The sequence below is a fragment of the Onychostoma macrolepis genome, chromosome 15 (genome assembly GCF_012432095.1).
Source record: "Onychostoma macrolepis isolate SWU-2019 chromosome 15, ASM1243209v1, whole genome shotgun sequence".
Taxonomy (NCBI): domain Eukaryota; kingdom Metazoa; phylum Chordata; class Actinopteri; order Cypriniformes; family Cyprinidae; genus Onychostoma; species Onychostoma macrolepis.
Window position 1 is genome coordinate 22,065,045 of NC_081169.1, and position 568,735 is coordinate 22,633,779.

Consider the following 568,735-nt stretch of genomic DNA (forward strand, 5'->3'; position numbering starts at 1 on the left):
TTTTGGCTGCTCTTAGACAACGGTCATGTGGGAGCAGTAGCCATGCTGCTCATTAAAACTTATAGGAGACCTTGTGAATGCTTTGTTATTTCCAACAAATATGTATCTTATAGACTAGAGACATTATACTGAGACAGTGACCAGGGCACAGGTTTTGATTTATAAAATGATGGTGGTGGTTTGTTTTACTCTCTCTCATTTATAAACAACCAGGCAGTGTAAGCAGGAAGAAAGGTACAATGTCAAAGCAGCAACTTGTCAAGTGTTTCCTTGTAAAGAGAGCTCTCTGTCTAACAACAGTGGCTTTACAAGGATGAAACTATTTCCTATTATGCATACAAGAGAGTGACCGTACAAATATATTGAATTCTTGGAATAAGGGTTAATTAGCCATGCTATCTCATTTATTGCAGAGCTACACAAATAAAAATATGTCAACATAAAAGTCTTGAAACATCTTAAAGCCTCCACTAAAAAAAAAAAAAAAAGTCCATTAAACATACAAAACAATTGTCCCGTGACAAACACTGCAACAACGCTATATAAATTCTGAAGTCCACTTAAGTGATTTTCACTACAGTTGACTACTGAGACACTAGCTGAAACTTTCTATTCAACAAAATGTGTTTTAAATGTGATTTATGTGGATAAGCGGACTGAAATATACCTTTGCTATGTGCGATAGGGAACATTGGGCAACATCTGATCTGACAGATGGATGGAGTGACTGGAAAATCAGAATGATTTATTCATTTAACTCAGTTTTAAAATGAATTTCCTAAAACATGCTTGTCATCATTTTGCAGCATGCTGAAGTCGCTCCATCCATAAACATGATTGAAAGTAGGTTATATTACATAACTGAACCTTCATAACAGCAATGAATCTCCTTTCTTGTTCCTGAGATACTTTCATCTGCTTGAATGATTGAATCATTAAACAACCTTTCAGATGATGATGCTACCCAGAGACTGCTAAAATAAACTAGCAGATGATTAAAAAACAGTTGCTGCTGTATTTTGCTTAACAGTTTGGGATTTCTCACAATTGAAAGGTGGAAATTCTTTGGACTTGTTCTGTTGTTTAAAGTAAATGGATGCATATACACTCTGCTGTCTTTCAGAACTTCAAAGCTACAATATCTGATCTTCTCAGTAACGAAACAGTCATTGGTGACTATAGCTGCAGTAACACCATTTCACATATCAAACAGGAAGTGACACGGGCTGAAGTGTTAGTACTCAGAGTTCACACATTGGGGATCAGAGGCTGTGTGGAGAAGTTGACATGTCTCACTTTGTGGTTAGAGGGATCTGGTCCCTGAGGAGCCATCAGTGAATGATGAAACTGTGGGACACACAAACTCCTACACTAACTGTCTGAGGAACAGAACAGAATATAGAATGATGTTCTATGAGGAGAAGTTCAAAGACTTACAAAAAAAAAAAAAAGTGCAAGCTGCCGCTTTACTCAACCTGGCTTTTAATGGCAATCTATGGTTTAGAACATATCCTGTGCTTTTTATAGCTCTATCAGCACAAGTGTCAGAAGCCAGGACCAAATCTTTAGCAAATGTGTTTCATAAACCACAAAAAAAAAAAAAAGCATCTATACAAATATCTGAGAGTGTAGGAGTTTAACTGATATTCTTTCCCAAAAAAAAGGCCCTCATCTTATGTCTGAAAATCAAATGCTTTAATTATTTTGTGCATTTTCTATAGCTAAATTCATAAAAAAACAACATATTAATCTAATTAATTACATACAATGAATTAATTGCATAAATGAATTAAGGTCCTCGAGCTGGGATTCGAACTCGGGACGCCCATATTGGTGCAGACAGATTTGGAGTTCTACCAACAAAAAAGCGGTAATTTTAGTCATGCAAAATCCTTGCAAATGCTTTATCTGTTCCAGACAATCTAATGGCAACAAAGCCCATAAGCAATCTCTTTTCGTGTGATGGTCAATCATTCACTAAACCATCATTTATCGCACAAGCACATTGCTGATCCGAGAACTGATTGCATCAATTAATATTTGTCTCTGTGCTAGGCGGGATATTCAGTGACAGCTGAATATTTCTCAGGCTGCTTTGGAAAATAATCATCCGCAGTGGTTGTCACTATCAATTACCATAAAGAGAACTAAACGATCACTCATTCATTCAGGTCTGAAGGAAATATCTACTTACTAACACTATAAAAATGCAAATCAGCACGTCTGTTTTTGTTGAGGTGAACCACCCACTCCGTCTGTGGGAACGAGAAAGGATGAGAGATGTGCTTCCGAAGTAGCTCTCTCCTATGAGAACAGGTGAACCCACGCCTAGCACAGAGACAAATGTATCTCTGTCCAGAAAAAGTGCTTCCCACACTGACTGCGGCTAGACAGGTGTTTGAGCCTCTCTCTAAATGTCAGTACTTTCGCTTTTAGTAACAGCACTTCAGTTAGTCTGACAGATTAATTAGCTATATATCAAGTATTATACAAAGAGTCCTAAAGGCAAGTTTAAACCAGAAAAAACTGCCAGGCTGGTTTAATGCTGGTCTAGATTAACCAGGCTAAACAAAGACATCTTGATGGTTAAAGGTGCTGTATGTAGGATTGACACCGAGTGGTTGAACTAGGTATTGCAGTCCAAATTCAAAATATTGGAGACGGTTATTTTCACCCGGCCCCTCCTCCTCAGACTTGACGCACACGCAGGTTGCCAGATTAACGACATCAACAGGAACGAGCGCACATGACGATAAATACAATTAAATACGCTGTGTTTTCCGCCAACTGGCAACCCGCCGTGGGTAAACTGGCAGTGGGCAGGTTTCACAAATCATAACAAACACAGACATTCCGGGCCGGAATGCACATTTTCAAAGGAGAATAATTGACTGTAGCATTGTTTTTCAGATAAACAAGTATGTTAACTTAGCATGTTTCTTAAATATCTGCAAACATATTATGGTATTTTTATGCTTTAGTAGAGTCAAAATCCTACATACAGCACCTTTAAGCTAGTTAAGACAGGGACAACAGTATTCAAAGCATATAGTGTTTACTAAGGGTCATCTCAAAATAATATTATTAAAATTAATTAATTAAAAATAACTACTAAAACTAATCTAAAAGTAATGTCAAAATATGAACATTTAAAGTGACTGAGGATTATTATGGTTCCTGCAGAATAATTTAATATACACCTACATTCTGAAGGTGCAAAAGAAACTCAATCTAATTTTCAAATATCAAAGCCTGACATTTTTTCACACATCAGATGGAATGCACTATAAAAAGACAAAAAAAAACATTCCTAATTTGCTTTGTTCAAAACAAGAAAACTTCAAAACAAAGCAATAAAATACACAAAGGAACGTAAATGAGTGTGATTCACTAGCTTCGCTTTTTCCATCCCCGGATCTGTCACCATCATCATCACAAATTCTGTTTAATTCTATTGAGACTGTGCTTACTGTCATTTTGTCTGTCGCTTTGTTCCTACTTGGTTTGTGTGTTTGTGTGCATGTGTGTTTGTGTGTTTGTATGTGTGTGAGTGCGTGTGTGTGTGTGTGTGTGTGCGTGTGTGTGTGTTTGCATTTGTTGGTATGAAAGAAAGAGACAGATCACCCTTTTCTCTTGTCTGGGTTTCATCCAGTTCCATCAGCAATGAGAAAAGCTGCACACTCCCCTTTATAGAGGAATATGCAAATCAGAGAATGAAAAGCTGCAATTAATCCACATTTTACACACTGGCATGGCAACAGCTGCAATCAATGTGTCGAGGCAGCGTGGTTTTTACAGAGGTGGATTTTGTGTTTCCAAGGACCCAGATCAATAGCTTGATCATGAACTAGCTGAAGTGATCGTTTTCTCTTTCAGTTTTTCCAGCCTCTAATCCACACAAAAAAAGAATAGAATTTTTAAAGTTACCAGTTTCAGAATGTTTAGAGAACATTCAAAAGTATCGTTCCCAAAAAGCTACAATTGAACGTTTCCTAAAATGTTCGTATAACCAAGAAAAATGAGTAATAAGTGGTCTTAGAACATATTTTTATTAGCCAGGCCAAACTTGTATGACTTTCTTCCTTCTGTAAAACACAAAAGGAGGCCTTCTGAGAAAGTGCTTTTGCATCCTTTTTTGAAGCTCGAAGGCCTCAGTTACATTTTTGTAATTGCATGGAAAAGATCAGGTCATAATTAAAAATGTCCCGTGTAGTATTCCACAGATGTAAGAAAACATTTATGGCTGAGACAGGAGCTATTTTGTAATGGAAACAAAGCTACAGAGCTGCAGGGTTCGGTCAGACAGCTGTAGTGAATTGATTACAGTTGTACAGTAAACATTATCCAGACTCCGGTTTACAAAAGTTATTTTGCTTACATAACACATGTCTCCGGACTGCCGCCCCGTATCTAGGATCTGATACAAGCAACAGGAAATGTACCAATAAACTACACTTCAGTGGAATTACATCTACACAGCTGAATTTCCAAGCCACATTTTTGAACATCCGCTAAAGAGTCATGTGACAACATAAATTGACCATAAACACAATGTTTTGTAAAACTACTCGGGTTTATGGTGTTTATTTCAAGTGTTTAATGTATCTTTGTTTGTGGCTTTGCATACAAATTTTAGAAGAATTCTCTATTTTGTAGCCTACTAGCCTATATGCTAACAGGATGTGCTAATATGGGCTAAATGCAAGTTGTAATATTTAAATGCTACAAAGTCCCATAATATGAAGACCTTACAAAATCAATGGCTTTCAACTCAAAATACCTCTCAAACAATCCTACCTGCAGAAATGTGTGAAGTTTTATGCAAGTGTATTAGTTTATTAATAGCTGTTGAGTAATTCTCTGGGTTTTAGACAGAGGAATCATTTTAACTCAGTTTATTCTCCCTTCAAAGAATTGCATAAACTTGCATAATGCACGGTGGGTTAAATAAGCACACAGAAACCCTTTTGGCCCCCAAGGGTTCAGAGATGAAACGCTCCACCAGATATTTGAAGAGCTTGCAAGTGGAGAGTCCTCTGGTACAACAATCAGACATCATTATTTGCACTGTCTAATTGTGTAGTGCTTTCAGATCAGAGCTTATGTGAAAAGCTTTGAGCTGTTTATTTATTTATTTAATTTACTTTAGCCATTTATATATAAATAATATAGTCAGATGATGATAGTTTTGGTCACCATTCAGAGCAATCTCAAAAAAAGATATTTAAACAGTTGTGTTTTTAATAAGCATATTAGAATGATTTCTGAAGGATCATGTGACACTGAAGACTGCAGTAATGACAAAAAAATCACAGGAATAAATTACACTTTAAAATATATTAAAATAGAAAACAGTTATTTTAAACTGTAGAAACATTTTTTATGTATTTGACAAAAAAGGCAGCCTTGGTAAACATAAACTTCAATTCATTAAAAAAAAAAAAATTCTTACTGACATGAAACTTTTGAACAGTAGTGTTCAAAAAAACAACCACACGAGAAGAAACTGTGAAAGAATCATACTGTAGCTAGACATATCATGACTACACATCAATCTGGAAAGCATAAGAAGCATTTTACAAATCTCACAGTCAAGATGACAAGTAGAAAACAAACAGCAGTTTACTGTGGCTCTTGCTTGAATGTCTATTCTCACCTAGTTATTTCATTATTTAACGCTCTCATATTTCTCACAGACTCTCATATGCCACAGAGGATGAAACATCATCTTGTTATCCAACTGGTCAAATGTAATTACATGTATGCCGAGTCATACTGGAGCTCTGTGCTGGAGACATACAACGATGTCTCTAAATTGCCTATCAAGAATCAGGTGGTCTTGCTAGAATAGATGGCCATATCCACTATGAACAAAACTTTTAACAGGTGATTCACTCAATCTATCCCAGTTTAGGTTTACAAAATCAGCTTGTAAACCATTTTAATCCCATGCAATTATTCATGTGCACATCTCAAAATAGATCTGATTTATGTTCACCCCAGTTTGTTGTAAACACATTGTGCTTGAGGGTTTGACTTATTTTGAAGCTTTCTGAAAACAACCTTGATTGTTAAATATTCCCGTGCTTAATGCTGCTAAAAATGCTGCATGTTTTACATATAGATAGATAGCTATGAAATAAAGATAAATTTGTAAACAATAAATCGAGAAGCAAGACATGTTATGACCGCTCACAGATGCATTTGAAACAAAACTGCTTGGCATGAAGGAAGTGTCTGGACTGAGACACGCTGACAGACTGCACAAAGTGACACTGATTTCACTAGAAGCGACATTTATGCCTTTTGGTTTCCAGATGGGCCCACTTGTCTGTAGAATCAGCTTTCAAAATGAAAGTATTTTAATGTTATTTTCCATTATTTTACGATAATCTTCACTTAGGTCTCATTCTGAATAATACTTTGTTTGCAGCAGAATCAACTGTTTAATTAACCAACACTACAATCTCATTATTAACTTAATGCCCAACAGAATTTCCTTCTCTTAATTGGATCAAGGAAGAGCAATTAAAACAGTGTCCAGTCACCTTCTTGCAATCGTGTTCCTCGTGACAGAATGCAGGTCAGACAATCTCTCACGGGAGGAACGTCTAGACAACACAGAGAAACATTTCTAGAATTTTTTTCCCTTCCCCAAAATATTCTAATTTAGTCAGTGCTGTCTGGTAAACAAACTGTCTGAAATTCCTGAGTAGTGACTTATGAGTATAATAAATTTAATATTGTACAGTGCACTCTCTATTCATAGAATACACCCCAAGAACAGAACCAGCAAGACACTTTATTTGTTACACATTAAGGTAGTTTATAACTAAACATACTGTGTAAATTAATGTCAAAAAACCCTTTCAGTACTTCTGTTCATGTCAGATAAGGAGAAAGCTTACTGTATTTGACTTACTTCTCAGCCTTTGTTGAAGTGTGTTTTGCAGGTGTGTAGTACAAATACTTGTATAAATGTATAAATCCGCCATGTTTTTCAATTGTCCTTTGACCCGCCATTGATTGTAGCCTATATTGTGGCGTACTATTAAAAACTGCGAAAATAATTTGCTCAGGAGGTTGTTAAACAATGTAACCACGTGGATCAACTTTGTTGCTGCAGTATTCTTGAAAAGAACTGACTGGCATTTTCATTTTTTAATATGGACATCATTTATATTTGGACACAGAGACAGTATTAGTGCACTAGGTATTCACCTGCATTAGCGCCACTGAATCTACAGTGCAAAACATGCAGAGTACAAAAACATACAAAGCCACCAGTTCGATTCCCGAAAGAATGATCCTCTTATGAGCTGTTCTTTTTCAGCTAATCAAAACATACAGCATGGCCAGCGTACTCCGATTCTCGAACGAATGATGCTCATGAGTCAGTTCTTCATACTGATTTAGAAACCTTCAGGGACAGGTGTAACCCAATTCCCGAACAAATTACTCTTATGGACCGATTCTTATTAGTGAATCAAACATACAGTATGATCAACTGAACAAACTAGCCGGAGCCAGGGTGCTGAATTAAACTTTCTGCATCTTTTTGTGTACGTTTAAACTGGCAGGTGTATGCTATTTGTTCATTCAGGCGCAGGAGGACGTGAAAGAGAGCTCGGTTCAGTGTTTACGCACTGTCTGTGAAACGCGGCTCTCTGCGTGCTCATCGAACACGGCACGCGAGTACTCCATTCTTTCGCATTTTGTGCTTGAACGCTTTAAACTCATTTGAATGTCTAAATTGGCAATGCTTAAAAACCTGCAATTGATTAGCTTTAGTGATGAGGCATAGCAGCCAGTGGCCCATCAACTGTCCTAAGCAGGTCGGTTTATTTTTGATTAATCAAAACATACAGCGCGACCAATGTCCAATTCTCAAACGAAAGAGCCGAACGAATTTATCAAGAACATACATGACTGGCCCAGTCTGATTCCCTAACAAATTACTCTTAAGAGCAGGTTCTTCTTAATGAATCATGCATTACTTCAGTGTAGTCCGGTTCCTGTGTTAATGATTCTTATAGCTCAGTCAGTTCTTTTTTAAAAGAATTCAAACATAAGGCGCGACCAAACACATTTTCAAATCAATTTATAACATTTACCAATGTTTATCTGTTCTTTGTGATTGGGACCAGAATTCTTTATAATTCACACCCCTACCGGACTTCTCTAACATTTTAACAGTTCTTGACAGTCTTTAAAGTTTAGTGGATGTGCATTGAAACTGTATGTCCCTCCTCTGTTGTGGCGTTGGCGCGCGCCGTACTTTTTTTAAACAGCAGAGAGTAAAAACGCATAGGACGATCTACAAAAAGGAGATTACATTTCCCCCCGCTGGTAGTAAATTAGATAGCATTAATGCGCCTCTGAGTTGGAGCATGTGCATTACGTAATTCATATAGCCTAACTACTAATTTGGTAATCATTTTCAGCATCATCTACGTCAGACTGGGGCTCATCTGAACTGGAATAACAGACGAGAGGAAATGCTAATACAATGCACTGTGGACAATGACAGACGTCTACTGGGGCGTAATGGATAATAGCAATTCCAGCATGATAACAGCGGTGCGTCGGTGCTGTGGCAGCACAACACAGTCGCCATGCGCAACAATCCTCATGTGGTCATAGGAATACTGCTTCAAAAGTATTTTCGGTGATGAATCGGCGAAGTTGATTGCATCAGCTTTATAAAGGTGAGAATCAAAGTTGTTCCGACAGCAAGGTGAGTTTTCTGTACAGTACACTGCGCTCTGTAAATAAATAGGTACAGCATCCTTATCCAAGGGTTCAAACTGTGCGTGTTGTTTATTAAACCTTTAAGCGTTTAATGCGAGTTGTGATGTTAATCCAGCCATCATATCCTTCATATGCTATTTCAAAAGTTTAGTCGTGATTCTTAATGATGAAACTGAAGTTGTTTTTAAGCGAAGTTTATAGTGGTGTCATTGCGTAAGCATGCGTAATTTGGAGATTAGTGTGTTTTGACAGGTTTGCGTGCTTTAATTTAAATTACTAAGCACTGATATTGTCTTTTTATGTATATTTTGTATTATAAGTTTAATTTTTAGTCCCAGAAGGGGATACCATACCATGCGTATTTTTTTTCGCTTGCTTTATTTCACACCACCAGGGACTAATAATGGTTTTACTTTCATTTGTATTTCCTTTTATTTATTTATTTTTACAATTTAATAACTCAATAGAAATGGTGATTGTTGTTGTATTTCATGTAAGTATGATCTATTCAGCTGTGCCAAGCCTTTTGCATGACCCCACTGTTCCAAGTTGATTATTAGCTGTGCGACCAGATACAATGTTACTTGTATGGCTAGTTTTATTGCTGGTTCTGTGTGGTCTACTACTTTGCACCTGCTAGCTTATGCTCGATTTTCAGTAGACTGTTATTATAAAGCCATCAAATTAAGTGTCTATCAATTCCCAAGTGTATATACAGATGTTTTTTGAATTTAGGTTGCTATTACTCCTCGCTCTCCAACTGTTTTGTGATGGATTAAGTCACGATGTCGCAGCTGTACTACCGCAGAACGGACAATTCCTCATACCGGGACCGCATTCCGCTGCGGATAGTGCGCGCCGAGTCAGAGCTCTCGGTGCAGGAGAAGTCCTACCTCAGCGCCGTGGAGAAGGGCGATTACGCCAGCGTGAAACTAGCGCTGGAAGAGGCGGAGATCTACTTCAAGATCAACATCAATTGCATCGATCCTCTAGGGCGCACGGCGCTGCTCATCGCCATTGAGAATGAGAACTTGGAGATCATTGAGCTGCTCCTCAGCTTCAACGTGTATGTCGGGGATGCTCTGCTCCACGCCATCCGTAAAGAGGTGGTGGGAGCCGTGGAGCTCCTGCTGAACCACAAAAAGCCCAGTGGAGAAAAACAGGTTTGTTTGAAGAACTGTCTGCTATAGTTTGCTAGATCACATCTCTGTCTCAAACTTGCCAACAAATCAGTTGCACACTGTCAATATTCTTTAAAACAACAATATTCCATAAAGAACTGAAAATCGCATGATCCTTGCTAGAACGAAAGCTTAAAACAGTCTAGTTTTAAAGTCTTAGGTGGTTTTAGCTGGTCTCCTATGCTGGTGTTCAGTTTGTTTAGCTGATTGGTTGACTGGTCTCCAACCCTGACCAGCTGATAAGTACCCAGACTCCTCTAAAACCGTCAAACTAGACCAGTCTGACTAGTGGAAACTAGGCTGGTTGGTTTAAGCCAGTGATTCATTAAAAGCATTGAAATAAGTATTAACAGCATAAAAACTAATTTGTTTGCATAAATACAAAAACACAAACTATTTTGGTCTTTGAATTTTGATGGTTTCATTCTTTCAGCTGCCAATAATTCATTGCACAAAACAATTAATTGTCAAATTAAGAAGATGCCGAGTGGCAGATTAATTTGTGGCAACTGCTAAAGGTCATAAAGCTTGCTTATTTTGCTGTCCTGACCATGCATAATTATATGAATATTTTCACTTTATTGTACACATTTTTGCGTTGTTTTCCCCTGCTGTCTGTGAACAGAGCTGTGTCATTTTGAGTCCTGAAATCGCATCCCCCACTACAGAACTTGTAGAGCATATCTGAATATAGATGTTTACTTTATTATCCAGATATTTCATTGGGTCTCCCTGGACACAAAACATTCAAATGATCTCTTATCAGCTTCTCATGTAAACAACCTGTTATTGCAGATACAGTAGGAGTGCTTTTAGGGCTGAAAGGAATTAAGTCCTCAGTTGTCAACACAAGAACACTTTAGAAAAAGTGTGCTTGTCTGCTTCTTTTCAGAGAAGAAAACTGTCTGCTATAAAAAGCTCTGTGTTCAGACACTCAGGCATGTGAATTAATAATTACTGTTGTTCTAATGGTGTTTACTTTTCAAAGGACCGATCTTTGCTCTCTCACCAACGGAGTGACTTAACATGGGTCTTACTGGTCTGTCCACTCCTTATAACTTTAATTTTCCTTTATTGGCTAAGAATAGTCTGGATGCTGCAGCACTGATTCAGAAAAATGATGGGATGGATGCACAATTCACAAACCAGAGCAGCTGTGCATCTGATCTTTCCTTCCTCAGTCCCTGAGCGCTTTTTCTTTTCCCCTCTGTCTCTGTGTCTCTTCTTGTCTATGTCTATTAATGTCACATTTATCAAACTTTTTGATATGCAAATGACTAAATCAGCATGTCTAAAGACCACAAGAGGGTGAGTGAGTACACAGGAACAGGTTGTTTGCTTTGATTTTCTAAATTATTATTCTGATGATCATAATGTGGCTCTTTTCATGTCTTGTGATTTTTATCACATTAGCGAGTTCTTGTAATTTATGAAAAAAAATTAATAAAATGAGGTAACTGGCTGTTATGTAGTCAAAAAAATATTTTGTTCTTTTCTTAAAGAAATAGTTCACCCAAAAATTTTAATTTACAGAAAATCTTCTCATTCTCAGGCCATTCAAGATTTTTTCATTGCAGATTTGAAAAAATGTAGCAGTACATCACTTGCTCACCAATCCTCTGCAGTGAATGGGTGCCGTCGGAATGAGAATCCAAATAGTTTATAAAAACATTACAATAATCCACAACATGGCTCCAGTCCATCAATTAATGTCTTGATAAGTGAAAAACTGTGTTTGTAATAAACTAATCCATCTTTAAGATGTTTTTAAATTCAAATGAGTCCGCTGTCCGTAATATTGCTTTCTCCAGTGAAAAAGTTGTATCGTCTGAATCAGGAGAGAAAAATGAACAGATCAAGCACGGTTTACAAGCGAAAACAGTCCAAAACAGTTCTTAATGATATATGTTGATGTGAGAGGACAGCAGGAGATGGGCTTTTTCACTGGATTATACTGTCATTATTAACTGTCATTATGGATTATGGAATCGTAATTTGGCCACAAGTGACAGTTTAAAATTAAAATATCTTAATAATTGTGTTGTTTTCCTACAAACATGCAGCTTTTTACTTCACAAGATATTAATTTAATGGACTTGAGTTACTTGTGCATCATTGTGATTTTTTTACCAGCTATTTGAATTCTTATTCTGACGGCACCCATTCACATTGGTAAGCAAATCTGTTCCGATGAAGCAACACACTTATCTATATCTTGGATGTGCATGTAAAAATGACACACTAGCATTATATTCTATTTGGGAGTAAGTTGCATTGCTTAGATCAGGTGTCAGTAAAAATTACATGGTGGTAAAGTGTCTCTTTCTTTAGCAGTTAAAAAAACAGATTAAAAAAAAAAAAGCTGTCTCTCAGCTTTGTTGGAGATGTGCGTAATGAATCATGAGACTGGCTTCTTTTCACTTATTAAACACAAAACTGACTTGAACTGTCATCTTACTGACATTTTAAGTCAAGCCCTCTACTTTTCCCAATTCTTTTCCCTTCACCTCTGCGGTCTATTGTGGTTAAGGATTAGCTTCAAAGCGTCATATTGCAGCAGCAGATAATCAGTATGGCTGCCAGCCTGAACATATCTCTCCTACTGGAGCCTTCATTATCTTCCTCAAATAGTCAAGCTTTTGCCGTTGCCACCGTGGGCTTGGAGCTCTTGTGAAAAGGATGAAGATATCAGTAGAAATGTGCTAATCACCACCTACCTTCAAATCGCACCTTCTCTTCTCAATGTGGCTTTAATTCATAAACTCTCAACTCATTTTCTCTCACTTCACTCGTTATTCTTTCTCACTTTTAAACACTTTTTTGTGCATGCTGCCTGGTTTTCTTTTTCACGCTCTTTCTTTCTGTCTCTCACAGTTTTTTTTTATCCATCTCCCCCAAATGTGGTGTGATCACAGAACCCAGTCTTCATGTAACAGTGTATATATTACAACTCGCTAGTTCAAGCTGATTTAAAACTAAAGGATTAGATATTATCCACTATTTTTAAAATAGTGGTTCTAAGCTGGTTATGCTTTAAGTTCCAGATTTTACATTTACAAGGGATAGTGCATGTCGTTTAAGGGTAGTCATTATTTGTCCAGAATACCCTAGTGAAAAATAAATATACTTAAATGTATTTGAAGTACATTTATTTCATGCTAAGTATACTACAAATACATTTTATATTTATGTACTTAATAAAATGTCCTGTAATTGTACTTTTAGTATACCAAAATGGTATACTTAAAGTCTGCTAAATTGGAAAAACTAATTTTGTACTTAATGCACGTTAATTGTGCAGAAGTAGTGCTGAAGTACTATTAAAGATATACTTAGTATATTTTATTGTGCTAAAGTGGAATTATTGCAAGTACTTCAGGTACACTTTAAATATTTTGCATTTAAAGTCTGATATTATTCAAAGATAATACAATCATCATCATAAGTGACATTAAAACACATTTTAGACTTAATATTAAGAAAAATGCATTGTGCACAAGTAATATGCCAAGTAAAGTTTTAATTTTTATATCAGTAAGTCAGGAGTTATCTGTCAGTAAATGTGTTAATAGATTTGAGATATTTTAAATATATTACTTTTTTACTTGGGCTATGAAAGTCATACCGGTCGAGTTTTGTATATTTTAAAGCACTGGAAGTCAATGAGTTAATGCAACATTAATTAATTTCAGCACTAAAGCTAAAACACTGTGACTGTGATATTGTTCAGTCAACAACTTAACATTGTTTTATAGGTTATTTTAATATGTTTAGTCAAGAATGACATGTTTAAGTCTTTTAATGTCAGGACGTATTTTCACATATGTGACCCTGGACGACAAAACCAGTCTTAAGTGTCAATTTTTCAAAATTGAGATTTATACATCATATATTTGGCTGAGATGCAACTATTTGAAAATCTGGAATCTGAGGGTGCAAAAAAATCAAAATATTGAGAAAAACGCCTTTAAAAGTGTCCAAATGAAATTCTTAGCAATGCATATTACCAATCGAAAATTAAGTTTTGATACATTTACGGTAAGAAATTTACAAAATATCTTCATGGAACATGATCTTTATTTAATATCCTAATGATTTTTGGCATAAAAGAAAAATTGATCATTTTGACCTATACAATGTATTTTTGGCTATTGCTACAAATATACCCCAGCGAGTTAAGACTGGTTTTGTGGTCCAGGGTCACATATGATTTTGGCCAGACTTCTTGGCAGATATGCTCTAGTTTCTTAGGATAACGGATGATACTTGTGCGCCACGATTCGAGTACTGCATGTACTTCATGGTTGGATTAGGATTATGGATTAGTGCTTCAACCATAGCATTTTAAGACATTCACTATCTTGTTCTTAAATTGGGTGATGTTAATTTATCCTTGCCCTTGTCCAAAACATTGTCCTTTAGATGAATTTCCTCCCAAACTTCAGACTGAAATAGGTTGCTGTATTTCCTGCTATATAGTGCCAGGCATTCTTTCTTCTGTTTTAATAAGGTGCGTCACCTTTGCTGATGAAAACCAGTGCTTCAGTATTGTGCTCCCCCAGTGTAATTTATTGGATGTATTGTTGTTTGTAGTTTTGGGCACTTTTAGTTTTGCCACACATATTTCTTTGGTTAGAAAAGCTCGGTCTTGTAACTGGGTCACTATTATGCTTTTCAAGCAAAAACCTTACCAAACTCCAGACAGGATTTCACACAGTTCTTCTCTGCTACTGAAGCTCTGTAGCTACTTCAAAGTGACCACAGGCCTCTCTGTAGCCTCTCTCCCAAGTGTTTTTTTTTTCCTTATGTGCTCAGAGGGTTTTCAGGAAAGACCTTTTTCCCTGCCAGTGTCTGGGTCATTTGATGTAGCTTCCATTTCATCATTATTGAACCAACAGTGGACACTCCTATTATTTTATACTCTTCTTCCTAATTTATGCATTTGTGTTCCTCTCTCGTTTGGAATATTCTTTAGTTTTCATTGTCATAGCCGTCCTTCAAATTTGAGATCTGAATAATAACGAGGCCTTAATTGTGGGTTTTTTATCGAGCAAGTGTGGCTATTTCAACGATTCATGGGGAGATGCCAATTGTAAAGCAAATGCATCCTCATTACGGCAATTGTTTTTCAACACTAAATGCTTGTCAACACAGTCTCTGAATACTCATCCAATGTTTTGCATATTTAAATTTTTGTATATATTTAAAAAAAAAAAACATTCATACCATAAAATAATGTCAGTAATAAATAGTGCAAGTATTTCAGTACACTGTAAGAAAATTCAAATATAAATAAAACAAAGATTATTCAAAGATTATTGCTGTATAAAGGGAAATAAAACTAAAAGATTATTTAGTGTGTTATTTGCTTTCTTTGCACTTGTTTGTGAAATTTATAAGCAATTTCTGAGTGAAAATTGTTTCAAATTAAATTACACATTATTATTATTTTATTATATACATTGGACCCAAATACACTGAAAAAGTATAAAACTACTTAGAAACTACTTTTACTCAGAAATTGTTAATAAATTTCACAAGCAATTACAAAGGAACAGCAAGTAACACATTGAATTAAACAAAAAAATTTAAAGTAAATACGAAATATTATTTTTATTGTTAAATCCAATCATCTTTGATTTATTTACAATTTTGAAAAGAAAATTTGCAGTGTAGTGATTGGACACATAAGTCAGAATTGAAAATGTACCCTTGTGAAAAATAAATATAGTAAAATATATTTGAAATGCATTTATTTCATGCTAGGTATACTACATTTATGTATTTATGTGCTTAATAAAAATATCCTGCAAGTGTACTTCTGGCATACTAAACTGGTATACTTACAGTCTGCTAAATTGGAACAACTAATTTTGTACTTAATGCACTTTAATTGTGAGCAAGTATTGCTGAAATCCAACTAAAGATATATTGAAGTATATTTGATTGTGCTAAAGTGGAACAATTGTAAGTACACTTCAGGTACACTTTAAATATCTTGCATTTAAAGGCTGATATTATTCAAAGATCACGCAATCTTCACTAATAGTAACATTAAAACACATTCTAGGCTTAATAGTAGAGGTCGACCAATAGTGGATTTTACCAATACCAATAGCTAGGTTGCACCACACTGGCCGATACCGATTAATCAACCGCTAGTTTTCAAAATGGACACTGAAAGAAAGCTAGTGCTTTACTATTTAAAAAAAAAAAAAAAAGCAGTAACAGTACTGAACCATACTTTGTAAATTAATAAAAATATTAATATTATTTACTATATTGATCATTAAAGTTATTTCATAGTTTGCTAATGTTAAAAGAAGAAACTTTAACATTTTTAAAAATGTAGCCTATTAGTAGCTAATAGTGAATGTTGAAATGAACACACTAACAAGGAACAATACTTCATTGTAAAAAATGACTGTGATTTTAACGGTAAAAAACTGTGAAGTTCCCAGAATTCCCTGCGTTGCAATTCAAATTTTGTTTGAATTTGATGTTTTTTCTTTGAAATAACTATATTTCTTCTTAGTTTTTTCTTATCAGTTATGTTTATTAGGGTTGTATGTTACATCTAATGTTGTTAAATTAATGTTTATTGCATATTTCAGTTTAATGAGTCTCACCATGATGGTGTTTAGTGCTTGTGTGAATGACACTGTGCACCTTCTATATATGTTATTATTTAAAATCTGCTTGTGATGGGCTTTGATTCATCATGTGACTTTCTCATCACCACCTGCATTTGGTGGTTATCAGTGTGTTTCAAAGGTACAAAACAGATTTCAGTACTTCAATAGGTTGGTATATTAACATTATATCAGTTAATTAAATGACTGTATTTAACTGTAAATTTAAGTTAAAACCGTAAAATCTAAAATGTTGATACCATATTTTTTACGGTAGAATTCCATCAACCACAGCTACCATTTTTTTACCGTAAATTTTACGGATTTTTTGTTACAGTGTTCTACAGTTTTCATTAATGCTACGAATGGACTCTTATTGTTAAGTATTATCATTTAATTTCAACAGTCATGCTTAAAGATGGCCATCTTTAAATATCTACAGTACACAAGGACATATCATTAAAATTACATACATTTGGATATTGTATATTGTATGTGTACTCACACACTTTATATGCTTCTATTTTTTAACACTTGATAATTATCTAATAAAAAACAAAAATTAAAAAAATGACCAATCCACTTCGAGTGTAACTAAACGAGCCAATGGACATTGGCATGCGATCATTGCATCCAGCTGCCGCTGATCACAGCGTGAGTATAAGAGGCAGGCCGGGTCCCTGTGTTCCATCTCGCTGCCCCACCGCGGGTATGTCGGTGGCCCCGTTGGTCCCGCTGGTACGGTCTCTCGGAGCCTGGCTAGCGCTCCCCAGTCCGTCTCGGTGGCTCCTGCGGACCATCAGACTCGGCTACGCGATTCAGTTCGCCCGGCATTCCCCTAAGTTCGGGGGCATCCGGTTCACTTCAGTCAAGGCCGTCGATGCCCCTGTCTTGCGTGCGGAAATTGCAGTCCTGCTGGCGAAGGACGCGATAGAGCCGGTCCCTCCAGCTGATATGAGGTCGGGGTTTTACAGCCCTTACTTCATTGTGCCCAAGAAAAGCGGTGGGTTACGACCGATCTTGGATCTGCGAGTTTTGAACCGTGCACTTCACAAGATGCCATTCAAGATGTTGCAAACGCATTTTTCGTCCGTCCCCTAGATTGGTTTGCAGCGATTGACCTGAAGGACACGTACTTTCATGTCTCAATTCTCCCGCGACACAGGCCATTCCTGTACATTCCTGGCATATCAGTACAAGGTCCTGCCCTTCGGGCTGTCCCTTTCGCCTCACGTCTTCACCAAAGTCACAGAGGCGGCCCTTGTTCCCCTGAGAGAACGGGGTGTGCGCATCCTCAACTACCTCAACGACTGGCTCATACTTGCACAGTCTCAAGAGCAGTTGTGCACACACAGGGACCTGGTGCTCAGGCACCTCAGCCAGTTGGGTCTTCGGGTCAACTGGGAAAAGAGCAAACTCGCGCCAACGCAGAGGATCTCTTTTCTCGGCATGGAGTTGGATTCGGTCAAATGGCTTGAATTTGCTCTTTGCATGTTTAGAGGAGGTTAAGAGCTGGTTGTCTCAAAATCTGCTTCAGTTGAACCAGAGTAAAACTGAGATTATGTTTTTTGGCGCTGTCAGAGGTTGTTCAGATATGTCCACATATTTGGGTTCATGGTCTGATTATTGCCATGACCAAATAAGAAACTTAGGTGTGGTGTTTGACCCAGATCTGAAATTTGACAAGCAGATAAATGCTGTAGTAAAGAGTTGTTTTGTTTAATCTGACAAAGAGTTGTTGTCAGATTAGGTCTATTGCTCGATTAAAGCATATTCTGTCAAGAAAAGACTTAGAGAAGGTTATTAATGCTTTTGTGTTGTCTTGTCTGGACTATTGCGATGTATTGTATGTGGAGTCCTGCCAGTCCTCTATTTCACGTTTGCAATTAGTTCAGAATGCAGCAGCTAGGCTGCTAGTGGGTGCTAAGAAAAGTCATCATATCTCTCCTATTTTAGCCTCACTCAAATGGCTACCCGTGAGCTATAGGATAAAATATAAAACTCTTTTATATGTTTTTAAAGCATTGCACGGGTTGGCCCCTGCTTACGTGTCTGAGCTCATTGCTGTTCGTCAAGCACCTAGGTCTTTAAGATCTAATAATAAGTTATTGCTTACTGTCCCTCGTACTCATTTAAAGTCAAAAGGGGATCAGGCCTTTGCTGTTGCAGGCCCGAAGCTCTGGAATAGTCTGCCTCAGGAACTTAGACAGGGCGTATCGTTAAATGCCTTTAAAGTTGAAGTCAAAAACTATTACTTGTCGTTAGCCTTTGAGAGTGTGGGCTAGTCTTTGCGGTTAGTTGAATGTGTGTTGTCTTCTGTTTTGTGTTTTAATGACTGTTTCATGATTGTTCAGCACTTTGGCCTGCAGGTGCAGTTGTAAAGTGCTATATAAATAAAGTGAAATGAAATGAATGAATGAACCAGACAGCACGCCTCACTCAGGAACGTGCTCAGTCGGTTCTGAACTGCCTCAAGACTTTATCAGGCAGGACGGCGGTCCCACTGAAACTCTTTCAGAGGCTCCTGGGGCATATGACTGCAGCTGCGGCGACAGTTCCGCTCGGTCTGCTCCATATGAGACTGCTTCAGCACTGGCTCCATGGCCGAGTCCCGAGGTGGGCGTGGAAACGCGGTACTCACCGGGTTCAGATTACACCGGCCTGCCGCAAAGCCTTCAGCCCGTGGACAGATCCCTCGTTCCTTCGGGCAGGAGTGCCCGTGCAGCAGGTATCCAGGCATGCTGTGGTATTCACGGATGCCTCGGCCACCGGCTGGGGAGCCACGTACAAAGGGCACGCAGTGTCTGGGGTGTGAACAGGCCCCCAACTGCGTTGGCATATCAATTGCCTCGAGTTGCTGGCAGTACGCCTTGCCTTGAGCCGCCTCAGAGGGCATCTTCGGGGCAAGGACGTTCTGGTCCGTACGGACAACACTGCAACCGTTGCATATATCAACCGGCAAGGCGGTTTACGCTCCCGTTGCATGTCGCAACTCGCCCGCCACCTCCTCCTCTGGAGTCAGAAGTATCTGAGGTCCCTTCGTGCCATCCACATCCCAGGAGTGTTCAATCAGGCGGCCGACGAGCTGTCTCGAGCAGCACTTCCTGGGGAGTGGAGACTCCATCCCCAGGCGGTCCAGCTGATTTGGAGTCGGTTCGAAGTTGCTCAGGTAGACCTGTTTGCATCTCCAGAAACCACCCACTGCCAGTGGTTCTACTCCCTGTCCGAGGCAACGCTCGGCACGGATGCACTGGCACACAGCTGGCCCCAGGGCCTGCGCAAATATGCGTTCCCCCCAGTGAGCCTGCTAGCACAGACACTGTGCAAGATCAGGGAGGACGAGGAGCAGGTCTTGTTAGTGGCTCCATATTGGCCCAACAGGACCTGGTTCCCGGAACTCATGCTCCTCGCGACAGCCCCTCCCCTGGCCGATTCCTCTGAGGAAGGATCTGCTTTCTCAGAGACGGGGCACCTCTGGCACCCGCGTCCAGACTTGTGGAAACTCCATGTGTGGTCCCTGGACGGGACACGATGGTTCTAGGTGATCTGCCCCAGGAGGTAGCTCTCATTATAGCTTCAGCACGAGCACCGTCCACAAGACGGGCCTATGCGCTGAAGTGGAACCTGTTCGTCGAATAGTGTTCCTCTCACCGTGAGGACCCCCGGAGATGTTCGATCAGAGCCGTGCTTTCCTTTTGCAACAAGGGTTGGGCGTAGGCTGTCCCCTCCACCCTTAAGGTTTATGTTGCTGCTATTTCCGCTCACCACGACCCCGTGAGGGAGGTCGGTGGGGAAGCACGATCTGGTTGTCAGGTTTCTTAGGGGGCCAGGAGGTTAAACCTCCTAGGCCTCCTCCCTACCCTCTTGGGATTTGGCATTGGTGCTAAGAGCCCTACAAACTGCCCCCTTCGAGCCTTTGCGGTCGGTCGAGTTGAAGTTTCTCTCTATGAAAACCCTACTCCTGACTGCGTTGGCCTCGATCAAGAGGGTGGGGGACCTGCAGGCATTTTCGGTCGACGAATCGTGCCTTGAGTTTGGGCCGGCTGACTCCAGTGCAACACTGAGGCCCCGGCTCGGCTATGTGCCCAAGGTTCCTACCACTCCCTTCAGGGACCAGGTAGTGAACCTGCAAGCGCTGCCCCTGGAGGAGGCAGACCCAGCCCTAGCTTTGCTCTGTCCTGTACATGCACTGCGACAGTACGTGGATAGAACTCAGAGCTTCAGGACCTCAGAACAGCTCTTTGTCTGTTACGGAGGACAGCAGAAGGGGAAGGCTGTCTCCAAGCAGAGGATGGCCCACTGGATAGTGGATGCCATCACCTTGGCCTATGAAGCACAAGGTGTGCCCTGCCCGCTCAGGTTGCGTGCTCACTCCACTAGGGGTGTCGCATCGTCCTGGGCGCTGGCTCGTGGTGCCTCGCTAGCAGACATCTGTAGAGCTGCGGGTTGGGCGACTCCTAACACGTTCGCTAGGTTTTATAGCCTACGTGTCGAACCGGTTTCCTCCTGTGTTCTCACCTCAAACGGGTAGTGGCACTCAGAGGCCCGGCTCAGAGTCGGCTTGCGGCGTTCTTACGCCTAATTCTCCAGAGAGTTCCTTAACCAGGCAAACCCTGTCGAGTCCTCCAGCACTCCGGCGTCCGGACGTGGCGGAGCGTCAGGCGCCAGGCCTTTCAGCCAATGAATTCTTGAAATCTGGTGTGAGGTTGGTGCCCATATGAGTGACCCTGCCGGGATCCCATATGTGTATTCCACGGTATGCTTATTAGAGCCGTGTCTCCCTTGGCAGACCACGTTCTGCCATCTCTAATGATGCAGCCTTAGCCATCTCAGAGACTTCCATGTGCAATAGGGCCCTACGGGGTTACTTCACATGTCTAAATGCCACTTAATCCCCTCTGGGAGGAGGTGACTCTGCAGTGTGCCTCTTCCAAACGGAAGGGCACGCTTCCCAGTGTTATCCAAGTCCTACTGTCTGGGTTGCCCAAGGAACAACAGTAGTTGACCCTCTCTGTGTAGAGTCCGGTCCTATCGTCTGCCTTATAGGAATGATCAGGAGGCCTACAAAGGGCACTGGAAGGGGCAGCTCCTGTGGCGCTTTGGTAGGGATCCCAATTCGTCGGTCATCCGACGTGACTCGGAGTGACCGACTGAAAGGGAACGTCTCGGTTACGTATGTAACCCTCGTTCCCTGAAGAAGGGAACGGAGACGTCACGTCCCGTCGCCACAGTCGCTGTACCACCGCTGAGCGGCCGGGTCACCGGCTCGGCTCCTCAGCGAAAGCATGAATTAATGCGGTGCACCCGCTGCCTCTTATACTCACGCTGTGATCAGCGGCAGCTGGATGCAATGATCGCATGCCAATGTCCATTGGCTCGTTTAGTTACACTCGAAGTGGATTGGTCTCTCTGGCGAGATCTCTAATTCGTCGGTCATCCGACGTGACGTCTCCGTTCCCTTCTACTGGGAACGAGGGTTACATACGTAACCAAGACGTTTCCCGCTCTGGCGCAGTGTCACGTGTCAAAATAAACAACACGTGCTGTCAGTGATTTCCACCTCTAGAGGCCGCTCTCATACTGTATAATTCCAGCGGACCCTTCTCAGTCACTCCAGCAATGGTTGCAAACCGGAAAACTATCGGCATGGATTTTTGCAGATAACCAATAGTTGTGGTAATCAACTATCAGTGCCGATGAATCGGCAAAACCGATGAATCGGTCGACCTCTACTCAATAGTAAGAAATGTGTGTTGTGTACTTCAATTAAAGTTTATTTATTTTTTTATTTATATACTACGGGGCCGTTGAATGCTTGAATCTGATTGGCGGACGAACATTCTAAGGTGTGCAATTATTTTCAGGAAACACACGGCAAACGTAGTTCATTAAGGCTGATTTATACGCAACACGTCCACAGGTTCGCTTTGAGTGCACGCGACGTCTTTTCACGAGGCGGTGTGCACGGCATTTTTTGTAACTTTCCGCGCAGTTGGACTTCCGGCAAGATGGCGCACTGAGTAGTCACATTTATTATGTGCTCTCATATTTAATCCAGAGTTTGTTCAGTTTGACAAGTAATATTCCATTCTCACCTGCTAATTTCGTTTGACATACCCCAAGCTGTTGAAATCATGATTGATGTGGAGGAACATTGTTACGCAATGGACATAACCGTAGGTTCAAGCAAAAGGGAGCGAGGTACTGACTCTGACCCACCCACAACATGTAAACCCCAGAAAGGTAAAAAAAAAAAAAAAGCCTACAGAAAGTGAGGAAAATCAAGTATCCACGATGCAATCAAAGCACTTGGAACCAAGGTAGATGTTCAGCATGAGGAAATAAGCATGCAAAAAAAGCAACACATTGCGATGATTGCTAGCATCGCCAAATCAGTCCAAATTATTGCACAGGAGTTAAAAGAATGCAAAGACAAAATCAAAACGTTGGAAAAACAAATTGACACTCACTGAAGTCAATAATGATCTGAAAGTTCGTGTGTTGGAAGAGGAACGGTACAAAAGAAGGTGGTGTCTTCGCATAAAAGGTCTCAAGGAGAACTCCAGTGAGCGTATAAGAGAGGATGTGATTCAACTTCTTGGCAAGATAACGCCGGAGTTTGCTGCTAGCATGTCAGAGGCTGTGGATGTCGTGCATCGGGTGGGAAGGAAGGAGGCCAGTCGTCCCAGAAAGGTGATCATTCTCTTCGCCCGCAGGATGGTCCGTGACGAAATATGGAAAAGAACTAAGACGTCTTCGGTATGCAAGGAAGCTGGCAAACACTTTGCGGATGATTTGACGAAGGAAGATTTTTAAGACTTGACTTATGGCCAAGAATCAAACAAGCCAGGAAGGAAGGCAAAGCAGCTGGCTTCAGAGGTCCATTTGGGTACATCGATGGTAAACGTATTTCTTGAGTGGGTATTGACTTTTTCTTGTTGATATGAGGTGAGATGGACTGAAAAGGAAACAGGACTTTGTTTTCTATCTCACAAACTTTACATTTTAGTATGTGTTGCAACAGACTGCACTCTTATTTCTATTAATTTCAATTGATAGTTCCTTTTTTTTTTTTTTTTGTTCTTTTGTTCATGTTCACGTTAAAATCTAACATCTCATTTTCATCCTTGAATTGTAGGGGTTTATAAAGGATTCTGTTAAAAGAAAGGCAATTTTTTTTATTTTGCAAAAGTCAAAAATCGCACTGTTTGTTTTTACAAGAAACTCATTCAGAATCGGCAGATGCTGCCTTTTGGAAAAAACAGTGGGGGGATGACATGTTATTCAGTTATGGGTCAAGTCAATCTGCAGGTGTCGCTGGTTGCATGAATAAATGCCCTGGTAAAATTATTACTCACAAGGCCGATATAGATGGTCATTGGCTCGCAGTAGTCTTACAATTAGACAAAATATTTTTCATCTTGATTAATGTGTATGGATATAATGTCCACTCCCAGAATAAGGATCTTCTGGAGACAGTAACAGATGTCATAAATGACCTCAAAGCTAGATATCCTACAGAATATGTTTTAATTGGTGGAGATTTTATCATGACACCAGACGAATTTATGGATAGACATCCTTCTAAATTTAGTAGTTCTCATATGATCTATATTATTCAAGATTTCTATTTATCAAATTCATGAATGGAGAAAATTAAACTCCACTTCCAGACACTTTTCGTGGTTAAAACCAAATGCCACTTCAAAATCGAGAATCGATTATTGGCTAGGATCTGATACTCTTTCAAGTTATGCAACTAAATGTAGTATTTCAGGTGATCCCTTAACAGATCATAGTGTAATCAATTTAATCTTAGAACAAAATGAGAAATCTTCTAAAACTAAAGGGTATTGGAAATTTAATGCAGATTTACTAAATCATAATGACTTTTGTGCTTATATTAAAAAAATAATAGCTGAATTTAAAGTAAAAAGAATGCCGAGTGGTATTAAATGGGAATACTTAAAACATAAATTGAGAGAGTATTCAATTACATTTAGCAAAAATCTGATAAAGAAGAAACGAGAAAAATAATTTCAGTCGATTAAAGAGATTAATAAACGTTGTTGTCAACCTATTATGTCAGAAGAGGAGAGACAAAAACGTATTAAGCTACATTCCATTTTAGATTCATTTTATATTAAAAAGGCAAAAGGGGCGTACGTGAGCTCCAGGGCTAAGTGGCTGGAAGAAGGGGGGGGGAATAGTTCATATTTTATCAATCTGGAAAAAAGACGTCAAGAAAGAAATTCGATTAATTGTGAATCAAGTAGAACATTCAGATAATAACACAATAGCAAATGAGGTGTTTGAATTCTACTCTAAATTGTATTCGTCATCATTTTCCCCTAGTAATTCTAATTCTTTTTTTCAGATGATAAAAAAATAATATCCCGTCGATTGATAGTGTATTTAAAGAAGTTTGTGAATCAGACATAACCGTACAAGAACTTGATACAGCTGTTAAACAGAGCAACCATGGTAAATCACAAGGTCCTGATGGTTTAACCACAATTTTTTTGGGAGGATCTAAAATTAATTTTGTTGGAAGCTTTACAGGAGTGTATAAGGCATAATGAACTTTTACCAACTAAGAAACAAATCCTTATAATTTTGTTACCAAAACCAGGGAAAGATAAGAGATTATTAGATAACTTGTGCCCCATAACACTTCTAAATACAGATTACAAAGTATTTACTGTGACTTTGGCTTCTAGATTGAAAACTGGAATATCACAAATTATCAGTGTGACACAATCTGGATTTTTAAAGGATAGATCAATTCATAATAATATTAGGTTAATTTTTGATTTGATTGAATATAGTCATTTAATTGAAGATTGAAGATGGGTTTATTTTATTTTTGGATTTCTATAAGGCCTTTGACATGGTGGAACACTCTTTTATTTTTCAAACTCTTAAACACTTTGGTTTTGGTCCAAAATTTATAAATATTGTTAGAATGCTCTATAAAGACCTAAACATCTCTGTAGCTCTTACTCAAGGTACATGTTCAAGATTCTCGGTCAAAAGAGGTATTAGACAAGGTTGTGGTTGTTCACCTTTACATTTTATCATGGTTGCAGAAATGTTGTCTATTTTAATTAAATTGGGCAACACATCGGGCATCAACTTAGAAGGGAATCATTTTATTATCAGTCAGTTTGCTGATGATATGACTGTTTTTCTAAATAATGAACAACAAATTCCCTTAGCACTCCAGTCTATAATGATTTTTTCAAAAGCTTCAGGTTTATGGTTGAATATGTCAAAATGCGAGCTATTGGCTATCCGTGATCACACTAGTATATCATTATATAATATCCCAGTAAAAAATGAAATTAAATACTTAGGTATTTGGTTATCTAAGAAAACTTAAATGTTGATAAAAATCTAGAGAAATGTAGATTAATAATGAACAATTGGTTGCAGAGAGACATAACAATCTTTGGTAGAATCTTATTAACGAAAGTTGAAAGTCTTTCTAGATTAATCTATCCATGTTTTTCTTTAGCAGTGTCTGCTAAAATGATAAACGCAATTAATAAGTTAAATTTTGATTTCGTATGGAAAATTAAAAGTCATTATATACGTAAAAGTGATATGATTAAAGATTATGAAGAGGGTGGTCTTAAAACAATTGACTCTGAATGGGGTCATCAAACTTAAGTGGTTACAGTCTTTCATAAATAATGAATCTTCATTTTGGTTTCAGATTCCTACAGCTATATTCAAAAAATGTGGTGGTATTAGTTTTTTGTTACAATGCGACTTTGAATTGTCTAAACTCCCCATACAGCTTTATGCTTTCCATCAACAAGTACTATTATACTGGAAACTGATTTTTAAACATAATTTTAGCCCACATAACATGTCTATCTGGAATAACAGGTATTTTGGTGAATAGAAAATCTCTGTTTATTGATGATTTGTGGAAGAAAGGCATATGGTCACTAACACATGTTATGGACAACTTAGAGAATGTATTAAGTTATGATGATATTTATGATAAATACAATGTAAGTTGCTCTCCTAAAATGTACGATAAAATTATTAAGAGTACACCATTGCAGATGATTAATTTAGTAAAGGAACAAGTAAAATATTCACCAATAATTCCCAAAATGCCTGATCTTATGATATAAAATGTTAACTTTTCTGATAAAAAATGTTCTAACAGACTTTTGAGGAATTGTCTATTACAACGTTGTTTTCCAGGACCAGTAAAGAGATCTTATATATTTGATCATTTTGAAAAGAAAAAAAAAAAAAGTGTCTGAAATTAGAACCAATTTTCCAACATTCCCTGTCAACCCTAAATATAAAGAGGTGCACTTTAAAATTATGAATCACATTTATCCTGCAAAATAATTTTTAAGAGTAAGATTTAATGGTGGGGATTCTAACATATGCTGATTGTGCAATTTGGATAGAAACAGTTGAACACTTGTTTTTTCAGTGTAATTTGGTACAAAGATTCTGGAATGATGCATTCTGTTGGAATCACCAAAGATTACCTGTAAGTTTGGCTTGTTATTTAAGGATAAAAAGATGTCATTAAATAATTTGTTGCTTTTGCTAAAATTTTATATCCATAAATGTAAATTTTTCAAAACTCCCCCATGTTTAGTGGCGTTTAAAGAGGAATTTGTAATATATTTGGAGACTTCAAGAGGGATGAAAAGTCCCAAAGCAAGATATTTGTATACCTTAGAGGATTTTGGTTTCATAATGTGAAAACCTCCTTTCTTTTTCTTTCTTCCCCAGTGTTTTTTTTTTTTTTTATTGTACAACCCCAAATCAGAAAAAGTTGGGACAGTATGGAAAACGCAAATAAAAAAAAAAAGTAGTGATTTCTAAATTTACTTTGACTTGTATTTCATTGCAGACAATATGAACACAAAATATTTCATGTTTTGTCTGGTCAACTTCATGTCATTTGTAAATATACATCCTTTCCTGTCATTCAGACCTGCAACACATTCCAAAAAAAGTTGGGACAGTAAAGCATTTACCACTTTGTAATGTTGCCATTACTTTTCACAACACTTAAAAGACGTTTAGGGACTGAAGACACCAAGTGATGAAGTGTTTCAGGTGTAATTTTGTCCCATTCTTCCTGCAAACAAGTCTTAAGGTGGGCAACAGTACGGGGTCTTCGTTGTCGCATTTTGCGCTTCAAAATGCGCCACACATTCTCTATTGGAGACAGGTCGGGACTGCAGGCAGGCCAGTCAAGTACCCGTACCCTCTTCCTCCGCAGCCAGGACTTTGTAATGTGTGCAGAATGTGGTTTTGCATTGTCTTGTTGAAATATGCATGGACGTCCCTGGAAAAGATGTCTTCTTGAAGGCAACATATTGTGCTCCATAATCTCTATGTACTTTTCAGCATTAATGGTGCCATCACAGAAGTGCAAGTTACCTTTGCCAAGGACACTGACACAACCCCATACCATGACAGACCCTGGCTTTTGGACTTGTTGCTGGTAACAGTCTGGATGATCCTTTTCTTCTTTGGTCCGGAGCACACAGCGTCCATTCCTCCCAAAAAATACTGATTCATCTGACCACAGTACACGTTTCCACTGTGTGATGGTCCATCCCAGATGCCTCCGAGCCCAGAGAAGTCAATGGCGCTTCTGGACACTGTTAACATAGGCACAGTACAGTTTTAACTGGCATTTGTGGATGTAACTACGTATTGTGGTACTTGACAAAGGTTTGCCAAAGTAGTCCTGAACCCATGTGGTGATATCGCTTATAGATGAATGACGATTCTTGATGCAGTGCCGCCTGAGGGATCGGAGATCACGGTTGTTCAGCTTAGGCTTGCGCCCTTGTCCTTTACGCACTGAAATTCCTCCAGAATCCTTGAATCTTTTAATTATGTTATGCACTGTTGAAGGTGAAATATCCAAATCTCTTCCTATCTTTCTTTGAGGAACATTGTTTTTAAACATTTCAATCATTTTCTCATGTATTTGTTGGCAAACTGGAGATCCTCGGCCCATCTATGCTCCTAAAGGACAAGACCTTTCTTGGACGCTGCTTTTGTACCAAATCATAATAACAATCACCTGTTGACATCACCTGTTTCAAATCACATCATTATTTAACCAATTTACCTCATTACTAGCTCTAAATTGCTCCTGTCCCAACTTTTTTTGGAATGTGTTGCAGGTCTGAATGACAGGAAAGGATGTATATTTACAAATGACATGAAGTTGACCAGACAAAACATGAAATATTTTGTGTTCATATTGTCTGCAATGAAATACAAGTCAAAGTAAATTTAGAAATCACTACTTTCTTTTTTTATTTGCGTTTTCCATACTGTCCCAACTTTTTCTGATTTGGGGTTGTATGTTAAATTGAATGTGTTAGCCTATATGATGTAGAGTGTGAATGAAAATTGAGTGTAATCTCAGTCTTTATTTGTAAATCTCCCAGTTATGAATGCCTTTCTGTGTTATTGTTCAAAGCGTTGAAAAAAAAAATTACTTAATTTAAAAAAAACATAAACTTTCCGCGCAGCTCCGCTTCCGAAGATGCAGGATTCTAGCCGAACATGCACGTCTGTGCCGGCATTTGTGTGAAACAGAAGCAGTTTAATGTGAAGTTCAAACTCCATCAGGTGCTTTTTGATGCTTTGACGGAAAACAATGCTTGTTTTGTTTTGTTTTGTTTTTTTTTTTTTTGCATAGTTTGTTCAAGACTTTTTAATTCAAGTACGTTTTATTTTTATTATATAAAAATAGAATTAGAATTAATGTAGACACTATTTATACACTACTTGCTTAAAGTTGTCTTGTGTTTGATGCGAAATAAACCCAAAAGCTTATTTTAATCAGTTCATAAAGAAATTATTAGGCTTGTTTGAGATGAGCAAAATCTGCGCAGAACCGATCACCGCGAGATGCATGCCGGTTAGAAAAGTTTCCGAGTCACGTCCGCCTTGCTCTGATGTCATGCTGACATGTGCCAAAAAACTCTCGCGACGGCGAGGCGGCTGTGTCGGATTGAGCAGTCGCGCGCAGTTGCTCTCCACCGACTGCGCTGATCAAAAGCATGATGGGAAACGACTGACTGACGACACAGCTGAATGCTCATTGGTTCAGACAACCGTTATGCTGCTTTCTCTTCTAAAATGTTTTATTTTTTTAATCTGATTTCATGCTATTATGTATTTAAATTGTGCATGAATATTCCCAAACACTATAGTGCGATCTCTGTGTGAGATATGTGATTGTTGTCATAGTTTCTATAAAAATCTAAAATACATGTTTGAATTAAAATTAAAATTAATGATAAATACGCCTTTTGTACGGAATTAAATAGCAAGCACTTTGAGTGTCTTGTTCATCATTTTTATATTCATATAAAAGCAACAGAACTGAAATTATATCATGTTTATCAGCAGCACAGCATATTTGTGAGAATAACGCGATATCTGCCTTTGATCTCGTAGGTATCTGTTCCACTTCGAGAGGGCAGAACTGTCCGTCTTGACTGCGCTTATTTCACTCCTCCCCTCACTGCAGCCGCCTACTCTCGCCTGGAGGCGAGGCAAGGCGCATCTCAAACAAGCCTATTAATTAATCAACTCATTCATCACGCGAGAAGTCTTGTACCAGAAAATGACATCTTCTCACCGGTGATTCCCGATGGTTTTAGAGGACAATTACTCCTCGTCGCCCCCTGTCGTTTCAAAGAATAGTACAACGGCGAACGCGACAAGGTTTGGGAAGGTGCGCGAGCAGTCAACGGAGGCTCGAGAAGCGGAGCCAGGCGAAAGTACAAATCCCGGTTTACATGACAATATCACTTTGCCAAATTATTTGAGTTATTTCAAAGGTCCTTACAGCAAAAGAACCAAAACCCACAATGACATTGGCCAAACGAAATAAATATAGTAAACAAAAGGATAAAAACAACAGATCATGTCCATGTTTTGCCACAAAATTACGTTTTATTATGTATGGAAAGCACATACTCTCTCTCCCGCTCTCTCTCCCTCACAGACAGTTTGCTCACAGGTTAAAGGGATAGTTCACCCAAGAATGAAAATTTGATGTTTATCTGCTTACCCCCAGGGCATCCAAGAGGTGGCTTTGTTTCTTCAGTAGAACACAAACTAAGATTTTTTAACTCAAACCGTTGCAGTCTGTCAGTCATATAATGCCAGTCAATGGGTTCCAAACGTTCCAAAGCTTTGAGAGTCAAAGAAAAACCATACACAGACAAAACCAAATTAAACCCTGAGGCTGATTCATTGAGGCCTTAAGACACGAAAAGATCGGTCTATGCAAGAAACTGAACAGTATTTATATAATTTTTTTTTTACCTCTGATACACACAACGTCCAATTGTCCTGAGCTCATTCACAACATCAGGCGCGTGACACGTCAACATGCTCTGGCACATAGATGCCTCATTAGCTACTGTTTCTATGGGCGCGATACATAAGTATCTAGGTATATTTCTAGGTATATCTATGTGCCAGAGCACGTTGAGCAGCACGCGCCGGATGTTGTGAATGCACTCAGGACAGTTTAATTTGGGTTGGAACCTGACTGGCATTATATGACTGACAGACCGCAACGGTTTGAGTTAAAAATCTTTGTTTGTGTTCTACTGAAGAAACAAAGTCACCTACATCTTGGATGCCCTGGGGGTAGGCAGATAAACATCAAATTTTCATTTTTGGGTGAACTATCCCTTTAAGCGCTAATGTTGTTAGCACTACTCTGACGATTTTATCAGTAACATAGTTTAACAACTTAAAAACTACATGACTTCTCACAAGCGAGGTAACAACAACGGCTGTTCGTGAAGAAAATGAACTTAAAGTTTCACTATAACTAGAGACATTGCTGCCGAACACTATTGAATGATGCACAGAGGTAATCTCGCTCTCTCTCTCTTTCTCATAACATTAACTGCATTAACGGCTCAAGCCTCCGTTACTAGGTTTAAAAGTACGTTTTGGAATTAGCAACAGGAGGTGTTGGATGAGATGCGAAAGAAATAATCCTACTCACAATAGCGTTTTAAGTAGAAAAACCGGACTAATGCCTTGAAATATATCATCTGATCGATGTCTTCAGGTGTGGCAACCTTATGAACGGAATAATTGACTTCGGTCCGTTGAATCGTGGCAGCGTGCACCTCGGGTGTGCATTATTTTTCTAATAATTCAACGGCCCGTCGTCAATTATTCCTTACATATCAGCAGTGTTGGGCAGTTACTAGTAATTTAGTTACTGTTGTGAATTCTCTCCCTTTAAGAATAAGTGGTTAAGCGCGTGACGTTCTTGGTCACGCTGTAATAACAGTTACTGTAATAATATTACTTTTTGCAGTAACTAGTAGTGTAACTAATTACTAATACGATTTCAGTAATAATATTACAGTTACTTTCTATAAAACAGCTTAGTTACTTAGTTACTTTTAATGCCTCAACCCTGCTGATTTAAAATCCAACAATCAAATAATTTCTAGATTTATTTTCATGATTCGCACATGCATGTGATGTCCCCAGTGCAGCAGGCAAGCTTGGAATATGGAAAAGCTTACATTCAGCAGATAGAAATATTGCATTATATTGATTTTGTGGACTATTTTCTAACCAAATTTGAATAGACTAAATTCAAGAGGCAATGTAAAAGATCTGTTGTGGCTTTACTTTACTCTGGCATTACATCCCTCTGATCAGCATGTGGTACATTATATTAATATAATTAAAAATATTTTTTAATTTTCTTACAAACTCATGTGATTTGATAAAATACATAACGAAATATAATCACATATGGGTAACGGAAAAATTACTTAAAGCCACACATGACAATTAATGAGATGAATACAACACTTCTACTTGAATGCCACTATCAATCACTATTGAGTGTTTGTAATAACTTCTGACTGCGATCCAATGTGGATTTTGGTCAAATGATGAGGCAGAAATATGTTGTTAGTAACATTCTCAAAGAATTTTATGTGGAAGATACACAGTTACAACTTCTATGGGGTGTGAAGAAAAAGTAATGTAACTAGTAGTGTAACTAATTACTGTTGCCAGAAAGTAATAAGTAAAGTAACAATATAACTTTTGAAAGGAGTAACTAGTAATGAGTAATATATTACATTCTTTGAGTAACTAGCCCAACACTGCATATCAGTAATATGTCAGCAATATGTCAGTAAAAATGTTAATGGATTTGAACTATACTTAGTATGATATAACTGTATTTTAAATATATTACTTTTTTTTTTTTACTATGCATTACATGACAAAATATCAAACAAAGTGCCATTTATTAAAAGAATTATAACATATTTCGTTTTATAATATACTGTATTTGGTATGTTCAGTTGTAAAACAAGGTTCAGGTTCACTTTCATATTGGTTTTCTAAATGCGTTAATTGTTTTTGGGGCCATTGTGTAGTGAAAAAGAATGAATGGCGTATGTATGTGTTATCAGATTAATTTAAGCCATTTTTTCCATTTTCTGACCAGGTACCACCCATCCTGCTCGATAAACAGTTCTCAGACTTCACCCCTGACATCACTCCCATCATCCTGGCTGCCCACACCAACAACTACGAGATCATCAAGATGCTGGTGCAGAAAGGTGTGTCGGTCCCCCAGCCTCACGAGGTGCGCTGTAACTGTGTGGAGTGCGTCTCCAGTTCAGACGTGGACAGTCTGCGGCACTCACGCTCCCGTCTGAACATCTACAAAGCCCTGGCCAGCCCCTCTCTCATCGCCCTGTCCAGCGAGGATCCTTTCCTCACCGCCTTCCAGCTCAGCTGGGAGCTCCAGGAGCTCAGCAAAGTTGAAAACGAGTTCAAGGCCGAATACGAGGAGCTCTCCCATCAGTGCAAACGCTTTGCGAAGGACCTCCTGGACCAAACCCGGTCCTCACGCGAGCTGGAGTTGATCCTCAATTTCCGTGATGATGTCAACCTGCTGCAAGATGAGGCCAACAATGAGCTGGCTCGACTGAAATTGGCTATCAAATACCGCCAAAAAGAGGTACAGATCTGGTATTCCAATCATGTACAGTTGTGGTCAAAAGTTTACATCCCCCTTTCAGAATCTGCAAAATGTTAATTATTTTACCAAAATAAGAGGGATCATACAAAATGCATGTTATTGTTTATTTGAATAAGATATTTCACATAAAAGATGCTTACATATAGTCCACAAGAGAAAATAATACAGCATTACAGCTCTTAATGCATGGTTTTTCCTTCTGGAGCATCAGTGAGCGTTTGAACCTTCTGTAATAGTTGCATATGAGTCCCTCAGTTGTCCTCAGTGTGAAAAGATTGACCTCAAAATAACATGCATTTTGCATGATCCATCTTATTTTGGTAAAATTAACATTTTGCGGATTCTGAAAGTGGGATGTAAACTTTTGACCTCAACTGTATTTTCATACAGTTGGACACTTAAAATGTATATATTTATTGCATTAAATAACAAATATTAAAACATCTGCTTTTAACTAACTGGCTTCAGGATATATATATATTTTTTTAATTAATGTATTAATAATTTAATTTATTATTTATAAATTATTAATCATTTAGAAATTAATTAATAGTTTTTGTACTTATTTTAGAAACCTGAAAATTTTCTCTTTTTTCAGATATGTTGCTTACTTGTCTTTCTTTAATAATAATGATTTTTTTTTTTTAAATTGACAATTCATTATTCTTGAATAATGAAACAGAATTTGAATTTGTATAAAGTGCTATAAAAAATATTGATAACTTGTCTTGACTTTAAAATAAATGCCATTTGGTTTATTTCAACCACATTCATATATTTTAAGGCACAGCTACAATGTCCTTTTTAAATATATATATATATATATATATATATATATATATGTATTTAAGGTTTTAATAAGCTAATTAGTTCTTTCAGATTGTGATTCTATCTCCCCTAAGATTGACTAAGCCAAGGACAAATTAACTCCCACGTATATTGTATGCTCAAGAAAGTCCTCTTAGCAATACCTGAGGTGAGCCAGATTGTAAGTTAATTCAAAAGCACTGAAGTGTTACAAGCCCAAACTAAGAGTCGAGTAATTTTCTTCACAGTTGACAAGGTCATCACATGCCTCAGCGCCATGTAGATCTCATAAAAGGGGCCATTTTGACCTGTTATGACTTATTGCAGTGTAGGAGTGAGGAGTCATATCCACTTTCAGCATGTAGTTTGGATTCATACTAATTACATTGCCTCTTGAATTTAGTCTATTCAAATTTGGTTAGAAAATAGTCCACAAGCCTAATTTCTGTCTTTTTTAATGCAGCGTGAACATAAAACAAAAAGTTGCTAATATACTAATAAATAACTAAATAAATAAAGTTATTTATATAACTAAATAAAGAAAGAAAGAAATTATAATAATGCAGCAATTAGTTGTGACATCCTGGAGCCTTGTTGCTGAAATTATTTTGCCCTCTTTTGGCTTTGCAAAGGCATTACACCCTAAAGATCCACTTTGTTGCTTACTGTATGCGAATTACTTAAATATCCATTGGTTATATTCTTCTCAGCTCTTGATTATATTAGACGTGATTAAGTTCGTATTAAATGGCATTTGTTCCTGCAGTCACACAGTCTTTGGAAATGGCAGTGACAGCCACATCAGCATAATCTTATTATTGTAAATGTTACTAGAATGCCTCCAATTAAACGGTGCATGTGGATGTCAACTATAATATCAGAGAACAATTCAGATCAGATGCAGCATGCTTTGTATTAGCTCAGATGAAAAGATATCAGTCATTATATTGTAAGAGTAAAGAACATGTTGCATATTGTTTGCTGTGAATGGATAAGAAAAATACCATTGCCTTTAATAATGCTTGTACTATTTATTTATGTATTTATTGTGGCGGTGAAGCATTTCAAATTATGTGCTTAAATAGTTCATAATGTACAGGCACTGTGATTTGGAATTTGTATTAAAGTTCACACACTTCACATTTCGGAAATGTTTTATGTTAAGCTTTCAAGTTGTATAGTTCTGAGAGCCTGATAAATGAACATGGCACTATATAAAGTTTTTTTTCCCATTTTTCACTTGTTGCTATAGAGTACAGCAGTAAAAAGACACATGCTCTAGACTGAGCATGATTTTTTTTATTATTATTTAAGTGGTAGCCTTATTTGTCCTGCTGAGGTGCGTACAGTCTTCGCTCGTACAGCAGCACTGTGACAGAGAGTCCTTTTGTTGAGCGTTAGAACAGATTGCACCGTGCAAATCAGCCCTGACTGAGAACACTTAAAATCATCTCAGACTTGACCTCATCGCCTCCAGAACGCCTGGCTCTGCTGTAATGAGGATGCATTTGTTTGTAATTTGGTTAGGCGCCCTCCCACTTCCGCTTGACATTTTAGATGCTCCGCTAATGGCTTTGGGCAAATCACAGGAGACAAGATGAAGAGGATGATGGAGAAGAACAAATAAGCATCAAGAGCAAGAGTCAATATATGGCTGCAAGTACTGTAGCATTTGCTTGGCTATGCAGATAATTAAAAATAAACATTGCATTAAGCATGATTCAGAGAATAATGATTTTGTATCTCTTTTATTTGTTTGTTTTTTGCAAAGATTAAAAGCTGATTGAATTTACAAAGTTTAATTTACAGCTTTGTCCAGTAGGTGGCTTATAGTTATGACTTAGTCACATACCTACTAAATTTCATTTTAAGGTCAAACCACAAAGCTTTAATTCAGTATTCTTGCGATCAATATACACATGGTTATTATAATTTAGTTTTTATTTCCTGTTTTGTTCTTAGTTTGTCCTTTCAGCTTACATTTACATTTTTGTTATTTTTCATTCTTTGACTGAGATTTACTGTAGTTTAGTGGGTTTTTTTTTTTTTTAAGAATTTAGAATGTAGTTTTATTTTGTTTTTTATGTAAGAATTTAGTTTTTAATTTTTATTTTAAGTGTAATATTTTGTTAATTATAGAGTGTTATAATAGTGTGTTAATTTAATATCCTTTAAATAGCCACATGAAATATCTCTAGATTACTGCTAGTGATTATTTTTGCATTTTCAGGTTTTTTATTTTATTTTATTTTATTTCATTTTAAAATTAATTTTAGTTTAGTTGCTGTTTTTTCTGATTATACTGTTGTTACCTAAGAAAATTTTACTAACTAAGGACCAGCTTGGCCTCAAGATGACCCGACAAAAATTTGGGGAGGATCAATTGAAACTGCAGGACAAATTTGAAAAATGTGTTTTCAGTATATTTCTTATCGAAATTGTTTACATTGATTTTACAACTTATAGGTGGCACTGCTCTTTTGGACTGTTTTGGCTGCAACAATGTGGTTGTCGAATCACATTGCAAATCTTTGTGCAAGTGTTTGAATCTCATGAAGTATGAAGCAACATGTTAACTATTCCGTAGGAGGCTCAGCAGTCTGATGGGGAACAAATGGAAGAAACTCAGACCTCCTGCCTCACTGTTCATGTTCACTTTATCATTCTGACTTTATAAGACACTAATGCACACTTCACACAGTATCCTGGAGTCTGGCTTTGGGGAATATGCTGAAAACACTGATGTATAGTTTGCTTGTGCTGTAACTTAATTTTACGGACAGTTTATTGCTCAGTTAGAGTGGAATACATGCCGTAATGATATTTCTGTAAGTTAAAGGTCCCATGTCATACACAAACTATGCCAATATAATATACGTACACAGATGTAAAATTCTAGTATGTCTTGCAAATGGTAGAAATGGAAATTCTGGGAGATCTGATGATGAAAACGATGGGAAAAAGCAAAGTTACAGAGTTGGCAGCTTGTTTCCCAGGCCACCTGTTCATACTTGGATAGTAACATGTGATTTCCCTCTATTCTTTTCTCTCTCAGTTTGTAGCACAGCCAAATTGCCAGCAGCTGTTGGCCTCACGCTGGTATGATGAATTTCCTGGCTGGAGGAGACGTCACTGGGCTGGCAAGTTCATCACCTGTGTCTTCATCGGCCTCATGTTCCCCCTGCTCTCCCTCTGTTACCTGGTGGCACCCAAGAGCCGCTATGGTTTGTTCATCCGCAAGCCTTTCATCAAGTTTATTTGCCACACAGCCTCCTACCTGACCTTCCTATTCCTCTTGCTGCTGGCCTCTCAGCACATAGTCTCTAACAATCCTGATCGCCAAGGTCCAAAGCCCACCACTGTGGAGTGGATGATCCTACCCTGGGTTCTAGGTAAGACAGAACTGATCCCTTCAGAACTTATATAGTTCCATAAACTGATCCTAAATTGAGCTATTGGCTTGTAATGTTCTCCATACAATGTTTTCATGGTTAATCTTGGACCAGAGAACCATGAAGGTCTTTGAACCTAAACCAACAAAATTTCTTGGCCGCCCTTGCAGGATTCATATGGACAGAGATCAAGCAGATGTGGGATGGTGGATTTCAGGATTACATGCATGACTGGTGGAATCTCATGGACTTTGTGATGAATTCCCTGTATCTTGCAACCATCTCCCTGAAGATTGTTGCGTATTTTAAGGTACATTGCATCTCAACCACTGGTGGGAATCGCTTGGAAATTGATCAAGAGTTACTTACTAACTGTTACTTTTGTCTTTACTATCAGTACAGTGGTTGCAAACCCAGGGAAACCTGGGAAATGTGGCACCCCACACTAGTGGCTGAGGCGGTGTTCGCTATCGCCAACATCTTCAGCTCTCTACGCCTCATCTCACTCTTCACAGCCAATTCTCACCTAGGTCCTTTGCAGATATCATTAGGACGGATGCTTCTGGACATCCTGAAGTTCCTCTTCATCTACTGCCTGGTGTTGCTTGCCTTTGCTAATGGACTCAACCAGCTTTACTTCTACTACGAGAGTAGTGATGGCATGAACTGCAAAGGCATCCGCTGTGAACGTCAAAACAACGCTTTCTCAACGTAAGTCTTGGAGGAAAATTTCTAATATCTAATACCTCATATTAATTCTTAAAAGTATAGTTCACCCAGAAATGAAAATTCTGTCATTAATTACTCACCCTCATGTCGTTCCAAACCTATAAGACCTTCGTTCATCTTCGGAACACAAATTAACTCTTTCAACGCCATTGACGAGATATCTCGTCAATTAAGAGACAACGCTTCCCCACTATTGAAGAGTTTTTACGGCAATCCGTGTTCTAGGTGTATTACTGTAAGGAAAGCCCTAGCGCATGTCCTGAATGAGTTACGGGACTTCCGGGTCTTTAGGGTGCGAATAGAAGATGATCGGCATAAATGGAAGGATCAGAGAAAATGTAGATCATATATAGATCATAGCCTATGTAGATCATGCTTTGACCATTTTGAATCTGATCGGGACGATGTAGTCAGTGAGAGAGATGCATTTACAGACCCAGAAACATCTGTAGTTGTAATCTCTCTATCTGTCTATCTATCTATCTATATATGTGTGTGTGTGTGTGTGTGTGTGTGTGTGTGTGTGTGTGTGTGCATGCATGTACAGTATATGTATGCATGTATGTAGCCTGTGTGTGTATAATCATGTGTGTGTGTGTGTGTGTGTGTGTGTGTGTGTCTGTTTGTTCTGTTTATTGAATGCAATTTAAATTATTCATATAATTATTTACAGGTGAAAGAATATGACATCTGAATGTATTTTGCATGAAAATGCACTACTTTGATAAAAATGCATTTTTTGTCCAAAATGTTGTATTTTTGATGGTACCCACCTGCATTCAAATGGTGATAAAACATGAACACATGAAGATAGAATAAAATAGTTTTTTTTTTTGTTTAAAAGCAGAGACTTGGTTCTTTATTTTGATATATAATATGTTCTTATATTCATAGCAGAAAATATTCTGAGGGATGTCAAATTTAGGTGAAAATCATCAAAAATGTTGGCGGTGGCTGGCAACTTTTTAAAAAAACGCTGGCGGGGAAAGAGTTCAGATATTTTTAGATGAAATCCGAGAGATTTCTGACCCTGCATAGACAGCAATGTAACTGAAACCTTCAAGTCCCAGAAACGTCGTAAGGACATTGTTAGGGATGCATCGTGGTACTCTCATGAACATGTTGCGGAGACTGACACAGAAGAGAAGAAATTGTTGAATAAAGTCATCGTTTTGTTTTCATTGTGCATTGGAAGTATTCTTGTAGCTTCATAACATTACGGATGTCACATTGACTATTTTAATGATGCCTTTGCTACCTTTCTGCTCTTGGATTTCTTTAAAAATATCTTAATTTGTGTTCCATAAGTGAACGAAGGTCTTACGGGTTTGGAACGACATGAGGGTGAGTAATTAATGACAGAATTTTCATTTTTGGGTGAACTATCTCTTTAATATATCTATTGTCATTGTCAACTACACCAGCTATAAATCAGTTTAATCTTAAAAAGTGCTTGTACTCTGTTTGTAGGTTATTTGAGACCTTGCAGTCTTTGTTTTGGTCCATTTTTGGGTTGATCAATCTGTATGTGACCAATGTCCAAGCTGACCACAAGTTCACCGAATTTGTGGGTGCCACCATGTTTGGCACCTATAACATCATCTCCTTGGTGGTCCTCCTCAATATGCTCATTGCCATGATGAACAATTCCTATCAGCATATCGCTGTAAGTTCATTCTAAGGTCTGACTTGAGCACTAATATACATATCTGTATGATGTCCTACTCCAGTAATTGTTGCATATTACATATACCATATTTTCCGGAGAAAACAACAAGCTGCACATGACTATTAATGCTATTCAGAACAGAAAGGAATTAAAAATAGAACTATGAAACAAACTATAAACAACATTAATTATAAATGGCAAGGCTAAATGGTTTCAAAGCAAAACTGAAACTACCACCTTCTGGGAAATGCGCTATACAAATAAACTTGAGATCATGTACATTTTGTGCTTTGTGCATGTTTTGCGTGCTTGACCTTAATTGTATTGTATGTTGCCACATGATATACATTCCGGAAAATAAGGTACAATGTTCTGTACATTGTGCACTTTGGTATGAATGCATAAGTGTAAATTTCTCAGTAATGATAAATTTCTCATGTATAATGTGTTCTGGCTTTTCTGAAGGACCATGCTGATATTGAGTGGAAATTTGCCAGGACTAAATTATGGATGAGTTATTTTGAGGAAGGAGGCACCTTGCCACCTCCCTTCAACATTATCCCCAGTCCCAAATCCATATGTTACCTGATTACATGGATTAAGGTGCATGTGTTCAAGAGGAGGTCAAAGAGGACTGAGACATTTGGGACATTAGGGGTGAGACTCATTAGGGGTTGCTTCTTCTTCTTGGCTCTTGTGTTGATTTTGGTTTAAATAAATAATCATATGGCGTGACAGAAAAGTTAATACATTTTTATTGAAAATTTAATGGTTATGTAATGCAGCAAGGGGAATTTAATTATAACTAAATGTGTAATAAGATATCCATCGTGCTTGGTTTTCTTAGAGTGAGAAGATGCTTTAATATTGAAGGAAACAGACATAAAATTATTGAATTACAAATACCCTTCCTTTCGTCCTTTCAGAGAAGAGCTGCTGAAAATGTGAGACTCAACCACCAATACCAGGTAGCTTATCACCAAAAATACTGTTTTTCTACAGTTTTTTTTATATTGCTTTGATTTTCTTTGTCATTGTTCCACCTGAATTGTACTGCTGTTTCCCTAAATGCAGGAGGTCTTGAGGAACTTAGTAAAACGATATGTGGCAGCTATGATTCGAGACGCTAAGACTGAGGAGGGACTTACAGAGGAGAATTTCAAAGTAGGCTCTAAAATTACTTTGTCTACCAAATAGTCATTTCATGTCAGATTTTATTTTATTTTCACATTGATTTGAGACAAAAGCAAGTAATTTTTTGCTTATGTTTTTACCGGTCCTTGCATACAACCGTCTTGTATTTTGTATGTATTTACAACCAAAAGTGTCCAAAAATAGTAAAGCTTCTATAATGAAATTGTATTTAGATTTCAAAATGCCATCCACCATGAGGTTGGCCTTCCTTATGTAGAGTAAAACAGCTTTTTCTTGCCCGCTGATACAGTATGACTGGAGTCTTCATCTAATTTCAGTGTACATTTTAAACCGTCAAAATTCTAGTCATTGTGAGAAACATTTTCAATGATAAAAACTGCTTAGTGCACCTTTAAAAAAGCACTTTAAATAAAAACCCAAGTAAATGATGGACTCTGATTACTTTGACAGGAGCTGAAGCAGGACATCTCTAGCTTCCGCTACGAAGTCATTGGAATGATGACTGGCAACCGGAAAAGTACTCGTGCGAACAAGACGGGCGCAGCGGCCTCCGATGTTTCTCATCCAGACGGTTCACTTCAGTATTCCTCGACTCTTCTGCAGAACAAAACATTACATTTGTACGATGTCACTGCAGTGCTACAACAACAAAAATCTGAAGAGACAAGAGAGTCTTTTCTGGCCAATGGATCGACAGTAATTTTGACTGACCCGATACTCAAAGACAGAGCCAGGAAGGATTTCCCTAAGGATTTTACAGACTTTGGGTTATTTCCAAAGAAACATAACGGTCTCAACCAAAATAAGATCTACTCACTCGCTGAAGAGGCAAAGGAATCAGATTCTGACATATTAGACTGGGTGAGAGAGGAAACGGTTGAGAAACCTCTGGCAGAAAAAGCTGAACAGCAAGAAAATGAATCAAAGTGTCTGATGGAAGAAGAGGAAAGTGTGTTGGAGGACCAAGAGGAAGAGCATATTGCATCTCCACATGAACATTAGATAAACAAACACTCATTCTTTTTGTATCCAAGGATTATCTGAATCTCAAATTTAGCTGACGTACTTTGTCAGAGATGAAACAGTATCCTTTCTAATGCACAGAGGTGAGGTTTTGCGAGATGAATTGTCTCAGGAAAAGGTATTTGCTTGGTTGTTTTTGGGCTCAAGAAACTTCCCAGCATTACAGATGCCAAAAGCAACCATAAATCTGGAGGATAAGAAATGGATAAAGCACTACACAGTGTCCAACTGACCTGTTGGATAGTTTTATAATTTTATTTTTATCTTATTTGCCCTTATGTTTCCACTGTGCAGCATCCTCTCATCCCTTTTTTGTAAAAGTAACTTGGGAAGAAAAACCTTGAAAAATAACAATCATGTTATCAATGACCAGAAAAACTGTCTATTATTATTATTGTTATTATTGCATATTTTATTTTTAAATATATAATACTTTTATTCTGCAAGGATGCATTAAATTGAGCAAAAGTGACAGTAAAGACATTTATAATGTAATAAAAGATTTTTATTATAAATTAAATTGTTCATTAAAAAAAAAACTATCCTAAAAAAAGGATCACAGTTTCCCCAAAAAATATTAATCAGCACAACTGTTTTCGACACTGATAATAATAAGAAATTCTTATAATGGCTGCTGAAAATTGCTGATTAAAAATTGTAAATTTTAAATTGAAAGAATATTTCACAATATTACTGTTTTTACTTTATATTTGATCAAATAAATGTAGCCTTGATGAGCATAAGAGACGTATCTCAAAAATATTTAAAAATCTTACAAACCCCAAACATTTGAACTGCAGTGTATAAAAAAAAAAAAAAAACTGTTTAATCTCCTTTGAGCTCCAAATCATCTATATTTAGTTGCACATGACATACAACAGTTGCAAAGCCTGATTTATATATATATATATATATATATATATATATATATATATATATATATATGTGACCTTGGACCACAAAACCAGTCTTAAGTCGCTGGGGTTTATTTATAGCAATAGCCAAAAATACATTGTAGGCTACGGGTCAAAATTATCAATTTTTCTTTTATGCCAAAAATCATTAGGATGTTAATTAAAGATCATGTTCCATGAAGGTATTTTGTAAATTTCTTACCGTGAATGTATCAAAACTTAATTTTTGATTAGTAATATGCATTGCTAAGAACTTCATTTGGACAAATTTAAAGGCAATTTTTCTCAATATTTGGATTTTTTTTTTGTACCCTCAGATTCCAGATTTTCAATTAGTTGTGTCTCCAAATATTGTCCGATCCTAACAAACCATACATCAATGGAAAGCTTATTTATTCAGTTTGAAGATGTATAAATCTCAATTTCGAAATTGACACTTAAGACTGGTTTTGTGGTCCAGGGTAACATATTATGTAATAGGGGTGTGCCATATCATATCGTCCAAGATAATACCGGTATAATTTTTACATGATAAAAAAGTGTCATATCGCGATATCAATGATAAATTGTACGCATGAATTGCATGTGTTCAAACAGCGCTGCAGGAGCTCGCGACGCTGTCTCGTTAGCCAGGTTTCAAAGTCCAAACCGCGAGGGAAATCTGCGATGAAACTGTGTTACTCGTCAGTTGCTCAGTAACACTTTTATGAATTTTTACAAGGCATGTGACAGTGCGATACGTGCATCTTCCCAAATTAGTTATGAGAATAATTTATAAATCTGCTGCTGTCAACAAAAAGAAGCACTGAGGACTTCCTGCGGGTTTCCGTCAAAATAAAAGCTCCACCAACATTCATAAATGTTAGTATTTTAATATTACTGTTGTTCTGTTAAATAAAATTAAAAAGTAAGACCATAATAATGATAATAATTACAACAGCTCTATTAATACATTTATAATAACGTTCAAATTGGGATCTGTAATATTTCTAATATTTTAAAAGAATTCTCTTCTGTTCAGCAAGGCTGCATTTATTTGCAAGCCTTATTCAAGAAGGGGGTCTCAAAAATGGCCACAAAATATTATTTTACTAACTTATTAATTTTAAGTTAAATTGTGCTTTGTTTGTTTGTCTGCTAGAATGTTAAAAAATGTATTAAGTATTTTTAAATTGTTGTTTTGTATTAGTGTACAATGTTTAAAAATAATTATTTATTCCATGTAGTGTCCATTTCATTCATTTAACATTTAATATTGGAGGCATCCAAGTTATTTGACACATTTGAACATTCTTTTTAAAAAAAAAGTAATACAGTAGTTACTTTCCCTGGTAATTGGTTACTTTTATAATGATGTAACTTGTGAGAAGTAAATAGTAACTATAACTAATTACTTTTTTTAAGTAACTTGCCCAACACTGGTCACTACAATTGCACTATAATGCTGCTTCTGCCACCTCATGAATTCGAATTATGTAGTCTGTCATCAATGACAGTAGCTCATTGGAAAAGGATGGAAAATGCCCTTCATTGTGTTTGCACTAATAAATGCTGCTGCCTGCCAGCTGCAATCACCAATAAAACGTTGCTCCATATTTTTTTGCATATTGTCATAAATATCATTATCGCAAATATTCTTAAAATATTGTGATATAATTTTGAGGCTATATTGCCCACCCCTAATATGTAAGACTATGCAATCTAAGTATAGCACTCATAATACAGATGTCTATACATCTGGATACATCGGTTACAGATTTCTAAGCACTATCCTCAGTATTGTGATGTTGGATAAGTATAAGTAACTCTTGAAATGTTTTGAGTTCTTCTAAATAACAGTTTCACCTGACATTCGATATATGATGGACCATATGACATTCAGTAATATTTCAACTGTGGCTATATGAGAAATAAAATCTATCTCCTAGTAACATACTGCAAGTTCGGATTCTTTGTTATCTTTGTGTTCTGCTTACAAAGTCTGCCCACAATTGCTAGCATGCACTTTTGTATTTTTTCCAATTCCATGCCCACAAATAATGCTTAATGATTTGTTACATTCTGTACTTATTTTTGAAAAATGAAGACATTTGATATACTGGACGTTTTTCATTACGCACACTATGTCGTCTCTCATTTTTCCAATCTGGTTGCACTACACTAACTGATTAATATTACAGCAGTCGTAGAATCTTTCACTCTCACAATTGCTTGTTATTTGTCTTTTGCTGCTATGGCAACACGCGGTGGCTGCTCTTGTTCTTTAATTAATTGACTTCGCAGCAGTTCCTTTATCTGGGGGCACACCATGCTGTTTTCAATTAGCAGTGAATAAATTGTCAGCAGATAGTTTCTCAGACTTTGTTGCATGTGAAATGAGTCACTCCCTGTGTCTTTGAGGTAAATGTGGTAGCGATGAAAAATTTGCTGTGAATCTTTTTCCTATAATGTTCTAGGAATATTCTTTTAATGTTTTTATAATTATAAACTAATGTTCCAAGAACAGAAAGTTCTTAGGTGGACTATTAAACTAATAACTTTCAGTTAAAGGTATAGGCTATGTATGTTTTCTTACCGTTTTATTATTATTTTTTCCTTTCACATCTCGTGATCTTCTATCTGTTTACAGCAGAATCCCTCTGCAGCTTGAGGGGATTATGTTCATGTTCTGATATTTACAACCAATGTCTGTCGGCTCGCCAGCATCGCATGCAACACTGCAGCACGACTTGTCCAAAAGCCATAAAAGCACTGACAGAGAAGAGAGGGAAAAGAGAAAGAGTGGGAAGAAAGTGAGGGGGCTATTTCCAGATGCGTCTCATGTACGCACTTTCACTTCAGAAACACATTTCTGTGAGATTGTAAATGACAGTTTTAAACATCACATTTTTCAAAAGATAACCCAAATCTTGTTTTGACAGAGTCAGAGTTTATTAGGACATGTGAGGCCAAGCAAGACTCTTTCATTGCAATTTGATTGTTAGCAAAAAAGCCCTTAAATGCCAATATGTTTGGCGACCACTGGGGTGAGTGTTTGGAAAAGTCGTAATTTATATTCACTGCACTTTATTTTTATAACTGTAACTAATATTTCAAATCTCTGATTTCTTTTTAAGTTCAGAGCCAACAAAGTACATTTCAGAATTGGCATCGGAAGAAAGATGGATGTCTTCTTCAGGATGGACACCTGAAAAAATTCTGCTAATATGTCAGTACACATTTATGCCAAAACGATCTTATTTTTTGTTGTTGTGGTTGTAATGGTTTTCCACAAGATGGAGCCACACATCCAAAAGGTTCCCAAGGCTGTTTTAGATACCTCCATCTTTTCATAGTTATGTTTGCATCTGGCCACAAGAGTGAGCCAAGCGCAGAGACATGAATCTGGATGAGGCCGCTGTATCGGATGCCTCTTGGCTTGATTTGTATTAGTGTCAAAATGTGGATACTTGGAATAAGCGATAGTGTTACATAAAATTGATTTATACTTTAATCCCACAGCCTTTGGTTTGCAAAATTTTGTTCTTCGTGTTTTAGTTCACTGAAATACTTTTCCATTAATGTACAGGTTCACCAACAATATTCCTTTAAAACAAAATCATTATTTCCTTGGATATAAGCCTGAGAACTGAAAATCTAATGTTTATAACTGGAAATAAACTGTAACTTTGAGAAAGAAAAAAAAACTAGTTTGGAAAGATTATGAGAAATTTACAGTAAAGAACAGAAAACTACAATTTACATAAAAATGGGTAAAACTTTATTTTAAGCAGTCCTTGTTACACGTTACATGTACTTACTATTATAATAACAATAAATTATGCATAATTACATGCAAGTAACCCTAAGCCAAACCCTAATCCAAAACCTAACCTTATAGTAACTCCATGTAGTTAATTAATATTAATCAGTACTTAAATGTATAATTACACTGCAACAAAATAAAGTGTAACCCAACTTTGTATAGATATTGTCACTGTAAAAAGTGATAAATTGACTTAACTTAAAAAATTAGGAAACCCGTTGCCTTAAATTTTTAAGTAAATGATAATTAAAAAAATAAGTTAATTGAATTGTCAAGTTCACTTAACTTTTTTTTTTTTAATTATTATGTACTTAATAATTTTAAGGCAATGGGTTTCCTCAATTTTTTTAAGTTAAGTCAACTTTCACTTTTTACAGTGACAGATTCTAGACTATTTTTGGATCATTGTCAGATTTTACACAAGTTTGAGTTTTGCTGTCATATAAGACTTTCTTTCTTCAAATTGTTCACAAATCACTCAAATTGTTATTCACATTATATATTGTAATACAAAAATATGAAATCAGATGAGAAAAATGTTAAATAGAATAATTTCTCGGACATTTGGATCCTTTGTCAGTTATTAAATTCGTTGTGTAACAGCATACGTATGTTGCATATTTCTGCAGGTTTTCTTAAATGTGAAATATCAGTAAAGAATAATAAACAAAAACTATCAAATTTAAAAAAAAAAAAAATGTGCAAGTTCTGCACCAATCCTAATATGGACTAAAATATGTCCCCGTGTATTTTATTATTGATTCATTAGGAACTCTACAGCATTTTCTTCTCACACCTCAGGTCATTGTTGAATTAATCTTCCACTCTTTGTGTTCTGCTTATTTGGTATTAAGAGGTGAGATCATAGAGACACGCTGGTGAACAGGAAAGGCTGGTGCACAGATAGTTTGCCAGTTTCTCCTGCTGCTGAGTGCTGAGCTATAAAAGCCGTCTCCCCCTCAGCTGGAGCCCATTTCTTGCTCTGAAGTCTCACAGTGGGGAAAGAAGGGATGAAGCTACTCTTTGCAGCTACTTTTGCACTCTTTGTGCTGTCTGCCTTTGACCAGGCAGACTCCTCAGCTTATGACAAGATAGTTGCTCATAGTCGTATTCGAGCGAAGAAAGAAGGGTAAGACATATTGTTCATTTTATTTATTATCATTAAAATAAGAGCAGTTATGATTTATATTTACATTTTTGTATATATTTTTAAAAGTTTATATGTTATTATTGTTATATTTTTTATTTAAACTTTCTTTGTCCTTGTGCAACATAAGTAAATTGTGAAACTGTGAAAAAAAAACAGTAAACTGTAAAACAAGTTTTTACACTTTTTTTCAAAATTGGTGTATTATAAAAACAATATATTAAGAATTAAACAGTTTATTTAAATGTATATATGTAGGCTACCTAATACAATGTCATTTGTGTTTAATTGTGTCAATTCAATTTTTTTAATTCGATTTTTCATATTTTGTTTGAAATTGTGTTTTTATTATTGTAATTTTCGATTTTTATTTATTTATTTATTTATTCAAAGGCTTTAATAGGCATATTAAAGTTAATTTTATATTACTTTATGTATATTTATATATATTTATAAAATAACTTAATAGGTATATTTAGAAAAAAAGGTCAATTAAAGTTCATTGTTTTAATTTGACCTTTATTTTATCAAAGCTAAACCTTATTGTCCCAGTTTTAAAGAGAAGCACCATGCTGTCACAAAAAAGCGCATCTGTTGCACTCCTCTGTCTTAGCTTTACTCATTTTGCCCTGTCTTACCTCTCTCCAGACCAAATGTGTGCGCTCTCCAGCAAGTGGTGGGGACAAAGAAGAAATACTTCAGCACTTGCCGTAATTGGTACCAAGGGGCCATCTGTGGAAAGAAAGCGTAAGTGTGATGTTTTATGATTTCTGGAGGCTATTACAAATCCTGTTTCTTTGACAGACACTGGAAAGTTCCAGCTGCTCCATTGGTCAAAGGTGAAAGGTCACTGTCCCAACTGGTAAGAGTGTGTGAAGATTTCCAACAGTTACATGCACATATGATTTCCTACTTAAGCAGAGCTCCAAATGCAGCTTAATAGTTGAATTTACAATACAGAATTTGACAGCAACAGTAGATTTACAGTTCAACCTGCCTGCCAAAACATAGAATGGATAAGTAGAAAAAGAATCACTCCACTGCTAGTAACCAAATTCCATGCGTTACTACAGCACTCAGTCTTACAAACCATCAGAGAACTGCAGAACCTTAATTGGTATAAAATGGTGAGACCCACTGACATTGTCAGGACATGCCATCGATGATCAAAGAAAGCAGCAGAGCTCGCCTGGAGTGCTTGGCTTGTGTTGAAACACCTTTCCTTAAATTTCTGTCCTAAGGCAAAAATACACAGCTGTCTACAAGGTGGAAATGTCAGCAGGATCTTTTGTTTTTTTGGGAAGCTCTTTGGCAAAACTAAGTGAACTTTATGACGTGTGAAATGTAAAAAAACAACAACAAAAAAGATTGCAACATCTAGATCAGCACTATGCAATAAGATTAGAGCAAAGTCCTACTGTAAAGGCTCCAGTAATGACCTGGTGGTTTCTGGAGAACAGCATGGTCAACCACAACCGTTGATTCATGTTGAGTTTGTTATGCCTCCGGTTTCAAATTCTTTTTCCGTGGTTGGAAAAGAGAGGAAACGGCAACGTAAAGAGGTTACCCGGGTCGTTCCACATGTGACCAGACAGCACCGTTGTGAGGTAACCTCCAGTGGTTTCAAACTTCCTTACTTGCAAATCCAGACTTGCCTGCGAGATTCTGTAGATTTTCTGCTTCCCTTGCAGTTTTGATTATTGGAAATCCAGGAACTGTTCTGCTCTGGGTATTTTCTCTGCACTCAGCAGACCATTACATAGCGGTCTGGCAATCTTTGTGAATATCTGCTTTACTGTGTTTAGCCTACATAACTGAGATGAGTAAGACAGTCCTAGATCTCTCCCAAAGATTGGTGCAAAAAACTATATCGCTGATGGCTTCTCAATGTGCAGATGAGGAAAGATTGAAGATTACTACCTTCTGAAGTGTCCATTTTCATTCAAATCATTGGTTTGATGTTCTACAAAGCTTATCTAGATATATTTTGCTAGATATCTCCACCATCTGATGGTTTTAACTTAATGGTTTGAACATGTGCATAATGTTGTGGATCCTTTGAACTGGTGACTCACTAGGGAGAACTTCAGTGAAATTGGAAAATCTGACCTTCTCCCCAATGATTAATGTAGCCGTATTCCCTCAGAGTGTCTGGTCAACAGGAGTCATGTTTTCCTCCTGTTTTTGGGAGAGATTCTTTAGAAGCTCATGTTCTAGCGAGACTCGAATGACTTCATCGAAATCCCTCGCCTCCTCTTTCACTGTGCTTCACTTCCATAGAAGACTCAGAGGCCAAAAATGATCCAAAATGATTGCTTCTGGATCCTCAGTACAGTAGTCACATAGAGGACAACTTTGAAATCCCAATTAGGTTCTTACAGTCTCGTGATTGCACAATCTCAGAGACTTGTCAGTTTCCAATGTTCCACAGAACTCATCACTGGATGTAATTTCTCATTTGGTTTTATCTGTTTGGGGAATTCAGCAACTTGCATCACATGGAACCGTTTTGCTGGTGTGGAGATTTCCAAGTGCGGCAGCCCACTAACCCTGACTAGTGTCCATCTGTGAATCTAGAGTGTGTTTAATATCAGCAGCTTTGAGAACTTCTCAGCGGATCGTAACTCTCCAGTGGTGTTTTCTCAGAGGACCATATAAAAACCTGTTTCCCATTAAAAGCTATTTATTAACTCTACTATACTGCTGCTATATAGTTGGTATAATTAGATGAGTTTTATTGAAGCCATTATTCATATTAAGAGCCTGTTATGATGCATATGAACTTGGAACTGCCTTATCAAGAGGATGGAAAATAAATAAACCACAATAATGATACATAAAAATATCTGTTTATGGTGGTATTTAAAATCCTAATTTAAATTCTAAAGTACAAGTCTGCACGAGTCAAAACATTATTTCCTTAATTTACATGATGCTTAATAAAATAATTTGATATGCACATGTGTAGATTTATATTTAGACAAGCATATTTGTAATGTTTTATAATGTATTAATTAATTATTGTTTATTAAATATGATTTTGAATATATATATATTTATATAATTATATATAATTTTGAATATATTATTTACATAGTTTTAGATTATATTACATTGGATTATATTTTTGGTTTCTTAATTCTACCAAGAACAAAATGGCTTTTCATCCATGAGATTCAATTTGTGTGGTCATGGAAATATATTTACAAGCTTGGTTTGAAGGTTTAAAGAGCTGCTTTCAATGAAAACAGAAAAACCATAGAATGCACCCTTCATTACTGTAAAACTGCTGATTTGACATTTCCTTCCATTGTACATTGTAACTTCCAAACCAAAGTTTCACTGGGTTATAAATTTGCTTTAAAGGCATCCTGGATCCAAAAAATACCCCTCAGCCTTACCAAACCACCAAGCTGGTCTCAGTGCTCAGCTTCAGGGTACTTAAAGTATTAATGCAATGCTGTGACAACATAATGATAGTGGAATACGGCACAAACCTCAGGACCACATAGCATGTTTATGTACAAAGACAGTTAATGGTTACCATATGGACAGACTGTCTGTCCAGGACCATGAACTGTGTTATCATTAAAACCAGGATAGCTTGTAACGACGAGTGAATGGCATCCAGGAAAAAAAATGAATTTGAGCCTGTACACTACTGGTATTGTATTTTTTCAAATGGCGCCATATGTCTGAGATTCAGTACTAACTTAACACATGGTCTTCTTGTTTTCTGTCTTTCTTCTTCATCCAGGACTGTGTTGTATGAGTGCTGCCCAGGTTACATGAAGCTGGACGGCATGCGTGGCTGTCCTGCAGGTTGGTTTCTTGATATTTGCTTACTGACCAGTCAGGCATTGGAAAATCATTAAGTATGCCTATATTGTCAATACATTAATTAGATTGTAACCTAATTTGAAAGCTACAATCTCAGAGCTAATCATGCAGCCAATCTGTGTCATTTTTCTTGCAGTTGCTCCCATTGACAATGTTTTTGGCACCCTCGGCCTGGTCAAAACCACAACGACCCAGGACTACTCTGCTCTATCCAAGCTACGGGAAGAGATCGAAGGCGCTGGGTCTTACACTTTCTTCGCCCCTAGTAATGATGCCTGGGATCTTCTCGATCCGGTAACATCTCATTCCTTCTTTCTCCCTGCAGCACACACATGAAAATTTAGTAATTCCTTGACTGTTTTCCAATGGCTTGCTCTTTGTCCTATAGGAGGTAAGGAATGCTCTGGTGAGCAATGTTAATATTGAGCTGTACAATGCTCTACACTACCACATGGTCAACAAACGTCTGCTTACCAAAGACCTCAAGAACGGAATGACCGCCACCTCCATGTACAACGACTTGAACCTGCTCATCAATCATTACTCCAATGGGGTAAGTTGATATCTTGAGAAATGGAGGGTTACGGTATAGGTTACTTGCGTCTCCATGAGGAACAAATTTTACATGTGGTTCTCGTTCAGGTTGTCACAGTGAACTGTGCCAGGATCATTCACGGCAACCAGGTGGCCACCAATGGAGTGGTCCACGTCATTGACCGCGTCATCACGGCCGTTGGCAACACTATTCAGGATGTGATCGAAGTGGATGACGACCTGAGTACTTTGAGCGTAAGTCTTAAGGAAACTTGGAACCGTGTAGTCAATGAACCAAAGTTGTTTATGCTCCATTTCTTGTCCAGACTGTGGCCACTGCATCCGGTTTGATTGAGAAGCTGGGTCAACCGGGACACTTCACCCTGTTCGCCCCAACAAATGATGCCTTTGACAAGCTGGATAGAGAAGTTCTGGACAGGCTTATGGAAGACAAGAATTCCCTCCAAGGTAAACCCAAGCACCAAGACTTAAAGCCCCATGCGCTATTCTCAAACGGAGTGCTTTAAGTTGCCGAAGGGAAACGTTAAGTCCCATATTGATGGCAGACTTGGCACAAAGAAAGGCTTTATTCTTATTTAATGAGACAAAGGTGCAGGAAATCAAGGGTCTGTTCCCTCGTGGTGTGTTTGTTGATCTGAGTCAACTGAGTGAGGCGAGTGTTATTTCACCCCCTTTCAAACCAGATGGGCCCGCTGCACCCCAAGCTGTAGACCTGGAATTCTCAGACAGTTGGCAAACAGTGCCATAACCACATTTATGGGACTACTTTGAGATTTAGACAGGGTTACAGTTGAGCCACTTGGAGATGAGATCAAATCTGAAGGTTTTCGGCAGCAGAACTAAAGTTTATGGGTACGTCTTACAGTATTTTAAAAATACTGTGGTTGATGTTTGCTTTGGAGTTCGGAAACATTAGCTTTCCCGGTGATCATGTAAAAGAATTGCGTAATGCCCACTCTCATGAATATAAGGTTTGTCTAAAATACACTAAGGGTTATATTAACTGCTTGAGTGAAACTAAAATAAAACTAATATTATGGCCAAATCTGTTGTGCCAAACGGAAAGATATTTGATCTGCTACTTAAGCGAATTTCATTGAGAAAAGCCAGGGAAATGAAAAAGGAAAACTCCAAGCTTAACCTAGATACTGATGCCTGGTACAGTTAACTGTTCACAGCATATAATACCATCAAATTCAGCACATGGTGAGAAAACATCTATTTGAACCCAATGGTTTGTGTTTTCCAGAGTGATCCAGAATGCATTTCATAACCGTTAAAGCAGTATGTTTATCTTAAGGCCAAAGGAGAAAGATCTAAGACCTTCTGAAAAGAGCATTGTCCTTATCTTGCCAAAAACATATAGACAAGAAACAGCTGTTAGCTTTACAATCCAGTGAAAATTGGCGGTGATGGGATCTCTGCCCTCTTATTAGTCCCTAGCCAGATATTTGACGTGAGATCAGAGCGCTCCATTTGCAGTCAAATGGCTTGGAGCTGCTGAGAGACTCACTCAGAGAGGACCCAAAGGCTCCCAAGGATCTCTTATGGAAACGAATGGGAGATGTAGCGTCATAATGGATTACATGCAAGCATATGCATGCTATCTACATAATCTATAAATAAACCAGGATTTTAAAGGTCATGAAATTAAAGTTTTGTGGCTTTAGGTCCATGTCTATTAGCTTTGAAGATACTGTTTCTATATGCTAGTGCCTAACTTAGTAGATACAGGCATTTCAAATTTAAAACCATTCTTTTCCAGGAAATCAAATCAGAAATTTGATCACATACGTTGCACTACACAGATTTTTATTCAATCAAAAGCTCTCTAGAATGAGAACTGCAATCAACTAGCAAGGAAATTTTTTTTCGACATGCCCTGCCTAAACTTTCTGGAACTGTGCTTGCCAAGTGATTTAATGCAAATTAATTTGAAGCAAATACCATGTTAAATCACTGTGTAAAATTGTCATTTAGCATGTTTGTATGATGCATTTTCAAATCCGACTCATTGTGATTTTTACCTGATGTGGTATGCTCTAAACGTAAAAAAAAAAAAAAAAAAACACAACAAACGTAATTTTTCCATGATTTCCTCATATCTCAAGAGGCATGTAAGAGGAATAACAGATGTGCTTGGATGACAGAGACTAATGTTTCTTCTCTTCCAGCTCTCCTCAACTACCATCTGTTGAACTCTGTTCAGTGCTCCGAGGCCATCATGGCCGGCACGTCTTATGAGACCCTGGAGGGCAGCAATATTGAGATTGGCTGCGATGGAGATAGTCTCACAGTCAACGGTATCAAGATGGTATTCAAGAAGGACATTGTCACCACCAATGGAGTCATCCACCTCATCGATCAAGTCCTCATGCCCGACTCTGGTTAGCTTTACCTCCTTCCATCCTTCAGAAATCTTCAGAATTCTAACATGCTTTTTAAATATTAGGATTTTGCTTTTTTCTTCAAAGCTAAGCAGGTTATGGAGTTGGTTGGACAATCTCAGGGCACCTTCAGTGACATGTTGACAGAGCTGGGCTTGTCTGCAGCTATGAGACCCCAGGCTGAGTACACGCTCCTGGCTCCACTGAACACAGCCTTCAACGGTGAGCAAACAAGTCTGAATACATGTCAATCTCTCTTTCTACCTCCCTTTGACTAACTTTCATAGACTCCTTGCCTTAACACAGCTGCTGGTTTCTTCTCTTTCATTGTCTGTTTTAATTCTACCTTAGCAAGGTCTGTGTTCTTTCAATTGCTGATGTGCCTTGCCTCTGTTAACCTCCGCAGTCCTGTAACTATAACTTTGATTCCTCACGGGATAGCAGGTGAAAAAACAGATGATTCATACAGTGCATGTGTATGGAAAATGGCAGCTTGCTGACACGGTAGCTGTAACTGTTAATCTCCGGGCCTCATCGGGTAAAGAAAGAGGAGGCGAAAGCTTCTGTTATCCCACCTCCCAAATAGAAGGTTTCGGACCTCACAGGAGGCTAGATCTTTCACCTCATCATCACATGTTTGTAGTTCATTTGTGGCTAATGACAGGTGAACACATTCATCACATTATATTTACAGGGTAAATTGTTCCTTTTACTAGGCTGCATGGGGGAAAAGGGACAGTGCCTTGGGTTACAGTAACTAAAAGTCTTGTCTGGGAATGCACATTCCACAAAACTGCTCTCCACTAAAGGCTGGCCAAGTTTTTACATGTTGTAGTTTGGAACATAATGATGTTTCTTTGGTATAGCTTCTTTTGTTATGTGAATGTTTTAATACAGAAGAGGTTGCTCGGTTTATCTAATCGCACTAAATCAGAGCTGCATTATATCATGTTACAAAGGTTGTCACGATTTAGTTTTTTAGTGCAAACCTTTTTTCTTCTGCAATCTAGATGAGGTGATGTCCATGGACCAGAGCTTCCTGAAGATCATTCTGGAAAACCACGTCCTGAAGAGCAAGATTGTGCTGAGTCAGCTGTACAATGGTCAGCGCCTGGAAACGCTTGCAGGAAAATTTCTCAGAGTCTTCGTCTACCGCACAGTCAGTGTTGTTTTATATGTCCTTCTTCATAATTTACTCATCATTTGTAAAATCTGTATGGCAAAAAATGTAGGTATATAAAAATACAATTAATTGAAAAGAATAAATTAATTTGATGATTAATTAATTAATTAAATGGTTTATTTAATCAGTACATTTTAATGCACAATAAAATGGCAAAAAAATATGTCAGGAAAATATACTGCATATAGTATTTATGTAAGTATATAAGTATTTTTATGAGACTGCTACTACAATATTTATTTCAAATGTTATTTATAGAAATGTGTTTTTAATATTTTTTCCAATGTCGGCTACTAAATTTAAGTACTTTCAAAGGTTTGATAAATTCACACCAAATGTTTATAAAACATAAAAATGTATTTTCTTGCCCTTTTTAAACATAATATATTAACACATATTTACAATATGTTTCAAATATATTTAGCCTTTTTTGCCACATGGGAACATTTGAACAGAATCATATAAAGACTTACGTCACAGAACTCAAATGTCAGGTGTATGAATTCTTATTCTTTGCCCATTACTTACGTTGACATTTATTGACATTGCAAGTTCTAAGTAATAGCTGAAACAGTTTCCATTAGTAAACTCTGAGGAAGTGAACTGTCTCGTAATATTTTAACTACGCAGGCTGTCTGCATTGAGAACGCCTGCTTGATCCGTGGAAGCAAAGAAGGAAGTAACGGTGCCCTCCATCTAATGAAGACCCTGATCACGCCAGCAGAGTCAAGCATGTACCAACTTCTGGTGAAAAACGGAGCCTTCAAGTAAGAAAAATGTCATGTTTGCACAGTCAAAGTGAAGATCGCTTTCTTGTTCTTGTCTTGACTGTATCATTTCATTGCTGCAGGATCTTTTTGTCCCTGATGGAGGCAGCTGGCCTGACGGATCTGCTCAAACAGGAAGGAGATTTCACACTTTTTGCTCCCACAGATGAGGCTTTTGCAGGGCTCAGCGAGAGAGACTTGTCTCTTTTGAAGAGTGAGTCCTTTCATACTGTACATGTCATTTTCAAGGCACATCACGTCTAGAATTACTGTTTAGCTGCGTTTTATTCAGGATTAATGAGATTAAAGATGAAAGACGGAGGCTACAGGATGTGACAGTGTCTCTTCTCTGTGATCAGGTGACGTTAACGCCCTCAGAGCAATCCTGCTCTATCACTTCAGTAACGGCATCTTTATCGGTGGAGGCTTAGAGACTGGAGTCACTAACCTCCTGAAAACTCTCCAGGGCAGTAATTTGAAGGTGTTGTATGTAAGTATCAAGCACTCTGGCTGTCCAGCCTTGAAATTAATTTCCAGTCATAACATCTGTTTTAGGGACACATGTGAGAATCTTTATCAGAGTATGGTTCCGCTCTGTAATATGAAGGTTTATGGTGGGAATTTCCTGTGAGTAAAATCTAAATATTCTTTGTAGAAAACCACTTCTCTTGATGCAACCTCTGATTTGATTTATGGAGAATTGATTTAATATGTATAGAAGTGCTGAAGTGGTAAAAAATAACCATTGTAATAGTTTTATTGTTATTTTTATGTATTCTTTTATTTAATTTAATATTTTTTTTATTGATTGATTGATGTTGTAACCTTAATATACAGTAACTTTACATTGGAAAGGCAACATAAAATGTGTTTCTTTGATTAAAGAAAATTTTTGATTTAAGTTAATACTGTAAACTGTGTAAACTAACCTAAATAATCAAATTAGCTGTCAGTATATTATTGAATATGACTGAATACATTAGCTTACACCAATTAAAATAAGCATTAATATTCAGATCACATAGGTACAACTCCTAAATATAACAAGAACGTATAATCTCTTTACATTTTTGTTTGATTTCTAATCATGTTTAATTTAATTTAATTTAATTTAATTTAATTTAATTTAATTTAATTTAATTTAATTTAATTTAATTTAATTTAATTTAATTTAATTTAATTTAATTTAATTTAATTTAATTTAATTTAATTATTAATAATTGTAATTATTAAAAACATTACAGTGGTGTTTTTATTTATTTATTTTTATGTAAAATATACATATAATTTAATTGTTATATACTGTATATCAGTGCTTTTTGTTTGTTTGATGGTTGTTTTTGTATATTTTGTTTAATTTTTTTTATGAAAAAAAATATGTTTTATTATGACATTTATTTATTGAAAACATTTTCCAATTTGTAGGCAAATGAGAGCATGCAGGTCAACACTGTGAAAGTTCCTGATTCTGATCTAATGGCTACAAATGGAGTAATTCACTTCGTTAGGACTCTTCTGTACCCTGAGGGTGAGGGTTATGAAATGATGCCTCTCCTCTAGTTTTGCAGTGGCCTTTTTTCCCTTTTCAAATCAAATCCATGTTTAAGAACTGTGTTCTATTTTAAAGATATACCGGTTGGGAACCAGGACCTCCTTTCACTCCTGAGAAGGATCATCCGATACATCCAGATTAAGGTATTGAATTGCAACATGCTCCTTCAAAACCATGTCATAAGCATGAAGTGGTTCACAGAAAGGCCTGTTTAGGGAATCCGGTTGCCCTGAAGGTCTGGGCTTAACTTGATTATGTGCAACCAAATACAGGCTTCATGCCTCAATACGATCTCACAGAGATGTGTTGCGTAATCCAAATATCATATATTTTTCTTAGTGTAATTTTATTGACGTGCCTAAAAATGGCAATAGACTGAATACAGTATAAACATGTATTTTCTTTCCTTTGTAGTTTGTCTCTGGATACAGATATCAGGAGATCCCTCTGACATTTATGAGTATGTATATCAAAAATGGTTCTCATGTCAATGCAATCACTTTTTTTTTTATCTGCTTTCTCAAAAATTCTGCTTTCTTTAAATCTGACATAATCATGTTTACATTTTTTTCCCTTTAGAAAGAGTCATCACAGGTAATTGACACCAATGCAACTCATTACTAATGAGAGGGCTAGATTATTGATTTGTTGCATTTGTCTAATGAGTATTGTATTTTTTATATGTGCAGTCCAGAGAGAGCCCACTGTCACCAAGGTGACACGGGTTATTGAGAGCCCAACAAAAATTAAAAAGGTCACCCGTGTGATTGAAGGTCAGCCCTCTGTTACTAAGGTCACCAGGGTAATCGAAGGTGATCCTACCATGACTAAGGTTACCAGAGTCATCGAAGGGGATCCATCTATTACTACAGTCATTGAAGGTAAACACCATTTAACATATCCATGATATTAACGCTTTGCGTGTGTGTGTGTGTGTGTGTGTGTGTGCGCTTTTTGTGACAAATGAGGACATAAATTTGTATAATGACAAGGTTATGACATAGGTATTATAAGGAGAAGGTGACTTTTCAGGACATTACCCCATGTCCCCACTTTTCAAAACGTTTATAAATCACACAGAATGGAGTGTATTGAAAATCTGAAATAGCACAAAGTTTCCTGTAAGGGGTAGGTTTAGGTGTAGGGTTGGTGTAGGGTAATAGCACATACAGTTTGGACAGTATAAAAACCATTACGCCTATGGGATGTCCCCACTTTTCACAAAAACAATACAATAATGTATGCTAAATATATTATATATATAAAATAATGATATAAGCTGTTACCTAAAGTTAAATAATCACAAATTTCATTGTGTGTGGGAATTATTAATTACAGATTTTTCACTGTGTGACAAAACCTTTGGGGAAGTAAATTTATTTATCAATTGTTGTCAAAAGTATACAAATATTACTTCTATGTGTGTTTTTAGGAAACATAAAATGCTAATTATGACATAACTCTTGAAATAACCATTATTAATGAACTAACCATTTCTAAAATCAACGTTTAAAATGTCATTTTCAGCTCATAATGCTATTAAACAAAATGTGTAATTTAAGATGTGATGGAAATGTTCTGACAAATAAACAAATGACAATTCTCCTGTAATGCATTGATTTTTCCCACTGGGCCAAAAACATCCATTGTCAAAGAAACACACTAACAACTGTGAATAAAAATGCAATGTGTTGTCTTTAAGTCATGCTGTCATACTCCAAATGTGATAATGTTACTTAAAATATGGCTATGAAAAGTACATGCAATATTTCAACAGTTCAGTTGTAGCTCAAGCCAGAACCCATCCTTCGCTGGACCTGGATTTCACAATTATTGGCACCTGCTTAATGTTTTGTTTAACAGGTTTTGAATATTCAGTCACCAGCTCCTCCGATATGGAGCTTTATGGTAGAGTGTGGCACTTCATTAGCATGCTAGCGCCAGCGCTAACAGTTAACTCCACTTTGTGCTCATCATTCCAAACTTTTTTTTCCAATAGACTTTGTCATATTCCAGGTAACGGAAAATAGTTTGCCATTTTCTTGTGCTAAAGATACTGGTAAAAGACAGCTAAACCTTTTGATTTATTGTCCTCCCTGTTATATTCTTGGTATACGCTTTACTTTTTGGATCTCTTTTACAGGCTACAGGAGTAAAGCCAGCCCACTCAATCACTAATATTTTCTCCTTTTTCCTTTTCTTTCTAGTTCTTCATGTATAATCAGAGAAATGCGAGTATCATTCATTATTTCTTCTTCTTTCCCACAAGATTTTGGTGAGGACCCTGACGAAATCACCAGATTCATTCAAGGTAAGATTCTGACTTTAGGTATCTCAAGCTAAATCTTCCCAACATGGTTGACCTATATGTCTTTTGCTAATCTGTTTCCAGGAGGAAGAGTGACTCAACGAAGACCAGGTAGATAATTCACTAAACAGTTATTTGCATCTTGTTTGACATAACTTGGCGGCTACATTAGGCCAATCAATTAAACACCAGACCAGTTTGAAACTTTATGATTTAGTTTTTGTTTTATAATGCATGAACATAGATTGAACAAATACACATGCAAAAACTTGTGGTAACCCCTCTTTTCATGTATTTTTAGCAGTACCCCGGAGGAGAACCTAAATCAAGACCAGCCACAGTGAGCACAAGTAGAAAACAAGACCTGAAGAGTATAGCATATACTTCCTTCATTTACTTGCGCAATGGTCCAGAACCAGGTTGGAGTTGAGTTTAAGGCAAAAGAAAAACAAACTTGATTTTGATAATTCCTGTTGCCCCAGAGATTATAGATAATTTTGTTCAAGTACATTTGGTCCAAACAGGAATGTGAAATTCCCCATACGTATGTAAATATTTCAAGCATTCAGTCTTTTTTGTTGTGAAATGTGGTTTGAAAAATCACAGGTTCATGAATAAGTGATCATATGTGACGTGATACACAAAATCCGATGTTTTCTGATGATTTTGTGTTAAAACGATTCAGAATTTGTACATCCATGCATTACGTGTGGACTACTGGTACACTTAAGGCATCCAAACAAAAAAATGGAAGCGTTCGTATTAAATACATGGTGTAGGGAAGAGTTGCCTTAAACCAGTAATATGAATTTATTTTTCTGGGGTTTACTGTTGCATGGACAATGATTCTATGGTGCTCATGTTTAGATGGTGTAAAATCTAAAATAAAGATAGAAATTGTCGCATTGTTTTGCTATAAAATTTCAAATCTTTTTCATGTTTCTTTTCTGTTGGGATAGAGGTTAAATGTTCTTCTTTAGTGTTTTGTGTGTGTATGTATGTATGTATGTATGTGTGTGTGTCCATTTGCATAAACCGTGCACAAATGTGCTGAACAATGCATGCTTTGAAAACTCAAAGCTTTATCTCCAACTGAATTTTCATGTTTCAAGTCCAAATTTAATTCAACATAAACAGGTTTTGGCTCCTTTGCATTTATTTTTCAATTCCCATAATAAACTCAACTTTTAGACATGGAATTGTGTGTCAGTTTTTGAAGTTACACAACGTTAACACATTTAATTTTTTTTTAAATAAAAATATTTTGAACGTTGACATTTTATAACATTTTATTAGTACTGAAGCACTATCTTTGCCAAGTACTGTGACTTGTAAGCTAACAGTTTCTACACTCTCAGAAATAAAGGTATAAAAGCTGTCACTGGGGCGGTACCTTTCCAAAAGGTACACTTTTGTACCTATTAAGTTCAAATATGCACACTTTAAGTACTAATATATATCTTTAAGGTAGCAAAATGGACCTTTTAGGTACAAACATGTACCTTTTGAAAAGGTACCGCCCCAGTGACAGCTTTTGTGCCATATTTCTGAGAGTGTAAGGTGAAAAATATATTTGTGATGCAAAAATATCTCACAAATGTAGGATGCAGGCTAGGATACTGTACAAGCCCTGTTTATCATTTTCAAAAATACCATTTCTAGTATAATGATTCATATTTTGGCACAGTCGGCATAAAAAAGTCCATATTATTGTTTAAGGTTCATTTTTACATAGGTTTTCAAGTATTTCAAGTCCATACATCCATCTGAAATGACTTGATTAATGCATGATTTTGTCAGAGAGTGTGATGTATTTGTGCATTTATCAACTTCAAGACTTCTTTTCTTTTTTTTTTTTTTTTGTCCCCTGGAGGTACAAATTCACACTATTCATGTGAGTTCAGGCAGCCACTGTAATGCGGGATATGTCAAGGCACACCTATATTATGTTTTAGCATGTCACAATGTCATTTTGTGTCAATATGGAATGTAGCAAACGTTATCTAAAGAAAATCCTACAAAAGAAACACTGTATGAGCTTTGCAACTATTTTTTCTTCTTGATGCGGTAAAAACACTGAATGCAGTTTTGTTACTGTAGGAAAATCTGATCACATGAATGCTGAATAGAAAAACCAAATGCATATTTTATATTAGAGGATAATGTTATTACTTTTAATAAATATTGCTATCAAATTTACTGTATAATTGTTTTGTTTTTGTTTTTTTTGCGGTAGTAATAGTTTGGACCAGACAAATTATCACACTGTATGCATATATAAACTAAATGTGTGTAAATGTAAACAGCCAACCCAACTCAAAATGCAAAGGGCTGCGAACATTTTTCAGAACGCAAGACTGAACTTGCTGCTATTCATTTGCACATAGAGGTGGAGGTCAAAGCGGGACATTTCAGATGGGGGCTAGTGGCGACAAGCATCCACTGTAGTGCATACAGTGCAGCTGGTTCATTTGAGCTGCTTCCAAGAACTACAGTCAGATTCCAGTATGATCTTTCTGACAACCTCTTTAAGTCACTTCATCTGATTTCATTCTAATTAGCAGAATGGCAAAACGTGATCATGTCCTGACCTTTTGTAATTTCATATACCCAAATGCTCCGTCAGTATCTTTCATTTGCAGTCATGTTGGAGCCCAACCCTCAATAGCTTGTTCAGGCAAGAGGGGCAATGCAAAGAACAGCGAACTGGGAAAGGGATGGTTGTACAGCACATGCTGGTGGGTTGCAATCATACGTCCCCACACCTTCTCAAACAATCCATCAAGATATTTGAAATGACTTGTTTGAGGGGGGAAATGGCTCTTTGAAGTTACGCAAGGATTGGATTTGCATATACAGAAATGTGAAAATGGGCTGGTTGCATGCTTTTGCAACTAGAACGTATTTCAAAGGAAGAGTTCATTGTTTACTCACCCTGTTTTTGTTAAATTGTAAATGCATGCAAGGTTTTTTTTTTTTTAAGCTACAACACTGACAGACATAAACAGGTTTGGCTTTACCTAAAGGGTCAAAGGTCACCGCCCAGCACCAGACCCTTACATCCCAACACAACAGGTACTTAACAAATGGGCCGGGATTGAAAGTTAACTACTTTACATACATATTACAACTTTTGCTGTAAAAACATGAGGGGGAGAGTCAGTCCAGTCGTAATTACCAAATTTACTTCTAAACATTGCTACTGTGTGACATGTCTGAAATAGAGAGTTACACTGAGAAGGAAGAACCATTGCTGGATTTATTAACAACCACATTGTTTTTAAAAGATATAGTTAAAATACCATACTGTTGAGAATCCTGGCACTGGTTGGCCATGTCTGCACTCCCTACATCGCAGATTTTTATGAGTGGTTGAAATGAAATGCTTCATTACTACACTGTAAAAAGTGATAAGTTGACTTAACTTAAAAAAAAATTGAGGAAACCCTTTGCCTTAAAATTTTTAAGTAATTTTTAATTTAAAAAAATAAGTTAAGTGAATTGTCAAGTTTACTTAACTTTTTTTAAAAGATTATTATTTACTTAAGAATTTTAAGGCAACGGGTTTCCTCAATTTTTTTAAGTTTTAAACTTTTTACTTTTTACAATGTAATGATACAATATTATACTTCATTTTCTTGCTCTCTTCCCTCTTCTTGTCTTTGCATTTCTTTAATAGTGTGGCTGAATGGATCTTCATTATAGTGGAAATAACTGTTTAAAACTAATGAATATAGAACCAACCGTTTTACAATCATTTCAGAATGAATATTTTTGTACTTTTTGTACTTCAATATGTTTTATAACACACAGAGGATCCAAACTAATAATAATAATAAAAAATATATTTGTTTTGGGCAAAAGGTCTCTTATACTAACCTTATATGCTAAAAGAAAAACAGTAATAATGTAAAGTAACTTTTTTATATTTTAATATATTTTTTAAAATGTATTTTATTCCTGTGATGACAAAGCTTATTTTTTCTGTATCACATTATCCTTCAGAAATCATTCTAATATGCTAATTTGGTGCTCAGAAATATTTCTTCTTATTATTAATGTTGAAAACTGTGATACATTTCTATGACGATTCTTTGATAAAAAGATAGTTCAAAAACAGCATTTATTTCAAATAGAAATCTTCTGTAACATTAGAAATGAATGTATGTATGAAATGTAATGTATCCTTGCTGAATGTTTGAATAGTAGTATATTTCCATTATTAAACAAAATTCTAAAGAAGACATTGTGGTTTAAAGAACTTAGAGGAGAAAGGATTTTTGTGACTATTACACATTTTTCTTGTTAATCCCAAGACCCTAAGTATGTTATGCTTTATGAAACCACATCCTGCATTTTTTTCACATTAGTTCCTGTAAGTAATTCAGTTTTCAACTTTAGCAGCTCCTATGATAAGGATAAACAACACAACTCTATCACACTCTATCGCCCGTTAAATAAAACCAGATAGTTATTTTGGATGTTACAACATGAAGCACATTTATAGGTTATCTAAACATTTTTAGTGCATACTTCAAACTGTTTATTCCAATGAATACAACTTCTGTCTCCGCAAACAGATGTGTGTGTTTCTACACGTAACGAAACATCTACTCTATCCCTTGAAGTAATTCAAATACTGAAGTTAGGCAGTTAATGACATTTTCAATTAGCAGCATCGTTTTTATTGCGTTAATGGAGCAGACTCAACAGTTACATAACCAGTTTTGACTACCTGCCAAGAAATACTGTAAGTTATTAAAATGGAGCCCAATAAATAGATAAATCAACTCATATTTTATTACATCAAAGTTGACATGGAGAGTAAACATAAAAACAAAACATATCATCATACACAAAGCCGTCTGTCCCATGGAAGCCTTCAGATCGGAGATTGAGAGCAGCTGTCAGGAGATATTTTGGCATTATTAATCACATGCTGGAGAATACAAATACTTGAAGCAAAGAAAATACTTTGGGGGGATACTGAACTCATGAAATATCCAAAGGTTTATCCATCACCGCTTTCAGTCATTAAGATTCATGTAGAGTTGTTTTTCATAATGTTTTGCGTTCTTCTGTTGGTTTCCTTCCATCTTTGTCGTGAACAGGAACTATCTTCACTTTCGCAGCCTCTTTAGCTGACACAGATTGACCATCTAGCGTGAGGAATGGTCGAGGTCTCCATCCAAGGCCTGGAAGATCCAAAGCTATGAATTTCTCAGCACATAATAAGGAAATGATTGTGTGTACAGCGCTGTCTGAATCTGTATACCAATACATAGCAGCTGGATCCATGGACACAAGGATTTTTCCAAGAAAAGTCATCTCAATTCATTTAACTTCTATGATGGATCCAGAGTGGATACGGATTTTTTGGATCTGCAGATGTTATCGTCTCTTGTTTTTGTCAGAAATCGCACATTTGTCTTTGCAGCATACCTACTACAATCAAGCCACATAACATGCTGTATTTTTCCCAGAGCTTTCAACATCTCGAATGGTTGTAGTTAATGCAAAATCTTCATTAGAATCCTCTTCTGAGTTGTTTATCTTCTCAATGAAAGACCATTTGACTTTTGCATACATACTTGAGCTTTGAGTTGAGAGGCCATAAAATATCAAATAACTGGGTTTCCAGATGCTGTAAGTTTCCAGTCAATGCTAATAGATTCTGCACAAACATAATAGTCAAAACATGGCATAGCATAATATATAACAGTCCAAACGCTGAGAATTTTGTTATTTATTGGAGACTGGGAGTTGGTTGGTACTTTGTTCATATTTGAATGATGTCCAAAAAAGCTCAGCTGTCACACAATCTGAAAGTCTGTCAACGTTTATAGACTAAAACATGTCAAAGCATGTTATGTCAGTATGTTAGAACAAAATACCCCCAGCTAAAAATACTGTAAAAAATATTGAGAATAGAATAGAATAGAATATGTGGATGATGCGATGAAAAGGCTTCTGGAAGAGCAAAACAATCTATGGCGTAAAGTGAAAAAGAAATTTGAAAAAAAAAATAACCCCACTGGATAACATAAATTAGTTCTGTTGAACAAAAAATAATACTTTTGAAAATGAAGATATGCAGTGTATAAAGATTTGTAAAATAAATGCTGGAAGACATTTTTTTTTAACAGTTGTACAGTCTTGGATCAGCTCAAGAGAAGTATGTCAGAAAAACGCACTTGCAAGGTATCCCAAGGAGGTGCATGATGTTTATGGCTGGATTTGGCCAAAATATAACAGGCAAGAGGCCTAAACTCCATGTATAATTGACATTACACAGAAATGAAGCACATTTCCCCTCATGAACTGTGGTTGAGGCCATTCTTCCACAATAAACTTGCATGGAAACGTTTAAGGACAAACTGTGGACAGTTACAAGCAGCAATGAGATATGGAAGGAAATTTTAAAGGACTTGTCTGGTTTCTACCTTTGCTTAAGTACTCTATGGCATAACTGCTTCTCTCTTTTTTCAGAGATATAAGTAGCCTAATAGTAGTTTCTGTAGAAGTAGTTTTGGTAATCTGTTAGAATCGGCCTGCTGTGAAATTCTTCTTTAGTACATTGTAGAGTTCAGAGTGTCACGTTATGATGTAAGTGTCTAGCTGTGACCCTGGATAATGGTCTTTTCCAGCGAAACACAACCACACACATGGTTTGTATGAAAAACACATTTCCTGCGTTCTCTTTTAAATATGGCCACGTGTCTCCGAAGGATAAGAAATGATTATTTTCAGTGTGGTCTTGCATGGACAGAGGCTCCCATGGCAATATTATATAACATGTATTATGTATATTATCTTTCCAATTGTTCTTTGATACTAGGACTTTAGCATGTTTTGTACAATTTCTGATATTAATCTACTAATATAATATAATATAATATAATATAATTTATATACCTGTATGTATATATATATACATATATATATATATATATATATATATATATATATACATACATATATATACATATGAAGAGTTCAGATGCAAAAGCCTCTAAGTGCCATCTGAAATTTCCTTCTAAAATGAGCATTTTTATCAGACTCCTATGTTTAGGTTCAGTAATTTTATTCTAATAGTATAGGTCCTTTTCTATGCAATTAAAGTGAAATATAGGAGCCTGATAAAAAATTTAGAAGCTTTTGCATCTGAACTCTTCATATATATATATATATATATATATATATATATATATATATATATACATACATAGTTCCCTTGAGCTGATATATATATATAGCAAAATATGTGCTGCTACATGTATTTAAATTAAACTTAAACCAGTATTTCTAAGAGGGAACATTCTGGTATTTTAGCTAATGTTCTGGCAAGGTTCTCTCAAAGTTATGAAAAAAAATTTCTTCTAGTATTGTTAATAGTTCCAAGTTCCATAGTTCTGGTCTCAAAATGTTGTTTTCACATTGTTCATAGAACATTTCTAGAAGGTTAGTCTAACATTTTATATACAGTATATATATATATATATATATATATTTATATATATTATAAGTAACATTTCCATTATGTTTGCTAAATGATAAAAATGGAATGTTCCCTTAACATTCATATTGTCACGAATCTGGTCTGCACTTCCATTCACCCACCACCAGAGGTCACTCGCTCACCACATGAACTTTCACACCACACATCACAATGGACTCAATTTCCCATCATCCATTGCACTGATTGCACACACAGCTGAAGGCACTAATCACAGAGGCTGTGTCCGAAATCGCACACTACTTGTGTAGGTACTACATTTGAATTCGAACGTACTACTCGACCGTTAAAAAAGTACGTTCTATATAGTATGAATGAGGGTAGTATGAATGGAATTCGGACGTACTACATCCGCCATGTTGATGTTGATGTTGATGTTGATGTTCACGTGTCAAGAGTCTTCACAACAGTGCGAAAATTTAAAGAACCCACTTCACTGCGCGAACATCGTTAATGATTTAAATTCTTAACGCTTAACGAACCGTCTATTTAAAGAAAGCAGCGTTAACAAGCTGATGTACATAGAGGTTAACGTAACTCCATCTGATCGGTAATGATTAGAGATCTTTTTACACCCAATTCACACAGTCGTTTCATCTGTTTGTTAAACCCTCAACAAGTCAGTCGTTTATTTGGATGATGTTAAACAAGTACAAGTTAACCACAATGAACATCAACAATGTTTTTCCCTGAGGTACTTTACACTTGAAGACAGCCGCGTCGCGGCTTTCCGCCATTTTTCGAATATGACGCCGCCTCTCCCGCGGCCTCATGGGATAGTAAAGTGTCCATCGTTTGCCTACTACAGAATTCGGAAGGAAGTAGTAGGTCATCCGGTACTTCGCCTACTATTTTTCGAATACTATGAATTCGGACATACTACTCGCCTCGCATACTGTTTTTCGCATACTATATAGTAGGGAAGTATGCGATTTCGGACGCACCCACACTCTATATAAACCCTGGACTTTGTTTCCGTCACTGCCGAGTATTGTATGCGTTTACCACTTCGAAGCAATTCGACACCCGTCTCTACGGTGACACCTAGTGGTCATTTTCAAGTATTGCTCTGAAACAGTTTCGACAGAGAAGCAGTTAGGCGAATATACGAATTATAACCTATGTTGTGTTCGTTGGTTCGCCAAGTGATTAGGGGGAGTGGTTAGTGTTCATGACTGGAATGCTGTCACCCTGGTTTCGAATCCCGGGTGAAGCAGTAATTCATAAAATTATAATAAACAATTAGAATTTGTGTTTTTATTGTTCTGCTATTCTAATGTGTTGAAACATCGGTCTGACATCTGAATGAACTCTTTATGAATAAATGTTATTTTGGTCATGAAAAATGAACATTGATAAAAGACATCAAGCCACAATGTCTGACTTCTTTTTTTTTTTTTTTTTTACATATAAAGATTTTTATTTTAAAATATGGATTTTCTAAACAGTGTCTCAACACTTTGTGATCTGAATTAGATTTCATACAATGTATGCCTTGCTTAGATGGCCCAGCAGTGTCAATAGCAGGCCTAGGTACAGGGACAATGTTACCATCCTCTGCACCCCCCAAAAGGCCAGGATGAGTGCTCCTCAAATGGCCCATCGTGGATGTTGTATTATTACAGTAGGCTAGCTGCCTATCACAATACGTACATCTCACTTTATTTTGTGTTTCCAAATGGAAATGCTCCCACACCACAGATGCATGGCATCTCTTGCATGGAGCTTCCATTATTATGTAATCAGTATGAAATAATCTATGTATCAATTAGCCTATGATATCCTATATCTAACTTGCTGTGCTTGTCACTATCTAACTTATATTAATGTATATGTATGCCTATATGAATGTATCAGTATATTTATCCTAATTATCTGTCAATGTCTATAGCCTATATCTATCAATATCTTAATAATAACTTTTCATCTAGCCTAAATATAATTAACAAGATTACACTATAATGGCCTAGGACCTAAATACATTGGAGATATGCTCACTGAATATAAACCTAACAGACCACTCAGATCATTAGGACTGAGTCAGTTAGAAATACCAAGGGTTCACACAAAACAAGGGGAGTCTGCTTTTAGCTATTATGCTGCCCGCAGTTGGAACCAGCTTCCAGAAGAGATCAGATGTGCTAAAACATTAGCCACTTTTAAATCCAAACTCAAAACTGTTTAGCTGTGCATTTGTTGAATGAGCACTGTGCTACGTCCGAACTGATTGCACTATGTATAATCACTTTCTATTCTTAAATGTTTTACATTCTTTTAAAATCAATTTTTAAATCACTTTGTTTTTATTGTTGTTTTTTATTATTTTTAATTTCTTATTATTTTTAATGACTATTTCACTTCCTTTTATGTAAAGCACTTTGAATTACCATTGTGTATGAAATGTGCTATATAAATAAACTTGTCTTGCCTTGCCTTGCCTATAAATATCACTATATCGCAAAATCTTTCTCCTCTCACAAAAACCCACGAAGTGAAGATGCGTTAACTTCACTTTTATACTTTGTGGGAGTTAGGTTGAGAAAGATGTGCGATTGTGTGATTTGTTCCCGACCTTGTCAATCAAACACTGATTCGGCAGGTATGCCACGTCTCGAAACTTTTGTGACGCCCCGATGCTTCGAATCGCCTTAGTCACGTGACATGGGTGTTTCGAATCACGCTTCAGAGCAGTGTTTCGAAACATCTGCGCTTCGGGATCTCGACACTGTGTCGAAACATCAGCTTCGCGTCAGCCATCCCTAGTTTTCCCGTGTTTGGATTTTAGCCCGTGTTCCCTGGATTATCTCTCTGCTTTGCCCACTGGATACTGTTCGCTGATCGTCGACCTTTGCTTGCCCTAGGATTACTCTTTGTCTTGTCCCTGCCATATCTGTTTGCCATTGTTTCGACCCTGCCTGTTATGACCACGTCTCTTGTCAATAAAAGCTTGCACATGGATCCGCATGTCTCACGTCTCGTCAGCCACGTTACAGAATACTCGGCCACACAAGGATCCAGCAACTTCTCAGACGGACATTGGTCAGGTATGGACACAAATAGACTATTGTTTGCCCTTAAACAAGGCCCACTTTCATTAGTTTTTAGTTTTTAGTTTTTGGTCATTATTCCGATTTACCGGACATAATCTTGATTGAGATTTTTTGTGATGGCATTAATCAGCCTCTGCGATCTCAGCTCAGACGCGAGGGCCCGCGTTCATCACTGAGTTGTTTTTTGGACTATGCTTTATTGACTGTTGGTTCAGTGTTCACTGTGGGTGTCACGGAGGAATGCAACACTGCATTCACTCATGTAATGGCAGCTACACTAGAGCACGCTCACAAAATGGCGGCGACAGTTGAGCCCGTTCACAAAATGGCGGCCACAAAAACACCCCGTCAGGTCACTGCTGCCATTCACGAGTCAAGTCAAGCCACAGTTGATCTTAAAGAACCAAATCAAGTCACAGTTGATGTTAAAGAACCAAGTCAAGTCACAGCTGATCTTCACGAGTTAAGTCAAGTCTCATCTCAGCTGATCATCCAGAGTCACTTCACATCTCAGCTGATCTCCTAAAGTCAAGTCACGTCACCGCTGCTCGTCCAGAGTCACAGCAGCACGTCACCGCTGCTCGTCCAGAGTCACAGCAGCACGTCACAGCTGCTCGTCCAGAGTCACAGCAGCACGTCTCCGCTGCTCATCCAGAGTCACAGCAGCACGTCACAGCTGCTCGTCCAGAGTCACAGCAGTACGTCTCAGCTGATCTCCTAAAGTCAAGTCACGTCACAGCTGCTCGTCCAGAGTCACAGCAGCACGTCACAGCTGCTCGTCCAGAGTCACAGCAGCAGGTCTCCGCTGCTCGTCCAGAGTCACAGCAGCACGTCTCCGCTGACCTTCCAGAGTCGGGTCACGTCTCCGCTGACCGTCCTGAGTCTCGCCAGGCCTTCGCTGATCGTCCAGAGCCACAGCCCGTCAAGGCTGATCGTCCAGAGCCACAGCCCGTCACGGCTGATCGTCCAGAGCCACAGCCCATCACGGCTGACACACCCAGATCATCAAGGTCAGTCTTCCATTATCCCGGTTTGATGTCTAGTTTGAGGGATGTACCGCTGGTGTCTGCACGCGCAGCTGGTATCCCCAAACCCACTCACTCTAACCCTCCTGTTCTTTTGCATATTCCCCTGTCCGAAGCGCTTCCCCTGATAGGAATCGCTTTGTTGCGTTTGGGCTGCGTACACCACCGAACTGCCCGAGGTGGCGGCACACGCTGCAGAACCTCCAGAAGCGGCGGGGCTCGCCTCAGCCCCTGTATGGTGGTGGCGCCCTACAATGTTCTCTCTGTCTGTCGAGTTGCGGTCGAGGAGACTGTTACCGCTGTAGAACTTCCAGAGGTGGCGGCAACCGCTGCAGAACCTCCGGAGGTGTCAATGGTATACACTCACCAACTCTCGTCTTGCTCTGCCACGGAGGCCGTCCTTGATTCCTCGTCCTGTCCTGTTTCGGCCAAGGAGGCCGTCCCTGAACTCTCGTCCTGTCCTGTCATGGCTATGGAGGCCATCTATGAATCCTCGTCCTGTCCTGTCACGGCTATAGAGGCCGTCAATGAACTCTCGTCCTGTCACGGCTATGGAGGCCGTCAATGAACTCTCGTTCTGTCCTGTCACAGCTATGGAGACTAATTATGAACTTCCTGTGTTCCCTACCTCAGTCCTTGTGTCTGTGCATGTTCTGTCTCCTCCTTGTGTCTCAGTTTCCCTTAGGTCCCAGTCTCTGCTGTGGGTTCCTGATCCATCAGGGTATGCTCCTGCTCTATCTGCTCCGCCGTGGTGGGCTCCTGCTCCGTCTGCTCTGCCCTGGTGGGCTCCTGTTCAGTCCTGGTCTCCGCCTGGGTTCTCTGCTTTGCCGGTTCTGCCTGGGTGTCCTGCTCTGCCTCAGTCCCCGGTCTTCTCACTCCCACATGGACCTGGCCCTCCGTCCCTCCCCCTGTTCCGCCTCCGCTCCACCACCCTCCTGGATTGGGTATGTTTGGAGCGTCACGAATCTGGTCTGCACTTCCATTCACCCACCACCAGAGGTCACTCGCTCACCACATGGACTTTCTCACCACACATCACAATGGACTCAATTTCCCATCATCCATTGCACTGATTGCACACATAGCTGAAGGCACTGATCACACAGCTCTCACTAATCACACACTCTATATAAACCCTGGACTTTGTTTCCCTCACTGCCGAGTATTGTATGCGTTTACCACTCCCATAGCCGTAGCTACTCTACAGAGCCCCTGTTAGTTTTCCTAGTTTTGCCCTGCCTGTTTTGGATTGTGTTTTCCCGTGTTTGGATTCTAGCCCATGTTCCCTGGATTATCTCTCTGCTATTCATGTGTCCATAATGACCATCACACCTTGTGCAGTATGTAATACAATAAACACAAAGATGTAGTAAATGAGGAATAAGAGATGCATATAAATAATTGATGTTTCAAATGACTATTCATATTGGCGTAATTCAGATGTATTTTCTATCTGAAGGGCCTGTATGGGTGTAGCCTGCTGCACGCGATGTACTTGTTACATAATGCTGTAACCTGGAGGACATTCACCTGCCACCTGCCAGAACACATTTACAACAGCATAACTGGCCTTTAATCCACTGCCAGTATTTACAAACTGATCACAAACAGAACCGAAAGCCACTAAACAATATATAAATAGGCTCCTCTGTGTCCCGTGCCGTTGGGAGATCAGACAGCCTCCAGATGGTATTTGGGAAACTACATCAAACCATATGATGTATTGTAGTGATAAAGTCTTGGAAGAAATCGGTTTGATTGGTTCCTGATGGATATTTGCCATTGCATTACATAAGTCGTAGTATGATTCATTTCAGTCAGCGGAATCAGTCACTGGCTTCATTCCATCAAAATCAGGTATTAATTAGTCCTCATTAAATTTAGTTGATTTATTATTCATTTGATAATTTATTTGTTTGAATTGTCATAAATTAATACTGGCTGGCAAATCAGCACATTCTTAGAGGCTCAAAAATGTTTGATATAATATCCTAAATAATATTATACTGTGTGCTAATATATTTTATAATATTCAAAGCTTGCCAAGGCATTGACAAATATCTCCCAAATGAAATGTGAAAAAGATGTTTTGAAGGTGCAGGATAAATGTTTTTCATTGATGTTGTGTTGAAATGAAAGTTGTGGCTTTAACTGATGCAATATGTTAAAAATAAATAAACAAAACTAAGGATGGAGGTCATATTTCTACCAAATTCTAGCCAGATATAGATCACTTTTGCAATATCTTCCTGGCCCATAGATGGTTTTATAGTACGTAGTACTCAATGATTCTGATGATTTTAACTATAAAGTTCAAAGAAACAGGGTCTTAAGAATTCAAGCCCTAAATCAGGACAATTTCCATACAAATCACCCCAAATATCCAGATAAAATGTCAGACTAAACCACTTTCAGGCTCTTAATAGATCGCTTGAAACACAAATCTGCAGACATAAAAGAATTTGCTTCAATGAGTTGACGTACTCAGACTACTGCATCACCCGATGTAATATATTTTTACTAATACTTCACTATTAACTATTACAACCTCTGTTATTGTCCAGCAGCCTGCACTGTTAAAATGATTTTTAGATTTTTAGATGTAGTAAATATCCTTATGCAAAGAACATATAATTCCTTATATATTAACAATCAATATATTCAATTATTTAATGTATATTGAAAATATACTGTGTGTACTATAAAATAAATTGAATAATACATAAGGAAATGCCAAATTTCATAAACGTGACCCTGGACCACAAAACCAGCAATAGCCAAAAATACACTGTATGGGTCAAAATTATACATTTTTCTTTTATGCCAAAAATCATTAGGATATTAAGTAAAGATCATGTTCCATGAAGATATTTTGTAAATGTCTTACCGTAAATGTATAAAAACTTCATTTTTGATTAGTAATATGCATTGCTAAGAACTTCATTTGGACAACTTTAAAGGCGATTTTCTCAATATTTTGATTTTTTTGCACCCTCAGATTCCAGATTTTCAAATAGTTGTATCTCGGCCAAATATTGTCCGATCCTAACAAACCATACATCAACAGAAAGCTTATTTATTCAGCTTTCGAAAAATTGACACTTAAGACTGGTTTTGTGGTCCAGGGTCACATATTGAAAAATATGTGACAATATATTTTCTCATACATGATCATGCATTTAATTTCGTCTGCATTGCTATCGCCATACATGGCCATGCATATATTGAAAACTATAAGCATTAGTTTCACATATATAGTTCCTTCTATGTGAAAAACATCATGCTTAGTTCCTGTTCCTAAAGTGAACAGAACTCAAGGATTACAGGCCTATTGCCCTTACCTCCCACATTATGAAGACATTTGAAAGACTGGTCCTTTTTTATATCAGGCCTAAAGTGGGTACATTAACTGATCCTCTTCAGTTCGCATATCAGCCTAACATAGGTGTTGATGATGCCCTAATCTATTTGCTCCAGAGGGTTTACACACATCTGGATAATCCTGGTACAACTGTCAGAATCATGTTTTTTGATTTCTCGAGTGCATTCAACACTATTCAGCCGGAATTGTTGGGTGAGAAGATGAGGAGGATGCAGGTGAAGTCGGAGCTTGTTTCCTGGGTGACTGATTATTTAACAGTAAGACCACAATACGTGCGGCTCCAAAAATGTGTGTCAGAGACTGTTCTGTGTAGTACCGGAGTCCCACAGGGAACCATTCTATCTCCTTTCTTGTTTAGTCTATATACATCTGACTTTCAACAAAACTCTGATACCTGCTTTCTTCAGAAATACTCGGATGATTGTGGGATGTATCAGGATGGTTGTGAGGAGGAATACAGAAATACAATCAGGGACTTTGTGGACTGGTGTAATAATAACCATCTGAATCTAAACATCTCCAAGACCAAAGAAATGGTCATTGATTTTAGGAGGAAGAGGCTCAAAACAGATCCAGTCTCTAGTTTGGGAACAGAAGTGGACCTAGTCTATAATAAACTGGTCTGGTCCAGCCACATGGAAGCTGTATACAAAAAAGGTCAAAGCAGGTTGTATTTTTTAAGAAGGCTGCGATCTTTTAATATTTGCCAACCTTTACTGCGTACTTTCTATAAGACTGTTGTGGCCAGTGTTCTCTTTTTTGGGGTGGTGTGCTGGGGGATGGGTGTGCGTACATCTGATAAGAACAGACTAAATAAATTGATCAAAAAGGCAAGCTCTATTATTGGTATCACACAGGACTGGGTTGAGCAGGTTGTGGAGATGAGGATGATTTGAGAAAAAAAAAAAAAAAGTTATTATGAACAATGATTCGCATCCATTACATGCTTTAAAGGTGTTCCGGCAGAGTACATTTGATTGAATTGTGGTTGCTGCTGTAACAATATAATTTCCTGTGAAGGATCAATAGAGTATTTAATAATAATAGTAATTTATTATTTAATATTTGCTGTATTTCCCAGAATATCCCCATTTATTTTGTTTATTAAAGGTATAATGCTAAAAAAATATTTGCAGATGAGGGCAAATTTTAAATCATGTCAACTTAATATTTCATGTTGAATACATTTATTTAATGAGATAAAGTTGCCATGCAAGCTTTTTGAGTTCTATAACCTCCACGTTTTTTAACATGTGGAACTGTCAGTCAAGTGTTTGCGTGTGCCATCCCATCCAGCTGTGCTGGATTTCCCATTTTGTCATGAGATTCATTATTTAGACTGAAGGATGGAGCCTGTCAGAGAGATAGAGCAGATGTCAAAGACACTTGGCCCTTGCCGCTAAACTCTTGTCCTCCTCATTTTTCAAGATCATGTGCAATGTGCATATGTTAGGAAAAGAAAGTGGAAGGATCCCCTGAAGGTCAGCTACTGGGAAAGGGCTTCCTTTGCCAAATTCTAATGTCTTTTCCGCATGTCAGGGTGATGAATTAATCCTTAGCACCCCGCTCTTTAGCAGGACATTAGCCAGATGCTGACGAATATCACCACACACGCGGATTACGCTGCTCTCACATAATACCTCATTTATTCACAATGAATGATGGCTGTGTTTTGAAATCCATAGAGACTGTGGTCCCATCCATTAACTGGATGATTCTGACATGACAACACTAAATCCAGAGATCAGTAAAAAAGGTTTTTGTAAGCATCGTATTTGAGGCAGTGTTCACAAACATTGCCCGAGACCCAGCTGCTATTCTTAATAAATTGTGCAAGGACTCCATCATTTCTGTACTTGCACATAAATTGTTTGCTATGTAAGCCCCAAAATTATTTATTGTGTGAAAGCAATAAAAACTGAACTGATCTAAGTGCACTAAGCCTAGCAGTCAAAGGTTAAATACACATATGATTTTATTTTATTCATTAATTTCATTTTATTCAGTGAACCTTAATATATTGTAAATTAAGCATATAGTCCAGGGATAAAATACACCTATGTTTATTTTATTTTATTCAGGGGTAAAATACACCTATTTAGATTTTATTTTTTTAATTCAGTGAACTATAAAATTAGTTAAGCCTAGAAGCTTACAGGTGAAACAAACCTATGATTTTATTTTATTGATTCACTTCATTTTATTCAGTGAACCTTAATATATTGCAAGTTGAGCCTATTTTATTTAATTTTATTATTCAGGGGTAAAATACACCTATTTAAATTCAATTTAATTCAATTCAATTCAGTGAACTGTAACGTTAGTTAAGCCTAGAAGCCCAAGGTTAAAATACACCTATGGAATTATTTTATTTTGTTTTAGTAACATATTTTTATATAGTCACATTTAGGAGATATCACAAGAAAGCAATTGTCAGAGGTTCAGATCACCTTAATTCACGCGACAGTTTTTACATAATGATTTCAAGCATTAAAATGTGCTCATACACAATCAGAACAACATGTGGAGGTCGCTGTAATATACAATTTTTTTTTTTTTTTTTAAATATGTGCTTTGTTGTGGTCCTCTGTTTTTTTTAATGCTTTGGTGTCTCTATATGTCAAAGCAATGAGTCTAAAAAGGCTTAACTCTTTCAGATAAAACAGTAATTCAGCATTATGCATTAAGTCAGACAAATGATACACATTCAAGAGGAGGCTATAAAAGTGTGGCTGATTTTGATTCTAATAACTTTGGCATAAAAATATGGGCAGACAGAGACTAAAACCCCATCCAGAGTCACACAGACAAAATGTATCAAGCTGAATACTGACAGAACCATTATTCAATCAAGTCATTTAAGTGCAGATTTGTTGTTTTAATTTTACAATCCAATTTTGGTTGTAATCGTAGCTGTTTGCAAGATGTTGGAACAATTTGTCAGGATTAGCATGAAATCTTTTTAAACAACCTTTTACCAATCACTCTCCAATATTGTTCCTCTGTCTTAAACACCTTGTTTTAAACTCCTCCCCGTCGCTGGTTGTGGTTTGGTGTTGTGAGAACAGTTAAGCCACGTAGATGGGAATCCCTGTGTTTCTTGAGGCCAGGTTTCCACTACAGCATATGTGTCATGTAGCCGAAGGCCAGCTGCCTGCAAAAACACACTGCTCTTCCAAGCCTTTGTCCCTCTGCTGATCCAAGTCAACAGCAACTGCTTGGAGAACAAAACAAGCATTTCTTTAATGTAATACATATACGCAGATCTTGAATAAATTAATTTGGTCTAATAATCAAAGGCTGAAGAAAAACTTACATAACTACAAAACATAGGAAAACAGACTGGATGATAAACCTCATTCATTTTCCGTCCGGAAAAGGGAACAGAAAATTGACAAAACAGATGTCTTTTCTGAAGCATTCCATAAGTTTCAGAATGATATGACTGTCTGTGAAAGAATGAAATTTGTTTGAAGCACAACAACCACAAAGAAATCACTTTGCTTTGCTATTTTTAATACAACATGCAGTGACTGTTCAGAAATAAATATAAGTAAATAAATATCAAAAAAATATTATTACATAGCCAGACCATGTCAGATTGAAAATCTCGAAATTCTCAGTGGATTTAGTGAGTAGAGCATGTGCTCGTGTCACATGTGAGTTGTTGTGTTTACAAGGAAACTGGTTCGAGTCTGGCCATGGGTCATATACTGATCCCATTCCCCATATCCCTTCTGAGAACAGTAAAAAAGACCATAAATACATTTAAGAAATATCACACGGACAAGCGTATGGTGTGACAACAGCAGCTGTGCTGATCTCAGACCAACAGCACCGGTGTGAGTCGGATTATACAACAGTTCAATAAACAGTTGCCATTTACTTGCCACCGCACATTTATAATAATAATAATAATAATAATTTTTATTATTAGTGTTAGTATTATTAGTAAAATGAATATCACTGTAATATAAACACGGCAGCCTTCCTGAGTCCTGAGTGAATCGATGTTTTGAACAAATCGACTTAATGAATGATTTGATGACTAGCTCATGTTTCCCCCCAGAAATAAATCAGTTGCCTTCAACGAATCGAATGAGTTAGATTCAATGAATCACTCATACTTGTTTGTTCCTGAATACATTTTTTTGAGTTACTTTGAATGAAACGGTTGAATGAACGATTCATTGACTCATAAAGACAGTCATTTGTCGCCACCATCTGGCGACACAATGTAAATTTCAGAAAGAGTCACTAATATCCATAACCGCTAATGCACCAGGCTGCATTTCTCAAAACCATTGTAAGCCAGTCAAATGTAAGCAGCCTCTGCTTCAAAGGGAACAACTCTCAAAGAAATAATGTTCCATTTATTATTTTTTTTTAATACAGCAATTCCATAAAAAAAACAAAAAACATGTTTGGTTCCCCAAAGAACCTTTTAGTGAACAGTTCTTCAAATAACTATTTTGTGTGCACATGTGTGTGTGTGTGTGTGTGTGTATGTGCACTGGTTTTGGTGGTTTATGGAGACATAAATCTGTATAATGATATACGAGTAGTTATTACAATGTGAAGGTGGTTTATAACGCATCGTTTCGCTTCAGAAGTCCTTTGTTAACACCCCGGAGCCGTGTGGAGTAGTTTTGCGATGGATGGGTACTTTTTTTTCAGATTCAGAAACAGGGGCACCATTCACTGCAATTATACAGATTGGAACAGACAGGACAATGTTGAATATAACTCCGAATGTGTTCATCTGAAAGAGGAATGTCAGACATGCCTAGGATAACCTGAGGGTGAGTAAATCTTTGGCTAATTTTCATTTTTGGGTGAACAATCCCTTTAAATAGCTCATAATTTGAATTTGTCCAGTAAATTTACTGAATGCATTAATTAATTACTTATTAATTTGGAATTATAATAAATAATAATTATATTAATATTTAATTATTATATTTATAGATAATTTATGTATTTTTAAATATTTGTGTGTGTGTGTGTGTGTGTGTGTGTACCTGGTTTTTTTACATTACCTTCAGGGATGTTCATTGATTTATGAGACATTTTTCTTGCAAGTCTAAAATGTTGGTAAATTACCCCTTACCATTTCTCCAATTTGTGAAGGTTGACGTAAAGGAGAAATTAACCTCACAGGAGAAATCATTCTTCACAACAACCCAGGTTATTGGGGGAAATAAATGAATGAAATGACCATGGCAATGTTCTGAATGTACTCATCTGTGAACATTTAAAGGAGTAGTTCACCCACAAATTAGCATTCTGTCATCTTTTACTTTCTTTCATGACATTCCAAATTAGTTTGACTATATTTCTTTCTTTCTTTTTTTTTTTTTTTTTGGTAGGTGGCTAGGCCTGTCAAACTCCAAAATGACAGGAAAACGACAACAAAAGTTCATACCACATATTCATTACATTATGTACTATAATCCAAGTCTTCTGAAGCCAGTAGCTTTGTGTGACAAACAGACCAAAATATATTTTTCAGAATTTCTCTTTTTATACTGCACAGAAAGATAAAAGTTGTAAAGTTTGGAATGATATGAGTGAGAGCAAATGATAACAGATTTGTCCTTTTGCCTTTAAGCTCTTCTGAAGTGTTGCAGTAAGTTTGCAGTTAGTTGATCATGCAATTGAACAGGTGATGGACAGATCATCAGCAGTCACTCGACTTTTGTTTTAAGTTTGAGATAAAGAGAATGTAAAGAAACCACCTTTATATTTTCACAAAAGCTAGGATTGAACATTTGACCTCACCAGTGAATATTTGAAAAATGTCAAGTGAGCCAGTGAGTCACTGAGGCTACGTTAAAACTTCCATATTTGTGCAGTACATATCACCCGATCAAATTATTCAGCACAGGATTTGACTTTCTGTCTTTCTCTTAAAACAACAAGCCAATGGAAGACAAAAAACCTTTCCAAAATGTGTTTGGTTAGCTGGCATAGCAATGAGTCAGCTTTCATTTAATAACCAAGATGTAGTGAGGTCGAGTATGTATGTGTGTGTGTGTGTGTGTGTGAGAGAGACTGTGAGGTATGTCTGGGTAGAATTAGTCAGGGCTTTGGTGGTGCTTTGGTAGCATCTGGTGGCCTGATGTGCGGTGTGATGGCAACAATCTCTGTGGCTAATGGAGTCACTCCTAATTAACTTAAAGCTTTAGCTTCAATCAAGCTCAGCTTAAATACCGTGATCCCTTTTTCTGTGTCTACCACTTAAGTCATGATCCTTTGTCTCTGTGTCTAGTCTACTACACAAGTCATGATCCAGCAGAATCCATGTAATGGCTCCACAAAAGACCAATTTGGCTTTCTCTGGAATCTGAACAGATAACCGCTGCCAGAGAGGCATTAGGTAAATTGAAAAGACAGGTCTGTGGAGGCAATATTCCATGTGCGACAGTTTAGGATGGCAATCCAGACAAAAACTTGTCTCACAACAGATCATTAATATTTGAACAGACCTAAAAGGAATAGAAACAGAATACAGTTGAAAATGATGAAAGGACTCAGCAGTTTTCAGGGGAGTAACTGCTATTTGGTTAGAACAGATTTCATCAAGTTAACTCAAAGAGACCCAAAAATGAAAATGTTGTCATTAATTACTCACCCTCATGTCATTCCAAACCCATTCCAAAGACGTTCATTCATTTTCGGGACACAAATTAAGATATTTTTTATGAAATCAAAGAGCTTTCTGACCCTGTGTAACAAGACTATAGGTCCTGCCTTGTAGGGGAAATTACTGTGTGTCCTTGGAAGACTTGAGGAAAGTATCTTGGTCCTTGATTGATGACAAGTTCTCTGAAGTTTTCTTTTAGCTTTGGTAAACCATTCAACATTTTAACTCTTCATATACACTAGTTTCCCAGAATTAAATTCAATATCAGAGCACACAAACTGATTTTCAAACAGCACTGGATATCTCAAACGAAACTCTGAAACATGTAAATGACTCTTGCAGTTGAATTGAAATAATTCACTTCAAATGAACTCTGAAATAACTCTTGACTCAGCTCAAATGTTTGAACAACTCTTATGAATCAATGTACGATTCAGTTCCCACACCAACCCAGTTCAAGTTCACAGTACAGTTCAATTTATATAAGTGAAGAGTTCATGTGTGTGTGTATGTGCAAAGAACATCTGTACCAGTCCGTAGCAACGAAGAATTTGATGAGATGACTTGCGATAATTAAATGAACAGCTGAGTCAGGACAATGAGGAGATGTCGTCAGGATGGCAGGGTAATAATAAAAATAAAAAACACACAAGCAAAAACTCAGCGTGGTCCAGGAAAAACTCAAAATGGCGAAGCTCGGCCACAGCACGCACTGACTCTTGTCTCAAAAGATAAGTGCAAAAAAACAACAGTGCTCAGAACGAAACTCACGGCTCCAGCAACTCTCTCTCGTGCTCTCAGCCAGTCTCTCACACCGTTCTCTGTTCGATGGCGCAATCAGCCGAACTTCTGCAATAACTCCGTCTACAGTCTCACACGATAGCGTTAGTGTTCACTGGACTCGCAAAAACTCAGATTAACTGTGCATTACTCTTCTTTCACGTTTCCCACTGCAAAAACTGCCGATCTTTTACGCAGCAAAGATGGCGCGTCTCTCTCGTAAAAACTGCTCTCTCTCTTCTTCCCAGGCGTCTTTGCATCTCCCGCAAACATACTGAAAATGGGGCAACCCGTCAAAATAAAAGTCCCTTTTTTAAAAAAAATACCACCGTTACATTTCCCCCCTGCAAAACCCTGCCATACCATCGATATCTCCAGCCTGGCCCTGCAACATAAATATTACACAACTTTAAAGTGCAACAAAATACACATTCTTTCAAACTTTTCAAATTTCAACAAGTTCATACATATTTACCATCGCAATCTCAGTTACTTTTCTTTTGTGACCTTATTTCATAAGATAATCAGCTTGATACCTCACAGGTAATTTTCCACGATTTTGTCTTTGAGAGCGTCTGAGCTCTGTAACACTTTCACATTCAACATCTGAAATGTCAGCATCATCTGAAACTTCTTGTATTTCCAATTCCCTTTCTGGAATTACATCTTGTGCTATTTCCCCCTGTTCTTGCACTACATTCTGTCTTTGTTCTACATCACTTGTTTCACTCTGAACCACCCCTTCATGTCGGTCATGTCTAAGTGGAGTGGCTGGAAAACACAATATCTGGGAATTCTGTTTCAGAATCTGACTGGTTTACAGGCCTGTATCTGGTTTTATGTGGTGTAGTAGATGGTGATAAGGGAAATGTGCAGTGACAAAGCTGATCTCTGTGTACTACTTTGGATGGACCCCCCTTTTCAGGTCTGACAGTGAATACAGGTATGTCTGAATGATTCTGCTTAACTACAATGTAGGGTGTGTGCTCCCACTTGTCTTGGATTTTGTTTCTGCCTCTATGTTTGTGACTCGAAACATCTTCCATGATCTGAGTGCAGACGAGCTGGACATCCATAGTATACGAACCAATGTTTGATGAGGGCTTTTGCAGTGGTATTTGCTGTTTGGTTCTTGGTTGGGACAGCAACTGTAAACCGAGTGAACATGTCTGTCAGAACAAGTACATTTTCATACCCCCTAGAGGACATTTCCAGCTGGGTGTAGTCCATGGCTAGAACTTCTAACGGGGCTGAGACATTGCTGCATGTCATTGGGGCTCGGATTCTTGGAAAGACATCTTTTGCAAGAGTACATCTTTTACACTGCTCTATCCACTCTTGGATGTCTTTAGACATGCTAGGCCAATAGTAGCTTCGTCTCATCAATGTCAAAGTACACTTCCACCCGAAATGACCTCCATATTCATGTTGGCGGTCATAAACTTAACGGTGTAAGGAGACTGGAACAACTAGCTGCCTTATTTTCTCTCCATCCCTTGGGTCAAGGATACATCTAAACATCACTCCCTGATGCAGCTGAAGACGTTCAAACTCTCTGCAAAGCTTTTTCAACTCTGGCAGCATATTTTGCTGTCCTGTTCGGCCTGGCCTTTCATTTTTGGATACAGCATGGTATATGGGACCTATCAAGCCTATCAAAGCTTTAATTTCATCCTAGCTGTAACCATTCACCACTTTCTTGATGGATGCTTGTATAGCCACTTTAACATCAGTTTCTCTCTGTTTGGACTCTTGAGCAGGCCACAGGCATGCACGCACTTCCTCTGAGTTCATTTGGATGAAATCCTTCTCTGTGTTCTCTCGTTCAGGGTGTTCTCCGGAGGGAAGCCTTGACAGGGCATCAGCATTGGTGTTCAGTCGCCCGGGCTTATACAGAACTTCAAAATTAAACTCTTCTAACTGAGCCACCCAGCGTTGCTCAACTGCACCGAGATTAGCAGTTTCCAGATAACGCAGTGGATTGTGGTCAGTGATTACGATGAACTTGGAGAACATGAGGTACACTTTGAATTTTTCTGTTGCGGCCCATTTAAGTGCCAGCAGTTCCAATTTGAATGCACTGTAGTACTTGTCATTCCTCTCTGACCCTCTCAGACCCCTGCTTGCAAATGCAACGACCCGCTCTACTCCTCCTTGCTTTTGACTCAGCACAGCTCCGAGGCCCAGGTGACTCCCGTCAGTTGTGAGAATAAACGGAAGGCCAAAATCAGGGTAAGCGAGGACAGGTGGTGACATCAGGCATAGTTTCAACTGGTCAAATGCGGTCTGGCATTCGCTACTCCACATGAATGGTTCTGAGGCTTTCTTTTTGTCTTTGCTGCCCATCAGTACATGCAATGGTCTTGCTATTTGAGCGAACTTTGGTACAAACCGCCGGTAATAACTCATGAATCCAATCAATTGTCTCACTTCTTTTGCACTTTTTGGGACAGGCCAAGAATCCAAAGCACTAACCTTTTCACTGTCGACTTTGATTCCCTCGGAAGAGATTACATGGCCCAAAAATTTCACCTCAGATCTGAAGAGAAAGCGTTTGCTTGGTTTCAACTTCAGGCCATGGCGTTTCAGTCGCTCAAAGACAAGCTCTAGTCTTTCACAGTGGCTCTTGAAGTCTCTGGAAAATACGATAATATCATCCAGATATATCAACAGAACGTCGAAGGTCAGATCCCCAAGCACCACCCCCATAAGGTGCTGGAAAGTGGCTGGTGCGTTGCACAAGCTGAACGGCATCCACGTCCACTTGAAGAGTCCAAACGGGGTGGTGACGGCTGTCTTTTCACGATCACACTCACTCACGGCTACCTGGAAATAGCCGGCTGTCAAATCTAGGGTAGAGAACAACTGGGCATTGCCCAGTGCGTCCAGGGATTCTTCGACTCTAGGAAGCGGGTATGCATCTTTAGATGTGACTTGATTCAACTTTCTGTAATCACAACAGAAACGCACGCTGCCGTCTTTCTTCACAACTATCACTGCTGGAGCCGCCCAAGGGCTCGTACTCTCCTTAAGGATGCCCTGTGACACAAGATCTTATACATGCTTTTTGAATTCTTGAAAAACATGCGGCGGTACCCGACGGTGCCTCTGTTTTATTGGTGGAGCATCCCCAGTGCGAATGTCATGTGTTACTGCCTGTGTGTACCCATAGTCACTGTCATTTTTGGAAAAAATGTCACTATACTTTGCCAACAACTGGTTGAGTTCTTCTTTCTGTATGGGGGTGAGCTCTTCATAATTCACCTGGACTGGAACTAATGGATTGTCAGAGGTCTCGACTGCTTGAATGTGTGCAACTCGTCTGACATGAAGCACCCCTTCCTCTTCTTCAAACTCCAGTGTATCCTCAGTTAGCACCTGCTGCGGCTTAGACAATACTGCCACTCTGCACCTTGGGTTAAGTCTGATGGTTTGCTCACTCAAATTCATTACGCGTACAGGAACTTTACCATTCTCAGTTTTCGTTAGCACATTGGCCACTAGGAGCCCCTTGGGTAGACTTGCACCAGCGGTGGGCTCAATTAACACCTGGCACTTCACTTTAGGTGGCACTCTGCAACGGCCTTCGAACACCTTTTCGCTTAGTGGGGGAATGGTGATGGCCTGCCTTCCACTAACTTTGACGAACCCAATCTTTCCATCTGGACCCAGGGATTCAGTTTTCTGGACACTTGCTAAAACCCTCCTTATCTTTGCTTCTGCAGGTTGTCCATACTTGCTGTCTGTCTTTATGCCCTCTCCTGTGGTGAACAATGACAACTCACTGATAACATTCATTCCGATGATTCCTGAAAGTCCTATCATCTCTTCTGCTTCTGGGCTTGAGTCTATCAGCACAACGATGCACTTTCCTGGAAGAACCTTCCCCATGCACTCCACATCAGCTTGCAAACATCCTAGGACTGGAAGGCAGTAAGCCTCACCCAGTGAGCAGACGAGAGTTTCAGCTCTTGTTCTCCGAAGTACTTCTTAAAGTGTGACTCTGTAATAGTAGACACTTCTGAGCCCGTATCCAGCAAACAGTTTGTCTTGACACCAGCTATGCTTTCTTCAATAGTCAGACAATCCCCAAATGCACCTCTTTTCAATGCTTCGGTCACTCCTTCAGTCGATTCAGCTGTATGGCTCCTTATCATAGATGGGCCAGATTGCGATGTGCTTGCTGGTATATTTATGTTAGTTTCAGCTGTAGTAACTGTAGTGGATGACGCAACTGATCAGACACTTTAGCTGCTTCAGACTGTGAACAGCATCTGCTCGCGTGCCCAGGTTCGCCGCATGAATAACAGATGTATCTGCCATCGCTGTCCTTCAGGGGCTGCCTTCTTGGACGGCTCTGCTGAAGTCGTACGCCGCTGTTACCGCGTACTGCCTGATAAAGTTCTTCTTGACGGGCAGCAATCTTCTGTATGGCTTCATGCAGTTTTTCCAGGGTTAACGTAGACGAAGCTTGTTCTGCATCTGCATTAACTACTCTGACACGGGTGCTGGGTTTTTGGCTGTTCACTGTTTGTGTCTCCTCTTCTTCAGACCAGGTGATCGCTGCTTGCATCACCTGAACAAAAGTCAAACTCGCATCCTCCTTAATTTGCCTTTTCATTTGTTCTTTTAACACACTTTCGGCATCTGGAACTCTGTTTGGCTCCCTGCGCTTAACTCGGCTGATTCTCTCTTGCAGGTCGTATGCGTATGAGCGTATCGTCTCTCCCTGCATTTGCTTACGTTCGTAGAAATCCTTCAGTCTGGTTCCGATTGGCACTTTGTCTCCATATGTGTCTTGAAGGATTTTAAAAATATCATCAGCAGACTTTTCGCCATCACCCAACATAAACCTCACTGTCGCTTTGGCTTCTTCTTTGCGATGCTGCTTCACGAACTCTACACGATCTTCTGCGGGTACTCTCATTACTTGAAAGGCCGATTTCATCGATGCAACCCATTCTTCTATGCTTAACTCTCCTGCATTAGTTGAACGGCCACTGAATTCTGGAAATTTTCTATCCCTGGGGATGTAAATGGCAGCTGGGGTCAATTGAGCAGTGGCTTGATGCTCTTCAGCTTGTAGGCCTGGGACTGGTGAAACACACAAGAAATAAATGCACTGCCTGATTCTATCCTGTTCGTGATGCCAAATGTAACAAGACTATAGGTCCTGCCTTGTAGGGGAAATTACTATGTGTCCTTGGAAGACTTAAGGAGGAAAGGATCTTGGTCCTCCACCCCAGTGCTTTGAGTCTCAGAATACACTATGCGTGTATATGTTTCAGCTTACACTATTGGAAAACAACAGGAATAGGAAAAGTAGGCTTCAGGTAAGTACGTGTCAGTACGGTGGCTCCCTGAAGTATGTTCATGTGAGGTAAAATAAATAATTCACAGTCCCACCCTCCTAAACCTAATAGTGTAAGTGAGACGCCCCTACTCCAAAGAAACTTGCACAGATAACTGTAGACTGTATGATCCGTTAACAATTAGACATTTATTATTTTTCCCTTTTTTAGGAAATGGGACTTTGCTTTGAAAGAATTGGCTTTGGTTAAATTAAAGAAAGAAATAAAACAAGTAATTGATGACAAGTTCTCTGAAGTTTTCTTTTAGCTTTGGTAAACCATTCAACACTTTAACTCTTCATATACACTAGTTTCCCAGAATTAAATTCAATATCAGAGCACACAAACTGATTTTCAAACAGCACTGGATATCTCAAACGAAACTCTGAAACATGTAAATGACTCTTGCAGTTGAATTGAAATAATTCACTTTAAATGAACTCTGAAATAACTCTTGGCAATAATTAATAATAATTAATAATTCGTAGCAACGAAGAATTTGATGAGATGACTTGCGATAATTAAATGAACAGCTGGGTCAGGACAATGAGGAGTTGTCGTCAGGATGGCAGGGTAATAATAAAAATAAAAAACACACAAGCAAAAACTCAGCGTGGTCCAGGAAAAACTCAGGAATTTTCTGGAAAAAAATGGCGAAGCTCGGCCACAGCACGCACTGACTCTTGTCTCAAAAGATAAGTGCTTCCCAAAAGCAAAACGGATCCTGGCAATGGACAGTCTCGACAAAAATGTAAGAATACTCAAGGGAGAGTGGAAAAATCAAACACTCCGTGAAAAACTCACTTCCAGTTTATACACGTATTCTCGTGCGCTGACAAGTTCACTTGGATGACACGCAGGAAGTAATGAATGTCTCTCACTCTAAAGCACAGCTCAATGACTCGGGAACGCAGCAATACTCTCAAAAATGCTCACAGTTCGAATGACACAAGCAAAAAAACAACAGTGCTCAGAGCGAAACTCAGGGCTCCAGCAACTCTCTCTCGTGCTCTCAGCCAGTCTCTCACACCGTTCTCTGTTCGATGACGCAATCAGCCGAACTTCTGCAATAACTCCGTCTACAGTCTCACACGATAGCGTTAGTGTTCACTGGACTCGCAAAAACTCAGATTAACTGTGCATTACTCTTCTTTCACGTTTCCCACTGCAAAAACTGCAGATCTTTTACGCAGTGAAGATGGCGCGTCTCTCTCATAAAAACTGCTCTCTCTCTCTTCTTCTTCCCAGGCGTCTTTGCATCTCCCGCGAACATACTGAAAACGGGGCAACCCGTCAAAATAAAAGTCCCTTTTAAAAAAAATACCACCGTTACACCTGCATAGACAGCAACAGAACTGAAACGCTCAAGGCCCAGAAAGGTAGTAAGGACATTATTAAAATAGTCCAAGTGACAACAAGAATTTTCATTTTTGGGTTAACTAACCCTTTAAAAGGTCACCTTCATTTAGTACATAACACTTGCTCTTGCTATTTATCTTCTGGTTAACGCACATTCTGATGTGTGAACATCGGACACTCATTTCTCTCTCTCGCTCTGTCTCTCTCTTTTGTGTGTGGACTAATAAAAACGTTATTTTATTGGCTTTTTTTGTACCTGTCAAACCCAATGGCAATAAAAAAAAAAAACAGTTAAATAAATCAAATGAAGTCAAAAGGGAAAGTATCTCAATGTACACACCCTCTCAGATTTCCAGTCAAAACATGCAGGGAGCCATAACACAACTACATGTGTCTTTAGTAAGAGGACTCTGAGAGAAACGGCAAAAAACAGGGTCAGCTCCAACAACCCAGTATGCTAATTTTTTTTAATATATATATAGCTCTAGGGTGCATCTAGGCTAAGCAACATAGTATGCACTTGCAATCTATTCCCAACTTCCAGCTGTTTAAAATATAAAATTTTAGGCCAAACTCCATCCCTAATAGCACATTTCATATAATTTGCAAATTAAGGTTTTTATCATTATGGTGCAGTGACAGACAGATTTAGAGGTCTATGTTTGGATTGCACCATCAAATTAAACATCATTATCTCAACATATTACTGCTACTCATCTTGTAAGGCAGAAAACCTTGCCACTGCATGCTCCAGGTATGTAATGCAACCACTGAATGTGTTAGACACTGTTTTTTTGTTTTGTTTTGTTTTATTTTTTTTGTTTGTTTGTTTTGTTTTTTGCTATATTGTCTTTAAAAGTGTGAAAAAATACTCTCCCGTTTACTTTAAGTGAGTCATTCACTTTTATTAAATATTTTCCATCCAGAAGTACATTTCTGAAAGAAAGAAAGAAAGAAAAAAAATCTATAAAAAAAAATACAGAACATTCAGTTATGCATTAACGCTATGCAGACACAAATATCATTATCAGCACATATTATGATCGTAAGCCACATCTCATCAGTTCCTACATGATAGGAAAAGTCCATGATTCATAAATCATGACATTTGTGCACGATATTCACAATTAATATAGCATTAAATACTACAATACGATTTGAAAAAATAGAGTGGCTGCTTTCCAATAGCGCCCCCTAATGACAAATGAGAAATCTGCAGACTGTTTCAAAATATTGTTCGGTTAATTCATCATTTACTGTAGTTAGTTCGTTTTGGCATCCACTGTAAAAAGCTTAAATCCTTGAACAAATCTTATAAGTTCTTCGGACTCTATTTTTATTCATCTTAAAGTAAAACCGAGCTGTGGAATTTGGATCTATAAGCTCAGACATTTTCCAGTCTCTGATACCCTTTTACAAGTTTACCCTAAATTTCTGCCTGCCATGGTTTTTATAAAGAAACATATTTCTGAAGACGTAGTGGCCTTGTTTTACCTCTCTGCTGAATGTCAGTGTCTTGTCAGTTTCTTGGATGAGGAAAAGAGACGACAGATCCAAGATGAATCATTCCCTCATTCTTTACAAGAATTAGGCAGTTCTCCCTTACACAACATTCCTAATAGGGCCCTGGGTCCTGCAGCAACACCAATATTGTATCTAAAGCTGCCTCTAGGTGAGAAACATCAACTATATATAAGTATAATGCAGTTAAAGTCTTTTGAGAAAATCATGTCCAGAGGTCACCTTGCTATGGGTAAAATCACTCCCTGTCTGGGGCAAGAAGCCCTGTACTAGCTGTCATATAGATATATATATATATATATATATATATATATATATATATATATTTGTGACCTTGGACCACAAAACCAGTCATAAGGGTCAATTTTCCATCTTTAAACTTTTATAGATGTTACTGTTGGTAATATTAGTGAATTTTACTGCTGAATATGCATTTAAATTTAATTTCCAATTTTATAAGCCCCAGAGAAAAGATCGACGGCCCCCACCCCTTGGCCCCCTTGGCCCCCTTCAAATGTTCAATTGGATAATCCGGCCCTCAAATGAAGTTAATTGAATAGCCCTGATGTAATGTAATGTGTGTTGTAAAGATCGCGAGTGAAAACAAAAGAAAAGCTTACAGCGGTATGAGTCGTGACTGTCATGTTAGTCTGATGGGACCAAACTTCCTCTGTAAGTGATTTTAAAACATAAGACAGTACCCAGATCTGAAGACTACAATAAGATTTCACTTCTACTGTTTATACAATTTTGTTAGGCTACTATGAGATGGATAGCCTAAATGTTATAGGCCTATGATTCAGATGGGCTACCTGTTATTTTTATGGCATATCAAAAAGTGTATATTTTTCAATGTCATTGTTGGTACATTTTACCAGTATTTACCATACTTTCAAAACAAAAATTCAAATAGGAAAAATATGCAATATGAAAATAATTTAAGATTTGGTTTTCCAAAAGGTACATCTGGAAAAAGGGGGGTTTTCTTATAATCAGGGTCATCTTATATTCGGGTCAATACATGTGGTTCTATCCAACTAACTACTAACAACCAATACTTGGAGTTAATAGAGTTCCTTTAATATTTTATTTTATTTTCCCCTGCCTCCTTACGCATAAAAACAATTATTTAACTATTGGTTAGAGCTAATGCAGTGTTGGTGAGACAAGTGCCAGAATTTACGGTCAGTATATGGTCCATATTGTCTGCATTTGGTCCAGATCACATGCGCATTGCTGTGTGTAAATCTGTGCAAATATCCAATAAAACCTCAAGCAGCGTTTTATAAATAGGACTTCAGGGGTCAAACATGACACATACGGACCTCCAGAGTCCACGGAGAGCTTGATGAAAAACACCACAACTCCCGTTACCCATAGTGATACCATCCAAACAACATAATGTGACGTGCCGGTGAACATATGTATAATAGGTTCACAAATGTTGATCATTATAAATTTCATATTAATGCACAGCTTTATTAATATAACATGAATTTAATGCACATCTTTCAAAGCGTGCTTGTTTATAGTCCCTAAACTTGGATCCTTAATGCTGCTGAACTTTAAGGGCACTGTTGTGACAGAATACAAAGATTTATAGTGCAATAACTTTTTCTTTCCTCAGGGGGTGTATGTGAATTCCTGTTTTATGTATTATACATGCACCGAGATATACTGCAGCCATATGCTTTGGTTTAGATTGACAGTGCTGTGATGTCATGCTTACAGCGATTTCATATACTTTGAATCTATTTTAATGTATGTTTTAGATCTCAACCTTCACATATCAATGTGTACTGTAATTAATTAGCACTTGTGTGTGTAAGTGTCACATGTGTGCAAACAAATATGATTTTCCAGCTTGTTCTCATGCAAGTTGTTTTGTCTGTGGGAAATACTCTGTATTTTGCTGTTCAGCTGGTTGGCGGAAGGCGTTACTAATGTTAAACACAAGGCCTTTCAAATGTGAAGTAATGCATGAAGCAGATGTAGTGTTATGCACCTTGAGAGCTTTATGAGGCTCACCAAATATCTGTCCGACTGTCTCAAAATCTCAAGTGCTCTATACTTTCCCTTCTCTTTATCTTTGGAAAAACACAGACAGAGGTTTTCTCACACTGAATTTTACATACCTCCTGCTCCAGTTGTTTTCCAGTGTACTGTATCAACACTAAACATGGACTGAAAGGCCTCAAACACCCTTTGTCACAGCTTTTGTTAAATACACAGCTTCAGCGCCCTCTGTTGATCAATGACTTACAATATATTGTAATATTGTAGTTTATATCAGCCTGTGTTGCATATTTAATTGTGCAAGCTAGTGTTTAATTATTTTTACATGGTGATCTTTACCCTTATTTAATGCTTACTTAAAAAAGAATCATTAAAATCACTAATTAATAACAACAATAACAATTGCAAATAATCTTTAGTAAATGAAAAATATAAATTTTTGCACTGTAATGTTGTGGTGCCTGATTGTTTTTTTATTTACATTTATTTATTTCGAAAAAGTATATACTTTTTATATCAGACATATATCGGCTATAACATTAAAAATTATTATTGGCTTTTCAGTCACATTTTTAATTTCTGTGCACACCTAAATTCATCCTGAATAGGTTTCCTTAAAAAAAAAAAAAAAAAAAGTTTTCAAGTTTTTCAAAAGTCCTAAACAAAACCCAGTTTCATTTTCTTCCTCATAACAAGATGCTTCAAATCAATCATGAACATGTATCAACAGTGTGTGAAGAATTATCTTCATAATTAAAACTGCCTGGTATTAATTGGTTCAATGAAGCACAAGAGTGACAAAGCAAAAAATACTTTTCATAGCATAGCCTACGTGATTGCTCTTAATTAGATGGGTTGGGAAAACATTTCAAAAACAAATACAAAGAAAAACAGCTTTTGGTTAGGCCTATTGATTCAATTAACTGTAAAGGAGAGAAAAAATGCTCTGAAATTTATAGTCATTTCAAAATCTGCAGGAAATTCCTCACTGTATAAATTAAAACCTTCTTACAATAGCTCCATGTGCCGACTGCAAAATTTATGATCTATAAATATGAGGATTAAAACGTCACATGCTGATTTAGAGGTTGATTTATAAAGATGCGCCTGGTTTACATTGAGATTAATCACTGGGTAGCTTCAACCTATTAACGTTTACTCTGACCGTGTTGCCTTATGCACTTTTTTTTAGACATTTTAACCTTAAATGTTAATGGAAAAAATGTCAACTAGGCTACATCTATTCAGTAAACTCCTATAACCAATCAGAAACCGCAAAAAGCAGCACGTGACTAAACGCGGAAGCGTATATGTAGTGGACGAGCTGCAATCTACGCTTTAAAAACGTCTTTACTGGCTCACGTAATAGACACGCACGAGATCAGCAGCAGCTCAGCTGTCAGAGAGCTGAAGCTGTTCAATCAACAAGCCCGGAATAACGCAGAACACGCATTAAACTCCATATTTCATTTCATTTATCACATCTCCTGGTGAGTTTCCAAATGGAAATGTAACTGCTTTGAATACAACAGAGGTAACCAATGAGAGGTTAATATGGGGGCTTTATGAAAGGATGTTAGCCAGTAACACTTTCATTATGTTGGATTGTTGTTTTAATAGTTAATAAGATACTCGTGTTTCAAGATTCACTAGATAAACTACCAACTAGGCCTCTTCTTCAAGTTTGAATGTCACTTCGCAATGTTAAGCAGGTGTTTACTTTGTAAATCCTCATGTGTGACACGCTCGTGCTCAGTACGTCAGTATAAGCTGGTCCAATGCTAATAGGCCGGGAAAGACGTGTCAGGAAAAAAAAGGTAGTTTAGCTTAATTTATCAGAATACGCATAATAATTGAGTAATTTAAGTTCTTCTGTGGAAAAATACTACAGTATATCGGTATCATGGCGCCAGATGGTAATACAGTGGTACGCTGATATATGCAGTGGTACTGAAATTCATGTTTCATTGCATTTACTTTTAAAAGGGTAACGTTACTTAATATGCTTTAAAAGAATATGCTTAAGTGTTAAATTTATATGAAATGTAATCAGTTGAACGTACGAGTTCTTTTTTGACATAAGTAGGACATTTTTGTATGCAATTTGAGTTTTGTTGTCTTTGAAATATGGTCTGCTGAATGTACTGACAATTTATTGTAAACTAAAATGTACTTTAATGCCATTAATGTTTAAACTTTTATGTCATGTATTCAAATATTTATGTAATTACACATTTGAATGGATTCAGCTCTAGTTTAGTACATTTTAAATGTATTTACTTAAATGTAATGTTGAACAAAATTTAAGTATGTGGTATTTTTTTTACTTCAATTTTATTACATTATCTGCAAGTATAATTACCCTTTTTCATGAGGGTACACATGCACATGCAAGTTATTCCAACAGCAAAAACTTGGTAATATTTAAACAAAAAGTGATAACTTTTTATTTCACAAACAATCTTTCCACTGCCCAAAAAAGCAAAATTGTAGAAGTAAAATTTGCTTGTTGGCAGATCTTGTAATATAAAAAATGTGAGGAAGTTATGTAGCGTTAAAACACATGGAGTTTGACAACATTCCTGACTTGTTCTTTCAGTCATGGAGCAAGCAAAGCAGGACGCCTTTGATAACGCCAGGCTGCAGGTGATCAAAGATGGGTATGAGAAGGCATTCACATACATCAATAAAGCTCTCACAGAGGATGAGGCGGGCCATAGTGCAGAGGCGCTAAAACTGTACCAACAAGGGCGGCAGCACCTACTCCGGGCTCTCAGTGTTCCCTCACAGGGTATGGAGTGTGTGGGTCCCTCCTGGGAATCAGCTAGACAGATGCAGCGCAAGATGCAGGAGACTCTCAACAACATCACTACTCGCCTAGCCATGCTGGAAACCAGCCCAGACCTCAACGAAGTCTCGGATAGCAGTGCAGCCCCTCAGAAACTCTATCCTGAAATCCCGAAGGTCAAGCCGGAGAGGCCGACTCCACCACAGATGCTTTCTTCCAACGGCGGGGTTGCAGGGGCTTCGGGTGGGCCAGTTCCGGTCTCTCCCTCAGTGCAGCCCAATATGTTAAGCGACCAGCCTCCTGCATACACCCCTCAAGCCGCTGACGGACACCTGACCATCTCCTATGGCACCGACTCAGGCGAACTCTCCCTGGTTGGCGATGAGTTCTACAGTAGTTCGTCTAATTCTGCACCTTCTCCTCAGTGTCTGGGGGAGGATGGAGAGGAACTCTTTTTCCTACCTCAAGGGGTGCAAATCTTCTTCGTTACACCTGAGGGGCAAGTCAGTGCTCCCTCTTATCCAGGGTACCTGCGCATCGTGAAGTTCACCAGTGAGCGATCAGAAAGGATTCCAAACAGGCCACCCGCCTTCCTGCAGGTGAGAAATCAAAAGCTGTGTTTAGTTTTTCTTAATATGCCTGAAAGAGAGAATCTTCCAATTAAATGTCCAGCTTGTTCATATTCAACACACAAAAACACAAACAAAAAATTATTTTTATTTTTTTCTGTAAAGAAAATTAAGCATGTTTTAGGAACATTAAGATTTTCTTCTGACATAACTTTAAGTTCAATTACACAAATTTTCTCCACAAATTCCAATTTTTTTAATACAAAAATATATAATTTATTTTTTAAATTAAATTCAGTACAAATTTTCAATAATAATGGAATTATACATTTTTAATTAGAGTTTTATACATTACTATTTGTTGTGCTATAATGAGAATCTGGGGAGAAAATGTGCTTTATAAATTATTAGTTTATAGAATTATACTTAAATATAAATATATGCAAGTTTTATATATATATATATATATATATATATATATATATATATATATATATATATATATATATATATATATATATATATATATATATATATATATATATATATATATATATATATATAATAAAAATAATTTACATTTTTAATGTAATCATTTTTAATTGACATTTTATTTACATGACAATTGAGCATGTTTTCTTTTAGAAATTTATAGCATTTGTTTGTATTACATGAGATTCTTTCAAAAACGGTTGCTTGATCTGTTCGGCCCATAGAGACTGTTGATGGTGATAATTTTCAGGCATTTGAACAGAACAGTCCAAGTAGGCTTGTTTTCAAGACATGGTGTCCTGTAACCTACTTTCACAACCTTTTGTCTGGCTCTAAAGCTCCCTGCACTCTTGAAATGGTGTTGTCTTTAATGAGACCAACCTCATCCGTTGTTTCTTAACAGTATCATGTGATTGTATACTCACTGCTTACATCCAGTAGGCTTTCACTGAGTGATGGCGTCTCGGGAAAGCTCCAGTCTTCTAGTGGTCCGGTGTGAGTTTAATGACCTGATGGAATTTTCTTGAATTGTTCACCTACACGAGAAACAATATAAACGACCTGGTTTAGCACAATACATTTTACACTTTGAACGCCACTCTTCTCTTGTTCTGTGATAACCTGTGATAATATTTTGGAAAATGTAAATAGACAGTAATATAATCATCACAATATGAGATAATACAGTTTACACTTTGAACACCACTCTGATGTAGTTTACGATAACACTTGATAACGTGCCTAATGTAATTATGAAATCCTCACAATATGAGGTAATTTTATGGAATGTCTATATTTTGTGTAAATATAAAGTAATAATATAAATTAAGGGCCCAAAGACACCTACATCCTAAAATAAAGAGTGTCAGCTCCTCACACGGACATTGAGGTCATAGATTAGCTGTGTCATGAAGCTGAATAAAGAGCCTCCAGTTGCTGCGCTTTAGGCTTTGACTGTAATCCAATTTAATGCTAGCAGTCATGAGGACAGGATAAATGAATCCAACTGCAGCGCTGTCCACTGTCTCAACTTTGGGAGGAAATCCAGGCCTGGACTTCAAATTCTGAGCCACGGGGCAATTTCCATTTATAACTTTTCACTCGATAACATGTTAATCCATTATATATCTGTGGAAGTGATACTGTCAGCAAGCAATATATCTTATGATTTATTCAAATGTCTAGGATCCAAAGCTTTACAATCATGTTATTTTATTTATTTTTTTGAATTTTGTAGCCTACAGTATAGTCTGCAATATCAGTAAAGGTCTCCCAAACCCAGACTGGCCTTTAAAAGCACCATTTTAAAGGAATATTCTTTGAATGGAATATGATATGTATGTTTGAATAAAGCATTTACATTATATGAGGCCTTTGAATTAATATTAATAAAAAAAAAATCCCTTAAAGGCCTTAATTTACAGATCAAATAATAAAAATTCTTATTAAATAATTAAAGCCTTTAAAATCCATATTAAGCCTAAATTCCCTAATAATTTTTTTTATTACTCTATAGGAATATATTCAAATCAGAAATGTCATTTGTGTATTTTTTTTTTCATAAAGAATTTACTTGAATTATTCAGTAAAAACTTATATTATTTCATCTGTAAAGTAAGGCATTTAAATTCATATTTATAAATAGTCCCTTATAGTAATTTTTAGAGCACTATATTAAATGTATAACATCAGACTATATTAACTTATATTGGACACATTTGTATATTTCTAATAAAGAATTTACATGAATTATTGTTCATTGGGTTTTTTTTTTTTTTTTTTTAATCTGTAAAGTGAGGCCTTTAAAATCACATTTTAAGGGAATAATTATATTAATTTAAATTGATATATTAAAATCAGAAAAGTGATTTGTATATTTTTTGATAAAGCATTTTCACAAAATTGTTCAGTAAGGTTTGTATTATTTGATCTCTGTAGTCTACTATAAATCATACGTTTGAGGTGGGTCTGTTTGTTTAAGCAGATTAATATCCGGTAATAACTAAGTCCCAATGAGTAGAATCATCCTGAATCTTATAAATTTTTATTGCCTGCAGGTTTTGGTGGCTTGTAGCCTGACATTCATATCAGGCAATAGATGCCCTCTGATTGTAGGGGTAGGTTAGAAATTATACCGGTCCTCCTTGAGGAAACCACACTAATTTTTATTTCTAATTTCAGGTTTGTGACTGGCTTTACCCCTTGATGGCCTCTGACTCCCCAGTCCTGCTGTGCAGCACGGGGGTCTACATGTTCCCTGACATGATGGCTCCCACCCCGGGCTCGTATGTTGGGGTTGTCCTTTCTTCCGAGCTTCCCCAGAAGGAACGTGAACACTTCCAGAGTGTTCTTTCTCAGCTGACTGACCTGCGTGTCCAGGTGAGCTGTCCCTGTGTCCCCTCAGGTCCCACCTCAGAAACACAGGGGTCAGCTGTGGCTTCAGAGCAGGTGTGGTGGCTCAACCTCGTCTTAAACTTTGTGTATGTCACTGACTCAATCTCTGCAGACTGCAGCTTTGAAAACAAATCCAGTATCTCACTTGTTGCTGCCCCTATTTGGTGTTTTTTTTTTGAGTTTTTCTTTTTTCTTTTATCGCAACAGACTAGAATCAAGAATTTAACACTGTGGTAAAATCTTTATTTACTTTAGATGCATGATGTTCACTGTTTGGAATCAGATTTTTGCATGTTGCTCATATGCATTGGGCACATATCACTGCATCTGCCTGCCTCATTAACACCTTTTCTTTTTCAGATTTCAGGTGTATTTGAGAGTTTAAAAGATTTATTTAAGGTATTAATGCATTGTAATATCACCGAATGACAAGTGCATTTGGGTTGTGAATATTTATGCTCTAAACATTAAGGAATACCAACACAACAGGGTGATTTTTGAAGTATTAAAATTTTTTATTTTTTTTTGTTATACAGAAGAAACTCTAATGTCCATGAAACCAATGGAAACTTAGACGTTTCCAAATGACATTAGAGTGCTAGACATTTTACACCTAATGTGCCCTTATATTAGAGAAAGACTCCAAGAATTAATGGTCAGTAGCACTCTGCCAATAATCAAAAATAGTAAAAAATAAATAAATAATAATAGTAATTATAAAAAAATAAAATAGCTTGTTAGAATTATATAAATGGTATCATATTTAAGTATAAAATATTTAATTAAAATAGCTATTTTTATAAATGAATAGTTTTTCTATAATACTTTATTATTATTATTATTATTGAGATTATTTTAAATTTGACTTTATTTAATTTATTGTTTTAATAATAGTGGACTGTCCCCGTTTTAATGCAAGTAGAAAACTTTGTATTTTTTTAATGACGTACGCTCACTCAGGGACTTGTTTCGTAAGATTTCACCTGAAAAGATTTTAGATTTTTTACATTTGTTAATTTTAATTTTAAAAATCTTGTATAATTTAATCTGCTGTATTTTTGTTTATTTGGTTTTATTTTGTGTTTGTAAATATTGTATTATTCCAGCTCAGTTTTTGCCATATAGATAAACAACTAACATACTAACTAATTTGTGACCATAATTATGTAAATACCATACCATGTAAAAAAGCATACCTTTTTCACCTTTTATTTATTTATTTATTTTTTAATGTGCTGGATTTAACTACTGTATTTTCTTATTCATTTAATGCACTTGACAGTTCATGTGGTCCTTACAATGCTTCTATGCTTTCTGCTGCTTGCACTGCCTCTAATGTTGATATTCGTAAGCATTTCACACATTTGGCTTTGGGTATAATGAAATGGCGAGCTGACTTGGCCTGTGCTTTTGAGCTGGCACACTCCTCTGCGCTTCCATGTATTGAGAGCATACAGGACAAGGAGAATTAATTAGCTGTAATGCTCTTAGCAAACCGAGAACACTGTTGTTTCCCTTCTTACCTCAGGATAGTGGTGAATGAGAGCACAGCCAAGTGTAACAGTAGCGCACCCACAATGTTATTCTTCTACTTTTTTATTCAGTTGCATTATAATAAGGCATAATCCTAGTCTAGTGGTTATGTGAGTCAGAAAAACATTGTTCATGCTTTTAGAAATCATTTCACAGAGCAGCTGCTGCTGCTGCTGAGTTTGGAACCAAGTGCCGCAGTTCCCTGTAAAGGAGGGGGTGATGACAAACCCCACCATTGTTGTGGAAATAACAGGTTGTTGTAGCAGACCATGCTGACTCACTGGCTCAAGTGTTTAGAGACAACAAAGGATTTTTTGGCCAACGGGGAAAAATCTGGAAGCATTCCCTCCTTGTCATAAACAATACTAGCTAATTTCCATGTAGTCATCCTACAAGTAACCATTTGCTTTTAGTAATTGCTTGAGCCTGCTTCTGCGTTCTTTATGATGCTTTGTTTTAACTGTTGCCCGCTATCCTGTGTCCCCAAGGCATCAGATGGCGCAACCGATACCATTAACCTGGGTCAGAAGGTGCCAATGGGGCCTCCTGCAGCTGAAGCAGCACCCCCTGCTGCTGAGGAGGAGAAGGTACTTCCTGAATGGAGCGAGAAGGTGGCTCAAGGGATCCTGACTGGTAAGATGATGAGGCTTAAATGTAAAGAAAGATGTGAAACATATTCATATTACCATTCAAAAGTATGGGCTTGGTAAGATTTTTGTTGTTGAAAGAAGTCTCTTATGCATGTATTTGATCCAAAAATACAGTAAAAACAGTAGCAATATAATGATATATATTTGAAAATGTAATTTATTCCTGTGATTGCAAAGCTGAATTTTCACCATCCATTGCTTCAGTCTTCAGTGTCTCGTGAAATCAGAAATCATTCTAATATGCTGATTTGGTTCTCAAAAATTTCTTATTAGATATTGGTTATTACAATGTTGAAAACAGATGTGCTGCTTATTATTTTTGTTAGAAACCATAAATGAAGAATTGAAAGTTCAAAAGAACAGCATTTATTTCAAATAGAAATCTTTTGTAATATTAATATATTTACTGTCACTTTTGATCGGTTTAATGCATCCTTGCTGAATAAAAGTATTAATTTATTTAAAAAAATCCTACTGACCTCAAAGTTTTAATTCAACAGTACTTTTGGATGTCTTAAGAAAAAAAAGTTACATTTAAAAAATGTATCATAACTTCTCACTAGATGCCAAATAGACACATTTTTAGGATCGTCACTAGACAATACATTGAAAGATGTCAATACTGTTATTGTTTATCACGTTTTTGTGGATTTAGGAATCATAAACCTAGTGTTTTAAAGGGATAGTTCATCCAAAAGTGAAAATTCTGTTATTAGTTACTCACCCTCATGTCGTAAGACCTTCCTCCACAACACAAATTAAGATTTTTTTTTTTTTTTTTTTTTTGATGAAATCCAAGAGCTTTCTGACCCTCTATAGACAGAAACAGGACTCGCACGTTCAAGGCCCAGAAACCTGTCCAGCATTTTGGGTTGTACCAGAACATCAACAGTTGTTTCCACCAAAACAGTGATGCTGTGATGCTCTCCTTAATGTATGAAATATATTGACAGGGGCTTCATGGCTGAGCTGGGGGTTGGTGAAAGGGGCTGAGTACACGGGGAAAGCCATACATAAAGGTGCATCTAAACTACGAGAGCACATCACACCAGAGGACAAACCAGCCCAAGTCAGCCCCACGGTAACCAAAAGCCTTCATGTGGCCAAACAGGCCACAGGAGGAGCAGTGAAGGTCAGCCAGTTCCTTGGTAAGGAAGTGTCTTTGCAAATTCCTAATTTTGTTGGTAATATTCAACAAAGATGAGACTCACTTCATTTACTGTGTATGATTTGAGCCAAAAACATGTTATGTACTGTTTCAGTGGATGGACTGTGCACAGTCGCTGGACATGTTGGCAGAGAGTTGGCACCCCATGTGAAGAAACACGGAGGGAAGCTTATCCCAGAGTCTCTGAAGAAAGACAAGGATGGACGCTCCAATATCGATGGTGCCATGGTGGTTGCAGCAAGTGGAGTTCAAGGTGAAGTAAATCATTCCACTCTTGGCTGTTTTAGTCACATTGATGACTACAATTACATTATTATATTTTAGGCGTTATTGTAACGTGATTTATCAAGTTTTTTACACATACAAAATTTACCATGGAGCGAAAAAGCCATCATAATATTGACTAAATTTATAACAAATACTAAATAACAAAAAGTAATATGCGCTATTAATCATTTAAAGATAGTTAAACTACCATTAAAATATTTGGGTTCAGTAAGATTTTGGAAATACAGTAAAACAATTCTTTGATGAATAGAAAGTTCAGAAGAACGGTATTTATTTGAAATAGAAATATTTTGCAATATTATAAATGTCTTTTGTCACTTTTGATTTTGAAAAATAAATAATACTCTACTTTTATCAGGATTTGCAACAATGTGGACAGGGTTGGAGGCTGCAGCAAAGAACATTGCAAAGAGTGTTGCTTCAGAAACGGTTACCACGGTAAAACATAAGTAAGTAACTCCACAAGGCTCTCATTCCACCCGCTTTAAAGTTGATCATATCTGTGTTTTAACTGCATTTGCAGTTTCTCACCAGTAACTTTGATCAGAAAAATAAACTGCACTCACGCTAGTTTCTTTCCCGTCTATTTGTTTGCAGATTTAGGGGTCTGGAGAACATTTCAGACACCCCAAATGAAAACAAGTAGAAACATTTTCCCTGCACCCTGTAAAAAGGCCTTAATTAACGGTCACGAGCATGGCTAAAGCTTATGTATGAGTCTGAATCAGTCAGCACTTGCACGCAATGCTAATGATTTATAGGACATAATGATTAAATCACCTCCGTTAGCATCCTGTATTGCTGTGTGCATATGATCCACAGCTCACAAATGGAATGAATATGTGTTCCTATAACAGCCAAAAGTAATTAATCTCATTGTCTTTATTGCTTCATTTTTCTTAACTTTTGAACCTTTTAAGCCTGACTTTAATTATACTGTTGCATCAGCAGAAGATTTTATCGGATTCTATCGAATGGCAAACATAATTGTGACCCTGGACCACAAAACCAGTCTTGAGTGATTTTTTTTTTTCCGAAATTGAGATTTATACATAATCTGAAAGATGAATAAATAAGCTTTCTATTGATGTGTGGGTTGTTAGGATCAGACAATATTTGGCCGAGATACAACTATTTGAAAATCTGGAATCTGAGGGTGCGAAAAAATCTAAATATTGAGAAAATCACCTTTTAAAGTTGTCCAAATGAATTCTTAGCAATGCATATTACTAATCAAAAATGACGTTTTGATATATTTACAGTAGTAAATTTCCAAAATATCTTCATGGAATATGATCTTTACTTAATATACTAATGATTTTTGACACAAAAGAAAAATCTATAATTTTGACCCATACAGTGTATTTTTGGCTGTTGCTACAAATATACCCCAGCGACTTGAGACTGGTTTTGTGGTTCAGGGTCACAATTATCATCAATGTAATTTGACCAAGATGCACAGTATATATATGCTACCTTTTAAAAGTTTGGGGTCAATAAGTAAAAAAATGTTATTCAGAAAGGATGCATTAAACTGATCAAAAGTGATAGTAAAGACGTTTATAAAGATTTCTGTTTCAAATAAAAGCTGTTCTTTTGAACTTTCTATTCGTCCAGGAATCCTAGAAACAAAGTATCATGGTTTCAATAAAAATATTAATCAGCACAGCTATTTTCAACATTGAAAATGATATTAAAAAAATGTTTCTCATCAGCATATTAGAATGATTTTCTATTATATTATTTCTATCATATTAAAATTCAGCTTTGCATCACAGGAATAAATTGCATTTTAAAATATATTAAAATAGAAAACTAGTGCTGTCAAACAATTAATCGCATCCAGAATAAAAGTTTTTGTTTACATAATATGTGTGTATGCTGTGTATATTTATTATGTGTATATATAAATACAAACATATGCATGTATACATTTAAGAAAAATGTTGTTTATATATTAAATATATTTATATATAATATGAATATATAAATGTATAAACGTAAATATTTTCAAAATATATACTGTATGTGTGTGTATTTTTATTTATATATATATATATATATATATATATATATATATATATATATATATATATATATATATATATATATATATATATATATATATATATATATATATATATATATATACACACATAATAAATATACACAGTACACACGGATATATATATATATATATATATATATATATATATATATATATATATATATATATATATATATAATGTAAACAAACTTATTTTGGATGCGATTTTAATCGTTGACAGCACTATAGAACAATTATTTTAAATTGTAAAAACATTTCAAATCAAATAAATGCAGCTTTGTTGACTGACCTCAGACTTTTGAACGAGAGTGTAAATCATCTTATACTGTACGACTGTACAATTCATTATAACGAAGGTTTAAGATTTAAAGCTTTAATCCTTTCAATAATTATCCAATATTTAAAAGGGGGAAATAACGGTGATATAGCTCATAATATTGTTTTTTTAATCATAATACTTTGCACGACCCTCCTATCCTTTCTAACTAAAAATATTGAGGAATCTCAATCCAAGTTTTGCACATCACAGCATAAATGTTTTTATGGCATCTTTAGGATTAATTTTGCAATTTAACTCAAGTTCAGATTTGTCTGTGCATGTTTGTTTAACTGCTTTGCTCTGCTTCGAATATTGTCTATCTCCTAAAGCTTCTTCCGTTGCCTCTTTCATCACCCCGTTCCCTCCTTTACTCAATCTGGGTTGTTTATAATCAAGGTATGGGGCGGAAGCGGGCCAGGCCACAGATCACGCTGTCAACTCGGCCATCAATGTGGGCGTCACCGCGTTCAATATCGACAACCTGGGGATCAAGGCAATGGTCAAGAAGACTGGCAAAGAGACTGCCCATGCCATCCTGGCAGACTATAAAGTCCAAGAGCCGAGCACTCAAGTTGAGAAACATAAAGACCAAAAGTAGAATTTAGATTCAGATCTCTCGTTTCAGGTGTCCATATTTAAGAGCAAACCAAATGACTGAAGAAGTGGGTGGATCCTTGTCCGGTTTTTCAATGAATGCTGTTGTTATTTGTTTATGTGACTGACACTGAACTCCAAAGACTTTCCTAGAGTTAATCTTGCTGTCATGTTTACTATTTTCACTGTGCCATGGGGGAAATGGTAAATGCATTTTAAAAATTCTCTTTACAAGTTGACTGACAGCCCTGCCGGACAGTTTTCCTGATCTTGCCTTACACTTCACCAGCAATTTACGCAACCAAACATATCACCAATGATTTTACTCATATTAAATCTTCAGTAGTTTTGCATGGCTTGTGTCTTTCAAATGGACCCTGAAAACAAAGTACAAGCCAAAGGTGGACTTTACAGTTTTCCCATAGAGCCTTAAAAAATATGATCTTATATTTAAAAATACATATATCTAAAGCTTTAATTTAAATATATTCTAAGAGTGCTTTATGATAGCTGTTTTATATGCAGACTTGTTTGCTTTTGGTACTACAGGATTTTTTTTTATGTTTTAAAAAGCACTTTAACCCCTGCTAGGAACAGACATTGAAATTTCTTGCAGATGACGGGTTCTAGGTTTTTTTTGTGTATAAAAATATAATTGCACTTGCAGTTGGAATATGATACGGTGGTCAGATATCAGAAATCTGTTTATTCAGAAGGCAGAAAAATCTAACTTTTTTGGAAATGTTTAAAACGATAGGATTTTAAAGTTTAAAATATATATTTTATCATATTAATGGTATAATATAATAATATTTTAAGTGAAAGAGGCTTATATTTAATATTAACTGAATTAAACTATAAAATGCCGTATATTTGAAGTCACTCATAAAACATCTCTCTGCAGTTTTATTTCCCCATGAAAACTGTTGACAATGGCTGCACTTTTTCTTAAAACTTGACTACTGACCATGTTTCTATAGATTATATATATATATATATATAAACTTGAAGTTCCATAACACTTCACTGTAAACGTAAAAAAGAGTTGTTAATTCTTTGTGTCTGTTTTGATGCAATATATGTCTCATTTGAATGTATGGACCGCATAAGTAAGCATCAAGTTTAACCACAAGTCAATAGGTTTGTTCAGTGACAAATAATGTAATAGCCTGTGGTTATCTGACTTAATAAATTAAACATTTAAAACATTGTTTTTGTGTGTACCCTAATTTAGAGATCGTTTGTTTGTTGAATTAATGCGTTCATTAAACCTAGCCAAGGCACTAAAGGCGAGGTTGTTCAAAGTGCCATGAATCAGTTGCATTTAACTTCATTTTATTGCATTACAGATGAACAAAATATTATTTTCCGTAGAAATACTTTGTTGGCCTTCCTGCGAACATTGATCTGAATAATAGTCTACTTTTTTTCCCTATGCGTTGAAGTTTGTGTATGCTGCCCTCTGGTGTCGTAATTTTTAATAAACACTGGAAGAATATATGCAACTACAAAACTGTTCTTGTTATGGCTGGTACTAAATGTAGGCCTTTGTGTAAATTAACTTTCTTTACCCATATTTACATCTGCAGTAAACGTGATGTGTAGGTTTTGACTTAATTTGTACAGATTGATATTTTAAATGTGGTAATTTAAACATCTCAAATCTTTATTTTTATTTTGTAAATAACTGGAATCAAGCAGTCCTAGTTTGACTTTCAAAAAACGAACTAATAGAAATATACTAATAGTAAGTTTTACTTACTATTGACTGCTGAGCGAATCATTGACCCTCCCCACTCTCCAAGAACTGTTGTAATCCAGAGTGAGCATAAGGGCTGGCAAAATCACTCTGGACCACATCCACATCCACATCCAACACACTTCCTCTTTGAACTGCTGCCGTCTGGTCGACGCTACAGAGCTCTGAGCACCAGAACGGCCAGACACAGGAACAGTTTCTTCCCTCAGGCAATCCATCTCATGAACACTTGACAATAAACGTGGAACACACAACACTCTTTATACACTTAATTATCTAACACACTTCTTAGACTACATTTCGAATTTGCACATATTATACCTGTACATACAAAACTGTCTTGTAATATACCTGTACATACAATTGTCAATTTGTGTATTGTTATTCCCTATTTACTTTTCTATTTTTATTCTTTTATTATCAGTGTTTTTGTCCTGTCGCTGTCATTCTGTTGCACTGTGGAAGCTTCTGTCATGAAAACAAATTCCGTGTATGTGTAAACATACCTGGCAATTAAGCTCATTATGATTCTGATTAAGATGTAATCTATAATTAACATTTTTATCTGTAATTAAAAATTTTATAATTAAAAAATATAATCTGCAAGTTGTTTTATATGTATATAACAATATTAGGGTGAAGTCAGATAAAATGGGTTATCAGGTAAAATGGGCCAAATAAGGTTGTAGCATCATATCTCTTTAAATTTAAACAGAAAAACACAATAACTGATCTTGCATTGTTGCTTCAACACTTGTTGACATGTAACAATAATTTTTATTGGTCTTGAGTTTTTTAAGGTGGGCAGGGCAGAGTGTAAGGTAATCGAGCCTGACATAGAACATTTCATTAATCACTAATAAGGGTACTAAAGCAATTATAAGTAAGCTTACCAACAAAGCAAAGGTTTATGAACAATATTTTGACATGCTATTTCAGATTAAAAAGTTTAATTTATAAAATAAACTTTTATTGAGGGTGAAAATGGGTTTATAGGCCTAGATATGTATCCATACAAAATCTTAGCAGTCTTTTAAAAAAATTGCATTGCAAACAGTATGGCAGGAGGACAAGCAAAGAAAGGAAACGGAAAGACAAGAAGAGAAAGGGAAAGAAAGGAAGATGTCAGTAAAATTGGCTGCATACACACAAACACACTTTTACACAGAAATTGAGGGTGAAAATAGGTTTATAGGCCTACTGTAGATATGTATCCATACAAAATCTTAAGTCTTTAAAAAAAAAAACACACAAGCATACACACATACATGTACACAAAAGACACCAATGCACAAAAACACACACACACCTAGCAACATGATCAGTTTATTTTTAATTGCATTGTTTAATTAAATATTCATTCAACATTTTGTTTAATTAAATACATTTATGGTGTATGGCACACTAAAGACAATAGTGTCAATTTACTGTTAAAAATAAAATGATTTAAGCTGAAATTACCTGTGTTGTTCTTTTTTCATATTGGCCCATTTTAACTGAACAGCTGGCCCATTTTACCTGAATGTTGTGCCGTGGCTCAAGAAGGTACCTGCTGATACTCTAACTCTCATAATTTTATAACTTTTATACTTTTTCACATTTAAAAATATAAATATATTTAAGAGACCCATGCTATTATAATGGTATTATAAGTCATTTACCAAAACGTGGCCCATTTTAGCTGACTTCACCCTATAATAATAAATATTTATAAAAAAAATAAATAAATAGTAAAACACTTAGACTATATCCTTAGTAATAGGCTACACTTATATCCAGAAATGTGTATTGTATTACAAAATAATAAACCCTGCATCTTTTGGCGTTTTGGTAAGGGTTTGCTAAGTGAAATTGAAAATCATAACTTGCTAATGAAAATAAAATAAAAATAAGCAAACAACCTATGCCACCCACGACCACAAGTCTCTTGATCATCCTGTTGAACTATGAAAAATAGGCCTAATTGGATCTAGTGTAATGTGTCGCAAAAACGCTTCTCACTGGTGCAATAAAGGATCTACCTTGATTTAAGCGGACAATAGTGGGTGTGACACCGGACTATATGAGGAATCACATCACAGTTCAGTTCATATGCTATCATAGCTCATTTATTTTGATTTATTTACATGTATTGTCAGTTTGAATAGATTTTATACCGTTGAATTGTCTCTGAAGGACTACAAGCGGCGCTGGACAGTCCCCTCCCCACCCGCGAGGACCTGCATTTGAGACAGTCTAGGTGTCTAGGTAGGCAGCTCCCTAGCTTTTTGAGACGCAGCCCTCGCTCGTATTCATTCATTGAGGGGGGGTTTCTCCTCAGGAATACGACAAAGGCTGCCAGTCTGCATTGAAACGAGGGATGGTCTAACGTAAAGAGCGGAAGGGGCAGACAGACACCGGCTACAGCCCATCCGCCCCATCCAGCACAGCAGAGCACATGATCCTCTCCTCCTGCTCTTAAAACCATCACTAGCATCCTCTGGAAGAGATGACAAGCCATTAGATGTGTGCTTTCATATCGACTGTGCTCATCGGATACACGCGCACAAGTAAGATGAATATTCTTTTTTTGAAGCAAGATGCCCTATGTCCGCATATTTAGCCTATTTATTAGTGCTTTAATATCGCCTTTTAATTGATGACGACTTCTTCATTGTGCTTTCCCTTTGGGCGTGTTTAAATAACTTCAATATTATATATTATTTATTAAAACGTGTTACAGGTATAAAACAATAACACATTAATGTTTATTATTTAAAACCTAAATAGGCTATAGCATTTTCTATAATGTCTTTTTAAATTAGGCTACTGCCTATATTAAATTTTTGTCAGTTGGATAAGCGCACGGAAATGTACATTTACAGCTGCCTATTTAATTACATGTATTTGCAATATTTAATAACAAGTATATGCACAAATGCATTTTATATAAGGAAGAAAAAAAACTCGGGGTGATGCTTAGAATGAATGCAATTATAATTTTGACATAGCTCATCTATCCACATTTCCCCACAATCTTCCTCAGAGATAGGCTACTACAGCCCCGGGTGTTGACATGGAGCTGGAGCATTTCGACGAACGGGACAAAGCACAAAGATACAGCCGTGGGGGTTCACGTGCGAACGGCCTGCCGAGCCCCACGCACAGCGCCCACTGCAGCCTGTACCGAACCCGGACCCTACAGGCTCTGAGCTCCGAGAAGAAAGCCAAGAGGGTCCGGTTCTACCGCAATGGAGACCGGTACTTCAAGGGGATTGTGTACGCTATTTCCAACGACAGATTCCGGTCTTTGGATGCTCTGCTCGCAGACCTCACCCGCTCCCTGTCAGATAATGTAAATCTGCCTCAGGGCGTCCGGACCATTTATGCCATTGACGGGTCGAGGATTACCAGCATGGATCAGCTGGTGGAAGGTGAGCCTGGGTGTCTATAAATGGAGGTTTAGGGACACCAGTATCTTTTGTTTCTTGTTCATACATGGTCAACATTGCATAAAACCACACGTGTCTAGGTTTGGCTGGTACCTGTTCTCCACATGAGGACACCATGCTGGAAAATGCTGGTTTTGGAACCTGGTAGCTAGTCTAAAGTGGTCATTAGCTGATCCAAACCAGTCATTAACTGTCCCAAGACCACTTTAAAATCTGACAACCTGATTGTAGCTGGTTTAATGCTGGTACTAGATGGTCTACAAGATTGAACACGCTATTGAACATCTTAAATCACCAGCTATTATCATCTTAAAATGAGACTTTCCAGTAGTGCATTATAATTCTGATGATATCTAAAGCCATAAAGATTCAGCTTATTCCTTGAATGACAGTCTGTGTACTGTCCCAGAGACCCCCAAATGAAATTAGTTATTTTGAAATTAACCTTTTATTTTACTAAAATTATTTGAATCGAAAACCATTAAAGGGATAGTTCATCAAAAAATTACTATTTGCTGAAAATTTACTCACCCATAGGCCATCCAAAATGTAGATGAGTTTGTTTTTCCTCGGAACGGATTTAGAGAAATTTAACATCACATCTCTTGCTCGCCAATGGATCCTCTGCAGTGAATGGGTGCCGTCAGAATGAGAGTCCAAACAGCTGATAAAAACATCACAATAATCCACAAGTAATTCACACAACTCCAGTCCATCAATTAACATCTTGTGAAGTGAAAAGCTGTGTGGTTGTAAGAAACAAATCTATCATTAAGATGTTTTAACTTTAAACCATCACAAACTACAAGTCCATAATCCATAATATTGCTTTCTTCAGTGAAAGTGCCTTCCCTGTTGTCCTCTCACATTAAAATCCAGATAAATCCACTGATGAGAACTATAGAAAGCCTGATCTGTGCACAATTCTCTCCTGATTTAGACGAGGCAACTTTTTCACTGAGGAAAGCAATATTGTGGATAGAGGGCTCATATCTTAGCTTGTAAGCAATGGTTTGAAGTTAAAAAATGTCTTAATGGTGATTTGTTTTTTATTACAAACACACAGCTTGTCTCTACAAGATGTTTCCTGATGGACTGTAGTTATGTTGATGACTACAAGTCATGAGTGAATTATTGTGATGTTTTTATTAGCTGTTTGAACTCTCATACTGACGGCACCCATTCACTGCAAAGGATCCATTGGTGAGCAGGTGATGCAAAATTTCTCCAAATCTTTTTTCTTGGACATCTTTTTTGCCGTAAGTGTGAGTACATTTTCAGAAAATAAGCACATAATATCTCTGTGTGTACACCAATCAGATAATCTACTATGTGGAAAGTCATTGCATTAGTCATGTTTCATATCTGGGGTGTCTGACACCCCAAACAGAGCATGCGGTTTATAGTACTGAACAAGGATCAAGCTTGTATTGTCTGTGAGCTGATATCAGAGAGCCCTGTGATTTAAACCAGTAGTCATTTTAAAATGCTCATTAATATTTAACATCTCTATACCACTCCCTTCCTCTCAGTGTTGACCAATAAATCAAACCCGAGAACTGAAATCATTACATCTAAGTTTGTCCTTGAATTATGTGTTAAATGACTCTGATTTGATTTTGAAATTGTAGCAGCGGCATCTCAGTGGTGCCTTTTTATGTAGGACACCCATTCATACATTCATTAATTCTCAGTGCTGCCAGGGGTAGAATGAATGCAAATGAGTGAGATGGAGGTGATTTCAGTCTCAGCCGTGCACTTAACCTTGACTCTGTGACCTCTCCGTCATTATGGACTATTATAAGGAGCTTTTATGTCCATTTACTGTCTTAAACTCACATGTCAGCAAATTTATGGATTTTCTTCTGTGTTCTCTTATGATCAGGGCTCGAATTGAGGGGGGATGGCATCCCCCTGGTCGAAAAAAATGACAAAAAGCATCCCCTCTGTAAAACCTCCATCCCCCGTTACCATCCCCTTTGGATTATTAATTTTGTTTTGTATTACGTAAAACTTATCATGCACATGAAATGTTAAAATTCTCTACTTATGATAATTTACGAACTAAATAACGGCGATTGGCCAATCAGAACTCAGTACTGTAACAAGCAGTGCACAAGCGGAAATAATTTCGGCATTTTTCGCGCAAAATGGTTCAAGCACAACTTTTGAAGTTATTTTAAAAGAAGAAAATGATTTTTCTTTGATTAGAATTAAAAGACATTCTCCTGACATAATGTGTGTGTGACTGTAAGGGACTGAGAGACGATAGGAGAGCTGACATTATACAACTTTGAGAAAGAAAAAAGAAAGAAAAAAAAACACATCTTGAGAGTCCAAAGCATTCACTGCGTGATGAAGTCCATTAGAATACAATTAGAATGCCATAATTCCAGCAATGAAACAAAATATACCCATGTATGAGTTTTACACATATGTGCTATTAGTTTTATACAACAGTGCAGAGCAGTCTTTCATTCCATGAATGAATCAGTTTTTGAAAGAATCGAGTGAGCCAGTGATTCAACGGTCCATTCAGTGGTCTTACTTATTTTGTTTCTATTGAATCAGCCGTTTTGAACGAATCGTTTGATATGTATGATTCAGTAAGTCATTTATTAAAACAGGGACTTGCTGCCACCTACTGGCGGTTTTATTGTCATGTTTATTAATCCATGACAGACCTAAACCAGCCAAGGTGTTGAAAAATTCCTCTATTTCAGGCTCCAGAAGCCCCCAGCCCCCAAACCCCTATAAAATAAAACTTACCGTATTGACGATGTTTTTTTCCTTGGAAATACATCTGAAAAAATGCGTTCGTCTTATATTCAGGGTCTAGACTTTGACATGTCAATAATACACCCACAACAATAGGTGGCGCCAAAAACGCATAAAACGAGTGTGCCATGAAATATGTAATGTAATGTGTGTTGTAAAGATCGCGAATGAAAACAAATGAAAAAGAAAAGCTTACAGCAGCATGATCGTGACTGTCATGTTAGCTTGATGGGACCAAACTTCCTATGTAAGTGATTTTAAAACATAAGACTGTACCCAGATTTGAAGACTACAATAAGATTTCACGTCTACTGATAATAACATTTTGGTAGGCTACTATGAGTTAGATAGCCTAATTGTTATATAATTCAGATGGGCTACCTGTTATTTCAATGGTATATCAAAATTTTCCAATGTCATTGTTGATACATTTTACCAGTATTTACCATACTTTCAAAACAAAAATTAGAATTGGAAAAATATGCAATATGAAAATAATTTAAGAATAAATGTGTTTAAAAAAAAAAAAAAAAAAAACAAGATTTGGTTTTCAAAAAGCCTTTTTCCAACAGGTACATCTGGAAAAAGGGGGGTCGTCTTATAATCAGGGTCGTCTTATATTCGGGACAATACGGTAAATAATAGTTCATTTAATAAGGCTAATTTTTCATTCAATAGAAACCTTTTTAAAAATGAGACCAATTTTGTAATCATTGTGTAAAATTAGCTACAAGAACCCCCCACCCCCGACCTCACCATCCCCCCTGAATTTGTTTTACAGTTCGACCATTGTATATGATAATAAACATGGAAAGCCATTTTTAAGGTCCTTGCACACTGAGTCCGAAATTGTTTTCCTATTCGTCATCCTTTCCTATCAAAATGCTTGCTACGGATGTGAAAATGGAGAAAATCGAACCTGATCCGAATTTTTTTTTATGACAGACGAAAGTTTCGGAGGCAGTATGTAAATGTGATTGACACAACGTGAGGTCGTATTTATTTTTTAACGTGCGAAAATTTCGGACTCAGTGTGCAATGACCTTTAGAGTGCAAGATGTTCTCTGAAGTTGTAGGAAAGCTTCATTAAATGAATAGTTCACCAAAAAATACATTTTTTTTATCTTCTACCCTTCATGTTGTTTCACACCCATGTGACTTTCTTTCTTGTGGGGGACTGAAAATGGGAACTTAACAGTGCAATTAACAGTGAAATTGTGAGCTCTTTGTTTTGAGTCAAATAGTTTTATTGAAATGTTTGAACCAGTTCACAGATCCAGACTGAATGATTCATTTATCGTAAATGAGTCATTCAAACTTTTTTAAAAATGGTTTCAAACAAACAAACAAACAAACAAACAAACAAAAAAATCATGAATCAATGATTCATTTTATGAACATTTTTTTAAAAACTGTTAGTGAGAACCGAATCAGTCAAATTCATAAATAGTTTGAACCAATTTACAAAACCAGTTCAAAAAGATTTTTGAATCCGACTGATTCAGAGACACTTAACTGGTTATTTCTCATATTATTTTGTATCACAGGGGAGAGTTATGTATGTGGATCAATTGAGCCTTTCAAGAATCTGGAATACACTAAGAACGTCAACCCCAACTGGTCAGTCAACGTCAGGACCGCAGCATCGGCACGAGCTCCCAGCTCTCTGGCCAGCGCCAAGGGTGGTTCTATGGAAATCAAGGATAACAAGGATTTCATCCGACCCAAACTGGTGACCATAATCCGCAGTGGGGTAAAGCCTCGGAAAGCCGTGCGTATCCTTCTCAACAAGAAGACGGCCCACTCGTTTGAGCAGGTTCTCACAGATATCACAGATGCCATCAAACTGGACTCTGGAGCGGTCAAGAGGCTTTATACAGTGGATGGTAAAATGGTAGGTACAGTGGCCGTTTGATTTAAGTAGATAAATGAACTTTTGTGTTGTTGGATGCAGTAATAATGCTACTATTGTTTGGTTGAAAAAACTATTTGGATAGATCAGTGGACTCACTATATAAGCAGTCTTTATTTGTCAGAAGCCCGTGGATCAGAGATGTTTGTGGTGCAGAAATTACACACTTCAGTTTTAAATAAAGCAAAGCTAAGTCTCCTGACTGTTACCTTAGTTAGTCAAACAAGATGTTTTTGAACGCCCTGGTTTCTCTAAAGGTGAGGTTGCTCATGCGTCATCATTTCAAAGAGGTCAGTCTGTTCCTCACTCTCTCCCTCTTCAGTGCCCTGCTTTTTTGCTCAGTTATTTGGTGAAACCGTATTTAGAGTTGCCAGAGCTGTACTTGTTTGTGTTAGAACGAGCCAAAAATGAGCTGTACTGTAAGTTAATCGCTGGGACTACTTTGAAACTTTACTTTCAAACAAACATAAAGTAGATGAGGTGCTCTCTGCTTCAGAATGTAACAACAAAACATTTGTTTAATGCTGTGATCCAATTCTATTTATAAAAGATAATTTTGATCTGGTTTGAGTAGATAGTTTGGTATGCATGTATGAGGAATGCTTGTGGTTGTTATTCTGGTTCAGTGTTATATTGTTATAGTATTAAGATTTTGAATGAGCTATACATTTATATATTTATATAGTACTTTTCTTATTTTGTAATACTTCCATTTAGCTTTAATTTATTTTTATTTTAGTTTTCATAAATTCAACTTATTTCAGTTCATTTATTATTTTTTAAAACAACACCTGTTTTTACCTTGTCAAAAACACAACGACCCATTTCGGTGGATGTCTCCCCATACATTGTGTTTCCATTGTGTTGTGCTAATTTCGTTGTTGTAGCTTGTTTTCATTCTGTTGTGCTTATTTGTTGTGTTGTGGCTTATCTCTTTTGTGTTGTGCTAATTTCATTGTGTTGTAGCTTCTTTTCATTGTGTTGTGCTAATTTCATTGTGTTGTAGCTTGTTTTCATTGTGTTGTGCTAATTTCGTTGGGTTTTTGGCTTGTCTCTGTTGTGTTGTGGAGATTTCCTTGTGTTGTGCACTACTGGGGCACCATAGAAAACTCTTATGTTGACTTTTATATCCAACTACACAACACCTGCACTGCTTATGAGACATTGTTGTCAGACTACAGCTGCTCGAACGTGGAGAAAATGGCGAACAGGCTGAGGGCAGAAATATGCTAATAAAGGACAGTCTGTCAGTGTCTACAGGCGGGGCCTGAGAAGTATGACATCATTCTGCTCAGAAAATCAAAATGTTTTGATAATTGACACTGTTTGGGTTTTTTTGGGGATTAAAAAAGGAATGGATTTTTATCCTTGTAGGGTGGTTGAATCCACACAAGACACATTTAGCCTATACGCAAACACCATGTAAAAGTGAATTTTGCATCCAATGTCCCCTTTAAGGCCACACTATTGTCGTGATTTCAGTATTTTGCTCTTTGCTCATCAAGTGTTGCTGCTATCTTGCTGAGATATTAATTTCCCTAGACGATTTGTGTTTGTGTTGCTTGAATAAGAGCAAAAGAGATTGATAGGGAGATAAAGGTAAATACTGTGGTGAAGGAGATGGAGGAACGAGATCAGACAGAGGGAGGGAGCCGTATGGCTGGAGACTTGGTGATGGTGACCTTTCTGTGTCTCTGCAGGAACAGACTGATGAAGTGACAAGCTGTCACCAGAGGGCCTTAAACTCATTGGCCTTCAGTGGTGTTATATTTTCCTCTGTTCACACCCACCGCAGATCAGAAACAGAGACACTAGTGCTGTGCTGTTTTTATCCATCTATCTATCTATCTATCTATCTATCTATCTATCTATCTATCTATCTATCTATCTATCTATCTATCTATCTGTCTGTCTGTCTGTCTGTCTGTCTGTCTGTCTGTCTGTCTGTCTGTCTGTCTCTCTGTCTGTCTTGTCTTGTCTATTTTAATGGTTCAATGCATATAATTGTATTATTTATATATTGGATTTAGCTGTCCACGGTCCAGCTTTTTAGATTTTTGCATGGAATGTACTGCAAATGATTTATTATTTATACAGGGCATTAAAAATCATTTACTAAAACAAACAGAAGTCACAATTTAAGGTTGAACGTTGTGCAAACAGATATTTCTAGCTTGGAATATCCCCCAGTTTCTCACATCCCAAGTATGCGAAGGGCCTCTCCCCTCTCCTTGATTTCCCTCTTTTTGGTTTCCATGGCAATCCGGTTGCTGGGGGTGGTTGCTTAGGAACAGCCTCTGCAGCAGGAGGGGTGCAGTAGTGGTGATGTTACAGGCCGGGTTTGGGATGACGGATGCTCAGGATTGCAATCAAACAGGCCTCTCACGCGAGGCGCCATTATGCATGGCTGTTTATTTTCTGTTAGAGAAACATTTACTGCACCCTTTAAAGCATTGCTGTAGCTGGTGATGATGTGCTGAGGAAATTGATTTCTGGATCGATGCATTGTGAGCCGACATTTTCCAAAACTGCTTTATTAGGTTTGATATGAATGCAGTCACTGCTCAGCGTTTTTACACAGTCAAAATTTGTTTATGAAAAGTTTATTAGTAGGGCTGTCAATTGATTAATGTAATGATTAATTTATTACATTATATGCTGATTAATTAAGCAAACTAATCCCAATTAATCCCATAATTCAGTATTTGCTGAGAAAAGCTTTCAAATAAAGATGACTCAAGTATATTACTGTGGCAGTTGAATAGACAAAAATGGCTTTAGAAGTCAACTTGTTTGTTTTATTCCTACATCATTCAGTCAATTCCATTTTAATGCAAGTCATTTGATTTATAGTGAGTCAGCACTTTGAAAAGTGCCTTTAGATATTTCTTGCAGTGGAAATTCAGAAGATTGGACCATCTAGGAACCGTTACTGTGAAATCTCTTAGCAAGATGGACATTTTGCCTTCAATTTTGCTCTTATAAATGATACATGAAATTGCATCCTGGCCCTATCTAACCCTCTTCTAAGAGGAAGTTCTCTCAGAGCGACTGATGCAAGCTTTGAAATGTATTAGGGTGTTATTGGTTTGTTTATCTATTGATAAGAATTTTTCAGAAATCGCTTGATGATGAGTAACACCACTCATCCACCTGCATTTGGGTTAAGTGCTCCTGACAAACGTTTAATGCTTCAGACTGAGAGAATCTCTATTGCTATAAAAACTAAGAACACTAATTCATTAAACGGCTTTCTAGAATACTCGATTCTGATTTGTCAATCGCACCATTCATCAGTCTGATGTTTCCTACTTACTTACGGCTGTCCATAGCATACTGAAACGGGCTTTCATTATATTATGTTACATTATATTATATTATATTATATTAGTCATGGCTAAGTATTTATTTGCCTGGCAAGTAGTTGTAATAAGCATGATAATGTTTAGTCAGACAGTCATTAATCACAGCTTGTTGTCTGGGTCCTAATCATACACCCTGCCGGGGTTTTATTTTGTGGTAATGAACGACTGACTGTATTATCCCTTATATAGCAGACTTACTTTACTACTAATCTGCCTGCAATAAAGAAACATACGTTTCTTTCATATTTGCACAGTGAAGTGATCTCTAGTTATAATCATAATCTACCATTCTTTGAAGTCTTTTGTGGTGGTGACCCTGGCTTCTTCGTGTAAGCTTGTTCTTATCATGTGAGACAGCCTGAGGATAGACAGACAGGCATTTCCCCTCTAATTCCCACGGGTGGTATGGGTCTCCTGTCGTCTGTGCCATAAATATTAGCTTAAAGGCTAAGAGAGCTCTTTCATTCACATATTAGCTCCACACTGATGTGATTTCCACAGGCGGTCATGCTCATAAGGGCTGAGCAGCGGCTGTGTGGGATGGGAGGAATGTTTCTTCTGTGATCTTCTTTCTGCTTGTGTCAGTTTCAGCTTAGGCTTCTTTGATTCTGGAAGGGTTGAGTAAGGCATTTACCCATGGGATGTCCTGCTTGTAAAGAGCACTAGGGCTACATACAGTAATTGCCCTCGGCTGAGGTGTGGCATTTCTCAACTCAGCCGAGGACCCTATGAAATCCATTTCATTTTGTTTTTTAAATTCCATTAGATTTTTTTCCTGTTTTTGATATTTCTGGATACTGTTAAAATTTTTGGTCAAATTTAATTTTAGTAACCAAAAAGCATAATTAATTGAAATCATGAAACTATATACAATTTAACAACAATTTATTGAAACTTTGTCTCTATGAAATATATTATATATATTTTTCCAAAATTCTTTTTTTATTTTGCCCAAATTCTGTGCTTTCCATTTGAATTTTTCTGGATTCCATTTTAATGGTGAAAATAAATTTAAAAGCATGTATACTTAATTGAATTCATAAAACTATTTATTGATTTTTTTTTTTACAGTAATAAAGCCCTATGATATCTTTTCAGAAGTTGTGTGTTTTTTTTTTTTTTTTCTGGATTTATAATTTAATACAAATATATATAATCAAAAACAATGGTAAAAATGAAGGCATAAACATTATCAATTTAATTAATCTTTTAAAATGTAATCAAATAAAAATATTACTGTTCCTTTTATTTTTGGCAAACAAAGTGCTGCACAACCGTAAAAAATTTTAAACATCCAAAATTCGCTAAATTACATGACATTCTATTACTCTAAATTACATTTTTATGACTGGATTCCACGTTTTCCATTTTTATGACCGTGTTCTCATTCCACATCTTTGAAATCATAGGACTCTAGTCTGAAAATGTGTTTGACTTCAAGCCTTTGGTACTTGCTTTTGAGTCATTTGTTTGCACTTCTAGGTGTTTTTAAATCAGATGTTTCATTTGCTTCTTCTGAAAATACCTCATAATTCATTATCTGAGATCCAAAATCTCTAAAATCCAAGAACTAATAATATAATCAAATATGAAAATAGTTACACCATCTACCAGCAATGGGTGCTGCTGAACCTGACCAGCCTAACACTGACCCGTTGGTTTGAATGCTGTCAGAACGCAGACCTGGTCAGGTCTGTAAGCCATGTCAATATACAGTGCAATCTATCCTGACACTTCGCAGGCTCCAGTGTAAACCCATGAAGTGACATGTGGGTGTGTGAGTAACACTGCAACACGCTGACTTGCATTTATGGAGTGAGTCATTACTCATTATCTGCCACTGCTGGACTTATGTAATGCACCTCAATACGCAGTTCAATTTCCTTATGAAAGGTCACCTCTTGCAATCACTGTGAAACATGAAGAGTCCTTTCAGTCCAAAGAGTGCTGCCATTTCGAAAATCAAACACAGAAATTTAGCTGACATAAATGCATGAGTTGACATTAAGAATCAGTTTTGTTTGTACTGTACTTTGTTTTGTTTAAAGCACTTATTTCACACCTTTTGACCAGTGCATTTCTGTAACTTTTCAGTGATTTTTAATTACTGAATCATTCAAATAATTATTTAAATTATTTTTACAAAGAGCTATTTTTGTTAGAGCTGAACATAACAGTGGTATTCTTGAAAATAAGTCCTCTGTAGTCTATAGGTCAGGGTTATTGTTGTTAACTAAGACTAAAATTTTGAGAAAAAAAACAAAAAACATTGAAATAAAATAAAATATAAAAAATGTAACTTATTTTATGTCAGCATTTTTCAACATTTTTAATTTTTGAGTTCTAAAATAAATACATTATATAGACATAAAACACAACAAAATGACTAAAACTAAGTCAAATTAAAGTGAAAACAGAAAATATCAAAATAAAATCTAATTCAAAATATTAGTATATCAATGAATGGTACTAAAATAACTGCTGTAAGGAAGTACCACAAGTGTCACCTGCAGGATTGCAAACTTTTCTGAAGTGATTTCTCATCTTCTGAAAACACTATCATGCAGAAGCAGTTCAAGGTTAACTCTAATGGTACATATCCACCTCATAAACCTGTCATTAATAAATGATAATTCTCCAGGATGCTTTTACCCAACACAGGAAGTATTTTGATGATGTAGATATCATACATTAGACATCATTTGCTTATGGTCTTTTGTCAATGCAATTGCTCCCCACTTAAACATAGTCACTTATTGATATTCAGTCGAATAAACCATGTCAGACTTTTCCTTTTTTATTATTACGTTTTTATTAAAAATAATTTATAGATTTACCAGTCTGTGATTCACCACCACAGTCTTGCCCATGTGTTTCTAACCTGTGTTTAAGTGGTCCTGAATGGCATCGGTGAGCACAGGCTGGCTGCGTTTGCCCGATGAAAGCCTGTGAGTATTAACAGCGGGAGTCTGTCCAGATCGATGCTCTGTGGGTTATTGCTGGGACATGTGGCGGCCTGCGCTGCTGCTGCGGTGTCACTGAGTCCATGCTGAGAGGAAATCAATACTCTCCCAGCCGCACCATCTTACCGTGTTTGGCTTGCCTTTCCTGCACCACTGAATATGTAGATCTGGTTCAGTTCAATGGCAGAGAAATTATCCATATTGTAGTGGCTCATTTTAGGAAAATCCAAATATTATTTTGCTTTGTGGCAGATGATAATGCACAGATGCCTGCCGTAGGAGAATCTGGCTTTGTTTGAACTGTAATTGCTCGTTCTCTAAGTCTCAGTGGGTGGTGGGTTGAATTACAGTAGCACATACAGGATTGTAGATGAAGGTGAGACCTTAAAGCGGTCATGAACTGAGAAATCAAAATTACCATGATCTTTTGACATATATGTGGCCATCGTACTTTAAAAACATCCTGTAAGTTTCAGAACTCGAAACTGTCTAATTAGTCTAAAAACAGCTTATGGAAGCCAATCTGCCAAAATGACAGCTTGTGGAATGTGCCACTTTATGATGTAATAGTGCGGGTAAACACTGCCTTCACAAAAGATGATCAAAGCCTGCTTCTACGTCGCTGCCTGTTTAGCCCCACCCACAGATTTGCACATGTAGTGTAAATAATGAGAGAGGCAAACACAGGTCTACACAGAAACCAAATGATGAAGATAACCCAGAAGACAACAAAATGCTGTGCAGTGCCAAATTGTGGAAAAATACAGTCTTTGCACTGCCTTCCTTCTGATCCTAATATTAGGAAAGAGTGAATCAACGTTATTTTTAATGAAGTTCCAGACCACATCATTAAAGGGGTCATATGACGTTGCTAAAAATAACATTATTTGGTGTATTTGGTATAATGCAATGTTTATGCGGTTTAAGGTTCAAAAAACACATTATTTTCCACATACTGTACATTATTGTTGCTCCTCTATGCCCTGCCTTTCTGAAATTCTGATTTTTACAAATCTCATCGTTTTGAGAAGCGAGGCATGCTCTGATTGGCCAGCTATCCAATGCGTTGTGATTGGCCGAATACCTCAAGCGTGAGACGGAAATGTTACGCCCCTTACTGTATTGTGATGCCGTATCCCAGTGATGACACAAAAACAATAAAACCCATTACAAACGAGGCATTTGTTGCATCCAGTGGGGACATAATTACTGATTATAATGACTTATACTGTCTTTTTGCGCGTCACGTTGCATCGCGCCGCATAAACATTACCATGTCTCCATTTGTGATTGGAGAAACAACAAACAAGAAGCGCTACTCTACACAGCTCAAAACTCGTGTTTGAATAGTCAGTGGGAAATTCTTTAAATAAGAAAACGTACTTACAGGCTGTGAGTCAGAAGCACCAGAAGCAAAGTTGGAATTGCCCCACTTTATAGAAACTCCCAGGTTCAGGAAATAGTCCTCCATTAAAATACGCTGCACACACTCTAATATTTTGGTTGAACTGTTCTGGAACAGTGTTGTAAATACAGCTTAACCACTGATTTCTAGTTGTGTCCTCTTTTGGAAGCCCAAACAACGTAGTTTCACTTTCACAACAAAACTCAGCGTCTCCAGGACATGGCGCCGGTGACAGCAACAACACTACAGCGAGAATAAAAATCACGCCCCCCTTTCTTTGCGTTTACATTTGGGCGGTGTTTTGCAAATCTCCCCACACCGTGACGTAGACATGTGGGGGGGTGTGTTTGAATGAGCCGTTTTAGGTGGGCGTGGTCGAGTCTTAACTTTTATAAAGAATATCTCTTTGGTTTTGAGACTTTATTCTTTGAAACTTCAGGGATCTTATCTATGCACAAACAGCTTGTAACACTCCAAAGAGAAAGGAAAACTTGAAATCGCATCATATGACCCCTTTAAGAACTTGATCCTTTGTTCACTTCATTTTACCCCAGATTCGTTTACAAACAAAGCACAATTCGACGCAGGTTTTTCAAAAATATTGAAACTAAAAGACAATACTGTGCCGTAATATTGGATCCGACAGTAATGTTACGTGGTCACTATTGCTTTGTTCATGACCCCTTTAAGAGGAAAGGTGCCATATTTGTTTTGAGTGTTGCTGTCAAGGTAATCACTGAATAATAGTTTAAATATGTTTAATATATGTCTATTTAATGTATTGCTGCTTTTAAAGCATTTTATACTGTTTTTTAGTTTGCCTAAGGTCACTATGAACAGCTGAATGGAAAATAACTATGTGAATGTTCTTCAGAATCCTCCTTTTGTGTACCACAGAACAAAATAACAGCATATGGGTTTGGAATTACATGAGTGTGAGTAAATAATGACTGCATTTTTATTTTGAGTGGGTTTGTTTAAGGCTTTGCTGCTAGCATTAGAGGTCGACCGATAGTGGATTTTACCGATACCGATAGCTAGGTTGGACCACACTGGCCGATACCTTAATTATTCGGATTAATCAACCGATAGTTTTCAAAATGGATACTGAAAGAGAGCTAGTGCTTTACTATTTAAAAAAAAAAAAAGCAGCAACTGTACTGAACCATACTTTGTTAATGAATAAAAATATTAATATTATTTACTATATTGATCATTAAAGTTATTTCATAATTTGCTAATGTTAAAAGAAGAAACTTTAAAAAGTAAAAATATAGCCTATTAGTAGCTAATAGTGAATGTTGAAATGAAAACACTAACAAGGAACAATACTTCTACAGTTTTCATTAATGCTACGAATGGACTTTTATTGTTAAATGTTACCATTTAATTTCAACAGTCATGCTTAAAGATGGCCATGTTTAAATATCTACACAAGGCCATAGCATTAAAATTACATACATATGGATATTGTATGTGTACTCACACACTTTATTTGCTTCTATTTTTAACACTTGATAATTATCTAATCAAAAAAGTTAGTCGCTGCCATGCCTAGGAGAACTCAGAGGTATCACACACACGCACACACACACCAGACGCTTATGCTCAGATCAAGTGGCGGTCTAAAACAATTTATTTAAATCACCAAACGGACATAAGTTTGCTTCAAGAATGAACAATGTGGCATAAATGAGTTTGAAGTTCGGTGTTTAAAAAAACAGAGCAAGTGGAAAGAGAGAGCGCGATGTATTACAGCTCTCTACATGAAGCATACCGACTTTATTAGAGCCACAGAAAGACAAACGTTTTGCTGAAAAATGCACAATACATAATTTATAGCCTAGGGTGAAGACATTATATACATTCACAACGATTTGGTACAAATATAATGTAATTTAATAGAAAACTATGTGAATGGCGTTCTGTTCCGCTGCAGGCTTTTCTGTCGGCTGTATTTAAATGTGCGTCTGGAGTTTCCCGCTCTGTGCAGCACGCAGTGCCACGTGTCAAAATAAACAACACGTGCTGTCAGTGATTTCCGCCTCTAGAGGCCGCTCTCATATTGTATAATGCCAGCGGACCCTTCTCAGCCACTCCAGCAATGGTTGCAAACCGGAAAACTATCGGCATGGATTTTTGCCGATAACCGATAGTTGTGGCAATCAACTATCGGTGCCGATTAATCGGCAAAACCGATGAATCGGTCGACCTCTAGCTAGCATCCTTCAATACAGCAGTGATGATAGTTTAAACCGTATTCAATAAAAGTAACCGCATTAATTTGCACATACTTTCAACCAAAACAAAAAGAAATGCAGTTTCCTTATGATAACATAATAATGGTAGATTAAATTTCACTTAATACGATTTTCCTCTCAGCATCTGGTCTGTGCACTTTGTCAACCTGGCCTGGATTTCCCTTGCGCTTCCAACGACAGATCCGCCGCTGTGCCACCCCCACTCAACCTCAGAACCCAGACAGACTATTTGTAGCAAATATGCTAATGTATTTCCTGAGAAAAATCCTTCTTGGCGAAATGGGAGACAACCCCCACACAGGTGATCTGAAACTGTGATAGCATATGCCTCAGTGTAATGAAAATTTGGGACAGCACAATGCAAAAGACTATAAATTATCCAATACATCAAGGCCTAGTTTGTGCTATCAGTACCATTATTCAAGTTTTGAGATGTAACACACAAAAACACACACACACACACACAGAGAGAGAGAGAGAATCACACATAATATTTGCAGTGCTGGGTAATAACTGATTATATGTAATCTGGATTACGTAATCAGATTCCAAAAATTAAATACCTGTGTTTAGATTGCATTACATTTTAAAATGCTCATAATCAGACTACAGTTACATTATGACAGTAAATGTTTCATAATTTATTCTCCCTAATTTTTTCTATCTTTTAACATTTCCTCCCTCTGCAGAGATTATATTACCTAAAATGTGTAATGTAATGGATTACTTTACTGACTACAATTTTTGCCATGTTATATGTATTCAGTAATGAAATGGAATTAAATATATTTTTGTATGTATTTGTATACATTATTATTGATTATTAAGAATGACTTTGTGGTTTTAAGCAACAGAAAAGCTTCCCTTTAACAGAATCCTTGAAAATAGTGAATTATTCATGTGCATCAGTTCGTAACACCCATATTTATGCAGGAGACAAATAGCATTATGAAACATGAAAAATAAGAAGGCAGCTGATCTGGATATTGTGATCTATGCATGAATGCTTTCGAGAAGGGTCTGTCGAATTACACACTCTGCTTCATGATTTGGTGAAAAGAAAAAGCTTCATTTACTCAATGATCATATCCCAAACTCTTAAAGGCTTTATGTAATATGTATTTCTGCATTACGGATCTGTAGATAAGTGTCAGTAATGGCTTCGCAGATGAAGCGCATCCTAGTAATGCATTGAGAGGAAACTCCAGTAAAAAGCTTCCTGTCAAACAGGACATAAACCTGCAGGAGGTGCTCATTAACTTTAGCATGCAGCTGTTAATCACAATCATGGAACCTCAGAGAAGGTCATATCTCTGTATCGCCCTGATTTATTTATGATACATCCTCATAGATAAAGCTTACAGTAATGGATAACTGAATATTCCTGACCAGTTATTTCACTCTGAACACAGATACTGTATGTGGACTATAGCTACTTGCTGCTATCAAGTAACTTTTAGAACATAAAGTCAACAAAGTTAACTGAGGTCAGAAAAACGCTTTGCTATATTTTAAGAGGTTTAAGAAGGAATGGAGTACATCGTATCCTGGCATCGTTTCACTTCCATCCAATTTTCTTTACATGTTGAGCCCGTTTTAGTCACTACTTCAGATGGCATATATGGATTAAAAACATAATTCATCAGATTTGAGTATGTTTTGAGGTTTACAGCGCCTGCCTGGTACAAACTGTTCCTGCCAAGAGACTGACTTAAAGCCAGGAGATTTAGACTTTGCAATCAAAGCAAAATGACTAGTATTCCAGACCGTTTTAGGTTTTTCTGATCGTGTGATCTTTAAATTTGCTGGTGCCATAATAGGTGAATGACGTTGATGGTGTGAATGTTACTAATAAACTAGACTGTTCTTCATTTTTTGAACTAAATGTGAGTGTGGTCATCAGGATTTTAAAGTTTACCTCTGTATACTGTCCCTATTGAAAAAACTCGTTCATAATATTATGATATTCTGGTGCTGAGATATATAGAAAGATGCTGAAAATTTTAAAGTCTTGGGCAGAAGAAGAATAAGTATTGCTAGTAAGAATTAGTTCTATAGTCTTTGTTGGTGGCAGCTGCAAAATGAAGTGTCTGTGCCATCTTGTGGTGATCAGGAGAAATTATCACTTGGATGAAAATGGCATGTTTAAATTTATTATTTGGTTTTCTGTGCCATGTAGTTTTCAGCCAATGGAAGTTTTTGCCATGTTAGGTTTCAGGTTTAGTTTTTTTCTTGTAAATATATTTAAATATTTAAACCAAGTGTCACTGCTGTAGACATTGTGGCATAGACTGTAGTAAACAGTTTTGCTTTTTTTAACACTTAAAATTTTTGATTTAAAACTTGTATATGATTTAAAGAAAGCAAATGGAATGTTTATTAAGGCAATAAAAATAATCATGTCTGAAACACTTTGCATCTTTCCACGCAGTCAGTTTAAAAATGTATCTTGTAAAATATGGTTGCTTCAGTTTGTGGCTTGGAAAAAGCAATAAACTGGATTTATTCTTAAATCAGTACCTATTACTTCCAACTCCATTTCTTTTTATTCTAGTGAGTTTGCATGCTTTCCAGTAGGTGGTGCTGCGGCACAAGATGAAATTTTGTGCACAACCTGACAGACAAAACTTGGGATCAGACTGCCAGATTCAGCTTGCCATAAAAGACTTTATGAATTTTACCACTATATTAAAATGACTGCAGAGTTTATTCTCTTGCATTTAACGCTTTGCAGCACAGTCAGTATTCAGCAATGGACTGGTCTACACTGTTCTTAAAAGCGTATTCCTCAATTTGATGACTATTCAAAATTACACTTATATTCCAATGCTCTAGTGGAGCAATAAATTAATCAAAAACAAGAACAAAACACTACAAAATTGAGCTTATAGACTCTCTCTGGCTTAACTTGGATATTTACCACTGAAGTAATGGCGTATATAACTATCAACCATTTATACATAATGAATTGTTGAATTTCATTAGATTTGTCCTCTATTTGTCATTGTCAAAATAGTCTCTGATTTAATGTGCAATGATGTTTTATTGACTCAAAGAATTAATTTGGGTTTAATTTGAAGTATAGTTTTCATCACTGCATTATATTTCTTAGCTAGTTTCATTCCACAGAAACAAAAACAGATGTATCGCCTTTAAAATATTAGGTCTAACTAACCCTCTGCTGTATTGCACACAAATTGTCACACATACAGTAGCAGACTTATTACCCGACTTTTGCCGCTTTTTTTAGTGATACCATTTACACTGCTGTAATATCACTGAATATTGGATCATTCACTCTTTTTGCACTCAGCGTGAGAGCATTAGGTCATTTTTTGCCACCTGACTGAATCATCTTACTCTGATCTTGGTGATGACGTCACTGTTGCTACAGCAACATGTTCTCATTGGTATGTGTAAATGATACATTAAAGTGAGATGCTAAACTGCCTTCTCATTCATGCATCTGTATGAATCACTGACCTTTAGAATGAGGATATTAAACATGGTTTGAGATGCTGATTAAATTGACTCTTGCATCTGAGCCTTGAATTATTAACTTTAGATGAATGGATTATTTTATTCAGCCTATTTCAGCCTAATTTATTTATTTAGCCTAATATCTTTACAACTTAGGCTATGTAGTTTGTATTTATTTTTGAAAATGCATCTATTTACAATCTGCATGATATATATATACAGTGAGGAAAATAAGTATTTGAACACCCTGCTATTTTGCAAGTTCTCCCACTTAGAAATCATGGAGGGGTCTGAAATTGTCATCGTAGGTGCATGTCCACTGTGAGAGACAATCTAAAAAAAAAAATCCAGAAATCACAATGTATGATTTTTTAACTATTTATTTGTATGATACAGCTGCAAATAAGTATTTGAACACCTGAGAAAATCAATGTTAATATTTGGTACAGTAGCCTTTGTTTGCAATTACAGAGGTCAAACGTTTCCTGTAGTTTTTCACCAGGTTTGCACACACTGCAGGAGGGATTTTGGCCCACCTCCACACAGATCTTCTCTAGATCAGTCAGGTTTCTGGCCTGTTGCTGAGAAAAACGGAGTTTGAGCTCCTCCAAAGATTCTCTATTGGGTTTAGGTCTGGAGACTGGCTAGGCCACGCCAGAACCTTGATATGCTTCTTACAGAGCCACTCCTTGGTTATCCTGGCTGTGTGCTTCGGGTCATTGTCATGTTGGAAGACCCAGCCTCGACCCATCTTCAATGCTCTAACTGAGGGAAGGAGGTTGTTCCCCAAAATCTCGCAATACATGGCCCCGGTCATCCTCTCCTTAATACAGTGCAGTCGCCCTGTCCCATGTGCAGAAAAACACCCCAAATCATGATGCTACCACCCCATGCTTCACAGTAGGGATGGTGTTCTTGGGATGGTACTCATCATTCCTCTTCCTCCAAACACGTTTAGTGGAATTATGACCAAAAGTTCTATTTTGGTCTCATCTGACCACATGACTTTCTCCCATGACTCCTCTGGATCATCCAAATGGTCATTGGCAAACTTAAGTCGGGCCTGGACATGTGCTGGTTTAAGCAGGGGAACCTTCCGTGCCATGCATGATTTCAAACCATGACGTCTTAGTGTATTACCAACAGTAACCTTGGAAACGGTGGTCCCAGCTCTTTTCAGGTCATTGACCAGCTCCTCCCGTGTAGTTCTGGGCTGATTTCTCACCTTTCTTAGGATCATTGAGACCCCACGAGGTGAGATCTTGCATGGAGCCCCAGTCCGAGGGAGATTGACAGTCATGTTTAGCTTCTTCCATTTTCTAATGATTGCTCCAACAGTGGACCTTTTTCACCAAGCTGCTTGGCAATTTCCCGTAGCCCTTTCCAGCCTTGTGGAGGTGTACAATTTTGTCTCTAGTGTCTTTGGACAGCTCTTTGGTCTTGGCCATGTTAGTAGTTGGATTCTTACTGATTGTATGGGGTGGACAGGTGTCTTTATGCAGCTAACGACCTCAAACAGGTGCATCTAATTTAGGATAATAAATGGAGTGGAGGTGGACATTTTAAAGGCAGACTAACAGGTCTTTGAGGGTCAGAATTCTAGCTGATAGACAGGTGTTCAAATACTTATTTGCAGCTGTATCATACAAATAAATAGTTAAAAATCATACATTGTGATTTCTGGATTTTTTTAGATTATGTCTCTCACAGTGGACATGCACCTACGATGACAATTTCAGACCCTCCATGATTTCTAAGTGGGAGAACTTGCAAAATAGCAGGGTGTTCAAATACTTATTTTCCTCACTGTATATATATATATATATATATATATATTTTTTTTTTTTATTATATTGGAAATTTGTGAAATTGAATATATTTATCTGTATTTGGACCTAGAAAAATTGTATATGCATATACAATATACATATAACAGTTAGGAGTCAGTAAGATAATAGTTTAAATTGATCATTAAATTGATCAAAAATAAAGACAGTTATAAGACACTTTTTTTATTCATCAAAGAAATCTGAAAAATAAGTAAGCAATATTTTAACATTGATAATAATAAGACATGTTTCTTTAGCAGCAAATCGACATATTAGAATTATTTCTGACAGATTATTTTACACTTTAGACTGGGGTAATGATGTTGAAAACTCAGGAATTAATTACATATATTGAAATGTATTAAAATAGAAAACTAATGTTAGTAATAATATTTCACAATATTTCTGTTAGGGGTCGACCGATATATGTGATTTCCAGGGCCGATGCTGATACCAATTATTACAGATCAAGTAGACTGATAACCAATATTTTAACAGATATATATATATGTCTGGTTTAAGAATGAAAATTAATGTCAAAATTAAGAATAACAAGGCCTCTGTCAAAAACTTTCTTTAAATGCTTTTAAATTATTTTATATTATTTATTATTTTAAATGCTTTTAAATTATGATTATTTTATTTATATTTATTTTATGCTTTTAAATAATTTTATTTATTTAACAGTTTTGAAAATGACCGATAACGATAACCATAAAAATCGGCAACGATAATCGTTCGACCCCTAATTCCTGTATTTACTCTATTTTTGATCAAATAAATGTATCCTTGGTAAGCATAAGATACTTTAAAAAACATTTAAAATTTAGCCAACTTCTCACTTTTGAATGGAAGTGCATTTTCGAATGTACTGATGTTTAGGTGAATAATATGTCTACCTCTGCTGATTCTGTAGGTGACATGCCTTCAGGACTTCTTTGGCGAAGATGATATATTTATTGCCTGCGGCCCAGAGAAATTCCGCTACCAGGATGACTTCCTGTTGGATGAGAGTGGTAAGATAATGGATAATGTGTCCATCCCTTTTTAAAGAGTGACTGTCTTCCTAGGACCAACAACAGCTGTGTCACAGACCTCATTTACATGACTAAACTTCTGTAATTGTCAATTTAAATCAAATGATATTAGGTTGCAATAACTATTAAAAGTTAGTCCTTCACATTCTGTTGTAGTAATTAATAATTAGACATAGATTTAAATAAGCTGTTCTGACAAATAAACATCTTGTCTAATATTGTATTATTTGAGAGTTGGGATTTTAATTTTGATAATAAGCTCTTTCCCTGGTGTTTGTTTTAATTAATTAGCTGTAGCATTTGTTTCCAGCTGTCTGTCAGGTGTCATTTGCACCTTATTTAAAGCTTTACTGACATTAACAGCAAATGTGTTTTCCATTTTAAAATGCTGCTTTTTGTAAACAAAATAACATATTAAGGTAAAATGTTTATTTAGCAGTACCATTATTTAATGACATTTGTAACTAATATTATCACATTAGTGGATTACTATCCACTTTTATTAAACAAAACAAACTGCTGTTGACATTTACTATGCGGAATCATGCACCAGACTATGAGCTATTTTAAAATCCTATTGATAGACATGTTGACTCTGTGCATGTGGTCCGAGAGCAAACCAGCCTGTCAGATCTCCTCTGATCAGACCTCCAGTATGTCAGACTGACAGGTTTGGGTCAGACTGAGGTTGCGGTAGATTGATCGGCGGTGACATCAAGTCGTCCACACAGATGAGCTGTTCTTCAGTGTGTTTTACGGAGACGGGAGGCTCACAGTGTAGAGTTGGATGGGAGAAAGATTGGCTGAGGCCTCTGAAGTAAAAGCAGACTGAAGTCAGATTTGTTTGTCTTTTGCTGCTTTCTCAGAGTGCAGGGTGGTGAAGTCGCAGTCCTATGGCCGTATTTCTCCCATGCTGGGCCGCTGCTCTCCCCGCAGCGGTGGACCGTCAAGAAGGAGCAAGTCCCCTGGTTCCAGCAGCTCAGGTATGGGTCTTTACAGCAGACTGATGTTTAATCTAATCATGCTTATAAAAGCATTCCTGTAGCTGTAAACTGTAGGTTGGGTGTTGTAGGCTGACACTCATGCATGCAGGAGTGACTCATGAAATCTAAACTGGGTACTTGTTAGTTGATTCATTGCAGTCGCAGAATTCAAAGTTGTACATTTTTAACCATAGATGAGTGTGGAGTGTTGCAGTTTGTAGCCTTAATTGTCTTCATATCTCTTTGATTCTAAGAAGATGTGTTTGAGAAGTAATGTCCCAAATTAGGGAACTAATTTAGCTGACACCTGTCACACGTTCTCAATCTCTCCATCTCTAATGAGCTCCTGTGGCAATTAACAGATTCATTTAATGGGATGTTGCAGTGTTCAAGTCACTGTGATGCCTTTGTTTGGTGTTGATGTAGTCTAATTGTCTGCTAAGCTGGAACTTCTCGCAGAGTTCTGGTTATGACAAAACTAACTTTTACATCAGTGGATGATTAGATGAATGGATTAAGATAATGTATAATAAATTTTTAGCTAACCCAGTACTGAATGGTTTCATTTGCTACCTTCAAGCAGACTCTAAAACCACTAACAGCCAAACAGCCATTTTTAGAATAGTCAAAATATTCTATTCTATTCTATTCTATTCTATTCTATTCTATTCTATTCTATTCTATTCTATTCTATTCTACAATCCATTTATTCTCAATTGTTCTATTCTATTCTACGCTATTCAATTTTATTCTATTGTGTTCTATTATGTTCTCTTCTCTTCTCTTCTCTTTTGTTCTGTTCTATTCTATTCAGTTTTAATCTGTTATGTTCTCCTTTATTCTGTTCTATTCTATTCTTATTATGATCCATTCTATTGTTTTCTTCAAGTTCATTCTGTCCTATTATATTTTTATTCTATACTGTCTTATTCTATTCTTATGTTCTTATTATTCAGTCTGTTATGTTCTCTTCTATGTTGTTCCACCCTATTCTATTCTATTCTATTCTATTCTATTAAATGTTTTAATCTGTTGTTCTCCTTTATTCTGTTCTGTTCTGTTCTGTTCTATTCTATTGTATTCTATTCTTATTATGATCCATTATGTTGTATTCTTCTAGTTCATTCTGTCCTGTTCTATTCTATTCTATTCTATTCTATTCTATTATATTATATTATATTATATTATATTATATTATATTATATTATATTATATTATATTCTGTTGTTTCAATTCTGTTCTATTCTCCTCTGTTATGTTCTCCTTTATTCCATCTGTTCTATTCTATTCTATTCTGTTCTGTTCTGTTCTATTCTTTTTTTGTGATGATCCAGTTATCTACAGCTGTTCTGTTCTATTCAATTCTATTCTAATGTTTTAATCTGTTATGCTCTCCTCTGTTTTGTTCTTCTTTATTCCACTCTCCTTTGTTCTATACTATTCTACTCTATTCTACTCTTATTATTATACATTCTGTTCTCCTGTTCTATGCTATTCTTATTATGATCCATTTTATGTTCTACTCTGTTGTTTTCTTCTATGTTCTCCTCTATTCTATTCTATTCTATTCTATTCTATTCTATTCTATTCTATTCTATTCTATTCTATTCTATTCATGGTTTCCTCTTATAGGAGAATGGTGTTTAGCTAGTTTATCAGGCAACTGGCTAGATGGAATTGCACTCGAACCACAGTATTTTAAAACCTAACTGGCCTGCATCTTAGACCACATTAAACCGCTTTTTTTCAGCAGGGTTCTGAATGCTTCACTGTTTATGACACATTGGCACAATTTTGCAGCGTTACTCTACAAATGCGATGTTCTGACAGCAGTGTAGTCACAGTGTTTTTGTGACAAACCGTACATGCAGTTCTTGGCTCATTTGTCCACTAGTGAGTGTTGTCTGTTTAAACAGAGGCCTCTCAAACCAGATTGTTTGTAGCTATTTCTAAATGAACAAAAACTGCACAAAATGTTATCCTGAACATCCGATTGATCTAGGTTTCATTATTTTTCCTGGAATAGATCATGAATCATCACTTCCTGATGTTGATGTTCCAGGCAAACACCAGGCTTTCATCCGGTCAGGCTTTCATCTCTCAGTAAGCTGTAGAGAGACATATCAAAAACAACAACATAAACAGGACAATTATTGTGCTTCAGCTTGGGCCTGTTCTTCAAATTTTGTATTCCGGCCAGGTACAAAATGAGTACTCGGAACCGTCTCGCTGCGTGTGCTGTTTTGTAATGAGCCGGTACTGAGTATCAACCTCAAATGGTTGACACAGTGTGGAAACGACACAGGTGGGCATAAACTGGGTGATTGGGCCAAATTGTTTACGAGGGATATTGATAATGTTGTTTTGGGAGAACAGACTTGTTTGGCTACCAGATAGGCGAGAGTGTGAATGATATGGAAAGAGGTTCCTGATTACAAATATAATGCTTCCAAACTCTGGCAGAATCTGCCATGCAGTCTGGACAAACAAATCTAGTGTAATTGTTTTTTATTGATCTGAAAGCTCATTCAAACAGCACTAGTGTTATTTTAGGGTCATTGATATATTTATTTATTAGTTTATTTAACAGGGACAATGCAGTATAACATTGCTACAATTTCAAGCAGCCGATGCTCCACATATAGGCTTCTAGCCAAAGGCTAATTTGCAGCCCCAGTCCCTGGTTAGGCTTTTTTAACAACAGCAAAACAATAATCACACAAAAGAAAAACAAGCAAAAGTAAAATAAAAAGAAAAAAGAAATACAAATAAAAACCTGAGACTGTGTACGACCATCAGTGTTCACAAACCTGCTTTTTTTTTAACCACTTTTTCAAATATCTTTGAAAAATGTTCAACTCTGTTTGCATTTTCAGTTCAGTTGGCAGGCTGTTCCAAAGCAATGTACCTTGAACTGAAAATGTAGATTGTGCAAATTTAGTTTTTCTCTTAGGTACTGTACAATTCTGATTAGTTTCACCTCTTGTAATGATCCCCTTACGTTTTGATATTAATTGTCATATAATTTCTGGAGCAAGATTATTTACACATTTAAAAACCATTTTAATAAGAGACAAATGTATAAAATTTTCAAAACTAAGCAAACTATATTTTTGTAAAATATTGCAATGATGCCATCTATTTGGTTTCTTATCCAAAATTTGTAGTGTTTGTTTATATAGAGATCTAACAGGTTTGATAGTCAATTGAGAAACCTGACTCCAGACAGTCACACAATAAGATAAATGCGAAAAGACCATTGCAGGCATGTATAACTTTGCTGCTTTTAGAGATATATAGGGTCTAATCATGTAAAAACAATTCAAATTTGTTCTGATTGTTCTACACAGCCTCTTTACATGTATATCGAATTTCAAATAAGAATCTAAAATAACACCTAAATATTTAAAAGTGTTAACTGTCTCTATTGCCTTTTGATTGATCTTAATTATAAAACCACTCATTTCCTTCCTTCTAATTGAAAAACACATTGAGACCGTTTTTGAACAGTTCAAGGTCAAACAGTTGTTTTGCAGCCAATGTGACACACCAGTCATTTCATTTGTTAATATATCTGCAGCTAAGCGTGGAGTCTGTGCCGAGACATAAATGACTGTGTCATCTGCATATAACTGACATTTAGTTTGCTTGCAACAATTTGGTAAATCATTGACATATAAGGAAAACAACAATGGACCCAAGATTGACCCTTGAGGGAGACCCATCTCATTGTTTCGTAAAGCTGATCTTGAATTATTTATTTTAACACACTGATCTCGAGATTCTAAATATGATCTAAAGCAATTTATTGCCTGCTGAGAGAAGCTAAACAAATTTAATTTATGTAGGAGAATTTCATGATTCACAGTATCAAATGCCTTTTTGAGATCTAAAAACACTGTGTCTACTACATTGCCATTATCTAAAGCTCCCTTAATAAATTCTGTGAGAAAGCAGTTTGCCATTTCTGTCGAATACTTAGGCCTAAAACCAAACTGTTTAGAGTGAAGTAGATCATGTTTTTCTAAATAGTTGATAAGTTGTTCAGCTACCAACTTTTTCAAAGTTTTAGAGATTGCAGAGAGTATAGAAATTGGTCTATAATTCTGATCCTCATCAACTGATCCTGCCTTAAAAATTGGGGTTATAATAGAAGTTTTCCAATTTGAGGGGAATTTACTTTCTCTAATAGATACATTTATCAAATTTATCAAATTTGGCTTTAGCAAACAAGCACTATATTTTTTTACGAACGCGGTATCCATTCCATATATATCCTTAGCCCTTGAATTATTCAATTGATTAATAATTTGAAATATCTTATCTTCATCAACCTCAGATACATAAAAGGATATATATATATATATATATATATATATATATATATATATATATATTATAGTTTTTATTAATATTTTTAATTAAATTATGTTTAGTAAATTATGTTTGCCTTGGCAACTAGCTAAAATAAAATTTTAAGTTTTTTTATAAGATTTTCTTTATAGATCTGACATCCAAGAGATATTTCAATTAGAAATGCTTTGGCTGGTAATAAATTTGCTGGTGTCTTTGTTCAGATTTTTCCAAAATATTAGAGTCAAGGATAATAGTGGACTAAGCAAAAGTAATGAAATATGGATATTGCTTAATTTGCTGGATAGTGGCTCCCACACTATGAACATCAGGGACTGAAGTTTGATGTAAGCTGATATTAGTCATTTCCCTCTGGGTTTCAGGTCAGCACAATATCTTAATCATAAGTGAATGGGATTAAATGTATTATTTATATTGCTTTATATTTTTAACTATATTATATATTAATATAATATATTTAATAATTACTATAATTATAGTTTTTCATGTAAGTAGCCTACATATTTTAATCAGTTTCACATAGCATGTGATGTAGTTTAAAATTTAGCTTTTCTTTTTAAATGACTTACAGGTGCATCTCAATAAATTAGAATGTCGTGGACAAGTTCATTTATTTCAGTAATTCAACTCAAATTGTGAAACTTGTGTATTAAATAAATTCAATGCACACGGACTGAAGTAGTTTAAGTCTTTGGTTCTTTTAATTGTGATGATTTTAGCTCACATTTAACAAAAACCCACCAATTCACTATCTCTAGGAGCTCTAAAAGAAATCATATTAGTGGCCATATCTCTGAATCATAGCGTAATCAGACCTTCAAACAGCTTTATTTGTATTCAAACAGTGCTTGAGATACTTCAGAAATCCACTCAAAACACCACGTCATCCGCATGGCTGCACTTACGCCGTTCAGGAGCACCTTCACAGTGTTTTGGTTCTTTTAATTGTGATGATTTTGGCTCACATTTAACAAAAACCCACCAATTCACCAATTAAACTACTTCAGTCTGTGTGCATTGAACTTATTTAATACACGAGTTTCACAATTTGAGTTGAATTACTGAAATAAATGAACTTTTCTACGACATTCTAATTTATTGAGATGCACCTGTAGTTGAGGTCAGTGTCTGTCCTGAGTCTGTTTTTGTCTCCAGACATGTGTCTTGAAGTTGAACCCCAAGAACATTGCAGACAGTACATTGGGTGCTTGTGTGGTTTGGTCGTTGTGTAATTTAGCTGTCTGCAAGATCTGTTGACAACATTTACTATTCATGTGGAGATTGCAGTATAAATTAATTATACAGTATATATAATTATACCACCCAAACCACTAGCCATTTATTTAGTAGTTTAATTAAGGCTGTCAGTTTATTATTATTATTTTTTTTTGTTTATATTTTATTTAACATGCTTTTATTGTGGCTTAGTTAAAACCAACCTTAAATGATATTTACCACCCATTTTACTTATTTCTGAGTGAAATATTTATCTGTATCATTATATACAACATATTTATATAATTAATATCATGTAAGAAGTAGGGGTGGGTGATGTGCCCAAAATCTTATATAACGATATGAGTCATTTTATTTCATGGTAATGATATATATCATAATATATTTATATTTGCTTTAAATAAGGTTAAGGTTTTTATAATATCACACTGGTTGACTGGTTGTCACCAGTGTCAATATCCCCAAAAAACTAATACTAGCCTAAATTTAAAAAATAAATAAATAAATAAATAAAACAACAACTCAAGCTCACTGAAGACAAGTAAACAGTCAGTGATTAAATAATAAGAAACTGATTACAAGCAATAGGAGAAAAACCTACAGTAGAACAAATAAATAAGAAATACAATGTATAAAGTAATCAAATGTATAAAACCACTGCATATTCACTGTGTAAATTAAATATATATTTCTTCTAATGAAAGTTTAATTAACATGAATGACAGACAGCAGCATTAGACTCCTGTCGCTTTAAGAACTGCCCAGATCCAGTATACTTTCTCAGCTGTTTGCTTTCACTGAAAGGGGTCATCGGATGCCCATTTTCCACAAGTTGATATGATTCTTTAGGGTCTTAATGAAAAGTCTATAACATACTTTGGTTAAAATTTCTCAATGGTTGTGTAAAAAACACCTTCTTTACCCTGTCAAAATCAGCTCTGTTTTCATTAAGCCATTTTAGTCCATGTTGCTTTAAATGCTAATGTGCTCTGCTGACCCCGCCCCTCTCTTCCGTGGGGTGATGAGCAGACCTTAAACTTCAGCCGTGAAACTGGCTAACTAGCACATTATTAGGAAAGGCGATTTGCAGAGATTCATAAAAAACCCTTATACTCACTTCTTCTGTAGATGATGCTGGATCACGAATGATTCGCACGAACATAGACGCATTTAGGCAGATCGGGGATCAGCACATTCCGTTCAAAATGATAGTAACGTTAATCCTCTGCATCTTCAGCGGCTCAGATGTCAGGAGTAAATGACGACTGCTTTATTCATTATTACATACAACAACAAAACGCCTCGATCACTTCGGAGATCGGGATCGGAGACATCTTGTCTTCCCCTGCACTGGAGTCGACACAATGGCGGAGAGCTCACAACTCACTAAGGGCGGGTCTAAGGTAAGACGGCCCTGTCAATCAACTATCGTGAGAGCGGCCTGTACAGAACTACGTCATTCTGACAGGAATCTCAGAACAGCCTGATTTGAGAAAGGGATTTTAAAATACACTTTTATCATTATAGGATGGATGTTTACACACGCTTCCAGCACACATTTATGTTCAAACAACTTGTAAAGTGAATTTTGCATCCGATGACCCCTTTAAGACCTAAATTACTGTATTTACAAGGATACTTGCAAAAACAGGCATCTTGACATACAAGTGTGTATTTAACTGTTCAATGCTTATAAAGCGGCCAAAATCTCTACCGGTTTGTGTCTATTTTGTATATTACCCACCTCTAATCAGAAAACACATCAAAGATACAGTGGGGCAAAAAAGTATTTAGTCAGCCAGCAATTGTGCAAGTTCTCCCACTTAAAAAGATGAGAGAGGCCTGTAATTTTCATCATAGGTATACCTCAACTATGAGAGACAAAATGAGAAAAAAAAATCCAGAAAATCACATTGTAGGATTTTTAAAGAATTTATTTGCAAATTATGGTGGAAAATAAGTATTTGGTCAATAACAAAATTTCATTTCAATACTTTGTTATATACCCTTTGTTGGCAATGACAGAGGTCAAACGTTTTCTGTAAGTCTTCACAAGGTTTTCACACACTGTTGCTGGTATTTTGGCCCATTCCTCCATGCAGATCTCCTCTAGAGCAGTAATGTTTTGGGGCTGTCGCTGGGCAACACGAACGGATTTTCGATGTGGTTGAGATCTGGAGACTGGCTAGGCCACTCCAGGACCTTGAAATGCTTCTTATGAAGCCACTCCTTCGTTGCCCGGGCGGTGTGTTTGGGATCATTGTCATGCTGAAAGACCCAGCCACGTTTCATCTTCAATGCCCTTGCTGATGGAAGGAGGTTTTCACTCAAAATCTCACGATACATGTCCCCATTCATTCTTTCGTTTACACGGATCAGTCGTCCTGATCCCTTTGCAGAAAAACAGCCCCAAAGCATGATGTTTCCACCCCCATGCTTCACAGTAGGTATGGTGTTCTTTGGATGCAACTCAGCATTCTTTCTCCTCCAAACACGACAAGTTGAGTTTTTACCAAAAAGTTCTATTTTGGTTTCATCTGACCATATGATCATCCAAATGCTCTCTAGCAAACTTCAGACGGGCCCGGACATGTACTGGCTTAAGCAGGGGGACACGTCTGGCACTGCAGGATTTGAGTCCCTGGCGGCGCAGTGTGTTACTGATGGTAGCCTTTGTTACTTTGGTCCCAGCTCTCTGCAGGTCATTCACTAGGTCCCCCCGTGTGGTTCTGGGATTTTTGGTCACAGTTCTTGTGATCATTTTGACCCCACGGGGTGAGATCTTGCGTGGAGCCCCAGATCGAGGGAGATTATCAGTGGTCTTGTATGTCTTCCATTTTCTAATAATTGCTCCCACAGTTGATTTCTTCACACCAAGCTGCTTACCTATCGCAGATTCAGTCTTCCCAGCCTGGTGCAGGTCTACAGTTTTGTTTCTGGTGTCCTTTGACAGCTCTTTGGTCTTGGCCATGGTGGAGTTTGGAGTTGGACTGTTTGAGGTTGTGGACAGGTGTCTTTTACACTGATAACGAGTTCAAACAGATGCCATTAATACAGGTAACGAGTGGAGGACAGAGGAGCCTCTTAAAGAAGAAGTTACAGGTCTGTGAGAGCCAGAAATCTTGCTTGTTTGTAGGTGACCAAATACTTATTTTACCGAGGAATTTACCAATTAATTCTTTAAAAATCCTACAATGTGATTTTCTGGATTTCTTTTTCTCATTTTGTCTCTCATAGTTGAGGTATACCTATGATGAAAATTACAGGCCTCTCTCATCTTTTTAAGTGGGAGAACTTGCACAATTGCTGGCTGACTAAATACTTTTTTGCCCCACTGTATATTATGGCTTTTCACTGTAAATTATAAGTTGGCTTGTTCTTTTGAGTTGTACATTTAACAGTTGGCATTTGCTAAAATTACATGAACATTTCCGTTAGTTACAGTTTTTCACTGTATAGATTAAGGAAACTTACTGTTTAACTAATTAACAAGGTTTAACTGTAGCATTTTTACATTCCTTTACATGACCATTTTTATAATGTATAATCTCTCTAATCCTCAACATCCATCCCTCAGAAACTATATGTGATTATATGAAATGAGATCCAGTTTGAAAGTGAAGTTCTCACTGCTGTTCCCTGTCACTATGAGCTCTGACTAATGTTTTCCCCAAGTTTGTCGTTCGGTGATCACACACATGAATGACGGCTGATCTGATAGTCCTTCAAGTCTGTTTTCCATCCCCAAAATAACACGATGATGCATTCTCACTCTCTCCACATGCTGAATTATGTCAGGCTGTGATAGTGTACACAGATGGCCAGGGGAGCACGATATTCAGATCACAGTGACACACAAACAGAGTAACATTGATATCTGAGACTGAGATGGATTTATATGTTACTTAATGTGCTTTGAGGAGCTCTAAAAGAAATCATATTAGTGGCCATATCTCTGAATCATAGCGTAATCAGACCTTCAAACAGCTTTATTTGTATTCAAACAGTGCTTGAGATACTTCAGAAATCCACTCAAAACACCACGTCATCCGCATGGCTGCACTTACGCCGTTCAGGAGCACCTTCACAGTGTTTTGCCATGAGGTCTTTTTGGAGATCTTTATAGTCACCCACACAGACAATGCTGCAACTACAATATGGCATGTTTATGAGCTGAACTCCTCCCTCTGTGGCTGTTTATGACGTAAGGTGTGCGCAGAAGGCTGCCTATAATCAGCCAGCAGACATACATCCTTTCCTCCTCTCCCACTCTCATTCATACTCTCGCTGCCTAACAGTCACTATGAGCGCAGGAGGAATCGCAGTTTGCTCTGGCAGCCTGCTGCTCTCTTTAGCAGGTAGGACAAATGGGTTTGTGCAGCAAGTTCATAAAGGTGAGATATTTTGAATTGTATTTGTTTTTCTTGCTTGAGAAATTAGTTATTTTTTAGTTTGGTATTGTATGTAAATGAAGGGTTAATATTTACGTTTTGCAGATTTTCTATGGCTGTGATACTTGTTTTCATCATATTTCTAAGCATTATGTGCATTCTTCTATTATTGAAGCATCTGTTTGGAGTGAAAGTGTGGTCAGTGCATGATATAATAATGCTTAATATTTCACATATAATTTTTCTTTTTTTTAAATATTGAGCTTCCTTGTGTAAGTTATTGAACATAGTCTGATGTAGCCAGTACTTATCTGTACTTATACTGTGTATATACCGTCATATTGACAGCTTGTGTTTAATAATATTATATTATTGTATATTTAATTATTAATTTATTATATTTCAATTATTTATTATTTACTAAGTATATATTTTATCTTTTAGGTATATAATTTTCAGGGCAGAAATATATATATATATATATATAAAACATATATATGCATAAAATAAACATAAATGCAACCAAGCAGTGATCCTAAAAATAACTTTTATTTTCTTCCAGCAAATTGATTTTGAGGTGAAATATGTAATTCTTGATCAAATGTATGAGATTTACCACCCTGTCTTGATTAATATTCCAACATTAACTGAATATGAATTCTGTTCTTTTATATATTTAATTATATCTTTTAGGTATGTAATTTTCAGGGCAGAAAAATGACACACACACACACACACACACACACACACATGATTATACTTATTTTTTGCATTATCTTCATGACAATTAAGTAATTGCAACAAAGGAATTATCATTAAAACCTTCATTTTCTTCAATTTGCAGTGGGAAAAAAATCTATAATATATATTTCTTTATTTATTTATAAAGCATATTTTAAAACAACCAAAAGGTTGACCAAAGTGCTGTACAGGAAATTGAAACAAAACAGCAATCAAAGTATAAACAATATACAAAAATAGTTTTTAACCCATCATACATTTTTCAAATAAATAAGATTTAAGCATAGATTTAAAAGCGTATAGAGAAGGTGCTGTTCGGATAGCTACAGGGAGATTGTTCCAAAGAGTTGGCCCGGCAACAGCAAAAGCTCGATCACCACGATGTTTCAGTCTGGACCTGGGAACGGATAGCATTTTTAAATGTTCCGACCTTAGTGATCTCACTGGTTTGTGTGAAAGCAACAACTCTGTGAGATAAGCCGGTGCAATACATATTACATTATATAATTTTTTCTTTTTTAAAGTCTTAGAATTTGAACTTTTTTTCATTGTTTTCGTGACAGTTAAGCAAATGCAACCAAGCAGTGATCCTAAAAATAACTTTCATTTTCTTCATGCAAATTGATTTTTGGGGTGAAATAGGCTATGTCATTCTTGATCAAAGGTATGAGATTTACCAGCCTGCTTTGATTCATATTCCAACATTAACTGAATATGAATTCTGTTTTTCTGTATTTCAGCTAACGGAACAGCAGGTAGTCAGCTGTCGACCCCACGGTCAGGAAAATCTCCCAGTCCATCTCCCACCAGTCCAGCCAGTCTGAGGAGACGAAGGGTGAGACCTGTCACTCCAAAGACCTTTCACAACATCTGCATTTGCTTTAATGCACTAAAACGCCTTTAAAGTGGAAGCAACTTATCTACATTTACAGTGTCTTTCTCTGCATCAAGCAAAACCATCAAATGCTTTTATTTTTCTTATTGACCCTAATTGTATTTCAGGTGCTTTAATTTGCCAGTATAGTGCTGAATCACACTGAATTGCTGTTAAACACATCCGTTTAAATAATGCCACATTCACCCAAAATGTATCCTAGCAACAACAGACAAGCTTCTTGACCTGGCTGTATGCCTGCTTCATTTCCTCTCTCTCTATGATAGACCTAAATCATATGATTTGTCAACATTATTTCTGCTTTGCTAACTTATGGTATTAAATTAGATGTATTTGCTTGTGTTCTGTAGCTCAAACAAGTGAAATTACACTTTTAACATTCTATTAAAATTCCATTTAGCTGCATATGCTCAAAAAGCTAGTTGATTCTCACAACAGTGGGCTCATCCTGATTTATTTTTATTTTTTTTAATTACTGGCGTAATGGCTGCTAAAAATGCAGCTTTGCCATCAGAAATATTGCAAATTATATTTTTTTGTGTATTCACATAGAAAATAGTTATTTTTAATTGTAATAATATGTCACATTAGTTTTGCTGTATTTGATCAATGATTACCAAATCTTACCAACCCCAAACGTTCGAACAATAGTGTCTATCTATACACATGCCAAAGATGACTTGAAATAGCTTTAAATATAATTACCTGCTGAAAATGAAAAATTCTATTACAGATAATTCTCTGAGATGTAGATTTACAGTAGTGCTTGAAGACAAACATTGTTTCAACTGAACAGCCTTTTGAATTAATATTCGGTCCAGCTAATATAGTCTGACTGAAAATGTATTCATTCTTGGTCGATGGCGTCTTAAAATAAATATGTCATGGTGTCAGTGGATTAAACATCGCTGAATTTCAACTCGCCTGCCCCGTTCCAGACGTGAATATTCTTAGCACACCCAAGCTGTTCCCATAGAAACTGACCTTTATTTCCCTCTGCAATACCTCTGCTCGGTTTCAAGGGATAGTCCATCCAAAAATGAAATTCTGTCATCATTTACTCACCCTCAAACCTGCCAAAAAAAAGAAATGAAAAACGGTTGTTTTGTTTTGACTTCCGTTGTATGGACAGAAAATACAATTAAAATCAATGGGAACCAAAACTGTTTAGTTACCAATATTCTTCAGATTCTCATTTCATGGTCATCAGAAAAAAGAAATGTATACATGTTTGGGACGACAAGAGAGTGAGGAAATTATGACAGAATTTTCATTTTTGGATGTACTGTCCCTTTAAGATATTGGTCTATTTAATACAGAATATCAACATTTTTATGTTTGTTTGTTTTTGTTTTTTTTACATATTTTTATTGCAAAAAAAAGACATGGAAGATTTTTATATATATTTTAATTCCCCACCCCCCAAAGCATCCAAAAATTCAATCATACAGGTAAAGAAGTTATTATATTAAGCTAAGTCAGGCATATCCACATATTTTCAAATACAAAAGCGCAAAATATATACACATACCAATCAGTACAGTGAGATGTATTTATTACCTGTGCCAATATTGGTTATTTTCCAGAAACTGTATAAACAGATCCAAAATTTTATGGTAGTCCTTTAGTTTTCCCTTTATACTGTAGGTTATTCTTTCCAATACCATATAATGTGCCAGATCTTTCAACAACATTTATGATTTATATAATAACTTGTTTAACAATATTTAAAAAGACAGTGACAAAATGAGTTAGTCTTCTCACTAACCCAAAGAAAGTTGTAAAATGGCCCTTCAATTTCCCTGACAGGGCTCTCAGCACAGTGGCTCCTCCCTCTCTCTGGCCTCCACCAAGGTGTGCAGCTCCATGGACGATGGCGATGGGCCGGGCAGTGAAGGTGAAGAACCCTGTCAGACTATGATGGAAGTTTATCATTGTTTTATCAACTTCATCTGAATGTTACATCCCAAATCTTTTCTTCTAGCTGAGCTGATGGAGGATTGTCCTCAGGTTCCTGCTTCCATAGCCGAGAGGTACAGGGTGGGACGAATGATTGGTGATGGGAACTTTGCTGTGGTTCGAGAGTGTGTGGAGAGATCCACAGGCCGAGAGTACGCGCTGAAGATCATTAACAAGAGCAAATGCAGAGGGAAGGTAAGATGATTTCTAAAAACAATCCTATTCAATGCACTTTTTTGATATCACACAAAGTAATGATGGAAGATCATCTGTGTTACATTTGTGGCTCACAGGAACACATGATCCAGAATGAGGTGTCTATTCTTCGGAAAGTGAAGCATCCTAATATTGTTCTGCTGATTGAAGAAATGGACACATATAGTGAACTCTACCTGGTCATGGAGCTGGTCAAGGTGAAACATCTAACATTCAGCTCAATACGCTCTTTAAAGGAACACTCCACTTTTTTTGGAAATAGGCTCATTCTCCAACTCCCCCAGAGTTAATAAGTTGAGTTTTACCGTTTTGGAATCCATTCAGCCGATCTCTGGATCTGGCGATAGCACTTTTAGCATAGCTTAGCATAGATCATTGAATCCGATTAGACCAGTAGCATCGCATTCAAAAATGACCAAAGAGTTTCGATATTTGTCCTATTTAAAACTTGACTCTTCTGTAGTTATATCGTGTACTAAGACCGGCGGAAAATGAAAAGTTGCGATTTTCTAGGCTGATATGATTAGGAACTATACTCTCATTCCGGCGTAATAATCAAGGAACTTTGCTGCCGTACCATGGCCGCAGCAGGCGCAGTGATATTATGCAGCGCCTGAAAGTAGTCCTCAGCTATATTATAACTAGTTACCTAGCTGGGGACTACTTTCAGGCGCTGCGTAATATCACTGCGCCTGCTATCTATGCTAAGCTATGCTAAAAGTGCTATCGCCAGATCCAGAGATCGGCTGAATGGATTCAAAAACGGTAAAACTCAACTTATTAACTCTGGGGGAGTTGGAGAATGAGCCTATTTCCAAAAAAAGTGGAGTGTTCCTTTAAATTGGACTTTATTTGTTAAATTAATTATTTTATTCAGCAAAGATGCATTAAATTGATCAAAAGTGACAGTAAAGACAATTGTGTTTGTGTAATGTTACAAAATATTTCTATTTCGCATAAATTTCAAACTTTGAAAATTCAATTTTCTATTTATCAAACAATCCTGGGAAAAGACTGATCATTGTTTTCACAAAAACATTACCTATTATTAATCAGAAATGTTTCTTCAGCAGGAAATAAGCAAATTAGAAAGATTTCTGAAGGATCATGTGACACTGAAGACTGGAGTAATGGATGCTGAAAATGTATTATTTTGAATTGCAATAATATTTCATAATTTTACTGTCTTTACTGTATTTTTGATCAATTAAATGCAGCCTTGGTGAGCATAAGATACTTCTTTTGAAAACATTAACAAATCTTACAAAGCTCATGCTGTAGATACTGTAGAAACTGACTACTTTTCAGTAATGTTTTTTTGTTCAGATATTGTCCCTGAATATGTGGTGAAATTGTGTGTGCATGAACAGGGTGGCGACCTCTTTGATGCCATCACATCCTCCAACAAATACACAGAGCGGGACGCCAGCGGGATGCTGTTTAACCTGGCCAGCGCTATCAAATATCTGCACAGCCTTAACATTGTTCACCGTGACATCAAGCCTGAGAATCTTCTGGTGGGTGTTTGAATATTAGAGAGAATATTATCTCTATACAGTAAATCACAAATGCAGCTTGGAATGACACTCACATCTGAGAGAGGCAAATGCAATATGTTTTTCTAGAGTGCAGATACCCTAAATAATGCTTCTTTCACAAGCTTTAGAACAAAGTAACTTAACTCAATACTGGGCCTTGTTTACCCAGCTTATAACTTCAGAAACAGCACTGTGGTCAAAGTAGTGTTTCTCTAATAACAGCAAGAACAAAACAGCTCTGACAAAGGTGATTGTGCCTGGTGCACAAATTAATATCCCGTGAGTTATGTAAAGTTGTGGCAGATTAGATGAAAGCATGCTGTAAATTGATTCTGCAAAGATTAGGATTGTTTTTTTTAACCAGTTTTCTGCAGAACTGAGATAAAGCTGAAAGCCAGACACAAACAGTCTGGAATTTTATCTGAGCTTCCCTTTCAAAAACTGCTAAAATATTTAATTTTATTCGTTTTAATTATATTTAGTTTTAATTATAATGAATGTGTGTGTGTGTGTGTGTGTGTGTATACGCATATTATTTAGTTTAGTTTTAAATTATATTTAATAAATAAATAATAAAATTATAATTAAAATTAAGTTTTAAATATAATTTCAAACTAAACTAAATAATGTGTGTTTATAGTGTATATACACACACACATTATTTAGTTTGAAATTATATTTAATACTTAATTTTAATTATAATTTTATTTACAAAAAAAAGAAAAATATTTGTTTCCTCAAACTGAATATCAAACACTTGGATGCAGATTGATGTGTATTTATGTGTGTTTAAGGTCTATGAGCACCAGGATGGAAGCAAATCCCTGAAACTGGGGGATTTTGGCTTGGCAACAGTTGTGGACGGACCACTTTACACTATATGTGGCACCCCAACCTATGTAGCTCCAGAGATCGTCGCAGAGACGGGGTATATAAATCATGTATTCATTAGCATGGCAATGTTATTATAACAGAGCATGAAAACCAAGGCTTTTTAAAGATCTGAGGCTGTATTCACAAACAATTTTAAGGCTGAGAGTTACCTCTAATGCAGAAATTTATGAGGTGATGAGATACAATTCTTTGTGAATATGGCCCCTGGTCTGGAATATAACTTAAAAGTTTTTCTCTTCATGTTTAAGGTATGGATTGAAAGTTGATATCTGGGCGGCCGGGGTCATAACATACATATTGCTTTGCGGCTTCCCGCCTTTCCGTGGGTAAGTACAACATAAGCATGTAACGGTTATTTTGTTCAATTTATAGTTCGATTTATACAACTTCATAGCTCATATTATATGCAGATTAAATGCAGTTAAATTTGACTCCCTCTAGTGGCCTTGTTCTGTAATTCAGTTTTGACCTGCACATCTGCAGAGGATATAGATTTATATATAGATAGATATAGATATAGAATTGTGCCTTCACTCCTTATTACAATAGAACAATAAATATTCGTGAATATTCAAATTCGTTTCGCATACCTGTTCTTTTAGGAGCACAGATGACCAGGAGGCTCTTTTTGACCAGATTCTGATGGGACAGCTGGATTTCCCTCTTCCATACTGGGACAATGTATCTGACACTGCAAAGGTCAGTATACCAAAACAAGGTTTCAGAGTTCTGGAAAGAAAAATAAACCTCATTCTCTTTCTTTTTTACTTCCTTTCTCTACAGGCACTCATTACCTGCATGCTACAGGTGGAGGTCGACCAGAGATACACAGCTCTACAGGTGTTAGACCATCCCTGGGTCAATGTAAGACTTTATCTGTCTGTTTTAAAGTGTATGTGCTATTCTCAGACTCTTCGTAGGAAACTGATATGTGGAGGTACTGTTTCTGCTCTTTCTCAGGATGACAGGATGTGTGAGAATCAGCACCAGCTGTCTGTGGCCGGCAAGATTAAGAAACATTTCAACATGGGCCCCAAACCCAACAACACTACTGCAGGAGTCACTGTCATAGCAGTAAGAGTCGCCTATTTAGCTCTTAGGTTTAAATGTGTATGTATATTTTGGTAACACTTTATTTTAAGGTGTCCTTGTTACACCTTACATGTGTTTACTATTCCAATAACAGTTAATTATGCATAATTACATGCAAATAACCCTAAGACAAAACTTAATCCTAACCCTAACCATATAGTAAGTACTTGTAGTTAATTAATATTACTCAGTACTTAAATGTATAATTAGACTGTAACAAAGACACCGTAAAATAAAGTGTAACTATATTTTTGACAATATTACCGAAATGCCGATTGACTGGATTGTGTTTTTCTCATGTTCAGTAGTTTGGATATGAAAAATTGGCATTCAATTCACATTGTTTTGAGTTTGAATAGCCCTCAGGTCTTTTGGAACAAACCCTTAAGAAGGTCTGCAGTACACTGCAGTTGAATCTGCTATAATAAAATCTACTTAAAGGGTTAGTTCACCCAAAAATGAAAATTCTGTCATTAATTACTCACCCTGATATCGTGCCGAACCCGTAAGACCTCTGTTCATCTTCGGAACACAAATTAAGATATTTTTGATGGAATCTGAGAGCTCTCAGACCCTCCATAGACAGCAAGGGTTTGTACACGATCAAGGTCCAGAAACGGTAAAATAATCCATGTGACATCAGAGGTTCAACCGTAATTTTACGAAGCTACGAGAATACTTTTTGTGCGCAAAAAAAATGACTTTATTCAAATTTGTCTCCTCCGCGTCACCCTAGTGCCATTTTGGAGAATATCCGCTGGACGCAAACTGCGTACGCTCTTCTGTGTTAGCCGCATACCGGATGCGCTGTTTTCGTTCAAATTACAGCGTAAATATACATATAGAAGACATATCCGTGCATACGCAGTTTGCATACGCAGTTTGCGTCCAGCGGATCAAGGTCCAGTTTCTGGACCTTGATCGTGTACGGACCCTTGCTGTCTATGAAGGGTCTAAGAGCTCTCAGATTACATCAAAAATATCTTAATTTGTGTTTCAAAGATGAATGGAGGTCTCACGGGTTTGAAACGACACTTGGGTGAGTAATTAATTACAGAATTTTCATTTTTGGGTGAACTAACCCTTTAAATATAGTTATAGGTGTTAAAATATTCTGGAGTGTGTCCTCTTATCTCATAGCTCTTCGCTGACTCATCCATCAGCTCTTCTTCTCTCATTCCTCTTCTCTCCTGGCTGTGACATCTCTTCCTCTGATTCTGTGCTCTGCTTATATAATGACTGTCAGCACTGTTGTCAGGGACTGAATCAAATTAGACACTCAAGATTCCTATATTTTTATATTTTCATACATGCTTTCTTTATGTAGGGCAGTTACATAACATTACACACACCAGTTTTACATCCGCATGTAAACAAAATATTGTCTTTCAAAACATTCCCACTTTGTTTGTTTTTTTGTTTTTTGTTTAGTTCTTGCTTGTTAGTTATATATATATATATATATATATATATATATATATATATATAGTATACTATCTTTCAAAAGTTTGTGGGGTCAATAAGATTTTCTAAATGTTTTTGAAAGAGGTCTCTTTATGCTCACCAAAGCTGCATTTATTTGATCAAAAATACAGTAAAAACAGTAATATTGTGAAATATTATTACAATTTAATTAACTTTATTCAATTTTAATATATTTTAGAATGCAATTTATTCCTGTAATGCGAAGCTGAATTGAATTTTCAGCATCCGTAATTTCAGTCTTCAGTGTCACATGATTTTTTCAATAATCATTCTAATATGCTGATTTGCTCAAAACATTACTTCTTATTATCAATGTTTTTAAAACAGTTGTGCTGCTTAATATTTTTGTGGAAAACGTTTTTTTTTTTTTTTAATGAATGTGTCTTACTGACCCCATTTATGTTTTGCTTTATTTGCACATTGCTTTGCATGTTTACTGTTTCATTAGCTTCATACATAGTTGTTTTTATTTCCCAAACTGAGTGTCTCTATACAGTATGTAGAAATGCTGAAACATCATAAGCGCTTTACTGTTCTTGTTTTGTAGCACTGTCTCTAAATATAACACCATTATTGAACAGCACCTCGTGGCTCAAAGCTTGTGCTGTTTTACACGGTGAAAGTAAACATCTGATCTGTTGAGTTGCACTCATTTCTCTCTGCTCAGCCGGACGAGGGGTTTACCATCAAGCGTTCAGGGTCTTTGGACTGCTACCCGCACCCAGGGATGTATTGGATAAGGTATGCCCACAGAGCGGCAGTGTTTCCATGGCAGCGTGCTGGCAGTCTCCATAGTCCCTTTCCTTTCACACTCTGTGCCTCGTGCTATACAGTGGGGTGATGCGTTGCTTTTTGCCATTAATGCTTTTAAGTTCATACTTTTTGCTTTGCTGAATTCTGTTTGTCAGTGCTTCACTTTTCTCTTTCTTTGCTCTGTGTTATTGTTTAGTGCCGTTTATCTTTGCCTTCTGAGAAGCTTGGACACTTGAAGTGTACACTTACTTCCCAGCATGCATGACACTGCTGGTTATGAGTTACACACTGGCTTGAATGTGCGGTTCTGTGCTGGATTTACCGCAGGGTGCAGTGAAAGTGTTTGGTGTGCACATACCTGTATATGTGCTGAAATTGATCATGAAAACTGAAATCATTATTGATTAGTTAGGTCTGGACTCTTTCATTGTGTGCAAAAACATAAAATGGTAAAAAAATATATTTTGTGTAAATTGTTCATAAAAACATTTTCTGTAATTGCTGCATTGTTAAATTAAATCTGAAAGATTTTATGGACAATTTACAAAAAGTGAACATTTTACATTTTACATTATTGGATTCTACAAACAATAAAATTTGAGGGCTTGGAGTAATTTTTTTAAATAAATACTTCTATTTAGGAAGGAGCAAAGATGCATTAAAATGGTCAAAAGAGACAGTGAAGACTTATTTCAAATAACTGTTTTCAGCAATGAATTCAAAATAATTCTTCAATAATTTCTGATCATGTGACAGAAAACAGGAATAAAATGTAATTTGTGATGCAAAACTGAATTCAGATAGAAAACAGTTCATTTTAAATTTTAATATTTTCAAAATGTTTTTACTGCACTTTTGATTAAATAATTGTAGCCTTGTTGAGCATAAAAAAAACTTTTTTGAAAATCAAACAAAAAAACATTACTCGTCCCAAACTTTTATGTGTATATTTCATGTGTTTTGTGTGTTTTGTGTGTGTGTATATATATATATATATACACACAAATATATATATATATATATATATATGAATTGTTTTAATATAATTTAACAAACATTTAACATAATTTAAAAAGCTGGATATAATATTAGCCTTTTTATAAATCAGATTTGAGATTTTCAGTTCACTATGCTTGGTGCACTGCTTCTAAATAGTTCACTATAACCACCGTTTTTTTTTTTAACACTTTTTTTAACACTTTAACCACAGTTCAGTCTTAATTAAAAAAACACAAGTTTTGATTTAGTTGTCTTGGAAAGTCACTGTTTAATTGTAATCCACATGCAAATGAAAATCTGTTAGCCTGCACCCATCCGATCTCTCTGCCCGTTGATTCACTGTCCCATGCTCTCGTGTTCCCCAGACCACCCCTCTTGATAAGGAGAGGCAGGTTTTCAGACGAAGACGCCACCAGGATGTGAAAGCGGCTGCTCCCCGCAGCACCCAGAGCACCTTCCCCTCCAGCGCCGCCGCCGAGTTCACCTCAGAGTCAGAGGACATTTCCCCCAGCTCGGCCGAGACGGTCCGCTCTCCCACATCACCGTTTTAAGCCCAAACCCGGTCTTGGCAGGAACCAATGGGAAATTATTTAGAAATAAAGGTAAACTGACTTGTGAATAGCTAATGATAACAATTTTTGAATAGGACCGTTTGTTACGTGGAGCAGATGTGATTAACTAGGACTGCATGGGCTGGTTTTATGAGGGGCGTAAAAATAATCTCACACTCTTAGCAGTTTTTCATCCAAATGAGAAGCCCTTGTCATTGTCTAAGAGTTTTCTCTTCACCATAACTACATTTGGTGCTATATGAGGTAAACCGCCTCTCTTTTGCACCCTCTAGTGTTGGATAGAAAGTAATGCAGCCAAACCTCCCACTCTGTTTCAAGTCATCACACTCAATAAACCTGCGATGTCTTAGCATTTTTTTTTTTTCCAGTGAAAAAATCTTTTACGTGTGTTTTTACCTTTTGTATGAACTTTATATATTTTAAATATTTTAGGTTTGTACATTTATTTCAAACTGATAACTTCTATTTACATATTTCAGCCTTTTCTTTGAGAAACATGTTTTCTGTTTGTTGGTTAGACATTAGAATGTTCTTTCTAAAACGTGGAAAATGCCTGAATAGTTGAAGCTCTTTTTGATGTATGTGGCTGTAGAAAAGCTTGTTTGAATTTAATGCAATCCAAGTGATTGATGGGTGCTGATTTAACATGTATGCTGCTGCTATGATCTCTTCTCTGTAAGTTCAGTTCTGTCAGTACCACTTGTCATGAAGATAAATAGATCGTACAGCTACTTCCCAGAATTTGAATTCCTTCTCAGAATGTTAATTTTACGTTAACAAGAGAACCGAATGTACGATTATTGTAAAAAGTAGCGGAACGGAAAACAAAGACGCACTAAATGTCCACTACTGATTTTAAAGAGTAGCCTACATTTGGACTAAAATTGTGCATATTTGTCTTTTTAAGTGGAATGTAATATTTTAGTCAGATTTTTTATTTTTTTTGCATTAAGCAGTGTAATGTCTAAACAATAAGTCAATTTTGATTTGAATGTATGTTGTTTTTGTCACATGATGGCCAAATATGACACGACAGAATGATGCCCGTTTCCACCATAGATATGGACTAAAAAAATAATAATAATAAAGGTAATTGTGACTTTTCATCTCACAATTCTGACTTTTTTTTCTTAAAATTCTGAGGACATTAAAGTCAAAATTGCAAGATATATACTCAGAATTGTGTGGGGGGTAGTTAGTTTTGTAAACGCAAAACGCAAAAAATAAACGCAGAATTGAGAGATGTAAACTCGGAAATGTGAAAAAAAAAACAGAATTGTGAGATAAGCTTGGAATTGCACAATTCTTTTTTTTTCTCTCAGAATTGCAAATTTGAGGAATCAAAAAACCATTGAATTGTGAGATAACAGGTTGCAATTACCTTCTGTTGTTGTTATTTATTTTTATTCAGTCACGGAAATGGGCTTCCATAGCATTTATGGGCTCAAAACAAGAAAAATTGTAGACAAATGTTCACTTTTTACCTTAAGATTGTAAGAGATTGTAGTACATTATACCTTTTTTTTTTTTTTTTTAAGTAGTTTATTCGTAATTGTTCAAATCCACAGAAATTCCAACATGAGGACCCACTTTATATTAAGTGTCCGTAATACCAGCTTATGTACTATAACATTTAACACACTTGTTTTTTTTTTAAAGTTTTTCTTATTTAAAAAATACCTGAATTTTTTTTTTTTTGTAATTACATTCATTTTATAATTACACTGTTGTCCCTAACCCTTCTCCCATGTCAATAGCAGCAAAAGGGTTATACATCATGAACACAATTGTACATTGTACCAAACAATAATTTTTCTGCTAGAAGTACTTAAAGTTAAAGATGCCTAATATAAAGTGGGACCCAACATAGCATTTAGCTGCATTATACACAAAAAGTTAGCTATTAAATTTTTGTTACTTGGCCATGTCTGGGCTACAAATTTCTTATCTATTTATACAGTCATTCCTTTATGTGGTGTTTTGTGAAGTGTGCACATTTACTGTAAAAGGCCGAGTGTGTTTGTCTTGCATGTTATCTGAGTGTGAGGGCTTTTAATATTCATTTACTATACCATCAAGACCTGTTGACCCCATCTACAAGCAACTAGTTTCAGTGAAAACCAGCCTTGGTTATGTTTGTGCTTCTCAATATTTAACATTGTTATACAGCTTATTGAAGCCTCGAGCATGTAAAGGCTTCAGGAGACACTATGAAGGGAAAAGCACAAAGGCTAAAAGAGTAGTTCTTTAAAGTATAGCATGTTTTTGCTTTTTAATTAAAAAATGTATCTGCTGTGTTTGCTCGTCAAAATTAGACTAGAACCCAATCCACGATCGACCTATTTTTCAATAGGATGTAGATCAAGTCATTATAATATAGGAAATATTCTAGCTCATATGCAAAATTCAGTGCGCAAGCACTGATTACACATTGTATATTTGTATAGATGTATATCCGCTTGTCTATTGTCTTTCCATCAAATGTCATTTAGGCTTGACTTTCTTCCTGGAGGAAGAGTCTTTGCTTCCAAGTAGCATTGAACAGTGGTGCATTCAGCAACAAGCCAAACCTGTTAATAAATGATTCCTCAAGCAGAAACCTGTGTCAATTTACTGAGAATGGTAATGTATAGAAGGAGATTTTCATTGTTATGCATGTTTCCTTCAGCCACAATAGGGCTATTCACACTTGAAATAGTTCTAAGCTAAGTCTCGAGTCACACTGCTCATATTTTACACGGGGTTAAAACATTAACTGACGTTTCAGACTGTACATTACTAAACTGTTAGGTTATAATTTTTTATATTTTCGGTGTCTGTCCCTGATTGGACGAACGAACGCAGCTCGCGACCTGGAATTATGGAAGGCGGACTAATGTTTATAGGCTACTGAGGCTCCGTTTACACTAGTGCCTTTTCGTTTTAAAACGGCGTTTTAGAATGAAAACGATCAGCGTTTACACTGGCGTTTCCGCTGCGTTTCAGAAACGATCTCCGTTTACACTACACAACCAAAACGCATGTCACGTGACCATTCATGCAGGTACAACCATATAGGTAGATCCCTATTATTTAGATCGCGGACGCGTCTGCGTGCTTGGAGCGTTTTCAAAAGTCTCCGTTTTCGACCTCGAAAACGCCGGAGTAGTGGAAACGATAGGCATATCCGTAGCAAAAGTTATGCGTTTTAAAAGGAAAACGCACTAGTGTAAACGGGGCCTGAGTGGACTAGAAATTTTAGTTTAAAAAAAGTTCTAAATCACGCGTTTCTGTCACCAAACGACTGTTTATACAAGGCGCGATTCCGTGACTGTCCAAAGAACTAGTCGCGAAATTTTAACCACATCGACCCGGAGCAGGGTTTCGTCGGTTAAAAAGTGGTGCTAACCGCGATTAAAATGATAAGAGTAAAACGTTCCTTTACCCAGGGTTTAAAGCAGGGTAACGGAATGTAACGGAAGGACCGTAAAAGAAAGAACTGAAAATAGCCTATTGTTGTTCTCAAATGTACATGTATTTTGGACCACAAAACCAAGGGTCGATTTTTTTTTAGATTTGTACATAATCTGAAAGAATAAATATGCTTTCCATTGATGTAGGTTTGTTAGGATATGACGAGATACAACTATTTTAAAATCTGGAATCTGATGGTGCAAAAAAAATAAATAAAACGAAATATTGAGAAAATCGCCTTTAAGGTTATCCAAATGAAGTTCTTAGCAATGCATATTACTAATTAAAAATGTGATATATTTACGGTAGGAAATTGACAAAATATCTTCATGGAACATGTTCTTTACTTAACATCCTAAATTATGATTTTTGGCATAAAAGAAAACAGTAGCTACTCAGTGGTACATTTCAGAATTTTTTATTATAAATAAAAAGTAGGCAAATACAGTTCTCTCATCACAATGATTCACTAGGACATACTGAACAGTTTTAAATAAAAAGTAACCAACTTAAACATATCTGCTGAATTAGCAGGCACCTTCACTTGCAATGTCAATGTTCCTGATGGAAACGATTCTCATCAAATAAATCATTTGAAATCTGAGGCATTTTAACATAAATATGACATTAAGGTAAACTCATTTTTAAGGTTTTAAAAATAACAATTGCTCAGTATATCAAATCTAAATCTATTCTTGTAAATAAAATGTTAAGTATGGCACCATATTTATTGAATGTGGATTGGCAAAAAAAAAAAAAAAAAAAATTCTTACAGCAGAATATTTCACATATTTGCACTAACACAATTAAAAATAGTTTAGCCTTTTTGATTCATAAACTCTGAGTTATAGATTTGATTTACATTATGTAAGAGAATCAAAGATGCACATACATCATACATAATGTATTGCTTACAGCAGTGATTTTACAATGTTATTTTCTGATTTCAAGTGCAATTCTGAAAGGTGCCAGTAGAACAATTTAAGACAGTAAAAGAATATAACAAATAATTTTTAATGCACACCCTTCATACTAATATTCAGACATCATATGAAAACCAAAACCAAAATAAAAAATTTGAGATGTACAAACCTGGGTGAATGCAAATATGAAAACATTCAAAATAAAAACCAGTTACAGGTGCAAAAACCAGTCTAAAAACCTCACCATCATCTTTTCACATGTGTAAAACCATGTATAACTTTAAATGATAAAACTGCACAAGAATTACAATGATATTTGCCCAGATGCAGCATCAGCTTCGACCCTCATTTAGAGCTCGACCAAAAAGATGTCTTTAATGCTGCATACATCAAGAAGTCCAGATACATCTGAAATAAAATACATCCACAACAGACACAAGGAGAATGTCTGAACGAACATTACAGGACGTCACATTAAACAAAAAGCTTCTTTTTTTCTTCTTTGCAATCATATCAAAAAGCATTTGACGATGTCAAATGCATAAACACAGGACAAACAGAATTCAATTGCAGAATAGTTCAGAAAGCAGCTTCACAGACCAGTTTAAAAGAAATTGTATAGCATTTACACACATGAGCTCAGCATCAGAGGGAGGACTTTTACTTATTTATTGTTCGGGTAGCTTTTCTTTCCCAAGGGCCTGTAGAAAAAAACCTAGAGTAAGTGAAATACGCTGCAAGCCAGTAGAAAATAAACCTCATAAAAATATTGTTATTGGTTCTCTATGCAAAGTGTCATGGTTACAGTTAAGATGACGGGACTACGAGTAAAAAGGCTGTTTTTGACAAGACTATTGTTGGCTCAGATGACAATTAGATCAAATAATTTGTGATGAAAAACTGGCCTCCATCTGTGCTCTCTCCACTGACATCTGTCAATTGCTCCTGTGCATTTCTGAGACACGTATACATTTGCTCAAGCAGCTGGATCTCAGTGTAGGTTACTGCACTTCTCCAACAAGCATTGTGTCATTTCTTGATCCATATTCCATTTCTTCAGTTGCTACATCACCTCCCGTAATGATACGTTACCGCCCGAGACGGCAGCTGGCCGTCATTGGCTGATCGCTCTCAGTACCTGTTCTGATGCTCAAAGTGCCAGCGGTTAAAATCAATGTTGAAAGCCACGATGCTGCCAGACGCCATGCCTGTGATCAGAGTCCTGGAAACATGGAAAACGGAGTCAGGTTTAAACCAGTTTAGGATTTGTTTGTACAGAGTGTCTCTGCGTGGTGAAAGTGTAAACTTGAGTTTGACCTCTGATCATGTGACAGGTCCGTGGCTCGGATGCCGGCGTCACAGCCGGGGTAGACGTACAGCTGTTTGAAGTCACAGGCCTGCCAGACCTCCACCACCCCGTTATCTCCTCCAGTCACTAGATTCTGCCCATCACTGCTCAGGAGGATGGCCTGACAAAAGAGAAGGAAATACAGCAACCTACTCTACCATTCAAAAGTTTGGGGGCAGTTTTTATTTTTATTTTTTTGAAAGAAAGAATGAAAGTAATACATTTATTCATCAAGGACATATTAAACCAAATAATAATTACAGAAAAAAGACATTTATAATGTTAGAAAAGATTTGTATTACAAATAATTGCTGCTCTTTTGAACTTTCTATTCAGCAAACAAACTGAAAATGTATCAAAACTTCCACAAAAATATTAAACAGCAATTTGTTTTCAACATTGATAATAATAAGAAATAATATTTCACAATACTACTGTTGTTACTGTATTTTTGATCAAATTAATGCAGCCTTGGTAAACATAAGAGACTTAAAAAAAAAAAAATTACAAAATCTTACTAACCCCGATGCTTTCAAAATGCAAAATAATATAATAATTATAATAAAAATAATATTAATGAAACAAAACTATTATTACTTATTCAATGTGTTAAATATAATTATAATGTTACATTATATTACAAAATTTATATATGCTTCCAGATTATTTTAAAACTATGCCGTTATTATTATAAAATAATATATAAGCACATAGATAAATTCATATTTATTATATATTAAATACCAATAATAAATGAAATATTAAAATGAAACATTACTATTGTTATTACTTATTTAAGGTATTAAATAGAATTATAATTGTACATTATATTACAAAATATGATTTTTACATTATATTACAAAATTTATATGCTTCCAATTTATTAAAATACTATGCTATTATTATTATTCTAAAATAATATATAAACAAATATAAATAATCTAATATTTAAAATAATTAATAAAAATTAAATAGAGTTATATCAATATATGAAATAATAATAATAATAATAATAAGTATCTATATCAAAATACAAGACTACTAATTTATTTTACCCCAGTACATTATGAATTTAAATTAATGTGTACAATTTTATAATGCTGAAATGTGAAAAATTTAGTAGAATTCACTTTAAGAATTCATCTTTTTACTCAACAAACTGTAGGGCAGCTACAGGGCATTTTTAGAAAACAGGCATTGCTCTAGAAATCCAATCCAACAGACAGGAAGTGTGTGGTCAAGCACAGAGTTGAGAACATACACGTGTGGAGTCGTTGATCTCCATCTGGGCCAGCAGCTTGCCGTTGATGCTGAAGTTGCAGAACTGACCCCTGTCGTAGTAGATGATGCAGTGACCCTCGCTGGACACTGAGATCAGGCGGGGAAGCACACAGCTGTCGGGGCCCTCCAGAGCCCTCAGAAGATCCCCAGTGATGGTGTGGACCAGACACGGCCCCTCTGACAAACACACGTGTCTGATAAGTGACACTCTAGTGGAATCACACACTGCCTCTTCACTTCATATCCCACAATGCTCCTCTCTCACTCACCTTTTGCTCCACTGATTACAATTCCCAGCTCAGCACACACTGACACACACACCACCTCATAGTCATGACCGGTCAGAACTGCACGGGGAGCTGGGTAATCACCTGCAAATGAGCACAGGAAACACACACACACACACATTAGACATACAGCAGAAAATATACATATTAAAATAAATATAGGATTTTAATATAAGAGGTGTTCTAACCAGACTTTTAGGATTTTGTCTTAAGGCTTTCAAAATATAAAATTAAGAATAAGAATAAGAATATTATAGGACAAATAATGTACCAAATTTTAAAATTAGTAAAAAAAATAATAAAAATAAAAAATACAGAAGACATGAAATGCATATAGACTTTTAGAATTTTGAATATTAAAGGGATCCCTGGGTATTAAGACTTGTATGGCTTAATATAACGTAAATTATGTCTCTTACTGTAGTAGAAAACCCATTAAAGATTTGTGTTATTTTAAAAAAATCACATCGTTTTATACATATTTTGAACTATGGGGGGCGCCATTTTTCTGATGACGTAAAATGTTTGCACTCCGTGATCTACTAGCGCGATCCTGTCTAGGAGGAGACTTCAACGAATGTATGGATGATTATCTGGATAGATACCCCCCTAGACTTGACAGTGGAATGAATAATGATTTAATTTTTTTCTCTTTGCACAGATCTCTCCCTGACTGATGGGAGGTTCTTTAACCCTTATATGAAGGATTTTACCTGGTCAAATAAAACTTTATCTCTTAGATCTAGGATTGATTTATTTTTGATTTCTTCTTCTATCCTCAGTTACGCAAAAGATATTTCCCACACCATTGCCCCCTTATCAGATCATAAATTAGTTTGTATAAAGATGACATCCATGATAATGCGAGACTCAGGGGCTATTGGAAACTTAATAATACCTTGTTAAAAGATCAAAACTTTAATGATAGTATCATCAAGCTCATCAAAGAATTATTCACTGACTTAAATGGAGATTATAAAAAAACATGGGAGTTCTTCAAATATAAAGCTAGACATATAGCAGTTAAAAGAAGTAAAGAAATTAAAAAGAGTAAACATCAAAATGATTCAGAGTTGGTTAATAAACTTAATGCATTACTAGCTAAAAGTAAAATTACAGAAGAGGATAATTTAGAAATAAAAAGATTAAATTTGGAGCTTGATGAAGCCTATTTAGATTTGGCTAAAGGTGCATATACAAGATCTCGTGCAAAATGGCTGGAGGACGGGGAAAGAAATTCTAGCTATTTTTTTTTGCCCTGGAAAAAAGAAATGGTCAGAGGAAAACTCTCTCCGCTCTTAATATTGACGGAGTCATTTCCAAAGACCAAAAAGTAATCTCAGATTTTGTTGCAAATTTCTATAGCAATCTTTATACCTCTAATTTCAACTATAACATTTCTGAAAATTTATTGATTTAGTTAAACACCATATTAAAGTTATTGATCTAGAGTATAGTCAAATTTGTGATTCTCCTTTATCAATTGATGAAATCAAGCAAGCTCTACATAAAATGAAAAAAGGTCAATCCCCTGGGATCGATGGGCTTTCAGCTGAATTTTATCTCCATTTTTGGGAGTTTATTAAATTGCCTTTATTTCATATGTATGAGGAATGCATCAGTCAGCACTACTATGAAACATACCTAAGCCTGACAAGGATCCTTTAATAATTGATAATTGGCGACCTATTTCTTTATTAACATTAGATTATCAAATATTAGCCTCTGTATATGCTAAAAGATGAAGTTATGGTTTAGGCAATATTATTTCAGAATCTCAATCTGGATTCATGAAAGGCCGTCACATTTCTAACAACATAAGATTAGTACTGGACTTTCTGGATTATTCAGATCTAATTCATTCAGATGGTCTCATACTCTTTCTTGACTTTCATAAAGCTTTCGACTTGGAACACAAATTTCTTTTTCGTGAAAAGAAAAAAACAAAACAGATCTTTAACATCTGGCTTCAGAGAGATCTCTCATTATTTGGTAGAGTTCTTTTATCTAAGGTTGAAAGGCTCTCTCACTTTGTATATTCTGCTCTTTCTTTATTTGTCAACGATAAAGCTATAAAGGAAATTAATAAAATATTTTTGGATTTTATCTGGAAAAATAGACCTTACAAATTGAAAAGAGAAGTGCTTGCTAATTCCAGAAGCGAAGGTGGCCTTGATTTTTTGGACTTTGCAGATACTGTAAACACCTTTAAAGTAAATTGGTTGAGAAGATGCCTCATGAATCCAATGTCACTGTGGTTCTTTATTCCAAATAAGATATTTGACCAACTTGGTGGCCTATCTTTCTTACTAAAGTGTAATTTCTTGCCTGGCAAATTACCTATTTCCTTATCTAACTTCCATCAGCAATGTCTTCTTTCATGGAAATTATGTTTTGTCCATGGTTTCTCCCCCCACAAAGTTCTCATTTGGAATAATGCTGATATAGCTGTTAGAAATAAGTCTCTCTTTTTCCCTAGATGGTTTAATAATAACTTGAACTGTATTCTATCTGTGTTTGACGATTTTGGTAATATTTTAACTTACGAACAATTTATGAATCTCCATAATTTTCCAGTCCCACCAAAGGAATATAATACTTTGATGAGAGCCATCCCAGTAGGCTTAACCCAGTTAATTAAAAGTCACCTCAAATTTAGTAAAGGCAACAGTGTTTATCCGGCTTTACGTTTGGGTGGTATTGATATTTTAGATCGGAAATGCAATAACAAACATATTCGCAAAATATTTCAGACAAAGAAAAAGATTACTCCAAGAGGGAAATTCTACTGGGGTTCCTTTATAACAAATATAAATTGGAGAAAGGCCTGGCTTTTGCCAAGTAAATTTTGTATATATAACAAAGTTAAGGAGGTTCATTATAAATCCTTCATAAAATTTATCCCGTTAATTTGTCTATTTCTAAATATTCTGATGTTGATGAGTCTTGCTCGTTTTGTGGTTTTGTTGAAGAAACAGCTTCCCATTTGTTACCAACAAATTATGGGTTGACTTAAGCACCTATGTTTCTATCCTTACAAATGTGACCCATACCTTCGTCCTCAAAGATGTTATTTTTTATTATGAAAATCCAAAGCTACCTGTTGAATATGTTGTTAATTTTCTTATACTGAATGCAAAATTCTTCATTCATAAGCAAAAGTGGCTTAAATCTCCTTTGTCTCTCCCCCTCTTTCTTTCTGAATTTGATTCTCTTGTTTCATCTCTAAGACTGACAAATAACAAAAAGAGTGCCAAATTTTTGATGCACTATGACAGCTTTTCTAAAATGATGTAATTTTATTTTTGCACTTTTCTGTATAGATAATTCCATAATTTGATGTGCGCAAATCCAGAATATTAGTTTTTTGTCTTTATTTTTATGTTTGTTCTTTGTAGGAATACATTCATGTCTTGTTTCTCTGTTCTTGTATATTTCTACAATTTTTGCAATAAAAAAAAAAAAAAAAAAAACTAGGGCTGTTGCTATTTTTACCACAACACAACTCGGAATAAACAACTAGGAAAATAAAATACTGATATGATGACCACAGCAACTGAAAGAGCTTGCAGTGACGATGGATATAAGTATAGGTTTAAACCAAATGCAGTACCATCGATTTTTCCCCACAAGGAGTGTAAACGCCCCGGATATCGAGAGAAATCCGCGCTGAGAAACTCGTCTAGCGGCCGCGCGTCGGTATATTTACATCCTAACAGATGGCATCTAGCGTTTCTTGTTTCAGCCGTTTGTAAGCTCTTTCAGTAGCTGTGGTCTACTAAAAGGCTCAATGGCATCAGGGCTAAAGTGGAGAGAACAAAGAAGCGGGTCTTTAGGAAGTTTTATTCGTCCACGGGCATTTTCACATTCTTTTCTCCTTTTCTTATCGCTAGGAAAGCAGTGAAGTCTTACATTAAATCGCTTATTTTGTTGCCCTTCGACTGAAAATTGCAACCAAAAGCCTCACAATGCGGTATCGTATCAGTATTTTATTTTCTGAGTTGTGTATTCTGAGTTGTTGCGGTAAAAAGCGCCAGTAGCTCACTGAGTGCAACCATTTGACGTCATCGACGCAGGATGTACTGTGCACGTAAAATAATGGCGCCCCCCGTAGTCCAAAAACGTGCAAATATTTTTTCAAATAACATACATTTTCATGGGTTTTTTACTACATATTTAAATAAGAGACATTATTTACGTTATATTAAGCTATACATGTCTTAATACCCGGGGATCCCTTTAAGAGAAATAAAAAATAAGTTAAAATCAAAAATAGAAAATAAAAATATGAATATATTAAGCAAAATAAAAAATTCTCATTAGTGGTCTTAGACTCTTAGGATTTTTAAATATAAATTATATAATGATGATGATAATGATAATTGCTAAAACAAAATTTTAAATACTTTCATAAAAAAAATAATAATAATAACATAAATAGAAAAAATAGAAGCATTCTCATTAGTCTTAGACTTAGGATGTTTAAATACAAAAAAATAAAAATTAATAATAATAATAATAATAGATGACAAAAATTAACACAATTTTAATTTAGTTAAAATAAAATATAATAAAATAGAAAATACAGAAGCATAGACTTTTAGGATGTTTACTTTTAGGACTTTGAATATTAAGAGAAATAAAAATATGTTTAAAAATAACATTATAGATAGATAAATAAAAGCAAAATATAAGATTCTCATTAGTGGTCTAAGACTGTTAGGATTTTTAAATATAAAATGATGATGATGATGATAATATAAATAAAATAAAAACACTTTAAAAACAAAAATAGAAAAAAAATATATAATAGACAGATAAATAGAGGCAAAATATAAGATTCTTATTAGTGGTCTTAGACTGTTAAGAATTTGCATATAAAATGACGATGATAATAATAGATAAAACTACATTTTAAATAATTTCATAAAATAAATTAAAAACATGAATAGGAAAAAATAGAAGCATTATCATTAGTCTTTTAGCATTTTGAAATACAAAACAATAATAATAATAACATTAATAATAAATTATATAGAAATTAATTAAAAAAAATGAAAAGATAAATGGGAAAAAATACAAGTATTCTCACTAGTTGTCTCTTACTTTTGGATCCATTTAGATCAAATTAATGATTTATTAAACTGCTATAAAAGCAACTTGTTTTGTTTTAGCCGAATCTTGCGATGCATATCACCAAAACCAATGAATCTGATTCTGCCTGGAAGGTAATACTACTCAAACACAATATAACCACAATAAAGCAAGTCAGGAGAACATCTGCTCCAGGAGGCGTCCCCTCCGAATGATCACCGGCAGGAAGCCCACACACTGTCACATGATGGATTAGAGGGAGGGAAGAGGTGATACGAGGTCATTTAAAGACACCTGTGGTACCTCAGCACCAGCTGGACGGCTCGCTGAACTGCCATGAAAGGACTCATTTTGGAAAAAGTAGAAAACTCATTTAAAATCTGCATCCAAACAAGCACAGCAATCAAGATGTGATATGAACAGTGTGGAATACATCCCCATCCCTTTCACATCTACATTTTGCATATTATAAGGTCCACTGCTGCAATTTCCAAAGCAGTTCATTTGAGAAATAACAGGTAGAATCATTAAACTGCTCGGCCTCCTGGGTCTGTAGCATCACACTTGAAGACTCTCGTATATTTGTACACGCTGCAGTAAGTTAGAGAAGCAATTGAAGCGTAAGGAAAACGGGGCCTGTGGTGTAATTAGCTTGATTTGTGCAGTGAGGAAGCAAAGCAGTAATTATTAGCCGGGGGGGATCAACATTATGTTTGCAGATGGATTAAACATTGCTTTTGGAGAAGGAGTGTGTGTGTGTGTGTGTGTGTGTTTCAACGGTTTAAAGGATTAGTTCATCCAAAATTGAAAATTGTGTCATTATTTACTTGTGCTCATGTTCTAAACACAAAAGAAGGAATCTTAATAATATGCTGCTCACATTTCTCTCTGCTGTTGCAATGAATAACGTAAGCATTCAAGACTCAAAAAGGATACAAAAGCACCACACAAAGTAGTAAATAAGACCGTAAAGATATCAAATAATATAAAAGTAGTCAAATGTCAGATTGTAAGTCATACTGTATACAACTTTTAATAGCATTCATTGAGTGATGAACAGGACTAAATTTACACTGCTGTTCAAAAGTTTGGGGTTGGTTATATTTTTATTTTTTATTATTATTATTTGAAATAAATCTCATGCTCACCAAGGCACAGTAAAAACAATAATTTTGTAAAATATCACCACAAAAAAAAAAAAAAAAAATTCTATTTGAATATATATTTTATATTTTCCTGATGTCAAAGATGAAATTTCAGCATCATTATTTCAGTCTTCAGTGTCACATGATCCTTCAGAAATCATACTAATATGCTGATTTGCTGCTCAAGAGACATTTATTATTATAATATTGTTGTGGAAACCGTGATACTTTTTTTTTTCATGATTCTTTGATGAATAGATAATGAACAGCATTTATTTAAAACAAAAAACTTTTATAACATAAATGTCTTTACTGTCACTTTTGATCAATTGAATACACTCTTGCTGAATAAGAGCATTAATTTCTTTAAAAAACACATTTTTATTGACCCCAAACATTTGAACGATGGTGTATGTCTAGTGATCTGTTAACCATTGAGATCAGATCACTGAGTAAATGAGTTAAACGAATGAACAAATCATTCAGGTTTAGTGAACTGGGTGGTATGTTGAGCTTATTCAGTGAATGAGGTTTAAATTTCAGTCTGTTCTGCAGACAAATTCATCATATAACTTCATATGGACTACTTTTATGGTGCTTTAGTGTCCTTTATGAAGCCTGAAAGCCTCAGTCCTGATTCACTGCAGCTGAATGGTAAAGAGTGACCACTATAAACCTCCTTGAAAGAAACATCTACAGTAATGGAACAACCTATATGACTCTAAATTATACTGAATTTTTGATAACTTCTTTATATAACTTAAATAAACCATAAAGTTGTTATCTATTGATAAAATCCTGGCTTTACACATATACGTACTGTACAGGCAGAGGGATTTCGAAAGCAAAGCTAATAATATAGTACAGGGAGAAGGTTCATCCCATTAACTGAGATCTTTTCCATTTTTAATTAACACTAAGTTCATTAACTTGGACATAATTAAGACACATGCCATTACTTTGCATGCAGAGCACTACTAAATGAAGCCAGAAATCAATAGAATGACCGCTACAAATCCAGATGTTTTTTTAAAGTTGGCGAGCAATCAAAGGTTACTCAGGCCTTGATCAATACGAGTTCTCCACAGGGGCCTGTCTGACAGCGCTAAGCCCAGCTGTCAGTGATCTGGGTGGGGACGTGTGTCAGCACCGGATCCCTCGGGACATCCCAGATCACCTTCATCACAAAAGATTTAATCATTCCGCACCCGGGCCCTTCTAAACCCTGGCGCTGAACCCCAGCGGTACAGCGACACAATTAAGAGGTGTAAATTGGAGAACGGCTGCTGGGGTCGTGAAACACGGGGACCTTGATTGAGCCGGACGGGATTTTAATCATTGCACATTTAAGACACACTCCGGCTTTCTCGGGCAACTGTGAAATCAATTTCTACACCATGTCGGAGTGCCTCAGGGGCCGGTACTGGGATATCTGCTGAATATTCATGGATGTTCCTGTCCTGACACTCTCCATTCAGAGACAGATGAAAAAAGTGCAGTGTGGGGAAGCTTGATGAAGCACAGCTGAATTTATCATTAACACAAAAACACACGCTGATGAGGGTTTGTTTTTCTTTACCGCTACACTGATATTGTTTTAACAACCTCAAAGAATTTTGGGTAGAAGTCTTGAATATATAATGAGGGAAATTAAAAAAACTTTTGCATTAAATGAGCGCATTCCACTTTAGTGTGTACATCTGTGTAAATGTGAAAATGTTTCCTCAGGTCAAAGTATTTCCTGCAAAAACGGTTATATACTGCATACTTATGAAAACAAAAGATCAAAATAAAGAAAAGAAAAAAGGCTTTACAATTAAATTTCTATGTTAAAAAAACAACAAAAAAAAACCATGAAATAACATCAACCAGCATTTTTAGTCTTAATAAAGATGATGAAAGGCAGTATAAAACTGTATAAAAATACAATAAAAATAGTGAAAATTAATATATATCAATATTTTTAAATTTATTCTTTGTTAGGTTTTTTGTCAATTTAATTGAGTTAAGTTAGTATAACATACACACATATATATATATATATAGAGAGAGAGAGTATATAACATTTTCTTTTATTTTTAACATTATTGTGTTAAGAACAAACTTGAATGACAGTGAACTACAATAAATGTATAACCCAACATTAACCTTATTTAAGAATGCTGCAAAAAACTGTTGTTCATTATTAGCTCTAATTATTATTATCATTATTATTATTAGATTTTTTTGGGAGTAGAATAAGATTCAATACATTATTTTATATACAGTGCTGCTTGAAAGTTTGTGGACCCTTTAGAATTTTCTATATTTCTGCATAAATATGACCCAATATCATCATCAGATTTTCATATAAGTCCTGAAAGTAGACAAAGAGAACCGAATCAAACAAGTGAGAGAAAAATATTTTCTTTGTCATTTATTTATTGAGAAAAATTATCCAGTGTTATCTGTGAGTTACAAAAGTATGTGAATCTTTGCTTTCAGTATCTGGTGTGCCGCCCGCACTTGGAATCAGCTTCCAGAAGAGATCAGATGTGCAAAAACATTAGCCACATTTAAATCCAGACTCAAAACTCATCTGTTTAGCTGTGCATTTGTTGAATGAGCACTGTGCTACGTCCGAACTGATTGCACTATATTTTATGTATAATCATTTTCTATTTCTTAACTGTTTTAAATTCATTTTAAATCATTTTTATATCATTTTAAAAGTTTAAACAGAAGGTTAAAGTAAGTGCTGTGATGGTAAAGAGAATGTGGGCAGTTGAAAGTAGGACCTCTGAGTTCTATTTGTTTGGTTTATGTTGGTCAAAGTAAGTAGGGGGTGAAGTAGTGGAATAGTTAGGTGTTTTGGAAGGTTTTTTCACTTAGTGCATAAGAGTTTGAACAAAGCTTGAGAATGTTTGTTTTTAAATGATTATTATTATTTTTATTGTTGTGAGTATTATTTTTTTTAATGTCTATTTCACTTCCTTTTATGTAAAGCACTTTGAATTACCACTGTGTATGAAATGTGCTATAGAAATAAACTTGCTTTACCTTGCCTTGGTGTGACTCCCTTTTGCTGCAGTAACTGAAGGTAAAGTTTCTTGTAAATGCTGATCAGTCCTGCACAATAACATGTAGGAGTTTTAGCCCGTTCCTTAGTGCAGAACCACTTAAACTCTGTGATGTTTGTGGGTTTGCTCCTATGAACTGCTTGCTTAGGTCCTTCCGCAACATTTTAATTGGATTCAGATCTGGACTTTGACTCAGCCATTCCAAAACATTACCTTTCTTTGGTAGAAATGACTTGTGTGCTTGGAGTTGTCGTCTTGCTGCATGACCTACATTCTCTTGAGACTCTGTTCTTAAACAGATGTCCTGATGTTTTCCTGTAGAATTTGCTGGTATAATTCAGAATTCATTGTTCCATCAATGATGGCAGGCTGTCCTGGCGAAGATGCAGAAAAACAGGCCCAAGCCATGAAACTACCAACACCATGTTTCACAGATTGGATAAGATTCTTAAGCTGGAATACAGTGTGTTCTTTTCTCCGAACATAATAGCTTCTCATTTAAACCAATAAGTTCTATTTTGGTTTCATCCATCCATTAAACCTTTCTCCAATAGTCTTCTGGCTTGCCCACATGATCTTTAGCAAGCAATTTTCTTTTTGGAGAACAGTGGCGTTCTTCTTGCAACTCTGCCATGCACACCATGGTTGCTCAGTGTTCTCCTGATGGTGGGCTCATGAACATTAACATTAGCCAATGTGAGAAAGGCCTTTAGTTGCTTAGAAGTTACCCTGGGAACTTTTGCAACCTCTCAGACTATTACACGTTCTGCTTTGGAGTGATCTTTGTTGGTCGACCACTTCTCGGGAAGGTAACAGTGGTCTTGAATTTCCTCCATTCGTACACAATCTGTCTGACTGAAAACACCTCGGCACAGATGGACTCTAATTTCACCTTGAAATTAACTGCTAATCACTTTCCTGAATAAATAAATGACAAAGAAAATATTTTTGTCTCATTTGTTTGATTGGGTTCTCTTTGTCTACTTTCAGGAAAATCTGATGATGTTTTGGGTCATATTTATGCAGAAATATAGAAAATTCTAAAGGGTTCACAAACTTTCCAGCAGCACTGTATATATTCATTAACGTATACATATATAAAATAATGCACTGAATCTTATTGTGGTCCAAAAAAGAATTCAGAAATACACCACTAGATGGCACTGTTCATTTCTTAGAGGACAGACTCAACTTGATGCCAATTCTGGACATAATAATAATAATAATAATAATACAAAATTATTATTATTATTATTAAGCTGTTCCAATAAATACTTACATGCCGTGTTCATTAGTATTACCCAAAAAAAAGACTCAAAAAATAATTAAATGCCACTGAAATCATTACATTATTATATTGCATGACATAATGACACCAGGTTGGTACTAGATTGGTGTACCATGAGTTTGATAAAAGTAACAATGTTAGGTTTATTCCTCATTATATATAAATAGTTCTTTGTTCGTAATTCCCTCCAGTTTCAAGCATACAGACCATTAGTCTCCTTTGTGAGGGCACACAGTACGCAGTTGTGTGTGAATATCATGGGAGTTTTGTTTCCTGTGCTTTGAAAACAGGAGCGGGCTGTACCTTGCTAATTGGAGGCAGTCGAGCTGAAATCCTTAATTAACTGTCTGAGCATCACTGAAGTTAATTAGAGAACACGCTCACCTAAACCACAGCTCATGACATGTAGAAACAAGGACAATACATCTAATACACATCAGCGGTGCAAATGCACAGATATCTTTGCAAAACACACACAAAAGCGAGCATGGACGTGCAGACTTGTTTTCTTATTAACGTGTGTGCAGCTCATGTTACAAAAACAGCTTTCTGGATTCAGTAGCAAGGGATCCTGGAACAATTAGGAGCTGTAATGCCTTCGTTTGTTATGCAATTATAGCTTTTGTTAGTACAGTGATTAATATAAAAATGAAAAAAATAATATAATGTTGCCTAGTGTTTGAGCTTTTATAATCTCCTCCATTATTAATGTAACATCTAATATTAATGTCCCTTCTTGCATGATTGTATAATGTAGTATGCTTAATATTGAGGTAATTGTGCTTAAAGGAATAGTTCACCCAATAATAGTAATGACTCATATTTTAGCCAGAAGCAGCAATTTGAAGTTAAAAACATCCTAATGATGGATTTGTTTATTACAAACAAGCAGCTTCATGATGCTTTTTGCTGCGTGATGTTGTTGCCATGGATTATTGTCATGTTTTTATCAGCTCTTTGGACTCTCATTCTGACGGCACCCATTCACTGCAGAGGATTCAATGGTGAGCAAGTGATATAATGTTAAATTTCTCCAAATTTGTTCCGATAAAGAAACAAACTCATCTACATTTTGGGTCAGTCAATTAGAAAATTTTCATTTTTGGGTGAACTATTCCTTCAGGTTTAGTTGCTACTCACTGTTGTTAGGGTTGTCTCCTATGATATGGTGCCGCCCACTCCAGTACCAGAGCAACAGAGTGGCATCTCTAGATCCCGACACAATGTAGCAGTCACCTCCGATGTAAGACTCTGAGCGTGCCAGACATGTGACCACGTCCCAGTGACCGAACACTATCTGAGTGAGCTTGCCTGCAAACAAACATACAGCATTTACCTTTTGTCCCTCATAATTCAAAGCACAAATATGTTGGTCAGACCATTAAACATTAATATCTTGGCCACTCATTTCAATGTAATGAAAGGGTTTGTGGAATGTATCCAAAATTACAAAAAGAACAATAAAAGTATCACAAAAGTGAACTATAAGAATATTTAGATGATTCATTCATGATTCAGAGTTCAACTCTGATCCTGACCTGACCTATGGCTTCAGAAGTATAACATACAGTACAATCATATGGACTATTTGATTCAAGGTGAGTAAATGATGACAAAATGTAACATTGTGAGTGAATAACTCCCTTAATGTCCAGTGAGTGCGTCTTACCGGTGTCTGAAGAGTAAACACGGAAACTCTTGTCCCAGAAACCGCACACCAGGATGTAGCGGTTATCAGCCGTCACCACAAAACACTGAGTGTTGATCTGAATGCTCTGGTCAACCAGGTCAGTGATTTGTCGTTTGTTTGTGCCTGAGTTGTTAGCTGGAAGAGACATGTTTACAGAGTTGTGAAATCAACTGACTTACAAAAAATAAAATAGAAGTATAATTTATTGCAATACAAATTCCAAAGTTTGGAGATGCTAAGATTTATGTTTTTTGTGTATAAAATGTGCAAGTTCAGCGGTTATCTTCTTTACCAAAGCTAAAGCATGTGATTTTTGTGTCACTTTATTGCAAAAATCACATGACACTCCCCACATCTGCTTTTAAGCAGACAAAAGGAGGCTGTGCCGATTTAGTTGGGATATTCTTCAAAACAGAGCAGTAGAGGGACACAAGGCTGCACTTTTCATGGAAACAAATCTACTGTACAAACACAGTACTTAAATTAGTTATAAATGGGTCAGAAGAAAGTATTTTAACAACAAAAAAAGTCAAACACACCAATCAGTGAGTCCATCTCGATTGGGAGGTGATGGGCCTGCTCTAGTGAATATCCCGGAGCTCCTCGGAGACCTACACACACAGACAATAAAAGAAATAAAAAACACACCATTCAGTACCTGGAAAAACCCTTCCTCAGAATTTCTGTCTTGTTTTTCAGCAAATATATCTAGGTAAATTTTATTAAATCAAGATACATTTACTTGAAAAGCAAAATTACTTATATGTGACCCTGGACCACAAAACCAGTCCTAAGTCGCTGGGGTATATTTGAAGCGATAGCCAAAAATACACTGTATGGGTCAAAATTATAGATTTTTATTTTATGCCAAAAATCATTAGTATATTCAGTAAAGATCATATTCCATAAAGATATTTTGTAAATTTACTACTGTAAATATATCAAAACGTCGTTTTCGATTAGTAATATGCATTGCTAAGAATTCATTTGGACGACTTTAAAGGCTATTTTCTCAATATTTTGATTTTTTTGCACCCTCAGATTCCAGATTTTCAAATAGTTGTATCTCGATCCTAACAACCCATACATCAATGGAAAGCTTATTTATTCAGCTTTCAGATGATGTATAAATCTCAATTTCGAAAAATTGACACTTAAGGTCCAGGGTCACATATCAAGTTAAAAACATTTTTTTTTAAACGACTCTATGCTTAAAAACTCTATGCTAAAAAAATCTGCCAATGGGGTAAGAAAAATACATTGAATTTAAAGGAAAAAATGATTTTTCTGATCCCGTTTGGGAGACACATTTTTTTTCTTGTTTTAATAAAGCTGCTTAATATGTATATATATATATATATATATATATATGTATATATATATATATATATATAATTTTTTCCAGAAAACAAGACTTGTTATCTTATGGCACAGAATAGAAATAGTTAGAGAGAGTGTTAGAGGGTCAAGTTATTATTATCATTATTATTAATAAATAAAAAGAAAATAAGTAGATATAATAGAAACAGAATAGAGAGTGCTAGTGTTAGAATATTAAGTTTTTTAATAAAAAAAGAAAATAAGTAGATTGAATAGAAACAGAATTGAAAGCGCTAGTGTTAGAGGGTAAAGTTTTTTATAATAAATAAAAAGAAAGATAGATATAAAAAGTAGATATAGACAGTGCTAGTGTTAAAGGGTCAAGTTTTTTAAACAATTTTTAGATATCTGTACTGGAAAACAAAACAAAAATCCTGAGAAATAAAATAACTTTTGCTGTGACACTCTCACAAATGTCTTTCCACAGACACCTGCCCGGCCGCCACAGTCAAGTCCACTTCCTGACCCCATCCCATATGACATGAGGGCTTTATGCAGACCCACCAGTCAGATCTCCATGGTGCTTATTGATTTCTCTCCCTCTCCAGTGTCAGGCAGGCCTGAGCTATAGCACCCTTGAGGCAGGCCTACAGGCACAGACCGCCATTTTGCACTCAGTGTGGCGGCCTTATTATGTTCATTATTTGGTGGGACCAACACACACTCACGGCTGGAGAGGGCTGGTCCTGCAGCTGCAGCCATTAGTAGTGTGAGAGAGCGAGGTTGCCACACTTGGTCCTGACATCACTATGTGTTGCCGTGACAGCTGGGGAGGTGTGAGGCGAAAGAAGAGGCCGTGATAGGCTAATTTAGCCCATCGCCACGGCGCCTGACCTCTGAACTGCAGGTGAGGGACTCCGGGGGAACGGCTAGTTGGGTAATGTTGTTCACACATGGCCAAGTGGTAACATGTGGAGTGTAGCTGTTTTTTGTTGATTTGCAGGTGAAACCAAGCTATTAGCTGGTTAGCTAGAGATTCCCACTCACCAACGGTGTTATGCCAGCGGTTGACGGCGAAGAGCCGGCTGCAAGTGATGGTGACCACGGCGGGGAGGGTCAGGTGCGGCAGTGTGTTGGCGGCCACGTGAGTGACGGGAGAGTTGGAGGGAAACTTTAGCACCATGATGACATCCTGCTGCATCTGATCCTTAAACATGAGCGGACTCTGCGGAAGGAAACACTGTTGAACAGAGAAAGCAAAGGAAGAGAAGGATGGAAAAGAGGGGGGGAGGGAGAAATAGACGAGGAGAGGTTGTTAGCAAAGAGGAAAGAGGTAAAAAAACAAATAAAAACAAAAAAAAACAAAAAAGAGTTGGAAAACAGAGGATAGACTGTGTGTGGTAGTTTAGGAGGAGAGTCAGGGAGAAGATTGAGGAATACTTATGCAAAAAACAAATTATTTATTTTTTTTTTCATGATGTTTATATATATATATATATATATATATATATATAGTCTGTAAGATTTTTTTAAAGTCTATTATGTTCACCAAGGCTGCATTTGATCAACAATACTATATTGTGAAATATTGTTATTTTAACTATTTAAATGTCGCAAATGTGCATTTACTGTCTTCACGTCTCATCGTCAAAACCTTTATGATTTTTATAAGGCTTAGCTCCAGCAATCGCTTGATGCCTTTGTCATATGTTATTATTACTTCTCTGAGTCTGTTTTGGATTTTCAGTGCGAGAGCGCCCTCCGGCTTTGAGTATGAATAAAACATTCAGTGCAGGAGAGTGTTTAGCGCTCCATAATGTTCACATCGTTTTGTTTACGAATAAGTATATAAGTATACGAATACGAATAACTATTCAAAACAATGTGACTATCTAATCTCTTTGAATTTAAATCTAGATTTTTTCACATTGGCTCTTGAAAAAAGTGCAAGGGACGAATTTACGTTTCATTGAAAGTGGGAGTATATGGAAAAAAAAATCTTACCGACCCCAAAAATATAATAAATTATATAATAAAATAATATAGTCTGGATAAAAACACTTTATAACTGATGTTACAGTGGTGAAAATCTGCAATCTGCGATAATTTTAAAAACCTGTTTTACTCTGATTTGAGGAGCATTTCATTATGTACATCTTTGGCAACCACAAACTTATGACGGTGAAACTTACAGCAGCAGGCTGCACACAGTTACTTAGAAATATAAACAAGCGCTAATTATAAAACTTGTATTGACAGCATTACAACATTCACTTTGTAAACTCCAGTCTGATTGTTATGACAGATGCTTGATTGAGATGGGAATGATTAGTACTGAGGTGTGAGGACTTATATGGCCAGTAGAGAGCACTGTTCTCCTGACACAACTATCTGAGGAGTCTCTGTGATGGAGTTGTGAGTTCCTGTAAATATGGCAGGTCTGTGTGTCATGCATTTGTGTTAGGGCATGTGTGTGGCTCTGTGAAGGTTGTTGTACACAGAACCAGTGACTACTGGAAGTAGCAGCAAGTGGGTGCAAGTAAGGAGAACACTACAAACTGGATAAAGCCTACAGTACATTTACATATGTATCTATATATATATACTGTATATGTATATGTATATATATTACAGTAATATAAAACTATATTGTATATTTTCACAATTATTGAGTGGAAATTGAGTGTGTGTGTGTGTGTGTGTGTGTGTGTATATAAACAAAACAAAAAAAGGATCCGGTTTGATTTTTTTGTTCTTATGTTCAGGGGGAGAAAAAATAAGCTTGATCATTGTGAATATTTTTAAAATTCTTTCATTATGGTTTCATGAACAATCTAAATAAACTGATTTACTACAACGAATTGGCCCTACCGACACTACATAGAGGAAGCAAAAAGCATGACTCAACAAAACAATACGTGTTCAATACAAAAATACATTGAAAACAGTGATTAAGCATTTTCTCCCTGAAAAGGAAGGAAAAAATCTAATGCAGTTAAATTAATAGATCTGAAATGTAGTTCCAATAGCAGCAACTATTTTAACGCTTATCACACTGCAGATTGAGCTAAACTACAACATGGCTGCTGCAAAAGTTCTGGACATATGGATGAGAGACTGTTGTGCTGGGTTTTGGGGAATGGTCCGAAGGTCAGGCGTCACTGCCCTTGTTCGAAATAATAACTTCCCTACTGCCTGGCAGAAAAAAAAAAAACACAACAAATATGCACACGCTGATTTTATTACACACTCAAACACACGCTGTTCTCACCAGGTGCATGGCGGAGCTACGGGGAGGATGTGGCTCGATGAGCAACTGAGATGGCGTCTGTCCAACACTTTGGATCTGAGCCTCAGTGGCCTGCAGCAAAAGAGAGAGAAAGATACAGAGGAAAGAGAGGAAGAGATAGATGGAGGGAGGGAGGAGAGAGAGAGAGAGTGAGAGCGGGCTGTCAGTATCAATACACATCAAAGTGATGGGTCAATGCGTTACTTGACAATGCAAGCAAACCCCCTTCAGCCCAGCCTCGCCGTGGAGGGGTGCTTGTTGTGGGGGGGTTGGTTAGTGACCATGAGTGGGTTAGTGAGTTCCAAAACCCACCCCAAACTACCCCCACCCTGCCCCCTTCAAAGCCTGCAGAGTCATCCAAGTGTTAGTATGGAAGAGACAAGCCTTTCCTTATTAACATGCTTCAGTTAACCGTTCCCATTTCCAGGAGCAGGGCCCATGTACAACCCCCCTTCGGCGAGCAGACGTTAACCTGGACTGACGCACAGCCAGGACTGCGGCAGAACCCTCCCTCTCAGATGTTATTGTGCCCGAGACAAAGGGCAGAAAGAGCACACACACACACACACACACACACCAACTCTAACAATATACAATAGGAACAGGACTATTAATAATAGTACAAATACTAATGATGCATTAAAGATCACAAACATGCCACATGAAAGATATTACCGTAATGTGAATGATTACATCCTTTTTTGAGTCTAAAGCATACTTATAAATCGTTATGATGTAATGTATTTTTTAGGCATTTAGAAGATGAAAAATGAAAATGAAAAACGTCAGAAGAAACTTAATAAAGAAGCAAAAATGTCATAGTGCTGCATTATCAAGTTTCAAGAGTAAGCTAAAGTCGGACAGAAGCTAGAGTAGAAGTTGTATAAAATAAATGTACAAAAATAATACGTATACATATACTATATAATAATCTTATACACACTATATACTGTAGACAATTCTGTCAATGTTAATTGTCAATTCTTGCAAAAATCACTTGAATTTGGAATTAAACATTTATAATCTGACGTTTACATTTCTCAGATTTTAATGCATTTCAAAATATCATAGTTTCCAACTCGTAGCTTTACACGAAACTGATAAAGTGCCCCTATTATGAGTAATGAAAGGTTCATATTTTGGTTTTGGGAGTCCCCAATAACAGGTTGGCATGCATGCAAGGTCAAAAAAAACACTTTCATTGTCTTATAATATGCATTTATTTTTTACCTTACTTGCTCAACGACTCCCAAACGATTCGCTCAACGATTCATTTTTTTCAAACCCCTCCTTTGCTTGACGCTAATCTGCGGTGATTAGTCCGATTGGTCTCATTTTCATTTCATATGCCTGTAATGCCTGATAAAGCAGCGTTTGTAAGCGTGCTGCTTTGTGTACAGCACTACCGGAGTATGGAAGCATATGTGTTGCTAAATTCAATTTGAAATGTAATATGCAAAACGGCAATGCAATATGTAAAATGGCAATGTATTTCTGTGTTTAAATTTACATTTTCCCATTCATATGTGCAGCATTTAGTGCAAAATGAAAATGAAAATTCAATTATATCATTTAAATTTGCCATTTTCAACACTAGTTTTAATATAGATTCATAAGTTGCAAAATTAAAATGAATTACCCAAATTGATTAGATATGTTTAACATGTCCAAGCAAAAACTGTAGCAAAATGACCATTTAAATGCTGTTTTTCCTAATGCATTTAGACTAGGGGTAGGACACTTGGGATTGCATTTTCATCGTGATACCACGTGATAATTGTAGCAAAATGCAATGAGAGTTTCAAAATGCTTTCTGAGCCAAAGCTGCAGCAAAAGGGTAGAAAAATGGGGATTTAAATGTCTTTTATTTTTCTTAAATGCATTGACACTTACATATATGACGTTTCAATTCCATTTTCATAAAAAAAAAAAACCCGCGATGAATATAGCTTAAGTCATCGTGGATTTGAAAATGCATTCCGAGCCGAGCACGCCCCCTAGCTGTCAATCATTACATGAAGGTGGGGCTCGGCAACAGGACACATGATAGGTCAATATTCACCGTTAACCAAACGCTTTTCACCTGCCTCAACATCTCTCACTGTTTACACTCGGATTGATGCACATAAGCAAACAGACAGCGCTATTCTAAACTTATTTACTACCTTACCTTATATTTGATTACTCTTTTATTTTTAAAATAGCGCGTGTTCCATGGCACCTGAACAGGGACGTGCAGAGAGTTCCTCAGGGGCAGGGGCTCAAATGTTAAAAAAAAGAAGAAAAAAAGGGGGGCAATGTGAAAAAATTAAATTAAATTATAGGTCAAAAGTTTGGATACATTACTATTTTATATTTTTGCAATAAGTCACAAAATTTGAATATACTTTAAAAAACATTTTATGCAATGCTGATTTATTAGCAATGTTGGAAACCAGTCATACTTTTTTCAGGTTTCTTTGATGAATAAAAAGTTAAATAAGAACAGCATTTAATTAAAATATAACTTTTGTAACAATATACACTACCGTTCAAAAGCTTGTGGTCAGTATTTTTTATTTTAATTTTTTTAAGAAATTAGTTTTTATTCAGCAAGGATTTGTTAAATTGATAGAAACAGTAATAGTAAAGATCGATATTGTTAGAAAACATCTCTATTTTGAATAAATGCTGTTCTTTTTAACTTTTTATTTATCAATGAACCCCAAAAAAGTATCACAGGTTCCAAAATAAATAAATAAAATAAAAATAAAGTTTTTCCTTTTTCTTTTTCCAAACGGTTTCCAACACTGATAATAAATCAGCATATTAGAATGATTCTAAAATATATAATAGGCCTATATGGATTTTTAATTAAATCGACACACTCCACTTTAAAAAGTGATAAGTTGACTTAACTTAAAAAAATTGAGGAAACCCGTTGCATTAAAATTTTTAAGTAAATGATCATTTAAAAAATAAGTTAATTGAATTGTCAAGTTCACTTAACTTTTTTTTTTATTATTATGTAATTAATAATTTTAAGGCAACGGGTTTCCTCTTTTTTTTTTTAGTTAAGTCAACTTTCACTTTTTATAGTGTAGCTTTGATTATTGATGAAAAAAAGTTTTAAATATTGTTTGGTTTATTTTTTTCCTTCCGTCGACCCACTCACTGAAAGAACCATAGGCAATATGGCTTGAGAGCATATGGTTTCCGAACAGACTGTGGAATATCAGTCAGTCAAGCAAAACGCACGCAACCCATAGCAACGCCTCAGATTTTACAGATATGTAAAAATAAACAGGAATTTTCCGACTTTTGAGCGATTAGTTACCGTTTTGTACACATTGTCATGTTAATTAGAATTCAAATGCATTTTGTTTTATTAAGCACAATATCACTGATATTTGTCTGAGAGGGGCACTTTTGAGTAATTTTGAAAAAAGCCCCCAAAGCCCCTGCCCCTGGGGAACTCTCTGCATGTCTCTGTTCAGTGTTCAGGTGCCACGGAACACACGCTATTTTACAGATTAAAAATAAAAGAGCAATCAAATATAAGTTAAGGTAGTAAATAAGTTTAGAATAGCGCTGTCTGTTTGCTTATGTGCATCAATCCGAGTGTAAATGGTGAGAGATGTTCAGGCAGGTTTGGTTAACGGTGAATATTGACCTATCGTGCGTCCTGTTGGCGAGCCCCGCCTTCATGTAATGATTGACAGCTAGGGGGCGTGCTTGGCTCGGAATGCATTTTCAAATCCACAATGACTTAAACTATATTCATCGCAGGGTTTTTAATGAAAATGCAATTGAAATGTCATATATTAAGCGCTATATAAATGCATCATTCATTCATTCATATATGTAAGTGTCAATGCATTTAAGAAAAATAAAAGACATTTAAATCCCCATTTTGCTACCCTTTTGCTGCAGCTTTGGCTCAGAATGCATTTTGAAACTCTCATTGCATTTTGCTACAATTATCACGTGGTATCACGATGAAAATGCAACCCCAAGTGTCCTACCCCTAGTCTAAATGCATTTAGGAAAAACAGCATTTAAATGATAATTTTGCTACAGTTTTTGCTTGGACATGTTAATCATATCTAATCAATTTGGGTAATTCATTTTAATTTTGCAACTTATAAATCTATATTAAAACTAGTGTTGAAAATGGCAAATTTAAATGATATAATTGAATTTTCATTTTGCACTAAATGTTGCACATATGAATGGGAAAATGTAAATTTAAAAATTCAAATTGAATTTAGCAACACATGCTTCCATACCGGGGAAACAGCTATTTTTACTGCTCCAAAAGCGGAATCTAGTGGCAAAGAATGAATTCACATTTTCATTCAGACCAATGCGAAAAGACCAACAAGTGGGCGGGCGATATGCTAATGTTTCATGTTGACGTCAACATGAAATGGCTTGGGATTTGTTTTAAAAACGACTCGTTTAAATGATTCAGAGTCGACTCTTTCTTTTGAGAGACATTACCTTTATATACGGTGCACTTTCAGATTTAAAACTTTGCAGGATGTTTTCATTCACTTAGAGATGTGTTACACACTGCATGAAGGGTAATTTTCAAAAATCCATAATAGGGGCACTTTAAATTCATACATATATATACATTTATTCAGCCATGATGCATTAAATTGATAAAGTGACAGTAATGACATTTTTAATGTTACAAATAATTATAATTAATATAAATAATCTTTTGAAGTTTTTGTTCATGCAATAATCATGAAAAAATCATGAAAAATCAGTTTCAACACCGTTTATAATAAATGTTTCTTGAGCAGCAAATTTGAATGATTTCTGAAGGATCATTGAAGACTGGAGCATTGACTGCTGAAAATACATATTAATTTATATTTAAACAGAAAATAGTTCTTTGAAATTGTAATATTATTTCACAACATTACTGTATTTTTGATCAAATAAATGCAGTATTGTCGATAGACTTCTTTTATAAACATTTTAAAAATCGTACAAACTCAAAACTTTTCAACAGTATTGTACTTTCGGGAATATGACGTGCTACAGTATAACACGTTTTAAACCCTTTAAAAAAAGTTTACTTGACCTAATGTTACCATTACACAATAAGATTTAGTTTTGCCTTTTATGTGATATGAGCCATAAACTCAGATGAAGAGTAAAAAATCATTGTAAAAAGGACAGAAACCCATTCATCCTTCACTCCACACACATCCCTCATGTTATGTAACGCTGACAGATGCATGTCGCCGTGTGTTGGGTATTGATAGGCTGTGTGTTTGTGTTGTTTGTGCATGTGTGTGGACAGTGTGCGTGTGTGCCACTGTGCACGGTAGCATTGACAGACACCTACAAGCTCCCCTCGGCTGTTCTGAGGCTCTGATCCCATCAATCTTTCCTTCCTGCGTGGAGCGCCTCCCACAGTCTAACAGAACAGCTCTCCCTCAGCGCTCTGAAGCCTGGACGCTTGTGTCAGATCAAACGTCTGCTTTATCCATGTCACCACACCGGCCAGATCTGCATGTTAAACTTGTCACATGATTTGCACTGCAAAAAATGATTTTCTCACTTAGTATGTCTTGTCTTCCAGTAAAAATATTGGTAACACTTTAGAATAGGGAACACTTATTCGCTATTAACTATGACTTTTCCCTCAATAAATTCCTAATTTTCTGCTTATTAATAGTTAGTAAGGCAGTTGTTAAGTTTAGGTATTGGGTAGGATGTAGAATAAGGTCATGTAGAATAAGGCATTAATATGTGCTTAATTAGTACTTAAAAATGGCTAATATTCTAGTAATGCATGCTAATAAGCAACTAGTTAAGAAACCCTAAAATAAAGTGTTACCAAAATATCTACAGTAAACATGCCTAAATTAAGATACACTTAAGAATACAAATAGACTTAAGATATTATGTCTTGTCTGAAAAATGTAGTATTTTATGCTAAAAACAAGCCAAAGGAGTAAGAAATGTAAACTTCATTCAAAGGGAAAACAAGACTTTTTTAAACTGTATTTTATGCAAAAGAAACTAAAAGAAAAGAAAGGGGGAAAAAATATTTTTTAAGATATATTTTTTTCTTATAATATCTTATGTCATTCTGGTTTTCAAGTCTTGATTTAAGAATGTACTGTAAAATAAGACAAAAACGTTTTTCCCCCTTTTTTTTTTGTTGCAGTTTACACGATTAGAATTGGAACCATTCTGAATTCTAAACTCTAAATTCAAAAATTTGAATGTTGCATTCACAATGTATTACAGTTTAAAGAAATGTGTAATATTACATGACTTGTTTTTTTGTTTTGTTTTTTCCCCCAAAGATTTTCACTTTAAAGTTACCATTAAAAAATACTTTCTTAATTAACATTAGTCTAAATTTATTCTCAATAAATATCCTATTTCACTTACAGAATTAAAATGGTATGCAAATGATGTTTCACACTGACTTCAAAGCACACTGAAAGCAGTGAAACATACCTGCAGAATTATAATCATTAGTGCAGAGGAAACGAGACTAGTAGTTCTCACTGAAATATTTCAAATAGGAACAGATCATCAAACTTAAACAATATGATCTTGGCCTGACCCTGGTGGCAAATTCGACACAAGCAGAGCTCTCACAACTCAGCGCAATCACATTTGGTAACAATTAAATGTCAGTCTGCGCTGCTTTACGATGCTGTCTGTCAAATAATAATGCGCTCACATTATAGCTATTTTAGGTTCGACTCAGGAACAGGGGTCACAATGTCTGCTCAAATAATGTAATCTGATCTGAAGATCTGAGAGAAACAGGCAGCCATGTGGAAAGTATCACTATATTTCTGCCTTCAAACAGTGAGGAAAAAATGAGGGAAAAATTCCTTCTAAAAGTCCAGAAATATGAATATAAATGGTCCATATCAAGAACAATAAATATATATATATATATATATATATATATATATATATATACACACACACACACATACAGTAAAAATTACAGTAAATGTAAAATAACTGTTTTCCATATTAATATACTTTAAAATATAATTTATTCCTGGCAAAGCTGAATTTTTAGCAGCCATTTCTTCAGTCTTCAGTGTCACAATTATTCTAATACATTGCCTTGGTACTCAAGAAACAATTCTTATTATTATCAATGTTGAAACCAGTTGTGCTGCTTAATACTTTCATGGAAACCGTAATACAACCAAGATATAAGTATTATTAAACTGAATGTAATGTAATATATATATATATATATTAGGGGTGTCAACGTTAAATTTTAACGCGTTAATATTTTTTTTATGCAAATGAATCGTTTGATAAGGTTTGACCCCAACTTCTTCCCGTCATCACAGCACGGAAGGTTATCTATCATTGTGTGATGAGGGTACAGCGAACCAGTGTTGCCAGGGTAACAGCACAAGTGGGCTATTTTGAAAATACAATTGCGGGAAAAATTACAGAGCCGTGGGTCACGGTTTTTTGGGCTACTTTTATAATATACCACGGCCACCCAAGGTGTATATAGACAAATACAAATTAAAATAGATCCTTTTACTAATGTGTATTATACTTGGAATGTATCCCTGGCAACTTAAGAACGGAGAGGAGGTTGTAACATCACAAACAATGTGAGTTTCAGCAGAGCATAGATGTTAAGGCTTTTACACAGCAGAAATAAACATGATAACAGCCACTATAGATAAGATAATAAACACACGATTACGATAGAATATTTGTATGTGATTTTCTTAAGTTGAATGTGTACATCTGAAATGCTAATTTGTGCAGCGATATAAAAGGCTATAAATAGCATATTTTAACAACAGTAAATGACCAAATTCCACGTGATTGCAAAAGGAAGTCATTACAAACACTCAATGGTGGTTTGAAGCGAGGTCTGAGTAAAAGTGTACTATTAATCTCATAAATTGTCTTATGAAGCATGATACTAATATTAGCTCTAATGCAGCTGCAGAACAGGTCCAATTCTTCATAATGCATTTTGTCATAATACTTCACGTAAGGTCGCAAGAATGATTTGTTGTATTTATTTAGAAATACTTTTGATAATAGTTGGGTAAATGCATAACGTTACTGGGATTGAAGCGATGTGGCTTGGTAAACGTTTTATTGCCAGTATAAAGACTGATAATGGCTGTTTCCTTAAAACAGTTTGTCATGCATTTCTTTATTTTAACACATTTACAGGTAAATCCTAGTATTTTAAATTTGTGATTAATCATGATTAATCACAGTTCATGACTGTGATTAATGCAAATTAAATTTTTAATCGATTGACAGCACTAATATATATATATATATATATATATATATATATATATATATATATATATATATATATATAAATCTTACTAATTTATCTAATTTATCTTACTAATATATCTAAGAATTACATATCAGCACTTTAACATCCAGAATGTAATGTCCAGAAAAATGTCCTGCGTTTATAGCAACTGTACCTTGTTATACATCCAATTCTGATAGGTTATGTCTACTGTAGAGTCAAAGCTCTGGCTAAGGTTATATGAGGGACACGTCTTTTAAATCATCTCAATGTTGTCAAACAGCCCCAGTGTCAACTGGTTGGAGAAAAACAGACTTTATCACAAACAGAAATCTGTAACCCTTAACTGGCAGTTCATTACTATAATCCACTTTAAGCCCCTGCTCTTTACGGCTGATAAGAAACACCTCTTGCATAAGCTGTACGCTGATCGTCTCTCCATCAGAGGCATAAGCCGCCACGCTTAGATGGACATAAAACATCCATCATAACCTGGGACATGTCAATCACAACTTCATCTTTGGGTCAGGATGTGCAGGTATGTCAAAGCTCTGATGTTCATCTCAGGCTCTTAGAGAACCATAAGGATTTTGTGAGTTTAGTGATGGGATGTTAAAAAAAAAAAAGAAAAAAAAAAAGAGCTAAAACATATCAAAATTTTTAAATGTTCAAGTAGGCCTGTGTGGAATAAAGCACTTTAAGACATGTTGACACCAAGGCTGATGAGGCTAAAGCATCATTTCACAAACAAGTTCTCACCATAAAACTATTCACGCCATATTTGATATTAAGTCATTCTCTTAAAAATGTTCAGACTTTAATGAATCATTTGAAACATTTGGCATCCAATAAAAAAAAAACTAAAAAAAAACTGGCATCAAATAAAATAAAATAAAATCCTTTTATTTTTTTTATTTTATTAAAATAAATTATTATTATTAATAATAATACTACTAATAATAAATATTAACAGACTTAAAAAGGCACTAAAATAAAATAAAATAAAAATCAATGTAGACTTTAAAAATAAATTAAATAATTAATAACAATAAAAATAACAAATTAAATAACAATCATTAAAATAAATATAAACAGACTTCAATAAAGTACTAAAATATACAATCAATAATAATAATAATTATTATTATTGTTATTATTACTATTATTATTATATAATAAGTATAATAATTCTGACTTGGAAATAGGAGTTTACATCTGTTATTTAAAAAAAATAACATAGAAAAGAAAAATAAATAAAAATAAATAATAATAATTATTATTATTAATACTATTACTACTAACAAATATCAACAGAATTAAAAAGGCACTAAAATAATAAAATGTAGACAATGTAGACTTTACAAATAAATTAAATAAATAACAATAACAACAAAAATAAAAATCAATTAAATAATCATATTAAAAATAAATATAAACAGACTTCAATAAAGTACTAAAATATAATAATAATACAATCAATAATAATAATAATAATAATAATAATAATAATTCTAAAATAAGTATAATAATTCAGGAAATAGGAGTTTACATCTGTTATTTTAAACAGGAAACTGTGAAAAGAACAAATGCACCTTACTCTTGTCTTTTCTTACACTGACATGCTCTACCCTTTTTTATGAACGTATAATTAAAATGCTTATTAGTGACGGATAATAATTCACAAGCAGTGCTATTATGTTTACATGCAATACAAATCTGAATCAAAAGATTGCTGGCATGTTCTTCATCCGTAAACGCTGTTTTTCCTGTGACACAACCCTGCCAACTAGAGTCCTGTGACTCCATCATCAACTGCTGCCATTTTGATTTGACTCTGGAACGAGTTATGACCCTTAACTCCAGAGTTTGACATTTTAAGGCCGTAATTGCAGTGCTTAATGTCAGAGCTGTGGATGCACCTGTCACTGGAGAATGAATCAATAGCCTGAAGGTGACGGTCACATTTCTGAGCGAGATACCATGAGCTGTCCTCCCTCTCCGATTGAGACCGAGAGACCTTAGAAACGGTAGTGAATTTAGCACACTTGAGGTCATAGATTTTGTCTGTGAGGTTATTCCTTTAATGTTTTGAGCTCAAGGGCCATTGGTTAACTAGCAAAAACTCCTTCATGCATTTAACAAGTCAAGTTGAGGTCAGCTTTCCTCAAGTGCCTGAATGCCAGTTGCCAGGTGCTTGGATGACATAAAAAGCAATATAGACTTTATTAATATACTGAATGGAACATAAAGGCTTCTCAAACTCCAGGACTGACAAATAAAAGCCGGTTTTCTGGCTCTTCCGAGGCTAACAAACCTTGCTGTCAGCTACCATTGCTCTGGACTGCTTGTGAAGAACGCGGCCACATGAAAGAAACATAATTGCTATTGTCTGGAATGTAGAGCCGAATGATGAAAAGCAAAGCTTTCTCCATATTGTTTGATAATTAGCCCCCCTGTTCCGTGAGTGATTTGCATAGTGGTCACTTGACAAATAAAGGCAGTCCTGGAAGTGACAGTATATAAATGACTTGTTTTGCAGACAGCAGATGGTGGGTATCACAGGGAGCGGGAGAGATAGAGGGAATGAGAGCGAGAAAAAGAGGAGGAAGGGAGGGAGGAATGGGGTACATACGGCTGCAAACACACTGCCTACCAGCTGCTGCTGTTCAACTGGAGTCATATCCACAAACACAATTAAGTCATTTTCAAAACTTCCACCAGTCAATAAAGAGTATTGTGTGGAAAATCAATAACATTGATTTACATCGTAATTGCTTGATGAATTCAATTTTAGTAGGTAACCGGAAAATAAACAAATACTACTATTTCATGTCAAATAGTGTTTACTGAATCCTTAAAACTAAAACTTTTTAAACTTTGTTTTCGCTATCTGAAACTGAAAATATAAATATTATATGAAAAACTTAAACTTGTTGCCTTGGCAGCTAACTAAAATAAGGTTAAGTTAAAGTACTAAAATTACTCAAACTAAAACCTAAATAAAATCAATTAAAGCTAAATAGAATAAAATAAAAAATAAAAACTAATACAAATGACAAGTTACAGCACATAATGGAATTACTAAAATTGAAAATAAATTGCAAAAAAAAAAAAAAAATTATATATAAGCCATTTCAAAATATTAATAACATACTATAATTTCATACACTAAATCTATTTCGCGTGGAAACAATTTTCGCTCAGGAATTGCCAGTAAAAAAAAAAAAAGGAATAAAACAAAAAAAAAGAAATGGAAAGTAACACATTAAATTAAACATGGAATTTATATATATAGCAAAACACACTCTAATAATCTGTTGTATTTTCTTTCTTTTTTTTTACCATGTACAAATAATACTTAAATAATGCTCACTTGTGCACTATTTATGCAATAGACACATCTCAAATTATGCAGTTTGTTGTGGAAAAGATTGCCACTACTTCTCTATATGATCAGATTTACAATTTTTGCCTGCTGGATGATAAAACAAGCTGCGAAAAAAAAAAAAAAAAAAGTACATTGATGAAGGCTCAGAATAGCATTGAGACTTGGCATGTGATGGTGACTTTGCATGGGCAAAAACCACTTTCATATATCTGCCTGATGTCTTTAATGGCACAGACATTATCAACCTTACCTTTAAGTAAAGTAGTTATTTGTACAAAGTTTTACGGTTACTACTTTTTACCTGGCAGAAGATCCAAAGCGCATGAGTAAGCAGTCTGAGTTTCTCTTTACCAGAGGACATTATTTGCATGACAAGATCTGAATGACACATACTGACAGTCAGATATTCAAACTGAATTGAAACTGGGTTCATTCATGCCTGAACGGCGGTTGACGAATGCTGATATTGCGAATCTTACGCCATCGTTTTTAAACCTGTTGCATCTGGAATCCTTAAAAGAAAAGCTAACTGCAAATATATCAATTTAAAAACACCCCACACTATTTAGCTATATAATGTCAGAATAGACAGCAGTCCATCTAGTGGTGACATTTATAAAGCATTTTACCCTCTACTGACACAGTTCCAATTATAAAATTGCATAAAAAAAGAGATCTTAGCCACAAATTCTGAAAGCCTGTTGCTGTTTTCATGGCAACGCCGCCATGGCGACCTACCTCGCGCATCGGGGGATCACTGGCGAGGCTGTCGAGGTTGACGGAGCCCTCGTAGGTCAGGTGGTGAAAGACGTTGAGGGCGCGTGCCGCCTCGGGCCCACGTTGCTTGTAGCCAAAAATAAGGTCAATCCACTGGTGCAGCTGACACGACACAAACTCGCTTTCCAGGGCCTGTCAAAGGGAGCGGAGCAATTAGAGGTGAAAGGTACACATACACAACATGAACACAAACACACACAGACGTACAGACGCGAACACACATGCACAGATAAACATACACCCGCGGTGACGCTTCTCTATTTAGAAGACTGCAATAGCCTGAGATCCACATAAGTGTCCAAAATGTAAATAAATAACTTTGTTTCAATAAAAATAAATACCTCTTAACAGTTTTCATTCATAACACTGAAATTGAACTAATCCAACAATACACAGTACAAAAATGTGTGATTGTTGCTAGATAAAATATATACACAAAAACATATTGATCAAAAGTTTGGGGTCTGTACTTTTTTTTTTTTTTTTTTAATGTTTCTGAAAAAAAGTCTCCAAGGCAGCATTTATTTGATCAAAAATACAGTAAAGAGAGTTATACTGTGAAGTATTATTACAATTTAAAATAATGTTTCTTGTTAATGTTGAAAATAATCTTACTGAATAAAATTTCCATTGAAAAAGTAATGATAATTTTTTTCAGGATTCTTTGATGAAGAGAAAGTTCAAAAGTACGACGGCGTTTTAGTGCCTCGTTAAAAAAAATAAAAATCTAAGATTACGAGATTAAAGTTGCAATATTTCGAGAATAAAGTCGAAATTACGAGAATAAAGTCGAAATACTATGAGAATAAAGTAAAAATATTACGAGAATAAAGTTGAAATACTACGAGAATAAAGTCGAAATACTACGAGAATAAAGTCGAAATATTACGAGAATAAAGTTCAAAAGTTTCGAGAATAAAGTCGAAAAGTTTCGAGAACAAAGTCGAAATGTTTTGAGATTAAAGTCGAAATGTTTTAAGAATAAAGAATCCTGTTCAGTCTGTTAATAAATATCATATTCTTGATATTAAGCTGTTTCCGCGAGTCCTTAAAATTGACATCCCAGTAAGATGATGCGGCCGCTCGGACGCAACAATATTAAAATCAATTCCGGTGGCCAGGCAACTTCTCTCGGTGCTCTCAATGTGGGCCATTTGCATGCGCAATATAGGCTATACTCTCAAAATATTATAACTTTAATTTCTACTATTTAAATTCTCGAAACATTTCGACTTTATTCATGTAGTATTTCGACTTTATTCTCAAAACATTTAGACTTTATTCTCGAAACATTTAGACTTTACTCGACTTTATTCTCGTAGTATTTCGACTTTATTCTCGTAGTATTTCGACTTTATTCTCGTAATTTCGACTTTATTCTCGAAATATTACAACTTTAATCTCGTAATCTTAGATTTTTTTATTTTTAATGACGTCGTACAAAAGAACAGCATTTATCTGAAAGAGAAATCTTTTGTAACATGAATGTCTTTAAAGTGTCCTTGCTGAATTTTTTTTTTTAATTTCTTAATGAATTAAAAATATTAATATATAATATTAGTCATTTTGTTGTATTTTTTGTCATTTTTATTATTGTATTTCATCATTATATACATATATATATATACATATATATACACACACACACACACACACACAAACACAAACACCCTGTTTATGGTACCTGCAATCAGTGAGCATTTCTTCTATATTTTCTATTGTCTTCTATTTTTGACCATTAACTATGGTCAGTTATGAATTCAAAGTATTATTCTATTCCAATACAGGACTGGATACTGCTGTTAACGCTTAAAGATGCACAGAAGTGCTTTATTATAGTTATCAAATCCCATCAAAAACTGTCATACTGAGATAACGGGGTGAACAAATAACACAGAGTGGCACACAAATACACACTTTTTTCTCCCTCTCACACACAAACACACCCAGGGCACCGCTGCTGGAATTTACACACTCACTCTCACATCAGAAATAACAGCTATTACCAACAGAGCAAGCCGCGGAGCGCAGGGGCTGAGTTCCCCCCAGGGCATGTCATTACAATCGAAAGTGACACATGCAAAGATGGGAACACTAAGTGAAAGAAAGAGAGGAAGAAATGGCAGGAGGGGAACGGAGAGAGAGGAAGGGAGCACAAAGACAAGGAGAGAAAGAGGGGATTAAATGAGACAGAGAGAAAGAGCAGCAGAAAGAGAAAAATAAAGGACAAGATCTAAGGACAAAATCGAGCCGTAGCCTATTTAAAAATGTATGTGCTATTGAACTAACCTAACATACCTAACAGTCAATGCAACAAAGCAAATAATTACATTAAAAACTGACCACAAAATGAAATTAAAATTGATTGAAACTGGATATTTGTGTTGGTATTCCTGCATGTTTAGTGTATGAAATATTAAAGTTATCATGATTTTCTTTCTGCTGTGGACAGGGTTGCCAGGTTTTTGCAATAAAACCTGTCCAATTGCTACTCAAAACTAGCCTAATCGTGTTTCAAGGGGGGGTCCACGTTCTGGGAGGTAAAATGCATGTTTGTTGGCAGGGTTCCCCTGGTACATTTCACATTCCTGGGACTAAATATGACATTATTGGGATCGCTTCAACCTGCGGACATGAAAAATAACCCGCGGCAACAGTGTTAAAGTAGCCCAATTTTGAGAAAACTGCGGACTTGGCAACCCTGGCTGTGGCTCACAAAGGAAGACATTTTACAGAATGACCCGGAAATTTGGCAAGATAAATATTCAAACATGGTTTGCCAATGTGTCAAGGCATGTTTTACGTCAATGAGATCAAATTAAAGAGAGCTTTTGAGAGCTATAAAAAAATAAATTAAATTTCAATATGTACCTCACAAAACGTTATCATACGACTTAAGAAGACTTGAAATACAGCACACCAGATGTATGGACCAATATTATGGTGTTTTAAAGTTGCTTTTCTGGTTCCGATCTGAGAAGACTTAATAATATGTACAGAAATGAATCAGTGAATCATTTATATGGCCTGTGAATTGTTTATTTACACAAACTGTTTAAATGGAAAAGTTAACTAGTTAACTTATTCAGAACCAGCGACATTTTTTTTTTTTATAAAATCTGAAACTAAAACAAATTAATTTCTTCAATAAATGATTCTTAAGAGTTATTTTTAGTGAATCAAAGATAAAAAAATAAAATAAAAGTTAAGAGGAATAGAACTGTTATGAAAAAAGGAACCAGGACTTTCTACTACACTTCTTTGCTGGAAGAAATAAAGCCAAATGGATTCATAACATACCTGAGGAGTAAATTATAACCATATGCGTAGATCAGTTACTTCTTTAAAACCAGACGGGAAGCTTATTATATTTATATATTTACACCAGCTTTTGTTAAAGTTATGAAGATGCTGTATTTTGGGCCACAAAAATCTGAGTTTTACCAGAAGGAAGAAACCAAACTGTGAGACCTGAACAGATTTTGCACCATTCAAGGCTCCTGTCAAATAGTTTGATATGTCTGAGGTGTTTTGACATCCTCAAGCCCTTTCTTAAGGAAATCTCATTTTAACAGACAGCTACTTGTGTGATCTTTGGATATGTGCATATGTAGGTGCGAGTACGTGTCTCAATAGCTGAATGTGTTAAACCAAAAAAAAAAAGAGACCGGAGGAAAGGTCACCTCCACAAGACACACACACACACTCCAACACTGTCACTGCATCTGAAAAGGTCAAGTGTGTTTCCTGTAGTGCACATACACACGCACTTTTTCCTCAGGCAGCATGGGCCACAGCCCATCCTATAATACTTTGATATGGCAGAAGTTTTGATACACAATCAGTGGCATTAAATGCACAAACACTCAATTTATACATCATGCAGCATATACAATTCCCATCTTTCCCCATGCGGTTCTCTCATATTTATGAGTACATGTGTAAGATACAGCCATTGTAAGAGGCAGAACACAATTTTGAGCCCACTGCAGTCTACAGGGATTGGTGGACACACACACATCCTGTCTGCTGCGAGCCAAATCATGATTGATGAAGCCGGCATTAGGGTAACATTATAAGGGACAGTGGCCAGGCCTGTCCTCCGTGACATCATTCAGGTCAGCGGTAGATTACATTAGTATCGAGCAGTGCACTACATTACGACCTTCACTGTGGAAAAGCAGCACACAGAAGCCTGCAGGGGACCAGGATGCTGTTTCATTTGAACGAATCAGTGTGATCTCAGGGGAACAGACAGAAGGAAATGGATTACAGATTAAACACTAGATTAAGAATTTAAGATTCTGCAGATTCTGTTCAGACATTACATCAGTTGATGTAATATAGTTAACAAAGCAATATGACATTATTGGACTACAGATCTCCCACATTTTCTGAATCAATGCATTGTTTTTTAATCATTTTTTGATATGCAGTTTATTTGCATGAGTGTCTTAATGAATATATTCAAAAATGAATCAGATTTCTAAGTCAGATTTGCTTACACGCTCATTTTCTTGAAAGAAATGAATACTTTTATTCAGCAAGGATGCATTAAATTGATCAAAAGTGACAGTACAGACATTTATAATATTAAAACAGATTTTTATTTCAAATACATGTTTTTATTTTTAATCCTTGTATCACAGTTTTCACAAAAATATAAAGCAAAAGTAAATACAGAATAAAAGTAATTTTTATTCATAATATTTCACAATATTTCTGTTTTAACCATATTTATGATCAAATAAATGCAGCCTTGTTGAGAATAAAAGACTTAACCATTCTTTTTAGTAAATCAAACAGAATTGTGACCCTGGACCACAAAACCAGTCATAAGGGTCCAGTTTTTTTGTTTTTTAATTGAGATTTATACATCATCTATAAATAACATTTCCATTGATGTATGGTTTGTTATGATAGGACAATATTTGGCTGAGATATAACTATTTGAAAACTGGAATCTGAGGGTGCAGAAAAATCTAAATATTGAGAAAATCGCCTTTAAAGTTGTCCAAGTTCTTAGCAATGCATATTACTAATTCAAAATTAAGTTTTGCTATATTTACAGTAGGACATTTACAAAATATCTTCATGGAACATGATCTTTACTTAATATCCTAATGATGTTTGGCATAAAAGAAAATCGATCATTTTGACCCATGCAATGTATTGTTGGCTATTGCTCTGAATGGTTTTCTATTATTCCCAAAGCTAAACAGAAGAGAGAGATGGTCGGGAGAGGACAACTATCTTTGTCTCTGAGCTGAGAAAGGCTCACTAAAGTCCACTATTGTATCTACAAATTTTGTGAATGACAGAATCCAGTATGTGCAGTTTGTATTCAGGCCATGTGATGAAGAGAGTTGTTGTGGTTAGGTAGTGAGTTCGACTTACCATCCTGTTGATCCTGACAAAGTCCTCAGGTTTCTTTGCCCAGGCTGGTAGTTCTACATCACAAACAGGGACACCGTCATCCCTGTCACCCAGACAGTAGCCATTATTGTTCACAAACATCTCCGGCAGGTAGTAGAACTCAGGGATCAGCTCCTATGAGGTGACGAGAAAGAGGACAGGAGGGGAAGAACAAGCAAAAGAAGCTCAAAATCAAATCCAAAACAGATTTGTATAGGGATACAGGAAACAGGGAGTTAATATGCACATGCAAAAATACCAATGTTTTCAACATTGCATGTTTTGAAGTTCAATTAATCAAAATGTTGGCAATGTTTCAGGCGGCCATGGAAAATGACCCCAGGAGACCAGTGAAGGACCATCAGAGTACATTTTAAAACACTCGGAGAGTGTGGGAATGTGGCAAACGCACGGAGATGGGGGAGGGTGAAAATACAAAGGAAACATGAGAGATGACAGAAAACTTTATTAATGTTTGAAGTGAGCTGATGGATGGATCTGCTGTATTTGTTTAAGTACGTGAAGCAGGTCTGGTTTTGTTGTGCCCAGAGGCTAAATTGGGATTTTGGGTGAGTAACCATGATTCGAAATGATAGAAGGAAGCATAAAGCTTTAAAGATTTTTTAAATGATAAGATAAGAAAACTTCTTATGATTACACACATTAAATTGAGACAAAACTCAACTGGATCGTCTATATGTGACCCTGGACCACAAAACCAATCTTAAGTCGCTGGGGTATATATGTAGCAATTGCCAAAAATACATTGTAAAATTGATTTTTCTTTTATGCCAAAAATCATTAGGATATTAATTTAAAGATCATGTTCCATGAAGACATTTTGTAAATTTCCTACTGTAAATATATCAAAACTTACTTTTTGATTAGTAATATGCATTGCTAAGAACTTAATTTGGACAACTTTAAAGGCTATTTTCTCAATTTTTTTTTTTTTTTCTTGCACCCTCAGATTCCAGATTTTCAAATAGTTGTATATCGGCCAAATATTGTCCTATCATAACAAACCATACATCAATGGAAAGCTTATTTATTAATTGACCCTTATGATTGTGGTCCTGGGTCACATATATGGTTTTAACCCCTAGTTGTGCTTAGAAGTTTAAATACACAAATACTATAAAAGCTTTAATAGTTCTACTGATATGTTGGCATTATTAATTTTTGCTTAATTTTTTTGCATGCTTCCCTGACCCTGATTATCTCTTATCCACTAAAGCTGCCACATCCCCAATTCTTCTCCATTCTCACTGCCATATCAGTGCAAATTACCCATAATTCCCTGTGAGAGACGCCTCTGTACATTGGGGCATGTGCACACGAGGAATGTGACCTCCTCCCCGTTTAGTGTCACTCAAAAGCTCTTGCCTTTGAAGAAGCTTTAAAACCATTTAAAATCATTTAAGACCTCATTCTGCCTGCTCACATCTGAACCTGACAGGTTGAATGCTTTCTCCCCAATGCTGCTGTTCTGGATTCAAGTTGCTGTTATAGTGTCTGTTGAAACGAGCTGTTTAACCACGGCCCCTTGGTGTGTGTAAGAGACTTCTTTAAAGTACCATAAAACAGAGGACTTTCACATGCAGGGTCACAAGAAACAGTATGCCTATAATAAAACACAGCGTGCTTTTGCTGTAGGGTCAGTATTTAAAAATACACTCTTTTATGAGCGTTAAACCTCAATATTTCAATGATCCTTCAGAATGTCTCAGATTTCTATCACAGCAGACAGCTCTAAAATGCTAACCTCATGTCTACATTGTAGACCACCAATAAACTGTCTGCACAATTAGATTTAAAGCTGTATGTCATCGCTGAATATTCACTAACACAGGCCAATCCCAATTATTATCAATATCTATTATCATGTTAATCTATTATGATCAATATTACAGCAGTAGTAACATTAATATTAGAACATTTAGCTGTTCTAAAATGTAATAATTCTAAATTAAATTTAAAATGAGATTTACAAAACAAGACAGAAGGGTCAGAAGGTATTTAAAAAATGTACACTACCAGTCAAAGGTTTTTGAACATTAAGATTGAAAAAAAAAGTTTCTTCTGCTCATCAAGCCTGCATTTATTTGATCCAAAGTGCAGCAAAAACAGTACAATTCTGAAATATTTTTTTACTATTTAAAATAACTGTTTTCTATGTGAATATATTTTAAAATGTCATTTATTCCTGTGATTAAAAAGCTAAATTTTTAGCACCATTACTCTAGTCACATGATCCTTCAGAAATCATTCTAATATTCAGATTTTCTGCGCAAAACAGATTTATTATTATTATTATTATTATTATTATGTTGAAAACAGCTGAGTAGAATTTTTTCAGGCTTCTTTTATGAATAGTAAGTTCAAAAAGAACAGCATTTATCTGAAATAGAAATCTTTTGTAAATGTCTTTATCATCACTTTTGATCAATTTAAAGTATTCTTTCTAAAAAGAAGTGTCTTACCCAAAAGACTCCATTCAAACTTTTGAATGGTATTGTATATAATGTTACAAAATCTTTTTATTTCAGATAAATGATAATCTTTGGATCTTTCTATTCATCAAATAATCCTGAATAAATTTACTGTTTTAAATATTGATAATAATAATTCAACTAAAATGTTTCTTGGACAGCAAATAAGCATATTCGAATGATTTCTGAAGGATCACGTGACACTGAAGACTGGAGTAATGATGCTGAAAATTTAGCTTTGATCACAGGAATAAATGACATTTTAAAATATATTCAAAAAGTTATTTTAAATAGTAAAACTATTTCAGAATATTACTGCTTTTGCTGTATTTTGGTTCAAATAAATGCAGGCTTGGTGAGCAAAAGAGAATTAATTAAAAAAACTTACTGTTCAAAAACGTTTAACTGGTACTGTGCAACAAATAAAATCTATAGCAAAAACATATCACATTACGATATTTGTCAATAACATCATCTTATTTCAGATAGATGAGAAACATACAGTAGCAGAAGTAGCTCTGCAGTACATCTAAAATAGAAATTAGACGTCCCAGCAGACAAATCCAGTGTCAACGGCGCTATTGATTACAAGCAATCTAGTTTTGACATTTTGTGTAAATGTAAAACGTCAAGGAGATTCATTATCATCACACAACAACTCATTCACAACTAAAGTATCTTGACGGTACCATAGTGACTGCAATATTAAAGCCAAACACAACCTCGAGGGTGCCAATCAAAACTGGACAGAGCTCCATCTCTACTCTCGCAGGAGGTTTGGTTTATAAAGTTTGCAGACAGCTACTCAGCCGCGAACAGTTTGGGCTGCTAGCGTTGTGATCCACGTCCTCAGCCCGCTCCACTCGCGAGCCAATAATTCCTCTACAGCCTCATAATGGGCTGACAAGTCAATCACACTCAGACTCTTCAGCTTTACACCGTTCGCCCTAATGACACCCTCCTGGAGAGCTGTCACCGGGCACGACTGCCTCATCCCACTCCTTCAGACAGAGCACCGCCAACAGATTATTGAGAAACTGGTGAAGATCGGAGGGAAAGTTATTCTTTCGCTTTTACCACGAGGCCAGAGTGCTGAGCTGATCACTTGCTGGATGTTGAGACAATACTTAAAAGCATATTCTGATACCTTGAAAATTATAAAACATCGCCAAATTGGCATGAAATATCTAACTAAAATATCTATTGACAGATTTGTACATATACACATATTTAGAACAGAAATAGATCAATGATGCAGCATAATGACCTTTATAAGACAAGACCAGTGCTGAGGCAGTGGTCTGGAAAGACCAAATGGCCAGTGAACTTTGATTTGCTCTTTTAATGCTGTTATTTAGCTGTTTCCTGGTGCATGGGATTATTACAGAGAGAATTGTGGGTAATGAGTAAGTTTGGGGTGAAATGATGCAGAATGAACTGAAGGCCACTGCGACAGTACTAAAGGACAATAAGCGTATAAACAAATTAAATAACAATAAATAAATGTACATATAAAGTTGTCCAAATGAAGTTCTTAGCAATGCATGTTACTAATCAAAAATGAAGTTTTGATATATTTCTGGTAAGAAATTTACTAAATATCTTCATGGAAAATGATCTTTACTTAATATCCTAATGATTTTTGGCGTAAAAGAAAAATTGATAATTTTGACCCATATAATTTATTTTTGGCTATTGCTACAAATATACCCCAGCGACTTAAGACTGGTTTTGTAGTCCAGGGTCACACACACACACACACACACACACACACACACACACATACATATATATATATATATATATATATATATATTTTTTTTTTTTTTTTTTTTTAAGTCAGTTAATTAAGATATTTTTAATTTTATTTTATATTTTTATACTTCCATGTCCTTTAGTGTGTGTGTGGGTACTCACTTCTGTGAGATACTGTATATAAATTAAAAATATAAAAATCACTAAATAACTTAATATTTTTCTTATCTATTATCTTATATTTCCAATAAATATCTTAATATTTTTCTTATCTATTATCTATTTTGTATAAAATAAAAAGTGAAGTATATTCAAATAAATAAATAAATAAATATATATATATAATTATATTATAATCATAATTATACTATATGTTATTTTAAACATTAACTAAAATATCTTAATAAAATTTACTGAATGCAGTATATGCAATTTTAAAATGCACCAAGAAAAAATAAATAAAGCAAAGAATGATGGCTTATCAGAGTTCATTATTTTTAGTGTGTGTGTGTGTGTGTGTGTGTGCAAGAGTTTAGTGATTTGGATAGTTATTGTAGATTTTTAAAACGTAATAGTCATACAAAGCTAGTCAAACAATGATAAAATTCATGCTGTTCATACATAATAAAAATCACCTCATGCTCCACAAGAAAAGACAAAAAAATCCCTATTTTCTGTCCTAACAGATTGGTGACCATTAAATGTGTTTAACATGATCCACACAGACACTGCAGTGGTTCCGAGAGGCCTGTATTTGTTAACATATCCAGCGTTTCCCTGTACAGCCGCTCACTTGCTGTGCATATCGCCTGCACCTCGTGTTGTTGGATGCTGTTCCCCAGCCTGGGGTAGTAAAAAGCCCTGCCTTTACATAAAAGACTACATTTTAAATAGCTTTTGTCATTAATGCTTTATTAATTGCCTGGGGCGAAGCTAACCCGTCACCGAGTGTGCTGGAAAAGTATGACACTTTTAGGTCAGCTCGAATACGCTTGCTGAGCAGCAGAGAGGGGCTGAAATCGAACGTAAGCAACGGGGGAACAACCATTACGGTGATGAAGTGATGCCTCTCTGAAATATGTGCATGCTGAACGATGTTTTACTTTAAATGTTTATGAAGAAAAATCTTAATTTCACCAAAAAAAACCCACACATAAACAGAAAAAATAGTGTTGATGCAGCTCAGAAGCTACAGGAACTAATTGGTGTTGCAAATCAAAACAATGCAATCCTGTTTGTTTTTTGGGAACTGGATGATACCAGTTTTAGTTGACTGATTGCACTAAAAAGAGGCAAACTGTTTATTCGATTCCTCACAGTTGCAGATAGTAATGTTGCACCTATATCATCATAACAGTCAGGCACTAATGACTACTTTCCGAGCCCATTTAGACATTACAATGTACAAAAAATAATATCTGATTACCTTCACATCTGCAGTATCACGTTGGCAGTGCCTCCACGAGCGGGCGATGCCGGAAAAAGTGCGGTTTGGGTGATCAAACTTGTTGCCGTTGGCGTTCAGGAAGAATGTAGTGAAAGGCTCCTACAATTGAGTAGACACAAAACAACACTGTCACTTTTATTGACCCAAATAAGCTCAAAAACATCTTTCCAAATGTGTGAAAATAACCGTAGACGTGTCACATGATTCTGACTGCTAATTAGGTGCTTGTTTAGACAAATCTGCACCATTTTGCGATGCGCTAATGCTATTCGGTGCCCAAAACATCTGTAGAATAAAAAAGTAAATTCATCTACATTCATTTCTATGGTAATTGGATTCAATCTCGTGATGGAGTCCTTCTCCGCTGCTCTAGGAAACGTTCCGTTTGCACAAACATCTCAATGTAGGGACTCATCTGTCAGATTATGAAGAGTTTGTGGAAGGTTTTTTTTGTCCTCTCATTTTCTGTAACAGCGCCCGAGGCGGAGTTAATTATATGGCCTGTTGGCTGAGGAGCTCAGCTCTGGCTCTAATTGGCAGATTCAGGGTCATCAGTCTGGGCTGGCAGTACGAGGAGTTGACATGGAGATGCTGGATCAGCCAGAGGAAAAGATGATGGTGTCTACAGTCTCAGTCAAGCCTGGTGTGAGAGCTGCCAAGGGGAACCTTCTAAATCATCATCACCAACGCTACGGGCCGCCTTGGAAGAGCCAATTACTAAGTTTTCATTATGTGTTTTAATTTTTTCTCGCAAGATGGATAGACGGATTCCTCATTAAAAGAGGTCTTTTAAAATAATGAGCTTTAATGGCTTTTCAATCAAATCACATACACAAATTGCTTTGTAAACAAACTACACTTGGTTTAGATTGCATTCATCATAAAATCTGACACAAAAACAAGTATGTGGATCTAATCCAAATACTCCGCATGACTGATTTGAGTTCTAGCATAGAACGTTAATGCAGTGAAAAAATCTAATTATATAACAAAAGACAACAGTGTATTGTTTATCATTGTAGACTAGTAAAACATAGTCATATGATGTAACAAATGTGGAAAAAACGAAAGCATCAGGAGATACTCAAACCCAATCTCCTCTCAACCTTAGGAACAACTTCATTTTCTGTGTTGATCTGGGCTTTTTTTTTTGTGTGTGTCTACCAGTCCATTTGTCCCAGATCAGCACTTGGAGACTCAGGGCAAGTGAGGACGTTAGCAGGAGACAATGATGGACATGTTTCCCAGCGCTCCGTGTGCTGTCTGAGAGGCATAAAGCTGTCACGTACCAGCCTGTAAATCATTACGCAGAGGTTTTTGACTTCTTTTTCACATATGCCTGTTTACCAGCCTGTGAAATCCACTCACCGGCTCTCTGTAGCGGAACATCAAGCTCGTGGATTGAGATGTAGGGGTTGATTCGCGTGTGTGGTGAAAGGACGCGCTAACGTGTGCTTTGACTGACGGTGATTTGATCCACTAACTGGGTTCGGGGTTATCGTATTGGAATGTTTTATGTATACGCAGACTCTTGACAGCATCATTTCCAATGTACAGCCATGATACATTTTGAAGAATATCACATTTTTGAATAGATTTTGCATGGTGTAACGTAAATATAAAAGATTTAAAGGCGACATATCATGAAAATCTGACTTTTTTAAAGTGCTATAATTGGGTCCCCAGAGCATCTACCAACCCAGAAGACATGAAAAACAACAACCCAGTAATTTTTTTTTTTGGTAAGCTTTTCTCTGCATGGATTAAAAAGGGGCCGCTCAAATTTCGTTCCCCCCATGACGTAGAAAGGGGATCTTATTATAATATTACCACACCTTAATCTGTAAATTTCCACCAATGGTGCCGCCATTATTTTTGCAAGCTACAACGGTGTACCAGTTCAAACGCCATGGCGAAAGTTTGAGCAAAGCATGCCTAACTGTTCTGTCTTTGGCTGCACTGATGAGCACAGAACACTATTTAGAGTCCCAGCCTCAGAGGAGACAAGATGTGTGTGTTTTAACATAAACTTGTGCATTTGACAGTTTAAGCGCAATAAGACATGAAGGAGAGTTTAGTACTCACATGCCGTGTGATAGCCGCTTTTTGCTCGCGTGCTTCAGATGTGTGTGCTCAGAAAACCATATATCTTTAGTTTAAACTAATATAGCTGAAAACGCATGATTTCAGCGCGATACACATTATAATCAAACATTATAAACAAATGTTTTTTTTTTGTTTTTTTAGCAGAGTATCTGACGTATGAGCTGTAAAGACACAGCCCTATTCTGGAAAAAGGGGTCGGGGAGCAGCAGCTCATTTGCGTTTAAAGAGACATCCACGAAAACAGCGTGTTTCTGCTTCCACTCAAAACAGGCATTTTCAAAATTATATAATAAATAATCTGTGGGGTATTTTGAGCTGAAACTTCACAGACACATTCTGGGGACTTATATTACATATGTGACCCTTGATCACAAAACCAGTCATAAGTAGCACGGGTATATTTGTAGCAATAGCCAACAATACATGGTACGGATTTTTCTTTTACGCCAAAAATCATTAGGATTAAGTAAAGATCATGTTTCGTGAAGATATTTTGCAAATTTCCTACCATAAATATATCAAAACTTAATTTTTGATTAGTAATATGCATTACTAAAGAACTTAATTAGGTGATTTTCTCAATATTTAGATTTTTTTTTGTTTTGTTTTTTGCACCCTCAGATTGCAGATTTTCACATAGTTGTATCTCAGCCAAATATTGTCCTATTCTAACAAACCATACATCAATGTATCAAAGCCTATTTATTCATCTTTCAGATGATGTATAAATCTCAGTTTTTTTAAAAAAAAGACCCTTATGACTGGTTTTGTGGTCCAGGGTCAAATATTGAGACTTGTATTACACCTGAGACTTATATTACACATTGTAAAAAGGGGCATAATAGGTCTCCTTTAATGTAATCCAAATGTAATACAAATCTTCAAATCCAATAAAAAAGGGGTATTTGCATTGTAATCATTAGAATATTCATAAACGGGTGACATAATTGCACTTCCTCTCGTTGAAAACATTCATAGAGGCCATAATATGAGCCAGAAGCAGCTCAGCTCAGTTAACTATCCAGTAAAACTAGGTACTTCCCAGATGTTGAAGATATCAAATTCCTTGCATCCATCCAATCAACGAGACTTACGATTCGGACAAGCCAGTGGAGGGTGGAGGCTGCAGTGGAATAGTGGGTTGTGTAGTGGCAGGGTGGAGTTTCCTCATCCCATGATTCATAGCGGTCGGCATAGAATACAGCACGCTTTGGGTTCAGCGCTCCGATTGGCTGAGGAAACACACAGATAGGGAAAAAAATCAGGAAGTTTGTCTATCTTGACATGCATTTTGCATTATTGTGCATCTATTTAAGAAACATAAGCAATATTAAGTACACTTTCATTTTTCAAAATCTACTGATTGATTTTAATTGCACAAGAATGACAACAAACCATTCCACACAAACTGTTATGCTGACAGAAGCCATGTTGTTCTCATTCCGTGCGCTTTCTATACACGAACAATAACCAACCGTCACATAAAAAAGACTTATAGCGAACATTACATCTGTGGAGCTGAGAGCTTTGCGTGCATCGGTGTGTGCGTGTGTGTATCTTCATGAATGTTTGATGGAGAAGGCTGAGCAGAACTCCTTGAGGAGAAACTAGTGGATTTTTCTTGAGGTTTGTCTGTCACGCAGTATTACTATCCCATGTAATCTTTGTTTGAGGTACTCTTAGCCTGGGCCTGGTGCACTGAATTCAGAAATGCAGGACATATAAACAAGTACACATAACAAAGTAAGCTTGAATGTTTCAGCATGGAGTCCCAGACTGAAAAGATCAAGCTCAAAAGAATGATTTGTTTACAGATCGAGACATTATTATTTCTTTTATAAATGCTCAATTTTCAGAGAATAACAACTTGTTTTTAAAGTGGAAGTGAATAAATAAGATCATTTCCAGTCACACTTTATTTTAAGGTCCAGTTCTCGCTATTTACAAACCATTAACTACGACTTTTGCCTCAATTAACTCCTAATTTGCTGCTTATTAATAGTAAGTAAGGTAGTTGTTAAGTTTAGGTTCTGGGTAGGATTAGGGATATAGAATATGGTGATGCAGAATATGTGCTTTATAAGTACTAATAAACAGCCAATATGTTAATAACAGGCATGCAAATAAGCAACTTGTTAATAATGAAAATTGGTCCCTATATTAAAGTGTTACCGAATTTCCGGTTTTGAGAGAACTAGTACTTAATACGAGTACTAATTTTTTTATACAGAAAATTGTTTCTTCTGTTCGCCTGTAAAAGTCCATCTGTACAGGAGTTATCTGCCCGCATGTCTGTGTTTCTATGTATTTATGTGTGTGTAAGGCAATCTGAAAGGCCTCAGCTAAAGACAGCGAGTAATCTAGCCTGGCTTAACCCTGTCTGACCTGATTTACACCCTGTACGTCCACACTGCTCTGCCTTGACCATCCTTCTGCTGTTAAACCACTCTAGAAAATCCTGCACAATGTCTAGAGTAAACATTCACACTGGCATTCAGAGCCCTGGAATTCGCTCTCCCTCTCTTTCACACACATACGGATGTTGATAAACCTGTCATCATACAACATAAACAATTTGTAACAGTCTCTCTTCTCTAAATCCAGTAATGGCTGAAAGTCAAACTTAGACAGTGGATGTATCCAACTACATCATAAGCGCTATTCGGACTGTAATTGTTTCGCAGGGCAACATCTGTAAAAGAACATCTGCATGGCTCCCCAATGATAAAAACAACTTTACATTTGCTCATTGCATGTAAACAGAAAATCTCAGCCCTTATAGCAGTTAGCAGCAGTCCAAAAAATAAATAAATAAATAAAATAAAAATTATATATATATATATATATATATATATATATATATATATATATATATATATATATATATATATACACACATACATATACACACACATACATATACACACACATACAGTATATATACCCTTTTACTTTCGGCTCCAACCATTTATATATTGTATTATATACTATTCCACTTTGATTTTATATTATCTATCTATCTTTCTATCTATCTATGGACTTTCCATAGACTTCAATACTTTTATACCGACCAAACAATGTTTTTTATCCCCTAAACCTACCCTTTACAGAAAACATGTTCACATTGTTACACTTTCAGATAAACATCATTTACTATTTTTAATTTTAAAAAAATTTCCCCTAGTGGGGACCACAAAAAAATTGGTCCAAATTGGTCCCCACAATGTAGCATAAACAAGTATGCACACACACACACGCACACGCACACGCACACACACACACACACACACACAAACACACTTAGAAAAACAAAGAAATTACAACATTTTGAAATTATAAGCATTACTATTAATGACCAAAATATTTTATTTTACCACAGGCAAAATTAGTTCTTGCATCAGACCTTGTTGCGAATGAAGACTGTGACCAAGTAAAACATTTCTTTAAATTAGCTCATGGAGGCCAGTCGAGCTTTTCAGACTCCCAATGTTTAAGAAAATAAGCAGTCATCACTCAATTAAGAAACTTTTAGATTGCAACAAATTGGCCTCCATAGCTTTTCAATCAACAGGCGACGCAGGTACTTGGGCAGTCAATATTAATATACTACGTGTTATTGACGAGGAGGACAGCGCCGGCCCTAGAGGGAGATCAATACTCCCCGAGATCTCGAGTGTGAGCGTGGGAGAGCGTTTGGTTGTTTAGAGCAGTGTGGGAAATTTGTCTAGACTCAAAGCATAGCATAAATAACAGAGCAATGTCATAACAAATAGCTCTAAGAGCTGAGATATATCTGGCATTTTTTGAATAGAAAGGAAACAACACTACACGGTTTAATGCAGAGGATAATGACCACAAACAAATTCGTCATTTGCTGTTTTTTCCAGAAAGATCTGAGCCTACTTGGATCACGGTTTGGCAAAGTAACTTCAAACCCATTCCTCAACCCTGCTGCCTTTCATTCCCTTCCTTTTTAATGACCATCCACGCCGATGTTAGCACGGTTGGGGCGAATGAAAGAGAAGTTTATGGAGATCTGCTGAGATTTATGAGCTGATAATGACCTGCCATGTGACGTCTAGGGCTGACCGTGATTGGGTGAGCAGCCACAGGAAGTCTAGCACACTGTAAAAACCTTCTGAGTGGGACCGGTGCTGGCTGCAAGATGAGTCCATCTCATAGCAGCAAAAAGACCCACTTAACCGAGGAAACATTGTGCTTGGCATGACATGGAGTGTTTGCCCGGTTCAGCACAGCAGCTGTGGAACAGACAGGCAAATGTTTTCCAGCGCTGTGTCAAATACCAGCAAAACTGTCCGTCTTTGTTTTCAGTTGTGTAGATATAGTCATTTTAAAACTGCATTATGACAACTTCTGGAGAAGCTAATGCTCTGAAAGAGAGTAAAAGCTATGCTAAAGGAGTATAAAACAAAAAATACACATTCTGATTTTTTATCTACTCATGTTCCAACAACTTATGTTCTATTTTTATGTTGTCTTTTAAAAGGACAAAGCTGCTACTGTGCTTTTTTGGGGAAACGAGGGGAAAAAAATAAAAACATCTATGCTAACCGCACTAGCCATCTAGCAATTTACTGTTTCCTATTCAAAGTTCAATGACATGCTCAGTGCACTTAACAGGGTGAACAAAGGACCATGTAATTGTCTTATGCAAGACCCTGTAGGGAATCGGTCTTAAATAAAAAACAGGACTTGGTGTAAATTTAAAGTTTTCCAGACTCCCGTTCCCCAAGCTATCTGGAGGAAACACCCCATAACAGATGCTAATAGTGAGAGCAGGGCAGCTGATAAAGAATTTAAAAAAGCAACTTTCACAAATCTAGAGTCCTGTCAAAGAAGGAAAGAAGAAAAAAACTCCTGGGACTGCAAAGAGAATTCTGGATCTTGGCAAAAGACATAGATTTTCCCCCCATTCAAAATGTACCAGAAGTTGTAATACTTCACACGCTTTTATTAAAAAATCCAGATATACTAATAGTAATATTATAGTAATATAATACACACACATACATACATATATTAAAGAAATAGCAACTAATTAACTATATGGCTATGTGATATCTGAAAATGTGTTCATTTTTATCAATTATAATTAGTAGGCATACATATGGGCACAAAGTAAAGGTCGCCAGTGCATATATCACATCACACATATTACTCAAGTATTTAATGAAGAATATGAACACATCCCTGGTGACCTAATTAAATGAAACCCTCAGAGACACCTGTGCAGGGACAATATGTGTTCCATAAGATAATTAGCTGCTAATTAAAAAGCTATTTGCTGTATAAGAGACAATACGATTTAAGATGCCACAAAAAAAGCTTTAAGCATCCATTTGTTCACTCTCTATAAAAGAAAAGCATTTGACTTTGGGTTAAGCTATATATATATATAACGGCTGTCCTGTTTTAAATACTTTTTAAAAGAAGATGCAAAGATTTATTCTGCTAATGAGCTGGAACAATATAAATGCAGGCTTCGAGTCTAACATTTCGCTGTAAGTTAAAGATAATCGCACTAGATGTGTATGTCATTTTGTCTTTATGAATGCAACCGTTGCCTGTGCTTTCGGAAATTAAAACAAGTAGCATGAGACAATTTATAAATACGCTGTCATTATAGTTTATCTAATCATGTAGCTCCAGCAGTATGGGCAGCAGCTAAAATGAACTTTGTCAAAAAGAATTCTGGTATAAAATAGCAAAAAAACTGCTTCTGACAGGTCTGCTTTGTGGAGCTCGTGAAACGTAATGACAGCTAACCACAAAACAACATTTAAAGCAAGTCCTCCTCTACTCAGGTTACCTCATTTTGCTGCACACAAACTACAGCCTCAAGAACAATTATCATTCTGTGGGCTACTCTCTCATGTTCAAACGATAAGCCAGTCATTTATCCATAGCAACACACCAGAGTGCCGTCATTTGGTGCAATCTGCACTACCTCCCCTGGAGACGCTCATTCTGTATTTCATATATCAGAGAAAATTGCATTAAGGATGTGTGTGCCGGCAGTGTGCTGTCAGGAGGAGTAGCACTTGTTTTCACTGGCCTCGTCAGCCTGCGAGAGCACAATGTGCAGCTTCGGTCTAATGCAATCAAGCTCCCGCAAGTCAAAACAAAGCAGATGCGGCTCCAAAAAACACTTGCCGAGCACCGAGGAAGCAGATGAGGATGGTGGCAGAGAGGAGAAAAAACAGATATGGCATCTCTGAGAGCAAATGCAGCACGGTCTTTAGTTAGCCCGCTCGGCGTTACCCATAATGCACTTCTCTGTGATGAGCTGGTAAACAGCTGGAAGGCTGGGTGTAAGAAAAAGTCTTCTCCAATGCCTTTTGATTTTAAGTTTCATCATAAAGGACTAAAAATGTAATCAGAAAAATACTTATATATAAATAAATAAGTAAATAAATAAATACATACATACATGCATAAATTTAGAGAGAACCCAACTAACTGAAATTGTATACTTTTGTAAAACATAAAACAATATTTATGTAAAAGTTAAATATATATAACGTAATAATATGATATAATATATAATATGTATCTGCATAAGTGTATGTGTGCGTGTGTGTGTCCAAATCTTTTTATTTTCATTTTCAACATAAACACATTTAAATAAAAAATAATAAAATAAAAAAATAATAGAAATAGAATATTTTCAAAAAAATAATACTATATTTATGTAAAGGTTATGTGAAAATTAAAAATATTGTGAATATATATATATACATAATTTTACACACACACACACACACAAAGAGTATATATATGGGATTTTTAAAATACATTTTTGAAAGAAAGAGTCTAAATAAATAAATTTAGAGACAACTGGCAAACCCAACATGAAAACTTCTGTATTTATGAAAAAAAAAAAAAAATTGTAAAAGTTATGTGAAATTTATGAAAATTATAAATAACTTATGAGATTTTTTTTTTTTTTCACTGATACATGGGAATTCTTCCAGGTGTTTGAAAAAGCCTCCACATTTTTTTATTTTAATTTTCAACAAACACATTTAAATAAAAATAAAATAAATAAATAATAGAAATAGAATATTTTAATAAATAAAAGCATTAGGCATTATAATTTATGCATTAAAACAAATAGCCTACATAAATTTAGAGATAAAAGAACTGGCAACCCAATGTATAACTGAACTTCTATATTTACATATTATAAGTTCTAATGTGTAAAAATGATAAACAACTCGTGAGAATTATTTGACTGATACATGGGGATTCATATTTGGTGAGATAATTGTGTGAATGCAAGTCCAGTCAACTAGAATTACGTTCGCTTGAACAATCAGACATTCATAACAAGAGATTTGCACAACTCAGGTAATTATGTTTGCTGTCAGTTCTCCGCTCTACCTCGCTAGCCCACTCGAAAAGATCCGTTAGAGACACTTCATCTAATTTCCTGTCAAAGCTGCACAAAAGAAGTGGAATAACGCACTATAGCAGCAGAGAGTTGGCGCGGGTGCGCTCGGTGCGGGTCTAGCGTATGATGGCTTCGCATTAGCACGCGCCAATTAATAGCTGCGAGCGAGACGGCTTCCCTTTTCTATCAGCCACCTGTCCGTCAAAAAGGAAATAATCATTAGATTCTAATAAATCTGTCCGCCATGTCAATGTAGCTGCCATGCAAAAATGTGCTAGTCTTAGCCCCGGGGTGCCCAGAGACCTGTTTTTCGTTATTCGCTGTACAGTTGAATGCGCACACCATTGGTGGAGTAACTTCAGGTGTGTATTGTAGGTGGGGTTGAGAGGGGAATTATGGCACATATCAAGCAGGATATTTCGGCAGTTCTCTACAATGCTGCCCATCAGGACAGCGCTGCAGGGCATTCTCACCAGCATGACTGGCAGCTGTTTCCTGCCGGACAGGTCACGTGATCACGGCTCACGGAACGGCGGTGCATGGTTTGCGTGTCTGGGGCTCTGGGAGTTGTGTGAGAATGGCAGGTGAGAATTTGAGGGTGTGTTCAGAAGAACCGGCAGCCCAACTTATATGTTTTCCAAGACACGTTTGCAATGCTAGACGGCAATATTTGCTTTTTGGGTTTATTGAGGACATATACACGTACTAAAGGCTGACTATTTGTTGATGCCCTCAATAAACCCAAGTTTGTGATTGTATATATAAACTGAGATAGTTGAGAGTTGAATTATAAATGTATTTTAAATTTCAATTTAGTTCTGGAATTTAAAATGATGCAGGACACAGAATTTGAATGAAAGGAAGTAGAATTTAAATTAATTGGAACTTTATCAAATTTATACCGTATAGCTAAATTTATAGTTAATTACAGTATAGCTAAAAAACTGGATTGATAAAGCCTTGTTTGAAGCTTGACGTAAAATACAGATAGATAGATAGATAGATAGATAGATAGATAGATAGATAGATAGATAGATAGATAGATAGATAGATAGATAGATAGATAGATAGATAGATAGATCAAATCCCAATTGAACTTCCAGCATGATGCATCCAATTCAATTCAAATTCACATTCATGAATTCAACAGAAGCCAATTCTTCAGTTCTGAATTTTGCTCAGCCCTGCTGCTAATCTGTAGCATGGATGAACACAAATTTTTATAATATTCGGGGGAAAAAGAAGAGGAACCGAACAAAGCATATTCCTCACAAAGCCAAGAAAGCCGCCTACCTCATTATCTACAATAACACACACTCCCCTCCTACGCACATTCACCCCGAGGCTGCACACCCCTCCATACATTATTGAACAAAGGCAGGGGTCTTCACAGCAAGGGACTCGGGAGGGAGGTTAAAGCCCCCGGTTTTGTCTCGGCAGCACTGAACCTTCAGAGGTTAGAGCCCCAGGTTGGCCAAGGACATGCGCCAGGACGGCCGCAGGCCTGTGAACTCCTGCTAATGAAGGCAGCTCAAGCTGGTAAACAGCACAGGGTGGATGTCACAAGCATACATTACAATACATCACTGTCTTCCTCAGGCCAGGGGGCTTCCTCTGCCCACCTGGTGCCATGCTGACATGTTCAGGGAGTACAGCGCTGTAGGAAGAGGGATTTTAAACAGACTTTACTAATGCTGAATGAAGAAAGGGTAAGTATTATAGCTAAGGTTAAACATAGTCAACAGCGCTAGATCTTTTCCACAAACTTATTCCGACCAAGAACTGGCCACTTAGACAGTCTCCACAAATGGTTGTGGAGAAAACAGCAAAACAACAGCGGAACAGTCTTCTAGTCTGCAGTTTTAGAAATGATTTGGAAATGAGGATAGGAGTGGGTGTGGGAGAGAGAGAGTTATATAGAGAAAGATACGCTCAGACAGGAATGTGGTTGTTTTCAGGTCAGTGAGCTTGTGAGATGTAAACGTAAGCAAATGAGTGAATGAGAAAGAGAGAACATGACAACCTGATGAAGGTATAGAGGAGCTGGAGAGGAGAAGTGGAGATAGAAATGTAAATGATTTACTTCTAAAGCATACAAATCTAAAACCATGAACTCTGTGAGTGTACAGTATATGTATCTAAAATCCGATTCAATTACTGACTATCACACATTTTTACCATGATTTACAGAAGACACCACTTAAATGTCATTCTGTGTTCATAGAGTTCAGAGTTCATATACCAAAAAATCTTGTCAGACATATTTAGAACAAGAATAAGATGACATTAAAAGATACCAGTGCAGCCCAAAAACTAATTAATTATCATTTTATATATATATATATATATATATATATATATTTATTATTTATGCCATGGTCTGTCTGAATACTTGATTCTGATTGGCTGGCAGGTGTTGATTAAATTCATTGAACTGCACAGGTAGTTCCAGGTCAGTTTAATCACGTTCTATATTAATGCGCTTCCTATAAACATTGGTAACCAAAGTAACATACAGTTACAGTTGAATAGTAATACAGACGAAAATAACCGTCATTTTTATCGCTCCGGTCAAATATTGCAGCACAAATATTGTTAACATCTTTAATATGTGAATGCTGGGAAATGACCATGGCATAAACGGGATAATCCGCTGCGCGTCGGGTGGTTCTTCGCCTCCACGTCGTGCATTCAAATCGTTTAATGCACAGCTAGCCATTGATTATCCCTTACATATATGATGGAACATTATTTCACCCATATTTTGACTTTTTTTTTTTTTCAAAAGTTATTTGAAACATTAAAGTAGTAGAAAACGTACTTGCTGTTAATAGGCTTTCTGTTTATAAGACCACTTTTATACATTTTATTTGATGTGCACACCAAAATATGATAGATAGAACGATAGATAGAGCGATAGATAGATAGATAGATAGATAGATAGATAGATAGATAGATAGATAGATAGATAGATAGATAGATAGATAGATAGATAGATAGATAGACAGACACTCAGAACGATAGATAGATAGATAGATAGATAGATAGATAGATAGATAGATAGATAGATAGATAGATAGATAGATAGATAGATAGATAGACAGATAGATAGACACTCAGAACGATAGAATGATAGATAGAACGATAGAACAATAGATAGATAGAACGATAGATAGAACGATAGAACAATAGATAGATAGAACGATAGATAGAACGATAGAACAATAGATAGATAGAACGATAGATAGAACGATAGAACGATAGATAGATAGATAGATAGAACGATAGATAGATAGATAGATAGATAGATAGATAGATAGATAGATAGATAGATAGATAGATAGATAGATAGATAGATAGATAGATAGATAGATAGATAGATTGATGTGTTTTTACCTTTGAAAGATCCCTGAAGTTGCCAGGAACTGTGAGGTCCAGCTCTTCTGACTCATAGTTTGTGAGGACCCAAGGGAAAACAGGATACTGGTTCAGATCATTGTATGTCCTTCCTGAAGGAGCAAAGGTGAAATTACTAGAAGGCAGGTGGGCAACATAGTGGCAATCCAATAACCAGCAGCTGTAGTAAATCATTTTGTTATTTATTTTGCTGTTATTTTTGCAGGGCTCATGACTACTGGTTATTGTGCTTGTGTCCCGGCGAAGGAGTGTGAACAGACCCTTACTAGAACATCATAAATTCATAATTTGATAACATGATTGACGGCATGACTCCCTCGTTTATAAAAAGGAAGAAACAAGTGTGTTGCATGTAATGACAAACATCGTATACCACTGCGCGCTGAGATGATAAAAACGACTCAGGTTTCCATAATAACATGTACAGTAATAGAGTTCTCAACAAGATGAACAGGCAGATGTTGGTGTGGTTGTCTGTCACAGAGCCTAATGACTGTATTACAGCGGAGGAGGGTTAGAAAAGGTTTGGTGGTAATACTTCTCGGTTAAAGTTTCCTGAAAGTGAACATTGTGCGGTGAAGTTGTGGCGTGGGTGTAATTAAAGGCATGCAAATTCTTCTAGAGGATGACACCGTACCCTTGACACCCCTCCCTGTGGCACAGTCAGGCCTCTCCTCTGATTGGCCAGAGAGTTGTGGTAACCATGGAGACCTATATGAAGTATCCATGACGGAGCACATATGCGGCAATGCAATAGACGCCAGATGTGGCTTTGTCTTTTTCTCCTTCCATTTCTCTCTCTTCATCGTTCCTTATCTCTCTGTCTCTCTCTTTTTGCCCTGCGCCTGTTTCCTTGCTGCTAGGAATATGGATTTCAGATGGTAAGAACAGTCACAGGAGAACCAATCATAAGAGGAGAGCTATAAAATGGCTCGTGTCTTTTATAAACGCACTATAATTTCTGTCAGATGACAGTCTTCATATGATATGTAAGACACATAAAAGGCTATGGATGCTAACTTATTAATTTGTACATAAGTTGTACAATATGTAACTGTGATGTAATTGATTCATAATTAATAAATTACTATTTTTTTTATTTTAAATTAGTTTAGTCTCTCCATATAAAATTAATTTGGAAATTATTTATTTAATTCTAATTTATATTTTGCTTATTATACCTCTATAGAATAAGTTAAGAAATCATTATTAGTTGAAGTAATTTATTGCATATAATTAATTTATAGATAATTTATTTAAATACTTAAATAATAGATTACGTCAATCTTAATAATTTATTATTAATTTAACTCTACTACTTTTTATGTTTTCTCTCTCGAATAAATCAATAAACACAAAATAAATACATTTGAATACTCAATTAAAATATAAAAATAAAAGGTACATGTAAATTTATATATATACACACACACACATTTATGTTTTACATGTACTTTTATACATTATAAATGTTTAAAGCTTTATATAAATAAATACATTTAATTATTGAATAAATACATATATAAAATTTCAATTATATTTCATTGTAATGTAACTGTAATTTCATTTACATTTATGTAGGATATATATATATATATATATATATATATATATATATATATATATATATATATATATATAATTTATATTTATTATTTCATTATATTATTTTACATTTATATAATTTCACTTATACTTAATTGTACTTTAACTGTAATTTCATTTATATTTAAATTTGAATATTGAATAAACTTAAAAGTATAAACATGCATGCATACTGTATATATAAACAAAGTTTGTGTGTGGGTAGATTCTGCTCCAATCTTTGATATATATATATGGGATTTTCTATGAAAGAAAGCTGTAGCCAACAAATAAACCTTAAGTTTTTGAATGCACAAAAAAAAAAAAAAAAAAAGATTTTTGGGAAATGCCAATCTGATTTATAGCCCTGTAATATTGCAAAGGTGCTGGTGTGATTTGTGCTGCTGTGTGAACAGAAAAGTTTCCAGATTGTCTGGCTACCGCTGTGATCTGGAGCTGTAAGAACGCCATTGAAGCTTAGCCATGCTGATATATAGAACCTCTTAAAGAAGAGATACACTGGGGCTATTTCATCTTTACAGTGCGATTACTCAGACAAGGACTGGAAGCCTGGTATTTCCTGTGGAACTCGGGGAGGGCACAAATTAAAGCTGATCTTGACCTTAGTAAAAATTCTCTGAGGTGATGCTAACCCACAGGAGCATCTCAGTTCAGAAAACTGCCTGAGAATGTGAGCGTGTGCGGAGGGTGTGGAGAGTTTGACGATCTGGGCTTTGGTTCTGGGTTTTTCAGGCCTGTCATGATGGTTGGAGATTATAGCGGGTGTGGGCTAATTACCAGACCCATCACAAATGACTGTCATTAATCTTCCTCTTAAACGGCCACCTCTTAGAGAGTACAGATAAAACACTTCCATGATTTATAAAGCCCTCAAGTGGTTTAATACAATATGAGCAGTTCAATTTTAATGCTGTTAATTAAACAAACATGGCATTAATTACCCTATTGCTATTATTATAAATAGAATAATATACTGAACATTAATAATGCTAGTTCATGGAAAAGGTCTTTTTTTTATAATTAATAATTAGTTTATTAATTTATTTCTAATATTTATTCTCGTTCTCTCTCTCTAAATGTTTTATTAATTTTTTAATTAAATGTTTCATGCCTAAATTGGACATATTTACTTCAAATAACCGGTCATAATAATACATTCATGAATATATATATATATATATATATATATATATATATATATATATATTCTGATGCCATTATTATTATGAATGTATTCTTATTACTGATTATTTTAAGTAATATTACTAGTTTGTGGGAAAAATAAGTGTCAGTTTATTTAAATTATAACTGTTTGCTTTTTAATATCAACAGAATATATTTAAATGCACATCAAAATAATAATTAGGCCTAATGCACAACACTGGTCTCATCAGAACAGCAACCTTCTGTTAGTTTATAACTTGCTGGTAAACTTTCCTAAAATAACAACATAACATAACATAACATGACAATAAAATAAAATTAAATATATGGGGAGCATAGTCTTTTGTTATTCTTATACATATACTGACCCTAACAAAATCCATCCCAAACCCTGAGCATAATGATCTTGAGATAGGCCGGGTCTAGGATGAGGTAGACTTGATTAACCAGGTTAATGCCACATGGTGAAGTGGGGCCGAGAAGAGGAAAAAGGTTGAGATGAGGGGAGGTTGAGCTGACAGGACCGAGGCCCGGGTGGAAGATGTTAATATCACCGCAATAGTGTTTAATTAGGAGCGGACCGGCTTCACATTAACACCCCTCTCTCTCTCCTGTCGGTGGGCCCGGGCTTCACTGACACCTCTGTCAGCACAGGTCATTACCACTCCTGCCTTTAATGAATTTTACCCCGTTCCAACTCTGCCTTACATCTAATTAGCTGACAATAATGTTTCGAACTCACGCCGGAGCTAAATATAAATATGCATGAATATGCAGCGCGAGCAGGGATGACACATTTCAGTGTCAAGAGGAGGTGTGTGTGCGCGCGAGAGTTCTCACTAGTTCACATCAGAGACTTTGCAACAGAATATTTCAACTTTGCACACACTCACAGAGATACACTAATTATCCCAAAGAGTCCACGGCTCTCGCATTTGCGCAACAATAGAGCGTCTGAGTATAAAAAGAAAATATAGCTTCTAAATAAATAATGAGGGGAAAGACAGTAGATTTCTGTCAGAGACTCTTTTTGTTTGAAAAGAGAAACTGATAATACCAAAATAAAATAAAATAAGTTCTGGGGAATGATTAATAACAATTAATCGCATCCAAAATAAAAGTTTTTGTTTATATAATATATATATATATATATGTGTGTGTACTGTGCATATTTATTATGTATATATAAAGACACACATACAGTATATATTTTGAAAATATTTGCATGTACATATTTATATTAATATCATTTATATTATATATAAATACATTTAATATATATAAACATAACATTTTCTTAAATATATACATGCATGTGTATATATACATAATAAATATACACAGCACACACACATATAATGTACACACAATCTTTTATTTTGGATGCGATTAATCGTGATTAATCGTTGCCCAGCACTAAATAAAATAAAATAAAATTTTGCTGACAACCTATATGTCCAATCAAAAGATTCAGTGCAAACACTGATCAACGGAAAAAATGATCATCCCTATCAAATCAAGAGTGTTGAACCTGGTTGCAAATAGTCCAATATGCTTTCATTTAAATAATTGGTTAGCAATGCGAAGAAATAAGATCTGACCTGCAATGGTATTGAGAAACATCAGGTACTCAAAGTTGGAGATCTCCCGTCTTTGCCAGCGCTGAGTCATATTAGAGGACTTGAAGAGCTGACGAGGGGTGGCCAAAGAAATCCGCCTGCAAAAAAAGCACAGAAATGTACCAATAAGTAGGGCTCAAGTCCAACTCGACATTTGCTTTCATTTACTTTGATTATTGTGGACTTGGCTTGTTCCGCAGATGGATTATAACTCAAAATTTTAACATTGTAACATTTTGCTTCCAAAAAAAGACAAAAGGGTACACCAGCTCACACACGCAAGGCTGTCACGCTCTTTACTGTGGTGTGTAATGAATGCATCAGTTCCAGCAAAAGAGATTCTTTGCAGATGACCATAATACGCCTTTGCTCTTGAAGTATACGCAGCACACATGCTAAAAATATGAGAACAACAGAGAATTCTGGTGCAGCGCCTGAATCGGACCTCTCTCAGGCATTCTTATCCACGTTTAGGACTTGTATGTTTCACTGTCTTTTATTTGTTTCATGTTTTTGTCTTCTTACATGTTTTTTGAATAATTATGTGCACCTTCCTTGCACTTATTCTGACTAAGAACATAAGAATACAGAAAAGTACTTCTTATTAGCCATAATACAAGAAATGCATTCGTAAATATAATGAAGCACTAGTACACAGATTTTCAAAATGATATGCACTCACACTTATCCGGGGTAGTGTGGCATAATAAAATGTATAATAAGCCATCATTTCTGCATCACATCTGCTAAATTACCTATTTATTGATGCAATAGACAAACTGTAAATTTTCTGTTAGAGCAATATATATATATATATATATATATATATATATATATATATATATATATATATATATATACACATACACGCAGCTCACAGAAGTTAGCACACCCCTCACATTTTTGTAAATATTTTATTATATCTTTTCATGTGACAACACTGAAGAAATGACACTTTGCTACAATGTAAAGTAGTGAGTGTACAGCTTGTATAACAGTGTAAATTTGCTGTCCTCTCAAAATAACTCAACACACAGCCATTAATGCCTAAACTGCTGGCCACAAAAGTGAATACACCCCTAAGTGAAAATGTCCAAATTGGGCCCAAATACCCATTGTCTCTCCCCGGTGTCATGTGACTCGTTAGTGTTACAAGGTCTCAGGTGTGAATGGGGAGCAGGTGTGTTAAATTTGGTGTTATCGCTCTCACTCACCTCATGGCAAAGAACTTTCTGAGGATCTGTAAAAAAGAATTGTTGCTCTACATAAAGATGGCGTAGGCTATAAGAAGATTGCCAAGACCCTGAAACTGAGCTGCAGCACGGTGGCCAAGACCATACAGCGGTTTAACAGGGCAGGTTCCACTCAGAACAGGCCTCACCATGGTCGACCAAAGAAGTTGAGTGCACGTGCTCAGCATCATATCCAGAGGTTGTGTTTGGAAAATAGACGTATGAGTGCTGCCAGCATTGCTGCAGAGCTTGAAGGGGTGGGGGGTCAGCCTGTCAGTGCTCAGACCATACACCGCACACTGCATCAAATTGGTCTGCATGGCTGTCGTCCCAGAAGGAAGCCTCTTCTAAAGATGATGCACAAGAAAGCCCGCAAACAGTTTGCTGCAGACAAGCAGACTAAGGACATTACTGAAACCATGTCCTATGGTCTGATGAGACCAAGATAAACTTATTTGGTTCAGATGGTGTCAAGCGTGTGTGGCGGCAACCAGGTGAGGAGTACAAAGACAAGTGTGTCTTGCCTACAGTCAAGCATGGTGGTGGGAGTGTCATGGTCTGGGACTGCATGAGTGCTGCCGGCACTGGGGAGCTACAGTTCATTGAGGGAACCATGAATGCCAACATGTACAGTGACATACTGAAGCAGAGCATGATCCCCTCCCTTCGGAGACTGGGCCGCAGGGCAGTATTCCAACATGATAATGACTCCAAACACACCTCCAAGACGACCACTGCCTTGCTAAAGAAGCTGAGGGTAAAGGTGATGGACTGGCCAAGCATGTCTCCAGACCTAAACCCTATTGAGCATCTGTGGGGCATCCTCAGACGGAAGGTGGAGGAGCGCAAGGTCTCTAACATCCACCAGCTCTGTGATGTCCTCATGGAGGAGTGGAAGAGAACTCCAGTGGCAACCTGTGAAGCTCTGGTGAACTCCATGCCCAAGAGGGTTAAGGCAGTGCTGGAAAATAATGGTGGCCACACAAAATATTGACACTTTGGGCCCAATTTGTACATTTTCACTTAGGGGTCAAATCTAGAGCATCAAATATTTTTGCAGACATGAGTCGAAGTGGTATGTATATATATATATATAAACTGTATATGAAATATCACTACAATACAACTGTATGTGTGTATGTATATACAGTATGTATATATACACTGCTGCTCAAAAGTTTGGGATCAGTGAGATTTTCAATATTTTTTAAAGAAGTTTCTTCTTCTCATCAAGGCTGTATCTATTTGATCAAAAATACAGAAAAAAATGTTATTTTGTGAAATATTATTGAAATTTAAAATAACAGTTTTCTATTTTAATATACTTTAAAATAGAATTTATTTCTGTGATGCAGCGCTGATTTTTCAGCATCATTACTCCAGTCTTCAGTGTCACATGATCCTTCAGAAATCATTCTAATATGCTGATTATAATCAATATTTAATACAAATATTAAACTTTGCATCTTTATATATTTTTACTCTTATTTTACTCTAATTTTTGCTTGGCGAGTTTTAATTTTGGGCCATGTTTTTATCTGTCTATCTACAGTACATCCATGCATCCATCCATACATACATACAGACGATAGATAGATAGATAGATAGATAGATAGATAGATAGATAGATAGATAGATAGATAGATAGATAGATAGATAGATAGATAGATAGATAGATAGATAGATAGATAGATAGATAGAAAAATAGAAAAATAGATAGATAGATAGATGGATAGATGGATAGATGGATGGATAGACGGATAGACGGACAGATGGACAGACGGACAGACGGACAGACGGATAGACGGATAGATGGATAGATGGATGGATAGATAGATGGATAGATAGATGGATAGATAGATAGATAGATAGATAGATAGATAGATAGATAGATAGATAGATAGATAGATAGATAGATAGATAGATAGATAGATAGATAGATAGTACTTTACAATCTCTACATGTTAATGTACTTATTATGACTAGCACTGACTTCAGTTGAAAGCTCCAGCAGAATATGGGATCATTTGGTAGGTTCAGTCAGGGACAAACATGCAAAAACACCCATGCCGCAAGTAACTACCTCTACCTCAAAGTATTCCAAACAGTTGCAGAGCAAAGGAGTACATTTAGGATCAATCGTTTTTGACATTTGATGTGGTCATCATGCTAAAGTTTTAAACAAAATAAAGACGAAGTAAACATTGTTTTGAACAATATTTTGAATGGCAACCATGTGCAGGTGTTCCAGGGAACAAGAAACAGACTTGCCTGGCCTGTGGAAGACCGTAACTTGTGCCGACGCCAACGCAAGGAAGACTGTAGACCACCTTCTTCACTGTGGGCTGATCGGGGAAGTTAAACATGACGGACGCTGAGGGAGGGAATGATGTCACATGTTAAACAAGGGCTTATGGTACAGTACATTCAAATATGAGTAAACATTTCCACAAACAGTACAAAGACTTCAGAACAGGTAAACAAATGCTGCTTAGCGATCGTTCAGTCTCACACTGTTCTCATTCTTATGGAAATAACAAATTATTATATAAAGAAAAGAACAAATCTCAATAAGTTAGCACAGAAGTCTGATAGTCTACCAAGGCCAATGGGAAGACACTACACTCTTAAAAATAAAGGTTCTTTATTGGCATCAATGGTTCTATGAAGAACCTTGAACATCCATGGAACCTATCAAATGCAGAAAAGGTTCCTTATAGTCGAAAAAGGTTCTTTAGTTTTTTTAAATGTACTTCAAAATGGTTCTTTTTTTAGAAGCTGTTCTCTGAAAGGTTCTTTTGGGAACCAAAAATGGTTCTTCTATGGCATCAATGCAAAAACACCCTTTTGGAACCTTTATTTTTAAGAGTGTATGTTGCACAATAAAGAACTATAAATCTCTGCCAGTACTGAATCTGGGGGAAATGGCTTAAAAGCTTTTTAGTTGAATTTTGATTGATTTGATATCAAATTTCACACTCAGATTCAGACTCTTCTTTGACCTAAATATACATGGGGTGGGGGGAGTTATCCATAAAAGATTAGATATTTTTAATTAATGCATTAAGTATAATGAACTAATAATGAACAATACTTGAAATAATATTTTTAATTAATTTCTGCATATACTAAAATAGGAAGTTATACACTACTGTTCAAAAGAAGTCACTTTTGGTATGTTGTTGAAAGAAGCCTTTAATGGTCACTCAAATCTGCATTTATCCATTTATCCATACAGTAAATATTGAGAAGTATTATTACAGTTTAAAATAACTGTTTTCTATAATATCTTTTAAAATGTTATTTATTTCTGTGACTGCAAAGCTGAATTTTCAGCATCATTACTCCAGTCTTCAGTGTCACATGATCCTTCAGAAGTCTTTTTTTTTTCTTCTGTTATTAATGTTGAAAATAGTTTTTATGCTTAATATATGTGTGGACACTGTGATTTTTTTTTTTAGAAAGTTCAAAAGAACAGCATTTATTTGAAAATAAACTTTTGTAAAATTATAAATGTATTTAGTGTCATTTTCGAATGCATCCATTCTGAATAAAAGTTTTAATTTCCTTAAAAAAAGATGGATCGCATTTTATTTTAAGGTCCAGTTCTCGCTATTAACAAACCAGTAACTATGACTTTTGCCTCAATAAACTCCTAATTTGCTGCTTATTAATAGTCAGTTAGGTAGTTGTTAAATTTAGGTATTGGGTAGGATTACGGATGTAGAATATGGTAATGCACATTATGTGCTTTATAAATACTAATAAACAGCGAATATGTTAATAATAGGCATGCTAATAAGCAACTAGTTAATAGTGAGAAATGGTCCCTATACTAAAGTGTTACCAAAAGATGTTATGACGCCAACCTTTTTAACTGCAGTGTATGCTAAGTATGAATCAACATTAGATTAGCATCAATGTATTATGAACAATCTCAAAAATTTAAGAACAACAGTATAATTTTTAAACTAACATGAACCCAGATTAATAAATGCTGTCAAAAACTGTTCATTATTAGTTGATGATACCTAATAATGCATTAGCTAATCTTAACAAACTGAACCTTATCGTAAAGTGTTACCAGTAAAATCTGGTCATCCATTTTGAAGCTGGTTCATCAAGCAGATTTTCAGGAAAACATGTATAAAATCTGACACTGGGGCGGTACCTTTTCAAAAGGTACTAATATGTAACATTTTGGTATTAACATGCACCTTTAAGGTGCTAATATGCATCTTTTGGGGTTAAATAAGGTACAAAAGTCTACCCTAGGGAAATGTAACTTTGTGTACCTTTGAGTGCAGGACTTCTTTCTTATTAACTAACTAGATACTTTGAGTGGCCATTGTTTTTGCATTTGTAAAGTGGTAAACATGAGACAGTTTTACTTCTGTTGGCCATGAAGATCTCCAGTGCTGTGTTCTGAAGCAGGAAGCGTCTGGTGAACACCGCTCGGATCTCGCTGAACATCCATTTGCCGTGAAGCCCCTCGGAGTAGACCAGCACCTACACACAGGCGAAAGGAAAGAGATACGTTAACCGAACGGCAATCCAACAGATTTTCCAGACTGTTTTTCAATACGTTGTCATACGTGTTATGATCGTTGCTCGGGAAACACATTCCGTAGTTGCAGTTTGATTGTCACTCCAATCATCATGCCATGAAGCCACTTTGATGGAGCGCTGCGAAACATTCCATTCCCGTCAGAAATATTGGCTGGTATCCATTGAGTGACGGCAAGCCAGGCTTTGATTATCTCAAAATGGAGGCATCTCTAAAAAGGCGCTGCTTTCTGTTGATGATGCAAAGGCCCGTCTTTCCACCTTTCCTCCATTTTTTTGACACATCTTTCTCTTGTGGGGCCGACGCTCTCACCGTGCTGTTGGAACACAGTCCCTACGGGCGTGAGGCGGGCGTAAATAATCAATACTAACACGGGGCCGGGGCAAGAGGGGGATCATTAGTGAGTTTCTCCTCAGAGACCCCCAGGGACCTCTGATGCTGGATCAAGAGCTTCATCTTGACAAGTGAGAATGAACCAAACTCCTTCCCCACCTACCACCACTTTAACGGACCAAGAGGTACACATGCACACACACAGACATACGCGCACACTTCAAGCCAAGGAAAGAGAATGCCTTGTGGCGTATAGATATGAGCCCATTCTGGGTGGGTGCAGAGGTCAGGAAAGGTTCGGGACATTATGTACAGTAACTGTGAATGGGAATGGGGTAAGGTTAGCACCTAAAGCTGATAGAGATACCGAAAGCTTCCACCAACCAGACCAGCCTTGCTTAATTTCTCTCTGGAATAACATTCAACGCTGACACCGAAGAGCCTCCTGTCACTTCCGGGTCTCTGGGGCTTAATTAAAAATGGATTATATCAAAATGCTCACCATCCACCACCATAGGTGCCCTTACTCCATACTAACCACCACCAACAACAAAGATATACAGATAGGTTTGCCCCCTCTTTGATACTGAATATCCATAGACCTAAACTCAAAAAGCTGTTGTAGATACAGGTTCATTGGAAAACAGTGGATTAGAACTAGATTTGGCAAATTTGGTATTAGAGGTTCAAAGACTTTCCAGGTGAAAGAAAAATGGAGAGAACAATAGCAGAAAAAAGAATGACCAAGATAAACCATCAAGTTCAACAATCTGGGGGGTTGCTATATGTTGCTTATGCTATATTTATAACATAATTATAATTATGTTATTATAACAAATAATTGTTATTATTATAACAATGACAAAAAACCCATAAATAATAAAAACAATTATTATTAATGATAAAAAGTATACCATTTTTAATGATAATAATAATAATAACAACAATAATAAATAAAATAAATATATCAAAATAATATTAATAATAATTATTCTTATTATTATGACAATGACAAAAACAACCATATACAATAATAATAATAATAATAAATGTATGTAATAATGATGATGATGGTAATGGTTAATGTTATTATTATATTATGACAAGCAAATGAACCATGTAAATATTTAAAAAACAAATGCTTTTACTAAAATATTTTAATAATAATAATAAAAATAATAATTACAACAACAAAATGATATTCTGAAAACAAATATGTATTTATACAACAACAATAAAATGTTATTGTTATTATTATCATTAGGGTTAGTAATTAATAACATAATAATGATTATACTACTATTATTACTACTACTACTTCTAATGACCAATAAAATTGTTAAAAAGAAAAGGTTTTTTTTTTTTATATCTGAACAAAATGTGACAGGTGCTTGCAATATAAGGTACTTGCCCCTAATTTAAAAAAAGAAAAAGAAAAACAGAAACAAAACAAAATAATACAAAACCTTTTTTTGTTTCAGTGGACATGCATTCAAATTTATACATCTACACATGCCTTCTCTTGTCTCTTCCTGTGACAAAGCTCAGGCCAAAGGGTTAGCCGGCAACAAAAGATACTGCTGGAGAAAAAGCGTTTCAAAATAGGTCACATCAGAAAAAAATTTGTCATAACAACAGAGCTGGCACATCAAACATCAACAAGCCAGTGCCCCTGTAGACACAGAGGTCTTTGACAAAGTGCAGTCGTTATTCTCCCCCGTCTTTTTGTTCTCATCGTGGAGAAACGAAGATAGAAAGAGAGAGAGAGAAGGACGGAGGCCCAGCTGTAAAAAATGGGGCTTAATGAACCTGTCTGGCTGGGCTGTCCGCTGCCTGTCAGAGGTGTCACAATGGTGACGAGTGTCAGGGACGAGCGGCCCCGGGTCCCAGACAGGCCTGCCAGCTGGAGGCTTCTGCCCCAATCTAATCACACCAGCAGCAGCCGAGCAGGAACAGGCTCCAGGCTTTTACCTCGCTGCTCCCGGTCTGTCAGCACACACACAGCTACCTAGCCCACGTTCGGATGCTTATGTCTGTTGTATATGCAGCTGTTAGGGTTGGAAAAGCTTCCTAACAGATGCATCTCAACATATCTACTGCACCAGTGCAATTTTGGAATAACGCAATTGTTTTGTTGTCAATGCAGTTTGGATTCTGTATGTAAACACTGGACCCCTATCGATGACTGGCCCCACAATTCTTCTCGTTTTGTTGCCGTTATCAGCTATTATTGAGCATGACATCCAAGCCAAATCTTTTTCACCGTCCCTATTCTTCAAAGGACGCCCCGAACTGCCTGCCGAATGGAACGTTATGACAGGGGTGAATACATCAAAAAGATCCGTCATTTTTAAACCGGACACAATTTTTCACACAGCCCCTCGAGAGATGAGTGCAATCCCTCTCTGTGTCAAATGTGTGCTGAGTCTGGCCGGGGATAGAACAGCCAGCATGACTGATATGTTTATAAAGCCGGTCGTCTGTCGCACTGACAACCTGCCATCATAGCACCTCTGCTGGGCTCTCTGCAGATTTGTCTAATAGGCTTCCACTGCTGGGACTGAAAGTGTGTGTGTGTGTTTGTGGCATGAGAGGGGAAAATGTGTCCAGAAAGTGAGAGCACTTGTCTCATCTCAAGAATGGTGACTACTCCCTATGGTGCGTGAGAGAAAATGTATATATGAGCTAAAGAGGTTCAAACCCACAGCCTAACAGTTATTTTACCTGCACATAGAAACATTTAAAGGAACAGTGCACCTAAAATGACAATTCTGTCATTGTTTATTCACCTAAATGTTTTTCCCCACCGTGTGACTGTTTTTTCTTCTTCTGTACAACACAAGAGGAGACATTTGGAAATAAAAGTATACGTGCTACAGCAATGTCAAGATCCAAAAGGAAAACAAACAAATAAATAAATAAAAGTATGATAAATGTATAGTCCATGTGAATATGTCTGGTACTTCCATTGAAAATAAATTATTAGAGGTTCAATAATCATAATAATTATTATTATTATTATTATAGTTTTTACATATTAATAAATGTTTATACAAATTTTGTTACTAAAAATAATAAAACACTGAAACCAAAACTAATTTACATGACATTTTAAAACATTGAGCACCTAAATGTAACTCATTAAATAAAACAAAATAAATAAAAATAATAAATAAATTGTCCATATGAGTATGTCTAACACTTACTTTGAAAATAAATTATTAGAGGCTCAATAATAATAATACAAATTATTATTATTACATACTAATAAATGTTTAAAAACATAAAAAAACAAAAAATAATACAACACAGAAAACAAAACCAAAGTCAAAACCTAAAATAAACAAACAAACAAACAAACATAAAAGTACCATAGCCCATATGACTATGTCTGATACTTCTGTTGAAAGGTTTAATAATAATAATTATTATTATTATTATGATTATTGTTGTTTTAATATTAATAAACATACATTTATAAATATTTTAATTCCTCCTATTATTATCATGAAACTTTCAAACTGCATGTAATTGTACTGTAAACGTTTGTCAGGTGATATATTTATGTTTTCTGAAGCCATTTGAATCTTAACCAAGCTCTAAAATCTCATTTGCCTATTAAAACTTAATAAATGCACTGTGATCAGTTACGTGTGAGAACCAATATTTTTCGGTGCAAAAATGCCGTGAAATGTCATGGGTGAACTGATGGCAATTTTTATTTGTCGGTGGGTTGCTCCTTTAAAGAGATTAAACAGAAATTAAAGAGACCTTTAAAACAATCACTGCCACTCAACGGCAGTAACGGACACATTACGAAAAGGCTGAGCGACTTTTGTAGCTTGTAAATGTCCTTTACTGCATGCAGGGTACAGAGTGTCTGCTGTAAGGGGCAGCTGAGTTTGAAAGCAGACATGCTGTGGCACTGTAGAGAGGAAAGACCAGCACAGTATGTGACAGTCTTTACCAAAGGCTCTGTTTCTGAACAGGTGGGGGTCTGGACTGTTTACCGCCGGCTGTTGTTGGCTACTGGCTTCACGAGAAATAGCACAGGATGACAAGGTGTACTCCAGTCTGCCCATTATGTGTATGAATGTGTGTGTGTGTGTGTGCCGTGCCCTCTCACCTAGCCTTGTCGCTGCCAAATTCATGCTTACATAGTTCTTCCTCAAAGCTGCTGCTGCCCTTTCAACCTTAATTCACATCACAAGGAAACTAATTTTAGTGGTTTTGGTCAACATGTGCTCCAAAACAATTACTGAAATGTTTGTAATCAAATATACCAAAGCTGCGTTCCAATTCAAAGGATGCGTGAAATAACTGTGTTCATTTGGAAAGCCTGTACAGGAAATATTAAGCAGCACAACTGTTTTTAACATTAATCATTTATAATAATACGTTTTTGGGCATCAAATCAGCATTTTAGAATGACTTCTGAAGGATCATGTTACACTGAGTAACGGCTGCTGGAAATTCAGCTTTGCCATCACAGAAATAAATTACATTTTAAAATATATTCAAATAGCAAGCAGATATTTTAAATTGCAATAATATTTAACAAAATTACTGTTTTACCGTACTGTTTGTTTAAATATTGCCTTGGTATAATTTGGCATTTCACTTAAAAATGGCTGAATACACTTTAAAGTTGGGCAACTCGCAACTGGAACACAGGTGAACATAATTTAATATAATTTAATGCACAATTGATTTATAAAAAAATAAATAAAAGAGGGAAAAATACTGAGCTCTTTCAAAACCACATTAATAAACTATAAAACTAAAGCATGATTAGAAAATTCATCGATCTGTATCTCAAACTGTTTACCAGAAGTTTCTGTAGATGCTTTTAAAAGACGAAAAACACTCTAAAAGGAAAACACACGCACACACACACATCAAAGGCTGTATTTCCCATCTGATCTCTTCTATTTGTGACGTGCTTTAAGGAGTGAAAATAAGCAAAATTTAAAATTCCTTCAGATTATCAGAAGCCTCTCATTGGACGCTCCTCACGCAATCCATTTTTCAGCCCCAGTAAAGGGGAATGGCTCCCAGAGCAGGTATCTCCGGAAAGAGGATATGGTTTTTGCATAATCACTGTCAACATACATTTAGGGTGTGTGAGAGCGTGTGTCGGGGTGACACGGTTTCAGTCGCGAAGCGAGACCGCGGTGATAAATGGATGAATATGAGCTCTGCTCGCTGCTCAGATCACTGCCTAATATGTCCAACCCAGTTTGTCAATAATGGTTTTGCTGCGAGGGCCGTATTTCGGGCGTGCTCTTGAGAGTGTGCGTGCCATGAAAACAGATATGTCGGTGATGGAGGAATCTTCATGTGGTTGAGCCATTTTGATTTTCATTAAATAATGGTTTGCAGGGAAAAGAGAAGCTCATCAAAAATCAAAATGGCTAAAAAAGGAAACAATGAGCAGAATGAAGGCTGTAAATGTCCCCGCAGGCACATATGTACACATGCAGCTAACACTAATCTAGATAAACAGCTTGAGAGGGCTTGTGTTAAAGGCTTTTTAAAAAGACGGAGTGTAATTTTCTTTGGGGTCCACTTGCTGAGCCCACACTAATAGCCCTTCTTAAGAGACTCATCACGCTTAAGATGACTGGAATCGCGCTGGCCTGATGAATAGCCTCTCTTCAGCCTGACAGAGAAGTCGCAAACAAAGCACTGCGCTTTCCACATCAAATAACAGTAAGGTGGAACTAAAAGAGATAAACTACACACCCAAAAATACGTCGAGATCCCTCCCAATGAACAAATTTGGCTATTTGGTTATGCTAGATGCTTACATTTTTCTGTAGAACTGCACATACCTTTTCTATTTCTACATCAAAATGTGCTTCTCACAAATTGAGGTCCATACACAGATGATTTACTAAAATTGCTGTGGAAAAACTTGCCTAATCTGCACAAAGACCAGACCTGAACCCTGCTGAACACCTTTTGGATGGGTTTTTTTAGCAGCTGGCCTCTGATGCTTGTTAAAGGAAGCAAATCCCTGCAGCAATGTTTCTAACATGAAAACCTTTCCAGAGCTGTTATTGCTGCAAAGGGAGGACAAAGTCTCTATTAAGGCCAATGGTTTTGAAATCAAATGTTTAACAAGCACATATTGATGTAGTGTAGACAGAGCTGGGTAATAATAGGGCTGGGAGAATAAGTCGTTACAGAATCGATTCCTGGATCGATTCTGATATTTTCCGAATGCATCGCGATTCCTCTGGAACCGATTCTGAGCTTAGATTTTAACAGCAGATGGCACTCTACTCTAGTTGTTGTCTGCACACTCAAATACTCGTGAAGAAGAATGCTGAAGAGCGCTTGTGCGTTCGGCCGAGTCATGTAATTTCAGCTCAGAATGCTTTTATGATGCGAGATTAATGTAAACACAGCCCACTGTAAATTGCTTCAACCTTTTCGAATTTTATGAATGATTATTTTAGGTTCAAGTGTGTGTAAGGATTTGGAAACAAGCAGAGTACGGCTGTTTCTAAGGCATGCAGTGCCATCTGCTGTTAAAATCTAAGCTCAGAATCGATTCTCGCGATGCATTCGGAAAATATCAGAATCGATACTTTGTGTCATAGCATTTAGTTTTAACTATATTCACAAATGTTGTGTAAATAACTTTGCAAACCACGTTTCTGAATTTGGGGGGGAGGGGGCACCCCTCATGCAATTACACCATGTATGAAACAAATGATTATGCAAGTCTGAGGAAGTTCGCATATTTGCATATTTACAGTTTGATGTCGTTTAATGGTCACATTGACATGCAGGTAAACAAATTAAATATTTATATTATTTTTAGTGTTCAAGTGTTTAAATAATGTTTTTTTCTCTTTGCCTTTTTATATCAATATTGTGCATTTAATGGTGAGCTTAAAACAAGTTTGATGTAAAAAGTCATCTAAAAAGGAGTCAGAATACATTATCTAAAATGAGTAACCTAAATTCTGTTACTAACTACAGTTTTCATCATGTAATCTGTGATCAGTAATGGACTACAATTTGTAAGTAATCTACTCTGCACTGAGTGTATAGATAATGCAATGGATATATTACACAAAATGCATCTGGAAACGAGTATGAGGAGTCTCATACTGCACCCTACGATTAATGAGACTTTTGCCCGAATTCGGCTGTTGTAAAACTCACACCATCTATTATTTTTTCCTCCAAGAATCTCACTCACCCCTTTAGATTTCTCCATGTCCTTTATAGCAAAGTACAAAGAAATCATAACGGTTTCCTCCCCAGTGCCAACAGAAACACATTGAAGATTAGCAGCCATATCAAGACCTTCCTCCCCTAAAATAAAATAAAATAAAATAAAATAAAATAAAATAAAATAAAATAAAATAAAATAAAATAAAATAAAATAAAATAAAATAAAATAAAATAAAATAAAATAAAATAAAATAAAATAAAATAAAATAAAATAAAATAAAATAAAATAAAATAAAATAAAATAAAATAAAATAAAATAAAATAATTTCTGCTAGAGAAACACATACAAATAAATATTTTGGCACAATAAGACCTTTGAAAAAAAAATAGCTGCTTGCACTTGAATGCATATGCTAGGAAGTCTCTGCGTTGAGTGGGAGTGGTGTTGCTTTCATCCTCAGGGGCAAGTAAAATGGAAACAGTGGAGGGTAATCTGGCTGTTGAGCATGGTAGATAATTTGCACTTGATCCCCTTGTAATTATATAGTTTAAATCTTTTTACCCTCGCTAATCCAGAGCCGCATGGAGACATTTTCCGGGCGGCGTTGATGGGGCTGTTGGACAACCCTCGTCAACTTATGTCAAACGCTTCCTAGAGGATTTCGGGAGTGGGAGGAGAAGACTGGTGTTGATATAATTATTTTGACTGTGTTTATTTCATGCGCACACGTACTTTGCATATCGCTCCCCACCATGAGGAAGAGATGGAGGTGGAGGAAGTCTTGAAAGGAACAAGATGGAGGGGGAACTAAATTCATTTGATGGTAAAACCAAGTTTTGCAGTTAAATCTCGCAATTAATTGCAATTTTGTAAACACAATTTACAGCATCTTTTCAGAGTAATCAATGATTGGACTCAGTTTTGAGACATGCATCTTGTTTTTAGATATACACAATGAAATAAGTAGATCATTATGTTGCAGTCAGACAAAAATGATCTCCCCTGATGACCCGTGGTTGATTGCTAAGATGAAGCATGAGGGTGTTACGTACGTGTATGTGCTCTCGGTGGTATCCCTGCTGGCCAGCGGGACAGCGGACCATCTTGCAAGCCTGCCAAAGCTGACAGCCTGTGACAATCTGCTTGGCGTGTGGCTATTTGACTAATTACACTGGATTACAGCATATTAATGCAAGCTGTTTTCTCCAGGGTTAGTGACCTAGACATGCTAGCTCCAACACACGCTAAGCTCACAGGAAGAGAGATTTTTCTTTTGCAGAAAATGAAAATAGAAGTGGCTTCACTTCTTTCTTCTTGGTTCAGCAGTGAATGTGTATCTCAACTGGGAGCCTAAGTCATGCTGTCTCTTCTGAACCCCCATAAGGCCATACAGAGGAGAATGCAGAGATTAACATCTATATCTGTTTCATTTTCTCTATCCCTGATTTGAAAAGGGAAATGCTTGTAATGAGAGTATACAACAGACAGCAAGTTCATTAAGTGATTTATTACTCATAAGAGTAAATGTTCCCCAAAGCTGGATCATAGGCATTTCCTCATTGATTGAGCTTTTGTGCTGAAATGAGATCTTGATTAATGGTGGAGAGTCACATGGGAGAGGTTTAGTCTGTAGGATAAAATCTTTATTTTCCGGTCATTTCCGCTTGGGAAACTCTGGGACTGTTCCAAAACTAATCACTTGCTAGGCATGTGTGTAAAACATCTCTCTAAATCAATACCACTTGAATGTGAAGTGTGTATTTTTATGCAAAATTACCTGAGTTAAAGTGGTTGGGATTTTTCAGTCAGCCTTTCTGCAGGTTACAAAGTTACTGTGTTTATGAATGATTTGTTGAATAATTCATTCAACTGATTCGTTCAAAACAGATTCATTTAGGAACTACACCACTGTCTTGTAAGTGAGTCATTGAATTATTCACTCAACAAATTCGTTCGAAACACTGATTCATTTATGAGAGAATCATTGAATCATTCAATAAACCGATGAAAGCAAAAAACAGCGATTCATTCAGCAGACACAGCACTACTGTGTGTTGCTTGAAGACTTTGGCGAAGCAAAAACTGACAATATGCAGAGTCGACTGTAAAAAGCCATTTATAAGTTAATTACTCCTTAACCTGAAAACTTTGCTTTGTTTAAGAAACCAGAGCAGCTTCATGTAGCAACATTGGCTAAACCAATGGCGTTTGGGGTTTGGGGGCGGGGCTATTGGTTACCCTGACCAATAGCAGAAGGGAGAATGCATTCAGGGAAACCTGCTTGAGAAGTTTCAAAACTAAAATGTAGTGAAATTCTTACTAGCAATCAAAGTCTCAAAGTAATGTGTTCTCATGAGGCCTGATATCTATTCATATGCAATTGCCAAAGTAAGCACACACTGTGTCTGGGCCTCAGCTATCAACAAAAATGGAAGCCGAGACTTTAACAAAGGCAAAAGGGGAGAAATGAGGCGTACAATGAGTGTGTTTAAAACACAACGACTCTCCCAATTGTGCTAAATCAATCCCAGACTTGCAACAAAGAGAGACCGAAGCTTTGCTATTTGTATCCTCTCCTCTGGCTCAAGCGCAGTGTAATAATAGTCTTAAAGTAGCCATTGTAGGAAGAGAATACTTGAGTGGCTTACACAGGCCGTCTTATGAAACATTTAGGCAGCGGTTTCCAAGGGTCCAAGGAGGATGGAAGAAAAGGTAACGTGGCAGAATGGACTTCTAGCGTTCCGCCGGCCTTATTGTACAGAAGTCACATCAAATTAACTCTGAGGGCCATTTGCAGGGCCTTCTTCTCTCTGCCGAGCTTTTCAGAACAGATTAAGCTATGAAAACTTCAGAATTACTAAAGCACCTATTAAGCATTATGCTCCGTCCTTTCTTCAGCTCTCTCTTTGAACGCGATTGAATGCACTGGGGCGTTCAATAGACGCTGAGAGGAGAAAGGCTGGAGTTATTGGGGAGGAAACATGATGACAGAAATATTTAAAAGATAAAAACTGAACTCACAGAACTCAGAACGTCGAACTTTCCAAATATGTTCATGAAATTGAAATTGAAAATTTAAATGAAATTTCTGGTTTGTGTTTATTTATTACCCGATTGACAGTTCATTATTTCCATCATCACTGGAGCTCAAACTATAAGCCGTCATCAACTTTTTTAAGACAACTTTTAAGTGTTTTAAACTCTTAAATTTATAGTACAATGTGTGTTTCTTGTCCACATCCAAACTCTGCAGGGGACACAGGCCTGGAGCAGTTCAAAGCAGCATGGAAAGAGCATGAATGGTAATTGTACTTAACAGGATTGGAGAGGGCCCTGACGGTGGCTCTTGAGACGCAGGTCGTGTGGCGTTAAATGGCTGTCACCCACTCAAAGATCCACGGCTTGGGAAGAGGACAAACAAAAGCCCCTGCTATTCGCTCACATGCAATGTCAAGAACAGGGTCCCTGCAACTCCAGGCAACCTGAAATATGTTGCTCATTAAGTCCTAAGGGTATCTTGGGTATCTAAACTTCAGGACTTATGGAATGCAGACTAGGGTTTCAACTAAAAGTTATATAAATATGAAGCAAGGACATCTGCTATAGGGGAATATAATTGAGAGATGGGGTTGTTCTTTTGCCCTAGACTATGGGCTATAATGAGACCTCAAGGGGAATCTGCCTATTAAAACAGCAGGTATCTAACACCTGTCCAGAAATATTGCTTTGACTATAGCCATTTCATACATACACAGAAAACAACATAGCTATAGTGCTGCCTAGCTTTTACGCTTCAATGCAAGCAGAATGAGAATTTGGGAGACAAGAGTATTATTAGTATTCAAGCTACACATTTACATTTTTTAACAGTTCTTGCTTTCTCTGGGAATCGAAGCCATGACCTTAGCATTGCTAGTGCCATGCTCTACTGTTTGAGTGACAGGAAATTGAATGATATTAAATAAAACGAAATAACACCACTTAAAAAAAAAAGCAGTATTTGTTCATATCTTGAACATAGACCACAAAAACCTCTAGCATGAAAACCCCTTAATATGACCCTTATCAAACCTCTAATTGGATTGCCAGTGCTTGGAAGCAATGATTCTGGGCTTTCTGCCTTTTCTCCTTTTGTATTCCCATCAGCCACAAAATACCAAAACAATTGGATTGGGATCAAATGGACTGAGAACTTTTTGTTGCCCTCAAACACAACAGATTGACTAAAATCGGATCGGGCAAAAGCCTCAGCCCTCCGTTCGAAAGATGGACACATTTGCATTTCACAGGGTCCGAGTGACGAATCGAAGTAAAGTTCCACACTGGCCATTGTTTGGCCTTTTACCAGTCTAGTCTGGTAAAAAAAAAAACAGCAACATGGGGTGCGCCATTCAAACCAGAACTTGCAGATTGGTTCACATACTCGTGAATAATAATACTTCAAGAGGATGTGATATTTCTGAAACAATAACCTTCAACTTTACTGGATCCATTATGTATGACTAGAGGAATGAACCAGCGCACCTCGGTCGCGTCTTGTGTGATCGAAGAGTATCCCCTCATCTATTCAAATGCCAAAATAAACCCTCCCCTAGCACCAACATCAATCACGTTAATTACGCCAAACACCATAATAACAATAATTACAATAATATCTCATTAAGAAGGAGAGAGTGAATGACGGGGGAGAATTAATAGCAGGCAGGTGTACAACACGCTGCAATTACAGAGCCTGAAATTAGTTCATCGCCCAAAGGCAAACCGAGAAGAAAGAGAAAGACTCCTAGTCAGAGAAAGTGAGAGGGAGGGAGGGGAGGCGGATAGAAAGTGGGAGTGAAGTTTCTTTAGCCCCCCCAAAAAAAATTTATAAAAAGAGAATTGCAAATAAGCAAATAAAAATGTCTTAAATGTGCAAATTAAGAGGAATAAAAAAAAAAATGAAAAGGAGGTGGGGGGAGGAAAAGCAGCTTTTCCTGGCAGAGTTGTGGGCGCGGATGAAAAGGGAGCGGCCCACCATGATCAAGGGATCCACAGAGCTCTGCAGCAGCCATCAAGCCTGCACCTCTGCCAGCAACTGGCAGCTTCTCCTTCTCCTGTCAATCATTCATTACGCCAAGCCGGAGTCGTACAGGAAGCGCCTCCTTGCCTTGACCTATCATATTACAGCTTCTGTAAACGGCTAATCCGCGTTCGTCAGATGGTGTCAACACCTCCGCCTGTTTTTGTGCGCACTCAGCCCCGCCAACAGCTAAATTGACACAATAATAAAATCATTTGAATTTCAGCACAGTGTAGTGCAGAAGTCAAGAGCATATATTGTATACTGCCCATGTTTGTGTGTGTATATAGATACACACACGGCTCAATAAATTAATTAATTAATTTCTGCAAAAACAAGTCAGCAAAGATTATGATTTCTGAAGGATCATGTGACACTGAAGACTGGAGCAATGACTGCTAAGAATTCAGCTTTACCATCACATGAATAAATTACATTTTAAATTATATTCAAATACAAAACAGTTATTTTAAATTGTAATATTATCTTACAATATCACTGTTTTTAGTGTTTTTTAATAAAATAAAATGCAGCCTCTTGACTGTCTTATTGCTTAAAATAGTGAAAAAATTGTGGCAACAGCCATATGATTATGTGTATACGCAAAAAATTACCTTTATTATTATTAATAATATGAATTATTATTATTGAAATTAAATGTTACTATTAATTGGAAATTTGTGTCTTTTATAGATTATATATATATCTTAAGTGTCAATTTTTGAAATTGAGATTTGGCCGAGATACAACTATTTGAAAATCTGGAATCTGAGGGTGCAAAAAATCCAAATATTGAGAAAATCGCCTTTAAAGTTGTCCAAATTTTTAAATATATTTACGGTAAGAAATTTACAAAATATTTTCATGGAACATGATCTTTACTTAATATCCTAATTATTTTTGGCATAAAAGAAAAATCTATAATTTTGACTCATAGTGTATTTTTGGCTATTGCTACAAATATTCCCCAGCGACTTAAGACTGGTTTTGTGGTCCAGGATTATATATATATATATATATATATATATATATATATATATATATATATATATATATATATATATATATATATATATTATTTTTAATAACAATAATTATTATTGTAATTAAATGTTACTGTACTGTCCATACATATATTTTTCCTTCATTTCTTCATTTTTTAATTTGTATTTATTTTTTAAAGCAGACTATAAGACACCTAGCTGGCTGCTGAATGTTTTATGGTAGGGAGAGCACGTGGTCATCAGGATGGCTCTTTTAGCCCGAGGGCTGTTCCAGCGTGCAGAGAGAGCCCTCAAGGCAGGAAGCGGCATGTCAGCTCTTCCCCTGCCCTCTCCAGGAGTTTCAGCAGGAGCTGCACACCTACTGAATTTTGATTATGGAAGCCGGCTGGCTCAACCGCTACAGTAATGAGGCCGGTCGAGAGCCACCTCAAGCTGGAACCCCAAAAAATCCAACAAAACACTACAACAGGAGGCCAATGGGAAGTATTATGCCTTTGAGTCTGGCATATTTCACAGTGATTCAGGTGGAAAAGAGCTAAATAGCAAAATGCTAACATATCTGCAAACTTGCTTAAGTTTAGCAATCAACATATAATCCTAAACAAGCTATCATCTGAGAATTAAATAACAAATTTGCCCCTTTCAATCTGTTATAGGCTATCAAAATGTAAATATCAGACACTAGCTAGCTTAAAAGAGGCTAACCCATTAACTGGTTAGTCATTTTGTCATTGCCTACTCTTAAAAGCACCACTGACCATAAAATGAGCTTCCTAATTCATTTGGCCCTGAAATCAGACTTTTACATAAAGCAGAGGTAAGGATATCAATCATTTTAACCTTCACTGAGGCTATGTGTCAGCGTCACAAAACAGCTCATGTGGTGTTAATGAGCGTGTAATATAAAACACCGGCCACTAGCTCCATATGTCGCAGCATTATGGAAAACAGAGTCCTGCTTCTGTTACCAGCCAGATTTGTAGAGCTATAGTGTAAGATATGCATATTAAATCAAAACAAATGTTGCAAAAATTGCAACAAACTTTGATTATTTTGCCACTTTTACTCATCTAAGAATTTATACATAATTAATGTCATATACATATATAATTTATATACATTTAAATTATATATGTATATATATATATATATATATATATGTATGTGTGTGTGTGTGTGTGTGTGTGTGTGTGTGCGCATGTATGTATGTATAAATGATTATTTTGCCACTTTTACTCATCTAAGAATTTATATACTGTATATATATATATATATATATATTCTTAGATGAGTAAAAGTGGCTATATATTGCAATAAATTCTGATTTCCACACACACACATATACATATATATATATATATATATATATATACACATATACATACAGTATATAAATTCTTAGATGAGTAAAAGTGGCAAAATAATCATTTATACATATATAGGCCTATATATATAGCTGCATAAATAACATGTACTGACATTAAAATTGTGCGAAAATGTTGTGACAAACTTTGATTGCTTTGCCACTTTTACAGTAATTTTGCAAATCTTAAACTGCATCTCCATAAAAGAACATCAAAATCTGTCCCAGCCAGTCGGCTCTCCATTTCACATTGTCAATTAAGTGTCATTGTGGAGGGATTCTCTGTATAAGTCAGCAGGCGGAAACGAGGCGGGGGCTCGTCCACGTTATTAATGGAAATGATATACGTCAATATGGCTGTGTCGCCTCCCACGTGTCAGCCTGTCGTCTTACACAAAGGAACTGGCAACTTATGAACTGCCTGCGCCAGTACATCGAGTCCATAAAACAACTGGCCCCGGTCACCAGGGAGCACCCCTCGGTCCCGCCCCCTCCCTCGAACAGAAACCGCCCCCCTCACAACAGATGACACAGATGGGGAGAGGGCAAACAAAAAGGGGGCTTCCTTTGTAGCAAGTGGGAACCTTTTCAAAAAGCCATTCATGCAACAAATTGGGGAAAGCTGGACCTCACTGCATCACTATAGGTTCTTGCTTTTTCAATGGCTAACCTATAAGTGCAGACAAATTTATGACTTTCTTTGTGATAGAGCAATAAAATATGCAGCTGAGAGTTGCAGGGTTACAAATGATTTGGGTATTTTTAGCGTTTTGTTTTGGCAGCAACTCTACATTAATACAAGTTTAGGTCACACGTGCATTGAGAAACGCTATTGTTGAAAGATTAAAAATGTAATTTAAATGTCTGTCCTACTAACTTCTGCAGTGATTTATCTAATGGATTTGACTGTTCTTATACTTTAAAGCATTAAAAAAGTAACCTCCCTCTCTTGAAGGCTTTATCTAGTCTTTACCGCTTCACGAGACGTTTCGCTAGAAAGCACCTGTCTTACTTTGCAGTTTGCTCACTTTCTTTTCGGTTTATTCTCGCTCTCCTGCGGCGGCTTCTTCCCCCCTTCTACCTTTTCTCCTCCCTTTTGCAATCTGCATAGAGAGACATTTGTCATCATTAGCCCAGCTCTGACAGTTGGCACCCAGCACCTCAGATCTCAAGGACTGGCAATTATGAAGCCTTCATCCCTTATTTGGGTTACATGGCCTAATTTCATCATGGGCTTCAACCACCAGCATTTCATTACCCGAGCCCCCCAACCTGGGAAAAAAAATGCAGTCTTTTTCTCTCGTTTTCTTTCTCTTTGTTTTCGCCCTCCAGAACCGGCTGTTGAGCGCACGTGCTTCTCAGAATAGGGCGGTATAATTAATTTGAAATGCATCAAGGCATTGTCCTCACCGGGGCTGTTGAGAGGATGTTCTGGTTGAGTATCATCGGGTCAGTGAGCGAATGATTACGGACTCAACCTCTAAACATGGGATGTCTCCAAGACATTAAGATTAATCACAGGGAGCTGAAGAGGTTGGTGTCTTGTGACGGCCGCTTGTTAAAGGTGTTTTACCGAGCTTGGGGTTTGTGTACGCCGCTTGAAAACAAACAGATGAAAATAAACAGGTTCGTTTGCTGAATGCAAAATGGAATTGATGCTTCATGGGAAACTTTCAAAAGTTGGAAAAGTTTATAGCAGTTTACATGGAAAGTTATTCAACCTCATGATGTTTCAAACTTATATGGATTGCTTTCTTCTGCAGAACCAAGAAATATATTTTAAGGATTTTTTTTTTTTAACAATGAAAGTCAATGGGGTCCAACACAACACAGGACTTTCATTGTATGGAGGTGGAAAAGGCACAAAAATACATTTTTCAAAATATCTTATTTTGTGGTCCACAGAAGAAAGTAAGTCATACAAGTTTTTTAAGACACAATTTTCTTTTTTGGGATTCGTTTGCTGAATACAAAATTGAAATGATGCTTCATGGGAAACTTTCAAAAGTTTGAAGAGTTTATAGAAATTTAAAGGGAAAGTTCAATGAAAATATTCAACCTCATGATGTTTCAAACGTATATGGCCTTCTTTCTTCTGCAGAACCAAAAAATAAATATATTTTAAGGAATTTTTTTTACAGTGAAAGTCAATGGGGTCCAAAACAACACAGGTCTTTTATTGTATGGAGATGAAAAAACCTCACAAATACATTTTTCAAAATATCTCCTTTTGTGGTCCACAGAAGAAAGTAAGTCCTACAGGTTTAGAAACGACACAATTTAAATTTTTGGGATTCGTTTGCTGAATACAAAATGGAAATGATGCTTCATGGGAAACTTTTGAAAGTTTGAACAGTTTATAGAAAATATGAAAATTCTGACAACATTTATTCAATCTCACGACATTTCCAACTTATTTTAACAATGAAAGCCAATGGGGTCCAAAACAACACAGGACTTTCATTGTACTGAGGGGGAAATATGCACAATGCATTTTTCTAAATCTTCTTTTGTGTTCCACAGAAGAAAGTAAGTCATACAGGTTTAGAAACATCATGAGAATAAGTAAATGACACAATTTTCATTTTTTGTGCAAATGATCCCTTTAATTTGCCCCACATATGCAGAATAGCTGATTTTGTGAATGCACCTACATCTAAGTGAACACGCCCCAAAAAATCTTCAAATGCGTAAAATTTCGGATTAAAGGACATTAAAATCAAAAGGTCCTTTTTTGAATAAACTAATGAAATCAATGCTAAATCTATGCAAATAAATGCACGTCATTAATCAGAGAAGCTGACAAGCAACGCATATTGCTGTGGGGGGAGAAAGGGTGATGGCAAAGCTCAAAAAAGTGATTAATTTTCCAACGTTCCTCTCTCTCCCTTGCACTTGAGGGTTATTGTTTCGCTTTAGCCTATCTAGTCCGCTATACCAAAAAATTCTGCATTTTACAGGGTGGGTTTTGTCCTCCCAAACTCCCCCCGAGAGGAGGCTTCTAATACAGCATGGAAAATAAAACAAATGGAGGGAGAGAATTCAAAGCATGAGAGGTAGGGGGCTGACAGCCGATAGGCAAGAGAAAATTAACTGGGAGCCCTGCAGTGTGGCCATATTGCCTGGAATAACCGAATTCGCTTCGGAAGAAAACTCAATGACAATTTTGATATCCATTTGCAGGAAGCTGAAAGGGATATGTCATAATAAGTGTCCATCTTGTATAATGCAATCCCCACCAGCGCCGAGCTCCACACTAATATTGCTTGTCTTAAATGGCAGGGCCTTTAATATGATTTATATTTGACTTCTCCACTCCATTAAGTGCACTCGATAATCTGTGCTTTGACCTAGCGACGCCTTTTGGCTCAGATCCATTTTTTCTTTTCTTTTTTCTTTTTTTTTTTCGTTGTCGCAAAATGATGATGGGATCAGTGTAAAGAACTGTCCGTGAATGATGATGAAATAAAGCTGAGCTGACCTCCTTTTGTGAATGAATAATAGGATTATTAATATCAGTGTGGAGAATGACTATTAACTTCAATTAGGACTCTCTAAAGCTCTTGATATATTCAAATCGGCGAATAACTCTCCTGGTACTATTAATATTGGCATACAATGTTTTAGCTACATAGAAGTGCTATCTAATGATGTCCCGTGATGTTTTTTTTTTTTAATTAGTATGTTAGATTATTAATGAGGGATTCTAATTAAATACAGTGATGCAAAAACTGCAGCACTCTCTGCAATGTATTTCATAAATATTAAAATCTTCTTATAAACACATAAAACCAAGAAAAGGAATCAAAGAAACAGAAAAAAAATCACATTGTTAACATCATTCAAATGAATAAAACCCATAAAAAGTAATATGATTTAAAAAAATAAGTAAAATAATAATCTATTTACGTTTTAAAAATACTGAAATTATTTTTTTCATTTAGAATCTTTACATTATAACAAACTGCTAAATTAAAAATTGAAAGATGGTGACCTTCATTTAATCATCAATTTGTTTAAAAACAATACTATTCTGTGATAGTTAAACATGGTACACGTGTTTGACAAGGGCCTTTATCAGCACGCCTGACCATTTTGACAGGAGAATCGCTCTTCAGGATGAGATGGGAGGGAGAGAGAAAAATGAAGAGATCATTGGCAAGGAAACTCCAGAACAAAGAGGCCTTCAACGAGCTAAACGTTTCCTGGGTCATATGCTCGTCCAAAATGGGGCGGAAGCCGGAGTCATTGTATTGATTAACACAATCAGGCATCCTATTCGCTGGGTCAGAAATAGCAGCCATACTGTTGTCACATCCTCATATATCACACAGCAAAGCCTGTGGATAGTGTGTTATGTCACGAAGACACACAGATCGCAATGTTGTGCAGACGCAGAGTGCGTGAGAGGAGAGGGGGTTCGAGGTCAAGGGGGATTTGAAGTGCCTCCAGGTCACACTTAACAGGACACTTGAGTCACGTATACAGTATTGAATTGTTTTGTATTCAAATGATTTAAGATGCAGCAGAAAAGTTTCCAATACTGAATAGCTCTCGTTAATTTTTTTAAAGTGTGTTTATAAACTTCCTGGACCTGATCCTGGACAATTATGTATTACAATATCATAAAACTCTGAAATGGAAATACTGATAAACACCGACTTGAGTTCCGTTTCATAAAGTACATTCTTCATTTGCAATAGGCCAGTTTCCAATGTTGAGTGTGAGAGTGTTATAATATTAACAGGAGCTAATCCGAGATGAAATTATGCCAGATACTATAACAGTGTACTGATATTTACCGTAACACACTGGCAAACAATAGACAAGCAACTGATTCAGACATACAAAAGCTGAACACATCAGAGCATGAACCAGTGAAGGGAGGGAGACTGTCTGATCTGATATGGTTGGGTACCTGCCATGTAATGTGTGTGTGTGTGTGTGTGTGTGTGTGCGAGTGAGAGAGAGAGAGAGGTGGTTGAGGTGGAAGCAGGGTTAAACAGAGAGAACAAACAAATTCTGAATGAAACAAAAGTGTCAGCATAAAAGTATTTTTCTTCTTTTCTTTTGTCAAATCACCCCCTAAAAAATCTCCCAAGTTGTTTTTTTTTTTTTTGTCAGCGTTTGTTTTAAATAGCCTATAGTTTTACATACTTATCCCTGCCAAAGGCCCAAACAGCATTCACCTTGCTTTTCATTTCATGACAGAGGCGAAGGCGAACTGATAAGTGTGATCTCTGCCTGCAAACAGCAGAGCTCTATTAATTATGGTTGGCAAAATCATCCAAGCAGAAGGAGCCAAGCAGACTACAGTGAGGGCTGGAGCCAACTGACTGCGATGCCTCAGTACAGTGACCTATAACAGTCTGCTCTATGTGCTTGAAACAGACATGTGCATAGATATAGCTACAACATGACTATAAATATATATAATAGTCTATATTTATTAAAACATTTAAACTTGTCTAAAATGTTTTTTTTTACTCATAATGAGTGCGATATGCGCCGCGTCGTGTGATGGGAAGATATGGAAAGGGCACGAAACATGTAAACACGAGGTGTTCTCGTTGTTTTGTTGTTTGTTTTCATGTATAATATCGCAAAAAAAGCTATTTCTGCATTTCGCGCAATGATACACAAGATTTTTTCCAGACATCGTGATCTGAGGAATTTTCTCTCAGATCGTTCAAATATTTAATGACGTTTACAGTGGAATTTTTGAACGTTTAATCCGCCGAAACAAAAAAAAAAAATTGGAATGAAAGGTTCAAATAAGAAAATACAGGCACGTTATAAAAGCATGAGATTTTGAAAGAACACTTCAAAAAGTTGTAGGCTATTACAACGAACTGTGACTACTGTTTGGACACTGAACAAGAACAGAAAAAATCTATGATTCTAGCAGTTCATTTAAAACAATAAAAGAAGTTAGGATTCATAGGATAATATTTTTCTTCCCATCGAACAAATAAAGAACTAGTTTAAATCAAAAACATTCAAGAAAACGTTCAATAAAAAGTTCAAAAAGACGCTTCTCCTTTTATATTTTCCACAGCACTCTGGAACGTCTTATATTTTATGCAAAAATAAAACTTTAAACTATACTTTTTATTTAAATAATTAAAAATTAAAATAACTAATTAGAAACAAAATGCGACAAATTTTCCATATGTTAGGGAAAACGCCTTATAACGCACATTTAAACTATAAAGGCCTTCATCTTCATTTCACAATGAACTTCACAAAAACTTATCCTAATCATTTTTATACGCTATCAAAGCTAGTAAGACGACGACACGACTAACCTAACTGAGCCTAAAGCTTCATTTGCCGTCCTATAAGAAAATAAATAACACGGATTAATTTTTGAAATAGGCTATTTAAAATGAAAGAAAAGATTCCGGCGTTCTGTACTGAGACGTGTCGTGTTTAGCCTACCATTACATCCATTATCATATTTATAACGCAAAATAATTAAAACAACATCTCTATTGGTATAATATTCAAAGCGAATTTTAAATAACATGCACTATTAAGAAATATAACGCAATGTAGCAATATGATATCAAATGAAGACATTTAAACATCGAATATAACAGAACGTGAAACAATACTACAACACCAAAAGAAAAAGAAAATTAACAGGTCAACGAAAAACATTATGCTCTACAGAGAGAAAAAAATAAATAAAATACAAATTATATTTTCGTCAAATTGAATTGTAATAGCCTACAGATCCAGAGCGATAATGAAAATGAAACTCTTAAAAATGTCTATCAAAATATACATCCTAAATATTCTATTCTCAAACGTATGAAATGACATTATTTCTGTTAAAAAGAAAATAAACAATAACAGGCATAGTCTGTATCTAATAAGAATAGCAGGAAGAGCCCGCATATATCGCGAATAGACCTGTATCTTCTCCCTCCAAAGTGTAGGTGTGTTTCCACCCGAAGATTTGGTTGTGTATAAAAGCGGAGGATTAATTTGTTGTCAATAAACTGAAGGCAGTGACGACTCGAGCCGTGATTGGACGAGCTGCTCTCAAACCCTCCCTTTATAATTTCACAGGAGTGAGTTCGGAGTCTAAAACACACCAACACAGCTAGGACACACACTTAAGAGCACCCTGCACTTTCTAACCCTTGTTGCAAACAGAGAAAAGACACCGCAAGTGGATACAAGAGGTTTGCTGAACTACTGATCCGTGCGTATGGACTTTTAATTGCTGACTTGCAAGGGGTTTGACTTTTTTTGGTCGCAATTGAAAACAGAAGCCGATGATTTAACTGCCCGACTTTGTGCATGTGCTCCACGCACAAATAAAAAGCTATTTTTTTATTTCATAATCCCCCTTTTTTTCCCTCTAAATAGTCCACTTTCTTCTCTAAAATTGGCTCCTGTACAAACAGCCGCGTTGGATCCCTCGGGTTACTGCGAGACTCCGGTGTACAACCCGGATCTCTGTCCAAATATGATCGCCGCCCAGGCCAAGCTGGTGTATCATCTCAATAAATACTACAACGAGAAATGCCAGTCTCGGAAGGCGGCCATCTCCAAGACCATCCGGGAGGTGTGCAAGGTGGTCTCAGACGTCCTGAAGGAGGTGGAGGTCCAGGAGCCCCGCTTTATCAGCTCCTTAAACGAAATGGATAACCGCTTCGAGGGGCTCGAGGTCATCTCCCCTACAGAATTCGAGGTGGTCCTGTATCTGAACCAGATGGGGGTCTTCAACTTCGTGGACGACGGCTCTCTGCCGGGCTGCGCCGTGCTCAAGCTAAGCGACGGGCGGAAGAGAAGCATGTCCCTCTGGGTCGAGTTCATCACGGCGTCGGGATACCTGTCCGCGCGCAAGATCCGCTCCAGGTTCCAGACGCTCGTGGCGCAGGCGGTGGATAAGTGCAGCTACAGGGACGTGGTTAAAATGGTCGCGGACACCAGCGAGGTGAAATTGCGCATCAGAGACAGATACGTGGTTCAGATCACCCCCGCGTTCAAGTGCACCGGCATATGGCCGCGCAGCGCTGCCCACTGGCCGCTGCCACACATCCCGTGGCCTGGTCCGAACCGGGTGGCAGAAGTTAAAGCCGAGGGTTTCAATCTCTTATCGAAGGAGTGTTACTCGTTGAACGGGAAGCAGAGCTCGGCGGAGAGCGATGCCTGGGTGTTGCAGTTCGCCGAAGCGGAGAACCGCCTGCTCCTGGGAGGGTGCAGGAAGAAATGTCTGTCCCTGCTCAAGACGTTGCGCGACCGTCACCTTGAACTTCCCGGGCAGCCTCTCAACAACTACCACATGAAAACTCTTGTGTCTTACGAGTGCGAAAAACACCCGCGCGAGTCGGACTGGGACGAGAACTGCCTCGGGGATCGACTGAACGGGATTTTATTGCAGCTCATTTCGTGCTTGCAGTGCAGGAGATGCCCTCATTATTTCCTGCCAAACCTAGACCTTTTTCAAGGAAAGCCACATTCGGCCCTTGAAAACGCTGCCAAACAGACTTGGCGACTGGCGAGAGAAATTCTAACCAACCCTAAAAGCCTGGAGAAACTCTGAGGTAAAAAAAAAAAATAAACGGCATGTTTGTGAATAGGAGGTCTGCCTGATCAAAGTTCTGAGGCCTAGACGATGCTAATCAGGAACTCTTCCACAAAATGGTCACTGTTGAAACCAACCCACGTTGTTTCTGTTGTAAAAAAAAATATTTTAGAGAGCTCCGTTTAAAAATACTTCACGTGACATTACTGTGTCTTAAGGAGGGAGCAAATTGTATCAACAATCAAAATGAATGGCTACCTGTCAGTATTACTGTTTCTTTCTTTTCTTTTAACGAGCCCTTCCCAACAACACGTTTTACCTAAACAAAGCTACGTGACAGAATACAACTTGTACATTTTATACTGTAAATAGACACATTTGTAGATTGTGAATCCGGTGGTCTGCAGTTGTGAATGTTGTTCTGTGACACGTAAATAGAAGTATAATTTCACCTGTTTTAACATTCGCCTGGATTATTTCTGAAGAGAGAAAGAAGAAGAAAAAACATTTAGACCTGCATCAGCGATTTAATCTATTGTCAATGGCAAAATTCTAAAGTTTACATTTTGATGGTACTATTTGTTACGTTCCTAAACATTCCATACGCATACTTGAATTCTTATTTAAAGTATATTCGACCGTTTTGTTTGTACCTTGCTTACACGATAAAAGGCTGAAATTGAGAATATATATATGAAAAAAAAAATATACCTGAAAATAATGCACTTGAAAAACACTGGAATATAACATTTTGTGATTTGATTTTTTATATCTGTCTCTGAGTTTATTTAAAGAGTTAATAAAAACAAATTAATATTTGTGTCCAAATAATGATTCATGATGCATAAATACTGCAGTGTAAGAATAGGCACGATTTTTGGGGATCTTTAAGCATCTGGATCTTCGGCATAAAAATGAAACGATGTAGCCTGGTTCTTACACAATAAAAAAGCGGGGGAAACACCAAAACAGAAAATAAGAGAGAACATTTCTTCCTGTGAACAGTGACTGTTGAAATAAGGACAAAGATGAAATGATATGCACTGCAGAAATGTGTGGCTCAACGATAAAAATCTCTCATGACAGTTCTACACATCAGAAATGCACCCCTTCATTTATAAATGCTACAATAATGTCCTTTTAACTTACAACTTTTTAGACTATATTTCCTTCACTCAATGTTATTCCATGTAATTCATGACAAAAGTGAGGACTGCCGCTTTACGCGATTATGAGTTTTAAACGCGCAAGCTTTGGTTCATTTTACATAGGCTATATTTGTACATAAATCATCATCGTAAGTGATATTTGGTCATGAATGCAGGTTTAGTAAAAACTACATGTATTCTAAGCCTCTTTAAAACAAAATCAAGAATAGTCATTGCGCTTGGCCTCACGGGGCATTCAAGGCATGGGCCTCGAATTAGAAAAAGGCTATTTTTAACGTATTAAATAATTGATGGTTTTAATAAAGCTGTAAGATTGTTAAACACTTTATGATATTTTATTTTATTCCATGTCATTAGGAGTGCGATTCTGCTTGGTATTTTCACGTGTACACACTTGCAAATACATAACACAAATGCAACCTACTTTGGCATCAACGCGTCTGAAGGCTGGGTCATCTTCATCCACTTCAAAATAGATTTCCGTGGTAGTGATAGAGAGAGTCCCACGAGCCACAGTGACCGGGGCGACAATCTGGGCCGGGGTGCTCAAAACAACAGGGCCTATAACAAGGAAAGAGATTTTTATTTTCACAGGGGGAAAAAAAGTAGCCTCTCGCAAGGCAGTCACCAACAAACGATGCGTAATGCAAGTTAGTAGCTTATGTAGCCTATTTATACACATAGGCCTACATTAAACAATGTGTGACATTTCTTTAGAATGTGTTTGTAATATTTTCAAGCGTGTCTTTTCAAATACAGTTTTGTAGACTTGGACCCGATAGCGATAGCCAACTGGCGTGAATGATCATGTGTGTCCTGCGAAATAAATCTTATGTAGTTTATTCAAAATAATGTCGATTTACACCAAAAATTATTTCATTTAGTAAAATGTTTTAGTAATATTTTGTTCTCATCTAATCCAAAGGTAGGCTAAATATGATGCAGAGTTTTGCATGCACATGAAAATGAAATGAGGAAAATATGTAGGCTAAATTGTTAAAGCGAATAATTTGAGTAGTAATTACTCTAAACTGAAGCACTGGCTATAAAAAAAAAATCCCTTCGATTATTTTAACATGTAAACGTATCGGACTAACGGCAATAATTTCACAGTCACTTTCTTTCATTATTTTGCTACAAAAATAAATCATATGTGGGTGATACGCATTTATGCGCTTCCTAATCAAATCAGTCGTTGAAATTCACTTTTGATGATATGAAACCTGTAAAATTGACCTTACAAACGTTATTAAAATATTTACAGACGTTTTGACCTCCGGTCAGATGACTAGGATCTAATCCCAAGTGCGCGCCCGCTCGCTCTCTCTCTCTCTCTCTCTCTCCAAATTTTTTTCTTTGACCAGTCCTCTGTCTTTTATTAGTTCACCCCTGTAGCAGCCCACGGGTCCGTCCTGGATGTGAGGAGAGGCTCTTGAAATTGGGATATTTATCGATCCCCCTGAACTCCAAAGAGCCACTTTAACGTCTCATCAATCTTAATCTGCTCTCCTCGGCCAATTATGCCCGATACTGTTGCAAGATTACAAGTGGATTTGGGTTTCAATTCCCAGAGCACTCCTTCACTGCTCTCCCCGACCGCTCGTAGAAACCAAAGCCGCTCTGCCTCCTTTTGTACCAGCTATAACGCCATTGCGCTTTCCAGTAAATATTACAAACGAGATCAGTTTTCAATTAGGTAGCCTATATTAAGATATTATGATAAAAACTAGGCTATTTGTGTAGCAACAAAGCAGCACTGTAAATCGAAGACATAGCCTAGCCTGAAAATAAACGAAAAGGTATGCTTACGATACGAAGATTTTACGCGAAATAAATGAATACACACAAAAATAAATAAATAAATAAAAAATAAATGTTTTTGAGTAGACTTTGAATGAAAATTGAGTACCCGATGAATAAAACCACAAGTAGCCTATACTGGCGCCAACTCAACACCTATTATTCCAAATAGCCTAGGCCTATGTTGTTAACAGAGGAAATAGGCCTACGCCATTTTATTATATTTATTTTACATTTTTTAATCAAATCTCACTTATGAGAAGTTATGTTGAACGAATAAACATTTTGTGCGATCGCAAAAAATTCGACAAGGCAACATGGCTTCACCTGTGAAAAGCTAGTGAACCCTTTAATCCGAATCATGCCCCTCTCATAACACGTTTAATAGAGGCAATTGTAACGTGGCCTAGAGGGACACTTGTGAATCCAGACAATACAGCATTAATCCAATGCGCAGAGAGGATTAGCGCTAAATCCTCAAGAGACCTTTAAAAAACTGGGATCAAACAAAAATACGTTCATATTACATAATCAGAGCGATCAGGCTACACATAATGTAGCTTACTCTCATCTGCCGCTGGGACTGGACCGTTTCTCGATTGGCTAAAACCGTATGAACGACATTTATTTAGCTATGTTTATATATATATATATATATATATATATATATATATATATATATATATATATATATAAATATTAGCTATATGCTTACTATACTATACTATAGTACTATACCTACGATATCCCCAAAATTAATAAACAGGCTAATAAAATAAAAATGCTATTCGTAATAATAATAATAATAATAATAATAATAAGGACTGTTCTTTGTCATTTTTCCCTTTAAGTCTATTTGATTAATTTGTGTTGCCTTTGTTCTAGTGTTGTAGTGTTGATTTCGGAGCACCAGTGAGGATTAGCAGATTATCATGTTGGAATGAAACAGGTGCAGTTGTACTCAGCATATCTGAGCTGCGCTCTGTCCTGACGTCAGCTGTTAAAAAGACTGCCTCGCGCTATCGACTGTGATGTCACTGGAGTGTGGCGAGACAAAGGCATGCTGGGAAAATAAATGATGTTTTCTCTCTCTGTGTGCCACTTCAGGGGGCCTAATACGAATATGAAAATAAGACAATTATTTGTTTGGTAGTACAAATATGAAATAGATCAATAGGCCTGTAAAGAATATATAAGTGTAGCCTCCTGATAAAATATGGTGGTAATATCATGCTAATATGTAAACACACACACACGTGTTTTAATTAAAATGTAATTTTTTTGATATGAAAGAGAAAAAGTATGAGAGAGAGTATCTCTTTACATCACACCTATTCTGTCTATGTTTAGCTGTGGGTGTAAATACACTCAGACAGATCCTGTACTCTAACTGGCTGCAGGCAAACTGAGCCCCTCCCATTGGCTGTGAGAAGGCTGTTGTTGATTGGCCTGTTGTTTACACTGTGCTCATTAGCACTAGCATTAGCGTGGAGGCCTGCTGTCAAAATAGAAACAGTGCACACACACAGCATACTGACACAGATGGCATGGCTCCCCTTGTGGTGATGATACACAACTCGGATAACAGAGTAATAAAACACACCCAATACAAGCAAAAACCCACATTTTTGAAACTAAATGCTGAGTAGGAAAAAAATAAAAGATTGTCACTAAAATAGGCCTACTTGTCGTGAGTCATAAATATATACTGAAAGAAACAAATTTGGGCCTTTTCATCCACAAATGCTGCACAAACCAACAGTGGCATGTAATTAAAGGTTTACACTGATTATGAGGCTAGTTGCCTTTAAAATAATCAGTACTCTAAAGCATTGCTGCATTTCATTTTAAGTGATGGATACAAAATCAGTGCATTTGATGCTTAATATTAATCCTTTTGATGGTACTCATTTAACATTTCAGGAATTTATAAGCTGTGCCAGGATTTATGATTGATTGGATTCCAGTAATATTACTTCTAACATAGATGGTAGAAAAAGAACAGCAGGAACACACCAGTCTGCATTCCTGCTTTGCGAATTGGCTAACATTGGTGGGAACATATTAGAGGTAATTGAGGCAATCCTGATTTAGATCTGATGAAGGAATTCCTAGAGTCCAAAAAAAAAAAGTAGAATGGCATGAAGAACTGCTTATAAATTGTGAATGAGTTTAAATAGGTTGTGTGCTGGGAGTTTTAATAACATGATCAGCTATGCATGCATACAACACTTCAGATAGTAAAGAAAATAAATAGATAAATTAGGGCATTGGATTTTCTACAGACACATAAATATCTCACCACTCATTTTTAACCTTCAATGACTAATGAAGGTCTGCAGAGCGCGAGTGGAGGCATTGATTATTCAGGGTATTATTAATAACATGTCTGCTACACATTCACAATACATATATCATACTGTATATAACATCTTCCGACGTAGAGCTGATAAAAATGTAACACGTTAACAAAGCACTTCTAACACTGAGAGACAACCAGTCAGTAATAATTCTGTTATTATAGTTGCTGAGAATAATGGAAATCCAAGTGATTTAAAAAAAAAAAAAAAAAAAAAGATTCCTCCTTAAAATTAAAATAAAATAGTGATTAGACTATTTCAGTTGCAAAGGAAAAATCACCAGAGTATTATTAGCAGATTAAGTTTTGGAAAAGGTATGTAACTATAAATAATGAACTCATCTATATTGATCTTGATTGATTCCTGATTGTTGGTTAGAATCATATTTGCTTTAATTCTATAATAATCATATTTAATAAATTTGATTCAATGCAATATTAGTGGTTTTGAAAGGGTTAATATCTCTTTAAATAGCCAAACCTGCCTCTGGAAATAAAAACCCGGGGACAGAAATTTGCTGTGAGAAAAAAGAAGAGAAATACATATTTAACATTTTGTTTTACTATAGACTTAAAAAATAAATAAATAAACATTCAGCAGAAATAAAATGTAACACTGTCCAGAGCAATACTTAAGCCTACACGCTGCCAGAAAAACATAAACACAGTCCTAACACAAAGTAACCACACTAACTACACTGGTCTGCCTCTAGATTGACAGGTAAGATACATTTATATCTCTGTTCTATTTCAAATTCTGTCATTCTGACAAAATGCCACGCTTAAGCTATGTATAAATAAATAAATGCTACCAAACGTGGAACTATGCAGACATTTCAGATGAAGTGCCTCTGGCAGGACTTCTCTGTGCAGGTAAACCTACAGGTATGCTTGAATATGACTTTATAATTTCAATAAAATAACAAATTATGTCTAAAAAATGTTTAATCCAAACTCATGTGGCACATAGAGCCTTTAAACCGTCATGAAACTGATGTATGATTTAACTTACTATGCATGCTGAATGGAGAACCGTCTCTACCATACAGATTGCGCTGTGTATTGTGTATAGGTTGACTCACCTGCCAAGTTGTCCACCTCTTTCTCCTGCAGCAGACTGACAGCGTCATCGTCCGCCTCCAGCATCAGCTCTGTCTCAGGGCTCTGGCTGACCAACGGCTGGCCCCGAAAGCCCTTCCTCCCTCTCAGGGCCTCGTCTTCCTCAGGGCCTGCAGAGAGACAAGGGTGATGAAAATGGACATTATTTGTACTTAAGCACATTTGAGAATCACAAGGCATAAAAACACATTAAAAATACATATACAAATACAAACATTAAAAATGCTACTGTGCAGTTTATCATATTATATTATAAATATATAGTAGGTTTATTATTATTATTTTTTATGGTGTGATTTCTTGTCCAGGTTTTTGTGCATCTTCAAATGAATCTTAGAAGGACTTGAGTCCACAGAAAATCAATAAGCCATGACAGATAAATAGATTATGGTCAAGCAATGTAGGAACTTGGTTTATTTATTTTTTTTTAAAGGCCCGTTCACAAAAAAAAAAAATTATAATGATGAAGATAACTAACAATAAATATATTCCTGTCATGACGACTCTCAGAGAGTTTAGCGTGGTAATGTACATCATGACAGTGTTAATGTGTTTTGTTAATGTGATCTGCTACACTGCTGCGGGAGAGCAAATACCAAAACTTGCTACTCCAAATACATCCACATACATGCTGCTGTGAGCATGTAAAAATACTGCTGCTGCACATATAACGTTTATACGAAATAACTCCATATATAACATACATGAAATCACTCCGTAGCAGATCTATACAGGTGGAGCTGGGGAAGGTGGAGGGTTTCTGAAGCGTGCTGCAACTGCTACAGCAAGCACTAGCCAAGTATTTGAATGTTGAGCAGCAAGCTCATTGGCTGCTGATATGAAACGAAACCTATCATCTGCACCATCAGATTGAGTTAGAACCTATCAGAACTGTGCCATCTAGAGTTTCATGAAAAAAAGTATCTGAAAGTGATTCCAAAGAAATTGTTTCTCTGTGGGATTATAGTTGTGGTGTGGAACCTGTTATTCTTTTAAATTTAGACAGATTTCAAAAACTATATCATCGTCGTTACAGTTAACGCCGTTTGTGTGAACAGGCCTAAACACTTTATTTCTGGGACTACAGATCTTGCTATAGGAACAAACTCTCTCTGGAATGAGTATCAGCAATAATGTCAAATTGTGCAACACTTTTTATCTCAAAATCCTGACTGGAACCACAGGCAAACTATAACGTTTTACTCTACACGGTTTAATTCTCCCTTAAAGAGACACATGATAAAGCATGTGTAGACCCGTCTACATTTCGAAGTTCATTAGGCATAATGCAATCCGCTCTCTAAATCTGGACGGGAACTAGATTGAACCGACAACGCAATTAAGCGACTGCTGATACCACCAAAGCTCATCACGCAGCCTTATCAGAGGGAAAAGAAAAATTATGCAAAAAAGTCTGTAGCCACTTTTTTTTGTTATCGAACAAAAAAAGATCATTCATCAGCTTTAATTACTAAATAAAAGAGAGAAAAACGGCAGTCAGGCCTGACACACGTCACTGCACACTGGATTCGTCTTGCATAAGGTCAGATTTGCCTGAGACACCAGAACAGAGAGATTCTGTGGAAAAAAGGGGAATAAGAAACGCTTATCAGAAATAGAAAGTGTCTGACACTCTTTTGACGTGTTTCTTTTCAGTGCAGCGTTTAAAATGTTCCCTACACTCCCGTGGGGTTCATGTACCTTGTCTCAAAGCGGTCACGTTCGAATGTTGTCAACACCACTACACAGACGAAGGAGGAAAAAGAGAAGGAGAGAGAGGAAAAAAAATAAAATAACATAGCGGGCTTCCTGCTCTGTCTCATATCTCAGGAGCTTTCATCAGAGCCAAGGAAGAAGTGGGACCGCTTTTCGGAAATAGGGAGCGTGTAACATTTAGAGGCACAGAGCCAGCGAGCGGTCATGGATCAAAGCAGACGGAGGGAAACTTAAGACCGTAATTCTGTAAACCGTCATTACGCCTGCATTAAAGCAGGGAGAGCTGATGGAGCTGAGCTCCAGTCTTGACTGGCAAGATAAAGCTTAGGACCTCAGTGCAATTCAGACAAAATAAACCAGGCGGATTTTGACAAGAAAATGATCCTGAGCAAATGGGGAGAGTTTGAGGGGGAAAAAGTGAGTTTAAAAAAAGTATTTAGCTTTAGGATGTTTTACACAAGAAGGCCACAAGAAGGAAAACAAACCTGTGCATTCATAAAGTCCCAGCGGACCTGGTCACTGCATATCGTCAGTTGCTGCATTTGTTGCTAATTTGTAGACGTTTCTAGTTCTGGTAGCCCCAAATAATAGCTACAAACATCATTGACGCTAATGTATCATACCATGTTCACAGTGAATCAATTTTATGTCACTAAAAATGAACATTCTGGTGGGAAAAAGGTTGAATGTTAATTATCAAAGAATAACATTAATCAACGTGTGCTCTTTGCCATTATGGTCACCAATCTGTGCCACCAGGCTATTTGTGTTCACAATTAATTGTCATTCATTCAAAACATAGATCAAAATGCTTCTTTTTTTTTTTAATGCTGTCCATGTATATGGTCACAAAATCAACATTTTCTGAAAATGTACTCACCTTCGGACCATTCAGGATGTCAAAAATTTTGTTCCTTCATAAGAAAAATTTGGAGAAATTTAGCATTATATCACTTGCTCACCAAGGGATCCTCTGAAGTGAATGGGTGCCGTTCACTGCAGAGCAGGTGATGTAATGCTTAATTTCTCCAAATCTGTTCCCATGAAGAAACAAGCTGGCTCTGAGAGTAAAATTTCAGCAAATTTTCATTTTTGGGTGAACTATTTCTTTAAACCTTTTCCTGTGTTACTCTATAAACATGTGGCACATAATGATATTGAGTAAAACAGTCTGATTTTATATTGAATGAATTACTGCATATTTACTTTTACCCTGCGTTGCCCGCCATCTTGATACCTTTTTTCTACCAAACATACTGTAATGGATTCTTCCATCAAAAAATACAAATGCAGTGCTGCCACATAAAGTTAAGTTAGGAACTTGGCTATAATTATGTTCCTACCTTTTGGAACATCCTTCACATCGGGAGCGCTATGAATCTTGCCTACAAAAGCCCACTAGCTTCTGGAACACAGTGATGCATGTTCCTATTTTGAGCAATGACACTGCTACAGAAGCTTCCTGTTTTTTCTCTTAAATGGCAAGCCTTTGATAGAAAGCCTACATGGCCGCATATATGAGATATCTAGTAACATAGACGATCATTTGTCAGTCTTAGGAATGAGGTTGATGGGAACTCGAGATCGCTACAACTCAGACTCGAAAGAACCCCTCGCTTGTATTGTCAACCACCTCGTTTATCGGCACCCCCGAAGCTCGCTCACTGGACTCCTGCGAGCCATCACGACCAACAGTGAGGCTATTCAAGCCCAGCACGGCTTACCCGCTCTGCCATCAGAGGGTTTATGTTACCCAGGGCACAAATTTGGCATGACGCAGCAGGGTTGAGAAAGACCAGGTGATGGCTGGTCTGCCAGTCGTGGTGGGACTTGAATGATGTTCTTCACTAAAAGCTTGGATCTGATCCATACAGCTGGGGGACGTGGAGCTGTCATTGACTGACTGACATACGTGTAGAATAACAAACAAATCAAAATGTGCCGAAGTAGATATAGCTCTGAACTTATATCCAATGACTAGCACAATATGATGAAAACCAAATATTTGAAGTGGGCTCAAAATAGCTCCTTCAGCGGCGCAAAACTGTTACTTGATGAGTAACTCAGGGTTTTGAAGGCTTCGAAAAAGGAAAGAAAAAAAGATTCTAGTTTGCAATTCAATTCTGTCATTCCATCACTATGTGACTTCTTCAACACACTGATCTCTTTCCTTGGCCTTTTCTTTCAAAAGTCACATCAAACGAAAAACTGCGCATAGCTTGTGGCAAAAGGAATTTTTCAGTTTGTGAGAGCAGCTCCCAAGGTGGAAATATTTAAGTGCTTGGTAGTTTTACTGTTCAAGTTTTTTCAGGCTTCAAACAGGCCTTCATTTAGTCGGTTATTGTTGCTCAGAGTCCATGTTTTACTTATGGTTGGAGCTCTAGAGAGTATTTGCCTTGCACTTTTATTGCCCCACTTGAGTCATGCGTACTTGTAACCTTAAATGAAAGAGCCAAAAATTTAGGAAAAATATATATATAAAGAATGACACAATATTCCATTTAAGCAGTAATTGCATCTGATGTATCGTTCCATTCTGGGATTGACAGATGGGATGCCTTTTGTAAAAATACACAATGTACTAAGACGGAAAAAGGGATTGTGGGACGTGTAGATCTATGTCTCTGCAGCTGACTGATATATATAATAACTCATACAAAATGTTGCACATGTGCCATAAGTGCATTCGCACACAAACAATGTGGCAAAGTGGGCTTGCTGCGCTCGTCGATCAAACGACAGGAATTCTGCAGTCAGCTCTGGAAAAAGGAACCCAACTTCGTAAAGCGAAACCGGAGACCCATGCAAAGTTTTTGTTATGGTTTTACTCATGTGAGAAGCATTTGGTATCACACATACAGACCCAATATGGCTGATTACAAAGCCCACATGGAATCTATATGCACAGAATTTCACAGACAGCTCTGCAGATTTAGAATTAGAACGACTGCGTGTTTAAATATTTGGGCTAATTTGATTAGACTTTCACATGCTAATTAAAGGAAACTTTGCTGAGACAATAAATCCTGCAATAGCACTGCATTTTGCCTTCGAACTTGCAGATTCATTTTTTTAAAGTAACTAGTAAAGTAACATTGCTTTTTAAAATTTACAAGAGTTACTTTTTTCCCCATTTATTGACTGACACCTTTTCTGTAATGCATTACTTTGCATAAAACTAAGTTAGGTAATTAGTTACTTTTTTAAGATGTAACGCAATATTGTAATCCATTACTTTTAAAAGTAACTTTCCCCAACACTGGACATAAGTATACCAAAAATTCATCAATTCATTTGTTAATGATGAATTGAACAGCGTCGCATTTTGACTTTGAACTAGCAGCACTTACATTTATTGGAGTTTAATGATAACATTAGGTTTTATCACAGTTCCTCACATTTAAGACCTTTTAAAATATGAATTATGACTTTTGTTATGCCATATAGGATATTTAAGACTTTTTATGACCTTACATTTGAATGTAAGGCATTTTAAGAACCTGTGGGGATGTCATGGTGAAGCACTTACAATGGAAGTGAATGGGGAATGTTTTAAAAGCACTTATTTATTTTTATTTGTCATTTTTTACAGTTATTTTAGGGTTTTAGGCATTGTCATGACAACAAAAACTGAACAGGTTAGCAAGCAATTTATTTTCACCCTAAATTCACGTTAACATGCATACTGTTTATGTCTTGTGGTTATACAATGTAAATAGTGAGTATTTTAATTACTTCCATTGTACGCTTCTCACATTTCTGCTTTTCTTAAGCAAACAGAGGGACAAGTCGGAATTCACTTTTGTGGTAATCAACATCGTTTGTCGATTTACTTCTATTGAACTTGTATTGAATTATCACACCTCTCTTACTTCTGCCTTTCTCCTCGCTCTTTCACTCTTTCTCTTATAACAAGCTATAAAGATCTCTGTCCAGAGGGGTTCATTGGGTCAGGGCAGAGCTGCTCACCTGAAAATGAGACTGCAAGGACACTCGGAGGTAGAACAGGCTGTTAAAGAGCAGGATCAATATTAACCTGACTTCTATTTCATGCTTGCCCAATTCCAATCAGCTAACAATATACTCGGCCACTCGTGAATAAGGGGGAAGGTACAGTATCAAAGCCTGAGACCCGCATGTAACACACTCACTATTTTGTCAGCATGGCTAACAGACTAAAGTGAGCCGTTTTAAAGCAAAGTTTCCCACAAACATATGCAAAGGTACCTGGGAATGAGGCACACAGCAGTACGGTTTATCAACTGCTTATTCAACATAGTCAGCCGTTTGAGGCCCCATTAAATTCAGGCTGTTCCTCTATTTTCAGTGATTGAAGATTGTATTACAGCCACAGAAAATACATTAAATTACCATGAATCAAATATAATGATGTTGTTTCTAGGGCAGTTAGAACATTTTTTCGAATGAACCTAAGGCATATTTCATATCCACCCATGTCATTTCGCACGAGAAGAAATTTGAAATATCGCTAAAACGCCACGTACGTTCTAACGCAGACAAGCTCTATGAAAATATGTCATTGTGAATAAAAACAAGCCCCATATGCAGTGACTGCTGTCAACCGCCAGTGTTCTGACATTTGAGAGCAGTCATTTTTCAATCTCTTTGGTTTCTGGGAAAAATAATGGAAACTTATATGCACCCTTAACAGTTAATTCATTCAAATCACCTACGTTAAAGCAACGTACCTCGACCGCCAGTCACAAAAACAGCTGTAAACCTCCACTACTGCCAGTTCAGCAAAGCACCGAGCTACTGACTTTTCTTAAAAGGATGATTTATATACCTTATGCAATGTATATATGTACAGAGTTATATATTAGGGCTTTCATTCTAGTGAAAAAATAAGAGTGCTTTTAAATACAATGGTATAAATTAATAAATAAAAATATAGGATATTATTACATTTAAAATATATATATATATATTTGTTTTTTGTATAAACATATACTGCATTATTTTTTTTTCTTTTAATTTATTTTTAATTTATTAAAGTCCATTGCATTTATAAGCTTGTATTGATCTTAAAAGCACTGTTCTACTGGTTCATGAAAACAGTCCTTCCGTTTCTATAAAACCCATCTAGAGAAGCCGTTCTTTGCACTCCCTCTCTCTCAGTCTCCCTCTATGGCATTGTGGGGGCAACATCTGACTACAGGCAATCCCTTTCACATGACAATCTTATGCATTATTCCACTCATTAAGGACTGGGAGAAGCCTGGGGACCTCAACAAGTCCTCAATCACAGCGGCCCCAGACACTAGACCGCGGGTCCACAGAGACGCACTGACAACTTACCAAGGACAGGCAGAAAAAGAAGCCGGGCCAGAGGAATACTGCAGCGGTGAGAGCTTCTGAAGAAATGCATGAGATATACTGGGTAATACGTTTGAAAGACAGCATGGATTTGATATGGTGGCAAAATGAATTAGTGGGGGAAAAAAGTCTGTTGTGACATGAGCAGGGGCCACCTGCAGGTCAAGGAACAGCTGGCATGTGTATGTACGAGTGTGCATGTGTGTGTTCTGGCTCTGACACACAGGCCATCTGACATGGCCTCAAAACAGTTGGGCACAAAAGGCCAGACATGTAGATAGACACAATATTACTGCATAACAAGTCACAGAACGCACTTTAAAATGGCATAAGCAGTACTGGGGGTAACACGAGTAATCAGATTACTTTTTCAAGTAACAACTAAAGTAACGCATTACTTTTAAACGTACAAGAAAAGAGATACTTTTCAAGTAATGTAATTAGTTACTTTTTTTATGAAGTAACGCAATATTGTAATGCATTACTTTCCATAAAAAGTAACTTTCCCCAACACGGACATATCCATACCAAAATTCATCAATTCACTGGTTAATGTAAGATGTTTAGACCACAGAGTATTGTCCATAATCAAAGTGCATCATTTTCATTACGTTAGAAAGTGCAATCTAATGTCATCCCAGGTGGCCATTAGCCGCATTTTAGCAAAACATGCTGTCAAAAAACACTCTCATATGCCTCTACCCATAAGTATGAGCTAATACCAAGAGTTCAATTGTGGAGTTTTTAAATAAATGGGCTTATTTCACTCGCCCCCTTGTAAGTTTCCCCATGTGTAATGGAAACAGTTACAGTAACTATTCTGTGTACTAGAGAGAAGTCGCCCCATTGTACTTGAGAATCAATAGATTTGCCCTTGTTCGGTTAATACACTCCCCCTCGTATCTTCAATTTGATGCCTGGAGGAGGAGCGCCCGCAGTGGTTAATAGTATTGAACCATTTCTCTTTTAAAGCCTCTGTTGCGAGACAGAGCCAAATCGACAGTCGTGCGGTGGGCAACGCTGCAAGATCAAACGGGTCAATGAGGAAAAATGTTTGAGTGCAAAAGGCAGAAACAGTAAAAAAAAAAGAAAAAAAAAGCACAGCGCGCAATTTTCCTCTCAACAATGTGTGCCGTTAGGATATAAAAACCTGCCATAAAGCCCTCTTGCCATGTTCAATTGACAAGGCTCATAAATATACAACCTATAAAGCTGACAACGAACTGTTTCTCAGCTCCGAGAATATTAGTTGCGTCCAAGAGTTGATTCTAATTCGCATATGTGTATCCCATTTGGTGAACAATGATGTCATTGTATGAAATGAACGCAATTTAGGGATAATGAGCTAGACTGACAGAGTCCAGCAACATTTTTGATTGGCTGTTGGCAGAATTACTGACCGTAGTCCTCTAGCGATTTGCACGTGATGTCCAAGTGGGTGGAGCCAAAAGGGTTTCGGACGAATCTCCGCCTCCTCCGGAGGTCATCCTCCCAGTAATCCAGACGCCAGAAGTCATGCAGCTGACTGGAAAAGGGGAAAAGACAGGAACTCCTGTTAGGAATCAGAAAAAAAAAAAAAAAACATGTTGGAAAGCCAAAAATTAAACAAATGAAAGCACTGAATATAATTTTATATGGTGAAACAAGCCCTGCTTTCTACAGGGCACATCATACTTTGGCACATTAATATATTATCACTCATTTTGTTAAAAATACATTCACAGATGTGAAGCACTACAACAGAAACACATCAGACACACATGGAAACCCATTTTCGTCACATTAGAAAAAAAAAATAATAATGCTTTGGTAAATCACATAAAACTAAATCTAACATTAAGAAGTGGAAACAAAATGACATGAAAAGTTGGAATTGAGACAAAAAGCCAAGATTATGAGATACTAAGACATAATAAGATAAAAAGTCAGACCTATGACATACTAGGTCTTAATTATGACATAAAAAGTTGGAATTATTACAGTCATAAAAAACAATTAGATAAATGTACAAATTATAACATGAAAAGGTGAAATTGGTGAAATCATTAAATAATGAAATAGTGAAATTATACTATACTAAGATATACTAAGACACAAGAACGGGATAGAAAGTTGGTATGATATTATAATCAAAATTATAAGATAAAATATCAACGACATTATTAAATAAAAGTCATTACATAATAAAATTATTACTTGCATAGATTCGACCTTCTCATAATTTCATTTTTTGTCAAATTGAAGACTTAGCGTGTCATAATTCTGACTGTTTATCTTATAATAATGACTTTTTCACAACTTTTTATGGCATAATTAGGGTTTAGCAAAGCATGTTTTTTTTTTCTTTCATGTGGGAGAAATGGGCTTCCACAGACACACACAAAGAAAGCACTTAAATTTATATAGCAGTGTAATACTCTACATACAATGCTATGGAGAATTGCATTTTGGAGGGCACCCAAACCAAAGGTTACACATGAGGGAGACTAAATGATATCTGGTAAAATATAGCTAATTCATGAAGTTCATTAGAGATCCTGAAACCCAGACACGCTTTTGCACGAGAACCCCTCGGGCACAAAACAGCAGCCGCAGCTCTCCAGCGCACAAATAAATAACAGCAAGTCCCATTAACAAATACTGTATCAAATTACAAGTATAAATGGCGCAGCTTGCCTCCTTTTTACTGTGTTTTTTAACAAGTCTTGTAAATCAGAGGTAGGACCCTCTATGCAGCCAGAGAAGGGGTTTTAATGATGCTGGGGTCTCACTATAGCCACACCCCAGGCCAATAAAACAGGGACCCCCTCCCTCTGCATATGTGCAGCTGTGATTAAAATAACGTGCTGAAATATTCATTGAAATGATTCCCAGGGCCCTGGAGCAAGCTGCAGAAAATTGCGTTTTTATTCATTATTAATAACAGCGAATTAGAGGCCCTATAAAAGAAAAAATGAGAGGCCGAGAAAAAAAGGGAGCACAGGGAATGAGAGGAAAACGGCTACAGCATGTGGTAACCATCTTTGTAAATGATTATTCCAACATTAGCAGGGACCTGGGCTAATTTTATTGCTTGCAGCTAATGCAAACCATTAAGGGCAGGGACCAGCATCAGGTTACTAAGTGCAGCTCGTTTCGAGCGCGCTCGAGCTGGAGATGTTTCAAAGGTTTTAAAACGGAGTGAGAGAGAGAGGGAAAGGAAAAAGCACAGAAAGGAAAAGCAGGCCAGCACCGAATAATACTGCAGCTAATTTACTCCAAAGAGGATTTAGAGAGTGATGATTGGTGTAATTGGGGGATAGATGACAGCATGGTATGGGACAATCAACAAATTCCACATGTGGTTTGTCTTCATTACCAGCTACTCATGGGGAAATACACCATCCACTTTGAGCCATATACTAATTTCCATCAAAACCTATGACACGAGTCATTAGTCTATGTTCCTATCTTACAAACAGAGGTTAAAGGACTATCTGGTGGAATCTTGAATAAAAATTAATTGATTTGTGCAAAATTTGTAGGGGAGGACTAATTCAGACAAATATTAAAATTCTGTCATCATATACTTGCTCATCATATACTTGCTCTATTTTTGTATTTGTATTATTTGTATTTCACCAGATCAAATTATGACATTTTGATTAAACATCACAAGGACAAAAATTAAATAAAAATGCAGAACATTCATGGATAAATCGTTCACAATAAGATCTATAACATGCATTTAGAAAATAGATGAATGAATTTCTATTTCTAATTCATGTTGATTTTTAGAGCTGAAATGGAGGGGACGATTAGTTTAAATAAATATTTTAAATATTTTAAATAAAAAGATTTATCTTTTAAAATAATACGTAATTATACGTTTTATAGTAATTTTATAAAATTACTACATTTTATAAAAATGCATTATGAAAATCCTTAAAAAAAACATCATTTTGTATTAATAAAAAAAAATGCAAAATAGCACTTCCATTCCAATGTTAACATTTCATGTTTTTTTTAAATTTTCATCTCTCAACAAAATATTTTCTATATAAACACATTTATTTATTTATATTAAATGAGTAAATCCATACAAAAAGCTGTGCCAAAAATAAAATAAAATAAATCAAATCTTTGTTTGCCCACCATTAACAGTAGTTCACCCACTTCCATATAACAATAGAAGCCAACATTCTCACTTGAACATAAGGAAGAGCCATTCCATTAAAAAACCGAGGTGTTTGCCCCAAACTACGGATTGTATTGAATGGGCCTCTCTCCACTCTGCCATAATATTGAGGCAGTCTAAACAGATTAAAGTGTTACAGCAGGATCACATCACAAAAGCTGCTCCTTGTTGCGTGAATATTATATCTACAAATGTCAAGAAATCAGGAGGCTCAAGGGACTAAGCCGAGCTCTGACAGCAACACGAGTGCTCGCTCTCAGTTTAACATCAATCAAGAATGTGTGTGTGTGCGTGTGTGTATGTGTAGGAAACAAAGCCTGTTTGCATACATGAGCGGCATGCCAAAAGTTCATCACTCGCCAGGGTATGAAAAGCAAAGCGTTGTGTCTGGGGCTTGTCTGTTGTCAGTCTTATACCTCGAGAGCCAGACAGAGATGTCAAGAGGCGGAGAGGCCAAAGTCACATAAATGACATTGTAAATGCAAGATTACAGCGTGAAAAAAATGTAAATCCCACTGAGGCAACCAGGCGATTACCATTTAAGATTATAACATCCAAAGCTGCCTGCAAGTCGGCAATGCAGTGCATAAGAAATCCATGTGCATACACTTTGATGATTTCCGAGTTTCCCCTCCCACAGCATATATGATGATTTTGATTTGGTTTGACAGTGGTATTTCGGCTGTGTACAGCAATTCCAATGAAAGCCTAAACATTTTCGTTTTCTTCTTATTAAGGGGATTAGACAAGCACGTGGTATTACAATGAACGATAAACCGAAGGGTGCTTGATGACACCGTTTACATTTCTTCACCCACTCTTTCCCCTAAAGCATATGCTTTTACTTTGCTGGTGGTTTCCGCAGGATTGGATGAGGGTCCAGTGATACGTTAAACCCTGCGGTCAACATATAGAGCCGGATTTAGTCAGTGCCAAAATTGCCATGACGTGAGTTTCCTCACCCAGGGTGGTCCAGCTCAAAAGAGAGGTCTTCTTCCCACAAGGGCATTATGAACATATACTGTACCCTTTTACAACTTATTTTAGTCCATTAAGTATATTACAGCAGTCCTTCTGAAGAGCAGTGGGTTATATTTAAGGAATATGGCACGAGTATGAGAGCCGATGATGTGTAAAATTAATATAACATTTTTAGATGTAATATTGTCAGTTTCTTTGTCTATTTTTGCTCCACCAAATGAAAATAGTTTTAAGCAAATCAACAGCAGAATCCACAGAATGTCTTTTTACGTTTAGGAACATCTGACGAAGGACAGTGAAATGGGAAAAAACACAAGGCTTTAAGAACTTATTTTAACTTGAGCGCCGTGTTTTTAGAATGTCGCGTCACATGCAAGATGTTTCAAAAGACACCAGACTCCAGCACAACAGTCAAATACATTAATCCAGCACTTGTTTACATAGAAAAACAACAGAAAAATTAATTGTTGCACATTTTAGAGCAACCCAGCAGAGGTGTTTTGTTCACTGACAAAGAATGAATCAGTTAAGTGAATAATTCAGTGACTCACTGATACAGCGTAGACATTTCACTACTAATGCACAGTCTGAGAGTGTCTATATTATGCTGCGACAAAGAGCACAATGAAATTATTAATTTCGACAAGAATGAAGCATTGTAAGGGCAGAAAGGAAGAACATAAAGGTCTATCAAAATTTTTTGAATCTGCTGAACAATGACAATATGGGATCAATTGTGTAGTGAGTATTCAATCCCTGTCAGCTGGCTTTATTTTGCACAATAACATCACGCAATAACAATGTCCAAAACACACTTCTTGATATCATGCATTATGTCTCTAGAATGTAGATACAGAACACATATTAGCAATGTTGATGCAGCTCATGATGATATTAGCAGTAGTGTATTCATGCATCAAAATGGATCTTACACATTTCCATCTATCCAGCAGCGCTTATGGAACACCACTCAGCCAATCAAGTTTGACCAGAACTAACAGTTGTATAAAAGAGCAATATCACATCGCAATTGTATCGTTGTCCAGGAGTCTTTATTGGAAAATAAAAGCTGTGTCTAATAGACTACTTAATTGTGTTATATCTCAAAAAGGAATTAAAAACTATATTCTCGCTGGTCTTCACATTAAAGAGTGGATCCTGATAGCCATTTCATCTGAATGGTAATCACTCACCGGAATTAGCTTCCGACACGCTCGACTTTACCAATCGCACAGCTCATGATGACAGGAATAAAGGATGGTGGAGGGCCGGCCCTCCTCGAAAGCGGCTCAAATTTATTAGTCACATCGGCCATCAATCACCCAAATGGATTTCCAACTGCATTTTAAAAGCTAATTTCCCTGCACTGATAACCAAAACTATCAGCCGACCGGAGTGCCAGTCATTATTTACTACTGCTTTGGGTCTTATTTTTTTTCTAAATGCATCACAAAAGACTGGTGTAAAAAACTGTGTATCCCCCTCTCCCTGCCACACATTAAAAAACACTCTCAGAGAGTGAGAGAACAAGATTTAGGACCCTTGTGTCCATAGGGCATGTGTTGTTTGTGAAAGGCTGTAAAAAATTGACAGCCATGATTCAGTCTAAAATGGCAAAATGGGAAATAAAGGAAAGGCTAACAATTTAATCTTAAAAAATATATATAGCTATGTTTTTGTTTGGAAAGCCCGACTGCAGATATGATCTATTGGGCTTTTACACTGCTATTGTGGGGGATTATGGGATGCTGGTTCATGAGATGGATTACCCTGTTACCGTGCTGCTCTGCAGGGCTTGAGTGGTCAAACCAAGCAGACCTTCAGTTTACATCTCTAAAGATTCATTTAAGTGGGAGGATTCAGTGGTGCAACTGTTCTGTCTAGACACCTCTTTGACCACCTCTGAGTCTCTGAGCGGAGTCTTTCTGAATAAGGCCTTGTTCACACAAGACAGCAAAAAACCACATGAAATCCCAATCTTTTGAAATTGTTTCAGAACTGTCACATTTTACTTTTTTTTTTCATTATTATTATTATTTTTGGCATTTGTGCCACATATACAATGTGCATTAACGTATCGTTCCCCACACAGTCATTAGCTGGGTTTCCATCAAAAGTTGCGAATTTAACTCATGCGCAAAATTATAATATCGCATAAAACATTTGCGAATAATCGTTTAAATACAACAAGTCAAAGAGAACAAAATTTCCCGATAAACTGGCACTAAATATAAGAAAAGTAGGAGAAGCCACTAAAAATAATAATTTTCATATATAATAAATTACTTGCGCCTCAGATCGTGCAGACGAAACACAATAAATGCGGTCATTGCTTTCGAAAGTGGATGCCAGTTGTTTGGGAACAGAGTCATGCAAGACAGTTCTGGGAGGTAATTCTATAGAAATATTTTGATGACAGACTTTGCTCAGACATTTAAGAATGACCATAACAACATTTCAGATACTGTGTAACAAGATTTGTCTGCTGGTTAGTCAGGTTATGCCGTCCCGTAGCGCAGTCACATGACTTTTTTGATGGGCATGGAGGAATTTATTCAGCAAAGGCATTTCTATCTCCCATTATTCGCATTAACCCTTACTTCAAAATGCTCATAAGAACAGGGTGATGGAAACATAGCAACTGTTGCATTCGCTATGTAGTATATATTTAAATACATTTTATCATATAAGCAGCTAGGGATACAGTATATTCATGAATGTCTGTCTTAGGTGTATGATAATAAAAAAATAGGGCTTTTAATCAATAAAAAAAATTAAATAAATTGCGATATGCCAATTACTCTAAATGAAAAACATTTCATTGTATATATGAATATTCATTTGTTGATAATGCAGATAATTAAAATACATTATTGTGGCACACAAAACACTGATAGTCATTACAAAAAGAGGATTATGTCCAATGATATATAAATTTAAAAAACTGGCACACAGTTCACAATCCATTTTGTGTTTGTGAGTCTGTCTGTGCTGTTTTTAATTTATTGGTCTATGTACACATGCAGAATGATGGCTTTGGCTGGGGCACTAAATTATCATTAAATTACCATGTTAAATTGACAGCTCTAGAGAAGAATACAGTCATGATCACGGTCATTGAGGCCATTGATGATTATCTAGAAATCACGTCACTACAGATAGTCTCTTGTTGTGGCACATAAGAGAAAGGGAATGGCAGGGAAATTCAATAAGGCACCATTATGTTCTCATTAAATGCATCCATTGGGGACATAAATGGAGCATAATTAGTAAAATAGCAGTAATCAGTGACTGCTCTATTTTGGGGGTTGCCTGGCTTTCCTCAGTGCCACACTGACTCTGTGATGTTATGGCTGCCATTGCCCATGTTCATGACACTAAACACACGATCAACACTTTCAATGAAGTTAAGCCAACTCTCTACTCCCGTTGCATACGTCTGTATGAAATTGGGGGGTATTAGAACTACTTAAAACTAATTTAGCTTGATCTTCAGGGTTTGACAGCCAAAATCCCATTCAAGATGGAAATCATTTAATATGTTTTCACAATACTTATTTGAGACGGTATGGAATTGCACCTCAGATGGGAATTATTTACGCCTAAGGTAGCCTGTCAGGGAAAGCCACAAAAAGGATGCCTCATGCAATATTTAGAAAACAGCTTTCGGTAAACAGATCTTCTCTGGATATATTCTCTAGCCTGAACTTTTCATCTTTGTCCTGGCTTTTATTTCTTCTCAAGGGTTTATATCTGAATCAAAGCCAAATCATACCATTTAAATCGCTACAGCTATTTTTTGTCAATTTTTTTAAGTCTCATCTTTCAAGGTTAACACATTTAAACCTGATATGAGTTAGGTTTTAATTTCAAATTAAATGTTTTTGTACTGATCTGAGAAATGTACTAAAATGGTAAATGTGATAGTCCATAACCCCAGTCAGTATGTTGGTGAGGGACAAACTTATGGAATTTTATTTAATTTTTTTTAAGGTATTAGTGACTTTTTATCTCACAGTTATGACTTTTTCTCATAATTTTGAGTTTACATCTCACAATTTTGAGAAAAAAAAAAAATCAGAATAGTGAGATATAAACTTACTATTGCAAGACAAAAAAAGTAAAAATTGTGAAATAGTCACGATAACCTTTTTTATAAAAAACAAAACAAAAAAAAAACTGAATTGCGATATGTAAATTCAAAATTCTGAGAAAAAAGCTGAAATTTCGAGATATAAACTGAGAATTCAAAAAAAAGTCAACTGCTAGATTTAAATTCGCAAAAAATAAAGAACAAAAAAATCTGAATTGTGAGATATAAACTCGCAATTGCAAGAAAAAACTTTTTTTTTTTTTTTTTTTTTGTGGCACAAACAAGCTTCCATTTAAACTTCATCATGTAGCTGAATCAAACTAAAATACTCAAGCAGACACATATAAAGCACTTTGGCTTTAGACTGGCAAGGCCTGCACCGTGGGTCACTGTGTTGGATGAAGACAGACGCGGCTGCCTGTGTGAGAGACAGAGTTCTAGTACAGGTCAGACGTCCCTTCTCGCCCGTTTCGGCAAACCGTCCATCTCTCACCAAAGACCAAGCCAACCGAGAGGGAAAACACTAGCAGTCGCGTTCTTTTCTGTTGAAATTGATGATTGTTCCAACAGCCCTCTCTTCCCAGAGATAATTAGCACTGGCTTTGAGGTTAAGCATGCCCAAGGGGAAGTGACTTTGTGTAGGTCAAAAAACAATCGGAGGGGTTTGAGAGTGAAAGAGTCGTTGTGAAAGTTTCTAGCTTGCAAACGGTGGCCACAGGTGTTAAGCTTACCAAACTTTTTGTAACAAAAGGAGCTTCGGTGGAATCTAGTGTAGTGGACTTGATTATTTCAAGACTTGACACGATGTGAAACATAGCAATGGAAGGTCATTCAGGTAAGGGTGTGTTTAAGAGTCGTTTCAACAGTTCCTCCATCAGTCTTCAAATGTCAAAGATCATTTGAATCACATTCACTGTTCTCTCCTGCTTTCCCTAATTAGCTTAGAGAAATAAATAGACAAAAAAAGAAAAGAAAATCCAGTCATTATTTACTCTGACATTTTATGCCCCCCCCCCCACAAACCAACCCCCAGTGGAACACCAAATGACAATTTGTGAAGATTTAGACACCATAACAAAATTTTATGGAACAATCCATACCATGACACTATTTTAATATATATATATTTTTTTTTATAATTTAATATTTTAATATTAATATTTATTCACAATATTACTGTTTTTACTGTATGTTTGCATATATACATATTATTATTTTTAAATGCAATAATACTGTATGCTTTATGGCTATTTTATGGTTCTTTGGTTCTTATGAGAGATTGACTAATGTGGTGACATGATGGTGAAAGTAAATAATGACATAATTTTCATTTTGGCTCCATATGTCTTGCAATTCAAACATGCTGTGACTTGCAATCTTTGGAAATAAATGACACAGCAGATCACAGCTGATCTTTTATTTAGACCTCAGACCAAAATCCCAATTTTGGGGGGCCAAAACCCCATAGGGGCTGTATATATATTCCCCTTCAATTGCTGCTATTAGAATTGATAACCTTTCAACCAGTCCCAATGAGACTGCTTAACCAAGCCGTGTGTAACTGGAAGGCTCTATTCTATCACCAAGTTATTATCCAGTACTGGACTCCTGCCATCCATCAAACAAGAGACCACGCACACCGTTATTCAAGGGAAATGGTGCCTCCCTCATTCTCCACCTTCCAACAAATCAATACATGCCACTACTCTCCATCTCTTGGCACTGTCTTTTTTCTTCATCTCCCTCCTTTCTGTCAACAGCAAAAAAAAAGAAAAAAGTAATTATACAAGAGAAAGCGTTGATAATCAATACCCAAGTCAGGTTAAGTTAAGGTCTGACGTGGTCCAGGTATGCTGGTCCTCGATCAGCTGTCGGCCATAGTGCTGACGTTGACAAAGGGCACGAACACAACAACGGGACGCCGTCCACTGTGACCACGGACTTTACATTTTTGTTACAGGCAGCCATTCTGGAGCAATTAGGGACTGTTTAGAGCTACATTAAACTCCAGGTAATGGACACTAAGAAGGAGTATTATTGGACACCAAGCACAGTCAGCTACGCGCCATTGCATGGCAGAAAATGCTGACTGAAAATCGGTGGGTGTCTGTTTTATTCAGTGTGACATGATGCTGGGAAAGACTGCTGAGACTGAGTGTGTTTTGCAGAGCTAGCATTAGCATTTAAACACACAATAGCCATGTTTTAAATAACATGGAATAGATTGGGATTAAAAAAAGATTAAAATTGCACAATAACTCCGATATTATAACTTGACACCACTTGCTGAAGGAAACAAACATAATGCAAAATAATGAAATAATGCCATAATAATGTACAATAAAACTGTTTGAAATGTGTATTGTTGCATTTTAAAATGCGTGTAATTTCTGTGCTATCCAAATATATATTTACTTATAATTATTACTTATATAAATATATTTATTTAAATATTGTTTATTTATTATGGATGTGATTATAGAAGATTATGACTGCCATATTAATATGAATAAATAAATACATAAAGAAATATTTTAACTTAATTAAAAACAGTTTGGATAGTACAGGAATTACACACTTTATAAAGTGTAAAGCAAATTTTAATCAAATTATATTTTTTAAATGTTCTTATCAATATGAACTGCTAAAATCACATTTTACACTGAAATGATAATATAAACATAAATAACAATTAGAAATATATTCATTTAAATATTTATACGTTCATTTATTACGTATATTATTGAGGATTGTTAATGCCATATTAATATAAATAAATAAATAAGTATAAATTAAAACAATTAAAAATTGTTTGGATAATACAGAAATTGCACACTTTTTGAAGTCTAAAACTTGTTTTGAAATATATAAAATAATACAGGAATGTTTATTTAATTTAATTATATCCTATTAATGAGAACAGATCAAATAATTTCCATCACAGTCTACAGGATGAAAAGTTGAAAGATCTGTGACCTAGTTAATTGCTTATGACAATAATCCGCCTTACATTGCCTCCAAATATGACATAAGATTCAGAGAAGCAGATAACAGGCCAATGACATGCAAATAAATGGCTTCATGATTTTTCAATTTCATAGATTTCTTTTCCATCATTAATCCCAGCACTGACGTCTTCTCACTTTTGACACGACTGAACTTTATAATTCACTGGCAGAGGCCAGAGGTCAACAGGAGAGGGAAAGGAAAATAACTCCCTCAGTGGAAAGCCAGAAGAAAAAAATCTGACATCCAATTTTCGACTTGATTTATCAGTGTAAAGCCAAAATTGATAGTGTGTCATTACTGGGCTCAGAGCTGTCTGGCGACGTCCTATCAAAGCCTTCTCTTTCTGATTTAGCAGCCCAGATCAATACAACCCTATACTGTTTCAATTTGAGAAGTATTGATTTTCTGAAGCCGACTCAATACAGGGGACATTCATCATCAGGCAAGCATAAAGTATGATCGAACTGAAGATTCGTACGCTGGATTTGGTTATTTGGCTTTCGGCTCATGCAGCCATTGAGGAATTGCTATGCAGAGTTGCATCTTTCGGTGCTTCATCCTTCACAGATTATTCGATTTTACACAACAGAGAAAATTTATTTGTTTATCTAATAATGTACACAACTGCTTTTCTGCTAGTGTTTGTCAAAATATAAAAACATCTGCAGTTGTTCCGCTACTAATGGCAAAAATCAAAGCGGTGCTCCAAAGCATCATGGAACATTTGTGTTTTCAGAAGCCTAAATGTGAAAACATGATACTGCGCATTTTTCAAACCAGTATTCGATCATTTTTCACGTGTCCCTGGGCTGTAGCACAAAATAAAAGCAGAAAAGCAATCTGAGTGCATTCATGCTCAAAGACACACACAAACACACTAATACAAACACATTTTCAGGCCAACACACTAACACACACATATGCAAAGTACACACACACACACACACACACACACACACACACGCATGCTTCAGAACACCGCAGGCTTTCTATTTTACAGAAGCCGCATAAATGGGAAAGTTAATGTAGCATTGAATAAGACTAAGCTGCTCAGCTGTAACACCGCCTTGAGCTCATGAACATATTGCATCATTTTTCTTCTCCAGCAGGTTACCATTAAATTTGAATTTGTTGGAAGTTTTGTGGTACCATTTACAATGTGCCCCAGCTCAATAACCTTTTGTCTCAATGCAAATGTTATGCCTTCCAGGTGGTTTTCATAAATATTTGAATAAGTCTGAATAGTGGCAGAGACTTTAAGCCAAACCACCGTATCAAGCTTTTTATTATTTTGTGTAGTCGGTGTTAGATGCACTTTATTATTATGGCATGAGGGACTTTGATGTGATGAATTTAAGGCAGCTTTTGAGAAACTGGAAACCACAATTACATAACATGTTTCCGAAAATGGGCAGACTTTTATGTTACTGATATTTCATAGAGAATTGTGTGCCATAAATACATTTTAATAAATTAAAAGCGTTAGTAAATGTCAATAAATAAATGTAAATTGCATGAAAATTATTATTATTATTTTTAATATGACACTTCCGATCATCCATAGTCATACACGTTAATAAATTAAAAGTGTTAGTAAATGTCAATAAATAAATGTAAATTACATGATTTTTTTTTCATCCCTAGTCATACACTAAATAAATTGAAAAAAAAATTAAGATCAAAAATCAAAATAACAAATAAATAATAATAATAAAAAAAAAATTAATTATAATGAGAAAAAAACAAACATAAAAAATAAAACTGAATCAACAAATACAAAAGGCTAAAAACAAGCAAACTAAATCTAATATTTTATTTCAGAACAACCTGCAGTGAGTTATTTCTTGCTTTATACTGTAAGCACATGGGAAATGTGTTCTAAACACAGATTTAAAAATAAAAATAGGACAACCCACATACATATTTAGCTGTGAATGTGGCACAGTGCAGTTACAGCACCGCTAATGTAAGACTGTGTCTGACATGTCAAAAAAACAGCGTCTGACAGAATTATGGGACATCCAGCATATTTGGATTCGTCAAAACTGATAACAGAAGTACAATCAGTGAAAGCAGCTGAACTATCGTCTCTATTTCCAGTGAAGCAGTTCATGTTGATGTTTCTTATTGGAGCGGGTAAACATGATGCCATCATGTACATTCGACCATCTGCAGTGGATTTCTCAAATTTAATAAGAAACCCACAGCCACTGTTTCTGCAAATCCAGCCAATTTGGAAGGCAAATCAGTAATTGTGCTTGAGTGTATGTTTGTGTATGGGTCTTCTGGCTGTCGGCCAATGGTTGCAGAGAGAATCTCAATCCAGTCATCATGTAATCCACCAGAAGGAACTGAAGGTGCATTTGCTGCAGGCAATACCATTGCTATTACAATTATGGACTTTTTGTTAATATTATTACAGCTACACACACACACACACACAAATATATACTAGTGCTGGGCAACGATTAATCGTGATTAATCGCATCCAAAATAAAAGTTTTTGTTTATATAATATATCTGTGTGTACTGTGTATATTTATTATGTGTATATAAAGACACACACATACAGTATATATTTTGAAAAGATTTACATGTATTTACATGTATATATTTATTAATATAATTTATATGATATATAAATATATTTAATATATAAACATAACACATTTTTCTTAAATATATACATACATGGGTGTGTATTCATATATACATAATAAATACACACAATACACACATATATTATGTACACAAAAACTTTTATTTTGGATGCGATTAATCGCGATTAATCGTTGCCCAGCACTAATATATACACATACATACATACATACATACATATGTATACACTAATATACACTATATATTTTTACAAATATTCTAGATATTTTTAATGAGCATTCTGTCGATATTTTCCAGTTGAAATATCTAAATATAATTTAAAATTGATTTATATATATATATATATATATATATATATATATATATATATATATATATATATATATATATATATATATACATACATATATATATATATATACACATACAGTTGCAAACACATTTGTCTTGTAAGGTATTTGTCTTGTTAGATATTAAAACTTGGCAACAAGTCAAAAATTAAGAAGTTAAATGCATACAAATTCATTAAAAATTATTTAAGCACTGTTTTAATGTGTTATTTCTGCCCCTCTAGTGTCTTAAAGTGGAATTGCTAAAATAATGACTGTTTTCAAACAGGTTTGTTTCTCCTGACTGCCATTGGTCCCACCCCAAACACACCTCATTGGTTGAAACACAGACAGCTTACTTATAGTTGTCTCAGCGTATTAAGGTGGGATAGGATAGAGTATTTTAGCATTTAAATTATTTCTCCACTACATTCAAAACTGATTGTGCTGGTTGTTGTTTCTTAACTTTCTTCTCAATCGTGGAGTTAAGATAAAAACGTCACTTTGTACAGAATGATGTCTTAGATCTTGGATTATATTGGGTCTGTTTGTGTGTTTGGTGGGAAACGGAACTCTAGTCAGTATTTTTTTTTAACAGGACTCTTGAGACCACCGTAACAACTGCCAGGTGCTCCACTGTGAGACTGAGAGTGAGAGCCAGACACACACACACACACACACACACACACAGCCTGACCACCAGTGATCTGTCTCTGAGGATTTAGTGGCCTGGTGTGGTAATTGAGTTTGCTGACCTGTAGACTGACCCTGGTGGAGAGCAAGAAAATGACATTAAATAGGAGTCACATCAGAGGCCTGGCTGTGTGTGTTTGTGTCACAAAGGTAATAGTGTAATACTCGACTCTAAAAAGACCATACACAGACCATTGAGAAGATACACACTATTACAAACACACACACACACTGACATACACAGGTGTGTCTTCAACTACAGAAACGTTTATGCCCCCGGGGGTTGTTTTTTTCTTTTGTTAAAGGTACAGATTTGTTTCTTCCTTTAAAAAAAAAAAAAAATGTAAATATATATTAGAATAGAAAACAGTTATTTTAAATTGTAATATTTATTTTTTTTTACAATATTACAGTTTGTACTGTATTTGTATGCAGCCTTGATGAATATCAGATACTTCTTTCAAAAACATGAAAAAGCATGCTTTTAAAAGTTTATTTTCTGAAACGCTACAGGGCCAAAAGTGGCCACAGTTGAAGAAACACCCCCCACACATGCACACAGCTGTACCTCTGCGCTACTGCGCCCCAGGCTCCGTGTTTATTGGTGAGGATGTTGAGGATCTTCTGTTTCAGCTGATTGGCTGTCACATGATCGCGATGTTTGGCGGCACTGATGAGGTGATCACACATCGTCTCCTCGTCTTTCCTGTCTGCCGCGTACTGTGCACAGTTAGACTGACCGAAATAGGGATGAAAGAAAGAGAGAGAGAAAATATGTAAAAGATTAATATCTACAGCTATCATCACAATGAATCAGTATACTGAAAACAAGAATGATGCTACTGCACGAAGCAGAACTGAGGGATATAGTTCATCCAAAAAGAAACTTATGTATTATTTATGTATTCCTCATGTAATTTCAAACCTTAATAACGTTCTTTCTGCTGCTGAACACAAAAGAAGACATTTTAAAAAGGGTTTGTCCATACAATAAAAATCAGTGAGGTCCAGTGTTGTTTCGACTTTCATAGAGTTCCATTATATGAACAAAAACAGTTCAACATTCTTCAAAACATCATCTTTTGTGTTCTGCAGAAGAATGCAGGTCATACAGGTTTGGAAAGACGTGAGGGTGTTTTCATTTTTTGATAAACTGTTCCTTTAAGAACCAAGAATTCTGACGTTGTTCTAAACCTAAATGATGTTCTCACTACTGTAGAACACACAAGAAGATATTTTACAGAATGTCTGTTTTTTTTTGTTTTTTTTTTGGTCCAATAAGGTCCTGTGTTGTTTCATGACTTTTCATCAACATCTTTTGTGTTCTGCAGAAGAAAGTAAGTCATACAGGTTTGGTACGACAAGATGGTGTTTTCATTTTTGGATGAACTGTCCCTTTAAGAACAAAGAACGTCTTCCATTACTTTATCATGTCAACATACAATATATATATCACATTTTACTTTCTTATTTACTCATCCTCATGTTGTTCCAAGACTAAATACCATTCTCACTTCTGTTGAAGACAAAAGAAGATATTTTACAGAATGTTTCAGAGTTTTTACAGTGAAAGTCAATAAGGTCCTGTGTGGTTTTGGACCCCACTGACTTTCATGAATTTTCATCAACATCTTTTGTGTTCTGCAGAAGAAAGAAAGTCATACAGGTTTGGAATGACAAGTTGGTGTTTTCAATTTTAGATTAACCGTTCCTTTAAAACATAAAATGTATTCCATTACCATGTTAACATACATCATATATTGTAGTACTTTCCCTTTTAAAGTAAAGGGGTTTTAAAGGCACTTAAAACTCAGTAACATGGTAACACTTTACAATAAGGTGTCATTTGTTAGCATTAGTTAATGTATTAACTAACATGCACAAACAATGAACAATGCATTTATTACACTATTTATTAATCTTTGTTAATAATTGTTTATTCATGTTAGTTCACAGTGCATTAACTAATGTTAACAAACACAACTTGTGATTTTAATAATGCATTAGTAAATGCTGAAATGAACAATAACTAAGATTAATAAATGTTGTAGAAGTATTGTTCAAGTTTACTTTCACTTTATACACAGACCGAAGCTAAAAACAGGCACTATAAACTGCACTGAGACTAAAAGGCCTCTCAGACTAAGGGTGACGGGAAGCAGCCCGCCGACTTTATCTTCCCCGCTACAATAAGATTGTCTTCCCACGTGGACCCCGGGGGGGATCTCTTGCTAATATTCAAAATCTAATTTGCTAACACAGGCTGGTGGGGTGCAGGGGAACAGAGAGGAGGGGCGAGGGGAAGTAATTGAATTTCCTTCCTTATATTTGAATTCTGTCAGATATTATACCTCGACATATTCTTCAAAGGGCCGATAACTCAATCTCCCGGTGTCATCTCGCCTTACCACGCGCCGCGCTGACAAATATCAAACGTTATTTATCATTTCAAGGGAGGATATGAGGGTTGAAAGTGACACCAGCTTAATTGTAAAAATAGCTTATCTGCTTACAGAATCTTCAATCTGTAGACGGAGGTAATAAAGAAGAAGAGGAACGAGAACTGCGAACCCATCCTTCTCCAAGACGGAACTGAGGGGCAAGATGACGTCTCCGGTTAGCTGGTGACATGCCTGCTGTATTTTATCTAGCAGGTCAAGGATCCTCAAGAGCAGTATATAAAACAGGCTGCACGTTCCAGATAAGAAACTCATCACTCCATCACTACATGTACTCGTGCGTTTGTGTGAAAGAGTGTGTGTTCACCGCATACTGATGCCATGCACGTGCCCTCAGAGTTTCATATCATAGATACATGATGACAGATTCCACAGCAAGTGCTGCTAAAGCTTGATTTACATTTACAGAGCCCACTGAATCTCTGTCAGAATAATAATGAGAGGTTGATACTGATATTCTAAGAAGTTAGTGTAACATTAATCTTTACACTGAATATATTAGTTATAAGGTACAAGAGGCTGAGTTATATTGTGAATACAGTCGCGACTAAAGGCTAAAACGTGATCTTAACCAAGTATACTAACACTTTTGAAATATTTTTGGGCGTAGAAAATGGATTCAAATAAAATTTCAGTTATCTGCCTTTTCCTCCTCTTTTTGTCCTCCTTGTAGAAATTGTAGGAAAAAAAAAAAATTGTAACAGTTTTTGTTATTGTTATATTTGTATTACCGATATGCAAAAAATAAAAAAATAAATAATAAAAAAGACTTTGATTTAAAAAAAAAAAAAAGTTTTTTTGTGACTCCACAACTGAGGGACAGTTAAAACAAACAAAAACTATATATATATATATACACATACACACACACACACACACACACAAAGTATAATGCTTAATATTATATATATTTAATTAACACGGTTTGTTACTTTTCAGACAGGACAAAAGTAATAATTTAAATAAAATTAGCCTTTATTTGCTTTACAATAAATTTTCTACATAATAAGAATACAATGATACATAATTGTATATAATTATATACATTTAGAGGTTGTAATTTTGTAATTAGTATAAAATATTTAAAAATATTCATATAAATCCCCTTCACCAATAACTATATTCACAATACATCCTGTCCTCAAGCATTTTACACATTTAAAATAAAATTAATAATATTTTTGGTTTATCTTTTAATATATATTTTATGCTACGGAGTATTTTATTTTATTTTTTTCAAAAACTATTAGGTTTTATTATGAACAATTTAATGAAATTAAAAGCTATCAAATCAAAAAGGCACAAATATACTGATCTTTGACAGAGCTCCCATCTAAACCTTAACAGAGAGAAATACTAATGAAAAGAACATACTGTATTCTGTCTCTCGATAGAAACAGCTAATAGTTTTAAATGAGACACGAATACAATCTCTAAACATTGTTCCTTACTTTTCAGAGTGCGCTTATGTATAATTTAGGGAAGAGTTATTAAATTTCTCAGTACTGAGCTAATATCTGTGGATTAATCCCCTGTAGGAGACATGAGCAGAGGATTATGGGTCTCCCCCACTGCTGTCTTTACTACAGATTTTCTCTCTCATGTTGTATCGGATTCGCAAAAACAGATTTCTTTTTAGATTATTTAGTTTCATATGGATTCAGTGTGGGATTAGAGTTCTGATCTGGGATTGATTATAATCTAGTTTGCGTTTTAGCAGATCTAGCTACTTAATTCAGTCATATTACACTGTAAAATATCTCAATCCTGAACTGATCCATGGAGATCTATAAAACGTCATCTACCTCAAACTCTGCATGCTTGTGGACGTCCTCGGCTCGCTGTCTGTTGAGGATGAACTCTGCTTCATTTGCCACTCGAACGATATGATCCTTCATGGCGTGACAAAGGAGTCTAGAATAAAGAAAATACAGATTTCAACTGGGAATTAAAAAAAAAAAAAAAATGGCATTCAGTCCCTAAACACACATAAAGTACACATCTGCACATCACACACAATCAACCCCACAATTCTCTGTTTTATACCCTTATAGAAAATGCATTCATTCGTCTTATGGGATCTAGGTTACTTTGCGTTAATTGTCATTTTACAGATCATTAAGTCAGCTTTGTTTTAATTAACAAGAACCTTGGCGTTTCTGTGGAACGCTATTCTCTTCCCGTCCCACAGAGAGGCTTCAATGTGGTGCAGCATTCAAATGTGCATGCTTCTTTAAGTGTTGACAAGCAATAAATAACATTTGGAGCTCAGAGGAGGAAGAAAAAATAGTAAACAACCTCAATCTCAGCATGATAACAGTTCAAATTTAAATCTAGGGCACGACTTTACTTCTTCAGCACTGGCAGAAAAGTTGAAACACAGCAGTGTGTTAAAAATCCACAGCAAAACATTTAATGAGAAAAAAGGCAGAAAGTGTTGTGGGCTTGGTGACTTATATGAGGGTGCTAATGAAACAGAACAGGGGCTCCAAATCAGTGGCACAGTGGCCACATACGTCTCAAACGGTGACATGGTGCGGCTCATAAATCACAGATGCCCTACTAAAAACTGAATGTATCTAAATAAACTGGAATATGCTGTTATATAAACACTCCAAGGCTGAAAGTTCCAGCATTTACTTCAGAAATAACTCCAACAAGCAAAGTACACAGTACTTTAATAACAGTATGTTAATACTTGTAATTTAGTTTGTTATTAGAACATAAGCAGATGTTCCAAGAGGCCAATCACAACAGTAGTATCATTAAATTGTTCAAATAAACTAGCCAGTGAATATATGGAATGCAACTGCTGGCTTCTGGAAGAAAAATCACCTTCATTCGGTCCATTTTTATTTTATTTTTTTTCTTCAGTGATTACACACAAAAATCTTCAAAGACAGACCTACTGTACCATCAGTTCTAAGTGCTTTATTTTTTTAAATAAATATGTATAAAACATTAAGTATATTTATATTTCAATCAATGTTTATTTATCAAAATCCTAATTTATTATAAGTATTATATTTTATGCACATGCATTCATCATACACTATTTACCATTCAAAAGTCTATAGAAAGAAAGTCTCTTATGCTCACAATGCTCACAAAGTCTCCAATGCTGCATTTATTTGATTAAAAAACTGTAAAAACAGCAATTTTGTCAAATATCGTCACAGTTTTTTTTTTGCAGCCATTACTCCAGTCTTCAGTATCACATTATCCTTCAGAAATCATTAGAAATAATATGCTGATTTTGCACTCAAGTAACTTTAAAAAAATTAAAAAAATGTAACAATGTAAACCTTTCACAGTTTTGATTGAACCAGCTGAATAAATGTATTAATTAAAAAAAAGCCTCCAAACTTTTGAATGCTATAGACTTTAATTTTGGAATTCCTGGTGAAAAGAGATTCTCCTTAATTTCATTAATAAATAAAGGCACTGTTGCTAGAAGCAGCAGCCATCCACTCCCATAAAACATTGCAAAATACATATTTATATCACTTAAATTTAATCCCCATGAAAAAATGAATGGGAAAATGCTTTTGAAGCAGGATTTGGAATGAGGGTCAATGATACAAACAGACAGAGAGACAGATAGACAGACAGGTAGAGCGGTGAATGACTGATGTACCAGCACCCTGGACAGCGACTATCTCTGCTGACTCAGGCTTATTGGCCAAACGTGTGTGTGTGTGTGTGTGCGCACAGATGGGTCAGCAGATGGGTGTGCAGGCTGAGCCGCCCTGGATCAGCTCGACAACAACGATTCAAAGCCTAAACCTGACAAACACATGGACACAGACACACACCAACAGAATCTTTTCTGAGACAGAAAAAAAATAAAACAGCATGCTGGATATGTATAAAGACTACAAGGATGTACACATTCTGGAGAGGAAGTACAACAGAGGGGTTTATACAGCCACTTTCTCTCAACATGCTTATCTCAGCGTATTTTCCACCCTGGTCAACCACTTCCACACAAAAACACACACACACACACCGACTGTAGCCAAACTAGCGGGACTAGAGGCTTAGAGGCTAATCTGGTTCCCTCCCTGTTCTCTAGTCTGGTAACCCCACAGCCCAGGGGTTGTGCACCAGATAACCAGTTTAGAGTGACATTAGCAACAGTGATGTGTGAGCTAGTAATGGTGTTTGAGAAGCAGACATGAGACTTTACCTTCCCTCGTTGATGAGCTCAATGAAAGCCAGGCCAGCGTTCTTCTGGATAGAGTTCTGCCACTCCTGAAAGATATAAACATTTATTATGTGTACTGTGTTCATTTTTCATCAGTATGATTAAAGACGCTTGTGCAACAGGGGGAAAAGTATATCCAAAAGAATATAAGTGTTGTTCTTGTTGTTGTTGATTTAACTAATTCTGAAACTTTTATTTTTTTTCTGTCATATACAAAGTCACATTTAAAACAACTTGGAAACGGTTTATAATCCATGATCAAAGTATTAACTATATTTCTAAAACTTTAATAGTATATTATAAAAATATTAATATGTAATTAATATTTATTGTTAAATTACATTTTATTTGTTAGAAAATTATTTTAAATATATATTTATTTTAATAACTTCTAAATATTATGCAGCAGTGATATTTACATTTTATTAATATTATGATTTATTTTTATTTTAATATTTTATTAAAATTTTATTTTAAGTTTAAGATTTCATTATTTTAGTACAAGTTGAACTAAATTAAAATGTGACATTTTAATGATTTTTTATATTTTATATCAGGTTATATTTATTTTATTTCACATAATTATTATTATTTATATTTTTTACATTCAGTTTCAGTTAAATATAATAATATATAAAATTTAATATTTAAACTTATATAATAAAAATATAAACTTTACTTTATTTACTATATATATATATATATATATATATATATATATATATGTGTGTGTGTATAATATAATATAGATTATATTTATTACTTTTTATTGTCACTTTTGATCAAACTAAGTCCATTTCCAATCACACTGCATTTTATGTATAAAGTGTAAAATATTACTTAATTTTGTGAATTTAAGACATACACAAATATGCATGACAACAAGAGAGTTTTATTGTTAGATACAAATAAATAAAGTCCTAGTAAAATGGATTTAAGAACATCTGTTAAACAATAAATAAAAATAAAACCGGTGGCAAAAACATCTGCTCACCAAAAAAATCTCTCTCCTAAAGTCTCATGTTAAGCCTAAATGAAACATCTAGCGATAGTGATCGCAGCAAATTGGATTGCTATGTATTTGAGAAAGCAAAGATGGCTTTGAGGTCACATCCAGTCTACGCGATCGAGAGCCAAAGCCATAAAAAGCCTGGAACTCGGCCCTATGCGTGCGCAAGCATCTTTTCTTCCTCTGCGCAAAGATCCGTAAACACAGGAGAGATGTAATTGCTGAATGAAACCGTATCCTCTTGCCCCTTAAACACAGCCATTTCCTCCCTGTGAGCACCCAGTGACAGATCACCGAAGACCTCCGTCTAGAGACCGGCCCTCTCGCCTCGCCTCCAGCGCTTTTGAGGCCTTAGGGAACGTCTCACGCCCTCCCTCTCCCCATTTCCCGGGCTCTCCTTCCTCCGCTGTCTCTCACACACACAGCGCGGGTCTGGAGATGATTAAAAGGCAGTTGTGCTTCTCACTATGGGAAATTCTCCTCTGTTCTCCTGTTTGCTCTCTAAGGTACGAGCATAAGATGGGTTGAAGTTCAAAAGGAAAGAGGGCATTTGCAAAAAGTGGGCCTCAAAAATATTCCCCTGTCCCGTGGTGAGGGAGTCAGGGTGAGAGAAGAGCCGCTCGGGATGGATGTGAACGATGCCCTCAGAATAATTGTGTTTTATGCATTTTATACAGACGGTCTGCGTGTTTTGAGCATTCTTTTTGTTTTCTTTGAATTGTTTTCTTCCGAAGTTTCATATTATGACATTCATGTTTTCTGTAAAGACCTATTTTTAAAGGTGCTGTATAAATAAAGCTTTATTTAGTCAGTGATGACAGGCAATGCTGGGAAATAAGGCCTTTCAGTGGTTGGGTGGTTTTAATCAGTAATATACAGAGGCCCAAAAAAGTTTTTAACGGGGAAATGTCAGAACTAACCACACTTTTCTGAGCCATTTTTGCTATTTCTCCTACCCAACTGGCTCCAGATTTATAAAAAATTTTAATGAATGGCTGTATGAATACTATGGCAAGAACCACTAAAGTTTGACTTCCAAATAATCATCATCATCATTATTTTCTCTTTTTCAACAGATTATGCAGAGCACCCCATTTATTTTCCAAAAAATGTAACGTCTTAATTATATAAATAATTACACATACACAATCTTTCAAAAGTTTGGGCCAGTTTTTTAATGTTTTTGAAAAAAATCTCTTATGCTCAGCAAGACTGCATTTATTAGATAGATAGATAGATAGATAGATAGATAGATAGATAGATAGATAGATAGATAGATGTTTAAAAATATATATTATTACAATTTAAAATAAATGTTCTAAATATGATAATTTGGTGCTCTGGGAAGATCTCTTATTATTATCAATGGTGAAAACGTAATATTTTTGTGTAAATTTTTTGTAAGATTCTTTGATGAAGAGAAAGTTTAAAAGAACAGCATTTATTATATTGTTTACTGCCACTTTGGATCAATGATCAAAGTGATTTGGATCAAAAGAAAATATTTTGAAGAACTGTTTTTGTCCATTGGACCCCATCACATTTCATTCACAGAAAAACAATAAAGAAATAAAGGTTTGAATCAACGTGAGAGTGAGTAACTGATAACAGAATTTTAAATGTACAGTAAACTGTAAAACCATAGAACACAACTGATACACTGATAGACTATGAAAAAAATATCAAAGTTTGAGGGGGTAAGAAATAAAAAATATCACACACACTGGTGAGCATCCTGACTATCCTTCACTGAGCCAGAAAGAGACAACACTGAGGCGCATCTGGTCTCCAAATGTTGTAACTGACCCAATATGCCTCCCTCTCTCTATTTCTCCTCCACCATTCATTATCTACTCAGCAGTCAGGCGGTTCGTCGCCTGGGATCGGCTGCCTCAGCTCAGTGCTTCTTCACTAGCCTCCGCTCAAGTAGAGCAGGACCCACGTGACAAAAATAAATAAGGAAATAGATGCAGATGTGGGGCACACTGGCCTGCCAAAAGAAAATGACATCAGCCAAGACCCAGAGCCAAGTCCCAGTCCGCTGTCTCTTCTCAAGTAGCCTTCGCGCTAGCACTGTAACACACTTCTTTTTTCTCTTTCTCTTCATGCTGGAGATTGAGGGTCCCCAGTGGGAGGTGAGTGTGATTGTGAGGGGATTTGGGGGGCTCAGACGAGTATGCCGTCCATGTGATGTGCATTAGCGATGACATGTACCTCCAGAAGGAGGTAATGCGATCCTTTATGTAAAGGAGAAGATCACTTCCGGCCTGCCATCTCCAGCGGGGGACTTATGCTGGGGAAAGCTGACACACTGAGCTGATGCAGAGAGTTTATCTTGTATTTTAGCACAGGGGTTTTCAAACTGCGGTCCGAGGAGCCCCAAGGGGCCATAAGGGGGCCCATGAAAAAGAGAAAAAATGTTGGAAAACAGAATAAAAATGTAAATAAATAAATAAATATATAAAATAGAACAAAACAACAACAACAATAATAACCCCAAAATAATTACATATGGAACATAAATGAGTGAATGAATGAATGTTATAGTAAATAATTAAAATAGTCAATAAATAACTAAAATGTCAACTAAATAGAAAATAAAAATAATAATAAACAAATAAAAATATATTATTAAATAAATAAAAATATATGTTATAATAAATAATAATAATTATACATATTACATAAAATAAACAAAAATAAATACATAAAATGTTACTTAAATAGAAAGTACTACTATAACAATAATTAAAAGTTATTAATGATTTTTAATTATTAATAGTTATTCAAGAAAGAAAGAAACAAAGAAAGGTGTCTTTCTAAAATACATATATTAATTATTAATTTATATAAATAAATATATTATAACATATATTATAAAATAAATATATTAATTATATTATGTATAATAATTCAATTAATTCTAAATACAAATAAATGTAATAAATAATTATACATTACATAAAAAACTAAAAATAAATATATACTGTTACTTAAATAGAAAGTACTACTATAATAATAGCTATTAATTAATTCTTAATTAATTAATTGTTATTCAAGAAAGAAAGAAAGAAAGACTAATTAATAACAAAGTAAATCATTTTCAGATTGTTTTTTACAGTTTAAATAGGTGTTTGTAGTTATATATGGCCTTTATATTTCATCATATCTGTTTTACCACACACTAAAAGACTACTTCTCCTTTGACCATTATATTTGATCACGAGTTTATGATCTTTTTGCATATTTCAACTTGCATTGTTTATGTACTTTCTTTATTTATAGGATAAAACTATGAAAAATTCCCTTTTTGTACACAAGCCAATTGGTTCTCTTATCTCCCGTGATTACGACTGCACTGTCTGACAAGTCACCTCCTTGCTTCACTGAAAACTTGAGTACATACTTTTTCAAAGCCAAGAACTTAATTTCACTCAAACTCCAATCATCTTTTAACCTCCGCCTCCAAATTCCAGTCACAGCTGTCAAGCACTCCTGTCAAAACTGCCTGCCAAAACGTACTCAGCTGAGAACGCAGTCATTAGCCAAAAATGTGCACCACAAAAACCGTGGGAGGAAAAAAATTGTAGTTGTAGCACTTGCGCTTGAGCTGTGCACCTCAGCCAGCCAGCCAGCTTTTTTCCTCCCCCAGCTTTGTAACCCACAAACTTTAATGGCTCTTGAGAATTTGCAGCATCTCAATCCAACCTGTCAAGAGACAGAGGGAGCGCTTTGCTTTTATCTGCTCAGCGCTGCTCCCGACATCTGGAGGCCGTCCATCGGTAAATCTCTCCGGCTCCACGCTAGATCCTTTATGTATGTTTAAGCTGCTACACGAAACAGACCCGGCTGACCTCTGCGGCACCCGCTGCCACTTGACTGGATAGAGACACCGGCTGTCGGCAACCGTAGATGAATAACAGTGATTAGGAGGCATAAATAAAAAAGTGCAAGATGATTATCGCTAATTTATTCATAAAAGTGACAGTTCGCGAAACGGAGCGGGTCGTAAGGTCGTGAGCAGTGAACGTCCCGCTGTCTGGGTGCATTAGTGCGGAGATGAAAAGGGGAAAGGCTCGAGGTTGTTGGACTCACAGCAAGGACGTTTCCCGCCGCGACATGATTCGTAGTGGGATGTGCGGTGTTGTTCAGCATTTATTGAAGAGACAGTTCCCAAAAATGAAATCATTTTCTCACCCTCATGAGTTTAGATGTTCAAACGGCTGTTTTTTATACAATGAAAGTGAATTGTGACCACAGTGAATCAAAATTAAAATTTTAGTCAATACCTCACACAAAGCTATTGCATGACTGTAGAAAAAAAATTATACATATGAATTGAATGAAATGGAGTATTTATAAGTATGTACTTAAATTTTTTCACTGAAGCAAGAAGGTGACTTGTCAGACAGTGCAATCATAACCATAATCACGTGTGTATATATACATATACACACACACACACACACATATACATATATTCATATATATATATATATATATATATATATATATATATATATATATATATATATATATACACACATATATTAGTGCTGTCAATCGATTAAAAAATTAACTAATTAATCACACATTTTTCTGAAATTAATCGCAATTAATCCCCGAACATTTCACATTCAATCTTCAAATTAATGTACAAACAACATAAAAGACCGTATATTTTTAATATTTATATAATGGCATCTTTTTTTTTTGACACCACTTATATATATATATATATATATATATATATATATATATATATGTATGTGTGTGTGTGTGTGTGTGTGTGTGTATTTATATATATATATATATGAAATGTATTAATATTTCACAATATAACAGTTTTTTACTGTATTTTTGATCCAATAAATGCAGGCTTGGTGAGCATAAGAGACTTGTTTCAAAAACATAAAAAAATCTTACCGACCCTAATTTGTTCCCTTCCTCTAATTCTTTTTACTTCCTCTCTCACTCACCCGCTCATCTAAAGAAACAAGCCTTTTGTTTTTCAAGCCCTCTGGTTTGGGCAACATGTTCTAAATCAGATCCTACAGCGAGCCGGTTATGAAGGCTTTGGCTCCAAAGAGACTTTCCTACGTCTGAAAGCCGTTTTGGGCCCAGGCTCTGGTTTCATCCCCTCTTTGGGCAATCGATATATCAGGCTGTTTTTACCCAGGGAGCTTCTAATGGCAAGAGCTCTAGGAGTTCTGGTAACATTATATGTCTAACAGGGGCGGAGGAAGAGAAAACCAGGAGCTTGAGTCTCAATGTGATGCTTCACTCGGCAATAAATCCAAGTGGCAACAAAGCGGGCAGACGGCATAAAACAGATATGAGCAAAAAGAAAAAAATCCAAACGTTCAATGCAACCAGGGAAAGGACGTCTGAAATCTTCAAAAGGAGAAGAGCAGAACAGCAGGACGCATCCTGAGCGCCACAGCGTCTGGAGGACGCCACCTTTGTCAGGACAAACTAAGAGCAAATGTACAGATCGACGAGGTTAGCGGTATGGACTTCATAGAGTCAGAGGTGCCATTCAACGACTAAAAGCTCCCACCCCGCCGAGCTCTCCGACCGGCTGGATTCTGAGGAAGAGATGCTGAGGTAATGGCTTCCTTATGGACTCCCGGCGCAAGAGTGATGGGCTGACAGAAGGTATGTTAAATATCTCCCGCTCTGACTACAACATCGGGACCCTGACCCCTTTGAAAGGGAAGGCTTAACAAGGGACTCCGAAGGTCAGCGAGCTGTAATATGTCACTGGGATTTAAAGGGAAGACGACTGCGGTGTGTTTACATGAGCTGGGGTTACACTACTTTCAGTCCAAGAAGAAAAAATGTGGGAAAAGGTAGGAATAATTTAACCCTATAATGCCTACTGTATTATATATGATAAACAAATTTCAAAGGCCTCTAAATTATGGTCTTTCCTGAAAAACATTTCATACACAATCTACTATTGTACACGCCCTCTGACTTCTGATTGATAATTCATATTTATCAATTTTTAATAAGAACATCTTAATGATTTTTATAAATGTAAGAAAAACTTTCATATTTTAACATTATTTAAAAATGAAGACTTAGTGGACTGAAGCAACATAAGTTTACTTGATTATCCATTATTTTCTTTTATAAAATTCATGTTAAAATAGGAGTACCAAATATGATGCCTCAGACATTTGATCTACAAAGTATTTAAATATCATCAAACTTAGTCATACTATTGGGAGATATAGAGTTACAACTGATATTTATATGTCTTTTTAATTTAAGTAGCCTCTCATTGATTTACACTACAAACTATTAGAATTTCAACTTACATTTTGGCCATAACTGTTGACATAACTGCACCAAATTTTAATAGTTTTGTTCTCTGAATAAAACTGAGGTAGTTTCTCCTCTTAAAACAGTATGAGCTTTATATTTTTACTATATCATATTATATGAGTTCTAAAAGCCTGATGTATCAAATATGATACTAATAGGTTGTCCAAAAAAAATTGTCTGTATATTTCTGGCTAATATTTCATATGTCAGGCTTTACAAAATGAAAATTACCCAATGATTTACTCACCATCGAGTCTTTCTAAGTGTAAATGACTTTCTTCCTTCAGACGAATACAATCTGAGTTATATTATAAAATGTTGGCGTTATATTAAAAAAAGCGTTATAATGGCAGTGAATGGGTGTTGATATTCAGTAGTCCAATAGAATTCCAATAAAGTGCATCCATCCATCATAGCATAAACTCCGTTGAGAATATGCAGGAGCAAAGGAAGCAAAGTATCCTTTGTTTAGGAAACAGAAAACCAGTCTCATCTAGGCTTATATAAAAATCCTCTAATATTTTTCTTTACACATCCTCGTTTTGTACTTCTGATTCATGGAAGCCAAAGGTTACTGTTTATAAAGTTTTAAATATATACAAAAATGCATTGATATGCTTCAGGGGGCCTTTATTAAACCCCTGGAGCTATGTGAAGCACTTTTTATGATGGATGGATGCACTTTTTTGGGCTTCAAAATCTTGACCACCATTCACTGCCATTATAAAGCTTGGAAGAGCCAGGACATATTTTAATATAACTCCAATTGTATTCATCTCAAAGAACAAAGTCATATTCAACTAGGATGGCTTGAGGGTGAGTAAATCATGGGATCATTTTAATTTTTGGGTGAACTATACCTTTAATATCAAAGGCTGAGTCTGGTTTGACATATTTCACTTGAGGTTGGCTTTGAGAAATGAATGTGTTAATGAGCAGAGTCATGTTTGTGCATTGCTTTCTGTCATCCAGACAAATATTTAAGCAGCTCATTGTGACTATTAACAATAGACAATGTGCCATGCAGCTGGAAACAACATTAGAATGATAAAGAAAACAAAAAAAGAGAGAGAACTCACTTGAGAGCATAACAGCATAACTAGTTCCACTACCGAGGTGCTCGACTTCATGCACACCAGACCTAGAGGAGAAAAGAAAGAAGATGGAAATAAATCATTCTTCTTCACCATATTCATAAACACACATAAGCCAAACAAACCTTAGAGGTTGTTTGTTTTTACATTTGCTTTGACCTATCATAGCTATGCATGTTATACATCTGCAAGGGTTAGTCAAGGGCAGGCCGTCCACATGGCCTCAGAAAAGTGTACTGAATGGTCCAAAAATGCAACCATTTCATGTCATGCAATCATCCAGGCCAGTTCTGATGAGTTATGTTTTGAAATTGAGACTGAATGTCTCTTGTCGTCAGTGCGTTATGGCTAACAGCTCGCGGGGTCACTAATAAGGTCTCTTGAGAGGTCAGAGGTCATCTGCTGCATTGCCACTGTGAGATCAAAAGCCAAGGCCATGGTCTCGCTTGCATACTTCTCAAACCTTGCTAGAATAAGGACACCACTGATACAGATAGAACAATATATCTTCCAAAAATGTGAGGGCAGGAATTTGAATACGGGGTGAATATAGGCATATCTTTTTTTTTTTCTCATACAGGCACCATTTCTCTTGAAATCAGATGATGTTTCAGTGAAATACGCTGTTTTAAATGAAAAGCCTGTTGTTCATTGAATATAAAGGACAGTTGGTTAACCTCACTGATAAACAAGGTAATTGTAAATGACATGTGCAATTATTGCCAGACATATAAGACAAACTTTCTCTGTCAAACACGCACACACTCACATATGCACACCTGCATTAACATACAAACACAGCACATAGCTGATGTCCTTGTTTGCATGAGCCAGTAGAGTCATAGAGACAGGACTCTAATGAGAGAAAGATGAGGGGGACAGAGAGAGAGAAAAAGGGAGAGAGCTGTGTTAGGGTTAGGAAAACATTTCAGGATTTTTCTCCATATAGTGGATTTGAATGGTGGCCAGCGGGTTGAAGGTCCAATTTGCAGTTTTAATGCAGCATCAAAGGGCTTTGCATGATCCCAGCTGAGGAATAATGGTCTTATCTAGCGAAATAATCTGTCTTTTTCTAATAAATAAATGCATATACTTTTTTTAACCACAAAAGCTCGTCTTGCACTAACTCTGCGATGCGCATGCATGACTTCATGAATTACGTAGTCATGTTGGAAAGGTCACGTGATGTAGGCAGAAGTAGTACTGAACTCCATCTGATTTTCTCCTTCAACTTCAAAATCGTCCGACATCATTGTTTTACCTTTTTGTTTTCTGAAGGGTGTTTGATTTAGTCTTTCCCGTTCGCTTTGTAAACACTGGGTCAGTACTTACACCTACGTCACATGTGACCTTTCCAATGTGACAATCTAATAGATTAAGTCTTCAATCCGTTGGTCCCTGTTGAAGTCCACTATATGGAGAAAAATCCTGGAATGTTTTCCTCAAAAAAATTAATTTCTTTTTGACTAAAGAAAGAAAGACTTGACCATCTTGGATGACGTGGGGGTAAGTAAATGATCAGGAAATTTTTATTCTGGAAGTGAACTAATCCTTTAAGGATTAGTTCACTTCCTTTATCTTTCCCTTTTCCTAATCCTTTTTCTTCAGAAATTCAACATTTTTAAATCAAAACTGTAAATCCCAATAATTAAATCTGTATACATACAATTTGTGGTAAAACGGTCCTATAAATTGAGCTTTACATTCAGCTCACTTCTGTCTGAGAGCACCACTTGTCTCGTTACCCACTTAAACATCCTTTCACCATGAACGATCGCTCCTAAACCATTCAGTCCGTGAAGTTATGACCGTAATATTTCAGAGGCCAAGAGTTCAAGTCCCAACAATCTCTCTGTCTCATTTATGAGGGTGAGATGAGGCCGTACACACAGCGATTCCCCACCGGGGTTCCTCTCTTCAGTCAGGTGGCAGGCCTGACCTCTGGATCACGCTGCTGGACAAACTAAATGCATTCTATTTAAACAGCAAGTCGCCATGCTTTCCAGTTAAGCCTCACTGGTGTGAATGTGACATTGTCAGAGGGCTGAAGCGTCGCAGAGTTGGGCGATCAGCTCTCACAAGAAGTGCAGTGTTCCGCCCAGGGGCCTCGCACTCAAAACTCCAAGTGTCGAGAGGCTGTCCGAGGGCGAGCAGGGCATAATTGCCCCCAGTCAACGAGTGTCTGGAGGGAGGCCGGGCAGGGGCTTGACCCCTAGTGCCGGGACGAGTGATGGATGAAGGGTAATTATGGGTAAATAGGGCGCCTTTGCGCCGAGTGAAACAGTATTTCAGCTGTGAGAGGTTGAGGAAGAGAGGAAGGGAAGGAGGTGGGAAAACAGACATCACTTCTTCTGGTCATGGGATGGTGTTAACATACTGGACAAATGAATGCGGGGGTAAAGAGTCATCTTTGAGGAAGTTGCTGTTATGTGGGATTGGGGTTCGTTTGGGGTTCGTTTGGGGAGGATCGTAATGGCAATGGCAATGCACACAGTCAATGGCATTTTAAGTTGGATAACTTGAGAATTGGTTGGTCAGAGGATGCCTTAAAGGGATAGTTCAAATATCAGTGGACCCCATTGATTTTTACTGCATCCCATACAGGATAAATAAATTCTTTCTGGCTATATTTAAATATAAAAAAACATATAAAATATATTACAAAATGTATTTCATTGAGCATAAAAATGTATTTCTACTCTTAAAATACATTTGGGGTAAATGAAAAGTCATTTTGCGTAAGTTTTACACACACGCACAGAATGTAAAAATATTTATTATATATAATTTAAATGAGCAAGATATTTGAGCTAATATGAGCTAATATTTACAATCTATTGCAGCAATAAATTTTTTGTTATTATTAATCCTTTGGATAAAACAAGCATTTCCTAATGCACAAATGTAAATGTATATTTATAATACATGCTGTATATAATATTTTCTTTTATGTTTCACAGAAAAAAATAAAGTCAAATAGGTTTAGAACAACATTGAGAGTATGTAAATAATGACACAATTTTCATTTTTGGGTGAGCTATTTCTTTAAATTTGTTTAGGCAATGACAACCACTTACAACACCCTTCAAACCACATAGCAATAGGCTAAAAACCACCCAGCACACTTTTGCAACCTCATAGCGATGTCCTAGTATCACCGCGCATTTGTTTAGGGAAATTAAATCTTACAAAACCTTGAGGTCAAGGTTTGTCAAGTTTAGCAAGGTCTAGTTTGCCCCTTCTGGTAGAGTCTGCAACTACAACATCTGAGAGCAAAACACTGACTCAATTGACAAGATTTCACAAGTAAGGTCATGAAATTGCCACCTTACGCCTGTTTTCAGCGGGCAACCAAAACTGTGATGCTTCCTAATGTGGACAGGATTAAGTAAGACTGCGAAGTTAAAGACAGAAAACTGGCTGTTATAATTCATAAAAAGCAGAGCTTGAATCCAGGGCAGAATGTGTTTCTGAGTATTTCTTTCATGAAATGGCTGCCTGAGCTGTAGACACACATATTTCCAGCGTGCCGTAATGCGGAGCTACATTAGTCGGAACAAACTGGCTTTGAGCGGTGAGGGGGACGTACACTATGATTTGGCACTGAGGCTGAAAGGTAAAAAAGCCACAAAACAGAGCCTGGAGTGTGGGTTCCCATTCAAAGAGAGGTTGCCTTGCCATGTGAGCTGAAATGCGAGAGAGAAAGCGTGTGCGAGTATGAGTGTGTGGCCCATCACAGCCAGCTAGAGAACTCCAAAAGGTAGCTCTATATGCACATCAGATGTAACGGGAAAAAAGAGAAAACTCAAACCACATAAAACAATAAGTAAATATAAAAGGTTTGGGTACTCTTATGCCCACCAAAGCTGCATTTAATTGATCAAAAAATATAGTAACATTTATTAATATTTTGAAATGTTATTACATTTTAAAATAACTGTTTTCTATTTTAATATATTTTAAACTGTAATTTATTCCTGTGAAGTAAAGCTGAATTTGCTCCATTACTCAGACAGTCTTCAGTGTCTGATCATTCTTGAGAAATTATTTTAATATGCTGATTTGGTAGGGGGGGGGCACTATTATCCATACTGAAAACAGTAGTTCTGTTTAATATTTTTGTCAAAACTTTAATGCATTTTTGTCAGGATTCTTTGATGAATAGAAAGTTCAGAAGAACAGTACTGATCTTTTGTAACATTATGAATGTCTTTACTGTCACTTTAGATCAATTTAATGCATCCTTGCTGAAAAACAGCATTAATTAACACTAACTGACACCAGACTTTTGACTGGTGGTGTATACACTGTAAAAACGACTAGAATTTTTTGTTTTACTTTGTCTATTTAACCAAATATACATTTTAATGTACCTTTAAATTGTGTGTGTCTACACATACATATACACACAGTACATGTCCACACACATTTATAAGTACATTATTCAGGTAAGAAACATAAAATCAGTTGTATCTAAAGGTTTGTAACAGTATGCACAGCATTATAAAACAAACTTGCACCCTCCTGTACCAGCATGACCATGTAATACACAATGATGTGCAAAAGAGAAACAGATGGAGAGAGAGGGGAAGAATTTAGCATCAGTACCTTCAATGAGCAACTCCTGACCATGACTGCCCAGCAGTGTACGAGAGAGGAAAGGTGCAAAGTCCACAAAGATCTCCCTCAGTAATGGGGCCACCTTCTCCAGAGCTCGCTCCAGTTTTGTGGTGATGCTGTGGGTAGACAAAGTAAATGCATTGTAGAAGCTGAAAAAAATACCTTGGTTCATTTCAAGACACAACCATAAATTGTTACCATGAAATGTTACTTAACCAGTAATATGGCACACTAATATACCACAAACCAATGCCTAATAACCAGCTGCAGATTGAACATCCTGGGCTCTGACAACAAAGACAAAGTACAATGCCAGCTCGCAGAAAAGAAAGAGAACTACATGTTCCCTACAGGAGTCCAACCCCACTAGAAAACAGGTAGTTCGGGAAGGCACACTGGAAGATGTTCTCACTTATGACATTGGCCAGCTCCAGTACAGCCTGGGGTCCTAACAATGAGCTAAATAAATTGAGCCAAGAAACCTTACACAAACACCAAAACAGAGAAGCTGTGGTACAAAGACCAAACTTTACTGTTCATTTTTACTGTGATTTTTTCAAGAGGCACTAACACCAAATGAAAGTTAACTTGTTAGAATTAATACTTTTTTGTTGGAATTGTGAAAAAGTACAATACAAGTATGGTATTGAGTTATTAAATAAAGAAAATAAAGATCAGACCTCATCAGTGCAGAAATGTAGGTATTTTTAAAAACTAATTTTTATCCCTATATATAAGGGCCCAATTTATATTTGTCTACAAAACTAATTCTGAGATTTAAGCACTTTTTCAATCAAAATGGTTTTAAATCAAAAGGTTATTCAGGTATGATGCATAAAATCAGTCAAATGTGTCTAAAGGTTTGCAACAGTATGTATTGCATACACTAGTATTTATACTTTTTTTGTTAGAATTTGCAATTATATTATACGAATATTTGTTATATGTGACCCTGGACCACAAATCGCTGAGGTATATTTGTAGCAATAGCCATAAATACATTGTATGGGTCAAAATGACCAATTTTTCTTTTATGACAAAAATCATTAGGATATTAAGTAAAGATCATTTCCATGAAGATATTTTTTCAATTTCTTACCATAAATATATCAAAATTTCATTTTTGATTAGTAATATGCATTGCTAAGAACGTCATTTGAACAACTTTAAAGGCAATTTTCTCAATATTTTGATTTTTTTGCACCCTCAGATCCCAGATTTTCAAATAGTTGTATCTCAGCCAAATATTGTCTGATCCTAACAAACCACACATCAATAGAAAGCTTATTTATTCAGCTTTCAGATGATGCATACATCTCAATTTTACAAAATTGACACTTAAGACTGGTTTTGTGGTACAGGGTCACATATATTGATTCAAAATCAATTTTACACAGATAAAATACAAGTAGCTACTTACAGTACCAGCATATTCAGGTAGCACTTTTTGGTAACACTTTATTTTAAGGTGTCATTGTTACAAGATACATGTACTTACTATTATAACAATAAATTATGCATAATTACATGCAAGTAACCCTAACCCTAAGACAAACCCTAATCCTAACCCTAACCATATAGTAAATACATGTAGTAAATTAATATTACTCAGTACTTAAATGTATAATTACACTGTAACAAGGACACCTTAAAATAAAGTGCAACCCTTTATTTGTACTTAATATAACAATTACAATAACTGTATAATAACTAGGTACTGCCCCTGAACCCCTAAACCTATAACCTTAACCCATGTACTACCAGTACTTTTTGAGTAACACTTTATTTTACAGTCCTTACAGTTAGTACTGTACTATATTTTACTACACTATATTTATTATACTAGCATTAAAAAATATTGAGCAAAACCAGTATTTTGTGGCTTGGTTACCACAATAATACCTTAAAACTGAGATCCTGATTAAAACTCCTATAGGGATTTTGTTGTATAAGCATGCAAATTTCCTCTGGTTTTCCTGTCTCGGTTGCAAATCTGATGATAATTAGATCTTAAGCTTTGAAAATACCGTGTTTCCTTTTTGGTGTGCTTATTGTGTAAAATTCAGCTCTAACGGCTATTGTGTGACATGAACGTAAGTGTGGAAAATAAGTGGGAAAAAAAATCCAGAAAAACTAATGAGACACATGCAGGCAGCGACAGTGAAACCCATCTCTTGTCTCTCGGAGTGCGGGTTAGGCATCACAGCCTCTGCATCCAGACAGTTTCATCATTGACTTCACACTCCCAGTAAGTGCTGTCGGTTACCGCTGCCATGGCAACTGATTTGCGATTCCTGGCGCGGCAGAGGAGCCACAAAGAGTGTGTATATGTGTATGTGTGTGTGTGTGTGTGTGTGTGTGTGTGTGTGTGTGAGGTGTAGAGGCCCCCAGAGAGCACGAGAGAGAGAGCCGCACGCGCGCACACGCTTTCTCCTGTGTAGTCAGACGGTGGCGTGTCTGTGAGATGTCTGTCACAAAGCATTAGACGAGGTGAAAGGATGGAGCCAAGGTCAGTACGGTTTCCACACACTCCCCAAAACACCTACGCGCACTGATTTCTCTGCATTAGCGCTCACGCAGCCCCCTCTGACAGCTCAAACACCCGTGGTGGCCAGTGAGAGAGAGGACAGGCGATATGTAAGGTGTGGGGTGTCTTGTTTTTTGCAACCACAACATTGTAAAAAAGTAAAATGATTGTCGCCCATTGCCCAAAACAAAGGAAAGGCACAACGTCTGTAAACATGAAAACACAAGGCTGAGTTCTGACCCCCTCTTGTGGCAGTGATAATAAAACCCACTCATGGCTGGGTGAACAAACACAAACGCATCTGATGAGGTGCTGACAGAGGAAATACTTCCCACTCACTGGCACGCTCAAATAAAGCAATACGCCATTTAAGGGTGTGTTTTATCATATTAAAGGGCTATTGTGAGAAATAATATACACTGATATGTGAAGGATCATGTGACATTGAAGACTGGAGTAATGGCTACTGAAAATTCAGCTTTTCCACCATAGGAATAAATTACATTTTTAAATATTAAAATAGAATACAAATACATTCAGTCTTTGTGAGCATTAGACACTTTTCAAAAACATTTAAAAATCTGTAATTATTCTAAACAAATAATCACTATAATAATTTCAAGTTATTGCTATTTTTAAATGGTGGCTACAGTATTACAAGACACTAACATTCAATAAATAATTAAATGCATTATTAATAATTTAACAATTAATCTGCAAGGAACTACGGACTTCAGTGAAGGTAGATGTTATGTTTAATTTTATGCAAATGAAGCTGTGAGGGACTGACATATAAGTACTAATGAGTTGCACTATTATGTACCTTTGTGTCAATTATTCAGCCATCAAAACACGAAAAAAAAAACATCTTTCCAGTGCAAACAAAATTAGATTTTTTTTTTTTTTTTTTTTCAATTGGCGTTATAAAAAAACTACTGTCAGGATTTGATAAAAACACACAGTGAGAAATCCGCGCTGAAAAGGTGTGGACACAGTTATTTTTGCAGCTCACCTTATTGAATATACATTTGTAGGAGTTTCCCTTTCGATCGATATTTGCGTTTGTCAATTCACTGGTATTTGCGGCATTATTTAACACCCAAAAAAATCATGTCTTAAAGCAGACGGTGATTTTCGCTGCTCTTGGTAGATTGCGCTGGTCATTGTGGAAATGAGATGTTGCGTCTGTGTTCTTTAATGTGCACCTTGTCAGTAAATCACTCAGAATTTTCCCCTCCTATCAGCGCTTTTATGGAATTGCCCTCTAATGCTATTTTGTCCTGTTTAATAAATCTGGCCCTCAGATGGTAACACATTATAATAAAGTTCAATTTGTTAACATTAGTTAACTAAAGCATTCTAAACCATTTATTAATCTTAGTTAATGCTGATTCCAACATTTACTAATACATTATTAAAATGAAAAGTTGTAGCTATTAATATATGGACCTGAGCTAACATGGACTAACAGTGAACAGTTTTACTGTTATTTATTAACGTTAACAAAAATTTATAAATACTGTATGTACTGTTCATCATTTGTTAATGTTAGTTAATGCATTAAGTATAGTTAACAAATGGAACCTTACTGTAAAGTGATACTAGTTTAAGATTTGAAAATCATGACAAATTTATTAATTCAGAAAAAAAAAAAGCAGGGATACAACAGCAATTATTTTCATGCTATGGCTGGTAAAAAAAAAAAAAAAATATATATATATATATTTACAATAGGATATTTAAATTATTAGTATTTTAAAGACTATCTTGTAATGTTTTTGAGGTTTCTTATGCTCCTCCAGGAAGCATGTATTTAATCAAAAATATCAGAATATTAAAATGATTTCTGAAGGATCACGTGACACTGAAGACTGATGTAATGGCTAATGAAAATTCAGCTTTGTATTACAGGAATAAACTGCATTTAAAAAAAAATATATTATTAGAATAAAAAACATCTTACAGTATTACTGTTTTATTGTATTTTTGATTGAATAAATGCAGCCTGGGTGAGCATAAGAGACTTAATATGTATCCTAAATAATAAACACCTAAATATATCTATTGGTATAATTAACTATATATAATTTTTATATAATATAATATAATTTACATTTAATTATTGGTCAATGTATAGTCAGTTTCTAAAAACATAAAAATAAAGAAATAGTAAAAATAAATAATATTGTGCATCCCTAAGCTTAAGATAGAACAGTCCATCCTCACAGCCTTATTTTCATAAAATTACACATAAAGTTACATAAGGTGTGATATTTCGCAACATCTTCAAACACAGCTCATCCAACCACCCCGTTTCAAAATAAACATCAAGCTGAATCTCTATCCAGCTGTCTGTCTTAGACCTCAACACACATCCTGGGACTCTGAATCACCTCATGTTCTCCATGGTGTCCTCAGGCATGGGGGCCACACTCTGAACCGCAGGCAGATTCTTGCTGGTGGCTCCATTCACAAAACTGGAGGAAGAGGAAGTGGATGCATCCGTGGCTCCTTGTGACACAACAAGAAATCACCGGTTAGAAAAATTGACTAAATTAAGACTAAATGATGTTTTTGCTTTAAAAGCTGACTTCAGAGGAAAATATAAATAAATTTCTCACAGTTTTTGGTGCAGTTTTTCACTTTACATCCCCACAAACTGTCAACTAAACCTTCAGTTGCACTAAAATCAAATACTCTTTCTGGTTTTTCATCAGGTAACATCATAACTACAGAGGCACAAACTTTGAGAAACATCCCCATTACTCTGGCCTCCCCCTGAGAAATTGAAGCACCATCTTACATTCCTCTTATTTCTCTCTCTGTCAAAGGCACAGTGTCCACAGCGCCCTGTGCAGCAGGGAGCTTCTGATAGATACATCACAGCAATGGACTGTCATCCTGTGAAACCACAAGCTGTCACGGGACATCTGAGGATGGGAAATCTATTACGCAGCCATCAATCGCCGTGTCAGAGATGAGTGTCCACCCATAAGCAAATACACCAAGATGAGGGGAAACGTCAAGAGGAACATTCTGATGGATTCTGCTGGAAGCGCAGCTTGGCCTGATTCAACCTCAATCCAAATCAACGTCCCTTGTGCATTCTAAGCAGATCTCAATGAGGTTTATGATGGACAAAGGGGACCAAAAGCCTCTCTTAAGGGAAATGTGATGCATTTTTCTGTTCTCAAAATATACTGTATTGTGAGGTCAGTTTGTTTTTGTTTTTAAAAAAAAAAAGAAATTAATGCTTTTATTAGGCAAGGACTAATAAAAGCATTAAACTGAAAATAATTACATTTCAAAAATAAATTTCCTATTCATTTCATTTAATTAAACTTCCTATTCATCAAAGAATCCTGAAAAAAATGTATCACGATTTCCACAAAAAAATATTAAACAATAGCGGTTTTCAACATTGATAATAATAGTAAACAATAATAATTAGAAAATAAAATAAGGTTTTGAGTGCCAAATCAACTTATTAAAATTATTTCTGAAAGATCATGTGACACTGAAGACTGGAGTAATGGCTGCTGAAAATTCAGCTTTTCATCACAGGAATAAATTACATTTCAAAATATATTAAAACATTATATTAAATTGTTATAATATTTCACAATTTACTGTTTTTAATTAAATAAATGGAAGGTATTATATAAAGGTATATTATGAATTTTTGTGTGTAAAACAACATAAAAAAATGAGTTTTTATATAAATCTATAATATGTAAATATACATTTAGCATGTTTAGATTACATTATTACATTAAAAGGGACCGTTGCAATGAATTTTGTAGTACATAGTGACAAACATAGGGAAGTACTGTGTTTTGAAATCAAATCAAACAGTCCTATTTTACCTCGGGTGTCCTTCAGCCTTATTGAACCCTAAATATAATAATCACAAAAAGCACTATAAGCAGGTTGCTTAAACCGGTCCTTCAAAGCTGGGGTACCCAAAATTGGCTTTCAATTCCCAATACACTGAAAACAATGAAATAAACAAATGGAGACAATTACTATTCCATATATTTTCAATGAATCCCTCAGAATCAAATATTATATTTCCAGGCCTGAATGTCCTGCCTAGAGCAATACACACATACACACACTTTCACACACGATAAGGTATAGGCCTATATAACAGCTCCAGTCTCAAGAGCAAAATCTATAGTGTTCATAATGTGCACCCTGAGGGGGACGCTTGAAATGTAACTTCTTTATAGTCTCCATGTGGCTGCATAACAACCTTGAAATTTCACACAGATCCTATTTTCACATCTAGTGTGAGAAAGCAATACATAGTGAGGGGGGCCCTCTAGTGGACAAACCGCTCGATGCCACCAAATCTAATTTCCTGAGTTGGAATTATTTTAGGAATGACATCTTTAATTATTCTAGGAATAGCAGAGCAGAGCGTGCATTTCAGTGGAAATTCACTTAAGCACCAGCACGTTCAAATTAACGTCTCATTAACAACACAGAGAGCAGTTGTGACCATTATATCTACTTTTAAGGAGAAAGACTGTCCTTATAAAGTTACCGTAATTAACAACATTCCAGAAGAGGTTAGGTAAGGTTGTATCGAGACAATGCTTACCTGTAGTGTTGATCATACTCTTGGGTGTAGCGGACGAAGCAGCAGCAAAGATGTTTGGGGTGCTAGCAGAGGTCAGGGTGCTACTGGAGCCAGAGCTGCCCACTGTGTTCACCGTCAGGCCCGAGAGAGGCTTCTTGGCCTGTACCACCACACTCCTGCGAGAGAGAGTTCACAATATTTTACTAAACGTACATTGGATTTGATGCAGCTGGCAAACTGTGCTTGTAACCCGGCAAGGGCAGATGTGTAAACATACGACCAAACAGCTAGGATTTTACCAAGTACTTCTCGGAAGGGACGGCAAGTGAACCACAAAAGCTTCCAGATTCCACACAAGCGAAAAGAAACAAATCTAACAAAGCAAAATAAAACAATAAATACACATGATTGCTTGTGAAATCAGTTGATTAAGCTGCAGGGAGATTGACGGCTGTTTTCTACGGTCCAGTCAGGCTGGATGAAAGTGGCAAGGGAAAGACAAGCAGGCAAAGTAAACATCCTGCTCTCCTGCCGGCCCGAGCTAGCCTTGCGACTGTACAGAATGAGAGCTCAGGACAAACAAACAGTAAAATTAAAAGCAGTGACTGCTGGGTTTTGGGTATGTTTCTCTTTTCTGCTGTTTGTCCACTGCTGTGACTCGACGTAATGTCAAACTCGGAGCGAAATTCATCAGGAGATGCTTTCCAGGTGCACTGCAGAAATTTGCTGTTGATACAGCAGTGCATTTTTGAGCTTCTCACCTTAGAAAACCTTATGGATTATTCCTACAATACAGTACATTTTCACGGCCCCGTTATAACTCATTATATTGGATTAAATATTAATATTGAATATGATTAAATTATAAAACTATTCAATTAAAAAAAATGTATTTATTATTTTAGTTTGCATAAATATTACTTAGCTTTAATCACCGTGTAAAAAAACACTGTTTTAGTACTGTAGTAAATAAAATGCATAATTAGGAGATATTAATAATACATTTGACTAAATAATGAAAGAAATATTATGTTCTATCATATTAGTTAACTTTCGTCAATCATAAAATCAAACATGCATTAACAAATGCCAATTTTAAATAATCTCAGTAAATCTATTTATCTGCCTATCTATCTATCTTTTTCCCACTTTATTTATTTATTTTTAATATTTACATAAACTTGTGAGGCAAGTGACAATTCTGTGGAAAAATGGCAATGAATCTAATAAATTCTGAAAAGTTTTGTGGTATTAAATGGTTTGCATCACTATTCTATTCCATTAGATAAAGTTTAAAAAAGGGAAAAAACTAATAATTAAATAAAGGATAAAAGCAAAAATAAATATAGGATAAAAACGAAAAGATTGATGAAAAATGAAAATATCAATAAACACAAATATCAGAAAACAAAACATCACAAGGCAACACCCTCATCTAAACAAATTCTTAGTGGCTGTTTATTTCCATCTTGTTCTGTTTATGACCTTTATAATCATGGTAAAATGAATTTAAGTGCTTGAACAAGACAAGATCATATGTCTGAAAGTGTAGAACACCCTTTTATAGAAATACTTAAATAAGTATATTCATTTTAAAATAAATGTACAGGAAGTACTTCAAAAAAGTACTGAATAACAGGAATAACCCTCCTGTTGCAGGAGAAAATAGGCCACAATCACAATACCAGCAATCATCTCGTCATCCTTCTTCAACCCTCTCAACACTGGCCAGCTGCAATCTCTGGAAAGCTAATTAAAGAAACAGTCTCTAAATATAGCTAGTAAACAAATTAGACCATTAAAAAATGGCCTAAATATACTAATCAACTTAATTATGCCTTCAAGAAATTATACTTAGCTTTTATTTTCCAGCTTATTTATAGATGTAGAAAGAAATCACATGGTTTCCAGAGGCAACAGTCTAACGAGCTGAAAATAGCGCTGAAGACGAGCAGGATCACGAGTTTGCATTAAACTCTTGACCTCGCCGATAATCTGCTGCATGTCTTCACAGACATTCTGGAGCTTCGCAGATTCACGGAAACCCACCTTAGCCTGATAGCGAAGAGCAGGAGAGGATTAGTTTGATATTATACACATGACACAGTCAAGTGCTTTAGAGGATGGAATGATATTTTGTTGAGGTGTACTGTATATCGGTCTGGTTTCTTTATCACGACTTGACGTGGTTCGAGATGCTGGCCGATACAGAGTTCTGCTTCTTTTGGGTGATGTAGCGCAGGGCTGGTTCTAATGTCACCTGCTAAGCCTCCCGATGCCGCACAATGTGACCTCAGACACTGTACAGAGAGAGGATGGAGCCATTTGAGCACTTGTCTGGGAGACTGCCACTCGTCCCCACGGCACGCTCTCTTTAACACGCTGGCGTGACAGGAAGCAAAAACATTCTGTGACACGTGCTTCCCCTTGAGCACTACAAACAGAGAATAACAGACCCTTAAAATCATACATGTGTACCATTGTCTTTATGTGCTACGAGGAGTTATTCTAGTAGATGCAAATACATGTTACAGTTTAAAAATCTGGGGTCTGTAAGAATTTTTAAAAGAAAGAAAGAAAAAAATGATATTCCTGTGATGGAATAACTTCAGTTTTCAGTGTCACGTGATCCTTCAGAAATCATTCTAATATGCTGATTTGGCATTTAAGAAATATTTATAATTATCAAAGTTGAAAATGTGCTTAATATTTTTGTGGAAAAATGTTTGAGACATTTCAATCAGGATTCTATGAAAACAACAGCATTAATTTGAAATCAAAATCTGCCGTAACATTATAAATGTTTTTACTGTCAATTTTGTCCAATTTAAATTTATTTTAAAAATAATAATAAAATAAAGCATAAATAAATAAATAAAACATTAAACATAAATAATAATAATAATAATAATGATCATTATGATAATAATAATAATAATAATAACCGTAAATAATAATAAAATAAAAGTAATAAATAAATAAAACATTAAACAAATAAATGAATAAATAATAATATAATAATAATAATAATTATTATTATTATTATTATTATCATGATGATGATGATGATAATAATAATAATAATAATAATAATAATAATAATAATAAACGTAAATAATAATAAAATAAAAGAAATAAAACCTTATTGACCCCAGACTTTTGGTTTGGCAGTGTAAAAGTAACAGTTTTGGCCAACAACACACAAAAATTACACTCAAAATCATATTCAGCGCACTTTACACTGAAGAACAGAGTAGTATAACTGAACATACAGCTAACAAGTTGTATGGACTGCTTTTATGTTTTGTTTTTTTTGTTTGTTTTTTTGTGGCATTTGTGAAGCCTGATGCTCAGTAAAATATATGTTTATTTATGGAAAATAGCAGCCAGGACATGCTGTAAAAATAACTCCATTTGTGAACCACAGCAGACAAAATAGTGTGGAACTACATCAATAAATAAATAGTTAACAGTCCATGTTGTATTTAATTGTTTTGTGGAAACACCATTCAAAAGCACTTTATATGAATAATTACTACTAAAAAAAAAATTCTGTAATTGAATTAATATTAAATAAACATATCAGTAATGTGTGTAACATGGACATTCCAATGTTACTGTAGAGTCAACACAAAATTATGAGTCAAATATTAATCCTGAACCTCAGTTTGCAACACTTTCTAGCATAAAGATTTCTACAATATTTATTACTCATAACATGTCGGCTTCTTGAGGGTATTTGACAAGTCGAGTTGATAGTATTAGACTGATAAACAAGCTTCTAATAAAATATGAGCACTCCCCATGAATTATTCAGGAGCTTGTGAATGATGTATGAATTATCCCGCGCATATTTTATTAATAGGATTTTTTAAATTGACTTACTTTGAATAAAGCAGGGATTAATCTCGGGTAGACTATGAATAATGCAAATTGTTTATATGTTTTATTTGAAATGGCTATTAGGATTACACACAGTCTTAGTGCGTAAATGAACATTAATAATAACAATAATCATATGTGTTGGTCTCATATAATGGCAAACTTATGTTGTATCACTCTGTTTATAAGCATACTATCAACTGGCATTGATACGGACTGATGTTTTAAAGTGTTTCCCTTTGGTTTAAATTGACTAAAGCAAGTCCTTCATGGTGGCAGCCCCATCTGCAAACACAGCTTCCTGGTTATTCAATACTAATTGAAAAAATTCACTTTTGGAAAGTCTCAGAAAGACTGTGATGGGCGAGTCGTCCTGATCTCTCCTGTGTTTAAGGCTTTTTTTTTTTTTTTTTGATGCTGTCACTCCCAATCTATTGAGCTTCTGACAGACAATCCAAGGAGCCTGTCCACGTCTGGCAGCTCATTTGGTGGCAGGTGGCAAACAATTAGACACAGCAATTTCAAGGCCGGCAGATGACATTAAAGCATGCGGGAGTGAGTGGTACGACCCGGCGTCTGCGGACGGCCTGTGTGAAAGCATTTCAAAAATAATACACTCTGCCATGGCAACTCATTTCTGCCTGCCATCCTCTATTAGGGTGCTGAGGGGTGAGGACGACAGGAGGGGAGCTAGGGGCGCATTGGGGCGCTTCTGTTTAATCTGTCATCAACGCCCTGGAGACCCTCCCTAATACTCACATCTACACACACACCACCTTTACTAGTCAGCAGGCCCACCTCATCTGTGGCGGTTGCATGCATTACTACGGATCCATTGTTCCTGTGACTCAATATCTAAGCAGGGAGAAGCACATTATTTGGGCCTAGTCTTGCAGGAGACAGAGTTTTAAAGGGATAGTTCACCCAAAAATGAAAATGAATAATGAAAACCATTTAGTCATTCTCCACTTGTTCCAAATCTGTTTGAGTTTCATTTTTCTGCTGAACACAAAAATGATATTTTGAAGAATGTTTATAACCAAACAGTATAACCAAATAGTATTTTTTATATGCATTTATATACATTTATTTTTTTTAAATGTACAATTTTATTTTATTTTTTCCCACCCACCCCAAATTTTTTCCACTCACTCTAAATTTTTTTTCCACCACTATGTATTGACAGCATCCATAAGCATTTTACGTATGAACAACTCAACTACAGATGTAAAAATGGTTACAAATTATTTTAGGTTCATAGAATGTTGAATTTTTGGAATTAATAGATATCACTGTTTAATCGGTCAGATTAATTAAATGTTTTTAAAGCTATCAGTTGACAGTTTCATTTTAGTTCACATTTCTAGTGTCATATTCAACTTGTTTTAAACTTACAACTGTTAAAATATATATATATACCGTATTGTCCCGAATATAAGACGACCCTGATTATAAGACGACCCCCCTTTTTCCAGATGTACCTGTTGGAAAAAGGCTTTTTGAAAACCAAATCTTGTTTTTTTTTCTCTCTCTCTGTAAAACACATTTATTCTTAAATTATTTTCATATTGCATATTTTTCCAATTCTAATTTTTGTTTTGAAAGTATGGTAAATACTGGTAAAATGTACCAACAATGACATTGGAAAATTTTGATATACCATTGAAATAACAGGTAGCCCATCTGAATTATATAACAATTAGGCTATCCAACTCATAGTAGCCTACCAAAATGTTATTATCAGTAGACGTGAAATCTTATTGTAGTCTTCAAATCTGGGTACTGTCTTATGTTTTAAAATCACTTACAGAGGAAGTTTGGTCTCATCAGGCTAACATGACAGTCACGATCATGCTGCTGTAAGCTTTGCTTTTTCATTTGTTTTCATTCGCGATCTTTAAAACACACATTACATTACATATTTCATGACACACTCGTTTTATGCGTTTTTGGCGCCACCTATTGTTGTGGGTGTATTATTGACATGTCAAAGTGTAGACCCTGAATAGAAGATGAACGCATTTTTTCCGATGTATTTCCAAGGAAAAAACATCGTCTTATATTTGGGTCAATACGGTATATATATATATATATATATATATATATATATATATATATATATATATATATATATATATATATATACATACATACAGGTGCTGGTCATATAATTAGAATATCATCAAAAGTTGATTTATTTCACTAATTCCATTCAAAAGTGAAACTTGTATATTATATTCATTCATTACACACAGACTGATATATTTCAAATGTTTATTTCTTTTAATTTTGATGATTAGAGCTTACAGCTCATGAAAGTCAAAAATCAGTATCTCAAAATATTAGAATATTTACATTTGAGTTTGAATAAATGACCATCCCTACAGTATAAATTCTGGGTATCTCTTGTTCTTTGAAACCACAATAATGGGAAGACTGCTGACTTGGCAATGATCCAGAAGACGAACATTGACACCCTCCACAAAGAGGGTAAGTCACAGAAGGTCATTACTGAAAGGTGTGGCTGTTTACAGAGTGCTGTATCAAAGCATATTAAATGCAAAGTTGACTGGAAGGAAGAATTTGGGTAGGAAAAGGTGCACAAGCAACAGGGATGACCGCAAGCTTGAGAATACAGTCAAGCAAAGCCGATTCAAACACTTGGGAGAGCTTCACAAGGAGAGAACTGAAGCTGGAGTCAGTGCATCAAGAGTCACCACGCTCAGGCGTCTTCAGGAAAAGGGCTACCAAGCCACTTCTGAACCAGAGACAACGTCAGAAGCATCTTAACTGGGCTGTGGAGAAAAGAACTGGACTGTTGCTCAGTGGTCCAAAGTCCTCTTTTCAGATGAAAGTAAATTTTACATTTCATTTGGAAATCAAGGTCCCAGAGTCTGAAGGAAGAGTGGAGGCACAGAATCCATGTTGCTTGAAGTCCAGTGTGAAGTTTCCACAGTCAGTGATGGTTTGGGCTGCCATGTCATCTGCTGGTGTTGGTCCACTGTGTTTTCTGATGTCCACAGTCAACGCAGCCATCTACCAGGAAATTTTAGAGCACTTCATGCTTCCTTCTGTTGACAAGCTTTATGGAGATGCTGATTTCATTTTCCAGCAGGACTTGGCACCTGCCCACACTGCCAAAGGTACCAAAAGCTGGTTCAATGACCATAGTGTTACTGTGCTTGATTGGCCAGCAAACTCGCCTGACCTGAACCCCATAGAGAATCTGTGGGGTATTGTCAAGAGGAAGATGAGAGACACCAGACCCAACAATGCAGATGAGCTGAAGGCCACTATCAGAGCAACCTGGGCTCTCATAACACCTGAGCAGTGCCACAGACTGATCGACTCCATGCCACGCCGCATTGCTGCAGTAATTCAGGCAAAAGGAGCCCCAACTAAGTATTGAGTGCTGTACATGCTCATACTTTTCATTTTCATACTTTTCAGTTGGCCAAGATTTCTAAAATCCTTTCTTTGTATTGGTCTTAAGTAATATTCTAATATTTTGAGATACTGATTTTTGACTTTCATGAGCTGTAAGCTCTAATCATCAAAATTAAAAGAAATAAACATTTGAAATATATCAGTCTGTGTGTAATGAATGAATATAATATACAAGTTTCACTTTTGAATGGAATTAGTGAAATAAATCAACTTTTGATGATATTCTAATTATATGACCAGCACCTGTATATATATATATATATATATATATATATATATATATATATATATATTTTTTTTTTTTCATGGGACATAATATATATAATTGTGTAATATACATACACTGTTCATTTTGGTGTATACTGAATATTCAAAGAAACAAAAAATATAATTGCAAAAGTCTGTGAGACCAGTATGAACAAATCATTAAGCATGCTATCCAAGAATCCAAGACAGAGACTTATTAAGCGCATCCAGCTGGAGATAATTTTTAGCCAGAGTGAGCAGGTTATTATATATAAAAAAAAAAAAAAAAAATAAATCTTTTCCATTTACACAATTTCTGTTTACATATGTTGATTTTGGCCAGCCATGAACAGCAACAGCTTTGCAGCGCAACTGAAGACATGTGTTAAGAGCAGAGACAAATCACGCTGAGATTTTATCTGGCCTTGGAATGTAAACACACCACAAAACGCTCAAACACATCTCTGAGACATTTTCAAACACAGCAATTCTTCCTGATAGAAAGTATGGGGAATTTAAAGTGAGTTATAGCTTGCTTATGACCAAGAAAATCATTATGGTCATTCCTCAGGGAAAAGACTAATCCAAGAATTCATCATGGTTTGACTGTGATGTATTGTGTAGTGTTTAAAGGCACGGAAGGGATCGCAAGCACACAGAAAAGGTCACTGTACTTTTAAGGGCTTCATACGTATACATCTGCAGTAAATGGGCTACTGTAGTGCTATTGGTGACAAGAAACATTCAATCACGGTAAAGCCATATGATTTCACACTGGCACCCATGCTGATGTATATTGCTGACACCTAGTGGAGGTTCATATCATTACACTTCACTCACAGCAAAATTCTGTCATTATTTACTCACGTCATGTTGTTTGAAACCTGTGTGACTTTATTTCTTCTGAAAACCACAAAATAAGATATTTTGAAGAATGTTCATAACCAAACACTTTCATTGCCATAGAATGGAAGTCAATGGGAAACGGAATGGTTTGGTTACCAACATTTTCAAAATATCTTATTTTGTGGTTTTCAGAAGAAATAAAGTCACACAGGTTTCAAACAACATGACGTGAGTAAATAATGACAGCATTTTCAATACTGGGTGAACCTTAAAAAGAATATTCCTGGATCACACAAGTAAAGCTCAATTGCAGCTTTTGTAGGATATTTTGTAGGTTTATTATTATAATAAAGTTAAAAAAAAAAAACATTTTTTTTAAAGATGGTGAGGCACTTTCAATGGCTGTAATGGGGACCATTTTTGTGAATGTGAAAATGTGAAGCTTATAATTTTATAAAAAGCACTTACATTAATTCTTCTATTTATACCTATGTATTATTTAAACTGTTTAAATCATTTTTATATTCATTTTAGCGTGTTAGTTGTAAAATTGGATATAAAAAATAGCTTAACAGCTTTTTTCCCGCTGAAATCAGCATATATTTATGTCTTGTGGTTACACTATTGAATCAGTGAGCATGTTACAAGTTTATGAATTGGTCCCAAATCACTTATAAGTGCTTCACTGTCACCTAGATCTTTGCATTATTTAAAGAAAATGAAAGACAAGTAGAAACTAATTATCAACATTATGCCACAAATTCCATCAACCGTACCAAACCCACACTAGTCTGAATTGTGACAATGAGAACACAGTACCTGTCAAAGGAATGGAACTGCATGGGCAACATGGCTTGGGCTTCCCTATTCATGGCCTGATGGTCAGGGTATGGCAGGGTGTCTGGCCCGCTCTCAGTGGTCTCCACAGGAGCAGCTACCAGGCTCTTCAGGATTTCCTTGACATTGATGCCTTTGTTGGACTGGCTGATGCTGGAGATGGATGAGGCGGGTTTGAGGTGATCCACAGTCGAAGGCTCAGTCAAGCTCTCCTGTGACCTGGCCTCTGAGGACAGTGTGCAGAACAGCCCGCTCATGCCGTTCGGACCACCCATGACATGGTCCAGGTCGGCTCCGTTCATCACACTGGACACCTGGTCGTCACCCAGTCCTGAGTCAGAGTGAGGGAGGGATGACTCCTGACGGGACTCCTCCAGCACACTAACGGCATCCCTGCGACTGTCAGAGAGGGCTGATGGGTGCTCTGAGGGACATATATCACAGTACAGAAAATTAATAGAATATAATGGAAATCAGAGATGATCAGACAATGATCACCAGAATTACTACAAGTTTTTTAAAATCATTATTTTATCAAAATTACGACATCACACTCACTCACACACTCAATCAACCAATATATATATCTGTGTGCATATATACACACACACACACACACATATATCTGTGTGTGTACGCACTGTATAGATCTTAATATTATATATATACACTGTACAGATTTTAATGTATGTAATGAGAAAATAATCTGAATTGTGAAAGTGAATATATAGTTACAATAATAAATATGTAATATTTGATATATAATTATACATTTTATATAGCTATAGAAAGCTACAAAGCTAACTTTTTAGCATCATTACTCCAGTCACATGATCCTTCAGAAATCATCTTAATATTCTGATTTGCTGTTCAAAAAACATTTATTACTATTATTGTTTAAAACAGCTGAGTAGAATTTTTTCAAGTTTCTTTGATGAATAGTAAGTTCAGAACAGCATTTATCTGAAATGGAAATCTTTTTTAAGATTATAAATGTCTTTATCATCACTTTTGATTCATTTAAAGCATCCTTGCTAAATAAAAGTATTATTTTCTATAACAAAAAAATAAATAAATTATACTGACTCCAAGCTTTATTTGAATGGTATAGTGTATAATGTTAAAATGCTGATCTTTTCTATTCATCAAAGAATCCTGAAAAAATGTACTCAACTGTTTTAAATGTTGATAATAATAATAATAAATGTTTCTTGAACAGCAAATGAGCATATTAGAATGATTTCTGAAGGATCATGTGACACTGAAGGCTGGAGTAATGATGCTGAAAATGTATCTTTGATCGACAGGAATAAATTACATTTTAAAATCTATTCAAATAGAAAACTGTTGTTTTAAATAGTAAAACTATTTCACAATAGTACTGCTTTTGCTGTATTTTGGATCAAATAATTGCAGGCTTTATGAGCAGAAGAGAATTCTTTAAAAAACATAAAAAATCTTACTATTTAAAAACTTTTGACTGGTAGTGCATATATATATATATGTGACCCTGGACCACAAAACCAGTCTTAAGTGTTAATTTTTAGAAATTGAGATTTATACATCATCTGAAAGCTGAATAAATAAGCTTTCTATTGATGTATGGTTTGTTAGGATCGGACAATATTTGGCCGAGATACAACTATTTGAAAATCTGGAATCTGAGGGTGCAAAAAAATCTAAATATTGAGAAAAACGCCTTTAAAGTTGTTCAAATGAAGTTCTTAGCAATGCATATTACTAATCAAAAATTTAATTTTGATACATTTACGGTAAGAAATTTACAAAATATCTTCATGGAACGTGATCTTTACTTAATATCCTAATGATTTTTGGCATAAAAGAAAAATTTATAATTTTGACCCATACAATGTATTTATGGCTATTGCTACAAATATACCCCAGCGACTTAAGACTGGTTTTGTGATCCAGGGTCACATATATACATGTGTAAGAAAATTTTAAGACAGGTATACATTTCCGATCCAAATATCTTATTCACATGCTGTCTAAGCACAATGACAGTGTTTCTGTCCTTCAAAAATACTTGCTGTCAGACTCCACTTTCATCCAATATAATAAACTCAAGCCCTTGCAGACAAGACCACTCTGTCTCCAATCTCTTGCTTGTCTTTATCCAGTTGTTCTCCAGATGTTGGGCATTTCTCAGTAATATTCATCAACAGCCTTCAGCAAGGTCAGCGGGGCTCGATTCAGCTATAAAGTACGTCTGAATGCTGATTTGGGTGCAGACAATGGCCTGCTACATGCTGTTTGGAAAAATTCCCATCCATGCCTTTCTTCTCTGAAATTTATGAGAGCGACGCAGCGTAGTGCCTCAGCCTCTATGATCCCATTCTCCTCTGGTGGATTGCTTTCCTAATGGGCACTGACAGATGGGGCTGGAAATAGCAGCGCTGCCCCTGCCTCTGCATGCTCGTTCTTCATGGATCTTCTTTCTTTATACTCTTTCTCACTCTCTATTATTTTCACTATACTTTCCCAACAAAACCCAGTCGGAAATAAACACATCTTACATTTCAATTAGCTCTTTGATGCATCCTTCAAACTACTGGACATTCGTCCAATTTTGTGACCGTTTTATAGACAAAGCCAGCAGTGATTTCCTTTAAGAATTCTGTGAGGGATGCATGTTTAATTTCATGCGGGATAATTAGTGAAGCTTATGAATAATAGATGCGGGAGGTGGTGAAGAGAAATGTGTTTGACACCAGCTTGAGATGGACCCTGTGGAGACCTACATTTTTTCCGATATAATTTGTATAGTATGAGACAGAAAAACTACTTGGCTAATGGTATTAGAGGACATTTGTAATGCAAATAAGTAATGCAAATTAAGTTGTTTAGCTTATTGTAAATATATGTCAGTAAGTGGCATTAAGCTGCGCCAACAAATATAAGATTAGCCACTACAATACCTGTGCTGGTGGGGGAATTTATATCATGCCGAATCCCTCTTCCTGATTGGCTGATAGACCTGACCGTCTCCCGCTGGGGTTCCAGGATGTCCCGGTACTTCGACACCATCAGCACCGAGATAAAATAGACAACAGCGAGAGCCAGGAACTGGGCCTGCTTACTGTCATCCTGTGGAGCACAACACAAAAGCATGAAGAAGGGTACGAAGAAGAGTCAACATTAGACTAAAACATGTCACACTACGCAGAAATGCTACTCTGAACTGACTCAGTGCACTGTTTCAACAAAGACTTACAGAGGAACATTTAAAAAAAAGCAATAAATAAACAAAATAATAATAAATGATGAATGAAAGAATGAATATTAAAAAAAATATATCTGGAATTAAAATTTAATATTAATCTAGAAAAATAATTTTACTTAAAATAAAATAATGTAAAATAAAATAAAATTGTATTATATATATATACTGCTGGGCAATTAATTGCGATTAATTGCATCCAAGATAAAAGTTTTGTGTTCATAATATATGCGTGTGTACTGTTTATATTTATTATGTATATATAAATACACACACATCCATGTATATATTTAAGAAAAATGTTATGTTTATATATTAAATATATTTTTATGTAATACAAATTGTATATATTTATATTCATATATGTAAATATTTTCAAAATATAATATAATATAATATAATATAATATAATATAATATGATATAATATAATATAAAGTTCTAAACGAAAAACAAGCAAATAAACATTTTGATAAAATGAATAATTTAAATGCTACATTAATATTTAATATTTCAAGGTATTTGATCATTAAAGCAAATCTGTAATACTGATTATGTAAACAAAAAAAAAACTTATATGTCTTTATACAGTATACACATAATAAATATACACAGTAAACACACATATATTATATAAACAAAAATTTTATTTTGGATTTGATTAATCGCAATTAATTGTTGCCCAGCACTAATTATATATAAATATATTACTTATATAAGTACTACATAATATAAGTTCTAAAGAAAACGAAGCAAAGAAACAATATATATATATATATATATATATATATATATGAAGAGTTTATTTGCAAAAACAGATAACTCAAAAATCATGTTTTTTATTATGTTATTATGTTTTTATTGTGATCTATTGTCTTAGCTGTTAGCTGTATTTTGTAGTTATTTTAACCTAATCAAAATAACCCAACTGCAGTTTGATTGAGATTAATTGGAATGCACAATAAAAAACATGTTTTTGAAAATTGTTAAAAACTGAGTTTTGCAAATGAACTCTTCATATTATATATATATATATATATATATATATATATATATATATATATATATATATATATATATATATATATATATATATATATATATATTCATATTCTGCCTTTGATTAAAGTATACAAGATGCTTTTGGGCCCATATACAAATATACAGTATGTGTGTACACCTACATGTTTACACGGTCTACAGTGTGTACATTTAAACATGGGGAGATACACATACACACTTTCTTCAAAGGGCATTTGAGGACAGTTTGACATTAACTCACAACATCGCGAAAGACAGCAGCTCGCAGACGGTTGATGTCCACGTCTTGCAGAAGTCGGTCCGGGTCCTTAATTGGAGAAACATTACTTGGAAAATTTTCTATGGTGTTCTAAGGCAAGAAAAGCAGACATTTTAAACAGACGCTTAACACTTTAATTTAATTTAACAGTTGTCACACTGCAGATCTCATTTACACATTCACACCATACTCACAGCACCAAATCACACATAACGTGACAATGTTATATTGTGTGGAAAAACAAATGTGGCAAAACACCACATACTGTACTGTCACTCTTTAACAAAGACGGCTTGAACACAGAGTAGACTCCATGTTAAATTTCATAATACATCTATAAAAAAGTAAAGTAAAAGTAAAAAAGTATAAAATCTTAAAACTATTTAATTGTGTAGTAAATTACATAAATTTCAAGTTTTATTTATATTACATAATTTATAGATATCACTAATTTTGTACAAAACACCTGCAACAAGAAAAGCCTAATTGCAAAGTGAGATTACAGAAATTGTGTTTAGTGTTGGATGCAGTGTAACAGAGTGTGTAGTAAAGTGGGTACCTTGCTGGCCATGGAAACACTTTGCAGGCCCTCCTGAGACTTACTGGAAGACAAGGTGGACCTCAGACTTCGGTCCCTCTGACGCTGACGGCACTCTAAACAGTTCCTCACAGCCACACAACATACTGATAAAGAGAGAAAGAAAGAACACAAAATATAATAGTAAAAGGGTGGACAAAGAAGGATGGAGGAGGAAAATCATACATTTAAATAAACTAATTGTAAATAAACTATACAAAACTGAATAATTTGATTCTGGGTGCTGATTGATCAATATAGTGTCCCAATATATGGTCTCCCTGAATTATAGTGACAACCCTGCTTGTATCTTATTGCTTAAATGCATAATATAATATAATATAATATTTAAAGTTATTTTTATTGCGATAGGACAGTAGAGAGAAGACAGGAAATAACTGGGAGGAGAGAGGGGAGCGTGATCGGCAAAGGAGCCAGAGACGAGAATTGAACTCGGGTCGCCGTGAGCACAGTTGCGCTATATGTGGACGCACTAACCACAAAGCTATTGGTGCCAACAGAGTATAGTATAGTATAGTATAGTATAGTATAGTATAGTATAGTATAATTAATATAAAATAAAATAAAATAAAGTTCTAAAGGAAAAACATGCAAAGAAACATTATGATAATATTTCAAGGTCTTTGATCGTAAAAGCAAATCTTTGGAAACTGTTAAACTTTTAAAATTGATAAACTGACTGTAGAAAAAAGGTCAAACTTGGTTGGATGAGTGTTTTGGAAACTTATGTCTTAACATAAAAACTTAAACTTAAATTTTTTTTTATAATATAATATAAAGTTCTAAACGAAAAACAAGCAAATAAACATTTTGATAAAATGAATAATTTAAATGCTACATTAATATTTAATAAGTCAAAGTTGGCTGGAAGAGTGTTTTGGAAACATATAACATAACATAACATAAAACATAACAAAACATAACATAACATAACATAACATAACATAACATAACATAACATAACATAACATAACATAATATAATATATAAAGTTCTAAAGGAAAAACAAGCAATTAAACTTTTTGATAGAATTAATCATTTAAATTTTACATTAATATTTAATATTTCAAGGTCTGTGATCGTAAAAGCAAATCTGTAATATTGATGTAAACCAAAAAAAACAACAACTTTGCTTATAGCATAGAAGATTAAAAACAAAAAAACAAACAAAAACTTCTGAAACTGATAAACTGACTGTAGTAAAAAAAAGTCAAAGTTGGCTGGAAGAGTGTTTTGGAAACTTATGCAGAACATTTTTTTAATAATATAATAAATATAAAATAAAATAAAATAAAATAAGGATAATATTTGGAAGCTTATGCAGAACATTTTCTTTTTATAATATAATAATATAATATATGGTCTAAAAGAAAATCAAGAGAAAAAAAACAAAATACTTCCTTTTTAATATACAAGAGTATCGAAAAACAAGATTAAAATATTTAAACTGACTAAAAAAGAAAGTCAGAAAGTTGGTTGGAAGAGTCTAAAGACATTCAGCATAAAGAAAATGTATGTTTTCTTTCCTTAAAATGTGTCTTGACATTCGCACACACACATACACACACACACACACACACCTAGTCTGAGGCACTGTCGCATCAGTCCACCTGAGGACATGTTTTTCTCAGCTTCAATCTCACTGAAGTTGAGTGAGCTCGCAAAGACCAGCACATCGACCATGGCCATCAGCCGGGTCAGAAAGATCACGGCCGTCTCAGACGACATGCCCTGCGTCGCCTCGATGCCTTCCATTTCAGTCTGACACAGACACACACAATAATCAAGAACACAAAGGATACTGTCTGATGTCACAATAAGTCTGTTAAAACATTGTGTTATAACACTGATCACTCATTATCTTCAGTACAAAAGTGGAACATTCAGGCTGAGAATGAGGCGTACTGGGTAAAATGTGACAATACAGCACATCCCGCGAAACAGGATGAGATGGGTTTTGGCAGATGCTTTCTAGGATGCAGGATTGCCATTGGCAGACAATTTTTATTTTGAGATGTGGTGCACTGAAATGTAACATTTGAGAGTTTTAATATGAGAAAAATGAGTTCAACCACTGTACCACTTTGAGTACCACTCAAAATGTTAAGGTCAGTAAGATTTCTGTGTTTTTGAAAGATGTTTTTTCTTTTATGTTCCCCTAGGCTGCAATTACTTCATCAAAAACACATTAAATATTGTATTATTGTGACATATTATTACCATTTAATATAACTGTTTTCTATTTTAATATAATTTAAAATATAAATTATTCCTGTGATAGCTTACATTTTCAACAACCATACTCCAGTCTTCTGTGTCACAGTGCTCAAGAAACATTTCTTTTTATAATCAATGTTGAAATATATTTTTCTTTTATTTCTATGTAGATAATGATACCTTTGTTTTAGGATAGAAATAGAATAAAATAGAAAAATAATATAAAATTCCAAAGAACAGCATTTGTTTAAAATAGAAATAACTTTGTAGCATTATAAATATAATATATATAAAATATATATAAAAATAATACTTTTATAAAACATTAAATTATAATATAATATAATATAATATTTTTAAAAACTTACTGACCCCAAACTTTTGAACAATATGTGAAAAAAAAAAAAAAAGTAAAATATAGAAAATTGTATGTAAAATCCAATTAGCCCAACTCTGTGAGAACTAGCACTGATTTGTAATATGTAAGTGCATTAAAACAAAAATTAGCAATTAAAAACAAAAAGAAACCTCAACCTTTGACTGAACCCTTAATGGAAAGTAGCTACCGTGAACTAAGTTTTTAATAGTCAGTATATCCATTTCTTGTATTTAAAAAAAGGAAGAAATAAAAAAAATGTTTATTTACGTATAACTCTTAAGGGATATGAGAAAGTACGACATCCATGAGTGAGACAAAATGGAAATGAACCTCAAAACATTCCAAATATACTAATGTCTTGGTACTAACCTTGGCATTCTTTGCATAAACAAATAAATAAAGTAAAAGAGAAAAACGTAGTTAAAATACACTCAACAGTAAATAATGTACATAAAATTAGGTAAGCTAAGGTATCAGCATCATCCCTGAGGCATTCTGTTAATGTTTCTATTTGAAGTGCTTGGCTTGCAGTGATCTATGATGACCACAGGATGGAAGTATTGTCAAATGTCTGGCGCACTCACAGAGGGAGAGGTGGCGGCGGACAGCAGGGGAAGGATTCCTCCACAGGCGATGATGATGTTATCCACCATCTGAGAGATCAGGTGAATGGTGTTGTGCACAAAGATTATGTTCTCATTGCTGTTGACAAAGTCCATGATGGATTTTGTTGAATGACTGTGAGGGGCAAGAGTAAGAGAAAGACAAAAACAAAGATAAAAAGATTTACATCGCATTTGAAAATTAGATTGCGCTAGGACCTTGTTTTTGTTTGTGTCAAATTAAAGGGATACTCCACCCCAAAATGAAAATTGTGTCATTAATCACTTACCCCCATGTCGTTCCAAATCCGTAAAAGCTTCGTTCGTCCTCGGAACACAATTTAAAATATTTTGGATGACAACCGGGAGGCTTGTGACTGTCCCATTGACTGCCGAGTAAATTACACTGTCAAGGCTCAGAAAAGTATCAACCAAAATAGTCCATCTGCCATCAGTGGTTCAATCTGAATTTTATGAAGCAATGAGAATACTTTTTGTACGCAAAGAAAATAAAAATAACGACATTTATTCAACAATTCGTCTCCTCTCTGTCTCTCTGTGTCAGCGTAACGTCATTTTGGAGAGCATCCGATGCACGCAAAGTACGTACGCTATTCTCTGTCATCAGTAACGCATGGATACGCTGTTTCTGTTCAGATCAAAACGTAAATAAACGTACAATACGTATCCATGCGTTACTGATGACAGAGAATAGCGTACGTACTCTAATAGCGTATGGCAGATGGACTATTTTGGCGATGTTTTTTATACTTTTCTGTGCCTTGACAGTGTAATTTACTCGGCAGTCAATGGGACAGTTGCAAGCCTCCCGGTTGTCATCCAAAATATCTTAAATTGTGTTCCGAGGACGAACGAAGCTTTTACGGGTTTGGAACGACATGGGGGTAAGTGATTAATGACAAAATTTTCATTTTGGGGTGAAGTATCCCTTTAAGTATGACATCTACTCCACAGTCAGAGTACATTGTAGCCACTGACCTTCTCCAAACGTGTACGTCTGCTTCTAGGGCAAAGAGCAGATCTGTAAGTAAACGCTGGTGCATTGGGGACCACTTGAACTCTGGGATACGGAACATGGTGGTGCGGGGACCGGGACTGAACTGTCGACGCTGCTCTTCTGTCATCGGCATGCCTCTGAAACCCAGATCTACTCGCAGATCTCTATCCAGATGACTACCAGAACAACCGTGCAAACTCTGAAAGCAAAGAAATGTTTTTAATACCCAAAGCTGACGCACTTAAAACACAATGCACCCTTAGAAAATGTATATGGCATTGTTTTCGAGAGGTGTAGTAAAAAAGCGGTTGTGTAAAATGTGCAGTGGCATGGAGGTGATATTGTGTTCGTTCTTGCAAAAAAAAAAAAAAAAACCCTACAGAAAAACCTTCATGCTGGGAGCATCTTTAAAGACTTATATTTTCTTAAAAGCCAGCTGTAAGCTGAAGGTATGACATTTCTTGAGGCAAGTTTTTGCCAAGCTGCAGAATGCATCTTCCTCTAGGGTCTTCGATATATCACACAACACCTCAGAAGCAAGTAAAAATGTCAAAGAAGGAACCCTCTTAAATTTGAATGTTTTTAAAACAAATTGTGTCCTTCAAACTACAGAAAATCCCAATATCATCATATTTTTGTAAAATAAAAAGGTGACATAAAAACAGCAATGGCATACATTTCAACGAGTCACCCGCATATAATTAAGATATTTTAACTTAAATGCTGAACAGTGTTTTCAGAACATTTTCATAAATGTAAGGTCAATTTATTAATTACTTTACTTTATTTTTTTATCTTTTTTTTTCTATTCAATTTCATAATTGTTTTACTGTTTAAATCTTGAAGAAAAGCCTATAACAAAATGCCCCACTATTGGGTACATACACATTTAAAGGGGTGCTTTACTGATTTTTTTCTATGCTTGATTGTGTTTATGGGGTGCAGTCTAAAGTGTTAATGCTTCGTTTTTCTTTTTAAAAAATGCATTATTTTTCACATAATTTACCTTTATTCCTCACCGCTCTGTCCCTTCTCCTATAAACGCGCTGATCATTTCCTGCTTTTATGAAGCCCCTCCCTCAGAAATAACGCAATGGGCTCAGATTGGTTAGCAGGTCCAGTGTGTTGTGATTGGCTAAACCGCCTCTAGAGCACGTCTGAATGTTGCGCATCTCACCTCAGCGGCATGTGCTCCGGTTGTATTGTAAACAATGGCGTCATCTATATTGCTTATCAATTTGAGCCCGATTGAGACCCGGAGAATATTAGTGAAGAGGATCGCGCAGAACTTTTGCAAGCACGGCTCTTATTGGTATGTTTTTTGTTTGTTGTTGTCTCATACTTTTAGATATGCTGTTATTTGTAAATGCTACTGCTTCTGTTAGCTTTTAATATACGGTTATTAAAGCTTTAATACAATACAGCAACCGCACGTGGGTCCATGCATAACGCTTCTCATTGCTATGTGAAAATAAGTGTATAAATGGAACAGTTCATTGTTGGAGCTTAGCTGAAGATCTGAATCTGTTTTGCTGTGGAAAAACTTATAAATATATATGCTTTGATAAACAGAAGGTTTAAAGGAATATCATTTATTTTTTACAGGATTTATTATTATAGAAATCTTTTCTAACATTAAAAATACCTTTACTGTGTTCAATTTTATGCATCCTTGCTGAGTAGATGCATTCATTTCTTCCAAATATAAAAAAAATGAAAGTAAATAAATGAATAAATAAATAAATGTTCTGACTCCAGACTAGTACAGATTACCAACACCGATAGTATTAGTTACCTGTGTTGTAGCAGTAGTCTGAATCTTCTTCACCTCTTTATCTTTGCCATCATCTGATTTCTCTGTGTCTGATGTGGTGCTGGTAACATCTGCAGTGCTCTTCACCCCAGAAACCCCTGGCTCCAGATCTACAGTCACCGTCTCTATCTGCCCCGGGCATTTAGACAGGCTTTCCCCTTCAGAGACGCTAAAACCACTCATCTTAAAGCTGTCGTCCTCCAAAGCTGTTGGGTTAGCGTCCAACTCTTTCGAGCTCTTTGCCATGAGAGCCAAAAGCCCAAGGTCTGCACTAGAGCTGGTATGGACCTGAGGTTCCAGTCCTGAGAGAGGAAGAGGTTCAGATGGTCCCATTTCAGGAAGGAGGTTTTCTACCGAGCTGGTCGCCATCGTACCAAAGAGGAAGGTGTTGTTGCTGGGAATGGCATCTTTTTCGTCAGCCAGGGTGATGAGAGGACCTGAGCTTTTGTCTTCTATGGTGGCTTTGGGTACCAGAACGCTGTTTACACTGCTGTTTAGCTTCTCCACTGCAGCTGAGTAGACGTTATCCAGAAGAGAGTCCACTTCCACCAAGCCTCCATTTTCAGTGACAGGCAGGAGGTCCATGTCGTCCATCTTGACCTCTGTGGCCTCAACCTTCTCAGCTTTGATATCTACAAGCAGGTCATGAACTTCCACATGGACACCTGATGCTGGGTTCTCCTCATCCAAACATTTAGTTTCAGACAAGAGGTTCCGCCCAGAATCAGTCGTCTCTGGTTCATCTGCTTCACTCTCAGGAGTCTGAGTTTGGGAATCCGGGTCCAGCTCCAGAGTGCCTTTAATGGCCGAAGCCTGGGCAGAAAGCCCTGAAATGGTGCTGACAAGCCCCTTCTTCCCTTTCTTAATGTTCTCCTCTTCCTGTCGCTGGTATTCCTCATACATTTTAGCTAAATATTCTTTGTGAGCTTCATATGTCACCTGCCAAACAAAGAGTTGTGACAAGTTTAGACTTCTTAAATGCAAACTTCCTGAAAAGTTTAGAGTGGGGAAAAAAAAGAAAAAAAGAAAAAGTTACACAGGTCTGGTTATGATGACGCAAAAAAAATGTGATACTAGAAAAAAAATACATATTTATTTTAAAAATGTATGTACATTTTTAAATAGGTTTATGCATTTTGATCCTGTTTAATATTTTATCTATCTATCCATCCATCCATCCATAAATCTGCCTTGACTAATGTTGCTTATTTAAATGTAAAGATATTATCATTTCCCATTCATTTAATTTCTACTTCCTTACATTCACATTTGAATTGTATTCTAAATGAAATTCTCACTCTTTTGGAGCCCACTGTACTGTTCATCTGGATTATATCGCCCATCCCTTCTTTCTAGATACCCACATCAGTACTGGCCAATGGAAAAGCTCACAAGTTCTACTACCATACTGTTGTTTAGCTGATGAAAGCTGTTTATTTACTTTGGAATGGGCTATGGAGAGTGTGTCCACCCACACACGCCAGCCGCCCCACTCGTGCTTGATGGCGTGGTAGAGAAGAATCCGGAAGATGTTGTAAACCATCTCAGTGATCTTCTGCTCCTCTGAGCTCTTAGGGTTAATGTAGCCGAGAGAGAACATCCAATCCTGCCAAACGGAACACTGCAGCAGACACCTGTCACACAGAAAATGAGATGGATTAAGCTCGCGGCAGTCACTGGTGTTAAATCCTCCCTCTCCTCTACAAACATCTTTTTTAACATCCTCAAACGACACTCAAAGTTGGAACCTAATTCTCAAACCGACAAGTAACACAAAGCAATTTCAGCCCCAACCTCCATTAAACTTCAGATCTGCGAGGTAACACTAAGAATGACTGGCAGCTATTTGAATAACACCTGAAGCACTTTGTGTTATTCACTGTCATTTTTTTTTCTAAGTGCATTGTGGCATAATAAATGGATCTTTGACTGAGGCAGAATGAATTAAGCTTGTTCCTTTTGCTGAAACACTCCGGGTTGTAAGATTGTGGTAAGGATGATTTAATTTCGAACCCATCCCTACCGGCTAGCAAGTGGTAAAGCTACGGTATGTAAACCATCGTTACATGATTAGTTCACCCTGAAATTAAAATCGTCATATTTTACTCACCCAACTTTCCTTATTCAGTGGAACACAAAAGGAACATTTTTGAAGAATTGAATTGGTCGCTTTACAATGAAAATTAATGGGGACTGCAAGGCTTTCAAGGGACTTTACAAAAAGGACTCCAATAAAAGTGGTCCAAACTAATTCTGCATTATATTCAAAGTCTTTCAAAGTCGCACAATCAATCTGTGTGAGGAATAAATCAAAACTGAATTTGTTATCTACAGTAAAGCTTGACATCTGCACTACCAACTCTTCTTAAATCAAATATGACTGAACTAGTTCACAAAACTGTATTTTCTAGAAGCATCATAAGCAGATCATAATAACTGTTGGCACCAATGGTTTCTACAGTCTATTTAGGCTTAAAATGCTTTAGGTAATCGCAAGATTTGTTCAAGAATTGGACTAATTCAGATTCTTGACTCACTGACTAAATGATCTTTCACATAATTAACTCACTGAAAGGGAAGATTATGAGTGGAAAACAACTTAATTGAAGAATTTCCTGACACAAATCTATATTATGGCTTCAGAAAAGTCGTGTGAAACGCTTTTTATGGTGCTTCTGCTTCCTTTTTGAAGCTTGAAAACCTTGTTCCTTATTCACTGTAATTGCATGGAGAACAGTGTGCAGCACAGTCTTCATAATAATTTCTTGAGCATTTCACAGAAGAAAAAAGCCGCTTGGAACGACACAAGGATGAGTAAATATTGACAATTTTTATTTCAGATGAACTATTCCATTAATAGAGAAGATAAATGTCTGGTCTAGTTACAATCTACTGTTTACAGATGTTTCAGAAAAGCACTTTGGAAACATAATGACTTCATCTAGTCTAAAAAGCTTCTTCCTTTCAGTTCTGAGTGGCTCACTGTAGAACTTAATGATGGAGATGATGAAACGTAATAATAACAGCCAGTTGAGATTTCAGCACACACTGGGCGGCTGATTGACTGCCAGACTTGTGACGGCACAGAGGAGCACGTTGCATACAGCTTTGGAGAGAAGAAAAGGAAAACCAATAGCCATAGGACAGCAGCGAAATTGGTGTGGACTCGAATGTGTCACTGAAACATCTGCTGCGAGAGAAACACTGGATTATTAAACATCACGGGGGTGCCCATTAAACACAACAACAAGGGAGAACGTCACCCTTTTTCTGGTCCGTTCACCACGCGGTTAATTGCTGTCATGGGGGAAAGGGTGAGAAAGAAAGAGACCCTCACCGTCTGTTCTCACGGCTGTTACTGAAGAGTTTGATCATGTCAGACAGGAAGAGACGCCGCACCTCCATCAGGTCCGTGCTGGGCGTGGAGTTCTTCAAAAGTGTGGCCACCACCTTAAGAATCACTGAGAGCAACCAACAGAAGAACAAGCATTAATCACTCAGCAAATCAAAGCAGAGTTCTGTCTGATTGGCACAGGTGTGGACCAATGAGCATGCGGGCTCACTAACTGACACAAATTAAACGGGCATTCCTGGCTGGATTATAAATCTATTATAAGTCTATGTGCAGAAGAAAACGTTCAATCATTCGCTAGTAAACTTTTAACTTCCACAGATGACAGTAAGTGTATTAGCACCAGGATACAAAAAGAATAAATGAGCTGACAGAAAGAATTACTTGGGTTCTGGATCTTCACAGTAGAGTCGGGCTCAGCATGTGGCTTGTGGACGACCTGCGTGCAAACCTGCTCTGTCAAAATCTACACAGGAAACGGATCAGATGAGACTCATGAATGGATGGAAACAGGTATATACGGCATGAATCATCATGCAATTTAATTAATATGAAACATTGCAGGAATAGATAAAGCATCAATTATTAAAATGGCTTAAAATCTGCAAACTCTACTCAAATATTTTGTGTAATGGAAATGTAATGGAACTGAGTAAACAGTCAAAAGTTAGACATGTAAAAACGAACTAAACTGCAACTATTTTCTGCAATTCTCCAGCTGTGGTCCTTGGAGAGTCTTTAGCCACTCAAACTCTCCTTCTCACCGTGCATTAGGACGTGCATTAGGATATAGACACATTTCCAGGCAGATTTGTAACATTTTATGTTGATTAGAAATTCTTAATTATTGCCCTTATGGTGGAAATGGGAATTTTCACTGCTCTAGCTCTTTTCTTAAAGCCACTTCACTAATTTGTGAAGCTCAAATATCTTTTGCTGCACATCAGAAATATATTCTTTGGTTTTTCTCATTGTGATGGGTGATTAAGGGAATTTGGGCTTTGTTTTCCCTCCTATTTATATTTCTGTGAAACAGGAAGCCATGGCTGGATAATTTCATGTTCATAATCACCCTGGAGTGCTCAAAATTGTGAATATGAATGGGAATATACTTCAGAGATATTTTACTCATAAGAATTTCTAGGGGTGCCAATAATTGTGTCCCAACGTGTATTTGAGAAAACATTTATTTCATAATATTTCCCCCCATTTTAAATTCTTATTATCCAATGAAAGTTTAGAATTTTGTGAATTGTTTTAAATAAAAGATCAAAAGGATTAACAATGCAGATTCATTTTCACAGCCTTCTTTGATCATATTTACCAAGGGTGCCGATATTTTTGGCCATGACACTCTCTCTCTCTCTCTCTCTCTCTCTCTCTCTCTCTCTCTCTATATATATATATATATATATATATATATATCTCCAGAATAGAAATAACCATCTTATATTACCTCATATAGTGTGTTATACGTAGTTATCGACAGTGTGTTGGAGTGCAGCATGAGTCGTTCCCCAAGAAGAGTGAAGAGACTGTTTGTGTGCATTATTTCCACCTTCCTCCTATGACAAACCACAAACACACAGAAAACATACTGTAGTTAGAATGCAAACTTTCATACACCTCACAGCTAACGTCAAGCTAGCAGAAACAGACATTGAAGGCGACTGAGCTTGGCACCTTTTGCGGGGTGTCAGGTACCTTCAATTTTTTCCCCACAGAATAATGAAGCAGCCACCTCTACGGTCTCGTACTGGGAGAGCTGTGACTTTCACAATCACAAAATATCCAGCAGCACATCATGCTGAGGTACTGTCAGGATGCTAAGCCTCCTAAACGCAGTCCTGCCCAACAGCAGGTACAGACAAATGGGGACAGTACAGTAAAATGACAAGCAGAAAAGAGTATGTTTTAACGTGCCTGTGAGCATGCAGGATGGTAACCACTCAACGATGGATACACTAATGATGACAAAAAGCAAATGTGGATTTTATGTGCACTCTAGGCTAACAGCAGTACAAGTCTGCAAATGTCAGTGGGCTTGTAAAGCTCTAAAAACAGCTCAGATGGCCTTTATATTTTTCTAAGTGTTCATTTAAGGGAAACGGCCTCTTGCATGCACTTACACTCACACTAATGCACACATATATATGCTGTATATTCAGATATATAAGTTTAGAGTCTCGTGTTTTACATAATGTGAAGCTGTTTTTGCATTGATGCTAGACTAATTAATTTTTTATGAACAATGGTATCTTTTTGTTCGCATCCATCAAGTTTAAAATAATAAAAAGATTAAAATGAAAGAAAATGTATAATTAAAAATATGAATTACACATCGTGATTATTATATATATATATATATATATATATATATATATATATATATATATATATATATATATATATATATATATATATATATATATATATATATATATATATATATATATATATATATATATATTTTTTTTTTTTTAAAATATACTAGCGGTCAAAAGCTTCTTTTTCTCATAAGCAACTTCTTTAGCTTTGCCATCACGATAATAAACTACATTTTACAATATATTAAAATATAAATCACTTATTTTAAATTGTAGCAATATCTGAAATAGGGCTGCATGATATATCGTTTCAGCATCGATATCGCGATGTGCGCATCCGCAATAGTCACATCGCAGGATGTCCAATGTTTAGTATACTGATCGTTATTCCATGTGGACCAGGTACCTTGGTTCGAAACGAAGGTTATTCTTGGATTAATTGCAAAGTTTAACCATCATACAATGAAGGTTCGTCATTTGCATGTGTTTTAGGTCCTGTCGGTTTAAACATTAAATCGATTTTAAACCATTGGAGCGCGAGAAGGTGCGAAATAGAGCTCAATTATAAACACCATCTATTTTCTTTGCTCACACACAGACACCGTGTCCGCTGCGCCGCAACAGCTAAAGTCTGTCTACATTTGACGCGACAAAGTGACCTTTGCAAATCATTTAAACTGTGTGTCAATACACCATAAATAGAATGAGGCATCAGTGTAGACAGCATCACTGATCATAATGGGTTCTATTATAGTATTTTGTCGTGTCGTGTTCGCCCAGCATCCAGTGTAGACTGGAGAGCCACGCAGATGCACGTGAACACCGAATTCTGTTCAGTTCCGTATCTATTTGTGCCTGAAATGACACATACGCGCGAAATTATGTCAAAATGCATGTTTCTGCAATTATCCTTGGAAACATAGTTGCTTATGGCTTAGGTGAAGGTAAACAATAGAGAAAGAAAATGGACAGTAGCCTATATTGGTTCACAGCAGTTTAATGTTCCTGTTGTCATGAATGTTAATCAAACAACAAAACACAGAGAAAAATCACTTTTGTTACTTTAACAGATTTATTAGATTTAATTAATACAGTGAAGACTATACGGTGTTATTTTACATTTGATTATTCAATTTCTGTACCTGAATACTGTTTGACTTACCTGAAAAATATAACGCACTGTTTACTTCATTTGTGTCTTTGTTCTATTATATTTATCTATGCTTGAAACTTGTTTATTTTCGATGCTGATTTACTCACCAATAAAAAAATTCACCCAAATAATTTTTATTTATTTTTTTTAAATAGAGCTATTCAAGTCATCTGGTGTTTTTTTTTTTTTTTTTAAATATCGCAATATATAATCGCAGAAAAACAAAATATCGCAATGTGAGTTTTTTTTCCAATATTGTGCAGCCCTAAAATAGTTTTTTATGTATTATACATTTTAGTTTTGTATATTATTTTATATTAACCTGAATATTCTGTAATGTTGTATTGAGATCCAGAACAGAAATAACAACTTTATATTACTAATAATAATTATAATAAAAAAATAACAATAATTAATAATACACTAGCAGTCAATACTTTGGAATAATTAAGAATAAAGAAGCAGGAAAAACTGTTTTCAACATTGATAATAATAAGAGATGTTTCTTTAGCAGCAAATCAGCATATTAGAATGATTTCTGAAGGATCATGTGATACTGAAGACTGGAGTAATGGCTACAGAAAATACAGCTTTGCCATCACAGAAATAAATTACATTTTAAAATATAATCAAACAGTTATTTTAAATTGTAATAGTATTTCATAATATTGCTGATTTTATTGTATTTTTAAATCAGAAATGCAGCCTTAGTGAACATATGAGACTTCATCAAACTTTTGAACACTAGTGTAATTATTTATTAATAATTATTGATAATAATTAATTACTTAAAATTACATACATGTAGATATAAAACTGCAATATAAATGCACACTCACAAACAGCAACATACACAATCACACACTAGTTAAAAGAAGAGGCTTCTAGGTAGAGTATCTCACTATAGGTAACAAAAACCCTGGAGCCATAGAGAGAACACTTCAAATAGTCAGAAGAACTTTAAAATTTCATAAACACATTACTGACGAGGATTCTGTCCTTATGCAACCACAAATTTCACCTTGTCGGATACACTCGAGAAAAAGATAATGACTCTTGGAAGACTTCATTGTAAATATGTCTCTGGGAAAGAAAAAAATGGATGTACTCACTTGTGGCCCAAGTGTTTGAGGAAATATGCCAGAACTTTCAGAGCCTGAACTCGGATGCTTTCACTCTTGGAAGCCAGCAGTTTGTACACAACCCTGAAAAGAAATGAAATGAAATGAAATTATAACTAAAACAAGAAATATTCTGAATGAATTCACTAAATTTTAGTCAAAAACCAAGAAACAGTGGGAAAGTGCCAAACGCTTTCTTTTTCAATTCATAATGTGGCTGCTGCAAAAAAAAAAAATAAAAAAATATATATAAATTGAAACTGGCAGACAATAATAAGTAATACTCGAGAGGAAATGGCATTGTGTAAAGCACCATGAAGCTGTTCATTAAAGTCGTATCAGTTATTTTGAGCCAAACCCAAAACTTCAAAAAGCAAATAACTATCAAATTCATCTATATTTCATTAGCTTGACATGCAGGGTGTGAGCTTTATCCTGCTTGTCAGAAATAAATAAATAAATATGAAAATATCATTGCAATTCCTATGTCGAGTCTTGTGAATAATTCATGATTGTATCATGTAGGCAAACTCCATCATCGGAGACGATGAAATATAATGAAATTTGACTTTGTGTGTGTGTGTGTGTGTGTGTGTGTGTGTGTGTGGAGTAAGAGGCTGGTGTGAACTCGGATCTCACCGGATGCCGTTCCTCTTGTCAAATGCGGGAATCATGGAAGCTGGGTGCTCAGACATGAGGGCCACCAGCAGTTGAAGAACATCATGGAGGTTCTCATCCTGAACAGAGTAAAACACAACAGCATTTAATGCAACCCTGTGATAAATTTAATTCAACTCCAAAACCAAAGTTAAAAGTTTGTACAGGCATAACTATTCTTTAATGGGTCTATTTTTTTCCATTTTAGAATAAAAGTAAAGTATGAAAACTGGCATGTGGAAAAAACGTAGTGACTTATATTTGAGCTTCATTAAAGTCGCCACCCTGTGTCTAGATTTGAGTTCTGGTTACTCGTTTCATAAGTTGCATTCTGGGATGCTCAAACAGTACTGAATGAGTCTATCATTTTTTTAAAGTTAGACTCTTATGCTCACCAAGGCTGCATTTATTTGATGAAAAAAAAATACAGTAAAACAGTAATGCTGTGAAATATTATTAAAATTTGAAATGAGTATTTTCTGTTTTAATTTTTTTTTTTTTAATCATGTGATGGCAAAGCTACATTTTCAGCAGCCATTATTTCAGTCTTCAGTGTCACATGATCTTTCAGAAATCATGCTAATATGCTGATTTGCTGCTCAATAAATATTTCTTATTACTATCAATGTTGAAAACAGTTGTGCTGCTTAATATTTTTGGAAACCGTCATTTTTTTAGGATTCTTTGATGAATAGAGAGTAGAGAAGAAGATCATTTTTACAGTATGTGTCTGGTTGTTTTTATTTTATTTTAGTTCTGTAATAAATAAATAAATAAGATTGATTTTTAGAATCAAATTTTTTTTACTGGATCTGCACTTGAACCTTTAAATAATTCAGTTCTACTTAAACCTTTTTTTTTTTTTTACTTACTGTACATTTTTAACAGTGAACAGTGTTCTGTATAATCTATTTATACCAAAGAAAAAAAAACTGATAGGATTTTAGATGTAAGCCTGAAGCTTAATTTTCAGAAATGTGTGTAATGAATTACATTAATCCATATCAAAATTACTGAAGGTAGAATGCAAAAGGAAGTCATTGAGTTACTGATTTTACATTTCCACAGTCAAATTTTCCAAAGTGGCATAAAATTGGGCCCATTTAGAAACATAAAAGTAAACCAAATCTTCTAAAACAGATATGTCAGATTCAAAGGGTCTGCTGAGGGAAAACTGTAATACGATGAAGACTCACCTCATGCATGGTCAGCAGGTAGTTGAGAATACTCTGAAGCTCATCTTCTTTAACACCTCGGTCCTGACGAATAAAAAACAAACAAGAAAACGCTGAGCAATGCTACTTTTGCAATATGCTGTTGGTAAACACCCAACTGCACTTATAAGCTGCTACTGCCATCAGCATGCTGACAGACTATGAAATATAAATAGAAAGAAGAAGAAAACACACACAATAACAACGAGTTCAAATTCATTGAGGCTGTTTGTGTTTGCTGAAATTACTGTTCACAGCAAATTTGGGTCCTGACTTTTACAAGCTGTCTCTTATTATTAGGAAAGCAGCGTGAACTGTCTGGTTGTAGCGGTGCTGATGAATGCACACGTTTCCTATTACTGCAAGAGCACAGGCAGCTTGAGAGCTAATTGTTGTTTGCTCATGCTTTGGCTACCTGACAGATTTCTTGATATGGTAGCACTGGTCTGAACAAGTGTACACTTTTTCCTACGGTCCTGTTAGAAAATGGTAAACAGCTGGGGCTGGTGAATGAGAAAGAAAACCTGCCAAAGCAACAGCCCTAGAGCTGCTGTTCTCTGTACTTTGATAAATCAACATGTGTGTATTCATGACAAGCACACAATTAAAAATTAAATTCACTGTAGGCATCATTCTGATAGGTTAAAAGTTATACGAATGTATAAGTTTAAGGAAAAGTTTCTCTCTCAGGTCCTGTAACAGTCCCCGTTTCATTTTTAATAACATTTTTGCCTTTACGCATTCATATAACAATGCTTGTAGTATGACCAATATAATTTTTTTTTTAATTATGCATTTTATATGTATATGTATGTGTGTGTGTTTGTTTTTATATATTAAATAGCACGTAACCTTCTCAAATGTATTATAACTACCTTACAACAACAAAAATTCAAACAAGAATTAATGATTATTAATTATAATTAAAACTAGATAAAAAGTTTGTCGAGACAAACTTTAAACTGGCTTGAGAAAGCCTGACCAGAAAGTTTGAAAAAGTCTTAAAAGTTTTGAAAGTCTGACGGTTTGCAGTCTGAAACAGTTTGAAGTTTGAAAGTAGTTTTAAAGGTCATTTTTAAAGCTTAAAGCTTGAATGTTTTGAAGGCAATACAGTCTGCCAGATAAAATTTATTAGAAATATTAAATAGAATGGATGCTTAAATGAGTTCATATGGCTAAGAACTATTACTAAGGTATTCTGGATGGTTGCTAGGGTCTTGCTATGTGGTTGCTAGGGTACTCAGGGTGGTTGCTAGGGTACCAGGGTGCTTGTTAAGGTGTTGATATGCAGTTGCTAGGGTACCCAGGGTTGTTGTTATGATGTTGCTATGCGGATGTTAGGGTACTCAGGGTGGTTGCTAAGGTATTCTGGTTGGTTGCTAGGATGTTGATATGCGGTTGCTATGGTACTTGGGGTGACTGCTAGGTTGTTCCTAAGCAGTTGTTAGAGTACTCGGGGTGGTTGCTAAGGTATTCTGGGGGGTTGCTAGGGTGTTGATATGCGGTTGCTAGGGTATCCGGGGTGGTTTCTAGGGTGTTGCTATGTCGTTGCTGGGGTACCTATGCTCTCTCAAGCCAACTTAATAATTAGTTAAATTATTAAAATAAATTGCATTTCATTGTTTTAAAAGTTTTATGTTGAGCAGGACATGTGAACTTCCTAAATGTATTAAAAAAAATTCACAAACAAAAATTACTAATTATTATTGTATTATTGACATGCCAACTTCCGAATTGTATTTTATCTGCCTTAATAAAAAAAAAATAATAATAAAAAAAAGTCAACAAGAACTGTATTCTTTGTATCATACAACAAGAGTTAATATGCTAAATATTATCCAATTACACAATATCTGCATATATTTAATGCTGCTCACCTTCAGTATGAGCTGTTTGAGGAATAGCAGCATGAAGGCTCTGAGGGAGGTGATCTCTTTCTGCGAGGGCCGAGGACCGTCTGCTAACACAAAGTCACAGAGGAACTGTTACAACAAACTGCACTACATCTCAAAAATGTCATGTTTAATGTTTCACAGATATTGGCATTAAATTCATAGCAACAGTGTCAAAGAGTGTCAGTGGAGAGCCGCGACACGGACAGCAGCTTCTGGCAGCCGAGAAGAGCTTTACAGAGGTCAGAGTTCTCAGAAGAAAAGCCAAGCCCTTATTAACTCCAGACGGGAAGACAGCTAGAGTTCAGCAGGCCACAGTTCATTTCACCAACATCTGCGATGGTCTCTCATCCTCCTAGAGTTCCTTTTGAACACAGTGTGCATGTGTGACAGCTTTTCATTGGCTGTTTTACCAGGAATGGCCTCAGCATTGATATAAAATGAAACACAAATTGATTAGCTGTCATATTCACACCTTCATCTCGGGAGGTCTGATCACCACCAATCATACGTTACTACACTGTCTGAAATGATCAACTCTGCTTCATTTAAGATGTCTCTTTCCCTATTCATTTGACAGAAGTGACCAGCAATTTTTAGAGAAATTACATGTCTCTAAAGGTTGTGAAGCATAATTTTAAGCAACTGGAGCCGTTTTTCCATTTACCTCAAAATAAAGATCAACATGTCCAGATTTTGCTTCACTATATTTTTCTGAATAAATGGAAGCAGTCCAGTTACTAATTATAAAATTCTGCTAAATATTTATTGAATATTAACGCAAATATTAAACAGTTCAAACAGTCATTCAATAAACACATTAAACGCAAATTTCTTTTGTTTTCATCCTGTTTTTTTTCTTTTGACAAACGTGTTTAAAATCGAAATATTCCATCAAAATCATTTTATAGTGTTTTATTTATTTATTTTTACAATTTTAGTTGTAAAACTACTACTACTACTACTACTACTACTACTCACAAAATACTCAAATAAAATAAAATAATATAAAAAATTTTTTAGCTTTTTTAAATTTTATTTTAGAGACTGTTTACAATACTGCTGCATGTTCGCAATGTGACTGATACATCTAGAATGTAATTCTGTGTATTAGCTTCATTGTCTGTGCAAATGTAATATATGTCTGTGTTGTGGATGTAGCTGATTAATCTCATTTGCATAATATGCATTTGAGTGAGCTCGCTAGTAAAGTGTTAATTAGCTCAGTTTACCAGTGTTCAGCGTTCAGCTCAAGCAGGTTTTAGTTATTGTCGAAATACATCTTTCTGACTTGTCTTTAATTCCGATGACGAAAAAATTCAATAAACATTTTCAAAAATCATTTCATTCACGAGATTAGCATTGCGTTTATTAAATAGCTTATCTAGTTTAGTTTAAGAGTCTGCAGTGGATTGTCCATTGCCTTCATCATTCATTCAGTGTGATCGTTTTTAAAGCAAGCACTTTTTAAAGTGAGATCATCGGATGTTACATACCCGGGTCAATATGTTGAGTGATTACAGTATGCATTTTTCTCTAAATAATTCATCATTTGTCCAAACAAATCTAAACAAAATAGATTATTCCTTAGCCCACATTAATCTGAACAGCCATTGCAGTATTAAAACTAATATTAAACACGTCATTTCATTAGTAAACACCAAAATCTGCAGTCTAAGAGAATTTGGAACAACTGGCCGTAAACTGGTGCCAAGTTTATCTCCAAACTGAACAAAACAAAGGGGGAAAAAAAATTATTTTTAATTAATTTGCCTGTCTACTGGATCTCATTAGAAGATCAAAGTCATGATTAAAACAAAACTAAACAGATCAATAGAATGACTGATACCTCTTTTACTTAATAACACTTCTTCCTGTACCATGTAATTGATTGTGAATATGAACATGCACTGCAAATGCTGTCTCTTATTTGCAAAGAGTAATGAATCTGGCATGGTGCCAAACAGATAATCAATGCATATGTACTCTCACATCCCCCCTACGCAGTGCACTATCCTTAAGATTGGCCCAAACAGCAGTATATGTGAAAGCTTCATATCAAAATGGATCTGCAGGACGTATACAGAAGTGAAATTAAAAACGATCCCTTCAGAGGGTGTAAATATTAATACAGGCCACAGTAAATATGCTGTAATTGGGTTTGGAGTCATACTATGACTTATCTTCTAAAGCCAGGAAAATGGGAAAACGAAGTCAAAAGGAGGAGAATTTATTCAGCCCCTGGAGTTTTACACAAAGCTTTCTTGCAGCAGAACTGGACTTGGATTTTGACCAGCTAAACATTAACAAAGGTGATTAACCATGTTCACGCCAAAAAAATGTTTACACTTCCCAGGATTACCACAGAGGGCGCTATAATGAGTCGTAGTAGTTGACCCAAAAATGAAAATTTGCTGAAAATTTTCTCACCCTCAGGCCATGCATGATGTAGAGTAGTTCACAGGAACAGATTGAAGAAATTCAGCATTACACCGTATCCTAACTACACGCGATGCGACAAGATTCCAGCAACAAGCAATTTGGGTGTCCACACGTGACGCGACAGAATATCACAGCCAATCAGAAGCGTGTGTGGGTGGGCTCTCTCTGGAAGCGCACTGCTCTTGCAACGAAATAGATATGTTTATAATCTAATTCATAAATATTAAACCTTTTTATCATCATTAAATGTACATACTGACTGATAACATCTTTGTCATGGAATACACTTGTTGGTTCGTAGTGAGTCACGGTTTTAACGTACATATTTGTTTTAATTTATTTTCAAGATCTGAGGTAAACTATCTATTGTTGCTTTCAGTATGGCTATAAGGTCACGCAATATGATATTTAAACTTATATTGGACACGTTTAACTTTGAATAAAGTACTTAATCACCTGAGATTATCTACTGTCATATAGTTTGTATGTTGTTGTTCCAGCCGCGACATCGCGGAAATAGAAAACGTTTCTAAATTAGAAATTTCACGAGTCGCCATCGCAGCTTGTTAGGACAAAAACTCTGATTAACATGGAAAAGATACCTTTTATCGCGTGTTGCAGCGTTTTATCGCGTGTCGCGTAACTTGTAGTTAGGACACGGTGTTATAACACTTGGTCACCAATGGATCCACTGTAGTGAATGGGTGCCGTCAGAATGAGAGTCCAAACGACTGATAAAAACATCACAATAATCCACAAGTAATCCACATGACTCCAGTCCATCAGTTAATGTCTTGTGAAGTAAACAGCTGCGTGTTTATAAAAAAAAAAAAAAAAAAAAACAACATATCCATTATTAAGGTGTTTTAACTTTAATCTGTCGCTTTGGACCAAAATACCATAATCTATAATAAGGAATCCATAACGCTTCCTTCAGTGAAAAAGTCCATCCCCTGTTGTCCTCTCACATCAAATCCAATGACATATTTGTTTAGAGTTGCGTCAGACTGTTTGCTTGTAAACGGTGCTTATTCTGTGCATATACCTCTCCTAATTCAGACGAGACAACTTTTTCACTGAAGAAAGCAATATTATGGATAGTAGACTTGTATTTTAGTCTCGCTTCACAAGATGTTAATTGATGGACTGGGGTGGATTAATTATGGATAATTGTGATGTTTTTATTAGCTGTTTGGACTCTCCTTCTGACGGCACCCATTCACTGCAGAGGATCCATTGGTGTGAGCAAGTGTATGCTCAATTTTTCCAAATGAAGAAACAAACTCATCTACATCTTGGATGGCCATAACGTCACCTGTTTTTAACTTCCTCTACAGTCTATTTTCTCTTTCAGGTCAATTGTAGTCACAAGAAAGCAACAGTTTGAACTGAATCTCACAGAGCTAGTTAGTGAAAGTCAGTCAATCTGTCAACATGTTTACCCAAACAACAACACATTCAATTTAATGGCACAGATATCTACAGACAGCTCTATCACTGTCTTGAGTACTGAGGTTTGTTATATGCAAGAACTAAAGTTAAGTATGCACAAAAGGACTGTTCGCTTGTTTGCTTGATGCTTCTTGAGGGAGCCTTTCTACATTCCTCAAGACACTGCTGTGGAAAGACTGTCTCTGCTATTGAAGACAATAGGCAGGAGTGATGCATGACTTTAATTTGTGAGGTCTTGCTTGCTTTTACAGAGATAGAGAGAGTGTGTGAGAGAAAGGTTTGTGGTTAGCTGATGTTACTCCAATGTAAAACAGAAGTCTTTGTTGCAGTAATTGAACACTTCATTATGTTATACTGCTTTCTCTATAACCCATTCCTTTGTGGGGAAAGACAAAAAAAAAGACTGTGGCGTTTGACAAATGAAGAATAAATCAATGTGGACCGCCACAGAGAATTACCTACTTGGCAACCAGAGACAAATACTTTTACATAGTTTAGGAGAGCTGCTCTCAGACCTCTTCACCTGGTGTGATTGCCAAACGTGTCTGAGTGTTTCTATGTGCGTCGCAGGGGTTTGGAGGTTCATGACAGTGTATTAATCTCAGTGCCAGCTGTTTTTAAAGATAAGATAGTCCTTCATCTTCTGCACTTGTGTATGTGTGTGTACAATCTTTAGATATCCATGTTGTTTTATTATATTTTGAAATTTATGTTGTTTTATGCTATATGATTTTATGATTTATATATATAAATAATATGTAATAATATAAATAATGATTTATATATATATATAATAAAATCTGTGTTCTTTATATATATATATATATATATATATATATATATAAAGAACACAGATTTTATTAGATTTAATGTATTTTATAAATAATTTATGATTTATATATATATATATACTGTATATACACACATATATATATATATATATATACAGTATATATATATATATATATATGTGTGTTGTGTGTGTGTGTGTGCGTGTACTACCATTCAAAAGCTCAAAAGTAACATTCCAGAAAGAAAAAAAAAAATATTATTTAGGAAGGATGCAATATATTGACAGAAAAAAACAAACAAACAAACCAAAAACAAACATTCACATCGTAAACTATATTTGTTTCAAATAAATAGTGTTCTTTTCATTTTCACTTTCTATTGATTGTACAATCTAAATCGAAAATAAAATTAAAAAATGAAGTAGCACAACTGTCTTCAATAATAATACAATAATAATAATGTTTTCAATAATAATACAATAATAAGAATTATTTCTTTAGCAGCATATTAGAATGATTTCTGAAGGATCATGTGACAATGAACACTGGAGTAATGATGCTGAAAATTCAGCTTTGCATTACAGGAATAAATTACATTTTAAAATATATTCAAATAGAAAACAAACAACATTAGTGTTTTACTGTATTTTTGTTCAAATAAATGCATCCTTGCAGAGCATAAGAGACTTCTTTCAAAAGATATTTACTGCCATAGATGGTTCATTTGGTATTAACTTGTATTATGAAGAAAATTATGTTTCTGGCACATGAACTTATTTACATCTTAACCTCCACAAGAAACTCTCTGTCTGAAAGAATGATTTACTACTTAGCTTCTACAACCACAGACAGCATGAGACCATTTTAATTGCTGTAAGGGTCTTTCCAGTGCCTGGCAGCCTCAAAAACAGCATTACCACTGACCATTAGGAATAAAAAAGTGAGACTGGGCTCTCATTTCGAAACAAAACTCAGTACAGTTGGCATGACCCATGCTAGTCACCCGCCATCTCCACTCCACTCCTCCCCCGCACCAGCCAACCACAACGATCTGAATCTGTTTGTGTGTAGAATCGAAACAAGGCCGTTGGGTCAACAACACAAAAAAGCTTCAGCAAAATCAGTAATGCAATCCACTACTAAGCCAAATTACAGGCTTAACCGTTTAACCAAAAATGATCTCTAATTTTATCGGTGGAAGGCTTTCTGCTTATTTTATTGATAGCAAAAGAGAAGATTGTGGAGAAGCAAATTATGACAATCTGGGAAGATTTGATATTACTGTGCCTCAGATAATTAATTTACTCTTTCTTCAGGCTCACATAAAACACACCAGAATCATTTCAGATTGTGATAAAGACAAATTGGATATCTAATGAACATAGCACAACCAGACTTATTGAAGATTATTAAGAATAAAGAAGATGAAAGACTATCTTATCTTGAAAAGCAGCAGGCAAAGAGAACAATAGATCATGGATCAACGTGAGCTCAACGTGTCCAAAGGACATGTGGTCGATTAGTTTCAGCGTTTAGCTATGCAGCTGTTTCTCCAGCGTGTCTTCAGTGTATCGTCAACAAATACACTACCAATCAACTGTTTGAGGTCAGAAAGATTATTATACTGTTTAAAATTAATACTGATATTAAACTGATCAAAAGACTGAAAAGACATTTATCATTTTTAGAGAATTAGTCCCTAAACTAAAGTATTACCAAATGTGTTTGTCAAAAATTTAGGAAATATGATGACGATATTGACTACATTTAAAGGATATTTTTGTGAAAAGACAACACTTATGACTAAAACAAAAGCTCTGCAAAAATAAGGACTGACTGTTTAAAAGCAGCCATTTATTCTTGGTGCTAACTGCTAATCTATAGCTCTTGATTCTTCATTTAATGCAAATTCAGCTAAGGTTATGCTTGGCTCATATTCTGTACAGAATCCAGATCACACAACCTTGCAGGAGCAGAATAAAAGGAATAATTGAGCACAATTAGATTTCCCAGTCCCACAGTGAATGTGCAAGCATGCTGCATCTCTGAAATCCTTTTAATCTGTCTGTCTTCTGCTTATTAAAGTCACCGAATGCCATTGTGCTAACATCAATTCCTGTATATACAGTCAATTTATGCAAAACGTTCTCACGAGGCAATTTTTGCCTCTCTGTGTTTTAACAAACAACGAAATTGTTCTAAAATAGTCGAGAGCATAATACATAAACTCCTGACCTCAAAACGAGTGATTTATTCAGAGAATATTTGTGAATTATTCAGAGGACATGAAAGTCTAAAAGATTCTAGCTGTGGGTGCTTTCAACTTCAGCAGGAAATCTTTACAGAGAGGACAGTGGAAGCTCTGGCATGAGGAAAAGAGAGACAAAACAGAACAGAGGAGAGGAAAAAGAGAGTGTGCACCTGAAAGCGTGTTATAAGACAGGAAAGAATAGAATAAAAGAGTGAGAGGTACAGTTAAAAGCCATGATCTATGAAAAAAGGGCTGTAAGAGACTAAAAGAAAAGCATATTTTCATCCATGAAAGGCTAGTTGTGAACTGGCCAGGGTGAGTCTTGTGAAATTCAGCCCACACTGCTAGTTCTACTGTCTATCACAATGTAGAGCTTTTATGGGTTATTACTCCTCTGTGCTCTTTTCTACCTCTGTACAGGAGGGTTTAAAACATGGATGAAAGGGTGGGAAAGAGAAATTGTGCCGAATTTCAGGGAAAAGCACCAGCATGAAGCTAGGTTTATTCAAAAGTGATAACTGCGGATATGACGAGGAGACAGAGTCCATGAGAAGCTCCTGTGAGTGCATGAGGAGTTCATGCAGACGCTTTTAGACAAAGTGGAAGATTGACCGAGGTGAAATGCAAGTGATGTGGTAAAACAGAGAGCGTTTTAGGTAATGCAACAGAGCTGAGCTATATTAAAAAGATGTTTGTTTTTTTTAATTCCTAAAAAGATTTCAAAAATCGAGCAAAATCTAATAGTTTAACACCTTGATTCATAATTCAGTTATTTTCAAGCAAAAAAATAGTATAATAATATTAAATAAACAAGACATAAAATATACAAAATAAATAAATAATGAATTAATATTATTAATAATATTAGTATCATTATTAAAAAATAAATAATAATAATAATAATATTGAATGGGTAACACGAATGCCAGTAATAGTAAGTACATGGGAGTAAAACTGTATGTTTGACTTTTTTTTTTTTTGGTCACATGTTAAATTTGCAATTTTTTAAAGAAAAATGACACAAAAATGAATGGTTAAAATGAACCTGAATTATTACAATTAAAATTAAAGTAATTAAAATGACACAATTTTCCACAGTAACTGGTCGTGCAATATGTGAGACACCGCAAAACATGTTTTCAGTCAATAAAAATTTTACAATAGTTAATATAAAATAATGCAGCATCTTATATATTTAATGATCATATCTAATAGTTCTCACTCCAAATTTGTGCCTTTACTTCTTCAGAAAAAGTAAAGTAATAGTGGACAGTGGCAGCTATGAAATATAAAAATATATATTTTTTCATATTTCATATTTTTCATAATGGTTAATTTTAACATCCATTTACATATAATTTATATAGATTCATTTAGATTTATTTGCATGCAAGTTGTGAGTGTGCATGTGTGTGTGTGTGTGTGTACAAACCCAGGCCTTTGGGTGTGATGCCGCTGGTGTGGTCAGGATTCACAGCCCAGTAATAATACTTCAGTATGTGCATGATCTGCAGCACAGTCCCCACTCGACGGATGGTGTTGTAGATGGTTGCCGTGCCAATAAACTCTGCTGAAAGGTACGTGTACAGAGAGAGCTGTACCTGAACAACAGAAACACACACAAACATATACATACACAGTTACAAAAGGTTACAGCTGCCTCAGGTAAGACTACAAAACACTGATGATTACTTTGCATTGTCTGTCTGTTGTTTCTAAACTGCATCCCAAGATCCCTCATTAAATTGCTTTTCTTGTTGGATGTCTACGGGAGCGACACCTCTGGCATGGCAGAACAGCAGATTTTTTGGGGGTATTTTTGGGTGAAGCTGAAAGTCAAAAGGTGCTGTGGTTTGTTTGTGAGCAGCAGGTCAGACCTGACTAGTGACGGTGCTGCAGGAAAACCTTGGAGGACAAAAAACGCTGATGAAGGTACATAACTCATCCAATTACAGGCCACTCAAGCAGGCAGACTGGGCTCTCCGGTGAGGACAGCCAGGGGTGATGGGAAGGAACGGAGGGAGGATAAAAAACATGATGCAAGTCCATGAACTCTTCTGGCCTGAGGAGAGAACACTGGTGCTGCTTGTGCTGCTCAGTTCATTATCCTCAACTACTCTCACACTCTCTCTGTCGCTCTCCTTCTTTCTTTCACTTCCTCTCTCTCCTTTTCATGTCTCCTCCTGTTTTTCTTCTTTTTTTTAGCCATGTTTTCCCTTTTTCTCTTTCTTTCATCTTTTTCTCTTTTTTTCCCCTTTACTTTTATGTTCTTCCCTTTTTCTTTTGGGATTCTCTTACTTTTCCCCTTTTCTGACTTTTGTCCTTCCTGCCTTCTTTTTTCCTTCTTTCTTGCTCTTCCTCATTTCTTTTCTTTCATTCTCTTTTTTCCCTTTCTATATGTCTCCCTTTCAACATCCATATATCCATTTTTCCTTTCTGTTTCACTTTTTTTTTTTTTTTTTTTTTGCTTGCTTCCTTCTGGCTCTTTTCCTGTTTTGCTTTTTCTTTCTTTCTTTCTTTCTTTGCAATGCATTCATCTAGCTGTTGATTTTTCTCCTTCCTTCTCTTATCTTCACCCCTTCTGTATTTTTGCTTCCCTTCCCCTCTTTCCTTTATCTGTTTTCTTTTTTTTATTATTTTCTTCCCTTTTGTCATTCTCTTACTTTCCCCTTCTCTGATGTTGTCCTTTACTTCCTCACTTTTCTTTCATTTTCTTTTTTTCCCTTTCTATATTTCTTCCTTCCATCATCCATATATCCATTTTTCCTTTCTGCCTCACTTTTGTCCCTTCCCTTTCTCTAATTTTCTCTTTCTTTCTTTCTTTCTTTCCAGTGCAGTCATCTAGCTGTTGATTTTTTTCCTCCTTCCTTCTCCTATCTTCAACACTTCTTTCTTTTTGCTTCCATTTCCCTTTTTTTATCTGTAAGATTGTATATTATTTATATATTATATATACTGTGTGTGGGTGTGTGTGTGTGTATGTATGTATATATATATATATATAAATAATATACAATTGTGTGTGTGTGTGACCCTGGACCACAAAACCAGTCTTAAGTCGCTGGGGTATATTTGTAGCAATAGCCAAAAATACACTGTATGGGTCAAAATTATAGATTTTTCTTTTATGGCAAAAAATCATTAGTATATTAAGTAAAGATCATATTCCATGAAGATATTTTGTAAATTTACTACTGTAAATATAGCTGTAAATATATTTTTCTTTTATATTTTTTAACCATTTTTCTTTTTCCCCTTCTTTTGTCATTCTCTTATTTTTTTCCTTTTATTGTCTTTTCTTCCTTCCAACCTTCCATTTTTTCTTTTATTCTTTCTTCTTCCTTCCATCATCCATCTATCCATTCTTTACTTTCTCTGTTCTACTTTTTCTTTTGCTTTTACCTTCTCACACTCCATCCCTCTCCATCTCTTTTCTCTTCTATACCTCTCTTTAGAGAAAGAGAGAGAGAGAGAGAGAACTCTCACTATCTCTCTCCTTTTGGAGCCATGGCAAGCTTCCAGTGACCAAAGGTTTTTGTTTTGATCCTGTATGTGTTTTGTATCTCCTTTATTTATTCATGACAGTCAGCAGCCGTGCAGAAACTGAATTGAGCAACACATATTAGCAGCACAGAGTCTAGCCTCTTTTAGAAACGCCTTGTCCTCTCCTTCATGGGTCATAACAAGGCAGGGTCGAATTTCCAAAACTAATTTTTTCAAAACTTGAACTTCACTCTACATCTGTGACAATACTGCAAACGCTCACAAAACACTGAATAGTAAATCTTTTTAAAGAAAAATATCACTTTTCATCAAGGCTGTGATTTTCTGGCAGGTTCTAAACAAGGTGAATGAGGTGACAGACTGTGAAGCTGTCAAAAAAAGAAAAAAAAAGAAAAGAAAAGCAGTTTAAGAGCAGTGAACAATATCAGAAAAAATCTTTTCTTGAACAAAGAAGAGTCTGCTTTTTAGATGACACCACATTAACCTCATTAACCAAGAGAGATGGATATTAAAGTCGATATAAAAAGGTGTTAATAACCGATTTCGCTTCTTTATCTTCAAATGAAAGAAGACATTCAATGAGAATATGTTCAATACAATGTATAATTAAAAGAATAGGATGGGACTTAAATTTGTGCATCAGGAATTGATTAGATTATAAAAATACAAGTTGAGGGCAAGGTTTGTCTTAAATCTGCTCAGACATAGAGCAAGCTGACCATAATTTGTTGTTTCCGATGTGAACACAAAAGAGTTAACTCTCTGCCTTATGTTTACATGTGCTCATCTGACCAGGTCACTACGGTCTCATGACAGCAGTGCCCATCACAGTGTACTCAGAGGCTCCTAATTGCTGTCATGTTTCATTGTGACGTACCTGAGTATCTTCTGGAAAAGACATGACCTTGCTCACCTTCGCAGGTATGTGGATCCAAATAGCCGCGTTGAACAGAATATGGTCACAGAGTTGTTTGAGAAGAGGTGCACCATGGGTAAGGCCGTTCAGGTATTTGGCGAAAGCGAGGAACTGCTCCAGAACAGCTCTGGTGACGTGCATCCGCGATGCCTACGAAACAATTATGAGATATATGTTTACCAAACCAACTTCTGATTCTCAGTTTCTTTATAAAATAAATATCAAACCAACATCTGAAGCCTGAAGGCGCCGTTTGACTTTGCAGCTAAACAAAGACTTTAACTTTGTAGAAACTTTGCGCGTTATTAGTCTCAGCTGGCACCTGAGGTCCAGACAGGTGCGTGGTGTGAGACAGGAGTGAGTATAAACGAGACACAAACAGATGGCCGGCTACGTGTGAATGGGACGCAAGGCAGCAGGATCACTCAGGTGCCATCTAGCACAGATTTACAGCTGCTGCTGTTAAATGACAAAAGTGAATCTTTTACTCAAGCGCCAACTTTAGATGGAGCCAAGGGTATACTGAGACTATGAAATAAGGACAGCTATGAATAAGTAAAGATAGCGAGAAGAAAAAAGAAAAATGACAGTGGGTTAATTTGTACGTCATTGCAATAAACCCATGGACAAGGAGGAATATAATAGCGCCGTTGAACCGGCATTCACTGTGGAAATGCTTAAGTGTGCGTTTGTCATTCATCAACCGTAATGCACCATTTCTCCTCTGTCCTAGCAATCGAATTGGGTGTGTGTTTTTTAAATTCAGCTCGTGCTTACAAAAGCTTGAGTCAATTGAGGTCACGACAACTCCAGAAAGTACAAATCTTAATACTCTTAAAGCGTTTAAAGAAAGGAGCAAGTGTTTGTGAGCTTCATGACTTGAGTAAAAGCACAATTTGTCCATTACACATCAAAATTCCTTGAAGTCTCACAGTCTATGGTGTTTAGTGTTAAAATACCCTCTCTTATTCATATTAATGCACAACTATTAGACATATTTAAGCTGATTTCCCCAAAGAGTGTAAACAATGTGTTGTTTTAAACATTCTTCTGTTTATTTGAGTGGCACGACATAATAGCAATGGCTCAAACCAATGTTTCTACCATTTTTTCTGAACAATGGTTTGGGGAAACCTATTTGGAAAACGTTATTTTTGCAATTCCGTTTGAAATTACACACTTTAGCTTTAACCAGTCTAAATTGTATGTTGGAATAAGAAAAACAAAAGAAAACAGTGGCATCACCTTTTCCAGCAGGTACCCAATCACCAGGAAACCTTTCCCACCAAGCATCTGCTCTTGCATTGCCACTGAACTCTTGAGTAGCTCGAAAAGGAAGGCCAGAAGAGTGGAACTGCACAGAAAACATCTCATTACACAACTATACTGGGTAACCTCTGCAGATACAAGATAAAAGACTAGCTGACCAAACACTAATGGAACGAATGGTAAGATCTATATCGCTTATGTTAATGGTTGATAGTTTTTTTCCCTCCTATTTACTGTATCTGTATCGGCTAAAATTGGATATTTAATTGTGGGTACTCAGTTTGTCTATTTTTACATTTAGATTACCTTTGTCATCATCCAAATCTCACCTAAAGTTAATGTTTAAAAACACTAATATTTAATAACAATGTTAAATGTAATCTTTAACAAATCTCAAAATTAATATTCGTTTGTATTGTGATGCCTAAATTCACTTGTATCAATATTACTCATTTTAATTTTTACTGGTTATTTTTAATTTATTTTGACAGAATAGTATAGAGTTTTAATATTACTCACTACTGTTCAAAAGTTTGGGGTCTGTGAGATTTTTTTCATGTTTTAGAAACTTTAATTAAAACATATCAAGACTGGAATCAAAAATACAGTAAAAATGGTAAGAAATGTTGTGAAATACTATTTTTATATATTACTATTATTACTAATATAATATAATATAACATAATATATAATAAAAGATATGCTGCTTAATATTTTTAAATAGTGGGAACTTTGAATATTTAAATTTTTTATAAGTCAAAAATCTTTTGACAAGTCAAAAGAACAGCATTTTATTTTTTGTAACATTATAAATGTTTTTACTGTCACTTTTAATCAATTTACAGCATCCTTGCTGAGTAAACATTAATTTCATTCAAAAGGTGGAAATTATGTTACTTACCACACTGTGCTCTCCACTTGGCTTTCACTGTTCTGATGGAAATCCAGCTGTGCAAAGAGAGGAAACAGCACCTGGATACCGCCAATGGAGTGAATGGCACTGTGAATGGAGTGTGTAACGATGGCCTTCACATCCTATATAGAAACAGAAGGAAAAAATCAAATGGATTAAAAATAGTGGTAGGTGTATTCAGTAATTACCTTTTTTTTGCCATTTTAAAAGTACTTACTCACATTAACCACTGACTAATCTCAGTGGAAATGTGTTCCTCCAAACAATTAACACTGAATGGCAAACACTGACATTATCTTGTGGAGTTAGCTAAACAATGCAGCATCTGATTAACATTTAGTGACATTACCAACCATTATGTGGTTTATTTAGGATTAAGAGAGTAGAACACAGTCTGCATTAAGCAGACATTTACCTGTAGCATTAGAGCGTGAGGCGAATGCACGAATATGGACTGGTTTTCTCTGGGCGAGGACTCCAGGCAGAGCTGAGCGTCTGTGGCTTTGGCGTTGTAAGTGAAGGAAATGCTGTTTGCTAACTTCCCATCGTACAACACTTGCTTGTGATGGTCAGCCAGATGGATATCGCTCTCTGATTTAAATTTAAAGGTGCTCTAGGGAGGTAAAAGAGATAAAAAGATGGATTAAAAAGAGAAATGTAGAAACACAGAAAGAAAATCTGGTCTAAATTTGCCTCTAAAAGGTGCATAATAAAACTGAGACATGTCAAGTGAGAGAATTAACTAAGGAGCGAATTATCACAAAATATGACAATGTATATTAACACATCTTAAAATAGTACATCTATGTAAATCTTATTATTCCATGCACTTATTAAAGGATTTACTATTCCTAGCATGAAAAGGAGAAGATTCTTTTTATGCAGTGATTAAATCTTATCCAAAGTCGTGGGAGCGCGATGAATAATAAATGAGCTCGGTGACATGAAATAATCATGAAGATGAAGTAGGGGCGATGTGGGAATCCCCCGGCTGAATTATCATTCATGAGGTTGTTTCGTGTGCTGTCAAATCAAAGGCCTGTGGCCCAACACCTGCAGCACATCCCAGGTGATGATGTCATCCAGATGTGACCCACTCCAGACGTGTGCTAACTGTGTAAATGTGCAGCGAGCAGACAATGATAACAAGGCATTTTCAGAAAATCACCTGCCTTTTTATCAGCAAACATTTGCTTGATAGAAAACTTTTACATCATTAGACATAAATAGAAAACTTTTACATCATTATAAATGTCCTTGCTGTCTCTTTTAATCAGTTTAATGCATCCTTGCTGAATAAAAGTATTAAATTAGTTTAAAAAAAAAAAAACTTCTGAACAGCATTTCATATTATTAATTAATAAATAAGATTTCAAATTAATAGGCTATGTTCGAAATTGAATACTAGTGGTTTACATACGGCATACTGGAGTATATACTATAATTATTGCTATATTTGTTCGAAACAATACAAAATTCAACAATAAATACCTCAAATAATTTCACACTTTTTGTTCTCACATGATATATTTGCAAGCAATTAATTAATTATTTCAGTAAATATCAGCTAGGTGCATTTTTTATTAAACATTATGAAAACTGCCCTAAATCTAACTTAAACAAAGAGTAAAAAATGAAGTGTTAACAACTGCTGATTTTATTTCCAATTATGAACAGACACAAACCTCAGCTGCATTCAGAAACTAACTACCTGTCCCTTTATATTCATATTTCATTATCTATGCACTAACTATTCACAAGTGTCTTTTTAAAGATGTAGGAGGGTGTTTGTCATTAACTTGTTGTCGTTAAATAGATAATTACCATGCGAATATGGTTTCTAAGGCAATAAATTTGATACAATTTCCATATTTTTCCTTTCACAATCTGAGAGCAAATAAATACATCATTATATGCAAAAAAGTGTATCTGTTATTTGTTGCTTATGTTAGTTTTAGTGTTATCTTTATTCTTTTCAAAATGGAGAAGAGAGTGAGAAAAAGAAACATACCAGATTTGATGATCTGTATGCTTATTTTGACCTAAACACATTCATGTTGTTTGGTTTACTCTGCTAAACAGAGATAGCGTAAATGTCATCTGTTGCTGGTCAGGTTGCTGCTGAAAACATATGATACAGCACAAAGCAAATCTCAAAATCCATCAGATTGACTGGAAAATAAATACCACAGCATGTTAATGGATGCTGACAGTTTTGCAAAAAAGCTAAAAAGCACACCGTCATACAAAAATAAACCTGACAGAACGCCGGTGTAATGTCTGATACACTTTTGGCAGAAACTGTTGATGTAATGCTCATGTGTTGTCTCATAGCAAGACTTCGTAGTAGCAATAGTGCATCTGTCTTACATGACAACAGGGAGAAAGAGAAAGACAGGGAATAGTACCACTAAATCCAATATGAAATACAAAACATACACACATATAAATGTTCTTTTTAACTTTAAACTCACCAAGAAATCCTGAAAATTCTGGAAAAAATGTATCATGGTTTCCATAAGAGCTCCAAATCAGCATATTAGAATGATTTCTGAAGGATCGTGTGACACTGAAAGCTGTTAATCTGAGACCAAACCTGTTCATGCTTCAGTTAAGACAAGACCTCAAGTAAGGGGTCTGATTGGGGGTCAGTGTTTTTTGGCAGCTGCAACATAGACTGTCTTTTCTGTTGAGTCAAGGCGGTAATCAGGTCATCTTCAGATCAGTCACATAAATCACAGGAGACTGTCCGTGTCCAGGCAGGTACTCTGCTAAAAGGTTAAGAAGGCTATGAGGACCTAAGGGAGCCAACACACTACAGTAAACAAAACAAATAATGCTGTCAGTGGTTGTTGGGGTAGAAAACTGTGTGTGTGTGGGCTGGGGTTACTTAATAGTAATTTCAACTAACATGATTAAAGAAAAATGAAATCAAGCCACAGCACAGAAAAGCAATGCCAAATAAAGCAGAGCAAAACAGAGGAACAATCTATTTACAAGGTATTTCAACTAACATGACTTGAGAACTACAAAACCAAGCCAAAACAAAGAAAAAACAAAAACACAAAGCAGAGGAAAACAAAACACAAACAAAATAATAGTTATTTTGATTAACATGACTTTAAACTATGAAACCAAGCCAAGACATAGCAAAACAAAACAAAACACAAATAAGCAAAGCAAAACAAAACAAAACATAAAGAAAAGCAAATAATAAACAAAGCAAAACAAACAAACAAAAACAAAAAGCAAAGCCAAATTAAAGCAAAGCAATACAGGGGAAAAATCTATTTAACAGTTATTTCAACTAACATGACTTGAGAACTTCAAAACCAAGCCAAAATGAAAACACAAAGCAAAGCAAAACAAAACAAAACAAAACATAGCACAAAGCAAAACAAAAAGCAAAGGCAGGTAAAGCAAAGCAAAAACAGGGCGAAAATCTATTTAGTTGTTATTTTGATTAACATGACTTTAAACTATGAAACCAAGCCAAAACAAAACAAGCAAAGAATAAAGAAAAGAAAAGAAAAGAAAAGAAAAGCAAAACAACAACAACAACAAAAACAATGACTGAATTCAAACTATCATATGGAATATATGCTATTCCACATTCATGTTTTGTTTTGCTACATTAAAAAAATCTACAGTACTTGCATGTGCAGGCTCTAAAAAAAACGGATTTTTTTTGCACCCTCATTCTGTCATTTGGTCCACAAACACCACTTTAAAGGAGAGAGTAATGCTTATAGTGGATCCATCACAATTAAAAACCCATTTTATCACGTTTTTCATCAAATGGGGGCCAGGCCCTGTGGTCTAGCCCTGCTAACATAAACTCCAAAGGCCTCTGCCCTATTACTAGACAAGGTAGATCAGCCCGAAGAGCTGACAGGCAGCCTGATAGCTGGCACTCCACTGAAATATACAGCCCTTTTTCAGATTTCGAGAGACTCCATTCACAGGTTCATCTGGGGTGGGTAATTGCTTTCTCCCTGTAGCAGACTGCTCATTATTTCTGCCAACCTGCCCGTCACGACGACGTGAGGGGCAGTGGGAATCAGAGGTCTAGAAGCGCAATTAATAAAGGGAAATGACCAGCCCACACTGATTAGAGAAAAACCAGTGCAAATGTCTACCAGGTAGTTTAAAACACACAAGCTAAAAATAAGCAAATAAACTGTTAGGATGAGTTTAAGCAGTTATGAGCTTACTTGTCCTTGTAGATTACACAACCCATAACTACAACACTACTGTAATGGAGCAAAGACAATAGAGATGGTGTCAGAATTTGAAATTAAATTAGCAAAAAGCTCATCATTCATAAACAATGGGTTTGAACCAGTGTAATGTAATTTTTGGGATACATACATATGCTATCCGTTCCATGCATGTGGTTTATTGTTTTAGATAATGAGTCACTAATCACAGCCTGGTGCTTCAGAGAAAATTAGACTTTGCACAATGAGACTGAAAAATTGCTGCGAGTCCTAATTACTAATATGACAGAGCTTCATATTTAATAAGGATACATCCTTGGAAGAAAGAAAAAGAAAAGAAAAAAAAAAAACAGTAACCTGCTCTGTTTACCCCATGGATGCAATTAAACACTAAATCGCTTCAAAAGCACCTTGAGAATTAGCGACAAAAGGTCAGAAACATGAAAGGGAAAGAAAGACTATAAGCTATCCAGAGGCAGACTTCATCAATGGAAGACTTCATTAAGAAGCAAAACTGAGAAACTTTGCTGTTGTTCAATGTAAAAGCAATAACGCACGACAACAAGAAGAATTATGGTTCATCAAACAAACATTTGGTAATAAGTAAATATGTAAATGCCGCTTTTCACACCTCATTTTTCCTGCCGGAAAATCCAGTTTTGTAACATAGTAGCTGGACAATAATGACCAGCTAGAAATCAGCAGAGATTTAGATCTCAAAACGTGGTTATTTCCTCAGGGCGATGGTGAAATCATGTTGGAAGGCACATTAATCAATAACCAAATGTCACTGACAAAGGAATAACATCTCTTGGAGATCAATGGTGGCTGTGAAGCGTTGGTATGTAACGCACTTTGGCAAATCTGATACATACCTTGTATCCTGGGCCTAGTTGATGGATGGCGAATATCTGAGCAGGGTTTAGCGCTTCACTGAACACATAGATGGCTCCAAGCTGTCCGCAGAACACTCGGTTGGCGTCTGCCGTCTCAGATGAGCCAAGGAAACATTTGTCATAGCTCTGTGATAAGCACATGAAGAAAACAGCTTGGAGTTCTTCGTAGCAATCTCTCAAAAGTGAATAGTAGGGGGAAAAAAAGAGCACTGGTGTGGAAATATAGTGGATGTCAGTATGCAAACTTCATACTAAGCGAGCAATGGTTCACAGCGTAATTGAGATGTAGCATTACAGAGATGTTATTCTGTGCTGAAACCTGCCTATTAGTTTAATCAAAATCGGCACCCAGGAGATCTGAGGTTAAGCACCGCTGGTCCAACCTTTTAATTATCTTACACTGCTTTCAGTGAGGTACAACAAAACAGAAGCAAAGGTCTGTGAATTTTAATCCAATCGTTGAAGCCTCAAGATAATATCTCATAAAAGGTTTGAGCTGGCAAAAAAGGTCTGTATTTCTACAGACGACTCTACATTAGAGTGTTTCATTTTATTAATCAGAATTTGTCGTCATGTTTACTCCAAATATAAACATAATTACATTTTGTTATATTTTGTATAGTCAATAACTGATTCCAAATTACAAATAAAATAGTAGCTAGTAACATAATCCATTACATTATAGGTAATCTAATAAGACTACATTTTGATTACTTTTAGATTACTTTTGAATTACTGAAATGTTGAGAAACCACTTCTTAAAACTGAAATGATTTTTGTAAATCTAGAGTTCAAATGCTGTGTTGCCTCTCAACTTATTGATTATAACCATCTTACTACTGACTGGTCTTTGTGTAAATGTCCACAAAACTGGAAGACTTCCTGAATGTATAGGTTATTTTAGAAAAGTCAATTTAAAAGATGAAAAAGATGAATTAGGGAGAATCAATAAATTATGAATAATTTATTGCTATTGTATGAATAGTATAAAATGAATAGTATATAATTGTGTCATGAATAAAAAAGTAACTGTAGTCTGATTAAAAGTATTTTAAAATGTAATATAATCTAATTACATGTACTTAAATTTTGGGATCTGATTACATAATCCAGATAACGTGTAATCAGTTACTACCCAGCATATAAAGTATATATATATATATATATATATATATATATATATATATACACACATAGAGATAGAACCAATTTTACTATTTATAATTATAGTTATTCATATTTAAACATTTATTCAAGCGTATCTAAAATATACCTTAAAAAAGACAAAATACTGATTAAGAAAAGGATTTTTGCGGCATGCACTGCATGATAGGCTTGATATGTTGGCAGAAATAAACGTCATTTATTTATTCCGAAACTGTGATAAATCAATGCATCTTTCATAGTTTAATTTCACACTGTGCACACAGTGGTGATGATATTTCTCTGAGACAACATCCGACAGCTACAGACTGAGAGAGCGATAGCAAAGTGGTCTTACGTCGTTGGTGTTGACGTGCCAAGCCATGTCGCCATAGGAGACAAGCTGTCCATTGACGTAGCAGCGAATCTCACTGTTCCTCCAGCGGTTGTAGATGTGAACGATGCTGATCATGTACCACTAAAGAAGGAAAAAGGTCAGCATGAAATCAAAATAAACCCTTTTCATTTTATTTTGGTTTTATTATATTGCACAGCCAACGATTTATCTGAGTTTGTTATTCAAAAGTAAACAGACAGATGCCACTTTCAAGTTGCATTTATATAATTTAAAGTATAAAACAGTAATTGAATTACTTGATAGCAGACTCAAGGCCAAATTCTACAACAGTCTAAGATATCAGGATAATCACAGAAAATATTGATTTTGTTTTTCTTATAGGTTTTAGCTGTATTTTTCTTTCTTGGAACTGGAAGCACACATTTCAACCCAAAACCGTTTTCATGGGCAGCAGGCAGAAGGTCTAATGCAGTAAAATTTGCATTTAGATATAAATAATACATTGGATCTTGAGTGAGAAGAGAGGAAAGGAGAGGAAGCAGACAGAGGCAGGGAGGAAATCAAAGTAGTGAGGAAGTAAAGGCAGGTTTACTTAGCAGGAGACAAGGGTCATTACAGATTTCATTTCTGTCAATATGCCACCACACGAAAGTGTCACGATATGGCGCAGTGTTTCAAAAACACTCTGGAGGGAAGCCCACACCACTCAAGACAAAACGCATGTTCTTCCCGTGCTGTCTGCTGTCAATGTTACATCCAACAGAGCTGTTTTTAATCATCCTTTTCTCTTTCATTCCAGCTCAGTTTTAAAACAACATAACTAACACTTCCATTTAGCTACATTTTGAAAAATACATATATGCATGAACTATGATAATGCTCTATTGCCATTCTACCATTGCAATCTTTCTGCATTTTTCATCCTCAAAACCAGACCGCATCAAAAAATGTATTTAAAAAAAAGTTGCTACACAGCCTTATCGCTTATATTAAGTCACTAAATCAAAAAATTCAAAGCTGTTATTAGGAAGAAGAAAAGAAAAAGAAATAAAAACCCTATGTGAGTCTAAACCACTGGAGATCAGAAGAATTAAAAAGTTAATTTGCATGTGCATGAAAATTTGATTAATCCAATGAACTATAAAAATGTATTTCTCTTCTTAAACTGCGATAAAATGATAAACTGTAGTTTTAATGATTATTGGACCACAAGAGGTCTGAATCAGATCAGCTTATCTTTATCGGCTGAAAACATTATATTTCATTTCTGTGAACGTAAACAGTCTCCCACTAAAATGCTCATGCTATTTTTTCAGTTATTTTTATTTCATCTTGTGTTGCATCATCAACTCACAGTTTCAGACAATATGCAAACTCGCCCACGTGACTGCGATTAAACTGTAAAATTTAATTTTAGGAAAGACCTTGTCAAACCCTTTCCCTTAGGCTCTAAAGAGCAAGTTTGAGCTATTAACATTTATAAAGCTTACACCAGCTAAGAGCATTAAATATTGAGTAGAAACAAGGAAATCATTTATTAGACAGATGTTTCAAAACTGCAGCAGCTGTGCAGTGATTTCCAAGAGATTTCCCTTTGATTCAACACAACAAAAACAAATACAGAAAATGGCCTCAGTTATCTCATGTCCTGGGGTTCAGTAACAGTTTGTAAACATGATATTTAGCCCAGTTAACTGGATCATGCATCCTCCGGCACAGCTTCGTGATTTTCACTGAGCATCACAGCAAGAAAATTCACAAGTGGATCCACTCGACTCTTACTCCTTCACAACACAATCAGTAGATTACTACAGATGCTAGTAGGAAAAGAGAGAAAAAAATCAAAGCCTACCTTGCGAGGCTGAAAGTCATATTTCACGCAGTGCTGGAAGCCCTTTCCTTTCGACTTCAATGACGTCACAATCAAGCAGTTCCCCACAAAATGTGCAGAGTAGCCAATGCCTTTACTTGTGCGGAAGCTGAAATTGAGAAATCAGTAAATATATATGTGACCCTGGAGCACAAAACCAGTCTTAAGTCGCTGGGGTATATTTGTAGCAATAGCCAAAATCCATTGTATGGGTCAAAATTATCAATTTTTCTTTTATGCCAAAAATCATTAGGATATTAAGTAAAGATCATGTTCCATGAAGATATCTTGTAAATTTCTTACCGTAAATGTATCAAAACTTGTAATTTGCATTGCTAATAACTTCATTTGGACAACTTTAAAGGCGATTTTCTCAATATTTAGATTTTTTTGCACCTTCAGATTCCAGATTTTCAAATAGTTGTATCTCGGCCAAATATTGTCCTATCCTAACAAACCATACATCAATGGAAAGCTTATTTATTCAGCTTTCAGGTGATGTATAAATCTCAATTTCTGAAAATTGACACTTAAGACTGGTTTTGTGGTCCAGGGTCACATATAATTAACAGCAATTCATAAAACATGAATGTGCCATGTTTGAAACATCTATATCATTTCATGTTTGAAAAAAAGCTTAAACCAGCCTAACGTGTGATCCTGTGAATCCCAGTTTATCCTTGGGAAACCACCTAAACTACTACTACAAAAAAACAACAAAAAACACAGTTTAAAACAGTGTCCCAGACAGTGCTGGGCAGTAACTAGTTACAGTAATAATAATAATATTACTTTTTGCAGTAACTAGTAGTGTACAGTAACTAATTAGTAATAAGATTTTTAGAAATAATATTAGAGTTACATCCATAAAACAGCTCGTAACTTAGTTACTTTTGATACCTCAACCCCTGCTGATTTGAAATCCAACAATTGAATAATTTTCATAATTTTCATGACTTGCACAGGCACATGAAGTCACCAGTGCAGCAGGCAAGCTTGTAATATGGAAAAGCTTACATTCAGCAGATGGAAATATTGCCATTACATTGATTTTTTTCAGGAGAAAATAATTTAAATTGTATCACTAGAATTAAAAATCTTTTTATGAAAACGAAACCGTTTTTTATGAACTTATGTGATTTCTTTTGATAAAATACATCATGAAATATAATTGAATATGGGTAACAGAGAGGTTATAGCTAACTATTAACTTCAAGCTACATAATAACAATAATACAACACTTTTACCTAACCGTCACTATCAATCACCAATGAGCGTTTGTAATAACTTCTGACTGCGGTGAGACAGAAATATATTGTTAGTAACATTTTAGAATAATTCTGTGTGGAAGATGCGCAATTACAGCTTCTGCGGGGTGTGACAGAAAAATAATTTAACTAGTGTAACTAATTACTGTTGCCAAAAAGTAATAAGTAACATAATATTATTACTTTTGGAGTAACTAGTAAAGAGTAATAAATTAAATTTTTTGAGTAAATAGCACAACACTGGTCCCAGATCGGTTTTTAATAGGGATTTTGGACACATTGGCTAGTCAGAAAGTAAGAACAATCTTTCCGACTTAAACCAGAATAATTCCAGTTTAACCAAGCTAGGAGATCATTTTAAACCAGTTAAGGCCATGTTAGACCAGCTACAACCAGCAAACCATCTTAGGCTACTTTATGATATTCTACTTCAGCAGGGAAAGGAAAATCTCTTCTTAAGCTTTCTAATAACAACTTGTTAAACCAAAAATGTAAGGTGGTTTGCTGGTCTTAGCTGGTTTAAGCTGGTCTGCTAGCCTGGTCATGCAGGTCTCCCAGCTTCACTGGCTGAAAATTGCCTAAAAACACCTTAAATCCAGCAATTTTGACTAAACTTGGAAACCAGAAAAGCAGCTTAGGCTACAATGTTTTTTTTTAGCACAGTATGTACAGTAGGTTTCCTGATATGCATTAGCGAGTTTTCTGTTCCAAGACAGTTAAGAGAGAAGAGAGTAAAGATATCTAACTGTAGGCTTATTTAAAAATGTCAAAGACAGTTTTGTGTTCTCCGTTCCCCACAATAGAAGTATAAACAGTCACATACAAGAAACCTAACAACACAAGAGTCCATTTTTGTGTCTTTAAGAGCTGAGAATAAGTGTGATTCTCAGCGTGAATCAATACTCTGTTTTTCTTCGTGAACATCTCCTTTTATTCCGAATCTGTGTCAGGCACAGATTGAACTTAGAGTTTGTGTGAGCGGTCCTGTGCTTGGCAGCTCCAGGCTACAGATCTGGCAGCACAACAGCAAGCAGGACCCAGCGCTTGCTTTCAAATGCTAGCTAGAGTTATTAGCGTGGCAGCCTTTAACAATACTGTTTTGTAACCTTCTCACAAAGTCCAGGGCAGCTTCTCAATGCATGGATCTACATAATGTATGGAGGAACTGAACTCAATATACTGAACTCAAGAACATGTAAGAAACGCTTTTTTTGATAAACATCTAGCCCATCTAACAAATCACTTCAAGCTAATATCAGAGGCAAATGCCTTAAAATATCTCTACAAAAAAAGCCCAAGGCTGTTCAAAAATGGATGTTGTCCTTCTTTCTCTCTCTCAAAACGCACTCACTCCTTCTCCCTTGAGGACCATTTTCCCTCGCTCCTGGAATCCTGGCCAATAAACACGCGTCTGCGCTATTGATCTGAGCTCTAATTACCCACAAGTCTCTACATATGATGCTCTTTTTGCCTGGCTGACATTAAAAGCCCAAATTAATGTCTTATTTCCACCCTAGTGTCCCTCTGCAGAGATTTTCCAGTGATTCCAGAACATCCTGCCCTGGGTTCAAACACCTATTGGTTTAATCAGCAGAATCTGACCTAATTCCCTTTTATGCTTGCATAATCCACCACATCATCAAAAAACAAAATCCTCTAACAAAGCTCATTATATAAGTGGCAAAGCAGCCAGAACTCTCTCTCTCTGTGTTAAACGCTAAAACAAAGCCACTCAGTTTAATTTACTTACAGAAGCAGGCCCTGAAGGTCATTTTCTTTTCTGCTAAGCAAGTTTTATTTAAGAGTTGACTAAGTTATATATGACCGCATTAAGGTGTAGGTTGTGAATGTAGTCACCAGTAAAGGTAGGGTTTGTCTTTGTCCACGTTGATGTTGTTCAGAGGATCCATGCGGAACCAGGTGTTGAGGGTAAAGCCGTTCTGATAAGGCCATTTAGCAATAGGAGGCAATGCAATTGCCTGGCAGAAAACAGAGAGCAAAAATATCTTGGAGTCTGTACTTTATATGTCATGTACGGATCTTTTAACATGCTAGACATTTATTTATATCCATCCAGTTCTTCAAAAAATGTAAATAATTAATGCAGTTAAGTTATTGTTCCCAATATACATATATACAATATAAATAAACAAATATACTGTATATAAAATGGATTTCTCTATAATGAAATTAAAGTAGGAATGAACAAGTGCCATATTAGTTATTGACCAATATTAGAAAAATGCAATTTATCAGTGTTGGTTGAAATTGGATATACTGCGTATATAAATACACACTGTTTTAATTTATTATTTAATAAATCAAATAGTATATAAGTCTATACACACATACACACACACACACACACACACACACACACACACATATATGAAGAGTTCATTTGCAAAAATGGATAACTCCGTTTTTAACCAATTTCAAAAATCACGTTGTTCCATTGTGCATTCCAATTAATCTCAATCATACTGCAGTTGGGTTATTTTGATTAGGTTAAAAAATAACAAACAAAAAAAATACAGATAACTAACACAATAAAACACAATAAAAAACATGATAACATAATAAATAACATTATATATACTGTATGTACAGTCAAGTACACTCTGATTTTACTTTAAGTTTACTTTTGCTGTCAACAAGTTAAAGTATTATTAAAAAATTTTTTATTTAAAACACAGTTAAATGTAATCCCTATTAAATCTAAAAATAAATGTCATGTACACTACCATTCAAAAATTTAGGTAAGTAGTTTTTTTTAAAGAAATGAATACATTAATCAGCAAGGACAGATTAAATTGATTAAAAGTGGCAGTGAAAACTTAAAATAAATGCTGTTCTTTTGAATTTTATATTCATTAAATACAGGAAAAATGTATCATGGTTTCCACAAAAATATTAAGCATCATGACTTTTTCAACACTGATAATAATAAGAAATGTTTCTAATTATTCCAAATCAGCATGTTAGAATGATTTCTGATAGTAAAGATTGTAAGACTGGAATAATGGCTGCTGAAAATTCAGCTTTGCCAACACAATTAAAATTTAATTTTCATTTTATTTATTCAAAGTGTCATAGTGATTTAATACTGGCTATTTATCAGTTAACCACATTGTGAAAATAACAGTTTAAAAACAACATTTAATTTAACTTCACAACATCTGAAATATGCAAAAATATGCAAAATAGGCTAAAAATTGGGTCACTCACAGCTGCACTTCGGCCAGGAAAGTTAAAGAAAGTGTCTGGTCCATGTCTCTGTGCCATTTGAGTGAGAACTGAGAGCAGTTTGACTGCATGTCTTGGCTGTGGAAGACAGAAGTACGTGAGAGGTAAGACAAGTAACTTAAGGAAAAACCAAATCACCATAATGAAAATCCCACAGGACCTTCTCAGCAAGAACTTCTGAAATGAACTTTAAATTCAGTTCTGATTTAAGGATGTCAATCCAATCTGTCGTATTCTCACCTCTTTTGGCAAGCAAATGAAAACACATGCTAATCAAAACATTCCATTTTCATGTCTCATAACTAATTATTTAGTTAAAGCCCAAGTCTCTCATTTTTCTCCAGAGGGGTACTTCACTCTATCCAAAAACTGAAAACTATTGTGACAACATCCTCACTGTGGTGTCCGCCAGCACTCGATGTTCTGTCAATATCCCTCACTCGAGAGAACGGTGAATCGATACCTGGGCAGGCCTGATCTGTTCCGCGGTTGATTGCTCCAGAGGTCTGAAAAGGCTCAACAATCTCCAAAAGCGGTGAAGCTAACAACCCCTTGGAGCCCCAGAGCCCTACATGAGTTTTCACTCATTTTCAGTGACTTACCCACAATCCTCCTTCTCCTCTCAGCATGCTGAAGAGCAATTTGAGTTCTTTGACGGTGATACTGTAGCTGGCCAGAACTCCCAGCATATCCACCAGCAAGTCTGTGCATCATGGAGAAAAAAAAAAAAAAAACAGACAGCAGAGAGACGTTAGATCTGGATTAACTGAAGTGGGCAGAGTGTGCATGTAAACAGTATGATTCCCCGGAGCACAGGTGTGTGTGCAACATATACAAGACATTGTATCATAACACAGTGCAAAATAACAATTTCACAGTAAGGCGTGTGAGAGGATCAAACCGTGGCAAACAGACCCCCAGAATGCACCTTTCCTGAATGCGATGGCATAATTCGGCAGGCCCTTGGGGAACTGGCATTGTTCAATATAACTTAGTTAAACATAAAAAGGTTTAAATTAACTGTTTAAAGTGTAAAAGTATTAAATGAAACAGACTGATCAAAATGGAATTTACACAGTACAATGTTTAAAATTTAATTAAATAATAAATTAAACAATATATACGTCTAGCTAAACCTTGCCATCAAAGGAATCCATTTTATTATATTATACATGTGTGTGTGATATTTATTTATTTTCTTTATTATTATATATAATAACTATCATTCAGATATTATGGCAGATATTAAGACTTAAGGCTGAAGTAATGGCTGCTAAAAATAAAGCTATCATAAGAATAAAACACTTTTTAAAATATAGATTTTTTTAAACTAATCTAAATCTAAATTGTAATAATATTTCACAATATTACTGTTTTTACTGTATTTTTAATCAAATAAATGCAGCCCTGGCTAACCATAAGAGAAAAATACTCAAACTTTTGACTGACAGACAGACAGACAGACAGAGAGATAGACAGACAGACAGATAGATAGATAGATATATAGATAGATAGATAGATGGATAGATGGATAGATGGATAGATGGATAGATGGATAGATAGATAGATAGATAGATAGATAGATGAATATGTGTGTATACATAGACGTATATAAGACGTATATAAGACCCAAGACGTGTCACTCGCATACTTTTGAATGGGGAAAAATGCAACGCTTAATATGACCGCTCTATCGAACGAAGCCCCGCCTTCTGAGCCACAGAGCCAGTCGCTAATTGGTAAAGTCAGCGCGTCACTGCATCTGCGTTAGAAGTCCCGGTTGCTATAGAAACAGTCGGCCTACTGAGACGTGCACTTAGGACTGTGCACTGGTGGGTCTAGCCTGAAAAATAAGCTTTTTTAAATGCGATTTGGGCAAAATAAACAACATTTTTGATACAGTTGTTGTCAGATTTCCTTGGTGATTTCAAATATGAAACTTAATCGTAAGCTTGGCAACCAGTTTTGGAGAATTTGATGTTTCCTCATTCAAAGAGATAGGAGCTGCACTTGCATGCCCAAGAGGCATTTCAAAGATGGCCGTCAAGTGGCATGACTTGCCTTAAAGGGACTTTGGTGATACACAGAACCGTTGGATGAAGCGGTCACAGCCGTGCTTTATCGTGAATAAAACACAGCTGCTGTCCAATCAGAATTAAGGAATGGAACTAACCGTTTTATAAGTATATTATATGTAGGCCTATATATACTATGTACAGTCATGGCTAAAAATGTCGGCACCCTTGCAATTCTGTCAGAAAATGCAACACTTCTCTCAGAAAATATTTCCAGTTGCAAATGTTTTGGTATTCACATCCTTATTGTTTTTATTTGCTCTGCAAAAGAAGAAGAAAAGTCAAACTTGATAAAATTTCACACAGAACTCAAAAATGGACTGGACAAAATTATTGACACCTTGTCAAAATTGTAAGAAATAATTGCTTTTCAAGCATGTGATGCTCCTGTAATTTGTATTAAGACACACCTGTGGCAAGTAACAGGTGTGGGCAATATAGTAATCACACTTGCAACCAGTTAAAATGGAGAAAAGTTGAAAAGAAAGAAGTGTAAAGAGTTGTCTGTGAATTTGAGAGAAAAAAATTGTGGAAAAACATGGACAATCTCAAGGCTACAAGTCCATCTCCAGAGATCTTAATGTTCCTGTGTCCACTGTGCGCAATATCATCAAGAGGTTTACAGCCCATGGCACTGTAGCTAACCTCCCTGGACATGGACGGAAGAGCAAAATTAATGAAAATTAACAACGAAGGATTGTTCGAATGGTGGATAAAGAACCCCAATTAACTTCCAAACAGGGTACAACAGTGTCAGCTCGCACTATCCATGTCCATCTGAATGAAAACGGACGCTATGGTAGGAGACCCAGGAGGACACCACTGCTGACACAAAGGCATAAAAAAGCAAGACTGGAGTTTGCCAAAACTTATGCGACAAAACCACAATCCTTCTAGGAGAACGTACTGTGGACAGAGACAAAAGTAGAGCTTTTTGGTAAAGGACATCATGGCACTGTTTACAGAAAAAGAAATGAGGCCTTCAAAGAAAAGAACACAGTCCCTACAGTCAAACATGGTGGAGGTTCAAAGATGTTTTGGGGTTGCTTTGCTGCTTCTGGTACTGGATGCCTTGACTGTGTGAACGGTATCATGAAATCTGATGATTACCAAAGAATTTTGGGGCGGAACGTAGTGGCCAGTGTCTGAAAGTTGCGTCTCCACCAGAGGTCATGGGTCTTCCAGCAGGACAATGACCCGAAACACACTTCAAAAAGCACTCAGAAATGGTTAAAAACAAAGCGCTGGAGAGTTCTGAAACGGCCAGCAATGAGTCCAGATCTGAATCCCATAGAACACCTGTGGAGAGATCTCAAAACAGCAGTTGAAGAAGGCATCCTTCAAATCTGAATGTCCTGGAGCAGTTTGCAAAAGAAGAGTGGTCCAAAATTCCAGTAGAGAGGTGTAAGAAACTCATTCATGGTTACAGGAAGCGATTGATTTCAGCTATTTTTTTCCAAAGGGGGTGCTACCAAATATTAAGTTAAGGGTGCCAATAATTTTGTCCAGTGCATTTTTTGGGTTCTGTGTGGAATTGTATCAGATTTTACTTTTCTTCTGTTTTGTTTTTTGTGTTGTTCCAATGCGAAAAAAAAAAAAAAACATGTGAGTACCAAAACATTTGCAACTGCAACAATTTTCTGAGAGAAGGGTTGCATTTTCTGACAGAATTACAAGGGTGCCGATATTTTTGGCCATGACTGTGTATATGTATATATATATATATATATATACACACACACACACACACACACACACACACACACACACACGCCTATAGCCACTTCTATGGTTCACTAACAGCAAGTTGACTCAGCTCTTTCAATTCAGGTTAAACACTCAGTGCTGCAAGGACAACATGTGAAGTTATGCTAATTAATGCCATTTTACACTTTAATTTCGAGTTTCATCAAGACTGCTGATGAAACCTTCTATGAGGCAATTCACAGCCTCTGCCTCTTAGAGGATTTTGATTGTGAAAAATGGCATTTAATGTATGCAGACACAGGAACATGTTGCCCATGAATTACAGATGGAATGAATAAAAAAACATTCTTCTTCATTCATAAACAGTAACTAAAATTTAATATTGCTCTAAACTGCCACTCAATCTCATTACCAGACGGTGCAACTAATGAGATTTTTCTCTCGGTTTCTCTTCTGCCTAAGCCTGATGAATTCCACTGCTGAGAAGATTGCGGTTTAATCCACATTTCTTTCACTCACAACGATTCACAGCGCTCTCAGGCGTCTAAAAAAAATGGAAATCTGGAAAAAATGGAAGCCGTTGCCCATATCTTACACACGCTGTTCAAAGCAGAGCGTTGTCTTTGACCTTTAATGCAAAAAAGTAAACAACAAGCATGATTTAATATGGAATAAGGTTCAAATAAATCTGCTTTTGCAGCTTGATCTAAGATCTTAACCTAAAATACTACACAAGTGAACTTCATAACCAATGATCAACATGCATGCTTGTGGTATGAAAATGTTGTTGATTGCTACTTTTGGAGTTCAATTTAAAACAGTCATTATTTACTCACATTTAAAATCAAAAATGAAGAAATAAAAATATTTAAAAATAAATATTAAAACGTAACATAAATAAATAAATATTAAAAATATAAAATAAAGTAAGAAAGAAAGAAAGAAAGAAAGAAAGATAAAATATATTATAAAAAGGTATTCTTTTTTATTTTAAGGTTAAAAATTAAAATTAAATAAAAATTGAAAAAAAAATACAATAAATAAATAAATACTTTTTTATTTTAAAAATATTGCATGTTTATGGTATGGAAACATTTTGATTACTTATTCTTTTATAGTTCAATTGAAATTAATAGCAAAAAAACTATTACTCACACTTATGTCGAAAAATTTGATATTTTAAAGTACCGTATTGACCCGAATATAAGACGACCCTGATTATAAGACGACCCCCCTTTTTCCAGATGTACCTTTTGGAAAAAGGCTTTTTGAAAACCAAATTTTTTAATTTTTGTTTTGAAAGTATGGTAAGTACTGGTAAAATGTACCAACAATGACATTGGGAAAAAAAATATCCATCTCAAAGTAGCCTACCAAAATTGTATTATCAGTAGAAGTGAAATCTTATTGTAGTCTTCAAATCTGGGCACTGTCTTATGTTTTAAAATCACTTACAGAGGAAGCTTGTTCCCATCAGGCTAACATGACAGTCACGATCATGCTGCTGTAAGCTTTTCTTTTTCTTTTGTTTTCACTCGCGATCTTTACAACACACATTACATTACATATTTCATGACACACTCGTTTTATGCGTTTTGGCGCCACCTATTGTTATGGGTGTATTATTGACATGTCAAAGTCTAGACCCAGAAAATAAGACAACCGCGTTTTTTCAGATGCATTTCCAAGAAAAAAAACATGGTCTTATATTCGGGTCAATACGGTATATTTACATATATCTTTTTTATACAAAGGCAGTTCATAGTGACCCCAGCTGTCAAGCTCCAAAAATAACAAAATACCATCAAAAGAGCACCATAAAAGTAGTTAATATGGCTGTCTTCGGAAAAGAGTGATATTTAAGTCATTTTTCAGTGACAATCTGCAAAATCCTCTTTCTCAAAAAAGACAGCATCATGACTGTTCTGACTATTCTGCACATCTTTCATTTCAGAGCAGTTTAAACAATTTGTGAACGATTTATAGAGCTTTGGGGAAATGGCTTTCACAAGAGGCCAATTCCAAAACTCTGGAAGAGGGTCAGATTGAGACCACTCACCTGCGATCATGTCATCCACAGCGCTCATTTTGAGCAATAGCCTCTGAATGAGGCCGACCTCAGTGCTGGTCTGCAGGTTGCGGACACTCTTGCGCAGGATGGCGGTAAACATGCTCCAGATTTCCGCCTGGCATGTGACTTCACAGTGTTCCAGCAGCTCCAACATGCAGATGATGGCCTCTGCATCCTGGATGATGAAGTTCATCTCCAGGTCAAACTCACCACCAACCAGCTGGAACAGAAGAGAAAGAAAGAGAAGGGTATAGGACAAGGGGAAAAAATAGATTACACTCACTGTAAGTAACAAGAAAGAGTGATTTTCTTCTAAAGCTTTTAGCGTCTGTTTGACATCATACAAACGCAAGAGAACCAATTGTGACAACAAATAGCTTAACTAAACTCAAAGAAACCTTGAAAAAAAAAAAAAACAGATGTTTCAACAATCAAATCTAGTCCTTCTTAGTCCTCTTCCGGTCATAAACAATAACTATAATTATTTGGGAATTATAAACACCAATCAATATTTGTGTTCCGTGGACTAAGCAAGCATGAAATTGAAGATTTCAAGACTTGTCTCGAGCACATGGGAAGACTTCAGGCACCTTCTTCAGAAAGCAGTGAAGCACACATGTGGAAAATAGACCCCTGCTTCTCGAGACTTATTTTACAACATTATCCAGAGTCCACAACCCCGTCTAACTTGTTGGGAATTCTTGTTGGCAGATGGGAATTAACTCTTGTCACGCCTCGCATCCCATAGATCACTGGTTCTCAACTGGAGGGATGCGACAAAAATGGTTTGAGAGTTGTTCTGTTTGTTGGAGACAGCAAAGGAAACTAAATGTGCTCATTGAACTCAACAATTTATCTGTTAATTAAAGCAAGTAAAATTAGACAGATGCCAACATGGACAGGATGCATGACAAATAAATATTAAAATTAAGCAAAAACATAAAAGAAAATGTAAAAAATAAAATTATTTGTATTATATTTGTAAAATGAAAAATAAAATAAATAAATAAAATGTATTTGTTTTAAATAAAATAAAATGAAATAAAATATGGGTTAAATTGTTGTGAGGATAAAATGTTTGTGGCAATCAACACAGTATGTTTTGTAAAGTGAATTATTGGCTTCCAAGAGATTGAAAACATTAAAACTCAAGAAACATTTAGAAACCAAAACTTTCAAAGTCCTGAAAAAATAAACAGATCAGAACCTCTGGCTTAAATGAAGTTGTTATTTAATTGTCCTGCTGCTTTGATTTGACTGACAGTCTCCTGTCTACTGTACTCCTTTCTCAACTGAACAGCTGATGGGCGTCATGACAACCACACTTTTTTCAGCCTTTATTTGAGGAGTGATTTGCATGGATGTATTAGAGCTGTACTCTCTAACGGACCGAAACAGCATGACGAGAAGCAGTGGAGGAAGCGATAAACAGTGCCTCATCCCTGGAAAATATGACAAGCGTTTCATTTATGAAAACGTCCATCAGTCAGTTTCCTCAGCCTTTTATAAAATCCTAATGTGTGCAATGACTGACAGTAAAGAAGACAGCAGCAACGATTATAGAGCAGAGCAATGCACAGCATGTTAAATCAATTATAATAGCATAAAAGACCGTTTTTCAAGTTAAACATGCATTTAATAAAAGCAAACCTCACATAAACACTTTAAAAGGACTGTACTGTCAGAAGTAGCCAGCAGACGACACACAAACTCCTCCTATCTTCCGTACAACAATGAGTATTTATTCACCAAAAACAATAGAACAAGGTCCTGCTTTAATGCCAGCCTAAATGAATCATTATGACAGGAAGGTATGCAGCATCTGTCTGACTACTTCCTAAAAACTAATTAGCATGAAGAATGAACAAAAAAAACAAAAAAAATGTTTCTCTGAAGTCTCAGCTGAAAAAACATCTGGCCCTAAAGCTGAACCCTGCGGCACACCAATAACAGTTTTGCTTACTTAAAAGTTTTATGCTGACGGGTTCTCAAAAAAAGATAAAAATGGCTAAAAACAAGAAAGTGGAAGTTTGACAGTTAGTTAAACTTCACTCTTTAAAGCCCTGGCACAATCTATATACTTTGATTTCAGGACACAATTATATACGATATATGTATACAGTTTATAATATGTGACTATTGCCTATATTTTAGATATAAAAAAAGATCAACATGAGCTACACTGCACATCTATTTAAAAATGATCACCAAATTTAGCCTAGTCTCTTTTGATCAAACTTAATTTGCTTTCCAATTTGCAATTAACAATGTCCCACAGTCGTTCAACCAAAAGGCAGTTTCACTGCTTTAATAAGACTTGCATAGATTTACTTCTGTTTTAAAGAAAACTCAGCGAAGTGTAACAGCATATCAATGAGACTCTAGAGAGGGTTTTATTCCTACAATTGTATTCACAGAATCAAGTACAGAATCATAAAAAGCTAATTCACTTTTAATGGCTAAAATCAATCTTCTGAATAAGTAAAATATCCAGTTGTTGTCACGCAGCGCTGCTCTTCCTTTAAAAGTGTGGGATATTTCTTTCTTCCAGTGTATGCACTGCATATTTTGTCACTCCAGCCATTGTGTTTACTAATTACGATGACTACAAGACTAATCATAGTGTTTATCAAGACATAAAATAACAGTTTTCTTAAATGAACAGTGCAGTTCTTGTTTTCTGTTATCACTAAATTATGAAATATATCATTCAACATCTTCACTTTTAATAAGTCATACACCAGTATACAAAGGACGGAAACCTGTTAGCGTGTAAGTGTTAGCGTGTGCCAGACAAGGCCTGCCCATTCAACACAGCTTCTCTTTTAATCACAGAGCTCATCACACTCTGAAGTGAGGTGTTTAATTGCATGCTCAGATCCCGGGAGTAATTTGCATCCATTGTGCGACAAGAGGTAAATGAAGGCACAAAATCAAAGATTAGACACTCATGGCAAAAGGAAGAAATCCCTCTCAGGCCAAACAGGAATCACTCACAGTGAACAGTTAATCTCTGTTAATTTGCATTGAGTTTCAGTGTTTAGATTACTGGTGGAGAGTCGCTACAGCTCAAAACACTCACCTAAAATATCTTGACGCTAATTTAAATATTTTAATTTGCTAGAAGTGCAGAGATATTAGGGACATTGGTGCTTGAAGTAACTTTACATCCTCAAAACTGAACCCAAACCTTTATATTTAAATAATGAAGTAATTTTTAAATATTTTTTAAAGATATTTTAAAGACGTTCTTTTATGTTGTTGAAAGAAGTCTCTTATGCTAACCAAGGCTGCTTTTATTTGATCAAAAATACAGTAAAAACTGTATTACTGTTAAAGGGGTCATATGATGCTTTTTTAAAGATCATTATTTTGTGTATTTGATGTTACAGAATATGTTGACATGCTTTAATGTTCAAAAAACACATTCTTTTTCAAATACTGTACATTATTGTAGGTCCTCTATGCCCCGCCTCTCTCAAACGCGTTGTTTTCTACAAAGCCCATCCTTCCGACAAGCGGAGTCTGCTCTGATTGGCCAACTGACCAGTGCATTGTGATTGGCCGAACGCCGCAAGCACTCGTTGGAAATGTAACGCATCTGTCCATAATCATTAGCTTCATCTTTCAAAATAAATGTAAAGACAGTTAATAATGTCCTTAGTTTTACCATCAGTTCAGAGTCGTGTGACAGACACAGTGATGAAGCTCGTATGTGTTTGCACACAAGCCGCGATTAAGAAAGCTAACTCCACTGTGATGTGACCCTGTCTCTCTCTCTCTCTCTCTCTCTCTCTCCCTCACACACACAAGACTAGCAAAACTCCGCATTTGAACAGTCAATAGCAATACTTAACATACTTACAGTTGCTGATTCAGAAGCGCCAGATTGTCATGGCAAAGTCAGAATTACCTCCTCTCCTAGGTTCACGAAACGGTCGTCCATAAAATGCATTGCTGTTCTGTTGTAAGTAATCTTAATGATTCCTAAATGCATCTACTTTCGGAAGGCCAAATAAAGTGCTTTTGCTTTCGCACAGAAACACACAGTGTCTCCCTGACATGGCTGCATCAACACTACTGCGGTCACTGAAACCATGCCTTCTTTCTTTGCGTGAACATTTGGGTGGAATTATGCAAATATTTCCACATCGTGACGTAGACATGTGGGGGCGTGTTTGAATGAGCCGTTTTAGGGGGGCGTGGCAGAGTCTTAACTTTGATAAAGAATATCTCTTTGGTTTTGAGACTTTAGTCTTTGCAACTTCAGGGATCTTATCTACACTGTAAAAAGTGATAAGTTGACTTAACTTAAAAAAATTGAGGAAACCCGTTACCTTAAAATTGTTAAGTAAATGATAATTTTAAAAAAATAAGTTAAGTGAATTGTCAAGTTCACTTAACTTTTTTTTTTTTTTATTATTTACTTAATTTTAAGGCAACGGGTTTCCTCATTTTTTTTTAAGTTAAGTCAACTTATCACTTTTTACAGTGTATGCACAATCAGCTTGTAACACTCCAAAGAGAAAGGAAAACTTGAAATCGCAACATATGACCCCTTAAAAATATTACAATATAAACAATTGGTATTGTTTTTTATTTTACAATATTTTTTTATTTTACAAAGAAACACTTCTTATCTATTTTTATTATAATCTTTTATTTTCACTAGTAGTAAATACGCCTTCAGCATGTTTATTTGTGTGAATCTGTTCAACTGTTCATTTAAGTGAATCAATTCACTTACTTGCAGAAAGAACCACTGAACTCAATGGACACAAACTGTCTGTCGTAAACACAAATACACAGACAGTGTAATGATACAGTGTTTCACTGTAGACTGGAACTATTGTTTTATGTATACAATACAATGCATTAGTATACAATATTGTAAAATGCAAGATTATTATTATTTTTTTTTTATCTTGTCCAATTTTAATATCAAATAAAATGTTTATTTTTACAGATTGATTTCTGCAAACCACTTGATTTACAGGCATCACAATGCTCAAAATCAAAATCAGCATTACATCTTCATCCATCTCAGATGCATACTGCTGAAAATATTCTATTAAAGCATTTATTTCATCTCTGAATACATGAACCAGCACATCAGCTTTCCAGGTAGCACACCAGCAAGGTTTGCCTGTTTCTGGAGAGTAATTCTTCACCAGATGTGATCAAACAGTGGCTTCAGGCATGCAAAAATTCAACCAGGCTGCACTGTTTGCGCTTTCGCTTTTATCACCTCAAACCAGGCGAAGACACAAACTTCCAGGTATCCTGCTTGACAAATGCATACATGATAAAATAGATAGAGCACCTGCTCTTCCCTGGAGAGATCTCCATTGCAGCCTGCTTCCTCCTCTCACCATAACTCTTAGTAAATAGGACATCAGCGCTGTTTATTTCCACTGTGTTCATAGCCAGCGAAAGTGTGCAGTGGGAAAAAAAATGGCTAAAGTCTGATTTGTGCTACCCATAACCATGGTAACCGAGCATCTCTGAACCCCAACTAGTCAGGTGGTGGATGGGGAGGGTAAGCTCAGAAGATTAACCAGTCTTAAGTCGCTGGGGTATATTTGTAGCAATAGCCAAAAATACATTGTATGGGTCAAAATGATTGATTTTTCTTTTATGCCAAAAATCATTAGGATATTAAGGTTGCTTTCACACTAGCACTTTTGGTGCGCAACCGGGTTCGATTGACGTCAGAGTTCGGTTCGTTTGGATGATGTGAACGCTGTCTTCCGAACTCGGGTGCGAACCCGCGAACCGTACCCGAGTCCGCTTAAAAAGGGTGGTCTGGGGTACGGTTCATGTGAACTCCGGTTCGGGTCGCTGCTGATGTGAACGCAATCGTACCAAATCGCGGAAGTGAACCGCTATTAATGCCGTATTATTTGATAAAAATGTGTGTTTGTGTGTGTTTCACTGCAAGCAGAGAGCTGTATGTCTCATTTCTGTTCGCTTTCAGCGTTCTTTAAAGCATTTGCGGTACATTCGTAAGACAGAAGTAAGTGCCGTTATGCACTGAAGCTTTGTAAACCAAACGAACGGTTCAAAACGTCAATATAAAAGTGCAGAGAGCAATGTTATGCATTTTGCCGCCTTCTCCCGCGCCGTCGTTACTAAGCAACGGGGTAAACAGCTGCTGGCTTGATAAAGCAAACTAACGGTTCGGACCCAATTAAAATAATATGAACGCAGTCCAACGGGGGCAGGGGGAGGGGGGAGCAATCGAACTCGGGTTCGGACCAGGCAATCAAACCAAGTGTGAAAGCACCCTAGTCAAGATCATGTTCCATGAAGATATTTTGTAAATTTACTACTGTAAATATATCAAAACTTAATTTTTGATTAGTAATATGCATTGCTAAGAACTTAATTTCGATTTTCTCAATATTTCGATTTTTTTTGCACCCTCAGATTCCAGAATTTCAAATAGTTGTATCTCAGTTGTATCCTATCATAAAAAACCATGCATGAATGGAAAGCTTATTTATTTTGAAAAATTGACACTTATGACTGGTCTTGTGGTCCAGGGTTACATATTTCTAATTCTATGACTTAAGAGAAGTACAATTTTATGATAACAACGTAGGCTAAAGGAAGAATATCATTGGAATCAGTGCTATTTTAGTATGATTGAAGCTGCTATTATTTCTATTAATATTTTGAATCATCTTTTATTTTTATTTTTCCCATTTTGTTATTTTTTATTTAAATTTTCCTATTTTTTATGTATTTTATTTTTTATAACTGTATATTTGTTTTGTGTTTTTGTCTTTTTTGTAGTTTTTATATCTGTATATGTGTATATTGTTAATTTTATTTTAGTTTTAGTTATTGTAATACATTAAGTTAAACTAAGTTAAAATGATAAATGTTTTCTTGGAAACTAGCTGAATTAGAATATATAATATGTCCATACTATATATATATATATTATTTTAAGTAACATTTTTAAAGAGTTTTAATTTAGTCTCAGTTCTAGTTTGAGTTAACTATAAATAACCCTGGTTTGAATCACTTTTCTTAACACCTTTTTTCCAGATGATGAACTATAAAACATTGATAGCCAATCAGAATCCACTCGACTGTAAAGAGCTTGAGCATTTAAAGCTGTAGACAACAAAATGCAGCACACACTTAATGCTAAACAGAATGTTATCATATTAGTGTATATTAATATATATATATATATATATATATATATATATATATATATATATATATTTTTTTTATTTTTTTTTTTTTACTGTTTCTTAAGAATAGACGTATAAAGTTAATGTGCAGATTTGATGCGTACGATTTTTGATTGTAGACTTTGGTATCTTGGCATTTTGGAGCACATATTGAAACATTAATATTTGTATCTCCTTTGAAGCTCTATAGGAGAAAAATCTGCAAAAGCAGGAGACTTCAGCAAGAGTCTCCATTCGCTCTCCATTTAATATCATTGAAACAGTTGAGATATTAAAGAGGTCTCATTTGTGATTTTTCTCTCCTGTGGGAGAGCGCATATGGAACTGGCTGGCTGCCATAGCAAGACCTGATTAAAGCGCCTCTGATCGTTATGTTTGCTAATCATAAACTCCTCGCTCCAGTCACGTCTGCTGTGCCAGGCCTGAGTGGGGCGTTTCATAGGCTATATGGTCAAAGCTGTTAAGTTAACAGTCATGAACTCCTATGAACATTTCATGAACCTGTCTCTGATATATTATGCATGCAAATGAATATTGGTTACCGATTGGAGATACTTAATGCTGCTTAATGGGCAATATTTATAATAGTGGTCATTTTTAATGGCTCTTTATAGGTGTGTAAATGCTGACGGTGCCTGTGAAATTGCATATCAGCTGATTCATTTGCAGATAAATTGAGGCCGTGACATCCATTTTCACTTTCGAGCTCAGGCTAAACACATCCATGATGTTTTAGTGTTCCTGACACAATTAAAGGGATAGGTAAAAATCATATACTGTGCTACTAACCCTTAAACCTCAGATTATTTTTCAAGCCTCAAGCCATTTGAAGTGTAAGTAGTTTTTCAAGTAAATTCTCCTTTTGTGTTCCTTGAATGAAACGATAGCATCAGTTGAAAACTTTTTTTTTTTAAAGATGAAATAATCATATTTTTTTTCCAGCAAGGATTAAATTGGCAGTTGCAGTATTTTTTCTTTTTTTTTTTTGCATTGCAAATAAATGCTCAGAATTTTTAAAAAATTAAAATAAAAGAATCTTGAAAATCATCTAAATTCATCGTATTTTTGATCAAATAAATATAACCTTGGTGAGCATAAGAGATTTCTTTCAAAATAATTCAGCAACTCCAAAAGTTTGAATTGAAATAAAGAAATAAATCTTTGGTTAAAGCGATAATTCACCCAAAAATGAAAATTGTGTCATTAATTACTCACCCTCATGTTGTTCCAAACCTGTAAGACCTTCATTCATCTTCAGAACACAAATGAAGGTATTTTTTAATGAAATCCAAGAGCTTTCTGACCCTGCATAGACCGCAATGGAACTACCACATTTAAGGCCCAGAAAGGCCATAAGGACATTAACACATGTCGAAGACTGACATGGAAGAGAAGAAATTGTTGAATAAAGTCATTGTTTTTGTTTTCTTCGTGCACAAAAAATTATTCTCGTTGCTTCATAACATTAAGATTGAACCACTGATGTCACATGGACCATTTTATCAATGGAACGACATGAGGGTGAGTAATTAATGACAGAATTTTCATTTTTGAGTGAACTATTCTTTTAAATCCCAGTCAGTGCAGTCTAGCATCTGTGCCGTCACTGTTTCCAATTGCCGCTGCAGTCCTCTTGCTCCTGTCATTTTCCCGTTTCTTTGACATTAGATCTCAAGTCTTATGATTACAGTGAACCTAAACATAGGTCTGAAGACTGAAAGATAATTTTTCTCTGAAATGAGAAAGCAGGAAGCATGTCAGAGAAAGGATTGCTGGCAGTTTGAAGTGAGGGGTTTGTTGGGGTTCTTCTGAAGCTGTCGTCTGTGTGACTGTGGTGGATATAGGCTTTATTATGTGTATATCCCCAGCATAGAGAAAACTATGCAAATATGACATCTAAGAACATAAAAAGAGGGCAAATTAAAATAATTAGTAGTTAAAAGCTCATAATATACAAAATGACAATTGTACGTACAGGTATATTACAATAGACAGGTATATTATGTGCACATTGAAATGTAGAACACACATGCTTAGTCTACATTTCAATTTGCACATACTATATACCTGTACATACAATTGTCAATTTGTATATTGTTATTCCCTATTTACTTGTTCTATTTTTAATTCTTCTTTTTATTATCGGTGTTTTTGTTCTGTCGCTGTCATTCTGTTGCACTGTGGAAGTTTCCTCGTATGTGTAAACATACCTGGCAATAAAGCTCATTCTGATTCTGATTCTGATTATCTACAGATGCCACATATTAAAAAGCATTAGTAAATTACTTGTGCTGACTGATTAAATACTCACCGATTTCCTGTTAATATAAATAATAGAAAAACACTAAAATGTTTCTATTTTATTCATGAATTATCCACAAATGACAGATATTTAATAAGCTCATGACAAAAAAAAGATCAACCAATTATATTGCAAATGTATTACTTTATGCAAATGTAATGTTCAAAAATTTTCATAGCTTATCCTCCTGTGACTTAGCTTATCAGATCATAGACAGGTTATGCTTGCGATGCTATCAGCAAAAGCTCTCCAACTTCCATTGAGTCTGGAAACAATCTGCAGACGACATGTAGACTTTAAATGACATACTGCATGTTTGCAGATACATGTTTTCGAGCCAGTGCATGATTTGCATGCCAACTGAATGTTTTCATTTTGCCAAAAGCTACTTTGAAGTGTCTGGGTATGTTGTCACGGCAACTGCTTTTGTGTACAGATAAGCTAGCTGCGCACCATTACATATCGCCGGTGGTTTATGACACATTCATTGTAGCATGTGTTCCTGGGGAACAGGGTTTGATTACTATATTGTAAAAGCTGTAAGGTACTACAAGTATTCCTGAATGGCTGGAAATGAAAGTACCAGGAGTTTTCACAGGTATTCATCTGTATCAAAGAGCCATTCATTTATATAAAAAAGTCTGCTAGTTTAGAAATCTGAATGCTAAAATTTATGCATTCCCTTTTCAGAAGAAAAAAGAATTGAGGTTTTGAGTGAGAATTGAATTGCAAGTTTGATTGCTCATCAACTATTTGATTGTTTGACTAATTGACTTTGGAATTGGTTTTGTATTTTTAGCTGGAGTGTGCCGTTTTAGCTGTTTTTACCTTGAAAAAGTTGCATCTTTAAAGCAGCGCCACTTATCTATATTTTATCCTTACATCTCACTATGACAGCCTTGGTTGCACTTTATGCAGTTATTAATTCAGCATGTACAAAATGTGCACTAAAATTAAACAGTATCTCAAGTCCACCTCCCAGTACCAATGTGGCCTTTATATGAGCTATTTAAAAAGTCTGATCATTTAAGCAATGCTCATAAAACTCAAATGTTGACTCATAAATGTCTTGACCATAATGTTTAATTACCATTCTCTCTCCCACTTCATTTTTGCTTTGAGTGCCAAATCAGCAGATTCCAGACTGTACAGTTCTGCTGATATCGACCTAATTTCCTTCCTCAGTGTTCCTAGCTATTTTTGGAGAGAAATGGAACCAATAGACTAAAAATTTCTCATTGCTATTGTGTTTAAAGAAAGAGTTCACTCACAAATATAAAAATTGTGGGGAAAATGTAATCACCCTCAGGCAATCCATAATGTAGTGATGCAATGCTGAATTTCCCCAAATTTGTTTCGATGAAGAAACAATTTTTTCTCTCTTTTACACCTTGGATGAGTGATTCAATTTTCAGCAAAGTTTCATTTTTTTGGTGAACTATTCTTTTAAGTTATCAGTCCTACACTCTAAAAAAAAAATGGTGCTATATACAGCACCTTTGTCAAATGGTGCTATGTAAAACCATAAGATGTGCCATATTGCATTGTATTTCTTCAACAAAAATGGTGCTAAACAGCACCAACACTGGTTATTTGGCTCGTAAAGAACCTTTAAAGGTGCTTAACAGTTTTAGCATTTACAGTGGGGCAAAAAAGTATTTAGTCAGCCACCAATTGTGCAAGTTCTCCCACTTAAAAAGATGAGAGAGGCCTGTAATTTTCATCATAGGTATACCTCAACTATGAGAGACAAAATGAGGGGGAAAAAATCCAGAAAATCACATTGTAGGATTTTTAAAGAATTTATTTGCAAATTATGGTGGAAAATAAGTATTTGGTCAATAACAAAATTTCATTTCAATACTTTGTTATATACCCTTTGTTGGCAATGACAGAGGTCAAACGTTTTCTGTAAGTCTTCACACACTGTTGCTGGTATTTTGGCCCATTCCTCCATGCAGATCTCCTCTAGAGCAGTAATGTTTTGGGGCTCTCGCTGGGCAACACGGTCTTTCAACTCCCTCCAAAGATTTTCGATGGGGTTGAGATCTGGAGACTGGCTAGGCCACTCCAGGACCTTGAAATGCTTCTTACAAAGCCACTCCTTCGTTGCCAGGCGGTGTGTTTGGGATCATTGTCATGCTGAAAGACCCAGCCACGTTTCATCTTCAATGCCCTTGCTGATGGAAGGAGGTTTTCACCAAAATCTCACGATACATGGCCCCATTCATTCTTTCGTTTACACGGATCAGTCGTCCTGGTCCCTTTGCAGAAAAACAGCCCCAAAGCATGATGTTTCCACCCCATGCTTCACAGTAGGTATGGTGTTCTTTGGATGCAACTCAGCATTCTTTCTCCTCCAAACACGACAAGTTGAGTTTTTACCAAAAGTTATATTTTGGTTTCATCTGACCATATGACATTCTCCCAATCATCTTCTGGATCATCCAAATGCTCTCTAGCAAACTTCAGACGGGCCCGGACATGTACTGGCTTAAGCAGGGGACACGTCTGGCACTGCAGGATTTGAGGCCTTTGTTACTTTGGTCCCAGCTCTCTGCAGGTCATTCACTAGGTCCCCCCGTGTGGTTCTGGGATTTTTGCTCACAGTTCTTGTGATCATTTTGACCCCACGGGTGATATCTTCGTGGAGCCCCAGATCGAGGGAGATTATCAGTGGTCTTGTATGTCTTCCATTTTCTAATAATTGCTCCCACAGTTGATTTCTTCACACCAAGCTGCTTACCTATTGCAGATTCAGTCTTCCCAGCCTGGTGCAGGTCTACAATTTTGTTTCTGGTGTCCTTTGACAGCTCTTTGGTCTTGGCCATGGTGGAGTTTGGAGTTGGACGGTTTGAGGTTGTGGACAGGTGTCTTTTACACTGATAACGAGTTCAAACAGATGCCATTAATACAGGTAACGAGTGGAGGACAGAGGAGCCTCTTAAAGAAGAAGTTACAGGTCTGTGAGAGCCAGAAATCTTGCTTGTTTGTAGGTGACCAAATACTTATTTTACCGAGGAATTTACCAATTAATTCTTTAAAAATCCTACAATGTGATTTTCTGGATTTTTTTTCTTCTCATTTTGTCTCTCATAGTTGAGGTATACCTATGATGAAAATTACAGGCCTCTCTCATCTTTTTAAGTGGGAGAACTTGCACAATTGGTGGCTGACTAAATACTTTTTTGCCCCACTGTAGCACCTTAATCACCCCAAAGAACCACTGAAGAACCGCTGAAGAACCATACAGGAGCTTAACAGGTTCTGTATATGGTAGCGGTGCTATACAGCCCCTCAGTCATGCCAAAGAACCGGTTAAGAACCGCTGAAGAACCACTGAAGCACCAAGATTTGATGCTATACAGCACCAAAAGTGGTTCCCCTATGATTACGAGCCAAAGAATGACTTTTAGTGCTATATAGCACCTTTTTTTTCCATCTACACTGGGTAAAATTGTAGAGTATTCACTTTAGAAAGAAATTAATAAAATCTTCAGCAATTATGCATTAAATTAATCAAAAGTGACAGTAAAAACATTTATAAATGTTATAAAAGATTTTTATTTCAAATAAACGCTGTTTCTTTGAACTTCCTATTCATCAAAGAAACCTGAAAAAAATGTATTCACAAAAATATTGAGCAGCTGTTAATATTAATGCTAAAATATTAGCTAAATAGCTCAAATATTTGTCTTTGTGCCTCATACTTGTTGAGAAACAACGTGTAACTAGTGGCATAACACACTCTTTAGGAAAGTTACTACCAAACAAGCAGCGGATTCAAACATTCAAAATGCCACAAGCAAACTCATTACGAATAAATAGCGCCCAGCTGCAAAATTCAACTATAAACCATCAATAGGTTTATTTACGGGAGTGTAAACTGTAACTACACTCTCAGAAATAAAGGTACAAAAGCTGTCACTGGGGCGGTACCTTTTCAAAAGGTACATGTTTGTACCTTAAGGGTCCATTTTGGTACCTTAAAAGGTACATATTAGTACTTAAAGTGTACATATTTGAACCTAATAGGTACAAAAGTGTACCTTTTGAAAAGGTACCGCCCCAGTGACAGCTTTTGTACCTTTATTTCTGAGAGTGTAGCAAGCAATGCCACTAACCTATCAGCATTTCCAGTAGCATGACAAAAGCTGTTTTAAGATCAACAATGAAACATTTCTGGCAATAACCAACATTTTCTAGCAATTAGCAGTGTTGTAGTTATGCCATAATATTGCTCATGGAGATTTCTAGCACTGCAAAGCCCAGCTCATTCAAATGAATCAGTTCATTTGAATTGGTTCGTATAAATGAACCAAATCAAAATAGAAATGCACCGACTTAAGTCTATATATTTTGGTGGTGAAATGAAGTTTTGTAAACCACCTAGATTTTTCTCTCAACTTTATAATTAAAAGGCTCGTTACTCGAAACCTTTCAGCAATGAAGCATCACAGATCACGTGGTTTTGGCAAAAATTAATCAAGCTACAGTGATTCAGTGTAAACAAGTGTTAACGTGTTAATCTGACAAGCTTTGGAGCTTATGTGCCATCAACATTTTTCTTATTTCTTATAAATATTCAGTTAATAAGTGCTTTCCATAACATTATACAAAAATTGGTTGTGCCTTTTTTATTTTAGATGCATTAAATCTTGATGTAGTTCACTGCTGTCACTTTAACTGAAATATTTATTCATCCAAAAATACTCCGTTTTTATACCAGAAAAATAGGTCTCAGATTAAATTATTAGCTGTAGGTACACTGAATTATGAAAATCTTGAGAAACGAGACATTACAACTTTGATTCTAAACATCTAAATGGCCACAGCAAAATGAAATACAATTTAATAACTGAGTGGGATAAAGAACATCAAAACTCCATTTCCCATTGAATGCTGTTTTTCGGCCTGATCATAAGAAAACAAATCGGAAAGAAAAGAAGAACGAACGAGAGTGGCATACACAGTAAAGCTCACTGCAGGACGTTCTCATACGCAACGTGACACAAACTCTCTGGAGAAAAGACTCAAGACGGGAGAATTCTGCCTGCAGCATTTCCTCTCTCTTCTACCTTTGAACTGTCAAAATGTCACAACAATAAAGGTCAAGGGAAAAGACAGATGAGGAAGGAAGAGATCAGATACACAAATTAGTTTATCGTTCCCTCTGCCTCATTCATTCTGGTTAGTTCTCTACATGTCACACATCAGGTCCTGTGAGCTCGTGACATTGAGCTAACTGTCAGATCAGCTCTGTATGGAGAGTCCTGATGGAGATCTGCTGGAGATGGTTGATGTAACTCAGCCGTAAGAAAACACTAGGGTATTTGTATCATATTTCAAAGGAAACATTATTTATGTGGCGGAAAAGTGGCTGTCTGTGATATCCTATCATGTTTCTTTACTGTAAAAGCATTGATCAAATGTTTTGTTGAACACCGTAATACAAAAAATGGCAACATTTAAAAAACTGACTTTATCAATGACTTATTTTGTGAAATATTTATTTAAAATTCACAAAAAAAACAATAAATTAAAATATTCATTCATTCATTCATTATTTTACAAGGAATAGTTGACCCAAAAGTGAATATTATATATATATATATATATTTATTTATTTTTATTTATTTATTTTTTCTTCATTGCATGGAACAGATTTGGAGAAATGTAGCATTTCATCACTTGCTCACCAATGAATCCTCTGCAGTGAATGGGTGCCGTTAGAATGAGAGTCCAAACAGCTGGATGGACTCCAGTCCATCGATTCATGTCTGGTGAAGTGAAAGTCTGGTCAAAATACAAGTCTATAATCAATAATAATAAAATAATAATTTGTTAAATTTATATGAACTTTACATTTGTTTGAACTCTCGTTCTGACGGCACCCATTCACTGCAGAGGATCTATTGGTGAACAAGTGATGTAATACTAAATTTCTCCAAATCTGTTAGAATGATTTTCACTAAACTGTAAATTACACCATTATGCAGAGATTAGCCAATCATAACCGAGGTCAATTACACATAAAAGAATTACAGGTATGATATAACAGTAAAATATTAATGAAAAACAAAATTACAACAGATTTTGCTGCAAGAAATCTCAAATAACATTATAACAAGTGGGCTTTAACAGAAAATTAAAGAGCAAAATATATAAAATATAAAATAAATGAAAGCAAAAGAAAATTCATATAGTTGATTGCTCACAAAGCAAGTTCATAAAAGATGTCTCCAAAGCCTGTGATGTCACCAGTCAATAATACTGCTCAATAAATTAAATTCATGAAACCAGACGTTCCTTTGTGCGAAGCTTCACAAAGCGCATTCCTTTGAATGTGTTATCTTCAAATCCCTCATTGATTCTGCTGCTGACAGCACATAAGTTTTAAATTGAACGCTTTCTGACTCATCGCTCATCATTTGTGGCCAGTCATCAGGTCCTGCACATGAATTCTAGTGGTCTGCATTTCCTATCCTGCTTAGAGCCGAGCACATTAGCCTAAGCATTATTACAGCTTGACTGCTTTTCATAAAGAAACTCAGCATGATATGAATGAGTGAGACTGCGCACTCTTATGGAGTTGTTTGTTGAGAAAGATTAAACCGTACGCATGAAGTAATTCTGTGTGGTGCTGTAATCACAGACTCGCACAAGCACACAAATTTAGTCTCACACAGTTGGACGCAGAAAGGAAAAGACAAAAGCCGAAAAGCCACTAAAGCCAAAGAGTAAATGTTGGCGGAAATAATAAGAGACATTGTCACAACTCACACAGAGCTGTATGCTGTATGTAACAAAAATATATAAAAACAATAGGTTATTCATTTAATAGAATTACTTTTTAAAAAAAAAAAAAAAAAAGCTAAATACTAATAATTCAGAGATATGGAATTTTCCAACAAATCAATAAATAAATAAATACATTTAAAATTTATGGGAAAAACAAACAACGACAATTTTAATCTTTTAATCTGAAGAGGAAGCCAAATATGACAGCAATAAAAAATTTTTAAATATGAAGTAATAATTGAATTGAATTCTAAAATAAGGAATTATATATATATATATATATATATATATATATATATATATATATATATATATATATATATATATATTTTTTTTTTTTTTTTTTAAATCCATTAAAGTAAGATGGTAGGAGGTAGGAATAAACAAATGAACAAACAAACAAACAGGATGTAATTTTTATTAAAAAAAAAAAAAAAAAAAGTAGTAATTATTTTATTTTATTTTATTCCACAATAAGGAATTTTTCTTTCCCAACCACAATAAATAAATAAAAAAATTACATTTTATGGGTAAAAAAATAATCATTCTTAATCTGAACAGCAAAATGGATGTAACAAAAATGCATAGAAATAATAGGCTGTCAATTTACTGCAATTACTTAATGAGAATTTAATTTAAAATGTAATTCAATTTAAATCTGAAATAAGGAATTTTCTTTGCCAAACAACAACAAATAAATTTTAATTAAATGGGAAAAAACTGACATTTTTTAATTTAAAGTTGATATTTAAAAAAATGTCTAAAGACATTTAGAGATTTAATTTATCCAGCACAATGAGCTGTGATCCTTATTTCTAGCCCTGTCTCTACCAGTCCTTTCAATTAGAATGGAAAGGCCAAAGAAAATAAATAAATAAAATTAAGCAATAATTCACTGTCAGCTGGCAACAAGACCTGCATCTGGGGAACACAACCTTAGAAGCATCAGTACATATACCCAAGGACATCAAGATGAACCCCAATCACCTCATTTATCTTATTTCATGAAACAATATTCATACACCCACATTCTAGCATCCCTCGGCATGCTGGGATGTCGATCCGCTCCATGAGTTTTCTATATTCCTCCACTATCCATCGAACAGCAATGAAGTGGCTCTCTGAGACGATTCCAACAGCGCAATTATTTTGATCAAACAGCAAATTATCTCATATGTGCCGAGCTCTCGGTGGCACCACGGGGCTGTTTCTGTTTTATCAGAGAGGAAGAGAGCAGGTACGTGTCATGCTGTGAATACCAATGCAGGAGGAAGTAGAGGAAGGAAGGATGAGGGGAAAAACTTCCTGGCAGAGGAAGAGGAGGTGCTCTTTGTTAACCTGAGAGAGGTGGAAAACGAGGTGAAACGTCAAGGTGAATTTGTGGGCATGTGCTCTCACTTTTAGAGACGTGTAATTATCTGAAAAGTGGAATGACAGGGAGCTAACGGACACCTTCGCAAAGGTCAAAGACATTTTATACCGAGAGACAAATGTGTGACCGAGGCCACAGGGAAGTGTCACTGACATTAAATGTGTCTTCACAAATCCAGAGGATTAAAAAAATTATTTGTATTTTTTTAAAATAATTTTGTTCATTCTATTTTAATTGTATATTTATGAAATATACATATAAAATATTATATTATAGTATAGTATATATAACTGCAAACGTCAGTAACTGTAAAGTACTTGAATTGATATAGACATGTATTCTCATATTAATTTAAGTATTTTACAGTTACTGAAGTTTGCAGTTACTAGACATTTTTTTCCGATTGAGACTAAATAATTTAAATGTTTTTTTTTTGTTCTTGTAGTTGTAGTTTTAATCAATCAGTCAATCAATCAATCAATTAAATGTATGTATTTATTTATTTACTTACTGTTTTTGTTTGTTGGTTTGGCAATGAAAATCAGAAAACAAAAAATAATTTAAATATTACATACATTTTTTTTGTTTTTGATTATGTTTTTTTTTTTTTTTTAATTTCATTTCATTTTCTGTATGTATGTATGTATGTATATATATGTGTGTGTGTGTGTGTGTGTGTGTGACCCTGGACGACAAAACCAGTCTTAAGTGTCTTAAATCGCCTTTAAAGTTGTCCAAATTAAGTTTTGATACATTCACGGTAAGAAATTTACTAAATATCTTCATGGAACATGATCTTTACTTAATATCCTAATGGTTTTTGGCATAAATGGTGTGTGTGTGTGTGTGTGTGTGTGTAAACACATTGGAAAAAGATAATGGACACTTCACAAAGGTCAAAGACATTTTATACTGACAGACAAAATGCGTTACAAGGTCACAATAAGCTTTCAAATAGCTTTCAGAATAAAAACAAAAGGCGATGGTCTGATTATGAATGATATATGACAGAATCTTTCTGTCCGTCTATTTATCATGTCAAGCTTTGCATGGAATCCAAGAAGCAAATACACAACATACAAACAATAAATAAATCAACAGCTTGTATTTGACAAAGCATCGCCGCTCAATTTCATTTCAGGAAAAACTGGAACGTAGCCTCAGCTGCACCTAGAGAGAACATAGCAGTGCTTTTCCATTTGATAGGACTGATAAAAGAGAAAGCAGACACCTGCAGCAGCCTGGTGAGTTCAGCTGACAGACTTCAGCACTACGGACAGCTCAGCTCCCAAACCTGCCAATGCCTGCAAATCCCACCCAAATCAAACGCACCACATGTACTCTATTTACCCCATCTGCTGTTTGCTGCTTGAATTTACCCCTAGCCGCTGTAGGGCACTCACAGTCGGCACAGGGACCTTTTGTAGACTCTGTAGTGAGGAATCATAATCAAGCTGAGAAAAGCAGCAAAAACAAGTGTTGGATGAAGTATGATGTCTGTTTCCATTGACACACTTTCTATGCTGTGTACAATACTTTTACTGTAAACGCACACGCACACATTTTTACAAATATACAGTAAAAAAAATTGAATATTATTTCACTATATATATTTTTTATTTATGAAATATTTGACCAGCAGTGTTTCTTTATGGAGCTAGTAAAAATGCATGGGAAGCAATTATTCTATTGTCTTTATGTAACATATAGGCACTACAGGAAAATCTGTCAGCACCATCTACAAGCTTCAATCGTGGGAGCTTTGTATTATGAAAATGAACCCCTTTCTTTCAGATTTAAAAAAAAAAAAAAAGAAACTGCTGAGCACAAACTGTTCTGTCTCTGGCATGTCTCCAGGTCTAAAATGCTGTGGTGAAAGAGAACAAGAGAGAGGTGCATGCTTCTGTTAAATGGATTTCAGAGCAAGCTGAGCTTGTTTGCTGTACAGAATCAGTTTCCAGAGCCTTGACGTTTGTTGATGTCTTCTATCAATAACACCTGTTAAACTGAGTTGCAAAGTGGAACAATGGCAAACTGTCAGCAAGGAAGACTGACAGCAGACTACTGCTGTTCAACCATGGCTTATATTTTAATATGTCTCTGGTTGAGACTCCTATGTTCATGCCACATCCAGTCTGCTGGCCAGTAAGCACTAAACAGTGCCAAGCAGGCATCAGAAAGCTCTTGTGGCAAGTGAGCATACAGGAGAAAATAAAACGGCAATACAGCAGAAAGTAAATGACAGGACAAAACAGAAAAAGTGAGATGAAGAAAATGATAGAGAGAGACATTCAATCAGAGAGTACACTGACTCTTGCTTGACAAACAAGCTGTGATTCTTGTCGCTATGGCAGCAGGCCACTTCATTCACATTGCATTCATTTCCATCTGCCCAGACATAATTGCCGTGGGTCATCATACGGTCATGCTCCTTTATGACATGGACATACCCTCACTGATGAGCGCACATCCAGAAAAAGAAAAATAGTACTCTTGAAAACTCGAGAACTTCTTGGAAAAACAAACAATTATGATTGGATTTATTCTCTTTGACTTGTGCAGTAGTGAAACTGGCTTCTCACTTTGAAATACACAGTATAATATAATCTTGTGCATGTATTTTGTATGTATGTGATTAATTATTATATAAACTAGTACCTATAAAAATATAAGGAGAATCAGAGCAATAAAAATAAAATGTAATTTTAATGAAAAAAAAATGTCACAGTAAAAACCTGTTATTCAGCAACTGTAAATTGCATACATACATATTTATACTGTATACACACACACATATACTGTATAATGTGTAATTTTGTGAGAATATAAAATGTAACTTATCAATTAACCATTTTCCAGTGAATTACAATAAAAAAAAATATTTTGTAAAAATATTTTAACTAATATTAATATAAAATAAATACTAATATTAATATTAATATAAAACATAACTAATATAATAGTATAATTCATTATAAAATAAAAAAGTGCCTATAATATAAGGAGACTCAGAGTACACACACATATACATATAGTATTATTATTATTATTTTGCCTAAAATAAAACATCTCCTAACAATTTTAAACAAAAACAGAAAAGCTAAAGTTTAAATGATACATATACAGAGGCACATTGGAAGGGGAAAGAATGAGTAGGGAAACCTCTTTGGAAATATTAATTACTTTTGCACTCTCATTTGGTGCTGCTGAAAAATACACTTTCAATTTGCACTTTAAGCATGCCTGTAAATGTAGTCTCTTAAACCTCCAAGAAAAAAAAAACCTTTTCGTTTTATGAATTCACTCATATAAAAATGGTTTTTTTTGTAGCTGTAATGGAAAGGTTAAAGAGCTCTGAAGCCATCTGTGGAGATCAGAAATGAACAGCCCCTGTGTGGAAGAGAAGGGCCATCTAAGAGGCATGTGAGAGGGGAAGCTGGCTGTGCAAGGAAACGAGCGAGTGCTCCAATATGACACAGCTCCAGACATTAGCATATGTTCACCGAGAGCCAGTCAGTTTGACAAGAGATGTGCGGGTGTGTGTGTGTGTGTGTGTGTGGAGAGAGAGAGAGACTGCTTTAGGCTAGGCCAGTCACATTCACTTTATCAGTATGGCTGATGACAAGAAGGTAGCAGAAATAGTGCATTGCATTCTGGGACTGAACTGCATTCTGCCATACATTCATTGTAGCTAAAATAAATTCTGCAATATTTTTAAGTGAATTGACAGTAAACTGCTCTGAAGCAACTGAAACAGGTTGCCAGATTGATCTTAATTAAACTCTTTTGAGCTTAACTGCTTTAATCTTTAATGTACAGCATTGATTTGTTTAGTGAATAGTGATATAAGGAGATCATGCAGCATGCATTGTGTCTGTGCCTTCAATTCCTTGCACTTCAAGTTTAACATGCAGAGTGATCCAGGATTAAAATTCAGCTGTTTTTATGACGGATGTCAAATGCCTTTCACTTTCTAATGGCTAATTAAGTCCTTTCACAGTTGTCGCAACGCATTAACCTTATTAAGTTCTGAGTTCTGAGGCCAATTAAATTAGTCACAGGAATGTGGAGAACATGGAGAACTGGCTTGAGGCCAAACTGAGAGGTTTTGAGGACAGATATGGGACACCAGGTCAACGGTAGTATTAGTTCATCTAAAGTCACAGAATATACTGTCCTGTTAAAGAACAGCTCCAGTACAGCTTTGCCAGATATTTGGTGCAAAACCCTTGACAATATTTAATTATCATATTGACTCACTCCAAAGCTATTATTTTCTTTATTTTGATGAAAACACTTAAGATATGCTGTATCTAGCTACAGAATATGCCATAGAAAATGATAGATACACTGAAACTAAATTGGTGTAGTATTTACTTTTTAAACATTTACACTCAGAAATTGATAATACATTTCACAAAGAATTACAAAAAAGGCAAGTAACACAATGAAAAACATTCAATGTTTTTCTTACATTGAATGCTATAGAAAATAGATATGCAACAGAAAATAATAAGAATGTTCGATTTTCTCTTTTCCATAGCAAAAAAGCAAACAGTACCAGGTTTCATAATGACGCCAAAGCACCATTAATTGTTGCATATTCCAAGTCATATGTGGAAATACTCATTCTCAACACCAAATCTCAACAATATGATATATACTAAGTATATAGTATATACTAAGTGTCATATCAAGATATTGATATTAAGTGTGAGAAAAATAGCTCAAATAGCTCATGCTGCCAGTATACTAAAGCCACAAGTAATTCAAATGATTCAATTAATTTTGGTATAGCGTTTGGTCAATAAATAAGCTAGTTTTTCCTCTTTAACTGTTCATAAGTTGTACGGATTGCTTGGTTCTTTCATGCTTCTTTGCATTTTTGGAGCTCAACAGCCCTCATTCACTTCTACTGTATTGAACAAAGACAGGAAAAAAATAAATCCTACAAAACAGCTCCTTTTGTGTCACATAAGAATGAAAGTCATAGGGTTATGCAATAACATGAGGGTGAGTAAATGATGACAATTTTCATTTTTATTCAGCTCTTTTCCATACAACAATTCACTGTAATCAAGTCTGTCAAGCTCCAAAAAGGACAAAAAAACAAACAAAAAACACCATTATTGGGGGGAAAAAAAGGTACATGAAATTCTCCTTTGTGTTTCACAGGGGAAAAAAAGAATACAGGATTGAGTAACAATATAAGGGGAGTAAATGATTTTTTATTATTATTTTAGGTGAATCACCCATTTTATTCTACTATGTTTTTGTTTAGCTGATGTTCTTATCTAAACGGCTTACACTACTCTTACTGCAGGGGCAACTCCCAATGGAGCAACCCGAGGTTTAGTGTCCTGCTCAGTGATAGTTCATGGATCACACCAGCTCTTTAACCACCAGTCTCCAGCACACACACTCACACACCCGCGCATAACAAATGTGGGCTGCGATAGGTGGCTAAAAACCAAAAAATCCCCACGAGGTTTACCACAAGCCCACTGCAATGCAGGCAAACACATTATGTGTGTGTGTGGGAAGTAATGGAGAGAGTAGAGAAAAGAAGGAACAAACAGAACAACAGTGACTGAGAGAGTGTGTAAATCGTTTTCCAGCACACGACTGGCTGGATTCAGAGTCCCTCAGTGCCACTGCGACACACTATATAGCAGGTATGAGGCGGTGTTAGTATGCAGGTCACACACGCTGCTGAAGTGGAGAGTGGTCCTGCAGTACACACACACATACTACGTAGTTGTCTTTCAGCCCAGTCAGTATGGCCTTTACACACCTGTGTTTACATAAGTGCAAAGCTTCCACAGTCAGAAATGCAGTTTATTACAGCTTTGGCTCGAATGCTAAAAGCAGGTATTAAAGATAAAAGGAGCAGATTTTCACCATATATCATTAAGATGTTCTGAGTCATAAATGTCATGTGACTAATCGCTCTAGAGCTGCAGGATAATGAACACATACCCTGTGTTCCAATATGCCTACTTCTATACTACATGGTAGGTGAAAAACAGTATGCGAATAGAGTATGTTCAAATTCAAATTTATTTTGAAGTGCGCATCTCAGGGACACGTTACTATCCCATGAGGCAACGGGACAGGATGTGTAAAGAGCAGTGAAACAACGCAACTGATGCTGTAGCGACAGTCTCAATGCCTTCACTAGCAACTATCCTAAGATGTGACGCCAAAGGCTCTACAAAACAAATTAGGCACTGGTGAACTATGTAATGAAATATTTGCGCTTCAAAAGTTGTTGTCAGAATACAATTTTATCAAGAAAGATTTTTAGAACTAGATAGTGTAGTAACAAATATCTAACAGGACCAAGCTAACCAGCAAAACACTGACATCTTGTACAAAGCTACTGTTGTTTATTATGCAGTGATGCCATAATTATGCATGTTTGACACGCCTCTTATAAAAGTACCAAAGCTTTTGAGATTTGACAAAGAAATTACTCATACAATGATAGTTATATTTTTTTCTCAATAAAAGACAGATGTCTACTGTATAACATGGCTCAAAATTGTCTCAAAACATTTAATAGAAATCTTCAAAACTTGAAAAAAAAAAAGTTTTTACATTTACATATAAAATGAAAATGTCAGCTAACTTCAGCTTCTTGCACATTTCAGTTTTTCAGCAGTGTTATTTTAGTATTATTGAGACACTACTGTAGTTTCTATTAATAGTACCAAAGTTTTTGAGATATGACAAAGAAATAACCCATAAAATGAAAGTTACAAAAATATTTTTCTCAATTAAAGACCGATATCTATAACATGGCTCAATTTTTTTAATAGAAGAAAAAAAAAGTTGTGGGCTCAGTTTTTGTAAACAAAACTAAATTAAAAAATTAAAAAGTGTGTTAATAAAATATCATTAAAACAATAATTAAATTAATCATCTTTAATGTTTTTTTATTTTTATTTAAGAACATTCAAAGCATTTAAAGTAAGGTACAAAAATAGTAAATTGGTTTTAAATTGGCTATTGAAACAATAGAATTTTGAGCAAATTTTGAAAACTAAAAAGCTTCAAAACGTGGAAAAAAAGATTTTACTAAAGGTTTTGGGGTTCAGTATTTTTATACATAAAAATAAAACAAATCAAATAGATTTTCATCATCAACAACAATTACAACAACAGGACTAATGTTTAAGTAAAATATAATAATATTTTTAAATATAATTAAAATATTAAACTATTATATAAAATATTAAAATATAAGACAATAATTTTAAAAATAATAATAATAAATATTCAAAAAAATTATAAAAGTAGTAAATTGGTTTTAAATTAAAATGCAATAAAAAATTGGTTTTAAATTGGTTACTGAGAAAATAATTTTGAATAATTAAAATTAAAGTTATTCGAAGGTGATGATGAACCCGGAAATTATAGAAATGCTTCTTAGACAACAAACATACAGTACACTAATATTATTACACACATTTAAAATTACTGCCAAAGTGGGAAGGGTTTCAAAAAGATCCAACTAATACAGACTGGTGGATTATGACTTTGTCATTACGTACTTATGCTAATCAAAAAATAAATCAACATAATTATCAATTAGTCACATTCACTACTCTTTTTACTCTTTACTTTTACTACTTTTTGGCACGGTCAAGGTCCATTCTCAGAGTTGCATGGTGTGTGTAAGACTATTTTCAGTGTCTCAATGCAAGAACGCAGAGAGGGGATATGACATGGTCTATGAAAGGTATTTTATACAATTAATTCATCTTTGCTGTCTATCTGCGAGGAAGACCAGCTATCACAGTGACACTCAAATTTCCTGCATCTGTGACAAACCTGGGAGATCATCTAACTCACCAGCAGCGACCTCCGAACAGATAAGATCAAAACGAGGGTCAGTATCTGCCACAAGAGCAGTCACATCAGTACCGCAGAGGATATTGTGTGGCTCTAGAATCGGCAAATCCCACTCTGCCTTAACAGCTAGGTTATCAAAGTACTCAATCTAAACAAACAGCCTGAGCAGACATGGAAGATCCAGGTTTACATCACAGAACCAATGCCACATACCACTGAAAACCAAGAAATAAGAAAGAAATTATATTCTCCAAAGCACATTCATGAAATGAATCAAATTAATATTCAAATGCATTTTAATCTTACATTTTAAGAACAACAGATCAGCAGTGGCGATATTTCTCTGGATAAACAGAGGAAAAGTGTACCGTGATTGTTGTCTGCAAATCTCAATTTTGAAGAAATTTCAGTTTTGAACCCAAGCTTTTGCATGCTTTTTTTTTTTTTTTTTAGCTTTGACTGCATAATGTTATTCAATTAAAGGTTTATTAGAATTCAAAAAGCAACTTTGCCATCACATAAATGAATTACATTTTAAAATATATTAAAATAGAACTGTTTTATATAATAATATTTCACAATTTTTTCCCAATATTTTGCGGCCTTGATTAGCATAAGAGACTACTTTCAAAGCTACCAATCCAAAAAAAAAATGTATTAAAACCGTTTATTAGAATTAGTTTTACATTTAAATTTTTAAATTTCAGCTAAATTCAGCTTCTTTCACACTTCATTTTCTTAGCAGTGTTATTTTAGTATCATTAAAATACTACTGTAGATTTTATTAATATTTAGATTTTCAGTTTTCATTTTTGTTTTAGTTAAAATTTTAGTCGTTTTGTGTTTTTATTATTTTTATTTCAGTTTTAGTTTTGTTATTTTAATACATCAAGTTAAATTAAAATGAGAAATGTTGCCTTGGCAACTAGCTGATTTATTTATTTATTTTTTCCAGTTAATGTTTCTTTTATTTCAAGTAAATTTAATGGTTTTAGTTTCAGTTTTCACCCAAACACCAGTTCCTCAGCTGTTATGCATGGATGTTATATCTTGGGAAATACACTTTGGGTAATTAAAGACTGCAGAATTATGGATTTTAATGATTTTAAAGTGTCCCCACCAATGTTAAAACCGAACCTATGTCTTTGATGCAGCGCCTTGATCCTTGCAGTTCCAAATTTTCTGCAGCTGCCAATTAGCAGTTGCTCTTATCCAAGTGACATACAACAGGCGTGCAGCGGGAGCAGGTATTAAAGACACTCAACGTGCCCAAGGGCACTGACTCATTCGGATTCAAACCAAGAACCCTTGGCTACCTAGTCAAGTATCCAAAACTGTTCAGTTACTCATAGTCTACCCAAATGTTGCCCGTCCCCGCTGGGATATCTGGCTGTCTCCTTCAAGCTTCCACTTCATCCTTCGCAGATCCAAGCCAGTGGCGCACAGTGCTGTAAAGCCAATATAATCCCACTTATCTTTGATGTCATCTCTACTTACAGGCCTCATCAAGAGCATTGCACTGCACGCTTCACCAACAGCAGATGAACAGCAATAGGCAAGAGGGTTTATTCCATTTTCTCACCGTCTTTAAGAGATATTCCTCAAGTTTCAGAAATAGGTTTTGATTTTGTTCCAGTTTGGAAGGATTTAGAAAGTCTTAAGCTCCTAGCAAAAACGAACCAGATAGCTTTTACAAATCATTAAGGGTTACAATTTGGAAAATTGAGAGATATACATCCATTGCAACAGCATGCATTTAGAAATAATGCGCAATCGATCATATCTTTCTCTTCAGTTAAAAATGTAACACCATGAAAGTGAAAAATGATTCCACAGACGATTGAGTCTGAAAAAGTAATAAAGCGGTTCAAAGCACTGAAAAAAATCTTTCATTATCACCATGGATGGTCCGATCAATACTACAAATGATGCAGTCAACAATGAAACCAAACACAAGCTTGTCACATTTGGATTGAATATAAAAACGGATTATTTTACTTAGTTATTTAGTCATATACCCACCAAAATCATATTTTACTCACCCTCATACTGTTCCAAACCCATATTTGTTTATTTTTCTTATAGACCACATGAGAGATTTTTTAGGTACGCACCAATATTAAAATTCTAGGCTTTACTGTAGATGGCCGATTATTCTATTTTGTTATATAAACTCCTGTTAAAAAGTTTGGCTCAGTAAGATTTATTTTTTTAATTAGTACTTTTATTCAGCAATGATTACATTTTAAAATATATTAAAATAGAAAACAGCCATTTGGCATTGTAATTACATTTCAGAATATTACTGTTTTTTCCCCCCTGTATTTTTAATCAAATACATGCAGCCTTCACTCTAAAAAACGCTGGGTTGAGACCGCTGGGTAAGGATGTTGGGTTGAAAATTTGGCGGGTTGGGAACACGGACGTGAAAGAGAGCACGCACGTGAGCATAAGAGACTTCATTTAAAATCTTACCTGCCATATGATAACTTTGTGAAGAAAGCTCCTTTTATGTTCCACTGAAGAAAACTATATGATATGGGCTTTTAAGAACATTTCATTTTGGGGTGAACTGTCTCTTTTTGTTCATTCAGAAGTAGAGAATATCAGTGAAAAGCTGTGAGAACTATACAGTCCAGTGAGTCCAACAACCAATACTTCATGACTAAAGCGGGAAAAAAGACAAACTGTGGCTGTAAAAGTGACTGACTCTGCAGGTCAAATGTCCTTCTTAAAGGCACAGTACATCCAAAAACTCAAAACATTTACTCTCCCTCGTGTTGTTCTGAACCTGTGTGACCTTTTTTCTTCTCCAGAATCAGAAATTCTGACGATTATGTTGGTCAATACAATTTCAATCATATGAGACCTGGGCTTTTAAGCTTCAAAAAGGCCACAAAAGCACTATAAAAGCATTGTATGAGTGGACCAAATGGTTGAGTAACAGACAATGAAAAGAAACAAGGTTGGGTTTGGAATGACATAAGAGCGAGTTTTTTATCTTTGGGTGAACAAGCCTTTAAGAGCAGTCTCTCACTTCCAGTTTACTCTCAGAGCCTTAAACACAAGGGGTGAGACAATAACGACCTCTCTCTCCCAACTCAGACCACCCTATGAGAGACGCTCAGCTTCCAAACATCCATGTACTGCTGGTTCTCAGCGGGCGAGGACAGACGCTGCTTCCTGGCATTCTTATGTGCTTTCATCTCTCCATCCTGCTCGGCTGCATCTCATTTAAATGTCTGTCATGCTCCCTGTCAGTCGACTGAAAGAAATAATTATCTCCTTAAGCTCATTATACCAGGAACAGCTTTAGCACTTATAGCCCACTGAGCAGCTGTGAGCTAACACAAGGTGAGGCAAATCTAAAGCAGGAACCCATTATATGCTTTTCTTTGAGGGATGAATTTGACGGTTCATCATGTCAAACCTGTAAAGGATTTATATATATACGTTGCATGTTTTCTTCAGTAAAAGAGCTGAAGGTTTAAATGAAGCACTCACTGTGCATTGCCTGTTAATTTTTAAAGGAATAATTCAGACAATTACAGTTTTTGGTTTTATTTAGTTTGAGAACTACAGTGAAGAGAAACATGAACTTAAATTTGGGTATTTTCCTCACATAAAGCTATTGTATAAAACATTTTTATTAATTGATCTATTTATTTATTTTATTTTGGCGTATGTCCCAAGGAACCTTAATTAAATGGGAATGGGCAAGAATATTGATTACCAAAAAAATTTATAAAAATTATAACAAATAATACTAATACATTTTAAAATTATGTTCAAAAACACTGAGCTGTTATATTAATTGTGATCATCAGATCATCGACATTTGGCTTGTTTTATTAATTACAGGCATTATCGTATGTTAAATCCCATTCAATGGTTCCTCGCTATAGTTAATGGAAAACTCATTTAAATCACATTTACTGGACCCATGAAATAAAACCTCTTTACTCCATTAGTCAATTTAGGCCCACCGAGTACTACAGCGGACATTTATTAGCAATAAATAATGAAATAGTGTATTGCAACTTGACAGGTACCTTCCCTTGTGTTCTGATGTAGTTTGTTTGTCTAAAGTATATATATATATATATATATGTTCAATATCGAAGACACCTGGTGCCACACTCTAATCAGCTAATTAACTCAAAACACCTGCAAAGGCCTTTAAATGGTCTCTCAGTCTAGTTCTGTAGGCTACACAATCATGGGGAAGACTGCTGACTTGACAGTTGTCCAAAAGACGACCACTGACACGTTGCACAAGGAGGGCAAGACACAAAAGGTCATTGCAAAAGAGGCTGGCTGTTCACAGAGCTCTGTGTCCAAGCACATTAATAGAGAGGTGAAGGGAAGGAAAAGATGTGGTAGACAAAAGTGTACAAGCAATAGGGATAACCGCACCCTGGAGAGGATTGTGAAACAAAACCCATTCAAAAATGTGGGGGAGATTCACAAAGAGTGGACTGCAGCTGGAGTCAGTGCTTCAAGAACCACTAAGCACAGACGTATGCAAGACATGGGTTTCAGCTGTCGCATTCCTTGTGTCAAGCCACTCTTGAACAACAGACAGCGTCAGAAGCATCTCGCCTGGGCTAAAGACAAAAAGGACTGGACTGCTGCTGAGTGGTCCAAAGTTATGTTCTCTGATGAAAGTAAATTTTGCATTTCCTTTGGAAATCAGGGTCCCAGAGTCTGGAGGAAGAGAGGAGAGGCACACAATCCACGTTGCTTGAGGTCCAGTGTAAAGTTTCCACAGTCAGTGATGGTTTGGGGTGCCATGTCATCTGGTGGTGTTGATCCACTGTGTTTTCTGAGGTCCAAGGTCAACGCAGCCGTATACCAGGAAGTTTTAGAGCACTTCATGCTTCCTGCTGCTGACCAACTTTATGGAGATGCAGATTTCATTTTCCAACAGAACTTGGCACCTGCACACAGTGCCAAAGCAACCAGTATCTGGTTTAAGGACCATGGTATCCCTGTTCTTAATTGGCCAGCAAACTCGCCTGACCTTAACCCCATAGATTTTCTATGGGGTATTGTGAAGAGGAAGATGCGATATGCCAGAACCAACAATGCAGAAGAGCTGAAGGCCACTATCAGAGCAACCTGGGCTCTCATAACACCTGAGCAGTGCCACAGACTGATCGACTCCATGCCACGCTGCATTGCTGCAGTAATTCAGGCAAAAGGAGCCCCAACTAAGTATTGAGTGCTGTACATGCTCATACTTTTCATTTCTAAAAATCCTTTCTTTGTATTGGTCTTAAGTAATATTCTAATTTTCTGAGATACTGAATTTGGGATTTTCCTTAGTTGTCAGTTATAATCATCAAAATTAAAAGAAATAAGCATTTAAAATATATCAGTCTGTGTGTAATGAATGAATATAATATACAAGTTTCACTTTTTGAATGGAATTAGTTAAATAAATCAACTTTTTGATGATATTCTAATTATATGACCAGCACCTGTACAGTATATATATTGTATTGATATTTTTGACCCAAGTTGTGTCATTGTTTCTGCATTATTACGTTTTTTCTTGAATGTTCTGCAACACTTTCAAAGTGAAATGCTTAGTAAGTGGCACTAAAAGAGACTTCAGTTTTAGCTGAAATAGATGACCGTGATTCTGGCAACATTTGAATATGTTGGTTGTTAAAAGTTTAATGCTCTATCGTGTTTGCCACCTACACTAAACCCGACCCTCAGCCTAAGCGATAGTGTTAACAAAAGCAAACATTCAACATTTCTTGAAGCTACGATGCCATTTCAGCCTGTTTTTACAAATCTTTGAGCTCTTTTATCATGTCAGGTTTCACAGGTCTGCATTGCAAGTGTAGCACTGTACCGGGTGAGTTACTGAGCAATTTTACTATGTCAGAAAAAGCATACGTGAAGCTATTTATGTAAAGCAAACAGCAAAATGTATTCGTTTATGTAATGTGCATTATGGTAAAACTGTTTTGAGATCATACAGTGTGCTGCATGAAAATACGTCTTTATTAACCAATATTTTGCCTATGCCATAAAAGCCTATAGTGTTCATTTCAGCTGGAAACTGAACTGGATTTTATATAGGAGGTACATATTTCAAATTTAGTTTGCAAAAATGTAGACATATTTTTCCAGCCTAGGTTCGAGATTTTTTAGGATGAATGTCAAGATAAGTTAATCTGTGTTTATTTTGGTTCTGTAACTTTCTGTAAAACACAATTTGACACGTGTCCCCTTGGCTAATGTTTCCCCCCAGGACACCAAGCACACCTCAGGCCTCCTGTCCATCATTCCAGCGCTCTGTCCTCTGTGACCTTGACTGAGTAATTACCTTGACTTAGTAATGGCCCCCTACCTGTTCAACCTGTCATGTGTGCACATCACTCATCACGCAGGCACACAAAAACACCTGAATGTGCCAAACACACTCACACACATATGCTCTGTTTTAAAACCTAGCGAGCTGCCTAAAGACAGAACATTTAGGGGATAATAAGTAAAGCAAATATTCAGTCAACATCAGACTCAAATATAACATTAGACTCTAGTGGGAGTCACATAACCTGTGTGGAAAGCCATCTTAGCGACATGCAAGACCTTTGTTGAACATTTCAAAAAGGTCTCTTTATGATGTACCATCACAGTTAGGATACTGCCTATGCAGACAGAAGGCAGTGAGGTAGTTTATAAGGTTTTTGAATACTCGCAATCTTAATGCAATAGTTTGCAATAGCTTTAGGTTTGACTATGTAGATTTGAATGGATTTGTACTGAATTATTTCCATTTTCATTTCCAAAGTTAGTCCTCTGACTAATACTAATACATTTTTAGGATGAAGTTGTGATGCCAGCATGAAATTCTATTCAAATTCAGTTATGCTTTGCAATGCCATCCCCCATCAATCAAGGACAAAGCGCTAGACTAATGAAAAAGTAATTTCATTTAGAGACATAGGTAATGGAAGCTCTCTCCACATATGGTCTCCTCTCCTTCACAGTGGGTTATCATGTCCCCACCAGAGAACAACTGAAAGACTTATGAAAAATTCACAGCCAGCCAAGGTGTGCTCAGGTGCACTGACATACACATGCACTTATCTATTGTCCACAAGACACTCTCACACAACCCTGGCAGTGACAAGCTTCTGTCAAGATCCATGATCATTTGTATTGCCAAGTAAATTAATTAAAAAGTTATATATAATTGGTTTTATAAAATACAAAACGTCATATTAAAGTGTAAGGTGTTTTATATTATAAATAGTGCTGTCAAACGATTAATTGCGATTAATCGCATCCAAAATAAAAGTTTTTGTTTACATGATATATGTTTGTGCACTTTGTATATTTTTATTTATATATAAAAGCACACACATACAGTATATATTTTGAAAATATTTACATGTATATATTTATATTCATATAATTTATATTATATATAAATATATTTAATATATAAACATAACATATTTTTCTTAAATATGTACATGCATGTGTTTGTATTTATATATACATAATAAATATACACAGTACACACAGATATATTATGTGAACGAAAACCTTTATTTTGACCGTTAATTATAAAGGTCAAACAAAATCAATATTAATATCACTGATTATAACATAATTAATATTAATAATTAGTAACATTTAATTACTGAAAGTATCAAATTAGATTGTTTGTATTTATTATTATGATTATTATTTAGATTTTGAAACTATATATATATATATTATATACTGTATATATATATATATATATATATATATATATATATATATATATGAAATATAAATTTAAAATAATTTAATATATTTTTGACATTATGTGTGTGTGTGTATATATATACATATATACACATACACACACACACACACACACACACACGTCAAACATTAAAATTAAATTATTTTAAAATCTAAATTATTGTAGTAATAATAATAATAATAATATTTCTTTATATGTAATTTCCAGACATAAACAAACATATATAGTTGGAGAATATCAGTAATTAAATGTCATATTATTAATTATAATTAATTACATAATTAATTAATTGACTGTGGTAAACAACAACAAGTTAAAAATAAAAACCTACCTTTTTTAAATTAACATTTGGGTTAACCATACCTGACAATAATGGTTATTTTACATAACAGAAATTATGCCAGAGCAAATCAGCCGGAGTAGTATCTGAAAATATCTGTGAAATTATAAAAAGTAACAAACACAATTCATCAAAAGTGGGCTCTTCCATTTAAGAAATAGATAGATGACAGCTGAACTGTCTGGAAATGGCAAACTTCCTGCGAACGTATGATTGATGGCTCTATTAGTGGCTTATTTGATCAACAGCGTAATTATTTGCATCAGCAAATCTTGTCAGACCTAATCTAGCAAACTTGTCAAGGTTCCCCTCTCGCTAGTTACCTGAACATGCCGCGCAGAATGAATCCTCAAAAGGAAGTTGTGCACAATGCACAAGGCTCCTTTTTGAAATTAATATCTTACTAATGCACAGAGAATTAGTACGGTGATAGTTGAATGCTTTCAAAAGTATGGAAAATTATACATGCTGCAATTTACTCCAAATTGTATACTCAATTCTATGCATTACAGCTCCTATTCTTCTTTTGAGAAGCAGGTTTCTCGCATGTGCTACAGGCCAGAAGAAAGATTGGTTCCATCTAAAACCCATTTCAATTTCGAGAAATGGAAAATGCTCTTTTGAGACTTTCCTATTTCCTATTTAAATTCTGCTTGAACCTGGACTGGAAAAGAATTAGGCCCATGGGTTTATTTCCTCAAAGAAATCGACCCTGCTATGTTAGAATCCCTATTAATGGTTGGCAAAGGTAGATGTTACACAACTGAACAGTATGAAATACAGCTTAGATCACCCACCTTGTTTAAAAAATAAATAAATAAATAAATAAATAATAGTTTAAACAAAACTTAAACAAAACTGAAAACCTATCAGTAAATGATCATTTTAATTTTTGTTTGAACTGTACCTTTAGCAAACTTTTTGAAGCCACATTTTGGCCACTGATGGATGCATCCAGATTTAAAAAGACAATGAGTTGCTTAGAGACCATGCAACCATGTAAAAACAGAACAGAGAGCACAGACTGACAGATGTGTCAAAAGAAATGAGACATTGGACTTGCGCTTTCAAAAGCGGTTATCATCTCTACTAACAAAACAGCAAACCTTCACATTCTTTAAAGAGTATAATGAGGGTCAACTTATTTCGTTTTGAGACAAAAAAGGGCACAGTAGCATGCAGATAGTGCTCTGAGAACCTCAATTATGCTGAAGATAATTATATGGCTCCACACAATCAGACAGAAAATGATCCACAAACACTCTCTCTGACTGATTCAGTATGTTGTGATGAAAAGCTCATTAGGATGCAAAAATACAAACTAAAAAAGTTTAAATAAATGCAGTTGCCGTGAAAACAACCCCATACATGAACTCTTACTAAAGTTTTGACAATCACAGATACTGTTTTAAATTAGGGAAAAGGCAAAAGAATTAAAAAAAAAAAAAAAAAAAAAAAAAAAATCACAGTTGCTTTGGATAAAAGCAATAATAAATAAATGAAAATGTAACGTCTTAAAAACATTTATACTATTGTGGACTTTACAGAACAAGTTTACATAACGTTTAGAACACATACATACATACACACCATATATATATCCTTACTTATATATTATTAAGTAATCAATCACATACAGTATATATGGTGTGTGTGTGTGTATGTATATGTGAGGAATAATTGACGATGGGCCGTTGGATTATTAGAAAAATAATGCACACCCGACACGAAGCGGCCGTTACACCTCGGGTGTGCATTATTTTTCTAATAATTCAACGGACCGAAGTCAATTATTCCGCTTATACTACGGTTGTCACACCTCAAGACATCGATCAGATGATATATTTCAAGGCATTCGTCCGGTATTTCTACTTAAAACGCTATTGTGAGTAGAATTATTTCTTCCGCATCTCATCCAACGCCTCCATTGCTAATTCCAAAACGTAATTTTGTCTCTAGTTATAGTGAAACTTAGTTCCTTTTGTTCACGAACAGCGCCGTTGTTGTTACCTCGCTTGCGAGAAGTCATGTAGTTTTTAAGTTGTTTACTGATAAAATCGTCAGAGTAGCGCTAACAACATTAGCGCGATGTATGCTAGTGTGTGTGCAAACTGTAACTGTTATGTATGTGCGGCCTATGAGGGAGAGAGAGCGGGAGAGATAGAGTATGTGCTTTCCGTACATCATAAAGCGTAATTTTGTGGCAAAAACATGGACATGATCTGTCGTTTTTATCCTTTTGTTTACTATATTTATTTGTTTGGCCAGTGTCGTTGTGGGTTATTTTGCTGTTGCACACCTTAGAACGTTCGGCAGCCAATCAGATTCAAGCATTCAACGGCCCCGTAGTGTATATATATATATATATATATATATATATATATATATAAAAATGTTCGACATAGTTCAATATGCGTGTGTGTATAGATAAACAGACAGACAGATAAATGGCTTTTAAAGTCTGGGCAAGTCTGAAACCCATCTTCTAAAAGGGCCCGTTTATTGCATGCTGGGAAATTTAATAGTCATAGAGTATGCTCTTTACATTCACATTTTTACAGCTTTTTCTTCTGTCAAAGTCACAGTAACCCGTTCAAAGCAGATCACATTAAACCTAATACAGCAGCACCTGATTGAAGGAAAACAATAGCCAGAGGCTTCGACATGTCAGCTGCCTCATAGACAGAGATTACACATGACCGCTAGAGCTCCCAGCACTGACAGGGTGGATGGGAGGGGATAATGAATGAGAGAAGGTGACTGAAAAAGCAGTCAGAGGACGAGAAGAGATCAGGAGATGGACTCTCTTGGCTGTAATGCAGCTGCTGAGCTCTGGTCCCTGAAGACACGAGTATCTGCAAATGTGGGGTTCAATGTTTCACCAAATTATCTGCTTGAACTAATTGACGCAGCATGTGGGTGATAATTGCGGTTGTGTTGAGGCTGTTTAGATCAGCAAATCCCTTAGCTTTCCCTCTAAGAGGTCAGAATGTCTAGTTGGACTAGCCTTGCTCCATTTGTTCGGTTTTAGATGTTGGTGTTATGATGTACACAGAAGGCTACTTAACTAAGTTACCAGCAAGACTTACTTGGTCAACTGGTCTTATCAGAAAGACCATGCTCTGTATTTTGCTAGTGAACAACATTACTATGTTAATAAGTATATAAGTACTACTATTTAATAAGTAGACTAACACCAAACCAGCAAAAATCAGACTGGACCAACATGCCGGTCTTATTTTTAGCAGGATCAAATGAGAAATACAAGTGAATGTCAACATGAAATTATCATGAATGAATAAGTGAGTGAGTGAGTGAGTGAGGGAGCGAGTGAGTGGTGATCTAGAAGAACTATACTAATCCATTTTTTAAAAGCATCTGTCTGTACACTGAGAAATTATTGTAGCTAGGAAAAACTCAAACACACAAAAAAAAAATCCTTGGTTTCTTTGGCAAAAATTATGTTAAACAATCTTATTTTTATTTTATTTAAAATAGTTTAAGTTTTATATTATACATCTTAAACCTGATCAAATAAATATCTTAAATATTAAGATATTTTATATTAAATATTACATTGATTTGAACAGTTTTGATTTGAGATTATTTTAAACAAGGACTCTATTTGAGCAGTAATTTTTATTATTGATGATAAATATCTTTAACTTGATTAAATATATTAAATATTTTTTGATAAACATTATCACTTTTATGTATTTGTTTATTATTTTATGCCAGTGTCAAAACATAATAAATGAATAAATCCAACCACCCCTATAGATTTAAGTTTCACTTTCCATAATCCGTGACCGACAGAGGAGCATTTTGGCGGCAAGGATTTAAAACTTTAACAAGACTTAAACTGACGCAGAGCGAAAGACTGGATTTTTTTCGATCAGGTAGGATACAAGTGATTTAAAACATTTCAGCCGGTTTATATATATCGTGTATATATTATTTATCTCGTATAAAATGCATTTGGTTGAGTCGCTGCAGTAAATCGCTTCATTGAACAGTGATTATCTCTTCAGTGCGCAGCGCGAGCAGGATAAACAACTATGCAGAATAGTAATAACTATGACTGGGACTGTCATATACACATGACATTATAATAAGAACACTATTATAATAAAACGCTGTGAATTTTTAGTTTGCACGTTGTTGCGTCAAGAACACGTCCACAAAAGGAGTTCAGAGCCGCGCAGACACGTTCATGCATCGAGGCGTTTTGTGCATATAGCCTATAAGTTGTTATATTAACGTTGTGTTGTATAAATCAGTGTTAATTTCGTCGACGAAGACGAAAAATATTCGTCAAGGAACCTTTTTTCTGTGACTAAAACGAGACGTTGACGAGCTAAAATTAATGTCTGATGATAAAAACTATGACGAAATTTATGCCGCGTCTTCATTAACAAGACGAGACGGGACTAAAATGTTATTTGAGGACTACCAGACATTCAAAATACATCCTATATGCTAAATTAACTGTCTTGTCTTTCAAAATGTGCTCTCTGTCATTGGATTACAATCAGATGAGGGGCGTATCTAGTCTCAGTATGGCAAGCCGCAGTGGACGGATAGGCTATCAAAACGCAAACTAACGATCTGAAACAATAGCCTCAGCACCCGAAGGGTTAGGGATAGGGTGACCAGACGTCCCGTTTTTCCAGGGAGTCACAATTCGTTGTCGATTAATTTAAAGTTAGTGACGGCGGGATAGGCGGAGTCGCGCTGAAGTGCTCTCTCTCGCGCGCACGCTCCACTTCTTCAGTACAGCGCGCGATCAGCTCTCAGTACTCAGCGCTCAAATACACACACAGCAGTCCTGTGTCTATCGTGTAGAGTCAGAGTATCTCACATAAATACAGTCAGTTATGGCTTAAGTGAGCGTAAACAGGTGGATGAAAACTGAATGTGTGTCAGTATTACATGCATGCCTTCCGCCTTAAAGGGACAGCATTCCTAATTATCCGTGACATAAATGTTAACCAACAAAAGATGTTAAATAAATGTATACTTAAGTAAAGCTACTGTTTCTGAAAAATGAGTTTAATTTGTATCTCTACCAAAAAAATGAAAATGTATTCCAGTTTTTCCAAATTCAATCCTTGATTCAAATTTCTGATGAGCTTAATTGATTTGGTCTAAAGAGAGAAGAATTGATGCCTATTTTTGTTTGAATACTACATGTAAAATAGCTACCAAAATAAATGTTGTTAACTGCACTTTGACTAAAAGTAAAGACTGAAAGTTGACAAAAATACAATGACTTTTCGTCGACTAAAACTAGACTAAAACTATGAAATACTCAAATGACTAAAATGTGACTAAGACTATTAAGCATTTTCGTCTCAAGACTAAGACTAAGACTAAATCAAAAATGCCTGCCAAAATTAACACTGGTATAAATAATGAAGCGTATTTTATATGAGATAAATTAGTTAAATCCCATTGATTAAAAACCTTCTATCAAATTATTAATTCTACTGGTCATTCAGCGCGCGCAGCTCAAAACAGAAATGCAGAATATTAATAACTGTCATATACATAACGTTATAATGAGAGCACTATTGTAAAAAATGTTATAAATTAAATTTTATGCCAGTGCCAAAAACAAATGACCATTCTGTAGAATATATTGAATAGATAACTAATAATTGATAATTGTCTATTGAATAGATAAATAACAAACAACAGAACAGAACAGAACAGAATAGAATAGAATCTCTGTATTCTTTACTGAATGCTTGAAGCGGATCAAGACGTTATGTATTTTTTATGCCAGTGTCAAAAAATAAATTGTCATTCTTTGGAAGTGAATATAGAATAGAATAGAATAGAACAGAATAGAATAGGTGTCTATTAATTGTACACATTTGTTTACAATTTTCTTTTATGCCAAAAACAAATGTACATTCTTTAGAATTGAATGGATAATAAAGAATAGAATAGAATAGAATAGAATAGAATAGAATAGAATAGAATAGAATATAGAATACTAATGGACACTAGAAGCTGGCCAAGAAATGTAACATTTAAAAATTGCCAATTGAATTATATGCTCAGTGTTTCCCTCTGTCAGAGAAAGCCTGGAAATATAAGAGAATTCTGTCTTTTACAAAACTGGAAAAGTCGTATAAATGTTTATAGTGAATGTAACTTTTTGTAGTTATGATCATCTGTAAGGTATTTAAACTGAATTTTGAGAGTGCAACCTCTATAAAAAGTTATCCCAAATGACTGAAAAAGTCAGAAATTCATTTGGTGAAAAACTGTGGGAACTCCGCATGCTGAAGAAGATGTGAAAGACTTCAATACGCTGCTCTTGCTCTGTCATAAAGCTCTCTCGGCGAGATCTCCGCCGTCTATCGAGGAACGCAGTGAAGAAAAACCACAGAAGGATGTTCACGGTGTCTGCCGGGCTCAGATAACTCTCCACACATCTGCTCACAGCCACCGCCGTTGCCTTTCTCTGACTCTTCACAGCAGTCCTCACTGAGCAAGGACCATCCGCTGGCAGCGCACACAGACAGACAAGGAGAGCAAAACAAAAGCCGGCCTGTGAGCGTCTGCCTATCCCTGACAACTGGCTACTGTGATAACCCAGCAGGCAAACGGCACACGAGGACTTAAAAAGCCAGGGACAGCACACGGACTGCAAAGAGCACTCAGGGATGTGGCGGTAAAAGCATTAAAGACCCAGGGATAAGTACACAGGATGGCAGTGTACACAAATCTGGTTAGAAAAAGAGACAATTAATGTGGGAGCACAATACTAATGAGTTTTTTGAACACAAAAGCTTTGTGAGCGTTAGCGTCATCATCTCATTCTGAATGCTAATATGCAATATTCACTAAAGAACCCAAACTTTTCTGATGCTAAAAGCATGCTGCATTATCATAATGAGTTACACAAATCCCACAAGAATATGCACATCCTTTTCCCAGCCATTTGGCCTTCTTCCCATTGTTCAGAGACACGTCTGAGGAGACCGAGTTTGCCAGGACCTGTTGGAACAGAAGTGCTCCGAATGCATTACACATCGAGCTTGGCTCCAAGCTCAGGCTGTTTGAACATGCTGCTCACTTACTCGTCTGTCAGGGTAGATATATCCCCACCGCTCCCTCGGCACAAACACACAACAGTTATCTCTTTAGGATCCTGCACTGCAATTAACCATACCCCATTCACCCAGGTGTTTAGGAGGGGGAAAGGACCTGGAAATTAAAGAAACGCCTCTTTACTTTCAACCAAATTAACTTGGCTTCTCACCAGAAGTGTGTTGATAACAATTTAGCTCGTGTAAACGCTGCCTCAGGTGGCTCTTTAAAAATAACATGGATGTCCATCCATACTGAATGGGAAACTGCTAAGCATTGTGATGTGAATCGCAGCTAGTCAGGAAATATTTGATGTTTATTAAAGGGGTAATATGATGCTATTTTAAAAATCATTATTTTGTGTATTTGGTGTATCAGAATATGTTAACATGCTTTAATGTTCAAAAAACACATTATTTTTCAAATACTGTACATTATTGTAGTTCCTCTATGCCCCGCCTCTCTCAAACCTGTGGTTTTCTACAAAGCCCCTCCTTCCGACAAGCGCAGTCTGCTCTGATTGGCCAGCTGACACAGTGCATTATGATTGGCCGAACACCACTAGCACACGTCATAATTAGTTTTACCCAGAGCCATAGAGAGAGAGAGTTGCAACAACTCCGTTGACTCCAATGGATCGTTTTTTTTACAGCAATGGCGGATCATGGAGCCGCTCAATAGTTCCCAGAAGTTAGCTCTCAATACTATCAGCGCCGTAGAGATGCAGCAGAAGAGACCACTGTGATGAACTTTTAAAAGGTAAGACATTTATAGGACAAAATTTTATATTATCAGCACAGCTAATCAAATTACCTTGTGCATTAAAACAGATTATTATTAGATTATTCCTCACTTAATTAGTAGATTTACAGTATGTTATTCATTCTCTTCAGGTAGTTTAATTCATCGTTGTGTAATTAAGGCTTTTAAACGTGATTTTTGCTGGGAAGTTAGATGGACCTAAGTGATTTCCAAAAATGTATTATATAGGCCTACCACTACTATTTTATAGAAGTAATCACAATAAATCTGTACTGTATTACTGTATTTTATACTTAAATGTCTTAGCTACTGTAGAAGCACTGTGTTGAAGGAGCAGATGCCACAGGACTGAAATGTGATGGAGCATCATTAACCATTTCTCCTGTGTTTTTCTCCTTCTCTATCTTTCTCAGAACAAGAACCACCTGAAGACTCCCTGTAATGAGATATCACCCCCACAACGAGTCCCTTCACAGGGTTTGGGGAGTCTTTCCCTGTTCTTTGTAAAAAAGTGCCAGTTCCCATATGATTACATCACATTTTGTTGGTGTAATCTATAGATTGCTCCTGCTGACTATATCCAGCCTTTTATGAAGACTTCAGATGACCAGCACCTGTGAAGAGATGACGCCAGCCCTTGAGAGGACTTCAGATGAAGCTGTCTCTGACTCTGAATAAACATACAAAACTGATCAATTTTCCTTTCATTGTAATCAACATCAAATCATGTAACCATTGCTTTAATTTAATTTGTTCATTGTTTCTGAATACATGACATTACTTAACTGAATGATTTATATAGCCTAATTTTAGAACATTTCTGCCATATGAGCATTACTTTGACAGTTACCTCTCTACTCTTATTTGTAATGCAGAAACATTCATTTTCTGTAAAGCTGCTTTGAAACAATGTTTATAATAAAAAGTGCTATACAAATAAATGTGAATTGAACAAAACTTGATGCATCATTTTTTCTCCTCTCCGTGTCAGTAGGGAAACCATACATTCACACTCCTTTCTGTGAGTGACTGGAGCGCTCCCATGCAGCACAGCAAACTATAGTGGAGACTGTTCAAGGACAGCATGTAAATAAGTGCATAACAAAAGTTAACATACATAAAATATGTGATTAAATGGGTAAAAATATTTTAAGTTATTTTAAATTTGAATATACATTTATATATATCAAAGAATCAAAAACATTAAAAGAGATTAATTCCCACTTAGTCTTAAAATATCTTCACTTATTCGGAATGAATTTTCAAAGACAACAAACTTAACATTTACCATGAGATTAATAAAATGACAATGAACATTAAGATGTGATTGCACTTGACTAACATACAAGTTGTTTGAAAACACACACACACACACATAATTATATTTATACAGAGAGGCTGAAGTTACTTTGGTAAAAGACCACGATGTCATTTATATAGCAAACATGGACTTTTACCATGGTAACATCAACCTAAAATATGTTAACATGGCAGGTAAGGATAGCTGACCACATTAATCCTCAAATATTCACGGATTTTGTCTTTTAAAAGCAACACTGATACAGCTACATATACTACGTATAAATTATTTTATAAACAATGTAAATAAATTATTTTATTGTCTACTAATTACCAAAAATCGCAGTTCTGTCTCTCTAACTCAATGCATTCCAATTGCCCGCTATGAACTTCCTGGAACTATTGAGGTCTACGTGAATCACGTGACAATCGTGCGTTTTGAACTTCCGTTGTCGCAACTCTGTCTCTCTATGGCTCTGGTTTTACCCATAGACTGTAGAAATAAAATGGACGTAGTGTTCGTTACGTAACCCGTAGGTTTCTGAAGAACATTTTTGAAGCTCAAAGTGGGCGGAGACGGCCGTCGCCATCTTGACTGCACGTCACTCCCGGATAATCGAAAATGGGCAAAAAGGTGGGATGTGGGTGGAGCTGGTTGCTGAAACCACTCCCGCCAAGTGCGACAGTGGTGACAGCAGCGGCAATACACCTGTCACTCAAGTGGCCACGTCCTTAATTTTGCAGAAATTTAATGCTTGATATAATTTAAACGGATGAGTTATAAAAAAAATTCACACCCCTCACAGTTGTCATGAAGGGCAAAATTAGCTATATAGACCAAAATAATTTTTTGAACCAGGCTGTAAACGTGTTTTTATCTGCTGTAAAGTTGGGCATTTTAACCTTTTGCAGCCAGCCTCTAGCTGCCAGTTGATGAATTGCAGTTTAAGTCACTTCCGTGTTGGTTTCAAGAGAGAGAGCGAGAGGTTGCCGCTTGGTTATACCATCAGTTCAAGCACGAAAGGGTTGTGTGACAGACACCGTGATGATGCTCGTATGTATTTGCAGTACACAAGCTGCGATTAAGAAAGCTGACTCCACTGTGATATGTGACCCTGTCTCTCTCTCACACGCACACGACGCGATACTCTACATGGCGCAAAACGCATTTGAACAGTCAATAGCAAATACTTAAACTATTAACGAAACATACTTACAGTCACTGATTCAGAAGCGCCAGATTGTCATAGCAAAGTAAGAATTTACCCATTTTTATTTTTAGAAATAGCCTTTGCACAGCCAGCCTTGTATTCTCCCAGGTTCAGGAAACTGTCGTCCATAAAATGCGTTGCACAAATTCAAACATTTGGGTTGTGCTGTTCTGTTGCAAGTAATCTTAATGATTCCTAACTGTATCTACTTCCAAAAGGCCAAATGAAGTGCTTTTGCTTTCGCACAGAAACACACAGTGTCTCCCTGACATGGCTGCATCAACACTACTGCTGTTACTGAAACCACGCCTTCTTTGTTAGCGTGAAAATTTTGGCGGCATTACACAAATATTTCCACATCATGACGTAGACATGTTTTAATGAGGCGTTTTAGCCCGGTCTGGATCAGCCTTATCTTTTAATAAATCCTTTTGTGGGAGACTTTGAGCTTTGTTACTCTGCAGATCTTATACATGCATAAACAGCTACATAGCACACTAAAGAAAAGGAAAAATAGAAATCGCATCATATGACCCCTTTAAGAACAGGATATTTGGCCAATGAAAGTTGAGGTGGGTTTTATTAACCAAATAAAAACCAAGGGCCCTATCATACAGGGCCTTAATCATTTTCACGTCCTGCGCCACCTTGTTTAAATAACAAATGCATTTGCACCCATTTGTGCGCCCATGGGCGTGCTGGTCTGAAAACGAGGTGTGTTCAGGTGCGTTGTTGGCGCGTTGCTATTTTGAGGCAACTGAAATAGACTGCGCCATTGACCTAACTAAAACTTGGTCTAAAGTCAATGGTGCAGTATTTTTTATTTTTTTGTTATTTAATGAGCGTGTTAGGGCTGCACGATAAATCGAAATGAAATCACAATCGCGATTAGGCAGAAACTGCGATCATCATGCGTGTCTTTCAGTGAAGTACAGTTCTGTGATCAGCAGTAAATCTTCATCCGAATGCCAGAGAGCGTTCTCGCGCGAAAACTCCAAATACGCCCTGCAGAAGAAATCCAGGAGGAAATGCCTATAGCTGCAGCAACTGCTTTCATTGATTCAGCGTGACTAATAATCGTGCATTTTTTATTTATTTTATTTTTTTGCATAACCTGTCAGTGAGCTATGACTCTGTGTAGTAAATGCTGCTCCATCTGAAAGCACGTGATGGAGATTTACTTCTGATCACAGAACCGGCTTTACTAACAAAATGCGCATGGCAATCGCATTCCATTAATCGTGCAGCCCTAGTTATTAACACGCGCCTATAGGCGGATGCATAACACACATACACTCTGCTTATTACACACACAGGGACGCAGCAGCATACAAACATGCCAAATATTAAAAATGAAAGGATTACAAATGTAAAAGATTATTATTGTGTAGGCTACATAAGTATAAAAATGCCTACATGTCATAATGGATAGTCATTGCATGTATCAGAATAAGGCTATAGCTATTTGCTCGTGCACGAACAGCTGTTTCCTCTCTGGAGACGCGTTCAAATTCGCGCTTGCAAATTCCACCGTATAACTCTGCCATGGCGCAAGCACAACTGGCTCTTAAAGGGAATGGGAGATGAGACTCTGATTGATTTTTTGCACGTCATTCCCAAAACACACCCATTACTCATTAAGCGAATAGGGACAACCCTTGTAGACCATGCACCGACCGTTTTTCCCCTCGTTAAACTAGCAAAAGTGGACACGCCCTAAGTGCACCTGCGCCTTGCATTTTAGACCGAGCCTGCGTCCCAATGTCCATACTCTCCATCCTAAATTCTATGTGATAGTAATTTTCAATACTATTTAGGGCAGATAGTATGCCCATTGGGACGCAGGGCATGTGCTTAGATCGTTAAAGCAGGGCCCCAAGTGACTGATAAAATGCCTCATTTCCTGTTGCTCATGAAACCAAATTATGACTGTTATGAAGACATGTATAAAGGTACAAAAGATTTCTATTTGAGTCCTGCTCTTTTGAACTTTTTATTCATCAAAGAATCCTGAGACGTTTCCATAAAATGTCAAGTAACCAGTGTGTCCCCTGCCATCATATTAGGGGGGCGGCTAGAAAAGATACGTATGGCGCGCCGCGCTACTGGGCATGCGCACATCTATACAGCGTCATTTTTCTCACACCGTACAACAATAATTACTATTTTTTTAATTATTGTAAAGGGTAGGTTTAGGGTTGGGGTAGGTGTAGACCAGTGGCGGCTGCTGGTCTTTCAAAGAGGGGAAGCTCATTTTCGGCCTACATCATAAAAATTGTCCATTTATTTATATTTAAATTCTGCCCTACGTTCCTTTTCAAGAAAATGCTCTGTGACCCTGTTGTACCAACTAGGCGTCTTTTCCAGTGACGCTAGCCTAGCCTACTGTATGAATGAATGAATGAACAAACAATCTAAAAAAAAAAGATATTAAACTCGACGGAGGAAATGTGGGAATTAGGTTAAACTGAAACAAGGAATGTGGTGTATAATAGGGTTGTCACGATACCATAAAAATGTCTTACGATACTATACCAACTTAATTTATAATTAAATTCTACAAAATTAATCAAAATGTAATAAATAAATAGATGTAAGTGAAAACAGACAATATTATTCTCTGAATACTTAATTAATGTGAATGAATGACTGGCTATTATGGGACTGAGCTCGAATAGCTTCAGCGTCAGCGACTTTTTATAGTACAAAATCGCTGTCAATCGAAAGGAGATGCAGTCTTTCGACAGACCCTCCAATCATCATGCAGAAGCCCGGAGTCCAGGCCAGCCCACTCCTCCATTCACCTCCAGAGACGCTGAGCGTCCGTGGGCGGGACATAACCGCAGCATTTATCCAATGACCGTCTAGTTTCGAAGCACTGAAAAAAGATGTTCGAAGCAGCCCCATTGAAGTCAATGGACACTAGGCTTCAACGGGGAAATGCACTGGCGCTATGGGAATGTATGAGAAGGAAATCGAGTCCGATCTGCTATATGTAGCTGATTCTGAACGAACTCGTCTTCGAGATGAACGTGTTCTAACGCAATTTTAGTCAATAAAATGTTAACACAATAGTACATATTTGACCATTAATTTTTTGACAATATAGGGGAAGCCGAGCTTCCCTTGCAGTCTTAAAGAAATCCCCACTGGTGTAGACATTAAAATTAATTTCATTGTCCATTTCCGGTTGGAACTGTATCCCTTCTAGCCACAACTCTGGCACCTTCCGCCCCGATGCGCGTGCGCACACACTCACACACTCTCTCTCTCACACACACACACACACACACACACAGGTGAGCACACTCCCACTAGTATTTGTAAATATTAAGCCACAAAACTTCTATTGAAATATGAATTCTGCTTGTCTCTGTTAATAAGTGGCCCATATGCACGGTTTTGTTTACTACTACTGAAGTGCACGTGATGCTTCCGGTGATATTAACGTCTGCCGTCTCACTAATAAGGACATAAATACATGAACAACATCTACAGAACTGCTCTGAGAGTCACTCACTTTTGAGCATTTGACCGTTTCATTTAAGTAAAACTATCCTCATATCATATACAAACAGATATGTAAAGGTATTCACGGCAACCCGTCAAAATAAAAGTTCAGTTTAACAAAGACATTGTGGCAGAAATATATTACTATTGTTCAGTAGTATGCACGTAATAGGCTACTACTACTACTAAAATAATTAAAACCTTATTTGTAAGGAATAATCATACAATATTTCTTAAATGTTTTAATTAAATCCCCTTTATTTCCCAGTGAATAATTTTTTTTAATTTTCATTAATTAAAAGATAAATTAAATGAATGTTTTATGCCTTAAAAAATGTGGGGGGGGAATTTATTGTAAGAATAAATTAAACTTGTTTTTATGCTTTCAAATAATTAGACATGCTAAAACAGATTTGGGTAACAATAAAACAAATAACAATAACAAATAAAATTTTATAGGGCCTTAAACATGTCATTTTTGCAAAACTTTTAATAAATTGATGTTGAATTGTTTAAGTTGCATGATTTTAATTAATTAGACATGCTTTTTGATTAATACAATTTAATTTAACCATTAAAAAGTTACAAAACAACAAACAAAAACGACCACCCCCCCCCACCCACACACACACACACACACACACACACACACACACCCCACACCCACTGTACAGAAACACTACATATACAGTACCTCACAAATGCCATCCATAAACTTGTTAGCTAGATAGAAAAAAAGAACTCTACAGAAGAGGATTTTAATAAGAATATACATTATATTACATATATTTTACATAACCTGTTAGTGTTGTCTTTATTATTTAATGTATGTTTGAATAAATCTGTCATGAAAATGAATTTTTAATTACAGCCAACCATTTAAATAACAACAAAGTGGAAGTAGATTATATAATTATTATATAATTAAAACTTTGACATAAAAAAATGCCATGACATGCAATTTAAATATTTGCACAATTCGGATTTTATTGAATAGTGATTATTAAATAAATTTGATTAATTTATTATTAAATAAAATTGATTTTACAATTGATTTTTATATATATGAACCCTAACTGTTCAAAGGTTTGATATATATCTGTTGAATTTGAAATATATATTTTGAGCGTATTTTCTGATTCAATCACTTATTCAATTTCTCAACATCAGGTTAGTACAAGCAATGAAAGACTTTGCAACACAAAAAAACAACAAACAAAAAAGGATGAAGCATGGAAAACAAAGAGCAATAGGAAAAACAGCATTCAAGAATCAGCAGAACATCTTGTTAAAGCCACTCATTATTCCAGACTAGCTTGTAAGTGGTGTCAAGGCAACATGTGTGTCTTGCATCCTTTTTCTTCAAGATTCTCTCACCTCAGTGCTTAAAGCAGACGGACTGAGGATTAATGAAGACTCAAGAGAAAACATGTTCTATATAAAAGGATGAAATGCTTAGTAGCAACCAAAAAAAAAAACATTTTTAGAAGAGAGCATTAGTTCCCTATCTGTCAGTCACAACGAGTTATGTCGTGACGACATTAGGGGATTCACTTGGGAGCCCCAATCATCTCTGACTTTAAGAGAAAATGCCAATGAATATTGGCTAGCCAGTGGATTTTGCATACCTGAGCCACTCCCCGTGCATATGGGTATAAATAGGCGACAGGTGCATCCACTCATCAGATTTTTGCTTCGGAGCCAAGTGGATGAACATGTTGATCTCCACAAAACCCATTTATCATTTGTCTGGAAGCTGTTCTGGTTGGCGTCATGGTGCAAACAGCGGTGTCCCTGTCTGCAGCGATTCCCCAGGGCACTTCAACTAAAAGAGCAGATTTCCTAAAAGAGCAAATCACGGTCGGTTCGCGTCTTTTTAAAGATGCCGTTCCTGGCCGTGTCCTCTTGGTTGCAGTCGTTTCCTATCCTCCCGTCGACAGCCACGATCGTTGTCTTCAGTGTCTGGGCATCCAGCACGCTGAAGCTGCATTCGTGGATTATTTATGCATTAGTTTTGAGCGTGTAACCATGGCAGCGCTGCGATCACGCCTCTCTCTCCTTTCTCTCCTCACTGGGATGGGAGGGGCTGTCACTACCCGCGCTAGCTTCTTTGCCACGAGCAGAGAACTGTCGGCTAGTGCTCTGGGCGATCTGAGGGTTACAGTGAGAGCCTTCCCGCCAGGCTAGTCCCCACGGACCTTTCACTCCTCCCGCAGCAGCTGTTCTGTGTGGCTCCCCGGTGATTCTGCTGTGCCGTCTTATGGAGTGCCCAGCGTTTCATTCTGTGCTGATAGAGGAGCAGATGTCGATAGCAGCATGAATGAAGATTCGGACCCAGAGTTGACGGCCGTGCTTTCCCGGGCCGCCACGAGCATCGGGCTGGAGGCGTGCACACCTTCCAGTCCCGAGCCCTTGCGGCGAGATGATTGGTTCCTTGGCACGGGCCACGCCCTGCCCCAGTTCCTTTCTTCCTGGAGGTGCATGAGGAGCTGATGAGCTTGTGGACAGCCCCTTTTTCGTCCGGAAGCTGCTTGTCTGCCTCCCCCATCCTCACTACCCTCGATGGCGGGGCGGCTAGGGGGTATGTTGACATTCCCCAGGTGGAGAGTGCGGTTGCGGTGCACCTGTGCCCACAAAACGCCGCCACTTTGAGGAATAGTTCTCGTCTCCCGTCCAAAGCCTGTAAGCTGACGGCCGCTCTCGTGGCCGCTCTGCCCTGCATGCCATGGCTATCCTGCAAGAACACCAAGCCAAGGGGACTAAAATGCACGAGGGTAGTACCAACCCAAAGTTGATGCAGGAGCTGCGCTTGGCGACTGACCTCGCCCTACGGGTGATGAAAATCACAGCACGGTCCCTCGGGAAGGCGATGTCCACACCATTTATGGCTCAGCCTGGCTGAGATGAGCGACATCGACAAAGTGCACTTTCTTGACGCTCCCGTCTCCCAGGCTGGACTGTTCGGCAACACTGTTGAGGACTGTGCCCAGCAGTTCTCAGCAGTACAGAAGCAGACTGAGGTCATCCAACACATCTGCCACTGCTCCGTCGCGGGCCAGCCCCCAGTCTGTTCGTCGCCGTGAGTGCCCTCCTGCGTCCTCCAGAGCTGCTCCGCCCGGTGCTGAATCATCACCTAGGCCGGCTCATCGAGCCTCTTACAGGAGTGCGGCGCCCCCTGTGTCCCAGCCGGCCCCAAAATCGTCCAGGGATGCGACAGCGCCGCTCCTTCCCCCGGAGGAGGGTCAGGTGGAGAATCATTATTCTGTTCCGCTGCTGGTTCAAGAGCCAGCGGTAACCACATTGTCAAAGAAAGAGCAATTTCCTTTTCCTCCGGGTTCTCAGGCTCGCGGGCTGACAGTGTGCGACGCACTGCCTCCTCACTCTCGCCCACGACGCCCCCTCTTGCCAGAGGCCAAGAGACTGCAGTTGGGAGGCGCAATGCCTCTCCACGCATCACTGGCCAGTCCCTCCGGGGACGTGGGGAGTTCTGCTGTGGTCAGTTAGAATGCGATGCCTACTATGCTATCAGGCTAGACTCCCCTTCGCTGCAACACCACAGGTGCGTCGATTGTCCTTTTGGTGCCACTTGTACAGAGTTTGGGGGCGTGGCTTGCGCTGCCCAACCCATCCAGCTGACTCATTCACACAATCTGACTATGTGATACAGTTCACCAGGCGACCTCCCAAGTTCAGCGGCGTTCTCAAGACTTCGGTGGCAGTCCAAGACGCACCTGTCTTGCACAAGGAGATTGCTGTCCTTCTGGCAAAGGATGCAATCAGGCTGGTCCCTCCAGCCGAGAAGAAGCAGGGGTTTTACAGCCCTTACTTCATCGTACCCAAGAAAGGTGGTGGCCTCCGGCCAGTCCTGGATCTACAAGTCTTGAATCGGGCCCTGCACAAGCTTCCGTTCAAGATGTTGACGCAGAAGCGCATCATCAGATGCATCCAACCCCAGGATTGGTTTGCAGCGGTCGACCTGAAGGACGCTTACTTTCATGTCTCGATTCGCCCTCGACACAGACCGTCGGTTTGTGTTTGAGGGTCAGGCATGGCAGTACAGGGTCCTCCCCTTTGGGCTCTCCCTGGCCCCTCGTGTCTTTGTGAAAGTCAAGGAGGGCACCCTTTCCCCGTTACGGAAAGTGGGCATCAGGATCCTCAACTGTCTCGAGCATGGCCCGCGTGCGAGAACAGTTGTGCGATCACAGGGACCTGGTGCGCCGGCACCTCAGCTAGTTGGGGCTTCAGGTCAACTGGGAAAAGAGCAAGTTCTCCCCCATGCAGAGAAACTCTTCTCAGTATGGAGTTAGACTAGGTTTGCTTCATATGGGACCACTTCAGCACAGGTTACACTCCCGAGTCCCGAGATGGGCATGGTGCCACGGTATACAGTTCGCATGACCATCACGCCAACGCATTGCCGCTCATTCAGGTTTGGATGGACATTGTCTTTCTACGGGTCGAAGTACCCTTAGAACAAGTGTCTCGTAATGTCGTTGTCACAATGGATGCCTCCAGTGTGGGCTGGTGCACTACATAAAGCAGGCAGGCAGCCTCGGGGTTCTGGACAGGGCCTCGACTGCTTTGGCACATCAACTGCCTTGAGTTGCTGGCAGTGCTACTAGCCTTGCAGTGGTCCGGCCTGCTGCTTGGCTAGCACACGTGTTGGTCCGCATGGACAACACTGCAGCTGTCTCGTACATCAACTGGCAGGGTTGTCTACGATCACGTCGCATGTCACAACTCGCCCGCCATCTCCTCCTCTGGAGTCAGACACAGCGCAAGCTGCTGCGCACCGTCCACATCCTGGGGGAGCTCAATCGTGCAGCCGATGTGCTCTCATGACAGCTCACGTTCCTCTGAGAATGGCGACTCCATCCCGAGACGATCCGGCTGTTCTGGAGTCGATTCAGGGAAGCTCAGGTAAACCTTGTTGACTCCAACGGCAAGTTGTATGACTCCCTGACCGAGGTCCCTCGGCACGGACGCACTGGCGCACAGCTGGCCTTGGGTTTTACGCAAGTTTGCACTTCCCCCAGTGAGCCTTCTCGCACAGACACTGTGCAAGGTCAGCAAAGGCGAGGAACAGGTCCTGCCAGTTGCACCGTTGGCCCACCCGGACCTGGTTTTCGGAACTCATGCTCCTCGTGACAGCCCCTCCTGGTACATCCCTCTAAGGAAAGACTTCCTTTCTCAGGGGACCGGCACCATGTGGCACCCGCGTCCAGATCTTGGAATCTCCATGTGTGGTTCCTGGATGAGACGCGGCAGACTTGAGTGTTTTGTCCACCGGCGGTGGAAGACACTTTCACTCAGGCCAGAGCCCTCTCTACGAGGCGAGCCCTTGCCTTGGAGTTGAGTCTGTTCGCGATCTGGTGTTCTTCTCGCTGAGAAGACCCCCAAAGAAGCACAACTGAAGTAGTGCTTTCTTCCTGCAGGAAAGGTTGGAGCGTAGGCTGTCACCCTCCACCTTGAAAGCGTATGTGGCTGCTATCGCAGCACATCACGTTGCAGTGGACAGCCGGTCCCTGGGAAAGCACGATCTCATCGTCAGGTTCCTGAGGGGTGCCAGAAGGTTAAATCCTCCTAGGCCACCCCTGGTGCCCTCCTGGGATCTCTCTATCGTCCTGGCTGGACTTCAGAGGGGTCCCTTTGAGCTGCTGGATTCAGTCGAACTGAAGTTCCTGTCTGCTAGGACAGCGCTCCTGAGCGCGCTCACTTCCATCAAGAGGGTCAGGGACCTCCTAGCATTTTCGGCGAGCGAAGAGTGCCTTGTGTTCAGGCCGGACTACTCTCACGTTGTCCTGAGACTCCGGCCTGGATACGTGCCCAAGGTTCCCACCACGCCTTTTCGTGGTCAGGTGGTAAACCTGCAAGCCCTGCCCTCGGAGGTTGCAGATTCAGCCTTGGCGTTGCTGTGTCCCGTAAGAGCGTTGTGCATATATGTGGACCGCACTGAGCAGCTCTTTGTCTGCTACGGAGGTCAGCAGAAAGGGAAGGCTGTCTCCAAGCAGAGGTTGGCCCACTGGATAGTGGATGCCATTGCCTTGGCATACCAATCCCAAGACGAGCCGTGCCCCCTGGGGGTGAGGGCTCACTCCACACGGAGTGTTGCCTCCTCCTATGCGTTGGCGCACGGCGTCTCTCTGGCAGACATTTGCAGAGCTGCGGGCTGGGCGACACCGAACACTTTTGCAAGATTTTACAGTCTCCGTTGAGCCAGTCTCTTCCCGTGTGTTGGGTAACAGGTAATTGGCGGGAAGAGCTGGCCGGGCTGGCCGGGGGTTCAGGTTGTGGCGCTTTCCATGGACCCCTAATGTCGTCACAACATAACTCGTAGTGACCGACAGATAGGGAACGTCTCGGTTACGTACATAACACTCGTTCTCTGATGGAGGGAACGGAGACGTTATGTCCCCATGCCACAATCTTGAACCATCACTGGGTGCCAGGGACACGTTCTCGGCTCCTCAGCAGAAAACCTGATGAGTGGATGCACCTGTCGCCTATGCTCAGGTATGCAAAATCCACTAGCCAATATTCATTGGCTTAAAGTCAAAGATGATTGGGGCTCCCAAGTGACTCCCCTAATGTCGTCAGGACATAACGTCTCTGTTCCCTCCATCAGGGAACGAGGGATACGTACGTAACCGAGGCGATTCACAGTCATTCCTTTGGACTTGCCTGGGACCAAATCTAATAGTGTCTGTCCTGCTTTATTCTCAGGGCAATAGTTGACATGTATCAGTACTGGTTGCCTGGACACTACTTCTATAGAAGAAAAAAAAACCTTTTTGGAAACAGATGACGAACAAAATGAAGGTGGAGCACCAGGAAGCTTCCATAATTCACTTCCTGCTGTTGATAGTGGCTGTAACTATACCAGAGCATGGCTTTCTCCATTAATCAAAAGCACAGCACAGCACAGCTACTTTCCCACTGAGCAAATGTGCCTTACAGGGATTTTCAATGGTCACTCTTGTAAACAACATAATTTGTGTTTCAATCATGCTTCTGTAAAAAAGTAGTAATCATTTATTTATAACAAATAAAAATCTATAGCACAAATGTCAGCATATCTAAGCGTTCAGAAGAAGATGTGCACTAAAAAGTGGTTCACTTTCACTTTTTACTTTCCATCCTCTATTATCTTCTTCCTGGAACAGTCCTTTTTTGTATACTGTAAGCTTATTTTTTTATTATTTGTAAATAAAACAAAGATTATTTGAGTACATTTTTACAAAAAATACAACTTCAGTTTTACTACTAAACCACACATTTAATTCTTTCTTGCGGTTTCTATTTTAGTTTTTCTACTTCAAAATTTTACATTTAACAACTTACTTGCAGAAAGTTTCCTGTAAGGGGTAGGTTTAGGTGTAGGGTTGGTGTAGGGCAATAGAATATACGGTCTGTACAGTAGACAAAGCATTACACCTATGGAGAGTCCCCACAAGGATAGCAAACCAGACAGTGTGTGTGTGTATTTATTAGTGCTGTCAAATGATTAATCGCGATTAATTGCATCCAAAATAAAAGTTTTTGTTTGCATTATACATATATACATATGTATAAATAAATACACAAACATACAGTATACTGTATATTTAGAAAATATTTACGTTTATACATTTATCTATTCATATAAATATATGTAATATATAGAAGCACATATCTGTTTTTATGACTGCAACAAAGTATAAAACTGCCAAAATGTGTACATCTATATACATTGGGGAGTCACATAAAAATCATTTTAGGATTATTTCCCAAAAAGAATGGTGACAAAAACAGAGACATCAATCAAAGTTCCAAGAATTGTTTTATCTGAATAGGATAAAATCAAGTGTGCAGGCCTGAGCTAGTGAGCTTCAATAGGAGAATCCAATCAGGACTGCTCTGAATTAAAAGGAAGACTGCAGACCTCAGATTAATACAACATAATTTAATAGGACGCTGATAAAAGGAAAAATGGCTTTCTACATTCTTATACAATTCTGAATTGATTTAAGAGATTTTTTATTAAAAACAGACCAAAGACGATGCATGGTGCTTCAATAATGCAGAATTGGGGGTTAATTGAATTGTGGTTTATCAATGAGTAGTCAGAGCATTACAAATGAAATTAGTCATCCGACGTTTTATCCCGCTGCTCCCAACATATTAGAATAATGAGCCATAAACAGTAATGGCATCTTTAGTCACCTTTCTGATCTGTGAACAGTTGCTGAAATAAACCCCCTGCAGCTGCACTAGCCTTATTTGCTTTCCTTCAGCCACATTAAAGTCTGATTCATTCTTTTACGTTTTCATGCCTCTATATCTCTGCGAAATTGATACATCCAGGATGTACTGGGCCAATAAACATCATAAAAATTCACGGAACGGATTGCATTAACCTTTAGCAGAAGCTAACTTTAACAAAAACAGGCAGAAAGGGAGCCATACCCTCTACCGTATTTAGTCTGCTATGAACAGCACTAAACTTGGGGCTTATTCCCCATGCATACGGAATTCAAATGAGAAAATGTGACAGGTAAATTGAGACTTCTGCCTCCTGCTGACATGCTAATCACTTTCAACATTTGAATACATTTGCATCAAAGTGCATCTCTCAAAGTGAAAAAACACACAATATCAAACAAATGTAACGTGCCCCTCAAAACAGGGGACTACAAGTTGGGATCTAACACAGAGCCTAAAGCAAAAACTTATGATGAATCATATTAACAGCTTATTTAATTGGTAAAACATTTCATGCTGTGTGGTACTTGAAAAATAACTAAATAAATTTTCCACTAAGTGTGTGTGTGTGTGCTGGTATATATGGTTTACAAGGACACAAATGTGTATAATAACATGGGTACTACAACGTAAACATGGTTTATGAGGACACTTCCTGTTTCCCGTAAAACAAAAGGCTTAAAAAAAACATACAAAATGGTGTTTTATTCAATTCAAAAATTGCCAGTAGTTTCCTGTAAGGGGTAGGTTTAGGTGTAGGGTTGGTGTAGGGCAATAGTACATACAGTTTGTACAGTATAAAAACCATTACTATGGAGAGTCCCCGTAAACCACAAATGCAAGTATGTGTGTGTGTGTGTGTATACATACATATATATATATATATATATATAGTGAGGAAAATAAGTATTTGAACACCCTGCTATTTTGCAAGTTCTCCCACTTAGAAATCATGGAGGGTCTGAAATTGTCATCGAGGTGCATGTCCACTGTGAGAGACATAATCTAAAAAAAAAATCCAGAAATCACAATGTATGATTTTTAACTATTTATTTGTATGATACAGCTGCAAATAAGTATTTGAACACCTGAGAAAATCAATGTTAATATTTGGTACAGTAGCCTTTGTTTGCAATTACAGAGGTCAAACGTTTCCTGTAGTTTTTCACCAGGTTTGCACACACTGCAGGAGGGATTTTGGCCCACCTCCACACAGATCTTCTCTAGATCAGTCAGGTTTCTGGCCTGTCGCTGAGAAACACGGAGTTTGAGCTCCTCCAAAGATTCTCTATTGGGTTTAGGTCTGAGACTGGCTAGGCCACGCCAGAACCTTGATATGCTTCTTACAGAGCCACTCCTTGGTTATCCTGGCTGTGTGCTTCGGGTCATTGTCATGTTGGAAGACCCAGCCTCGACCCATCTTCAATGCTCTAACTGAGGGAAGGAGGTTGTTCCCCAAAATCTCGCAATACATGGCCCCGGTCATCCTCTCCTTAATACAGTGCAGTCACCCTGTCCCATGTGCAGAAAAACACCCCCAAAGATGATGCTACCACCCCATGCTTCACAGTAGGGATGGTGTTCTTGGATGGTACTCATCATTCTTCTTCCTCCAAACACGTTTAGTGGAATTATGACCAAAAAGTTCTATTTTGGTCTCATCTGACCGCATGACTCCTCTGGATCATCCAAATGGTCATTGGCAAACTTAAGTCGGGCCTGGACATGTGCTGGTTTAAGCAGGGGAACCTTCCGTGCCATGCATGATTTCAAACCATGACGCCTTAGTGTATTACCAACAGTAACCTTGGAAACGGTGGTCCCAGCTCTTTTCAGGTCATTGACCAGCTCCTCCCGTGTAGTTCTGGGCTGATTTCTCACCTTTCTTAGGATCATTGAGACCCCACGAGGTGAGATCTTGCATGGAGCCCCAGTCCGAGGGAGATTGACAGTCATGTTTAGCTTCTTCCATTTTCTAATGATTGCTCCAACAGTGGACCTTTTTCACCAAGCTGCTTGGCAATTTCCCGTAGCCCTTTCCAGCCTTGTGGAGGTGTACAATTTTGTCTCTAGTGTCTTTGGACAGCTCTTTGGTCTTGGCCATGTTAGTAGTTGGATTCTTACTGATTGTATGGGGTGGACAGGTGTCTTTATGCAGCTAACGACCTCAAACAGGTGCATCTCATTTAGGATAATAAATGGAGTGGAGGTGGACATTTTAAAGGCAGACTAACAGGTCTTTGAGGGTCAGAATTCTAGCTGATAGACAGGTGTTCAAATACTTATTTGCAGCTGTATCATACAAATAAATAGTTTTAAAAAATCATACATTGTGATTTCTGGATTTTTTTTTTTAGATTATGTCTCTCACAGTGGACATGCACCTACGATGACAATTTCAGACCCTCCATGATTTCTAAGTGGGAGAACTTGCAAAATAGCAGGGTGTTCAAATACTTATTTTCCTCACTGTATATATATACACATACATATACACATACATATACACATACATATATACACACACACACATATATATATATACATATATATATATATATATATATATATAAATAAACATACATACATACAGTATATATATCACAGAATAAAGAATAAATCCAATTTCCCCTGTAGATTAAAGTTTCGCTTTCTAATCCTTGACCGACAGAGGAGCATTTTGGCGGCAAGGATTTAAATCTTTAACAAGACTCAAATTGACACAGGCAGAGTGGAAGACTTCGTTTTTTTCCGATCAGGTAGAGTGTAAGTGATTTCAAAATGTTTCAGCCGGTTTATTTGTATCGTGTGTATATTATTTATCTCGTATAAGATGCCTTTGGTTGCGTTATGCTACAGTAAAGCACTTCATTGTAGTACGGTACTGTACATAGCATTATAATGAGAACACTATTATAATAAAACGCTGTGATTTTGTTTAGTGCTTAGTTGTGTTTGTGCATGTTATTGCGTGAAGAACGCGTCCACAAAAGGAGTTCATTCAGAGCCGCGCAGACGCGTTCATGTGCATTCGGGCCATTTTGTGCAGATAGCCTATAAGTGGTAATATTAACCTTATGTTATATAAATTACGAAGTGTATTCTATGTGAGATAAATGAGTTAAATCCCATTGATTAAAACCTGCTATCATATGCTTCATTCTACTGGTCAGCTTCAGCGCGCTCAGCTCAAAACAGAAATGCAGAACGTTATAATACAACGTTATAGTGAGAGCACTATTGTAAAAAAAAAAAATGTTGTGAATTCTTAGGGGTTTAAGAATTTAAGGTTTAAGACGTTTAATCAAAACATAAAACATTATTTACCCTGTTTGTATCTGCGAGGCGTCCGTTACACAGTTTCCCTGTGTATTTATGATTGTCGAATGTCTGACTTGATTCTTGGTAATGTATTTTGCCCCGCCCCCAAATATATGATTCGACTATCGGCATGATTCGAAAATTCCGATTCGACTATGAAAATTCTTAGTCGGAGATACCCCTAATAAATATATATATGGTCCAGGTCCAATACCCTCAAATTCAAGGACTTAATGTGGGGACACATTTCAAGTGAAAACAAAGGTTACATCGCGTCACCTTGTAAGATACATTGTTACAGTTTTCATGTGTCAAACACAACTATGCAAAAAAGCAATTTATTTTGTTGTTTTTTGCATTTATTTTTGGCCATATGACAGAAATCTAATATTTGTTGTATTTCTGTTTTGCATAAAATTGAATAATATTTGGTACATACTATACTGTATTCTAAAATGATCTGATATTAACTTTTGCAGGGATTTTATTGAAAAGAGCTTAGGCTCATGTAACCAGAAGTTTTAAGATATATGAATATGCTTTTAAGTTTTTCTTGCCTCATGGCTTTACATTATCTTAACAAGCAAAGCAATTCAACATTACATCCTTTGGATCTCTGGCAATCTTTGTAATCTTCTTTGGTGAGCCAAATATCTTGAAATTTGCATTTTCCAGGCATCACGTTTCAGCCTATTTTTGCAATGTTTCACGGTGTGTCTGTGAAACGTTGAGGTACCATCCTAATGGTTAGGGAGTCGGGCTTGTAACCTGAAGGTTCTGGAATTGAAGGTGGGGATTGTGAATGAACAGCACTCTCTCCACCTTCGATACCATGACTAAGGTGCCCTTGAGCAAGGCACCGAACCCCTAATTGCTCCCCGGGCGCTGGAGCAATGGCTGCCCACTGCTCCGGGTGTGTGTTCACTGTGTGTATGTGTGCATTTGTTCACTACTCACTGCTGTGTGTGTGCACTTGGATGGGTTAAATGCAGAGCACCAATTTCGAGTATGGGTCACCATACTTGACAATACGTCACGACTTAACTTAACTTAACACAAAGTACCTCACGTGGGAAACACTTAACGTAACGCATTAGCGGACCGGAGGGAATAATATGGAATTTTCAAGGACCTGTATCTATGTTTGTTTATTTTCAAAAACTTTCCAGGGCCTTAAAAATTTTGTGAATCAGATTCACAAACTTTCAAGGATTTCAAGGACCCGTGGGAACCCTGTTATATATATATTTATTAAGTTTCAAATGTTCTCTGAAATGCGTGGTATGATCATAATGACACTGATATTGGAAACAGTGATTCTTTGGAAATAAACAAACTCTTATAAATATGATTTGTAAAGTAGAAATCTTTAATCTTGTAAGAAGTTAATGTGTGTGTGTGTGTGTGTGTGTGTGTGTGTGTGTGTGTATGTGTGTGTGTGTATATATATATATATATATATATATATATATATATATATATATATCACTGTTTCCAATATCAGTGTCATTATGATCATACCACGCATTTCAGAGAACATTTGAAACTTTCAAAAAAAAAAAAGAAAACATTTTCTTTTTTACAGAATGAGTAGTTGTCATTACAAATCAAATTTTAGACATAAAGAATTATTATTCTTTATGTTCAGAGTTTTACAGCATCCTATTTTACAGGATAAATTATAATAGTTTAAAATATATTGTCTATTAATTATATTTTATATATTTTTATTGTATAAATATTTATAAATATAAAAATTATTACAAAATGTGTTTTAAAAAAGCAGTTTATACTTATACTAATTTTCAAATATTCTGGTATTTACAATTTATGAAAGCCCGTTTCCGCCACTGAATAAAACATAAAAAAGGTAATTTCAAGTTTTTCTCACAATTCTGACTTTTTTTCCTCACAATTGCGAGATATAAACTTACAACTCGCAACGGAGAGATACAAACTCGCAATTCTGCCTTTTTTCCTCAGAATTGCATGATATACTGTAAATTCACAATTACGAGTTATAAAGTCCAATTCTGAGGGAGGAAAAGACTGATTATTTATTTCTCAGAATTACGACTTCATTTCGTTTATAGTAGTTTATAGTAGTTTATATAATAGTTTATTAATATATTTATTTAATATATGTATTATTTAATATATTTATTTATATATTAATTAATTTCTTGCAATTCTAATTTTTTTTTTCTAGCAACTGCGAATTTATATCACGCAAATCTAAGAAAAAAAAAAAAAATCTGAATTGTGAGATAAAAGAGTCACAATTACCTTTTTTTAATTCAGTGGAGGAAAGGGTTTCCATAACAATTTGCCAAAGAAAAAAAAAATGGTTATGATAAAAAATGTGACAGGGAAGCACATCTCTACCAACAGAAGAATAATTTAAAGAATTCATTTTAATATTATATATAATGATCTCAGAGTAGGTGTCATTAGCAAATCAAATTTATGAGTTTAAGTCTTAAATATTTCATTGCTTTTTTAAGTTTAGAGTTAACAGAGTGCATGCTGACTTGCCATGCAAGCAAGTCAAGGACTTATCCAACTTTTTCACTGATGACTGTCATTCCCATCAAACACAATATCAAGAATCAACATTACATCCACTTGATCAAGGCCACGATGAGATCTGATGAATGTTTCAACAGTCAAGTTTCTTTTTTCAAGATTTGAAGTTGTCAAAAGTGTCCCAAAATTCAGGCATATATAAAACACCTCTCAGAAAGAATGCTTTGTCAGAGGATTTTGGCAGACGGTTTGGACTTCACAAGTATCACATTCCCCAGACACTGTTGATGGACCAGCAGCCCACGCCAACACTTACTGAACCGAGTTATAGCAGAAATTGATTTCCACCCAAGTCGTAATTTCAATCTGCTTACTATGTATTACATTCCTCCCATAAAAGAATGAGACAATAACCTCATTTATCGCTACGAAGTGAGACGGGTATTGAAAATCTCCCTCTGTGCCAAATGTTCTTAACAGAGCACAAGCAACAACTTTGAACAAACAACCGAGTGCTCTCAATATAATTGTAAAGCCGAAGAACAACACCCGATGGGACTTCGCTGAACACCTCAGCCCCAATTTCCCAACAATTACACTGAATTTAAAAGAGAACAACTCGTGCTAATGAAGCAGATGGCAGACTGGAGTTATCGTTGTCCCTCAGGCAGATATATGAATGTGATTACATATTACTTCGGATACGAAACCATAGCCTACAAAGAATATTTCTCTTGTCAATTTGTTGCAAAATACACTCTCATGTGACCCAGCTACAAAGTCGTATGGCTAAATTCAACCAAAAACCATCCAAACATCTTACGTTAGAAAAGTTAATATACTGTACTGTAGGACCAGTCGAAGTGTTTTTAAGGTGACGGGTCAATTCACATTATATGTCAGTTCAAAGATCCAATAGCAGTGCTTTTGATGCCTTTGCAGAGCGAAGAGCACTTGTGCAGAGCTATACATCAGAAACACACTACAGATCCCTGCTGCTGCTGCTGCTGCTGCTGGAGACTAAAGAATGTCATGATCACTCCAGACACATAAGCCGTGAGCGGCAGGGACAAAGACTCTCTGCAGACAACTCTACTGCAATAAGAGAAAGACGTGAATGAGGGGTGCCGGACAGCCTTTAGATCTGGCTGTCTCTCGCAAAGATAACCTGAAATTACAGCTCAAATGATGCAAATACAGACAGTCTTTGCTGTAGTGAAAACAGGTGCTCATTCTGAACTAGAGCAGCACAATTTGATATAGGCCTATTTCTATTGATATAGGTAAGAAAAAAATGCACAAAAGTCCATTAAAACCTTAATCAAGCTTGCATAATAAAATAATAATAATAATAATTATTATTATTATTATTATTATTAACTGTATAAAAATAATTATAATAAATATAAAATTATAGTATTGGTAATAATAATAATATATAATGTAAACATCATTGTTGTTGTTGTTGTTGTTGTTATTATTGCAACAATAATAGTTAATAATATTCAAAAACTGTTCTAGTTACAAACATAGTTTTGGAACCTTATTCAATACTAATGCAGTATTATTATTACTATTATGAATTATGAATTATTATTATTATTAACAATTAATGAATTACAATTTTAAGAATGTTCCAAAAATATATTTTTGTAATAACAATAGTTTTGGAGTACTATGTATATATAACATTTTTTAATATGTTGCTAATATAACAAAGGTAAAACACACACACACACACAAAATACTGTTAAAGCAGCATGTGTAAAAAGCTTGAATAATAAAAAAATGATATATTATTAGTAGTAGTAGTAGTAGTATTTACAATTCATTATTAATTACAATGTCAATAATGTATATTTTTGTAATAATAGTTTTGGAACATTATTGTAGCAATTAAATATTATTGTAGCAATTAAACAAATATATAATGATGATAATATACACATAAATATATCCATGCACACATATGTATTTTATATAATCATATTATTATTATTATTTTTAAACTTAAAGATCTTACCAAATTGTTACATTCCAAATCAATTGAAACACTGCTGTCTGTGTTCATGTGTTAATAGAAAATTAAATATGTCTAGAGCTGTGCAAGTATGAAAATATTCATATTCAATACTGCATTCAAAATGCATGTTATAATTAAACTGTAATGGTGCTGTGACAGCTTTGAGAGCACTGAAAACAAGCCTCACACATACTCTGAATTTACTTCTTCGCTTTGAAGCTATGTATGTATTAATTAAATGACAGTCTTTGCGGTTTAATAATCACACAAGGCCGTATTGCATATGGCCCCCTGAACACACTCTCCAACACCTACTGCATATGTTGCAGCACAAGTGCAAGTGTCAGGTTGAATGCATGTAATCTACAGTACATGCTGTCAAATGTAATGACAGCCACTTGCCACGAAGCCCATTACACACATGTAGACACTTACATCAATTGCCGTACGTGGACGTGTCCCAAAAAAAAAATTATAATAAATTTCTGGTAAAAAGAACATGTGGGTCTCCATGGCGATGGCCATCTGCGGAGCTTCCAGGGGGCTACTGGCTTGATGGACTCACGCCCAGATGAAGGAACAGTCCATTCATTCCCAGCTCGAGTAACGTGTGATGTCCCAAGAATGAGACTACTGACACCCACTCCTGCATCGACCGTAAACAAAGGTCTCAAAGATAACTCAAGATGCCTGTGAAGACATGGAATGACCTTAGGGAAGTGTTAAAGTTAAGAAAGTGATGAAACGTAATGTTACAAAGTGATGTCGTCACTGTGAACCACAGCCAACTAAAAGGAACATAGAGCTTCCCAAAGAGTCACTTAGGAGGTTCTATTTGGAACAGAGCCGGAGACTCTTGATCTACTTCATGGTCAGAAACACAGATGTCTACAATGTCTTGTTGGATATAGAATCATGTGACCAGCACACAGCTGGGCAGACCTCAAAGCAGATGAACTAAGACGTAAAGGGTCTTCTTGTTAGGCTAATCAGCTAGGAAAGAGTAGCAATCTGGAAACACCTCCTCTTTTAGTGAGATAAGTAATAGATGAAAATATGCTTTAGCAAGAGAAACATATTGATTTGTTGTGCTTGCAAAGGCAAGGAACTAGTCAAAACTATTATTTCCACCAGACATATATAAAAAAGCAGAAATCATGCAGCTTGTTGAGGAGAGGTGTGCTACCTTTCTATGATTTCCACCTGAAAAGCCAAAAATTGACCAGACCCATATTTTATATATATAATACCATCAAGTTGTATTTCAAATATATATATATATATATATATATATATATATATATATATATATATATATATATATATATATATTTTTTTTTTTTTTTTTTTTTTGACAAAAATGATACAAATTAAACTGAAATATTAAATAAATATAAAATAACACTGAAACATAAAATAACACTGCACCATAGCAGCCACCCTTAATGTGCTCATCATTTTGTAGTGGAAATAATGTTTTTGAAAAACAGTGACACTTTTTGTATTTTGTAATTGAGCCTTATGACGGATTTTGTGGTCCAGGGTCTCTCTCTCACACACACAGACACACATATATATATACATATATACATATATATATATATATATATATATGTATATATGTATATATATATAATTAATATAAATAATCAATATATCATTATTTAGTTTTGTGGCAAGTAGCTGTGTAATAACATAAGTGGAATAAATAAAACAAAATCAACCCTGTGCCCACACAAATTAACCTTTTAGATTATGGAAGGAACGATTTCCTTTAGATGGACTAAACAAAAAATATACAGTTAAAATAAATAATTATTTTATTAAACCAATATTACTTCCACTGTTCAATCAGCATTTATCATGACAGATTTAACATCGTTAAAGATTTCAGAGCATTTTGATTCGCTCTTTGATGTCAGAGCAAAGATGCCATCTGAGGTTTGCTTTTCATCATAAAGATGTACTAAGTTGACATCATATCTTGTAAAGACGCCTTTTGTGATGTAGCGAGACAAGATTGAGCTACAAGCATAAAAAAGCTTAAAAACAGGAATAAGCCAAAGCAAGCAGAGATACTCTCTGCTTGGATCATAAATGTACACAACATCACTTCTGCAGGCCCACATAGTTCAACAAGGGTGATGACTCACCGGCATAAAACAGCTTCAAAGCCACATAAATATAGCCAAGTACACATCAAATATAGCATAGTCAGTGTGGGCATGTGTGTGCCTCTAACAGAGCGGCTGCTCGTCATGCAGGTAGCATCTAAATGATGTTCCTTTTTGCATTAGCCTTTGTCCACTGAGGCTCCGAGGAATTCAGACAGCCCTTTTGCTAAGGCAGACAGGAAGACAATGCACCATCACTTCCTCCCCCAGAGTCACAGAACATAAGAGAGCCGTATGAGAGAGAAGAGGAAGAGAATAAGGGGATGGCACCATGATATATTTATTAGGACTATCCAAAGTGTCTATATTCAAAGATAGTGTGAATACTGCGACTCAGAGTTTGCAAACTTCTTAAAAGTCTCTCCCAAAAAAGGAGCAGAAATATGACTTTGGAACTTTAAAAGTGAGGCAATACGGCAGTAAGGTCTGCATCTTGCTGTGCTCAGACATTAAAATGCACCCTGCATTTGAAATGTGACATATAGGCCTGTTTTAGAACGTACACAAAAGCAAAGAATATTTTGGGTGTTTCTTCAACTGTAGGCAATTTTGGAAAATAAACACTCTCAGAACAGATTTTTACTCTCTTACTAGTTTGACAAATCTGTCTGCTAAGAATAGCACAAATATTTATACAACAGTGTCATTTCAACCATATATAAAATCATATGTGTGCATTTCTTTGGTGGAAATAATGATTAAAAAAATATATATATATATATATATTTTTATGTCAAGGCAAAATATATTTGGCAACTTTATGTGACAATTATCAACTTAGTTAATTTTAATATATAAGTGAAAAATATCCTGACGTTTTCTTTACTTTCTTCACATATCGTAAGTTTTATCTCAAACATGTTATGTCTGAGATGAACATGCTTGAGATATTACTTAAGCTTTCTTGGTAAAAAAGTGTGCTAACCTTACAAAATTTAAAAAAAAACACGTTATTGGTAAAAATTGTTGTGTGAAAATAGGTGCCACAACTGTAATTTTAAAAATATAACAAAAAACTAAATTTAACAACAACCCTTTGGACAATAAAAGTGTGCAGAGTTACAGAAACACCCATTTATTTCAGCATCAATTTTACAGAGGCAGGTATTCTCTTGACGCTGACCTATTTCATCAAAACACATTGAAAATATATTACAAATCTATTTATCAACACAATGCAGACTTTTATGAAGCAACACAAAGTAATAGACATCTATCGAGTTCCATACGCAGTGACACAAACACAAACAGTAAATCTCACTGGTTATTAAGTAGTTTATAGCTACACTTTATTGTTCGGATTCTGTTTTATGTAGATTTATGACAGATTTTCATAATTTACTTCCTAATATTAAAAGATACTCTACTGCATGGCTGCATTGTGAAACGGGCCTTAGGTCTGTCAAAGGAATCTATGAGCCCACGGGAGGAAGCCCCTCACAAACATCATGCGTTTTATCTTGTGAACTACACAGTAAATAAAACTACCAGCTTTATTTCAATGATTGGAGACATTGTGCCTCATTTCTGATGTGCCGCTTGCCGGCAAGAGGCAAAACTGGGGCAACATGAATTTTAAATGCTTCCTGTGAAGTACAAAAGCCGTGCGCTCAAAACACGGAGAGTGAAATCTTCCCCTCAAGCCATCTCCAGCAAAAAATAAGACACGTTTTTGGTAATAAACGGATTCCAGTGCCTGCAACTGATATGAGACAATTTGGCCCTTCCGGAACGGCCCTATCTGTCTGAGGAGAAACAGAGGGCTGATGCAATGCAATGATCCCCGATTGTTCCAAAAATGTCAGCTTTTCATCATCACTAAATCCTCTGTCTTGCGGAGGGCATGGACGAGGCACACAAGAGAGATAGGCGCACGCATGCCCGGGGTCCTCCCAGAGGTCTGCGGCTTTACGCGAGCTGCTCGCGCTTGCGCTTGCGCTCCGCTGCTCAGTGCCTGCTGTTCGGTGAGATCAGAGATGGAGTCGGTGGGGAGGAAAGCGGAAGACACACAGCATTAACTTCATTTTAAGCTCCAGTCCCACACCATAAACATCTTCTCAGTATTGCACTTCAGTTTAATGACAACCTGAGATTTAATAAGGACATTCCTCCACTTTAAAATAAAAAAAATATATAGAATGGCACTGCAGTGTGACACTGTCTGAGGTACAACAGGTTTAACTGTACAGACATTTTGGTTATAGGGAAATTATTTATTGTAATTTCAGAACTAATTTGATGGATTTTAGAACTCATTTAATACTTTAAAGGAATAAATATTTGAAGATAACATGCAATACCATGCAAAATTATGGCATAATTCAAATAACATGCAGTAATGTAACAAAAAATTTGTTTTTGTTTTTATGGTTCTTTCGTAATTCTGTGGTGCTATTTATTTTCATGTAGCATCAATATTTTGGTAAATATTTAGGTCAGATAAATTTTAGAACTTCTATTATTAATTATGAAACATTAGTACACTGTAAAAAAAAAAAAAAAAAAAAGAAAGTTGAGCCAACTTAAAATGAAGGCAACCAGCTTCAGCAGATTTTTGAGTTTTCTTGTCGTTTTAAGTTTATACAACAAAAATTTGAGAATCTCCCACAAAAATAAGTTGAGCAAACTCAAAAATCTGCTGAAGCTGGTTGCCTTCAAATTTTAAGTTGAATTTTTTTTTTTTTTTTTTACAGTGTACAGATAAGTTTTTTCTGTAACATTCTGGAATATTCTAGTACTTTCTGGAACATTCCAGAACACTGTGGGACTAGTCATAAAAGACAAAAATCATCCAACAGACACTTTTGAAGCTCTGGATGACTCACTTTTGGTAACTGTTTGTGTTTTTCATTATTATGCATGTACCATGTAATTTATTATGCATGAGTAATAACAAATTAGCTTGTATAAGTATTAAACATTTATTGTATAAATTATTGTTAATGTATTGTATAAAACATTTTTTTTTTGTTGTCATGAGCACTCAAAAAGTAATGTGATTTTCGTATTCAATATGTCAAACTTCAGTTTCACAGTGTAAAAAATCAACATTTAAAACAAAGTTGTTTACACTGACTTTTTAATAAAAAAAAATAAAAAAAGTGGTAACATTTCTTTTATTGATTTTAAATTTTACTGACGAATGCATAATGTTTTACTGACAAATGCATAACAAAGGCAAAATGGTCCATTGTCAATAGTGTAGTGATGTTTGAAGCCAACACTGAAATTATGTTCAAACCATGGCAAATTTGCGTGCCTAACTTGAACATAACCAAAATCTGTGCTCCTGATCGCACTAATTCCAATTGAAATTGGTGGATTTCGCCCATGAATATTCATAATCATTTTAATTTACAATGAGACTAATTACTAATTTTTTTAACTTGTAATTACTTGCATTACTCAGAATTAGTGAGTGTCATTCTGTATGAGGTGCTCAATGAATTTGAATGCCTACAATTCGTATTATTTCCCCAAATTATCTACTGATGTCATGGCTGGAAAAAAAAAAAAAAAAAATGAAACACCGCATTCACTAAAGAGTGAAATCACTGAATATGGGGGACAATTTTAGATGTCAACAATAATTACGAATGATCCAAGTAATTTCAATCCAGGGATTTTTTCTTCAAACACCTTTCAAATTTGTCCATTTCTGAAAGACCCTTCCCCACCCCCATCTATTATCTCTTTATTTTAAATGCACCACAGTTACATCATAAATCACTATTACAGCCATTTACTTTCATTATGAGTCACACAGACTTCAGAAATTCATTACACTGAACATGTTGTGTGCAATGTTAAAATCAGACCAGAAGCTGCTAAAATGTCCTTTAAAAATAAGCCCAACTGGTCAGGATAGCGATGCATTGTTACTCAAGGGTGCAACAGATGAGGTTTGAATCTGGCTAATTCATGATAAGCTTCATGTATGTGTTGCCATCAAAAAGAGAATTTTCGGATTAGCTGTGTCATTTCTCATTTTCTAAAGGCAAATATGTATTTGCTGAAGCAACAGTCCTGTGTGTATCATTCCAGAACTCTACACACAATGCAAGAGGACTGTGACTAAAGCTTTGGACACAGTTACACTTTATGCCTGACGCTAACAGGACTCACTAGATATGCATGAAAACCACAACTCTCACATTAACCATCGAATTTCACCATGAAATCAGCAGATTTAATTTAGCTGAACAGCTGTTTTACTTCCAAACCCCTGGATAGCCATTATTGCCTTGACTGCTTCTGTAGTCTTGTGCATCGACTGCCCGTAAGGTCACATTTGCATGGTCTGCTATCTGCACTCACTCATGACTGGAATTGTTTATAATATAGCTTTGGAGAAGAGTTTAAAAGGTGAGCTTGGTACTTTGTGTCTTCCCAAAAGTTTGGTTTTAAATTAACCTATTAATAATGTTCATGGAAGACAGTGCATGACTAGTTCTGGTAAATGTTAACACTTTAGCTCCTGGGATATAGCTAATAGTTAATGGAATGATCAGAACATTCCTAATTATCTTTATCAGGGAAAATCAATGATTAATGATTAGTCTGGGCTCTTTACTGTTTAAGGATAAGATAATTATATTATTTGAAATATTATTACAATTTAAATATAAAAATTTCTAAAATTTTATATATTTTAAGATGTAATTTATTCATGTTATGGTAAAGTTAGTTGAATTTTCAGCAGCTATTGATCTTCAGTGTTACATGATTCTTCAGAAATCATTCTAATATGCTGATTTGGTGCTTTAAAAACATTTATAATTATTATTATCAAAGTTAAATGGGTCCTATTATGCTTTTTTCACTTTTTGAATTTTAGTCAGTGTGTAGGCTATATATAGTGTGCTTGTTTGGGCATAATAAAGATATAAGTAATAACTCGGAATTTGTGCTCTGCATTTAACCCATCCAACGTGCACACACACAGCAGTGAACACACACACAGCAGTGAACAGCCATTTATGGGCAGTGGGCAGCCATTTATGCTGCGGCGCCCGGGGAGCAGTTGGGGGTTCGGTGCCTTGCTCAAGGGCACCTCAGTCGTGGTATTGAGGGTGGAGAGAGAGCGCTGGACATTCACTCCCCCCACCTACAATTCCTGCCGGTCCGAGACTCGAAAGTCCACTCCAAAGGGAGATATTTCGCTTTTTAAGAACTAGAACGAACGGCTCATTAGGCCTACCCTTTTTTCCCGGGTATTGTGATGTCACAAAGTGGCCTATTAGAATATCATTAAAATAAATCCCGCCTACGGAAATTCGAATGGTTGGCACGTGGGGAGGGGTGAGGTGCGAGGCTTGGTTGAGTGCATCAGACAAGACGACAATGAAGGAGTGCTGCTGTAGCGTCAGGTTTTCGCAATTTATTACACATGCACCTGAATAATTATGTATTTAACTATGTATGTTACAATTATGAAAACATTTTTATACATTTCTGACAGTACAATACTGGACAATGATGCAATCTGCAGAATTTACACTTCAATTATGAGACTACAGTGTTTCCCATGCATTGATTTATTTGTGGCGCCTGCCACAATATCAAAACTGACCGCCACAAATAGATTTTCCAAAAGGCTTTGACTTCGTTGAATAAACATGAGCACTGCACGTTTCAAAATCGAAACCCAGTGCGGGTGTTTTTATATCACTGTATTTCTGAAGGAAACTGACTGTCTTCAGAAAATTTTGGATGTCATTTTCATTTCATCTTGCATGTAAAGTCTGATGGAGTGCTGCTTTGTGTACAGCGTTACCGAGGAAACCTCGCTCTCTACCACTCAACAACCATAGATAGGTATAGATTCCCTATTCGACCGCTCCGGATGCGTTGACACGTCCGCCATCTTGGAACGGTCAACTTGACGTCATTCACCATAATAAATCAATGAATATTCAAAGATATACAAGTGTGTAACCTGCTGCTGTAGATGCACACAGTCAACGCGCTCAAAGGTTTGCAGACCGTTCCAAAAATGGCGGATGGCTTACGTACCATGGCCCACAGAAACATTCGCTAATGTGGCATGTCTACGTTTATATATCTGTTTATATATCAGCGCCTCCTACTGGCAGAGAATGAAGTGGCATATATATGCCGCCACAAACAGAGTGTCTGGGAAACACTGGACTACGGTATACATAAACATAATACATATTGCCATTGCACTTATTTGTACATAGTAAATGCAGTTATTTTTAAGCGGTTGTTGACATCCTGCCTAAAACGTGATTTAGCCAAAAAAAACACACAACAATAACGTTACCACTCTAATATGTCTTGTAATATCCGTGCATGCAAAGGTTCTGCGCGATGCTCTTGTTCAATATTCTCGGGGTCTGAATCCAGCTCCAAATGATATGGCAATATTGACGCCAGACGGAACTTGCTGCTTTGGCAAGGGGCAGGGCAGTACTGAAACGCCGTCTAAGCTGTTCGCCAATCACAACGCACTAGGACAGCTAACCAATCACAACCCATTTCGTTTTTCGGAAAGCGGGTCTTCATCAAACCCGGAACTAATCGAGCCGTTTGTGCCAGGCCAGTGATTATCTTACTATAGGGAGATGAGAGGGTCTGTATTACTTACTATTGGAGAAAGCGTAATGATAACTTGGATCATGTGTGCCTTAATAACCAATCACATTACAGCCTTGACATCATTGAATTTCAGTCAGAGTTGTACGATACTCAGTCGCCGTTTACGTATAGCATAGGAATGAATTAGAAGTGCGTAAGCTGAATCCCACCTGTCACAAAAAGTCAGTGACTTCTCTTATAAAACAGCATTTTTTTCTTGGTAAACTCTAAAAAATAGTTAAATCCAAAAGTATTGTTTAGTGTAAAACATGTTGAGGATTAGCAGATAGGCTCTCGATTCATTAAATGATAAGCCGTTTCCTCTAAAGAGCTGTTTATTCAGCATAGTGAAGCCTCTCCTCCATTGACATCCATTAAAAAAAAAAAATGGCCTCTGGTCTCCTTTCCCATGTACTGCCAGACCAGAAGCGTTAGCTTCAGCCGTTACGCTTTTTCGGTTAATGGTTGCAGGCTTGCCTTCTAGTGGCTTTGGCCAGGCTGGGGAAAAAGGTATTGTAATAATATAATTTATGTGAAAAATAAGGCGTTTTTCAAACCACCAAGCATGAGAGCATGTTCTACAACACCCCCAAAACAAAATCAAGACTTCGTAAAAGATCATAATAGGACCCCTTTAAAAACGTGCTGCTTAAAGGGGTCATCGGATGCCCATTTGATATAAGTTGATATGATTCTTTAGGGTCTTAATGAAAAGTATATAACATACTTTGGTTAAAATTTCTTAATGGTAGTGTAAAAAACACCTTTACCCTGTCAAAATCAGCTCTGTTTTTAGCAAGCCATTTTAATCCATGTTGCTTTAAATGCTAATGAGCTCTGCTGACCCCACCCCTCTCTTCCGTGGGGTGACGAGCAGTACTTTACTTAAGCTGCGAAACTGGCTAACTAGCAAGTTATAAGGAAAGGCGATTTGCAAAGATTCATAAAAAACCCTTATACTCACTTCTTCTGTAGATGAAGTAGATGATGCTGGATCACGAATGATTCACGCGAACATAGACGCATTTAGGCAGATTGGGGATCGGCGCATTCCCTTCAAAACGAAAGTAACGTTAATCCTCTGCGTCTTCAGTGGCTCAGATGTCAGGAGTAAATGACGACTGCTTTATTCATTATTACATTCAAAACAAAACACCTCAACTGCTTAATCGGAGACACCTTTTCTTCCCCTGCACCGGAGTCGACACAATGGCGGACAGCTCTCAGCTCACTCAGGGCGGGTTTAAGGTAAGACGGCCCTGTCAATCAACTATCGTGAGAGCGGCCTGTACAGAACTACGTCATTCTGACAGGAATCTCAGAACAGCCTGATTTGAGAAAGAGGATTTAAAAAAAAAAAAAAAAACACTGGGTGGATTTTTATCATTATAGGATGGATATGTACACACGCTTCCAACACACATTTATGTTCAAACAACTTGCAAAGTGAATTTTGAATCCGATGACCCCTTTAATATTTTTGTGGAATCTCACTTTTTTCTAAATTGTTTGATGAATTAAAAGTTCAAAAAAGCTTTTGTTTTAAATAAACATTCTTATTTTAAACTAAAAAGTACTTTTTTATTTTAAAGTAACATTTTTCTTAAACATTATAAATGTCTTCTGTCGCTTTTGATCAATTTAATGTGGCATTGCTGAAGTAAAGTATTTAAAAAAAACCTTTAAAAACAACATAAATTAAACATTTTAACAGAAAAAAACTTTTTAATAGTTTATATGTATAAAATATGGAATTACAAAAATGATTTTTAAAATTTATTTTCTAATAAGTTTTCTGAACACTGACATTGGTCAGAAATACAGATAGTCCCGCCCCCAGACTCATATCATTGGTTGAGTCTGTTTTGCTGTGTCAGACTGGTCAGGATATAAAAACTGTTTGTGTGTGTGTGTGTGTGTGTGTATGTGTGTGTGTGTGTCTGTCAGGGAAATCAATCTGAATGGATAATAGCCTCTGAATATTAAACTGGCACTAGACAAAGTGTTTAACATTGAAAAAAATTACACTTCAGCTTTAATATCGTCTAACACTATGCTAATGTGATTAGAAACTAAAAACTGAAAACAAAAATTAAATCGTTAACTATGACATTAAGTTGAATACTGAAAAGCAAATAAACTTGCATTCATACGCTATTAACACAGTCAGAAAACAGCTCTTTAAATCTTCTGAATGCCTGGTGAATGTTTTGATGGAGGTTTTCATGCCTACCCCAGGTATTCGGTCTTATCGGCAGCCAGGGGAGCTGCTAATCCATGCAAACGCACAGCGCAGTGGGGCGACAGGAACAAACCTAGAACCTCATTACCAGCGTTCTGGCAGTAAGCATGTCTGACCTCTAAAAAATTAGCTGCTCTGGCCAATTCCACACAGCCTGCTTATGAATTAGGGTTTGAAAACCTATATTTCACCTGGGACAGCAAGAAGATTCAGATCAAATGCAGGTCAACACTTTATCAGAATCTGGTGGCTTCTCAGTGCTGCAGGTAGCAATATCAAGGACCAATAGAACTTTATATTAAATAGCAGAACAGAGAGAAAAATTTGTCCCAAGTGGGGCACAAAGTCACAACGGCAGAAATAAGTCTGATTGCAAAGCAGTTGCTAGGTCACTACTCGGTTGCTTACTCAACGCCCTCCACCCCTCCCTAAATATGGCCTCTGATGCTCCTTCAATTGAAATTTCCCAGTTTTGTCTACTGCCATGAAAAAAAATCAAAAATATATAAATAAATACAAAACAGTGTAGAAACAATTTTGACATTTAGAAATTGCTAGTAAATTTCACAAAGAATCTGCAAATAACACATCCAATTAAACATGAAACACCGAAGTACGAAAAAAGTATTTTCTTATACTCCAATAATTAAAAAAATAATTATTTTTACAGTACTGGTGAAAATTGCCAGTCTGATTACAGCATTAAGATGCGGTCACATTTACCATTGTTTGGCGTATTTTTTAATAGGCAAAATAGTCATTTTAACTGGAATCCACATAAACGAAATTGAAAAAAAATTCTTGAGAGTGAGAAATATTTCCATTTTCAGATTTCACACAAATTCGTCACACTGACCAACAAAAATCTGCTTGGTTTGAAAATGACTTCTGAGCTGTGTTCATATCGCTACATTTGACAATGGACCTTATTGGCCACCAAATTTCAGAGATTTCACTACTGTGATCACAACTTAAACTGCAAATGTATTTGCATGCATAGCACAATTGGTGCAAGTAATGTGTTAAAGTTTAATACTTAGGGTTAGTAGTTTAAGCAGTTAATGAGAGAAAAACTACACACAAAAAATTGGTTTAGAGTAAATTCAATTTCAAGTAAATTCACAAATAATTACATAGAAACAGATTGAATTATACATTAAAATTGTAAGTAGAAAGATTGAAATAGTATTTGCCTGTAAAAACGTAATCCAGTCTGTTTTATTTACAACTTCAAAAAACCATTTTTACTGTGTACGACAGGGTTTGCAAACTTTGACCCAGCACTGAGAATAAGCGCTCATATCTGGCACATTTCTTTTTAAATCAACGAATGAAAGATGTCTCCACAATAGCAAGGTCAAGGTGGATGTCATCTCTTCCAGCCCTTTGATTAATATTGCAGACCCGCAGCAAACAACCAGAACAGTAGATCCAATCGCCATTTATCAATGTCCATTCAAAGATTGGAAGGATCCTATATGACAAATGAAAAACATTCTGTACTTCATCTACCAGTCAGCATTTAATTTTATGCCATTTATTTGTATTCCGCTAACATACGTCTCTTGACTAAAATAAATCCAGATGGATATAAAGCAGCAGTGATTGTTAAAGACAGCACGATCACACCACAAAAAGCTTTCTGTTCACATTAACCTAATTTAACAATTTTCAAGCAATAAAAGCTACCTACAGGGTGAAACATTTCCGCTTTATCTGTATAACAGCTTTCATTTCAGACTTCGCGGCAGAGGGAGATTAACGACAGACTCGTTCTTAATTAGCCCAGATAAGGCACATTGTCAAGACTCAGTCTTGTAGCACACGATTGAGAACACGGAAGATCTGTCTCTATGCTGAAGGTTCCAGTGTTCGCTTCTGCGGAAATGACGGATATTTGTTGTCGATTAGGCCTCTGAAAAGCATTGTATAGGAATCAGACTGTTGAAGGGAATTAGAAGCAGCAACATTAACCTCCGAGGTCATTATTGCTCAAAAAAAAAGTGGCTTATCAACGAAGTTCCACAATCATTTAAAGGCACGGTTCATTTAAAAATGAAAATTCTGTCTCACCCTCATGCCCTTCCAAACCTGTATGACTTTCATATTTCTGTGGAACATGAAAGAAGATATTTTGAGAAATGTCTGTGCTGTTTTGTCCATACAATAAAAGTCTAAATTGTTTGGTTACCAACATTCTTCAAAATATCTTCTTTTGTGTTCCACAGAATCATACGGTCATATAGATTTGAAACGACATTGTTGAGTGAGTAAAAATGACAAGTTTCATTTTTAAGTGAAGCAACATTAAAGTAGTCCGTTATGTACAGTACGTATGTGGTATATTTCAAGTCTCTTGAAGCCATACAACAACTTTGTGTGAGGAAAAGACTAAAATTGGAGGCCATGGGTTCTTGTCACCATCAAGTCATGTCAAACCTGTGCCATATGAGCCATTTTTGATTTGAGAGCTGCATACTGAGTTGAATGATTCACTCTTGAATTAATGATATGAAAGTGAAAAATGACTTTGATTTCAGCCCTGTGGTCATTATAAATTGTTGCTGAATGGAAGAATGCTGTGTGAAGATTCCTTTTGTGTATCATAGATAAAAATAACAGCATGTGGATTTGGAATGACGTGAGGGTGAGTAAATAACAACAATTTATATTTTTAGTGTTAACTCTAATGGACACATTCCCTATGTTCCCTATGGTCACTTTCACTATGAAAACTTCAGAGTGATTCTATTTGCCAAATCCCAAGTTCAGTGTCTCAGCATGTTCTCCAAATAACCTATCGAGGCAAGACCATGTACTTTGGAATCACAGAGTAGCCACTAACCACAGTTCAGCTGTTCAGCGACTATTGCTTCTGTCCAACAAATCTACAGCCTGGAGTGGGTAGAAAAGTATAAAAGTGGGGGGGGAAGGAGGATAATTTAATCTAGATGCTTCAACTTGTGCCGTGAGCATTCGCTGATAAAATATTGCACTTAAATTTAGTAGCAATGCAAAAATGTCTGAGGTATTCTAGTACAGGTGGAATTTTTTTATAATGCTGTTGCTGAATACACAGGCAGCACAGATTCAAAATACAGCATAAATATAATCTACACATCAAAGAAATTGAATATAGCATCTATCTCTAAGAGAAAAACAAGACCTTCTGGAAGTAGACAATGCTCTGCACACATATTTGTCTTTCTGCTCCATTTATTGTACAACTCTTTCCCAAGGGATATTTTCCTTACAAAAGATAAAGGTTATACTGGACACAATGCATTTGCGAACCCAATGTTCCTATTTTTCATCAGCCATTTGCTGTTTGTACATTGGATAGTCATTACAGTACCATCATCTACGCATAAGCACGGAGCAATTATCAATGTAAACAGAATGGAACAGAACAGAATGTTTTTGTGTTTTGTCCCTACAATGAAAGTCAATGGGATCCGCTGTTGTTTGACTTTCAGTCTACAGATGAAAATAGCTTTTGGAACAACATGTGGATGACTGAGTGATAACAGAATATTCATTTATGCACTGAACTATCCTTCAGAACAGCCACTCAGAACACCGTATCAACCAGGGGCATATCCTCTGAGGAAAAATTGAATGAGAAAAAAAATTCAGAATACAAAAATAAAACGACGCAAATATATTACAAAATATGACATAGAAAAACGTATAAATCACTAATTTTTCTAAAGTAAAACTGTACAACAGTGACACCAACAGGTAAAGTTACAGCAGGAGTCAGTGTCTCTCACGCCTCCCCTGAGCCCATTGAGTTTTAACAGACCCCTAAAGCATGTGGTGGGTTCGGTGGAGGGAAATTGAGAATGAATGGGTGATATGATTGGATATGACTGGTTATGATTGGCTTTGATTGGTTCATGCGATAACAGCAACACCCTGGAAAACACATCATGACATTGTGTTTTGCATGGGCATCTCTCATATTATTCTTTTTAAAGTAAAAATCAAGTTTAAAACCATGTTGTGCATAAACTTAGAGTTCCAATGTTTCTTTCTTTAACTATGTGGATTTATAATTTATGATTTAGTGCTCAACCATATTTTGAAAACTACACTCAAAGGAGGAGATCAGATGAAAAAAATTCTAGACATTTGGTTTTCATTTCATTAAAAGTCCTTCATAAAATATAGAATTCTACTGGCTTGGTTCGCAGAATTGTACAAAAAGCATTTTTAGCTCCAGCTTTGAAAAGAGTCTCTTTTGCAGTTTGTTAAAATCCTTGACAGAGCTTCTTAATTGTTAATGCTCTCTGTTTCCTACTAGTCACTGTTTCACCACCCACAGGTCTGAGTTTTAACTCAAACAGCTCAAGTGTAACAAATAGCAGCATCCTTGGACAGAGAAAAAAAGGGTGTTGGAATTTATATTGGGTTTGAATTTCACACCGGGTGCCTAGTTCTGTTATATTGAGTCTGGCTTGCCAGCTCTTCCTAGGTGTCTTTCCTAGCAAACTGATGGCCCTATTTCCTTTTCCTGCTCGAACACATCATTCTGTCCAACACAGGGATGTCCATGACACATCGCACTTCCGGAGTGACAGAGTTGCTTTGTCAGAGTCTCTCTAAAAATCAGGTAACCAAGATTTAAAGTTTGCTGAAAGTACGAAGGGACAAACAAGGTGTAACATCCCCTCCGTTTGATTCTTTTGGATCAGATTTAACGATACGATAAAGTCGAGTGAGTGTGCAGCCTCGGTCAAAACGACCAAAGTAAATCTAGCGGGATCAATTCCATTACACATCTCTGAGTCATTGCACACTAGAGACTTCAGCGATCAATTCTTAATCGAGACATCAAAGCAACCACACTACTGTTCTTCCCATGTACTGCCTTTCTGAGACGCTGACAAGAAAAAGAGTGTTAACACAATGACAAGATGATTGTAACTATGAATCACGGTACAAAATTTGACTTATGTGTACTTTCAAAAACGTCTCTCAATCAGCTCGCTTTGACAGTCACACTGTGACTTGTGAATTTGCCTTTCTCAGATCAAGAAAGGTGAGATTTGCCTCATGTGCTGTTCTTCTCACTTCACTGTTACTCAAGAGACGTGCGGGTTGTATTGAGAGTATCGAAAGTCCCTCAGAGTCACGGGACGATGTCTTTGCCCTAACATGCCGAGGGCTGCAACATGTCTCGTCTGCCCGGTCTGATCTTGTTGCTCCCCGCTGTGACAGAACGGCCCGTAATTAATCTCTGGAGCGGGAACAATGAGACTGCAAATATCAAGGTTCAGATATATAGGGGTTAAGGCAGTTTGGCACACCAGAGAGCTGGGCCTGAATCGCTCTGGTGACATTTCTAAGAGAAAGTGGTTGAATGTATCATGAATTTGGAAGAAACTGAGGACCAAAACATTTAGTCAGCTCTTCATTATGCTGATCTAACAGTCAAAAGTACTTTGGCATCAAATTGACACTACAGTAAAAAAGACTTAATGATAGCCAGGCTAACAGGGAGTTGCAGAAAAAGTTAAATGTTTCTTAACCTTTGGTCACATAATGGAGCATCACTTTTGTCTTGGTGATGTATTAATGTAAAAACTGATGTTTGTCTTATCTGAACGTAACGCAGCAGCAATTACTTTTTTCTCAGAATTGTGAGTTTGAATACAAATCCCAGAATTCAGAATGTTTTTCTCAAAACTTCAAGTTTATAAAACAATTCTGACTACACTTCTAGCAATTCTGAGTTAAAATCTCGCAATTTTGAGTTTTCATCTTACAATTGACTTTTTTTGTCAGAATTCCAAGGTAACATCTTGCGATTTTGTCACAATTCTTACATTTTTCTCAGGCTCGCAAGTTTACAACACAAAATTCTGACTTTATTTCTAGCTATTCTGCATTTATATCTTGCCATTTTAAGTTAACATCTCACAATTCTGAATTTATATGTCTTTCAAGAGATGCCTAATTTCATGGAAAAAAGTATCACAAAATGCATATTTTGTTTAAGAAATGTTTTGGTGTATTCCATTTCGCATGAAGTCAGGAGTGTCTTCATATTAGTTTTTTGTAGTGGTTTCAAAAATAATTAAATTGTCACTGATGTTGGTATTGACCTCTGACATTTTGTTCTTGCGACAACCCTACATGTAAGTACTTGTTAAAAGCCAAAAAAGCTACTCTCTCTGTCACTAAAATGGCTAACCGATGAACACTGTTTATGAAAATACATGGTGGCTGAAGAACCCTTAGCAAACGGTGGCTAAGGGAGGGGCAGTAATTATTCCCACCACTGTCAAATCAGAAATGCACCCTGGCGTGCCGAAAAACACCAGCACCTGTGAGCTCAGGAACAGACCTGTTGTCTAAATGCTATCAACATCGCCTCTTTGACTCACTGTGAGCTGCTATTGTGTGAGACAGATAACAGTCACAAAAGAACCACCGGAGTTTTTCTATGCTGGATAAGCCATGGTTTCTTAATTCATATTCCACAGGTCAAAACTTCAGAAAAACAACATCTGTATTAGTCAAATCGATCACGTTTACTGAAAACCCCACCTAGGAGGATAAATATGGTTAGTCTTTTCTGGCAGGTCAGTGCTGTCTGTCTGACAGCTCATTACTTTGGTTATTAAGAATCACAACAAGTACAAAACATCCGCAATACCAGAGTTAAAGAATAAGTAATGTTTGACCAAACATCCTGGTCCAGGTCTTGTGTGTTCCACAAAAGCGTATTTTAACACATACTCAGCAAATAGCAACTATTAGCGCAAGACTAAAGTGCATTAGTTAAACACGCATGCAATGAGTCTGCCTGTTTTTACACAGTCAAAGACTGAGCATAATCAAATCGAAAGATTCTCAATGTGCAACACAACAGAAAAAAAAGTCACAAAACACTGACACACAAGGACAAACTTTCATTGCCTTTTCAATGCACTTAACTGCATACTGCTTTCAGACTAACATTGTATGTTGTGAATATAAATATGCAGGCCAATATATTTCCCAGATGGCACTAGAAGTGCTGAAGCTCCATACATAGCATATATCCCTTTCAAAAGGAAATAATGTTGATCATGCCTTTAACACCGAATACAAAAAAGTTATATTCTGGGTTGCCAGGTACTATGAGAGAGAAGTGTTTGAAAAAAGAAAATTACCTTAGGAAAAAAAACACATTTAAGGAAAACCATTTAGGCCTGGTTGTTCCTCGAAAAATTGTCATTTCAAATAAAGTGTGGTAAATTCAATTAATGAATTGAATCACACACACACACACACACAAACACAAATATTTACAAGTTAGTGGTTGCTGGAAAGGAATTATACCAAAATTCTAAGGATCTTTTTTGTAAAAAAAAAAAAAAATAAATAAATAAATAATAACCACAAATAAATAAACGTGGTTTTTGTCCAGAAAATAAAATACGCTAAATGTACCTCAGATGCAAACTTTTTTTTTAAATCAAGTTTATTTTTTTTCCACCACCTCAAACTGTTTTTTTTAAAGTCTAACATATTTAGTGAATTATGTCTTTGATGTTTTTACTGAAGAACAAAACAAGAATTTTTCTTTGTAGGATTGTAGCACAGGTTTCATGTAAACTACAGTAAGACACCTGTTTGGTTGCTGTTAATAAGTATGACAGACACTTTACCATATGTCAGTGACTGTAATGAGCACATAAGAGCTGCATCCTAATACTCACGATCTGTGATATCACAGCATCATTCATTCTTGGGGTTCATTCAGTGTTCATCAAAACCAAAAGAATTAGAATCCCTTGGATCGTTCAAAGCGCCTCAAAAGCCTAGCTATTGAGTTCAGTATGTTTTGAAACACAGCCACAAGAAGTCACACTTACCAGATTCAACACCGTTTCCACTATATCTCTATTGCTGACCTCGCCGACTTGAATGAGACCGGTGAGGACTGCGAATTTCGTCTTGATATTCCTAATCGGAACCGAGGGGTTTATCACCCCGGCCGGTAGCACCACCGATCCGGAGCAAGACATCATCATCATCATGTCACCGGTACCGGAGCCCGCGGCAGCTCCGTGCTGCCTGTGGCCGGGAGGAGGTGCTCTGTCGCCCGGCGTGGCAACCGGCTGAACGCTCGCCATATCCTATCAGCCGCGGTGTTTAAAAACAGCGCTGTATCATCAAGAACAAGAGGTGTTTTGGTCAAATCAAGTTCGATGAGATATCTACAGCCACTTTAAGGGGAAAGAAATCTCCGACAGTGATTCAATATCCACCGGCTGTGCAGCAAGAGTCCAAACGCATGTGGCAGGTTCACATACACTACAGGTCTACAGATGCTCCGCACACTGTACTTGAGCTCTTGCTTCCCTCTCTGATTTGTGTTCAGTGATATGTGGTATGTGGGTTTGCATTACCCAGCTGGGTGTACCGATCAAATGTTTCTCATGCTGAGAAAACGCCCTCTATGTGCAGTAGACTACCGTAGGCTGCAGTGTGCGTCCTGTCTGCACCTTCATGGGTCGAAGGGAAGATAGAGATTTCAGATGGATCCCTACCGATCAAACAGGTAAATATGGGAAGCTAGACGGAAGCAGAAGATCTTTAGATTACAGCTCAGCAGTCACATGAGCCAATTTAGAATAAATGTTTTTTTTCCCTCTTAGATAGATAGATAGATGGATTATCATCATCATCATCATTATCATCATCATCATCATCATTATCATTATTACACGGATTGGTCAATCACAGCAATAACATTCGCAATATTAATATGGCAACGCTATCCGCTACTGAAGCTTGCGCTACTTTCTCATATCACACTGTAAAAAAAAAAAAGTAATATATATATATAGCCTATATACATATAGAAGAATGGACCTGTTCTGCAGGTGCATTAGAGCTAATATTAGCATCAAGCTTGATAAAATAATTTATGAGATTAATAGTACACTTTTACTCAGAACTCATTTATCAAACCACCATCGAGTGTTTGTAATAACTTCCTTTTACGATCACATGTGGAATTTGGTCGTTTACTGTTGTTAAAATCTGCTATTTATAGCCTTTTATATCACTGCACAAATTAGCAATTAAGATGTACACATTCACCTCAAGAAAATCACATACAAATATCCTATCGTAATCGTGTGTTTATTGTCTTATATAATCTATAGTGGCTGTTTATGTCATGTTTATTTCTGCTGTGTAAAAGCCTTAACATGTATGCTCTGCTGAAACTCACATTGTTTGTGATGCTACAACCGCCTCTCCGTTCTTAAGTTGCCAGGGATACATTCCAGGTATAATACACATTAGTAAAAGGATCTATTTTAATTTTTATTTGTCTATATACACCTTGTGCAGCCACGGTACATTATAAAAGTAGCCCAAAAAAACGCAACCCAAGGCTCTGTAATTTTTCCCGCGACTGTATTTTCAAACTAAACCACTTGTGCCGCTATCTTTACCCTGGCAACACTGGTTCGCTGTACCCTCATCACACAATGATAGATAACCTTCTGCACTGCGATGACAGCCAGAAGTTGGGGTCAAACCTTATCAAACAATTAATTTGCATTAAAAAAATATATTAAGGCGTTAAAATTTTTTGATTAATCGCACGTTAACCCTAATATATATATATATATATATATATATATATAGGCCTATATAGATATAGATATATATATATATATATATTTGTGTGTGTGTGTGTGTGTGTGTGTGTGTGTGTGTATATATATATATATATATATATATATATATATATATACAGTCATGGCCAAAAATGGCACCCTTGGTAACCCTTGGTAAATATGAACAAAGAAGGCTGTGAAAATTAATCTGCATTGTTAATCCTTTTGATCTTTTATTTAAAAATTCAAAGAAATCTAACCTTTCATTGGATAATAAGAATTTAAAATGGGGGGAAATATCATTATGAAATAAATGTTTTTCTCTAATACACGTTGGCCACAATTAACGGCACCCTTTCATTCAATACTTTTTGAAACCTCCATTTGCCAGTTTAACAGCTCTAAATTTTCTCCTATAATGCCTGATGAGGTTAGAGAACACCTGACAAGAGATCAGAGACCATTCCTTCATCCAGAATCCCTCCAGACCCTTTAGATTCCCAGCTCCATGTTGGTGCTTCTTCTCTTCAGTTCACTCATTTTCTACAGGGTTCAGATCAGAGGACTGGGATGGCCAGCAGAAGCTTGGTTTTGTGCCCAGTGACCCATTTTTGTGTTGTTTTTGAGGTTTGTGTTTGGATTATTGTACGTTTGGAAGATCCTAACATGGCCCATTATAAGATTTCTAACAGAGTCAGTCACTTATTGATTTTTTATCTGTTGGTATTTGATAGAATCCATGCTGCCATGTTTCTAAACAAGATGTCCAGAACCTCCAGCAGAAATATAGCCCCACAACATCAAAAATACAGCAGTATATTTCATTGTACACATGGGGTACTTTTTATCCCTGTGTTCACCAAACCCATCTTGAGTGTTTGCTGCTAAAAGCTCATTTTTTAGTTTCATCTGACCATAGAAGCCAGTCCCATTTGAAGTTCCAGTCGTGTCTGATAACTGAATATGCTGGAGTTTGTTTTTGGATGAGCGAGGAGAATTATTCTAGAAACCCTTCCAAACAACATGTGGTGATGTAGGTGCTGTTTGACCATTTTTTTAAAGGTTTTCTGACCCCGAGACTCAACTATTTTCTGCAATTCTCCAGCTGTGGTCCTCGGAGAGTCTTTAGCCACTCAAACTCTCCTTCTCTCCGTGCATTAGGACGATATAGACACACGTCCTCTTCCAGGCAGTTTCGGAACATTTTATGTTGACTGGAAATTCTTAATTATTGCCCTGATGGTGGAAATGGGAATTGTCACTGCTCTAGCTCTTTTCTTAAAGCCACTTCACTAATTTGTGAAGCTCAGTTATCTTTTGCTGCACATCAGAAATATATTCTTTGGTTTTTCTCATTGTGATGAATGATTAAGGGAATTTGGGCTTTGTTTTCCCTCCTATATATATTTATGTGAAACAGGAAGCCATGGCTGGATAATTTCATGTTCATAATCACCCTGGAGTGCTCAAAATTGTGAATATGAATGGGAATATTTTACTCATAAGAATTTCTAGGGGTGCTATTAATTGTGTCCAACGTCTATTTGATCAAAAAAACAACATTTATTTCATAATGATATTTCCCCCCATTTAAAATTCTTATTATCCAATGAAATTTTGTGAATTTTTAAATAAAAGATCAAAAGCATTAACAATGCAGATGAATTTTCACAGCCTTCTTTCATCATAACTGTCATGACTGTATTTGTATATATATGTAAGTATATATGTAAGTATGTGTGTGTGTGTGTGTGTGTGTGTGTGTGTGCGTAGTCTATCATATATCTTTAATGGTGATGCTGTATCATTCCGCTTATTGGTGTAATTGAAGCCGGCGCTACTTTCATGTCTCACACACCTCACCGCGGATTCTAAAATTGCTTTCCTGCTTTTCACCAATGACTGACTGACTGTAAATGATCTTGACAAAAGACACGTTAAGTAATAAAGATCACTGGTGCAATCAATACATTTAATAATATATGTGACATTTCAGCAAACCATACTGCAATTTTAAATTATAGCCTATATGTGCAGCTATTAGGCTAGTGTCTGTATTAAGTAGGCTATTTGGACATTTTGAAGTGAGCAATAACAATCACAACCTCATGAGGGAAGGTTTCAATCTTTTATTTAGATGAAGCTAGTAAATGATCAGGACATACTAAAAGTCTGAAATTAATGATGTTATTAAGATTTTAGAGTGAATTGACAGATGTTGACTTGATTAATTCTGATCTGCCGAATGCACAGCAGTGTACTGCATAATAAACACAAGGTGTTGTGTTTCACAAAATAAACAGTTGAACTGGTGATTAACAACATGGCCATGATTTTGTTTGTTTGCTTGTTTAGTGAGATCAATGTGGATCTTTTTGTGGATCTATCATTTGACAACTGTTTTGAATCGCTGTGGTGATAAAACATTATTCTGTGTGATGCTATATAACCACAGAGGCCATGTGATGGATTTATTCTTTGGCTGTCTGCTGAAAACCACACCATGAGGTTTGATCTCTGAAGAGGGTCAAGGTGTGCGTCTGTAATGCTGTCAGATGTTTATAAAATCATGTACATTTATTTACAGCAACAAAGTGTTGTTCAAAGTTCATTTGATGTAATCAATGCACTTCATTATTATTTAAACATGCATTCAAATTTAATCCTTTTTTGTTTGTGGCATTGGTGTCACCTATTTTAACATCCAAACAAATTCTGTGTTAAAGCATTTAAATATCAAAACAGTAAACAAGCTGAGATATCTGTTGAAACTGAGCAGCCTTTGAAGTTTTTAAAAATATATATATATATTTACCAATAAAACTGGGAATCATTAAGAGGAGGGAGAAGTTTGTCATAGATAAACACTGACATCTAGTGGATAGCAGAAGTACTTCACCAGTTTCAGTACTGCAGGTTTGTTTTGAGCAAATGCTGGTGGAAAAAATTATAAAATAAAATAAAAATTACTCTTAAATCATTGTCATTGACTTGAGCTAGAACATTTAAAAGTTTTGGGTTGATAACATTGTTTAATGTTTTTGAAAATAGTATCTTATTGCTCACCAAGAATGCATTTATTTGGTCAAAAATACCAGTAATAATGTGTTATATTACAACATTAATATTACAATTGTGTTAATATATTTTAAGTGTCACATTATCCTTCAGAAATCATTGTTATGTGTGAGTTGGTACACAAGAAACATTTTTCTTATTATAATTGATAAAAACAATCGTGCTGCTAAAAATGTTTGTGGAATCATTTTTTATTCATGAATGGATTTATAGAAAGCTCAAAAAACAGCATTTATTTAATGTCTTTATTATAATATTTATAAATATCTTTATTGTCACTTTTCTTTAGCAATATAATTCATACTTGCTGAATAAAACTATTGATTTCTTTAAAATTAAATAAATGAAAATTTTACTGACCCCAAACTTTCGACCAGGTAGTGTATGATTTTGATAATGGTTATGTTGTTATTTTTATGAAAAACTGATATTATATCAATAATCACGTAGGGAGAAAATAAGCATCAAAACAAATATGAATTCATTTACATCGTTTAATTAAAAATCATTGTCTCTTTGTCATTAATGTAATCCAGTACTACAAAAGCAGGTCTGAGAAAATCAAACCCAAGTCATTTTGTACATCTTTTAAAACAAGCAAGTACAAATTCCATAATATTACACCCATTCATGGACAAACATTAAAATAGAAACAGAGAAAGCAAAGTAACTCAGCTTACAACTGAGTAACATTTTGTACCATATGAATTAAAACTGATATCTGTGCAAAAGGAGATATCCACATGTATACATAATATTTGTTCTACATGAGCATTTAAATATATATTTATATAGTCTATACAAGATGTGTGTGTAGATACACACATACACACAAATACAACAAGCACATACATGGACATGCGGTGCATGCATGTGCAAATATAGCTTTCTTTTTTAATTAAATAAAATATATGCTTCCCAGAAGCACTTAAGAGCTTAGGTGTCCTATACATTGTATAAGATCATATGAAAGAATAAAATAATTAATTATAATACAAATAACAATAGTTACAATAAGATAATATTAAAAATGGACAAGCTAAAGGTACATTGGTAAGTTGACGATATTCCCATTTGGGTTTATTACACAGACCAGGCAACTCTGCTCATTGTGCAAAAGGGCAGAAATTGATCAGGGTTCATAGAGTCACAGAACTGAGATTTCAGTTTCCAGAATAATACCAGGGCTCAAATTTTTGTTTCTGGACCCTCTGTGTGGATTGGTTGGAAGGAATTGCGAATACGAGCAGCTTCCGCGGCGCAAAGGTGTCCGAATGATTTGTTATACCATTCGGGAGTTCTCCCCCTGAAAAAAAGTGCAGAATGTTACCACACTGGCGTGTATTCATTTCTATGAACAATGCAGCTACAGTCAGAAAATTCTATTTGTGTGTGTGTGTGTGTGTGTGTGTGTGTGTGTGTGAGTCATTCAACTTTATTTACTCACTTCAGGTCCACTCTACAGATGTGGGTGAGTCTGGACTTGCCAGAGCCACAGGGCTCCAGTAAGTAATTGGATTCCATCACTATAGCTCTGATGCCCCCTATAGGCGGACAGTCCTCATGTTCAATAGACACAGACACCAGAGAACTCGTCCCCCGTGGCAGATCCGTCCTCCACGACCTGAGCATAAACATCAGTGTAACTTTATAAAACATTGCTGCAGTAAACAGAAAGCTAAAGCAGTAAACTGTGATCTAAACTGTAAATGCTACTACATCCTACTACAATTTTTTTTTTATACCACTCTATAACTCTCTAACACTATATAACTTTCCAGTAAATCATATTTGCTTTGTAAGGATATTTAAAAATTGTTTTATAGGAACTGTTAGGAATATTTTATTTAATATTTTACTCATTTCTGACTTTCCCAGGCTTGAAACTGACAAAAGTTTACATAAAATATAACCATCGTTCCATATGTTGGTTGACCTTCCAGTAATTTCTAAAAATCATTTTATAGTCACTGTTAGGAATGTTTTGTGTGAGGTAAAAATCTATATTATATATAATATCTATAATCATTAATATATCAAATATTGCTAGTATTCATTACATATATATTAAATATAGTTAAAAAATATAATAACATTTAACATATATACCGTTAGAAAACATAGGCATTTTTGTGAGATATATCATATGATTCAACATATTGTTGCTAGTATTCACTACAAATATATATAATATAATTAAATAAAAAAAATGTAATATTATATTATTTATTTATTTATTTATTTTTTACTAATTTACATGACTTTCACAAGTCTGAAACTAGGGATGCACCGATACCACTTTTTCCAGTACTCGCCCGATACCGATACTTTTATTTTTGATACTTGTCGATACCGAGTACCGATACCGATATTTTCATTGCATTTGTAAATTTTTTCAATATTGGGTACAGAAACCAAAAGAGTATGTGTAATGTTAGTTGGTTAACTTAATTTATCAAATAGATACAGTCAAACCAAAATTTATTCAGACACCTTCAAAATTTCTCACATTATCACAGTTTATTCGCTGTAGTTTATGGTAGTAAAATATGACAAGAACTCAGAGTTAAACTGTGTCAGAACAAATTCAGCTCGATAATATCAGATAACTTTTATAGAAAGGTATGTGATGGATTACAATCAACCAAAATTATTCAGACAGCTGTTAGTATGACAATATTTACACAACTATCAATACTTTGTCAGGCAACCCTTAGCCTTAATGACAGCCTGTAGTCTCCTGGGCAGCTGTCAACCAGGTTCATGCAAACCTGAACTTCAGTTTTTTTTCCCAGACTCGGTCTGAATCATTTTTGGTTCCAAATTTGTATCAATTTTATTGGTAGTCCACTGTATGAAGAATTTTTGGATATAATATGTCACAGTTTACTTTATTTTGCTATCCTCACTTACATAAATGAACTATAGTGTCCTGTACCCACTAGTAAAAAATATCAAAAATTATATTTGGTCTCTGAATAATTTTTGGTTTGACTGTATATCCTTCGGTTATTTTCACACTTAATTATGCACATTAAAATGTATTTGACAAGTTTTTGTTACTTTCACTGTTCATTTTATTTTTGCTCTATGGTACATCATCTTTAATTCAATTGCATTAGAGCTGCTAAAATCACGCATTTTGCTGTAATAATGCAGGGAACCACTCGTTATAAATCTCCTAACTGTGATATTTTCAGAAATAGAAGTCATGTTTTTCTTTGCTTTTCTTTCTAATGCAGAAACACTCATGAAGCAAGCAAAACATGCACAACGCACACACGTATTTGTACTGGTGCAGAATGAGAGGGACAGTACAGCCTAGCGCATTTCACACAGGCTGCTAGTTTCACTTTCGCCAGAAAGTCGTGTATGCTTAAGGTTGAAAATAAATTATTTATTTTATAGTGAATGCCCCTATAAATTGTCTTATATTTACGATTCAGTTTTAATCCAAGTGATGCATGCTATGTGAGCGAACATCAATAAAGATCACAGAAGTGCGCACGCGCTCTTTCTCTCTCTCCCTCCCTCCCTCCCTACTGTTAAGTAACTTGTGCATTGTTTTGCTTACTTGTTTTTGACATATCCGACCGAACTACAAATGTTCCAGTGATGTCTGTGAGAAAAGTATATTCACTCGTCTAGCTCGCGCATCTGCGCCGCCGCAAGCTCAATCCACTCAGCGCTTTGCTTTTCAGTTTGCGCACATCAGCTATAAAGGCATTAATACTGAATGTTTAACATTATTCATTGCATACATCTGCTTCGTAGACATCCTTAATCTCTAATAACTCCATTCTGCTGCATGTTGTCCTGTTTCTTTGTCTGAATATGGCACTTATCACATGCTGTGAGGTATCGGCGCTTGGTATCGGGGCATTTTAACAAGTACAAGTACGAGTACAGGAGCTCAGTATCTGAAACTACCAAAATTCACCAGAAATCCCAGGTTTTGCATGATTGTGGCAACCCTGTTATCTCATTCATTTAACCATTGCTCCATAAATCTGTCTATCGTTAAAAAACAAAGGAAAGTCCCAGAGTGATTGGACCCACCTGAGCACTACAAAGTCTCTGCTGGGATGAGGAGGCATACAGTTGAGGACATACTGGAACACTTCTGTCTGCCTGTCCAGAACCTCACACACTTTCCAATTCATCAGATCCACGTCCCACAGGTGGCGTTCCCGAAGAACACGGTTTAGAACCACCGACGGAGGGGCTTCCACCTCCACCGAGACCCGCCAACGCCGCAAAGGGTTCCCATCACCCACCTTGAGTTAAACCAGAGAACTTTACTTAGTATTCATTATCAGTGTTATTAAGATTTTCTGTAGTGTTTATGTCCTGTTGTGCATAAGTCTGAATTTTCCAATCATACCTTCTTATAGGACAGCTCTGTGTTGCCGGTGCTCTGGCAGGACACCCAACCTTTGGCCTTTTCCCGTGATTCTTTGAGGAGACCCTGTAGCCTGGCCTCCATGAATGCAGGCCAAGAGCCTTCATCTTCCCCCTCTTCCTCTTGATGTTGCCGCTTACAGAGCTCCTCAATCGTGGGAGCCTGAAGCTCGGCCTCCACGTAGGAGTTTCGTGATTGTGTCACCATTTCATGTGGAATCTGAGGGAAAATAAAACAATTCGTGGTCTTTAGAGATAATTGAAAAGGAAAATAAAAACAGAAAATTAGATTTGTGGGTGTAATGGTTGTGTTGTAAAATACACATTCCAGTATTTGAAAGAAAGTAGGTCAAATCATCATCATGTGAAATAGATGTGTGTGTCTCACCTCAAACAAGCGGTTGCACTCTGTGATCATGTGTGCCAGGCCCTGAGTGGCAGCCAGGTTTTCATTCAGGTCCTTTTGGTCTGGTCTCCCTGTAGCATACTTTTTCTGCATCTGCATAGCTCTGTAGACAGATTAGAAAATGCTTTAGTTAAGATGACAACTTTTAATTTAAGTAATTTTATAAAAAGCTGAATGATAATAAAATATATTTTTATTTTACTCAATATAGTCCATATTAATTATTTGGAAATTTTATCTAAAAAAATGCTAAAAGTATTGCTTTAACATCACAAAATTTTACAATATATATAACATTTCTTTTTGGATGGATGAAATGAACCGTATATATCATAGTAGATTGAGAGTATATATGGTATTTACTTTGGTGCAAGATTGTCCTTCTTCAGGATGTTGAGATGAAAAAGCGAAGGTGCCAGACACACTGCGATATTCATGGGTGTCATTTGATTCTCCTGCACGGAGGAAGTGACATCGCTCAGGAAGCAGAGCAGTGTTTGCAGTACCTCTCTGTTTTCATCTGACATCAGCATGATGGCTGCCTGCACAGCCTGTAAGCGCTGCTCTTTGGGCACATCTAAAGAGGAAACAAGGATCAGGTGACTAAAGGAAGTCTGTGTTTTTTTCTTCCTAAATTCATGAGATGGATGTTGGAGAGGAGTTAAGCATTGGGAAGTGTTTCTTACATTGGTAAATATGAAGGAAGGTTTCACCCAGTTTGCTGGTCAGAAGTGGCTCAGGCAGATCCCTGAAGAACTGTTTGACCATGTCGGCCACATCGTACGCAGACTGGTCTTCATAGTTGACATCATCTGGAGAATTCTCATTCATCTGTCTGAGAGCTTGGATACGAGACTTCACTCCTGACTTGCGAAACAGACCCACCTTGCGAAACAGAAGACAATTTTATATTGTGAATTTTCTATGTTTTACAAATAGAAATTGGACATTGGAAATTGGTCTCTACATTAACATTTATTTACTTTATTTTAAGATCAAATTTGATGGTACTGTTTTCAGCTTGTTATTTGATTTGAATACAGTTATACTGTTGATTTGATGACCCTAACCTGATCGAGGCATTGGCTCCTGAGGTAGCGCAAAGCCTGCTGGATACCAAGAGGTAAAGGCTGACCGAAGCGTTGCACATGCACAATCAGTGGAACCCCAAAAACATTCTTATCCTTATAGTCTGGAACCTTCATCCTCTTCATAAACTTTGGCACAGACCTGAGAGACACAAAACACCTTGGTTTAAAAAATACGTGTGGGGCTTTTATACAATATAAGCTTCTGTTTCCCCAGGCATCTTTTGTATTTTATGTTTTGGGAGAAGTAAAGTCATCAACACAATAATAATACTCTGTATGAACAGTGAAATTTTCATCACAAGTTTTTTACAGCAGGGTGCAGTAACAATAGTGAGCAGTAGAGGGCGAATGGATTTTCGTTTACTTGTGTTTACTTACTGCTAGTCCCTCTTGAGCTTTAAGCTACAGTAAAACAATAACATAAAATCTCATAGGATCTGATAATTTTTCCAACAGATTCTTACCAGGTCCAGCCATGTTTGTTGGACATGGAGTACTTCTCCATAATGGCAGTGAGTCGGAGCAAGGAAAATTTCTGTAGCAGGCTAAGCTGGGCCGCAGATTGGCTGGTGATCTGGAGAGAGGCGACCGAATGGCTGAGGCGGTTGGAAATCTGGAAGCTGGGCCATCGCAAGCTAAACAAAGAGCCGGAAACCATGTTAGGGATTGAAACCTGGGGTGAATGAATGGGTGACTTTGAGCACAACCACCTAAAATAGCATTTAAAACTACAACAAAAGAACATATGCACAAGCATACATGCTATTTCAACCAGTCAACCAATCCTTTCCAACCTTTACAGTTCTGAATCCAACGCATATAGTATAGCATTGTTCGCTCTGAATCTTACCGTCTTGGTCTGGTAAGTGAAGCCCCAACACCGGAGTCTCTCCTTTCCCTCATTCCTGTTGAATCGGTTTCATTAAGTGACACCCCATCCCTATCTACATCACTGGGGGTTGCCTGATCCTCCATCACTGAGTGTCCCTCAAAATCCAATGTGATCTGACTGGATGATTGCAGGTTGCCTTGACTTTCGTCAACAAGATTAACTCGGTCCTTCCCCGCGTTTTCACTATTGGGTAGTACATTCTTGGACCAGTGGTCCACGATCTGTTGCAGCCCATTAACATGCTGCAGAATATCATCCAAATGTGGGAAAAGGTCTTCCTTTTCCAAGTCTATGAGGTCGCCGGTGCTGGCATAGAGGTGCGAGCCGGGTACATTGTCGTAAATGCTGATCCGACTGCCTCGGGTGCAGCACTGTGTGACGGGTCGAGGTTCTTTGATGCTAGGTGGACGCTGGACATCTGAGTCCATGCTTGCTGAGTGCCAGTTGATGGAGGTTGCCGTTGAGGGTGAAAGACTCTCGATTGACAGAGCTTTAGGAAAGGTTCCAGGCTTGTGATCTTTAGGGATATGCACCACCAGGTCCTCGTAGGAGCGGAACTCATTGCGTCGGTTCTGCTCAGCCACACGCTTACCCTGGATGAGACTGGAGAACACATCCAAGTCCTCCAGGTACATCCCACTGCGCTTGTGATCAGCCCGGTGAACGTTGCGTTCCTTCATGTTTGGCGTACTAACGGCACTCCCGCTGGACTGGCTGCTGCTCCCTTCACTGCTAGACTGGGAGGGCAACCCCATGCTGGAAGGTGGCTCTGCTAGACGCATGTCTCCATTGATGATCTCCACACAGCGGAGAGTTTTCACAGTCTGGGGTTCTTGTTGGAGAACCGGGGCACTTATAACAAGACTCCTGTTCCCTCCACCACCCATTGCTCCCCGTGACTGCAAAGCTTCCATGTGCCTTAAGAACTCCTTAGCACGAGTCCGTCCTCGCTTGCCATGCTTTACAGGCAGTGAACCGTAGCTCGAAAGTTCTGAAGAGAGATGGGCTACACCTAGTGATGTGTGGTCAGGCATGGCTGCAGAGTCCGAGCAGGTGTGGTGCGAGCTGTCCGAGTCTTCCGCGCTGTGTGCACGAACGCCACCACTGCCACCGCTGCTCTCACTGTGGAGGGAAGAGATCTCCGGCTCGCTCAAGTCTGTCAGAACACTCTCTCTGCTGGTTGTTGTCCGCAAGGCAGAGTTTTCCCTTGGGTTCTTGTTCTCCACGCCCCTCAACAGGCAATTGATGTCTTGGAGCCTGGACCAGCGGCGACTGCTCCATTCAAAGGTCCATTTGTCACTGATGGCAAAGAGGTCATCTTCATCTGAGTCTTCACTCTGCAGGTTAACAAGGAAATGCATAAATATGCCTTTATTTTTATTGCCATATCTTTTACTACATTAGCAATTCAACTCGAGACTTGAATACCATCCCAGTCCTTTGAGAAAACACTCTTTTTTTCCTTTTTCCTTCCCCACAATCCAGAACCCCCAGAGGTAACAGTTTAGATTCACTCAAATGGGTTTTTCATGTTTTCAAAGGGCACATTCCTTCCTCTGTTAAATGATTACATAACCAGTGTGATATAACAGAGTTTCTATTCAATATCTTTAGGTGATACAAAAAGAGATACTATACTTTAAAAGAGTAAACAGTTATATCAATTCACACAAAGACAATGCAAGTGGCATTCTCGTATATCAAGTTTATTGTGATGATAAAGTAATGTAGTGGTTTTATAGAGATAGTACACGTGGCATTTGGCGCTAGTCACTATATAGCTTCTTTATAGGCATGATAACCATTCTGATTCTAGTAGCAAAACCGATTAACATTCAATCGCTAGAACAATACACATTCCCAGAAGGTTAAATAGAAATATTGCATCACTTACTTTTTTCTTGGGAAGGTTCACGTCAAGTTTCATAGAGGCACACTTGTTTAATGTATTCAGTCGCCTGAATGGGGAAAAAATAGATAATAATTTAAAATCCTTTCCCTCCGACTGGCTTTATTTTGCATGGCATATACAGTGGTGATGTGGACACAATATCAGCAGAGCACAGCCTTCTGTGGCCGTTTCTAATATAATCAAGCTATAAGATCTATGTCCCTGCTATCCAACACTCAGCTCTGGTGAGCAGCAAACCAAATTAGGCACAATAATTGGCCAATGTCCTACTCTCTCTCATGGTCGCTTGCTTTTAATTGGCGAAAGCTTGCGAGCTGCAGTTGTCATGGTTTTCAATAGCCCTCAAGAGCAACTAATGTGGTGTTGATTCCAGCTGCCACATAGTCACTCCTCCAGGTCTGAGAGGCCTGTTTTTCCCCTCAAATTCACAAAACCCTGCAAAAAAACCATAAGAGCTTGCTTTTCTTTGAAGCCATTTCCAAAACCTCCTGAAAATAGGTTTTTCTCTTTCAGTCACTTGCGTGGTCTGTCAAATATGAAAAATGATTTTGGGATGAAAGTAAAGCAGCTTTCTGAGCTTTTGACAAAGTCGTGGGCTCAAGCTTCTCCTTGAACTAGTCTGTTTGAATTACAAGGCATTAGTTTCACTTACAGCCGTTCACAATAAAGGTCTTGAAGCAACACTGCAACATATCAATATTTCCAATAAAAAGTAAAAGAAATAAGGACGTCTCTTCCTGATCCAAAAGCATGTGGGGAAGATTTATTAAAGGCTGTTAATGCTATAAAGGGAAACATGCTGCGTGACTCAAGTATGCATGGAAACCAAGCTGATGTTTGTGATGTAATAATCATGACATTTTATGACTCTTTATATTGTTCGGTGGTCTGTGTGTGTGCCGTGACAGGAAAGACTTCAGATATAAAACAGAACACAGTCGAGACGTAATATAGAGAACAGAAATACACTGGCCGCAGTCATTGGAGAACAATACGCTTAAAACTGGTTCCAGCAAGATAAGACATCATTATAATTTTTAACATTGTTGTTAAATATACTTATTTTATTATATTTCATTTTTTAATAAGTGTCATTACTAGCAAGCTAGTTTTTATTTTGGTATCAAAATTTGTATTAGGAATTTTACTGTTACTGGTATTGACCACTGGATTTTTGGTTTCACGTGAACCCTACATTTGGCAAAGGATTATCAAAAGGGTACTGCGATGACAAATAATTGATTAAATGCTACTTGATTTGTGAACTAAACATTTAGCATGAGTCTTCATCAGCAAATTGTAGAGAGCAAAGCATCAAAGAAAGGTTAAAGACGTGAGCTTTGTCACTGGTGCTTGGCTTGCAAACATCCACAGCTAACAAACTCCTCCGTGCTCTTACTGGGCATGTCGTGCTAGAATTGTTTACAGAGTTGTTCCCCTCCGGGGGCTGTAGAAAAGTGAGAAGTCAGGGGGAGAGGTGGGAATGTCAGACATTGTTTCCCACACAACAGTAAACAGGTTTGGAATTTCGATGAGTTGCTTAAGGGTTGTTTAGAGTCACAGTAGACCGGCTTGAGTATGCCCCCCTTTGCCCCCAACACTCTCCTACCGGGGCAGTCTCCAAGGCAACCAAAGTCATTGGAGGGTCTTTTCACCTTAATTTAGGAATTCAAATTCACTGTCTAAACAAGAGGAAAAAGCTAACTCATTGAGAACATTCTGTACTTTATTTCTGGGGAAACATAATGAGTGTAATTTACAAACTTTATTGAGTTAGTTGTTGCTTTAATCATGACATTATTTACTTCTGAATTACAAGAAGACTGACACGAGAGAAACTATATAAGACTTGAGCTTAATAGATCCAATACACAATGAAAAATTGTGTTTCCTATTTTCATTACTGATGACAAGCAATTGATTCATCATTGCCTCCTCAACCACTGCAAAATAAATGTTTTATATAGTGGTTGTAAATCTAAATGAAATTCTGTAATCGATGATTAGTTAATAAATGTCTTTAGCAATAATAACAGGTCCTCTTTTTTCCTCTTTTTTTTTTATTGCTGTCATTGTGTATTGCATTTATTAAGCTCAAATCTGGTGTAGTTTCTCTCGTGTCAGTCTTAATCTAAGGCAGAAGTAAATAATGTCATGATTGACTCAATAAAGTTTACAATTACACTCATTATATTTCCCCAGTACAGAATGTTCTCAGTGAGTTAGTTGTCTTCTTGATTAAAGACTGATTTCAGGTGTTCATTAGGTTCTCCGAAGACTTGGTTACTGATTTAGACTGATTTGTTTAGAAAGCACAGAAGACACCAAAGACGCCTCAGTCCTTACCGACACAGAGGTTCCACAAGGTCTTTGTCCAAGAAGTCGTGGTCTTTCTTCACAGGAGAGATGTCAATCGGAAATTGAGAATCTGTAAAGAAACACAGGCATATCCCATTTCAACAATCAAGTTCATTATAGACAAACACTGGAAAAAACAGATGTCTGTTAGGGACCGTAATAATTTCCCTCTGATTCGTTAATAGGCCAATCTTGCATGTTCACAGCAAACACAGAGGAATCCAGGCGCCCACACTCCTAACAACACATTCTTTCCAGAGCAATAGCCAAGGCAAAGAGAGTAGCTAACTTGTTTTAGACTTCCAGATGCTAATAAAGTGAGGCAGGGTTTGCCCCCCAAAATCTGAGCTTGGCTTTGAGAAGCCATTACGTCTTCCACAGAGTATGGTGTCCAACTTATGTAACGGGGTGACTGGATCCAGACCCTGCTGAAGCTGACATTCCACTGGTACAATTAAATGTTTCATCATATTTTTTTGCTGTTGTGGAACGTAAAAACACAGATTCAGAGAGAGGCACAGTGTTCTGGTTTTAAACTGCTGGAAATTCCAAAACAGCACTTATGAAGGGATGCATTATGGGAAGATTCTGTTCTGCACATTGATTCTGTGCCTGCGATGAGATGACAATGAAGTATTAATATTAAAAATGAACAAAGAATGGGTTGTATAATAGGACGCTATTTTTCTTATGTAATAAGTTCAGTAATTGTCAAAAATGTGGATATGAAAGTCAAAAATATTTAAAAAATGCTTAAATTAGTGTTAATTTTGGTACAAAAAAAATGTGAGCCAATGTAGTTGCAGACTTTTGAGTATTATATTATATTATATTATATTATTATGAAATATCCAGATGTGCAAATGCACTTCAAATGGATAGGAAATGAAAAAAAAAAAAAATATATATATATATATATACATATCCCAGACCACCTATATTTCCAAGAGGAAATATAAAAAGAAAAGAAAAATAGTGTTCACACAATTTTTTCCAAAGACTAACACTCCAAGATCAAAAGCTTTCGCCAAGGGCAAGTGAAATGGCAGTGTTTCTGTGGCAAGGTTATTCCCATGACCTCTGTCTCTCTTTGAAGACGTCGTAGTCTAGTATGTTCAAGCAGTACCTCTTAACCAGAACCAGTTTTACCAGTGACCTGTAAATTTCAGATCTAGGGGGCATGAATGTCTAAGTAAATGAGACATTTTTGAGGTGGTATGAAAGGGTTCCACAGGGGAAATGAATGAGCTAAAACCAGTTTAACATCATGAGGTCTGGCAGACATTAAAGTGCCCATTAACACGAGTCTGTCTCGAACAACATCGGAAACAACATCCCACATTAAAAGCTTGTGTTTGCCCAAAATCAGGCTGACTCTGTGAGCTGACTGTCATCATATGATTGTTTCGAAATCTAAATGAGAGCACCAGAGCCTCCCTGGAAACAGTTTTAACTATGGCTTTACAGCTGTGTGTGATAACATTTGGGAGGTTTTCTAAGTTTCTGTTCTGGTGTGGTGAAGCGTTACCTTCAAAGAGCTGGGCGTACTGGGGGAATCCTGCCGCTCGTAGCCAGTCACAAGCTTCCTTTGCCTCGATTTCTGCAACACACAAAATGTTTGTACTTGTCAGACTCATAAAACATATCTCTTATAACAAAGAAAAAACTAAATGAGAAGGCCCGATTTCATGAGTTGTTTCGAACTTTGAGATCATAATGACCACATAATGGCAAAGCAAGGCATCTTTCTTTAATGTCTCTCTAAAACCAAGCCAAAGCACTTTTCATATTCACATAGATTTTTCTGCATAAAATTAAATAATCCACAATCTTGTGTATTTCAGTATGTTGATTCAGGGAACATCAACTTCAGTTTGATTCCAATTGACTAAGTAGTGTACTGTCAAAATACTATAATTAAAAAGGAAGAACTTAATAATAATATTATCAATAATATTAATATATTATAATATTTTATATATTATATATATATTATTATACATACATACAAATATATATATATATATATATATATATATATATATATATATATATATACACACACACACACACACACACATACACATTTGTTTTTTAATAAAAATATTATTTTTAAATTATAGTATTTTGACAGTACACTACTTATATATATATATATATATATATATATATATATATATATATATATATTAGTTTTTCACATTTTCACAAAGGAATTAGGACAGTACATTACTTCAGCTTATATATATATATAGAGAGAGTGAGAGAGAGAGAGAGAGAGAGAGAGAGTTTTTTCCACAGAAATTTGCTATATCTATGTTTAACGTATGTCTAATTTTCTGAGCAAATTTGGTTTTCAAGTGAATTTAAGTATGTTTTTTATAACTTTAATGTAAAACAAACCAATAATACTGATTAAAAAATATTTGCTATTGCAGTGCGACATACAAAATGTATTTGGAAACTTTCATCCTAGTAAGGACACAGTGTAAAGAAACTAGGAGGACCACTAGCATATTGTTTCATAGACAGTTATCTTCAAAGCTATTTTTAGAAGAGCTTGTGTGCTCTTGGACAGGAAGAACGGGATGGACCGAGAGAGAGAGAAAAACTGAGGAAGTATTACATAACATAATCAGTTCTGTGTGATTTAATTATGTTTCTTTTCCTGCCACTGCATGAACAAGGTTATTCTTGTAGGTCAGGAACCAGCCAGGTTACAAGATAATCACACAGCCCTGTGAGCCTGTAAAGTCTGCTCGTAATCCTACATGATAAAAATGAGGACAGCTCAAGATCTTCAGGATTAAGAGATCAGTTACATATTGGCAACATGATCCTGTTCATATAACCAAAGACTTTTACGTGACACGTCCCAGCAGACGTCAGCTGACGTAGAGCTTATGGAGGGTTAACAATGTACAAGAATGTCTGAGGATTGAATGTCTGAAGCTCTCAGTGGTCAGCTTTGGAATAATGCTAGGAAACTGTGTGATTAATATCATCTGCCAGAGGGCATGGAACATTCATAAATATATTGATTTGTGGGGCCACTGAACAAAACAACTGGCTTAGAGTTGACCAAAAAGGTCAAAGACCACCTAATATAAAAAATATATAGACTTAAAGAAAATCACAATTGAAATCTCGTAAATATCAGCAATGATATAAATAGAGATTTTTGCAAAAGTTTCCATTTCTACTGAGAAAAAAACAACCCAATGATCTCACATTTCCTTAAAAGATCTCAATAAGGTCTCAAACTACGCTAAGATTAGCCAATATACCAAAGTCTGCAATAAAAATTCAAAGATTTCTATATGAATGCAAACATCTCTCGTCAAAATCTTTAAACGCATCCTTATACAATCCACAATACTCATACTATACGTGTCAATAATTGTTTAATTTGAGTTATTTTTATTTATTTGAAAGGAATTTTAACAGTTTGAGTCAAAGTTGACACTATCTGAACAACTATGAAAAAAAATCAAGAGCAGCTCTCACCATATTTATGCAAAATACACAAAATTTAATACCGTCAGCCAGAGAGAGTAATTTAAGTCAGTGTTTGAACTCAAAACAGCATTATCTGATATTTACAAAACAATAAAAGACCATAAGCACATACTTTCCATTGTTTAAGCCTGCATCGCATTTCAACCAGCTATCGAGTAACTCAAGTTCATTGTCAACAAATCACAATAAAAGACATCTACAAATGTAGCCTGCTTCTTTTAATACCATCTAATAAGTCACATTCAATTTAATTACAATGTACCTGATTAGCACTTTTCAGAAAACAACTTTACAGAAAATAGTGCCTTACAATCCCCAGTAATCAAGCCAAAGATGTTTAGATAAGATGAGAAAGAAACTAAGACACAAACCGGCAAGTTTAAACAAATGCAGACAACACACATGCACAGATAAAATCTAGTGTACACCCTGTATAATTCATTTGTCACTCAATAAATACATAAAATATCATTTTAACTCTTTATGAAAACCAAACAAGATATCTTTAACAACCATTTGAATTATTCTCACCTGATTCAGCTATACAGTGACTCCATAAGGTCACCTTCACTTATTCAACTCAGTGAATACAATGATGCAGCAGCACTGCTCAAATCTCAACACCGCCCGAATCTCACGCCAAACTGCTTGACGATCCAAATCATGCCTCAAAGGGTCTCCCGCCCTCCAAGAGAGTAGTAGCTGCGTCAGAAAGCAAATCGCATGGGTTTCCATTCATCGTATTGATAGTAACATGGATAACCGTGGTGAGAATTCCTGCGCAGCCTCCACCCCACTAAGATTACCGCTCTTTTGTGTTACCTCCTTCACCGAACAATACGGTTTGTTCACTTTAGCAGCTCCTGTGAGAAGGACTAAATGCTTCAGACGTCAACAGATATAAGATTGTTCTTTATGAGTGTCATGAAACTCTCAGTCTATAGCTACTAAGCACAACTATAGCAGGAAGCTCTGGGGGCTTTATCTGACAGAAGTAAACAAATGCATGTAACAAGGAAACCTACGTGCAAACATTAGCAGATAAAATGTCCTTGAGGTTCCAAAGGCCCATTATATGACTAACTACCACATACAAACATTGATTGTATGGACCTGTTTTTTGGGGGGTTTTTTTATAAGGTTTCTCTCTAAATATGTAACACAAACATTGTTTACTGGTTGATCTAGTAGGTGATGCCAATACTAAGTTTTCTATTTTAATATATTTTTAAATGTAATTTATTCCTGTGATGCTGAATTTTCACTTGATCATTGGATATTATGTTTTGATGCACAAACATTTATTATTATCAATGCTGAAAACAAAAATTGATCTTTTTTTCAGGATTCTTTAATGAATATAATGTTCAAAAGAACAGCATTTATTTGAAATAGAAATCTCTAAGATTATAAATGTGACCTTGGACCACAAACCAGTCATAAGGGTCTTTTTTTTTTTTTAATTGAGATTTCTACATCACTTAAAGCTGAATAAATAAGCTTTCCATTGATGTATGTTTTGTTAGGATAGGCAATATTTGGCCGAGATGCAACTATTTGAAAATCTGGAATCTAATGGTACACAAAAAATCTAAATATTGAGAAAAACGCCTTTAAAGTTGTCCAAATGAAGTTCTTTGCAATGCATATTACTAATCAAAAATTAAGATTTTATATATTTACAGTAGGAAATGTACTAAATATCTTCATGGAACATGATCTTTACTTAATATCCTAATGATTTTTGGCATAAAAGAAAAATTGTTCTTTAAAATAACTATAAAGTATAAAAACACAAATGATAAACTCACATGACAGAGTCTACAAAACACGTATACCTATAAATCAAAAACCCATCTAAAGTCCCATGAAAGAGTAAACAAGGTTCTTTCAAAATAGTGAACATAACACAAAATATCAGCTAATTGCTCATCATATTTACACAACAGCACCATGTGGCAGTCAACATAGCGCCAGTAACTGAAAACTGAGTGCCATTCATCTGGTTCAGAAGGAGGTGAGGGAACCTCCTCTGTGACTAAGTGTCCATTCCCAGGAGAGCTGAGGGCAACTGTACGTCCTGTGCTGTACAGTAACACTGAAAGTTGAGCGGCATCCTTATCAACGTCCCACAGCTGCAGCCCAAAACCCAAGCTGGGAATTCTACGTTGCACAGCATTCCGTAACACTATCCCAAAAGCTACTATTTCTTTTCTGTCATTGTCCTTTCTCATGGAATCGGAAGGATAAAGAGCTCAGCTACTGGCTCGCCGCCAGCGGGGGAAACTCTCGCTTTTAAACACGACCAAACTGCGTGCAGTGTTCGATGACTGTCTTGACAATAACTCTGTAACACAGCACGACGCCGACACAATGCTAAAAGCAGAGTGCCGCTAAATATGTGAGAAACACAGACACCTTCCTTTCCTCATTGAATAACCTTATGTAAAAGGAGGCGGGATACGGTTTTCCCTCAAGGTCAGCCATGGCACACGCTGGCACTTTGGCAAGCTGTCACAAGTCCCGTTAGGAACTCAATACAATGAAAAAAACTGGCGTAAGTAATTATTTGTGAGTAATTTCTGATAGACAATTGTCTTCAAGAAACTGCTAAAAAGTATAAAGACTCAAATAGAATTTTTTACTTCAGTAATTTCAGTTTTATTTAATCTGTCACAGTGTTAAGCTTCACGGATGTGTGGATTCTGGGAATTAGCCAAGAGTGATAAAATGAGCAATAAATCAATGCATCAGGCTTATCGCACTGACAACGGAGAGGAAAAACAGATCGATGAAACACGATAAAGTCGTAGATTTACTTACGAGAGACTTTCATCCTGGAAAAAAAAGGGTCCTTAAATGTTCAAACCAGAATTTCTTCTTCCCAAACCATCTTTTCTGCTCTCTCCTAACTCTCTCCTCTTCTGCTTCTTTCTCCTCAGTTTTTGTGTTTCTCTCTCTCTCTCTCTTACTTCCTATTTCCCTCCCCTTTATTTTTCACTCCCTCTCTCTTTGATATACTCCAACTCTCATTGGTTCTTAAGTCCAAGCCCCCTTCCAGCATCTACCCCCTCCATTCCGCATGCTTTCTTCGCTCTTTCACTTAAACCATCACAACTCACTCATTCTCTCTTGGCACTACACTTTCGGACACCCTCCAAGTGGCAGGACATTGGCAAAGTGGGACTTTCTTTTCTTGCCGTCTTATGATGTAATCAACCCCCTGCTGATCCCATCCATCTCCCAAACCTATAATCTAGCTCATCTAGTAAAGCCTACAGGATGTTTCACCTCCCTTAACTTTGAGTTTTATAGCTTGAGGGGTGACTTTGTTGTTGGCAAAATCTTCCTGTACAAGCAAGCACTTGTTTTTATTTATTTATTTATATCTATGGTTTCTTTCAAGGTTCTTGAATGTTCTTCTTACCAACCCCAAAAAATGGTTCTTTATGGCATTGTTGCGAAAAACTCCTTTTGGAAACTTTTGGACTGTTGCTGGGAAAACAGGAGGGGAGGGATAGACTGGGGAAAACCAAACTGATCCAAATTCCTGCAACGCCCCTCGGCATGATGGGAAGCCGTAGGAGAATGTGACATCACAAGCAGGCGATCATTAAAAGTGAATCACTGGGGGAGATATGGCACGTAACATTATCTAGTGTCAGTTGAGTGTTTGCTGCCCACCGAATATTACATACATCAGCAATGTGACCCAAAGCCTCATGGGAAGACCTTTGTGGGCTGTAGCTTCTGCAGTGGGATCAAACAATAAAGAAAGAAGACAAAAGACTGTCGCCAACAGAATGCCAGCAAACATTCCACTAAACTCAAAAGAACATCTTTGTTGTCTGATTGAGTTTTTACTTTAAAAATGGTTTGGGGCTGGATCATAGTTACAGAACTTTATTTACAAATGTTATGTTGATAACCAACGTGGTAATCACTACTTATTAAAATGTGAATAGTAAAAATGTAAAATATATAAAATTACACAGTGTAAATAATGTTATCATACTAAATAATTTATTTTAAAAAATTAAATAAATAAACAAATTATTTAAAAAAAAAAAAACTAAAAACGTTTAACCCTAACCATTAAAATTGAAATTAAATTAAACTAAAATTAATCTAAAAAGAATACATTTTTAATAATAATAATAATAATAATAATAATAATAATTAAATTTGTGTAATATAATAATAATTTTTATACTCATTTAATAATAATTATTATTATTATTAATATATATAGCACCTTTCCAAAAATCAAGGACACTTTACAATCAGTCAGAAAAAAAAACACACCATTTTATGAATAAAACTATCAATATTTAGCATTAAAAAAACCAACTAATTTTAGTGTTATTTTTTTAATTACACAGAATCATGTAGAGTATTAATATCCAAATAAGATTGCATATCCAAATAAAATCCTGCAGGGTTTGGTTTGTCTTGTTTATCCAATACATTATAAATCATGCAATGCAAATACAAATAAAACATCCATAAACCCTGCGGGATCTTATTTGCATATATAATCTTATTTGTATATTAGAGTACAAGCTTCCTGTGATGTTGGTCTTAAGACAACTTCACATTTTTCATCAATGAATCTCGAAAGGCTTCAGACAATTACACCATTAAAACCAGGAACGGCAATTCTCAAATGAGACTCTACACCGACCACCCTACAAAAACACAGCATGCCTTATGAATCAGCCAGACGGGGCTGTCAGTGACTGAAAACAGCCGTGATACAAGCTCACAATCTATTACTGTAAAGCCTGATGCTCTCATTGGAAAACACCTGGAGATAATTCATGGCACAGAAACAAAGTTCCTGCGGCTGAGTCAGACGCCCCCGAGGGGACAGGGGTTTGACAGACACCTCTTGGAGCACAAACACATGCTTTTTTCAAATGCTGATTCCACTGTGTCAGAACACACTTGCTTCCTTGTAAGAGGAAACTGGCTTCTGTACTAAACGACAGACAAACATGAGTCTGTTGTCTGTGGAAACCTCTGCACTGGATGTGTCACAAAACATCTGAAAAGACAATGGAAAAACTATATATCAAAATCAGTCAACCATTAGTGGGTCAAAAATATTATACATAAAGTATACACAATGACAAATATATATATATATATATATATATATATATATCATTTCCAGCATTGCTAACTTGACAGCGCAGTTGGTACTTTTATTTTACAAAATAAAATACAGTGAGCCAAACATCAGCGCGCGTGCCTCTGTGTCACCGTTGGAACGCGTCTGAAGTACAAAGCCTATCATTTACATAATAAATAATAGTTTTGCATTCAGATATGTTACATCGCAAATATGGAAATATTATGGAATATTTGGATTTGTGCCAAATGAGAGAGGTAGGATACACGAGCACAAAGCTCCTTTTCGCAAACAGTTGAGTTAGCCTTTAAAGTATACTCCTTTTTCAGTGAGAAATGCGTTCAGAATCAGCACATGGTCACTGTCTAGGGGGCTTTGTTTTCAAGTGCGCAACTCATGGCATTTGCTGTTCTTCTGCTGGCGCTCGCGGTTATAAAACAGCGTTGCATTACTGCGGGCGCCCCCTTCTGGATTGGGGGTGAATTGCCTGTATTCGTCGTAAGGCCTCATGCACCGAACCGAGATGTCCGTACCGTGACGGTTCAGTACGAATACATGTACCTTGCCACCGCTAATATATATATATATATATATACCGTATTGACCCGAATATAAGACAATGTTTTTCCTTGAAATACATCTGAAAAACGCGTTAAATCTTATATTCAGGGTCTAGAGTCTAGACTTTGACATGTCAAAAATACACCCACAACAATAGGTGGCGCCAAAACGCATAAAACGAGTGTGCCATGAAATATGTAATGTAATGTGTGTTGTAAAGATCGCGAATGAAAAAGCAAAGCTTACAGCAGCATGATCGTGACTGTCATGTTAGCCTGATGGGACCAAACTTCCTCTGTAAGTGATTTTAAAACATAAGACAGTACCCAGATTTGAAGACTACAATAAGATTTCACATCTACTGATAATAACATTTTGGTAGGCTACTATGAGTTGGATAGCCTAATTGTTATATAATTCAGATGGGCTACCTGTTATTTCAATGGTATATCAAAATTTTCCAATGTCATTGTTGGTACATTTTACCAGTATTTACCATACTTTCAAAACAAAAATTAGAATTGGAAAAATATGCAATGTGAAAATAATTTAAGAATAAATGTGTTTTACAGAGAGAGAGAAAAAAAAACAAGATTTGGTTTTCAAAAAGCCTTTTTCCAACAGGTACATCTGGAAAAAGGGGGGTCGTCTTATAATCAGGGTCGTCTTATATTCGGGACAATACGGTATATATATATATATATATATATATATATATATATATATACACACACACACATACATATACATATACACACACACACACACACATTTTTGTTTTTTACTCTTGCTCACCAAGGCTGCATTTATTCTAATCAAAGGAACAGTAAAAATGCAATATTGTAATAAATTATTGGAATGTAATATAGCTGTTTTCTGTTTTAATATATTTTAGAATTACATTTTTTTCCCCCTGTGATGCAAAGCTTAATTTTTAGCAGTCATTACTTCAGTCTTTAGTGCCACATGATCCTTCAGAAATCATTCTAATATGCTGATTTGGTCCTCAATTATCATTTAATTTACATTCAGTTAGAAAACAGCTATTTTAATATGTAACATTTCACAATATTGCTGTTTTTACTGTATTTTTGATCAAATAAATACAGCCTTGGTGAGCATGAGTGACTTCTTTTTAAAACATTTACAAATTGAGTCGGCTAGCTGTTTTTTTTGTTTGTTTGTTTTTTCATTGGTTGAAGCATGGTTGAAGCATGACTGGCACCAGGATTGTCAAAAGCTCAGGATTTAGTCATAATATGACAAAAAAAAAAGACATTTTATGCTCAAACATGAATAGATTTTAAACCTGTGTTCAATTTCCAAAAGCTTTTATCATCAGTTGTACATCACTATCCCACATCCTGATCTAAAAGTAATGTCCTTGAACAAGAGCTAAATATTTACTCGTGTTAATGCGGCTCATGTGCATGAAAAGAGACGTAATGAGGACGGGGACATGCAGACGTGCTCAAAATGTGTATACGCTCTGTCTGGCTAGTAATACGGTGTGTCACACCAAAACAGACATAAATCCAGCTCAGATTACCATCTGCCTATTGTTCATATGGAGGTTAGATTACGACCACACAATGCGTGTAGTGTAAAGGGCAGCAAATGTATAAACAGGTCTGCGGTTGAGCGGAACGTGATTGATTGCCATGTACGGACAAATATTTTGGGACACTGGGTTTTTAAAAACCATTCACTGTATGTGTGTCTACGTCAGATGAGTCTATAGACATCAAAGAAGTGCCCATGCCTCACCAAAACACATATAAACTGGTTATGAGTCACCTCACCCAGTACCTAAACACATCTGACCAATGCATCAGTGTCATGGTCAAATTTTTCATATGGTGCTCCAGGCAAGATAAGGCGGAAGGAAAGAATAAAACCCCTTTTATGGTTAATTTGTTCCATTGCCGCTTTCTACCATGCCTTTTTCATTTATTCTGGCCACTTTTCAAATACCTTTTAAATGGATGGATGTAGATTTGTCTTTGTCACAAGAGCCAGTGTGGCATTAAATAAAATAAAAATATGAATTATTATAGTTAAAAAAAAATGCAATGATCTAAACAAAAATGGAATAAACTACTTTAATATTTAATTTTAATATTAATGTTTATTAACATATAAAAAGCAAAAAAAAAAAAATCAAATTTTTTAAAGGGGAAAATATGCACTGATGAATATTTATCAAAAATTACTTGGTTACCAAGAAAACAACAGTGTCAGTGAAGAACATGCTTGAGATGAGATATAAAACATTCAGTTAAATATCTTATGTTTTTTTTGTTTGTTTTTTTTATTATTATTATTATTGTACATTATACCCAATCAAATTAATAAAATTAAAATAAAATTTATTGAATTGCAATAATTTAAACACAGAAAGAAACTAGTGTAGTGTTTAATTTGAATATTAATATTAATTCACACATTTTTAGTGGAAAAATTATAACACTGATGTATATTTATAAAAAATAATAAATATTTAATAAAAATAAAGTGTTAATATTATGAAAATATTTATTTATTTATTTTGTTTTTAGATGTCATTTTCACCATTTCTGCAGAATGCTATTACATGCAAAACATATGAAATGCAAAAGGAAATGTTAATTATTTTCCACAGAAAAATTGAAAAACATTCTCCTGTAATGCCTGATGTATCCTGTTCATGGACAATTGATGGTTTGGAAAGTGCGTGCTAAGAGAGTTTAATTTCCACTAAAGTCCACAGTTGAAGAAACACCCATGTGTGAGAGAGAGACAGAATGTGATCAAATGAATCCAACTCATTTGTTTGTGCTCAGCTGGATGCTTGAAGACTGACAGACAGCGGCAACAGCTAATGAGAGGCCGATCATCAAAATTCAGAGTCTGGACTGCTGGCGCAGCAAAATGTGGCTTCACAGGGAAAAGCCCTGGGTCATAGTGGCAATGTTGTGGGAATTCTCCTCTATTATTTCACAGCCTAAGCTTTAATTAACACGAGCACCGGCGATTCTGGAACCCCTAATGGGCGACATCCTACATACAATAGTCAGGAGTTAAATTAAAGAGTGCTGCCACTCCGTAATCTCACAATATCATGTGTCCACTCCTCGGTGGAAGTTCACAGCTGGGCCTTGGGCCAAAGGAAATTACAATAACTGGGAAGTATGCACTAAATCATCCATCCAGATAAGACGTAATAAATTCTTCTTTCTGACAAGACGTTTGGAAGAACTGCTGCCTTCACGATTGGCAAAAACAACACGGATTAGGTCAGATGGGTTTTTTGGGAGCACGTCACGCTGGTAATACTCATTTCCCAACCACAGCTTCCAAACCAGTCTCATTTTCTGATGAAAAACAGTAGGTAGGTGTTAGCACCAAATCGGGGTTAATAAAACAAATAGACGTGAAGTCACAGACACTTACTGTACTTGCGCCATTTCTGTGACTTTCCGCCATGGCATTATGTTGATGTAGCACATCTAACTCATATAAGCCCAAAAGAGGCTGATAATGATTTCCTAAGAATGTGTTTGGCTGACCTCTTTCCTTGAAAAAGAAATAGGATTGTGGGTCTACCTTCAAAAGGCACACAGTGAGAGCTTATTGATTTTGAAAGTGAAAAACATTTGTTGACTGCTGATAAAGCTCTCTGGGCCAGAAGTTGCTCTGTGTGTTTTTGTCCTGAATTAATTCAAACAGGACTGGTGCAGCTGTGGTAACACACTCGGCTGAGCTGTTCAAGGACGCCCACTGACTGTCCGCTTTCATCCACAAATCTCAATCAGAGTAAGCCTTATTTGAGGTCACTCTTGCTAGTTTTGCCCTTAGGGCTGGATGGAGTATTGGTATTTTTCTACTAGTTAATCAGTATAGAATAATCAGTTCAGTGTATACGTTTTGTGTTCTGTGGGTCCACCTAAGGAAAAGCTCACCAAAGAAATTTATTTTGGTCATGAAATCACATTCAAGTCATTTCAAACATATGTTTTTCATAGAAGTCAAAAATAACATTTGAAACCGGATCAATTAGACAGTGAACCCAAGAAACTATTCAGTGAACAAATTTGATCAGTCCGAATGATTTGTTCATGAATCAATGCTGAAATGATTCAATGATCCAGTCTCAAAGGTTAATTATGAAGGAATGAATGAATAAACGAATGAATTGAAAATAAAATAAGAAAAATAAATAAACACATACCGTAAATAAAAAATAAATTAAAACAAAATAAATACATTTAGTTTTTGCTCAAATAAAGTATGAATTCAAGACTTAAAAATATAAGATATTTTTTGTCATTTTTGTAAGCTAAAAGATGTGGTTATGAAAAATGATGGAGGCCCAATTCTTGCTATTAACAAACCATTAACTTTTGCCTCAAACTACTAATTTGCTTCTTATTAATAGTTATTAAAGTAGTTGTTAAGTTTAGGTATTGGGTAGGAGTAGAGTACATATAGAATATGGTCATGCAGAATATGTGCTTTATGCAATATGTTAATAATAGGCATGCAAATAAGCAACTAGTTAATAGCAAGAATTGGTCCCTATACTAAAGTGTTACCTTTTTTTATTATTCCACAGAACAAAAAAGAAAATAATACAAATGTAAAATGACGTCAGTGGTAGGTAAATGATGACAAAGTTTAATTAAGGGTACAACTGGACAAAAAACAAATAGAGGCTTCTGATATTTTTCCATTGTGTCCCTTATAAATAATGATATTGTAACTACTGACCTTAATGTGAATCTAAATACAGCCGACATTGTTTGAATCCTAACAAAGAATGGCCGCTTAAAATGATATGTTCATTTCGGGAGTCCTGCACGTGGTGGAAAAGCCTTGTCTAATAATATATTTGGATCGCTTTTACCACAGAAAATCGCTTTGGGTTGTTTGTCACAGCGGACATGACTAGTGTAAAATATGATACACAACAGAACGGTCCTCCACAAAAGGAAAAAAGGAAATATATGGGAGGATTATAGTGTAGCCATATACCAAATAAGCCCATGACGTCTTTGCATCGCAGGTCTTAAATTCACTGGCCCCATGGCTGGAAATTGATAGTGCATTTCTAACATTGCGGCTGCCGTGAACCAAGCCGAAAAGCAACTGCAATGAAGGATGCCAAGGCTTTACGGCAAAAACCGACACTCCTCCAGTTTCAAGTTAAACCGAGATGTTCATACTTTATCAATTTTCCTAACCGCAAAGCAGTGACTCTAAGCTCCCCAAAAGCCCAAAAGAGAGGGCTATATAAGGATTGGGGGTCTAGAGCGTAATATTCAATGCTCCAAATATTCCCAAACATCTGGGGAATGTTAAACGTGACACTTCGTAAACAGGTTGCGGTTGTTTTCAGGATTTTACCCAAAGTGAGGATTTTTGCAGCCTGTCTATTTCATCAAAAGCTCAAGTTAATGTTTCTTGACAGTCTAAACATATAGAAACGTTAAGAGAGGCAATGGAGAAAACTGTGGCCAAAAGTGTTAAGAAACTATAATCCAGAGCCATAGAGCAGGTGTTCGCTTTCTGACCTCAGAGGTCAATATGTCTTGCCGCCACATATGTCTTCTATTAAAACCTCTCAAGTGAGCTGCTATACAAGGAAAGGCAGCTCAACCTGAACCACAAGAATACCTCAGGACCTTCCCTCCAGACACCAGTTCCCCTAAACAAGGCAAAAAAATCAATCAGATGAGCTTCCTGAAAAATACATCTAGCAGACATCTTCTGTGTGCGCCAGATAAACACTTCCAGACACTGGACTACAGCCATTTTCCCACATGCTAAAGTGTTTTGACAGCCATCTCAAAAGCTCTGCTGTTTTACTTTTTTATTTATTTTCAACATTAACATGGATTTCAGCAGAATTTGCTCATCAAAGCTTGCTGCTTACAGGAAGGTTTGTTGGAAGAATGCGTTAGTCCTCTCAAAAGCACGTAAACACAAATAAATGATCACGCTTACACCATCACAAGACAGATGAACAAGTCCTGATAAAGAAGAAGAAAAATATAGATCTACCAGACAACCAAAACAAAAAGTGAGTAACAGTTCATCTGAATTGAAAATCAGGTCAACATTTACTCACTCTCATGTCGTTCTGAGCACGTTTCACCTTACTTGTATATGTATATGTCAACTTATTCTACTAACCCTAAACCTACCCTACTGAGAGTTAGTAGGCATGTAGTTGCAAATTAATGAGAATTAGTTGACATTACAAAGTTACTTATAGCAAAGACTATAGAATACCCAAGACGTGTCACTCGTATAGTTTTGAATGGGGAAAAATGCAACGCTCAATATGGCCGCTCAAACGCAGGAAGCCCCGCCTTCTGAATGAAAGAGCCAATCACTAATCGGTAAAGTCAGCGCGTCAGTGCAGCTGCCGTTAGAAGTCCCGGTTGCTATAGAAACAGTCAGCGCTCTGAGACGTGCGCTGAGGACTGCGCATGCGCACTGGCTGATCTAGCCTGAAAAATAAGCTTTTTATAACGCTATTTGAGCAAAAGAAACAACATTTATGATACAGTTGTTGACAGATTTCTTTGGTGATTTCAAATATGAAATTTAATCGTAAGCTTAGTGAACAGTTTTGGAGAATTTGATGTTTCCCCATTCAAAGAGATAGGAGCTGCACTTGCATGCCCATCCGAGAGGCGTTTCAAAGATGGCCGCCGAGTGACATGACTTGTCTTAAAGAGACTTTGCTTATAGTTAGAAGAATGTCTTAAGTGGACTATTGAAATAAAGTGTAACCATCTGTTTCTTAGTTACATCCTCTAGTTGTTTCCTCCAACTCAAGACGTGTGAATGTTTTGAGCATACTTACACAAAACACAATGACAGCCTGTACATGTGCGTTCAGTGTGAAAAACAGTTATAATGACATGTCAAATCTTTGCACCTAAAATCAGTAGTATTTCACAACTATTTTCCATGTCATGAACACAGAGTGTATCCTGTAATTCACACTCCTCTGTGATATAAACACAGTCGCTACACTCTGCAATTTAGTTTTCCGTGCCAATGTCTCACAGCTGTAGGATGTTGCAATTATCAGAACACGTGTTTTGTTCTTGCTCTGTAGCAGGTAAAGAAATTTAGTCAGTTCAGCAAACTGCAATTTCACTCAGAGTCTATGTGTCTAAGAATAACACGTAATATGTTGGTTCCAATGGTAATGTGATCGTATCAGAAGGTAATGAATACCATATATGACACTTCCAGGAATACCATGGCGCTATCATGTCCACACAGTATTGCTGTTGTATTTTAATAAACCTTCAAAGCCACACCATCAACATAAGCTTTCTGGCATTTTCTGTATTAATTACTTTAAACTAAACTGGTTATAAAATTAAGCACTGAGGCCTGTGCTACACTTGAGAGCAAATTTGCATTTGCACCAACAGGGGTCTCTCTTCCGCTAAAAACACAGCCTAAGCCAATGCAACCTATGCAAGCGGAAAAAATGCCTTAATGTTTAAAAGAACATTTTTTCTACCAATAAGTATAAAGTCAGAAGTCATTCCATGACTTCTTGCCATCAAACTTAATTAGCATCATATATTTAAAACATGCCAGCAGTATATTTAAAAAAAGCCAACAAAGCACTATTCACTGAAAGGGAAACTAACTCAATTACTTTAAATAGGCTACATTCTTCATTCTATCCTTGAACAGGCACTGAAATAATTCTCAGTCATTGGAGATTTATAAATCTCTGTCCGACTTTGTCAGCACCAGGGTTATATTTAGAAACGCAGAGAAAGTCACGATCCACAGGTCTGTTAATATGTCACGTCATCCATGGTCGCAGCATTCACACTCTGGCACACATTAGTGAAGACTGTGAATGATTCACTCCCGTGTGACACAGATAACTCTTAACAGCTGTGCAGGTATATATTCACGAACCAGGTTAAAAAACAGCAACACAAAGCACCCATCGTGTATGAAATGCAACAATATTTTATGAAAAGGAGCAGCTTATGTGGTATATATAAAAATGTTATAACATGTGCAATCCTTTTCAGACAAATACTGTATTGGCTCTGGCAAATGCATAAATAAATATAAAGTATATTAACATCAATATATATTAACAATGCAATCTCACAAATAGTTACATAGACTGTTGTGAACCTCTTAAGCATGTAATGATAATGAATAAGTCTGGCCTCATTCACTTTCGGGATGAATGGGTTTACCATCACAGCCGCTGATGGTTTGCCACTGGAAACATTTATCCATTCTCAGTACACACATTTTCGCCATGCCTCATCTACCATCCATGAACGTATCCAAATCTGAGGAACTCTCAGGGAGACTAAATTGTGAGGGAAAACCCACCAGATTCCTTCCAGGCTGGACCAGAGCCACTTCTAAGAATAAATCCTGGTGAGCCTATTTATTTTTACGAGCTTTTTATTAAGTTCTCTGGTAATCATTTGTCTACTTGACTAATGAGCGTGCAGACTGGAAATCAACATTAATTTTCTTGTGGTTTCTTCAGAGCCTAATGCACCTTTTGGTTTTGAACTCGTAGGATATTACAAAATGATGATGTTTCAGATCAAATGTTCATATGAGATTCTCTCATGCAAAAATCGGGCTACTGCCACTTGAAATAAAACTAGACTTCACCTTCCTCCAAAGAATAATTCATCAGAAAGGGTTTGGGCCTGATGGGGCAAAGTTGCAATTGCTTAAGAGCTCTTCAGAGAAGACCATTTCAAAGAATCCCATATTTGCCACTTAAGCATGCCAGTGTCTGCCCATCCTGAGTGGCACTATGCTTTCACTGAATGGGATATCTATTCAGTGAAGGAGCGAGGGAAAAGGTAAAGTGTTTTTCCTGCTTTTGGCTTGAGTGGCTCCACTTAAACCTCCAAAAACACACAACGGGAACATGGAAGTCCATATCATTGCTTCTCAAAACCTTCCCATCAGGCAACTCTAGTGGAAGCATTCTCAAAGTCCTCATCCCAAATGATCTGCTCACTTTCACAGCTTAGAACGCAAAGGCAGTTTCCCATAGATCAATGCAATACAACTGCAATAGAATTGAAAATCACATCTAGGTGGCCATACTGTTGGATATCTAACTCAAAACATCTGTAAATGGTGTTTATATGACAGACAGACAGACAGACAGAACGATGGAGAGATAGAATTACAGAATGATGGAAAGAATGACAGAAAAATAGATAGAACAATAGATAGATAGAACGATAGATAGATAGATAGATGGATAGATGGATAGACAGACAGACAGACAGACAGACAGACAGAATGATGGAGAGAGAATTACAGAATGATGGAAAGAATGACAGAAAAATAGATAGAACAATAGATAGATAGAACGATAGATAGATAGATAGATGGATAGATGGATAGACAGACAGACAGACAGACAGAACGATGGAGAGATAGAATTACAGAATGATGGAAAGAATGACAGAAAAATAGATAGAACAATAGATAGATAGAACGATAGATAGATAGATAGATAGATGGATAGATGGATAGATGGATAGACAGACAGACAGACAGAATGATGGAGAGAGAATTACAGAATGATGGAAAGAATGACAGAAAAATAGATAGAACGACAGACAGACAGACAGACACACTGTAAAAAAAAATTTTAAAAAGTTGAGCCAACTTAAAATTTTAAGGCAACCAGCTTCAGCAGATTTTTGAATTTGCTCAACTTATTTTTGTGGGAGATTCTCTAATTTTTGTTGTATAAACTTAAAATGATAAGTTGAGAAAACTCAAAAATCTACTGAAGCTGGTTGCCTTAAAATTTTAAGTTGGCTCAACATTTTTTTTTTTTTTAACAGTGTGTTTGTCTGTCTGTCTATCTGTCGTTTTTACAGTGCAGACAGACAGACAGACAGACAGACAGACAGACAGACAGACAGACAGACAGACAGACAGACAGACAGATAGATAGATAGATAGATAGATAGATAGATAGATAGATAGATAGATAGATAGATAGATGTGTAGCCAATCAGAGGAGACATGTTCAAGATTAAAAAACTAAAAAAAAAAAAACTGTAGCTGTCCACAGTAAACACAATATTTAAAAATTGTCACCCGCTCTAGAGCCCTGCAACCTCTGACACAAATATCTAATGGCTGAGCACTGTTGTCAAACCATTACTCTCAGAGAGGATGGGAGGTGACAGAAATACAACAATGAGCTAATGATCTTTACAGGGAGGCCGGTGTTGTGAGTTGTTAAGAGCTGTGTGGGAGAGGTCGGGTACGACACTGCCCTTTGTCCTGAGTCCTGACCTCTGCACTGAATATTATAAATAAAGAATGACAACTAATTAGGCTTGGTTACAGTACACCTCGGTTGAGTTTAAGATATCTTAAATGACATGTTGTTTCTTAGTACCTGCCTCATATCCATTTGATGGCTTGAGACTAAATATTTAAATTTAATATGTGCACCCGGTGGTCCATTTTAATATTGCCAACATGTTCAAAATGACTTGGTTAAGTTAGTCTCTATCTGTGTGATGAAAGAGATTTTTATGACCGTTAGCAGTCCTTGGCATTCTCATTAGCTTTTGGCAATGCAAAAAATTCCCCAAATTTTATTATCTGGCATCCTGTCAATCGAATTACATACACATAAAACTATTCTGGAAATATCTGCTAGCTCAACCTGGGAAAAACTATTGGAAACTATCATTAAACATTCTTCAAGAGATATGAATAGCTCATTGATTTTATGCGTCGGCAAATGTGTGTACCAGTGTTTGCCTCCGTGTATGAATGGATGTTTATGTGCAAGGATGGGAATTTCTGAATATTGTGTGCAGCCACAGCAGATGCGCAGAGTGTCTGGCGTCCAGATGGGCATCTATTAAGAGGAAAGAACTCAAAGCACTAGAGCACCACGGGAATCAAATCAGCTCCATTACTATAAACATCACTAAAGTATCTACAGATTCATTCCAGAGCTACCTCAAACACAGAAAGAAAAACAACTCTTTATAGAGACAATGACTGACTCTAATAAGAGTCTCAATAGAGCATTCAACAGAGCAGTTCACAGTGTTGAAACCCTCCACCTTCCCCAGCTCCACCTGTATAGATCTGCTATGGGTTATTATATATTTGTGCAGCAGCAGTATGCCTTAAATACTCTCAGCACTGCATTGACGTATGTATTGGCACTAGCAAGTTCCTGTACTTGCTTTGCAGCAGCAGCAGCAATTCAGCAGCGTAGCAGAACTACTTTGCCAAGACCAAATACTTTAGCATTGTCATATCCATCACCAGGCTAAAATCTTTATAGAGTTGTCGTGATGGAAATTAATGAATGAATAATTTAATTATAGTATACCTAGGCTATATAAAGAAGTTTCTTCTGCTCATCAAAGCTCCATTTGTTTGATAAAAATACAGAAACACACAGTAATATTGTGAAATATTATTACAATTTTAAAGAATTGTTTTCTATTCTAATATACTTTCAAATATAATGAAAATATAATGATGGCAATGCTGAATTTTAATCAGCCATTACTCCAGTCTTCAGTGTCACATGATCCTTCAGAAATCATTCTGATATGCTAATTTATTATCAATGTTGGACAGTTTTTCCAACATTTATTATCAACAGTTGTGCTGCTTAATATTTAGTTTTGGAACCTGTGATACTTTTTTCAGGATTCTTTGGTGAATAAAAAGTTAAGTCGTCATTATACCTCTTTACTTTACTATTTAACACATCCTTGTGTTGAATAAAAGTATTAATTTCTTTCCAAAAAAAAAAAAAAGAAAGAAAATTACTGACCCCAAACTTTTGAACAGTAGTTTATATTGTTACAAAAGATTTCTATTTTTAATACTTTCTATTTATCATAGAACCCTGAAATAAATGTATCCACAAAAATATTGAGCAGCACAACTGTTTTTAACAATGATAATATAAGAACTATTTAAACACCAAATCACCATATTAGAAGGATCATGTGAGTAATGGCTGTGGAAAATTTTTCTTTGCCATCACAGGAATAAATTACATTTTAAATTATTTTAAAATGGAAAATATATATTGTAATTTGTAATATCTCACAATATTACATTTTTTATGTATTTCTAAATCAAATAAATGGAGCATAAAAAAAAAACAATTCTGAAACATTAAAAATCTAACTGGCCCAAAACGTTTTACTTTTGAACAATAGTGTGTATATGTAGCCCCGAGTAGCTTAAAAGAGACAAATAAAATGGCCTCCCCCTTTATATTTTCAACTTTTTCTGATCCGGGAACAATGGTAATTCCTATGACAATTTATTTTGTATTACTGGATTACACTGTGTTGTGAGTAAAATGAATCTTGTTAAACTCAGGTTCGTACTCTATACATCAGTAGTTGAATAACAAGGAAATGGTATTCAGTACGTGATGAGCTTCGTGGTACACGCAACAGACGCTCCTTGATTGACCTGTGTTTTTCTTATCTGTTTTAACAGGTAAGCTGATAATTATTACTCTAGTAATACCCAACAGTATATTGTGTTCCTATAGTCTCGAGACATTAAGAAATGTTGACTTTAACCGTGATTAAGAGTGCCGTACATAAAAATGGCGGACGAGAGTGTTATCAACTCCAAGAAAGACTAGTAACTTTCAGCACGAGCAAAGTGAGAAGTAAATGTCTAAAAATACATACTGTATAGTGGAGATAAGAATGCAAAATGAGGAATGATGATGAATTAAATAGATGTGTACGAACATTGATTAGTCGTGTGTAGTGACATACAGCCTGAGTTAAGAAAGCACACGTGTCTATGATAACACGTTAACATGATAACACTTCATTTAGTGTCACTCTGTCAGCCATTAGCATATTTCATAGAGGATTAAAACTGATTAAAAAGAGTATTAATACAGCTTCATACAGTTATCAATGCTGGAGTAATATGGATATAAAATAATTAGTCATCCTCATTGTTATGTTTATAGAGTTTGCATTACTCGCTTGTATTCAGGTTAAAGTGGGTTTGCGATGTTTAAATGTTATTTGTCATATCTTTCCTTTATACCTTGTGAGAGTGAACACCAAACACATTCAGATCTATTTGGTGATGTTTATGAGCTTAGAGCAGATATTTCTTGAGAATTGAGTGTGGTTTAAAGAGTAATGTGTCCAATGCCATGTATCTGCATAAACATTTGCACTATAAGACATGTTATTGTTTATGATTCCCTGTTAAGGTGTCTGACACGAACAAGGAAATGGACAGCTCCTCAGTCTATGTCAACAAGACCTTCAATTCAAAGAACGTGTGACGAGCCTTTTGCCTCCAACCCCCTTTAGGTTGAACTCACACTATGCCACCATACAGGAAAACATCCTTTAAAATATGTCCTTACGATCTAGGAAAAGCCTTTGCTGTGAAAACAAACGATACATCATTTTTGTTGGTTGTACCTGACTGACATAAACAAGAACATGCTATACCATATAGGTCACTTGTCTATAAAACTAGTACTTATCAACAAGCATGCAGCCCTCACAAAATCAGACACAGCAGGCCCATCATGTTTTGAAGTCACCATATTGTCGCAAATAGAGAAGGTATTAAATAACAGCGGTTGTCTGTCTTGTGTTCCTCCTGAACTAGATACTGATGACAAACCAGACGCCACAAATTCAAGAGGACAAGACTCAACACACCTGCTGTACACCTTATCACAGCCCATCAAAGATGTGAACATGAGACTTATACCTGCATCTCTGAGAACATCTCTCTTCAAAGAACAATCAGAACATTCTGCGTCAGGTAACATGAGAACTCGAGGAAATGTTCTAGGAAATGACTTTGAGGTCTGTTAAAGTATGTCCACTCGAGTGACATAAAATCTCTTTAATGTCTATTGTTTCTTCTGGAAATAAATGACATAAAGAGTGAACTGAGACTTGTGCTTAAGTATTCTGCTTCTCAAATAAAAAATAAATAAATAAATAAATAAAAAATACTCTGGTAATCTCACATCTTCTGAAGAGTTTTAAGAGATTTCAACATATCTGAAATAGTGCTCAGATTTGTCAAAACACCAAGGTCTGCCATCAAAGGTCTGATATCTCAATATCAACTCAATTCTCATTAAATTCTTTCTAAACCAAATTATCTGAGCCATGGAATCAATAACTCTAAACTCACAAATGGAGATCTCTTTAACATCTCAACTGTTTAAAGAGTGAAATAAATTTTTCTGAAACAGCCAGTTCCAAAAGACATCTCAAAAAGTCTCAAACTGTGCTTAGATTAGCCAAAATACCAAAGTCTGCTATCAAAAGTCTGAGATTTTCAGTATGAACCGAAGATTTCTTATTAAAATCTTCAGACCAAATAAATGAGCTATGGAACCAGTCTCTCTATCTTTAGAAAAGAGATCTCTTTAACATCTCAATAAGCAACCAGATTAAAAGCAGAGAACAGAGAAGTATTCTGCTTTTCATCTTAGTTTCTTTGGTAATCTCACGTCTCTTCTAAAGCTTCAAAGGGGATCTCAAAAATAATTTCCAGCCAAGATGTCAAAAGACTACAATCAAATGTCTGATTTCAATATGAACTCAAATATTTCTCATCAAATTATTCCAAAACCAAATTATCTGAGCTGTTAACTCTTACTGTATGTCAATAATTTTCCCATTTGTGTCTATTTTTATCTCTCATAAGGAACTTCATGAGAGACACCTCAGCTGATGACACTTAAATAAAACAGAATTTAAAACATCAAGTCTCATACTGTTTTTTTTTCTTAGATGAAATGTACAATTACAGGTAAAAAGAAAGAAGAAAAGGTGTGAGAGCAGTGCTTCAAGAGACTGAATGGTCTATGAGGGTCTTAATCCCTTTGTAATGTGTGCAGACCCCCTCAGGTAAACTCTCATTGATGAACACAAAGCAAACGGGAGGAGTTAAGATGTCAAATGCCATTTACCTGGACGACCCACCACTGCTGGAGGTGTGACAGCAGCAAATACAGATTCCTCACTAAAGTATATGTGACCCCGGACCACAAAACCAGTCATAAGTGTAAATTTTTCAAAATTGAGATTTCAACATCATCAAGCTGAATAAATAAGCTTTCCATTGATGTATGGTTTGTTAGGATCTGACAATATTTGGCCGAGATACAACTATTTGAAAATCTGGAATCTGAGGGTGCAAAAAAAATCTAAATATTGAGAAAATCTCCTTTAAAGTTGTCCAAATGAAGTTCTTAGCTATGCATATTACTGATCAAAAATTAAGTTTTGATATATTTACAGTAGGAAATTCACTAAATATCTTCATGGAACATGATCTTTACTTAATATCCTAATGATTTTTGGCATAAAATAAAAATGGATGATTTTGACCCATACAATGTATTTTTTGGCTATTGCTACAAATATACCCCAGCGACTTAAGACTGGTTTTGTGGACCAGGATCACATATGTTCTTTTCTGCTTCAGTATAAAACAGCATAAATAAAGTGCTATGAAGAAATATTTAAACCACACAAAGTTATGAGTCAAACAAAAGTTTAAAGGTCAAGCTAGTCATTGCTACGTCCAACTAGGTTCATTAGTTTCTGACTGAATAACTAGAGATGAATCAGTCACAGAAAAATTTCTTGCGTGTAAAATATGAGACCTGACACAATATGATCCGTAGTATGAGATAGTATTCCCACTATAGTATTTCAACTGGCTAACTGAAACAAATTGGGATATAAACTAAAAAAGGGCTGTATAATATCATAAAGACTGGCAATGTCTTCACGCTTCCAAAACTGATTAAAGTTATGAAACACAACCTAAAAACACACTATAGAAACTCTAACACGCAAACACAGCAACTCTGGCTCATAAAATCTTATGTAACCAATCCCATGTTGTTCCACCGGGTCGTACCTGCCGCTATCCTGTTAAGCAGCTGCTGACGGGCAATGATCCTGCCCAGCCTGTACCCAGAGCGCCGTCTGAGGTGGTCCATCCTCAGGTAGATATCCTGCGTCTCTGGGGTCATGTTTCCCAGACATTCGCTGCTCTCGGTGCGCGGCAGCTCCCTGTACATGATCACACAATGCCAAACGTCCGGCACCCCCTCCCCAAAAACAAACACCTGAAACAGTCAAGTAATCTGTCCACCTACAAGCCAACATGTGTGAGATGTGAGTCCGTAGAGTTTCAGAGGAGTGCCAGCTGTCAGTCCCGCCCCCTTTTTGAGTCACATGACTAGAGGTGAGCCAATGGTGAAGCCAGCATGACAAGCGCAGGCCTTGTGGCTGAGCTGAATTCAAGGTCTGTGCGAGCGTTGCTCGGTTCAGGAGGGAAATATAAATACCAGAGGAATGCCTGTGAACTGAGCGAGTGGAGAAAGCTGGAGAGCAGGGGGCCGTGGGAGGGGAGAAAGAAAAACAGCGTGGCTAAGAGAAACACCCAGACCTGAAAGAACAAGCCTGCTGCTGTGAAGCTCCACTCGGGTTCCAAGTTTGCTAAGGAGGAGTTTGTTAGTTGGGAAAAGAAAAAGAAAGAATGGCAGGAAAATAGAAAAGTTGGTCTTATAGACTATTAACTTAAAATGGTTTTAGACAAAAATTGTGTGATGGAACAATCCATTAGGACAATACAAAGAGAAAACAGGCCTAGGAACGATTGTGTATGTGAAAACAAGGATACCAAAAGGTGTCTTGTTGGTAAACCCAATCCCCAACCCCCTATTTGCACTGAGCACAGTGGGGCTTCACCTTGTGAAACAGCCATTCATGCAAAAATGGCCATTTCACACATTAAAATAGGCTGAACAGGAAACGTCTCAACTGTAGGTGAAACACAAGAACCTTTATTTATGCTGAAATAATTTATCACTTGGCCTTCATTTCCTGGCAGATTAAAAAAACAAACCAAAAAACTAACAAACATGTCAATAAAAAATTTATATAAAATAAAAATAAAAAGTGTCATTAATTAAATAGTTCTCCTGCTTTAGCTCCACTTGCAAAAATATAAAAAAATATAAAATAAGAAAATAAAAAAGATTAATTTATTTTTTATGCTGAAATAATGTGCATTTATCAAATGGCCTTAATTTTCTGACAGATTCCTAAAAACATGAGGTCAATGAAATGAAATGAAGTGTCATTAATATATGTTCCTGCTTTAATTATCTCTTAGCTCCAATTACAATTATTAAAAATATATAATAAGAAAATAAAAAAAAGATTCATTTAAATAATAATAATTTAATGCATTATGTGACAATTACGCTATCTTTCTCAAAAGTAGAAAAATTTTGTTATTTGTATCAGTAATATCTATCTATCAATCTACACAAATGCACATACACACACACACACACATATATATATATATATATATATATATAGTTCTAAAAAGTCAATCAAGGGCTACTGGTCAATCTCCAATGCTGTCTGCATTACTTCCTAAATGCTGATACTTCAATGAAACAAATGAGGTCTACATGAGCAACAGAAACTTTGCACAATGCAAATTTCCAAATGTTCTATGTAGTTGCTTTATACTGTAAGTACCAATAAAACAGATAACGTCCTTAATCACACACTTGCCATCTGTTAAACATGTTGCACGTGTACATGTATAACTAAAATAAAAATTTTAAATGTATAATTCATTAAAAAAAAATACATGTAAGGCACTCACAGTTTGGTTATACTAAAGCACATTAAATTAGAATTTGTACACATGAAGAAAAGAAAAAAAAACATTCCTATACAAAAAAAAAAAAAGAATGAATGAATGGAAGGTTTGCAAGAGCGTCTCTTCCATTGCTGCATGGAACAACCCGAGTCTTCAGACTGAAAATAAGACTTCACATCTTTGCAAACAGTTCCACCCTCTGTTGACTAAACTCCATCACTCTTAAGGCACTGGTGAACAGCACACATTTCCTGTTAGTATGTGTTATAAGCCTCTCGCTCCTAGTCTAAGTGTGAGCGAGCACATAAACACATGAAGCGGGTACAAATGGGCACGACACCAAGCTAAATACATTCTGTGCCCCCTCCCTGACTGGCACACACTAACCATACTACAAACCACACAAAGACCGCAATTCAACCAGCGCCTGCAATCCTGCTGCTATTTATACATAAACTACCCCATCCCTCACTCCAACGCCCCTCGCCACAGGAAAGTTTACATGTTTTCTACTCTGTAACAGTTTTTATGACGTTCTGTGCAGTTTGTGGTGCTACATTAAAAATGATCTAATTTGTTGACCCAAAGCTTGAGATTATAAACAAGGTACAGTGCGTGCTCTTGCAATCCCATAATGCACAAAAGGGCTCTGTTGACTACAGGTGTAACTTGAGTGACTGACAGAGCCTAATGAATGCTGTGATTTGTTTTTCCACACATACCGCTTAAAGTGTAGATTAATGTTATGCTGAATGGGATTTTAAATATTATATATGTGTGTGTGTGTGTGTGTATATATATGATGAAAAGGGGTTTTCAAGCATCAGAACAAAAGTTTAATACAGCAGCAGCTTTATTTTTTTTGTGCATTAGTATGAAAAATTAAATATTGTGCCCTGTTTAATTAGATTTTTTTTTTAGAGAAAAATTATGATTATCATACATTTTTAACACGATTTACAGAAGACACCCATGAAAATGTCATTAAGCGAAAGAAGATTTAAGAAGATTTGTTGTTCTTAATCATTTAAAACATCATACAATTTTCATCACTTTTTGTTTTATATATTTTAATAAGTGCAGGTCAGAATAAGTTTGTTGTTTAATTTGTACATAAAAATGTCTGTCACGCTGAATGATGACGGAACATTATTTCAATCATATTTAATTTTTCAAGTTATTTGAAACATTAAAGTAGACACTTGCATTTAATAGGCTGTTTATGTTTAGAAATTACTTTTTTTATTTTAATTGATACAGACAACAAAATGGGATGTCTTTGACATATATAAATGTAGCAATAAATGAACAAAGAATAATAAAGACATTAATAAAAAATAATAAATGGACTAACAATAAAATTGACTCTACATGAGGGAAAAACAGGCCAACATAAAATAATATTCCATGGAAAGGTTCTTAGTTTTTGGCTGCTGTATAAATGATTAACGATTAAATACTTAATATATTTTATTGCTTGTGTTTAATAATCCTTCAGTCAACAACAGCCTACTCCAGTTCTGGCACAGGTTTAGTTCATTTGGAGGAAATGGGTTGTAATAAGTGTTTACTGACCCAATTTTACAGCACACCGAGTCAGACTGACAAAGAAAATCAGCTGTTATCTTGTACCATATCATAATTTCAGTCCCTTTAATTGGTCTATATAGACATATGATGGTATCTTCAAGAGTTTACATGGAAATGGTTCACGAGTGCTCTCTGACTGATAAAGCACTCTGGAATGAAATGAAATAAAACTTTCAGCAACCCATTCAACAAAGCTACAGCTTGTAGAAAATAGTTTAGACCAGTCAAATCGACTATCAGATGCTTATTTCAACATAGCAAGAACAAGGAGAGGTTTTTGCTCCCCCGTGCCTAACCTGAGCAATACAACATCTATCCTTCATTAACTATTAACCGAGTCTGCTTTGTAGATTAGCCACTTCTCCAACACATCTTTAGCTTTATGTAGGAGAAGATGTGTTACTGAAAACAGATCAAACATCTTTGTCATGCAGAACTGAGTGCTTTGCCAGATTTAGCTCAATATTCAGAGCCAAACCTGCCATTGCCAAGTCTCTCATCATTTCTATACTGGAGCCAAAGACGAATGTCTGACAGCTCTCAAAATAAATGTATGCAAAAGTGGAGGAGAGAACAGACCCTGCTCACCACTCGCCAAAGAATGCACATTCCACATGCTCTCTCTCTCTCTCTCATCTGAAGGGACAATGGAAAAGGTTGCAGTAACGACTTGGGTTTATTATGCCTATATTAATTCTACTATTAATAAACTTTTTGAAAATAATATTACTATGACAATTATAATAATAATTTGAATGCAAAACTATTTTCAGATATTGATTTCTAATGGTATAATGGCTGTCAGGATTATTACAATCGACATGAAATCAAAACTGAGGCTCTAATTAGCTTAGTTCCACTTGCATTATCTTAAAGATATAAAATAGTATTATTAAAAAAAGAGACAAATTAAATAAATAATTGAATAAATAAATGATACACAAGGGCAATAAGTCATTAATTCATATTAAATAAATAAGATAAAGATAATTGAAGTAAATTAAATATAACAACTACAAAAACAACAATAATAATGTACAAGGGGATAAAAAGATAAATTAAAGACAAATAAATAATGTAATAAATTAATATAAATAATACACAAGGGAGATTATTAGAAAAGAACAAAAAATACACATAAATAAATGAACTAATCAGTAATTAAAAATAAATAAATAATACATAGGGATGGGGGCATTAGAAAAGAACAAAACAGATAAATAAATTAATTAATAAGTAAATGAACAATAAAAAAATAACACAAAAAAATTAAAGACAAATCATTTAACAAGTAAATTAAGGATACACGAGGGGGATGACCGGAAAATATATAAAAAAAGATCAAGATAAATGTATGAACTAACAAACAAACAAATAAATACTCATATTTATTCAACATACATATTCAACCAGTCTCAGCATGTTTGAACTCAATGGCAACAGCACAAATCTCAACCTCAGATCTTTGAAGTGCGCAGTAGATGGTTTTTTGGATGTAATACAGACAGCACTACTTCACAGTCATCTTGGTACTTCATTTGTGTATTTTTCCACTAGCTGAGGCAGAAGCCAGAAGCAACTGCCAAGAAAACGTAACTGTATTTGTACACCTTCATGAATTAATAGCTACATTTTGATGGAAAGAAAAATAAACAGTTTTGTGGCTTCCACAATCAGGTCAGATGAAGATTAGCCACAAGAGAGGCCTGTCAGGATGACAGCTGATTCCTAATAAAACGTCCTGGCTGAGAAACTCTGGCCCGGGATGCTGACTCCACAACTTAGGCGTACAGAGAGTGAAGATATCAACACAGCCAGTGGAAAGAAAAGTTATCGGCATAATATTTACTCTGTGGGTTTCTGGGAAGGGCCGTTGAACGTGGGCAGGAGCCAGATAAAACCAGCAGGTGCTTATGATTCGCTCCAGCAGGGAGAGACGGCAGACAACAAAATGTTTCTGCTGTTTCTTCTGAATCTCCCACTGAAAATGTCAAAGCCGCATCACATTTATGAGTTTTCTGCATTGAAGAATCTGTTCCTTTGTTTAAGCGTAACTTTATATGGTAACAGCGACTGGACTGTGTGCAAAATGAGCTAAATGTTGTTGTAATCTGTCTTTCTTGTGGCCCTTGATCGCTGCTGCCTTTGGTTTAAGAGGCTCTTTTGCAAGTGGCTTGTCAGAAGATTTGAACGATGCCTAAGCATTCTAGCCTAGGACCCTGAAACAAGTGTTGAAATGCAGACCATAATGCAACCATAATGCAATCCTACACAAATCCCTCATTCCATATGGGCTGCAGTGCTTTAGTCTTGAGTCACTGATTGATATACAAAAATGGGAAATGCTGGCTGAAATCTAAAATGCAACTTCACTTTTATTAAACATGCTAAAATATTGAAGAAAGATACAACTAGCACTTCTGAAAATGAAAAAAAAATAAAATAAATTCACTGGATTTGCCCAAGGTTAGTGATATTATTTCTTAGAAAAAATGTGGTGATATAAGATAGATGTCTTTTTTTTTTCAAAGTCTATAAAAGTTTCCACTATTTTTTTTTTACTTTAGGAACCTGGGGGCGTATTACAGAAATGTATTACATGCTATTATTTCAACCATTGTTTTCCACATTAGTCTACTATTGTGGTATAATCTATTTTAGATAAAAACTATCTGTTCATTTAAAATAGATTACACTACAATAATCATAAAAGCAATAAACAAAAATACCTGTAATTTGTTACGATTCATGTTTAAGGTGGTTGTTAGAAAAAGTTATTTGAACCAGCCTTTTTGCTGAAAATCAAAAAGCACAATGTTTTTTTTTTTTTTTTTTTTTTAATAATTAATACTTTCATTCAGCAAAGTTGCATTAAACTGGTCAAAACTGGTCAGTGAAGGCATTTTTAACATTTCCAATAAATGCTGTTCATTGGCACTTTCTATTCATCAAAGAATCCTGAAAAAAAAAAAAATGTATCATGGTTTCCATAAAAATATTAAGCAGCACAATTGTTTTCGATATTGATAAATGTTTCTTGAGCAGCAAATCAGCATATTAGAAAGATTCTGAAGGATCATGTAACACTGAAGACTAGAATAATGATGCTAAAAATTCAGCTTTGCCATCACAGGAATAATTTTAAAATAAATGTAAAAACAAAAGAAAACAGTTACTTTAAATTGTAATAATATTTTACAGTATTGCTGCTTTCACGCAGCTTTTCATCTCAGCATAAGAGACTTCTTTCAAAAACATTTAAAAATTAAACTTTTGAATAAACAGTCATATTCAGTTTGTCCAAAGCTTTGAACAATACACCTTGTTTTGAAGGACAAAACTAAAAAGGTGGAACTCTATCTGCCAGAATATCCTTCGTGGTTGAACTTTTAATAGAGGCTCAAGTCAGACTGAAATATACCCCTCTTGGGAGCCACACTGCGCTCTCCGCCATCATGCCTCAAAGAGCTCCTCATTGTTTGGCATGTGTATAAACAGTCAGGCCAGAGCGTGCACATGACTGCCACCTACATAGCACATCACATCTCTGAAATACATATATGGAAATAAACGTGATAAGCATGCCAACAATGCCTCAACATTTCATCACAATCCCCATGGCAGCCCGATCATGTGCCCAAATAAACAAAGAACCTTGAACAAGACAAATATACAAGCTGTTAAAGATTTCGATCTAATAACAGCAGAGTTTTAATTACTGTCCAATAAAATAAACAGATGGACCACCATAAAGCACTCCAAGAGAAAAATAAAGCTCCAATATGAAAAGCGATTGCTAGTGTTTTCCACCAAGGCACGACGTTGCATTGACTGACATCTAGTGGTCAAATATTGTCAAGCGTCTCCACTTTGAATACATCACCAGAGATTAGAAGTATATACAAGTTAATAGCAGTTTTTAAACGTGTTCAGCACATCTGCCAGTAAATTCACACTTAAACAAACGGACAAAAATAAAATGCCGAGAGTAGACTAGTGGAAGACAGATTATGCAAAACTCCCCATTCAATTTAATGAAGCTGTTGTCTATACACCTACATATCTATCTATCTATCATATATCTATATGTATGTATGTATGTGTGTGTATAAAGTGCCATGTTAATTGACTAAAACAATATTTTGATGTGTTATACCTTTTAAATTTCGCAGCAAAATCTACAATAGACTGAAAAATACTATGTGGCGCAGAAACATAATTCACCCAGAAATGAATGAATTTCACAACTATTTTAAGTAGACAGACTTAAATAGCCTAGTACTTTCTTGTAAACAATGTAGCCTACTCGAAATACCAACTTCGAAATATTTAGGCTACTAGGATTAGTAGACTAAAAATTGTGATAACTAGCCCCAGTCTTTCTTATTGTATTATTCCAAACCCCTTACGATAATGCAAAGGTTAAGCAACGTAAAACTTCAACAACTATGCTCAATAATCTCAAGACAATAAATAAATACAAACTTTTTTGTTCTCGCGTTGTGCGAGTCATCATATCACTGTCAGCGTACTCTGCAATAGAGCGCGTGAACTTTACTTCAGTGTCACTAACCTGCAAGTCGTCTCTCTCTGACACTTTTCCACAATAAATCCCACGCTTTGGACGTGGATTCTCTGAGCTGCTCGCTGAACGATCGTCTGAGTGTCAGTGTGAGAGACTTTCGTTTCGCTGTCATCGTCAATCCGCGCTCATAATAATCAATCAGTGGCTCCCGTTATTTCTCAAAGATAGCAAGACTCCTCGTCCTCTTCTTCACCTGCCCCGCAGCCACAGACCGCAACGGGAAACTTTTCCGAAAAATAAATGCATATCAAAAAGAATAATGTGGTAACAATCTCCCAAATAATCCAGTTTAGGACGCGCGTTGGTACAAGACGCGCAGCCGCTGTCTGGAGCCGCCGTGTTTCAAAGCAGATGTGGGTTTGTTTGAAGTTTCTCCTTCTGCTCGTAACATACGATCACTCTCTCTCTTTCCTTCCCTCTCTCTCAAACACACTCTCTCTCTCTCTCGTTCATCACTCTCACTACTGGAGGACTTCATTTCAAGCCTCACCTCACGTACTCCATGTTATTTGTTAAAAAAAAAAAATGCATCTATAAATATATAATATAAAAACACTAAAAATGTAATATAGCCTACAATAAAAAATAATAAAAATTATTAAATATATAGGCTATTTATAAATATATAATATAAAATGTATTTGTGGAAATGTGTATTTATATTTATATAAATATAGCAACAAATACATGCATTTGTGAACAATATGTATTACATTTTAAAATACTAATAAATACAAAATAAATATACAAACAATAACGATATACACAGGCCTGCTTCTAAAATAAAACTAATTTCTCAAGGCAAAAAGCACAAAACTCTGCTCCCATACTCCAGTCTATGAACAAAAGCAATATAATATAATATAATATAATGTGTATATAATATGTGACCCTGGATGACAAAACCAGTCTTAAGTGTCAATTTTTTATACATCACCTGAAAGCTGAATAAATAAGCTTTCCATTGATGTATGGTTTGTTAGGATAGGACAATATTTGGCCGAGATACAACTATTAGAAGATCTGGAAAAACAAAATATTGCAAAAAAAATCTAAATATTGAGAAAAACGCCTTTAAAGTTGTCCAAATGAAGTTCTTAGCAATGCATATTACTAATCAAAAAGTTAAGTTTTGATACATTTATGGTAAGAAATTTACAAAATATCTTCATGGAACATGATCTTTACTTAATATCCTAATGATTTTTGGCATAAAAGAAAAATCCATAATTTTGACCCATACAATGCATTTTTGGCTATTGCTACAAATATACCCCAGCGACTTAAGACTGGTTTTGTGTTTATAATATATAATATATAAATGTATATAATACACTCTAAAAAAAAATACTGGGTTGTTTAAACTTTGGGTCAAATAAGGACTAACCCAACTGTTGGGTTAATTTTTTTTTAGAGTGTATAATATAATATAATATAAAAAAGTAAATTAAAGTGTGGGACAAGGTGTGGTATATAGAAAAAAAAAGGTCATGCTGAGGAAGGATAGACATACCATGAACACTGACGGCTTATTTAATTATGGGCCTCTATGGTTTCCATTTTGCACTCAGCATGGCATTATCATCATAACAGAGAGGAGATTGCTTTTTGTGACAGATTTTCTGTCTGTAATGTCAAAAGCTGATCCAAGCTGAGATGGGGAAAAAAAGTAGGTGATGGCAAAAAGCGAGTCTAATGGAGAAATTAATACTTTCATAAACGACTACTGCATGCAGTGAAACTCTTAACTGATTAGAATCAGAGTCTATTCAACCTGAATCGAGGATTTGTTATTAAAAGAAGTTTAGCTTGCATTAACATAAAGCAGTGCATTATTTGTTGTCTTCAGAGATCAGAGGGAACAGTGTTACATAGCCAGTCATGTGTCTAGGTAGGAAACAGGTATGAATGTGGCCTTTATCAAGGTGAGTGTTAATGTGCCTGAGCTTTATTCACTAATGGAGTCATCTGATGGGAAAACCTCCAGGGAGAACATGAGGGTCATCTGCTGCGCTTCAGCTTACGTGTCAAAGGTCAAAGGTCAGGGCCAAACATTTCCCCTCTTGCGGGATCTGCAATGGAATGCCTGGCTTGGCGATACGACCGTCTGACCACCTAAAGAAAAGACTATGAATTGGAGGTTGACCAATATAGAATTTTGTGTGTGTGTGTGTGTGTGTGAATTATATATATTTTTACACTTCATATATACCTCTATATACTTTTATGTACCTTTTACAGTTTTAATTTTTACAGTTTTAATTATCACTTTAATTTTATATTTTTTAAGAAATTATTTTACACTAGAGTTCTAAAATACATAAAAATATTATATTATACAATCTACAAACTTCATATAAATATATACAGTGGGGAAAATCATTATTTGATCTCCTGCTGATTTTGTAAGTTTGCCCACTTAAAAAAAAAAAAGGGTTTATCATTTTTATGGTAGGTTTATTTTAACTGATTTAAAAAAAAATCCAGAAAAAAGCAGCATACAAATGTTAAAAAAGATTGACATTTTAGTAAGTCAAATAAGTATTTGATCCCCAAGCAAAACATGACTTAGTACTTGGCACAGAATCCCTTGTTGGCAAGCACAGAGGTCAGATGTTTCATGTAGTTGGTCACCAGGTTTGCACACATCTCAGGAGAGATTTTGGTCCACTCCTATTTACAGATCCTCTCTAAATCATTAAGGTTTCTTGGCTCTCTTGGAAACTCGAAGTTTCAGCTCCCTCCACAGATTTTCTATAGGATTAAGGTCTGGAGACTGGCTAGGCCACTCCTTTGTTGCGTTGGCGGTATGTTTTGGGTCATTGTCATGCTGGAGGACCTATCCATGACCCATCTTCAGTGTTCTGGCTGAGGGAAGGAGGTTCTCATCTAATATTTTACGGTACATGGCCCCGTCCATTGGCCCCTCAATGCAGTGAAGGAGTCCTGTACCCTTAGCAGAGAAACAGCTCCAAAGCATGATGTGTCTCATCTGACCACAGCACATTCTCCCAAGCCTTCTCTGAATCATTTAAATGTTTATTGGCAAACTTCAGTCGGGCCTGTGTATTGCCTTCTTGAGCAGGGGGACATTGCGCGGCTACAGGATTTCAGTCCATTGCGGCATAGTGTGTTACCAATGGTTTGCTTGGTGACTGTGGTCCCAACTGCCTTGAGATCACTAACAAGATCCTTCCGTGTAGTTCTGGGCTGATCCCTCACCTTTTTCATGATCATCTTTCAAGATCTTGCACGGAGCTCCAGACCGAGGGCGATTGATGGTTATTTTGTAATTCTTCTATATCCGAATAATCACACCAACTGTTGTCACCTTCTCACCAAGCTTCTTGATGATGGTCTTGTAGCCCATTCCAGCCTTGTGCAGATCTACAATCTTGTCCCTGATGTCCTTTGACAGCTCTTTGGTCTTGACCATAGTAGTGGAGAGGTTGGAATGGAAGATACAGATTCTATGGACAGGAGTCTTTTATACACACAACGAGCTGAAATTAGGAGTATCTTCTTAAAGTGACAGGACTAATCTGTGTTCCACATGTGAACATAACCAATCTGTGGGAGCCAAAATTTCTGCTGGTTGGTAGGTGGTCAAATACTTATTTGACTTACTAAAATGTAATTTTTTTTTAACATTTGTATGCTGCTTTTTTCTAGATTTTGTGTTTGATATTCTGTCTCAGTTAAAATAAACCTACCATAAAAATTATTATTTTTTTTTTTAAGTGGGCAAACTTACAACATCAGCAGGGGATCAAATAGTTATTTTCCCCACTGTATATATATATATATATATATATATATATATATATACACATATATACATATACATATATATATACACATATACACACATATATACATATACATATACATATACATATACACACATATATACATATACATATATATATATATATATATATATATATATATACACACATACATAAAATGTGTCTAAATAATAGAAAATAAAAATTATTTTACACTATATAGAGCTCTAAAATACACGCACATATATTTATATATTAGATTTTATTTATTTATTTTTTTGTTTGTGTGTTTGTTATTTAGATGAATTTTATTTATTTATTTTAATACGGGCCTTGATTTTGCTGTTTGCCAATTAAATGATAAAATGTCTTTTTCCACTTTTTTTTTTTTTTTAGATAGACAGAGAAATAGGTAGACCTCTGTTAAAATACACAAATACAGAAGAGTGTTTTTTATTTATTTTTTTTACTAAACCTCAATGGCTAGCCTGAAGTGGTTTAAAAGGTCTCAAGATAACAAAATGAAGACCACCTAAATGATGACCTACAGCTTTCTATTCTCAGATTCATTTGTTTAACACGCAGACTGCTGGACGTTTAATACTGCAAAGTCAGGTCGTGTCTGTCCACCTCAGCAACTGTCTCACTCCATCACTGCTCCAGCTGGCTGTTCTGAGCCCTTGATCTCCTGTCTGTCAGCAGCTGATCTCTTCGAGAGACCCATCACTTTAAACTTCAGCACAGGCTTTCCATTATAAAACCAGCCCATGGAGCAAAATACCAAACCAGCGGTCAGCACAACCTTGATGACTCTCAGCCTCGCTGTCAAAACAGTAGATGCTGAACGTGTCATCTGCTGTCACGTCGCATTTCAAGCAGTCTGCAATGAAATACCCAGAAAGCATTAAATCGTAACTTACACTATATACAACCAGATACGTTCATAACCGTTCCAAATGTCTCATTAAATAAACTGATCATAGAGATTAAACCCGAAATGGATATTGTGAAAGAAATGAGCCAGCCCAGATGTGGATCTACGAGTGCTTATATGAAGTAACTGAATAATTAGTTTCACAGAATTACAGCGCAAACCCTCAACGTTTGCCAGGGAGAATATGAATGTCATACAGATGGTTGAGCTCGAGCATCAAGAAAACCCAATGGACTTCTGCCAGGCAGCACATTTGCACAGTAGCCAAGCTGGTGTCCCGGTATTCTCACCAGCGTCGAAGTACGCAATTGAAACCACATGGATCTTCAAATGCCGAAATTCCTCGTTTAAAAATATTTGGGCCTATTTAACGCAAGCCTTTAGTCGCTGTCTGGTCCTGCACTCGGTAATGGGGTCACGCGGGTCAGGTTCCTGATCAAAGACTTTGACAGGAAGCCCCATGCTCATGGCTCCACACCATCATTCCTTTAGCTGTGATGTTCTCGGCATCATTCGGGAATAAGATTGTTGATATCGAGGAGATTATTATGGCTAGACTAGGAGGATACACAGGAAGCAGTGATGTAAATGAGGAAGTGGCTGTTAAAATGTGAATGGGTGCCCACACAAACCCAACGGGGTTGCTTTTTTGACAAGCTCTCTTATCTTCTCTCCAAACATGAATCAATGACTAGTTGAAGAATCAACAGCTACTGCATTTTTGCCTGTAACTTGTGACTGAACAAACAGAAAAACTGAACAGAAAGAACAAACCAACCAGTAAATTAATGAATGAATCAATGAATCGTAAAATAATCAGCAGCTTCTGCAGTATTTTGCTTGTAACTTGTGATTCAATTAAGAAAATGAATGATGGAATGAACAAACAAGCAAAGAACTGAATCAATGAATGAATGAATCAGTCAATGAACAATAACAGAATCGACAGTCACTATAATATTTGTTAACCATTTGTGACTGAATGAAGTGAATAAGCAAACAACTTAATCAATGGCTGAATTAATGAAGTAATAGAATAGAATCAACAGTCACTAAAATATTTGCTAGCCGCTTGTGGCTGAATGAACAGAATGAATGAACAAACAACTGAATCAAAGAATAGATGAATTAATAGCAACAGAATTAACGGTCTTTATAACATTTGCTAGCCACTTGTGACTGAAAGAACGAAATAATGAACTGAAGAAACAAACAGACAAAAAAACGAATAAACTAATGAATAGCCAGGTAAATGAATCAACATCAATTCAGAATTAACCTGTGACTGAACAAACAGAATAAATATTTTTTAAAAACAAACAAACAAACAAACAGGTGCATCAATAAATTAATCAGTAAATTCCTTTTGCCATGACGTCTTCAATATCATTTGGGAATAAGATTGTTAATACTAAGAAGATTATTATGGCTAGACTATAGGAGAATGCACACAGGAAGCAGTGACGTAAAAGAGGAAGTGGCTGTTAGAACGTGAATGGCTGTCCACACAAACCCAATGGGGTTGCTTGTTTTAGCAAGACCCCATCAAGCTCTTATCTTCTCTCCAAACAGACCCTTTAGGCTGCATATGTAAATACAACGCACTTTGCTGTTCCTCTGTAAGGTGCAAACTAGCTGAGAAGTTTATCTGAAAGGCTTGAGCACAATTAATCGTCACTAATGCTTGTGTTGGTTCCCACACATATAAATAAAAAATGTGCTCACCGCAAGCGGTTTCATTTAATAGAGGCTATGAATTTTACATGAAACCGCGTGTGATCTTCTCTTGCACCTCTTGTTTGTTTGGCTACGAGCCCAGAGTCTTGAGCTCCAGACTGACCACTGAGCTGGAATGAGAAAAGGCCCAGATGTTGAGAAGCTGGGCTCCGATTGGCCCCCTCACTTGGCCGTGAGGTCCCAGGCCAGGCTCCAGGAATCCTCCAGGGGGATCACGCTTCCCAGCCTAATGCATTCAAGGCGTGGAATTCTCCCCCAACCACTCTTTTGCTCCCACTCACACATATGGGCCCATCTTATGCATGCGCTATAAATTTCCTGAGCAAATATTCCCAAGCCAGGGCTACAGTTTTCCAGGGAAAATCACAAATGTAATGTATATGGGGCTTGAGGGGGAGGAAAGACCTTAAAGCAATAGTTCATTGTGATTCATTGTGTAAAACATCATTGTTTTTTGTAAATCACTGTTATACTAAATGTATGAGTGTCTGTGGTTATGTTCAGAATAGAATACTGGCATACTATTGTTCCTGTTTCTACAAGTATACAGTATGTGCAATGCATTCAACCATTGTGACGTCTATACTAATTGCCACAATCATTTTTGCTTGTAACTTGTGACTGAACAAACACAAGAACTGAACAGAATGAGCAAACACACAAGTGAATGAATAAATGAATAGTAACATAATCAACACCATTTGTGACTGAATGAAAAGAATGAATGAACTGAACAAACTACTGAATTAACGACTGAATCTACGAACAGTAACAGAATCAACAGTCACTATTACTGTATTTTTGCGAGCCACTTGTGCCTGAATGAACAGAATAAACTGAATGAACAAACAAACTGATTCAATGAATCAATTAATAGTAACAGATAACCAAACAAACAACTGAATCAACATTTGAAGAAACATCCAAATGGATGAACAGTAACAGAATCAACAGCCACTGCAAGCCACTTGTGATTATTCTGTGAACAGAGCATGACTCTATCTACTTAGCATAGTAAACTAATGTAAACTAGCACACAAAAGAGTTAGACACACACACACACCACACACACAGACGTCATGAATGGGCCAGAGGGGGTACGCGAATGCTATTGTTTCACTGTTTTAAACTGCAGTATGACAAAGCATGTAATGCTGTCAAGTCAGAATCTGTTAGGACTCAACCAAACACAGAAATCCATGGGAAAACATTTACAGTCACACACACCACCTGGCTTCTATTAGCAGAGAGGGGATTATAACACACACACACACACTGTGCCCTCTTACCCAATTTGCATGTACGCAGGCTGTGATTTGTGCACTGGAACACACTGTTTGTGCCTGCGTATGTGCAAAGTCCCATTTTAATGGATTTGACTCAAGCTGTCTACTGGCTCAATGCAATGTAAGTGGTTACAATCTAATTTCAGTCAACGTTTGATTTTATTTGAATCACATAAATCCAATGACATTTGTACAATTTGTACAACTAAATACAAGATAAAACAACAAACAAGCAAATCAGATGTTCTTCTTCTCATACCATCTTTGCGATCTCATACCATCTTTCAGAGAATTATCTCTTGGTAAAGCAAGCCAGATTTTAGGACAAGCAAAACCCAGTAGGCAGCCAAATCTCCTAAATATTAGCAAGCTGTTAACTAACAATGCAATGAATTAATAAGACAGTTTTATCATGAAAGTAAAAAGAAGGCGATCCAGGCGAAATGTTCGGCACGATACCTCAGGAGCTCAATCAAGAGTTGAAGTCTGTTTATTCTTTCCTGTCTGTAGCCTGCTTGATTGCCCAGCCAAATTGTTTAATAAGCACTTAACCACAAGAAAGCCCCACTATCCCGCAGGGACACCGCGGTCTCGCATAACTGTACAAGCACAAGCCTTAGGAGAGGAAGAGGTGTTTGGATAATGCTGCTCTACAATTTGGCCTTCAGAATTTTACATTAAACAAAGTTGCAACCCAAAACTGTGCCAAAATTGTTTAAAAGTAACCAAAAGTGGAATGTACACTGCAATGGATTAAAACTAATCACGAAGGCCAAACTAAATGCAAAATGACCACTTCATCATTATTTTATGAGTGTATGGATATAAAAAGTATGATTTTGAGTGATTTCATTGCTAAATTGCAGGACAGGGTAGTCACAGTGTGCAGTTAAGGCTCAAATACTGTACAAATGCAAACGTATATACTACCATTCAAAGGTTTGGAATTTATATTTTATTTATTGGGGGTTTTCTTTGAAAGAAATTTATATTTTGTTCAGGAAGGACACATTAAATTGATCAAAAATGACAAAGACATTCACAATATTACAAAAGATTTCTATTTTAAATAAATGCTGTTATTCAAATTGTGTTCATCAAAGAATTATGAGAAAAGACACTATAGTACATGTTTCATGAGTCTTCATGAAGCAGCACAACTGTTTTCAGCATTCATAATAAGTGTTTCTTGAGCAGCAAATCAGCATATTAGAATGATTTGTGAAGAATCGTGACACTGAAGACTGGAGTAATGATGCTAAAAATTCAGCTTTGCCATTACAGGGATAAATCACATTTTACTATATAATAAAATAGTATTTAAAATTTAATAATATTTCACAATATTACTGTTTTACTGTATTTCTGATCAAATAAATGCAGCCTTGTTGAGAATAAGAATCTTCTTTCAAAAACATCTTACTGATCCCAAACCTTTGAACATCAACACACATTTTACTTTTATGGAAATATTGCTTCCGTTCTTGGATACCTCACAGTACTTAAGGCAGGTTTTTAACTCGGACAAGAATTTAATGCCCAAACACACACAGTTCCATCAGCCTTGCGATAGGATTGATACCTCCTTTACTTCATTTTAACTTACAAAAAAACAAATGTGTCCCAGCTGCTTTAATTGTTCTTGAGCATTTATACATCCTGGGATTTGCAGAGCACTGCATGTAATTGGTGGGGATTGCAGAGGTGACAAGTCTTGCACAATGGGGCCTGATCCAAATTAGTGGCCATTCAGTCCCTCTACGACATCTCCTATTGAGAGAAAATCACACTCTGGCAAGCATGAGTTAATCAAATTATAGAGGAATTATTGAGAAAGATTCCTTACCACAAGAACCCGTGATGGTGCAGTAAGAAATTAAAACATTACATTATGGAAATTGCTTTTTAAACACAAAGGCATGGCTGTAGGTAACCAAATAATCCATCAATCCTTACACAAAAACAATCATAGGATTTATAAACCTATAAACGAAACTGAGACCAAAAAGCAATTCCAGCATTATAGAATTCCAAAGTGCCAGTGCCAATAATGGAAGTCCACAGGAAGCCACAAGCCATTTTCCATCTTTCCACATGTGGAATATTTCATGCTCTCCCTGTGGCAGCACAGCCTGCCAGGCCACATGACGACCTGCCTGTAAATTTAACTCATGATGTCATTGATTTGGGCCACGCAGGACCAGAGGGAGGCTAAAAAGATCCCATAATAACATAATCGCATGAACCAATCCTCATGTGAAGAGAACGACTGTGCTTAGTGACAGAAGAAAACGCTTTCAAATTAAAAACTATTCATTAGTGGCACTTGCTAAGACAAGCATCTTCTACTATAGCACACGCTTAGGGTTTTTAAACTTTGGTATGTAAATAGTCCTGCACTGGTTATGCTACAGACATGAATAATACAACAAATTGTGTGGCTTGCTGAGTGGAGATGTGCTATTGCTTTTCTTAGTAATGGGTCTTAAAGGGACAGTTCACCCAAAAATGAAAATTCTCATTTACACACCCTCACATCATGTCAAACCTACGGTGCCCTAGTGGTGTACAACACAACGTTATCTCCACAACACAACGGAAACAAGCCGCAAAACAACAAATTCTCCACAACACAAACCAGATCAGCACAACACAACGGAAGCTAGCCGCAACAACAAAATTAGCACAACACAACAGAAACAAACCACCCCTGCTAAAAAAAAACAATAGAAGCCCAATAGAAACCATCACAGAAATTCCAATGGTTTACATTAAAATACCATTATAAACCATTAGCTTTTTCCAGTAAAACCATTACAATATTCCTTTTTGTAGTGTGTTTTGGGCATTTTTCCAATAGGATTTAACATCCCACCAATAGAATCCATCACATACCAGTAGACACCATTATAGTTTCCATTAAAACCAATACAATTCCCATTATAACCATTGAAACCATTACATTTTCTATTGTGTTTTGGGCAGGGTTCTATTGTTTTTTTTTCAGCAGGGACAACACAATGAAATTTGCACAACACAATGGAAACAAGCTGCAAAACAACGAAATCTCAATCTCACAACACAAACTAGATCAGCACAACGGAAACAAGCCACAACGTGTGAAATTTGCACAACACAACGGAAACTAGCCGCAACAACAAAATTAGCACAACACAACAGAAACAAGCCACGACACAATGAAATTTGGACAACACAATGGAAACAAGCTGCAACACAACGAAATTAGCACAACACAACGAAATTAGTCCTATTGTGCTGTGTTGTGGCAATTTCATTCTGTTGTGCACTAGTGGGCCACCGTACAAACCCATAAGACTTTGGAAATTCTTAGAAACATAAATTAAGATGTTTTTAAAGAAACCTGAGAGGTTTCTGACCCGCACTGAAAGTCAAAGTGACAAAACTTCAAAAAATCCAAAAAGGCCACACAGGAAAAATCATTCCATATGAACTGAACAGTTTAATCCAAGTCTTTTGAAGAGTCACAATTGCTTTATATGATGAACAGATTTGATTTAGGCTCAGGTTTCATTCTAAATACTTTAATTTGTCTTTTGAAAATGAAACAAAGACTTATGGGTTTGGAACAACATGAGGGTGAGTAAGTTATCACAGAATTTTTATTTTTGGGTGAACTATCCCTTTATAATTGCTACAGATAATAAAACAGGAAGGATACAACTCATATACAAGGACCACAATATGATATGATGGACCAGTATGCAACCACACACCCTAGCGTTCAAATTTTCTAACCTTCCAGTTTTTTTTTATGCCTACATAAGGATTTTTAAAAATTATTTTACAGAAATCGCACTTAAAAGGTCTAATTCCTAGCTGAAGACATAGGCTATTTTAAAAGAAATAAAATCTCTTTTTAGAATAAATTCACTTTTCCATTATCTCTTTAAATTTTATTTCCACTGCCAAGTCTGGGAAACAACACTTAAAAAAATGCCCTGATGTTTCCAGGTTTTCTAAAAGATCCCCGACCTTAGAGACTCAATGGCAACCACCCAAAATATCTTCACATCTCCAAGGTCATAAAAATGAGAAGGTTTGTCTTATTTCAGTCATAGTGACCAAATGGAGGTGTCATGGAAGATTTTTGGGTTACTATAATCTGTATGTTCCCTCTTGTCTCTTTAACTGCGCTTCCAGAGGTCTGTTCCCATTAGCCAAGCTCAACGCTGTGAACAGAGAAGAAAAGCTAAACCTTCTGGCTGCCACTCAAATAACCACATTACCTCTGTGCCACCAAGAAATATTAGTCTAGTTCAAACAACAATCTATAAAACTATTACTGTCAAAGGTATCTCAGCCATCTTACAGTGAAAATAATGATCTAACATGATCTGCTTCTATGTGCGATTGCAGCCAGCTACTCATTTCTTTTGACACAAGTATTTTGAAAGTTGTGGTGGAAACCAAGGTCATAATAATAACTTCTAGCGCTGGGTTGTTTTTACAGTTCCACCCTAATTTCAAGCACAATAGGTTCCAACAGTGGAAGCGGTGTGTGAAAATATACACCCTACGATATAATATCATTTGTAAAAAGACCAACCAGTTTCCTTCAAGGACTTCACTCCCTTTCATCTCACAGTAAATCAGGCATAGCTCTCCTGGTTTGTGTCTTGAAACTACAGAGGGCTCCTTAGAGACAGACTGAGACAGGCCAGCCAGACGGGACTGCATGGTGAGCGGCCGCAGCTGTTACGGGTCACCCTCGCTGGCCAGTAAGAGCCAACTACCCTGGATGAGAAAAAAAGAGCCAGTCTAGAAAGCAGCTGGCTAGAGAAAAGATCCTTGAGAATCATCAGGAACACATACAGGCAGTCTAGGAAGTTTATGTAATCACTGCTGGCAGATTTAGAATACAGTTAAAAAGGAACAAGAAAGGAAGAGGAAAAAGGAAAAGGAAGAAAACTAAGTGGAAAAGGGAGAGTATAGGAAAAAGAAAGGAAAACTAAGGAACAGAAAGGCAAAGAACAAGGAGAAGGAAAAATAAAAGAGGAAAGAAAATGAAGCAGAAAGAGGAAAACGAAAAAGCATAAGAAAAAGGAAAGTTGTAGCATGGAAATGCTGAGGATTATGGGACAGAGGGAGAGCTACAGGTGATTAATGTGCACTTAGTCTTCTGGGCATATCCGGTCAATACAAATTGCATTAGCTAAATTAGCTTTGCGGGGTCGATATAACCAATGAAGTTGGAAATTAAATTGATCATTACGATGTGATTGATGCAGGATAAAACTAATACAGAAACGCAAATTCAATGAGGCATATGAACATAGCATACATCATACCCAAAGAGGCTGACTGATAATTTCCTTACAGTGACGGCTGAATTGATCATTTTTGTACGGGGTCTTTCTATTTACTTTAATGCAATGGCCCCTCTTGTGAGACATTTTGTCCTCAGTAGAATCCGATTTGCAGTCAGTTTAATATAGCATAAATCTGGCTCTAAACTGCAGTGGTTTTTGTTTTATCTGAAGAGGCAAAATTGCTTTACAGCTTTATCTAATCAACTGAGGACAAATTCAATCTGGATGGATGGATGGATGGATGGACGGATGGATGAACAAACAATAGAAAGAATGTGTCTCATTCATTAAGCACAAATTTGTACGTGAAACCATACGAACATTTTCTCGAACAAATCATGAGTCACTTAAACTTTTGTACTAAATGTTATTCTAAATTTAAGAAATCTTAAATGAGAATTTAAACTTCGATGAGCTACAAAAGGCTGTAAAGGAAAGGTTATGCGTAAAGCCCTTATATGGAGATGGTCTGGGCGTGTTTTTTGCAAATGACTAACCTTGTGCACGTGGCCGCTTATTTAGAATAGCCTACTCCAAATTCACTAACATTAGGGACGAGGATAAAAACAAATTCATCTGCAAATGCACATTATGAATTAGGCGGAAAGTTTTTGTGAGAAGTTGTGTGTATAAATACATATGATTAGTAAGTAGCTGTGTTTCCTTTACAGATTTGCACAAAACTTATGCGATGTCGATAAAAACAATTGCTAAATGATGGTATTTCCATTAACCGATGTTATGCGAATAAAATGTAATTTTTTCCTCCTGCAATAAATCATGCCGATGGACGTTAGGGTTAGGGGTACATGGTCATAGGTCATACACCCCCATGTATGAGGTGTTTCTTCCGGTGTCATCTGCTTCCAGCTATTTTTAGCTATACAAACCAGCTTGCTTTGCTGCTTGATACTGCATATTGGTGCGTCTTAGCATATTATTTTAATGTATTATCTTAATTAAGAACACACTGGTTTTGTAGTACAAACAGTTGTACCATTTACTGTGCTTTGTTATTCTTCTTATTTCCCTACAACAGCTAATGAACCAAAAGTCTCGCACATTCACTGAAAATGGCTTACTTCTGGACTGAAAAATAAGTTGGATAATACACTAATACACCTGTGAATGCAAAAAAATAGTTTCCATTGAAGTTTTGCGAAATATTCCTTCTTCAAATTGCTTGCAAAACCAACTCATGCGAGAACAGAATGAACGAATAATTGAATAAACAAACAATAGACAGAAAGAATTTACGAATGACTGAACAAATAAAACGATAGATAGAACGATAGAACGATAGATAGATAGACAGAACGATAGATATAACGATAGATGGAAGGATAGATAGAACGATATAACGATAGACAGATATAACGATAGATACGAATAGATTAAACGATAGAATAATAAAACAATATACGATAGATATAACGATAGAACGATAGATGGAAGGATAGATAGAACGATAGAATGATAGAACAATAGAAAGATAGACAGAACGATAGATATAACGATAGATGGAAGGATAGAACAATAGATAGATAGAACGATAGATACGAATAGAGCAAAAGATAGAATAATAGAACAATATACGATAGATATAACGATAGAACGATAGATGGAAGGATAGATAGAACGATAGAATGATAGAACGATAGTTAGAATGATAGATAGATAGATAGAACGATAGAATGATAGAACGATTGATCGATAGATAGATCGATAGATAGATAGATAGAACGATAGATGGAAGGATAGATAGAACGGTAGATAGATAGAACGATAGATAGAACGATAGAAAGATAGACAGAACGATAGATAGATAGATAGATAGATAGATAGATAGATAGATAGATAGATAGATAGATAGATAGAATAGATAGATAGATAGATAGATAGATAGACAGAACGATAGATATAACGATAGAACGATAGATAGATAGATAGATAGATAGAACGATAGAAAGATAGACAGAACGATAGATATAACGATAGAACGACAGATGGAAGGATAGATAGATAGATAGATAGATAGATAGATAGATAGATAGATAGATAGATAGATAGATAGATAGATAGATAGATAGATAGATAGATAGATAGATAGATAGATAGATAGATTACACATCTTCAGTGTGGTCATTTGGAGATCTTCCTCCTATAACGCTGATGTGAGAACAGAGTGTCCCGAGGAGAAAATTAATGCTTTTAAACTCCCTGAAGTCTCTTTGTTTTCATTTAGTTGTTGAATGGCTTTGGGTTTTCCCTGTCAGAGCAGAATAATGACATTCTCTGAGAGAGGGAACTCCGTGTTCAGCACTGTCTGTCCAGGTTCTGGCTTCAGCACCAGTGGCCCCTAGCTGACAGTTCTGGGTCGCCTTTTACTCTGCCTCTCGGTCATGTCTCTCTTTGTGAGACGGGAGGTCTGACAAGGTGATGTTTACCATAACAAAAAGACCATGCACTTTCTTAAAACAGTGCTGAACGATGGAAAAAAGATGGATGTTCAATTCCAAAGTGTTAAAGCCGTTTCATCGCACACAAGAAAACATGAACACAGTCTAGTCTCTTTACACATAATTCCAGAGTGGGTTTGGTTTTTTGCAAACAAAAAAATGCATATGGGACATTTTCCAGAATTTAACTCCACATAGTAAACAGTTGAAGGATTAGTGTATGCTTTCTTCTACAACATAATTTCAAGTGGAGAAGAGGTCAAACTATCTGTTTATATCTGAGGAAAGACAAACATCTGAAAAAAATGAAGCAGGTCAGAGGGGTTGTGTATTTTTCCATATGTCTGGCTGTTGCCGTTTCTTAAACATGAGACGTGAGGAATCTGCTGCATATGTCATGTCATCTCTGGTGATCCTCATACAGCATAAGACATGGATTATTAATTCACATCTGGTCATAAGGCAGGCCTCTCAATCGATAACTGCCATGTCTAGACATGGATCAAAACAGTTTCTTTGAGTATAGCTATCAAACCCTTCAGAGAGAAAGGGCTTGGTGCACGGGAGGATGTACAATTTATGGATAGTCAAGGAATCCAAAGTGAACTGTCTTGAGTTCTTCACAGGGGTCTGGCGCTGGTCTGCATCAGAGCTAATGGCCTTTTATGAGGTGCAGGGATACTTCTGTTTATAGGACCCTGCAGGGCCGATGGGTGGGTCAGAGTGACCATTATAGACAGGAACTTGGTTATGTGGCTACAAAGTTGTAATTCCTGGATCCAAACGCATTCTGAAACTGTTTCACTACACCTATATATGCAAGTAAAAAAGTAAAGTTTTTTTTTTTTTTTTTAAAGTGTTTGACAAAAATTGGAATCAGGTTTTTGCCAAACTCAAATCTTGGCTTAATAAAGCCTTGCCTGAAATTAAAAGTTTCAATCTGTCTTTAAGCTTTAAAGGGTTAGTTCACCCAAAAATGAAAATCCTGTCATCATTTACTCACCCTCAATTTGTTCCAAACCTGAATGAATTTCTTTCTTCTGTCCAACACAAAATAAGATATTTGGTAAACAAACAGTTGCTGGTATCCTGACTTCCATGGTATTTTTTTCTTCCATACTATGAAAGTCAATGGCTACCAGCAACCGTTTGATACTCTACATTCTTCAAAATATGTATTTCTCTCATATTCAACAGAAGAAAGAAAGAGGTTTGGAACAACTTGAGGGAGAGTAAATGAGGATATATTCATTTGTGGGTAGTTTATCCCACTTAAAGTTAGTAGTTCACAGTTCACCCAAAAAAAGGACAATTCTGTAGAACACAGATGAAGAGATTTTTCAAAATGTTGCTTTTTATTATTTGTTATTTATTTGGACCATTTAATCACTTCTAAATTGCAAGTGTTCCTGAGCAATGTTGTTTTGGGGTTGAACATTTTTTGGAAATCTTTTGCATTCCACATATGAAATATATCAATTAGTCGCCAACATTTCTCAGTTTCATGTACTTTAAGCATATTTTTTAAAAACACTAAAACTGAAGTGGAAAAAGAAAATATTTTTAAAAAAAATCAAGAAAATCTAAATACCAACACAAAATATAATAGTATTTTAATGATACTAAATTGACAAGCTAAATAAAACGTAAAATAAAAGAAAATTTAAACGTATTAAAAGTACAATACTCTTTTTCACAATACAAGTATAATAGTGAAAATAGTGGAACAGGTGGCTCACATGGTGGTCTGCTTCATGTGAGCAGGACACCCAAACAGTGACCTAGCAACCTCTGTTTTTTGTCTTTGTCCCAATGCCTCTCATTATCTGTGTGGCTCATCTAAATCTATTAATGCAAGTTTGGTTTGCATTGTATCAACCAAATCAAATGGTAAGAAAGTCAGGTTAGCTTTCCTCTTAAAGGTTACAAACATTTTTATAATCACCAAAACCTACTGTTGCTCATTGCTCCACGGAATGATCTTTAACCCTAATCGAAATGCACAGCACAGAGCTTTAAATAACAGCATTTACAGTGATCCGAATGAAATAGCATGTTTTAATTTTAGAAGTCATCATTAAATGCTCCAGTGGCTGCAAGCGAGGTCTGGACAGAGTCTTTCTGGAGACTGTCACTCTAACGAGGTGTGTAGTACATTATGGAGCCGCTCGGCCATCTGGCTCTGCAGCAGGGTGACATCATGCAGTCTCTACGTCTCTCCTGCAGTAAAATATGAGCAGGGAAATACTACACCACATGTGCCCTTAACTCTGCGCTTTTCTTTTATAGCATCATCATTGTTATTACTATTAGCATGGCTATCCAATGGAAGACACATGGTTAGTTGTTAGATTAAATAAAAGTGACGGTGACATCCAGAGTGCACAGATCCATTTAAACAAAAGCTGAAAGATTCTAAAAAAATTTATTTGAAAAATCTATTAAATATTAAACAAATGTAAAATATTGAATAATATATTCTTTTTATTATTTGCCTATAATATGCCTTAAGTCAAATATGCTTTCTCAGCCTAACAGTAACAATGGTCTGGTACGCCCTCCTAATTTGAACTGGGTCCCACAGCAAGCCTGGGCACAGAATTAGGGCTATAAATGAGGGTCTACTCTACATCCCCCACATTCTCCAGACACTCAGAGGAACAGAAGAGCACCTGTCTGTGTCTGTCACACTCGTGCTGTACCAGCCTTTAAAGAGACTCAGAGAAGAAGAAAAAAAAAAGAGAATGGATTGAGAAAATAAAAAGTAACAGATGTTTTATCATGTGGAGAAACCAAATTATAAGCTTGCTTTCTTTCTGCTTTTCTTTACTTCTGTCTTGCCTTCTGTCCTTCCATTCTTCTGTATTTTTTTCTTTCTTTCTTTGTTCCATTTTTATTTGTTTCCTTGTTTACACATTTTCTTCTTTTTTCCCATTGTTTCCATATTTCTTTTTCCATTCTTCATTTCTTTCTTTATTTATTTTTTACATCTGTTCCTTCTGTTCTTCCTTTTTCCTTCATATTACCTTTGTCCCATTGTTCTTTTACACATTTCTTTCTTGCTTTCTCTTTTGTCTGTCTTTCTGTCTTTAATACTTTCTATTCTTTACATTTTTTACCTTCCTTTTGTTCTTTTTTCCTTCCTTCTCTTCTTTCATCCTTCCGTTGTATTACCTTTGTCCCATTGTTCTTTTCTTTTTCTTACACATTTTTTCTTTCTTTCTTTTTTCTGTCTGTCTTTAGTACTTTCTATTCTGTACATATATTTTTACCATCCTTTTCTTCTTTTTTCCTTCCTTCCTTCTCTTCTTCTTTTATCCGTCCTTCGTACTACCTTTGTCCCATTGTTCTTTTCTTTCTTTTCTTACGCATTTCTTTCTTTCCTTCCTTACATGTTTCTTTCTTTCCATCTGTTTTCTATTTTTCATCGTTGTTCACGTCCTTCTTTCCTTCTGCATTTCTTTCTTTGCTTCCTTCCATATTTCTTTCCTTCTTCTCATCCCTTTCTTTCCATCCTTTTTCCCCATCCCTTTCTTTCCATCCTTCCATATTTCTCTTGCTCTTTTCCATCCATCCATCCTTCCTTCCTTCCTTTCTTCCTTACTTCCATATTTCTCTTGCTTTCTTTTCATCCCTTTTTTCCCATCCTTCCATCTTTCTTTTTCTTTCCATCTATTTTCCTTTTTTCCCATATTTCTTCTCAACACAGCTCTTCCTACTATCCTGTAAATTCAGTGCATAAAAAGTTTCATTTTCACTTAGTTTAACTTGCAAAAAACGTATTTAACTTGTAAATACAGTTAGTAAGTTCACACAGCAAAACACTGCCTGAGAATATATTAGAAATGTGAGATTCTGAGATTTCAAACTGCGACATCAGTCAAGATTAAAGGAAAGCCCATTCCAGTCCAGGATAACACAACAAGAATCTTGTTTCATCCTTGAATTAGTCACGCTCTGGGCAAATCTCGGGACAAGCTCGGGGCGCAATTCGAGCACAGAGGACTAGAATGTTTGAGCTGTCTAGCGATTGCACACTTTAGTCATTTAATTACATTAAGCAGCAATTCAGACAACCTCTGAAAACCAGATACACCCTGTTAAAGCATTACACGGCTCCTCAATGAGCCGGTCTAATTAGCGAATGTCTCAACTGATTAAAGCAAAGATGTAGGACATAATATCTTTATCTAGAAGTTTATGTAGGCCTATAAAGTTCAGAAAATGCATTCAAAGAGCTTCTTTTACACCTCACCGAGCAAACAATGTCCAACGCATTTACCCAGTCTGATAAATTCACATTACTGTGTCTATTACATCCAAACATGTCTTATTGCCTGCACAATTTGAAATATAAAGGAAAACATGTATTCACCTGCATCTCCATGCCTCTTCTTGACGGACATCTGAAAACAAAACATGAAATCTGTTAAAAGACATTCATCAAGGTTGAGTTAATATTTTCATAACTGTAACCACACCACATAAAACGGTCTCATGAAGCATCAAAACAAAGGACCTAAAGTATCGCTCCTCTCCCACAGTGGATAAAATCAACACCTGACCATTGAATTTCCTCCCACGGATCTGCTGAACAGTATTGACCTGGGTCACTATGATTTACAGTGCTCTTGCCCAGCCAAGAGAGAAAGTGCTACTTGTTTAGAGAGAGGGTCATGTCCAACATTCCAGTTGTAATCCATAAGAGGCCTGTTTTCTAGTTTCATCTTTCTGCTACTACACACTCAGGTATCATGTGCCCTGTGAAAGATATCACAGTACTCTCATATGCATTGATTTTACAAAAATGAATTTATGATTTGGGTTGCACTTTATTTTACAGTACGTGCACCTACGTGTACTTACCCAAGAAAGTACAGGGTAATATATGATACATGGGTTATTGCAATTAATATACAAACCCGATTCCAAAAAAGTTGGGACACTGTACAAATTGTGAATAAAAAAATCTCATAAACTTATATTTTATTCACGATAGAATATAGATAACATATCAAATGTTGAAAGTGAGACATTTTGAAATGTCATGCCAAATATTGGCTCATTTTGGATTTCATGAGAGCTACACATTCCAAAAAAGTTGGGACAGGTAGCAATAAGAGGCCGGAAAAGTTAAATGTACATATAAGGAACAGCTGGAGGACCAATTTGCAACTTATTAGGTCAATTGGCAACATGATTGGGTATAAAAAGAGCCTCTCAGAGTGGCAGTGTCTCTCAGAAGTCAAGATGGGAAGAGGATCACCAATTCCCCCAATGCTGCGGTGAAAAATAGTGGAGCAATATCAGAAAGGAGTTTCTCAGAGAAAAATTGCAAAGAGTTTGAAGTTATCATCATCTACAGTGCATAATATCATCCAAAGATTCAGAGAATCTGGAACAATCTCTGTGCGTAAGGGTCAAGGCCGGAAAAACCATACTGGATGTCCGTGATCTTCGGGCCCTTAGACGGCACTGCATCACATACAGGAATGCTACTGTAATGGAAATCACAACATGGGCTCTGGAATACTTCCAGAAAACATTGTCGGTGAACACAATCCACTGTGCCATTCGCCGTTGCCGGCTAAAACTCTATAGGTCAAAAAAGAAGCCATATCTAAACATGATCCAGAAGTGCAGGCATTTTCTCTGGGCCAAGGCTCATTTAAAATGTGGCAAAGTGGAAAACTGTTCTGTGGTCAGACGAATCAAAATTTGAAGTTCTTTTTGGAAAACTGGGACACCATGTCATCCGGACTAAAGAGGACAAGGACAACCCAAGTTGTTATCAGCGCTCAGTTCAGAAGCCTGCATCTCTGATGGTATGGGGTTGCATGAGTGTGTGTGGCATGGGCAGCTTACACATCTGGAAAGGCACCATCAATGCTGAAAGGTATATCCAAGTTCTAGAACAACATATGCTCCCATCCAGACGTCATCTCTTTCAGGGAAGACCTTGCATTTTCCAACATGACAATGCCAGACCACATACTGCATCAATTACAACATCATGGCTGCGTAGAAGGATCCGGGTACTGAAATGGCCAGCCTGCAGTCCAGATCTTTCACCCATAGAAAACATTTGGCGCATCATAAAGAGGAAGATGCGACAAAGACCTAAGACAGTTGAGCAACTAGAAGCCTGTATTAGACAAGAATGGAACAACATTCCTATTCCTAAACTTGAGCAACTTGTCTCCTCAGTCCCCAGACGTTTGCAGACTGTTATAAAAAGAAGAGGGGATGCCACACAGTGGTAAACATGGCCTTGTCCCAACTTTTTTGAGATGTGTTGATGCCATGAAATTTAAAATCAACTTATTTTTCCCTTAAAATTATACATTTTCTCAGTTTAAACATTTGATATGTCATCTATGTTGTATTCTGAATAAAATATTGAAATTTGAAACTTCCACATCATTGCATTCTGTTTTTATTCACAATTTGTACAGTGTCCCAACTTTTTTGGAATCGGGTTTGTAATAAGTACATAGTATGTATATATGCGGAACAGTACTGTAAAATTATGTGTGTGTGTGTGTGTGTGTGTGTGTATTTCTGACACAATACTCAATGTCTTAGGTCTTGAGGACTTTACTGTGACTTTACTGTTTACTGTATCAAATGTTTGGAGGTGAGACCAATAAAATAATATTAATATATGACAAAATAATCTAATAATAAAAATACAAAAATAAAACTACATAATTAATGATACCTTTTTATAATTAAAAGCATCAAGCTGAATTGCTAAATATTTTGTTAATATCTTTGTTATACTATTTATAATATAAATTAAACAAATTATATTATAAATAATGAATATTAAATAATAATAATAATTATTATTATTATTATATAAATCATTTTGTTCATAGAATCCCATGTTACACATTCATAATAACCATTTAATTTATATTAGTATAAATATATGTGATTTATATTAAAACATTCAGCATGTATGTAGGTGTGTGTGTGTGTGTGTGTGTGTGTGTGTGTGTGTGTGTGTGTCTGTCTGTGTGTCTGTCTGTGTACACACACACACACACACACCAACATATATATTAATAATCTACAACACTATGAAAAATAAAAAAATAATAATATCACACTATGAAATAATTCAATTATTAAAACTGCATATTATACATTTATACTATATTATATATAGTTAAAAACAAAAGTTACATGAAAATGTGTCCACAAAATGTATGAAGTTGAAAACCGAACCTTGCATAAAAAGAAGACTCTAACTTTTAAGATTAATGCAAAATTGCTCAATTTTTTCCCGCCTTGTCTGAGTGAGCAGACCCAGATGCATGGCTAATTTCAGTAGCAGAGGCAGCAAATGTCTACTAAACACAACAATGATGTAAAAAATTATGTTTTGTTGGGTCTCAAAAGGTTAGGGGCATTTTACATTGAAAGGAAGCAGATGTGTTGTCTGGAATCACAGCAACCAACAAAACACAAGTCATTTTAGTGTAATTCAACACATTAAGACTACTAAAGCTGTTTGAAGTGCCTGTTGATCATTGTTTGAGTATTCCCTCAGCTGTAAATGTACACTGAGGCCCTCTGCCTCCGTTTAATCAGATATGGGTCCGAAAAAAAGAGGGGAAATGATGGATGATGTCATGGTTGCTTATAGGCTGTGAGATTTTGCAATGAGGGGTTGAATTTTAACAGCACATCTCAAAGAGTTATGGTGTTCAAATGTAAGTACAACTGAGGGTGTTACCCTCATAAAACAGCTTAAACAGCGCGTGAAAAACTGTAAAGCGAGACCGTTTCTAGGTATGTATATTACATGTTATTTTTGACAAGACTAGCGGGCCGCTTACTGGAATGTCGCCTTTCAAAACAAGTTTGCAAAAGATTACTGTGAATTCTAGGAAGAAAGAGCATGAGCACGAGTAAAGTCCTGCTGTGTTTCAAAGCAGTAGTCTAATTGTCACTGACACGAATGACGGTTACATGACATGTAATTAAGCGTCAGTGAATGAGGACTAGCTTTAGGAAGAGCCACCTTACAAAAACAGATCTAGACGAAAAGATACAACGCTGAAATATCCACACATCAGTCAATCAACCTGACGGCAAAATGAGGGACAAATCAAATTCAAGACCTTCAAGTAAAGAAACCGAATGCTAACACTATCAAATACGAGAAAATAGATCAAGACGCAACTGAAAAAGGCAATGAAGGAAGGGGGATGTTGTTTTGACACATGTGGTCTATATACTAATGAGCGCCTTCCTGGGTGTGTGTCATTTTCTTGGAATTGTAGGATTCCTCTGTGTGAACGATGAAGGCTGACAGGATTACAAGTATAATCATTTCTCAGTCAGAAATAATGGATAGATAGACAGATGAAAAATAATAATGCCTGAGGGGAAACTGAGGAAAACTAACTGTGCAGACACTGCATTGGCTCAGAATGAGATACAAGATCCTAACGCAGCAAAAGGAAAACAGATGCAGTAATTTCCAGAGGCAATGGTACGATACATAAAGATACAAAAACATCATTTGGGCTGAATCTGAATTATGAGCTGTTGGAGATTTTGGATCATGCTATATAACACAGCTCCTGAAGTTCAAGACGTATTTTTGTATGTCTGGGATTCCCCCACAATTCATTTTTAGCGGTTTTATTTGGCATGCATGACTAACGTCTATCATAATATTCACCGCACTGGAGATTCTCTAATACATGTTTGATATTACACACATGTTCCACATGAAACTGATACTGACTGGCCTAAACTGACTCATTTAAAGGAATAGTTCACACAAAAATGAAAATTTTGTCATCATTTACTCACCCTCATGTTGTTCCAAACCTGTATAATCTTATGTTGAACACAAAAGAAGATATTTTGAAGAACGAAACAGTTGTTGGTCCCCGTTGACTTCCATAGTAGGGAAAGAAATACTATGGAAGTCAATGGGACCATCAACTGTTTGATTACCAGCATTCTTCAAAATATCTACTTTTATGTTCAACATAAGAAGGAAACTCATACAGGTTTGGAACAACACGAGGGTGAGTAAATAATGACAAAATTTTCATTTTTGGGTGAACCATTCCTTTAAAGCCAACATGCAATGGTGCAACCCATTTTACTACCAAAAGTTATTTCAGTGAGACAAGTAATAAGACTGATCAGTGCCATCAACCAAAAAGGTAACCAAAATAGGCTAATTCCATACTATATAGTAGGCAAGAAAAAAACTAAATTGTATGCGAGTTATCCGAATACATAAAACAGCAGGCGAAAAGTACTCGGATGACCTACTACTTCTGCCGAGATTCTTAAGTGTGCATCTGGTGGACACTTTACAATCCCATGATGCCACAGAGAGTATTTGTGAATATCAGTGAAGCAACACAACAGCCAAAGGTCACATGATAATGACAACATGACAGATGTAGTAGCCTACATCCGAAATACATTCACACTATATACGTAGACATTTTTTTATTGGTTGCAAAGCGAGTTTCAAAGTAAATGTAGAACTTACTAGAGCTGCACGATTCTGAATAAATTGAGAATCATGATTTTCACATGATTCAAAACTAAGCAAAATAACAATTTACTAGAGGCTGTAACAAAATATTAATTGCTTCATTCCATTCAAAAATTAATTTGAATGAATTATTTTTTTTTTATTGTTTGAATGAATGATTCAATGACTTATACATTTTTAAGAGTCACTTGTCGCCACCTAGTGGCGGAACAATGTAATAAACATTGTAACCAACAATTGCTCTCTCTACAAGTGGCAGTGTGAACACATTTGAATGTTTCGGTTTGACTTTATTAAAGGTTTAGACACAGACAAATCGTTGTCATTTATAAATAAGGTTGTATGGGTTTGATAATCTTTTAATGATTAATCATGCAGCTTTAGTACCTACAGTATTTGATTTGACGCAGTGAAAGACAAACACTTTCATTTTCTTCTAAATCAATCATCAACGGTAAGACCAGGAATCTTTACAAAGTAAATAGAATCACATTGCCAAGCATTCTAAAATTCTTTATAATGTACTCACAATACCCTTTTTACAAGGCAGAGAAAAAAAAAAAAAAAATGAAGCCAGAAGAATTTAGGGGTGTAAAATGATGGAGAATATAAGACAAAGCATAAGATTAAAAATAGAGGGATAAGAGAGAAAGTATGTGCTGTAAAGTACAAAAAAGCCCTTCGGCATCCACTTCAAAGTGACCCCAAAGGGCTCGGGCGGGCCAGATGTGGTCCCGAGAGCAAAACCTCATCCATCTTGCATTCCATGAAACCCCCTGCAGCAGGACAACTTTTCTATATTTAGCTCCTTTCTTCAGCCTTGCTCAATCCATTGGAATATGTTCCATCTAGTTCCCTCATTCTCCACAGTGTTCAGCTTCCCCCCCCGAATCGGGTCTGTAGTTTTATGCGTTTGTTGATGTTCTGACGGAAGGTCTGTTTGGGCTATCAGGCCGTGGACTATCCATCTTCCAAACTGAGGTGGGCGACTGAGTTGGTGGTATTTTTTTGAAGTTAACATCTAGAGAAAGTCAAAGAAATGCAACTAGCATGACGCAGGGCCTTGGTTGTGTTATGACAGAAACAGTCTTAGTGAAATACACAGTTATGAAGGAGAAAAGAAGGAATAGGTCACTGTCAAGGGTGACACTGCGGACAAGATTTATCTGATGTATCTCAAATGTTCAATGTGGAATCTGTGCATGTAGTAAATGTATAAACGGAGGCTATATATATCATGTTTTTGCACAAGCCTGTGCCTGTTTTCTGAAAAGGAAACAAAAAAGCAGGGTTGAGTAATTGAGGAAATGAAAGATGACTTAAAAGGGAAGGATAACGTAGGATCAACCCTATTCCCAAATTAGTCCTGCTTTTAAAGGAAACACAAGAAAGTTGAATAAGCACCTCAGTGTTGGTGCTTCTGAAAGTGCTGTATATGTTAAAACGCGCTTTGAGAGCTGTTCTGCTTCTAGGCACGTTGCCAGAATGCCTCTCAAGGCTTGTGGTGGTGAAAGGTCCATGCATCACTGTGTACAATGCGTATGTGGATAAATGTGTGTGCATTTCATGTACAGGTTCCACACATAACAGTCTGACCAACAGGAAGTGAAAAACATGGGCATCGTGCCCAAGGGGTCGAGGTAGCCGCTGGTAGATGTTGTGGCCAAAAGCATTTTTCTCCACTGATGACCATCCACCGATTTTAAAAAATATATAAAGGTTATAATATATATAAAATAAATATCTAATGTTAAAAATACAAAATTTGAAAAAATTATAATATATATTTATATTTATAATAAATAAACATGTTAATATAATAAAATATATGATTTATTCATATAGATAGACAGATAGATAGATAGATAGATAGATAGATAGATAGATAGATAGATAGATAGATAGATAGATAGATAGATAGATAGATAGATAGATAGATAGATAGATAAAGATATATTTTTTCTATTTCGAATTATTTTTATTGCATTCATTACATTTGCATATTTATATTTTCAATTTTAATTTTAGTTAAAATTTTAGTGGTGTGTTTTGGTATTTTATTACTTTTTCATATTTCTATATACTTTAATTTTTTTTATTTTAGTTTTAATTATGTTGGTATGTCAAGTTAAACTAAATAAAAATACATATAAAAAAAAGTTACCTTTGCCTGGGGGAAAAAAATACTTATAATACTTATGCAATACTTATTTATTTTATTTCAGTTTTCATCTATTTTATTATTTGTTTTTATATATAGTTTTAATTTTAGTTAACAATGATAACTGATATATTTAAGTTCAATATATTTATAGCATAGTATATTTATAATTGGTAGATGAGTGTCAAATTACATTTTATAACTTAACAAATGAAGCTGTAACCTCTGAATGACAGCAGGCAGATAGACTTTCAGGGGAATTGCAAGTCACTGAATGGTGTTTACACAAAGCATTCTCTTTTCTGCCTCCTGTGTCACAGGAAATGTGAACTTGCACGCTGACGGCATACATACTGCTATATTTACAAACCCCAATAAGCAAATGTTTTGGGAAGGAACTTTGAGAAGGATGTTATGATTGTTTTCAATGAGTGAGGTCTAAGGAATGTTGATACTGTCAATATAATGTATGCAATACACAGAATTTAAAACAGATCACATGTTCTAGTTGCACAATAAATCTAGCCTAGTTGAATATATCACCCAAAAATTAAAATTCAGTCATTTACCCTCATGTTGTTCCTAGTATTCTGTGTGTTCTGCTAAACATCAACAAAACAAATACAATACATTTTTAGGTGAAATATCCCTTTAAGTCAGACACTAAAAAGTTCTCACAGTACAAAAAAAGATTAAGATTATGTAGATTCACAAGGAAAGTATCCCACAAAATCGAAAGGAAAAGAAAAAGAGCAAAAGCGCACAGCATTGACCTCTCAACCCAGCTGTATTTTGACACTTTGCAGGGCCGCTCCTCAACCAACGTCCCAAACTGAGGCTTAACCTCTGCTGGAGCAGAACAAATCCTGGCCTCCTGAGTTGCACTTGGCCCCGTAATCTATCTTCATCCTATTGAGCCGCTTAGCTCCCCTCTCCTGCCCCAACCGAGGACCCCGCAGGGAGTTGGAGAGCCAGCGTGGACCCTCCACACAGATGGATGGAGAAGACTCAGCTTCCCATCGCTCACCAGCACCTCCAGGCTTTAGCAACAATGGGTTGAGGGTGAGGAATAGGTTAGAGGCAGTGGGAAAGAGTTTTGCCAAAGCATTTGTGAGTTCACACGATGATTCAAACACTTATCAATTCTAAGCGAGCCACCAACATGTAATTAAGCAAATTAAAGGGATAGTTAATTTAAAAATGAAAACAACTTTGGAACCCACTGACTTGCATTGTACGGACATTTTTTCAGAATATATCTTTTGTGTTTCACAGAGCCAAGAATGTCACTAGGGTTTGGAACGACTCGAGGGTGAGTAAATTATGACAGAATTTTCTTTTTAGGTGAACTATCCCTTTAAAATGTTACAGACAGAGCACATTTGGTGATTCCACAGTGGGTTCTTTACAGTATGGAAGCTACATTAAAACCGGGGCTTACAACATCTTAAATAAAAGCTGGTTCCAAGTTAACAAGCATTTTGAGCCGTATGTTTTCTTTAAAGATTTTATGACGGCGTCAACTGTATGGTGCGGTGTAGTAGTGACGTGATTGACTGAAACAACCTCTTTCACAGTGGTTGATGTTACAGCACTAATAAATAGATGGGCTGCTTTGGCCCAGATCCTTGTGAGTCATATTTATGACGTACAGCTTCCTCGTAACACTGCGTCAACATAAACATTCGCTCAGTGTTGAATCATGAACAGCTTCAAAGTAGCTGATATGTCTAGCTTTTGAATTTGAACCAAAACTCAATCTAGGTTGCAGGCTGAATTAACATTAAATTCGAGAAAAGAAACACGCACACACACACACACACACACACACACACACACACACACACACACACACAGTGTATGCATTCCAGAACAGAAATCCTATTAAAATACTTCATAAAAAATAAAAAAAATTATTAAATTATTATAATTTCTTTAAATCTAGTTGCCAAGGCAGCTTTTCCCAGTTTCATTTTGTTTAACTTGATGTACTAATAACTAAAATTCAAATAAAAAGTAATAAAAAAATAGACATTTTTAAAAACTAATACAAATGTACTATTGCTATTATTGTTGATATTATTATTCACATTAATTAGATTTTTATATAATCAACTTATTATTTATAATTTTATGCTAAATATAATTAAAATGTTAAGTACTGTAAAAGATGGAATTTAATTTGAATTGTCAGGAAGAAGAATTTACATATATATTACACCAAAAATTCTAAGATATAACATACATATACATAAACTTTTATAAAACAAATCTAAACTGTTATATAATAAATACATAACTCAGAAAATGTAACTTGATTAAAACTGTCAAGAAGATTTTGCATAAATAAATAAATACACAGTATATTAGATATTATTATTAGCTAATAATATGCAATATATAAGTTGTATGTTATATTTTATATGTAAATAAAATATTATAAACAAACATTTATAATCTAAATTTGTTATACAACAATTTTATAACTAAAATAAATTATACATGTACAAAAATACTGAAATATAAATTACATAATTTTTACTAAATGTTTTACTCAATTTATATATATATATATATATATATATATATATATATATATATATATATATATATAAATTCCTCTTCCTCACAATTCAAGTTCCAAATCATGAATTAAAAGGAAGACAACTCTTCTTTCCCCACAGTTTGTCTCTTTTTAATTGAGATCAGATGAGACCTTCAAGACCAGCTAGCAGATGTGTGTGACCACAGGAACACCTTCTTCACGACAACAAGAGGTGAACGAGGATAACAGGCTTGGTGAGAATCACAAACTGTGTTAATGTTAGAAGACAGTTGGTAAAATGCCAACGGAGCTTTCAGAGTTTGGAATTGTCATCTACATGAGGGTGGCCTACATTCATTCCAGCGGACCGAAGGCCTCCACATGCCTCTGGAGCTTTTGACCTGCTAATCTTCTCCAAGAACCTCAAGACTTCATTTTGTCAGACTGCACAAAGCCAAATCATTCTATTACCCCCTCCAATCCAATTACCCTCTTCAACTCTCTCTCTCCTGCGCTCTCACACACTCTAACAAACACCATCACCTCCCAGATCCCTGCCAGAGGCCTTTAGCGGGGCTCCCGAGCACAGACCGCAGAACGTACTAGTGCCGCTTCAGCTATGCAGAGATTAAACAAACACATCTGGCCCAGTTCTCCAGCCGGATGGAAAAGGGCCGGATTCCCACAGATATTGTGCTCATTTAAACCCACTGTTGCTCATCGGATATTGTTTTGGAACAATGCAAGAGAGTGCGTTCCTTTGAAATGAAAAATATTCATGACGAGCTAAAAGGAAGAGCTGGCGATTGTTTGTTTTCTCTGTCTTTGCAGACCAGGGTGGCTTGAGACAAAAGTCCACCAAGTCCACAAAGTCCACCATAAATTGCGGTCGATCTGAAGCCGGACTAAGACAGCTGTAAATCAGCTGCGGCGATCATCCGTGAAGAGTCTTATTTTCCATCCTTTGCATGTCGGATTCGTTTCCAGAATGATAGAACATTCCTTTCAGTATCTTTCACACGAGCCCCGAACTCATAAATCGCTCAGTTGTCAGGTCTCTCTGTACTTCCTCTAAACAGCAGGACACGCACATTCTCTGCAAAAATGCCTTGTCCGGTTACAAATGAACTCCAAATGTTTAAAAGCTACGTACAACTAGAAACTAAACCCTTACTCTTGGAAAAACTGCATACTTTAACTATTATGTAGTAGGCCTAAACATGAGGTCTCAACCAATCAAAACCAAAGAATGCGAAACCTTTAATTTTGCTTAATTTTAAATTACACATATACACTGCGGTGTATATGAAGGATCATGTGACACTGAAGACATTCAGCTTTGTTATCAGATGAATAAATTACATTTTTAAATATAATGAAATGGAAAACAGTTGTTTTAAATTTTACTGAAATTTTCATTAAATAAATGCATCCTTGATATGTACAATTTATTATTTTAACATTAACATTAAATATTCCAAACTTTTTGAATAATTCCTTATATTTTGGAGAAGGATGGTGCATTTACATTGAAACACCTACTAAAAATCTACTTATAAATCCTGTTTTAGATGTTTAAAAATTACTGGTTAAGCTAAGCTACACTGGTTTGGAATCCAAACAAGATGTGATGGCCTTAAATGGCCCACTAAAAGACTTCCTTTGGTATCGCTTTGAATTCATTAATTCAATTCCCCAGACTAAGGGGGAATCCTGTTTGGATTAGCAAAGGAAAATCTATTTAACTTAGTCCCGCTAATGCAGAAAAGCCATTAGAAATGCAGTCCCAGGACATCAACCTCAACCCCAGAAACTTCTTGGAATGAACGTGTGCCCTGGTCACTGACACACAGCGTGTTCATTAGGAAACACTTCACAGAGCAAAGCTAAGCAACTGATCACATGGTCTACATACTGATCAACTCTCTAAACCAGATTATTATATACATCATATATCTTAAAATTGACAGCTACTAACCACAAACTAAACAATTCAATACAACACAAACAAAAATCATACTAAGTAAGTTCAAATGCTCACCTCTGTCTTTCTACCATGTGATCTCCCCAGAGAGGAAGTGGCTCCCGCAAGTCTTTCTTGGCTGTGCCGTTCCCTCGTGTCGGTTCTTCTGGCCATGTTGTTCCAGTTGAGGGACTGGTTCACCCCCGCAGCTCCACTCTGCAACGACAGCACAAGAGATTTTAGCGTGGGACGGGACACACTTTGTCTGGAACAGATGACCTCTAGAGATGACTATGAGAAGAAAAGAGAAGCGGTCGGTAGCAGAGACACAGGCTCACAAAAACTATTGGAAATGGAAAAATGATCACCTTGTCCAGAATAACACACAACGGTAAATCTAGTCTCTTGTCAAAAACTAGGGTGTCGTGAGGGCTCTGAAACCATCACGTCATTCCGCTAACTATCACGAATGGACATAGCGATACAAACAGAACAACAGACTGCAAGCACAAGACATCGTTGTCTTGAGGAACCAAAAGGCACTTTTGTGTCTTGCGGTGAACCCTTGCTACAGGGTGGTTATGTCGCGAGTTTGCATGAGTTTTTTTTTAAACAGCATTGAATATTCCCCATGGCAAGCTCCCAAGACAATGGAGCTCTGTGTCAGTGTCACCAGTCTGGTCTAGTCTCTGCCAGCATGCAGCACATTCTATCTAACCCATGTCACAGACAGACGCCATGCACTGGCACATCAAGCAACTTCATACTGAATTCTTATCAGTTATCTAGACACAAAAGTATGAATGTCAACTAATATATATATATATATATATATATATATATATATAGTTGGAATAGAATAGTATTTACAATTGATCAGATGTGATTTGGATAAAATCCAGAGGCTAAAAAGATTATGCACGTTTCAAAGAAGCTAAGGCAACATATTTTCCATTAAATTTATATTTAATGAGAAACAAAGTGAGAGTGACCTGCAGGGATGCTCTATCATTAGTAGTGTGTCTCCGGGCGGTGTTGGGTGTGTCGGAGGGGGAAGAGCCGGCGCTGAGAGCTTCCTCTATGTCCAGATTGAGCTGATCCAATCTCTTCATTAGCTGGGTCATAGATTCAGACCAGGGAGACAGGACCTGAGGAGACTCCTGCATACAGACAGAAGAGACATACTGTAGGACATCACAGACAAACAAACACTGAGGATAAAACTGATTAGACAGACTCATTACATTAGACTCGGTTATTCATTCAAGGGTCTGTTTTCGTTTGATGTACAGAGCCAAAAATAACCATCTTCATGAGCCAGCACTGATTTCAGAGCGGTGACTTCTTATTTCTCAAAGCTTTCAAAGTCCCACTACACTACGCTCTGCATAAAATCACTGAATCACGCCAACACGTTCACAGAGGAAAATGTTACTGCTTAGACTTAGCGGAATTTTCAGTTTCATTTTAGTATTAACTTTGTCTCTGATGATTCTCCTAAAATTCCTTAGGAGAAATACAATGGAAACAAATAAGAGAACTGTTGGCATTTGGTGGGAGTACAGATCTATAAAATTATAGTGGACAGAACAGCCCAGATCATTCTGACTGAAGAATCTGATGAGAAATAATTGAGTTCATACTGAGATCTCAGTTTGACATTTCAGTTCAATGCATTGATGTTTGAGACATCAGCGTAATCTTTTTAAAACATTTTCAAGGAATACGTTTATATATGTAACGATAGCTAGAACAATACACAGAACAACTGAACAGAAGATAAAATGACAATGATAAAAAGAACGATAGAAAGAATGACTGCTCGAACGAGAGATAGAACGATAGAACGATAGATAGAATGATAGAATGATAGATAGATATATAGATAGATAGATAGATAGATAGATACAAATAGATCAAACGATAGAATAATAGAACAATAGATAGAACGATAGAAAGATAGACAGAACGATAGATATAACGATAGATGGAAGGATAGATAGAAAGATAGAACGATAGAACGATAGATGGAATGATAGATAGATATATATATAGATAGATAGATAGATAGATAGATACAAATAGATCAAACGATAGAATAATAGAACAATAGATAGAGCGATAGAAAGATAGACAGAATGATAGATAGATAGATAGATAGATAGATAGATAGATAGAATAGATAGATAGATAGATAGATAGATATAGATAGATAGATAGATAGATGAATACGAATAGATCAAACAATAGAATAATAGAACAATATACGATAGATATAACAATAGAACGATAGATGGAAGGATAGATAGAACGGTAGATAGATAGAACGGTAGATAGATAGAACGATAGAATGATAGAACGATAGATAGAACAATAGATAGAACGATATATAGAACGATATATAGAACGATAGATAGATAGATAGATAGATAGATAGATAGATAGATAGATAGATAGATAGATAGATAGATAGATAGATAGATAGATAGATAGATAGATAGATAGATCAAACGATAGAATAATAGAACAACAGATAGAACGATAGAAAGATAGACAGAACGATAGATATAACGATAGATGGAAGGATAGATAGAAGGATAGAACGATAGATAGATAGAACAATAGATACGAATAGATCAAACGATAGAATAATAGAACAATATATGATAGATATAACGATAGATGGAAGGATAGATAGAACGGTAGACAGATAGAACAATAGAATGATAGAACGATAGATAGAACAATAGATAGATAGATAGATAGATAGATAGATAGATAGATAGATAGATAGATAGATAGATAGATAGATAGATAGATAGATAGATAGATAGATAGATAGATAGATAGATAGATAGATAGATAGAAGGATAGATAGAATGATAGAACGATAGAAAGATAGAACGATAGAAAGATAGAACGATAGAACGACAGATGGAAGGATAGATAGATAGATAGTTAGATAGACAGACAGATAGAGCGACAGCACGATAGATAGTGATAGACAGCAATAGAGTAATTGACAGAACAATTGATTAAGATAAGATAGATAAGATAAGATAAGATAAGATAAGATAAGATAAGATAAGATAAGATAAGATAAGATAAGATAAGATAAGATAAGATAAGATAAGATAAGATAAGATAAGATAAGATAAGATAAGATAAGATAAGATAAGATAAGATAAGATAAGATAAGATATACGTGTTGTTCATTATTTTCTCCTGGGCAGTAAATGGCATTGAGAGTCAAGTGTCCCAGTGCCACACACTTTTGAACCAAAACCAGTGAGCAACCCAGCTGCCACTGTAGTCCAAACATAGTCGTGTGGTATTCCTCTCCTTTCTCCTCACTGCTACTTTCACTGCTCCCCAGACACCCCTGCCAAAGAGTATATATAGACTGTCCCGTCCAGCTCAGACAGGGCCGAGGGTTCCTGGGCTATAAATTACCTTCACCTACCTCACTCACCAAGCTGTAAATCAACAGGGTTGCCCCTTTACCAACAGGAAGTGGAGGGGCCAGAGAGCAGGAAGAGGGCAAAGATGAACTGTGAGGAACATTTAACAGTAACGTCCCGGTGCGGGAGACACAGCAGGCGGAAACGCTCAAGTCCTTCTTGGGATCTGCAGCCCCAAGGCAAAGATTACAGCTCGCTCTCATCCTCACACAATGATGCTATTGACGACTGTCATGCCAGAATGGGACACATTTGTCTCAGGCAGCAGAAATACATGGGTCGGTTGAAAAGGGGGGCGACATATGAGGCACGTAAAATCTCAAGGAATGTGGGCATGGTAAGACCCTTAACCAATTACACTCAAGATGCTGACATTCCTTCAGAGAGCGAACAAAGCAGCACAAAAGTTCTAGGGCGATTTTAAATGATGCACTACCATTCAAAACTACATTTTAGAGGGAAGTCTCATGCTTACCAAGGCTGCATTTGATCAGAAACAGTAAAAACAGTAATAGTGTGAAATATTATCACAATTCAAAATAACTGTTTTCTATTTTAATATATTTTAAAATGTAATTTATTTGTGTGAGCTGAATTTTCAGCATCATTACTCCAGTTGTCAGTGTCATATGATCCTTCAGAAATCATTCTAATATGCTAAATCGGTGCTCAAGAAATATTTCTTGTTATTATCAATGTTGAACACAGACGTTCTACTTTTTCTTTTTTTTTCAAGTTTGGGATAAGGGAGTTAGTGGGTAGTGGTCCTGGATCCCAGGTAGGGGTTTGAATCTGGCATGACCTTACGATGTCCAGTCTGCCTGACCTTTGAGTTTCACGAGTCAAAGCTAGTGAGAAGGCTTTCTTGTTGTCTCTCTTAAGACACCAGCGCCGCTCTGTCCTGCCCTTCTGCGATGGATCATTAACCCTCTTAACTCTGACAAAAGACAATGCATTTGTTTATAATGCTCAAATCTGACCCCCCTCCCCCATGCGATGTCTCGAGTGAAAACAATTAGTGTCTTCTCAGAAATAAATGAGGATGTTGTTCAACAACATCACAGATTTTTTTTTTTTAAATAAATTAATACCTTTATTAATAAGGACATTAAATTTATTAAAAGTGACAGTAAAGTGTCAAAGCATTACAAAAGATTTATATTTTAAATAAAAGCTGTGCTTTTTAAATTTTCTATTTATCCAAGAATCTTAAAAAAAAAAAATCATGATTTTCAGCATCTTAGAATGAATTCTGAAGGATCATGTGACACTGAGGACTGGAGTAATGGCTGCTAAAAATTCAACTTTGCATCACAGGAATAAATTACATTTTATATTACATTAAAATAGACAGTTATTTTAAATTTCAATATTATTTCACAATATTACAGTTTTGATCAAATAAATAAAGACAGTGTTGTTGATATTTAATAATAGCAATGTATATAAAATGGTATTGATCATTGTTTATTCATGTTTGTTCATAATACATGAACTAATGGGTAATTTATTTAACATAAAATGTCAAAAATGTATTAGTATAATAAAAAAAAAGTAATCTAGAATGGTAAATGCTGTTGAAGTACTGTACACTGTTAGTTCATGATACCTCAAACATTAAAGGGTTAGTTCACCCAAAAATGAAAATTCTGTCATTAATTACTCACCCTCAACTCATTCCAAACCCATAGGACCTTCGTTCATCTTCAGAACACAAACCAAGATATTTTTGATGAAATCTGAAAGCTTTCTGACCCTGCATAGATAGCAACGCAACTGACACATTCAAGGCCCAGAAAGGTAGTAAGGACATTGTTAAAATAGTCCATGTGACATCCATGTGGTTCAACCGTAATGTTATGAAGCTACGAGAATACTTTTTGTGTGCAAAGAAAACAAAAATAATGACCTTATTCAACAATTTCTTCTCTTCTGTGTCAGTCTTCGATGTGCGTTCACAAGAGTACCATCGCTGTCAGAAAGCTCTTGGATTTCATCAAAAATATCTTAATTTGTGTCCCGAAGATGATCTTACAGGTTTGGAACAACATGAGGGTGAGTAATTAATGACAGAATTTTCATTTTTGGGTGAACTATCCTTTCAATATCAACAAATAAATACTGTAAAGTGTTACCAATTTCACTTATTTACTATTATTCCTAAAAACATCAAAATATCAAGTATTGATTGCCACAGACATGTGGATTTTTCATTAAAAAAAACCAAAAAACAATGTCTTGGTCCAGTGGCAGTCCTTGGAATCTGTTCCCTGCACAGAATGCGTGGTATTCAATAACCCGGCATTGGTTACAACACCCCTTTCCGCCCTGTCAGTCGTGAGAAAATACACTTGTCATGGCAACTAGGCCGGTATGAGTCAGTCCCACCAGATCAGCTCATCATTGTTATCTTCCACGGTGGACAGAATGGCCGAGGACCATAACTGCACCGCCGCAAATTGGCCACATTGTAAATCTCAGCACTGGCCCATTGACATGGAAATGAGGAGTCAAGTGCCTGGCTTTGGCATTGCTCTGGGCTTCCTGCCATGGCCATGCCACCCACTGAGCGTGCCAGCCATCTTCACCGAGAGAATGTAGCAATATGTCATCCTTAAAGGCCACCAGCCATAATCCGTTTGCTGAACTGCTTCAAATCCAGGTCAGATAAGACTCTAAGGAGGAAGAAAATCCTCCTACTTTTTGTTACAGGAGCCGGTCACTGTCAAACTGAATGCCTTTCCTCACAAGGATATGGACAGGCTAGAGATGCAGAGTTTTCCACAATTCCAAGACATATGCAAAGATTAAATCCACATAAACAAGCAGAAATAACTGTACTGGTGCTATTGGCCACAATATGAGTAAAGGTTTGTATAGAGCGCCACCAAATGGTGAAGATGCAAAATGCATGAAATAATTGTGTACTGTTAAATATCTAATATTTAATTTCCATATGAATTGTTCTATGGAATCTCATTTATAATTTTTGAAATATAAAAAAAATTAAATTAACAGATTTTTAAAAATAAATAAATATTCAGTCCTTATCCACAGACAGCTCATTGTGGTATTTCTTAAGAAGGTGCAAATGAGGCAAGGTCAGTGCTCACATGAGGGGTACCACATTCTTTCACAGTTTCATCTTAAATCATGCATGAACAGAGAACGAGTAACAGGAGGGGAGAGTCGAGCACATGCAGAACAGAGGGGTGCTGGGGCCTAACAAACCATCTCAGCTCACCTGCCCTAGAAAAATCCTTTTAACCTCTGCACGTTCTGCTAACTACTGTAACTACACCACTGACACTGAGCAGTGACTGTAAGTCATCACAACCCTAGATGTAATTGGGCTTTCTTGGTTTGACAGTCTCTTCCAGTACAAAAAGTTACAATAAATAAATAAACAATATTTATTACAAATATTTTATTTGGGTAAAAGCATCTGCAATTTAAAAATGTATATGCAAATATTATTTAAAAATCTAATCTTTCATTATTTTTAATAATTTAAAATCAAAAGCAAATCTACTTCTAAAATAATACTTTTTAGTATAGCGTGAGAGATATTATTTACATAATAATACTATATATAGTTATACAGATTTTATAAAAGCTTCATAACATTTTGTGCAATTAAAATATTTAAATTGCAAAATTTAAAGTCATCGCAAATGTAAAATTATCTATATGTAGCATAAATTTATGACGATTACAAAAAAAACACTGACTTGCAAAAAATGCAAATGTGACAAAAAAAATCTACTAATGTGCATAATAAATATAATGTATAGAATCTATTAAAATCTAATCTATTAAAAAATTTAAATAAAAAATGTATAAAAAAGATGGTAAAGGAATGGCTGCTTGTTCTAACAACCAACAATAGCTAAAGATATCAAAATGAATAGAAATACTGAAAAACACTGACGACTCCTGTTTATGTAGTGATAAGAACAGAATAAGAGGGTGTGATCAACTTTACTCTTTGTCCTGGTTATCTCTGGTATGAATGGTATGGGACTTTTTTACAGGGTTTCTTGACCAAGCACGGTAGGGAATAAGCTATTGTGTTTTCATATGTGTACACGTGACACCTCTTTAAAGGCCAATAAACTTGGGATGGGAAGGTCACAGGTTGCAAACAGTCAGGTCAGGCATGATGTTAGTAGAAAGATGCAAATCATCCATGACTGGCTCCAACTAAATGGAGTTGTAAGTAATGGAAGGCTAATTTCACCATTGAACAGACGTTTGCTCTGACAGGCGACAGGAAGGACAGCAGACTCAGCATTCCATGAAAGCAGAGACTACGACAGATGCTCAGGAAAGCTTCACTTTTACTTTAAAATGTACATTTTTTATTTTCCTAAAGAATATGAGTGCCTTTTCAATTTAGTATGCAAAAAAACAAATGAAAGAAAAAAGACCAAATTGCAATTCATTATACTGGATGTCATCACTGTCCGTTAAATTTTATTGTGATGAACATTCTAATAAAGTCAGTGGGATATTTTACAAACTTATCTTGAAATTCTTAACATTCTTTAAAGGGATAGTTCACCCAAAAATGAAAATTCTGCCATTAATTACTCACCCTCATGTCATTCCAAACACGCAAGAAATTCATTCATCTTCAAACACAAATTATGATATTTTATATGAAATCTGAAATATTCATTTTTGGGTGAAATATCCCTTTAAACGAACAAAGTTAACCAATTCTACAAATTTAGACCAATGAATTTCCATGACTTTTCTATGATTTATCCAGTTATTTATTCAGACCATTTCCAGAGCAATACCACGTCTTTCTGACAGATTTATGAACCTGCTTAACTGACTCATTGAAATAAATGCACTTGAAAGTTTCACTCAGAAGTCAGACACCAACTATGGCTTGCGGGCAAGTTTGAATCTAAACAAGCACAAAATCTAGTCGATAAAATATTTAAGATCAAAGCAAAACTAGAAAAATCTATATTCGCTACAGAAACAGTCGCTCATTTTCCATGACTTTGGAGATTTTATTACCTGCCATGACTTTTACAGACCTGGCAAACAAAAACTCCCCAATATTTCCAAGTTTTCAATGACTGTGAAAAACCTGAATAGCACTTAAAGCTGAAATGAGCAACAAAACAGTTTAAATGTTCTAATGCAAGACATTTGGCTTGCATTCATTTCAGAATTGTAACACTTAAGTGTTTATAGGTTGAGCCTGAAGCAGAACGTTTGTGGAATATTAATACAGTACTAAACTGAAAGCCATACAGACTATCCTGCTTAAAGATATAGCTAAGCTTTAACAAATCTATTAAACACCTGGACCCTCACCTCTGTACTGCTGCTCTCCTCCTCCGCCTCATAGCTGCTGCTTCTAGTGGGTGGCAGCTTGGTGCTGGAACTTCCTTCTCCATGTACTTGTCCGCAGGTTCCTTTCCTCTGTTTCTCTAGTCCACCACCGTTTTGTCTGGAGCTTTGGAGAATTTCTTTGCACTTGGGAAACACATCGTCACCATCGTCTTCAGAAGAGGTCTCACAAGCATCTGAACTCTCATTGGCTCGGGCGTTCGTGATTAGACCCAAAAAGCTGTCGTAATCTGCAAAGGTAATGGAGCTGGGCTTGTGTTTGATGATTCGGGGTAGATCGGCTCCCTTGGTTACTGGCAAAGGAGCTGAGTAAGGGTGCTCAAGATGGGACGGTCCTACTGGAGAGGATGCAAAAGAGTAAGCTGGTTCTGATATGGGTCTGACTGTCAAATTAGAGAAACGATTAGTAGTAGATGAGGTGTTTGAGGAGTCTACATCAACGCTGTTGGTCACTGGACTATCTGAGGGAGTCGATAAATAGCTGAACCCGGTCTCAGCATCCATTTGGAGGTCAGTTTCACAATAAACGCCATTTAGTTCAAGTTTTGAGGTTGATATTGGAGCGGAAGTGATTTGATATTCAATGTACTTCATTGTCTTTTCTTTTTTGAGGCGATTCGAGATTTGAAGACAAGGTTCATCTTTGCTGTCGAGCACTGGTACAGTTTGATTGATCTTCTCTAATGAACTTTTATTCTTCAGCTCAAGTTGTGATTGGTCTTTTAAAGGCTCATCTATAACAGATGATAGTGAATCAGAAGTACCTTTTAAGGTCAGGTTTCTATCCATGGTTGAATCTGCCATTGAAAGCTCTAATGAGAATGTCATTTTGGGGGCCTTTTGCAAAGCTGATGACCTCTGTCCCTCTAAAGTCATCATGGGTAGATTGTCCATGTTTCAATCTACAGCTTGAAACTAGCCATAAGGAATATCTAGAAGAGTTTTTGTACGATGCCAGAAACTGCCATGTTCTTCATGTTCCACCATTTGGACTGAACTGGTTCCTCTGTGCTAATTAGCACTTTGTGCCAACCATCCTGAAAAGAAAGAACAGATATTATAATGAGTTTGCTTTAAATGTGTGCATGTTTTTTTCTAGCCAAGTACATTTACTTCATTAGTATTCTTAAGTGTGATTATGCCATTTCACAGACTTTCTTTATCCAAGGAATTGTGTTTCAATAACCTTTCTGATGGTACAGTCCTGCTCGTAAAAAACATCTTAAACCTATCAGCCTAAGGTGGTCAACTGGTTTCTTTGCCTGGACAAGCTGATTAGACTGGTCTAATAGTTTTGAACACTTTTTAGATGGTCATTCTGGCCAAGACTAGACCATCTTAAACCAGAAATGCACCTTAGATGGGTTTGTTTAGAAAAGGAAATTGATGAAAATACATCTCAGCATTGCTTCTGATGGAAAAGCAGAAGTATTATTCCAACAAAGATTTTTTAAAAAGCAAGCACATCTGATTCAAATGTCTGAATTACTTTTTATTAGTGCTGTCAAACGATTAATCGCGATTAATAGCATCCAAAATAGAAGTTTTTGTTTACATAATATATGAGTGTGTACTTTGTATATTTATTATGTATATATAAATACAAACACATGCATGTATATATTTAAAGAAAAATTTGTTTATATTAAATATATTTATATATAATATAATAATATAAATATATAAATGTATATACACATGTAAATATTTTCAAAATATAAACTGTATGTGTGTGTGTATATTTATATGTACATAATAAATAAACAGTACACACATATATTATGTAAACAAAAACTTTTATTTTGGATGCGATTAATCGCGACCGCACAACTTTTTATATTCTCTGTGTTAATCAACAGTATGCCAAATTTGAGCAGTGTTTACCCCGCAATATTGTTTTAAATGAGATAAGGATGCGTTGGTGCATTGCTTTGAATGAGATTTTATAGAAAGACACGCATATATTCACAAGGAGCAGGAAACATTTGTAAAATGGAAGAGTAACTAGGAAGCCCACAGAGGAAGAGTCTGAAAAAACAAAGAATCTCACAGATGGAGAAAGACTGAATCCCAAAGAGACACTCTGGGAAGAGTAGAGAGTCTCACAGAGGCAGAGAAGGGATAACGGAATCCCAGAGAGGCAAAGAGGGAATAACAAGGAATCTTGCACAAGTAGAGGAGGGAATAACAGGGGATCTGAGGGGTTGAACATCTGGCTCGGGCTGAGAGCGTTCAAGTCTGGATTTGTTGAAGGCACGACGGTGGTGACATCAGTGCTATGAGGAATCCGGCTCTTCGTTCCCAGTGGCTGATTTACAATATACCCGTCCATTCATCAGACGACCTAAATGTCCCAGGCCAAGCTGTGGTTAGCAACCCTGCTAACCCCCTCATTAACCCCCAACCAGGCTCCACAAAAACACACATTAAACCACAGGAAGAATCTGATTGGTGGAGAAAGAAAGAACATTCCTTTCTGACACCTTAGCTGAAGAACATCATCTAGAGAGATAAACTGTGAAAGACAAAGATTATTCCTGGCAGGATGTTTCAATCAAGGCACTGATAGCGTGAAATCGTGCTATACTGAGATGTGATTGGTTGGTTTTGTAAGATTTATTAGTTTAGTATGCAAATTGCATCTGACAGGCCAGATCATTCCAGAAGTGAATGCTGGGCTGTGGAAAGAAAATGGGTAAATTACAAATAACATGGGCATTAAGATTTTGTTTTTATAAAAATAAGATGTTAGGCTTAAATTCCCAAGTGAAAAATGAATATACTAAAATGCATTTGAAATAGATTTATTTCATGCTTACATTTATATATTTTTGTACTTAATAAAAATATCCTGCAATTGTACTTTTGGTATATACTAAACTGGTATACTTGGATTGAAACAATTCATTTTGTGCTTAGTGCACTTTAATTGTGTTGAAGTAGTGCTGAAGTCCAACTAAAGATATTGAAGGATTTAATTGTGCTAAATTGGAACTATTGCAAGTATACTTCAGGACAGGTACACTTTAACTAACTGCATTTAAAGACAGATATTATTCAAAAATCATACAATCCTCAATGATAGTGACATCAAAACACATTTTAGGCTTAAGAAATGTGCATTGTGCACAAGTAGTACTCCAAATAAAGCTTAGTTATAATTCTTATATCATAAGTCTTGCGCAACATGTCAGTAAATAAGTTTTATATTACTTTTTATATATTACTTTTTTTTTTTTTTACTAGGATTCATTTGAACATACACTGCCTTGCAAAAGTACTCATACCCCTTGAAAGTTTCCACATTTTGTCATGTTACAACCACAAACGTAAATGTATTTTCTTGGGATTTTATCTCATAGACCAACACAAAGTAGCACATAACTGTGGAAGGAAGTGGAAGGAAAATGATAAATGGTTTTCAAATTTTTTTTACAAATAAATATCTGAAAAGTGTGGTATGCATTTGTATTCAGCCCCCTTTACTCTGACACCCCTAACTAAAATCCAGTGGAACCAACTGCCTTCAGAAGTCACCTAATTAGTAAACAGAGTCCACATGTGTGTAATTTAATCTCAGTATAAATGCAGCTGTTCTGTGAAGCTCTCAGAGGTATGTTAGAGAACATTAGTGAACAACCAGCATCACGAAGTCCAAAGAACACACCAGACAGCTCAGGGACAAAGTTGTGGAGAAGTTTAAAGCAGGGTTAGGTTATAAAAAAATACCCCAAGCTTTGAACATCTCACAGAGCACTGTTCAATCCATCATCCAAAAATGGAAAGAATATGGCACAACTGCAAACCTTCCAAGACATGGGCCGTCCACCTAAACTGACAGGCCGGGCAAGAAGAGCATTAATCAGAGAAGCAGCCAAGAGGCCCATGGTAACTCTGGAGGAGCTGCAGAGATCCACAGCTCAGGTGGGAGAATTTGTCCACGGGACAACTATTAGTCGTGCACTCCACAAATCTGGCCTTTATGGAAGAGTCCCGTTTTCAGTTTGCCACAAGCCATGTGGGGGACACAGCAAACATGCGGAAAAGAAAGTGCTCTGGTCAGATGAGTCCAAAATTGAACTCTGAGCTAAATGCAAAACGCTATGTGTGGTGGAAAACTAACACTGCACATCACCCTGAACACACCATCCCCACTGTGAAACATGGTGGTGGCAGCATCATGTTGTGGGGATGCTTTTCTTCAACAGGGACAGGGAAGCTGCTCAGAGTTGATGGGAAGATGGATGGAGTCAAATACAGGGCAATCTTAGAAGAAAACCTGTTAGAGTCTGCAAAAGACTTGAAACCGAGACGGAGGTTCACCTTCCAGCAGGACAACGACCCTAAACATACAGCCAAAGCTACAGTGGAATTGTTTAGATCAAAGCATATTCATGTGCTAGAATGGCCCAGTCAAAGTCCAGACCTGAATCCAATTGAGAATCTGTGGCAAGACTTGAAAATTGCTGTTCACAGACACTCTCCATCCAATCTTATGGAGATTGAGCTATTTTGCAAAGAAGAATGGACAAAAATTTCACTCTCTAGATGTGCAAAGCTGGTAGAGACATACCCCAAAAGACTTGCAGCTGTAATTGCAGCGAAAGGTGGTTCTACAAAGTATTGACTCAGGGGGGCTGAATACAAATGCACGTCACACTTTTCAGATAATTATGTGTAAAAAAATTTTTTAAACCATTTATCATTTTCCTTCCACTTCACAGTTATGTGCCACTTTGTGTTGGTCTATGACATAAAATACATTTGCGTTTGTGGTTGTAATGTGACAAAATGTGGAAAATTTCAAGGGGTATGAATACTTTTGCAAGGCACTGTATAAAGTCAAATGCATATTTTAGACGCTATTTCAATCATCTTTTTAGCACTTAAATAGTCAATGTGAAAAAAACAAGTTTTTAAAGTGTACAAAATGTGCAGATGTATAATTAAGTGTGCAGTCTTGAATAGTGACTGATTTTTTGTTTTAAAATCGATATTACACTTAACCAAAAACACCCAACTACTCAAATATTTAAATAACAGCCATTCAATTCTTGATTGAGATTTGCTTAAAATAAAAGATGAGTCAACTCAAAACAACTTTAATAAATATAATAGTATAAAACTATTTCTCTAGTCTAACAGTAATCTATTTATTATCATCAAAAAGTAAATGATAACAATAAATGACAACAAAAGGCTGACATGCACTGCACGTATCGTAAAATATTTTTTTGTTTTCTTTTTAGGTAATAACTAGATTACTTTGAGACCACAAAATAAATTATTTTTATGCCATTATATTTCTGAATGTTGTTTCGAGTTATAATACCTATTATGTATTATATTTTATATAAATATTACATATTTAGCACTATTAGTCATAGAATATCACAGAAATATCAATATTGATCTTCCAGCGGTCAACTCAGAAACAGAAAAAAAACATATTTAACTGACTTATATGCTTATCTTCACAAAGAGTTTATTTTCATGCACCTTCCAGTATGGAACTTTTGCCAGTGGTCATCAACAGATGGAAATACTGAATATTCTCGTGCACTCCCAAGCATGCATAGAAAATCAGAGCTGTATCTGTGGTGTTAAATGTGAGAAGGGGGCCAGCTGGCAGCACTGACTGTGGCCTTCACTCATTTAACACTTTGCCTTGTGCTTCGCTCTCATTCTATCGCTCTCTCACACACACACTCAAAAAAACATGGTCAAATTTCAGCAAGAGAAAGGAAAACATGCACCTGCCCTTAACAAAACCTCAGGGCTTTAACCTTTAAAAACTGATAAGAACAGTGACCAAACACCGCACAAGGTCAGTGACTCACAGCCACCCACAGCTCTTGACTTCCCATGTGCCTGCGACACATGCAAACATCCTCATATGAAAATCACAAACAGTATATAACACAGGTTATGCAATATTTGACACTACGCCTGTATGTCAGATATTACAATGCACAAAAAACCTGTATAATGTTAGTTCACATTAAATAATTTGGACATGCTATATTTCACTTAAAAGTACTTTAAATAGCATTTTGTTAATTATTTTATTATTATGCATAATGCATTTTTAATGGAACTCATACAGAGAGATTACATGCAATATTTATAGTTTTAAAAATAAATTTGTCAAATCATAAGACGTTTAAAATGATCCAGTCAGAAGACAAATGTAAAAAGTGATTAAAATGGTGATCAGTAACTAATTTAACAGTGTAAACTATCTTTAGTATCCTTTTAAATATTATAATCTGTCACTCAGCATGACAGGATTCCTATTTGGATGTTGCATATTTGAAAGTTACAACATTTGTTTAGTATTTACCCAAAAAGAGAAAACTTTGTCTCTCATGAGAAACAGTGTTGCAAGTGTAACCCTGATTAGATCTAGTCCTCTCACCTCCTTTCCTTTAGCCCGTTTTTCTCTAAAGCCACAGTAAAAGGAGGCCTCCTCATTCCCAGCTGTATAAAAGACTTGATCCAAACAGCCAAAGAGGATTCTGCACTGTGAATGTCACTCAAGCGTTCTACAAGTTTCTCGTTGAGCGCAAAGTGTTGCAATACATGAAAAGGGGCAAGCGATGTTTTCTTTTCACTTTACACACTGCGAGTGACTGTTAACGCTGCCATTCCCATTCATTTTACAGAGATCGTTATAAATTCATTACACGGTGTATGTTTCACCACAACTGTAATGGTCCTGTAAAAACGTAGAGTTACTGACACGTGTAAAGTTGAAATAGTCCTGCGACTCCTGCCATACGTTCCTGATGTTTGATATGCATCATTCAGAGTCACATTTCTGAGCATTTTTAATGCACATCAAAAGTGTGCATTATTTATTTATTTTAAATGTTAGAAATTTTCAAGATTGCATAAGGAAAATGTATATTGTATATTAGGTCCTGGTCACCATTTCTCTTTTAGTATTTTTATTCACTTTTTTACGTTCACTGGTTTATTTTAAATGGACCAGCAATACACCAAATGCGTAAAAAGGTGAGATATAACATTGCAATTGCAAGAAATATATATATATAAAGTGGCAGAAATAAGGATGCAATATAAAGAAAGTCACAACTGTGAAATTTAACAGTCAAATTACAAGATATAAATTTATACGAAAAGATATAAAGGAGCAATTATGAGAAATAATGATGCAATTAAAATAAGTCGTCACAATTGCGAAATATAACTGTCAAATGGCAAGATATAAATTCACACTGGAAGATCTAAAGTGGCAATTATGGGAAATGAAGAAGCAATTACTTGTTTTTATTAACAGGCTTCTGTGATGCAGTCTCTCCATTAAAAAGATAAAGTTGCATGCAAAAGTAATTATAAAACAACTAACAAAATGCTATTTAAAATAGTTTTAGATGCAGTAAATGCAAAACGTCACGCCACATAACATATGAACTACCCATCTAAAGATGTTTAAAGCATATGTAACATTTTCCAGCAAGTCCTGACATTTCACTTTCACATTTAGAAGCACATTAAACTTTAAATGTATTCATTTGGCAGACACTTTCATCCAAAGTGACTTTGAGCCATCAGTATTCTCTGTCATGAACTTTATCCATCATCCACCTGCACTGAAGAGTCTCCAGCAGGTCAGCATTGAAGCTGAAGTCTCTGCCCTACAGCCAGACATCTGCATATTAAAACAATGAAGGCCGTCTCACCTTAGAGTACTTCAGAACGTGCTGGGAAGTCCAACGGTCGTCACAGTCATGATGAGGAGAGTGCAAAGTGTCTAAGGTCCCATTAAAACCAAGAAACGTGCATGTGTCGACGCGCTCAGCCTTCGCGAGCGTCTCCTTTGCCTCTTCTCCTTGGAAATTCAAGGCAACTCCTCCGCAGAGGGAGAGGTGCTGTCATCACAAATTCCCCAAAATCCCCACAGGCAACGGGAAGCCTCAGCATGCAGTGACTAAGTCATTCAGAGTAAGAGTGGAAGGGGAGGAAGAATGTATAGTTGTTAGAATGATGGTTTGGAGGAGGAGTTACGGCTAAGGGGAAAGGGTGAGAGAGAGGAAGAGAGAGAGAGATACTGTTGTGTAAACAAGGCCTGCATACAGCATATTTGGATGTAAATGGCCTGGACTGGCTTTAATTGTGAAGGAGAACAGATCCACGTCTCATTGTATGGCTCTGACCCCCAGTTCAACGGGCTGGATGCATTCCAGGTTACACCACCGTTAAACCCACAGAAAGCCATACGGATACTTTCAAAACAAAAGGAATGGACGGAATAGGAAAGAAAAGGAGATATTTCACTTTTTCCTTTGGGAGAGCTGTCCCAGGAAGTTCTGCAGTTGTGTCCAAATCCTATAGGGCATAAGTCAAAGACATATCAGACAGTGTTTTTGTATGAAGGTACTTAAGATTGGTTTCCAGGGAACCGTAGGCTCACATCTAATGATCTGGAACAAAATTCAAGAGCACTTTAGAGATAACCAAGTAAATATTTAATGGCTACAATGCTTACTTCTTGGTAAAAATGGAATCTTACAATTTACATTTATTTTAAAACACACACATACAGCATATGTTTTGAAAATATATTCTTATATTTGATTTTATATATAAATATATTTCATATATAAACACAATTTTTTTTCTTAACTATATACATGCATGTGTTTGTATTTATGTTTACATAATAAATATACACAGTATACACACATATATTATGTAAACAAAATCTTTTATTTTGGATGCGATTAATCGCGATTAATCGTTTGACAGCACTAGATATAATTAAACATTTAAGTTTAAAAACAGATCAACTGATAGTTTAAAAATCTATTTAAATATATATTTTAAAAACAATTTATAATTTTTTTTCCAATTCTAAAACTTATGTTCATAAAAAAGAAATCTTTTAAAAATGTATTTTTAAAGTATATACAAAATTAAGTACATTTACATTTACATTTAGTCATTTTGCAGACGCTTTTATCCAAAGCGACTTACAATTTGGGGAATACATAAAGCGATTCATCTTGAAGAGGCAATCCAACAAACAAAGTGCTTGTAACACCAAGTCTCAGGCATTGTTTAAATAAGTACAAGCTAGCAAGGGAAGGAACAAATAAGGAGAAAGAGTTTTTGTTTGTTTGTTTGTTTTTAATGTGTAGGGTGAAGTAAAAATAATCAATAAAAATACGTAATAACAAAAAGATTCCTTATAAAACTCTGGATTCAGACATGCTCTGATTCTCAACAGATTGCATTATCCAGGTGAAGCACCTGATGTTTACATTTATCTGATAAGGTACCTCATATAAAAACTCCAATGCTGATGTTATCTTTCCTGTAGCTCAAATAGTAGAGCATGGCGCTAGCAATGCCAAGATCATGGGTTTGATTCCCAGGGAAAGCAAGAGCTGATAAAATGTAAAAACTGTAACTTGAATGCTTTTGGATAAAAGCGTCTGCCAAATGCATAAATGTAAATCTTGTCCTAAATTATCTGTGCATTTCCTTCTGCGGTTGAGAAACATCAATCAGCTTGTTTGTTCACCACTGTCCTCGCTCACCCTAGAGGAAGCAACGGTCACAAATCAACACAGACTCCTGCTGACCCCATCTAGAGATAGAGAGAGGAAAGAGGAGGGAGAAAGAGAAGGATCCCCTTCATTCACAAAACACTCTTCCATTCAGCCTGCAGCCACTATCACCAATACTTTCACATTACTCAAAGGAGGTACTCATTTTACATTGGTCCAAAAATAAAAGCCTCATTAGCAAATTAATGTTTCTGTGCGTTTACATAGACCGCACTAAAAAGGTCATATATTAAGTAACACTTTCTGAAGGAAAAAAAAATGTGAATGGTGTTTACCTATAAACAAAAATGGCCACCACAATGATTACAGTGTTTTAAGTGTTGTTTTTTAGCATCTTTTACCATGCTTTACAGATACTAGGGAATTAGGTGGTTGCATACTACCCCAAGTAAAAGAAATCACTTTCTATGCTATTCTGATATGATTTTAGATATGGTTAAAAACGGCACAATTTAACATAGCATACATGTTCATACACCATAAAAAAAAAATAGATAAAAACTGATGTAGAAAAAAAAATTAAAATACGCAGAAATTGCTAGTAGATTTTATGAGTTACAAAGAAATGGCATTGAACACATTAAATTAAGCATGTAATTTTTAAGTACAAAGACCAAAAGTATTTTCTAGTAAACACTCCAATAACCTTCGTTTTATTTAAAACCTCGAAAAAAATCAGTCAAAGTTCAATACTTACGGTTAGTGGTTGGTTCACACTAAGAGCAGAAAGAATGATCCACAATGCTCTTTAGCCAAAGCATAATTTGATTCTAAAAGCAAAATGTCCAATCTTTTAGTGCATACTTCCATCAAATGGAAGTGTTTTCTTTTTAAAATCCCCATTTGATATTATTAGGCATGGTAATAACCCTCATAATTCATTACCAACTAAATAAATGAAATAAAGAAACGCTGAACGGCGGCCAAAGCCGGCTCAGCATTGCCATGGGTGCTGCCAAAATTGACTCTGAGGCTCCATAATCTTCAAAGGCGCTCGAGCAAGAAAAAAGCAAGACCTTCTCAAAAAGAGAGGGCTTATGTCACCACCAGTCTGTACTACATGGGATCACCACAAGGGCAGCAGATGAAAAGCAGCAGCAGGCTGAGCGATTGGCAGGACTGTGTGAATGGATGTCTTTATTTGCAGCGGTGGAGCCCTGGAGGTGAGGTGACCCTTCTTTGCGCTGTGGGGGTCCGGCTTAAACACAGCTGGATCTTCATGTAGCTCAGCCAAAGAGGCTCTCTTCTGATCTCTTTCCTCCAGTGCTGAAAAGCAGCTCTGTTTCTTGGATTCTCTGTTAGATTTGTGGCCGAGAAGACAAGGAGCTCTCTCTCTGTAGAACCGCTATAACACAAATCCACCGAATGCCTCATAGAGTTGTGCTTCTGTAGTGCTCCTCTCATTGAGAAGATCAATTATTAAATGACCTGTACAGCATTCTGAATGCCCATGTCCAGTTATGTCAGTTATTTCTGACAGATTTTAAATCAGATCAGAGAACTCATATTGGGAAATAACATCATATTTATGCTTTCAAAAATGAATTAGTCAAGCCATTAGACCAAAATAAACTTGGAGTCATTTTGACCAATTCAATAAGGGAACAGTTCACTAAAAATGAAAATTGGCTAAAAAAAAAAAAAAAGTACTGCTCACTAATATTGGCACCCTTGGTAAATATGAGCAAAGGTGGCTGTGAAAATAAATCTGCATTGCTTATCCTTTTGATCTTTCATTCTAAAAATTTACAAAATTCTAACCTTTCATTAAAGTAAATCAATGGAAAGTAGGAGGAAATTCCCATTATGAAATTTTTTTCTCTAGTTCACGTTAGCCACGGTTATTGGCACCCAATAATTGCAACGTCCTTTTCCAAAGAGAACACAGCTCTGAGTTTTCTCCTATAATGCCTGAATAGTTTGGCGAACACCTGATAAGAGATCAGAGACCATTCCTTCATCCAGAGTCTCTCCAGATCTTTCAGATTCACAGCTCCATGTTGGTGCTTCTTCTCTTCAGTTCACCACTCATTTTCTACAGGGTTCAGGTCAGAGGACTGGGACGGCCATGGTAAAAGATTCATTTTGTACTCAGTGACACATTTTTGTGTTGATTTTGATGTTTGTTTTGGATCATTGTCTTGATGGAAGATCCGAACATGGTCCATTCTAACAGAGGCAGTCAAGTTTAGATTTTTTATCTGTTGGTATTTGATAGAATCCATGATGCCATGTATCTGAACAAGGTGTCCAGGAGCTCCGGCAGAAAAATAGGCCCAAAACATTAAAGATCCAGCAGTATATTTAAACGTGGAAATGGGGTACTTTTTATCCCTGTGTTCACCAAACCCATCTGGTGGGTTTGCTGCCTAAAAGCTCTTTTTTTAGTTTCATCTGACCATAGAAGCCAGTCCCATTTGAAGTTCCAGTCGTGTCTGATAACTGAATATGCTGGAGTTTGTTTTTGGATGAGCCAGGAGTTTTTTTCTTGAAACCCATTTGAACAACACGTGGTGATGTAGGGGCTGTTTGATATATTATTTTTTTAAGCTTTCTGACCCCAAGATTCAACTAATCTCTGCAATTCTCCAGCTGTGGTCCTTGGAGAGTCTTTAGCCGCTCAAACTCTCCTCCTCACCGTGCATTAGGACGATATAGACACACAACCTTTTCCAGGCAGTTTCGTAACATTTTTAGTTGATTGGAAATTCTTAATTATTGCCCTGATGATGGAAATGGGGATTTTCAATGCTTTAGCTATTTTCTTACAGCCACTTTTTGTTTTGTGAAGCTAAACAATCTTGTTCTGCACATTAGAACTATATTCTTTGGTTTTACTCCTTGTGATGGACGATTAAGGGAATCTGGCCTTTTGTGTTCCACAGATTTATAATCTTGTGGAAAAAGAAGTCATAGCTGGACAATTTCATGTTCATAATCACCCTGTTGTGCTAAAAAAAAATTAAATATGAATAGGATTCAGAGATATTTTTCTCATTAGAATTTCTATGGGTGCCAATAATGGTAGCCAACAAGTAAAAACATTTATTTCATAATGTGAGTTTCCCCCACTTTCAATTGTTTTACTTCAATGAAAATTTTGAATTTTGTGGATTTTGTGAATGAAAGATCAAAAAGATAAATGATACGGATTTATTTTCACAGCCGCCTTTGCTCATATTTACCAAGGGTGCCAATATTAGTGAGCAGCACTTTAGATGAGTTTTGCAGATTTTTAGTACTACATCACTTGCTCACCAATGAATCAGTGAATGGGTGCCATCAGAATGAGAGTCCAAACAGCTGATAAAAACATCACAATAATCCACGAGTAATCCACACGACTCCAGTCCATCAATTAAAGTCTTATGAAGTGAAAAGCTGCATGTTTGTAATAAACAACTTCATTAAGACATGTTTAACTTCAAACCAATTTTTTTCAGCTGAAAGGAGTCCTCTATACATAATATTGCTTTCTCCAGTCGTAAAGTAGTCTTATCTGAATCAGGAGAGAAATATGCAAAGATCAAGCACAGTTTACAAGTGAAAACAGTAAAAAAAAAAATTCTAAACAAATATGTAGTGGATTTTGATGTGAAAGGACAACAGGGGATGGACATATTCCACTGGAATTATTTTTGGCATTGGCATTATTATGATTTATGAACTCTTATTTTGTTCAAAAGAAATGGTTTCAATTTAAAACACCTTAATGGTGAATTTGTTTCTTAGAAGATGCAGCTTTTTACTTCACAAATTGTGTGGATTACTTGTGGATTATTGTGATAATTTTATTAGCTGTTTGGACTCTGACGGCACCCATTCACTAAAGAGGATACATCGATGAGCAAGGGATGTAATGCTACATTTCTCAAAATCTGTCTTCATCTTGGATGGCCTCAGGGTGAAAACATTTTCAGCACATTTTCATATTTGGGAGAACTATTCCTTTACAAAGAACTGGCTCTTAAGAATAATTTACTGTCAAAAAATGCGTTAGCTGGGTTTAAATTCATGCTTTTCTACATGAATTTTGGGATATCACATTAAAATTCCTGATGCAAGCTGCACATAAAATCTCCAAAATGTTCATTAAAAACCATGCGTGCATGCTTGAGGAAGAGCCATTTCTAACTCAGTAAGAAGAGATGTGCATAAAATGAGATGTAAACACATTTACTGAATTGCATCATTTCTTTAGTGAATCGGATACTCGAACACTTGCTATAACAAGCGACACAATTCATTCTTACTGAATTCCCAAGTGTTCTGTCTGCAGAAAAATGCAGACGTTGAAGAATTGTTAACAGAGCCATATGTCAAAAAAACAACAACATTTGGTTCTAGTATTTTTTTTTTTTATAAATGAAGCCCTAGAAGAGCATTATTCCTACTATCTTATATATGGCTGTCAGCCATATAGACACATCCACCATGATCCATATACCAACCCCCACAATCTGCCATAAAATATGACAACACCTCAAGCAGGATGCATCTCGTTAAATCTAAAAATATTTACATACCTCAATGCAGCCCAGATCGGGCCTGTACCTTTTCGCAAAGTACATCTCAGTCGTCTTATTATAGTGATATCTATGCATGAGTATAAATGAGATAGAGTGTTAATTTGAAACACAAATGCCCATAAAAAAAAGAAGTTACATTGCATTTTAATAAGCATTAAAAATCCAAATTTATACGTCAGAGTGCTAATAATAATAATAAAGTTCAAATCACAACAAGCCAGAGCAGGAGACTTTAACTCGAAAAAAGTCAAAGCATTTGCCAAGCAGCATTCCATAGATTAATGTGGAAATGGTGCTATTGTGTTATTATTTACTCTTTTCCAAGCGAAGATTATGAAGCTAACAGTGTTAACAGAGAGACAGAGGCAGGTATGTCTGAATATAGTGGGCGACACTGGAGCGTTGGTGCGTTTATAGTATTAAATCATAGGTGAAGAAAGGGACAATCTGGCAATACTCCAACCGTGGGCTTTTACAATACTCCAACATCAATCACTGAGAAAACAGATGAGTGATTGGAAAATAATAGTGAATGTTTTGCACAATATTTTCATGCTCAAATGGCATTTAACCTCCAGCGCTTCCAACCAACCTCATCCCACACTAAACCTTGAAATCCAGACACTTACGTAACATAAAACTGGCTCAAAAGAAAAAAAAAAAAACACAAAAAATGAATAAAAAACACCCCAGCAATGCAACTTGTTAAAACATTCCAGCAATGCCTTCATCTTTGACTCAATATTCCCATTCCGTTTCAATTCTCTGACAGATTCCCGACATTCCAGAAAGCCTAGGCAGGTGTTCTGCATTATCTCCTCACCTCGCGCTCCGGTTCTGTCTGTGCCCCAAGACACTCGACCCATCCTTATAAATCTAACTTAATGCCCTCGGGGGCAACTAACTCATCAGCCTTGGGTTTCGCATTAGCTAAGGCTGTCAGACTCAAAAAGAGGCAATGGATCAAAGTTCTCACTTTGTTCTCTAAGCAGTTGCTAAACATGTGGCTAAGGGTTGTCGTACATGACTTAGGTACAAGAAAAGGTGCGGAGATGCCATCTATTTGCTGCTGAATACATCAAGGATTCATACATACAACATGAGCGTGCAGGAAGGATTTGAAAAATGTTTATGATTCCAAAACTGAAGATCAAGACATTGCAACAAGAGGAATCACAGCGCCCTTTCAGGCCTCTTTAAAGAACCACTACTTGGAATATGTACACTGCAAATCATATTGTACTGGGTATCTTTTCCTTGTTTTTTTCTTTTATCCAATGCGATGAAGACAATATAAGCAATTTAAACCAACAAAAGAGCAATAATATGTAAGTGCTATGACAAGTCTCGGTTAGTCTAACGCAGTACACATAGCAAGGTTTTTTTTAATAATAAATAAAAAGAAAACAATTCAAAAGAATAGAAAAAGAATAGGGAACACTAGTGTTAGAGGGTAATTTTTTTTAGAATAAATAAGAAGTAAAGTATTTAAAATAGAGAACGCTAGTAAAACATTAAAACAAAAATACCCATAAAATTATTAAAAATAAAATAAATATTATTTCTCAGGTGAAGCCTTATTTCAAAGATGTTTGGAAGTTTTTATTGAACAACAAGCCATATAATTATAAATGGGATCTATTATAATGAATGTTGGCTTTTGACCCCCCAAAAAAAGTCTTTCAGAATTCATTATTTTTATTATTATTTATTTATGTATTATTTTAATTTATTTATTTAATTTAATTTTTTTTTTTGTTTGCCAATTTTCAACCAGGGGCCTGTTTCATAAAACAAGTTTACCAAATAAGCCAGGTTTATTTCAGTTAGTCTGACTTATTGTCAGTTGATTTGGTTCAAAATAAGTCAGACTAACTGAAATAAGCCTGGTTTATTTGGTAAACTTGTTTTATGAAACAGGCCCCTGGTTTGTCTTTTTACCATGTTGGTAGTATAAGTAAATAAACAATGTTTATTATTTTTCTTTGTTACCTGCACCAAGACGTCCCCATTTATTTGTCAGCAAATTTCCACCAGATTACGTAAGACTCATAAAAGCTCCAGGACTTTTGTGAAAACTACAGATCGTAAATCCGTATTTTTATATCCCTGTTCGTGGATAGTCTGATTGAGCCCAGTGTATCATTAAGTGTTTCTGCCTTTTTTCGCCTACAGGCTTTTTCCTCTAGCTACAATTTCAATAAATAAATAAAAATCGCAACTTTTATTAAAACAATGGTAAATTATGTAATCAAATAATGAAAAGTAAATGAAAGAAAAAGCAGCCAGTTTTGTAGAAAGCACATCAGTGAAGATCTGATACATATGGCATCACAGAAGTCCCATCAGGAGATCGTGCTGACTGATCAACCTCATGTCTTTAACTGGCATCTCTCAGTTTGAGTCCATCTGCTCAGCGGACCCAAAGTTTTCCCTGACGAGCAATGCTGGAGAATTATTAGTATTACAAGCATTTGTTGCTGACTTGCAAAAAGATTAGTTCCCTTCAAAAAGCTAGCAATAACACTAATGCTAACGAGCGTTCAGTAAGCGTACCAGTTTGCTGATCTTACAAAGCCCCATTGTGTGTCTATCAGTAGATTTTCCTGTTAGCAGTATTTCTGCATGACACATTTATGCAGAAACATTTTTGAAATATCTCAGGTCTTAAATACTGGTTGGGGTTTACATTTACATTCCATTAAATCTCCAGCGTCCCATATTTTAAGAATTTCGCCCATATTTTAGGCCATGTGGCAATAGATGACAACATTCCACAGATTTATGAATAACCAGAGTGTCATCGCTCCGGCTGTGCGGCGGACTCGCTCCTATTTTCGTGACAGCATGATTGGTTGGTGACTTCCCAAGGGGATTATAAGAAACCTCAGTGTTGATATTTTCCCTCATTTGTGCTTTTGAGGTTTATAGATTTCCAGATTCATTGCAAAACCAATAGCAGGGAACCGTGGGGGCCTACAGACGCCCCTCTGGCACCAGCTGAAAACACCCAGGTTTAAACAGAACAACAGGAAAATGTTTCGGAAACAAAAGGACTAAAAGAGCAAACGCTGCAGGAATAGATCAGACCACTAGTACTTTAGTCAGCAACATTTCCTACGAGTCGTGCTGCATAAAAATACATAAATAAAGTCAGTAAAAACAACAGTTCCAAATTGGTGATTTTGCAGCGATGCCTTAGAAGAACCATGTTTGGTTCCCTAAAGAAACTTTCAGTCAACAGTTCTTAAAAGAACCATATTTTCTTGATAAACTAAAGAACCCTTTTTCATGGAAAGACTCTATGGATGTAAAAGGTTCTCAATAGAACAATCAATGTCAATACATTTATTTTTAAGAGTGCATTATGAAAATTTCTGTCCCATGAACAAAATTTGCAACCATTATCAGACATTTGCTTTCCACAAGCTTGCTTTGTTCTCAAAGGTTCCTAAGGGATCGTGTAAATTTGACATTCACATTGCTTTGATTGGCTGATTATCCTGTCAACACAATAACATTCATCTATCATGTTCATAAAAGCTCTGCGGAAATGGATGGAAAAACAATGTTACATTCAAACTGAAATATGTGAGCATGGTGTTTTTATAGTGAGCACTATTACCTTTATACCTAAAATGTTTACAGAGGATTTGTTGATTAATGGTCCAAAAAGCAAAGTGACTGTTAATAAAATAGACAAAAGAACAAATACGAGACAAAAGACAGATAGATAAATACACACAAAAATGAACAGGAATTTATCAAAGAATAAATGAACAGATAAATGAATAAATAAATATATAAAATGTGCTTATTTGAACAAAATGTATAAAAATGTGTAAAGTTGATGACATTTGTCAACTAATAAATATGAAGAAAAAATATTTATATACTTACTTAACAAGTATTGTAATAGCAATAAAAAGTGTTGGTTGCTTGTTCATTGTCTTAGTTAAATGGTATCTCCTTTAATTGGGAAACCACGTAACCTCAAATTAATCAAGAATTTGCACTGGACTGAAAAACCCCAAACAAACACGTCCACCACGTGACACTGCTTTGAGCATGTTTGTTTGTTGCACACAGCAGCCGTCTTTTATGAGTGGATGACTGTGTGTGATGACGGACGTTCAAGTACTGACTCTGATTATCAACACAAGAGTCATGACAGCAGAAACCTGTCAGAAACCCTGTTATTTCAGCAGTGTAAATCAGAGTCTCCCTGTGATTATCAGCTAGATATGGCGTGCGGAGCGGTTACGTGTGTTTATGTGACCTCTGAGGTGTTCGTCAGCAAAAAACGCAGCACGTCAGGAATATTCAATGGAATGAAGAGCAAATTAATTCACCTTACAAACACACTCCAGCCTCACCTGCCTTAACTTGCTCAGTCGGTGGGCAAAATCAGGGAGCAAATTCCTTTTACTGAAAGGCAGCGGCAGACGTGGGGAACATGGGCTGCTATGGCCAACACCAGAGTTTTGTGTTACATTTCATTATTTACTTTTTTATATGCAACAAAATATTCTTAAATTACAAACATCATAATAAATCTAACTCCAACAGCGAATTTCATTTTCCAGAGCAAAATAACATAAGCTAAATGAACACAGAGAGAGCATTAACTATAATGTCTAGATTTACTCTGGTGGCATCTAAACTCCTCTGTTTCACAGTCTAGAAAGCATTTTGGGTTTTATATAAACAGCTAAAGATGTATAGCAGGTTCACCAAATTTGACAAGGCAGCATTAGAGGTAACCAAAATCTGCCCACGGACGGTTGGCTAAACCATACAATTTATCTTGCAAATATTGCGGAAGTGTTTTAGCAATACCTGTTTTTGGAGGGGTATGAAAGGCATTAAATTGACTTTTTCTCTAATTTGGCTCAAAATGTTCTGTTCAACCAAGCAACTGCCATTGACATAAATAGAAAGCTCATTGGTCCTCACTGGTTTCAACTGAAATTTGACTTCAGAAATGCCTGGAAACAAGGTTATTTTTATATTAGCAATGAACCAATGTGTTCCATCCATAGTTATAAACACAGATGTCAGCCTGGACAGGAAATTCAAGACATTCATGTTAGCCACTGAGTCATGTTGGCAACACATGCATCTCTCTTTCTTAATGACTCAATAACAGTAGCGCGAGAGGTCATAGGAGGTGTCTGATTAGACAAGCAGCTGATAACTTCAGCTTCAGCTTCTGCGGGGTTCACAAAGGCCAAGCTTGTTTCAACAGGGTCCCACTCACAGCTGTGCACACTTGTAACACGCTTTTCAGCCCACAATGAATCTTCATTAAAGCATGAAGTGGTTGGCCGCTGATCAGCTGAGTCACATTTAAATCCAGTGATGCCCAGGTAAAGACATATGAATGAAGAGTCTGCACGAGTCAATTGAACTTGCTCTGTAGATTTCATTTCCAAATTACTTACAAATTCATCAGGCTTTAGTATGTGTGGCAACTGTTAATCTACAATCAAAAAATCCATCAATCAATTAAATCTATAAGAAACATTCGGGTGCATCAGAAAACACAAGCGAGTAGCACTCTGTTGTGCTTAACATCGATAAAAACCCTGATAAGGGTAAAGGCATACAAAAATGAAACCAAAGGTCACTGTTTCCACCTCATGTAGACATTGAGACGATACGGTAATGTTTTCTTTCACAGCTTAAAATAGCACAAGGTGGCTTTCAAGGCTTTGTGGGTTAAATACTGCTGATGTTTTGAAAAAGAGGGCATATAAATAAAGGTATACACACCACATTATTCAAGAGAGCACCACGCATAGGAAAGAAAAATCAAAAGTGAGATCTCTTTAACATTTCAAATATTTCTCCTAGACAGAAATGAGTTTACTTTAAGATTTTTGCTCGAGTCTCCTGCTTCTCAAACTTGTCTCCTGAGACAAAAACCTCTAACACTTTCACAATGGTCTCCTTTAAAGTTTTAGAAGAGATCTCAACATCATCACACACAATGTGCTCAGATTTTCCTCCTTAGCTAGAGACTCTGGATATCTCACATTTGTCTCCTCAAAAGTTTAGATTAGAGATCTCAACAACATCACACGCTGTGCTTAGATATTTCTCTTTAGGTAAATAAGCTGGAGGTCTCATATTTGTCTCCTGTGAAGCTTTTTGAAAGGCAAGTCAAGTATTTGAAAGGCACTAAATAAAGGGGAAAAATCATAAATTCATAGTTAAAGGCTATATTGAGAGAGAAATTATGCAGAAATAAGGATAATGTTACTTTTTAGGACAACGTTTATGTACATAGGCACATAATTTGTTGTTGGAAAACAACAGAAAATGGAAAACAACAAAATTTACAGAAAATGTAACCCTGGAGCTTTCTTTGCTGAAAGGCACATACATGGCTTATGACTCAGTCTTGAATATTAATGGAATAATTTGATTATTAATACATGTTATATGGTAGAAATGTTTGAGCTCTTATTGAGGCATTTCACTTGGTGCACACTTTGTAAAGTTATTGAGATCACTTCAGAAATTTAGAGGAGACAAATGTGAAAGTTCCTGAGTCTTTAGTGTAGGAGAAAAATCTGAGCACTAATGTTGTTGAAATCTCTTCTAAAGCTTTAAAAGAGACAAATGTGAGAGATCCATAGTCTCTAGCCAAGGAGAAAAATCTGAGCACAGTGTGTGATGTTGTTGAGATCTCTTCTAAAGCTTTAAAAGAGACAAATGTGAGATCCAGAGTCTCTGACAAAAAAGAAATATCTGAACACAGTCTGTGATGTTGTTGAGATCTTGTTTGAAACAGCGTCTTTAGATTAGGAGAAAAATCTGAGCACATTGTGTTAAGTGGTTGAGATCTCTTCTAAACCTTTAAAGGAGACCACTGTGAGAGTGTCAAGAGTTTTTGTCTCAGGAGATAAGTTTGAGAAGAAGGAGACCCAAGCAAAAGTTTCCAATCAGTCTTAAAGTAACCTCATTTCTGCCATGACAACTCTCTGAGGGATTGGCATAGTAATGTACATGACAATGTTAATGTATTTGGTCTTGGCAGAATAGATCTGCTACGCTGCTGCGGCAGAGTAAGTACCGAGACTTGATACTGCCAAAACATCCACAACATGTAGGAAATACTGCTGCTGCGCATATAACACATATGAATAACCCCATATAGCATACATGAATCACCCTGTAGCAGATCTATATAGGTGGAGCTGGGGAAGGTGGAGGTGTTTCTGAAGTGTGCTGCCAAACTGCTACAGAAAACAAAAGCCAGGTATTTGAATATTGAGCAGAGAGCTCATTGGCTACTGATGCTGGAGAAAACCAGTCAGCTGTGCCATGTGATAATAATGTCATTAGTTCAGATTGAGTTAGACCTATTGGACTGCGCCATCTGGAGTTTCATGCCAGAACTCTGTATTTCTGTCTAGGAGAAATATTTGAAATGTTAAAGAGATCCCTTTTTAATTTTATTTTCTTCCCTCTGGTTAGCTTCAATGCTATTTATCCACAAGACAATACATGCATTGTCATATTTGAAGTTGTTTTATGTAGACAGTTTTATTGCACAATGACTTAACAGAGGAAACCATAACCTATATTTACATGCATGCAAAAACGGGCTGTACAAGACAAAATTTTAATGCTAAACAAAGAAACAAAAACAAAAAAACACTGGCACACTAGTGTTACATTTGTTTAAAAAAGGTATTGCTCTTATACTAAACATCTTGCACTTGTAAGTCCTTTCTAGTGTGTTTGGAAAATGTAGTGTATATACAATGCTGGACATTGAAGATAAATTTAAACATTTAAACTAGTAACCCTTGATTTTCTGAAATGTTTAATGCTATTTAAATTATAGTTTTAGTATTTACAATATTAGTAAAAGTTTAACGTTTCTACTAAAATAAAACTGAAGACATCTTTAAGACAAAGCTGATATCTCAATGAGACATAAGAGAATCACCCCTTAGTATCCTGAGCGTAGAGTAACTTCTGTCAGAGACATTGCCTTGTGGGCAGCACATTGACGTGAAGGCACAACTACACCATGGGATCGAATCCCAGCTAAAGGTACTTGCCCCTGTTCAATTCAATTCTCACCTGTTGAATCATTTCCTGTCTGTACTCCTACTGTCCTGACCACTAAATGTGAAAAACCCCATTGTAAACAAAAAAGGAACCTCTGAGCAGTAAACATTTTTTATAATGGAGTCTTGCAAGAGAATACAGCAAGACAATAAAGAGATCTCCCATGTTTCTCTCCCATTGTCATTTTGGGTTCCTTTCTTTCAGAACTTTCTCAGGTCTCAGTTGTGTCTACTTTTATTTCTCCTGAGGAATTTTAGGAGAAACATCTGAGACACTGTTGAGACTAAAATGAGAGATATATGAGAATCTCATCTAAGTCTCCTGAGCTTAGGAAAAGCAACCACTGAGCAATACATTTTTCCTATGGGCAATTTGCATATGCTCTTTAAAGTCTTATGTTGTTTCAAATCTGTATGACTTTCTTTATTCTGCAGAACACAAAAGGTAACATTTTAAATGTATTTTTGGCCATGATATCCGTTTCATGAACAAATGACTGTTATGAATCAGTTCCTTTGAATGAAGTCAAAAAAACTCCCTCACTAAACTCAAATAATTTTTTGGTTGTGTTCATTCTAATATGCTGATTTATTATCAGTGTTGGTAACAGTTGTGCTGCTTAATATTTTTTTGGAACCTCTTTGATTCTTTGATGAATAAAATTTTTTAATGAACAGCATTTATTCAAAATAGAAATCTTTTCTAACAATGTAAGTCTTTACTTTAATCACTTTATCGATTTAACATCCTTGATGAATAAAAGTATTAATTTCTTTCAAAAAAGAAAAAAAAATGTATTGACCCCTAACTTCTGAGTGGTAGTGTATAATGTTACAAAGGATTTCTATTTTGCATCACATAAATAAATTATATTTAAAAAAAATTAAAATTACATTTTAATAATCTAGCAATATTACTGTCTTTCCTGTATTTGTAATCAAATAAATGCAGCCTTGATGAACACAAGAAACTTTATAGTATATAGCACTATACAGCACGATAAAACTATATGGCACGATATTTGACTTTTTGTTTTTACAAAACATATTTGAATTTTAAGGAGTACAGAGAAGAAAAGCATGTTCATTCTTGAAAAAAAAAAAACATGAGGATGAGTAATTAAATGACAGACTTTTTATTTTTGGGTGAACTCTTCCTTTAATAAACATCTCGTCCCACTCGTCTCACTGTGAGTGTTTCCAAATAGAAACATCTTATTAAAAAAAAAAAAAAAAATCCAGGCCAACAAAACAACAGTGCATGAATGTTCAGCCAGATTTATTGGCTCTGCCTGACCGTCTGAGGGGCCATAGAAAGGCCTGGTGGGGGAGGCATTGAGATGCAGCGTGTGTGAGACTGAGGCGGATCTGCCAGGCAATGAGTGCCAGGAGCGCAGTTGTACCAGCACCTGTCTGTTCTATTGTTCCATCCACCAAACCAGCCACACTCATCCGCACCAACTGAACAAGACAGCTGCCTCTCTCTCATGTGTATCAAAGCAACGGCGTGACTCACCACTCCTAATGAGCGAACAGTTTGAAACCGAACCCACATAAAACAAGATGCTAGCTGAGAATAAAAAGAAATAAAGAGGTCTCTTGATGTGATTTGCAATAAGGTGGCAAATCGATTGTATCACGCAGAGTTTCATTATGAGGCTAGTTCTCTGCGATTAAATAAGCGGAGCATGGGAAGGTGAACGTGGTCATTAAATTTGCGGTTTCATTTGCTGTGTTTTAATGAGAGGAGCACCTTCTCCACCTGAGACCACATCTCAGTGTGCTTCATGCTTCAGTGGGTTCACTTACAGCACAAACAGTTTTTATCTTGTAGAGCACACATACAGTACGTGCAGGAACGATACATTTTTTGGCACTTCCTCTCGCACTTATTATCAGACGGCCTGTCTCTCTGAGGGTACATTTAAACAACAGCAACAAAAAACAGATGACAACGCTGTCAAAACATTCCCTGTTCACACGGATCCACGGGAATGGCTAAAAACTCTGTATGATGCATGCTGACCAGTAGTTGGTGATGTCACTTCGTGCTTGCGCAAATAATATGTATTCGCATTACGTCAGCATTTTCACAATCCTGCATTTTTTTAGTTTACACAGAAACAATAATGGTAGGCTACCGTTTTCAAAAACCTGCCCTTTAAAACCCATTTTCAAAAGTTTGTATTTTCAGGCCACCAAAAAAGCCATTGTCTTGTAAATGAACAGCCAAAACGCACAAAAAGTTTTCCGTATTTGGTTGAAAACTGTGTTGTGTAAGCACCCCCTGAATTCACAGAAATATTTTTAGCCTATTAAAATACCATTATATGCCTCTAAAATTCAATTCATGGGTCGATTTTTGTCTTATATTTATATCATATCACATAGTTTAGCAATATCGAAAAGGCATTGAATAAATTTGCATTTTTTTAAAGGGGTCATGTGACACAATTTGATGTTTTCCTCTGTCTTTGGAGTGTTCGTGCATAGATAAGATCCGTAAAGCCGCAAAGATTAAAGTCTCAAACCCAAAGAGATATTCTTTCTAAAAGGTAAGACTCGTCCATGCCTTCCTAAAATGCCTCATTCAAACACTCCCCCACAAATCTACGTTACTGTGTGGGAAGATTCACATAACACCACCCTAATGTATAAGCAAAGAAAGAAGGAATGGAACGCCATGGAAGCTGATATTCCAAATACGGTAAGGGGCGTAACATTTCTGTAACATTCTTGAGGCATACAGCCAATCACAATGCACTGGATTGGTGACCAATCAGAGCATACCGTGCTTTTCAGAACAATGAGCTTTGTAAAAATAAACACGTTTCAGAAAGGCGGGGCAGAAAGGAGCAACAATAATCTACGGTATATGGAAAATTTGTTTTTTGAATCTTAAACTGTGTAAACACATTACACCAAATACACAAAATAATGTTCTTTTTAGTAACGTCATATGACCCCTTTAACAAATCGAGTGAGCCATTCAGTGATTTTTTTTTTTTTTAATTGCTTGACAGCCCTAACATACATATACATGATTTTAGATTTATGGTGTAAAATGTGCTAATGTGTGACAACGTGTTAACTATCATACAGAACCTTATTATACAGTGTTACAAAAAAACTACATAAAAGAAGCACACAAGAGCATAAAGCACACTGATTGGCTCTAACACCAAGGAACAAAAATTGCCACTGAGACACTGAACTTGACTTTGACATGATTAAACCAGAGAAAGTGATACATTTCAAATAAAACACTCACCATACTTAGATTTGCCACACCTACAACATTTGTTCAGTATCACTTTCTCCAGTCTAACAAAGAAAAATCTACTGTGCCAAATTATACAGCTGTTTAAACATCAACAGTGCCTTCCTCAATCCATTATCACTTGCTCTATAATAATAATCATATGTTACTTACCACCTTTTACTGAAGTGACAGTTTTTGACGTCAGTATCTTCTCCTGGAAGAAATCTCTCCTCTGTTTAGACACAATGAAGTGTTTAGACTGTTGTCATTGTGTCAAAAACAGAACAACCACCCCCTTCAATCAAACTGATCCCTGATTAGTGTGAGCACACAGAGGAGGGGAAGGCCATATGGAAGATAAGAAGTCGATGGATATGAAAAAGGGAATTCACTTGGGACTGCTGTCACATGGTCCAAGCGCTCTGGGCAAGTGCAGAGAGGACAGATTAATCCTATTGTTCCTGTAGATGCAGAACAGAAACAATGGTCAAATTTGAGCATTTTCACAATTTTGCAGCATACAATGTTTTGGGAGCGAGACTGTATTGTTGAAAAATTTCAGATTCATGCAGAATACTAACAGAAGCAGGTCATAATATCATTACCCCATCACAAATTGAACAATATAAGCATGTGCACTGAAAGCAGAAGGGTGCTGAGAGCCCTCTGGTGCATAGTAATAGATCTATTATGCAAAGATGAAAACCTCAAAATCTGAACATAACTACATTATACAGAGAAACTTATTAATTTTGCAATTCCATTAGGTGCATCTATTGGTAAAAAGTGACATATTTCGATTTGTATGTGTAACAATAAAATTTTATAACATAAATATACTTAAATACGTTAATGAAATATTTTAATATTTACAAATAAAAAAGATAAAATTGTGACTATATATTTCAATGTGACTTTTTATCTTTCAGTGACTATTTCTTATTTTAAACTTCATCTGACAGTTACCTTTTTCTTTAGCTAAATAAAAACTGATTGAAAGTTTTTGGATTGGTGTTATTTTAGTATCATAGAGTTAATTTTTTTAAAGTTTGTATTTGAGTATTTGTATTTTGCATCAGCAATTTTATTTTAGCTAAAGTTTAAGTACTTTTGCTCTGTTTTTGTCTTTTTAAATATGTCTATATATTTTTATTAATATTTTTTATTTTTAGTAAATCAAGTTAAATTAAATGAAAATGAGAAATGTCGCTTTGGCAACTAACTGAAATCTTTTTCAAATACTGTTTAATTGCA

General features: G+C 36.2%; 7 protein-coding genes across 34 annotated transcripts; 5 read left to right on the forward strand and 2 right to left on the reverse strand.

Moving 5' to 3' along the window:
• Positions 1 to 9,536: 9,536 nt before the first annotated feature.
• On the forward strand, positions 9,537 to 43,232 carry trpc4b (transient receptor potential cation channel, subfamily C, member 4b). The gene is made up of 10 exons (XM_058799378.1): positions 9,537 to 9,914; positions 33,090 to 33,608; positions 37,492 to 37,828; positions 37,999 to 38,138; positions 38,226 to 38,539; positions 40,028 to 40,223; positions 40,692 to 40,883; positions 41,153 to 41,194; positions 41,301 to 41,390; positions 41,832 to 43,232. Exons 1-10 carry the CDS (start codon positions 9,537 to 9,539, stop codon positions 42,381 to 42,383), a joined length of 2,760 nt encoding a protein of 919 aa, XP_058655361.1. The 3' UTR covers positions 42,384 to 43,232.
• A 4,884-nt stretch (positions 43,233 to 48,116) lies between these two features.
• On the forward strand, positions 48,117 to 62,054 carry postnb (periostin, osteoblast specific factor b). 3 transcript variants are annotated; one of them, XM_058799379.1, is made up of 21 exons: positions 48,117 to 48,252; positions 48,919 to 49,017; positions 52,028 to 52,092; positions 52,247 to 52,404; positions 52,499 to 52,663; positions 52,753 to 52,899; positions 52,971 to 53,112; positions 54,840 to 55,052; positions 55,140 to 55,274; positions 56,063 to 56,211; positions 56,866 to 57,002; positions 57,086 to 57,216; positions 57,362 to 57,492; positions 58,428 to 58,530; positions 58,630 to 58,697; positions 58,969 to 59,014; positions 59,134 to 59,148; positions 59,244 to 59,435; positions 60,824 to 60,865; positions 60,947 to 60,973; positions 61,164 to 62,054. In XM_058799379.1, exons 1-21 carry the CDS (start codon positions 48,134 to 48,136, stop codon positions 61,184 to 61,186), a joined length of 2,307 nt encoding a protein of 768 aa, XP_058655362.1. In that variant the 5' UTR covers positions 48,117 to 48,133; the 3' UTR covers positions 61,187 to 62,054. The 3 variants fall into 3 exon arrangements, with proteins under 3 accessions (XP_058655362.1, XP_058655364.1, XP_058655365.1); XM_058799381.1 differs by having other exon boundaries at positions 61,167 to 62,054; XM_058799382.1 differs by lacking the exon at positions 48,117 to 48,252 and having other exon boundaries at positions 49,005 to 49,132.
• Positions 62,055 to 94,862: 32,808 nt separating this feature from the next.
• Positions 94,863 to 108,514, forward strand: spartb (spartin b). Of its 4 annotated transcripts, none has more exons than XM_058745363.1 (8): positions 94,863 to 94,998; positions 96,108 to 96,895; positions 99,539 to 99,805; positions 101,773 to 101,917; positions 102,888 to 103,082; positions 103,197 to 103,355; positions 103,749 to 103,839; positions 106,174 to 108,514. In XM_058745363.1, exons 2-8 carry the CDS (start codon positions 96,110 to 96,112, stop codon positions 106,373 to 106,375), a joined length of 1,845 nt encoding a protein of 614 aa, XP_058601346.1. In that variant the 5' UTR covers positions 94,863 to 94,998; positions 96,108 to 96,109; the 3' UTR covers positions 106,376 to 108,514. The 4 variants fall into 4 exon arrangements, with proteins under 4 accessions (XP_058601346.1, XP_058601347.1, XP_058601348.1 ...); XM_058745364.1 differs by having other exon boundaries at positions 99,539 to 99,736; positions 106,174 to 108,510; XM_058745365.1 differs by lacking the exon at positions 106,174 to 108,514 and adding an exon at positions 103,988 to 105,309.
• Positions 108,515 to 110,101: 1,587 nt separating this feature from the next.
• On the forward strand, positions 110,102 to 156,055 carry dclk1b (doublecortin-like kinase 1b). 4 transcript variants are annotated; one of them, XM_058745373.1, is made up of 18 exons: positions 110,102 to 110,210; positions 110,306 to 110,377; positions 110,451 to 110,679; positions 111,156 to 111,543; positions 115,887 to 116,233; positions 132,471 to 132,570; positions 133,458 to 133,574; positions 145,057 to 145,151; positions 147,021 to 147,108; positions 147,196 to 147,365; positions 147,464 to 147,583; positions 148,757 to 148,903; positions 149,719 to 149,852; positions 150,067 to 150,144; positions 150,421 to 150,517; positions 150,602 to 150,682; positions 150,779 to 150,892; positions 154,513 to 156,055. In XM_058745373.1, the coding sequence occupies exons 4-18, from the start codon at positions 111,186 to 111,188 to the stop codon at positions 154,696 to 154,698; spliced, it is 2,232 nt and encodes a 743-aa protein (XP_058601356.1). In that variant the 5' UTR covers positions 110,102 to 110,210; positions 110,306 to 110,377; positions 110,451 to 110,679; positions 111,156 to 111,185; the 3' UTR covers positions 154,699 to 156,055. The 4 variants fall into 4 exon arrangements, with proteins under 4 accessions (XP_058601356.1, XP_058601357.1, XP_058601358.1 ...); XM_058745374.1 differs by lacking the exons at positions 110,102 to 110,210; positions 110,306 to 110,377; positions 110,451 to 110,679; positions 111,156 to 111,543; positions 115,887 to 116,233 and adding an exon at positions 135,601 to 135,658 and having other exon boundaries at positions 132,466 to 132,570; XM_058745375.1 differs by lacking the exons at positions 110,102 to 110,210; positions 110,306 to 110,377; positions 110,451 to 110,679; ... (2 more) ...; positions 132,471 to 132,570; positions 133,458 to 133,574 and adding an exon at positions 142,515 to 143,578.
• A 2,529-nt stretch (positions 156,056 to 158,584) lies between these two features.
• Positions 158,585 to 453,023, reverse strand: nbeab (neurobeachin b). Of its 16 annotated transcripts, none has more exons than XM_058799708.1 (57): positions 452,388 to 453,023; positions 369,835 to 370,066; positions 364,596 to 364,696; positions 363,976 to 364,071; positions 362,605 to 362,726; positions 359,461 to 359,587; positions 357,609 to 357,728; positions 356,087 to 356,233; positions 351,407 to 351,604; positions 350,980 to 351,113; positions 350,055 to 350,163; positions 348,807 to 348,959; positions 345,822 to 345,990; positions 337,439 to 337,518; positions 335,544 to 335,606; positions 334,330 to 334,427; positions 333,682 to 333,774; positions 330,546 to 330,654; positions 329,474 to 329,555; positions 329,075 to 329,198; positions 327,179 to 327,371; positions 325,720 to 326,676; positions 323,906 to 324,123; positions 322,889 to 323,042; positions 321,289 to 321,469; positions 319,670 to 319,794; positions 319,093 to 319,158; positions 317,510 to 317,678; positions 314,553 to 314,994; positions 305,334 to 305,488; positions 303,121 to 303,238; positions 298,189 to 298,316; positions 293,566 to 293,627; positions 285,127 to 285,191; positions 282,743 to 282,851; positions 279,047 to 279,213; positions 263,978 to 264,102; positions 255,488 to 255,634; positions 254,891 to 254,923; positions 250,671 to 250,807; positions 225,409 to 225,526; positions 223,289 to 223,391; positions 219,768 to 219,883; positions 215,377 to 215,489; positions 205,661 to 205,798; positions 202,440 to 202,559; positions 196,749 to 196,901; positions 191,313 to 191,483; positions 178,879 to 178,968; positions 176,655 to 176,847; positions 174,827 to 174,898; positions 174,267 to 174,422; positions 173,738 to 173,908; positions 161,994 to 162,095; positions 161,705 to 161,901; positions 160,413 to 160,564; positions 158,585 to 160,317 (listed from the first exon to the last, which is right to left on the reverse strand). In XM_058799708.1, exons 1-57 carry the CDS (start codon positions 452,646 to 452,648, stop codon positions 160,227 to 160,229), a joined length of 8,625 nt encoding a protein of 2,874 aa, XP_058655691.1. In that variant the 5' UTR covers positions 452,649 to 453,023; the 3' UTR covers positions 158,585 to 160,226. The 16 variants fall into 16 exon arrangements, with proteins under 16 accessions (XP_058655691.1, XP_058655680.1, XP_058655678.1 ...); XM_058799697.1 differs by having other exon boundaries at positions 263,978 to 264,129; XM_058799695.1 differs by having other exon boundaries at positions 319,093 to 319,200.
• On the forward strand, positions 247,444 to 255,631 carry mab21l1 (mab-21-like 1). Its single transcript, XM_058799709.1, has 2 exons — positions 247,444 to 249,096; positions 255,519 to 255,631. Exon 1 carries the CDS (start codon positions 248,016 to 248,018, stop codon positions 249,093 to 249,095), a length of 1,080 nt encoding a protein of 359 aa, XP_058655692.1. The 5' UTR covers positions 247,444 to 248,015; the 3' UTR covers position 249,096; positions 255,519 to 255,631.
• Positions 453,024 to 457,706: 4,683 nt separating the features above from the next.
• Positions 457,707 to 550,424, reverse strand: stard13b (StAR-related lipid transfer (START) domain containing 13b). Of its 5 annotated transcripts, XM_058744429.1 has the most exons (18): positions 549,714 to 550,424; positions 541,972 to 543,044; positions 534,166 to 534,333; positions 533,252 to 533,389; positions 521,342 to 521,372; positions 469,815 to 469,886; positions 468,275 to 468,356; positions 465,911 to 465,974; positions 463,975 to 465,353; positions 463,589 to 463,759; positions 463,104 to 463,263; positions 462,720 to 462,918; positions 462,397 to 462,610; positions 462,016 to 462,136; positions 461,611 to 461,847; positions 461,286 to 461,503; positions 458,674 to 458,850; positions 457,707 to 458,532 (listed from the first exon to the last, which is right to left on the reverse strand). In XM_058744429.1, the coding sequence occupies exons 2-18, from the start codon at positions 542,899 to 542,901 to the stop codon at positions 458,415 to 458,417; spliced, it is 4,479 nt and encodes a 1,492-aa protein (XP_058600412.1). In that variant the 5' UTR covers positions 542,902 to 543,044; positions 549,714 to 550,424; the 3' UTR covers positions 457,707 to 458,414. The 5 variants fall into 5 exon arrangements, with proteins under 5 accessions (XP_058600412.1, XP_058600415.1, XP_058600413.1 ...); XM_058744432.1 differs by lacking the exons at positions 521,342 to 521,372; positions 533,252 to 533,389; positions 534,166 to 534,333; positions 541,972 to 543,044; positions 549,714 to 550,424 and adding an exon at positions 501,400 to 501,818; XM_058744430.1 differs by lacking the exons at positions 521,342 to 521,372; positions 533,252 to 533,389; positions 534,166 to 534,333; positions 541,972 to 543,044; positions 549,714 to 550,424 and adding an exon at positions 493,470 to 493,783.
• Between the last annotated feature and the right edge of the window lie 18,311 nt (positions 550,425 to 568,735).

Excerpts from the sequence above, each read along its gene's own strand:
- spartb (XM_058745363.1), top strand. The coding sequence starts at position 96,110 with ATGGAGCAAGCAAAGCAGGACGCCTTTGATAACGCCAGGCTGCAGGTG. Across the intron at positions 99,806-101,772 it reads CAGCTGTGGCTTCAGAGCAG|GCATCAGATGGCGCAACCGA; the intron begins GTGTGGTGGCTC and ends TGTGTCCCCAAG. Across the intron at positions 101,918-102,887 it reads GGCTCAAGGGATCCTGACTG|GGGCTTCATGGCTGAGCTGG; the intron begins GTAAGATGATGA and ends ATATATTGACAG.
- dclk1b (XM_058745373.1), top strand. The coding sequence starts at position 111,186 with ATGGAGCTGGAGCATTTCGACGAACGGGACAAAGCACAAAGATACAGC. Across the intron at positions 145,152-147,020 it reads CCAGTCTGAGGAGACGAAGG|GGCTCTCAGCACAGTGGCTC; the intron begins GTGAGACCTGTC and ends TTTCCCTGACAG. Across the intron at positions 150,518-150,601 it reads ATGTATCTGACACTGCAAAG|GCACTCATTACCTGCATGCT; the intron begins GTCAGTATACCA and ends CTTTCTCTACAG.
- postnb (XM_058799379.1), top strand. The coding sequence starts at position 48,134 with ATGAAGCTACTCTTTGCAGCTACTTTTGCACTCTTTGTGCTGTCTGCC. Across the intron at positions 55,275-56,062 it reads ACTGAACACAGCCTTCAACG|ATGAGGTGATGTCCATGGAC; the intron begins GTGAGCAAACAA and ends TCTGCAATCTAG. Across the intron at positions 60,866-60,946 it reads AATCACCAGATTCATTCAAG|GAGGAAGAGTGACTCAACGA; the intron begins GTAAGATTCTGA and ends ATCTGTTTCCAG.
- stard13b (XM_058744429.1), bottom strand. The coding sequence starts at position 542,901 with ATGGACAATCTACCCATGATGACTTTAGAGGGACAGAGGTCATCAGCT. Across the intron at positions 534,334-541,971 it reads AGGAGAGCAGCAGTACAGAG|GAGTCTCCTCAGGTCCTGTC; the intron begins GTGAGGGTCCAG and ends GTCTGTATGCAG. Across the intron at positions 468,357-469,814 it reads GTACGCCCAGCTCTTTGAAG|ATTCTCAATTTCCGATTGAC; the intron begins GTAACGCTTCAC and ends GTTTCTTTACAG.
- trpc4b (XM_058799378.1), top strand. The coding sequence starts at position 9,537 with ATGTCGCAGCTGTACTACCGCAGAACGGACAATTCCTCATACCGGGAC. Across the intron at positions 38,139-38,225 it reads AGATTGTTGCGTATTTTAAG|TACAGTGGTTGCAAACCCAG; the intron begins GTACATTGCATC and ends CTTTACTATCAG. Across the intron at positions 41,391-41,831 it reads TTACAGAGGAGAATTTCAAA|GAGCTGAAGCAGGACATCTC; the intron begins GTAGGCTCTAAA and ends TTACTTTGACAG.
- mab21l1 (XM_058799709.1), top strand. The coding sequence starts at position 248,016 with ATGATCGCCGCCCAGGCCAAGCTGGTGTATCATCTCAATAAATACTAC.
- nbeab (XM_058799692.1), bottom strand. The coding sequence starts at position 452,648 with ATGGCGAGCGTTCAGCCGGTTGCCACGCCGGGCGACAGAGCACCTCCT. Across the intron at positions 364,697-369,834 it reads TGTGGATGACATGATCGCAG|ACTTGCTGGTGGATATGCTG; the intron begins GTGAGTGGTCTC and ends CATGATGCACAG. Across the intron at positions 160,565-161,704 it reads AGATCAACGACTCCACACGT|GCCATCCTCCTGAGCAGTGA; the intron begins GTATGTTCTCAA and ends CTCTTTTGTCAG.